This window comes from Tauraco erythrolophus, chromosome 7 (genome assembly GCF_009769465.1).
Source record: "Tauraco erythrolophus isolate bTauEry1 chromosome 7, bTauEry1.pri, whole genome shotgun sequence".
Taxonomy (NCBI): domain Eukaryota; kingdom Metazoa; phylum Chordata; class Aves; order Musophagiformes; family Musophagidae; genus Tauraco; species Tauraco erythrolophus.
The window spans coordinates 11,299,235-11,826,985 of NC_141471.1; the positions used below are offsets into that span (position 1 = coordinate 11,299,235).

The 527,751-nt window shown below is 40.7% G+C and overlaps 2 protein-coding genes across 7 annotated transcripts; one reads left to right on the top strand and one right to left on the bottom strand.

Annotated features, from left to right (window-relative positions):
- The first annotated feature begins 11,400 nt into the window (after window positions 1–11,400).
- On the top strand, window positions 11,401–120,947 carry ZMYND11 (zinc finger MYND-type containing 11). 6 transcript variants are annotated; one of them, XM_086614270.1, is made up of 17 exons: window positions 11,401–11,605; window positions 21,366–21,462; window positions 58,285–58,419; window positions 77,444–77,603; window positions 90,742–90,786; window positions 93,595–93,756; window positions 102,791–102,868; window positions 103,272–103,364; window positions 104,851–104,938; window positions 106,138–106,193; window positions 106,920–106,997; window positions 107,535–107,653; window positions 109,478–109,685; window positions 111,559–111,627; window positions 113,519–113,791; window positions 114,884–115,069; window positions 120,088–120,947. In XM_086614270.1, the coding sequence occupies exons 3-17, from the start codon at window positions 58,304–58,306 to the stop codon at window positions 120,208–120,210; spliced, it is 1,854 nt and encodes a 617-aa protein (XP_086470396.1). In that variant the 5' UTR covers window positions 11,401–11,605; window positions 21,366–21,462; window positions 58,285–58,303; the 3' UTR covers window positions 120,211–120,947. The 6 variants fall into 6 exon arrangements, with proteins under 6 accessions (XP_086470396.1, XP_086470395.1, XP_086470399.1 ...); XM_086614269.1 differs by lacking the exon at window positions 21,366–21,462; XM_086614273.1 differs by lacking the exons at window positions 21,366–21,462; window positions 93,595–93,756.
- A 12,864-nt stretch (window positions 120,948–133,811) lies between these two features.
- Window positions 133,812–475,800, bottom strand: DIP2C (DIP2 acetate--CoA ligase C (putative)). The gene is given in 42 exon segments (XM_086614512.1): window positions 133,812–134,064; window positions 138,692–138,800; window positions 138,803–138,814; window positions 140,656–140,736; window positions 140,739–140,778; window positions 140,780–140,830; window positions 141,951–142,025; window positions 142,641–142,642; window positions 143,176–143,231; window positions 162,085–162,146; window positions 171,696–171,866; window positions 172,828–172,983; window positions 172,985–172,997; window positions 186,124–186,254; window positions 188,969–189,078; window positions 189,199–189,310; window positions 191,998–192,119; window positions 193,734–193,857; window positions 197,467–197,547; window positions 198,334–198,443; window positions 200,539–200,740; window positions 208,004–208,118; window positions 209,105–209,313; window positions 211,487–211,623; window positions 213,235–213,374; window positions 219,381–219,495; window positions 220,321–220,440; window positions 220,557–220,650; window positions 222,464–222,528; window positions 224,120–224,222; window positions 225,561–225,670; window positions 226,281–226,404; window positions 237,530–237,640; window positions 243,222–243,313; window positions 253,865–254,062; window positions 254,994–255,113; window positions 256,456–256,587; window positions 262,952–263,161; window positions 264,024–264,149; window positions 280,394–280,504; window positions 293,940–294,011; window positions 475,716–475,800. Coding segments are annotated over 42 exon segments (4,662 nt in total).
- Window positions 475,801–527,751: the final 51,951 nt, after the last annotated feature.

Consider the following 527,751-nt stretch of genomic DNA (forward strand, 5'->3'; position numbering starts at 1 on the left):
CACACTGAATATTTAGACTGTTTGAAAATAAGAATGATTTTCCAAAAATAAACTGCAAAATAGTAAAAGATCAGTAATATCTCTGTGCAACAGAAATAACCAGTACAACCTGTCTTCTGTCATTGAATTAAAAGATACGCACATGTGCGCCTGCAAACCACGGGCATACTGAACAACGGGCTTTTGGAGTACAGGCAGATTCTGTGGTTCCAATACGACAAACCGCAGCAGAGTTTCACTATCCCCTCTCTATTTCATAGTACCACAGGAGGAATACTGTATCACAATGCCAAGTATTTTCATCATAAGTCTTAATTTAAAAAATATGTAATTTGTTGGATGAAATTCGTCATAGCAGGGCAGCTCTAAAGAAAAGCTTAATCAATTCTATTTTAGCCATTTTTAATATCTGATAGACATAAATGAATATGTGACAGCTGTTGCTATTACTGCAGGCCCTACTTTTTTAGTTTCCATTTTTCACATTGTGTTCTAAAAAATGGAATGTAAGGTGCTTAAGGTTGTATTAACATTTCTGACTTACAAAACTTATTTTTATACATTTATTTTTAACATTTCTGATGTTATAATTAAGACAGGATGTATGTGTATGCTTAAATAAATTATTCTGATATTATTGTGCTTGCTAATTCAAACATGTCTTAAAAGTTAAAAAAGTTGTTTAAGATGTAGGAGTTCCTAAACACTTGAAAATCATGGCCTTCAATATATAGAACATAAATTTTTCAATATTTTTTTAACGTATGTTATGATGAGAATTAAATAGTAAACAATCAAATTAATGTCTTTCACACACAAACAGGCACTAGACGTGATGTATTTAATTCTAGTAATTGTAAACTCCATTTCCATGAACGCACATTCAAATCCATCTCTCATCACTTGCAAGGCTTGTAGTTGCTTTGCAGTTTGCTCACATTAGTAGTAACAAAGTTATTTGTCTAGGGCAATGCTCATAGGCATTCTGCTTTGATTTCAGGGTCATCTGTAGATGAATTTTTTAAAGAATAACTGGGCTCACACATATGTCTATAAATCAGAGTATGCAGGTAGTATAAATAAAGACACAATGTCTGTATTGATAAACTAAGCAGTGCTAAGGTCCAAGCACAGGCAGTGGCATGTGGTCACCAATTTTTTTAAATTGTTAACATAGTTTCTAAAGGGAAAAAATAAAATAAAATAAGGCCAAGCAGGACTCAAAAGCCGTACAAGCCAGACACTATTCCCAATAGACTGTTTAGATGAGATAATTGTATTTTGAAGGTAAGAAAATTTAGCCACCTGAATGTGAGCCGTGTTGCATAGGTTGGTGTCAGGGCTACATAAGAGTCAGGGACACGTTTTATTCACTAATCAGACAGCATTGTTGCTTACGATCAATATACTAGCCCAAGCTGCTATTGAAAAATTTTACAGAGGACATTTTATTCTGGTGTTTTGTTCTTTACTACCAGTTTTTGAAGCCTCAGTTATGAAAAATTCATTTAGCTTCTCAACAGTGTCCATACACACTATCTAAACCTTAAGTCAATGGCGTAACAAGTTTCCTGTAGGTTTACTGCTTCAAATACAGCAAAGACTTTTCGTTTTCAGTTTGATCTTCAACTCCTTATTCCTCCTCTAATCCATTCTACTTTACCTTACTTATTGCAACAATATCCTCCTTTCATTAATTACACAAGTTCATGTTCAACTAACTATCCAGCATGACCACCAGCTCATTTCAAAGTTACTAAACTACTGAGTCATGTCATACATTATCCAGCCTTACAACTCTGGTCTGTATTCTCTGTTTCTGGAAGGAAGAATGATTTTTTTTTTTTTTTTTTTTAAAGAAGAGATCATCTATGAGAAAGGTTGGAAGCATCTCTTTGTAACAGCTTCCCAATTTTTAAAGTATTTTTTATATTTTTTCAGTATCATATTTGACCAGGTATTCCCATAAAGATAATACAATTACGTTACTGTCATATATAATGAGTTCAGGTTTGACTTTTACACTCCCAGGCATGCTAAGCTAGAAGTCAAGAGCAGAACTTTGTCAGTCTGTATTGTGCCATGTAAAACTAGTTACCAAGACAAAAATGATCGAGACTCCAATCCTCCAAAGGTACGTCTCCTTATCACACTTCATTTCCATAAAGACATTCAGGCAAGCTGCCACCATTACTTCATGGCAAGTTAATTGCTTACAAATAGCTCATACCTCCCCACGTTCCCTGAGCCTGGGAGTTCCATGGAATTAAATGAAAATGCTTGCAAATAGTACAATTTAACAATTCAATTAATGTTCTGCAAGGGTTTTGCAGATTATAGGTTTTTTTCTCCTATGGACATAATGTTTTAAAATAGCGTGCATAAATCTGTTACGTTTTATCTTTTTTTATCATCGGGAGATTTGAATGCTTGCACTGTGTAACAAAAGGGCAAAAGCAGTTCACTGCTAGCACTAGTGTCACCTGTCACCTAGGTGGCCTTACTAACCAGTAAAATATAAATGTGGATACAAATCTGGGACATTTGACCCCAGAATTCACATGCATTAAGGTGCATAGCAGCCACACTGTTATCACAAAGACACTTTGAGTTCATTCTCTAGTCACGAAATTCCTGAGGGAGGAAAGATTTTACTTTTATAATCCTTACTTGAGCAAGATATTCATACACATGGGACAGTACTTCCAATTTGACAGAAAGGGTTAATTTGTCTCTTCGTGTGCCCTCCATGCATATAGAATGTTTTGAGATGGTTTAGTCCGAATCTTCTGGCCATTTGAAAAAAATTACTTTTGTCTTCGTCTTAGAGCACCTCGAGCTTGTTTTTTTTTGCCTCTCCTGGTATTTTTGTCCACCTGTTGGAGTAGTCTTGAGCCCTTTGATTTCCAAAAGACATATATTATCTTTTTTATTCCTCATATGTGTGGTGTGCACTACCACCTTATATGCTCACAGTTCAGTACTAGGAAGCAAACACAACTTTGTAAGTAAATGGTCACCTTCTCAGGAAACTAATTAATACGATGTTTCGTCTAAGATGTCTGCAATATTTTCTTATCGACACAAATTAGTCCAGGAAAAGAAGTCAAGCATAGGCTTTTCTGGGAGTTGATTTGTCCTCTTTTTATATTCAAGCACTACGAATTTAATTCTAAAATGCAGCATATTGAATAAGAGTACTGGGGGAACTCTGCCCCCTTTTCAAATTGAGAATCCATTTGTTAATTCAATCACTTTTCCAATAATACTATAAATAATTATTACAATGTTTTGCTGCTTAATGTTTATTACAGGATCCCCTTTGAAATTTTTTTGTAAACTTCTTGCAACTTCCTGAGTTGTTATCAGCAGAAGTCAGTTGTTCTCTACCATTTGTACACCTACCATTTGCAACTTTTCTGAATAGCATGAGAAAAATAGCTTTAAATATAAGAATACTATGATTACTTAACACCAGTTCTGTTGATCCATTTTCCAAATACAATTCTTTCTATTTTGGGTATTTCACAGTTTTTTCTGCTTACTTCACACATAGATTGCAGAACTAACACTATGCTTTAGTTTTGTTTAAAAAGTCACATAGAAATTGCTTAGACTCTAAAATGGTATCAATGTTTCATGTTTAGCTTGGTCTTAGGTAATGCAGAATATTTCTACTAGTCCGAAACTAGCGTTGTTGCATCTTTTTGAGGAGTTGAGCTAAGGTATAAAATGTCTTCAGTCCTGTGCAACCACATCTCACAGAACACAGACAGGAAGGAATCAGAAGAATAATGGAGTTCCAATCATTTGGAAATCCTGCCTGTTCCAGAATAAAGTTACCTATATTCTGATCCCAGGGTTACCGATGTCAGTGGGAGTCTTTCCAGAGACTTCACTGGGCTTCATAGGCTCTTCCCAGGCTCTGCTCCTCTGTTTGCAATTTTGCATGTAATAAGAAGCTTCAGAGCTCAAATAAAGGAAATAGGAGCATTTATTCACATGAAACTTAATAGTTTTAACCACGGTTTTTACTTTGCAGTTTTTACACTACAAACATGAAAGAGTTCTTGCAGGACTGGTGGCTGTAGTCTGCTCCTTTCATCCGTCTACATTTGCTGAGGGAAATATTAAAATATTAAATGGCTGAGATGGTCCAAGGAAACTTAAATATGTGGAACTGCTTTTGAGCCACAAAGCATCTTCATAGAAGGAATGTACATACTCCCTAACTATATGCAGCGCTTTTTTTTAAAAAAAAAAAAAAAAAAGAGAAGAAACACACTTACTTAATTGGCACTTGAGCAGGATTTCCTACACCTCTAGAGACTTAAGGGAGAAAGAAGGAAAAATGTTTCTGTACATCTGTCCCAACACCTTGGTGCTATGCTAAACCATTCAAAGACAACATTATTTCCAAAGCGAATGCAATGTAGTTGTCATCTAAGAGGGAAAACGTTCACATAAATGAGACGAAAAGTTGCATGACCTACAGATAAGAACTGAAATATGGGGATGATAAATCTTTACTTTTGTGTTAACAAATGAGCAAAATTAGCACTAGTCCAGCACTAAAAGGAGGCTACAAAACATGCAAATACTAGAAATAAAATATGTAGACTTATTCCTCAATGTGAAAAATTTAGTAAGTGCAGGTATCAAACACAAAATGCATTATCAAGATTGCCCCGAGTGACACACGCATACAGTTCAGCATGTCAAACTCTGATTCTTTTTATTTTTGTATTCAGGATTGAGGAAATTTGGTGGAACTTTTTAAATTCATCAATTTGGGATATTTGAATTTACTGTTTTGATGGTAAATGTATTTTAGTTACCCTGCTAATGACTTTTGAATAGTATGCCTCGTAAATTTAGGAGATATTTCAAACCCCCACATTCTTATTAAAGTTAATAGAGTGTTAATATATATATTTTAAATGAGAAATCTTTTAAGTGATTGCATTGCCATCTGCTGAACACAATGCAGCTATTATCTAAGATAAATAGACAAGTATATAATTGTGAATTATATACAACACGTATCCTACATGACACGTAAGATCAAAAAATATACAGCCTAATTGTCCCAGCACTCTTTTCAAATCCCATCATTTCAAACAGTCCCAGTGCTTAAGTTACACTTTGGTTAACTTGCCACGGCATTCTCTTCCAATTCCGTCAGTGTAGGAAGGTTGCTAGTGATAGGGCAATTAGACTGGATATTACAATCGGTTTTGAGCAGGTGATTCCTTACAGAATACAATGAAAATTAAATCAGTGATACTGGATCAAAACTAATTTATCTTATCCAACATATTATCTTTAGCTCTGGATAATAGAAGATGCTTTCAAATAAGGTGTCAGAACCACAGAATGGCAGATGTGGATTTTTTTTTTTGTTCCTACATTAGCTTTCATCTTGACCATAATGGTTCAAAACTGACTCAAATGTTGCTATTAGTTATGCTCATCCTGTACAGCCAATCAGCGATATCTCTAGGAGGTTTATTCAAGCTACAGACGACATCAGGATACACCAAAGCTGCAAGCACATCAAGATGGCTTCATGCCAGGCCAGCTTCAGTCTAGTAGGGATCTTTAGCTCCAGCAATGTGTTAGATTCCAGAGCAGCTCTGTTCCAGAAACAATTTTGCCTCTTTTGCATAGCATCGCAACTGGCATAATCAGCTATTTGAGACTGGAGCTAATGCCATGCAAAACACTGTGTTCCTGGAAACTGGAGCTTGGGAAAAAGCTGTACAGAGCCACAGCTGGGTTGCTCTGCATATGATCAGCTCGGGTCCAACAAGGCTTATTAGCTCCAGTTAAGTAGCAGTGATAACATATTATTTCTTTCAGAAACATTTGGATGTCTCTGCTCTATACATGACAAAAGTCTGTTTACTGGAAAGGCTTGTTAATCCCGGAGAAGTGCCACATGAATGTATGGAACCGGCCTGAGTCCAGCACTACATCAGTGCTCACAAGCCAACTTTGAATTTAGAAAGTTTTTAAGTGCAGGGTGGAGGCAGAGTATTTCTGCAATAATTAGCCCAAAGCCAGTGCTGGACCAAACCTGGTCAAGCTCAGTTTGTCATGAACTGACTCAGCTGGACGTCTCTGCATGCTCCTAAAGTAGGCTGCGATACCTCTCTTATCTGTGTATTTTCACTGTCTTGGGATGACAGACCTCGCTTACTTTAAATATAGGATATTTTTTTCTTATTATAGGCTATGCTGGTGTTTAATATGATGCACAATGTAATTAATATTTCCCTGCAATTATGACATTCATAATGTCTCCTTATGTAAAAACTCTAGTTTTGTAATTATTTTAATAACAAAAGATAATACTTATTTCCTCATGGCCATAGCTGTTTTTCTGGCAAATGATCTATCTCCAGTCCCTGCATCCTCATAAAAGAACAATAAAATCCTATTTCAGTCTAACAGCTAATTTAAGTTTTGTGTATTTATTTTGCATAGATATAAATTATTTTAGATATTACACCAAGACTGAACAAACGTGTGAGAGATAAATTTGATGTACACTTGGAAGCGGACATTAAAACTTTTTTTCATGTTACATGTTATGGCATCTGCTCTCGTGTTGAAAACACAGTAGCCAGATGACACGAAGTATGAGACCAGTACAAGCTCACTCTGTTGTTTTGAATTAGTTAAAAAATACGGAGCTAAGTTTCTTTTGGCAGACTCCGTGCTGAATCAGGCATACAGTTTTCATGAAGCATAATGCTGGCGTAAACACATGTCATGTCATATGTCATAAACATATGTCAGTTTACTCACAGGTAAACTTTTTAGGATAAACCTCTATTCCCAGTTGTGCATGAAAACATAAAGAGAGAACACAGTGAAAAAAATATGCATTTTATATCTTAATCTACATCTATACTTGGCAGGCTTTTCTGGTTTCGTTATTACCAGTTATTATACCCACGAAGTACTCACACGTGTGAGTACTCACGTGTGAGTACTGGCCATAGAGGGTCAGACCAGAGATCCACCTCCCCACAATGTACTATCTTCAACAAACACCTCAGAATGTTTTTAGAAATTCTGCCTGTACTTTTCCCCGACCTTTTTGTTTATACCCTTACTTTCCCAAGCCCCACCAAGTGGCAGAATTCCTCATCAAGCTCCTCTGAGCATTGTGGCTAGCCAGCCCTGGATGGCCAGTCTGCATGACCAGGGACATAACAAGGAGAAAGATGCTGAAAAGGGCGGAAGGATCCTGGCTGCTGCGGGGCCTACTTCAATCTTCATCATGTCAAGCACCTCTGGGTGGCATGCACTCATTCCTTAGACAGCTTCATGGAGCAGCAGACATTATTGGGGGTTCTCTGCTCTGAGTCCCCCTCTTGAGTCTGGTACTTTTTTAAATGTCTGGGGAATAAAGGAACAGCATAAGCTTCCCCCGAAGACTCTCCCATCCTCCAGTTGTTTTCAGCTCAGTGGATTTCCTGAGCCTGTTGTTATTAACGCTTTGTTTCTTTCCCCCAGCTTCCTAAGTTAAATGCATTTCCGAGATTTTTATAGCAAAGAAAAATATGTTGCTAAACTTTGTTCTGATTAAAAATTTACACTAATTTTCTGCATTAATACTTCTATGATCATAACACAGCAGACATGCCTCTCAGGAAACACATTCAAATTATTTTTGTTTCGGTGCGGCTGGGAGTGGAGCACACTGTAAAGCGGGTTGGCACCAACAGCAAGAGACAGCTACCTTACAAAGCCAGATAAAGACTTGAGCACATAGTGGGTGGGTTTGGTTCAGCTAGGAAAATGGTAGAAAGTCCTGGAGAAGAAGGCTGGGATGTGCATTCATTAGCCTAGCACAAGTCCCACAGTGGAGAGATACAACACTCCCTGCTCTACTAAGGGCAGCATTCAACTGGTGTTTTCACAGTCCTGCACCTGGTACCTAGAACCTGCCAGCAATGATGTACTTGTTCACTCCTGTGTCTGAGGGTTGTACCACTGAACCAAGAGAAAGGCAAAAGAGCATTGTAAGAATAAAAGGTCGTATCCACACAGGATTGCATTGTCCAGCATTAGAATTTAAAATAAACAATCTTTTGAAAATAAGGGGAGGAGGAGTATCATTTAAGAGGAAAATGGAGGCATGTTTACTAGTCTGCATGTTACTAGGCAGTGTCAGTCTTCTCATGCACAAAAGGTGCAGTGGACATAGTTCCTGTCTATACCTTGGGAAACATGGTAACAGCCAGGCACCTAGGGTATTTGTGTCCCAGCCTCCAACTGCTTTCGGCTCCAGGATTTCCCGAGTCATGGTTTGTCTGCCTCCAACCTGCAAAGGATTTATTTCCCAAGAAGTTGCCTGAGAGTCCCTTTAATTCACGGCAGCAGATTACATTCTTAGTCTGGATGCTGCTTATTCTGGCAAAACTGTGCTTCTGCTTATGCAGCTTCTTTTCTTGCTCTCCAAGCCCCTTTCCAAGGGAACCAAACGGTACCTACAAACCTACTGCTTCCGCACCAGCGCAGCGATACTGGCAAAAGCATACAGCACACACGCAGGCTGATGTATTCCTATGGGAAGTACTTGCTACTCGAAGGGAAGTAACTTTATCATGTTTTCTTTCTAACGTTGCTCTAACGGTGCAGTTTCTTTCCCCGCAACCACGTAAGCAAGCAGATGGCCGGAGCCTTCACCCTTACACCCCGGGCTGCCGGCTGCAGCTCCACAGACGTTTTTGACAAACTCCTTCCCCAGCCGAGCTACTTCAGCCCGAGACGTGCCCGACCTGTTCCAGAAACCCAGCTCGTCCTTCCCAGGGACCTTCCAGGCCGGGGAGGGAGGAAATGCCTGAGCGGCCCCGCGGCCTCGCACCGCCCCCGGCCCTCGCCCCGGGGAAGGGCGAGCTGGAGAGGGCCCTAAGCCCGCTTTTTGTTTTAACAAACGTTTCCCCCTGCCTATGAGGAAACCCGCCGCTGCCCGGCGCTGGGGGAGGGTGGGATTTCCTTCCCATTGTCTGCCGGGCTCAGCCCTCCCGGCCGCCGCGCCGGCTGCGGCGTTAACCGTTACCGCTCCCAGCCCGGCTGCTCGGGGAAAGTTAATGGCCAAAAGGGACTCGCGAAAGGGCTCGCACTGGATATCAAACTAGACGCAGATAAAGGCAAGAATCCGGCTAGCAGGGCTTCGAACCTGTGTGTTAATCAGCAGTAAAAAGTCCATCCAATACAGATAAAAATAAGCCAAACCGACTGAAAAATGCATCCTTTTTATCCTTCGATGTGCACCCTGAAGGCTATATAATGCAAACACTTACCCAGGGGACCTAAGGAGGATCCCGAAATATTTCAGAACAGGGCCCATGAACACCCATGTGTAAGCTATATGCCTGTCTTCCTACACTTGATGTAATTCCCTGCTTGCCAGCTCAGACAAGGTAACGTGGCTACAGTTGCAGACACTCCCTACGTGTTTGCTTTCGGATACCTTGTTCTTTCCAAATTCAAATATTTGTATCCTGAAACAAATATTTGGAGACGGTCCAGACCAGCCTTTACAAATATATTAAGTACAGAAAATTGTTGGCAAGCAGTAGACTCCAGGTAAAAACCTGTACGGTGGTTAAACCATAAGGCTTTGGCCCCACATACACCTCCGCGTAGGTGAAACTGTGGCCTAAATATTTATTTGACAGCGCTCTATGGGTCCTGAAGAGATAAAGGGCTAAAACCTTTTTATATTGCAGATAGCTGAACTTCTGCCTTAAGTAAATATTTACATAGGTAAGGAGAAAGCACTGTGGCAGAGTAATAAAACTTTTCACTAAAGGCTGGAGTTGGAGCTTTGTTTCGGAGTTATGGCGAATCCCCCCAGCCAGCCGGTTGTAGGGGGTACCTGGCTGTTGGGGCTGAAGAATTAAAGTTGATTATGTGTGCTGCTAGCTACGCTGCTCCTCTGTTTACTTCTGGGTGCAAAAAGCAGTGTGCCTTAACCACGCTAGCTTGAGAAGAACTGTTAGCTTGACTGCTAGAGTACAAAGAGTAGAAATGATAAGGACTCAAACATCTTATTTTTCTTACATAAATATAGCTCAGATGCAATTTGTATAGAGAAGGTTTCAAAGAAACCTAAGGCAGCCAAGCCAGCAATACCCCATGGAAACTTGGCATATATTTCTATCGAACTTCTTTTGAAAATTACATGCGTTAATGAAATCAGAGCCAAACATCACAACTAAATGCTTAACATAAGGTAGTCTTTTTGTAATTATACTGATGGTAAATCCCTTCTTACTTAAAGAATTGCCTGTAAATTTCATTTTCTTTTTATTAACGCAAGCAATGTAATGCAGTTAATATAGCACCACTGTTTGGTATCTGCCCAACACCTCAAGCATCCTTTGAAAACAGATTACCAGCACTTTCTTTCCTATCTATTTATTTTAGATAACATAAAATGTTCTTTCATATTTAAATACATAATAGAAGTAAAGCTTTATCACTGCTGTGCAACAAATTGTTGTTTGCATTTTATTTTTTAAAAGAGGATGTAAAGTCCTGATGCAGCAGACTCAAACAAAATGTGGTTTAGACACTCCTGGAAATCTTATTTACTAAACACACTGGAGAAACTTTTGTTGCTTGGTGTGCAAACTCTTTGACCGACCAGGCGCAATGGAAGCATCTTTTTCATCATTAGCAGTCCAAAACTATTTTAGTTTAGTCATACTAATGACTCTTCATGCGAATAAAATTATTTGCATGCATAAATGTTTATAGAACTAAGTTTATAGTGTATTTTAATAAAGTGTGTCACATTTCTGGTTAAGATTAATTAATTGTGAAGTATGTAACTTTTCCATTAAATAATTCCTGAAGTATTTCAGAAGCTTCAGAATGTATTTGCGTAGACATTTATTTTTAATAATATTTATCTCACAGTTCATATAAAAACAAGATAATGTACATATTTTCTTGCTACTTACATACATATATGCACACACCGATAAATTTATATATTTCATGTTACTATGTATCTCCCAATCCTGCAGTGAAAGTGTCGATCTACAGCCAACTCTGAGACAGACCACCGATTCTGTACGTTTTAGTTTCTGTTGCTTTATGTGAGTATCCACTTTTGAAAACGTTATCTGGAATTTCTCCAAGTTGGACTTCGTTATAGGAGAAATTTGCCTGTATCGGGGCCAGATAAGTGACACGTTTTTCCTCTGCAATAAGATAGGGTCCGGACCTAAGCGTATGATAAAATACATATATAATAAATAGTTAAAGATCCGTTTCAAATGTATTATTAAAAAAAAAATAATAAAAGAAACAAACAGCAACTCCAGCACACACCACTAGAGTTCTCCTTCTCCCAAATATCCCTAGCACCATCCTAAACCCTGTTTACCCCAGAAACCTGAACTGTGGACAGACAGAAGAGGGGAGAGAGAGAGAGAAAATTCAGACACAATAAAACTCTGAGGGGAAAAATATGTGGAAGGAGGAGGCAGCAGCGGCCTGGGGAAGGGATTGAAAAGTTTCCCCTGGCTTAACTTCTCCCCCCCTGCAGCAGCAGAAGCAGCGGCAGCAGCACAAGGTGAGAGAGACTTTTAAGTCTGGGGAGGAGGGGTGTGTGTGCGGGGCGGGGGGGTGAATTTACAGCCCTGTGGATAATTCTGTGTCTGCCTCCCTGGCTTTGGGGAGCGAGAGACGCCGTGTCTCATGCTGGGTGGATTTTTTTTTAATATGATGGAGGATTATAAACATGGCGCCTTAAAAAAACTACAAAATCATGTACACACTGTTCCAAGGAGATGGGGGCGAGGGGACAGGGGAAGGGCTGGGCACCAGGGGAGGGGGCGATCCTGCCCCGCGGGGTGCCGTGTGGGGAGGGGGCAGCAATTATACTTAATAATAAAATGTGTGGGGCTGCGGAGGGGGGGGGGGAGATGGAAGGCGGGATTTTTTTGTTATTACTATTATTTCATTTTTCGGAGTGGGAAGGATTATCTGGCATCGAGGAGGAGAGGGGGACGGCGGCAGAGCGCGTGTGATTATTAACGGCGATTATTTTTGTCCCCACACCTTCCTCGGTCGGATTTCGGCTGGGAGGCGGCGGCGGGCCCCCCGCGCCGAGTTGCAGACAGCCCGGGGTCGGGGCGGGAGGAGCTGGGGTGGGGAAAGGGGCGCACGAGAGAACCGCTGCCTTTCAGGCTCCGCGCGGGCCTGCACGGAGCGGGGGAGCCGGGGACTCGCGTGAGAGGCGAGGCCGAGCGGGGTGTGGCGCAGCCCGGCCTCAGCCCCGCCACCCCCCGCAGCCCCGCCGTTTTCTCCCACGCGGGGCGACCGCTTTGCTCCCCACTTCCCCCCCGCTTTTCCTTTCTCTCACTCACACCCCCGCCTCCCCTTCATTTCCTCCCTGGGGTGGGAGATGTCTACTTGTGGACGGCTCTTGGCCCGAGTAATGGCAGCTGCTCGACAGCGCCGAGTCTCCACAGGAGAGAGACGGCGGGCCCCCGCAGGCCGGCCGCGGCGGGAGCGGGACCATGGCTCCCCTTCCCGCGGGGGGGCAGAGGCGGGGAGGAGGAGAGGGGCGAACTTAGAGCCCCAGCCCTCCTCCCCCGGGCGGTTGCAGGCGGGCTGCGCCCCTCCGGCGGCGGGGACGGCCTGGCCGCCTGGCTCTGCCGAGAGGGCCGGCGGGGGAGGGGGGCCCCTGGCTTCCCGGAGCGCCTCGTCCGCCGGTGTGGCCCCGGCGGCTTCCTCGCTTTCCCCACCTGCCCCGGGGTAGGGCGCGGGGGCGGCGGGGGAAAGGGGCCGATTTCTCCGCTCTCCTCCTCCGGCTCCCCCCGCTGCGGGCGAGGGGCGTGTGGGCAGCCCGGCAGCCTGCGGGGGCCCTCCCGCGCCTCGCAGAAACCGCTCGTTCGCCGCCCTCGGCCAGAAACGGCCTTCCCGCAGCCCGGCCGGAGGCGGGGGTCGGATTTCGGGAGAATATGAACTACTGAAGGGCTTGCTTTTGGTGTTTCGGGGGGTTTTCTGTCCGCCTGTCTCCCCGAAACCGTGTCTCCAAATAACTCCCTCGGTTCGTTTTGTGAGGCGTTTTCCCCGACCTCAGGGGTTGTCCAGAGGCCCATCTGTCTCCTCTCCTTTCTTATACGGGGAAAGGATGCAGGCGTAGCTGCGGGGTTTCAGACTGTGGTGAGGATGATGGGGAGCTTCGGCATGATTTCCTGACCTTCCCTGCGCTTCAGAGAACAGCCCCCCTGTGAAATACTGATGTTAAAAGAGTTGGAAAACTTCACGTGTCTTTTGGGGCTCATCCTGAAAACCGCACGTTGTTTGGGAATTGGTTTTTTGTGTTCTGTGAATGTGGCAAACAACTTTGTGAAGGTTAGAGCTAGGGTGGCATGAGAAGAGGAAAAGGGGTGAAAAACTATTTAATTTGGTGCTGGTTGGTTTTATAATTGTGTGATTTGGCATTTAAACACCCTGGAATCATCTGCTACAGTCTCTGTATTGTAGGAGTCATACTATTTGTTGTAGTTTTGAGAAGACCTTACTGCAGTGGAAAAGACCAAAGGTAGAAAACACTTTCTTGTCCTAGTGATGCTGATTTTTTTATTATTTTTTTTTTAACTTTCGTAGCTGTTCTTTGTGGGAAATTATTTAATTCTTAAAGGGTCATCACTGAGACAGGTGTTGAGAGTGGGCAGAGTGGGAGTGGAAGTGCCACTTTGTGGTTCGGGGTACAGTCCCTTGGGTTTTTCTAGTCCCTCATCCTTCAGTGTGAAGGACCTGGCATCTCTCCACATTTTTTTCACTTTGTTATCAACCATTCTGAGCATGCCGCAGAAAGTCTTCGGGGAAGTAGAGCATTTGCTGACTATTGTTTTTTATAAAAGTGAAAGTACCCGGAAAATAATTCCTCGTGTGGATTTATGTTTAGTTCCATCTTTTCGATGCCTAAACAAACCCTCTCTGCTTTGACAGAAGTTTGTGTGGGGAAGGGAATGGTTCATGGGCTAGGTAGTACAACAGAGAGCACATTATCTTTCTGATGGTGAGTTTGGTTTTGCTGAGTGAGAAAAAAAGTTACTGCATTGATGACTCTTTGTTGATTGCGCTGTGGATGGTGGTCTCTGACGTCAACGGGAGGCATCTGCAACTGGTGTTTGGTATCCAGTTCAGCACCAAAGGACTGAGTGAGAAAAATGACTCTTCCACTCCATCTCATGAGCTGGATAGTGTGACGGAAATTACCTGGTGATGAAATCAGCTATGTAAGGGGAGTTGTGAGTATGTGGATGTTGAGTGGAGGTTTTAAGACTTTAATGGTGTACTAGAAGACGCTCTTTTTCCACAGTTTGGAGCTTTATAGCAGTAATTTAACAGGGAAGTGCCCTCCATACCAGTTGAACTGGTGTGTTTGGATGTTTTTTTAATCTAAGCGAGGACTTACAGCTATTCTTTTCAAATATAAATGTGAAAAAAATGAGTTTGGTCACCATGAAGTAAAATTCTTAGTAGGTTCTTAGTCCACACGTATTTTAAGCAAGAGCAATGCTTCTTAACTTTTCAGGAAAAATAGAACTCTTCAGAAGTAACAAGAATTTCATGACCGTAGTCACTGTGCCTTCAGTATTTAACTGCTAGATTGTTTGCTGTAGTCTGGTGCTGTGTGTCCACACTATTTGTAGGTACTAGGCAGTCCGTATGCAGCTGGTGTTCAGGTTGCCTGGGGATCCTGCCTGCCCTTGTAGCAGAGAGTAGAAGGGTCTGTTTGGGAAAGTCTTGAGCCTTCTGCAGGAGAAGAGCCTGGATCATCTTTTCAGCCTAACATCATCTCAAGAGCAAGTGAGATAGTGAAAGGTTGTCAAGTGTGCTCGACATTTCCACCTTGTGGGTAAATATAACCTGCTGGGTGCTATTAGTGATGTGGTGCTCCTGGAGAAGAAAACAATGTGGATGGACAGTGAATTTGGCCTCAAACTCACCTTGAAGTGGCTTAGGCTACATGTAGACTGTTGTGAAGCACTGCTTGGGAACCACTGAACTGTGCTAACCGCAATCTCTGAATTAGGATGAAATACAAATAAAATAAAGAAATACAAATAGAAGACAGACAGATTTGAAGATGTTTTCTCAATTTTAGGTATCTAAACCTCTCTGTAAATATCTGCATAGAAAATTGTCTCATTACACGCATTTTGAGAATCAGGGGAAATTTTGGAATTGGGAGACTTGTTTTAGAATTGAGTACCCAACTTCAGTCAACTAAATAAAGTTCACAAATCTTGGACATACTTGTAAATAGTTTTCATAGTTAGTGCCTTCCACGGTTTTCTAGAGCATTTAGCTCTGGAAGTGTTTGAGGACTTCAGGCCCTAAATCGGTCCAGGATAAAAACTGAAGGAGGGACGGGGAGATGGTGAAGATGTTTCAAGCAAACTTCTGATTTTCTTCTTAAATTGGTTAAAGACTTTTTTAGCTAGCTCCAGAGTGGCATAAGTGTCAGTAAAACAAGCCTTTTATCCCTATTGTAGGTAGTTACAAATGCCAAGTCAAACTAAAGACAAAATTAATCTCTCCAGAATAAACGTGGCTCACACCAGTGATGAGCTTGGTTCACAAAGTGCAGAGTTGTTTAAGATTAGTGTCCAGATGCATACAAGAGTTTACTTTCCTCAATGAGATAAAGCAACTGATTTTTATTTTTTGCAAGAGTTAGATGAGAGGTTTTGGAGCAATTGTTTTCCCATGTCTGCCCAGCAAATATATACATTTCTTTTGGATTTGATTTTATTAATCGGGGTGATTCTTCATTCCATGAAATACAACTTTCTTTAGCCATCCTTTTGCACTGATTATTTAGGAGCTAATGTCTGATCATGTTGTTTATCTGCAGGGTTTTTTTGTGTTGGTTTTTGTTGGGTTTTTTTTAGTCTCAGGATGCGACGAACATTCCCGTAGTACTTGCATAATACTTGGAGCGCGGTGCCCTTGGTAGCTGGGCAGTGCAACATATGTCATCTTTTATATAGCTCATACATTTTAGTCTGTCAGTGTTGCTTGTGCTAAATGTTGTGAACAAAGATTGCTCTTGTCAGATTCTGGATGATTTTTTTGATCAGTTGAATGTAAATTTAGCTCATAATTGGGTTATTGTTCTAAGGTCTGATCTGCCAGTTGGGAGAATGTAGCCTGCAAAATAGGTAGTTTATAAGAAGAGGTAATGATTCCATTTTGCAGGATTTTCTTTAAAAGTTAACTCTTACATTTCTAAAACAAGCTTTCAATAATTTTCAGTGCAGTATAAAGATGTGAATTCAGTAGTGGTGAAAGAGTATCTTGTCATCTATACAAAATGCAAAACAGGCGTGGAAAACTTTTGCTTGAAATAAAGCTCAAATTTGTCTTTAAATGGTGGAAAATAACAGTTCTCCAAAAAAACCTTCGGTCTTGGATGTAGTGGAGTGGCTGTGTACAGTATAATAAACACTGTGGCCTCTACCCTGAACAGGCAAACTGCTGTGGCACAGGGAGCTCTCTGATTTCAGAGGCCTCTATGTAGGCATCTCCCTGCGACACCAGGGCTGTGTTGAGCCGTTTTTTTTTCTGTATTTTCAATTCTAGTATTTAAACATAGTTTTATCATCTGTTTAAACCAAGGTCTGCTATCAAGTTAATTGAGCAAGTCTGAACTGTCTTTTTATTTACTTATTTTTAACTGAGCTGTGAATATTGAAGTATATGAAGAATTTTTTTTAGGAGTAAAACTAGACAAATAACTGCATAGTGGATTTTTTAGCATTAGTTTTCTTTCGAAAGGCTTAAGTAAGTTACTTGTTCCAACTATACGGTTTCATTGTCTAAAGTCATACTAACACACACAGTTGGCTTGAAATGCTTTTTGATGTAAGATGGCTGCAATCAATTTCTTTAAATACACAAGTCATTAAAGGGTGAACTAACTTGAATCATAAGCTAAGCTAAAGGCTGATTTTTTCCTTATGTTTTAGTAAGATTTCGTTCATGTTTTTTATGTCTCTCTTCTATTTTTTTTCTCCCTGAGATGAAGAAGGTCTTTTAGTCTTGTGGGCAGGCGACAGCAGGCACTGTGGTGATACACTGTGACACGTCCATGAACCCAAGTTAAAGCTCATGGGATCTAATTTTAGGCTAACCAGCTTTGGTGATATCCTGTCAGAGCCTGAGCCTGTAGCTGTGCCACATAGGTAAATCCGAAGTGTAGTTATTGAGAGTTTTGTGTACGAAAAGACTGGTTTTGATTTTCTTCCAATCTCTCATTTTCCACTTCACTAAAGCGCAGAAGTTTCTGCTGTGAAAATACAGAGACATGTAATTTGAGTTTAAAGTCTTTTATTGGTTAAAATGGCAGGACCATAATATTTGTAATTTCAAAATTGCAAAAATATTTTAAAATACAAGTAAAATATTGTTACTGCAGCACCAACAATCAGAATATTTTTGCATATACCTTTACATTATATTCAATACTAAATTCTAAGATTAAATAATTGCAGATTAAAACATTTTGGATTGATTGACTCTTAATACAACTCTCAATTTTAGTATGATATAAAACTAATTCTTATATAATTTTAGCAACAAAGTGAAATCTGTAGTGCTAAAATCTACTCATTGGTTAAAAAATGAAGTCAAGTGTACCTACAAAAATATCAGTTACATCTCATTCACTCTTCCTGTGGAAATTACATGCAAAGAACTGTTCTCACTGTGTTAATTCATTTTTGTGCGTAATAGGGTATTATTGATTTGAGATCTAGTAATTCAAAAAAAGAAGAGTTAAACATATTGCTGTTTACCTTTCATTTCTCCTATGCTTCATTTCCTTTCCTTTGTTAATATGTAAAAAATAAACATGAAAGCAACTTGCCTTACACTCAAATATGTGATTTTAAGGCAGCTAACTTAACTAATATTTTAGTTGCAGACCGTAGGAGTCTGCTAGTAGGTGTAGTACTCAAAAGCAGCATTTTGGAAAGTGGGTATTTGTACTTTGATCTCGTGCACTTACAGCACGACATTATTATCTGGTCTTTTACAGATAGGTGGAGAGGAGTCGCATGCGGTGACTCATGGGATATGGTACTTAGTTCACTAATTTTAGCAGAGCGATTCTTATCTTCCAGCGTTAGGTTTTATTGGAACCTTTTGGAAAAGCAATGAAGTGAAACAAAATGGGGTTGAGAGAAAATGATTAGCAGAATCCCAAAGTAGCTGGAAATAATATACAGTGAAAAATAAATTAAAAGGATGTAAGATATGCTTATTGCTCAACAAATCTTTGACAAGATCTGAGAGACAAGAGAGCTTTATCTTTCTTAGCACGCTATCATCATTTTCTATTAAGTCTCACACAACATTTGTGCATTTGCTAAGAGAGGATCTCGCGCTACAGATACCTGTTTACAATTACAGATGTTTCTCAAGTCAGAAACCGAGTAACAGCCAAGTCTGCATTCACTGTTTGTGCCTTATTGCTGTTTTCTTGGTGTCATTGCCAGTAAAATAAAACTTCCAGATAGGAGATAGTCTGTGCCTTGCTGCATAACGTTGCAGTGCATGCATTAACATGCACAAACTGGTTAAAGTGGAAATTTTGCCTCAAAATGGTGGGTTTTTTGTTTCTCCCATTATCCTTGTGGTTGGCTGTTAAGTTTGAAATCAGTATCTTCTGCACCGTCATTGGCTTCAGGAACAAGCTTAAACCCAGTGGTTATGCATAATCCCTTCTCCCCAACCAATTACTTAAGATGCAGGTTCAAAATTGTGCAAAATCAAAACAAAAGAATTGCTATTTCGTAAAATGTAATCACAGGCCACTGATTGTTCGCTGATGAAAACTGATGATGTTCACTGCAGAAAATTCATTGTTACTAATAGATTAATATTAATATGATGATGGAGACCTCGATCATATAAGCACTTGTTTCCTACATGCTTAAAAATGCATAGACCTTGGAGCATACTGATGAATCAAGTTTATTTTCATAAAATATGTTTAAAAATTAAAACTTTACCTACAACTCCAATATTCAAGGAAGAACACAGTTAAAATTGGTTTGCCTATATAATTTTATGTAGTGTTATATTTTTGATTCTTCTACTGAAGTGTGCAATGTTATATAGGCATTTTTCATGCCTTTTGAATACCAACAGTATGACTATTGTTATTTTAAAAAGACTTTTGCACATGCTAAATTTTACATTGATGATTGTTCCCATTGAAGTTAAGGCACTTTTCTTACATGTACATTAGTCTCTGAAGGAATTTACAGTATCTATGAGAAGAACAGAGGAAACATGACTAACATTTTTCTGTTAGTGACTTTTAACATTTTCAGTATATCTTAAAGCCTGTATTGTTATAGAAAGCCTTAATTATAAATGGAGCAAACTGGTAGGAGAAGAAATACAAGGTTTCTTAATGGAAAAGCTGATATAATTATGAGAAGAGGAGTTTATTTTTACATTAGGAAAGCTAGCAAACAGATACGACAGGAAACAGAGAATTGTAACATATTTTCAAAATTATGGAAATCATGTATGTGAAAGCAAGTTTAATATTCACATTGGTTTATATTTTTTTCTAACATAGAATGTAAATTAAAAACTTGTGAATTCTGAAAATTACCTTGACTTATCCTGTTCATTAGCATTTACCTGCAAAATCTAGGCAATCCTTTTTGCTCCATGCAACAAGGAGATTAGAAAGAGTAATGTTCTCCTCACCTAACGCTGCTGTTCTTTCTTTGTTATGCAGTTCAGAAATCTCAGAAAACTTTTCCTTTCTATGTTAATGAAAAGCAAAGAATTATTATTCGCAGGAACTGGACTGGCACCATTTTTATCTTCATATAACTGTAGTTAAGACTTTCGGACGTTGCTAAGAACCGACTGCTTGAAGCTTTTCTCAGGAAGCTGGGTGTTTCATGTCAGCTATCTCATCTGTGTGAGCTGACATTTGAAGATAATAGAGCACAGTGCATAATTTGACATGGACACCAACATTTTCTTCAGAAAAAAGTAGAATTTTAAATTATTTTCACCAATCAAAGCAATTTTCTGAAAACTTTTCATGATAAAATGTGGGGAAGAGCGAGAAGGGATGTACGCTTTACTCAATGGTAGCTCACAGTGTCTGACCTCTTATTAGTCTGACTAGAATTTAATACCAGGTTGTTTAAAAGCCATAGTAAGTATTAAAATCTTGTTTGTTTGCTTGTTAAAAAGCAAACGGACATATCTTTTTGAAGGAGAGTGCTGATGCATACCTGGGAGCATTTCAGACTGACAGTGTTGGAAAGGAAGAAACATGGATGCTCTCACTCTGTAATTGCGTCTTTCAGTTTTGTAGCTTTGTTGTCTTCTTCCACTGACCTGAGGTAAATAGACTTATAGGAAATAGTTGTTGAAAGAAAGATATTCTTCCTTTTCCCGCGCACTTTCCACTCCACTGGCTGCCAGAAGGCTTCTTCATAAAACCTCCTAATTGGAAGCATACTCCTAACTTCCCTCTGATTCCAGCATGAGATCTCCTCTTGTTATTCAACTTGTACTTTTAGGAAATATGGATTATCAGTCAAGTACTTCCAGGTGCCAGTTTTATTAGATTTTCTAATCCATGCTGACATTCTTTTTCTTGATAGTTTTAAAAAAGTTTTATGAAAAGAACCCAATCATCCAAGTATAAGCCTAACTTGTAACACTAACTTCTGAGAAACATGTAGCTTTCAATAAGATGGAATGATTTTTGTCATTTATAGTGGCACAGGAAATATTGATAAACATCAGCTAAAGGTAATTGATGGCACAGATGCTTTAAGTACAGGTGCACCTAGACGAACGGTGAAGCACAACAATGCTTGCTCTGCCAAGTTACTGGATAAGCAGTTACAAAGTTTCCTGGGCCAGTGGGAGGGAACAGTATCCAAATTTCTGCTTCACTCTTGCGTGAGAGCTGCCTTTCTTGATCAGACTAGCATGTTGTGTAATCCAGAGTCTTGTCTGCAGCCATTGCCAATCTCAAGTGTCTCCTAAAAAGATTCCAAATATCAGCCAATTTTCTAATGTAGAAAGCTATAAAATAATTTTTTCCGAACTAGTTCTCAAATAATAATAATATAGATCTTGATTTCTGCTTTTACGCATAAAGAATTTGTATTGATTCCATTTTGCATGTTTAAAATTCAATTTACCATAATAACTGAACATTTTAGCTAATAATGTTCAAACCTACTCCTTTTTGGGTCAAGCCTGTTGGGTCCTTTCCAGATGTCTTGCAGCCTCCCACTGCAGTGCTCTTTCTCTTCTAGCATTTACCGAGGGCTCCTTCCTTGGTTGTGGAAAAGAGCCATGTATACATACCTGCCTGACTGCACAGTATTTGGTGGAGATAAGAGACCTTGAGGGGTGAGTTAATGAAAGGCCATAGCAGCCGCCTGTTGTGTGCAAATAAGAGCTGGGAAACGCACGTATGAGAGGAAGGAAAGGAGAGTTTGACGTGAAATGCACATTAAGTGAAAGTCGAGGTACAACATGCCACAGTATACGTGAGAGAGTACCAGCGTCTTTGCTGACATAATTTGGTGCAGCACTGCTGACTGACTTTAGTGGAGCAATATTAGTTTACACCTGCATAAAATTTTCTCCTGAATATCTAGGAATGAGAATATATAATGAAGTGCTTATGGATGAGTGACAGAGAGAGAGAGCGTGCGAGAGCGAGAGCGCATGCACACATTTTCAGGCCTGATTGATTATATGAAAAAAAAACCTGGAGTTGAAAGAACATTATTTTAAATTAACATTCATTATCTTCACACGTGAGATAACAGTTCACTTTGGACCAGATCCTAGGACCATTATGTTTCTTGAGCAGAGACTGCTTTTTCCTTGAGTGAGGTTATTCAGGATGATAATAGCAAAATGTAGTCTGATCTTTGACAATAAAAATATATGGTTTAGTCACCATATATTAGAATAATGCTGTATTATTTCTGTCAGGAAAACATGGATTTATTTTTTTTTTAATGTTACATTATCTTTCAAATGTAAAATAAAAAGTAAGAGAAACCTTTTTTTGCATCTCTAATCTTATACTTGGAGAAGCTTGCAGCCATTTTAATTCATGCTGCATTCATTGATCTAGCAGTTAGATTATTTAATCACACTGCAGCTAGGTTGTCTACCTATCGGACACTGTTGAAGAGTTCAATAATATACTTCAGGTTATTGACTTCTAAATGTCACTTTTGAAAAACAAAAAAAACCCAGCAAACACCCTATAAACATCCCAGTTAACTTATGAAAAGTATGAAAGAAAACAAAATGTGAATTCATGGGTTTATCATTCAACTCCTTTTTTTTTTTCTGTACATAATGTAAATAGAAAAAAACCACATATCGTAGCAAACGAAGGAAAAAAGTCTGATTTTGATCTTGTTTGGCAGTTCTTTTGCTTTTAAATACAGAGTTTTGCAACATTAAGTCATCTAATTAGGCAGCAGCTTGCTATTAAATATTTACATAACAAACGTTGTTTGTAAGCATGAAAATGAAAGCCACATTTTGAAATTATAACCCCAAATAACTTTCTGAAATTAAAAAAATATTCTTAAAAATGGGTCATTCTTTAATTTTAGGTATAATCATGTAAAAAAGTGGGAAAAGTCTATAGTTTAGGTACTCAGCAGCAGTATGAAACCAATTTCCTAGACTGTTAAGTGCTGCTGTTGGGCAATAGTAGAGGCCCAGTGATCTCGATATATAAAAAAGGAAATAAATGTGGCAACAGCTAATGTGTGACAGTGAAAAGCGGAGGAGAAGATTGTCATGATACTCTTAAGTGTCCTGTATTTTCTGAGAGCGTGCCACTCACAATGAAACCAACCTGTTCTTGGTATGCAATAGGCAAGTATCTGTGTAGAAAGAGATGGTAGATGATTGTTTGGCAGTGATGCACTTGGCAGCAGCGGCTTTTAAAGGGTCACCCATGCACTTCTCAGTTAATTCCCTACAGAGATGAAAAGGAAAGTTCATGCTCTTCTGAGGTATTGTTTTAGTCTGTCTTAATGCAGGTGGAACAAGAAAGTCATGTTTCATATGAAGATGGGAACCGTGTTTTCCTCTTGTTAAATGCAAGCTAAGAATCCAGGGATGCTAATTCTGTCTGTCTGCGTCTGGATCCCTTGGCTTGCTTCCTTGTGCTTTCCTGATGTACACTGAAAGCTTCCTCAAATGAGCAGTTATGATCATATTAAGTAGCTCTCAGTGTTACTGTTCCTTCAGGAGAGAGACTCTAAACAGAGGAAGGGGTCAGTTGTTCATCTTATTTGCAGTACTTTCTTAGTAAGCAAATTGTTCAATGGTTTAACTCTCGGTCTGTTTTAATAGCTCCTCTCCTTTGTTATATTAGTCTATGACAATTTAGGTGCAACTTCTTGTTATACTTTCTTCTGCACGCTCTCCGATGTGATTCCTTTCTTTAAATAATTTGCGATGATGTATATACATGAAGAGTCTGAGGAGGAATTTAACTGAGGTTTTATGAACGCCATCCCATTGATGAGTAAGACTTCAGAGCAGCAAGGCAGGTTAAATAGGGATCTGATAGTTTTGCTCTCTTTCTTTTGGAAGAGTACTGAATAGGCTGCAAACTCAGACGAATGTGCTGTGTCCACACTGTGTATTTCTTTACCAGTAAATAGGGACTTGAGTCACAGAAGGCGACTCAGCGAGGTTAAAAAAAAACAACCCAGCAGCGTGGCAAAGGACAATGAGAGCTGAGCGATAATAAAAGCAAAAAGTCAGTGTTAATGCAGCATGCTTGCAGTTTTTTTCAGGAGCTGAAAATGCCCCTTGAAAAAGGTTTTGGGTGGCTGAATTACAGTTTAGGAGTTGTCAAGGAAAAGGTGCGCTGCGGGTCAAGCAGGCTGAAGCCCTCCTGCGCGGGAGAGTTAACAAGTGTCCGTTGAATTCAGTCCATTCTGGTGGGTATGGTGGCCAGATGATTATCAAACAAATGAAGTACAGTATTACAATGGGTATCAAACCTAGCCGTGTCTATGTTACTAAACCTAAGAAACAAAAGAACTCTTCACAGTTTGAGATTAGAGCCCTGGTTTTGAGCATTTCCTCCAAGTTCCAGTGAACTGATAAAATTAACTGAGCTGCTGGACTCGGTGGAGAGCTGCTGGTTAGCGGTTGTCGCAGGAGTCCCACATCTCGGGCAGAAGGTACTGCCTTACAGTCACTTTGTCTTGAATTTAAATGACGACCTTCACTTCCTGCATCTCAGGCTACGGCAAGCTGCAATGGGAGGTAGCCCTGAGAAGGTGTTTGCTAATGAGGCTCTAGCACCCTTGACAGGTATGTCAGATGATTTCAAAGTGATAGATGATGATGTACTGTGTTTTGAAACTTTATTTAAATTGTATATTTATGTAGTTATGATTTTGACTCATCCAAGCCATTCTTATGATTCGGTGGCACTTTCCACAAGAGTAAGGATACTTGCCCTCTTGTCCTGGCCAAGTTCCAGTTTGGGTAACTACATTCTGACTACCTGCATTTCTGTAAAGTTTCATCTGGATTTTGTTACTGTTGTTTATTTACTTAGTAATGCATATGTACTTGACAGTTTACAAAATAACGGCACAGGATAAAAAAGTTACAAAAGTCCCTGCTCCAAATTACATTTAGTATTTGTGCCTGAATAAATACAGTGTGGCATGATACAGTACAGAAACATACAGAGTGGCACATGCAGTAGTAGAATTCATAGAAGAGATAGGTTTTCAGAGTTTATGAAATAGAAGAGAAAGTGCAATCCATGAAGTGTAAGTGTAGAAAAAGACATCAAAGGGGTGATGGAGACAAAGGAGAGAGGTGAGAAAACTATATAGATCTAGGAGGGATGAGAAAAGCAACACAGGATGATGTGTAGTTCAAGAATCCTTTGTAGAAGACACTCCTGCAAAAGCTGGTACACCATGGGTTAAATTGCTGAGTAGCATGCACTGTTAAACGTATGATATATTGTGCAGCAGGAATGGATATAATTCACCGGTAGGAGAAATAATACCTGTTTGTATTGTAGTTAAAACTATATACATATTTTTACAAGGTTATTCGGCATGGATTTTACATGTGTATCAACAAGGGAGGGGGAGTCAATTTATGTGGTGGTGCATACGTGTCAGCAGGACTTAGGCAATCACAGATCTGCACATGGCAATCATCTGCTGGTGCAGAAATGTTCCTCTTCTACATACGCAGGCACGTTTTATCATTTATTACTCAGTCTCTCACGATCCTGCTTAAATTACAGTAGGAAGAACTTGCTGTATGTTACTGTAGGGTAACAGATAGGTGAAAAAAAGAACCCAAACCACATCCTGTCGTGGAGAGTTATTCTGTAGAAATATGAACTTTAAAGTTGCAAGCTCACTCTTAAAACTGATTGATATTAATAATCCTTATTAACCTGGAATGGATTTCCAGAGGAGTTCAAAATAATCCAATATTAGACCACATTGCATAACCGTAGCAGTCTAATATTGACAAGAACTGTATCAGTGTTCTTCCAAAAATACTTAAGTCTGCTTAGAGATGCTTCATGCACAGCCCAGATGTACCCCATTTGACACAGATAGTGGAAGTACATGGAAATAAGTTCTAAACAGTTTTAATTTTGAATGCTTTCAAGAAAAATGTTTTTGAATAGTATTTGTGAGTGAAATCATGCTCATATATAGGTTGTCCACAAAAAGAGAGGTTTGGGGTTTGTTTTTTTTATTTTTCTAGAAATGGAAAAAATGGGTTTGGAAGTATCTTGGAATTTACATGGTAACATTGATGTTTCTTATTTTTAGTAGTTGTTTTTATATGACTTTGTTTGCTAGTAAGAGTAGTACATAATGTACTTACACAAAAGAGACATTTAGGACAATGCATGTGTTTTTGAAAATTGCGGTTCTTCCCATTTTTATTTTGGTCTGTTTAATGTTTTTTTTGGGATATCTGTTTTGGCATTTTTTTTGGAAAGAATTTCGACAAATATATTTTTCGCTTTAGGTCACAGATACACCATAGTGCCAAACCTTTAAGCTCTGATCTAGCCGAACCACACTGATCACTTATTCTCATCTCCTTCAGCTCCTGTGTAACCCAGCTTAAAAATTTTTTACCTATTTCTCCTGAATCAAGCTCACTAAAGGAGCCATCACGAGCCCTTGTGGTAGCAGCTGGCCCGTCCTGTGAAGGGAAAGGGTTGAAAACCAATCTTTGAGTGCTGTGGGGCAGACAGGGGTCTTACTCATTTAGCAGTGTCTGTCTAGTTGGCTCTTTTCTGTCCTGTGGACTTTTTTTTACGGAAAGAGGCGGGAATACTTCAACAGAGAAAGCTGTCCAGCACCCACATGCTGCGCATTCTGGAAATGGGATCCATGTGGCTTCTTAACTTTTTTTTCCTTTTGTATCATTTATTAAAGCCATTATGGAATATCTGCTTATAAAAGAGTCTGAATTCTCTCTTAGTCTCGCTAAGGTCTTTGACTTGGTGTTTACTACTTCTGCTTTCATGAAAGTGACCTCAGAGGCTTTTGCAGGAGATACATATGTTCTTATGAATAACGTTCTTCATTTTCTGCTTCAAATCACGACAGAATTACACTTTTTAATCAGTAAGTTTTATTTAATCTCCAAATTTTATTTCTGGTGTTCTGCCTCTAAAGCAGAATTTGGTTTTTATACTTATATGCTGAGTGTTGTCTACTTTTATCGTCACACGCTCAAATGCTTCAGGCTATTCATATGTGTTCCTGAAGGGTTTAACAGTTCTGCCATTTCCACTCAGACTGTCAAAGTCGATGGGAAACTGTGTCAAAATTTGCTATCAGAGTGCTGAGATGAATCTCCTGTTGTTACTACAGAATACTTCTCCAGAGCACACAACATTCTGAAGAAATAGTTGAGATATTGGAGATGATGCTGTCTGGATCTCCCTCTCTACGTTCACCATATGCTGAAACGTTACTCAAACCTATGTATTGGTAAAGAAGTGCTAGAGTGGTTTGTACAAAAGACTCCAGGACCTGGAGTGCTTAGTGGCTGGGTGTACTTGTTTAAGTCGTTGTGCTAAACTGTACTTGTGCACCATCACTCAAAAAGAGAAAAAGAGGTGATTTACCAATAGGCATTTTTTTTAATGTATATATAGTTCACATTTATGTTTTCTTTTTGACTGTTTTTCTCTCCCTCAGAAGTTTTAGAAGTTCCCTGAGTTTTACTTCTGTGGTTGGGAGGAAACTGAAAGTGGCACAGTCAGTCTGTACCTTACATGCTTCATTGCAAAGATACAAGACTAGTCTTAAGTGAAAGGACATATATGTAGCTCATCAGTTTGAATATACATTAAGAATTCATGTCTCAAAGAATTCTGGTTACTCTCTTTTTATTTTAACTATAAATTTAAACTTTGAACGATGAATGTGCTTAGACTAGTGATGTGCTTATTAGGTTAAAAAAAGAACAAGCTTTTAATAGGAAAAAAATATCACAGAGCAGACAGAACAGGATTTCATTAGCATTTCTGGATTGCTAAACTGCAATTTAAAAATCACATTTCTGTCTAAGAAAATTTTCCACAGTAGTAATAAAAGTGGCATTAAACAATGTCTTTTTGGTTTGTTTACTTGGGGTCAGATTTTCGATGATGTTTAAAGTGATTAAAGTTGCAGGTACTGTCTGCACAGGTCACACTACTTAGCTGCCATTGATTTTAGTGAGACTTTGAATAAATGTTAGTTCTGAAAATCCCACCACGTATGGACCTCATCTCTGTCTTCCAACATCTTTGAAAATCTGGCCCTTGGGACAGTTAACAGCATTTCTTGTGCTGTTTCAGTGGTTTTCTCTTATCAGTTCCCCATTTTACTCTGCTCAGGAAGGTCCACTATAAACAGCATTTTGTAGTAATTTCTGAACTTAGAGTTCATTCCTGTCAAGAGGAATAGACTGACAGAAGAGACTTGGCCCTGGTTTTCCACATAGTATTGCAGTTCTTTGCTCTAATAACATAAATAGTTCTTAGGATAATTATTTTCATCCATAGATGTTTAAGTGCTGCACAAAGGGGATTAGTGTAATTAGTTTTGCATTTGGAAATGGTAATACAGAGATATGCAGTGACTTGCCTGAAGTTAACCAGCGCAGGAGGAGATGGTACCGCGTCAGGACCGCTGGCGCTCACGTCTGCTTTCTTCAGCAAATGTAGTTTCAGAGTGCTTGATCTCTGAAGATACAAAATATCCAGACAAGAATCTTCTAAATGTAGTGATTTGGTACTTAAGCAGCATGAGTCATGTTCTGGGATGCTGGCAGTGTTTTTTTGTGATATTTCCGTTTCACAGTCAGCTTCAGGGGCTCAGTGGGGGCTTTTGGTCTGGTCGCCATATGAAGTTCATCAGAGGTGACAAGCAAAAGCAGCTTAATGTGCTCGTGTTATTTTTGTCTATAGTAGAAATTTGTGATGGAGACTATTTCTGTTTTGCATAAAGCCACAAAAATAATGCATTGAGCTCTAAGCTAACTGGAGATGCCCAGGACTATTCACAGCAAAATAGCCTGGATAGTGTTAGTTGTTGGATGTAATTATTTTGATCTTACTGGGAGCAGAGGCTAAAAACTAATTGTCAGACTTCTGAAATTGCCCACTCTGATAATTCATAGAATTGTAGAATCATATAATGGTTTGAGTTGGAAGAGACCTTAAAGATTATCTAGTTCCAACCCCCCTGCCATAGGCAGGGAAATCCTCCACTACATCAGGTTGCCCAAAGCCTCATCCAACCTGGCCTTGAACACTTCCAGGGATGGGGCAGCCACAACTCCTCTTGGCAACCTGTTCCAGAGTTTCACCCCTCTTATTGTAAAAAATTTCTTCTTATATCTAACCTAAATCTACCCTCTTTCAGTTTAAAGCCATTGCCCCTTGTCCTATCACTATACGCCCTTGTCAAGAGTCCCTCTCCAGCTTTCCTGTAGGCCCCCTTCAGGTACTGGAAGACTGTTAAAAGATCTCCCCAAAGCCTTCTCTTCTCCAGGCTGAACAACTCCAACTCTCTCAGCCTGTCTTCATAGCAGAGGTGCTCCAGCCCTCAGATCATCTTTGTGGCCCTCTTCTGGACCTGCTCCAGCAGCTCCATGTCCTTCTTGTGTTGAGGACTCCAGAGCTGAATGCAGTATTCCAGATGAAGTCTCATGAGAGCAGAGGGGCTGAATCACCTCCCTCGACCTGCTGGCCACACTTCTTTGGATGCAGCCCAGGATACGGTTGGCTTTCTGGTCTGCCAGCTCACATTTCTGGCTCATGTGGAGCTTCTCATCAACCAGTACCCCCAAGTCATTTTCCCCTGTGCTGCTCTCAGTCCATTCTCTGTCCAGCCAGTACTTGTGCTTGGGATTGCCCTGACAATTGTTATGTTGAAGTTAGGTACCTCTGCTCAGCTTCCAAACACAGCTTTTTTTTGTATTGGTTCCCAAAATGTAAAACGAAAGAATTGAAAAATAAATCTTACAAAGTGCTGTGATCATATAAGTGTTCAAGGCTACAAGATCCTCAGCTGAGCTGGCTTGCGGAAAAAACACTAGTAACCTTATCCAGCTACTACTGACCATGGAGTCCTATCATTCTTCTCTCCTTGCTTTATCGAAATTTGTTGTAGGGGAAGGACACTGGGCCACGTTGAATGTGTGTGGTATTGTAGGAGCTCTTGGCCCAGCTTGTTTGCTCTTCTCTACCCCATCGCGTAGAGTAGATTACAATAAACTTTTCAGGCATGAAGGCAGATGTGATCTGTCTCTCTTAATTCCTGTAACTTATTCAGCTGAGGTTTGTTCCTGATCCCAAAGGCTAGAGACCATTCCTTCCAAGGATTCAATTAGCCAGCAATTACCTTGAGAGCCCCCAAGCTTAGGACACGTTTCTCCTTATGATTCCTTCTCGTGGGCACAACAAAAAGACTCCCCAGGCAAGACCCAGGATACTTCACATAGTCTTCAAAGTAAAAGATTCTCAAGATTCCTCATAGCAAATCAGACCTTCTAGTCAGAGCTTGATTCAGAGAAAGATCCAGTATTTGTGGGCCTTATAGGTATGTTAGATGGGAAGGCAGCTGGTTGAAACTTGAAGGTCTGTTTGCTGAGTCAGTAAAAGTATCTAATCTTTATTACTCTTATTTACAGTCTGCTTGTGTTAATTAGCTAGGATTCAGATCTGTTGTGAATTAGATGTTTATGTTTCTCCAGTGTTCCAACAGAGAGGCTGAAACTATGCTGTTATCTACATTGCCTTCTCCATCTTTAGCTCACGAGTATCCCATGTATTTGAGTAGCTTCATGTCATACTCAAGGAATTCAGAAAATGTGCCTTTGATCAATCCCTGTGGTTCTTACGAGCTCTATAAATCTGTCTAGAAAGAGGTGACTATGGAAGAGAGTAAAAAGCCGCTTAAGCTATAGACCAATACTGGCGCGAGGATTAGTGCGTACAGCACATTGGAAGTTAGGCTGTAATTTCTAATCATTAGTATTTCAGATGGAAAACCCTCTCATGATACCTGTATTAGATGCACGTCATGTTTTGGCCACTTTTCAATGTTTACTGTATAGGGCAAGTATGGATTATACACTAAAATTCCTGTAGGAATAAGAGCCGAAAAAACCATAGCATATGCTTTGGAGAGCTGAGGGCCCCTGAGACGCAGGTTGGGACTTGCCTCAGCTTTGAGTGCTGGGGCGATGTTTGCTTCAGCAGCCCTTGTTGACTTGTTTCTTCCAAATCCAATAGTTTGAATTTATTCAGCCACCACTGCATCAGCGTGGTCCTGCTGCCAGATGCGCGACGGGCAGCCCTATGGGAACCACGCCTGAAATGTTTCAGAACATGGTCTGAAAGTGGTTCAGAAGTGGTTCAGAAGTCATGCACTGACCATCGCTGGCTTCAGCTGCTCTGTATGGTGCAGGTGACCGTAACTATCAGGTTTCTGAAATGATTTACCAGTCATGCTGTCTCACTTTTGTGCCTATAACAGATTTTGAATCTACTTCTCTATGGCATGATTTCCTCCCTGTAAAACAGCAACATCAGCACTTTGCTGTATTACGAGGCGTTTAGAGTATAAATTAGAAGGGAACAGTTGCTAAGGCAAACACTTCCATTTTATTCTGAGGACAGGTCTGCTTCTAAGACCAGAAGCAGCTGAAGATAAAATGCAGATACTTTTAGCACTAGAAGAATAGAAGATGAGAAATAAGAAAGAATGCATGTTATTTTTGTGAGTGCAATGGATGAAGAGAAAGTGATTTTGATAAAAATGAAAGCAAGTGCAAAAGTAAAAGGCAAGCAGATTTAATACACTAAATTGTTTTTAATGGCTCTATAAAAATGGCTGGAACTTCAAGTTGATGGTACCTCTGTAGTAGCAAGAAATGAAATTGTGCTTAAGCCATAGAAATAATGAAAAAAACTTGCTACTTTGATTTTCAGATTAGTTTTAAAGAAAGTACTACAGTAAAGTTAGCAAATTTTGTATTTAGTAACTAAAAGAATGTTATTTTGCAATTGAGAAACTGCTAATAACTTGCGAAAGAACGTCATGAGAAGTAGCATCATCTTCCTCAAGAGAAAAAGTCTTCCTTAAAATCTTCACCAAGAGACAACAAATCTTGCCAGCATTTCTCTTAGCAATACTCTACTACTAGTTCTTCATTCAGAGCGAGTGTCTCTCTCTGTATTTCAAGATACATTTGCTCTTAGCCCATTCTTTACTTTTTGCCATGACATCAGAAGTTCTCTTGTCATCAATGAGCCGAGACATTTGCTGTGATGAATCTGGAACTGCCCTCATAGCTTTTAAGAGAACTGGATAATGTTGTTCTCACAGAAATGGTCTGGTTTCAAACCTCAGCACAGAGGGTGCTTGTGCTATGGAACACGAGCCCTACCTACACTGGGAAACGCCTTCTTGTATTTCTTTCTTGAGTGTAATTAAACAGGAATGGCTTCTTCAGTTTGCACTCACGGAATCTGAATACCCATCTTTCAAGAATGACTATAGAGTATTATAATCAGAATGTATATGTTAGGATTTTTGTCCATTTTACAAAATGAAGACAATTTATGAACTTCTAAAGAATATAAGTATGATATCTTTTTTTAACTGAGGTTGAGAAACTTTCCTGGTGTCACAGTAAGTCTGTAGCACTGACAGGAATTGAACTTGGACATACCTGCAGGACAGACCTTCTTAAACAAATTCATTTGCTATACTGTTGAAGCTGGCTGTCAGTAACTGGCCAGGCATTGTCATTTCTGCTTAAAACAAATAGGGGTGGCACATGAGACAGGAGGCTTAGTACCAAAATAGTCAGTGCAATCTTGCTGCAGTTCAGCTTTTCTATTTCTTAGACTTTTAGTGGATTCTTCCAGAGTGCTTACCGGGTCAGGCAGTCTTTTTTAATTATTTCTCAAAAAGTAGTTGCATAGATTTCACACAGACTTTTCCTGTCATAAAAAAAAAACAATAAGAAAAAGCAGGTTGAGAAGGCGACTTTCTTGTCTAAGATTGAAAATTATTAGAAATAGTTTAATTTTTTTCAAAAAAAATTTGAATAAATGGAGACAATATAATTATTTTTCACATTTTCTCATGAAGCCTACATGAAACAGTAGCTAAAATATTCCTAGTAAAAAGTATTAATATTTTTAAAAATTAAATATGCTTTCCAATATGTACTTCTGTGTACTTCCATTACTTGCTTTCTTCTAGCTGTTAGCTGTGGCCAATTAAAAACACAAGTCAGTTTATTTTTTATTCCTCATAATTAGCATGTTCATGTTCACTATTTGCACTAAACTTTCATGGCAGTTTTGGCATGATATAAAAAAATATTTGTAGTTTATTGATTGATACTGCTTTTTAGAAAATCTTTGGGCTTTTTGAGATGCTGGCAAAGGAGCTTAATTTCCTGCTGTCTTGGGAAGAAGGATTTACCCTTTCCTATATCTCTAATCCCTGTATATAGGGAAATAAGAGGAAGTAAGGACCACCAAGAAAATCAGGCAGAGCACAGATGAAATGTCCCGTGTTCCGTTCCCACGATTGCAGGAAACAGGATATAACAAGAAACAGGGAGGATGTCAGGGAGGTGGCCTATAATCCATGAAAATTTATAGCAAATCAACTGGACAACCGGAGAGACTCTTGGTGTGGGAAAATGACTAAAATAACTGAAGTCACCAGCGAAGTACTCGGATACTATGGCTAAGTAAAACAGCAGTGAGCATGTCATGAATGTTAGAGGAATCGTAGAATTAAGGGTACAAAAATTGTTTCAATGTTATGGATTACCCAAAAGAAATTAAGTGCCCCTGATGTCTCCCTTGTTGGTTGTTTTTTTTTTTTTTTTTGAAAATACAGATATGCAGAAAAATACCTAATTGAGTAGAATAAAAATCTGACTTTTTTTTTAATTACAAGAGAAAAAATGGTGAAGACCACTGTTTCTCCTGGATGAGATTCAGGAAAGGGAGATTTTCACAGTGATAACATGCCTGTTGTGTAGCATTCTGAATGTCTTTACCCTACTTGTAACTAAAGTAGATCTGTACCTTGTGACATCCCAAAATTGTTAGGAAGGCATTTTGTAGTGCAAGTTACGTTTTAGCTGTTACTGTCTGCTCAGTCTTTTTTGGAATTACTGAAAAATCCATGTGTCTTCCAACTAGTTACCTTATACCAAACATTTTCTTCCTTCAAGAGAAAAAATAGTCTCAGTTTTTTTTGTACACTTATGTGTTTATCATATAAATGATGACTCCAGTGCAAAATGCATATAATCCTTCATGCCATTACATTATTTCTTGTTTCACCTTCTGCTTTGCTATGAAAGTGCAGTCTCTTTGTAGTAATACCCTTTGGATTTTATTTTTTTTTTTTTCAGATTGAGCAATTCAAAGATACTACGTGAGGGAGAAGCAATTTATGTGATGTGGCTGCATTCTTAAGCTGCAACAATGATAAATTAGTAACATTGCTTTGGGAGTGTGCAGTCATTTCGCTTTTGATATGATTTGAAGAACTGCATTGCTTAAACTTGTTTTGTTCTTCACATACCATAGAAATTTAATAGTATGGTTCTGTGCGGATTCTTGACTGAATTATGACTAGATTTGTTCCTTACTCTGATTTACTGGAATATATTAATGTATAGATATCAAATATAATTTATTTCCTTGGCAGTGCTGTACATTTGTATTTGATTTATATTTACAAAGCCAAAATCTTAAAATAAATAATAGAACCAAACTACTTGCATAGCTTTCTTTTTGATCTTTTTTCTTATCTGCATAAATATTACTGCAAGCTCCCAGGCTTATACCTGTAGTAAATAGATGTTTGACGTTTTGTATTTCTCTGCCATCTTATCTGCCTCTTCATCCAGCCACGTAGTCCAGCGTCTCTTCCAGAACATGCTTATTCATAAAAGCTATTGACTGTTGTCAGGATTGAGACTGAAGAGCTGTAGGCAGAGATGAGATGTGAAACTTCCAACACATGTCTAAGACATTCATCTACCTGATTTGCTGCTCTACTGAAAAGAGAGTTTGTTCATCTTAGTTATTTTGAAATTAGTTTCTTGATTTTTAGGAAAGAGAATATAACTGGAGCTGAGAATTGAACATAAATTCTGCTTTTCTTAAAATCAAATTATTAAGAATTCATGCCAGAACTTTTGATTTATGTATTTTTCCCATATGCAGAGTTCTAAAATAATTTCTCTAGTCCCTGGGATAAAGCTCTGGTGCAGGATTATATCAGATTTGTGGTGGTGGAGGAAGGGAAGAAGAGAGACGGAGCTTGGAGATTTGTCTGCTATTTACAGATCTTGGGCAAGCCCTTTAACCTTTCAAAGCTTCAACTCCCCCTGCTTTAGATTGTGGGCAGGGTTTTGAAGTTCTTCGGAAGATCTAACAAAAAACTCCCAACTTCTTTAGGGTGCTTGGAACTACACTAAAGAAAATGAGTTACTCAGTCATCTAGTCTTAGTATCTTTTCTTGAAGGGTTGTCTATGAGCTTCAGAATATTTTTTCTTTCTGTTTTTTAGATAATGCGTAGTAACTTAGACTAGCTCTTTATCCTAGGGCAAGTCCAGTACTGAGTATATTGCCCCAGTACATCCATTTATGTTTTGAACTGTGGGATTTTGCAGTGGAATCAGCTTGTGGACGTGAGCTGCCTGATATAGCGGTAGAGAAAAATGTTTTCTCTTGGAATTAGCTTGAGTCATCCCATAGGTTTCTTCTGCCAGTCTCTACCTGCATGCAGCTCCTGCTACCATCCCCATCATCATGCTGCTTTTTGAGGATAGTCATGCCATGCTGTTGCCAATGAAAGCATTTTGCACTCCCTGTGTTGTGGGGACCTGCCCAAGGAGTGCTTTCTGCTCTCCATCTTATGCCCTGTCCTTGTGGGGCCTCTCCTTTGCCTTGTGAAGAAGAGCCTTTCTTTTTGTGTTTGTCTTTATGCTCTTGTGTGGTGGTGGGCATCTCACAACTGTCTCCTTCCCTTTCCAACTGGTTTGGACATGCCAGCTTCTGTCCTGGTGTAATTCAAAACCACCATATGCTATTTCCACTGCTTTTTTACAGTGCCATCGTGAGAATTGTCACCTTTCACGTTTAAAATGTTATGAATGAAGGCCGTTTACATTTTTGCTTTTAACAACTTATTTGAAGTATTGAAGAGTTGATAAGCTCTTTACCTAATCCAGAGCTTTGTATAGTAATTAAAAAAATGAGTGCTGCCAGTTTTCATCAGAGCTGAAGGTCAGTGGAGGCATAATGTGTTAAGAAAGTGCAGTACATAATTTCCTTTCTCCTGATTCAGTTGTGAAAATTGAAATATGTATGATCTTTATGAATATGTTTTGCTTTCTTTGCTCAGTAAAAATAGAATTAAAAACCACTGTAATTTTAATTCTTCCTTAATTAAGGATGAGGAAAAATGAACTTCTAGGTGTAAAGCAACGGACAATATCACTGCGGTGAACGTATTTTCACTGGAGGTTTCTATAACGTATGGAAGAGTTAGTTTCTCTTGCCTGTTGTGCTCTTAAGCTTTTGCATTTAGTAGATAAGCGAGGTGCACAGGCACTGGCTTTCTGACCTTGTGGAGTGTGCAGCTATCTAGGATTTGAGGGTTCAAATCATGTTAGAATAAATATTGAATTATTAATAGAAGTGGCACCACTCCAGCATGGCAGCTGAGCCCTCCCTAGCCTGGGCTGTCCGCGAGCAGGTCCACTGCTGGGGAGGAACATCTCCTTGCCATGGAGGGTGCTGCTGAGGGTTCTCTGAATCCCAGGTAAACCTCGTTGTAGTCGAGTACCCTGGTGAATCACACCTTTAGAACCCAAATATCAGAAGGTCCTATTTTAACTCAGGTAAATGATTGCAAATACTAATTCACAGATTTTATAAATATTTGTTTTGAGTTGTACACCTATTGATTATCCTACAGTGGTCCATAAATGCTTGTGCAGAACCTAGGTGCACGTTCACAGTTGTTAATGGCTTTGTGTTGGATATTTGACAGTAGAGTAATTCAGTTACTGACATTAAAATGACTTGGCCTTTTTAAAAAACAAAAACAACCACAAAATCTCAGCATGTTTAGCAGCATTGGTACATACCTACATACCCTGAAACACGGCTCCAACTCCCACTGTGCTAAGATCCACCTCAAGTAGTGGGTAACTATCAAAACTCCACCTACCTTTCTGACACTAGTGTTTTAATGATTTTTTAAAATATGATCTGTCCTCACTAAAGACAAACTTTGATTCTAAAACATTACCTTGTTAACAGACTTCTGCCATTCTGTCATGGTTTTTAATGGAGGGCAAACAATGTTTGTCCAAACTCACCACCTGTAAAGAAGATCTATGTTGGTGGTGTGTTTAGCTCGGCACTGCTTAGGCAGAATATTTGTGTGCAAATACGTACAGATACTGTTTTTCAACGTGTTTTTATTGTGCAGTACTTCAAAGAATTCCCTTGTATCGTTTCATGTATCACTTAGGCATGAAAAACCTCTTTGAATAGACATTGTGGCAGCCTCAGAAGAGTGTTAGTTGTATTCTGCTGCAGTGGTGGCCAGATCAGGATCCAAAATTAATATATGTCAGACTAATTCCAATTTTCGTATCAAGGTTGATTTTCAGTGGTTGCTACTCAAAATAACATGCTAAGTTATGGCTAATATATTATGTATTCTGATCTAGGTGGTCCTGCTCTGGCACGGGGATTGGACTAGATGATCCTTTGAGGTCCCTTCCAATCCCTAACATTCTGTGATTCTGTGATGTATTTTTCCTTCTCCTCACAGATACAGATATGCTATCTAAACATTTCTACATTAGAAATAACTAAATGTATTGGTAGATTTTTGGACTCATCTCAAATGTGTGCAGAAACTCTATAAAATTAAGAAAAACTTTCTTTGAAAGGAGTCTACTAGAGATTTTTATATGAGATTCATTAACTTTTATTTATGTTATCAATATATGCATCTGAAAGCATTTTGAAAGAATATTTAATTTATTTCTTTAAGGAAGACATTGTGTATTAGCCGAGTTCCAATACATTTTTATTCCTCTTTGGAGAACAGTTGAGTATAATTATCTTTGGATTAATCAGTTTTTGAAGTCTTTCCAATGATATGTATAGAGAGGATTAAGAGAGAGATTATCAAAGCATTAAGATTTTTTTCTGTTTTTTTTTTTATTATTATTATTTTTAAGAAGGAATCCTTGCTTTAAGTCAATCACAAAATGATTTCCTTGTAAGAAAGTGTCGAACAAACGAAAAAAAAACAAAATGACCTATAGCAGGGTTTTTGTGTCCTAGGGCTTGAGAGATGTGCAAGTAGTAAGTTCTATTTTGGTCATACACCTTCTTTTCTAACTCTTTCTTTCCTTGTTACATGGTAAGACAGAGTTGTCTCTTTCTTTTCCCATTACAAATGTTGAAGTTCCTTTTCTCCAGCTTTTCTTCTGTTAGATGAGCAGCAGCAAAGGAGAGGTATAACATCCCTTCTCACATCCTCTGCTACCATTTTTCACTAGGGAATAGTTTTGTTTTTCTTGTGCTCATTTTTCGTGGGTATTAACTTGCTCCATAGTGTTCTCTAGTTTGACCTTTATTTTATGTTTTGCTTTGGATTTTGTTGAGTGATGATACAATTTAAATGCAGTTCTGTAAGGTTATTTTAATTGAATGTTTGGGTAACTCTATGTGCCTCTGTAATGAATGACATTAACTTGATCTGGAGCTTGGAAACACTGTCCTATGTATGATTTCATAATTAAAAAAAATAATTAAATGAATATGTTCTATTGAACAGATCTCAGATCACAGTTCATTTGCTTTTGGCTCTAGGGAACCTAAGTGCAGCCACACCCTGAATTCCTGCTGCCGAAGGGTTTCTTCCAAGTATCCTGTTTTATCAAAAAATGGTATGTGACATAATGCCAACTCTGGGAGTCACAAGCTAACCTTTCCTATAGGAATCTGCTTTTGAGTCGTGATCGCTTTTTCTTGCCACCTACAGTAGTCCTGGTTTAGCGCTGGACTGTATCACATCAGACAAGCCTATGTGGACGTTGTTAAGTAGCTCTGTAATAATATCTCCATTACTTTCATGCCTTCAGGGTTTCTTGTTGGAGTTGGTTTTTTTTTTTCTCATTTCAAATTTATTGGAGAGGCTGAAGAATGAGAATAAGGTTGAGAATGGCTCAAGAGGTTGAGAATGGCTTAGACCATGCTCTAGATTGAGAAGAGTTACACTGAGTTAATAACGCAGGGTACAGGTGTGATCTGTTCACCACTGCTCTCCTTGTTCTTCTGGTACATCTGTATTGATACGTGTCCCGGTGGGGATGCTGTTCAGCAGAGCTGTTTTCAGTTTGTCTTTATTTTGTTTGCTTAATGGAGAGAAGTTCTGCTTATCTAAGCCATTTTTGGTAGCATGCTTGCATCCACGGTTGTGTATGAGAAGGAACAAGCTTGCCATTTTCATTATACTTCCAAAGTGGCAAAAGTTTCTATTACAGATCAGTTTTTATTACAGCTGTCCAAGAGTCATGCTTGTCTTATATCAGGGAAATACCACCCGCTAAATGACACTGCGTACTCAAGCAAAAACTGTATGCGTGAGTCCTAAAACCCATCAAGGCAGAAAGAACGAACAATCTGTCATTTGAGACATCAGCCAAGACTGATTTTTTTTAAAGGTCCAATGGACTTTGTTTTGAGATGTAGCTGATTGTAAGAGCGAGCCTTAGCCCTTGTCTATAATTCATGGCTTGTGACAAGTGAGGAAGAGAAAAGGATCTGCGTTAGGTGGCATTTGCCCATGGGTCCCACCAAAAGCTAGACAGAGCCAGCCAAGATGGTTAGCAAAAGACAATATTTGAGCTGGGTCATAAACCTTGAAAAGGCAGTCATAAATCATAATTAAGGTTTTTTGTGTCCTCGGTGGTGTAACTCCTCAGAGATGGAGACTGAAACTGTTTACCAAAGCCCATTTTTTTGTCTTTGGAAAAGTGTTTAGGAAACCTGAACCAGGGTTTATTAAGCATATCTGTGGGAGACAAAAGAGGGAATTGTTGGTCTCCAAACAGCAAGCAGCATTGACAGGCTGACTGGTGTGGTCAGAAAGGATATTTAATTTCAAAGGATAAACTACAGGATTCATTTTTTTTCTTTATTTTTTTTTTATCTGAAGTTAAGCTTATCTGCTTTATGCCTTATCTAATTTAACTTACGAGAATTGTAAATTCAGCTATGTTAAGCAAACAATTTATTTTGTTTCAATTCCATTTTCTCTTTGTTTTAATAAATCTTGGTTTTGTTAGGATTACTGTTATGTGGGTAATTTCACACAGATGTCTTCAAAGAGTAAAGAAAAATCCATAACTCTTAAAGAGAATAGCTGAAGGGGAAAAAAAGATCTCTGGAACTCCTTTTCATTCCTCTGTGGTCTTACTGGAGAGGTTTGGATTCAAGTGTTGTGTAAGGAAGTCTTCTTGCTGCTGTTGGTGACCGTAAGAGAGAGACCAGAAACTGAAGAAGAGATAAAGAGTTAATGATTTTGTTCTATAAAATTTAAATTTTAAATTTTTCAGTCCTATAAAGTGTAAGACTACTAAATAATATAGAGAGGAGTAACAGGTCTTGTCTATGAGATAACAGGAGGCGGGATGAGCATATATTATCATCTTTATTTTGAAAATGAAATAGTAAAAAAATTAGTTTTGAGATGTATATAGTAATATGAAGTAAAAGGAGAAATGATCAGGTTGTGGTGTTTTCTCCTTTTTTTCCAGCTTCACAACACGAGATCAAGAAATCAGATATTTAAGAGCAGCTTGTAATTTTATAAGGTATAAATAGTGTTTTCAGACAGCGTGCATTTAGCCTGTGGAGGTCATATAGTTAAATATAGTGGTTCAATTTTCAAAAAAGGCTTGATGATATAAAGGCTAATAACAGTGGCAGCAAAGCATGCTTAGAGAAGGGTAATCAAATCTCATGATTTAAGACATAAGCACATTACCTGTGAGCATCTGGAAGGACCTCGTTCTTCTCTGTCACCTGCAAAGCCTTCTGCAATTAGTAAGGTTCATTGTGGGTATTTGTAGTGTCTAATTTTTTTGAAGTATTGCTACTAGCAATCGTTTGGGAGAGGATACAGTCTTCTGTATTTCATCATATCATATCAAATGCTTGCACAGAACGTTGCCCTGCTTTTCTGTGCAGCTGCATTGAATGACACCAGCATGGTCTGAAACAAAAGAACCTGGTGATGTGCTGCTGCTGCCTGCAAAAGCACAGAACTGCCTGATCCATAGAAGTGAACTTGAATGATTTTTACGTATTGCTTTGGGATTTAATTCAACTCTGTATTTTGTAAATCAGTTGTTATAGTTCATGCAAAAAATCCCTAAATTTATAAGCAGTAGTAAGATAAGAACTGAATGCATAGAAGTAGGCAATTTCTTTTAAGATAGAAATGGAATTGTATTTTCTATCTGATTTTTGCTTTCATTTTTTATTTCTGAAATTTGTTCTCAATAGCAACTGCTGACATTAAAATATTTTATTTAAAATGCAATGAGGTGTATATAGAGAGTCGAATCATACCTGAGTTCTTCCTTTGTAAGTAAAACCTATAGGAAGGAATTTAGATGCTGTTTCTTTTTATTTAACTTGTTAGGAAAGAGTAACATGTTTTAACAGGTAGAAGAACATGCCATTAACCCTTAGTAAATTGCAGAAAGGGATAAAGACGACTTCTAAGGCTGAAGGTTTGAATTATATTATCAGATGACTCTTAAATGTTTTGAACTGCTTTTTGAGCACCCTCTCCAAAGAGGACTTTTGAAGGGACCAGGCCACCGCTGTGAGTGGGGTGACTCCTCGGTGGGCTGCTCCCTCGCCCGTGGGATGTAGTTCCACATACAGCTTCTTGTTGGGAAAGGGGGTCGTACTTGTGATTTCAACATTTTACTTATTTATTTTACATTCCAGTTTATAACTTTCTGTGAACTCCATAAAAGTCAAGGTCAAATTGAAGCAACTCTTGTGAGGAAAGGGAGACGTTTGTTTTTAATTGTTGAAGATGGAGACATCAGTATTGAAAATTTCCACTACTTGTAGTTGCAGCTTTTTTTGATTGCACTTCTTAAACTGTTTGGAGGTAGCTGCATGCAGTACCTACAGAAGTCAAACTCAGAGTAACCAAATAAATTTGATCAACTGAATGCTGAGAAAGTCAGGAGGGCGAGGTGAAGGTTCCAGTAGTGGTATGATATTGAGAACGAAGGCCATAAAGTTATATAAAGGAATGAAAAATTTGTAGTTTTATTTTAAATGAAGATACTACTGATCTGAAATAAACAGAACACCTTGTAACCTACGAATTAAAGTCAGCAAAAGTTAGCCTCTTGAAGTAAGTAAGAATATTAATTTTCTTTCTTTGCTCAATTTCTATTTGATCAAGGTATAGTCATAAAACACTGAAAAGAATTCTACAGTTATGCTTCTGTAGTTTCATTTTGTCTGAGTAGCCAGCCACATTTATGAAAAATACACTTCTTGCAAGAAAAATGAAAAAGTGTCTTACACTGCAGTTTTTCCTTAATTAAAAACTCAATCTGTCAGGAAAAAATTAATTCAAAATGTACATTATTCACTCTGAAAATCGGAATATATGTCAGACATTGCCATTAATCAGCCATTTTAGTAGAATTGCTATGATATTACCAGAGTTATAATTGAAATATCTGTGTTTATTTTTTAATTTTGAGGAAAAAAATGCAGTTACTTAAGCCTTTCTCAATGAAAGACACAACTGCATTTCTTGACTTTAAACAGACAGGGTAAATAGGGTATCTTCAGTTATTCAAAGAGGCTCACATGGAAACTGAAAACAGATTGATGAAATTTTTCCTGAAAAAAAAGGGAAAGTAGCAGAAAACAATACTATGGTGGCAAAACCCCTTAGCTGAGATGTAAGAAACTCTGTTTCAAGCAGGACTTTAAACTAGGTAAGTGTAGACGTTGAGTAAAAAAACCAGCCTGAGTGGAGAGCGTGTGATTGAAGTCCAGCCACGTGAACTAGTCATCCTAATCTCACTTTATCTTCCGCGGAGAGAAATGGTTAATTTTAGAGCTTAATTCATCTGACCTATTTGCGATGTCTGCTTCACAACAAGATGAATTGTTGCACTGAGTAGATCACGTCAAGTGTGAAGGGAGCATAGAGTGATTAGCTCAGAAATAGATGTCTGCATTTAATCCCGTTTTTCCAATCTCTCCCTCCTGTTGGAGGTTGCGTTAATAAAATAACAGACTCGCTATAGGACACTAACTATATAGCTGGAGCTTTTACACCGTACCTATGGTACCTGAAACTCCAGATGGGGTGAAGTGATCCAAGATACATTCCCACACACGTGTCAGTTAGAGTTGGTGTATTTCTGTGAACCATTTTGGTACCAATAAAAAAACATTTTTCAAAGGAGAGAGCTTTATTGAAAAAGTTTTCAGCTCAGTGTTCATTTCTAGTCTAGTGTAACTATCTACTTCACTGAAAGGATCATTAAACAGTTGGACTAGGAGGAGCGCACAGGCATTCAGCAGCCTTGCCAAAAGTAGAACAAACATTTCTTGATTTGGGGAGATGAAGTTTCAAATGTCCTCCTCTGAGCAACCATGCTATGGAAAGAGTATCAGTTTGTTTGTCAGTGTTATTTCCTGTTCTTGAGTTGCTTAATATGCTCTCATTTTTGCAACAGGGCGCGCAGGGAAAAGGATTCGTGGTCTATTGGCTCTACTCTTTCTTTACATCAGAAATCTGCTCTGAGATCTTTCAGAAAACTAAAACCCCAACAAACACGCCGTTACGGGTTGAAAAATGCCAAGCTGAACATTTCAGCAGGTTGAGGCAAAATATGGTTTTTGTCTTTCAAGAAGGTTTGCATGTTTCCTTGTTTCCTGGCTCTAGCTAGCAGGAGACACTGCTGTGCAAGAGAGGTTTTTAATGAAGCTTATGCTTTTTTTTTTGAAAACCAGATTTTCAGCCTTCCCAGCATGTTTTGAGAGTAAATCGCTGCTTTCCTCTCTGAACAGGTTAGGTAACTTTTGTTGGCCACATTCTTTTCCCAAGTAATTATACTTCAGGGGCCCTGTGTTACAACTTCTGCCTTGAATTGTTTTTATAGAGCAACTGGTAGTGCTGCTGAATGGGGTTTCTTGGTGCTTTCCATTCCCTGCTCTCTCCTCAAATACTTATGCTTTTATTAAATGCTGCCCGTTTGGCTGTTACCTGCCATGGACAAACATGGTGTGTTGTCATGTGTTGGACTTTTTGCCTAATACTGAATTTATTTTTCTGTGTGGAAAGTGCTAGTAAGAAAATTCTGTAGTTGTTTAACCTGTATGAAATAGCTGAAAGACTATTTGTAATGCGATTATTAAGTATATTCAAAACAGGAAGCACAAAGAAGGGGAAGAGAAATGGAAGTGCAAATGTAACTGCCTTTTTTTTTTTTGTCTTTTTTTTTTTTTTCATCATCCTCTTGTGGTATTATGTAGATCCCCAGCCAGATGGCTACTGGCTATAAGCTGTGTGTGGATTCATAGGATTTTAACTCCTCTGTTGGTTTCCCATCTGTCATAAACCCAGAAGCTGCAATCCAGAGACTGACATGAATGTCAGTGTCTTCTTTAGCACACCGAAACAGTTACGCCCGAAGGCTGCAGAAAGAGCACAAACTCTGAAGAAGACAGGACAGTGTCTGGTTTAACAACCGTGTTGCTAGACATGGGAGTAAAATTTCTAGCGGTCAGTTTAAACTAGTGCTTTGAGCCATGGGTGACCACTGTGGTGGCAGCAGCCTCAGACAAACATTGCCTGAAAAGTCTCCCCAGAAGGAGTGGGTTTTTTTCTGTTGTTGGAGCTCAGCAAAGATTGTAAACCCACAAGTGGTTTTGGTAGGAAATCTCATGTTTAAAAATAAAATCGCAGACTATCTTCAATAGAAAGAAGGTGGTAAAAGTCAGAATCTCTCAGCACTGGAAGGATAGATGTGAAAGGGCTAAAAGCAATACCATGGTCTTTCTTGGCTTTAAAATGACCAATTCAGGATTCCCTACGTTTTTCTTTCAGCATATGTCATCACTTGGACAGACACATTCTGTTCTGTTAATGGAGGTGAAAACAGTGAAAAACATCTCAGATTTCACGGAATAGGGTAGAACAAGGTGTTCATCACTTCAAATGTGGGCACCCAGTGGGGCCTTGGCGTCACTGAAACAAAGAAACCTTGCTCCTCAAAGTAAAAGAAGCTCTTCATAGTCTGACTTTATGTCATGTCATACTCAAGAAAGCAAAATGAAAAATTAAATTAAACCTCTATGAAACAGGCATGAACAAGTGAAATAGAAATAGGGGCTGAGCACACTCTAAACCATTTTAGAATTCATTTTCGCAGGTAAGTGTATCAAAAATAAATATGTATGTAGGCCTGTAAGGAGATCACTACTATTATGAAGTCTTTCCAAATTTAGACTTGGTTTTCTTAATTAATGGATTGGACTTCAGTGAGAATAGAAGTTACACCTCTGCGAGAAAATAACCACTTTCCTAAGGAGTAGATGTCTGAAGTCAAGCAGTCTGGTAATCCAGCTTCAAAAACTCTTGTCATGAACAAATTAACCTCTCTGTTTCCATGTTGGGTTTGGTTCTGTAGGACAGGGAGTAGCTTAAGAGGATGATGGAGTGTTAGACTGTGCTTCGGGTCGTTTCTAGTGCTTGGTAAGTAGCTTGGAGTCGACCACCTCACTTGGCATCAGGCATCACCCGGGCAGGTGCTTCAGCAGCACAGTGGGCTCCAGGTCTTCAGCCTAGGTTGAAAGAACGCCACATGACAAAATAAGATATTGATTGGAAGCACTGCCAGAACTCTAGCATTTTATTTCCTCTGTTTCCTGCGGAATATTATATTGCAAATCAAAGCTTCAAGTCAACAGGCTTGGCCTTTGTTATAACACTGTAATGTTATCATACTCTTGCAGTTCATTTTCTTTGGGTTAAACAGAAAAGATTTTCACAGAAATCACAGGAGGAAGCTGTATTTTGTGAATGGCATTTTCTGAAATTTATATTAGGTTGATGGTAGGATTAGTTAATTTTGCTAGGCTTTAACTTCTGTTGGTAGCCACAGGGATGGCACGCTGTTCATTTGTGTCCTGTACTTCCATGAATTTCTCTCATCCTGTAGAGCTAAGTCTCTTTGTCAGAGCTCTGGCTCATTCATCTGCATTCAGGTTAAAGGAATAAAATAAAAAACCGGCCGAATGTTGGCAGTAGAATAACTGAAATAATCTGAAAAATGAAGTTTTACTTCTGCTGACAGAATTATTAATCCTATGTTGCTGTGTCTGAAGGAAGTAGCTGAGAACAATATGGTTCTGCTGCCTTTAATAAACCTCAGCTCCAGATAATGGTACAGCAGCAAGGGCTCTTGAGTGTTCAGGAAGTAATTTCCTCCCTAAAGGGCCTTTATAACCTGCTCTATGTCATCGCCATCATCATCAGTGCTTGAAGAAACAGGGTTCAAATGCATCTTACCAGAGGGGAGGCAGAACATAATTTTGCAAGTAAGAAGTATTGTCATCTGGCAGAACTGCAGAGAGCCCTTTTGTCTCTATGACCTGTAGCTCTAACGTATGCCATGGACATGCCTATGAATGTAATAGCGAACCATTGGGCAAAGTAGTAAGTTACCCATAGAAGAAGATATAAAATGCAAGAATCGTGCTGATGTAAAATGGATTTTCAGTATCAAAAAAGTAAATAATTCAGATCACCCACGACTGGTCCTGGAAAAGCCTTGAGACGAATTCTCTGCATTAAAAAATAAAGAGATGTTGTTAAGTTGGCTTCAGGTAAGAGAAGGTGAGATATTAGACTTGGAAGTATGTGAAAGTCATAGATAGAAGAAAATGTGTCAAAAGAGATCACACTAGAGCTCCCACCAAGATCTTTAAAAGAAACAGCTAAAAAAATTGGAGACTGCAATCCAAGAGAGCACGTGTGGTGTTGGGAAAAAATCCTATGCCAGAAAAACCCATTTGCCAACCTCCCCCATGCCATCAGCCCACCAAGAGCTGGTTAGGGAGTAAATTGGTACATTCCTCCTGTCCTCACTCCTATCTCTTTTAAACAACTTCTAGGAAGGAAACGCTAACCTGCAGTGGTTGGGCAAAGTTTTCTTGATGTTGGCTGTTGCCAGGTTTGCTGAGAAACTGGTGTTATCCGAAGTAATGGTGACATATTTTCATCACCTGACCAGTTGCTTTGGAAGATCTTTATTCCTTTGAATATTTTTTTGGCTTTTAAAGTTTCTCTTTATAAAGTTTGTGGGTTTGAAACTTACTGTTTTTCCACTTTTAATTCATCAACTTGTGCAGCAAAGATAAAAAGAAAAGGGTCATGATTATACTCAGCTGTTTTCCACTTAAGGATTTGTTTAGTTATAAATCCTGTTGTTTATCACTGTACATTGGTTTTCATTAAAACTGCTGCTCTCACATGTCTGTAAATTGGCCTCTAGGCAAGCTTTGTCCTTGTCCAGACATGAACATTTTAGGGGGGAGAACTGAGGGCAATTTGAAGTAAAAAAAGTGCAAACAAAATAAATTACCTGCTTTTGAGGTATAAAAAAAAAAAATTCAATGGAAGAAAAAATATCGAAATGGACTTTTGAAATAGGTCTATTAGGGATCCCCATTAACAATCTATCCCTATCCAAATAGGATATGGATTAAAGCTTCACTGAGGAGTGATGATAGACTTGGTTTGGGGCAGGATGAGCGGAAAGGTTTCTTGGAATGTGTATAATTAGGTAGTTTGGGTACTGCCTATGAAGGAGAGAGCATATGCTCCAAGTGTACTTCAGAGTGTACTTTTAAGCCAGATGTCTGTGCCCAGCCTAGGAAATACACTCTCTAAAAACCAGATAGAAGAAAACCAAGCAAGGTGAGGACGTGGGGAAAGGCTTCCAGTTCTACAATATATTATTCTTTCTGTTGCTCTTGGTTTGATGAACCGTCCCACAGCAGGGGGAGTGTTGCATGAAACTTTCAGGCCCAGTGTTTCTGACGTTCGCCTTGAATTTCAGAAGCAGGATCTAAAGCTCAGCTTTTGCAATTTGATCCTCTCCCTGCCTTAAAGTTTCTTTTGATTAATGCTGTAAAAGCCTGTAAGCTTTGGCAGTGTTTATCTTTGGCTCATCTTACCTGCATTACAGATCAATGTATTTTAACTCTGTAAGTTCTGAGCGTATTTCTGAAGGTTTCCAAAGGTAAGCCCAGGCATTTTGGGCTTGAAGAAGCTTCAGTTTGGAAACTTTAGTTGGTTCGGAATTGCACTTGTTTTCTTTATCTAGTATCAGCTTTCCATGAGATGACTGTTGACAAGAGAAGATCTTCTCTGGGCTATCATTGCTCGTGGCCTGACTTCTGGAGAAAAGTGGTCACCCCTGCATAACACACTGACTTTCAAACAATTCAATATCTGAGCAGTTTTAGAAGTTGTGTAGTTGTGCTTTTATTTATAGAGAGGGAGAGGCCGAAGAGAATAGTTTTGAAAGCAACAAGTTCAGGCAGTCTTCGTTTTCATTAAGGAGCAACAAAAATTGATTCAGCTGCCTTTTGTCAATAAAAATGCAGCCTGATGGAGGAATAGTTTTTACAGACATCTAAGGTTTAAGTCCTGTTGCTAGCAGCAGAATCACAATTTGTACTTTAAAGATAGTCAGTTGTGTGTAGTACAGAGAAAGAGAAGAAAAACCAGCAATTTGGAATCCCACGTTACACTGCAAAAAGTCAACATCAACTCCTTGTTTTACCATGCAGCTTACATAATCTGCAATGAATTTACATTTTTTCTTGATTTAGCTCTTTTCTGTACACTCCTAATTCTTTGACATGGAAAACATATCTCTTTTTCTTATTGTTTAGTGCGAAACTGACTTTATGCGGAATTTCATTCCTTGCTAATATACATTGAAAAATCATATATTTATATATGTCACCATACCTTATTTATTATACTTTATTTACTGACAGAGAAACATATTGCATCAGTTCAGTTGAGGCTTACAGAATAACCAGTCTCCTTAGCTTTCAGAACAGAAAGGAAGATGATGATCAAAAGCTTGCTTTCGGAGAACGAGCTGCTCTTCTCATTTACATTTGTTAGCATTTTCTAAGATATATTCCACCTCTCACTTTTACTAGAAGGAGTTGCAGAATCAAAGTGGCATCTATTTATCATCCGAACCAAAATTCCAGCCCGCACCGTCGGCTGCCTTTGGCCAGGATTTTTTCCCTTTTACGACCAAGCGAGCGTTGGAGCCTGTCAGGATGCATAGCGGCATTAATCACCTCTGCTCCCTACAGCCAAGTGGACAGGAAGTCTCTATTTGCTAAGGGCTTGTCTACATGGGGAAATAGCTCAGACTGCTCATTAGGCGTTAACTCCTTCCATGGATTCTCCTCGAGCATCTTCTCATGGTTTAGCTTTAGGCTGCTTTGGAAAATAGAGAATTTGGTAGGCAGTGTAGTTAAACCACAGAAAGACTGTATTAGCGTGCAGCGCGGGTTCAGAACATGATCTGTCTCCACGTGTCAATATTCTGTATCTGACCCTCTTCATGCTCTTAGTCTGTGGCAAACGGAAGGTAAAACGTGTTAGTTCAAGCCTCTTATATCAAGGCACGTGTGTGTAACTTGCTTGTGCGTTCGTGTGTTCATACAGGGGAGCCAGAGCATTGCTGATAGCAGCTTGGGTGCTAGCATTATTTTTGATAACTCCCCAAGTAGACAAATCTGAAGAGAACTCATTGTTTCTCAGCCATCGTAGGGGACAAGAAGTGTGTAGGATGATCATCTAGACCTCGTATGAGCCATCTATTATTTAATGATGTTGAAGTTAGTCGTGTTGGACTGTCTTTTGTATAGAAAATCTCTTCAAACAAAGATGAGTAGTCTTCTGGAGATGAACAACTTAAAGGGTGTTTAATACTAGTGTATCATCATCCTGGAAATAAGGGGCTTTGTTACTATAGCAGTTAAAGCTTATCTTCATGAGAAAGTTGCATCACTTTACAAGAACTGTATTTTTAAAACAATTTATACTAACGCAAGCTATCTTGTCCTGGTTTCGACTGGGACAGAGTTAGTTTTTCTTTTTAGCAGCTAGGAGAGCTCTGTGTTTTGGACTTAGTCTGGGATGTTTTATGAGAAGAGTGTTGATAGCGCTCTGATGTTTATAGTTGGTGCTGAAAGACCAAGGACCTTTCAGCTTCCCATGTTTTGCCGTTGTGCAGGAGCACAATGGACTGGGGGGGAGCACGGCCGAGACAAAGTACCCTCAACTCCTCTTATGATTGGAACTTAAGGTTAGGATTGAGGGCTACATTGGCCAATGAAATATTCCATATCATGCGATATCATGCCCAGAATATAGATGAGGATTGACCAGGAAGTTTGGGATATTCTCTTTTGTGGGATTCTCTCAGTCTCTCAGAGACCCTCTCTCTGTCTTTTCGGGCCTCTCACTTGTCTGGGATTGCAGTGTCAGGACTTATCTGTTTCAAGATCGTTTGCTGGGACAGGATGGGAGTTTGTCACCAGGTGGTGAGCAACTGCACTATGCATCACTTCTTTGTATACATTATTATAATCGTGTGTATATATATTCACATCATATTTTAATTAATATTTTATCATTATTACTTTAAATTTTATATTATTGTTATTATGAAATTGTTCTTACCTCAACCCATGAGCCTCCTTCCTTTTTCCCCTTTAATTCTTTTCCCCATTCCCTGGGGGTGGGGGAGGGTGAACGAGCGGGTGCCTGGCGTTTAGTTGCCAGCTGGGTTAAAATACAACATAGCTATAAAAAAACACCCCACATTCTCCATGTAGTTAATACTTATTAAAAGCTGAAATATTAAGGAAAGCAAAGATTAATGTGGAACTTGTACATATGAAAAATTGTATTGAGACAAATCTTTAGCAGAAAATAGATTATGTGCTTCAGCCTATCTAGGCACATGACCTGGAGTAAAACTTGATGACCATTACCAAAATAAAGTAGTCAACTGGAAAAAGTTGGTGTAGCGACATTGCTAGTACCAGATTTGGCTCTTTACTTTCAGCCCTTTCAGCCATATTACTTTCTTTGGCAGTTGTGTTCTTCTTTTCTTCAAACTTACTTTGCTAGATAGATTTTATTCAGTGATTTCTGCCAGATGAGAACAAAGGATAGTTTCCTTCAGTATTTAGGACAGCATTTGCTATTGTCTGTGAATTTCCAGGGTGGAGTTGGCTGGAGGGACAGCAGAATACAGAATTGCATTTTAGTCCTGTACATATATTTGTATTCGGTAGCAAACAAAACCACTTTGACAGCCTTTGTTTGGGGTGTATGGCTATTATTCTGTCTTTCTTAGCTGTTGTTGATGCCAGGTTAGATGGGGCTTTGAGCAGCTTCGTCTAGTGGAAGTTGTCCCTGCCATGACAGGGGAGTTGGAACTAGATGATCTTTAAGGTTCCTTCCAACCCAAACCATTCTATGATTCTGTGCTTCATCGTAGGTTTTGTTATACTCCATTTACGCTGACTTGCACATACACTTTCTTAGAAATCCTCTTTTGTGTCAAGTTCTCTCTCGCAGAGTGACTTAATTAAACAAAGTCCGGGTTTGATTTCAAAACAAAAAGAGAGTTCTACTATTGGTACACTGATGATTCAGAATGCCTGAGCTTAAAATTCAAATATCACATGCCTTAGCCTCAGTGAACGACATTTACTTAATCAGTTCGAATGAAATACAATACAAATGAAGTAAATGCAATATCAGGGATTAAAATAGAGCTTACACATATGTGTAGTAAAAGTATTCTTGGGGCCTTTAATTCTGTACTGTCCTTGGATCTGATTTCCACAGTGGCTTACTGCCATCTTGGAATGGCACAAAGTAATAGCAAAAGCTTTCTTGTATTCTGTGTACTGAAGTTGGGGAAAAAAAAATGCAGAGAGAAAGAATCAGAACACTAAAGTTTTGTATTCGTGCAGTCTTGCTTTCTGTCTGTACTGCAATTTATGGAGCTATGCAAAACCTCACTCAAAAAGTTGCATGACGTCGATGTTACAAACGTAGCAATCAGGAAATGCAAAAGGTGGGGTTGCGCATAACAGGACAATTATTTCACTTGCACATGTGAAATATTTAGGATAATTATGCTAATAAACATCTCTTTAGAATAGATTATGCGCAGCTTAATCTAACAGTTAAATGAAAAGATTTTCATTAGGAATTACACACTTTGAACATCCAAAAATCTTTCGTAGTTTAATAATTTCCAAAATGACAGGATTACAGCATGAACTAATATCTTAATACAAAAAGGTGTACTGAAGAGTTCAGTAGCTTTTATTAATTTATAGTCTGATTTTCTGAGTTTAGTTTAATTAGCAAAGAAATTTTGTCTATTTCAGCCACGTGCCTTTGTTGCATCTTTCAGCTTCACTAACGTCATTGAACACCTTCCGAAGTTTTTCATTGTGACGATATGGAAGAGCAGTCAGCAGTTGAAAGTTTACCCCAAAACCCTGGAAAGTCAGCAGAAAGGTGTTTGTTGATTTTAGTGGATTGGGATTAAGTCCAGAATAAATACCTAATGATACCAAAGCACTTGCATATTATTAAACGTTTGAAAACGAGTTCATGTGCAAAATCTGTATTTTTGATAACCTACTCTCTTGAAAAAAAGGATCTCCTGCTACCAGATGCCCAGCTAATCCTTAGGTTGTGCTCATAATATTGCACGCCCAGGAATGCAAATGAACAGTAAGCAAAATGTGAGATTGCTCTTGCCAAGAGGTTTGTCCTCACCCTCGCAGCTACTCCCCACATTTTTGGATTGCTGGATCTGGGAGCCAGACCTGAAGTTAAACTTTCTCTGTGTTCTCCCCCATGCATGACCTTTGCTGCTCCTCAGTCAAAACATTTTCACATACACCTTCTATATGTAAAAATAGGGTAGTTGGCACTTTTGCTGAGTTGCTCTAGGAGGGAAGACTGAAGAGTAATGAAAGATAGGTTTTAACAGCAGTTTAAATTGTAAACTGTAAACTTGGAGAACTTCAGAGTACAGCAAAGACCTGCATAAAGTCCAGGGACCCAAACTCCACATCAACTCACAAATTCATCATCTGGATTTTAGTAGGAAGCTCCTATTTAATACAAGAACAAAGCACTATAAACATTTCGAACTACTTGTATTGCTGATATCTACAGTTTTACGCTTGCCATAAGAAGTTACACTTTAAGATAAATACTAGAGCCCATATTATAATGTGCATATAAATATGAAGCTAAGTCTATGTCCAAGTTTCCTAACCACCCAAACTCAGCCAGTCTCACAGCACAAAAGCCACAAGAACTAGGATTGAGCCTAGCTTCTTCCTCCTGTTGAGCTTGAAATCTTTTCACTATGTAGTGTATAAGAAATAATAGCAAGCCCCAGGGATGCATGAAGAAAGGCAGAAACTAACAGCTGAGCAGTGGCAAGGATCAACTTCTTAAATTGTCTTTCCATTGCAATTAACTGCACACCAAATCTCAGCCAAATGGTGGCTGATTGCAGGGATGAAGTTTAACCTGTTTGACTTTGCACTGAAAGGGCCGGGTGCTACAGGTAACGTCTCTTACAGTGAAGTACCAACAGGAGATTTAACACGCTACTGCTACTTGTCAGCTCTTAATTAGCAGCTCCCATCAGAGCAGCAGCACCCAACTGCAACACCGTCTGCTTCAGTGCAAAGCCCAATTCATTAGTTCAGTTTTCAGAAGCAGCATATTTTGCTTGGGCGATGGTATGTAACAGCGAAAGCATGGCAAGGTTTGACTACTTTTCAGTTGTTCCTGTCTGTAGGGAGAGTTTCTAGCTAAACTTAGTACCTGATAGTATCTGCTAAATCAGGTGCAAACAGCAGGTCAGGAGGTTCCTTGGGCTAAATCCCTAGACATGCTGCAAGGTGATTTTTGTTTATTTTGTTTTGACTTGCAGTCCAGATTTCTGTATCCACCACTATTGCAAGAGACAGCTGTACAGCATTTCATTTGGCCAAGTGTGTGTCTAACGACTAGTAGCCTTGCTGTTTTGACAGTAAGTCTGGTTTGCCACTGCTGTAATGTTGCCACCGCGTGGCAATACACACTTGACTATGGGCTTGGAGAAGATAAGCCATGCTGCGTGTATTCACAAGATAAAGCGCAGTTTGTCGAGCGTGCTTGTTCACCCTTCCTGGGTAACATGTAGCTCTTGAGGAAAGTTGCGTACAATAAAGTGGTATGCTTTTTGGAATGTGAAACATAGGACATTCAAGAGGGATTTAAAATATAAAATATAGTAAAACCTTACTCAGATTGCACTGAGGAACAGTTTGAGAGTTGAAAATTGAGAAGATAAATTATTTGCTTTGGACTCTGTGTGAGTGAGCGTGTGATGGAAGTATGTGAGCTGGCACGTCAGGCACACAAAACTTCCTTTATGAGGAGAATCCTTCGTATATTCTGTAAGTCCCATGGATGTCTACAAAACCTAAGACACATTCTGCTGATATAAATTCTTAGTTTTTAGCCGTCTTTTTCGTTTGTCAATCTTTCCTTAAGAAACTGCATCCTACCATAGACTTGCTAGCATAACATGATGGAAATGGCATGAACCAAATAATTTTGTATGGACAGGGAATACTATAGCTAAACAAGCATGATGCTGGCAAATCACAAGTGGGAAATTAATGTTTACTTCAGCTTTTAGTTTTTCTTTCCAGGATATTGAAATGAATGCTATAGTAAAAGAGGGGGATGAGAAACATCTTCAAGCATTTATATGTAAATATACATTTCAGTATTGTGGTTTTAAAGAGACTGTGGAGTTCTAACTTCTTCAAAACACTGCATGGATGAATCAACGTCTTTTGGTATTTAACCTCCAAGCCATAGATTCTTACACATACTCACATGCACTGGATGTTTATGCATGTTCTCTTGCGTGCGTGCGTGTGTGTGTGTATTTATACCCACACATAAGAAAATGATCAGGAGTGATAAATACAGATTTAAGAATCTAATATGTCTCCTATTAAACTTTAAACTATTATTTGCATGAATAAGTTGTGCATGTTGAAGGACTGGGAGCATTTTCTATTGCTTGGAAGTAGCACTTCCAAGTGTTTTATGAACTATTAACAATCTGATCCAGTTAACTTCAAGATTTTATAATAATGTAGAAAACTGCTTATATTTTTGCAGGAATGCAGGAAGTAGACTGTTGTGAGTAGTTTTTCCATAGAGGAAGAGTGACTGCAATGCACAGCAAAAAATATGCCACAATCTTTTCATCTATTTCTTTAATGCAAAAAGGCTTTGTATTTCATCTACACCACACAATTAAAAGATGAAAATAATACTGAAGTGGTTTAGGCTTTTTGGAAAACAAATGAATCTATTTATATATTTTTGCAAGTGTGGTGTATAAGAACTGCTATTTCAATAGCAGAGTGTTAACTCTTGAGTTTAACAAAAATGCCCTTAAATAGTAAACCAAAGCTATAAAAATGAGACATATTTTCTTTGAAGGCATAACACCTGCTAGAATTATTGCATCCTACAAAAAAAAAAAAAAAAAAGAAGAGGAACAGGACAGAACAGAACACGTGTGATTGCCGTGTCCCATGTGTAAGAATTCTGCTGCTTTTATTTCCAGACAGACGGGAAGAGCATGGCTGTGCTCGTGTGAGCAGTGGTGGGGAGCAGGGGACCCGCCAGGAGGGAGCGGTTCGGGCAGACATCTGCAGCAGCTGCATTTTGGGGGGTAACTGCACACCAGGTCTGATCTGGTCCCATGGAGTTACCTCCCTGTGGCAGCTGGGGCCCGGGAGGTGCGTGCCTGTACCGCGGGCCGGAGTTAGCCATGGCACAGGGCATAGAGTTTGCATCCTCCGAGCCCACAACGTGTGGTAAGGACGAGGCGAAGGGGTGGTCAGGAGTTTTGCTCTAAAAGCACGCTCCAAAGGAAACAGGGAACCTTAATTACAGCCACCCTCTCCCAGCCGGAGACGTGGACTCCCTTTCCCTCCCTGGAGAAACCAGAGGGAATTCCTTAGCCCCAAAGGTCAGCCTTTGCTCCAGCTGCACAGCAGGGCCATGGCACCGTGCTGATGGATTCCTGGGGCCATGCCCTGTGCTGGGACCCCAGACCCACGCGGCGCAGGGCTGGGAGAGACAGCCATCTCCTTCCCCCTCCGCCAGGCACGCCGAGTGCAGCTTTCCTGCGGGCAGCCATGTGCCAGGCTGCCAGAAATAACGGTTATTTTTAACATGGTTGGGCTAACAGGACCCACTTCGTTTATTACGAAATAAACTGAGAACTGGTCTGTTGTTTCACACTGTTACCAGGGTCGAGAAGGACGAGTGTTTTGTGCTTGATCCTCCCATATGGACATGATACTGTGTAAGAGGCTCTGTCTCCAGCCTGTCAACTGCTGTATAGGCTAACAGCTTTTAAAGTAGATACTTCATAGAGAGCTAGAATAAAAAGAATGATACCAGTTTTAGTCAATTCTGCATTAGGAAAGGAGTTTTATGCTAAGATAGTAGGGCTATAAAGATTGTCGTGTTAGTGTCTAACCCTTATTTGTATTTCACAGATCTATTTTCCTTAAGAATTAAATTCTACAAATAATCATATGTTTCTCTTACAATTTAGGAGGGTTTTTTTTACTTGTAATATTCTCATGTTCTGTGAAATGAATGCAAAGGAGCTCACAGGGATGCAGGGTCTTTCCCCGCTGTTCCTAACAGAGGCTTTCTCTCTCTGAATCATTCTTAGATGATGCTATCTACTGGCTGTCACTCTTAGCTGTATGTCTGTCATATTCCCTCTTATCCTTCCCTCAAAAATGCATTCTTGGCCTTTTTTTCCTGGGAGATCCCTCCAGTTGCCCTTGCTTTAAATCCCAGTGGGAAGAGATTTCTAAAGCAGAAATGTGGGGTCGATGTGTGCCCACACCGTGTCTCCGCCAGCGCCGCTCTGTTCTGTCCTTCCCTGCTATCTCCAGCAGCCAGAGCTGCCTCACGCATCAGAGACAATTGCAACTGGACATACACATACCACTTTTCATCAACTTTTTTTTTTTTTAAATGGGCTACGTAATGTCGAGTATAATGCTATTAAATAATTTCTTGTCCTTAATAATAGAATGTTGCCCTTTATTTCATTACAACTGTAGAGTAACTGAATGTTGCTGGGGTAATACTGGATCTAAAACTTGGCAATCTTCTTAGACAAGTACCTGTAGGTCCCATGGACTTCAAAATTGCATTGCTGCAACTGATGGAATACTTGAATCTGTTTAATTTTTGTGAATTTGAGAGGAGGACACTTTTAATACTTAACTACTCATCTTTAACGTTGCACAGATGGTGTAATGTTTTTGCGTTTTTTATGTTATTTTAGGTTACTGAAATTAATATTCTGCTAGTTACAAGTATCCGCGTGCATACCACAGAGTTCATTTTGAGGACAGAGCTTTAAAATAAATTATAGACCTTGGTAGCAGTCATAAATCAGTCATTTTTTTCATTGAGAAAGTGGTGGCACTGGAAGAAAGTTATTTAGTGATCAAAATGCATCGTTAAGCTTTTAAAAAGGGATTCTGTGCCTGTAGTAGAGCTGTAGGCGATTTATGGCTTATCTGTAGTCATTGCCTCAAGCTTTTGGAAAATTTGTAAACAAAGCCAGATGCTCATTATGTTCCCATTCAGGGTTGGTTAGATGGGTAAATGCCATCAGAAGCACTTTGGTCCTGTTGGATTTTATCATGTTACAGGAAATGGAATTGCTCCAAAATATTTTTTTAAATATTTATCATCTGTGAAAATGTACTTCTGGTTTCTGCTCATAGAATGGATTTTTTTAAAATAGTTGCAAATGATAAAAATATGAAAGTAGTACTCTGAGAACTGTATTGTATACTAAACTGTGGGTCCAGTTTTTTCTCCGAGTCCGAGTTCACGCTTACACCATGTGATGTAGTTGGTCAAGCACCACTCGCCCTCTTTAAGGGTTTTGGGCAATGCAGGAGGCTGTGGAAGCTTCAGGCTAGGGTAGCTTCTACTTTTTACCAAATTTTAGGGAACTGAGATGAGAACTATGTGACTTTTTGTAACCAGTTTGATAAGTTAAGTCGATTGCTATTGATTTGATAATTTTTACTGCTTGCCTTTTGTCTTCTTCACAGATTATGTGTTGTGAAAAGGGCTCGTGTAAATTACTGGGGTTTTTGCCTTTTACTGCTCTTTAGGTGTAAGAAAACATGCTGCTGTGTACAAACTGAATTGCTGTAGGTTAACAACGTTTTCCTTGTAATCATATTTATTGCAATATGATCATCATGTAATCCATTTCATAATTCATGATTAACTTTTTGGTGTATTTTTTTTATTTATCGGCTGCAGCTGACCAAGTAAACAGGTCATGGCACGCTTAACGAAGAGACGACAGGCAGATACAAAGGCTATCCAGCATCTTTGGGCAGCTATAGAAATAATCCGGAACCAGAAGCAAATTGCTAACATTGACCGTATTACAAAGTAAGTGATCCGTTCCAAAAAAAAGTCTTGATGAAGGGGAAGGTTGATGCTATTAAAAGCCCTGGGAAACAGAGACACTAAACATGGTGAGAAACTGTGAAACCGTTATATGCACTTCTGTGTTACTAATTACCTAATTATTAAAAAAAATTTATAGAACTGAGCACCTAAAGATCCTAAAGTGAGGTTTAATCCATTGAATTGAGATCTTACTCAGCCTGTATTTATTTTGTGTAAGCGTCTTTAAGAAATATTCAATATTTATAGTACCTGAACTGAGTTTAGCATGTCAGAGTTGTACTCACTTGGCAGGTTGGTCAAAATACAAGAAGTAGATAAAACAGTCAAGGAGAAAAGGGCAATAAAATCTGTACAATAATCTAATTCTTCAGGAAAATGTGATAGGCCAGTGGAGAACTCTTTTCCAAAAGGCAAAGATAAACCTGAAGTCTTAGATTGCTCAGACAAATAAGAAGCCATATTTGAAGAGATAAGCATTAGGATGCTATTAAAGAAGACGTGACATGATTGCCATCTATGCCTAATACTATTGTTAATACTAAAATATTCTTCAAAATGTATTAGACGCTGTCTATACAGAGAAATATATATTCTTTGTTCTGTGAAGCTTACAATGTGTAAAAAGGTCTACAATATTAAAACAACTTGTAAGATAACTTGAAGTAGCCACTGTAATAAAAACTAAGGAAGCTTTTGTGCCTCTCTCTGCTTTGTGTGCATTTCCAGGCCAACATCTACGTCATATTTGTCAAAGTAATCAATATGAATAATTTAAAAGAGCAAAAGTAACCAGTTGGCAACTCTTCAGTTGCCAGAACCAATGTGAACTGATAATGAGGCCAGAGACCACTAAGGGAGAGAGTTGTAAACAATGCAGGTGACTAACGAAGTGAAAATCATTATAACATGGTCCACTGACAGAGTTTGGAAGCTCTGAGGTGGAAGTGACAGGCAAAACTGGCTTCATAAGTGGAAGAAGTGTAACAGTTCAGGTTCTCCATAGTGATCAATAAACAGGGCAAAAAAAAGATGATGTCCCAGATGAATTAGTGTGTACCTAGCTCGTACAACAAAGCAAAATGCAACATTAAACCAAAAAGCACCTTCCCAGAGAGAGGGAGTTCCAAGCAGACTTGAGAGGGAGATTTTATTTTAGGGAATTTCCTTTTTGAAGTTTGTGATGGGTTGATGCTGGCTGGACACCAGGTGCCCACTCCACCTCCTCAGCTGAGCAAGGGAGAGAAAATGTAACAAAAGGCTGGTGGGTTGAGATAAGGACAGGGGAGGATCAATCACCAATTACCATCACAGGCAAAACAGACTTGACTTGGGAAAAATTTAATTTAATTTATTACCAATCAAATCACAGTAGGATAATGAGAAACAAAACCGAATCTTAAAATGCCTTCCCCTCACCTCTCCCTTCTTCCTGGGCTCAAGTTAATTCCCAATTTTCTCTACCTCCTACCCCCGAGTAGTGCAGGGTGATGAGGAATGCGTGTTGTGGTCAGTTCATCACACGTTGTCTCTGCCGCTCCCTCCTCCTCAGGGAGAGGACCCCTCACACTCTTCCCCCGCTCTAATGTGGGGTCCTTCCCGTGGGAGACAGTCCTCCATAAACTCCTCCAAGTTGAGTTCTTTCCACAGGCTGCAGTTCTTGACAAGCTGCCCCAGCATGCGTCCTTTCCATGGGGTGTGGTCCCTCAGGAACAAACTGCTCCAGCATGGGCCCCCGCAGGGTCCCAGGTTCTGCCACCAAACCTGCTCTGGCACGAGCTCCTCTGTCTATGGATCCACAGGTTTTGCCAGGATCCCACTCCAGCACAGGCTTCCCACGGGGTCACAGCCTCCTTTGGGCATCCACTTGCTCCAGTGTGGGGTCTTCCAAGGGCTGCAGGTGGATCTGCCAGCTGGCATTGTCTCTATTGGACATAGAAGAGGCTTCTAGCAGGCACCCCTGTAGCACGCCCTCACTACCAAAACCTTGCTGTGCAAACCCAGTACAAGGTTGCACTTGAGTTCCAGAATGCTCTAAAGCATATATATTTGCATCATGTCTCCAAGGAGACAAGTGGGTAAACTAATGCTGTACACTTTGCATTTTAACATTTCAAATTAACTTGCTCCAGGCCATATATTAGCTGAGTTTGTTAGACGTTTATGCTCTTTTTATATGTAATAAAGGGAGACAGGCATGTCTAGCTGGGGATTCATCCCACTCTTACGAGAGATGCCTATTTTAAGATAGTGCGAATAACATTTAGCTGAGTAAAGTTAGGTAAGACAAATGCTGTCGTTACAAACAAGGTTGAGAAAACAAGTAATTAGATTCTAGAAAAAGAAGTACTGCTCTTGGTAACTGAAGAGTAGTTTCATTTTTTAAAAAAGAGTCTAGATCCAGATTGTATGACTCATCTCTAATCAGAAGAAAAATAAGTGACTAAACTGAGATGGAAGCAGCCTTAGTACTTTGAGAAAGATGTGCAAGCAGTGACAGTAATCTAAAAAGTGCTTGGACATTGTAAATGCCTCACAGGTACATCTGTGACAAGAGTGATGAGCAGTGATCTAGTTTCTATTATATGATATTTTTAAGGAGATAACTTTTGACAAGGGTAAGATAAAGACCTTTGAGTTGCTTTACAGTACTAATCATTGATGAAGAAACACAGATGACAGTAAATGAATATGCATATTGCATAATATTCAAAACAAAGTTCTGAAATCAGCAGCACATCAGAATACCTCTTCTGATGAAAACTGGGCAGCTGATGTCTTCTTCCAGGCTCAGAGATCATTTGGTCAAGTACAACTGCAATTCCTTAAAAGATATATCAGTGTCTGGGCACATAGGCACATGTATGAGTAAAAAGAAAGCTCAAAACCAAACTAGTCAAAAGTGAAAATTATGACCATATCTGTATAGTTGGAGCTAAAGGGAAGATTCTTGTACTCGAATAAGAAACATTTTTTAGAAGTGTATTAACACTTCTTGGGATTGACTGAAAGAGTGGCTTTGCATATTACAAGTATTTGCAAGTAATAATGACAATGAAATTTATGGAAGTGTGTCTTGTTCCTGAGTAAGGATACAGAAAAACAGCAAGATAATATTTTTTTATAAATACATTTTTAAGGTGACAGTCATCCTACCGTGTCATACAGTGGGTGACAAATGTGTACTTTCAGAGAACTTCACAAGTTGAAAAGATGATTCATTATTTGATTTTTTTATTTTATTTTTGCCGTAGTTTGAGGGTTCATTTGTTGCTAGAGATGAGTTGTCCTGTATATTTTGTGACCTGTTAGTCCAAACACCTTCAGAGCAGAATCTCTGTTGCTGCTTTCTTCATCAGACGGTTTGCTACTTTTAGGAAATCTGTTTGTTGGCTTTTCTCCTAACCGGCAGCTCTGCATAGTTATCTCCCTCTTCCTAACATACTCTCACTTATTTCATTTACTTCCTCCTTTTCTTAGTTTTCTGGTGCTGAGTAAAAGCCACTGTACATATCAAGGACATATTACTTTTTATGACCAGTGATGAAATGTTGGTAATATAAAAAGAGTATAAATTGTTTATAGATTATGAACTGTTTCAACTCAATATGTAGAATCATAGAATCATAGAATGGTTAGGGTTGGAAGGGACCTTAAAGATCATCTAGTTCCAACCCCCCGGCCATGGGCAGAGAAATCCTCCACTACACCAGGTTGCCCAAAGCCTCATCTAACCTGACCTTGAACACTTCCAGGGATGGGGCATCCACAACTTCTCTTGGCAACCTGTTCCACTGCCTCACCACCCTCAATGTAAAAAATTTCTTCCTTGTATCTAATCGAAGTCTCCCCTTTTTCAGTTTAAATCCATTGCCCCTTGTCCTATCACTACACGCCCTTGTAAAAAGTCCCTCTCTAGCTTTCCTGTAGGCCCCCTTTAGGTACTGGAAAGCTGTTATAAGATCACCCCGGAGCCTTCTCTTCTCCAGGCTGAACAGCCCCAACTCTCTCAGCCTGTCTTCATAGCAGAGGTGCTCCAGCCCTCGGATCATCTTCGTGGTCCTCCTCTGGACTCGTTCCAGTAGCTCCATGCCCTTCTTGTGTTGGGTACTCCAGAGCTGAACACAGTATTCTAGGTGGGGTCTCACGAGAGCTAAGGAGAGGGGCTCTACTTTTTTGTAAAAAAGATAAATTTATATAACACATTAAAATACATAAAATGTAACCTGTGCACTTTATGTGTAATTGTTAAATAGTATCTAGGGTAAAGAAAAACTTCCAGAAGATACTGTCAATGGAAAGTATGCAAGAAAAATCTATAGAACTAGCCATGCATTTTCTGTAGAGAACATATGAGTAGGAGGATAGTGTAGGAGGAGCCAAGAGCACTAGGAGATACTTCTAATATTATCAGGAAAAAACCTGTAATGAAAGAGTCCCTTTAATTAAAAGTAGACTAAATCGAGTATGCTTCGCTTTTTAAATTGATGAGTGGGAAAAGCAAGAATAGAAAAATGCATGATTAGAAAGTGATTGAAAACTGTCTTACATTGAGGAAGGAGTCACTTGAAAATTCGAATACACAAGTTAGAGCCTTTAAGAAATTAGTTAGTAAGCTTACTGAACTTTTGGCACTTATTTTAGAAAAGTCATTGCATGCAGAGAAGTATTAAGAAACACAGGCAAGGTGTCTATTTTTGAAAGAGTTAAAAATGTGTATGTGGAAAAATGGCAAGAATATGACACTGCTAATTGGAGTATTATAATAATAGTTAAAGAAAAGCATTGGTAGGGAAGAGACCACACTGCACAGACTTTATGTCTCAAAAAAAAAAAAAAAATCAACAAATCGTTATATGAAAGGGATCCTGCAATTTTAGTGATTTTATATGGGGGTACATTACAGTTGGAAAGGTACTGTCCATTGGTTGGAGATAAGCATTTTTCAGTAGCTGGAAAACTGAATGAAGGACTGAAAAACAATACTAACAAGGAGTAACAGTGTAGTGAATTTAAAGGAATTAATACTAAAAGTGCAAACTGCCTTTTGAAGAGAACTTTAAAATATATATATGAGTTCCTGTCTTTGTACATAGGCTTTAGTTGTTCAGTTATTTAACAGTGAAGCTCATTTGAAGGCAGTGGTACCTTTTCTGTAAAGGGATGCTAAATAAATACTTATACTTAGATCGTATTGGCATAGTGTATCTCAAGTCAATGAATTATAATAATGTGAAATCTATCTACTAGAAAGATCTAACATTTCTAAACTACCAAGTTACTTAATAATAAAATGATATTTCTAAGAGGTATTTATCAAGAAATATGACATATTTTTATATCCATACCATACTTGATGTTGGGATCATTTGACCCTAATATGTCAATTATTTAGATCAGTGTAATTGATATTAGTTATACTGTAAACACTAGCAGAGAAATGATTTCCCATATCTTTTGAATTCTCTGTCAAGAGCGCAGCTTGACAAATTGTTCATACTTAAAATTGTGTTAAAAATTATAATTATGCTTTGACTTTCTGTTTTTTCCTCATTATCTTCCATCTGTTTTGGGTTTGGGGTAACCTCAAAAGTTGAGTCTATGGAATAAAATGCCTTAAAATACATTGGAAAAAAGGCATGCATATTTAAGTGAGTAGGATAAATTGCTGACATTCAGTTGCATAGCAGATTGGTAAGTATTTCTGTACAGACATGTTTTTAAAGTTCTCTTTCTTTGACTACTCCAGGCTTCCAGTTTCTTTTGTAGTGTTTTCTTTATAATTCCCTTACAGGTAATTGGACTCCTAAGATTTAATTAGCTATTAATTAAATATTTACCCTTTTTCTCTCAAGATATTGGGTTTCCTCAATAGCAATTCATGAACATTTCATGATCTTTATAGAATCATAGAATCATAGAATGGTTAGGGTTGAAGGGACCTCAAAGATCATCTAGTTCCAACCCCCCTGCCATGGGCAGGGACACCCTCCACTATACCAGGTTGCTCAAAGCCTCATCCAACCTGGCCTTGAACACTTCCAGGGATGGGGCATCCACAACTTCTCTAGGCAACCTAGATGAGTTATGAATTATGAGTTTATGATGAGTTCAGAGTTCACTATCTAATAAGTTAATGTTATTAAAATACCCAATTGACAAATATGGTGTTCTAACAGTATTATTTGCCTCGATTTCAAGATTTTGTCATTGTAAACAGATAATTATTCTGGTTTCTAAATGTAAGAAGAACCAAAATGTAATTCTTTTCTTTCATACTTCTGTCCTCATATTTTTCTCTTTTTCCCGTTGATGTGTTTCATGATTTAGTTAGTTGATTGGCTTCTCTCCCTCTCTTTTATAAAGGCTCTGTCTATACTGTCTTTCTGTACTGTGACAGGGAATGCCCTGGCACCATCTGGAGCAGATATACTGTGACCACACTGCTTTGCCTTTGGCTCACAGAGTGTTTCTTTGGCCCTGACATATTCTTTGTTTGTTTTATATGTGTGTGTGGTTCTTCAGTTCTAAGCGCCAAAAATAATACACCCACAGCAATGCTATTCTTGAAACTTGAAGCTAGAGGCATGATAGTTTGCCATCGGGCATGGTGTGAAGGCATCTGAGGACACATAGCATGCTGAAACAGTGTTGGAGTGCCCTTGGCAGAAGGAGTCAGTCTTGGCATGGTTTACATCCATGTTCTTTATCAGGAGCAAACTAACCTTTTGGCCATGCTTTGCCTTTTTCCCAGGAGGAAGATGTTGACTTGCACCAGAATGGAGCCTGAGAATAAATTAGCTTGGGAATGAATCCAAGAGTGACTATAGTCCAGAGGGTAGAGGTATCCCAACTTTTGTGGGGATGAGCTGATGGAAAGACCATTAGCTAGGATAAAACTGATACGCTATAATTGGAGAATTTATGTTATTTTCAAATAGAGTGAAACTATCAGTTTCATCAGTCAGAAAGCTGTTTTACAACATTGGTGATACAAAAAAAATATCTTTTTTAATTAGCTTTCAAATGAGATGGTCGTGTACTAAATCCCTGAATGGTCATAACCATTTTTCTCATATTTGTTCTGTGGACTCATTTTTGTTATATTCTGATTTAATGTAAGTGCAGCAAAGTCGGATCATGTAAGAGAAATGAGCAGACCCCAAGCCTATATACAGTAGACTCTGTCAGTCCCTTGTTACCTTTGTGCAGGCCGACATCAGTCAGCATTGACGGGATAGCATGCCAGAAAAGCATTACTCAGTATGAAAGATTGCTGTAAAATGGTGAGATTTTCTCGACCCACAGTTAAGGTGGAGTTGCTAGCATTTGGAGATTGAGTATGTGACCCTCTCAGTTTGACATTTAGTCCTAGGAGGGGGATTTCTTCTCCAAATACCACTCTGTGAAATTTCTCCAGTCAATCTCTGAGAACATTTAAAGTTAAGGGCCTCTCCCATCCATAAATCTCTTTTTTGTTAGTTCTTCTGCAGTTCTCTTTTTAGGCTGACGGCTTTAACAGAAAACAATTTCTGGAAGCACTGATTAAAGCAGAGATGAGAATGAGCAATTTGAACAGGTAGAGAATAATCACGAGAGAGTATAAATAAGAAAATGAGCAATTTGAACGAGTAGGGAATAATCACATAAGTCTATAAATAAGAATATGCAGTGGCAAGAAAAAAAAAGTGAAAGAACAAGATTCTTACAGTGGTGTTTATTTGAAGCTCAGAAACTTGTTAGAAAAAAATCTGTCACTATTTATAGTACCTTTGATGAAAATTTAAATCTTCCTAGTATTTTGCGTGTTGCAACTAAATAGGCATGCATAAACAAAAATAGTAAGCCATAAGAATGATTAGGAGAGCAAATTACTCGGGATTTATAACAAGATAATCCTGTTGTTTAACTTTACCTGAGCAGAGGTATTGTAGCATCCGATATTTCTTTGACTTGAATGAAAGCTTAGAAGTGTTTTTCTGCTCTGTTGGTTTCTTATCCTTTGTCAAACCATTCCCTTAAAATACTTGTCTTTTTGTTAACGGTGAGTAGGCTTATCTGAAAATAATTGTTTGAAGTAAGACATCCTCCTGTTATGCAGAATAATGCAGTGATTGCTTGAGTTTGTTTTTAACTGGTGTTACTGTCTCCTTTTCTGAATCTTTAAATCATCCTCATGTATGTTTTAAATGTAACCATGTGAAGCAAATAGTATTGTTAAAAGCAGCACTTCAGAATCTGGCACGTGTTAAACAAACCCTGGTCGGTTGTACTGTAGTGGAACAGGTCAATATTGAAGAAGGTACTCAGGAAAACTCACATTTTACCAGTGGGGGAAGAACAGTGCAGTGAAGATTTTTCCCATGCCATGAAGTCTAATAGATTTCGTAATTATGCAAGGGTAAGCAGAAGTGTGGAGTACAAGGTCCTACAATAAGAGGCATGATACTGCTTCCTTTGCAAGCCACATAGCTGCTTGTAGCAGCAGCCTGTCTGCTGAGTGTTCACCTCTGAGGAAACTGGATTCAGTTTGTATTGGGTTGGCTTAATTTTAGATAAATGCATTACAGAAAAACACAGAAGCACATGACCAGGTGAAGGCAGGGTAGAAAACTTCTTAGTTTTATATACCTCTTTGTGTGTTTTCTGTTAAGAGTCAAGGACAAGGCACTTCTTTCCATCTGACTCCATTAAGTCAATCTCCTTTTCCATTTCTTTTACCTTCCCTCTGTCTTTCCCATGATAATCTTCAGTTACTTCTTTTAGCCCAAAACCCAATGTTTTTTTTTTCTGTTTTCATAACACTGTTTTTATGTTAAACCAAGAGAATGAACCAAATCTAGAATTTTAAAGCTTGTAAATCCTTAGTCCTAGATAATCCTAGGAGGAAAAATCGTCTTCTCTGATTTTTCAGGAATTTTTCATTAATTTGGTTAAAAATCATTATATTCATTAAAAAAACCCCCACAAACCAAAACCTAAAACTGGTCATTTGACTCCCTAACAAAATTTTTAGTAAAAGTACCATTTGGGTTATATATAAACACTCCTAATTATGTGCATAACTGTCTATTAAAGGCATAGCAAAGCATTGCATAGAAATATGATGGACACCAAAACGTTTCCTTTATTTGATACCTTATTTTTTTATACTGATGGCTTCACAGTGAGGTCAGATGGTGCATTCAGGTTGAAATTTTCTGACATTTTCAAAAGTTCATATATATGTTATGAAGTAATAAAAAGAACATTGAAAAGTGTGTATATGCAGGAAAGTACAGGGAATCTAATCGGCTTTTGTATCATGACCAGTACACAGTACTGCTTGTAAATTTGTACCGAGACTGACCAATAAGTTAATATTCAGTAAGCTTATAAGGATTTTTAAAATTCAGATTCGCAAAAATGTTGAAGAGAAATGAGGAGCTAAGCTAAACACTCATATTTTATAAGACCCTTAAGAAGAAATGATGGATTGTCATCGATTGCACAAGGAATGTTCACAATGCTCTTTGTTCATTAAATTTCACCTATGTTACCTGTAGATAGCTACATTTGTCGTAAAGCTTTTATCTTTTTTGTTTATGTGGTGTTACATCTTAGTTTTGTTTGTGAGTTCATTGTGATTTTCTGTTTTGGATGTTGTGCAACTTCAATATTGCTTTTAGACATTTTTGACTAAGGAGAGTGGAAGCAAGGATGTCAGGAAAAAATTGTAAGCTTTTCTTGGCAAAAGGCTATAAAGAACCTAGCTGCATTTGCTTTGAGTAGCAGTAGAATTAAAATTTCTGAATTAGTAGATTTAGTTAAAGTGTCATCTTGAGTTTATAATACATATTAATAATTACTCTTTTTCTCATCAAGCTCTTTCCTTGATATAGATAATTTCTTCAATTTGTGTAACTATTCTATTTAATCACATTAATTAAATTGATTAAAGGCATACAGAAAAAGAAGTCCAGATATATTAGGCAGTGTTGTTTGTGATTTGTTAGGGATAGTTGTTCCTTCAACTTAGTACTGAAACGACGTTCCCGCCAAGTGATAAAGAACATTCCTACCTGAATTTCTGGGTCTGCTTCTCAGTGCTGGCTGTCGTAAGACTAATTCAGAGCCTAGTGTAGGAAACTCTTCACCATGGGACTGACAGCGATTCCTCCAGCCTTACCACCTTTTTTTCCTGCTTTATGCTAACTACATGGAATGGAGAGGGTGCTGTAGTGGACTGTGCAACTGTTAAGGCCTGTAAGAGTTTAGCAGAAAAGGCTATTTAGTTGAGGACTAGAGCTTGAGGTGAGAATAAACTTTTTGTGTATTTGCTTTGATCAGAAATATTAATGCATGCACACCTAACTCCTACAGTTTATTCTGCAGAACATAGATAGGTGCTCAGATGTTCTAACAAATTTTACTTGATCAATTTTCCTTATCTAATAATTCTTCTCTTAAGAATGATCTTACGTGGTATTGTTAGTAAGGCAGTTTTCTTTTTTTGTCTCAAAAATCAATGTTCTTCTTTGATTGAGTAAGTGAAGTCATCTCTGGGCTGAGCATGAGTATGACTGGTAAAGAAAATAATTCACACTAACAGCTATACTCCTTGTTTGAGGTTTCCTAATGAGTGCCGACTCATTTAAACCCTCTTCACTGTGTGCTGCTATAAAAATTGCAATATTCAATGTATAATACTTTTCATAGATAATACATGCGAACGATGAACTTCAATATAAATATTGAGAAGGAAGGTAGTGAAAGTGTAACTGACTTGAAAATTATTCTCCGTGTTTTGATTTTAATGAATATTCTTATGTACTGCATACTTCTATTAATATTTGGGTTGAAGCTGTTTAAGTTTATACAGAAAAATGCTTAACAGGCTATCTTTATTTCTAATTACTAAAAGCAACCAATTTACTTTTTACGTCATAACCAGTATTGATTTTTGCTTGAATCGTAAGATCTTTATAATATTTGAAAGTGAAACTTCTAGCTTATGTTTGGTTTCTTTGCTGTAAATAAATGTGGCTTTATATTAGAAGCAAAAGATAAAAATGAGCGTGACATGACCATTTAACCGGTTGTTATCGGCCTGAAGTGCTCATCAAAGCTTTCTCTGTAATCAGTAAAGAGAATGAACTCCAAAGCACTACTCATACCATATATTTTAGGCTGCGGTCTCATATTCCCATTCATGTAAACAATATCATCACCAAAAGCAGCAGCCCTGCCCTGATGGCTTTTCCAGCTCTTGTGCTGTTCCCTAGCTGGTAAATAGATGAACATTTGTGTGACAGTGTGATGATTTTGAAACTCAGTGAAGCTAAAACTAATCTGACCAAAAAAAAAAAAAATTTTTGTTACTTTTAACCCAGAAAAGAATGGAAATTAAATTAGATAGAAAATTCTGAAAAAAACGAATCATGAAAGCACTTGAATGTGTATTTTTTTAAGCATGCTTTGAATTGAGACACTCAATGTGAGCTGACTAAATATTTCACTTGCGAGGTATTAGCCAGGATGTTATATTCTGAATCATGTATTACTTGCTTGTCTCATCAGGACATCCACAGAAAAGTGCTGCATGGAACAGTGGCTCTGCATATACACAAGCAATTTTACATCTGCACGGAATGCTGCTGGACCTTTAGTGCTCCGGTTTGCCAGTAGTGCTCAGTGCACGTACGTGTACATTACTAGCAGTATCACATACGACTTTTTAGGTTCGAAAAATGGGAGTAGAGCCCTTTTTTAGATAAGTTCCTCCTTAAGAAAGTGGCAGTTGTTCTGAAAGGAAGATTTTTGTAGATAAGGATTGAATAGCTCAATATATTAATTACTTGCTTTTCATGTTCATATTGGTAAGTTACATAATCTTAAGTGCATAGTGAAGTTGTATGAGTGAGAATTTAAATTACTGAAACAAGGAATTACCTGATTTAAATTTACCATGTTTTTGACAGAAATGACCCAGGTGATTAACATTATAGGAAACTGCTTGGCACCTGGGGTATCTAAAGCACGCACAAACAAGATTGCTCCTTAGCTTTGTTTTAGCAGCAACAGAAGAAACATCAGGCAGATCTGAGTTTCACTGAACTGCTGGATCTCACTGTTTCACCATCAAGTTTATGCATTCTTTTTGTTTTATAAAAACACCACACAAAATTAGCTTCTGTATTTGTGCAAATGCTGTATTTCTAGACTATAAAGCAGAGATGAAACGAATTTTAAAAACATTTCCTACTTAGATAGTGTATATGTCTTCAAAATGAATGTTGCAGATACTGATGTCAGAGGGAAAATAAAATTAATCATTTATTTGTAATTCTGTTTCTCTGTGTCCCCCACTTGGAATTTTGGACTGCACAAAATGTAGATCGTATAATCAGTGTTTCATTGCACAGGCACCAGCTCTGCCAATGCCTTTGTGGTTCCTGCAGTGTGCTCTTCCTATGTGGAGTGCAGTGGAAATGCAACACAGCCTGTTCACATACATGCATCTCTCTTTGTGAAGTGTAAATACAGAGGAATAACGTTATGCTTGTGTTGTCTTTGTCTTACTGAATTTGATCCAGAATCGAAACTTCAGAAACTGTAAACATATGAAAAAGTATTTTAGAAAACAAAAGTGTACTTCTACGTCCCCACTGTAAAGGGCTGCATTTTCCCTATGCATCTGTATTGTCTTCAGCTCTCAGACCAGCTCTCGATTTCTGGCAAGCAAGGAATATAGACTTCAAATATATTGCTTTGAAATACAAATACCCATAATGTTTAGCCTGTGTTTTGTGAAAGTTGATTTGTACCGTAGTGCTACATGTAGTGGGAGCCTACGCTTCTGAGTTGAGACCTTGAGATACAACTGTGAGCACAAATCTCCGCCTGGCTTTCACAAGAGTAGCTAGTGGATTCCTGAGATTTGAGCCTGCGTATTTTAAGTTCTTGTGCTATGTAGCTGTATTTGTTAAAAACAAAACAAAACACCACAGTCATCTCTTCCATTTTTACTTTCAGTATGACCAAGTGATCTATTCTTTGCAAATTAAAAAAAGTCTTAAAAGAAGTGCTTGGGCCTTCTATTAAACTGCTGTCATACCCTGAATCTAAAGCAAAAGGCATCATTTCTCACCAGAGGTAGGAACACAATATAAAACTCAGAATAGATTTTTGGCTGCTTTTCTTCCATTTTATGTATTATTCCTTAAGGTCTGTCCCTGAATCTAGGACATTTTTATGTACCTGTAGGTAACATTTAAAATTAATGGCAGTCTTTCAGTTGAGTTTAATGAGATCTGCTGTATTTTATCAGATCTCAGTTGTAAGATGAGCTATGCATATAAGCAAATCTTAAGACCTCTGTTTCTCCCTGGATGACTTGTTTAGCAGATAGTCTGCTTCTACCAGCAGGCTGCTACTTCCCTTTGCATCGTGGAGGGCGGAGGCATCCAGCATAGACAGAGATAATTGATCAGACCAAGATTACAGTGTTTGCCTCTAAAATTAGCATCTACCTACACTTGTCACACTGTCATATTTTATAAAAGGCAGCTATTTCCTATATGTATTTTACTTTAGTCTTTTACAGAGATGCTTGCTGTAGCATTTTTCAGTATTTTCCTTTCGATGAGTTGAGGTGGCTGAAAATGCAATTCCTTATGAATCCAGAAAACTGAGATTTTATTTTTTTTTAAATACTTGTGTCAGCTTTCTACCTTAAGTAACCTTACCTCCTTCCTTCTTTGGCCAGCTTTGTTTTTAATGCTACAACACAGCTGCGCCCATGTAAACCATTTGCTGTGTCTTGGTAGACCACAGTTGCCTTCAAGAGGACTCTTTGCGGGCAGAGTTAGCTATTCATGTGCATTATTTTGTGGCCATATATATTAAGCTCTTTGGGACAGGGTTTGACTTTGTATTGTGTCTTGCACAGCACCAAGCACAAGAGTTGTGAGCTGTGTGACAGCTGTGGGCAAAAAGTTCACCATCTGATCCCCTGTGAGTGCCAGCTACTTTTGTGTCTGTTTTGCTCCCATGGTGATGGCAGCTTTAGAGTCTGCTTCCTCCACACCCCTTAGATCAAAACAAACCTTTTTCTTGAGTTTTAAGGTGTGTTACGAAGCACACGTGTTAGATGTCGGTTTTGAGTAGAAAGATATGCTGAACGCTGGCTAGTTTGAGAAATTTTTTTTGTAGTTTTAGGTGTGAATTGCTCATTTGCTGACAGACTGTGGTGCTTTTATACTGTCTCCTGTATTTTGGGCAGGCAGGCGGTTTAGAGGTGGATTAGGGTAGTCCTGTGGTCCAGTTTTGTTTAGCAAAGGGAGGTGGCAAGATCCAGTTGTCATTTAGTAGTGGCTTGAGTTACAGGAGCTTCTGCAGTTTGCTGCTGTGAAGGAAAGAGACTCTGGAAGAGCACGTACCAGGTTTCCCTGCACATCATTCCTCCCCTGTCATTGAAACGTGGCTCAGGTAGGGTATGCAGCAGATGGCTGTGTGGCTCCTGAATGCGGGGAGGCCTGTGAGAACTGTTCAAGTCCTCACCTCCAGCTGGGCTGTCCCTGTGGTGTCTGAGAGATGGTCAGGGTTTTAGGATGGGTAACAGGAGTAAGGTATATAAACAGAAGAATATGACGATGTTATTGCTGCTAGATTTGAAAAGACCTGACTCCTGTTTATCTGCAGTGCCAAAGAGGTTTAAAATTGTTGTTTCGCGTTTTTCTGATGGGTATTTTCTGTACTAAATACAGATGAGCATGCACACACACACATGCAATCTACAAATCTATTAATAGTTATCTTCTATCATTCTCCTCTAAATTTTTTTCCTTTTGCTGTCAAACAGGTGTGCACATGTTGGCTATGTGCACATGTGCATTTACCTGATTCTGTTGGTAGTATCTTGTTTCTGAAGGTCAGCACATTTACATATCCATTTGATGGTGTGACAATGCTGAGGTTTGTTTAAAGGTGGTAATGAACAAGCTACCTGCTAAAGATTCTTAGCCTTTGCTTTCCAAGTGGTGTTGCAATAATTGAAAACGTGCTTTAGTAGGCTCTTAGAAGTTGATTACAAAAACAGTAATTTTGCTAGATTTGCTAGATTCTTCTGTGCTAGTGTCATTGAGGTTTAATGCTGCCAGTTTATAAATGGAGAAAATAACCTGTGAATACTGTAATACTGAGCAGCAGTTCAGTTGCTTCTGTGTCCCAAAGACAGGAAGCCTCATTTAGTGAGGTTTGGAATTTAACATACAGATTGTCAGGCCAAACCTCCTCTTTTCATCAGACAGACCTTCATTTTATATAGTAGGGATTAGCACAGTTAAGTTGTATTTTTTGAAATGGTTGTTTCATCCCCCTATCTGATTAGGGCTGGTTTGCTGATTCAGGGGGTTTTACTTTGTCTCTATACCTTATTCTCACCCATATGAAAGCATATTTGCTTTACTTCTCATGGGTGGCTACATAATAGCAGTATAGGGCTTGTATTATACTTCCCAATCTGTCAATATGGAGAACTGGGCAAGGGCGTAACAAACCAGTACTGCTTCAACACCCTGTCTCCCAAGGTAAGGCTAATTAGCTTTTGTTGAAAATAGCAATTGGGGATTGCTTGATCTCTCTTACTTGTTTTTTAATTTCTTGGTGCCAGATGCTTCCGTGCATGCAGTGCCAGGAAAAGACTTGTGCTCCCTGGGTTACTGGTGTCACTTTTGTGCAAAGACATTTCAATATTGTTTTTCCCCAATCCAGTAATGAGTCTGATGTGATAGTTAGGACTCCAAACATCATGCTTTCTGTCTCTAGGCTGGAGTTTAACTTATTTTCTGTTTCCAGCATCTTTCACATGTTGTGACAGTTCTTCACGTTTCATTATTAAAGAACTTTTATGGTTCAAATCCTGTGCCTTAAATAGCTTCTTAGCTGCCATCCTTCTGACTGAAAAGAAACAAGATAGGATTTCATCCAGACCCTGCCAGTATTGTTTTATAGTCTTTGTGAATATGCAGCCACGTACACTTTACAGGTTTCAATATGAGTAAAAATTCAGGGGGAGGGGGCACTTTTCTCACAGCAGTTCTAGTCTACAAAGTAAAAACATTCTCTTAAACATGTGTGTGCTTTCCTGTGAAAGGATAGCATTTTACTTTAAAGAGAAAACATAGCCCTTGCAGGTCTCCAGACTGCACTGTCTGAACATTGATTAAAGTATTGTTCAAAAAGCCACTGGAGATTTATTACTCCCGATTTACAGCTGGAGAAAATGAGGAGAGTGTTTAGTTGGTGGCAGTACGTTCACTCTGGTTGAGAACACAGATTGGCTTTGAGAGATGGGAGATTCTGAGCCCTGTGCTCCTTTTCACTAGTGCACACCCTGCCACAGTTGAAATAGACAGATTAAACCTCTTAGCTGATTAGAATTGGTTTAAGGCTTTTTTTTGGTTTGTATTATATATCTGTTCTGTTCAGAGATGTGAGTGAGAAAAAAACACAAAACGTGTAGCTTACATTCAAGAGGTTTTTTAGATTGTGTTTCTGCAACTATGGAGGTTTCTTCAGCAGGATGCACTGAAGATTATGGCACTGGGTTAATACTTGATTTCCGTTTTCAGACCCATAGCAGCCTACTATATAACTGTAGGGAAATCACTTACTTGCTCAGTGCCTGATTCTGTCAGTAAAATGGGAAGAATGATAGTACCTATGCTATGTGTTTTGAGACCTATTAAAGACTTGAAGAAATCATAGAAGGCATGCATGCTGTGGCTCTGACGGAGAGGTTGTTAGTACAGTTACAATAGAAATTTGCTGAAAAAACGATAGTTAGCAAATGTTGACAAACATAATTTGCACTTTTAAAGGCTATTTGTGTTTGCATAAATATGTGTATGTGTGCACATATACATGAAATACATGTAACATGACTATATAGACAAATGAGTTGTTTTCCCAATTTCAGACAATTTTAAAGCTTCAGCACTCTATACTTCAACATACTAATGATGTTCACTGGCACACTGTTTGAAAGTGAAGTCATAGATTTGAGTCTCTGCCCGTTTAAGCCCTTCTTGGAGTTTGGAGAACTTGTAAAACTCATTTGTAGTGTTTAATATCACTTGAACAGGTTCTCATGTCAAGTTTTGATTTCTACAGAAGCGAAGAGAGATCAGGTTGGACAGATGAGCATGCACCCAGTATGATACAGAACTGAACTGATGTCCCTTTCTTCTGCATCTTTGCTGGGCCCTCAATCCTTTTTGCTAGCCAGCATAGGATTCATATGTATTAGCTTGGATCACAGCCTTGCACAGAATTTTGTTCTTTCTCTATTTTCATTTATTATTACTTACTTTTTGTGCAATGGTAGCATGCACAAACCAACCAGACTTGGCCCATGTTATGGTAGACATTGTAAGATATAGTAAATGGCAGCATCTGCCTCTAAGATTTTTTACCCTAAAAAAAACCCACCCCAAGATGCTACAAACATTCTGCATTCACCTAAATGTCTCTGATACCAGGCAAAAATTCATAAATGTCCTGTTTCTCTGATTATTGTATAATTTGCAACATAAATATATACTTCTACTCAATCAAAAATTTACTACATTATTATATGCATTATTTCCTTTAGAGCGGAACAAAAATATTAGATTAGGGTAGACCAGTTCTCAGCAAGAGTTTGAGAGAGAATGCAGGATTGCAAAAGAGCTTTATGCATCAAAAAGAAAAAAAGTTGGACTTTCAAACTTCAAAGAGAAGAGTTGGTTGGAGGGTTGACCACTAGAGTGGTCTTCATCCCTTATTGTGAGTTTATAACTTCTAAAGCATTAAAAGTTCCTGTCAGCCATGTTATTGAAGATATCTGAACTGATGTAACTGTTGTTTTTTTTTTATGTAATGCTATTGCTTTAAAATAAATTTTCCTCAAGTTTTCTCCTGATAATAAATAATTATATTTTTTGTAAAGATGTTTGTGATGACAGTCACAAAAGAATCATGGATGCTGGAATTCATTATTAAGCATAAAATAGAGGATACTATAGCTGACAGCTTTGTCTTAAAGCAAACAAATTATAGATTTCTCTTCTAGGAGATAGGCAAAGACAGAGTATCTGGAGAAACCAAAAAAGAGAGAAATTCAGTTAGCCCTATAACTGTAAGAGAGCTATAACTAGAAAAATATGTCCACAAAGCAATTGAATTCAATTCACTTCTCTGCTGATTGCATGCAATGGCAGCCCTCTTCACTTCTCCATATGCAGTGACTCACAGACATGTTCTTGGAATTCTGCTAAAAGCAATTCTGAAGTGTAATGATCTTAAAACAGGGGGGTCATCCATCTTTGAGGGGAGATCATTTTATGTTGTTTACTCCATGTTAGTATTTGTTGTTGGTCGAGAAGTAAGTGATTCTGGGTAAAGGTCAACATTACACAACTGAATCTCATGTATATATACAGTTTAGGCTATATATGTTTTGTTCTCACCAGTGCAGGTCATCATAGTGTGATTGTTGTGATTATCTGAAGAAAAGGAGAAAAACCGCTTAGTACTGTAACTCTAGCTGTTGGGTTTTGATGTGTGATGCATAAATTTCACGTTTTTAATAAATGTGTTGTTCTCATGAGCATCACATAGATTCATTGATACATCTCTGGACTCATTCTATAGTATGTTTGCTATAGGAAGTATTACGGAAATGCAAGTTTCAGCTAATTTAAAGAAGTCTCTTTAGGGGCGCAAATGAATGTGGAAGTTTAGCAGAGACAAGCCCAAGCAGTGTGCATGTTAGTTTTGGGGACTGATAATATTTTTTGTAGAAGATGATTTGGAGTAAAGGGGGAAGTTTTATAAATTTTGAGAATTTGAAAACAACGTAAAACTTAGATTGTGTATTATTTTAAATAATTTGAAAAAGTGGTGTGTGGTTTTTTTTTTTTTTTTGCTAACACATTTTATAGTTTAACACTGACATTTAAAGATTTTTGTGCTTTGTGTGCAGGTATATGTCTCGAGTCCATGGTATGCATCCAAAAGAAACCACACGTCAGCTGAGTTTAGCAGTCAAGGATGGTCTTATTGTTGAAACCCTGACGGTGGGGTGTAAAGGGTCAAAAGCTGGTATTGAACAAGAAGGATATTGGTTGCCAGGAGATGAGATTGTGAGTATAAAATCTTTGAGAAAATAAATCACAATTTCTGGTATCTTAGCATGAAACTTGTTTTAATTTCTGTTTGAAGTTATTTATAGGTGCTGTGTTGGTGCTTGTGAACAGGGAAGTAATGCACTCTTCAACTATTTTAATCTCTTCTGTTCCATAGAAGCTTGTTCTTCTCGAATTCTAAGTTTTCTGCTATGAAACACTGACAAAGACCTTTGCTCATTCATCCTTCACTTTTAGGTAGTATTCTCTTCTACAGCTGTACAGGAAGACAGTAAATATTATTGGTATTACTTGAAATCCTCAGACATCCTCAAATTCCAAAGACGATATCTTTTAAAAAATAAGAAGACAAGAATTTTTTTATTAATCTTGCTTTAATCTGAGTCTGAGGAAGGAAGAACTCCTTCCTCTCAAAAGTGCAGCAAGAAGTTGTACATTTATGTACAAACACACATGAAAAAATGTGGTTTACAGATACTTGTTAACAGTAGGGCACTCAGTTAGGAAGGATTTTCTTATCAAATTAGTTACAGGCATACAAACGTTGTTCCACTGGTTGTGTAAAATAAACATTTAAATTGAGTTAAACAGGTTGAAAGTTATGTGAAGGGAAGAAAAGCATGTTTTCTCTATCCCTCCATATCTTTCATGGAATGCACTTAGAAAGTTAACTGAGAATAGTCCCATAGACCAGGAAAAAGCTTACGCAGTTGCTTTGCCTTGTTCAGAAGCCCGGCCTCTGTATTTGCAAGACCACATTTTTGTAATTAAAAAGAAAAATTTGGCAAAGCTTTAAAATATTTGAACTAGGAATTGTTTCTTTGGAATATAAATTGCATTAAATACTGGTAAAATTGAAAGCATTGTCTCAGACATAGATAATGGTTTAAATTTTGAGGAAGACCAGAAAAACTCTACAGGAAAATAAGTGCTAAAAACCTAAATACTCATTGCATTATTGCAGCCACCAATAAGATCTTGAAAGTAAAACAATAGACTATTTTTTTGTTTTAAAGTGAGAGAAATAGAAAGTGGAAACAAGCAGTATCCATAATAGAAAACATTATGGTTAAAATTATCGCAGTTACACTAAACTATTGAAATAGATATTTAGTGTGCATTATGTCACTGTTAAGATTCTCATTCTAATTTCATTAGAAACCCTCAAGAGAGCCTTTAAAGGGTATCTAGCTTTGTTTTTACTATTCTTCCTGGGAGTAAACACGTCTACGTTCCAACTTAGATCTTTTAGGTGTTTCTTATGTTAGTTTTATCTATTTAGAGATGATATTAACATAAATTGTGAGATCTGTAGTTATCCCAAGTATTCAGTATGTTTGTTTCCTCTATTGCTAAGAGAAGGGAAAAAAATCAAAATGCCTCACAATAGCCTTTTCTTAAATGGTCATTCAAAAAAATGTTCCTGCTACTTATTAGCGACATATTTGTCTAACAAAGCTTGTAAGATAACCAGCATGTAAATTCCCAGTGAGTCATTTGAATTACGTAATTATTTTATCTCAGAATGAAAAAAGTTGTCTTTGACTTGACTGAGGATGCTGCTTAGGTCACATTATGAATAGCCCTTTGGTTAGAAGTATTGACTGCATTTTCAGCATGACTGCTAATCACTGGTGCATTGTGCTGATTCCATATGTCTGATGACCATCTCAGTTGTTCAGAACACCAGTGTGCACTTGACTTAACAGTTTTATGCAAAAATAGGAATCGGATTCTGATTCAGGCCATGTTTCAACAGTATGCAACCTCCGACTTCTTGATCTTAATACTGAATCAAAATGCTGCAGACACATGAAGCAAAACATATCGACTTGTTATAGAGGCACTCTCTTTGTTCTTTTATTCAAAAAAATTGTAATGAGTAACAAAATGTCTTTGTCATCACTTGACATCAGATCAAGTATTTTCCATTCTCCAACAACTGGTGCAAACCCATGAAGTTTGGTATGTCCTCTACATTGGACAGGATAATTTTACAGATGCTTTGTCTGCACTTGATCCAGATGCAGTTTGTAGTTCTTTGTAATTCACTACTGCTCAAATCTGGTACAGATGACTGTTGAACCATGAGCTCAAGTTACATTTCAGTGACGACAAGCACATAGGAGTGTTTTCGAAGATCCACTTATAGGAGGTAGAACTCTATGAAATAGGACTATTAATGTTGGAACATCATCAAACTTTAGCACTTACAGACAGACCCTTGACCCAATTGTCAAACTCAGTTTGACTGGTACTACAAGAACTTATAAAGCTCATAATGTGAAAGAGGAAGACATGAGAAGTGATCCACCACCTATTGGCATCAGTTCAAAAATGCCTGTAGATTTTAGCTTGTTTTCTGGCACCACAGTGGAAGTCAGTAAGGACCAGGCGTTTCAAGGAGTTAGCAAAGGAACACATTCCTGTCATCCCTCCTTCCATGTTTTAGTTGAGTATTTGCTTGATGTTACTTTATATTCTTGAAGTTTTAGATCTAAATCTTAGCATTTTTAATTCATATTCAAGTAAATAAATTGCTAGCCTGGGCCACAGAGCTGCTGAGCACCTGTATCTGTTACTTACATAGATGCCTGACTAGAGGCTGCCACAAGGCCTGGAAGTACTGGTTTTATTGATGACTATGCACTGATTGCTAAATGGTAACAATAATTCGAAGCATACAGACTATGAAAACACAACTCTGTTTGGAAAAGATTCATTAGATAATCTGTGGCGCTTGCTTGTGTGTTTCCAAACATTTTCCGTATTCAGTAGGTTGACATAATGATCGATCGATGCAGTAAGGACATGATCTCTGATAGGGTTACTCTTAGCCTTCAGAGGAACGTGTTAAAAAAAAAGTGATACTTTGCTATCATTGTTCTCTCAGTATGTTGAAGACGTAGTAAAAATAAATGAAGCAAAATATTATATATTTAGAGATATCATACAAAAGAACAAACTGAGATGCAAAGACAAAACAGTTTGAGGGCATCAGGGAGGAGACCCTTCCAAAAGGGACAACTCATGTGAAAATGAATATTCTGAAAAACTGGAAAAAAGAATGATCAGATTTAAAAGTGTGTTAAATTGTTCACTTTTTCTCTCAGAAATATGTGGGAGAAATATTTTTATATAAGTTACTAAATTTAAAATATGGAGTCAGTTGTCAAATGTACTATATTCCAACTGATATTTAAGGGTTGGTATCTGTACAAGAACTTTGCTGAAAATATTATACCTCCAGGGCTTGTGCAGGTACTCATTTTGTTTGCTCGTTTGCCATCTATACAGATGTTTTGCAGGTTTTCAGAGTATGTTCTCATCTTACAGGCTTTCACATCTTGCAGATGATTGCATTTGACACAAAATAAATGAGAAAAGGAATTCTTTTCTATCATTATCCAGGATTTTAGTTAGGAATTTTGCATTTTCACTGTTTTTCAATGCTGTTATTATGCAATTTAACGAAATCTCTGCAGTTTCTTGCTGTACAAGGGAAATGTCAGTCCTGAAATCTGGTAATGGAAGTTCACATTTTTTTCTTTCTGAAAGCTCTATTTCTATTACTCACAGAACTTGTGGAATTTGGAAGTGTTATTTATTATCAACGTAAAATAAATTATCTCCTTCCTCTTTGGTTTAGAAAAAAAATTGCAAGCAGTGTTGTTAACTATGTTTTCAGTGCAGTGGATAAATAGAAGGGAAATGCAGTTCTTGCAGAAAAGAATCATGAATCTTCTTACCTTTTTATTTCTATTTTCAGGTATGCCATGATTTGTATGTACTTGTATCTGTGCAAAATAGTGGTCAGTCTAATCCCAATGAAGTAAATCAAATTAAAGCACCATTGTCATGTAGCTTTATAGGGGGTTAGATAACAGTTCTTAGTGTTAGTTTGTCTTATTCATATACATATTTTGTGATTCTTCTACAGACAGTGTGCACGGAGCTATTTTGAGCATTTAACGTGATAATTCTTCTCCTCATGATTAAAGTCATAAAACTGCACTGACCCAGAGAGAGGCATTATGAATGTATAATTTCAATTTACATGTGTTCATGAAGCCAAACAATATTGTGCTCTTCTTAAATGGAGATGTGTTAGTAACACGAGTTCATTGTTTGCATCTGAATGCAACGTATCTCATAGCGCTGCAGTGGTTTAAAGTTGGTTCATAGTGGCCAAATTCTCTAAGGAGATGTGAAAAGTGAGGCTTCACACTTAGTTAAGGCACTTGGAGCTATTTCTTCACTGAGTAGATACATACAAGGTGATTATGTTTTCAAGAAATCACTCTTTATTATGGAGTTCTATTTTTGGATCATTTAATTGATTACTTATAGAAAGAGCCAACAACTCTTCTGGCTAGTTAAGTCTGACTTTGGGGTTTAGTTACAATCATTTTCCTGTGCGTTTGGTGCTCTCCATATCTAAATTACTGCCTCTCCAATTCTTCCCTCTAAAGGTGTTTTAGTTTAATGGAGAGCATGTTATTTGGAGGGGTAGTATGCTTGCTTTCCTGTTTTCAGAAAACATTAGAAGTAGCATGTGCTTTTTCCCAACACACCAATGTGTTCATAACTTGCTAACTCATACTGGGGAATTTCTGATGTTTTATATCTAGAAAGTACTGGTGCTTGTTCAAGGTGACTCCAGATACTTTCAAGTCTCAAGACTGCCTAAATAATCCATCTCTTCACTCTGTCTGCTTTTCCATCATTTTAACCTTTGTTGTAACCCACTGCCAGCACTGTGAGTTTTGAAGGTGATTTTGTTAACCCTAGTGACCTTAGGCACACACCCAGAGATTATTGTGATTTGGTGTATTGCACCTTCAATTTTGCTAGGATCAATCTATGAGAAAGGAGTATTTTGGCTGTTATGTTTGTGTTAAAATTGCTTTAGATTGAGCAAAGGCTGGGTTTCTTACTTGCCATGCTTAATTGCTTTTGCAATTATATTGATTTTTCCATGCTAGGTCGGTATTGGTAGCCAGAAGCTGTTTTTTGAACTGGCTGTGTCATCTTGAGTCTTTGTAAATATAAAGATAACAGTAAAAAGCATAAGAATGGTCACTGTGAGGGTTTGAATCTTTTCTATACATAAAATATACTTTAAATTAAAAAACAAAAACAAAACACCAAAACAACCTACATAGATACCAGTTAGTGCTAGCAAGCTAGGGGCTTCTAACTAACTAGGTTGAGGAATGGTTTTAATGTGCATCCCATTCACTTCAGTTAGGAGCAGAAGAATAATATGAAACAGCAATAGTGACAGCCAGTGCCTTCATCATGAAAGCTCTTAAAACGAGAGAGCACAGAGAGAAAGAACATGTCACACCAAATGAAGAAAAATTTCCTTCAGTGTTTAAAAAATTCTCCATTTGTCTTATCCATCCGTATTGCCTTTAATCTCAAGTCCTGTGTGAATTCACTGATCCAAAGCCAAACCTAGCCCAAACCATGATAGTTACTATTTCTCATGAATTGTAACAAATCGAGGATTTTCGAGGCTGGAACATTCCAGATAGATTCCTAATTATTGTGAAAGTGCCAGTGTTCTTTACATTTGGTGATTCACTGATGCAAAGAGTTAATGAATGATCCTGTGGGAGAAAAAAAAGTTTAGACTACCTTCCATCTCTTATTCTGCACCTCAAGGAAAGTATAAGGAGACTTTGAGGGTCAGGCAGGCCACATAGCAGTCTGGTCACACGAGAGCACTCAAGGGAAATGAGCTTCTGGAACTCTTTAAATCTTTCTTTGCTTTCTTTCTGTCCATCCTCTACGGTTCCATCGTTCAGAGCTTAATTTGCCAAGAGACTTCCACTATATCAACGACTGTGTGCTAAAAGCAAAGACTTTTTCTTGCAAATTATTATCACAAAATGTACTACTGTAAAATTCTGTTTATTAATTGACCAAAAATGAGTGTCCACTGGTGTAATAACCTGCTGTAGATTTGTGAAAGTTCAGAAAAGCAAATATTTTCAAGTCACCAAATCAAAGCATAGACAATTTTTGCCTTGAGAAGCAGATTAGAACTCTGAACTCCCACCTCATGGATGAGAAATTCTTGCTGTATTAAAGCCAGGACCCTCCTTTGTCTTTGCATTAAGGCTATTAGCATGCAGCTCTTGAGAATGGCCTCATTGCTGTTCTAGTGACTGTCCCTGTCTCCAGATGGGTTAAGAATCATGAACAATTGTCTGCATTCCTTTTCCAATGTTGTTTTTCTCTTCCCATCTGTTCAGGAGTATTTCTTCCCTCTCTTCAGCTCATCCTTATCTTTCATCCCTTAAAAAAGGAGCTCACACTGTTTGGAGGATCTTCATATTACCGAAGATGACACTAGTAGAGTCCATCTTACTGCATACCTAAGAGGTGATGCTTCTTTTAAACTGGTAAAACAACCTCATCAGCATCTTCACTTGCTTGTCCCAGCTTTGCCAACTTAACTTTTAAAAATTCAGCCAACTTAATGCTGTATTCTTCTTTGAGGCTTTCACTCACTGTTCTGGAATTGAGGTACTGATGTTGTTGTTCACAGATTTCACAAAATGTTTTTTCTGATTGAAAGGGTGTTTTGAAGAATGATAATTTACATACAGGTTTGAAGTGAACTAGTCAAACTTTTCTGTATAAAGCTTCCATCATGGGACTTAAATTATGCTAATAGACTAGATGACATAGATCAGTCCATCTTGAATTTGTTCTGAAAATATGCATCTTGTTTTTTTCCACCTCTTTTGTGCCAACCCTGACCTAGTAGTGTTGTTTTTATTAACTTTGTGGGCATCTCTGGCAACTGTTTTTAATCTTTTATTATTATGTCTGTTGGTCACTGAATGAAACTTCATTGAAGCTGGTGGGCTTAGTAACAATCACGCTTCATTCACAATACATGCAGCCCTCATGCCTTATATCACTGACAGCTGAAATAACACCAGCCACACCTGTAGCACAGAGGGCATGGACTAGTTGGAGATGTAAGCAAAGTGTGTAGGAGGTTCTGCTGTTGGTTCAGATAAAATGTTTCTGTGTGTGCAGAAACATCAACCTAGAAAAACACTACAAAGTTCCATGGAGAAGATAAGGCCAGAAGAGCAATGTAAACGTATTTTAAGAAAGAAAAGGGGACGGAGACCCTGTTTGTGCACAGTTCTTCTTGGAAGGAGACTTGGAACTACAAGGAAAGAGAAGGTTTCTTTCTGGTCTGGATTCATCCTCTTTCTAGGGCAACAAAACCTTCATGTACGTAATGTGGAAATAAAAGGCATTGTACCTAATAAATACGTCACTCCATCACTGATTTATGTCCCTAATGAAAATAGCCTACAAACCTGCTCTTGGCTCAACCTAAGTAAAAAATGATGACATTAATAGCAGAAGCAAATGCAGTTTCTGAGGAGATAAGTTGGAAGTTTCTCTTAACCTTGAACTCACTTGGAACATGAAGAAAGAAAAAGAATATTTTCATTTGAAACTATTTTCTATTTCTAATATCCTGGGGGAGAATATTTGTATTATCTCACCTCAGATGATGTAAACTACTGCCACCTAAACATGATCTTGCGAGGGAAACTGAGTTTTATTCATTGCTTCAGAAACATAGCTTATAGGCCGAGAAGATAAGTGTGACAGGGGGTTTAGCAGTCATTTTGGCTGCTGGCTACTACACTTCTTGAAAAAACTTCACTTCTTTATCTCCAGGAGCTAGAGGCTGGCTCTGTACTTCGGAGCCTATCACCCTGAATTGTCCAGAGCATAACTACAAGGTAGGAGAGGGAATAAAAATCTACCTGTCCTGGCAGGCATCCAGAGAAGGCTTTGGTGGTTTCTGCCAGAAAGAGAAGACTTCTAAGACAAACTGGCAATAAATTAATTAGACAAACAGGTATGCAGATTAAACTCAGTGAAAGAAAGCCAAAAGTGTTCTGAGAGGCTGTGGAATTCACTGCAGAACCTGAGTCTTCTTGCATCAGTGCGTCAGAAGACGAAGCTGTTATCAGTGAAGAAAATGGAAATGGATTATCACGAGCCTATAAATATGTCTCTGTTGAATATGTACTATGGAGAAGGAGATTTTGATCTGTCTCCTGACTGGTGGTTTTGTGTTGGTTCTTTTTACAGTAAAACTGATTTCTAAAATGGGAGAAATGAAAAAGACCACCAGTTAATTGCTAAGATTATGAAAATCTTGACAGTGATAAATAAACAAATAAATAAAAGTACATGAAATTAACCAAGATGCCTAGGTAGTTGTGAGGAAATATGAACTCATAATTGCTTTGTATTTCTTTGTGATAAAATATGAATAATGAATACCTACAAAATGTCCTACAGAGTCAGTTTATGGAAATCCATTTTCAAGATGAAGCCCAGGTCATCAAAGGAAAGGATCTATAATGGCAACTGATTTGCAATGGACAGATTATCCTGTCTGTAAAAGCATACGTCATTGTAGCTACCTGCTGTGATAGTTTTCTAGAAAAGGAAGGAGAAGATAAAGTGAAACAATTTTCATAACGGAATTCTAGCTGCTGAAGTCTTTGTGGCTTTGAAGGAGAGATGGATGCTTGTTTATTTGCCAAGCACTTTTGATGAGCAAAAGCAGTAGGAAAAAAAAATAGGTGCAAAACAGGAGGCAAGGTATCTAGTAAATACATATGTACAAGGAAACTACTGGGAAGAAAATAAGCTTATTTTGATGCTGAATTTACTCTAATGCATTACTCTAACATTAAATGTAAAACATGGGATGATCTAAGAAACTTTATCGTGGTAAAGCAATCGTCCTTATCAAATATGGATCCTGTACAGCAATGATAAAAGAGAAATACTTTATTAAACAGCTGGCTCACCACTTACCTGCTGCAAAGATGGAGAAGTCCTCTGAGCCATTAAGGAATTAATCATGCCTTCCTCAGTTCGAAGCCTAACCAATCATTCTGATGAAAAGATAAAAGCAGATTCAGTGGGCTACTGAAAGGAAGTTTACAGGAGGATTCGTTCTCACTAAGGAATAGATGGAGCCAGGAATGTTGTGGCATGAAGAGAAGGCTGACCTGCAGGGCAGGAGGAGGATTGCCCTCACAAGCAGGCTAGGACCTCTGGTGAAAAATATACAGTGTCCTCACTGCGCTTGAAAAAATACTAGGAATGGTGTTCTGTGACACATTATGTTTGTTGGATCCAGGTAGTTTTTGGTGCATGCTAGTGTCTGAGTGAAAAACCCAATACATCTGCCAGAGATCCATGATAAGCTGAAGATTTCTTACTAGCTACTGTACCCAACGAGATACAGCCTATTTAAAAAAGAGGCCAGTGTGCACATATAAGGTGCACATGCTAGTCTTCCTCTAGGAAGGACTAGGCTCCAATCTGTCCAGCTCTACAGAAAACCAGCCACATTCTGTCAAACTCCTCTTATTACATAGTGGTCACTTGGAAGTTCAACAATATTGCAAAAGCAGTAGATAAATGTGCAAGGGGAGACATTTCAAAGCTGAGCACAGTTTAGTATTTCCACAGTTCTTAAAAGCTCTTACAACTACTCTTTATCTGAGCCTGTTTCAGACTGCTTTTTGTATGGAGCACAGATTCTGATATTTACACAAGAAGTATTGGTGAAAAGACAAATAATTTAACTGTGTAGTAGCTGTGTACAGCAAATGCATAAGTAAGAAGCATTTCCTTCAGGTTTTGTACTGGAGGACAGAAGTGGACAAAAGTAGTGCATTGCCACAGTGGTTCATTATATTTATCAGTCATAGAGACTGTAAAATCCACTGCAAAGTTTTAACAATTATCTGTAGTAAAGTTCATGTCTAATCGAGAAAGCTCTGATGGGCACAGATGCTGCCTGAGAAAGATAGAAAGGAACTGATTGATTAAGAATGCAGAATGTATTTAGAAAGAAATAGATGCTGCATTGTTTAATGTGAATGGGGCATAGGTTCCTGCAGCATACTCTGAGACCTCTTAAGGAGAGGACTCGGATACCAGAGAAGAGTGATAGTATGGTAGATGCACCCATGCTAGAATGCAGTACCACCACTATTATAATAAAAGCTTTTCATTTGCAACAGAAAGTTTGTAATTTGAAAGATTAAGTACAGAAGATAGGAATTACTTCCCAACAGCAGATGATGATGGATACAGGTTGCAAAACCTTAAGCAAAATGAAAGATGTGAAAAAAGTAATGCTTAATTTTTGTGGGAGGCATTTCTTTCAGTGTATCTGTCTACTTGATATAGACTGGTAGTCAAATTTTAAAAGCTCCTCTCTTAGCTGAAAGTGGGAAAATTGAAAGAACTCTGATGTTAAAGCTGATGGAGTTGAGGAGAAGAGAAAGAAGTGTTCCTTATGGCCGTTCCCGAATCCTAAAGTAACAGAATCCAGAACATTTGCCTCAGCAATGATATCTTCAAATTGGGCATGGTCTGTCTCATTAGATGTCAAGAAAATGGGAATCTGAGAAATGGTAGGGACTCATTCACTGAGATCTTTTGTCAGTTTTCTAAAGGGTTGTGAAATAGTCAGGAAAAGATTACACTAAAGTTTTGGGTTGGTGATTTGAAAATGTCTTGAAATAAATGTAGCATGCAAATACTACTATTTTTAAATAGTTTATATTTCATAAGCTACTTCTTTCTGCTGGCATGGACCTTGTTTCCGTCCTAGATTCCACCACAGTGACAGACCAAAAGCGTTGTTACCCTACAAAGTGGGTGAAATGTACTGTGTATCTGCTAATACTCTTCCTTTAGACTAAATGTGAAAAACTGTTACTAAGTTCTTTATCCACTAGACAGCTGGAGCTGCAGGGACTGCTAAAGCACAGACCCTACACAGGGCTGACCATGAGTTTGAGCACAGGTGGGTCTGAATGAAAATCCAGTGATCTGGAAGGAGCTGTGTGTGCATGAGTGTGGATGGGAGATATAGGGAAACACCACAGCAGTGCGTAGGTAAGCAGCAAAGAAACCCTGGAGAAGCACTTGAAACAGAACACTTGGGAAAAAAAAAGGTTCAAAGAGTGCTGTGGGACAAGCGCCACACAGGAAACGCTGGGAACCATGCGCTCCGTGGAAAATGCTTTCCTTCATTTGCGTCATGTTGAATTTAGGACAACAGAACTGTATGTATATTATTCATAAATAAACATGATTGCGTCAAAGAGATAACTGACTTATAATTGTTTTTCCCATCTATGTGACCCCCTTTTTTTTTTTTAGCTTACTGGTTGGGTCCAAAGGATATCCATTATTTGGATGGTTTGGGAAATCTAGTTCAACAGTGTGAAACCAGCAAATCCCCGTAAAGGGGAGTTTCATGAATAGTGTTATGCCTTTTTCCCCCTCCCGTTTCCTCTCTCCACCTGATAGTAGAGTGACTTAATACCGAGTATCTGGGCTACCATTAAGGGACTTGGAGAAAACAGATTAACAGGTAAGAAATGAGCTATGTTAATGGAATATGCATTATAAAAAGGCGAAGTGGTCCTTTTAGACAAAGTCTAAGAAAGGAGGTTAATATTGTTTTAATGTGCTTTGCCTACATATAATTTATTGGAAAATAAAAGTTTACTAATTGTTTTTACATCTTTTTTTTTACAATAATTATGGGCTTGCTAAGGTATAGAAGTGACCTAATAGCTGCAATTGTGACCTCTAAGTTATTGTTAATTTTACTGTCAGTATGTGCTTCACATCTTCTACTTATAATGGTATGCTAATTATACAGCAGGATGTCACTTTCTCCAACATACAGATTCCCTATTTCAATTACAGCTAAGTCAATCTCCATTACTAATGAGTAAGCATTTCTTTTCCACGTACATTTGCATTATAATGGACGTTTTCTTTATGCACTAAAATTATTCTTTCCTTGACAACAACTATATATTTTATTCTACAGTAAAGGCTACGACATGATGATTCATTCCTTTCTGTTGGGTTTATCTGTATTTAAATTGTCAAACATTCTGGATAGCATGACACTTTCTGTCTCATGTTATTTTTCTGTACTTCCAGAATAAATGTATGTATTTGCTTTAAGGCAACCTACTTAAGACAAATAACAAAAAAGTAAGCTTATGTGTCAGTCATAAATTAACCCATATTTTAAATTGTTGCATTGTTTCATTCATGAAAAATCTCAACTACTTATGTCAGTGCAAAGTGACCTTTATGATATAATGTTTGACTGATTTGAATATAAAGAAAAAGTGACCACAAGTGACCCATATCACTGCAAGATCCCTCTCTGCTTAACAGAGCGTAGCTCCCTGGCTATTAAATGGAATCCCCCAAACAGACATTTGCTACCCTGCTGATGCATGTATCTACAAATGCAATGGGCAGCTGAGTAAAATGAAGAGGGGAGGCCTCCTGTTCCATCTGAGCTATGCAGCTTTGCTGCCAAATCCGCTCCCTCTTGGGGGTTGTGGCCAGTCACTGGGTGCTGCTGAACTGCTGAACTCGCGCAGCCGGGTCCTGCCGGCAGAGGATTCCCTTCGTCTGCCAGCACGGTGACCCAAGAGGCTTTCCCTGCCCTGCGTCAGGAAACAAGGATATTGGCCAATTGAGTCCTTATGGCAGAGATTCCACATGGCCCTGGGAAAATGTGTCACCTTTTATACACAAATAAAGACCGTGAGTTTTATTGATAAAGTGATAGCTTAATCTTTGATAATATGCAGCAAAGAAGGGGTTGCTTTGATTTCTGTGGGACTGCTCCCTATGCAGTAAATTATGTCTCAGTCATTTCTAGATGCCCAAAGAAGGTTTATGTATCAAAGAGAGTGCATAAATTAACAACCATTAATATTCTTGATGATTTTTAAGTTGGCCTGGTGGTGGGTGTGTATATGGGGAAGAAGATGGGTGTTGGGTTCTTTTAATAATATAAGTATATGGGCTATTTTAAAGAGACAAAATGTGGTGAGAGCATTAGGTAGCATTCCAGAAATGCAGGAGGAAATGTATGCAGCCAGATGTTAGAAGTAACAGATTGATTTCCTGGTCACTGTGCATGAATTCTTTCTAGCCTTGTGTATATCCTGATAATCGGATGGCTTACAGTATAGATACAAAGTTTGTTTTGTTTTTATTTTGAAAGGCCTACGGTATGCAGCCTTTTTCCCAGACAGCAGCAAAAAACAAGGTGAACAATTTTTGCACTATGTGGTTTTGAATTCTGTCATATTTTCTATTACGTTTCTGTCTTCCATTAGGATAGCTTAGTTTACTATATTAACCACCACCATCATCCATATCACTTCCAGTTCCGAGTTTAGTCTGCATTATGTAGTATGATGATTTTTCTGTATGTAGTTTGATGATTTTTTCTCTCTCGCGGGGGCCGGAGGTGGTTACTCACACGTTACGGTTCCAGCGGTGGCCCGTTGAGCAGCTCTTTGCGGAGTGCCCGATGACACCTGGTGGTGTATTTTATACATGCAGACTTAACCGTGTTTGCAGCCGGCGGCGGAGTTTGACCTGTCCTACCCCGAGCGCTGACAGTCAGAGTTTGAGCTATTTAAATGAGTCTCATCTCCTGCATTCTGCATTAAAAAAAAAAAAAAAAAAGTAGTATTGGGAGCACTTTCTCCTCCCGTTCAAGCTTACGTAAACCAAGAGAAGCAATAACACTTCGTTGCTGTTGGAGCAAAATTAATGCCTCTGACCTTACTGTTGAGGTCAGTAGTGTAGTTGTTCACAAGGGCTATGTACCTGTTTTTCCTTAGTAACTTTTCAAATATAATGCATAAATGAATGTTTTATATATACTTATGGACTAAATATACTGCATTAAACTAAAAATCTTTTTGGTGAAAAAACCTGGGTGATTATATTTAGAAATAATGACGTTTTCAAAACTTTACAGTGTGAATACTGAAGGAAGCTTATTCTGGTGTTTTATTTAATGTTATGGTTTCTGGCTTAAGTGTATGATTTTTCTTGCCAGCAAGTATATTTCCGTATGTTTATGAAATTCCGCATCTCTTTGCCAGCATATTTCCTAACAATGGAATATCTGGGATATGCCAATAAGTAACTAGTATTAGTAAAAATTAAGAATCCTGGAATCCTGATTCTGTGGTGAAATTCCTCAGTAGCTGAGACCTATTGCGGTCTTCTCAGTTTTATTTTTATCTGGATAGATCTTTAATCAAAACTGATACTTTTTCTTGCTTAATTGGCCCTTTACTGCCATCTGATTATTTTTCTTTTTTAGTTTCATGAAGAAGAGAAGTATTACAGTTAATATGAAAGAAATACAAAGCGATAATTTATCCTGATTTTTCTCAGTCTGCAGGCCAGTCAAGTACATCAACAATGCAGTATCTTTAGTTGTTTCTAAAATATCATAAAGAAAAGGCTCCCAAAGTGCACTGCCACTGGACTTAGTGGAAGGCAAAAGACTTGATGAAACGAGTATATGTTCATTATAGCCAAATTTGGTGGTATTATTATGCCATTCTGAGATATATAGAATTGACAAGTAAAAAATTAAATAAGGAGAAATGACAGCAGAGTCAAGTTACACTGTTTATCTGAACAACAAAGGAGGGCAAAGTTCTTAGTTCAAAAATCATTGGTTAAGGGTCGTTTGTTTTTTTTTTTCCCTAAACTCACTGCCCCTGTAGTCCATTAACTTTAATGTAGGCAGTCTGGGTTGAGGCTGTCCCTAAATTTCTTATATTCGTGGAGGGCTCTGGTCAGATGATTATGTACACAGCACGGCTGATTTTCAGCATAAGGGACTGGAAGTGCCACTTCTGTGTAGCATTTCTTACACTGCTCCATTGGAGGAGACCTCTCACACAAGGACTTAAATGACCATAGTTCCCAGACATGGGATAATGAGAATTGGACAAATGCCAGTTCTGACAGTTGGTGGGAGTTGCTAACTCTACCTTTACAACACGACGTTAAAAATAGCTTGATCAGGTGTTTATCAAGATAATTTACTGAAGAGTAGGATTAAATTTTTCAGAGATCTGAACCCATTGGAAAGTGACATTTGACATGAAAAGGCATTGGGAGTTTTATCTGATACATGACAGCTATTTTGTCTTCTAAGTGTAGGGAAAAGTGTGGCATTTCAGATAACAAACAAACATTTAATGGTTGCCGCTGGCAATTCTGTTTGGTTTTAGTACTATAAATTCCTAGAGCAAAATTCTGTTTCCAAATTATATGCATACTGCTCGCATTTACTTCAGCAAAGCTTGTGCACATGTTTCAAAGGTCAGAATTTGGCCGTTGGGGCTGAATTTTCAAGGAGGAGTGTATTAAAGACATCTATGCATCAGCAGAACCATATCCTTTGTCTTCTGTAGAACATTTCAGGAATAAGCCTAGTGCTATTGGGCACTGCAAGTGAAACATTTTCTATTTTTTTTAATTGCATTGAGATTGCTTAGCAGAAACATTTCTTGCAGTAATAGGTTCATTATTTCATTTATTGCTTGTAACTCAACACTTTGATACTGAAAAGTTGTCAGTTTTAATAGAGTAAAGACTGGAAGGGACCGCCCTTCAGAAAAATACAGTTGAAAATATACTGTAACAATCAAAACAAGGAGTAGTTCAAGGAAATAGGTATGGTCTGTTGAGGTGCACAAACTTTGGTTTGTAGTTTAATACAGAGAGGTCAACAAGTGTTTTACACAAAGGTAGAAAACAAACCCACTTTTCATTGTGGACAGAGCTCGTATTTGAAATTGTTACTAATCAGACACTTGAAAAAACTAAAACTTGGCATTCATATTCTATTGGAGTTAGTGTGTATTAAACTATTGAAGATCTTTAAACATGTAGGTTTTCCCGTTTTTTAAACATTATACACTTCTTAAAATGTTTATAATGTCTAATTGCTGCTGGATTTCAAGACATATCAATTTTGTTCTTAGTTCCTGCAGATTTTGACAGAATGTCATACCAAAATATTTTGTATTTTTTGTAGGACTGGGAAACAGAAAATCATGACTGGTATTGTTTTGAATGCCATTTGCCTGGAGAGGTGTTGATATGTGACCTGTGTTTTCGTGTGTATCATTCCAAGTGTTTGTCTGATGAGTTCAGGCTTAGAGACAGCAGTAGTCACTGGCAGTGCCCAGTTTGCAGGGTGAGTACCTATGAGATTTCATGTGCTGATCAGAGGATTGATATTCATTAATAGATTCATTAAGGTGTCCAGATGATCTGGCCAGGTTAATCGATAAAGAACTGAATATTGAAACGATGGTACATACCTAGAGCATCTATACAGAGATACCAAAATATGATGCATGTAGCAGATGGTCATTTTTGAAAACTCCGGCAAGTTTTACTTATGCATTTGAACACACACAGTATACTGTGTGGGTATGTGTGTATGTATGTATGCCACGTGTGGATGCAGTATATTGTGAAAATCTTCAACATGAGTAAACAAATTGCTGTATAAGATGCTACTGGTTTTACTTAACGTTATTTTAATGAATCATAATGTATTTTTTTTGTATTTTGATGACTGCATTCTTAATATTTTATTGGAATCATATTTTACATTTTAAAGCCGCAATCATGTTATTAATGAGGGCAGTATCAAAAAATATGGGGTGAAATCCTGCTTCTCATTTACTTCTGTGGATTCTTTTGGTATAAAAAGGCCAACATGGATTTCACCCATAGCATCCATATCTGTATTGCTTTTTCTTTAAAATTGCTATTTTTATAAGTATGATAGGGAGACAGCAAAGAGTATTTTTTATATACTTTCCAAGAACAAGCAGATATGTTGTCTATATGTCATTAGAAGACTAAACGTTCTAGTCAGGATGGTGCTTACTGGTACCTGGCCTAGAGTCAGCCAGATATGTCTCCATGTCCCATCCCCCAATGGAGCACATTCCTAGGCTTCCTTAAATGGAGGGAATAATGCATATGAATGTTTAAGATAAAATTATTGCTATAGAAAGGCATAAAACTGCCAGTTGTGCTCTGCCTGGGATTGCTGGAGGGAGAGGAAATTCCCATGTTAAAAGCTTACATCAAGCTGTGGAGCAGCAGACTGACCTTCAGATGATCTGTGCTGCAAGGAATGTAAGGATTCAGGCACTTCGTAGTACGGAGAAGCAGTTTTTGAAAACACGTGGGTCGTTTTGTTTCAAAACAGCACTTTCTGACTGCTGTTACCTTAGAACCAGTTGTAAGAAACCTGTTACCTGTTGCCCCAGACTGAGAGCTCTCAGGGTTTAGGGAAATAGCAAGAAAATTGAACGTGCCTAAAGGAAGAGGAAAGGAGCGAAAAAGAAGTAGTGGCAAGGAAAAATCAGTTAAGAATAAGGACATGTACCATATCTCTCCATATTGAATTACTAGCATTTAATTTATCTACTCAATATTCCCTGTGTTAAAAACGAGAATGACCAAATATAGGTGAATTGCTTTCACATTTTTAAATAAATCTCTTTAATAATTGTTGGTTCTCATGAGTATTTATAGATCTTATAAATAGTTAAAATTAGGTAAACTGCATCCAGTCTCCACTCTAGTTTACCAATAATTTTAGGTGACACCTGGTGAGAGTAGGGAATGTAAATGGTTTAAGCCACCTTGTATATGAGGTGGCTTATAACATCTATTTTGTAACATGGATGTTGTCAGAGTGGAAATGCTGAATCATTGCATGAAATATGCACAGATACATAGGGTGGTCAGCTTTGAGAACAGTTGGACTTTCATGCTGGTGCCTTGAAATCCTTTCTGGCAATGATATTAAACAAATTTTTATCTTGAAAAAATCCTGTGAAACTCAGACCATGTGCACTGTGTCTGTCTTTCTGCATATGGGTTCCCTTCTTGTTATATGAAGACTAAGGAGAGGTTTTGGGGGCTCCTTAAATATTTTCTGCCTCAGAGATCTTTAGCTTGCTCAGTGCATCAGATGGTGATCAACCTATTTTTTTTAATATTGCCATTTTGAATGCCATGACATCATTTCCTGCCTTGAGCTGGCAGCTTCTATTTTCCTTGTAATTAATCCGAATCCCTTCAAGCCCTAATTCTGCAAACTTGGAATAAGGAGGCTTGCACAGTCTCTGTAAGCAAAAGAAGTCTAGTTGACATGAGAGTTAGCTAGCACCTTTGTGTCAGGCTTCAGTATTCTTCCAGTACTTTCTCCCACCTTCCTTGGACATGACTGCTCTAATTTTATTTTAAAAGCAAGAGAGAGGCCTGTATTCAAAACACTGTGGTAATTTGGAGAGCCCTGGCTGATGTCCAGAGGACGTAACAGAGCTTAACTATCTTGTGTAAGGGCAATGGGATTTACTTTGCATTATCAGCAGTAAATACGTACGTTCAAGAAAAGTAATAGCTGGGACAAAGAGATACATATATTTTCATACTTTTTCTTGTTACTGGACGTAGCACTTTTCACCTCAGAATTTCAAAGCTCTTTACAAAGGTGAAGTAAGAGTATGTTTGAAACCTAATATATTGGGAGAAATAATCTAAGAACACTTCATTCTTATGTAAAGATTGCTTCTGTAATGCTGCCAAGGTCAGCAAGCCTTTGGATTATTCATTTCACAATTGCTGGTTGTACTAGCTCAATCAACCTGTGCAGCTTTATCTTGCACACTTGACTACTCAGAAACATTTTATAAGGACATTGCCAAGGATTTGTTCATAACTTTAAAATATTTTTCCTCCCATATCATTTGTAACAGTCCCTTGCAAACCTTCCTCTGAACTCTTGTTTCCCTGCTGGTGGTTTTCCTCCACTGCATCCATAAGCAAGAATGTCCATTTTCTGGCTTTATTTTTTAACTTGATAGTACCAATCTGAATATTTTGCACCCTACATAATTCTCAGCAGGAGTCAAGAGTCAAACAAAGTTCAATTCAAGCCACATTGCAGTGAATGAAAATTTTCCCTGACTGCTGACTAATCATTGTCTTAAGTGAAATATATTGGTGTTATCAGCAAAATTCCTGGTAGACAGGTCACAAGATAAAGCCTCAATACCAAATGAACTTAGAGATTACATTCCCTCCTACTGGAACCATCCATTCAAGGCAGGGTTAGTCATCTTGGTCTCTGAAGGATGCAGCAGACTTACACATTTAATGCTGCTCTTTGGTTAGATTAAAGGAGGAAATTAATTTTCTCCAGCTGTTAATTTAGCACCTAAAGGCTACAGAAAATACTGATAAAATGCTAGTGGTTTTTTAGGGTGGAAATAGATACATATAAAAATCTGAATAGGAGAATATTGATCACATGTTGGGGTAACTGACATTTCTTTTTTTAAAAAATTCAAATTTTAGAAGAATTTTATAGAAAGGCAAAATTATGTTGACATATAGTTTGTTGCAGAGGAATAGATTTTGAGTTCTGAATCAAAAACAAAGAATTATTCATATGGTTTCACTTGACTTAAATTTCTTACAATCATCTGATCAGAATGATCTTCCATACAAATGCTTTGTGAGGAATTATAACCAATCTACCTATCACAGTGGGTGTTTCAATGGTTCTGGTTTTTGTATATGTGAAAGAAAAGTAAACTGTAGAGCTTAAGAAGTTAAATGCTTTGCTGATAGGTATTCTATAAATAGGCTATTTCTGAGTTTTGGTACTGTACTAAGCACTTCATAGAGAACATAAAAATACACTGTCATGCAGTTCACAATCAACTTTAGACATAATTTAACAAGTGAAACTGACAAACAGGAGAAAGTTAGAAGCACAGAAACATGAATGTTACTCAAGTAACTCAACTACCTAGATCAGGGAGTTTTAGGTACTAGCTGTCAGCCACAGTAGTTATTGTAAAATACAAGGAAGGAAGAAAGAATATGGGTCTATTTACTTACTTTATGGGGTGTTATGGTAGGAGTTAGATAACTGTGTGATGAAACATGTTCTATAAACAGGATTTGACATAATCACACAAGTAATAGCCATGGATTGGTGGGTGAAGGGAAGTCGTAGTATAGGACCAGTATTAGCACCATGTGGTTCGGTGTGCAGAGCCCACAACTGGAGGGGTGTTAGTGCTCGGCGGATCCTTCCATTCATCTTGCAGCTGCATGCACCCTTGGGTAAATCAGGGAGCCCCCAGAACTAGGCAGTGCGTAAGGTGTATTTAATAAAGTATAAAGGAATTTGTCCACAGCAGTGAGAAAACTGGCAAACTTCCACTTAGAGCCTCCTACCACCTCCTCTGTGCACCTAAAAGCGTATTTAATTTCTACGATTCTTCTTACTCAGAAGGTGCTTAATGCACCATACAAGTACAGACCAGTTTGTGGATTCAGCTGCAACATTTCCAGAAGCACCTAATGCTTTGAAAAGTCTAGTTTAACTGTATATGATCTTGAAAAAAGCAGGGTTTATGCCATATTCTACTCATGCAGATACTTTTCTATATGCTGCTTAGGGCATACAGTGCACTGGTTGCTCTGAGACCCATCCCGTGTGCCTGCATACCTTTCTTAATGGTGCAGGAAACCTCAGGACCTGAGGGTTGGGAGTTTGAGAGGACGGCAGAATAGTAAAGCTTTTCATATGTAGCACCAAATTCCTTTGGAAATGAAAGCCCTAAAAAAATCCAAGGGCCAGTGGATAAAGCAAGGAGTTTCTAAATAGCAGTGGTGAATGTACGTTAGACTCTTGCACATAGTTCCCCTGGAAACCTGAATTGCAGATATACCCTTGGAAACCTGAATTGCTTCTGAGAATGGAACTGGTGCCTTAGAAACACGCATCTGTCATTGAGCAGCCTTCACCTAATCCATCACTGCACTGAGATGAAGCTCTTTGATGTGTGTATACACATGACAGTTGAGGGAGGAAGAGAAAAAAAAATTCGTTAATGAGAGATTATAGGGAAACCTCTTTACTTGGAGAAAATGTAATTGAAATGCTTATAGCTAGACAGAATGCTGACACTAACACTTTTCATTTCTTAAAGTTTCTCCATTTTTTTCTCTTCAAATGAAAGATTTCAGCAACTGCAGCATAGTGACCATTGTCACCCTGGGAGTCGAGAGCTACATGCTAACTCAGGGTGCAAAGGATAGTCGCTTCCATCATAGATGATGCTATTGCAGGATGGAGTGTTTCTTGGCTGTATCCCTTGCTGCTGCTAACCTCGTGTGGTTCGTAAAGTCTTGTAGTGAATTCCTGCACTGTAAGCATGTAAGAATTGCTAAATAAGTCACACCTGCACAGTGCAATATATAGCTACCCACTTTACCAGCTAAGCAGTATTATTAATCCGGACTACTGAATACAGAAAGCAATGTAAATCCAACCTTCAGGTACCAGCTTCTAAGGAATAGATGTGCCACAGAGAATAAGGCATATATAAGGTATTTCCTGCACCCACAAGCAGAGTTAGGTTGCAGCCTTGGCCTTCCACTTTCCAGATCTCATTAATCTTCTACATGAGGATTGCTATTGTGAAGTTTATTACTTCACTCCTACATCCCCTATGTAAACACATATGCCTGACCAAGCTTTTCAGTTTTACCATGATTCAAAGCAGAAGGGTTGCAGATTTCTCTAAAGGCTGGTGTGAATTAGGAATCATCCTTGTTGTGGGCTATCCCCGATAGGCAGCTAAGCACCATGCAGCCACTCTCTCACTTCTCCCTGACTCCCAGTGGGACAGAGGAAGAGAAGAGGAGGAGTAAAAGCAAGAAAACTTTTGAGTTGAGATAAGAATTGTTTAATAAGTGAAGAAAAGGAAGAGGAGAGAAAGAAAACAAAACAAATTGTGCAAATGCAGTCACTCACCACCCTGCATGGGCAGACTGATGCCCAGCCAGTTCCCCCTTAAACTCCCTCCTCTCCATTTCTATTGCTGAGAATGACGTTATATGGCATGGAATATCTCTTTGGTTTTCAGTTCAGGTCATCTGCTTGGTTGTGTGTCTTTCCAACCTCTTGCGTACCCCCAGTCTATTCACTGTGGGGGCAGAGTGAGAAACAACGAAGGCCTTGACACTGCAAACACAAGCAAGAGCTAAAACATCAGTGTGTTATCAGCACTATTTCGGTCACAAATCTAAACGACACCACCATATGAGCTGCTAGGAAGACAATTAACTTCATCCCAGCCAGACCTAAGACAACCCTATGTTAAGATGATATATCATACAAATATGATATCTGCAAGTATAAAGATCCTGATAATCTTTTGGGGCTGGGTTGAATCTTAGCAGTCTCCTTGAAAGAAACTTGTACTTTGAAGCAATATTTGCAGTAGCATATCGTAGTAGATCTGACTGTGGACAAAGATACACAGTGGATCTTGCCACTTTTACAGATTCACAAGCCACCATCGTTGTTTTCATTTCCCAAAAGTAGGAAATTGAAAGACCTAATTTTCTTTTATACTTGCTTCTATAGCACTCTGTCTATAAAGGGACCTGATAGTGAGTATATTTTCTTGTGTCAGAGTAATATGAATGGATTTTATGCAAATCATATCCTCCATCTAGTATTATCTGCTTTCTTGCTTTAAGTGGCTCTAGGTTGACTTCTCTGTCAAGTCTTCAAAAGACATAATGGGCTTTTTTTTATTAAAAATTTACACATTTTCCATTATAGCTTCCAAAGAATTTGTGAGTGGTACCTCCTAAAGGGCTAATCTTTGTTGAAAAGTGAATGAAGCGATTGGATTATAGCTTCCTTTCTACAAAGAGTGAGCGACCTTGCCATAAAAAGGCACTTTCCTGGCTCATAGGCTTCGATTCCCTAAATTCATTACCTTTCAACATTTAGTAGAGGAACTTGAGATGAAATTTTTCTTAAAATAAATCAATGTAGGGAATTGAAGGAAAAGTGGAGGAATTCAAGTTTGCCTAAATTGGCAAGTTAATTATATCATTTTCATTGGTGCTTAAGATGATATTAATTGGTGACATCAGTAACGATACAAAGCCAGCTATCTATCTTTTCTTATGATCTGAAGGATAAGACTGCAAACCATCCATCTTAACACAGTCTCTTCCAAACTGTCTTGCCTACCAGGGCATGAAAAATGGTTCACATGAATTCTGAAATTCTTTAAAAGGATGATAAATTTAGAACCATGTCAGAAAAAGAGTTGTAGAAGGACTAGTCAGTGCAAGTGAATTTTATTGTGTCCTAATAATTTTCATTCTTTCAAAATGCTGTGTCATTAGCAAGCATCCAGCACTCCACTGCCTAAAATGACAAAATGACAGCAGTGTTTCATAATGCAGATAATGTAATGCACGTTTGGTTTGCATTTGCAGTAGCAATGTCGGTTTATGCAAAACTGAATAGGTGGATTGAATTCCAGCAGGATGCATGTTCTTATAGCAAAGTAAAACATGAATATACAGAAGGTGATTCAGCTATACAGAGAAGGCTAAAATTCTGTCCTGTTCCCGAGTTTGGAAGGAAGGTCTGGGAACCATTAATATTATGAAAATAATGCTTAAATGCGCTGTAAGTGTTAGAAAGAGCTGGTGCTGGCCCTTTTCACAATAATGAGTTTTACCCAGCAGTGGTAAAAAGTCCTGTCAGGACTATTGCTATGCATACTGTAGTGTCTCTATATGTTCATGATTGAACTGATATTTCAGCGCAGTTTGTAATGATTCTATGCGTACTGTTAAGCAATCAATCAAACACCTTCATTGGTAGTACTGTGTACAATTTTGGTTTAAGAAGGAGGTAGCACAATCCTGAGATGCATAGGTTGCACGCTTATTGTAGCATAAGGGCCAGTCTATGATTTTCAGGCATATAAGCAGAGGAGACACAATCAAATCTCACCCTTTTTTTTTACACTGATATGTAATTTATACTCTTGCCAGGTAAATATGTAAAAGTAGTTGCTCTGTACTCAGTGTGTCTGCTCCCTCTATATGTTCAAAGTCATATATAAGTAATTCAGTACAAAGTAGCACACTTGTAGTGATTAATAGTTCATCAGCCTCATACCTCTTTTAGCTACCTATTAGGACATGGGTTCTGTTTTTTCTTGTGTTTGCTAAGCAACAGCCATCTGCACAATTATATGGATCTTGCTAAAGACCATCGACATTTGAAGATGCAGGTGTAACTGAGCCAGTTTGGTCCACACAGTTTGCATACAGATGGTGATGTGAGGCACGAGAAGGGGAGAACTCAGCTTGGCACTCAGTATGTTCAGAGGTGTAAGGAGAAATAAACATTCTTGCAAGAGATGTGAGCCGTTAGAAGTCACTTCCAGGATAATAAACCTGGAACCCATGCTGTTGTTTCACTGTGCTTTGTTTTGGAGAACTCCTGTAGGCAAGAGAAAGGAGGAGATAGCACTTTTCAGCCAGCTATTGTAAGGCCATGCAGAAAAGTGCACGGCTGCTGTGACCTGTAATTGGAAAGGCTGGTTTGTAGGAGCACACCAGGCATTTACAGAGAGCCACCTTCTCTTTAGCAGCATATTCTCTGTATGCAGTGCTTCCCACTAGCCTGGATTGACTTTGAAGGGTGGGGATAAGTTTCTATACAAGTCTAAGATGAGGGGGAAAAACTCTGGATCCTGAACTGCTAAAAAGTAGTCTGTGTTCTGGAATCTGGATTAGATTTTTGAAGGAAGACTCAGAAAAATCAACAACTGCTATGTTTCTTGAGCAGCAAAAAGTACTGTGAGTTTTTGTTGGCTAAAGCCTATTTGATTTCCTCCTAGACGATGTCATTTTGCCTAGTAAGCACATAATTTCTAGATGGTACAGGATGTTCTTTTAAAAATAATTTCTGATTTTATCAAAAATATTAATGCCTTGCTAATAAAAAGACCATTAAATAAATTTTAAACTGCTCCCTAAAATGCCTTTCTTCATTATTTTATTCTAATTATTTACTTAAGTGAGAGGTTTTGACAAAGTATTATGGATACAAGTGGAAATAAAACCTGTAATCCTTCTGTAGCTGAAGTCCTCAGCCCAGACATAATTCAAAGCGACATACATTGTTATTGTGACATATTAGTGTTACTAATTTCCCAGAAAGTATTTCCCCTAAAAGATTGTGTGATATGTGATTTAGTTACCTTTTCAAATATCTTTGTGATGCAGAGAAAATTATTATTGGATGAATTTTTAAGTCAAGTTCAAAATAATAACATGATCCTGTTTTTCTTTGACAGAGTATCAAGAAGAAAAACACAAGTAAACAAGAGATGAGCACATACCTGCGATTCATAGTCTCTCGTATGAAGGAGCGGGTGAGTCTGAAGGAAGGCAGTTTATCGAAGTGTTGGGTTGCACTGTAGAGGATGCATTACGCTTGGCCATGTGTGACTGTGCAGGGAGGAGGGCTACAAGAGGGGGTCATTTTATTCCCTGTCATAAGCGGTGTGTGTATTTCAACATACACTTACCATGTCTCGTTGCTCTGATTAATGTCGTTCTGGCGGGAGTAGTTTATGCAATAGGGCTGTGGCTCCACTGAAATGGACATTTTTCAGGTTTGAAACACATGTAGTCTGTCAACTTGTGGATCGACAGTTTGACCTTGTGTATTCCCCACCTGAAATATTCCAAACTATTGCATTTTTAATTTTTTTGTGTGTGTGTTTTAAGCAGATTCTAAATGCAATAACTTACACTGTCTCATGGTCCTTTCAGGCTATAGATCTAAACAAGAAAGGGAAGGACAACAAACACCCCATGTATAGAAGGCTGGTGCACTCAGCTGTTGATGTTCCTACTATACAGGAGGTAGAGTGACTTGCTTTCTAACTTCCACACTGTTTATGGTGTCTATTTACAGTGAAGATAAACCTTAAGGACTAAAGCACTAATACTGTTTAATTCTCCTTATGATCAGTACTTCAGTATTGTATCCAACATTGAACATAGGAGCTTAAAATTTCAAACTTTTCCTCATAAATAGGTAACAAAGTAAAACTATTTTGAGTGGTGCCTAGTTTTCAGACATAGAGTATCCTCAGTTCCTTTTGTACTAAGTTTTTACTAGGAGCTGTGAGTAGCTGAAATCTTTAGAGAAAGTACCTTTTATCTAAGTCACTGAATATGGACTTGAGTGTCCATGTTTGCATATCTGGTCCAATGTTTTTGACCATATTCCGGTTTTAGTCATTAAGGCCCTGTGTAGGTGGCAACTTCATAAACATCTAAACGACTCATAAAGAACCAGTCATTTTGTTGATCACAAAAAACAAAGACTCACTTAAAACATCTGTTTTGTATTAATTGTTCCAAAAATAAAGTACTAGTAAATGTGTTTTTGTATTTTTCTGAACCAAAGATCTGACCATGACTCATGTAAATCAACTGCACATGACCAAAATGAGTGGCATATTCATCTTTATTCATTGCTGCAACTGGATTACTATGCAATGTTGTAGTATATATTGCCCTTTACAACCATAGATGTGAAAAGCCTTTGTTTTATTATGGTTGTTGAAACATATGCATAAACAGTAGCTTCGCTGGCAGTTTTGGAGACCAACACTACTGGCTGGCTTGAAATACTGGCAAGTGGTTGAGCCTGCAAATAGATCAGGCCTTCCTTTCACTGTGTCACCTTCAGCTGATAAAAAAGGTCTTTTGGCCTTGATAGCATCCTAGAAACGGATGGTGTTTTGTTGAATGATTGGAATTCTCATAGGTGATCTTGACAGAGCACAACTGAAAATGTTGCATTCCTCATCAGGCAAAAGACCATACTAGGAAAATTAACTGCAGGGCTCCATGTAGGCGTTTGTTACGAGTTTGGAAGAGTAAGACAATCAGCCTTCATCAGAAAACACTGACTGTCAAGTGAAGATCCTGGAAGTATAAAGGCAGTCAACATTGATTTGAAACTAGCTGATCTTCTAAGGTACAAAATCGTCTACCTCAGGGAATATATTTGAATTTGAACAAGTGTTCTGGGCCACACCTTATGATGAAGCTACTACAGATTTACCTTGTTACAACCAAGAGAATTTTTTTTTTTTTAATTAGTCAAGTATTAAAGCACCTGGTTTACTTCTGGGCATTGCATAAAGGCACCAATGCAGCCAGTGTTCAGATACTAACAAACTGTGTCAAAAGGTTGTAAGTATTCCTTCTGTATGCAGGAAAGGCAGTGTTTGATCTGTGTTGCATAATGCAGATTTCTGTGAAAGCTTCTCTGTATAAAACAGATACAGACAGCACTTTAACAGTTTTTCACAGTCGTATGTTTTCTTTCATGTAGAAAGTAAATGAAGGAAAGTACAGGAGTTATGAGGAGTTCAAAGCAGATGCTCAGCTGCTTCTACACAACACAGTGATTTTCTATGGAGGTAAAGTACTACATTTATTGCTTGCTTTATTTGATCTATCTTTATCTGTAGGAAACTCACTTTGGTATTAGATAATCTTAAGTGTGGATGAGGTCATTTCAGAGCCCTTAAAAATCAAAGTAAGCTGCAAGAGGATTTTGTAGGGTTTTTTCTGGCCCATCTACTACACAACTATTTTCATCCTCTCTGGCTAAACCTGTTAGTAGGAATTTGCACCTTTGCTATACTGTTTCTTCTGCAGCCTAAGTCGTAAGTCAATCTATATTGCAGATTTATGCCAGTATGCATACGTTGTTCTAGAGTGGAAAGAGGTTTGATCTCTGATATGCTGTGTCAGCAGAAACGTGCTATAGACACATATTTTTCACTCATGGGCAATATCTGCCATATTGCAACAGCACATATAGTTATATCCACACTAGAAATGTCCTGCTGGTGCAGTGTATGGAGGTACAGCCATCAGAAAAGCTGCCAGCCACTGGAAAGGTAATAAGTGACTGTTTGATATGGTGAGACTGTCTGATTGGAAGTGGAGAAACATCACCACCGTGTCCATAAGCTATAGCCAGGTCCTGGAACAAGGTTCTCCAGAGCCATCATTTCAGGAAAGATGTGATTTTCCCCTGAAGACATGGCCCACATCAGGGAAACTGGGAGGAGGGTGGGACCAGCCTGTTTACAGCATCAGAAGATCCACATTGTGTTGGTGGGGGAGAGATGGGAATGAGCTAATAGAGAAATACACAGGTGTAAAGGGAAACATATAGTGATAATCTGTGAAGCATTACTGTAAGCAGAAATACTTATGTGATTGTACCTGTGTTCCTGTCAAGTGGTGATAGCAGAGAGCCATGTTTTAGGACAATTGCAGTGTCATTAAGACACTAGCAGAGAAAGAAACTGGATCCTTATTAAGAGCAACCCTGTCTCCCAGCTGCTGTTCCTCAGATGCGTACTTGTATTGTTCGGTTTAAAAGCTCCCAACAGTATTTTTGCATATAAATATGAAAGAGAAAACAAATATAGAACTGATTATTAGAAAATTTTAAATGGAAGGGTTATCCAAGTGACTACATTATGTTTTGTATTCTCAAAGCAAGACAATTATAGCATGAAAGTCATAGCAATACCAGCTGCAAATCTTTGTGAGCACTGTGATCATACTATGATTGCTCATACCATTTATTTTTAATTTATAGCGGACAGCGAACAGGCTGATATAGCGAGGATGCTTTACAAAGACACATGTCATGAAGTAAGTAGCACCAATTAACCAAGATGTAGACAAGATACTTGATTTTCCTTTCAGAATCTAAGAAAATTATCCTCCATATTACAAAAATGAAAAGGGTGTGAAGATTGTTATAAATTTCCCCTTAACTTTCAAACAGCTGATTCAGAATTCCTTGTTCTTTTTTTTTTTTTTTTTTTGCAACTAGACTATCATTTGGAAAATACTGATATTCAAATTTTAGTTTTGAAAATAATCTAATAATACATAATTGGACTAGAAATAATTTACTTGCTAATATAAGTTGAACCTGGGGTGAGATTCCTACCAAATTCTGTAGTCGGCATTGAAACATTTCTCAACATTCAGAGGAGACCAAAAGATAAAGCTAGGGGAGCTGTCACACTTTCTCCATTTGTATAGTAGAATTACTTCTTTCAGAATGTACTTCAACTATTTGATGAATTTAAAGAACTATTCTTTGCATTTTAGCTATAATAAATCATTAAGAGTTGAATTAGTCTCCCCCTTTCTGCCTTGTTTTTCTAAAACATGAATAACAATTCTGCAGCTTGTCTTTCATCCGCTCTCAGCTCACCTCAGTTTCACACCTCTGGTTTGCACAGACAGAAGGAACTCCACCAAATTAGCAAGCAAGGCTGAAAAATTTAACTACCTAAAGGAGAGGGATACTACTGAAGTCACATAAACAGGATTTTTTGGGCTTACTTAACTTTTTTTGTTTTTCAGCTGGATGAACTACAGCTTTGCAAGAACTGTTTTTATTTGTCGAACGCGCGACCTGACAATTGGTTCTGCTATCCTTGCGTATGTTGCTGATACAGATTTTTATTTGTTTGCTTTTCTGTGTAAAGTTTTGCTGTCATTAATGCATTGAGTATTTCATTTCAGTAGGCTTGTTTCAAAAGCGTGGTTAAGACTCTGTAAGTCTAGGTATCTTACACAAATGAAATGTTGATTGAAGTTCAAAGCTGTCACAATATAGGTTATAAAACTTGGTTATCAGCCAGTTACAACAGTCTCACGAAAAAATACGGAGTTTACAGAAATAAAGCTTTGCTCCTGGATGAAGCTATAAAGACAAGTTTAATTTTTGGGCTGCTTAAGATCTCTGTTTTCAATAGGCAGTTACACCCTTTTCAGACTTTGTGTTTTTTTTTTCTTTGATCCAAGCAGTACATCTAACAGGGGAATGTGTATTGTGAGAAGATAAAAATGAAAATAGCATTAGACATAAACAGCAAGCATATTCTTAAGATACTAGCATAGTATTACAGCAAAATATTTGTGGGGGAAATCAATGTAATACTTCATATCCAATAATAAAGACAACATTTTTTCCAGATACCTAATCATGAGTTGGTGTGGGCCAAAATGAAAGGCTTTGGGTTTTGGCCAGCCAAAGTCATGCAGAAAGAGGACAATCAAGTTGATGTTCGCTTTTTTGGCCATCACCACCAAAGGTAATTTATTAATTTCATGTGCTGCTTTTTACAAACAATACTTAAAATAATTTATTTCATCTACCATGTTGTAAATCCTGGCTCAGCTAGTTGCCAACATTAGAAAGACTGAGTGCTTTGCCATAATTGTTTCAGAAAATTTAAAGCTCAGTCTAACACATCTGAAGTTGCCAAATGGCTCAGAGATTCCCTTTCCACAGTTGCTATAGGGATGTTACTTAATGTCATTTTAATTAAAGGAAGCAAGTGAACTTCAATTGTTTCTTCAAATCAGTAGCAGCCTGCTAATCCAGGCCAAGGTGAAAATTGGACAGAAATGTACTCTTAGTACCAGCAGTATTGACTTTGTGCAGTTTTCTGTTCTGAGCAGGCACATTGCGTTTTCGTGTTTTAGTAACATAGCATCACAAATGTTTCTGTCTCATTGCTAGAACATTGACAGAGCTTCTGCTTTGAGCCAGTTTGCAATTTCAGAGAATAACTCTTTACATTGGAAACTTCACTCAGAGATCAGCTTTTACTTACACCTCCAGTTGTTTGTTCAGCATTTGGGGAGGGTTATAGTAGTGTTACTGCAGTGGATGTACTGATTTTTTTTGCTATTTGATTTATATGCCTATAATGAGAGGAGACATTTGCAAAGTAATTCATGGGTTTGGGGAAAGTATGTTTTGGTGCATCCCAAAAGGGCCTAGACAATTCAGTAACAGTGTTTTATGAGGCTGTTTATTTAAATTGCTTTTAGTGTAATTTGAACAGTATATAACATGTTTTCATTTGTTATATGAACTACTAAGATTTTCTAATAGGCGTAAAATGCATAAAGGATCTTGTCACAGTCACAGAATGATTTACCTTGAATCTGTTTGCAAAGGCAGCTTATAACCTTAGTAGTTTTGGCATTAAGTTCACACCACTTCAAACTATTTAATAAAGTAACGTGACACTTGTGGGATGAGGTGCTTGCAACTTTTTAAATAAGTGCTGGTAGAATAGGCAAAATACATTTTACTAGAGTTCCATTGCTTAGTTACTGTGCTGGACATGGACAAAAGGCCAGATTCCTGGTTGGTGTAAATTAGCACTGTTTCCTTGACTTCATTGAAATGAAATTTATATTGCAAGAATTGAGAGTCAGACCGCAGACATTTAATTTGTTACAGTATTTACTCTGTTATGTAGATATGTGTGGCAGTGATTCTTTTTCTTTAATGTCCAATGCTGCTTGGTATAACCTTTCAAAATGTCAAGAGCTGCCTATCTAACTCTGTAAGGAGTCTCTGAAAATATTTAAGAGGACACAGTACCTTTGGAACCAAGTCACTGGCATGAATCCAGTCCAAGAGTATGACAGACCCCACATGTGTTCAGTGATAGACAGAAGCCAAAACTACAGAATGTCTCCATTTGAAGTCATAATTTGGTACATTGCTTGAGAGTTTTAGCAAAGAGGTCAAGGACTAAATTGGATTAGCATAAGAACCTTCAGTAAAGATGTTTCTGTGTCTGACTCAGGGCGTTTAGCAAGAGAACAGGTAGAAGATGTGACTGCTGTTGGTGCTGGAGGAGGTTTGTGGCTCACCAAAAATGAGAGAGACTCTCAGCCATAGCACCCACAGCTAGTGAGCGCTTACAATAACACAGATAGCGAACGCTATGCTGTCTGGTTTTTTCAAATGTGTTGGGTTTACAAAAGTTGTGAGTAAAAAGGAATTGTCAGCGATCGGCCACTGTGAAAAGCTGCTTTTGATGTCGGCTTCTCAGGTCAAGATCTTTCATCCGTATTTAATGTTTTTGAACCTGTCTGTACTGTGTATTCAAAAGGGCCTGGATCCCCTCAGAAAACATTCAAGATATCACAGTTAACATCCATCGGCTGCACGTGAAACGCAGTATGGGGTGGAAGAAGGCCTGTGATGAGCTGGAACTGCACCAGCGTTTTCTTCGTGAGGGGAGATTCTGGAAATCAAAGAATGAGGATAAAGGGGAAGAGGAGGCAGAGTCAAGTATCTCTTCCACCAGCAATGAGCAGGTGAGTGCTCCCACAACGTTACCAGTCAGAGCAATTTATTAAAGAGTACAAAAATGAACTGTTTTTTATTAATCTGCTATTAAATTAACCTTGTGCTCTGTCTGCAGTTTTGTAGTGACAACAAGAGGGTTCAAAGGCTTATTTTCCCTAATAAGTTTTGTGGTTAAGTGATAGCAAGAATATAGTTTTCCTCCAGTTTCTTGGATGACCTCTAGGAAGTTTTTAAGTGATTGTCACCTACAGCACCTTGACGAGACAGACCAAGATCTCTAAAGTTAAATAGGAATGTTCAAGTTAAATGTCATGGATATCAGATAGACTGCAACACTGCCTTCTTGGACTCCCATCAAGGGACAGCCCTGTAGCTGTTCAGCCTTTTCACAGCTGGAGTGTGTTCACTTTGGACTGTATTCTGTGTTGCAGACCCTTGAGTAACGGCAATCATTACATTTTCAGCAAGTCCAACTAAAGTTAAGTGCAAATGTTGCACTTGAGGACCACGTGACCAGCAACTGATTAAAGTAATTAAAAATAATTCTGCAAAACAAGAAAATATATATTGCTTTAACAAAGGTGAAAAGCACAAAGGGCCAAGATACAAAACTTCTCATTGCCATATGGAAATTCTCTTATCACAGCTGAACCTTGCTAGTCATTCATTGTCCAAGAGGGTGTTACATATTCACTGTTACTGACTTGGCAGTAAGATTTTCATAGCTTGCAGGATGCTTCTCTGTACTTTTGTCAGCCTTTTCCTTGGCAACATCTTTTTTCCTCATTTAAAACCATTAGCCTCTCTGTAAGTCTGTTTTATAAAAAATCAGCATGTTTTGACCCTCTTCCCTTTTGTCAAACAGATCTATCATCCAATATGTAGCTAAAACCATAAAGCTTATAAAACTGGATGTTGCTTTAAGGAGATGCTCCTTATCGACGTGGTTTTAGGTTTTTTTAGCCTAATTTGCTTAGCTAACCCTTTGTAGCCTCTTTATTTAATGTCATGTATGCAGTCACACAACAACGTGTGATGAAACAGGAAAACGGTCACAAATAGTATTTACGAAAGATAATAGAGGCATTTTCCCAGTTTTTCAGAAGTGTCAGTCATAGGGTTTAAAGTGTGCATTTGCGTATTTTCTGTTCCACCTCAGCTGTTCATCCTTCACTTGGTTAATGCTTATACCTGTTTCACTGGTTTCCCAGATACAGGAACGTAAGAGGAGCTGTCAAACTCAGTGCTTTGCAGTAAACTGCAGTATCCTGTCACTAACACTAACTAGTACTGGATGCTTCAAAGACAGGAGTAAGAACTTTACTGTAAGCCATTGTAAGACAATATACCATCCACTTAGATATCACCCTTGTTTCTGTTGCTGGAGATTGGCTTTTATTCTAAAGCATGTAGTTTCATACCCCTCCAAGCATACAGTTTTAATCAATTATAGCAAGTCTGGATAAGCTTACTATCTTTACATGTACACATTCTCTTTATAATTATTGCTCTTTTCTGGCTTCCAACAAGATCTACTGCCTAATTGTGGGTCACTGATATCAGAATATTCCAGAAAACAAGTGTTTGAACTTGTGTGTGAAATGAAGAAAAGAATGGTTAAGAGTATTTTAGCAAATATGTATTGAATGTTAGAACTTGTTCATGAATTTTGTTTCTTAATGCAGTCATAGTCAGCAGTGATAATGTGGAAAGTTTATAGTGTGCACTTGTCATTTAAGAACAGTATTTAAGTTTCTATTTGCTAAATTAAATAATTGCAAATAATGAAAAATAAAAGGTACATCAGTCATGTTAAAATGAATGCTACTTATATGAACTGGTTTTCTGAATGATCCAATATGCTTTTCTTAACGTTCACAGCTGAAGGTTACTCAGGAACCAAGAGCAAAGAAAGGACGACGTAACCAGAGCATGGAACTCAAGAAGGAAGTAAGTAACTTCAATTACCATGTTTGTAGAGATAGCAAAGTACAAAAAGTCTGAAATTTTAATAGACACTCCTTTGGTTTCTGTCACCCTTTACTGATTTTACAATCTTGGAAGTTCCAGCCAAGGACCAGCTCGGTCCGAGGAGCTAACAAACATAATCACGCTCCCCCATGCAAGCCACTGGGGTCATTGTGTTAATACTCTGTATCATAACTAAATCAACAGTCAGCTTACGGCATGTTTTGTTTTAATGACAAATTCAGGCTACTTAGTAAGCCTATAAACAGCAGAAATTAGAAAGTATTTTGCACAATCAAGAACATTAAGTTTATAACATGTCATATCCACCCTTGTCCATGGAACGAACTTCCTTGTTTATCCACCTTGCACACTGAATGAAGTGAGGGAAACAGAAACCTGTGATGGATCGTGAAACCCAGGGACTGCATTATTACGCTTGTACACAAGGGGGCAGGTGCTGAGACAGCCGTAAATGTCATATTTCCTGACTTTTGAGTACTTTTTCCTGGCCTTGTTTCAGCTGCGTGTTGAACACTAAGAAAAAGTTGTAAATATGCACAGTCCTTGGAAAAGGACTCCATTTACAGGGAAGAGTTCAAGTATTTTAGCACCAGAATTATGTGGGATGGCCTTGATGCCTGAAATATCTGGGCATCTGCCTCTTTGTTGTACCCGATGCTGCAGGGCTAGCTCTGTGAGGCATCTTCATCGATGGAGGCAGTGACACATGGTTCGTGTCACTATATTTGAGTGCAAAATAGGGAGACGACAGTTTAGGATGTCTCGTCTTTTTGTGTGTGTGTGTGTTTTCTATCAAGCAAATGCTGTAATTGACTTCATATATTTATGTCTTAACATTTGCCTTCTTAGCTCTGCTCACATTTGATCGGTGATGTGGAAGTCAATCACAGTGACCTATTAGAGAGTAATTGGTTGCAAAAGGGAATACATAGTCAGCCTTTGGATTGGTGTGAGCCATGCCCCATCAGACAGACAAGTGCGAAGTCCAGTCCTGAGCCAGTCTGGTGTTACAAGAACTGTGTTTGTACACTGTTAAATGACCATAAGAAAAATCTAAGTTAAAAAAACACCAACAAATAATGTTCGTTTGTGTCTTCAGACACTTCAAATATAATTGAATAATCAAATAATATTACTTCTATCTGTTCTGAAGAGCAGGAACAATTAGTGTTACAGTGTAATAACACAGGCTGCTAAATTCAGTACAGTATACTACGGCAACTATGATTTCTTTCTTGATAATTGTGTAATTACAGAAAGCTTCTGTGGTCATCCAAGTCTAGTTCTATATTATTGGAAGCAAGACTTGGGCACTCATTAGCTTTCATCTTCAAAGCACCTTTGAAGTACTAATCAATCTTTGCAGCAGTTCTGTGAAATCAGTGGAATATTACAGACTCCAGTGGAGCCTGTTGGGCCAGGGTAAGCCCAGAGTTTGCCAAAATAATTCAGGAACCTTGGGCACACAGCTACAGTTTCTTCAGGGAAAAGGGTAGGGGAAAAGTCTATAGCAACCCTTTAGTAATCCCAAGGGATCTGCAGTGATTCAGCACAGCTTCTGATGTTGGTGGTACTTTTGGGGAAGTGAGGCTGGTGAGTGTGGCATACTGAACTATATGTGTGCTTCCTTCTGAAGGGCTCCTAGCTGAAGTCAGAAAAAGCCTGACCAAAGTGCCTACCCACTGTCATGCTGGTTTTCCACATCCCATTAGCACTAAAAGTCTTCAACAGACACCTTTCACGTTAATTGCACTGGCATTAGTCATATAACATTTTTTTTCAGGGAGAACTGAAAGTTAACTTGCTATGTTTTGATATCTGGATTTACAAGTTTTTTCTTTCTCTGTAGGAGCCAGAACCTGAAACTGAAGCAGTAAGTTCAAGCCAGGAAATTCCCACAATGGCTCAGCCCATTGAAAAAGTTTCAGTTGCAACTCAGACCAAGAAGTTAAGTGCCTCTTCTCCAAAAATGCTGCATCGGAGCACCCAGACCAATAATGATGGAGTATGTCAGAACATGTGCCATGACAAATACACCAAAATCTTTAATGATTTCAAGGACAGGATGAAAGCTGATCACAAAAGAGAAACTGAGAGAGTTGTGCGAGAGGCAGTGGAAAAGGTAACGCTTGTCAAACACCAGCTACACTCTGGTTTGAGGAGAGGAGGAGTGTGGATTTTTTTCACATTGTTTTCTACTTTTGTAACATCCACTCTTAAGAAAACGAACAAAAACCTTTTCTGAAGAGACCACATAAAAATAGTCTTCCTTATTCCTTTTTAGACCATTTCTATATCAGCAGACCTTAGTTTAAGCGGAAAGCTCCTGCTTTGTTTGATTCTTGTCCAGTGAAATCAGTTTGTGATCCAAAAATGAATCTAATTGTTCATTCATGAGTATCCGTTTCCAAAGCCTTTGTCTCCTTTGTCAAATGTGGTTGTAAACAGTGATATTGTTTAAGTGCTATTCATAAATACCTCTTATTTTGTTGATCTTCTGACTTAAACTTTAAATAGATTCGCTGAAATTTGTTTGAGTTTTCTTTTTTAATGATAACCTGTTTGAAATTCAATATTTAAGCCTGAGCTGGTCACCTGTGACTGGAGAGAGCAGGACAATTTTAGACGATGATTTGTCTGACCTCTCTCAAGTACCTGTCTTAAGACAAGATGAATTTCCGTCTAGATGAAAGACTATGGAATGAACCTAGGGAGTTTAGGTGTTGATCCTGTAGGATTAAGACACTAAACTTTTAGAAAGCTGAGCAAGGGCAAAGGAATCCCACCGACAACGAATTCTAAAAGGTACCTGTTATTGAACTCAGGGATGTTCTGTTTTGCATTTTCCATTGTGCCCTTGCTGTACATTTATATGCAGTTGTAGATTTGGAAAAGATGAAATCTTTGTCTAAGATAAATTCATAAATTTGTAAACTGATTGTTGACAAAATGTACATGGAACCTGTTTAGCTGTTTTTGTAGATGACTAGCAGAATAGAAATCCAGCAACATTGTAATTTTGAACGTTTTTTACGGGATGGAAGTTTTGTTCTAACTCTCAAGGAGAGAACTTTTTGTTTTCTAAAAAGGAGAAATCTCTAATTATGTGACCTCCCCCCACATCAATAATAGAGTTTAAAGAGTAGAGGTTTAAAAAAGATACTTTTATTCTAATAGCTGTCCATTGACTTGCCTTGCTGACTTCTTATGGCAGCTGCGTACAGAGATGGAAGAAGAGAAAAGGCAGGCTGTAAATAAAGCTGTGGCCAATGCACAAGGAGAGATGGACAGAAAATGTAAGCAGGTAAAGGAGAAGTGCAAAGAAGAATTTTTAGAAGAAATCAAGAAGCTAGCAGGCCAGCACAAACAACTGATTTCCCAGACCAAGAAGAAGCAGTGGGTAAGTGTCAAAAATTTATTACAAGAGAGTAAATGGAAGTGTATAAGGTATACTGCAGGACAGTTGAAGGTGATTACTTCCTTACTTTTAACTGCACTGCTCGTTCACTGGTCTTTCAGCTTTAAGTTCTTCTCCTTCACTGGTATTACTGCTTTCAGATTTTCTTAACCTCCAAATTTCAACTTGAAGTTCTGATTCTTCCCATCTTAATTATGTAGTGCTAACAGCACCATCTTCTTGCGTCCAGTCAGACATTAGTACCACAATACTTTTTTCTAAGTGCAGTTTTACTCCATATAAGACATGTTTTGCATTATGTTCACACTCCTTTGATCTCAAGGCCCCAGAGGGTAGAGTATCTGGCTGCATCAATTTGGATTCCCCTGCTAATAGTGCTGGTAGTGATATCCTTTTTGCTTTTTTCTCTCAGCTTTTTCTGCAGCTCTTTTTTGTTCTTTTGTATTTAAGACATGACTTTCTGAAATATATTTCCCTCCCTTGTTCAGTCCTTAAGCCCAAATCTGCAGCATTGCCTGCAAAACATATTTGTATGCCCTTTAGAAAAGTGAAAACAGACATCTATCTTACTGTTCTGTTACATGCTGCAGACTTTTCCCTGTTTTTGTTTGGTTTGCATCTCGTGTTTCTTTTCAAGCCAGAAGTGTTCTTCCACATGGCTGTACAGCATCTACTCATTGCAAGTACGGTAATGCTGTGCTACTGGCCTGTAACAGACTACAGGTGGAAACTGTTAATGCGGAGGAGCAGTGAGCCTGGCACACAGACAAACTTGGCAATTTCTTTGCTAATTTTCATAGAACAAGGAAATGAGAGCCGTCCTTCAGGAAATCACACTGCACTGTAATAGCTAGCTATAAAATACAGTAGGGTGGGTACAAGATTTTCTGTTCTCCTTCTTTTGAGCTTTGATTTTGCCGGATGCAGCTGAGAAGCATGCGGGTGCCTTGCCACAAGATGGCATGCTGGTCTGAGCAGCGACGGACAGCCACCAGCCCGCTGCCACTGCCACCGCCGCCCGGGTACAGCCAGCCCTGGCTCCGTCCCACTGCCACTGCCGCTGCTGCCCGGGGATAGCCAGCCCTGGCTCTGTCCCACTGCCACTGCCACCATCGCCCAGGGACAGCCAGCCCTGGCTCCGTCCCACTGCCACTGCCACTGCTGCCCAGGGATAGCCAGCCCTGGCTCCGTCCCACTGCCACTGCCACCACTGCCCGGGGACAGACAGCCCTGGCTCCGTCCCGCAGCTGCCGTTTGTCTTCTGCTATAAAGGGCTGTTTGTTTATGTTCAGCCTCATTAGTCCTTGTTCTTACAGATGAAACAATGGTCCCTGCAGAGAAAACTCTGCTCTGTAGGAGAGTGAAATAAATACTAAGGCGAGACAGTTGGTTGCTGACTATCACTGTTACGAGTTTGGATTTTTATAAGGAGAATTACTTCAGATGCTAGAGCTCCTGTAGAGCCTTCATTTCTGTTCCTACTAGAGGTTTTACTTTGAGTGCTACAATACTGCAGTGCTTGGGTCAGTCAGAAAACTCCTCCCAGTCTAACTTTCTCTGCAGACCAGGGAAGTTATTTAGGTCTCCAACTTGATCAAGTTACTGTGTTTAATGAGTCACCAACTGCTGGTGCCTGCACGCGTGCTTTTGCCTGTGGCACTTGAGAGGAAAACTGAATTGCCTTTGCCCACTACAGAACTGCATCAAATTAGCTCTCTTCTGTCAAAGATTAAGAGTGCACATGTGAACCGTTGCCACCATTCAGCTGATATGCAGTAACTCAATCACAGTAACTTGATTGTGACTCTGGACTCTTAGCTATAGCTGCTTTTTGGTTTTTTGAAGGCAGAGTTTATAAAAGAGACTCCTGAGACTTACTTTCAGCTGCTCCAGTGTATCTTTACCATATATCCTTTAGCCTAGTGGGAGAGTGCCCTGGTACCACGTCACTGTATCTTATGATAGTGTGCATAAAGCCTCTTATCCCACCAAGACAATTAAAAATGTAAGGAGCATTTTGCAGCCTTGCCTATTTTTCTGGCCCCAGAACTATCTGTCAATCATTACCTTAAATGAAGGCATCATATAGGCAGCTGGTTTGCATGTGGTAGGAGAGGGAAGGTAAGGATAAACACCTTCGCATTCAAGCTGATGGATCTGCCTGCCAACTCACAGCCTCTGGCGGCTGGAGTTGGTCCAATTACACAACTCCCCAGTGATTTTTTCCTTCGATGGTACTAATGACAGTCCCTGGTGTGTAGTACTGCTCTTGTATGCTGCTATTATAATAATGATACCTCCTTACCAAAATCTCATGTAATTAACACACATACTAAATGAGTGTTGGTGGCTTTGCTTTTTAATTAGAAGCAGAGACCTCTGGTTTTGCGTAATGCAGATTCTAGCCTTGGGAACACAGCTGCTATTATTCACGCTGTATTTGTCTTTTTCTTGTATCTAAAAAAATAATTCAAGTCAGGATGAACGGATTGTTTTGCTGGTGGTGTACAGGCACACGAGAAGATGTGCTCCCAGCCCTCAGGAGCCTAACGCATAAAAACCAACGTTTTCTGTTGATCTAAACTGGTCGCAGTCCCCTTGGCTTAACCCAATCTCATTTTCATACCTCTAGAAAATTTGGATTTAATACAGATAGATACCTTAAGTAAGTAGCAAACAAAAGGAAGAAATGTAAAGGCAGGGAGAACAATCATGAGATTATGCCATTTGATGGCCTCTAGAACACAGGCTAGAGTGCAGGTCTTGATAGTGTTTCTTTTTAATTTCTCCTGGTTCTTTTATTTGCATATAAGCTTTACTTAAATTGGTGCATAGTTCATTTTTATAGTTCATTTTTAACTATAAAATTATATTTCTTTCAATTATAATTACATGCATGGTTATTGTAACTTGCAACAGGTTGTTTTTAAGCGAATGAGCATTGTCCATCATGTGTACTGTCTGAAACAGACACCCAAGTGATTGTTAATGTTAAGAAAGAGGAAAATACAAAGAAAAGAGGAGGCCTGAGGCCAGCTGGCATTTTGCCTTCTCTGCCACATGTGCTGGTACCAGCTTAGATGACACTATTTTCCTTTTGTAAGTGGAGATTTACGTCCCACACTTATGGCCAGCATATGTAAAGGGAAGTGCAGGACCCACAGATCAGTTGTCCTCTCCTGTCTTAGCTTTTTTTTGATCTCTCCAAGCAAGCAGATGTGAAGCTGGTCTCTGGGCTGAGGCCCATGCTGTACATAATGGAGAGACACAGCTGTTCCCTGCACCTTTTCAGCGGATGATCCTAATGGTTCCCACAGGCTTGTAGGCAGCCAGCAACATGAAAAATCAGGAAAACAGCTCTCAAGAGGAGAGCTGTCTTGTTTGCAGACATTTCTGCAAATAAACTTCCCTGGAGCTAAGTTAAAGTAACTAAGGAAAATTCAGAGGTTCCCTTCTCGTACGGCTAGGGCAGTCCCTTTATTGCTGATGTAAATAAATAGTAAATAAATAGTTACTGGTTTATCCGATGTAAATGTCCTCTTTCTTGGATGTGTCTTTTAGTAGTGTGTGGGGTTGTTGAGTTTTTGTTTTGTTTTAAGGCAGTTTGGTTTGTTTTCTTTGTAATTCTCTGTTTTATTAAAAATGCTATAGCTAGACAGGACATAAAAAGTAAATTGTGTGTTATTCTGTAGTTTGGTAGCAGCCTGCACATACTGTGCGATATCTCTCCCTCTGTTACTCGTCATGCAATATACATTTCAGACTGGATTCATAAAGATACTCTCTGATTTTTAGCAGACCGAATTCAGAAAGGCAAATCCGAGATCATTAGAACCTGGCTTTCAAGGGTGCTGAGTGTAAGTGGCTCCTTTAGCAGCAATGCCACCCTACTTTACAGGATTTTGTCAGAATTATAGTTAATGCTTTTGGAGTACTCCCTGAAGGGGTACGAAACCACCTGAAGACAGAGTTCATTGCCCAGTGGGATGCCGTACCTCCTTGTTGACCAGCACGTTGATTCTCGGTTGATTTTCGGTTCCTCAGAGGCCACGGGGCTATTTCCCAGGTAGCTCTTCCAGCTACCAAAAAACTGAGAACATTCTGTATGTTCCAGGGTAGAAATCCTCTTTGCTGCAGCACTCCCCAGATGCAGGTAGTTCTGCAGAAATCTTGGGCTGCGCAGCATCTCTTCTTTCAGGAGTTTTGTGCCATCCTGGCAGGCATGACGAGGGGCAAGAGCCCATGTATATGCCCATCCAGCGTATGCCAGGTCTTCTCTGGTTTCTGGAAGACTTGAAGGAAAAGGCATTTCTCGCTCATCAGTAGCATTTGTGTAGTACAATGTTTTGTTTTCACCAAATTGCAGCAGCCAATGATCCCCAACAACAGTAGCCACCTTGCAGACCTACCCTATGGGGCTATAACAAACCCCGCGGTAATGAATTATTCTTTTCTCTGGTAATAATATTATTGTGACTTTTGAGATTTTCCTAGCACAAAAGGATCTTCCTCAGCAACCTCTGGACAGGTCAGGCTTGTAGAGAAACCTCAGAAACGCAGATTTTCAAGCTTGCACAGAACCTGTTCACACCAGCAGTGCCTATTGATTTACCATAGCTTTTAAGACATAGATCAGGATGCTCTTTGCAAATGTAGGGTAAAAGATGATTCCTGCGTTGTGTGGCTGAAAAATGTCAGGCCACTGCCCTGAGATGAGTTTTCTTAAATGGGAGATGTTTTTCTCGAAAGCAATAATCCAGACTCCGGAAAATATGGAAGCGTTGTGCAGGTTTACTAAAGATTGCTGCTTTACTCAGCACATGTGAAAAATGCCCTCCTGCATCCATCCTAAGCTTGGATGCCCCAAGCGTAAATAAAAGAGAAGTATCGGAGGGATACGCTGCATGTGCTGGTGCACCCACGAGCAGGTGAGAGCACTTGGGCATCGGTAAGGAGGGATCCTGCAAGGGTGGTAATCTCGTCTCGTTTGTTCTCTCCAGTGCTACAACTGTGAAGAGGAGGCCATGTACCACTGCTGCTGGAACACTTCCTACTGCTCCATCAAGTGTCAGCAGGAGCACTGGCATGCTGAACACAAACGTACCTGCCGCAGAAAAAGATGAAAGAGTTGTTCCTCCCCTAGAAAACCACCCCGATGATTGCTATTCTCAGACACAGCGGTTTTTGTTTCCAAGAAGCCAAAATTGTTTAGAATTTGCTTCCCATTTTGCACCAGCCTTTAAACACTTTTCGTAAAAGAGATTTTGCACAGTAATTTCAGTCTTCTGTTTAATGCTCCTCCAAAATTTTGTTGGCAAAATGAATTTAACATCTGTGGGAGCAGGTTACTTTAAGTAATTTTAAACTAGAGGATTTGTTGCATTTTCAGCAAATTTTAAAACATTTTTAGGTTTTACAGAGATTTTAATGTTTAAAAACAGCAGATCTAAAATTAAAAAAAAATCATGCGAGTTTAACAAAAGGAACATTTAAAAACTAGATCTGAATGTAAGAAGTATAGAACTGTTTCAGAAAAATGAAGCATACTACCTTGATGTAACATTTATTTCTTAACCTTGTTGAGCTGGTTTTGTTCAGCTTAATTTTACTGTTTAAAGGCATTATCTATTGGTTATACCAGTGGGTACATGATTGAATTTAGGGAACAGGGTTGACACAGCAGGTGCTAGTCCTGCGTATTTTTTCTTAAATATTTCCCAACTGTGTTTTATTTTCATTATTTCTTTTCAATATATAACTTTTATAACAAAATATTAGCTTTGATCTTGTAGTTTAAAATCACAGGGAACTGGGGTAATCTTTTACTGAGCTGGATCTTAGAGAAAAATGAATATTTAAATTTTGAAGTTTGCACATTTCATCTTTGTCCTAACATGAGTGCTTGTAACAAGAATAAGAAAAGCCAAAAACCAACAAAAAACCAACTACCTTTATTCATACACGGAATTATGAGGCATACAAATTTCTTTATTGCGCCCCCCCTTCAGCCTCCCCAATCCAACGTCATTTGACTGCCTATGATCTGGTGTCACCTGGTCCATTGTAACTTGATAATAAAAGGAGAAAAAGCACTTAAGTTTCACAGAAGCCGTTATGTTTGTAGTAATGGGTCATTGCCTAATAATGAGCTCCATCACTGTACTCAGAATGAAGAATAATGCATGTTAATTTTCTTGTATTAAAGATGCCGTGATTTGTAAAAAGTCTGTATTTTGCGGAATGTCTGGATTAAGAAGCATTACCAATAGGAATGGATCGATAGTTGAAAAATGATTTTCTTTTTGTTTGTTTTATATATAGATATATGAATTGCATCCATGTTCAGAGACAATTTTTTAAATAGATGTAAAGCTTACTTAAATAGCTTTTCTTTTAAAGTGTCTCCGCATTTTAGTTTCTTTCAAAGATTGGTCTTAGACTGAGTCATATGCCCATTAATCATCCAGCTATTTTTTGAGAAGTTAGAGGAATAATTTGTAAATATTTATTTAGATCTTTGATATTTATTGAAAGCAATTACATGATGGAACGATGGAAGCTGAAGAATCAGGAGGAAAGCCTTTAAAAAAGTTTTCTCTAGGATTTGTCAGGGTCATTGTAAAGATGAAAATATAACTAAGACTTCTGTGAACTACCACTGAAATCCTGATCTTTTTTACTTACAGTGGTGATATAAGTTAATTGACTAGATACTGCCAAATAATGCCCAATATGTTGCAGAAATTAAGTGGTAAGTTGATTGGAAAAAAATAGTAAGTAGATGGTAACTCGTATTACCACAGCTACATTATTGCCTGATAAATGTGTAATTAACTTTTGTCGCCTCTGTGTTGTGACTGTAAAACACTTCACAACTAAAAATCAATCTTGTTCGATTACTTTACAAGTTCCAAAACTTCGATCCACCCCTATGAAAGCAAGTTATTGTGGAAATATTTTTGGTGTAAAATCATTCCAGAATATGTAATATTTAACTGATAGATGCATGAAAGTAAGATTCGTGTTACTTTGGCTTTTTTGTCTCTGTTGACACGGTTGCACATTTCCAAGTTACTACAGCGTGAAAACTGTGTGTTTTAAAGAAAAAAAAAAAACAAAACAACAAAAAAAAAGATTGTGGCCTGGTTTTGTATAAGTTTTAGGTAAAATTACAATTGATTGTTTTAGGAATCATGATTTAAAATTAATTTTTCTGCAAATCATAAAGCTATATTAAAGTGTTGAGCTTAGCCACTATGCACATTGTAATTATTCATTGTGGCTGTCCAGTTTATGATGCATTCTGGCATTTTGTAAGCTGCTCTGACTAGCAATATATAGAGTCATTTAATGTGTTAACATTGGTTAATAAATGTATTTAAAAAAAACCCTCACTGCAAGTGTCTGTGTTGATTTTGGCCAGTTGTCCTCACGTCCTTGGGTGGGCACACGTGAGGCTGATATTTTTACTTTTCCTCACATGGAAAGACTGGGCTGGGGCGGGGGGAGCTGTGCCTGAACTCGTGGGGACCTTGCTCTTGGTTCGAGGAGAGCTGGCAGATCCACGCAAGGGCTTGAGCCTTTAACATGGCTCTCAGCACCAAGAGTGAATCTTTTCAGCCTTCTAGGGCTGTGTCCACCATGTTCTGGTTTTAATGCCAGGTCCTTCCCTGCCGGCAGCTGGGGTGGGAGCTCGCAGACCCCTTCTCCCTGTGCTTCCACTCACTGGTGGCCCCATTCTGCCTCCTCCCTAACCGGGTCACCACCCCTGAGCCTACGCCTGTTGGGTATTTTATTAATAAAGAATTTTATCTGGGGGGACTGAGAGGACGGCAGCGTTTCTCTTACCAATGCAGCCCTGAGAAGCAGCATCTCTCTCTCCCTCTCTCTCCCTCTTTCACTTTCGAAGTCGGGACTTGCTGGCTGCTGGTGAGGTGCCCGAGGGAGCCGAGGGCCCATGCTGGTGCTCCTGCCCGCGGGGCATGTCCCGTGGCCAATCCTAGGAGAAAGGGCTGTTTGGGGACAAGCCACAGGAGGGACAGGTTGTCGTGGAGCCCCATCGTGACTTTGGGGCTGCAGGAGGGACACTGTGGGACTTAGCTTCTCTGTGGCAATTAAGAATTTCCCTGTGGGAATTAAGACCTGGCAAGACCTGCTAGTCCCAGGGAAAAAAATAAAAAATAATTTGAAAAAATTTACATTTTAAATATTTAAAGACCCCATTTTACATTTATATTTTTTTACATTTACATTTACATTTACATTTACATTTACATTTTAAATATATAAAGAAGTCTCTCAATATTTTACTTTCCAAACTTTTCTGTTCTTACATGAGTCACAGCATTTTATCTGAGTGCAAATTTTATTCATAGAATCATAGAATCATAGAATGGCATAGGCTGGAAGGGACCTTATAGATCATCTAATCCAACCTCCCTGTCATGGGCAGGGACGCCTCTCAACTAGATCAGGCTACTCAAGGCTCTGTCCAACTTAGCCTTGAACACCTCCAGGGAGGGGGCATCCACATCTTCTCTGGGCAATTTATTCCAAAGTCTTACCACTCTTGTACTGAAGAATTTCTTCCTAAGATCTAATCTAAATCTGTTCTCCTTCAACTTAAACCCATTTCCCCTTGTCCTATCAGTGGACACTCTTGTAAAAAGTCCCTCCCCAGCCTTCCTGTAGGTTCCCTTCAGGTATTGAAAGGCAGCTATTAGGTTGCCCCGACGTCTTCTCTTTTCAAAGCTGAACAATCCCAGCTCCCACAACCTGTCCTTGTAGCAGAGGTGCTCCAGCCCCTGGATCATCTTTGTGGCCCTCCTCTGAACACACTCCAACAGATCTATGTCTCTCTTATGGTGGGGACACCAGAACTGGACACAGTATTCAAGGTGGGATCTCACAAGAGCAGAGTAAATAGGGAGAATCACCTCTCTTGACATGCTGACCACGCTTCTCTTGATACATCCCAGGATGCGGTTGGCCTTCTGGGCTGCATGAGCGCACTGCCGGCTCATGTTGAGCTTCTCATCTATAAACACCCCCAAATCCTTCTCTTCAGGGCTACTCTCAACCCACTCTGTGCCCAGTTTGTATTTGTGCCTAGGATTGGCCCAACCCAGGTGAAGGACCTTGTGTTATTCATTTGTCCTGATGAAACTCGGTTAAATACAAGTAACCAGCATCGTGTGTGCGTTGCAGATGAATCATTTATGCTGACTCAAGCCAGCAAAGCAGGGTTGGGAAGAAGCAGCATCGCCCTCGAGCTCCCTGACCAGGATGGGAGTTGTTTCTCTGAGCTGCTGCATCTTTGACCCTGCAGACAGAGCATCTTAGTGCTCCTGGAGCATCAGTCTTAAAGGCATTATTTGGCTTTTTATTGTTGGCTTTTCCTATTTTGTATCATTATTGTTATTGCTGTTATTGTTAACATTATTATTATTGTTACTCTTATTATTATTTAATAGTTTTAACTCTGGCTATTACTTGATTTTAATAAGCAGGAGCAGTGGTTTCTGCCTCCTGCTTCCTTTAGGTGGAGTGAGCTGCCCAGCTCAGGGCTTGTTTGCCTTTCCAGAGCTTAAATGACCGAGTATGCGAAATATGTTTGGGATTTGTTACCGGTAGTTAGGGGCTGCCCAGCCAATTTTAGCCTCACTGAGTGAAAGCACATACGCGATCTGTACACGTGCTTTCTGAATGCTTTCAGAAAGCAAATTGGGAGGCGTACTGAAATCAGAAAGGCCTTTCTTGCATTGTTTCATGTTAAGGAAATTCAATTGCAAGTGGAAAAGTCCATCCATTTGTGAGAATAGTAATGTATTTTTGGTTTTCAGTGTGAGATGTTTATAGCAAATGTAAAAGGAAAAAAACTATCTTGAACTTTCCAAAACCCAGAAAAAAATGTCATATTTTATCTTAATAAAACCTACACCCAGATGCCAAAAGGCTCAAAAGCACATTACACTCTGAGTAATGCTCTTTAAAAAAAGAAGTGCTGGGTTGCTAAAGTTTGAAAATTGTAAAATCAGAAAGAGAACCCAGAGAAAATTAACTCTAAATTGCCCCTCCTGCCCTGGCACCTCTCTGGCCCCACGGCCCTGCAGATGGTGAAGTGCAGAAAGATGCCTTCAGGCACGGCAAACAGCAATGGAGGGGCTGGAACTAAATACAGAGTCTGCTTTGCAGATAATTTTTACATAAAAGGGGACTAATTGAAGATAATACAGAAGCACGGCCGAGAAAGTGAGAGAGAGAACGGCCGTGCTAAAACATAGAGCGACGTGTTTATTTACAAAACCACCGAAGAGTTTCTGTTAACTCCCTGGAAGCGAAAGCTAAGCTGGCGTAAAGCTTCAATGGAAATAGGATTTGCCCCAGAGAGGTGCCTAAAAATAAACTTGAGTTCTGCATAGAGAAGACACTGTGACGCTGGTTATAGGAAATAGTGTTTGGAAAAGGACTTATGCAGCAGAAAACAATGTTTATTAATAAAGCCAGAGCACTATTTTATTTTTAACTACTTCGTTACTACTTCGATGATCCGAGGGCTGGAGCCCCTCTGCTATGAAGACAGGCTGAGAAAGTTGGGGCTGTTCAGCCTGGAGAAGAGAAGGCTCCGGGATGATCTTATCGCAGCCTTCCAGTACTTAAAAGGGGGCCTACAGGAAAGCTGGAGAGGGACTTCTTACAAGGGCCTGTAGTGATAGGACAAGAGCAATGGATTTAAACTGAAAGAGGGCAGATTTAGATTGGATATAAGGAAGAAATTTTTTACATTGAGGGTGGTGAGGCACTGGAACAGGTTGCCCAGAGAAGTTGTGGCTGCCCCATCCCTGGAAGTGTTCAAGGCCAGGTTGGATGAGGCTTCGGGCAACCTGGTCTAATGGAGGGTTTCCCTGCCCATGGCAGGAGGGTTGGAACTAGATGATTTTTGAGGTCCCTTCCAACTCTAACCATTCTATGATTCTATGATTCACTGATTAATCAGAAAAGTCTTTTCTGCATCCAGCTACTGCAGGTGGCTCAGGGCCCTGCTTGCTGCCAGGGGAGGTCTCTGCCTCTTCTCTACTCGTGCTTCCATGGGAAGAGCATGCTGGAGCCGGCTCTGTGCTGTGCCAGTGCTGAGCCACGCAATCACCACGCTCGGCCACAGCACTGCGCTTGGAACAGGGCCTTCAAGGTGAAAAATGGCTTCATTAAAAGCAATAAGAGCATTGGTGCCTTCCTTGCACACAGCAGCGCTCCAAGCCCCCGTCATCAGGAGAGGGTTTTGTCTGGTGTGGGCCACCTGTGCGCGCCCCAGCTGACCAGAGCACCCCGTAACTGTCCTCCTCAGGAGCAACAAGAGCTGTTTCCACGCGGAGCTGTGTGGGTCTGGCTCGCTCTCGGGAGGGAGCATGGCGAGGCATCCCAACCCTGGCAGCGCCGGCAGCATGGCGCAGGCACAGGGCTCTTCTGCTGCCTGCCCTGCAGTTCAGCCCCACCACGGAGCAGCACTGGCTCCTTCCCCAAGGAAAACCACGGCCAGAAACCCTGCCATGCGTGGCTTACGCACTGGAGAGAGAATTTCTTTGGCTGATACAACACTTGACTGTGTGACAGAGCCTTTCCCTGTCTTTTCACAAGTCTGTAAAGACCACGAGTGCTGGAAAGCCTTTTATTTTTCCCCTGAAGAAAGGACAGATGTGCAACTCAGTAATGCAATTGCTTGTGACTTTTTTCCTGTGGCCACTGGAGCCAGCGGCAGTTTAAGTCCGGGCTCCCTCCTTTCAGCAGCTGCCGCAGCAGTGAGCACGTTGCTCCACGCTAACCGAGCTGTTGGGAGTTGGCGCTGGATGCTGAGCCGGAGCCCAGGCTCCAGCCAGGACAGCTCTGAGCTACCGCACGCTCGGCCCTGTGCGGGGCCCTCCCTTTGAAACTATCGACAGTAATAAGCATCAACTGCATCGCAGAAACACTCAGTGCCACCCCCTTCCCCGACCCCTGCTTGCCGCCGATAAAGGCACGGCGCCCCTGCCCAAAGCCTCTGGTTTTAGCACAAGGCTCCCAGGAGGGGCCACGCTCTCCGTACAGAGTGAGCTGCGGAGATAGAACCTGTTTACAGCCTTGTTCTGAATTTGTCTGTTCTTCACCAGATCTTGATCTCTGGTCAGGACCTCCCTGGGCAGAGTGTTTCCATCTCTCCCACCTACTGCAACCACCCTTTGGTGGAGCAAAGCCATGTCTGGAATCTCCTGTCCTGCGACAACCTTTACTTAAAAGAATTTGAAAAGTCGTTCCTGTAGGTTACTGCTCAGCGCCTCAGAGCAGAAATCGTGACATTTTTATGGTGGTTTGAAGTCCTCCAGCTTGTTGACTGACTGAGCACCCAAGCCTTGTGAGCTCCTGGAGCTTGGAGGAGCTTCACTGAACGGCAGCTGCTATGACTGAAATTCAAAGAAATGTGTCAGCACTCAGAGAAGGAGGCAGAGGAGGGAGAGAAGGACCATTTTGATTTGTCCATCCAGAAGCTGCAGTAGGAAGACAGGGTGGCAATTTGGTAGGCGGGTGAAATCTGTCCTTTTGCACATCAGCACCATAGATCTTTCTAATGAAGTCACTTTAGGGCACCTCAGCAGTCTCTGGGGACTCTGCTTGTGCTGGATGCGTAGCTCAGCTGCAGGATTAGAGCCACCCATCAGGACTTTCTTGAGCACCTTCTACTCGGGCCAACTCTGTAATCTATTAACATGACTTCACTAGGGCTGACTGTATAAAAGACGTGCAGAACCAAATCCAAAGAAGTAACTACGGGATTTTGGTGGTGGGTTTTTTTTGTTTTGTTTTCTGCTGTGACTTTCTTTTATCGTCTACTTTTTAAATTTTTCTTAGCAATCTTTTAAACCATGGTTCGGTTGGCTTCATCCTGTGTTCAGAGGAGGAATGCTCCTGTGCAAAAGCACGCACAAAGGGCAGGGAACGTTCTCTGAAGGCTTTTGTTGGAGGAAACACTGCCCTAAAGGAAATTTCAGCCCAGTTTCTTACCATTTACTGAACTCATGTTCATCGCATGATCACATCCCTTCAACCTCAAAGGTCGTGTGCGACTCCATTGGTGCCACAAAACAGGGTTCTTCGCCTTGCTTGTCCCCTGTGGGGGACACCAGAATCGGAGTGCTCCTCCAGCCCAGCCTTTCAACATCAGCTGGGGTGCCAGGTACTAGCTTCACATCAGCTGAGTCGGGCTGGTGGTGCCAAAATTCAGAAGAGCCATCCAAGATGCTTGTGTACTTCCTAATGGGAACTATAAAGGCACAGTGAGGAAACTGTGTAACTCCGGCCACTCTTTAAGGACCCCGGTGAAAATGCTCTCCCTTTGAGATAGAGTTGATCCATATTCAAAACCAAAGTCAAATGTGGGCTCAGGGATTTTTTTTTTTTTTTTTTTTTTTTTAAAGAGTATGACTTGAAGTGCAGGTCTGCACCAAGAAAGTGCTCTCAACATGTCTTCTAATTATTATTGTTCCAGTGGCTCAGCATTTCCAAATCAAAACCTGATAAATAGAACAAATATATTTTACCTGAAATTAAGTCAAACTGCCAACGAGACCAACTGTAACCTGCATTGCTGGTTGTTTTCTCTGATGTTTACACTTTGTCACGTCTCACTCAGACTGACACTTTGCATCCTGACTTAGTCTCTCTCCTGCAGATGCGCTGGCTTTTTTGTGCGGGACAAGAAGATGGTGCCATTAGCTCTAAGTGAAGTGCAATGAACGCGCTCGTTTCCACAGGCACGCACAGCAAAATTGGAATCGCACTGCTTTCACAGAGCAGCTACAACCCTTTTATGTGATCCACTGGAAATGGGAGCACGAATGAATGAAACAAGAGTTTTCATTTAAGAAAATCTGTTTTTTTGTTAGAAAATACTCAAAATTGAGTGATCTCTAATAGTCACTTTATTATGGCTTAAAACAGCAGTTAAAAGCCTCTTCTTCTGTTAAAAGGCTTTGCCCCAAGATGAAAAAAACTTTCATCCTTTGAACAAAAAAATAATTATAGCTGAGAACACTTTGTTTGCTTTTCTCTTTCTTTTCACTATCCAAAGAGCTGTAAGAGGAGGGAAGAGAAGAACTGAAAAAAATTCATAATCAGGGTTGGTTCTTGCCCTGGAGAATTCCCACCGGGATGATTTTTCTGGGCTTTACCTCTCCCCATGCTGCCCGTCCAGCCATGGCCCACCAGGGCCCAGCCCAGACCCCCAAAACCTATGCTGAAAACACAGCAGGGATTTGTATCCCCAAGGTTACAGAGACGGGTCTGTGACTGCTTGGGCTGACTGCAAAAAGCTGTGTTGGAAAAAGTCAGAAGTTCCTCCAAAACTGGCTCTCCTGTGATTTCATTCACGAGATGACTGGTGAGAATTTGTTGTTAATCATACAATGGTTTGAGTTGGAATGGACTTTGAAGATCATCTGGTTCCAACCCCCTGCCATGGGCAGGGACACCTTCCACTAGATCAGGATGCTCAAAGCCTCATCCAACCTGGCCTTGAACACTTCCAGGGATGGGCATCTACAACTTCTCTGTGCATGTCCCTCCCACCTCCTCACCTTAGATAATGGTGAATGAAGCAAATTTTTGTGTTGAAAAACACACAAAAAAAGCTGCAAGGTCTTTTATTAAACTTTTTTTTCCAGTTCTCACCTTTTTAGTATCAACCTGATAATAAATAAGTTATACTGTTCTTATAGTGTATCAAATTATTCTTCTAACCCTACTACAAAAGTTTTTTTGTTGAGATTCCTCACCAGCTTTTCAGTATTATAGCCACCATTTGCCAAAATGACTTTTAAAATGTGTACTTGAAATATTTGGACCTTTTACAAGTCCTCATCACCATTAGCATAAAACATCAAAAAACTTCCTTTCTTTAAAGAAAACGATTTGTAAAACAGAATCAGGAATTACTACTCTTCTGCCATCTTCTTCCTTCTGCCACCCCTAACTTGCCCTCTCCCTCCCAGTTTTTGGGTTGCACACTCTGCTCTGGAAAATTGTGGGTCCTGTAACCTGCCCTCACCTTTTGTGATGAGTAACCTGAAATTCAAGCCATTAGAGATGGGATTTATACCCTGAACTTCTCAGATGGGCTACTAAAGAAAAGAGGACTCAGAATTTCACTGTTTGAAATTACATTTGGAAAATCAGAGCTATGGCCAAACCTCTTCTCTGGGAATGCTGCTACTCGGCAGCTGGCAGCCAGCTCTGAAATCACGGTATTTTTGGAAAAGGCCAATGGAAATAGGCAGATCCCATTGCCTAGGGGTTTTATCTGGCTGTCTAAAGCTTCTGAATCGATACAGAGGTTCCCGCCCCACGTGTGACCAAGCAGTTACCCATGTATTTCCACTGGCCGAAAGCTCCAGCGACTGATTAGCAGTATGTCGGTAGAAAGACCTTGCAACAAAAGTGATAAGTGACAAATTTGAGGAGTTTTACAGTACTAATGCTTGTTATTGCTTCTCACAAAATGTTACCAAGCTTACAATAATCTTTACACTTTCAGCAAAAATGTGAACAGTATATTTGAATATATTAAAAAGAATTAAAAAAACATTTCACAAAAAACATTTGTTGCCATATGAAAGTCTTTCAGCAATAAATGCCCACACCAGTATTTAAACATTGTTAAAAGTATAATGATTTGTACTAATAAATTATGCAACAAGAGAGGTAAACAAAATAAAATTACAGTATAGCTCTCCATGTTCCTCCACTGAGCGTCCGCAGCTCTCGGAAGCTCCATTTTAGATGACTAATTAAGAAACCGATATTTTCAGAGCAACAAAATAAAAGCTTTTATTTGTTCATTTGAATATAAACAGGCGTTATCACAGATGTACAAAGCGTACTGGTGGTTTAACATACAAGAAGGTTGCTGTCCTTTGCACATAAAAATTTTTGTTTGAAACTGTGATTGGCTGAGTTACATGAATTTCTCTAACCAGTCACCACACTCTATGAAATAACGCTGCTAACATTCAACTGATAAAAGGGACAGTCTTCCCTTGGGTAAAGTGTCAAGCAGGATTAAATATATATAATAAACAAGCACCATGAGGAATCTGCTCCTGTTTGATTAGTTTTGTGTTTAAATGTTCATTGTGTACCCTCTCTTTTTGTGCATGTGCATCAAGTTGATTACATGGTTTTGTCTGACTCCAAAAGCACAAGGTCACAAGACAAACATTTTATACATTCTCATGAATGGTTTATCTACAGTACAGTTTCTAATACAGAACAATCCTTCTTTATTGCTCAGTCTGATGGTGCTTAAATGTTTCCTTCCTTTTGCTTGCACAACAAAACCAGAAACTCAGTTTATCATTTCTCTTAACTCAGGATTTAACAACCACGGATGACAGGTTGCAGAAGAGAGCTGTTATTAACCGCGTTTCACAACTGCATTGCAGTTCTTTGATTCTCTACAAATGCAAAGTTGGCTTTGTGAAGGTTAAAGTGACGCTTTGAACGACAGCGAGATTTGTTTTGCAGTACTGAGATCAGCGATAGCAGGACTTCACAAGTTAGTTCACACACTGCAATTATGTTTGTAATCAATCAACATCTTGTCTGAAACCTTACAACAACTTGCCATTAAGAACAGATTTTATTCTTTTTAGGGAGCAGAAAATGAATCTGACAAACTATAGGACTGGTCTGCAGAGCATGAATGGGGCTATTCACAGGACAGTGAAGGTGGAAAGGATGGTCTGAAAGAAAATGCGTCTGACGTGGGAAGATGCTCCATACTGTACATGCAGACTAAAACGTCCCTCCCTACCTTTTAAAAAGATTTTAAACACCCAGCATTGAGACTCCCTTATACGTGATATAAACATGGTTACATTTGCCCTGCAACAATCTTAGTCATGCATATCCGGTAATGAGAGCCAGCACATGAACATCGTTCGGGACAATAAGAAAAGCATTCTTGGACTGCAGCTGGCAAACCCCACTCTCGATCACAAACAGGTCAATTCAGTTACAACCACATGAAGGAAGGGGAAGGTTTTAAAAAAAGGGGCGCAGAGTGCGGGGAAGACGACAGAACTGGGGAATCAAACCTCTCTTTTATCCAAAGGTAGTAAAATGAAGGCAGCTGTGATGCATGTTTTCCTACTCTTCTCCCGTGACGGCCTCAGATCGGAGACCGCGGGACTCCTCCGTTCTCTAAACAGGCAGATGGGTTCCTCTGATGTTTTAATGCGTTTAGGGACTAGTTAGCAGATGCACGATTCATGCCAAATCGCTTGTAGTGACTGTACGCTCCTCTCTGTTAAGGAATAAATTAAAGACCACCGAAACAATCGTTTCCTGTAAATGTAAACTGGATGCATTGGCCACCGAGCTATGTGTCCTAGCTGAGAGGCAAATCGAAAACTCTGTGCAAATAACCCCAAAACTTTTCTTTATAGCAATAAAAACACCAACTAAAACAATGAAAAAAATTGTGCAACAAAGTTCTGCAGCTAGACAACAGTGCTATTCCTCAACCTGCCTTTTCTAAGTCTAACAAGTGTATGCACATGCCAGCACGAATATTTATTGTTGCCTCCATGGCAAAGAAAAGAAAATTATTGTAGTGCATTTTTAGTCTTAAATTCATTCACTGCCTTAAAGGCAGCAATAATTCCACTTGCTGGTATCTAGAGGATTCTTTTCGACAGGGATACTTAGCAATCCAGGATTGCTTTTTTATTTTTTTCCAAAAAATTTGTGAGTAACATTTGATTATCTACAGTGGGAGACACCATGCAAGTGACAAGTACTGCATTTTAAACTTTAAAATCTTTTGTCATTAGTGAATTTATATTTCATATATATATATTTGATGTGATACTATCCACTCAAGATAATACAACACTTTGTTTTTATATTAGCAAACATTTCAAGAGTTTAATATTCTTGAATGTTTTTTCTCTTTTATACTTCTAAAGAGATCAAAATAAATTAAACGTTTTGTACATAATTACAGAAGAAGTAGTTAACTTATTTTATCTTTTTAGTTTAGTACAAAGATATTTGCAAGTTCATTGCCGAAATACACCTTATTTATAAATTTTTTCCATTCTAACGCTAACAGCAAAGGCTCTTTGGCCTTTGGGCTTTCAGCATCTCTGACAGAAAGCTGCAAGATTTCTAATTGAAAGGTGCTACTTTGGGTATTCTCCTCGTACCACTACATAGTTTGCTAACGTGGGATCTAAAATGGCTTAAGTTAGTAACCGATCTGTATTCTTCAGCTTTTTATGACATATCAAAACAAATGAAGAAAACAATTATTTGTATTAGTATGCAAATTGTTTCAAAAGAATCCATTTGGAGGGCAGAATAAAAAAAAAAATCTACTTCAGCTTACTTAATGTAAAATACAAAGCCACATTTACTCAAAAAGCAGTATTGTCCAATAAGCAAAAAAAAAAAAGTTTAAATGGGCTTTTCCAACACACTGAAGGGCCTTACCCCATAGTCCTTCTGTTCTAAAATTTAGTGGTAAAAGAAAACATTTCACATTTTATTTCCCGCCAATCGTGACTGCTTTGAAAAGTCGTTATATAAACAGTTCCATTCTGATGAGTGTCAGCATCTTATCTGCGCACTTTTTTAGTGGACACCAAAAAATTTTATACATCTATAGTAAAGTCCATGGAAGCTTTAAGGTACAAGACTACATGTTGTAGGCCACATAGATGGGATCTAGCTGGTCTGCCAAAAATCCATCTCGTAGGTGCATACGTTGTTTCTCTCCACGGGAGTTGATAGGAATTACACCAATGTCCACAACCACCACCACCCCTACAATCAGATAGTGTTCTTCCAGAACCACGTTGGTGACCAAAGGAACCAGGTCCAAAGCTTCTTGCTCCGATCCATCCAGCTCAACTACAACAACCAATAAATTTGTCCAGGTAAACACAGCACTGGAACAAAGAAAAAATAATATCAGTGGTGGGGTTTTTTTTTACCCTTCATTTCATTTTTTACCCTTTTCATTCCACCTTGGTTACCTTTTGTTTCAACTCCTAGGGCTCCTTCTGTATGCTACCACAAAGCCTAAGCAGCAAGAGAGAATGTGTCTGCAGGCAGAGGCAGAGGAACAGCCCCACCAGCTCTCACTTCGATATTGCTGCAATACTAACTATTGGGCTAAACTTTACAGAAACCGGAGTCTAATCCTTGCCCATCACAAAAGGAGGTAGTAAGATAACGTGTAGCTCCCTCTGAAGCCAGAGAACTGTCACAGCACTGGTGTGTTCATGAAGGGACACATGAGCAATGTGAGGGCGGACATGTCTTCTCTGGGGGTTTTTGAAGAGCAGCCCAGAAGAGCAAAGGAGGCTAAAAGAGGAGGCACCAAAAGGAACAGCAGGAACATAATCTGAGGTGAAAGATCTTTGTGATAAACTCTGCCTAGCGAAGGGGTGCAGAGCCCCGGAAACATTTACATTGCATCCCGCAGGCTGTCCAGAGGTGCCGGGGGAGGGGGCTTCCTCATGGGCACAGTGCTAGGCTAACATGGCTACGTGCCTTCTGGACTGGGCCGGCTGCTGTCCAGGCAGGTCAGAGCTCAGCACAGAAGAGCCGCGATTCTTCTGGACCAATTGGTTTATACAGAAATAAGCACTAGTTCCATCTGTTTTATTTTGGCTGTGTTTTATTTCTGTTGGGTTTAAGAGAACAGTAGTTTTCACATTCCTTATTAACAGGTGAGATTGTCAAGGGGACTTGTCAGCAGGACTGAGGATCCACAAAGAGCAAGCTCATTCTTCCTTGCAGATGTTTAAGACACCAACGATGGTTATTTCGTCCTCTAACTTACTCCAGAGTATAAATAATAATATTCTACACATGTAACTCGTACATCAACCCTTGTACTTTACTCTCCTTTACCTTATCAAATCAGAGGATAATTTCCTAGAACTGCCTTGAGTATAAGCACCTGAAAGCTAGAATATGTTATGTATATAAGCCAACTTCAAAAAGAGCTACTTACCCTGAGGTCAATGCTTGATTGAGACAGAAGTGCACTGTATTAGTCTACTAAGACAATTCTGAAAATCCCTGAACTTTGGAAACATATCTGACTTTGCCCAAAAGTTAGCTACGAAAATGTGCTCTATGCTGATGCTTAACAGAATGTCTTTCAGGAGAAAAATACCTACTATTAAAAAAAAATTAATTTTCTGATCCTGCCAAAGTACCATGTGATTGAATTCTTATGTGCTTATTGATCTGGAAAAGTAATGGGCAGCCAAAGCAAGGCTGTGCAGGCTCCTTTTCACTTAGTGCTGCTATGAAATTAATTTTAATTTGTTATTCTGTTTTCACAGACATTCTAGCAAGTTTTGATTGATGCTGAATTTTAACAAAGTGAAGTACCAGTCTGCACAGGTGGTCATCTCCAGAGAGGTCCTAGAATTTTTATGGATTGCTGTAAAACCATCTAAATTAGTATTAGATATATTTTAACAAAGAAGCCTGGGAAGGTTTTATTAAAATATAAGTTAGCACTTGAAATCATGCCTTAAACCTACTGTTAGCTTGTTACTTGGGAAAGCAATTAATGGCAAGATTCAGGAGCAGGTCCCTAAAACATGACTTAGGAGAAGTTAGTTTGTCTGAGTTCAGAAGGCTGATTTCCAAAACCTTCATAAGCTTCTATTAAGTCCTTGAGCTATCGACACTCCTAAGAAGGTTTTGATTTAATTTAAAACTAATTTCATGTGCCATGACTCCAACTCACAGTTGACCACTGTAAGTAAAAAAAAATGCTGCCTTTTATGTTCTCATCAGTTGAGATGAAGATACATTGGCCAGTATGATCACTTATGAACACATTAACTTTCTAGCCCTCATGAATAAAAAAAACCCACAAAAAACTACGGACCCAGGAAGACTGCACTTTCTCGAGGAATTACAGAGTCACACCCAACAGATGCAATACAGCCAATGCACTGAGCTGGGAATGGCCCCTCCTCCTGCTTCCATCCCGCCAAACGCTTCAGGAAAAGCAAGGAAGTTGTTGAAACACCTCCAGAGAAAGAGATCCATAATTGTTTTCTTCTCCAACTATCTTGTGTAGCTTTACCTATTTGTCATTACGCAGAGAGAAAACCACTTCTTAGCAAATTCCAGAGAGCTATGTTCTGTTCCTCTTTCAAGGGTGCGAAGTTTAATTCAGTCGACAATGTGCTTTAATTAAAACACATACATTATTTCTCAAGATATTCTGCAGTATTAAAAACAGTTTCAAAAATGGCTGGTATAGTTACACATCACAATAAAAACAGACTGTGCCAGTCTTTTGCTTGCTATGTATTGAGACACAGGAGGTCCACGGTCAGAGGTTGTTGATTTTGTGCTAAAATTTCTGAAGAGACAAGAATGATTTTACATGACCTTTTAGATCTGATCCTCAGTGACGGAAGTTGCACAGCAGGATCACGTCAGTCAACAAGTCACTGCTTTCCTCAACAGTGGTAAATGTTACAAAATGAGCATGTGTTTCTTGGAAGCTGAGGCTATTTTTACAATCTATCGACTTGATACCCAGTACCTTTTGTTTGCAATAGGTATTGATGCAGTTAAATCCTTAATGGGTCAGCGGCCTCCAACAAGAAGAGGCTCATGTCCCCACTCAAAGAAAGGCATACATGTAAAATGAAAGATTCAACTGGCTATTATTTTGTCAATAGGTGTTTCACAAAGACAAGAGGAGGGTCTCTGAGAGAAGTTGAAAGAGAAGTTAAGTGAGAAAAGTCAGGACTAGGACTATGAATGAAAACTCCACGATGGTGGCTTGAGAGAGATACTAGGCAGAGCACTGGCTAGGAAGAGGTTCGGAACTGTGAGCAAACCAGATGTTGTTGCTCTGAACTACTGTGTGTCCGTTTTCAGCAAGGACAGCACCAGAGAAACATCTAACTCATCAGCAATCTCTCTGAGGAAAAAACAACCCTGAAGACTTTCAGTTTTGGCCTTTGGACAAAGGGCAGTAATAGTACAGCATGTTCTCCGAATCTTGTTCATGTGCCTTGTACACCATCATCCAACTACTGGGAAAGAGTTAAGGCACTAAGAATTATTTGCATATACTTCTACCTCCTTGCAGAAATTCAGTGGCCTTTTTCTTCCATTCTCCCAGCTTATCCCAACCCCTTTTTAGTTACCAGTATCCTACTCAGGATTTCCATAATAACGGAAGGAAAAGGATCCTCAAAGTGCTCTAAGTGGTCTTGAAAAAAGGAACATAATTTAAGCCTTTTGGCCACTGAAACCCATGATGACCATTTCTGCAGTGTGATGTGGCTACTTCATTCACTGCCCATGAGCTCACACTTTGAGGACACACAAATCTCTGACAAACAGGTACTGCTGAACAAAACAATTTATGAATCTGTGGCCATCTTACAATAGGGCTGTCCCTAAATAGCTTGATCTGAAAACATTCCATCCACTGCTGATACTGATCTCACACATTTTCGATGAGAATTTTGCAGCATCCTTAAAATGTTCACACTGGTCTATATGAAGACACAGAATCCACCACCCCGTGTAATGGCTAGCTGGCACAAGACCGTACCAGCAGAGACGATGCTGTATGGGGCAAGCAATAAGGTAAACCTCAGTTACAGTCAGCCAAGCAATTAACTGCCTTAATTTTACCAGATATTTAAGAAAAAAGCAAGGTGTTTTGACTAAAGAAACCAGTTAGTTTGGTCACTGTGCTTCATTATTGAGTTTACTGTTCCAGGTCACACCTTTGCAGCCAGGATTGAAGAAAAATGGAGGGTCACGTCTTATACTTGCTAAATTGCTCTGGTTGCTGCGACAGGTTCGTTTTGGTTGAAAGGAGAAGAGCTGAGCTGAGGTTATATCAAAACAAAACAACTACCTGACTCAGTCTTCTGATGCAAGAATAATGAAAAGCAATTTGTTCTCATGTCAGCCTCAAGAAATGATACCTGCTGTGTGCATTTGATGATGTGATACATTGATTAAGACAACATCATTATTAACTCATTGATTTACTGCTTCAATTTCCATTATGACCTTGATGTGATCACTGCTTGATTTATTAATAACCAATTCAAAAGTAACAGTGTGTTCACTAATACAGTTTATTAGTGTGTTCATTTACTTGAAATGTTTGCTTGCTTACTCCTTCTAATAATAACACTCCTAAAGCTTGGACTCATCAGTTTGCTTTTCCTGGCTAGAATAGAAATCTCAAACTCCAAGAAACAGCTACTGAAATACCTGAGAGCTGCTTGGCTCTCTCAAACTAAAAGTTTAATCCTTCACTTGTACTTAAAATCACACACACAAAAAGAAACATACTGAGCGATCTTAGCACAAAAGAGTCCTTCCTGATTAAATCTGTTTGTGAAAACTTTCATCCTAAGGACATATTTACAGCTGGGTTATAAATCCTATGACTATCCTGACAGGCCATTTCCTGGATCAATTGCAATATTCAGGAAAAAAACCCAGACATTATAGATACTTCAGCTTTATACAAGGACCCTGGTGTTATATAATTCTTACCATTCTGTGATGCTCTTGTGTGCTCTAATTACAGAGGTTTCAATATCGATCGGATGGTATCTCATCCCTCGTAACTCCATGGCTTCATCTAATGCACCCACAACATAAGTGCATCATGGCGTTCTGGTTGTAAGGAAAAAGAAATATTAATGATTTTGTTCTCCAGTACATTAGATTATAAAAATGTTCCGATTAATAAATAAGTAAAATAAGTATAACATTCATAAGTTATCCTCAAATTTCTGAAACCCCAAAGTGATTTCTGAACTAATGAAAAATTTCCATTACTGAAGTAAAATGCAGAGCAGAAAGCAGAAGAAATGAAGGCAGAAACACTATTCCCATTTGAAGAAGAGAAAGGTGGAAGTCTTTGTCCAAAGACAGTGGCATAAATTCCTGTTTTTCTCCCAGGTGGATGCAGAACAGACTCAAATCTTTTTTAACACACCCTAAATAGACAAGAGGCTCCTTGTTTCTCTGTTCGAAGGAGAAAGGATGGATTTGACCCTAACAGTACGGATGATGTTCTTCCAGTAGCTTTGAGATGGTCAGTACTGATGCTTAAGGTGTATTACAAAGGTGTTTATCAATAAACCAGAAATAAGTGCTATGTGCCAGATACCAAATTGCTCATTCAGACAAATGGCAAGCTCTGGAGTATAATGCTTCTTATAGTACAAATTTTACCGACTAAAGAAGTAAAAGAGGGTGAAATGACACTTTTAAAAAGATATTAGGCTGAAAATAAACGACTACATGTTACCCATAAAGAAATAATATTTGCTAATAGACTTAAAAGCAGGTAACTGGCTCTTTTTACATTAATTTAGATAGTTGCATGGTGGTAACATAATGGCAATATAACCTCTACCAGTAATAAAGGTCAGAGAACTTCCTGCACTGGGAGCTAAAGGTGGGGAGGAGAAAGGAGACTTAGCAACTCTTTTCCAGGAGAAGATTTAAGCCATTTGGATGCTTAAGTTGCAATATCCTCAGAGAATCCTGAATTTTCTCAAGGCTGGGCTATCATTATGAAATGAAAAAAGCCTGTGCAATCAAAAGTAAATCTCTTCAGGAAGATGCTAACATAAGGACACGGGCAGCAGTTGTAATCCACAGTGATACTAAAATGCTTTCAGATGATGAATTCACTCTCTGGCTGAACAGCACCTATTCTAATTGCACTGACACCAGGGCCCTGGGTTCGCTCCCGCAGGTGCTTCGCAGCGTTGGCCAGAACCAGACTTGGCCACAGCCTCACCTGCCGCCTCAGCCAGCCGACGCTCGTGGCACTGTGCTCTGCAAAAATCACAGGGAAAGAAACGTTTTCCCAAGCAGAGACTCTGTGTGCCTGGCCGTGCTGGTTTGTTTATGTGTGTACGCGAGATAAGGAATGTCATAACCCAATTAACACAACCCTGTACCTTCCCGACAGAAACCCAAACACCCCGTAGCTTCTCCTGCAGGCTACTGCTTGTAGTACATTTCATTAACCATGCTTGCAGGTTTAGACAGGGATATTTGAGAAATGGACAGCTTCTGTAAATAAGTTGTAGCAGGAGGATGATCAAAGAAGGTGGTCGTCATAGGAGGGACAGGGCTCAGAATCACAACAGGCTTTTTCTATCTGCAGGAATATATTCCTGCGGAGCCACTGCAAATGGTGTCATTTTAAGCTGTATTTCATATTTTCAAGCTGAAGCACTTAGCACAGTAACAGTATCAAGAAGTCACGGTGGAGGAGATTTATAGCACCTGAGGTACGGCAAAAGGAAAAGAAACTGTTTCAGCAGGGAATCTTGCCCTCTGTTTTATTTTCTGATTATTTTAACTAAGGTTTTTTTTGCAGTTCTACATGTTTCACAGACTGAACACATCAGGTAGTGCAGGCCAAGAGATATGGTGTCAGCCTCAAAAATAATCCAAATTATGTGCATAGATCTAGATGATGAGAAAGCTCTTACCTCCATTTGCATCTGTGAGTTCTGTTCTTCTCAGGAACCCCAAATAGCCAGTTCGAGCCCATATAGTCTGTGTGTCTCCAAGCTGAGTCTTGAATTAAAATGATCTGATTGCAAAGTTTCATCCTCCATAGATGGTAAAATACCCACTGGCATTGTGAGTGCTGTGAACCCATATCTAAGTTAAAAGCAATTATACTGTATTAATTAACGTAGCTTTCCAGAATGAAGCATTATTGAAAATTCTTGATGCAAATATTTTTAGTCCTAGCTAGATAATACTATGATGCCTTTTAACACTGTCTCTGAACCCGTAACTGACCCAGTTTTAGGCACAGAGACGCTAATCTAACCTCGCTGAAGTTGGAGTGTGGGTCTGAGCTGTGTCTGGGGAAGAGGGACGCTGGAATCACGGCTGTGGGGACATCTGCCTTGCAGCACCTGGCCCCAGGTTAGCCAAAGACCTGCACAGCCTCCTTGCGCAGCTCAGCTAGCTCTGAGGTCTGCTTGGTTATGGCGATTCTCAGAAGAGCCTATAGACCACAGTGCTTTCAGCCATAGTCCTTTCCTTTTGGCTCGGTATATTTATTCCAGCCGGGTGCCCTCCATGAACACCAGACAGACAGATTATTTTAAAAGGTAAGGCCAGGGACTTTCCCCTATGGAGAAGGATTCGTTTCAGCTAACTCAAGGCATCATGGAAAATTTTATGATTTCACAGTAATGAAATCTTACAGATGATCTCACAAATTAGATTGTAGTTTTAATGATGACTAAGCAAATTCTTCATTTTGTTAATTAGATCTATAATTACTCATTGAAAATAACATTTTTCTCTCTCTAGAAACATAATAGAAACTGGAAAAACATACAGCCTTGCTCAACTCAGCTAATGAGAAGACTTCAGTGCGTTGAAGCACAATGATTATGAAAAGAATAGTGCTAGAAAACCATCTAGCTGAAATTAGACTAATCAATAAACTCATTTTTTCATGCAAGTTTCCATCAGAATTAGTGAAGTGCCAAGTAGAAAATACGGCTAGAAAATGCAGATTTTTTCCAATTTTTAACAAACTTGAGCTATGATTAGTATTTATCAAGTATGTTACTAACGATTTTAATAATGACACAAATATCATGCTACACACATTACATAATAAAAAGATCTGTAGAATTCACTATTTTCTTAACTGGGTATTTGATAAGATGTAGTACAGGAAACCATTGGCATACATGATGATAGCTTTATTCTGCAATTTAGTTCAGAGCGTACAAAGGTTAAGGTTTTCATGGCTCACCTCACCAAGATGAGAATCTCCTAAGGGTCCCTTTGTTTCTGGATTAGCAATAATGATACGTACTCCTGGGAGGATCTATTGAAAGAAAATATGAGGCACTAAGAGAGCAGATACTGGCTTATGCAATCAATACTGACCATCCCCCAAAAAACCTTCATTAGAAACTAGAAGGAATCCTTAAACAGTTGAAGTAATCTTATAACATAAAAAATTCAAATAGTCCATAGATGTAATAAACTCTGAGATATCTGGGAAATGCTACAAAAGCTCTTCTCTTTGTGAAAGCTGTTCCATCATTAAAAACTCCTCAGAAATCAAATGTTCACATACAATACAAAAATCCTACCAAACAGTCCAAGTTTCTCTGAGAGTATATACTAGAACAGAAAAAAAAACCCACAAACAAAAAAACCCCTGCCTAGCCACATGAAACTTTGGCCTGACACAGAAAAAGCCAGAGGCACCATGCAATCTCGTCAGAATGAGGCCCCGCCAATGACTTCATGTAATGGTCATTCAGCTGCTACAGAAGTGGGCAGATGTTAAACCCTAAAACAGAAAAGGGAGCATCCTCTGACCACGAGTGTTTGCAAAGCTATGGCTAGAAAGCTTTACAACGAGCATCCACAGCGTCAAGGGCAGCCAGTGAGCAGGGCGTGCCTCAGTGGCTCGGTGCAGCAGCGATGGCACTTCTCCTTTCTCCCAAAGGCAGACAATGCTTAGCAGAAGACCTCAGTCACCGGCAGATGGTCAGACACCACAGCCAAGGACGGAGCTGAGAGCAGCATCCCTATCTCTGTATGCTGGTCCTGTGTCCTCATCCACCAGGGGACAGTCCCTCTGCAGGTGATCAGTACACTATGAGTACAGTGTTGGCAATCTCAGACCAGTTCTCAGTGGAGGTGGGTCTACATCAATAAAACTGCCTTCACTAGTGGCAACATTGTTGGCTATTTCAAGAGTGAGATGCAGAGGACGAAATACCTTCTTTTTGCATAAAAGAAGGAAAAACTTTTGCACAAAAGAGGATGGTGCAGCTTCTGAGATCAGTGATGCACCAGTTACTGTGATCGTGCCGTAACCTCGACACTAAAGAGAGGTCTTCAGTCTGCACAGCTGACAAAACCTTCCTTAACACTACATTCATGTAAAAATTAAGAGAAATGGAAATGTACTGAAAATATTTACCATAAAAGGTAGGTTTAAATCTCCTTTCACTACTTACTTTCCTGACTCCATGAGGGCAAACTATGTGGAGATCCTCTTTCGACTAAACGAACTCTGTAAAATACATGTACAAATGATATGCATAATACATGGTTGCATTTATTTGCTTTTCATTAACATTTATTTCTAAAAGGAATGGTTAATGGTCACAGAGATTAATGTGATTTTTGGACAGATGAAGCTTATATCCTGTAGAATAGAATTGGGCCTAATATTTAATCTTAGTCAAGACTCACGGCTGGGAAAATAATGAAAAAAAGATTGTGTGAACGTTTTCTTAAATATTAAATTCTTCGTATGTAGTTGGTGCCTTTTATTTGTTTTTGATAGACTTTTGTAAATGGAATTCCATGCACAAATTTATTCACAACAAGAGGGATCTAAAATATTGATTTCCCTCAAGAACATCACAAATGCCAGGCCAGACACAAAAGCATGTGAGCTGAGTGAGCAACCACATTCCACGAGTAGCTAACAGTTAAAATCAAAGTCATATTGAAATAACTCAAACCTGGCCTCAGCTTCAAATCTGCATTTGCAATCTTTTATTTATTTTCAATGGACAGTGGCTGATAAACATTTCAATATTAAAAATAATAATTTAATGAAAACTGTTATTACTGCTGAAGTCAGATCCTTTCTCTGAGTGTGGCTTTCTGGTCCTCTCTCTCCCTTTCTTAGATAACTTATTTCCCACTAAAGGAACAGAAATAGCAGCTCTCCTTCAGTGGTATGATGGTCTGGAAGGAAATTCCTCATGTAACCTTAGAAAAGTGCTCATCAGGTTAGAATGAAAGAGACTTTACAGTCCTAAATAGTTATGATCTCAGTCAGTAGATGGTGAAGAAATTTGGTGACATCTAGGCATTCCTGTATCCTGAGTGAGGTAACTGAGAGTTCTAACGGCCAATGAAAACCTTAACCTTCCCACTCCGAACATTTTTCCATTTTTCATACTCCACTAACCAAGCTAAATCTGAACTTCTATCGAAAGAGCTGTTCTTACCTCTTTCCTCCCCATCACTCTATGATTAGAAAGAAAAAAAAAAAACCCACAAGATGCCTAAAAACCAACCCTGTGAAAGGTAAAGATGAAACATCACAAGAGAGGAAGACATAGTTAGAGTAGATGGGTGGAGAACTGGATCCGGTTAAACTGATCACAGAACCGCAGTCTGTTAGAGCAGTCATGACAGATCTTTTTCTGACTGTTTTGAGGTCCTTTTTATAGACAGAGTACCGCAGTGCTCAGTTTGGGAAAGAGGGATGAGACACAGAGAGACCTCAGCTAGAGGTCCCTTTGGAGAAGAACAAAGCTTTGGCAAGTTCAGCCCCTAAACATAAAAGAGATGGAAAAAAAATATACATATTTTTTCTTCACTACTTCTTTGCTCCAAAAGTCTTCTATAAAAGCTGGGACTGTCGAGGTCAAGGCAAAATAGTGAATAGTGTTTTATCTGAAGTTCTGGGAAGTCTCTCAACCTTGATGGATGGGGCAGGGCTAAGCCCTGAGGCATTGCATGTCAGTGTGAACAGTTCCTTGCACTAACAGAAAGAGATACAATCCAAACACCTAGCAATTTTAGACTGCTTTTCTAAGTCATTTTGAGAGGAAAAGGATGTAAGTGCCCTACAAGGGGTATGGCCTGGGGCAGGCATGGTTAGGCAGGCTGCAGCCTGACCTGCTCTCCTGCAAGGTGCGTAACAGGAACCATCTTCCAGCGTTTGTCAGACTGCCACAAAACCCCCAGACAGAGCCTGAGCACTAATTACTAAAGATAAACACTGTGTGTTATCTTAACGTTACCTGTCCTTGTTTTACACCATATTGGTCTCTTAAACCTCTGCTGGTGTTACAGGTGCGCACACACCCCCGTGTCTTCTACAACGTTTCTGTTGAGCCTCCCACTAGCTGAAGAGCAGTAGGGCCACCACTGGATTCACAGCAAAAGCAGTGAAGCTACAACATCCATCTGTTCAACTAGGGACACAGATATGGGGCAGCAGAAACCCAGGCCACAGAGCTTCACTGTAAGATGTACATGCAAGCTATGTTAATGCTGCTCTATAAAGGGCATGTCTACATAAGCCACGCTTGCATTGCTGTTCAAATGGCAAGCCAAATCATAGGTATTTAGGAGTATGCAGCAAAGGCTTTAAAAATAACTCTGCATATGGAAACAAACCAAATACTGCAAAAAAAGTTGTTAGTAACACCTATATTTCTGCCTTGTTATATATATCTTTGTTCTGTAAAATCCACGTTAATGTAGAAATACAAAATGCCTTTAACTGAGTTCTTCTGAACAACTGACATCTCCAATCTTTAGATACATATTTGCAGACAGATTGCTGTTCTTAGAAGAACAAGTCATCATCTCAACCACTTGGTACTCCTTTAACAGAGTTATTATTTACCAACATTGTCAAAAAGAGAAAATCTTTAAAAGAGACAAATTAAAAAACCTCAGCCATAAGCACCTCTAAGAGTGATGGTGTAACAAAGGTCAGGGACTACTTTATTTGAATTTAAGATCGGCTTTAAAAGAATTCAATTTGGATAACCAGTAGCAAAAAACCTCTGGGGCAGGAAAAAGTGTATGTTAGAGCTGTCCAGCTGCCCAGAGATACTGCTGGCCTTTGCTCCCTTCCTGTTCTAAGACATGCCTCAGTGATGTGCTGCTGAACTCCAGGCCTAGTAGAAATCACATATAATAAATCTATAAATTTGATAGTCAATGAAGTGACTACTGGAAATGAATCAACATTCATAAATCTGACCATTTCTTTCCTCTTTGCTTTCAGCATCGGTGCTTCCCACCTTGTTCTTATTATCACTAGCATATTCCTCCAGTTCCCTTCTCCAACTATTTCCTTTAACCTTATCTGATTTTTTAGCACATGACAATCCAGAAGGTGCAATTTCTCAGTTTCCAGTTCTGTGAAACATCTCCCACTCCGTGCTCTCTGCCTCACATCCCTACAGAGTTATCACAGCAGTGCACTAAACATAGAAACAGCATTTCCTGGAGGTTTTCTGTGAGGGCCCTGTCAGCACTCAAAAACTTGGACTCTTTTAAAAAAGTTTCTGCTAAGCTCACAATCCATTTGGGAACACGCTGTTAAACCTCTAACAACTCTGAAATAATAAAAGGTATTTTGCCACAATGAGATTTCAAAAAAATAGAAGTAAAACATTAACTCTGATGTTACCGACTCCTATGTGCACACTTAATTTTAAGTGCGTAATAGTCTTATTACCTCTACCGGGACTAGTACTGTGAATAAATTATGGACATTAGGTAACAATTTTAGAAATGAGTTTTACTGTGCCTCAGCATAAAATAATTCAATTGTTCCCACTCTTCCCCAAGAGATTTCCATTTTCCACTGACAAACACAGACAGCAGACATGATTGAAAACTTCATCACTTTCCCTCTCGAGTGAGCAGCATCACTACCAACGCTGGTCTGGCAGGCAAGGCAAAAAGGCAGAGCCCAGAGCACATCAGATCTTGAAAAAAAATGCCTCTGAATTACTCAGGTGATGCTAGCAGAGAAATCCATGGCTCCTTACAGCCTTCTTAGGACAATGTTAGTAAACCTTCTTCACATTCACCAATAATCATAACCATGCTCCCGACAGCGGAGGTCTAGAAAGGTAAAGTCCTGTTCTTCTAGAGTGCTCCAGTCAGTCTTTGTTGGGAGTGAAAAGAATCTCTACAAGTGAGTACAGAGCCTTCTCGCTGCTTTCTGCTGCCTTCGAGTGGTGCTGGGAAGGGCAGAGAGAACAGGACAGTAGAGTCAGCCTGGGCAAGAAGCCCAAAATCAAGTGGATGGGAGAAAAATGCTGCCCTTGGGTGTGAAAGCTACTTTTGCACCTTCTGGTGGTTTGCAGCCAAGCTGAGAAGGAAAACATAAATGAGTGACCCAATGTAGGGCAGGCACAGAGTTTTCTCCCACCAAAATGTCTCACTGGAGAGGAGAGGCAGAAGATGTTTAAGAATCATGGTACGGTTACAAACCTATAAGCAACTATGACATGCAATGAATCCGTAGAATTTACAGAGTATAGTATAAGACAGTATAATTTTAGAATATTCTTCACTCGTTCCTAGATGAGTCTTTTTCTTAAAGCAATCTCTAACCAGCGCTGTACGGCTGGGAAAGCTTGCCTATATTTCAAAGTCTGGCTGCTGGGATTTAATAGGGAATGCAGCTACACCACAAGTATGCGCTAAATTCTTTTCTTCTTACAATTTAATCCATTGGACAGATTTCATCCCCTTTAAATCAAACACTTACTATAGAAAAAGTAGGACTGAATCTGACTTCAGAATGAAATCTGGCAAGCTATAACTAACTGGGCACTGTAATCACTGTGCAGAGTGGTACTAACAGAGTTTGTCAGCAGAGCTATTAACTGTTGCTTTGGGAATCTGCGGGGGCTGGAGCGTGCAGAGTGGTACTAACCAAGGTTACGATGCCAAAAACTGGGCAACCTTCAAAGCGGGCTGTGCTGCTGCTCTGAGAAAGACTTTGGATTCTGTGATTCTAACAGAGATTGAAAGAAGCTATTAGGTCATCCAAGTCTCGCTCCTTGCCAAAAAAAAAACCTGTTCCCTGCAGTGCACTTTTCATGTGCTTTGTCTGCTCTGTTATAGTATTCAAATGATGAAGCTTCTTCCACTTCCTTTTAGAGTGTATTTCTCAGCTGAAAGTATTTCATAGTCGGGAACCTTTTACTGCGATGCTTGGCACGAACCATTCTTAGCTTACTCTTGTTATTTCTAACTAGCTCTCCAAGTGCAATTCAAGAGTTTTTCCCACTGTCCCCTTTCTTTTTAAATATAACTCAGCTAAAGAGTTTGCCTTTTACCCTAACACTTGGCAAATCCCACATCTTGACCTTCTCCTTTCCTTATAGCCATTCCCACAAACTGAGCCATGGTACCTGCTCCTCCTTGCCAGTGTGCCAGCATCTTCTGCTGTTAGCCAGGCTTGGGCACTGAAGCACTGCATCTTCCATCATCTCAAGCTCCTACTTCCCTGTCTACCCTACCAACCCTAATTATTCTTCTTCTCCTACCTTGAGCGGTCTGTTCTCACATCATGCCATTTTGCAGTCATGCAGCTTAGAAGCCTAGTTTTTTAGTTTGTTAAGTATTTTAGTGTGCTATTTTGCACACTAATTTATGTTTAGGAGTTGTTTTGGGTTGCTACCACTCTTGAAAACTTCAGCATCAAGACTTAAAGGAAACCAGATAGGATGTGATGGAAGTATAACCTAACATATATTGAAAATACGCAGCTCTGGAGTCCCCACACAAGAAGGACATAGAGCTACTGGAATGAGTCCAGAGGAGGGCCACGAAGATGATCAGAGGGCTGGAGCACCTCTCCTATGAGACAGGCTGAGAGAGTTGGGGGCTGTTCAGCCTGGAGAAAGAAGGCTGCGGGGTGATCTTATAGCAGCTTTCCAGTACCTAAAGGGGGCCTACAAGAAAGCTGGAGAGGGACTTTTACAAGGGTGTGTAGTGATAGGACAAGAGCAATGGATTTAAAGCTGAAAGAGGGCAGATTTAGATTAGATATAGAAAGAAATTTTCACTCTGAGAGTGGTGAGGCAGTGGAACAGATTGCCCAGAGAAGTTGTGGATGCCCATCCCTGGCAGTGTTCAAGGCCAGGTTGGATGAGGCTTTGGGCAACCTGGTGTAGTGGAGGGTTCCCGGCCCATGGCAGGAGGGTTGGAACTAGATGATCTTTAAGGTCCCTTCCAACCCTAACCATTCTATGATTCTATGATTCTAAAATACCATTATATGTCTCCTAAGTCGTCTCCTTGTCCACAGCCTTTCTGTGGCAGAGAAGAAACGGCTAATGGTCTCTGGTTCATTCCAGATCTATTTCTTAAGGTTTCTTGCTGATTGTCACTTACATTAGAAGTTGAGCTTATGGAAAGAAAGTGGATATTTTCTTATCGGCAATAAATTGATTTTTTGAAAATTTTTGTGTATTAAACTAGATTTAAAAGTTAAATATGGGAAACCTGTGAACTGAATCTGCAAAAAAAAATGTTTCAAGTCAGAAAAAGAGGTTATTTGTTTAGTGTTTCAGTTGTTTTGTTTTGAAATTTGAATTAACTCTCTAAACTGAAAATGCTTTAAACCACCATCAATCAGCAAAAATTCAAAAGTTAGAGTGTTTTTGTCCACTTAGAGAATTTTATCTTTTCCTTAAGCTGAAAAAAGATATGTCAAAACTGACTCTTCTGATTGATTGCAACAAAATGGTCTTCCTGGTGAGAAAAGACAACCACCTAGTGTCATTAGAAATTTTAACCAAAACCTAATTGTAAGGCATTTAAGCCAGAGAGGCACGTGTGCTTTCATGAGCTATACCCATAGCACAGTGATTTGCTGGTTCTGACTCAAACTCTGGCCAGAACTATTTCCATCAACACCTTTCAGATATATATCGCTGTCTCATGCTGAGATGGTGCCTGAGTAAGACTGATGGTGGGGAAATTGCTGATGCAGCTGTTCTGATGTTCTGTAGTTAGAGGAAAGATGGGCACTGTAGGTAACAGTGGTATCCTGGACTGGGGTGAGGGCTCTTTGACACTCAAGACTTTCAGTGCATCTTGTCTTTATTCAAATAAAAAAAATATTTCTACACAAACTATTCCAGAATTTGCAAGCCAATGAGCTCATTCAACCGAAAATGGAAAGATGCGTCAAAGAACACAACGTCTGTCTTGCAAAAATGACATATCCAGTTCAAGTAGCCAGATCAGAAAAGTAGGAAATGGCATAGCTGAAAAATTAGGCTGAAGGGAAAATCTAGATACTGAAGATGAGTTTCCCTGCATCATCCTGGTTTCCTCAGAGCAGTTTTCCTCCCATTGCATGACACGCTGAGACTGAAGAGGAGTTTTTGGATTGAGGCAACTTTAGCCAACAAAATGAACAACCCATTAAATCTTCTATATGCCTAGGACTATTTTAATCCTGTTATTCTATCATCAATATCTTCAGTTAAAGAATTAGCACTAAATCACTTCCTTTAATCTAAAGACTTTTCTTCACTATAAACCTAAATTACACTTCATGTCTCAAATTCTCTGAGGTCAAAAGTAAATAGCTTCCAATCCTTCAGATGGCTGAACAAAGAAGCAGAAAAGGTTACACAAGGATTTAAGACAGTTCAGAAAGTTGCAAAGGGATCAAAATGAGGCAGGAACTCACATTCAGGAAGGGAATTTGCAAAGCTTCAGAGATTTAAAAAGTAATACCAATTTTATCATATAAGACCATGGGATATGTGAAAAAAACTAAGCCATGTTTATATTTGTTTTCAACCTTGGAGCACTTTAAAATGTTCAGCTTTCATTATACATGAACTACATTAATTTGTTTAAATTAACTTTGCACATTGTGTAAAGCACAATACACAACTATTTCAAGTCAATGCACTGGACCGGGACTCTAGAGAATTGGTCTCTCCTCCTACCTCATACCTACTGTGCCCCATCAGGCACAGCATCATCATCACCTCTCCATGCCTCAGATTCATATTTGCAAAAACAGGCATATCGCTGCTCTCAGTTGTTATCTCCTTATTAGATCACAAAACCTCCCAGGACACATTATTATTGCTAATTGTTTTACAGCATTTTTTATAATCACAATGAGATATGATTCTGTTTAATGTAATATGCTTTATCTTCCCAGTTCTAATTGAGAAAAAGAGACGCTACACAAGGAAAACTCACTGTAACAAATCTGGGATCTGAAAACTTTTTCATATAATTGAATTACCCTATTTGTTGTTAACAATGATGGAAATAATTTTATTTTCCTCAATGCAATATTAATATTTATAGTCACACAATATTTTCAAAGGCAAAATTTCTGAAATCAAGTATTTCTCTTTCACCTTCCTCCTTACCTTGCTACGAGCTTCAAAATTCACACCATCAACTGACTCACAGAGCTGGCATCCTGCATTTTTTCCGGAAAAACCTGTGGAAGGTTCCCTCCCCTTAACAACCTCTAGGACATTCGCTATGCATGGAAAACTTCAACCCACGGAGCTAATTTTTTTAGTTGAATAAAAACTACAGATTAGTGGTTAGCGGTGCCAGGAGCAGCAGTGCTTTGTACACCTGAAGGCACTGAAAAGGGACTGTGTTTCACAGGAGACTTACTAGGAACCCCAGCTGAGCTTCACAAAGCTCTTCACATAAATAAGCTCACCTTCTGCAAACAGACACCTTCTACTATACATAGATTAAGAAGGATATGTAAGGTTTGAAGCAACATACTAAGAGTTATTGAAAAGAGGTATTTAAGAGCATATTACACCCCTCTAACAAAGTTAGCGACGAATTCTTGTATCAAAAAGGGAGGCTTTTACTGTTTTCAGAGATCTCCTTTCCAACCCCAACCATTCAGTATTCTACAGCTGGAGACTCCGCTGACAAACAGGCACCGAACGAGTGCCTGAGGCTAGCAATGCTGGGGTGGGTCCCAGAGGGGACAGAGCCCATTTCCAGGGCTCTGGAAACCGCCAGCACAGCACCTTCTGCTCAATATTTGTTGTAAAAAACCTGTCAGCGTGTGGGAAGCAAAGGCCCTGTCTTCCTGCAAAGGCTGGCAAAAGAAGAGGGGAAAAGGAAAGAGGGATGGAAAGCACTAAGGAAGATCCATCTCTTAGAGCACACACCACAGTCTGTGGCTAGGTCTGCAAAAACTACAAAGGTTTGCTCCAATTTTACATGTATTCATGAAGTATTTTTCCTTCCAAAGCAGATGTCTCTATGGTGAAATGCACTCTAAGGTAGCAGTATGGGAAAATGTCACTTTTTCCTCCACTACTGAGACAGTAAATGCACTCTATGTTGATCACTCTTGGCCCTTTCAAAGAATCACTGTTCAGTGCTCCATTAGTAGTGTATCTCAAAATGAGGGAAACAAAGCAAATTAGCTTCAGAATACACTATCTATAAAAATCAAATACGTAATACATTTTATCTGTAAAGAAAACAGAAGAATAAAAACTCTTTTTTTTTTAAGACATTCCTGTAAATGCATGGTTAGATTCATTCCACTTGCAAACCATTACATAAATGTACAACTGCAGTAGCACCTAGTTTCCTGGAAAGCTACAGCTTTTTGTTTTCCCTTTGTCTTCATCTTACTTGGTACACAACAGTATTCTCTTTCCCCTAAGCCCTCCAGGGGAAATATAACTGGAATTTCTTGATTTGTAGTTAAAGTATGCCAAACCACATCCTCTTTCAAAACCCACATTTAGAGCCAACTGTTATTGTCCCCGTTCCACTAAAATCATAATACTCTGATCCCTTGAAGATGGCTTTATCAAGAAGAAACAGACTTGTTCAAGGGAGGAAATACTTGAAGAGCTAGTAATCTTGCCTTAGAAAGCAAAGAAATTGCTTTGCAGGGCTCCCATTCCCCTAGTTTTAGTCTCACAGGGACAAGACTGGGACAGGAGGGGGTGATTTCCCATCTGAAAGTTACGGATGTTCGTCCCTTTCTCCTGCCCTGCAACAGAAGTTGCGTTATGCCTGGAAACATGAAGCATCTTTCAAAGCTCTTAAAATAGGTGCATTTACAAAGTTTGTTAAAAATCTGCATCCTCATACGTAAACACTGCAATCCCTTAGACAGCGTTTGTTCCTCTTCAGTTTCCCAGGTCATCAGCTTTATTCCTTATCACTGACTGTCCAGCGCACAGAGGTTGAACAAGCCTCTTGGTTCGTCTCCTGACGCAGGCAGGAACGGCAAGAGAGAGCAGGGCTTCTCTTCTAAGTCAGAATTGGAAGTGTCGATATGATGCTTATCAGCCCGAATTCACTTTTCTTTCTGGGAGACTTGTTTCCCACAGATCAGAAACAGTGCCAAGGGGATTTCTGAGACAGCATTGTTTGCATGGCAGAAACAAAACACAATGCCACTAAAAAGTCAAGACTGTATCTTCTCCTGAGCAAAAGCATGAAGAACGAGGAAGGTTTTGCCAGTACTTTTTTTAAGTACAGACAGCTTAAACTCACTAATGAGACTCTGCAAGGTAATGGGCAAAATGTCTACAAGCCAGATGTTTCTACAAAGACTCCTCAAAATCAAACTGAATCGTTACTTATCATACTTAAAACTTTCAGTGACTCAGGTTTTATTTTAAAGACCTCAGACCCTCCCCCTCTACACTGAGGGTTACCTCTTCTACTGACTTCACAGGGGTGAAAAACCTGTTCCTGTGATAACAGAAAAAACCCAAACAGCTAAAGCGACAAACAATCTAAAATCAAAAAGCATGAGTGATGTGTGAAACTTGTAATTGGAGCCACCCATATGAGAAGATCCTCGAAGCTCGGGATAACCACAATGGCACTGCTGGAGGTAGTACTTGACAATCCAATTTGTAAATGAGCTCATTGCACATAAAGCACTGGTGGCTTTCTGAGGCCAATGACTTGTGAGGTCTCTGTTTTGAACAGTTCACCGGGTGTTTAGCACTTCCAACCTCAAAATACTCCACACACTTTGCCTACTAAATCTCGCTGCAGAGGAAAAGGTGGCTGGGTGTCAAAGGGGGCAATAATAGATTTTAATTACCCCTTTAGACCACACACAGAGTGGATTATTGAGGACTGGGATTTTCTGTAACCTGCAACTGGGCTCTGTATGCTGTAATCCATGTTGGAAAAAGCACTGCTCTGCAGTGCGTCAAGGAGCACTCTTTAAAGTTTCTCTTTTGCTACCACTGGCAAATGGCTTTCAAGTATGATTGATTAGTTAAACTTTCACAAAAGGTAACTATTTTACTGTCACTTTCCATTAGCATGTCTCCTTCTGACATATCTCCCCGCCAGTCTCTTTTCCCCACTATGTGATCATAAAATGGTTATCCTCCATGTCGTGACTGTGCTACAGAGCGCTGCTGCGGCTATAGCTTAGATAATAATTTAGCTAAGTAGTTCTTTTGTCTGATAACCCTATAATAAGAGTATTTTTCAAGGCAGATGAAGTAGAAGTGTTTGAGAATTAGGAAAAAAGCTCCTGTGGCTTTGTTGCTTGGTATTACACAAAACAACGCATATACAACATGAACATTTTAGTAAAATACGGAGCAAAAGAATAAACAATTGACAGCCAGAATAAAAAGCTATTTTTCTTTTCCAGCATGAAGTCTGAAATGCTGGAATATATTAAAATGAAGCCAAAGCCTTAACTGATTCCTTTTGCCAGAGCCTGCATTTGAGACTGGGCTCAGCGTATAAGCAGTCTATAAAAATAAATCTAAAGTAACTGTTTTCATGTATTTTTGAAACACTACAAATGTTCCCTTCTTTTCCTGGGGAATGAGATTCAGAATTTCCATCCTCTGAAATCACCTTTGTCAAGGAGACAACACCTGAGCAAGTCTGATGGAAGTTCAGAGCTCTCTGCATAACCTCTAAGTTCAAAACAGAAAACAAGATTTAGCATAACATACTTACGACTTCCTAAGAAATTAAGTCTGCTAATGACAATTATATACAACGGTCACTTATTTTTAGGAGACATAGTAATTTGCATCATTCTAAGAAGACGTCAGTGACCACATAAGAAGAGAAGACACCTATTTGTACAGCTCCACAAACTGCTTGTTTAATCCATTCAGAGGGCAACCAGATTAACGTAATTGTTCTAATGATGGAATGGGAATATTTCAGTGAGAGACTTTGGATACCACAAGCCACACACTGAATGACAGCCAGACTGAAAAATTAATAACTTGGACTCAAATAGATCTCGGTGCTTCTAGTCTATTTGGCATCATCCTACATCTGGATTTGCCTCCCTCTTTGCTGCCTCACCATGTCTGTGACCAAGAAACTATCCAAGCAGCTCACCATTACATGTAGCTGAAAAGGAAATCCAGCAAACCACAAAAGGGTTTAATAAATTAAATTCTCCATTTTTCTAACCCTACTGAAAAAATACAGACTTCACTACATGAAACTGAATAATTTAAATGATCATTTAATGCATCTATGATTTCACCAAAGGGAATACTGGAATTTAAAGACAGGATCAGAAAGATACGAGGGGTAAGGATGCCTGCACATATGAAACTAGAGACGGTATCAAAATTGAGAACAGTGTTTACTAACATTCACTGAAAGTCTTCATTCTTGCCCAGTTCGGTACAAAATGTGGATGCAGTTCAATAATCAGCTTAAATATAATGTGTAGCCAAAACAAGGGGAAACTATCTATTACAAATGCCTGTAAAATGATAATATCAAAATCTCCATCAATACATATGTGACTTGATTAGTGGCTCTCTCCCCCTAGAAGGCTAAGCCTCTGCTCCATCAGAGCTCATAAGTCGTCACTACCTGCTACTAAACAAGACTGGTGACAATTCTACCTGCTTTTGGGGTAGACATAGATTGCACTGAATTTGTTTCCTTTTTCTTTTCTGTCGTTTTAAAATAAACTCCAATATCAAAGTAGATCTTTCCTATCCTGCACTTAGGGCAGGACAGTGATTTTCACAATCTTTTTTTTCTATAGATAAGGTTTTGCTATCAGAGAGAATATCAGGATGCAAGGGGATGTTTATCTTTACAGAATGTGCAGGAAGATTCAGCTTTAGGAGAAGATCAACGATCTCGCTCAGACATCACCAGATGGATCCTTCAGCTCACTAATTAAGACTTCTGAGGAAATCCAATGGTGGGGAAATTCAACGGTGATGATTTAAATGTGGTGTAATCGAAACTAGCAGTCAGTTGCCAAGGGGAGCTGCCCCGGAGCCAGTCCGATCCGCAGTGGAGTAGCAGATCTTAGTGGACAGGGGATTCTTGACACAGTCAGCATGTCTTTGCCAAGGGTAAGTCCTTTCTGACCAACCTAGTGACCTTCTATAACGGAGTGACTACATCAGTGGACAAGGGAAGAGCTACGGATGTCGTCTTTCTGGACTTCTGTAGGGCCTTTGACATGGTCCCCCACAACATCCTTCTCTCTAAATTGGAGAGATAAGGATTTGATGGGTGGACTGTTCCATGGATGAGGAATTGGTTGGATGGTCACAACCATAGGGTAGTGGTCGATGGCTCAATGTCCAGATGGAGGTCAGTGACAACTGGTGTCCCTCAGAGATCCATACTAGGACGAGTACTGTTTAGTATTTTCATCAATGACATAGACAGTGGCATCGAGTGCACCCTCAGCAAGTTTGCAGACAACACCAAGTTGAGTGGTGTGGTTCACTTACCTGAGGGATGGGATGCCATCCAGAGGGATCTGGACGAGCTTGAGAAGTGGGCACACAAGAACACCATGAGGTTCAACAAGATGAAGTGCAAGGTCCTGTACATGGGTCAGGGCAATCCCCAGTATCAATACAGGCTGGGGGATGAAGGGATTGAGAACAGCCCTGAGGAGGCCTTGGGGGTGTTGGTTGATGAGAAACTCAACATGAGCTGGCAATGTGCGCTTGCAGCCCAGAAAGCCAACCGTGTCCTGGGCTGCATCCAAAGAAGCGTGGCCAGCAGGTCGAGGGAGGGGATTCTGCCCCTCTACTCTGCTCTTGTGAGACCCCACCTGCAGTACTGCATTCAGCTCTGGAGTCCTCAGCACAGGAAAAACATGGACCTGTTGGAGCAGGACCAGAGAAGAGCCACAAAAATGATCAGAGGGATGGAATACTTCTCCTATGAGGACAGGCTAAGAGAGCTGGAGTTGTTCAGCCTGGAGAAGAGAAGGCTCCAGGGAGACTTTATTGCAGCCTTTCAGCACTTAAAGGGGGCCTATAAGAAAGACGGAGATAAACTTTTTAGCAGGGCCTGTTGTGATAGGACAAGGAGTAATGGTTTTAACTAAAAGAAGGTAGATTTAGGCTAGATATAAGGAAGAAATTTTTTAAAATGAGGGTGGTGAAACACTGGCCCAGGTTGCCCAGAAAGGTGGTAGATGCCTCATCCCTGGAAATATTCAAGGTCAGGTTGGACGGGGCTCGGAGCAACCTGATATAGTTGAAGATGTCCCTGCTCACTGCAGGGGGGTTGGACTAGATGATCTTTAAAGGTCCCTTCCAACCCAAACTAGTCTATGATTCTATGTTCCTCTATACAACATTTAAAATACAAAAGATTCAGAAATGTAAAAAAAAAATTCTTATGTTAAAAAGTTGGGCAAAAATTCAAAGCAGTCGAAATATTTCATTTTAACATTTTCCAGGATATTTTATTTCTTATTCATACCAGCTTAGTTTCTAATTTAAGGTAATTTCAAAATTTAAACTAGCAGGTTAAAACGGTAACATTTTGAAGACAGTTTTGAATGATTCTAAAAAAATATGTTTTAGAATATTCGTAAATATACTGAAACATTTGAAAATCCAGGCTGACTGCCTGAAAAACATTTACAAAATATTTTTGCCCTGTCTTTCTGAAAGGAAGATTTATTTTGGAATACACATGAGGTATATTCTCAGTTTGATGAAGTGGCTTGTTTTGCCAATAAATAATTTTTCTTCTGAGAACTAACGTGCTGTTAAGGATGAGGAGGATGTGAAATTTTTATGCTAATATCAGAGATGTATTTTTTGTTGGACATTTTAAATTTTATAAACACATGCACATATTGGTTTAGAACATCCTGGAAAAAAAGGGATGCTTGGGCTTTAAATTTACATCTTTACTGCTACAAAAGCATGTAAGTGTTATAAAAGCCAGTATCTTTCAAGTATATGGTGTTCTGGTATGATGAGAAAAGGATCAGTCTCTCTCTTTTTGATCTTCCAAGCACTTCTCAGCTTTTAGCATATTTAAGTATCTTATGCTTAACCACCTGAAAAGCTGAGGAGAACATGACTGGTCTAAAATGACGATGGAGTGATCTGAAAACCAGCAGTTTACGTAGCAGGACAAGTATATGAATACATTTATTCTATTTCTTCTTCTTTTATTTGGAGAGGGAATAAAGCTGTCTGCCCAGACACAGCAGCAGAGAAACGCAGTCAACAACCCGACAGGGTGCTCACGCCTGGAGTTCTGTTGCATCTGCCCTCCCTGCAGATGCACGTGGGCACGTTTACATGACCTGACTTGAACAGTGAATCAGCAACTGGGACCAGCTGAGCTGTTCCAGGGCAGCCTGCTGGGACGCCAGCTCATGCGCGGTGAAGCGTTAATCCACCTATTTTGCCTTTTGGATCTGAGTTAACCTCTCTAAACCGCACTGCACTGCAGTGCAGGGGCATATCAGCCACTTGGTGTTAACTTTGGAGTCTTCTGGTTTTCTAACAAACAGCCCAGGTGGGACTTCACTCACTCTTTCTTGACCATCCTGAGGACACTCTGATTTTTAGGAAGTCAATGAGATGCTGAGTACAACAATGCTAACGTTGCTCACCCAGAGCACGCCAGAACTGTATGCTCTTGCTATTTGGATGTTACTCAGTTTCCAAATAGAGGTGTCCAACGTCATTTTAGACAGCACAGGGTGCCTGGGACATCTCATTAGTGCCAGCAAATACAACATGGGCTCTACGGGAGATGCTGCTGGAGTAGCTGTAGCATCTAAAACTGTACTAGGTGCTCACAGCTAGGCAATCGAGCCGTTTTCCAGTATCATAACTGATGCCAGCCACTGACTGAGTGGTTGCACCCCTTAGCACAAGTTTCCTGAACTTCCAGGTGAGTCCGTTCCCAGTCTTTTCCTTCAACTGGTAACCACGGCCAGATTTGCAGTGTCTCAGCAGCTAAATCAGTGGGCTGGTGGCTGAAAACCAGAGGCATACACAAAAAGGTGTTTGAGAACCTCCAACCTGACCTAAGCAGCAAACCATCCAAATCCAGTGGAGCTAGTTTGGTCGACTGACCAACCCTAGATCTCTACCCAAACTGTACATAGCACGGGTATTTTGATCTAAATTCCCATCAAACAATGACCTTTTCATAAGCTGTGAAATGCGCAAACACATAATTAGCAGAAGAGCTTGAAATAGTTGTATTCAAACTGATTTTTAATTTTTAGAGGTGTGAACAGGATTTGAATACTCTCAAAGAGATGAACTAGAGCTGCTTTTTGCAGCAACTAGAAAGTGTTGCCAAGGAAAAAAAATAAATTATGTTCAGTCTATTTCAAATTCTGGAAAATATCTTCTAAAATATAAAAGATGATAAAAAATTTCTCACATTACGAGCTCAGTGTAATTTTTTCATATTGTTGGGAGACTGGCTGACCTGCAAAGACTTGGTGGGTTGTTACTATATGGTCTCACAGCTACGTACAGCATTTTTTCAGTTACTGTTAAGCACCAGTGACATTCAGTTCCACTAAAATGGTTAGAAACAGCAAGTGTGAAAAGACTATGTCAAATAAAGTTGTTTTCTCCCCTAATTTATGACCCATGAATCTAATTCTAAATTCCACAGGACTGAGTAAATGAGGCACAGCTCTAATCCATCAAATTAAAATCTACATTACCACAATCTGAGAAGCCAACTCTAAAGATCATCTTTCATGTTCTGTAGAACTAGTCACTAAATATAAATTAATACAGTGCAATGTCTAATCTTCATAATGATGCCTACTTCTCAATGACATGCCAAGGCAGGGAAATAGTATACCCATTGTTTATGCAGCTTTTATGAACAATAAATCTTATTTCCTCTATATTAATATATACAAATTTATTTTTATTGTTTATAATTTTTATTAGCTAACTCTAAATGTTATGTTGTCTTTCTCTACATATTTGTTTCTATATACTTCCTTTCCAATAAATATTCTATAAATTTCTTTCTCTTCTTGAAAAAAATAATTCCAAATAAGGAATTAATCTACATTTGCTTTTTTCCTTCTTTTCTATAGCTACAGCTTTACCTTTAATGATTCATGAGCTCTTTCTCCTGCACTTGAATGATGCTTACATGTATCTATCTACATTGCGTTCAACTTAATTTCAACCATTTCAGAGCTCTGAGATTAGAGCAAACACTATGGGTGAGTAAGTCTCACCTTAATGTATCTATTAAGAAATGAACATTTGATTTCCAAAGTTAGTTATGTAGAATCATAGAATGGTTAGGGTTGGAAGGGACCTCAAAGATCATCTAGTTCCAACCCCCCTGCCACAGGCAGGGAAATCCTCCACTACACCAGGCTGCCCAAAGCCTCATCCAACCTGGCCTTGAACACTTCCAGGGATGGGGCATCTACAACTTCTCTGGGCAACCTGTTCCAGTGCCTCACCACCCTCAGAGTAAAAAATTTCTTCCTTACATATAATCTAAATCTGCCCTCTTTCAGTTTAAATCCATTTCCCCTTGTCCTATCACTACATGCCCTTGTAAAAAGTAAGCTTCCTTTCTTATCAATACAGAACGAAAGGCACCTTAAAGGTCAATTCAGCCCATGCTGGTGTATGTCTGAAATAGCTGTGATATACTGTTGGCATGCGTGTCTTCCCAGTGACCATGGAAAGAGCCTAAGAGACCACTTTAGGCTGGATGAGATCTGTCCTGGTCACAGTGTTCGCTCTGCTCTTAGGTAAAGAATTGCTTCTCTTCTCACTTCCTGTTTCCAACATAAATCATTCAACTTCTCAAGTCAATCTCCTTTCAAAAGTGCAACACAGAGATGGCAGGCTCACATAACAATAACACCTTTCTGTAAAAAAGGGTTTATTTTGCGGGGTTGAGCATAAGCATAGACTGTGTCTACACAGTACCACAGTTCTGGGCTGAGTTATACAGACAGTAATATCCCAAAGGACTGATCAAACATAAGCATTATTGTTGGTAACATTGTGTGCAAAAGGATTAAAGAAATGGTGAGAGAGTCAAGTATGTTGCAGTTCCTTTCTTCCACCTGCTGAACTCCATGTGCTACAAGGAAATATCTGTATGTGTATCCGACTTATCTATCCAGAGGATAATTTGGGCCTGCAGTGCCCTGAGGTCTAAACCCTGCAAGCTGAGCTGGTCACTTTGATACAGCCAAAGTTGGTATTCACCTAAGGCAACAAATTCTCTGTTAAGCTTTTAAGAAGGATGAAAGAAAAAGAAGAAAACAAAGGAAAAAAAAAAGCCCTATTTGGATAATGATTTTTTAAAGGAACTAGGATTGGTGAACATTGTCAATTAAATGTTCATCTTTTCCAGAGAGTTAATAGAAAATTTTTTGTTTTGTTAAAATTTTGTAAAAAGGCTACCTGCTAGCCTTTTGACCAGAGTATTGGAAAACTGAAACATATATCCATGGGTATTTTCTAAAATTACCCCTAAAATCACAAGTTTCCCTCCAACCATAAGATTTCAGACATGTCCTTAACATCACTAGTGGTAAATTTTAGTTTTTGCTTCTTGTATATGTATCTAACATTAATGACACAACTAGAAAATATCCACAGTTACAGAATGTGGTTGCTCACAATGGCTGAAGCCAATAATCCATCCCCTCATAGTCTTGCATCATTAAGAATTGCAGCAAAACCCCCCATGGTCTCCCTGCTGGCTAACAGCTGCCAACCAGGAGAAACATCTCTCTGAAGCTAAGAGGCTCGATGGGACTCCATTTCTTAGAGGCTGGCTAGGCTGTGCCACCTGAATACAAGTGTCATGAAATCTTGAAGGCAACAAAAGCAGGGAACCTTGTCAGTCATTCCAGTGGTGATGTCAGATGCTTCCATTTTATCAATGGTAAAATTAATTAACCAACTAATAAAAATGTCTATGTCTGCTTGCCGGTAGGAGTTAGCACCAGTTATTTGTGAGGATTACAAAGGTTTTCAGGGACCGTGAGGTGTGCTGAAGTAGATTTCTTACTAGAAACTCTGTTAATTGTGTGCATTAGAAAAAAAGAAAAAGGTGGTTCCGACCTGTCATGCCTCAGTGCCCTCATATCAACATACACTGTGGTGGGATCTGGTCCAGACGTTCCCTGTAAACAACAACATCAGCTAATCAGAACCTGAAGGCTGGGAGGAAAAAAGAGTTTTACCCCCCAAATAACCAAACGTTCATTTCACTGCTAGTTATGCTAATCAAATGACAAGTTATATTTAAGCTCTTCATGAAACAAAGCTCACCTTCACAGAATCAGAAAGAGCACTGGAAAACACACCTACCATCAGGTACTTATTACCTTGGTGTTCAGAAAAACATCAAGCGGCCATACTACTTAACCAAACACATGTCAACATAGGTTTTATTTGCTACAAAAGGCCAAGTAATCAGCACGTGGATACATACAAAAAATGTTAAACACGTTTTGCCATATAAAGGAACGCAGAAATTGCTGAGGAGACACAGTTTAATGGCAGAAGCACATGGTCAGGATTGTGAAGCATGGTTTACTGAGAGTCTTCCATACATGCAACAGAGAATATACTTGAAGCTAAAGATAGTAAAGGTAGCACGCATGACATGAATCAATGTGGACTGAAGGTCTGTAAGCAATTATTCTGTTCCTTTTCAGTCTTCCACTGCATAATTTAAACCCTTGCTTTATGTCACAATATTTAGCTTCTTGAAAAGCAGTAGACTAATTTTAGTTTCCTTTCATGCAGAGATGACACAGTCTTTTAGGCCTTTCCACCCACAGCTTTGCTGCAGCTTTGTAACCTGCTATGATCTTCCCCCATTCGAGACTTGAAACTCATCACCACTGAACATCATGTGAATTCTCAATGCTCTAGTCTGGGGCTCTTTGCTGCATACCTCACATCACTGCTAAGCAGAAAGCTAGAAGAAAAGCACAACTTCATTTTGGAACACCGGAACTTTGGAAACTTTCTTTTCAGCAGACAAATTCATCTAACCCTGGTAATATACAAGTGCAGAAACTCCTTTACAAGTTATTTAGATGTTTACTACTTAAAACAGCAGGCAACATTAACTCCCAACGATTTCTGTCTCATTTGGGATATATTATAATTATTCACATTAGGAATGTCTAGGCCTAAATTTTGCATTTCTTCAATGCTGGCTGGTAGTTCCACAATTTGTTGAGCACTAAAAATTGTGATAGAGTTCCACAAATAGTTAATTTTTGTATCTAAAGGGGAAAAGAGTTACCACTACCAACTGATACTTACTGTACAGATACTGATAGTGACCCACCACCAGAGGAGACAAAGAATAATAGAGCTGCACATGCATGTTAGCCTCTTTAGCTTGTTATACACAATACAAGATACAATATCCTCTCTAGCTATTAACAACACGATTTTCAGTCTACTAGTAAACTCAGCAGTGTAACAGACTAGTGCTGAGTGGAGAACTTCTTTGAAATATATGCAATGTTAAAAAAAAAAAAAACTAAACCAAGGAAAAATTGGTTATCTTTAAAAGCAAAACTAAACCTGAATTGATTTATAAAATAATGGAAGCAGTCAAGATTGAAAATCAAAGACAATCACTATGGTATTTGTTATTTTCAGTGTGAATGAAATAGTCGCAATAAACAGCTAATATTTGACGAAACCTGCATCCAGATAAAGCTATACTGGACTTGTTTATAATTTCATAGAAGGATCTGAAAATCCCCAAATCTCCAGACTCAATTTCTAGTCTGTCCCACTGTTGGAAGCTGATAGGTGGGTATTGAGGGAACATGAAAATCCCCTACCTGCTCGGCCAGCTTCCCCAGCCTGTGAGGCTATAGCAGCAGGAATAGCAGGGATGAGGGAGAGAAGGAAAGAAGGTAACACAAGACGAAAATAATAATAAAAAAATGGGAATGAAGGGTGGGAGAAAAAAAAAAGAGGAGAATGCAAAAAGCAGGGAGTAAAATAAAAAGAAAAACAATGTCAAATACAGGAATCTTACAAATTAACCATTATTCCATTAAAGGTTAAAAAAAGTAAAAAATGAGGTGTCAACATTTTAGTAGAGCAACAGAAGAGACAGCTGTAGACTGCTAACCCTGGACAAACAGACTTAAATGGTTTTAGGACACTACAGACAACGTTGTTAGTGGAAAACATGTGTCTAGCATACTGATTTTTTTTTTTTGTTTTGGTGAAGAAGGCAATAGACATTATGGCCCTGCTATTTTAATGCAAATCCATCGAGACAGGGGTTCCAGGTCTGCCATTTCACTACTAAAAGAAGTTTGTAAGTGATGTCCTGTGGAAATCAAAAGTAAGGTCTTTTTATGGAAAAAAAAAAAAATAGTATACAACAGAGAAAGATACTTATATCTTGTTTCATACAGATTAACCTGTTTCTAAGGTGAAATAACATCAAGGTGCACAACCTAATTACTATAAGACCATAACTAAATGGAGTAACTTCATAGTTCAATAATTCTTCATTCTTAGTCTATTTGCTATGATAAACAGTGTAATACGTATAAAGAATGGTAAAATTAAAAGCCAGTAAAACCCCATTAGTTCTTCACCATGATCAATAACGCAGCAAAGAGACAAAACACAGCGGTGACTAGTCCGAAGCTGTTACTGCCATGTGGAGCATCTGCCTCCAGTCGGCTGCAGTGGGACTTGCCCTACAACTTGTGAAAATAAACAGCTCTGAGAGCACTGGCGTCCCACATCCCTCTCATCAAACTTCTGAATTCCAGCAAAGTTCATGAATACAGGAAGCTGTCACAGCAGCATCTTAAAACAGGTTTATTTTGGATGTGGGGGAAGATGAAGCGTTTAAAAAAATAGGATGGATCTGCTTATTACACTGCTGCCCCAAAATAGAAATGTTACTGATAATCCAGGTTGAACACTGCAGTGTAACTGCAAGAAAGCAGGAGAATTGCTGAAATCCATCAGTTATATAGCCTGTGACTATACTGCAGGTCCAGAGAGGACTTTGAAAGTACCAGAGCCTCTTATGGCTTTTAACTAAGGAAGGGCTTGAGAAACAGCAGTTGAAGTCTCAGCATCGTCATTCTGAGGCCGGCTGCAGCTGAGATACTCTGAAAGTGTTTCTAAAGAAGCAGAGTCTTAGCCAAGACCAGAGTGACTGACTCAATTTGTGCAACGTTTATTTTACAAGACAGAGAGAGAGCAGGTTGTAATGCTTGCAAACAGGAAAAAAATAACATGACTTCTGTTGTATTCTGATACTTACTAAGGTCATGCTAGGTAGGAAATGGGCCAAACATCATTTTCTGTCTGAAAATGGGTTCACCATAAGTCACATCCCTTGGACTAAATAAATCTCCTGCCCATGCACAGGCTGCCACCAGTGAACAATACCTGGTCCATGCAAACTTCTGCAACATGCCAGGCTTTTAGCCTCTGGAAAAACATTGCAGGTCAAAACTGCCCAGAGGACTACCCCCAACAAGTCAGCAGTAGGGGATGACCACGTGCCAGCACTCAGCCTGTACCTAATTTCCACTGAAGTCAAAGGCCAAGCTGCATGCTCTCCTCTGCTTCCCCTCCCCAGAGTCCAAAAACAGCAACTAGGCAATCAGACGTCCTAAGAATTTAAAAATCCTGTTGTTTTGGGTTTTGCTTTGCTATGTAAGGATGTGGCCTCAATGTTTGCGCTCCGAGTCTGCTCCTGCTCCTGTGACGCTCAGAAATTGAATTTTGATAACACTTAACAATCTCACGTACGCAAGCACAGCAGCTGGAGCTGTGAAAAGAACTTCATGGCAGGACTCATAGTAAAGGTGGGAAAACACAGAATCTGAGGGAACTCACCAGAGCTTTACTACACTGCTGAGTGTGAATTGTACCTCTGACTAAGTGCATGGTCTCCTTTTGCCCTCTTTGCAGAGCTATCCCTTATTACTTTTAACCATGGAAGATCCTCAAAAAGTGTGATCTATCACTAAGTAAAAAGAAACATTAAATTTAAGCCCTAAATTTACTAACGAAGTTCCTTTTGCTATATAGCGAGGGAAGGATTTGTTTCATATGATGTCAGTCATCGAAGAAGAAAGTGTGCAGTATAAGGTAGGAAGTATCTTCTGATGGTGATGAATCTCATTCCAAGATGGGCACCTGAGATAGCCTGAATGAATCTCTGTCTTGAAGTATCTTTGATTCTACGACTATAGATGGATACTGGATAACTCACTTAACTTTGCGGTCTCACTTAGAGGTGACAAAAAGAAGCCAAGATGAATCCTGCTCTCCCGTCCTACCTTGACCAGATTTGTTAGTACATTTTCAGGGTTAACTAAGGAAAACGAACAACTTCCACAAGCTTTTCCTCAACAGAAATTGAGTAGCAGGTTGAACGAAATGAAACATTTATTTCGAGTGTTTAAATGGAAATCAGCTGAAATCCTAGAGAATCATCTGTGCGGTTGTAAGAAAACAGGCTACTTTTCATATCTTTTTTCCTCTCTCTCTTGAGAATGCTAAGATGCTAGTTAATGAGAAATAAATATGTTGGATGCAATCTTTTCATCTCAGAAATCCCTGGACCGTTATCTCGTGACTATACAGTCATCAAGGTCAGATATTAATGATATTTAAGTGCTTAAAGATGGAGAGAATTATTTATTTCCAAAAGCACATCTCTAAAAATCTAGTCCAAAACGACTACATCAAAAGAAAACATAGTAAATTTGCTCTAAATTTGAGAGGAAATGACTACAAATGACCAACGCATTAGTCTGTCCGTGATCTTAATCCTGAAATTAAGATCATTTGGTAAACTAAGGCTCTTTTGTACCAAAAGGATTATCACAATCATTTCCTTTAAAGTAATCTGTAATAAAAGGTCAAATTCTGCTATGAAGTTTTTATACACACACACAGACACACACATATACATGTACATACACACACCCCTCTTCTTTTTGGAAGGGGTACAACAGTAAAAGCTTTTGGAAAAATCAGGATAACGGTCCCTTGAAACATATGAGTCTTAAATTTGTCCAAAAAATTGGAAATGATGTGAAGAAGGTATCAAAGACCACATCCAAGATGCATTAGAGGCAGCCCATAGAGAAGAAAGCCTGGATAGGCTTTTTGTTGGTAAGGATCAATAGCTGAATATTGAGATATGTCAGAAGGTGGTTAGTAGAAGCATATTTTAGAAAGACTGTAGAATAGACTGGATCAAAGTTATCTCTGTGGAAGATGGTGTGCCAGGAACCACATGCTGATGAGACAACTTAGAAGAAAAAAAGCAAAGGCAGATGCTACCTGACTCAAAGATCTTCAGAAGTATTTTTATGCAGCATGAAGAATCCAGAAACCATGATCCATTTCTGGAACATATTGGAGACAATGTTAATTTCAGGAACATTGTGATCAAGGACTAAATTCATTATGTTCCTCAGCCCTGAAAACCAGAACAGCCCACAAGCCTATTTCTGGAATATCACTAGCCATAACTCCAGACAGTTTGGAAAGAGCATTCAGTCTAATTCAGTATCCAGTCTTTGGCAGTGTTACTACCAGATGCTTCAAAGGACCCAACTCCTGTATCTTTATATTGTCTACCAAAATGACATGTTTAGTGGTGATGCTTGTAAGTAACAACTTTAGTAATTTTTCAAACCCTTTAAAACTTGCCAAACTTGGGTTAAATGCTTCAAAACCTGTTTCCACTTGGAAGGGCAATGTTACTAAATATAGCCTGTTCAGAAATGGCTTTTCTTCAGTCCCAGCCACACCACTCTTTAGGACAGTGTATGGCTTTTAGTTTGTCCTACGGACCGAGATGCAACACCTCAGTAGAATTCAGTGAAGCTTGACACTAAGCTATGTGATCAGCCAGGCTGTTAATCACCTCACTCAAGGCTCTCACTCTGTGCTGTTCTTAAATTCATAGTCAGTATCATTAATAATATTCCTTCGGAGAGTCATCCACTTTTACAGGTTGATTCACTAAATCTTTCAAGAATTTCTGTAAAGAATCACCTAAGAAGCAAACTTTAGCTAAGGAGTTCACCCGACCAAAAAGCAGATATACACAGCCAAGCAAAATCCAGCCTAACTCCATGCTGATTAGGACTTCCAGTTTCTCTGAGTGTATTCAGCTTTCCTCCACATTTGTAGTGGGTTGACCCAAACAACAGCTAAGCACCCACCCAGCTGCTTGCTCACTCCCCTCCCAGTGGGACAGGGGAGAGATAGGAAAAGTAAAAGCAAGAAAATGAAAAAAGACGAAGACAGTTTAATAAATGAGAGAAAAAAACCCTCAAGTGATGCAAAAGGAATCACTCACCACTCCCGCAAGCAGAACCAATGCCCAGCCAGTCTCTGAGCAATGGCTACTTTGAAAGACCAACTCCCCATTTTTTAATGCGGAGCGTGACATTATATGGTATGGGATATCTCCGGTCAGCTCAGGACAGCTTTCCTGTTTGTGTCCCTCCTAGCCTCTGGCTCTCCCCCAGCCTGCTTGCTGGGGGCAGTGGGGTGGTGGGCCAGAATGAGAAACAGTGGAAGCCTTACCGCTGTGCAGCACTGTTTGGCAACAGCTAAACCACTGGTGTTCTATCAACCACTCTTTCAGTCACAATCCAAAACACAGCTCCATACAGGCTGCTATGAAAAAGTTAACTCCATCCTAGGCAGAACCAGTACAATATAACCTCGACCGAGGCATACTTGGGCATTCAATCTGGCTTACTGCTGCTAGTGTCATTCCCTGGTTTTATTATTTGTCCCTGAACAAACGACTTGTCTCGTAAGTGAAACAGCACCAAGAACAGTCCAGAGAACACTGTAAGTCCGAAATGGAGATTTTGATAGTGGCAAGTGAACTTCCGCGGCTAATCTGTCCTTGTTCTCTACAGCATCCTTCATGTCTGGTCCATCCATGGACCAGAAGTCAGAGAAGCTCAGTTATTTTTCAGTAAGCAGCTCCAACCACAGCTGCAGGGGGGAGCGGCGGGCCCCATCCTGATCGGTCAGGAAAGTCACAACAGTCAGCCATGAAGAGTGTGCCATCACTTCCCTCCTTCCCCTCCTCTGTAAAGGCTTCTGAGGGGCACTTCGAAACGGCCTAAAGATACAGGAGCCAAATGAGAAAACTATTGTTACCAAGTAACCAGCTCACCTCTTTCTCCTCTATTTTCCCTTTCTACTCGAGGGACAGTTGCCAGTGTCGCTGCTGCCTGTGGTGCCCCTCCCAGCCCAGCATTTAAGCTTGGTTGGGTTGCTGGCTGGGAGAGCACACCAACATGCACTTGCTCACTGCCCTAAACTGGTACCGTCCAAATTGTTGCTGCCGCAGGTTGGAGTGCCTAAAGATTTCCTAGATGCTTTCTGAGTTGTCCTCTCTACCTTGTCATCATCCAGGGACTTTAAAGAGGGAGAAGTAATGAAGAGGCCTGTATTCTTGCACAGAAATATTCAGCAGAAAAGATTTCAAAAACCTCAGTGAGCACTTTTTGTATCAAATCCATTACAGAAATACAGGGGAAATGCTGCTTGAGTTCATAGGCGTTTCTAAACTAAAGGATGTATTTTTCTCTTAAGACTATTTATTAAGTTTTATTAGGGTAAAACTGTTTTGAAGAATTCAAGTGCTGCTTTTGAGATTACAGAAGAAATTTAAGAGACCTTGACAGGCTGGAGAGGTGGGCCTGTGAGAACCTCATGAAGTTCAACAAGGCCAAGTGCAAGGTCCTGCACGTGGGTTGGGGCAATCCCAAGCACAAGTACAGGCTGGGCAGAGAACGGATTGCGAACAGCCCTGAGGAAAAGGACTTGGGAGTGCTGATGGATGAGAAGCTCACATGAGCCGGCAATGTGCGCTGGCAGCCCAGAAAGCCAGCTGTATCCTGGGCTGCATCAAAATTAGTGTGGCCAGCAGGTCGAGGGAGGGTGATTCTGCCCCTCTCCTCTGCTCTCGTGAGACCCCATCTGGAATACTGCATTCAGCTCTGGAGTCCACAACACAAGAAGGACATGGAGCTGTTGGAGCGAGTCCAGAGGAGGGCCACGAAGATGATCCGAGGGCTGGAGCACCTCTCCTATGCAGACAGGCTGAGAGAGTTGGGGCTGTTCAGCCTGGAGAAGAGAAGACTCCAGGGTGATCTTATCGCAGCCTTCCAGTACTTAAAGGAGGCCTACAGGAAAGGTGGAGAGGGACTTTTTACAAGAGTATGTAGTGATAAGACAAGTGGCAATGGCTTTAAACTGAAAGAGGTAGATTTAGATTGGATATAAGGAAGAAATTTTTCACTCTGAGGATGTTGAGGCACTGGAACAGGTTACAGAGAAGTTGTGGATGCCCCATCCCTGGAAGTGTTCAAGGCCAGGTGGATGGAGGCTTTGGGCAACCTAGTGTAGTGGAAGGTGTCCCTGCCCATGGCAGGGGGGTTGGAACTAGATATTTGATGTCCCCTTCCAACCCTAACCATTCTATGATTCTATGATTCAATGATTTGAAATGTGGGATGCATCATATAGACTATGGGCAAGTATACTGGGGTGACAGTGACTTTGAAGAGCCCAGAGACATGGTAGGTTATCAAATGGATATGGAACTTCCCAGCCAACGAAGCTGCCAAAGCAGAAGATGATGTTTTGTATTATTAAAAAGTCAGAAATCATATTACATCTCGAATGAGGCAACCCACGGCATTATTACAGGAATATATGTGAAGTTCTGATACCACATTTAGGAGGACAGAAAGAGCTCTGGGAGTCATAAAAATGAGACACAGATCAGGAAAGCATGTCTTAAGATTCTTCATCTATTTATCAAAGCCCTAAGATGTGTATTAGAGACATGACAGAAATGAAGACTCTTTAGTCTAGATTAGAAAAATGTAATAAAAAATGGCTGAATCTAATGCCAGATAAATTTAAACTAGAAATAAGGCAAAATTAATTTAAAACTGAACACGTTATAAAAAGGTAAGTTAACTTTCACCACTCAAAGTCCTGAAAGATAAAATACTATACTGTAGATCAGCCTAAAACTATTTGCTTGGTATAGTTATCATTGGGTGAAAACCTAGAGGCTATTCAGAAATTCAGACCAGATAGCTACAGTGCTGCATCTGTCCTTAAATCACGACTCAATAAGATTTCCTGGAGAATGCAAGTTAAATCCTGTATTATCCCTGGGTACTTTCTTCTGATTAGTGGGTCAAAACAGAATGAGAGATGTAGCAAAATAATTTCCCATTGTAAGCAACAAACTGTGTGCAGAAAATATCTATCTAGTTATTAAGTAATGGTTGGAATATTTCATAAACAGAAGGAATCTATTCTGTAATGTACTAAAGTAAGCGCTAGGAAACTGGATTTTACATTACATGACTAAATACTATTTTGGAGCACAGTGCACGTTCTGTCACTACCATGTGCTTTTCTGAATTGCTGTATTCATGGGCAGAATAAATGCTATGATTGCATCATGAGAGGGATGAATAGTTGACAAAGTAACAGAAATTTACTACCTGTATATGCCAAGAACATTAAAGTACCACATGCATTTTCTTAATATGTCTACAAACAAGCAGCCAAAGGAAATACAATGAATGCTTCTTACTGAAAACCATTTTCTTAATGCAATTTTGAGCTTAAGGAGTGAAAAGTCTTACCTGCAAACATATTGCCAGGTTAACTCTACAGCCAAGTGATGTGCTGACAGCCCGTGGATGGAGACCAAGGTCTTTAAATAATTTTGAAAATGACTGAGTAAGAGCTATCCGAGGTCGTTCTTCAGCCACTACCACGCATGTCCGTACACGTGAAGAGGTCCAGTCCCTTGCCTAAAAAGAAGGTAAAATGTAACAAAGGCCATAAATGGGCATGTTTAATGAAGACCAGCTAGCAGTACTTTAATTTTATTATGTAGGTATCATGATTCAAGAGGAATAGTGGAATAGAGGCTAAGGTGCCACTATAATTTCCATCTTTTCTGGAGGCCGGAATGGCCAGATAACAGTCTAGTAGCTGTAGAAGAGCAGACATAATTGCTTGTCATCTCAACATTAGCACGTAGGAAGAAGATGAGTATGCTAATTCTGAAGGGAGGGAATGCTATCTCCAATACTAATTCGGAAAGCCAGGGAATAATAGCAAACAGGAAGCAGTGTCTAGCTGTGGAAAAACTGGTAGGAAATTATAGGTGAGGATGGTAAGGGCTGGAGACATCACTGACATCAGTATCCCAAGATCTAATTTATTTCATCGGCATAATGGAAATTCTAGATGATTTCAGAAATGAAAACTGGTTTTTAATTCTGGAGGAAAAAAAGAAAAATACATTCCCCAACCCCCCCTACAATGAGGAGGACAAACTATACTAAAACAATACAGCACTTTTAAGTATGTGATTATTTAACTACAGGGGCCAAATCAAACCTGGCACCTTCACAACAATCAGGGAATTCATTAAAACATAACATACAATTGTAATACTCCTTGGGCCTCTTGGACGTTTACACCTGTTTCCAACACTTGCCTATCAACACAGGCTGTAATACAGATCAGAAAGCTCAGTAAATACAAGCCTTCCTTGATGTTTAAAGCCTTGTGATCTGAAAGAGAATGACTGATATTCATATATAGCCTTGGCAAGGATAACACGGGTTCTGTGGAAGCTGCCCTTGCTCTCTCTGACGATTTTCTTCCCTTGCTGCAGACATTTAGCACAGCCATTCACGGCAGTGAAGGCTCTCAAGACCACCGTGCAGACGGCAGGTTGCGCAGGACAACAGAATTACTCACCTTCAGCGACTCCGTTTGCGAACCGAGTCCCTTAGTACAAAGCTCCATGACCGAATATGAACAAAAAGTGTCTCTCACTTTGTACTGACTCACGGCAAGGAGCCACAGAGCGGGATTGGTCTCCAGTTCTGAGGGAGGAATCAGAATAGACTGGTTGTCCTGAATAAACGCTGTGAAGACACAAGAGTCATTACCGCACACTGAACTCCTGTGTCCGCAGATGTTTGCAAGCTATGGGCTACTAGAACATAAAGTTTATCATAGTGCTCAGTGAACCATATAATGTCTCACAGTGCTCTACAGGTCCAGTAGTTCAACATGAAGTTTAACTCTGTTTTTTTTTCTGTGCCTTCTACAAGGATCATGAGGAATGCAGGCAGAACATGCTCCTAAATACTAGTTTTACTCAAAAGGCCCATGGACTTTGCTGTTAGAACTTTACGAAGAGAGTAAAATAGCTTGGTTATTAATGGTGCTAATAAACACTATAATATCAACAAAATTATGTGTTACTGACAAATAATTAAGATTGGAGTCATTATCATTTTAAGATACCTTGATTAAAAGTGCACTTCATTGCTTAATATGGAAATAACCTCTGTCCTGCTGAGGCAAGCAAGGGGTTTGCAATCATTTTCAAGGGAGTAAATCTGGCCTCAATTTAACAATCCTTGTGGCTCTAAATTTATTCTCGGTGAAAGTTTTATGAACTTCTAAAATCCAAATATACTACATCTCCTGTTTACTAGATAGCCAGTGAGCGTAAGTATTGAGGAAAAGACACTTACCAGAGTCCCTGAAGGAAACAATTATGTCAGAGCTAATTTCTCTGGTACCCAAGATTCTCCCCAAGGGAAAAAATATTCCCAATTTTATGTCTTCATTTCCCGTGGGCCCTACGTTGTTCACCTCATCTCAGACAGGCAGATTTACCACCAATTTTACAGTCCCCCTCATATATTCATTTGTGATTTGTAGACATTTCAAATCATAATGGTCATAGCATAAAATCCCCAAATCATAGAGTTCTGAGAAAGGATCATAAAGCCCAAGAGATTTATGATGCACATGAGAGAAATTCATTTGTGACTTGAAAATTTGAAATGCCAGCTCGCTAAAGTAAAGCTGACGTTTTCAAATCCAAGTGCCTGGGTAAGACATGAAATGGAACTTTATTTTCAGGAATATGAGTATCTCTGTAACACCTGACATGAGGAAGAAGATACGCACCTTTGCAATTCTTAAAGATGGGCTGCTCGCACAGCTTCCTCCTTGGTAAGTGAGTATCCCCACTCCCCCCAAACCCAGGTGAGGTGCTTTCAAAAGCCGTGCAACTTAGAACAAGGTTTGTGTGACCTGGATGCCTTTGCTTGGTATAATAAAGTCATAAAAGGTGTACAAGCCCAGTCACAACGGCACTTAATAATCCAAATAGTTATGGTCTCTGCAGGAGTATGAGCCAGAGGATGTCATGGAATATGTATGACTACAGTTCAAATAATTTAATGTATCATACAATAAAAATTTTATCTTTGGACTGGCTTGTCCACTTTTACGCTACTCTGATGATTTCATGACCAGTGACTTGCCATGAAGCGATGTGTTCTTGGATATGGTTGACATAATGACTGTAGCACAGGACGGTCAAATGAAGCATTATGCTTTTATGTTGCTTTTTATGGAATCAGAATAAGTATGACTGAACCGTGAGCATGTGCTCATAAACACGTGAAAAGAGATGTTGGCAAAGTTACCCAAGCCTGAAAGGAGTATGCCCTCAGCTCAAGTGGACAGATCAAACCCAGCTAGGGAGAGGGTAGTAACAGTCTTACTATAAATATTACTTCACTCTTGCTTTCTCAGCTAATTCTATTCAGTTTTTCAGAGAAGACCAAAAGGTCTTAGTTCTTTACAAATTTAAGGTTAGGGCCCCACAAACAATCAAGGTGTGTGATCTGTCTGTTAAATACATAATTCTTACAAACAGAAGCTGCAACACTTGTGTAAGAACCTGGGATGGACTCCAATCTGTACAAATACAGTATACAGAGATTCACCATCAAACCCTTCCTCCATCCCTGAATTCCTCTAGTTGATGCAACCACTATTAGGAGAAAAAAAAAATATCTGACAATAATAAACAAGCTGCCAAGGGAGCCAATGTGGGAGAATTATTACTCAGAACCACATTAAGATCCCTTAAGTGGGATCCCTTATTCAACTGGGCAGAACATACCAAAATAAAATCAAAAGAAAAAACTTTATTCCTGTACTGAAAAGCACCCACATAAACTCCACAGTAATAAGGGAGGAAAAAGCTGCATTGCTTTCAGTAGAAGAATAGAAAATTGATTCCAACTGCACTTTAACAGGAAATAGTCTCAAAATGGTGGAATTACATCAAGTCTTTTCCGCCTCAGCAACACCACTGAGTGGGCTGAACTGCCTCTCTCTCGATCAACTTACGCTGGACAAGTAAGGAAGATACTTTCATTTGCTCTTAACCTCCCACCAACAGTCATGCAGCAAAGCATGAGGATTTGGATGCAAAATAACACCATCTTCTCCAGACTGGGGGAAACAAACACTCTTATAATCAGACTTTGACTAAAAATTTACACTGATTAGACAGAATGAATTAAGATGTTACTAGTACCTTTCTGAGTTTTCTAACACCTCAGAAATACTGAGTATAGAACTCAACTGCAGAGGAGCAAGAAATATCTAGCAGGAAGGAAACTTTCTGTGGTTGCAGAACCTCAGATGTGTGCTGCTCCTGTCTACAGTACATAAACATACAGAAAGATGATATTATGCCTGGAAACTTGATGACCCACCCAGGCTTTGCCTACTGAGCTGTGGCTTAATAACCCACGCATACCATTGATTTGTTAGAGCAGTTGGTGGAGCTAGGAGAAGAACTACAAAGACATATTTCTGGGTGTGAATGTGCAGTTCCACAGCTGAAATGGTTTATGCAGCACCTGGCCACCAGATGTCAGTCATAACTTGGCTCATCTCCCTGAATCAATCTCAGAAACATTATGCAGGTTTTGTGAATCACTCCAAGCAACAAAACGTTCCTGGTAGGCCTCATATTCTTGTAAATTTGCAGACTTTATACTTCCACATTAACCCCTGGAAGCTGTATGTCACCAGTTTTTGGTGGAGGAGAAGCTGAAAATAAAAAGATAATCCCTTGTATAGCTGGCTGAAACATTTCTACCACTCTGGTGGTTTCAAAGCGCTATGAGATGTTACAGAGTGTTTGCTTAGTATGGACAGAGAAGGTCTCGTGGGAGATGTGATGGTTGGAGGACGCCTGGGCATAGTGACCATGAGATAACAGAATTCTCAATTCTAGGGGAAGTTAGGAGGGGGAGCACTAAAACGGCAAGCTGGACTTTGGGAGAGCTGACTTCGGACTGTTTAGAAGTCTGTTTAATAAAGTACAGTGGGAGACAGCTCTCAAGGGTAAGGGGGCGCAGGAGAGATGGTTACTACTCAAAAAGGAAATTCTGGAGGCACAGGACCCGAGCTGTCCCTGGTGTGCCGGAAATCGAGTTGCCGGGGGGAAAAACTGGCTTGGATGACCAAGGAGATTTGGGAACACCTCAAAAGAAAAAGGGAAGTCTCTAAGTCTTGGTAGAATGGGCAGGCATCCAGGGAGGACTACAGGGAGGAAGTTAGGGCATGTAGGGAGATAATCAGGGGGGCAAAAGCCCAACTGAAACTTAGCTAGCCCGCTCCGTACAGGACGACAAAAAGTCCTTCTATAAATACATTAATAACAAAAGGAGGGCTAAAGAACACCTCCAGCCCCTACTGGACACAGGGGTATGTTAGTCACTAGTGATGAGGACAAGGCTGAGGTCCTTAATGCCTTCTTTGCCTCAGTCTTTAATAATAAGGTCAGCAGTTCCCAGGTGAGCTGGCCTATGGTGTCTGAGAGCAGGGAGGGAGTGCAAATCGAAGCTCCTGTGATCCAAGAGGAATGGGTCCAGGCATTTGCTTTGCCAACTGGATGCCCACAAGTCTCTGGGGCCTGATGGTATCCACCCGAGAGTCCTGAGAGAGCTGGCGGATGTCATTGCCAAACCCCTGGTCCGTTATCTTTGGGCAGTCTTGGCTCCTGGGGAAGTTCTGCTGGGCTGGAGGCTGGCGGATGTTACCCCCCATTTACAAAAAAGGGCAGAAGGAGGATCTGGGGGAACTACAGGCTGTCAGTCTGACCTCGGTGACGGGCAAAGTCTTGGAACAGGTTATCTTGAGCGCTATTAATGAGCACATACAGGTTAACTGGGTGATCAGGTCCCAGTCAAACATGGGTTTATGAAAGGCAGGTCTTGCCAATCAAACCTGATCACCTTCTATGATGGGGTGACCCACCTGGTTGACGAGGGAAGGGCTGTGGATGTAGTTTTCCTTGACCTCAGTAAAGCCTTTGATACAGTTTCTCATAGTGTTCTGGTTGAGAAACTGGTAACTGCTGGCCTGGATAGGCACACCCTCCTTTGGGTTAATAAACTGGCTGGATGGCCGGGCCCAAAGAGTGGTGGTAAATGGGCTAAATCCGGCTGGAGGCAGTCACCAGTGGGGTTCCCCAGGGCTCAGTGCTGGGTCCAGTTCTATTTAACATCTTTATCAATGACCTGGATGAGGGGATTGAATGCACCCTCAGTAAGTTTGCGGACGACACCAAGCTGGGAGGCTGTGTCGATCTGCTCGAGGGTAGGGAGGCCCCTAGCGGGATTTGAACAGACTGGATCGTTGGACTGAGGCCAATGGCTGCGCTTTAATAAGGCCAAGTGCAGAGTCCTTCACTTGGGTGTACATCCCCAAGCATCGCTATAGGCTCGGGGAGAGTGGCTGGAGAGCTGCCTGGCGTAGATAGAAGGACCTGGGGGTGTTGGTGACTACCGGCTTGATATGAGCCAGCAGTGTGCCCAGGTGGCCAAAAAGGCCAATGGGATACTGGCGTGTATCAAGAATAGTGTAACCAGCAGGAGCAGGGAAGTGATACTGCCCCTGTACTCGGCACTGGTGAGGCCGCACCTGGAATACTGTGTCCAGTTTGGGCCCTCGCTTTAAGAGAGATATTGAGCTCCTGGAGCAAGTCCAAAGAAGGGCGACTAAACTGGTCAAGGGGCTGGAAAATAAAACTTATGGGGAGCGGCTGAGGGAGTTGGGGCTGTTTAGCCTGGAGAAGAGGAGGCTGAGGGGAGACCTGATTACAGCCTACAAATACTGAGAAGGGATGGTGGGGAGGTGGGGGAAGGGCTCTTTACATAGTGATGGGTGATAGGACAAGAGGCAATGGGTATAAGCTTAGTCAGGGGAGGTTCAGGTTGGATGTTAGAAAGAATTTCTTCTCTGAAAGGGTTGTCAGCCACTGGAATAGGCTGCCAGGGAGGTGGTTGAGTCCCCATCCTGAATGTGTTTAAGAAAGGGTGGATGAACTGCTTAGGGATATGGTTAATGGGAGATTAGGGACGGTTGGACTGGATGATCTCTAAGGTCGAATCTATGAATCTATGGCAACAACCAAGCATGAGGACCATGCGCTTGAACAGACTGCAGCTCTGGAAGGCTGCTTTGGAGATGCTGGAAAAAGCTAGATAAGGTCCCAAACCTATAGGGAATTCTGTCAGTGCTACCTCCATGTAATTCTAGGTATGGTACAGATGTTTGGTAGGTACATTTAGATAGGGAGGCACTGGTCAAATAGACAGTTCCACCTTGAAACTTGATAGTCATCAAGAGATGGTTTAAATGTCAGCTTTGCTATTCTCATACTGAAGCAGCAAAATTGTGGTAAACACTGTGGCACCAGGGGGAACAGACAGGATATTAGGAGAAGCTGGGGGTTTAAACATAAATCGCAGAAGCTAAAATTACCGTTCTGAAATTGCAAAAATGGATGACATACTGGAGTTGGTACAAGAATTTAGTGAATATTCTGGGAATGAACTGAAGCAAGATTGTTTCTTCCACTGCTGTAGAAATCTGTTGTCATAAAGTAAACTCCAACTCCTGATATAAGTCTTAAAACAGGAGCAGACACAGAGTAGAACTGCAGAGATATCTGACAGATCTGGACACCTGTTCATCAGTCCTCCACCATTTTTAGAAAGTGCAAAAGGAGTAGGCAAAAAAGACGACAAAAAAGGGGAGTCACTATAGAGCATCCCTGCATCATCGTGTCACAATGACTTTTGAGATGCAGACGCAGAGTGAAAGACAGTGGTAGCTGAGGTGGGAGATGACCTTTTAGAAATCCTGTCTTCCTTTAGGAGAATGCAAAGCAATCTGGGGAAAAAGAAGTATTCATGTGGTAGACAAAGCCTTGGATTTTGGCAGTAAGTGAAGAGCCTTGTCCGCCTGCACTAAGCAAGGGCTGCCCAAGGACAGGAATACTCAGTTAAATGCACCAGGATGTATTTTGGTATGACGGCACCATCTGATACAACACCGGTTCCACTAACTGTCAGGCTGCTTTGGCAGTGTACGGAAATGCCTGGAAGGACATCTTGGCAATCAACTGTTCCACTGAATCAGAGATTTACCCCCTGTTGTGCTGAGCTGGATTAACAGTAAAGTCTGAGGTTTTATTGTAGTTCAGAAATTTTAGCAGGGTGATAAATGCTGATGAATGGCAACTGCAAATTGGAATTGCATTCTGGCAGGCTACAGACCCACCACTGCCCTTACTTCTGGTGTCCTTCTCAGGTGGCATGAGCTGCTTTCCCACTTAACTGCAGGAGGCAGGTACGTACTGCTGAGTCTTATAAGTATATGCATTTTTGTTTTTGCATTTCTACAGATGATATTTGGCAATTTGGTGATGAGGGACAGATATGGAATTGGGCATTTGGTAGGGCCCAAAATAATTGAGTTGCCATGTCCGTAATTCAAAGTTTGTGAAAAGGGTCTATGCATTGAAGGAACCTGAACAGGATTGAGCAAATGCTTCACAATCATCTGGACCAGAGCTTGTAAGAAGGCCAGTACAGGTCACAGAGAAGAGTGTCTGGGCATATGTCTGACCTAGGCTTCATAGGACTCGGGCCAAAATGAAATCTTCAGTTCTCCTGGAGACCCCACTATGTGCACAAAAAGGGGCCTTTGGAGAACAAGTAAAGGACCACACATCACCTGCAGAGTTCCAAAGACGTCCAGTTGGCGTACAGTGCACTAACAACATGACCTGCACACGGTAAGCGATAAGCAATCAGTACTGAAGAGACAGAGATCTCTCACAAAGAAGTTTACCTAGTGTACAGTAAAAGGGACCATTGTGTAGGGCACATCAATTTTCCTAGAAAGGAAAAGATCTCACCTATAAATCTTGATAGGCTTCAAGTGCTCAGAATAGGTCCAGTCTTTACAATTTCCACATCAGAGTACTGGGAGTTGGTGAGAGTGGTGCCATAACCCAGCACTGGGTGCTGGTGCTGGTACTCCAATGGGATACCCGTAAGTCTTTGGTTAACACTGAAATGCCAGTGTTCTGTTCCTGTAGTTTCTGCACTACTTGCTGGGACTGTGCTGTCTGCCCAGAACGAGAGCGAGAGGTTAACTCGAATTTGTTGTTACTGGTCTGTCTTCCAAGGCTTTAACCTCCCCCTTTGAGATGTGTTTCAGCAATCTCTGAGCTTCACAAGTGAAGCTTTCTAACACGGCTCCAGGTTGCTCCTGGGCACTTCTGAACTGGTGTGTAACTTCTCATTTAGAAGTGTGTTGTTGACTGCTCCTGAGCACAAACACAGCAGCCTGCAGCACCAGGAGTGAAAATCATACACCTGATGGAACTTGCAGTGCTCAGGGCTATTTCAACACAGAGTCCCTTTATCTAAATACTTAAAATAGGTGAGCAAGATTTAAAAATTGGCTGCTGTTTTTATTTTGTATTGAAGAAAAAAGAGGGATGGCTATCTTGCCCTGCACAGAGAACACACAGCCTGAGGATGGACTGGAGGATGCAGATGGAAGTGTAATTTCTGTTGGCACCAGCATTAGAGACATTCCAAGGCAGGCAGAGGCTAAACGCATTCGTCTCAGTTCATTACAGTACAGTTTGCATTTATAAGCCCTTGCTGAGACACAAGCACCACTCCAGTGGTGTCACGGACTGCCTGTACCTTCTCACAGTAGGTCACAACCAAACGGTTGTTGTGACCACGACCTATCTCACAATCAGAAGGCTCCTTCTAATCTCCAACAGAGAGCTCCAACTCTCCAGGGGCTCCTACCACTCCAAACTCCAGGAGGGAAATGCCCCACTCCCTCTTGGAGTGCCCACCTTTAAGCCTCTCATGAGTCACGTGGTCTCCGGCTGACCACCGTGACTCACAGCACCTCTCTCGACAAGGCACAGGTGCTTCCCATGTAGCAGCCAGGAACTCCCCCGACACAGTGGAGCCTTAGCACTGCTGCTCCTGCCCCAGGTACTCCCCCATGTTCAGGATGGTCTACAGAGCCAGTGGAGTTAAGCGTGTCAGTGCACTGCAGGACTCACACATCAAGGTAACTCAGGGCTTTTGAGGCAGATTTAACAGACCTATTGTAAAGTGGAAGAAATGCAAATTGCCTCTTCCGCAAATTGCCAATTGGCTAAAGACTCCACACTCCACAGGGAAAGGCACACAGCAGTGTGTGGGGAGATGCACCTTTACATTCCTCCTGCCCCAGTTATGCACTTTGAAAACACGAGAGGTGGCTATGTTCATATCCTTCACTTCCCATGTCAGATTATACTTCTCTGATGTGGCATTTAGGCTTCTTATGTACGTTCCTCTGCTTCAGTTTAAGTCTTACAGACTTGCACTATTACTATCTCAGTTTCTGAGAACATACATATTATTTATTAAAATTACTAATGTACTTAATTTTAATTTCAGCAAGGACAATTCTGTCTTCCAGTAGTAAAAGTTGAACTGCAATATGGGCTGGTTTAGCTGGGCCAGAGGGAAAATTCTTATTCTATTGCATCACTCAGCAACTATCAATTAAGTAAATCCTCACTAATGAACTGCAGAATGTTCTATTCTGCCGCACAGTGAGCAGTACTAAGATAGGGACATCGTAATTTCAGGAAGCATTTTGAACAATGGGATTTAGTCTTGATTTTTTTACATGGAGAACATTTCTAAGTTTTTTTTTTTCTTTTGAAGAATGCAATACATTTTAAAATGTAATGCAAAGCAAGTCAGAATACTAGGATCATCCTCTCAGAATGGATAAATGAGATTATTAAAGAAAAAAAACGCAAAACCAATGTATCCTTTTATTGAGTCATTAGTAAGAACCTGTTGAAATGAGCAAGTTTGGGGTTTGTGAACTCACATGGGGCTGATGACTGCCACCACACCCAGGACGTGCTGTTCAATGACAAAGGTTCCAAGGAAACCCTGCTGGAGCATGCAGCCAGTTTAGAGGGAGCGTGGGTAAATCCCTTTTTTTTTTTTTTAAAAAATGTATTGCTCTGCTTTGCAAGGTTTCTTTTCTTTATTATTTTATACCACTTAGGACATAAAATAATAAATTTAAAAAAAATAAAAACTTTGCAAAACTATGCAATATATTCCAAACTTACCAAAGGGCTGGCTCCATGCTCCAGCAGCTTTCCTAAGTAGCTTTGACCTCAAAGAATGTGGCATTCTGGGGCACCGCAGTGGAGCAGGCCAACACAACTTCTAAGCACCTACAATGGGGATAAAAGGTTAGTTTTTTTTTAATTCCTCAGTCAATGCCTCCTTTGGTCTAGTTAATAAAGCGATTAAAATGTACTTGTCATTTAAACTGCACCCAGCACAGGAGGTTACCTTCTGGGCTCCTAAAACAAAGAGTTCCTATTCCTAGAGGTGATTCTGCCCCTCTACTCTCCTCTTGTGAGACCCCACCTGGAATACTGCATTCAGCTCTGGAGTCCCCAGCACAAGAAGGACATGGAGCTACTGGAGCAGGTCTAGATGAGGGCCACGAAGACGACCAGAGGGCTGGAGGACAGGCTGAGGAGAGTTGGGGCTGTTCAGCCTGGAGAAGAGAAGGCTCCGGGGTGATCTTATTACAGCCTTCCAGTACCTAAAGGGGGCCTACAAGAAAGCTGGAGAGGCCAATGGGATACTGGCGTTGTATCAAGAATAGTGTAACCAGCAGGAAACAGGGAAGTGATCCTGCCCCTGTACTCGGCACTGGTGAGGCCGCACCTGGAATATTGTGTCCAGTTTTGAGCCCCTCACTTTAAGAGAGATATTGAGCTCCCTGCAGCGAGTCCAAAGAAGGGCGACTAAAACTGGTCAAGGGGTTGGAAAATAAACTTATGGGAACGGCTGAGGGAGTTGGGGCTGTTTTAGCCTGGAGAAGAGGGAGGCTGAGGGGAGACCTGATTACGGCCTATAAATACTTGAGAAGGGATGGTGGGGAGGTAGGGGAAGGCTCTTTACATTAGTGTTGAGTGATAGAACAAGAGGAAATGGGTACAAGCTTAGTCAGGGGAGATTCAGGTTGGATGTTAGGAAGCATTTCTTCTCTGAAAGGGTTGTCAGCCACTGGAATAGGCTGCCCAGGGAGGTGGTTGAGTCCCCATCCCTGGATGTGTTTAAGAATAGGGTGGATGATCTACTTAGCAATATGGTTTAATGGGGATTAGGGATGGTTGGACTGGAGATCTCTAAGGTCTTTTCCAACCTAGAAATCTATGAAATCTATGAAATCTATTTACAAGGGCGTGTAGTGATAGGACAAGGGGTAATGGATTTTAACTGAGAGAGGGGAGTTTAGATTGGATATAAGAAAAAAATTTTTCACTCTGAGGGTAGTGAGGCACTGGAACAGGTTGCCCAGAGAAGTTGTGGATGCCCCATCCCTGGAAGTGTTCAAGGCCAGGCTGGATGAGGCTATGGGCAACCTGGTGTAGTGGAGGGTGTTGGAGGGGAGTTGGAACTAGATGATCTTTGAGGCCCCTTCCAAGCCAAACCATTCTGTGATTCTATGATTCTACAGAACACTCAGAATGTCCTAGCTGATAAAATATTGAAGATTTAACTTCATTCCATATGCCATTAGAAGTATTAATTTAGTTAATGGGAGCGGTGACAGACAATCGTAACTTTACAGTAGAGTCCTCTGAGGTAGAAGTCTGGGCTGTAAAATGTTGGGAGGATTTTGGTATGCTAAACTACGAAGAGTAACATGCAGAGTTGCAAAGTTCTAAGTTATGAAGAGTAAGAGTCTAATAACCTCCAGGATGCATTTTTTGCTATCACATCAACTACTACTCATTTCTAAAATAGCAATGAAATGGAAATTAAGTTTGTAAGTGGAATTAATGACGCTGTATGTGATGTCAGCTTCTCTAAATGATAGGTGCAATTCTAGCAGCCTGCAATTTTTCTAGTTTTATAGTAACAGGAGATCAGTTGCAAAGAAGAGATTGACACAATGGTTGACATGATTAGAGCATTGCTGGCCTGATCTCTATTCCTTCAACTCCCTTGTTTCCTTTCTCTTCTTTGAAAATGGTATAAAATCTTCTATTCCTTCTACAAGCTATGGAGGGGCATAGAATTTGATTGCTTTCTCCCAAGGGTTTGCTGCCTTATTCACTTACCAGTCATAAAAAACCTTCTCCTCCTGAAAGGCTGATATTATCAGTATTGGGAAGAATCTAAGGGCAGGAAATGCATATCTATTGCAAATATGGTTCTGGAAGAAACAAACATTTCTGTATTCAGGAGAGTCATGGGCATCACAAATTACTTGGGTTTGGGACAGGTCAACATTATCTGTATTTTGTGGTTCTATCATGATGTTGCATAGAAGCTATTCTTGGATGCTCCATGTCCCAACATTATCCCATACAATGATACACTCCTTAGCTGAACTCTCCCATGGCGCTCTATGGTCCTTCCCTGGTCTCACTGAATGCATCATGGCAGATTGGACTCAAAGCATAGCAGAGTGAAGGCCTAACAGCACTGACACCAGGGCAACCTGGAACAAATAAGTCTATATAGGAAACATTCAACCGACTTAAAAAATCAACATTGTAAATATTTAACGTGAACAGAGTGATTTCATTAAAATCTCAAATTTTCAGAAAGGTTTTCTGAAGTTTTTTGCAGCCTCAATATTTTAATTTTTGTGTTATGGAAATAAGACATTGAAATAAAATGATTTTTACAAACAAGAAAATCTCTAATCCCTAAATAAAATCTGAAATAATATTAGGGCAAGTTTAGTTTAAATCAAGAAGACTGATCAAGAACGGGTAAGATAATACCATTAATCTTTGGTCTATTTAATATTTAATAACAGATATTTCAAAATAGGACAATGTAACAGGCCAATAGCCCACTTTTAAACAAACAATGCTTGCTGAAAACAAATTGTTGCAGTTGTCATCAAACAATGCTTCCTTCAGGTATTTAGTAAATTGGTAAAATTTTATCCCCAGTATTTTTATCAGCCTGGATTATCTTCATTTTAATAACTAAAAACATCAGTAATGCTAACACCAAAGAATTTTCTATGGTGGGAGCAAAGATGTCGGACTACTATGACTCTAAGATGTCTTCATAAAATGTACTCCATTAATATTCCCATGGCTCTTCCCCTTTGCCTCTGCATCAACCCAGCTAACTTAAAAAAAAAACAAAAACAACAAAAGAAAGCAAAAACCCCAAACAATGGAACTGCTTTCAGTGCTGGACTGTAACTTCCAAGAGCACAGAGATTGACAGAATTGTTAACTTTCTAATTTATTAACAAAAAAAGCTGATTCACATTTGACTAGAATTTTTTTTGACTGATAGCTTTGCTGCTGCCATAGAAGTATCCTTCTGCAAGACAACACGCTTCCATGTCCCTGCAAAAATCATATCCATACATCCCACAAATGAGGAAGTCCCCAATATCTACTCATGCTTTCGGATTAGAGAATGAAAAAGAGGAAACCAGGAGACCATTTCCTTAAGGTAATATTGGTAGAGCTCTGTCTTCATCAAATAAAACCAGCCAGAGTCTGCAGAGACAGCAGTAAAGCAGCAGGAGGTCAGTGAGCACCCGTGTTGATGCTCTGCACTCCTAAGTCTAAATACGTATGGCCATGTCCCACTCAAACAAAGTGTATTCTCCCTACAGCACTCTCCAAATAGCTTCCAAGTAATTTAAATTGCCTGTGTCAGTCCCAGAGGTATTGTCTGTTCTTCTCATCCTTTATCACTCATGTCATCTGGTTAGTTGTGTTACAGTACAACAGAAACTATATTTTAAAAGGTTGAGGAGAAACCTCACCTGCAGAGGCACCAGAGGACAAACCCAAGCCCGCAGTAGGGGTCCAAGCAGATAGCGACTTCTCTGGAGGGATAAAGCTCACACTGCAGCTTAATAGAACGACAAAAGGCACTAGTGGCTGCATGAGACATCTGAAAGACAACAGCAAAGTAATTAAAATGATCAACTATGTCATTTGGAAGGCTCATTCCCAGACTGTGCCAAGTGCTTAAATCAGTTACAGGATAAAGAAAACAAATAAATATTGACTTTGTGCTCAGTGTAAACACGTATGTAATTTATATCTAAGAAACGTAACTTTCCTTCAAGAGGGCATCCAAATAACTGTGAAAGGGGAGGGGAGACAGAATGAATTATAAGTTTGAAGTGACTTAGGGATAAAGCTGTGAGTGCTTTAAAGATGTGCTCCAAGCTGTATGCAAAGCTAATGATAACAAGCTAAACTTTCTGGAAGAACAAAGGAATGAATGACTGCAGGATCTGAATGAAATTTGAAACTTTTTGTTGATCATCAGTAACATATTTCTAAGTACATATTTCTCAATACAACAAAGAAAAAAATGCCAATATACTTTTTAAATTGAAGAGGATTTTGCATACAAAATGGTACTAAAGACCTAATCATTTAGCAATAAATATCCCAAATAAACTCAGGAAAGGTTCTGTAAAATGTCTTCATGTTATCCAGCTCCTAATTCAGAAACAGGCTTTTAAAATCTTGGTAAGAAAGCTCTCAGAGATAAAACAAGCAGAAAGTAGAAACAAAAAACTTGATCAAAAGAAAATTCTTTTGATTTTTTGTCTAGTGTTAGGATGTTTCCCACACTGATCCATTCTGGCTTACAAGTTCTAACTACAGTGGAAACAGAAATCTTTTAATCTTTGTCCTCTCTGTAATAACAAGAAAGATACTCATGTTAGAAATACAACCCGGATAGGATTTAACTCACCTAACCTTTGATTTCTGCCATGCACTGAGCTAGTTGCCTTATATACTGTTAAAGTCACTGAAGGGGAATAGGCGCTCCAGAAGTGACTTTTTCCCCATTGCCAATGAGCGCCATAACTGAGGCTGGACAAGTGATGCAAAAGGACCAGCTAAAAACAGGTGTCCACATGGTGATCATCTGCAGTTTGCAGAGATTAATTCTACTCTAGCTTCAAGAATGAAGACCGTTTTTCACACAGGATTAAACTGAACTCTGTAGGGCCAAGATTGCTGTTATTCTGTGAATTTTCACTCCACAGTGGGTGCAAGCTATTGAAAGTTGAGAGTAAATGTAAGTGGAATCTACTACTTCCAAAGTGATAACAAAACGTTTATCAACTTTTCAGAAGCCACATAAGTTGCCTAGCCATTTTTTAAATTTAGCACCACTGCACTATGAATATAAGCCTTGTGGCCTCTTACAATCCTTTTATAATCAATTAATCACTAGTCATGATCTAGTAGATTGTAACTGTTTACATAAACCTGCTGAGTCAGCGCTCTGGAGGCTTTGTGACCCAGATATCAGAAGCTAATCAATAATTCCTTGACAGATTTATCTGGATTTCCCTTTAGGCACATTAAGAAAAGGTTTGTTGACTTGCTCTGCCTTTAACTATCTTTGAAGCTCTCCAAATACTGCCTTTGCATAGTTAGTAGTCATTTCTGCAAGTCTGATAGGGTGGAATTCAGGCCTGATTTAATATGGATGACTGCATCTGAAACAATCATTTAAGGCTCCCTTTGGAAGAAATGAAGACTTATGTGACATTCACCCCATTCAAAAATAGATGTTTCAGATAAGTCAGATAAATTGCACCCTAAAAGTCCCTGCTTCTCTCTGTTGATTATTGAGAACTCCAACGACTGGTCCACATCTGTAGGCATTGCAGGTATTTAAAGTCAGATTAAATGAATTTTCCAGGAGCGTCCACTATGTGACCATCAGCCAGCTCAGCCATTAACTGTCAGTCAGCCTCAGGCTGGTAACTTCACTACTCTGTGCTTCAAATTCTCCATCTGAAAACTGGGAAAATGATACTTTCCTTGTTTATAAAGTATGCTGACAGCTCCTGAAAATAGCTGGATGATGCCAAATTGTATGAGGAATTCAATACAGGCTAAAAGTTTCATACATCAGCACAGACTGCTGATGTTATCATAATCCTTGGATATGCAACAGATAGGAAGTAACAGGTAAGAATAAGAATGATTTTAGCTTTGCTTGTGTGTGAAACCAACACTGGAACAATACGTAAGTCAGCATGTAGGTAAAACAGCTTTGATGAACTGTGGTTAGGTGTTGGAGAAAATGGCAGAATAGAGATTTAAAGAGCTCAGAATGCCTTAGCTTACGAAACAAATCCATCAATTAATTTTTTGCTGCTTACTGTAGTACTGTACCAGTTGAATACACCACAGACATTAGGAGTTCCCTTCACTGTATGAAGAGAATATTGAAAACCAATGGCTAGTAGCTGAGTTGCAATAAGGAGGAGACAGTGAATGGACAAGTAGAAAAAGGATGACTGAGTCTCATTTCCTTCATAAAATGGAAACAATGGATGTGTCACTGAAGAATGCTTCAGGCAGACAAGCTAGTGGGCTATTCGCAGGGGTATCAAAATGAAATTTTTAGTCTGAGGAGGAGAACAGAGGCTAAACTTGCCACGCACACTATCATAGTGAGTATAGGAGAACTAATCTAATGTTAATGGAAATCAAATAATGACTGCAAGGGAGGAAGCAATTCAATTTCTATTACAAAAATCAAGAGAAGTTACAAATCAGGAGCAATGTACCACCTGCCAGCCAGGCGTGATAGCAGGAATGCCAGCTTCAACGAGAAGTCCCTACCTTTACCCCTGCTAGCATGCCAGTTGTGGAGACACTGAAGTCAAGGTAAGCAAGCGTTTCAGGGTTAGAAGGTTTGTAGATCTGTGCAGGCCGCTTCTTTGGCAAATCGTCTAGTGAAAATACAGAAAGAAAATGTGTGTATCTTACTCCCATGACAGGTAGAGCTCTGAGTGTTTGACAAACACAACGACAAAAGAAGACACAGAGGTTTCCCTAGCCATAGTACTCACCTGTGTCTAGTACCGGAGGCCACGTTCTGACATCCACTGCTGCTGCCGCCTCTCGTGACCGTAACAATTTACATATTAATTGTGTAGTCATTAAGCAGGCAGAACGGCTCACCTATGAATTTAAGAAATAAAAATAACACAATGTGATAATGATTAATTCTCCCATGAAAACGAGCAAGACCATGATTTATTTTCTGACAGAACAGGACACAGGTATATTAGTCTTATGTTTTCCAATTAGGAGGTGGAAAGATGCAGTAAAAATGCAGCTCACTAAGCAGACAAAGCCATGTGAGTTTTACAAATTACATGAAAATTGCACTTTGAGGAGAGTGTTGTAACAAAACTAAAGGCACCTTAATAACGAGAAGGTGACTTTTCTAACACATTGTATCAGTTATCAACCCAGAATGCCAGTACAGAAGACTGTGACCAAAACATTTCCTATGTGATGTAATATATCTTGGTTTATAAACAGCATTTTCACATAAACCAAAACCTAGGCTGACACTTATATGAGTAATTTTACTGTCTTAAGTCAATTTTATGTTAGCCATATACTCCCAATTCCTGTGCTAGTGATAAACCACTGGGAACTATTCTGATACTGGCAAAATAGCTCCAGACCAAAAACTGTGCAGGTGGCACTATGAAATGAAGTGGTGAGTTTACTGTAAATACCATCTGCACTGAATTTTAGATGACACATGCTGAAGGTATTCTCCTGTTAGATTTGCTATTTTTAAAATACACAAGTAGCAACTACAAGAATATTTCTAACTGATCATAAAAATTAAGATATTTAAGGAAATGTTCAAACAACCATAAATACGAACACTGTTAATCACTGAAGACAGTACAGAACAAAAACTGAAAAGGCAGCATTATTCTTCTTTTCCTCTAACTTTGAAAATCTGTTCAAATATTGCTAAGAGTATTTTTTTCTTTAAGGAATCTGAGACATTTCATTGCACGCTGAATTTCCAATGTTCACCCTAAGGAAATCGGTAACCATACGTACACTAAATTTTACCACTGAGCAGAAGAGATCAGCTTCTGTTGACAGTAATCTCATGGAGGTCAACTTTATAGGTCAATTTTATAGAGCATATGAGGAAATTACGAGCATACAAGCACTGACCCAAGCTCTACTTACTTCCTCTAAGCCCATGATTTCCCTGTATGTACAATCTAAATGTTTCAAGCTAAAAGTGAAGACAAATGAATCCACTGCAGGATCCCTCAATCCAATCAAGTCACTGTTATGGCAAGGCAAGGTAACTCTTAAATAGCTAATCTTAACCTATGAAAATATTGATTTGGGACATAGTGAAACCATAAACCAAAAGTAATTTCAAGAGTGGTGGTTGCTAGCCCTCTCAAGAATTATATTATCTGGAAGATCAGGAGGTTCATTAAAATACAGAATGTCCATGCCCGGAGAATAGCAAGTCAGAGGTAAACATGTAGGGACAGTGGGAAAGAGAAAGAAGACATCTTAACTACAGGTTAGCAACTGCTCAAGGTGTGGCTCAATAATGTTCAGTTATATTTTACTACTACCGGTTCATCACCAAAACACAATTACGTAGGCCAAATTTTGCTCAGAAGTAATTGTTACTGACTTCAAAAGGTGCTGTGTAGACATGTAGCATGTTAGAGCAGGCTTTGACCCCATCCAACATGGGAATTTATATGATTACACTGGCAATGAAGGAACAGCCTCAATAATTTAATTTCTACAAGGTCATTCTTCTCCAAAATGAAAGAAAATCTTGTGTTAAACAGGGCTGAGAGGCTTTTAAGTCAAACTGGTATTAAAATGGTTAATAAATTTCAACATTTGATTTAAAGTTAGTCTATTGAAGGGACAATGATTACAAGTCAGCTTAGATCCGTCCTAGTTTTTCATCATGAAACCAAACAGATCTAGTTTGGCTATAAAACATCAAACAAAAAACAAAATTATACCTTTACATCACTTCTATAATGATGTTTAAAAACTGTGGGCACCAAAATATTAAATAATGAGAACCCTGAAGAAAATAGGACAATTTCTCATACCTCTACTGACACTTTGTGGCATCTGATGCCGTAAGGAACGCCACAAATTATAACCGTCTCTAGTATTTACTACTTGAAAATATCAACATTAATTAGGAATGTTAAAATAATATTTGTTTCAACTTGTTTTTTCAGAGACTCAGAATTCCATTCAATAGATTAGAAACTGCCAGATGCAAAAGGCTATCTCTTTGCAACCATTTTATCTCCCTCAGTTAGAAGCACAATGCAGTTATTATGTGCAACAAAGACTAAACATTATTAGATAAAGCCAAAATACCAAAAGAAAGCACTGAATGAAAAACTCTGAGAAACATTCTCTGGATGAAACACAATACTGACCAACCTCTTCACAACAGAACAGAAATTGCTTCAAACTGCAAAACAATTAGATGTACAGAGCTGAGCACAAATCACCATTGGGTCAAGATAAGCTTTCCTTTGGGTTTTTCTCAACAGTCAGCGTAGTGTTGCCAGGTAAGGAATCCCACCATTCTTGGCATATAGCTAAACACAAGAAAGCACTTCAAATATATTTCCTGAAAGCAGTAGCACAACTGCTGCAAATGTGACAGCAGAAGTCAGAAGGTTATGTGCTGTCAAGCAAGTCCTGAATCTTTGGAAGGAATACAACTCTTCAACCTACCCCACCGCTCACTTCAGCTACCATTCCTAAAGACTACGCGAATCCACTGCCCGTTTAATCTACTTGTGCGTTTTCAGGTGTCTGCTCACCTCCACAATCATCTTCACTGTAGGTAACGTGGTAGCTATGTTCTGTGGATGTGGAGGTCGAACTGTTATTGGCACACAGCCTGCATACAGGCATCCGTAAAATGCGGCAATCAGGTCTATTCCTGCATGAAGAACACAACAAAAATCCTCCCCTGAAAATCAAATCATTTAATCACGGCCACCTGTGTCAGCATAAATATTAGTTGGAACTCAACTCAGAAGGTTAAATGAGCGACTAAGCCCTTTAACAGACTTCTTTTTCAGTCCCTTGTCAGTATTTGTTCAGCTTCACTGATTCCTTTCAATTGTACTGTTCTTCTGAGCATGAAAAACCAAAGGCGACACACAAAGCTGCAGCCAGATATCATCATTTAGGTGAACTCCACTTTTATGATCAGGAAGTAACCTGTTAAAAAGACTGATTTCTACAGATTAATTATCTTCCTAAATTTACATTTGCAGACAAATGAGAGTCAAGAAGAGGGATGCCCCAGCAAAAGGATGAAGCAAGATGATGCCTGTTCCAATCAGCTGCAGGAGGAACATCTGGAGGTTTTATTCAATATTGTCTTTATCATGTCATTTTTAACCTCAGACAGGCAGCTTTTACTTATCTACCTGAAATTTTACAGTAAAAAAGTGAGTCACAATTTTGAAATCCTGCTTCTAACATAAATTAGGTGTTGTTCTATATAAATATTGACTGCAGGTGACAGATTGTGGACAGCACACTTCAGGCTATCTAAGGAGGCTGAACGGACAACAGCACAATGATCCCTTGAATACTGTTGTTTGATAGCTCCCTGGTGCTGTACACAGGCTGTGATAAAACGACAATGGGGCTGGTTTATTCTTTCAGTGGAAAAGGATCTGCAGTACTGGTAGGTTATTGTTCCTTCAATAAAATGCTTTATTCATGAGAAGTGAAATACAGAAAGTAAAAACTTACGTTTAAAATACTAGTCTTCTTTTGTGAAAAAGGTTTTCTCATATTAACCGGTAAGAAATCACTCCTATAAACTATAAAGATTTAGCCAGTATCTTGCAGCCCTTACAAACCAAATATCACAATACAGACCTGAAATCAGACTGTTTATTTCACCAACGCACACGATACGCTAAAGATAAAAGAGCAGCACTAGATCAGAAATAATTTCAAGCAAATGTCAAACATGGTACTGGTTAACACAAGCTTAAAAGCACTTATGTCAAAGGATGAAAATCCAAGCCACAGACAGCTGTCTAGGTTAAAGATCTATAGAGAAAATAGTGATTATAATTTGGTATTTCTTAATCATCTGCTATTTATTCACCACATTTCTACTCTAAAAAAGCATGGATTACTTTATTGCTGCTTTACCCTCATAAAATGCAGCAACTCCAAGAGGGAATTGAAGAGGTGAATCTAAGAACACTCAGCAGATGGAATATTTTAGCAGAACTGTGTGCTCATAAAATAGTATATTTCCAGCAAATTAAAAGAAAAGCAGTAATTAAATTTGACTGCTTATCAGAGACAGGTTTTAAAAACACAGATCAATCTTAATCTGAACCCAAAGAAATAACATCTATGTGCATATGCAAAGCATTTTTTTTAAAACAAGTTCAAAGAAATGTACACAAGTCAAATATTTTGTGTTTTGCCAATTAACATGGTTGACAGGCTGGTAAAGCCACGAACGCAGCACTGTTCTAAAGGCTTTTGATACCAAGGTACCGACATGGCAGTTCTTTACCTGGTGGGTAAACCAAAGCCACATGGTCTCCATCTTGTAAATGTCCCCTTTCCATCAACATGACAGCTATCTTCTCAGCTCTTTTATGCAGCTGGACACATGTTAGCGAGTTGGCTATTGTTCCCTGCACAGGAAGAAATACAAATGTCAGAGAAGATAAGGCAATGTGCTGAAACTCTATTTTCCTCCGCACCTTAGAAGCTACTGGATGAGGCGCAGCCACAATATGCCATGCAATCAACTTAAATATGGAAACCTTCAGCCTTGTGCCAAACTGCAGTTGGAAAGAAAAAAAGATGTTTGACAAGCAGAGGAACATTCTCCATTCCCCTCACTGTACCTTCTGCCCTCAACATTATTTTCTCTCTAACCAAAGGAGTATAGTAGTATGCTCATGTCCTGCCCATGTAACATGTACTCTTTCCCTTGCTACACAGGCAGCATTCCTGCTACAGCCAGGAAAGTGCCTTTATGGTCTCTGCAGCAATCTGGAGAACGTGTGTGTGGAGAGCAATCCTGAAAATTGCACTTTGTTGTCTGCGCACTGGAAAGAAGCCAAATGGCACAGCAGAAATACTTTAAAAGACAAGAGATAAAAGACATAGGAGAAAACAATACTTTGTGATGGGGAAAAGAATTAGTCTGGAACAAAAGCTAAGCACATGCATATAAATGAAAGAAAGGCGTTTGTTGAATTTGAATAACTCTGGTCAGCATGAAAAAAAGAGAAAGTGACAATATGCTACAGGGTTTGGCAATTCAAATAGTGCTACAGTGTTTTAAATAGGACGCGTGTTATGGTTCTTCCATTCCCTAGAAACATGTACGTGTGTATATGCACACACACAAACAGACTTTTAGAAAAATAAATACTCTGTATCACAAAATTCACTATCACAGTTGGCACCTCAGAAGAGGAGTCCAGAAGAGAAGATGCAGGACTGATCGACTGTGCCTACAGCTGATCTGGCCAGGTCTGGGATGAGATAAAGGGATGGGGCAGTTTGGGAAGGGCTGCACCTCTCTGCCTGTGTAACTGTTCTGTGGAAAAAGAGGATTTCAGTCTCCAGTACTGGCATCTATCACAAACACTAAGTTCACTTAAAACTTAAAGGTGTTTTTAAGATCTGGCTTTGTTTCTTATTATCCTGTCTGAAGTAACTGACAACAAATTAAACTGATCTGTCCCCAACCCGAGTCCGTTTTGCCTGGGGCCGTGGCTGGTGGGTGATCCCTCCCTGTTCCTATTTGGACCCTCAGGCCTTTTCTTACATTTTTCTCCTCTCCACCTCACTGAGGGAGAGGAATGAGCAAGTGGCTCCCTGGTGGCTGAGCTGCCAGCTGGGCTAAACCATGACAGCCCTTTTCCATGACAACAAACTCAAACAGCGTAAACAAAGAGGACAAACCCACCTGAAAGTAAAAAGGGCAAAGTCGGGGCTTAGCACTCCTCTTCACAATCTTCAGCAACCACACTTACTGAAATGCACTTTAAGCAATTTCAATGAGTCTTCTGAACAATGTGGAGATCATTTCATTAAGAAAGCTTCCTCTAGAGACACATGTAACTATGGATGCTGGACTAGAGACAGCTGCTATCTGTCCAGCCCTAAACATGGCCAAAGCGACCTGATGTCTGGGTGTCCTTGTCACTGTAGACCTGCCGGTAGGAATGTGCTTCAACTCTTTGCTCCTTCTTTTAAGAAATGGCCTGTTTGCATAGTCACAGGAAGAAGGACCTTTTAGATCCCCACATACATCAGAAGCACAGGCCCCACTGACACAGAAAGCAAATTGCTGCAAATCATATAAATTTGTGCAAAACTTGTTTACGCTTCAGACTTCTGGCACTTGCTGCACACGCACCAGTGAAAGACAGTATTTATAACAAGTGCAGGGAAGGAGAATCCTGTTGTTGGACAAGAATCACTGGCAAGCACCAGGCAACTATTCCCTTTGGGTCTTTTATACGAGGTGTCCTGCAATGTAAAGGTGTTCCAATCCTTCATGACGCACACTAAAAACAATACACTGTGCTAATTTTGAAATATTCCAAATTCTCAAAAAGCTTGGGTTACAAGAAAACACCAATCTCAGTGGATTTCTATTAGTCATCCACTGCACGATGCCTGGATGTTTTAGAACAAAGTGTACAGACAATGTGCTAGCAATACAAAAAGGGAAAAGTTACAAACCAGAACAAAAATTCAAGATGGGCAATAAAAATAGCCTAGGCTAAAACACACCAAACCTGTCACTCCTTTCCATAAAACATTAAATCTCTCCATAAAGCACTACACCTCTCAAACAAATTTTGTATGATAAGATATTCCACACTGAGAGTATTAAAGGAGCAGAGAAACTGAATTTCAAAATTCAACTATTTTTCCCTTCTATGGAACAATAAATTACTTTGTTAATCCTCATTTTCCACATCGTGTCTTTCCCTCCTGTTTGAACCCTTCTGCCAGCATGGGAAGCCTGGCTTTATTTAAAGCTCAAAAGCAACAGCCTGTGTGGAGGAGATGGGACAGTACGTATCTCTGTCTCTTTCTCACGGCATCTTTGCTCCTAACTTACAGGACCGAACTACGCACTGTTTTAACGGTGTAATACTGAATCTATAAACAGTATTGCCTCTCAAGTTTTCTACTTTGCCACAGACACCTGCATTACTACTTCACTTTATCCGTCAAGTTACACATGCTAACATAATATTAGGTATTAATCTGAATTTAAAAAACATCATTTAATGACTTATTAGTAGCCTCAAACTGAACTTTGGTACCAGCACTGTAATACGGGCTGGGGAAGCATATCCTGTAAACACAGTAAGTCATCATTTCACAGAGGTTCACAAACTACTGGACGTTTAAGAACGTGTCCAAGTTGAGTAGGGACACGCATGGGCTGAGACAACACCAGCTACTCCAGGTGGCCCTGGGGGAATAGAACTATTCCAGACCCCTCCTCTCCTGGAGACTCTCACACACTACACAGGTTTCACAGTTTTGACAGATGTGTCTAGATGTACTGTGGTGGTATAGTTTGAAATCAGACTTTTTACAGTGGTCTTGGGAATTATTGATTTGTCATGTACAATCATTTAGGAAGTCTATAATGACCGACTCCTAGTAAAGCCAAATTCTGTACCATGTGACATGCATTAATTCATTTCTTATAAGCAATGAAATGCTGTGCCAGGCTGGCATCTCATGTAGGCTATCCTCTTCAGACCTGGTTGGATCCTGGACACATTTTATCTTCTCTTCACCTCCTTTCCCCATTCTCACACCTCCCCCTGAAGGTCCAGTCTCAAAACCAACAATCATTGTTTTATTTAGGAAAAATGCTCTGGTTTGCCAAGCCTGTACTTGTCAAACTGGAAATCAGGACGGTGAGCAGTATTAAACACTACTCTTTGGTATAGAAATGATCGGTATTGAAACAGATCTGCAGTGTCAGCTCACCCACAACATACATGTGGTGGAAAAAGAAATGAGAAATGTGTAAGGCGCGCTGCTGATAAAAAAACAATCTATATTTTGACAACTGGCAATGATTATTCTCTTTTCTTTTCTGCCTCAGTGAACATTAAATATAACAGCTGAGTAGTAATGGGAAAAGAAACAGAAAGGTCGTGTTCAGCCATAGCGTGAGCAGGTGCAGTTGCAATACCAGCTTGCCATTTTCCATACCACAGCCTCTCAGAGTAATGGTCTGAGCTTCTTACCCTGCAGTTGAGTAGAGTGTAAAGCACATGGTCAGGAGTGGTCTGAGCTCTCCACTGCAACACTTCTGAGAGGAAGAGGAACTAAAATAAAGCAGAGTGATAGTCATGACACTAAATTTTTGGGTTTAAAAACCACGTAACTATTTTTGCTAGTTTAGCTACATCTTTCTTATTTATATGCTACATTTTACATCAATACTCAGAAGCACTAAACATGAATTAATTCTCTTGTCGTGACACGTATTTATAGTAAGGTGCTTCTGCATGGTAGCAGCAGCCTCTCTGGAAGGGAAGCCGCTGCTGGGATTATGATCTCTTACTACATATACTTTCAAAGCAATAAACCAGTTCCTACCGATCTCTCTAAATTCAAGCATAGTTTTAATTCTTTAGCTTCCTCTCTTTTTCTTACTATAAAAATATTTATATAGCACAGAACTTAGTAATTTAATTACTCACATAAGCTCCCAACTGATCTGAATTTCAAGTTAATTTATATGGGATCAAAATAACAACAAATAAGGTCAGGACCATATATGCAAACAGAATTCCCTGGACTCCACTTGAACTAGTGAAAAAGATGCAACAGAGGGTGATTTCTGACAGAAGCCCCATTAATGCTTTCCACCATGTTTGTTCTGTTGTCCCACGTACACTTATAATAAAAAACCCATAGAGATGAGACGCAGTGACCCCCTCTCACTTTTAAAATATTTATCTGTAAAGAGGGTTCTGAAATATTTTAGCGTGAATGAGAAAAAACAATCAACAAATTCTGCAATAATAATAACAACACTTTCTATGTACTGCTAAGTGTCCTGATGCTAACTACCTAAATACAAGCCATATCATAAAAGTTTAGCTTACCTTTCTGGCTTGGTCATTATCTTCTATTTGCCCCAAATCTCTACCACTGGCCTGTGCAATTCTTTTTCCAGAGACCAAGTTCCCCACCATCACGGAGGCAGGGCCAATTTCTGGAATAAATCAGAAATGTGCTAAGTGCAATACAAATCCTTTTCTTGTGGATGATAATTCTTCATATTTCTTTTGCATTACGTGATGTTTTCCTCATTGCTACCTACCACACCAAACTTGAGCGCATCTCTGTTGTTACAATCTTTGGTTGATGGACTAGAAGTAGCTGAAAGATATGTAGGTGTGGATTCATCCTCTCTAAACACACCTTACTGAAGAGTCCATTTAGCATGGGCTCTCTACAGCCAGAGACACATCCCATCTGCCTTGATATTGGGAATCTTTGGAAAATTCAGCTCCCAAATTAGGCATGTCCATTGAAGTATGAGATGTATATGAGCTTCAGGGACAATGTTCCTGTTTCTCTCCTCTGTTCCCTGGTTTAGGTTGCATCTGTATTAGCAATTCTGTAATGCTACAGACATGAAGTGACAAGGACTAGGAAGGCAGATGATGCATATGAGAAAATATATGCTAGTCCTTTAGCACAAGGTAGAGACTGAAGAAAAATAATTTAACTTTAGAAGAAAGGAAGATGCCAAGGCTAACACTCCTCCATGAGGTGGATTTCACTGATGTTTTGTTGCTGCCTTTAGGGAAAAATACACTTACGTTACCATTTGTTTTCTGCTCCTCCAGCATGGATTACTGATGAACTGCAATTGATATCAGGCTTTACTTCTAGTCTATGATGTCCAAGGTTTGTCTCAGTGATGGTACGTGGTATAAGTGTCAAAATTCGAGATGCCTGAGCAACCAGGTAATGTACAATAAACAACATCTACAGACTACTCTGCTTTGAAAAGAAGAAAGCCATATATCCTCTGGGTATGTCACAACTATGCAAAATTGGAGAATGTGATGCTATCAGTTTTGTTTCTGCATTCCTGGCATTGCTTTTACCATACTGATATACAACGTATACATTATGTATCTGTAAGTTTCTCCATAGCATTAATCCCAATTCAGTGATTACTTTGCAAAGCAGCAACAAGAAAATACCAAAGCAAGCGCTGCAGTTAAAGCCTTCATTGCTTTTGTTAAACTAGTGGAAGTCACTGTTGGCCTCTGACAGTCCCAGTATCCACAAAATGAGATTAGGCTTTGATTTCTGAAACGTTTGTCCGAAGGTTTTAAATAAAGAAATAAGCTGATGGTTTTGGTAAGCTTGCACTGAATTCATGATGGATAGTCCCCACATTCAAGATCCAGAGGGTAAAACCATTTTGTATTTCAAGCTGGTTTTCAAAGTGGAAAATAACCAACACTTAGTCTAACATAGCTGAATTCAGGTCTTACGCCTGAGGCTACAGATCCAGAAATCCTTGAAATTAATCTGAGTACTAAAATATGCAATTGGATCCAAAGTAAAAAATTTGCTAAAAAGGTTCTTGTTCATTGGGCATGAGTAACCAGCAACTGGACTACAGCAGGCTACAAGGGCTTTCTCAGTCATTTGGGTCAGTGCCTTGCTGTATTGTTTCATGCAATATTTTTTATAAAGTGTGGCAGAACTTCTGAATAATCATCTTAAAAATAGTTAGGGTTTTCCCTCAAATATACCTGATGCAAGAATAACGCGGAACCTCCCTACTCAGGTAAAACCCTTTATCCTCATTCTTGAGTTTAATTTATTCATGACCAGTTTTTAAGTATTTGTTCTTCTTGCAACAATGTTATTTACTGTCATTTACTGTCAACACTCCTATTCCTCTCTCTTTCTATTTTAATAACTTAACCTTCAAATAAACCAAGATTTTATTTTTCTGTTTTGGTTTCAGTCCATCCTCTTGAAACATGACCGGCCAGGAATTTACAAAGAACTCCAGGTGTGGTCTTAGTGGTGCCTTTTAGAGTGAAACATCCTCAACTTTACTGAACCTAGGTTTCTGGAGCATTTTTCCTTGCATTCTTTGTGAAAGTACTTCTAGCTTCTGCCAAACCAATGACGTCCTTACCACACCTGGAATATGTAACAGGAACAGCTGATCGAGGTGATTCTCACCTGCATTAACAGTTGCTTGATTTTGCTCCATTACAGTAGCAAGAACACACAGCATTAAGTCATGGTCCCTTTGCTTTCGCTCATCTTACCTGGTTGTTTTTGCCTTGGTTTAGGCAGGTTTGTTACACATGTGTGGGGACACATCAGCACGTTACAGGGATGCAGCGATCCTTCCAAGAAGAGCTGTTTGGTTTCTGACAGGTGTATTCCTCCCAGCGGCGTTTTGGGAAGCGTGTTTGCTGGTACGAGTGCTAAGCAGTAGACTCCCACTTGATGAATACTGTCAATAGCCTAAAAAAAAGCAGGAAGTCGATGTTAATGAAAGGGTAATTTTTCATCATTCTAATAAGCACATGTTGTTCTGAATGACTGCATAAAATAACCCTAATAATTAACTGGCAGTGGAAAGACACTTCAGCAACGTCAGTGATAAGGAGGTTCTTTTCAGTGGGAACAGGTGGACAGAAATGTAACACTGACGTTATTACATTCAATCCAGAAGATAAAAAAGCAAACAAAAACGTGGTGATAAGTACATAGAAATCTATTAAGACATGCTACCTAGGCATCCCTCAGGCACATATTAGTAGCACATACCCTGGAGATTTATTACTAAGATGGGCTGGCAACTCACGTGAAACTGATTTCAATTGCTACACTTTTCAGAATTAAAATTCAAAGGATTCCTATCAACTTAACATCCAGTTCATCATGCAGAGCAAAGAAAAATTTCAAAGGCTGCACGTACTGCATGTATCTCAACATATGTGGTCAACACACTGGATGGAAGACATGCCATCCAGAGGGACCTTGACAGGCTGGAGAGGTGGGCCTATGAGAACTTCATGAAGTTCAACAACGCCAAGTGCAAGGTCCTGCACGTGGGTCGGGGCAATGCCAAGCACAAGTACAGGCTGGGTGGAGAAGGGATTGAGCGCAGCCCTGAGGAAAAGGACTTGGGAGTGCTGGTGGATGAGAAGCTCAACATGAGCCAGCAATGTGCGCTGGCAGCCCAGAAAGCCAACCATGTCCTGGGCTGCACCAAAAGAAGGGTGGCCAGCAGGTCGAGAGAGGGGATTCTGCCCCTCTACTCTGCTCTCGTGAGACCTCACCTGGAATACTGCATTCAGCTCTGGAGTCCACAACACAAGAAGGACATGGAACTGCTGAAGTGAGTCCAGAGGAGGGCCACGAAGATGATCCGAGGGCTGGAGCACCTCTGCTATGAAGACAGGCTGATAAGAGTTGGGGCTGTTCAGCCTGGAGAAGAGAAGGCTCCGGGGTGATCTTATTGCAGCCTTCCAGTACTTAAAGGAGGCCTGCAGGAAAGCTGGAGAGGGGCTTTTTACAAGGGTGTGTAGTGATAGGACAAGGGGCAATGGCTTTAAACTGAAAGAGGGGAGATTTAGATTAGATCTAAGGAAGAAATTTTTCACTCTGAGGATGTTGAGGCACTGGAACAGGTTACCCAGAGAAGTTGTGGATGCCTCATCCCTGAAAGTGTTGAAGGCCAGGTTGGATGAGGCTTTGAGCAACCTGAACTAATGGAAGGTGTACCTGCCCATAGCATGGAGGTTGGACCTAGATGATCTTTAAGGTCCCTTCCAATCCAAAACACTCCATGATTCTATGATATACCTACTGATGTAAGTAGCTTACGGATTATAAATTTTTTTCTAATAAGTGTTTTACTCCATGATCACTGTGTAAAAGATCGTCAGGCAGAAATGGGAAATCACAACAATATAAGGGAAAACTATGAAACTATCAACTTGAAAAAAAATCTGTTGAAAGAAAACCTTAAAAATAAGCATCTTTGAATTTCCACTGGGACAGAGTTAGTTTTTCTTTTTAGTAGCTAGAAGAGCTCTGTGGCCTAGATTTAGTCTGGGACTTGTTATGAGAAGAATATTGATAGCACACTGATGCTTATAGTTGGTGCTGAGACACCAAGGACCTTTCAGCTTCCCATGTTTTGCCAGTGTGCAGGAGCACAACAGGCTGGGGGGGAGCATGGCTGGGACAAGGGGCCCACAACTCCTCTTATGATTTGAATTTAGACTTAGGATTGAGGACAAAATTGGCCAATGGAATATTCCATAGCATGCAATGACCTGCCCAGAATGTAGATGAGGGTTGACAGGGAAGCTGTGTTCTCTGTCTTTTGCTGGGGACTCTCTTGGAGTCTCAGAGTTCTCTTTCTCTCTCTTTGTCTGGGATTGCGGTGTCAGGACTTATCTGTCTTGAGATCCCCTGCTAGGATGGGACAGCCGCTGGTCACTGACTGGTGAGCAATTACACTGTGCATCATTTGTTTGTATATATAATTTATATGTATATAAAATTATTATAATATTATTATTGTTATTATTATTATATTGTTCTTATCTCAACCCATGAGTCTCCTTCCCTTTTCCTCTTTAATTCTCTTTCCCAACTCCACAGGGGTGAGGGAGGGTGAGCAAGCAGTTGCATGGCGTTTAATTGCTGGTCGGGTTAAATCACGACATATAGTAACCATGTTCATTGTCTGACAAGTGGAGTAAACTGCATCACTTTCAAGAAATCTATAATGTACAGTATCTATGTAATTTACTTAGGTAAACATGAATATCCATGCACTTAGATTTTAATTCCATATGCATTTTAACTAGTTATTTTCCTTACATTGCAGCAAGCGAGTGAGTTAGAAAAATAACTTCAGACATCCATACAGGAGGAACAAATTACAGACAGCATCTCTAATGAGTAGTTAAGTGTTCAAAAATATAATTTACCTAACTTGCATTTTAATTTTTAACTGTGAGAAAAGTGAACACACACATCTGTTGCCTTGAAGATAAAATCTATATTCGGAGAATCAAATAATGATTTATAGTCACGTACTTAAATGTAGACCAATAAATTACTGATTATTTCTACAGAGACTCTAAGTAAAGCTTTGCTTTTGGCTTCTGTTTGCTTCATTTTTTACTGATTTTATTGTGAAATCTTGTAAGAAAGTGTAATAAAGTAGTTACTCATTTTACAAACATTGCAGTTTTAGTAGTGGTAGATCTCACAATAGTACTGGAAGATCTTGCTGCTGGTCTACAGACACCTTACCTGAAAGATCAGGAATAGCTAGGTATATATGACAGTCAACACACAATGCCTCCTATTTCTGGCGGAAACCATCATAACCTGCACAATGTAATCGTAATGTTACTTGTAGGTCCTGAAAAGCAGTGATAACTCATGGGATCCTCATCTGACATCAGCTTGAAGGAAAACTATTACAGGGCAAGTAACCACTCTTACTCAAACGTAAAACAGTGTGGCTCCTAGAGTTGGTGAATAGAAAGCAATATCCAGCTGGGATGGCATGATATCATTATATATAATAATTCCCCAGTGACTTCCAAACCGTATCCTTAGAGCCACCTCTGCAGCACAATGCCTGATGAAATTGTCACCTTTCACACTTTTGAGTTTGGCACATTTCTGAAGCAGGGAACGACTGTTTCACAAGGACAAGCACTGATGAACTGAGCCTTAAAATTTTGAGAGAGAAAAGCACCAGCCTATTTTAATAGTGCTGGCATTCATGCCTCTTGATGAGATCACTTGGTTTTTGAAATGACTTTGTCCAGTCAGAAGTAAACAGAGTATCTGAAATCTTTATCCCTTTGTTTCAATGAGAAAACAATTAGATATAACAAAACTTGCAGAGAGTCAAGATTGCTACGTTGTTAAAGCTAAGAAAACATCACATTCTGAAAAATTTCTCTGGGTAGACAGACACTTTCCAGTTCTGCAGTATATCTCCTAGCTTTGCCTAGCCCTGTCCAGTCCTGCCAGCGTGCTGGCACTGGTAAAACTAACATCCAATCTGCCAGGTACAGGAACCACAACCCTGCCTGAAGAGACAGATCAGTTTGCAGCAGCCTGGAAGATGAATAGATATCTAGGATCCATCTGACTGAACTGCTGGGTCACCTGGGACCTTCACTCACAATGTCACTAGAATACCCTCCTCCTTCACCTCTCTCAAGAAACTCTATACCCACCCCGACCGCTCCCTCCCAATCATGTCTCTCCTAAAACTCATAGATGCAGTTCAACACAGTCCCGTACGCACAGCAGCTCTACCATCCTTCAGTCCTCTGCTGTGGGCAGGAAGGGTCAGGGAGAGTCAGAATAAGGTGCAACCCACTGGAAAGAAGTTTGCAAATTGATGCAGTGCAACTCTAGGGAAAAGATGTAGAGACACAGCCAGGCACAGTCGAAGAAGGTAGTGTAGGGCAGGGCTGCCACGGGGCAGCACATGTGGGTGTCACACAGGTCTCACAAATATCATCAGAAATGAGCAGCTATTTGGTAGAGTTTGTTATCATGGATGTCATTGAGAGTCATGACTCAAGTGTGATACTGTTAGTTGCTCTTCACAAGCAGATGATTCAGATACAACTGGTTACCACTTCCTGACATCTATCATTAAAACTGATTGGGAAGGAGGCACAAAGCATTCCACGTGTTCCTGGCTTCTGTCCTCCATCTCCGCTCTCAGCTAAAGTGGAATCAGAAACTTCTTGTTTACATAGTGACACATGCCAGAGTTGCAGAGTTCATACACAGGTGAAGAAAGCAGTCACACATATGTGCACTTTGATATATGGCCTACCATTCTCAGACACTGCTGTGACTTGATCATACTCAGAATAATAGGATTGACTTTTGGCAGGATTAACTTGACACAGGACCAGTGTTCAGTACTGAATTCTACTGGCTATGTCTTACTGGTGTAAGACACGATTTCTGTAAAAGTCACAAAAATGCTCAGCTGACAAAACAGAAGTGTTAAGTCCAGTGTTTCAATCTTTTCTTTAGGAGCTTGTTACTTGATAAAAATTATCTAAGCATAGGCAATCCAAAAGCCTTTTCTTCTGAAATAGGTTGTCCTCGGTGCTACTAGGTGCTTCAAAGGCTTTCCGTGTGATGGACAAGCCAGAAATTCTAGCTTTTCTTGGCAACAATTTAGATCTACTGTGACTATGAGATGCCTCTAGCTGTTTGAAATGTAGCCATCTTCTAAACCTAGAGAGTCCATGAACCTGTCTTGAGATGGATGAAAGCTCACTTGTTCAGTTTCTTCAAGGATACAGTAGACAGACTCCATTTCTTACTCAGTACAAAGTAATAAAGAATAAAAACACCTTCTCTGAATTGTGTGGTATCTTTTTCTTTGGCTCTTGGGTAAAGTAAAAAAGATGTTTGCAATATATTTAGCTGAGAAGAGTCCTTGAGGAAGAATAAAAAGGAAGTTAAGCAAGGGAAATAGCAGTAACAGGTGACAAACTGTACAAAGAGCTGAAATAATTTCATAAGGTAGCAACAGACAGACTTCATTTGACAACATCTCTGTTAAACCGATTGCTTTTGAAAGAGGATTGGCTTAACATGGAGATTAAGAAGATGGAAGATAACTGCTTTTTAAAGTATCTAATTTTTTGTCTGACGATATTTGAGTTGAAGAACCTTTGAGTATGGTAATGATATTGCTTTAACTTGGACTGCTATATGTAAGGAGAAGATCAGGATTTTTTAGTATTCAGTAGCTTCTGTCTTCTGGTCAGAGTGTCCACAACACCATCAAGGTGGGTTTCATCACAGTGGTACGTGCCTTGCATGATGCACCAGACAGCTGAAATGGGATTCCTTGCAACAGGTGTCCTCTATGCACATAACCTCACTGCAGATACCTACATCTGAGCTAATCAATCACTTCCCTTCATTTCAGTGGAGAGAAATATGCATTTTTAGGCTGTGTTTCATTTAGTTTATTTTAGCTATCAACATGGTGCACTAAAAACACATAACTCTCTCCCATTGATTAAAAAAAATCTGGAGACCTAGGTCAGATATGTATATCTACTTTTGATGAGGTCAACTCCATATCAGTGCCGTAACTGTTTAGTAGGAGACTTTAGTAGCTTTTGACAGTAAGAGTATGTAATACATCCATTCATTACCCTTTTGAAATAAGAAATGACTATATCCTTATGAACCATACTCTCTCCTTGCTATCACTTACTTCAATTCATCCCTGTTTTCTTACAGTATTTTGATTAGGAAAAGGCTCACTCTCTGTATATGTGTGTGCATGGCTTGATGTGGGGGGGAGGTTCTGGTGGCAGAAGCTGCCCATCAGATCGGACACCCATCCCCCCCGGGGCTTGAGCCAATCGGCGCCTCTGCGAATTGCCCTATTTACGTTGGGACAAAGGAACCGGAAAGGTGTGCCTTTGCCCAGGAGCGAGGAGAAGGGAGGGGGGCGCTGCCCTCGCTCCCCGGCGCCCGGTCATGTGGTGGCCCAGGCCAGGTCGGTGCCACCTGCTGAGGATGGCCGTGGTGGAGCCGCTTGGGGAACTCGGGGAGAGCTCCGCTCCCAGGGTGCCCACCGGGCCGAGTTCACCCAGAAAAGACTGAGGTCTGAGAGAAATGGCCATGCAGACACGTGGTCAGTGAAGATGGAATGGGACAATGTGTGCCGCAGCTGAGTCCCCTTGCAGACAGGCCCCTTGCAGACAAAAGGCAGTCCTCGGGGGAGCAGAGACCCACTTGCAGCCCGTGGAAGATCCACGTCGAGAAGAGATGCCAGAGCCTGAGTACGGTACGCATCTGGAGTCTGTGGGACAACCCCTGCCGATGGGGAGATGTTTTGTTTAAAGGAGATGCCTGAGCCTGAGACTATTGTGAATTATGGGCACAAGTCAAGGTGCATTTACGCATTTAAAGTCTGTATGGAGACGCATTTAAGGTCGATATGACGACCCACGCCAGAGCGAGTGGCAACAACTCCCTAAGAATCCGAGACTGTGGTAAAGCCCGCACCTGGAGCAATCCAATGGGGTAAGGATTTGCCTCCTGCGGGTAGGACTCACGCTTTCCCCGTGAGTAGGGGATCCACTGGAGCAAGGGACAATGGTGTAAGGACTCCTTCTCCTTTAAGAGAAGCGGCAGTAACAACATGGAATGAACTGACCTGCACTCCCCCAGTCCCTGCCCCCCTGCGCCGCTGTGGGGAGGAGGTAGAGCCGGGAAGAAAAGGCAAAGGGGGGAAGTGGTGTTGTTTTTTTAAGATTTGGCCTTGTTTTCTTGTTATCCTCTCAAGCAATCGTTTTGTTTGCTTTTATCTTTTTAGGTAGCTGTTAATAAACTGTTTTGCTTAAAGGAAACTGAGCCTCTTCTGCCCGGGACCATGGTTGGTGGGTGCTGCTCTGTTCTTGTCTCGACCCTCAGCTCTTTTATTATATTTTTCTCCTATCCACTTTACTGGAGTGGGAGAGATGCATGGAGTTTAGTTGCCGGATCGGCCTAACCCACGACAGTGTGGCCTAAATAGGAACTGCCACTCAGAAGAATCTAATTTTGTGTTCATTAGGTGCAAGTGCAACTGAAGGTGGAGTGCAATTACTCAAAGACAAATGTCAGTTACCTTGGGGGTCTGAAAGATCAATAAAAAGAATATAAAGCAGGAAAAAACAGCTTCCAAATGTACATAAAGAGCATTACCTGGAGAACTCTACTCATCCATTGAAAACTGTCTTCCTCTGTGGAATCTGGCCTTTGTTCAGCAACAATAACTATCCTTTCATCGTGCAGCACGCTCACTGAAAACACGGCTATTCTATAGAAGAAAAGGGTAGAAGGGTATTTAGTGGCAGGACAGATGGAAAAACCTGTCTTCTAAGTTAACCGTCCATAACTATGATTTTGTTATTTATTACTCAGACAACCAGTGCATCCATTAGTATTTTATTTATGGGGGAAACGCAACAACAACAGTTTTGGATAACTTCTGGAGGAGAAATAGGTAGCTTTGTTCTAGAATCATGTAAATGCAGGCCTAGTGTCACAGCAGAACTGGAGAACAGGTTGCCCAGAGAAGTTGTGGATGCCCCATCCCTGGAAGTGTTCAAGGACAGGTTGGATGAGGCTTTGGGCAACCTGGTGTAGTGGAGGGTTTCCCTGCCCATGGCAGGGGGGCTGGAACTAGATGATCTTTAAGGTCCCTTCCAACCCTAACCATTCTATGATTCTATGATTCTTGGGATTAGAAAAGCAACACATTTAGGTCACGCTGAGGCGGTTGTTAAACTGTTGCATAAGAGCCAGCATAAGCACCTTCTTTGGCCCTGTCTTAGAAGAAAGTAATTGCAACAACATTTTCTGAGTGGTCTGCCATGAGATCAAGTGTGAGAGCATGTTACTCCATTAGGCTCTTCAGAAGTGTTAGATGTCTCCTGCTCTGTTTCAGCACACTAGGAAGGTCTCACAAGGATCTGCTGTCATGTTCAGGAACTTCAGTGTTAGGCATATCGGAAATGTTCAACTCGGACAGAAAGGATCCTGTTGAGTCAACACCTTCAAAATTAACCAGCTGTACAATTGGAAATTTTAATAATCACAGTTTCAAACCTTAGCATTTAAAGCCTGCCTCAACACTGTCTTAGGTTTCCCTCTGCTGTCTCCTGGTTCTACCATTATGAACAGCAACGGAGGAAAACCACAATGCGGAGCAGGCACTGCCTTCTGAAGGCATTTTGGGTCATTTACACCTGATCTAAGCAAAATAAAGATTTCTACATAATATAAGAAAAGAAAGGATCAAACCTTCCCCTGTAGACAAATTTCATTGGTTCCACAGCCAGTGCTGTTGCTACAATGTCATCAGCATTATGTCTTCTTCCACTGACAACCATCAAGCCATCCATTTTGCCGATAACAAAGACAAGTCCGCCTGGTCCTATAAAGCCTAGTAGTCCAGTCCTTATAAAAGGATATTCAGTGATGGGGCCACCAGAACTGGTCATAGGAAACACCTGTAATACAGAGAAACACAGGTCTTCAATTCTATACACAGAGATCATGCTGCTAAATATTTCAGGCATGGTGTGTCAGATGGCTCTTCTGGAATGAAGTAAATAGGTCCTTGGTGATGCTCTTTACTCTTCACTGACCATGAAGGGAGCATCAGGAAACTCCTCGACTAGTGTGTGAAATTTTCAATACCTGACTTCCAGAAAGTTCAATCCCACTCTGTTTACCATACACGTTTTACCTAACCACGGCTCTGTAAATCATTTATGACCTTAAAAACGATACATAAATCAACACAAAAAGTATTGAATAAAAAAACCTGCTGTGCAGAGTGCAGCTAACCTGAGGTGCTATGTATAGGTTACTGAGAGATTAAATCATAAACATTACAGTAGAGGTTCTTTTCGGTACCTCATGCTCATTTCCAGTGCATTATAGAGAAATAAGCAGGCCAGAAGTGAAGCTATTTTAAGGTACTGTACATTGATGACTCTTGCAGCTGACCACATTTTTATCTAAGGTCAATTAAGTTGATAAAGCCTTCTGTAGCATGTCTAAAAGTGACAGCTCTATACAGAGCTTCTCCAAACGTTTGAACACCAGATGCATTTGTGACTTCCACAGGACAGATTTCTACTGCTTTTCCTATCCTAACTAGCACAGCATTATCCTTCTGGCACATGGGCTACTTCAAGCTGCATTCTGACACAACCACACTTTCCTGCCATCGCTTCTTTAAACTGAAATAGTCTAAAGGCAAGTCATTTAAGGCAATGTTAAGTGAAAGACCATGGCTATATAGCGTCCTTCAAGGCTCATCTAAAAAGAAAGGTCAAATTCTGCTTCCAGATGCTCATGGGTGACTCTTATTGAACAGATTTAATGCTTACACATCCTCAGTCATAATTCATCTCAGGAACACAAAACTTTTTGACTCTCTAATATCTGCAACATGAATTACATAGCAAAACAGAAAAGAAGCCCACTTGGAGAGGGCTCCTAAGAACATGTGTAACTTTAAAAATGAGTGGTCCTGCTCACTCAATGGAATTCTATTTGCTCACGATTAGCAGTAAGTTGAAATCAGTCTAAATATGCTGTTAAACAGCAGATCCAGTTATGAATTATGAATGATTTTACAATTACAGCAGGTACTACAAAATGAACGTATCTGTCTACCCTGAAATATGTCAAATCCAGGATTATCATTCACACAGGGTGTTGCCAACTGTATTTGTAGTACAGTAATCAGTTGTCAACAAATTTCAGATCACAATAGCATAGTAGGATTCCTGGCTTTATAGCAGGATGGAGAATTGTATCCACTAGTCTCCATTAATTATTTAATGTATAGCATTTACAACATTCAGATCTGCATTTTACAGGAGATATTAGCCATGTTTGGTCTATTAAAAATGGTAATGTCAGAGCACTTGTTAAGGGAAATGTGAATACATTTTTCTCAAATATTAGAAGAGAAAAGGATCAGGACTCAACAAAAATCTCAGCTCAAATGTTTTCAGTATTTCTCTGATTTGTTCAGTCTTTCATACCGGCCTCATCAGAAGTTAATGATAACAAGTGAGCAAGTACAACGGAGCTATCAATACAGCTGTTTTGGAGCTGAAACCTACTGGAAAACAGATTCCACAAAGCAAAAAGGCTTTCACCAAAAGCAATTCAAACAAAAGCAGGTGAGGATTAATTACAAAAAGGCATCTTTGCTACTCAGATACCTTTTGAAGACTACATCTGTCAGGATTCTGTACAAAGGCAAGCCTTTAATGCTGGCTGCATTGTGGAAATGTTGGAAACTGCTTTTTAAAGATACCCAGTAGCCTTCCTACTGTTTGTAACAATCAAATTCTGCACGTAGTTAGCTCATAGACTTGTTCAGTCTGATTGTTTCAGCCCCTGGTATCTTCCTTCAAAATGAAAGTAAAAGCTCTTCAGGGCCAAAACTAAATCCACATAAAGATCTGCTATTGCACTTTATGAAATGGGGTTCAGTGCCGATTATCTGGCTAGAGTACCTAAGATCTCAAGCCACGAGTATTGATTATTACAGCTATTCTGATACTATTACTATCAATATTTTATGTCAAATATTATCTTGAAATGGAAAAAGTTAAAAAGGAAGGCTTTTATATATAGCATTTTTTTTTGTCAGCTTACCTCAAAAGTATTTTTGGTCATGCCCGAGAGTCCATAATATGATGTACCTGTTGCAATAGCACATACACAAAGTTCTCCTATTTCATCTGTTTTACAGAGCTGAGGAATTCCATCCGGCTTCACTGAACACATTATGGCTAGGGGGAGAGCAAAGTACTTCTTTAAAAAATAATATAAAATGAACTACAGAATAATATAAATGCTGTGGGAAAAACATCTTGGTGGCGTTGACACAAACAAATAAATTATATGTAGACTCTAATGTCTAACAATCGGTTTCTCAAACATTAAGGTGCTCAACATTATCAAATGTTATTTATATTACAAATAATACTAACACAAAGATCTTTATGTAAACTCAGTCTTTACATTGATAACAAAACCTAATTTGCCTTGCTCTCTAAAATTTCAGTTGATCTGTAACATCGCTGTGAAGTGTGATTGTGTTCCCAGTTTTGCATACTGAAGACTCGATTTGCCACAGTCAGTGCAAAATGAAATAACCTAATGGAGTTCTTGATAATAATTGTACCGCCAAGGAGGCGGGCAACCAGGAAAACCACCTCTCACAAAGTAGCAAATAACACCATATGAAAGATCAAGATATTCTAGCAGACTAGTACAGTTGTTTTACTGAGAATTTATCAGAGCTTAGACTCCCTCTCACCGGTCTTACAGGTCTGGAGAGACAGCAGGAGCTAACACGGAGGGATTAGAAAGCACTGGTCTGAGGAAGAAAAACTATTTTATGTGTAAGCCATGTGAATAATAATCAGGTATGCTGCTTTAGCTACAGTCCCTGGAGTAGGAGTCCAGCACGTGTAGCCTTTGCAGTTGAGAGGAGGATATGATGAAAAAGAGAGATCAGAAATGCATCAGCATGTCTTCTAAGTACAAGCGTAAAGGCTCTTGAACGACTGTTTTCCCTCCTTTTTACTCTGAGGATAAACAGGAGTGTGTACTTTTATTAAAACTATCAGAGTGTAGTATGAGATGCAAGATAGCACATCTATAATAATATCTTGTATGATAACTGTTAGACAACAACCAATCTTATCTTCTGTTATTTTAAGTTGTTCAACTGAAATTTTGTAAGATGCATCAATATGTTTTATTCATTTGGTGCACAACAGACATTCTCTTACGGAAAACTACAGTATTATCCTTTTCTAGTCCCTATAACATCTCATTTAAAATCTAGCTCTTATGAAAAATCTTATCTGCGTCTTTAGAAGCACTGGCTTCAGTCTGAATTTATCAACGTGAACTGTTTGGTCATACCTCCTCTTTCTAATAACTGGGTGATAGCGCAAGATCTTCGGAAAAACATTCCACAAGCCTTCAGATTGCAATTTTGTTGATCCTTAGCATAGGTTATGAAAACTTTCACTACCGAGTTTCATCTGGGTCAGGCTTATAGATATTTATAGCCTCCAAACACTGTACTCCAACTTCTCTCTTTTCTCTACCAGTATCTCACAGTTAAGGAATGGATATTCTAATGTGGTGGCAGGCTGTTTAAAACACGCCACTAACGCAAGTAGAGACAGCCACTGAGGTTAACAGAGAGAAGAAACCTTGGGATTTCCAAACCATGAAGGTTTACAAGGCAACGCTTTTGGACTAAAATGTTTTCAAGTACACACGTTCTAATCCCAAAGCTCGTTGTCTGACAGCAAAGTACGCCCACCTATGACTTGCTACAGCTAAATACTTAATTAGACTAAGTTTCAAAGAAAGTCCCTTACCTCCTGGCATCACTAAACCAACATCCTGGACAGTCAGAACGGAAAGCTTTTCCTCAGAGTCCACTCGAATGACTCCATAAGTGAGACCATGCATGGACAGAACTCCTCTTCCTGGTGGCTGATTGCTGTCATCTGTTGGCCTGCAACCATGGGGTATAACATCAGTGCACCATCAGGCAGACGTAAGCATTTCCTTAATGGACTACTATTGCAAATACTCTTCTATTTGATAGTTTAACATTTCGTCCTCTTTTTTTTCCCTACTAGACCCGACAGAATCCTGTTTTTCAGGCATTTCTGAGTAATTATGTCTGTCAACTCTCCCATTCAGTAGCCACCCACATATACAGGGTTGCAGAGATGAAAGTAACCCCTAACATTCACCCAAAACAGCCTGTATTTATTTTCAGATAGATTTATAAAGATTGCTTCATAACCCAAGTAAAGACCTTCTGCCTTGTTTTCAAACTACTGAAAGGCAGTGTAGGTGATGTGGAGGGTAACTGAACTCCAAATATTTGCAACTGATCACTAAATAACTTAACAAACTCTCAGTATGTTACCTAGTTTGAGGCATCCAAGACCTAGGAAACCAAACTCACCTGCCAGACTAAAAGCCTAAGTCTAGCACACTGGTATCAAAGCCAAGATCAGAATACAAGTATGCTGTGTTGATACCACAGATACAACTTCCCACTCCCGATATTTAAGCATTTAAAATTACCAAACGAAAGAAATTAGGTTGTAATAGATTCACTGTCAAGTATCTGTGGAAGCTGCATGGACTTTACCATCTTCATTTTAGTGCATAGAATTGAATTCTTCCTATTTTAATTTACCATATGAAAATTAAAACAAATTACACCTTCATCAGTCATGGTCAAAATGTTGTGGATGCAGCCTCTTTGTAATACCTCAGTTTGCTCAGATTCACTGCCAACACGTTGTACAATTCCACAGCATCAGCACAAGCTGTCTGTCAACTTGTTTCAGTATGAAACCACAGCTGTATCAGTGGATACAATTATACATACGTAGAATGTGGCTTGAGCAAACGAATGTTGACGTACACAAGTTATTAAGTCAGGGCAATATGTCAGGGCTTTTCATGTTTGGAAAGATTCTTATACTGTCCTGCATTTTAAAATGCAAAATGGGAAGGTAACGTGATGCAGATTTGAGTGTGGATAACGTATCCGTGTAGAGCAGCCAGACTCGGGCTATTTTCAAGACGGATAAACCAGTCAATATTTAGTTCAAGATTCTGCATTTTTCCTAAATAGTCCATCATAACACAACTATTTTTTAACAGTTAATGTCCTTTTACATGACATTTCTCCTCTACTGTGCTTGAAATACTAGATGGGCCTTAGCCAGCCGAGCTCACGTAAGCCTTGCAGTGATCGGCACTATAAATTTCAATTAATAGGTTTTACGAGGCATATTTCTTAAGTGACATTGTCAACCAAGAAGGATGCGGGCATGCTTGAAAATGCATTAGAGCATAACAAATGGTGCTAGTAAACAAGCAGCTGTGATAAATAATGTTCCCATCATGTAAAAGGAATTTTCAGTGACATTATTGATCAACTTCCTCTCACCCTTGCTCCCCAAACACACATTTTACTGCTCGTGAGAAGAAAGGTCTCCTGCGAGCACACACAGCTTCTCACAGCCTTCTAGGAGTAGAGGCCATCTAGACTTTCATCACATACATTTTCTTGCATTACTTATCACATCCAAAGACTGCTAAAAAGAAGAGTGGGCACAGCTTTGAATGACACAGGCTGTGCACAGAACAGGGGTGCCAGGGAGGGAAGCTGGAGGCACGAGTCCTGCTAGGGTCATGTTGGAGGATTTGTCAATAGGGATAATAGGGATACACTTGCTGTGGCCCCGGTTGAGTTAACAGCTTTGCCTGGGTTACCAAGGGGCGCTGTGAAATGGAAGCAGGTCTGCAGGAGGAAAGAGTCGGTGCTGAGGACCTGGGCTCCACAGGACAGGCATTTCAGAGCTGCTATTTCAGAGTACTTCTGGTCTCCTGGTAGTCTGAGGTGGGTCCTTGAATGAGACACCAGTTAACCATGCTCGAGTCTCCTCTTGCAGGTAACTAGCTATTTGACACCGAAAGGGAACGCAGTCAGAGGATCAGGACAGAGGAGTGAGGTGGGGAGCTAAGCACCTGATACCACCTGTACATCCTCTTAGAAAGTATCCTGTCAGCAGCAATCCTGTAATACGTGGTATCTTATTTTGTCTTGTGCCTGATATGCACATGGGAACAACCCTGAAAGAAGTATCTCTGCCAAGCAGAAGGCAAGAAATCACTTGGAAAGAAGATGAGATACAAATAACCCCATTCCAATGTATTTATATTTTTGTATTTATAATAAGTATTTACACACTCAATATTTCTAACACTGGATTTGTAATTCTGTAAGACTGCTTTCTAGACAAAGATAAATCCTTTGATTAAGGTAGAAGCAACATAACAAAGGTATAATTCCACCTACTTCATATACTAAGTAAATTTAGTTTAAACCACCAGACACACCTAATACTTTAGCTTCCTTAACCATGAAAGACGGACAACGTGCAACTACTTCAAAGCTGATTTGCTCGTATAGAGTAGCTGCAGAGCATTTTGAGAATAGTTACTACTACCATTTACAGATACAATCTATTTTACCACTATTTTTTGCTGGTTGTTTAAATGAGAAAAGACCTGTTCTTAAACTTTTGCACTCCCTTAAGCAAGTGAGTTCAGACCAATATGTAATAAACCAAAGGGGAATACCATAAAGAATTATTTGCATGACACGTTCCTTTAAATATTAGGCTTCATGATTCAGCTCTAAGGCTAAAGTACCTATTAGTCTGTTACTGACTGTCTTTTTCTAAACTATAAGGGTATTTCAACTGAGAACTGATTTTGTTACTCTTCCTTGTAGGAAGATCAGTAAAAATACACCAGAGATTTTGAAAGAGTCAGAGCATTAACAGGGAGCTCTCTGGATCTGTGCTCTGCAGGGAGTCATTTTAATGCATACTTCAGCTGTAACTCTTTGGAACTTGTATGATAATGACTCTACTGTCAGTGGAGATGGCTTGAATAAAATGAAAAATACTAAAGCTCCCAAGTTCAGCCGGTATTATCCTACTACTAGACTTCAAAAAAGGAGATACGTGTTCAGTAACATTCACTGTAGTAAGAACTGCTTTGTAATTACACAGAGAGGCATTGGAGATAAAAATGTCTTTTTTTTTTTTAATTATCCACTATTTTATGTGCTTTTTTTTTTTTTTTAATTTTATGTAAGCTCTCAATGCTAGTCAATTTGAAAACGAATCTCTACTGCTTCATACAGCCACAAGCATAGAGTTTAAGTCTAGAGCTTAAGCCATTGCGCATTGAGATACAGTGAGTTTTCCCACTTCATAATCTGGGATCTCAGGCAGCTTTTCCAGGGCTAGCACAGGAAATGAACACCTGTTAATCAGTGCTCAGCACAAACGATGTCCTCTGCCCATCCAACTCCCCTCTGCACTTACAAGCAAGAGCTCATTCCACGGGAGCGAAGGTCTGCACAGCCTATGGCAGGGAAACCCATCGCAAGGGAAAAAACAACGTACTCCTTGGTATAAAGCTGAGAACAGGCTGGTGGCTGAACAAAGGGCTCTCTGAGATCCTGTAGTTCACAGAAAGACAACTAACCTGGACAGGATAACTCCCTGATGGAGAGCCTTCAGATGTTTTAAGCTAATAATGAGGTGGCTGAAAGTCAACCACACTCTTAGCCTCACGTCTTTCTTCCTGTGATGTTTGGTTGGAAAGCTAATTGAAAATCTACTTAAATTTCACTTGGACAGTGAATTTTAAACTTTGTGGTAGGAAGTATTTTACTTAATGCTATTACAGGGCTTTATACTTTTATACTGCATATTTTAACATGTGAAATAATTATAAATGGCTGCAGAAATCTGAACTTAAAAGCCAAGTGTCTACTGTTAAAAGGTCCTCTTTTTGGAAACCTGCCAAAACAGGCAACAGCTACACCATTTACTCTGTGCTACAACACTCGTGACAGGTGACTGCTGCATACTGACATTCATGTACAGAAGGCTTAATAGTTTTATTAGCATTTATCAATTTTATTTCTAGGCAGAAATCCGCCAGACTCAAAGGGCATTTCCAGATGATTACTGAGATTCTATGAAGGGCTAAAATGCACCAGTCAGCCAAAAACAACCTGCAGAATGTCATAATTCCCTTTAAACAGACTACTTTAAAGCATGACTTTCCTCGATAGCAACTCCACTTAAATTCCCACATTTTAATTAATTTTATGCTTATGGTGGCATTTTTCCACTTCTTTTTACAGAATCAGCTTTTGCACTTCAGTCTCTTTCATCAGACACACACAAGTCTATGGGGTCAGATGAGATCCACCCAAGGGTACTGAGGGGGCTGGCAGAAGTGCTCATCAAGCCACCTTCTATCTTTTATCAGCAGTCTATGGCTAATGGGGGAGGTCCCAGTTGATTGGAAGTTAGCAAATGTGGCACCTACCTAAAAGACAGACTGGAAGGAGGATCCAGGGAACTACAGGCCTGTGAGTCTGACTTTGGTGCCGGGGAAGGTTATGGAGCAGATCATCTTGAGTGCCATCGCGAGGCATGTACAGGACAACCAGGTGATCAGGCTCAGTCAGCATGGGTTTTGGAAAGGCAGGTCCTGCTTGACTAACCTGATCTCCTTCGATGACAAGGTGACCCACTTAGTGGATGAGGGAAAAGCTGTGCATGTTGTCTACTTGGACATTAGTACAGCCTTTGACACCATTTCTCACAGCATTGTCCTGGAGAAACTGGCTGCTCATGGCTTGGATGGGCATAAGCTTTGCTGGGTAAAAAACTGGCTGGATGGCCAGGCCCAAGGAGTTGTGGTGAATGGACTTAAATCCAGTTGGCAGCTGGTCACGAGTGGTGTTCCCAAGGGTTCAGTATTAATATCTCTATCAACGATCTGGACAAGAGGATCGAGTGCACCCTCAGTAAGTTTGCAGATGACACCAAGTTGGGCGGGAGTGTTGATCTGCTTGAGGGTAGGAAGGGTCGACAGAGGGATCTGGACAGGCTGGATGGATGGGCCGAGGCCAATTGTATGAGGTTCAACACAGCCAAGTGTCAGGTCCTGCATTTGGGTCACCACAACCCCATGCAATGCTACAGGCTTGGGGAAGAGTGGCTGGAAAGCTGACGGACAGAAAAGGACCTGGCAGCGTTGGTCGATATAGCTGGGTGAATATGGCCAAAGACGCCAAGAGCATCCTGGCTTGCATCAGAAATAGTGTGGCCAGCAGGATTAGGGAAGTGACTGTTCCCCTGTACTCGGCACTGGTGAGGTCGCATCTCAGTGTTCAGTTTAGGGCCCCTTACTACAAGAAAGACATCGAGGTGTTATAGTGTGTTCAAACAAGGCCAACGAAGCTGGTGAAGGTCTGGAGCACAAGTCTTATGAGGAGCAGCTGAGGGAACTGGGGTTGTTTAGCCTGGACAAAAGGTGGCTTAGGGGGAGACCTTGTCACTCTCTACAACTACCTCAAAGGAGGTTGCAGCAAGGTGGGTGTCAAGTCTCTTTTCCCAAGTAGCAGGTGATAGGACAAGAGGAAATGGCCTCAAGTTGTGCAAAGTGAGGTTTAGATTGGATACTAAGAAAAATGTCTTCACAAAAAGGGTTGTCAAGTATTGGAACAGGCTGCCCAGGGAAGTGGTTGAGTCACCAGCCCTGGAGATCTTTAAAAGACATGTAGATGTGGTGCTTAGGGACATAGTTTAGCAGGAACCTGGCAGTGTTAGGTTAATAGTTGGACTCAATGATCTTCAAGGTCTCTTCCAAACTAAATGATTCTATGATTTAAAATTAGATAAAATTACAGAAATGAGAATTATATTATAAAGCACTCTAAAGTTAAATTTTACTCTACAAATTCCTCTTGTATGTCTTCTTTGGACATAAAACGAAAACTAAAAATATCATTCAGAAGTTAAATATGCAGATTCATACTTGAGTAAGTTTTAAATTTCTTTTCAAATTACCACATATATTCTACAATGGGTCTACTTCCACTGGTGTAACACAGTACCTTCGAATAGCCACAGTGAGAGCTTCTGGTGAACTAGCGCAGGGACAAATGACCTCCTGTCTCAGACCTTTACTTTGGAAGACATTGAGAAATGCATCACAGGAAGAAATAGACCCTGAGGTAAAGAAAAAAAAAATCAGAGGAGAAAAATAATCTGATTTCTGAAGTGATGGTATTCAAATTGCAAACTTAGTATTGAATATATATGCTTTTAAGGAGAAAAAATATCAAGAAGACCCATGTCCACTGGGAAAGAAGTCATAGCTGCTACAACTATAGATACGTACATACAGTTGTGTACGCATACAGAGAATAAAGACTAATTTTTGAGCATAAAGTCCTTTCACTACTCTTAATAGAAAAGCCATTACTCCTAGATTTACAATATGAATTTCATTACAGTTTTCTTTTTTAGGATCAGGCAAATTAAAAGATTTAATTCAGAAACTCAAAGCAAACTACTACAAACAAGCAGAACACCTATATGCTGGTATCTTAAATAAGATAGAGAAACAGTTCATGCTATTAATTGTCATGAAGTGATCCAGATATGGCTCTCTAGAGTATTATAAGTATTGCTTTAAAATTCTCAGTTACTTCTGCATTATAGCACCATCATCCAGAAGAAATGTTCTGATCCTTTCTATCGCTTAATGTTATTTACTTCTGTCTTTATACATGACTGTCATGTTAAAACAAAACTGGATTTACTGCAACTTACACCATGTGGAATATCAAGTTTGCTTCAGGATTAGCTAAAGAAAAATATATTTTTAAAAAATCCAAAATTAATTACTGTTCTCGTAAATATCATATAGTTTGCAGTAGAAAAAACCTATACTTCGTAAATATTTTAGCTAAGATGATTGAATATTGAAACTTTAAATGCAAGACAGAAAACAATTCTTATTCTCTACTGGACTGCAGAAGCATAGCTTACATGGGTTTGCACCATCAGCCACTATCAGCATACGCAGTGAGGAAAGGTTAATGTCTCTCTGATCTCGATGTGCCACCAATGCCCAGTGCATGTCTCTGGATTTTACACAGGCAACTTTTGCTGCAATAAGAACAGCAAGATTACTAATACACCTTACAAAAGCCATACAGCTATATTATCAATTTGTACGTTTGATTTAGACTATCAAGCATATTTTGTAGATTCTTATTCCTTACCTTTGTACTGACAGACTTTTTGTATCCATGACAGTGGATTCACTTTCATTAAGGAGTATGGAATACTTATAACATGCATCATGTTCATGACACTCTGAAATCAAACAAGATAAATGGGTTTTACACAAGAATCATGGCAATTATTTATATTATGGGCAGGGGCATCTATGCAAATCACTCTATGTTTGTTTTATTGTCAATGCCAGCATTTATCTTTTCCTATCTAGCTATCTACATTAAGATGAAAGATCCCCACTTTCCAATGCTTTAATTAAGGATTAAGGATTTAGACTAAACAGATAATAACTTTGAAGCAGTACTGAAAAAATGAAACATCTTCTTTCTATTTATACTCTAAGCAATTCACTTTAAAAAGAAAAAAAAAAAACATTGGATGAACAATGTCTGCATGTTTGCTATGTAGGTTAATGTTATCCCTAAGCCTCTAAACTTCGGTATATATGAAGACTCTTTACTTAAAAGCACAAGTAACAGCAACATAGCTGTCTAAAGAAATCCATCTCTCTGAAGACTGAAAAACTACTAATGGTAGTGGGCCACAAACTATTTAAAAGACAGTGGACAGAGAAATTTGAACCACAGATTAAGCAGAGATTAATTTATTTTAACAGAAAATAAATGAAGGAGTTTTCAGTCTTTCTCCAGGTGGGCTAATTCCAGAATTTTCAACAAGGTCATGAAAAGTTGCAGACAGTTTAGAAAAAGCAGCTGAGTGAAACCAATGACAGATCCAAAACCAATCTCCCAGTCTGAGGCAGTCAATGGCTTTAGTGATTTCTCAGTGTTACTACTAAACAAACAGCCTGTAAATGAGCTGCTGCTTTCCTTCTGTTACCATTTTGAAACATCTTTTGAGGGCAACACGCCTCCGCTCATAGTAGCTCAGGTTAAATACAGTATTTGTTCTGGAAAACCTAGGCTTAAGAAAGGTTAAGTGTCCCAGTGGATTAGTCATCTAAACACTTGTAGAACTGCAGAAGATAGTTCTCCTTTCAGTCTGGCACAAGTGTAGGCACAGAAAAAGCACCTACAGGCAAGTCATGAAAAAAAAGTGAAGTTCCTATGAACATTAATAGCAAAGGCAGGCAGAGAAAAGCTGTATTAGATGCTCGCTTTCAACTTCAGTGATAAAGGTGGTTTTTTAACATGAGATATGAACATTAAGCCTAATAGATTGTTTCTGCTTCAGAAATGTTATTATTGCCCTTTGGTATTAAGAACAGTGTAACACTGCATGGGAAAAGTATATGGGATCCCTGGTAATCATAGCATGTTGGGCCTGTACATCCTGGGACCCCCAAACAGTGACCCTTCAAAACTTGATATCTGTTCTTAAAATGATCAGTGCACAGTAAGTAGTTTGTCAGTCATTGACTGCAGCAGCACCTTTAGAAGCAATCCTTGAAAATATGCCAGTTGCCTCCCATGCCAATCAAGGAAGACATTCAAACAGCAAGCAGACAACTTAAGCAACTCAAAGTACCAAAAATGCTTTAAAGTTAGCAAAATCGTCTGTCGGTGGGAGTTCTGATAGCGAAACTAGTCAGTGGCAATGTAGTTATGCCTTTGGATCATACCCTTACAGAGGCAAGTACTAATTTGTTTCTGCTATAAAGTCTAATCTCAAAACCATGCATCAGTAAGACCAGAACAACATGGTAAGAACAGGTCCAGAGTACTTGACATGATGCATAAAAATACATCGGCATCTTTACCGTGCTCATTATGGGTAAGCGCATCAGCAGAAGATCACAGGTTTAAGTCAGTCACATATTTTTTGCTTTCAAAGCAGAAAAGCTACAGGACATCCCAGTTTGTGACAGTAATAAGCATATTAGGTTAGTTTATTTTCAAATACTCACACAAAATACAAAAAACATACTTACTGTAAGAATCCCATGCCATAAACCAACATCCTTCTTGAAATCTAATACATTCACAATTGTTTCAGCTGTCCAAAAAAACAAAACAGAGTTTATTTTTTAGAACATGGCATTGACCCAAGCCAAACCCACTCAAAGGAAGGAAGCTTCAGTATAACATGAATGATGACCTCAAAGCTTAAGTTTCATAGTAAGTCTCCACTGCAGGATTTGTATTGGCTAGGACATTATTTGTACTTCTCATACAGATACTTTAAACTTGTATATGTTTTCTAAAATAAATGGAAAAAAAAATCAGATTTTTAAATCTAGAAGCCTTTGACACAGATCTATGTAAAACAAAAGACAGGTGCCTGATGAGAAACAAATTACAGTTCACACCTGATTCATAGATTCATAGATTTCTAGGTTGGAAAAGACCTTAGAGATCACCCAGTCCGACCGTCCCTAATCCCCCATTAAACCATATCCCTAAGTAGATCATCCACCCTTTTCTTAAACACATCCAGGGATGGGGACTCAACCACCTCCCTGGACAGCCTATTCCAGTGGCTGACAACCCTTTCAGAGAAGAAATTCTTTCTAACATCGAACCTGAATCTCCCCTGACTAAGCTTGTACCCATTTCCTCTTGTTCTATCACCCATCACTAATGTAAAGAGCCCTTCCCCCACCTCCCCACCATCCCTTCTCAAGTATTTGTAGGCCGTAATCAGGTCTTCCCTCAGCCTCCTCTTCTTTAGGCTAAACAGCCCCAACTCCCTTAGCTGCTTCCCATAAGTTTTATTTTCCAGCCCCTTCACCAGTTTAGTTGCCCTTCTTTGGACCCACTCCAGGAGCTCAATATCTCTCTTAAAGCGAGGGGCCCAAAACTGGACACAATATTCCAGGTGCGGCCTCACCAGTGCCGAGTACAGGGGCAGGATCACTTCCCTGCTCCTGCTGGTTACACTATTCTTGATACACGCCAGTATCCCATTGGCCTTTTTGGCCACCTGGGCACACTGCTGGCTCATATCAAGCCGGTAGTCAACCAACACCCCCAGGTCCTTCTCCGCCAGGCAGCTCTCCAGCCACTCTTCCCTGAGCCTATAGCGATGCTTGGGGTTTTATACCCCAAGTGAAGGACTCTGCACTTGGCCTTATTAAAGCTCATGCCATTGGCCTCAGCCCAACGATCCAGTCTGTTCAAATCCCTCTGAAGGGCCTCCCTACCCTCGAGCAGATCGACACAGCCTCCCAGCTTGGTGTCGTCTGCAAATTTACTGAGGGTACATTCAATTCCCTCATCCAGATCATTGATAAAGATGTTAAACAGAACCGGACCCAGCACTGAGCCCTGGGGAACTCCACTGGTGACCGGCCTCCAGCCGGATTTAGCCTCATTTACCACCACTCTTTGAGCCCGGCCATCCAGCCAATTTTTAACCCAAAGGAGCGTGTGCCTATCCAGGTCAGCAGTTACCAGTTTCTCAACCAGAACACTATGAGAAACTGTATCAAAGGCTTTACTGAGGTCAAGGAAAACTACATCCACTGCCCTTCCCTCGTCAACCAGGCGGGTCACCCCATCATAGAAGGTGATCAGGTTTGATTGGCAAGACCTGCCTTTCATAAACCCTGATCTTAAGGATGAAGCAAGGGAAGCGTACTCCATACCTTCTGTGTATCCACAGGCCTGGGTCAGAGCTTGGCAGTGTGTCAGCAGTGCGATCCTTGTCACAGTCACTCCAAGCACGCTTCCATCTTTACACGTTTTGTACTAAAAAAGAGTAAGAAGGGAAAGTCAATGTGCAATAGTTGCCCTATTTCCATTATTTAATAGCTACATTTAAAGTGTTTCCTATGTAGGTGCATGATGGACACATCTAATGATTATATTTTAAGAAGGCTGCAGTATTGAGGCGTTTGGGAGGCATTTTTTTGTTGTTAAAAGACACTTTTTTTTCAGATTGGATTTTTCTTTTTGACTGAAGTATCCCAGGCTTGGTATCAGAAATCCATATGCTATCTGAATACAGGCATTATGGAAAAATAATTCTAACAATTCTGATCACGCTAATGACTAAAGGACTGGCTAGATTTAGCAGAGAATAACCTAGTTCAGTCTGCTCAGCGTTCACATATTAGATTTTATAGGTCAACCAATAAACCTGAGCTTCTCCTTTCTGTGTCTTAGAATGCATGGGATAAGAGCTGACCACAGAATGCCTGCTGTGTGCTGTTACAATAATCTATACGTATACAGTCTGAAAGACACAAGCTCTTTGATCAGAAGATAAACGTCACGAGAAAGCCGCATAAAAAAGAGGTAGGAGATAATTGCTGGTGATTGCAGTAATTTTTGCAATTTTATGCAAGAGGCTCGAAACTATCAGTGGCAATTAAATTAAACATTTATCTTTCTCCACGATGAAGATTATCTGCAAGATTGAAAATGGAGGCATCTCTGCTTCTCTAGCCCAGTGTTCTGACTGCATGGAGATAGGAAATACCTTTTCTCCATTCACTTGAACTTACTCCCTTTAAATAATAATTTAAATTCAATATTAGCATCACTGAATTTGAGGCATTTGGGTCTATGCAGAAGTGGGAGAAAAGAATGGAAAAAAAAGAGAGAAAAAGTAAACTGAACAGCATCACTAATGTTCTCTTTCTGACGCTGGTCTTTTGGGAGGAGTTTGACTCACAAAGCAGTAAGCGACAGGCAGGTGTTTCAACAAGAAGCTGCTTCTCTTTCAAAGGGTCTGAAGGTTGTGATATGAGAACTGCAGCCTCACTGTGAAACTTGCTGCCTATCCAACTTGCGGCTAGTGGGCAAAGAGACCAAGATTGGTCAACCCAAGTTTAATATAATATTGTGGCAGCCACGTGGACGATGTAAAACATTAATGTTAGAAACCCCCAAAATGTAATTTAACATTTCATTAATTTTTCAGAAACCAATATCCAGTATAATTTATTAGAAAATATTACTTATTAACAGGCTAAACCAGGATGTTCTTTGCTTCTGTGACTAGTCAATGAATAATGATGTTTACCTAATCCAGAAGTGCCATATGCAATGATTTGAGGAGACGATGCATCTTCATTAACTCACCTCAATGTAAGCTGTGTCATTGTTTGCATCCTTGATGTGTGGGAACCAGTCACGAGGTGGCTTGGAGAGGTGTTTAGACTCTGTGACAAACCACAGCAGCTTTGGCCAGCCTGAGATACAAAGAAAAGTCAGCTTTTATTGAGTTTCTGCAGGATACGACAAGACAAAACTCTTCTCTGCTAGAATTTTTTTTTCTCAAATGCCTGTGTCACCATTACCTAAACATTGCTTCTTTAAACTTCAGCATAGCATGGGAAAGAAGACCTTCCAGAACTGCTTTCTTAATGTGGCTGTCGTGGCTACCTCAGACAATCCCTGGAGAAGTGGCTGGGCAGTTTAAGCTGTTATTGACCCAAATAGTTTATTACTATTTTCCTGTCAGAGGTTACTGTCTCCACCACTTAGCTACAGGACTGAACTGCACCAACACTTCTCATCTGCTTTGGTCCTAAGTCTGTTGGTTTAATTTTGCTTGTGGCCACAGACAATCTCAGCAGCACGGCTGAGCCAGCAGAGAACTAGACCAGGAGCACTCGTCCTGCTTGGCAGCCATGGGGCCGGAGCAGCCAGTGACAAACAGCCGGGGCAATTGCATCCCAGCAGACACGGCTGCTCCTGTGGCCAGTGTCCTGCTCCTCACCCACTAAAAGTAAACAAGTGTGATGACTGGTATTGTAGTAAATGACCCGTGATATCCACGATAAGCAAGGGTTATCCTACCTTTAAACTGTGGTATCTCCCCTGTGGGGCTTTTAGGCAGTCCTTTATGGCATGCGTCGCTAGTCAAGGCCACAGTAACTCCACAGCTTCCAAGCAAAAAGCCTATTTGTTGACTTCCTGCATCCTAAGAGATGACAAAATAAAAGCAACACACAGAATTGATTAGAAGTGATTACAGGCTGAACACGTTATTGTCCTTTGGCACATTATCTTGAGAAGAAAACAGTCTCTTTCCTTTAAGCAACTTAGGTGATCAGCAAAGCTCATTTGTTCAGTGACAAAGGAATTCCACAACCTAGATATCCTCTTGTCTGTAACAACACAAACCATAAAGAGAACTGGAGCCATCGGACAGCACCTGCTCTCGCATCTCTTCAGAAACGATGACGAGTGGCTGGGAGGAGTGGCTGATACACTGGAGGTTTGTGCCATCCAGAGGGACCTCTGGAGAAATGGGCTGACAGAAATCTCACAAAGTTCAACAATGGCCAATGCAAAGTCCTGCACCTGGGGAGGAACAACCCCCTGCACCAGCATGGGCTGTGGGCTCACTGGCTGGAAAGCAGCTTTGTAGTAAAGGACCTGGAGGTCCTGGTGGACATCAAGTTGAACGTGAGCCAGCAATGTGCCCTTGCACAAAGAAGGTAAATGGTGTCCTGGGCTGTGCTGGGCAAAGTATTGCCAGCAGGTTGAGGGAGGTGATCCTTCCACTCTACTCAGCACTAGTGAGGCACATCTCAAGTGCTGGGTCCAGTTCTGGGCTTCCAAGTACAAGACATGGAGCTATGGCAGAGAGCCCAGGGGAAGGGTCATTGTGGTAATTAAGGGACTGGAGTATCTCTCCTATGAGGAAAGACTGAGAGAGCTGGGACTGCTCAGCCTTGAGAAGAGAAGGCTGAAGAGGGATCGCATCAATACGTACAAACATCTGAAGGGAGGGTGTAAAGAAGATAGAGCCAGGCTCTTTCCTGTGCTGCCCAGTGACAGGACCAGAGGCAACAGGCACAAACCAAAACAGAGGAGATTCCCTCTAGACATCAGGAAATACATTTTTACTGTGAACAGTAACTGGCACAGTCACAGTGACTTTTACTGTGACTGGCACAGGTTGCCCAGAAAGGTTGCAGAGTCTGCATCCTTGGAGATATTCACAAGCCACCTGGACATAGTCCTGAGCAACCTGCTCTAGGTGGCCCTGCTCGAGCAGGGGAGCTGGATCAGACGACCTTCAGAGGGTCTCTGCCAACCTGAACCATTCTGCGATTCTGTGATGATTCTAGGAAACAATATGGGTTATAGATGCTTCCACCTGCAGAAAGCTTTCAACTCTTTAAGATGTTATGATGGGCATACAGTGGTGACAGTATCACTATTTATGCTGATCTAACCTGATTTGTCAATAACCATTTCATTGAGTAGTTACAGACACATTTCAGGAGCACTACAGATAGACAAGTGCCCATTAGAGAAAGCACATTACATTTTATTTTCATCAAGGGATATAGACACTGTGGCTAAAAAGTCATGTAACGATTTTCAAGTCTAGGCCATAGCTGTTCTTTAAGAGATGCTGTGCTTCTACAGCATTATGTCTGCTTTATGTATAGTGCCTTGACATGATTCTTTCATGAACTTTACATCTATCCATTAGGCTCTTCAACAGAGCAAAGCCTTAGGTGCAAATGCACATAGAAGTATTAACTCTTTCTTCACAGAATGATTCTACAGAAAATAGCCTATGGAGCCTTAAAAGACTAAATTAAAATATCTTGCAAATCAATCATAAAGCATACCTAAACATGGAAGCAACTAGAAATACAGAACAGTTGCCTTAATCTATTTATTTATTCAAAGCAAGACTGTATGACAGAAAGAAAGCCCCAAAGCTTATCTGACTAATTTTTAATGCAATTTTTATGTAGTCAAATAAAGCCATCTAAAATGGGGAAGCAATGGGATCAGAGGAAAACCAAAAGCTTACTTGTTTTCCATAACACCTCAAAATATGTATATGGCACCAAATATCAGAACTTTGATAGCTGAGTAGACAATGTGAGACAATAAACTGATCTGTCAAAACTATGCTATGTATCTCCTTCCATCCAGAATTACTGCATTTGCTTTTGCTTACTATAACCAGAATGCATATAAAACCAGGAAAAATTGACAAGGTACTTTTTCAGGAAGGTGTCTAAAACTTAAGTTTGTGCATCATCTTTTCCAATACAAAAAAAAACAGACCAGGAGAGTACCCTTTGAACAACACAGAATAATACTGATGTATCCACGAAAAACATTTTGGGGAGCATGTTGTCAGCCCCACTGTATCTGCACCAGGGGGGCTTCTGGAACAAAAAGGGCTTTGTCAAGCATTACTGTCCTCACCAACTCTTGTGTTAGCTGGTCCATATCTAAGTTGTCAAACCCCTGGGACAAGTGTGTAGCCAGATGGGATCCTGGCTCCACATTAGGATGGGATCTGCAATCTGCATTTTTGGATTCTGCTCACAGAAGGAAATATGGGTGCCTGAACAGTGCAGGAGAGATGGCTCTCCTTGGAGATTCCTCAGAAGGAATGACAGGAAGATGAAAGCTGGAGTACTCCATGGAGATCATCACCTCTTGGGCAAACCACAGCCTCTGAGACCTGCTACTCTGTCATGTATAAAGTGACGTCACCAGTGTCTTAAAATACCAGATCCATTACCATTGCCCAAAATTTCCCACTAAACTCAAGCTAAAAAATGGTTACCAATGTATGTGTATGTATGAATTTCTAACTACCAATTAGCACATAAATTTCATAATGAATGTAGCAATCCGTCACTCAATTTTAAATTAAAAATAAAGTAATAAAGTGTTGTTGCAACTGTATGCCCTATAAAAGACTGCTATCAAACTGCTTCACCACTGTATCAAGGAAACGCTGATTCTCAAGCAATCAAATTCCATTTAATACAGGACTTTAAAAGCAGAAACGAACTTACTGAATTCCATTAAGAAATCTAACATACGTAAACCAGTAGCAAGTGTGGACCTTAGAGCATCAGCATATCATGGCCCTGGGGGATGCATCAGTTAACAAACGATCTGTCAAGCTCTTCTCATTGAAAAACAAAACAACAGGAAAAGGAAACTTGTATTAACAGTTTAAGTTTTTTAGATAAGACAAGAAAGAATGACTATGCTTCCACTCAGTGCCCTATCAACCAGTTTAGAGCACGTCCACATAAATATTATTCATCCATTTGTAGTAGTTCACACACAGCAGAGAGAATCATAGTAGTATAGTATAGATTACTTAACACAACCTATTCACATGTCACAGTTTCTATTAATAAACTGGTTTACATCAAGGCAATCCCACCTCAAATAGTATTAAAATCTTCACCCCATTCTTTTCTGTACAGTTAATTCTTTCATTTGAAGGGACAACATGGCTAAACAATTATGTGATGCAACACTACCACAGGAGATTGGAGGAATTTCACTATGCATGGACAATATCCAGTGTGTTTTACAGACTTCCAAATCCTATGCCATGCCCTTGGTGTCCACACTAAATCCTGCCTTGCAAGAAAAAAAGTAAATCAAGATGCTGAAATACAGTGATAGACACTGTTCTCAACGGCCATAGGAGCTCCAGTTGAGGATCTTACAGTGTAAACACAAAGAAGTTTTTTCTGGTCGTCTGCTAGTCTGTGTCCATCATTCCCACTTTCAGTCTCAGTCTCACACCTCCTAACTAGTTATCACCAACCCCTGTCTGCTTCTGGTGGCTTCATTCTGACTTAGAAGCAAAAAGTACTGCAGAGAACAGAGACATGAAGAAGAGGTTGACATTTCTAGCCCCATTCAGGTGCCCTAGTGATACCTTCTGCCCCACAGAAACAATTATTTCTAACTAAAGCGGTGTTATGCTACTGGACTGACAGTTAGGAGGTGGTAGATCTGAAACCATCTCAAGCTGAGAGCCTTATGCATCCCATAGACACACGTCAACCTAATCCACACACTCACTCACTCACGTAAACGTGACGGTCTTCACTGTTCCTCATACCTCGGCATGACAAGTCCAGAGAGTGGACCCTGGGTAAAACTTTAAAGTTTGAAAAATGAAGTTTGAGATGAAAATGTAGTCATTGGTGTGAAGCAGTCAAAGCTCCTATGTGGGCCAGGAAAAAGACTACTGACTTTAAAGGCATTGATTATTCCAGATTTCAGAGGCAAGCTATCGGCATCCCTTTTGAATACTGTAAAATGAATGTCTGCAATGTTGAAAACTGTTTTGTAAGTAGAAAAAAAAGAAACCAAATCACCTGCTGCCGAAAAAAATAAATCATCCTCCTCCCTTAAATAAAATCCCTCTCCTACCAGTAAAGGGAATAGATTTTCAGGACACACTGTTTTATCAGCAGTATTATTTGCTCTTTTGGTAGTTTATGCTAAGCTGCTACTTTGGCAACCCCCCACTTGCCACAAACACTTTATTTTGCTGAATTTTGTGGGGGTAGAAAAAACCTCAGGGAGCCAGTGGAGACCAGGTGAAACAACTCAACCAATGCAGTCCCAACCACAGACAGGGAGAGACTTGCCAGCGATGCTCATTGTCAAATCCTCCACAATTCACAGTTTGAAATGACACGTAATGCAGGTGGAAGGCAAAAGACAGAGCTGAGGTACTGTAGCATGAGGTTTGAGACCAATTGCCAGCTTTGAAACTATCACTTTACATTTCTTGAAGGCACAGCACTTGCTGAGGTACAAAAAATGAGGTCTGCATAGCTGTAGAGTATGTCTGCACACACCTAGAGAGATCAGTCTTTCAGATGAAGCGAGTCGGAAATCCTCTCTGCTGTAGGTAGCCATTCAAGGTTCTCTAAAGACTTTTATTAAAGGTTCCCTAAAGGTTTTCACCAGTACCTGGAGGCAAATTGTCTTCTCCCTGCTGCAGAGAGCGATAATTCATTGTCAGGATAAAAAAATCCCACGTGTGGTTGCATTTCAGCATGCTGTTAATGTCATTCCTATAATGCTTTGTGAGAGTATCTGTGTGAAGGAAAACAATTACGATCCTTTCTCCGTGAGTGAGAGTGCATGTCCTTATCTAATAAGGAAGGAAGGAAGAGACAGCCTGTGCAAAGGTTGGCCTGATAAAGGTTACTCCCGTCCTCTTGCAAATCCCAGACTGCTTTCAAAATGAGAATTATGTGGTGAAGCATCACAGACCGAACTAACGTTGTTTTCTGTTACGATGCTTATTCGAGCTCCATTTGCCCTTACCCTAACAAAAATCTGCTGGTAAAGAACAAATAGGGCAACTATCAGACGTAAAGGCCAAGCATCACCAGTTCTGAACCAAAAGTGAAAAGGCATCAAGGAAACCCTCTGTTTTTAAAACATAAATATCAAAGACCTTAAGAAAATTAAACACAAAGCAGAGGCAATCTTCACAACCAGTTTTAAGATGAAGAAATCAGCTGTCTCCTCAGACAGAGCTTTGGTACCTGGCTGTAATTCGCACATGAAATATGCAACTATGAGCAGTCTTCATGTCTAAAAGCCTTAATGAAAGCAAGACAATGGTTACTTTTGGCAGGGGACACCGCATGAAATGTGACATGCTCTCTAGGAAACTACAATTTCCTGAACTCGAAAACATAAAAAGAAAATGTAGACTTGAAAGGACCTGGCATTCACTGTGGCCAGCTGAGTAAAAGACCTCTGCTCAGTGCCCAGCTGCCAAAGTGTATCAAGAGGGAAGGATGGCCAGAGAGATTACAGGGGTCCAGCGGTGTGCACCAAAGACTCACGTCAGGCTGAGGGAATTTGTATCCTTTGGAGGGACTGGAAGACTGTGTCACCGCAAAGAAAATATGTAACGTTCCATGCATATTTTAAATGCAGTGGAGAAAGAGATGCATTGTCAAAAGATGTTCAAAAGTATGTAGATCTCCAGTGTTCTGGCACACTGCAGCCCAACGATGACTAAAGCTGAGAGGAAATATTTTGTCTCAAGCCCTGAAACACTAGGAAAGGTGTCACGGTGTATTTCCTTTGGAAATTCTGCCTTCAAATGGAAGACAAGGCTGGGACAATTTCAGTCTTTAAAGAGAAATATATCTCTGGTTGCTGTTAAAGCTTTAATAAAAAGAGGTCCTGAAAAACACTTTTTATGAAGCACTGAAAAACACTGTATGAAGCATCCTTTAAAAAATCACAAGTGTCCTGGAGTGGGTACCTTCAAATTTCCTATGACGATTGTCCTGGTTTTGACTGGGCCAGAGTGAGGTTTCCTTTTTAGCAACTGGAAGAGCTCTGTGTTTCGGACTTAGTCTTGGACTTGTGAGAAGAATGTTGCTAGTGCACTGATGTTTATAGTTGGTACTGAGACACCAAGGACCTTTCAACTTCCCATGTTTTGCCAGTGTGCAGGAGCACAACAGGCTGGGGGGGAGCACGGCCAGGACAAAGGGTCCCCAGCTCCCCTTATGATTTGAACTTAGACTTAGGACTGAGGGCCAAATTGGCCAATGGTGCATTCCATATCATGCAGCATCATGTCCAGTATAAAGACGAGGGTTGACCAATAAGTTTAACTCTTCTGAGGGCTCTCTCTCGGACCCTCTATGTCTCAGAGTTCTGTCCCTCTCTGAATCTTTTTGGGCCTCTCAGTTGTCTGGGATTGCCATGTCAGGACTGATCTGTTTTGGAATCATTTGCCAGGACGGGAGAAACATTGGTCACCAGGTGGTGAGCAATTACACTGTGCATCACTTGTTTGTATATATTATTATCATTATATATTTTTTCATATATTACTATTATTTTATCATTCTTAGTTTTAATTTTATATTACTATTATCATTCAACTGAACCCACAAGCCTCCTTCCCTTTTCCCCTTTAATTCTCTTCCTCATTCCCTGGGGGGTGGGGGCGAGCAAGCAGCTGCATGGGGTTTAGTTGCCAGCTGGGCTAAACCACCACAATACACAGGTACACTCTTCCAACCACACTGTCAGAGCCAGTGCCTGGAAGAGCACAGAAATGCCTGCAGGAAGCACACACAGCATTAAATCTAACAGGTTAGGACATAGTGTTTTGACTGAGAAATAGTATTTTTACATGCTTTCATGTCATACCCCACTACAAATACTCACCACCTATGATAAGGAGGCCATAAAGATCTATGTGGGATCACTTTGTTCATATGTTCACAGCATGTGACTGAGCATAACTATGAATGCGCTTGGAGGACAAAAAATGTTATTTTAAGATTAAAACTGATTAGCTCCCCTGACTGTATCAGAGCAGAATAATAATAATTTTCATGGCGCCCATCAAATGGAAAAAAGCATTAACCTAAAAAAATCTAAAGAAAAAGAAATCAAAACCATATTTTTAAATCTTTTCATAAGGGAAATAATAAATCGCTGTTTGAACTAGAACTTGACATATCGAAAATCCCTATCATCTACTTTGATGGCACATTCTATGATATATAGTTTGCAATTCACATCCTATCACGCATACAATGAAACAATTTGTAATACTCCAGCTTCAGACAAGATTAACTAAAGTGGCAGCTCTGAAGGAAGAGATGTTGTATAGAACATACTATTTGCTAATGTCTGAGAAATATCAAGACATTTGGAGAAAGGAATATTATTCTGAAAGAACACAGCTCATAGTCCAAGGGACGAGGATTAGTTATAAAAAAATTTGGGAGTGTTCTTGATATAGGCATTTCAGTGGTATTAATGCAGAGAAAGAAGAAGAAATAAAACATGTTGTTTGTTCTGTTGCTACAATGACCATAGAACTCCTGACTATTGCTTCTAGAATGAAGAGTTAGTTTTGATGTCATTAAAAAAGTCTAGGATTTCGGTTTTTAATTTTAGATCTGATTTCCCAAGTCTAAAGAGCCAAAATTATGCTGACGTGAATGTCAGTTCCCAGGTCTTTGTTAAACACCAGGAAGCATTCTTGGAATAAATCTAAACAGGAGAGTACTGCGTGGTTGCTGGGAATTCACTCAAATACATCCCAGATGACATGTCGGACAGGTCTCCTGAAGTCCTTGGAGGAAGTATGACTAATACTAGGGATTATGTCAACACAAAGGTGGGATACAGAACAAAAGACCAAGAGGAGATGGACCCTCATCTAATAATGAACCAGAAAAAAAACCTGCCAAAATCTAAAAAACCCCAAACAATCATGATACAAAGCAAAGGGAATGCACATGAAGTCTACAGGCTGGTAAAACAAAAGTGTTTACTTTCACATGTGCATAGATGTCTGCAGTGCAATACGTAAGCCAAAACGCTATCTGGCTGAACATCACTGTTCAATTTTCAACTGCCAGGTACAAACTATTTGCACAGAGCTGTGAAAATCTCTTCTTTATGAAAATGCAGAACAGTATTAAAGCTGCTAACACAATTTTTTAATATTAAATATGTGCTTATAATATAACTCTGTGAAATAGCTCATCCTGTGTCAGGATTGTCAACCTATTTGTAAGTTCACATATCTGTCTTCCAAAAAGCAAACCAAAAATGTCCACTGCCAGAATGCACTGAAGCATATAGAAAAGAGAACGAATAATGGGAAAGTATAAAAGAACAGCCTAGGCCATTGTGTGATGACACGAATGACATCTTCCCACGGATGCCAGAAGCAATCCGCTGCCATTTGACCAAGCAGAGGTATTCCTCTGGGACTACTCAGAACACGATTTTCATCTCATTCTTTCCACTCCAGTTCCCATTCCATATAAACAAATGCAAAAACATTTGCAACAGTATATGCTGTGAGACTGCATAGTTTTATTTATAGATCATAGATCATGTTGATTTTTTAACTGTACCACTGACATCTCTGTTATTGTTTTATTAATTTGATATTTAAACAGTATGAAATGATCTTGGCAATAGTTAAACAGTCTAAGTTTGTAGATATTTCTTTATATAAATATATATATATGCATGTGTGTGTATTTATATATCCATATATACACACATATTTAAAAAAACAAACATTGAAAAGGTTCACCCAAATTAGGGTAAGTTATTAATTTTACATAGAGTATTTACTTGGACAGCTGGATTTTACAGTTTACTGGATGGATGAGGTATCAGATGTTCCAAAATAAATTAAATTTACATCCATCCATGTACTTTAAAATGTCATTCAACCTCAGAAAATAGTAACAGGGAAAGACATATTAGATTTTTTTATCCCTCAAAGCCATGTTGCTTCTTTTTTTGTAGAATGAAAGCAGACTTACCTATATGAACACTGTACAATCTTCAAAAGTACATGGTCTGCTCGCCTCTTTTTGTTGATACATTTAACAATATCTGTTTTACATTGAAATAATGCACCACGTTATGCAACTGCCTCAAACTATCTTAAGGTACTGCACTCACATATGAAGAAGTGGTGATAGCTCGATGCAAACATGCTGTATTTCTACAAAAAATCATTATCCTCATTCTATAGCCATGTCCATCTCACAGTGCTCTCGAATACACCACTTTACAAATAAAATCGCATAACCTTATTCCCCAAAGCAGGTAGACTAGTTGAGGTCCCACCCTCTCTCCTTGCGTGGCCTTTCTAGTTCCACTGCACCTTTCCTCCAGTCTTAGCCAGTTAAGCTGGGGCACCTCCTGTCTCCTCTTTCCTTAGGTTCCCAGTGTCCTTCCTTCTGCTCAGCTACTCTCACCTCTGCTCAGTTGGATCATGGCCTTTTGTTGTCTGATCCACTAACCTTCCACCATCTCTCTCCTCCTTCATCACTTCAGCAAACTCCAGCTACCATCCCTTCTCTCTCTGTCAGATTCTGTTTCACCATGGCAAGGGCCCACCACAGATGCTGGCCAGGGCATGTGTCAACATAATAGAGAAATGATGAGATCAACTCAACTTCTCAGAGATGAGGAAGGTTCAAACATGTTCAGTTAGGAAGGAATCTCGAGATATTTTCAGCTGTTAAATTGCTATGTGAGACGTGCAAACTGCAAAGCCTTTATGAGGGCTTAGGAACTTGTTTTCATGGCTCTTCATTTGAAAGGCAGGGTACTTGTCCATGAAACAAAGATTTGAGCTTCTGCTCCAGGGTACTGTGACATCAGAACATTTCAGAGAAAAGCCCTTGAAAATTGGAAAAATGAAAATGTGAGCAAAGCAACACATTTCCTCAGACTTTTCTTTGGAAACACCTCATGGCTTCAGTCAACATTCTCCAAAAGAATTTTGTTTAAAAAAAAAAGCTTGTGAGAATTAAAGAACACACTTTGTGTGCACAATTCCACATCAAATAATTAAAGTAAGGCGTTATTAAAAGGGATTATATAAAGGGATATTTGGGAGAACCTTGAAACAGGCACCGCAGTCAGCCATGGTGAAATTAAGGGGATATGACAATAAGAACTTGTAATGAATAAATACATTTTGCTATATTTACAGCCTTCAAGGAATACATCCTCAGAAAAAAATGTCAGTTCAGCAGCACCAGTGTAAGCTCCCCAGCTGTGGCCCACCTACACCACTGAGCCCCCTCCCCTCATTGCCCCCAGCCATTCTTTCTGGCTGGAACTGCTGTATCTATCTACTAATGCTTCCTTAGAATGCGTGCTTGAATCTCTGACCCAACACTAGACATGAAAGGCTTTTGATTAGCAATGGTCAGTTTTCTCTACGAATGTATGTTCTGTGGCAAAAATTCCCAAACTTAATTTGTTCAAGTGCCACCCCTGGCAGAGATGACTGTGGTGACAGAAGCTTTGGGACACATATGCACACACAGACACAGGGGAAGGCATTTCCATAACTGCTTTGAAATAGCATACACAGCACTAGTGACATTATAACATAGCTTGGGCTGCAGGAACAGGTGGAAAATCAGCAGTTGTTGCCAATGATTCTTTGTCAGTGGCCAACACCAGAATGCATTGAGAGGCTACAAAGATAATCCATCTAGGACCGGCAGAGTTGTTCTCTTGGAAAATTTTCCTCTCCTTTTCCAGATGTACCTGCGTTTGCTGAAGCTGCGAGCACATCTTCAGATTTTCCGTAACAGAAAAGAAGGAACTATATATAACTCACCACACGGCATTATCTTTGTATCCTCGTATTCAGAGCCAGTTAACCACAAAAATGTACTCAAAAGCTATGGTCGGTTGTGCTTTGTTCTGGCGTAAGTTTTCAAATGCAGTAAAGAAGAAATTAAGTTCCCTACCTTTCTGGTAAGTGGCACTTCAATAGGGACGGGGACAACTTCCGCAAGCAGGCAGCCATAAAATGCTACCATGAAAGCAGCAGGATCATTGTTAGGAAATACGAGTGTTACCTGAAACAAAGAGATATATGTTAAAAATGTTTTATCCCAGGTTTCAGATAACGATAATGGGAGTTTCCATGCTTCCTTTTGGAAAGAGATGATTACTGAAACATTTCTATGATAACTATTCAAATATCTAATGAAAGATGAATGAAGAATCAGAAGGAATTTATTCTGATAGATATTCCTTTTGTGAACATTTCCACTTACGATGGAGTTAAATATTTTTATGCCTCATTGTCTCCTACATTGACAATGCCTTTCATCTGGTTCTCAATTTACTGATTGCTTTATAGATGTTAAAAAACCACGTAAATGGAATTAATAGAATTTTATATTCTAATTCAATAATTTGCTTGAAGTTACTGAAAACAAAGGGGACCTGTGACCAATTCAGATTACCGAGACTTACTATGTCATTATGTCAATCATTAACACGTTATGTTTTGTCTCTGTGTTGCCTCTCTATGTTTTGCCTCATATAACAATTTCATTTTAGGATTGGACTGTTGTCCAAGTGTACAAGTTTCTGTGTACTTTGAGACCACAAATAGTCGATACCTAGAGAAGGAAACGTCACATCCAGAGCTGGCCAAACAGCATGCCAACCTACGCCTGGATTTGTTAAACTTCACAGCTTTAGGACTTGGGCTAGGGAACTATTTGGACAAAAGAATGCCAAGAAAAACAAAATATCATAGCAAATCACCTCTTTGCTCACTCAGCACCCTTCCTTCCCCTGTGTAGCTTACTTCTGCAGGTGCTGCAGACAATGTCTTAGATTCTCCAGGGACAAAGGGGAAGGAGAGGCAAGAGTGCACAATCTCGCTCAGGATCCAGAAGAGTCCACAACTCTCCTTGCAAGGGAAGACCACTGCTCTCACCTACTGGTGAATGACCTCCATGGCTAGATCTTGTCTACATTTTTGTTTTGGTTCAGTCAGATGCCTGTTCTCAGCTCATGTCTTCAACAGCTGTAACACAGCTGGTGACTATCTTGCACAGTGTCCTGGTTTTGGCTGGGATAGAATTTTCTTCTTAGTAGCTAGAATAGCGCCGTGTTTTGGATTTAATATGGGATTTGGTATAAGAAGAATGCTGATAACATAGTGATGCATATAATTGTTGTTAAGACATCAAGGACCTTTTCAAAATCCCATGCTTTGCCAGTGTGCAGGTGCACAAGAAGTCAGGAGGGAGCATAGTCAGAGCAACGGACCCACAACTCCTAGTTTAGGATTTGAGTTTAGTTTAAGTACTGAGGCCCAAATTGGCCAATGGAATATTCTGCATCATGCAACGTCCTGCTCAGTATATAGATGAGGGTTGGCCAGGAAGCTCTCTCTCTCTCGGGCTTTCTATCTCTTCCGGGATTGCAGTTTCAGGATGCCACTTTTTTGGGATTGCTAGCCAGGACAGGATGGACGTTGGTCAGCAGATGGTGAGCAACTGCACTGTGCATCACTTGTTTGTATATATCGTTCTAATTTTTATTATTTTTTTGCTCTTTATTACTTTTACTTTTATTTTAATTCAATTATTAAATTGTTCTTATCTCAATTCATGAGTCTCCTTTCCTTTTCCCCTTCGATTCTCTTCCTCATCCCCTGGGGGTGGAGGAGGGTGAGTGAGCGGCTGCGTGGTGTTTGGAAACCATGACACACAGTCAACTGAAGTGGCATGCAAAAGGCATTCCTTTGGGCTTGCACACAGGATCAGAGTGTATTATTACAGCTTCTTAAAATTTGCTGAAACTACTTAATAACTCTTGAGTTTTGACTGCCTTGACATCCATAGGAGTTTTGTGTTTCAACCTCTTCCAGCAAGACCATCATGTCTTCATATATACTCCAAGGTTCGGTTACTGGAGATTAAAAGTGTTTCCAGTGATTTCATATGGCTTCAAAGCTAGTTGCCTCCCATAGATTAACTTGATTTCTTCAAACTAGCAGAAATCTAACCACTCTTGTCCAAGTGGGTCCAAAATATCTCTGTTTTTAAGCTGAAGCCTGTAAGTTCAGAACTGTTTAGAGAAACTCCAGGGAAAATGCATTGCTACTTTATCTGTATGCTTGCACATGAAAAAATCCAACTGCTGGAGACCACTGTGCAGAGCTTACTGTGTTCTCCATGCACATACCATAAATAGCCTCAGGGGAAATGGAAAGGAAGGGATTTTGCTAGGTGCACTGAGAGGATGGAAGAGTTTGCTGAGCCCAGCAAACATGTGAAAGATGTTGAAAGATCCCAGAGATACTTTGAGGATTGTTGGGGTTTGTGTTGGTCTTTGTTTACATACACTCAGCAAAGGTTTAGCTGGGAATCTCTGCAAAGGAGCTGACAGAGGTGAAAAAATCTCATTGAAGTCCAGCAGGAACAAGGCATTAACTTCCTCTCCAAAAAACATTAATCACTAAAGACCTGTACCAAATAAATAATGTGTGTAAAAGCAAAAAAGGGATAAGGCTGAAGGAAAACAAAATACAGAGTGTATATTACTAGATGAGAATCTGGTTATCTAGTAGATATTTCAGAGGACAAGCTTAATTTCCAGGTAGCTGTCTGGAGTGACGTAAGGTTAAATTTCTGAAGTTACTATACGTGGTGGGTTGATGCTGGCTGGATGTCAGGTGCCCACCACAGCCACTCAATCACTTCCCCTCCTCAACTGGACAGGGGAGAGAAAATATAATGAAAGGCTTGTGGGTCAAGATAAGAACAGGGAGACGTCACTCACCAATTATCATCACAGGCAAAACATCTTCCCCCACCTCTCTCTTCTTCCCGGGCTCAACTTCACTCCTGATTTTCTCTACCTCCTACCCCCGAGCACTGCAGGGGGATGGGGAATGGGGATTGCAGTCAGTTCATCACATGTTGTCTCTGCCACTCCTTCCTCCTCATGGGGAGGACTCCTCACACTCTTCCCCGGCTCCAGCATGGGGTCCCTCCCATGGGAGACAGTTCTTCATGAACTGCTGCAGCATGGGTCCTTCCCACAGGCTACAGTCCTTCAGGAAAAGACTGCTTCAGCATGGGTCCTCCACAGAGTCACAAGTCCTGCCAGCAAACCTGCTCCAGCATGAGCTCCTCTCTCCACGGGCTCACAGGTCCTGCCAGGAGCCTGCTCCAGCATGGTCTTCCCATGCGGTCATAGTCTCCTTTGGGCACATCCACCTGCTCCAGTGTGGGGTCCTCCACGGGTTGCTGGTGGATCTCTGCTCCACCATTAATCTCAATGGCTGCAGGGGCACAGTCTGTCTCACCATGGTCTTTACCACAGGCTGCAGGGGAATCTCTGCTCTGGTGCCTGGAGCACTTCCTCCTCCTCCTTCTTCACTGATCTTGGTGGCTGCAGAGTTGTTTCTCTTACATATTCTCACTCCTTTCTTCAGCTGCAGTTGTGCAGGTTTCTTTCCCCCCTTCTTAAATCTGTTATCCTAGAGGCAGTACCACTGTCACGGATGGGCTTGGCCTTGGCCAGTGGCAGGCCCATCTGGAAGCTGGCTGTCATCGGCTCTATCAGACATGGGGAAAGCTTCAAGTAGCTTCTCACAGAAGCCATCCCTGAAGCTCTTCCACTATCAAAACCTTGCCACGCAAACCCAATATACTACAGAAGGCAAATGCAGTTTGTTGTGTACTACAATAATACCAGAAACAGGTGATCAAATGCAGGCAAATTCACCTATTTTTTGGCTCAGACAAAGAACCTAAGGAGCAATGTAATGGTAGTCATGAAAAATAGAAATTGTATTGATAGAAGATGCTTTTAAAAGGAAAAAGGCCTTTCTGAATTTTATGCAATATGAACAAAAGGAAATAATTACACGCTCATTTAGAAAAGACCAGAAATATATGTCTGTATTTCATTTAGTATTTAAAAACTACCTTTAACTGTTGTCGCACAATACGTTACTTAGAATAAAAAGCCATCTTCAAAGAGGTCAGAAAGCTTTTTATGTTATTACAACAGGGGGATAACAGCCAGAATAACAGCCTAGAACATCAGAAGTACAGTAACACTTCATCTTCAACATGAAGTTGCTTCAAATGATCATGTTTCTGTTACACAGGGATGCTAGGCAACATGTTTTTACAACGCAAAGCATATGCTTTCAGCACTCAGCTATAAACATTTGTTTCACTTTAATCTAGGTGGACTTATTTCAGAAGAGCTGCAATTTGTTGTTTATGTGCCCTGCACTAGCTAAACTTTCAGCTTTCAGCTTGAATTATCCACAAATCCTTTCTTAATGTTAGGAGATGCCAGTGGCTGCTGCAGTAAATGAATACAAAGATGGGCAGATAGCACACAACAGATAGGGAGAGATGTGCACTGCCCACATGTGAACTTTATTCTGTTTGGAGCTTTCTGGGTGGATTGTTTTGATGTGCACACTTGAACAACTTGTTTCTTCTGCTGTTGCTTAGAGACATGCTTGTGTATCAAGTGAAAGAGATTCTTCAGATCCTACTCCTGGCTGAATGCCATTGTAGGAAGCAATTTAGATTAAGGATCTAGAGATTCTTTAGTTTAATTCTTTATGATTTATTTCAAAAAGAAACATAGGAAAGACTGTCAGGTTTCATATTTTAAACTTTTTTCCCCCTTCTTTTTCCTTTTGGGAAGCATTAAAGCATGCTCTCATTTTTGAAGCCCTAAGAAATGTGTAATGCAAACAGAAACGTTTCTCACATGTGGCACAAGGGCACCAAGTGAACCAAGTTTGAGAATTGCTATCAGACCCTGGGGGAGGAAGATTTAATCTCATCCTCACAACTCTAAGCACTAAGGCAGGACTAAAATTTGCATTTCTGACAAATTTGTTCTGGAATCTCCATTCCACAGCTTAAAGCCAATCTGGAATGGGACCTGTGGAAATTTCTATACACGCTCTGGCAGAAAAAAGGGGTAGCAGGCTCGGCCAGCCTTGACAGAGGAAGGGGTGGGATTGTAAATTGTAAGGACGTCAGTAGCAAAACAATTGGATGTTCTTAACTTCATTTAACAACTTCAAGTGTTACCTCTATAACCCTTACTCTCTGCGGACTTTATCTCCTCACCTAGATTCACCCTCTAGCAGTAGCTGCATCAGAGTAAGGAACCAGGAATGGAAACATTCTCCATGTTACCAGTCAGCGTAATTTATTTATTTAACTGGCTGCCAAAATGTGCTTACCTTGCTTGTCTTTGTTCTCCACAATGCTTCTCTTGTTTCTACCACCTCAACAATTACAAAGTCATTAGTAAGTAAGTTTTTTACCCACTTGACACCTCCAGGCTCCATAACCAAGCTTTTGCTAAACAAACTGCTGTTCTATGTCCAAAAATCACTTTCCATGGGAATGTTTATAGTTGATGTTTCCACAACTTCAAAGTACCATTCAGCAAGTACCAGCTCAGGTTATTTATTATGCAACTCAAAACATCTGTCTGAATGATCAGTCTTTTTCTCAGTAAAAGGCAGATTTCACCTCCCCAACATTTCACTTCATTAATTTCCTCTGAGCACCCCAAATACCTCATTCTCTCTTTATCAACTTGGGATCTGAATTATTAGTAATTGAAAATCATTGAGATACTCACCCTGTCTCCAGGTCGTACCATTGGTTCTTGCTTTGTGCCTAATTTATGTAGTATATTGTAAGCAACCTTCATACTTCTGGTCCAAAGTTTGCCTATTAACACAAAAATTGTGAAATTAATTTTAAAATTCTTCTTATGTTTTACAAGATTATTAAAGGAAAAGAATACCTAAGCAGTGAAAAAAAATAGCAGGAACATTATTAGATTTCCAACCAAATATGACAACACTACCAGGAATAGTGGAAATATTTAAATACTCATCAGAAGCTTTCTCTGAACTTTTTTTCAAGACAGTAGCATTTTAAAGAAGAAAACAGAAAGTAAGGATAGTTTTCTAACTGGTAGAAGTAGTTTTCTTACTTTGTGGCTGGAATATCATCAAGTCTAGACAAATTGATGTAACACCCTTAGCTGTAACACGTTGTACAAGCTGTGTTTCAGCCCAGGCTGATCTTTGAGAGCGTTACTCAGGCTTCATGACGGCAATTCCCCCACCCCAAGTAACCAAGGGAAAAAGGAAAGGAGTCCCAAGAAGCAGAGACAAGAAAAAAATCCAACAAACAGAAAACAACCCTCAGCCAAAGGGGCACACTGAAGCAGCAGGGACCCTCTCATTCTTAGCACATCCATATGCTACGTCTCACTTCTAATTCTGGGCCTTCTTCCATTTAACTTGGCTTTTACTCTCAATCCCTCACACATCCACCCTTCCCTCAGTTTCATTTCACTTGCCCCAGGTACCCTTCCTTTTAACCATCTCTCTTCTCCCTTGCTTCATCTCTCTGTCTCTGCACTTTACTAATCCTTATCAAGACCTTACCTAAACATTCTTTAAAGACAAAATTCCGTGCCTTTCATTAATCCTTCAAGTGATTGGCATCTTCCAGCTATGCCAGCTCTTTCAGATTGTATTTGTTTAGAGACCTTGTTACTTCCATTTGAACAATACCGAGCGTAACAGCCCTTGCTCTTGCCTGGTCCCTAGGTACTGTCCTTAAGCAGCATTCAATCTGACAGTAACATATCTTTAATTCATGCCCACCAATAACTTAAACGATAATAGGTTCTGACAATGGATTACCTATGAGGTTCAGCAGTTCAGACTCCCAAACAGGCAGTATTGCTATTTATAACTAAGCCAAGCAGTTGTTGTAAGTTCCTCCACATCCTGGTTATAAAATGCAATACTACTGAAGTATTTTTAAGTGCAAATCTGATGTAAATATAACATATGAAGAGAAGGTCAGATTTTCTTTTTTTCCTCTTAAGGAAAATTGGAAGGGTCACTGCTGCTTGTTACTGAGAAAGTACTAAATACAATTACTTCTTATGAAAATGGTAATATTTTATCACCAAGCTATGTTTGCAAAGTTCGTAAGTGATTTAAAATTACTCCAGTATTTGCATGCTGAACCACCTTGATGCTCAGAAATCAACATGATTCAGTTCTCTTCCACTAGAAACTCAGCATGGATACAGGAGTACATCTGCAGGATTAACCCTCACAGCACTATGGCAGAACTACCTGCATGTGAGGGAAAGAAAGTCTTTAAAAGCATCCCTGCTGCTACGGTCAACACTTAAACTTCACAAGCGAGTAGGATAAAAACAAGGATGCCTTAGGAAAGCAAATATTCCTTTTCTTAAAGGTTTCCAACATTAAAGTTTCAGCGGCAACAAACTTAAAAGAGCAATTAGTAATGATAGAGAAAATGGGAGAATGGAAATCAAAAGCCTAGCAAAAGTTCTGAATTGCAAGAAAGAACCATCTTTACATAAAACACTTTCAAGCCTGAAACGAACGTTTGAGTTTTTAATCCCTTTTTCGAGAGACATAAGGGGCTGCTGTGAAAAGTTCTGTCTGAGCTATGGAGATTAAATCTGTTACGAGTCTTAAATTTGCATTTGTGACATATTCACACTAATTTCTCATCTATCAAATGTGCCATCTTACAATATTTTCTTCAAGATCTAAGGGCTATTCATATTAAAGTATTTAGATGCCTTCTTTCAGAAGTACCTGGGTACGCAGTACAACCATCTCCATGTAAGTGATCTGAGTAAACGCAGAAATTATGTTTCCTAAAAGACTAAGAAAATTTAAGAGTACTTTCTAGTGAAGTTTTAAATAGTTAAGTCTTTAAATACATTTTGTCATGATGCTCTTTTATTGCCAAAATTTTATTTTCAGCTTCTAAAACATACAGCATATAATGCTATAAGGCTGCCTCTGTAATTACTCACCTGTCTGTTTAAATACACTTCAAACTGCACAAAAAATGCCCGTAATATTTTCTGACGGTATGAATCTTGAATTTTCTATCACCACAGCCCTTTCCTGCTCTATTTACCAGTGCAACACCAAACTATGTTAATCAGCTGAGGTAACTGCATGTGCATATGGGTACGAAACCACGGAAAACTGGAACAAAGAAGCTAGTTTGCACTCAGCTGGGAAGAAGCTGGAACACAAGGTCTCTCCTGTGGCCCTTAAAAGCTCCTTAACTTCTCTCTAACCCTTGCCAGCCCTGCCTGCCCCTGGCTGCTCCTGCCTCTGCTCCAGCGCAGGCAGCGAGCTGGGGCAGGCAGAGCCCACAAGGTTCCCTCGCACCAGGCAGGGCAAAGTCCATGAGGATCTTGAACTGGATCATGCTCAACAGGAAGCCCATCATTTTTCTTCCAGGGTATCTAGCTGTGTTCCAAAAAATAAATAAAAAAAGGGCTACAAAAGCAACGGTAATCCAGAAGCTGGAGGCAGGAATGTCTGAATCACCAGGGCCAGGTCTGTGGCTGCTGGATGGGGCATGAGCTTCTGACCAGAGGTGGACTGAACCATGCATTTGTTCTTGCCACATTGGCTGTTGGCCCCCCTTGACATCACTGAAAAGCACAAAGGACTCGATGACTGCAGGATAAAAGCCCTCGGTTAACGGAGGATGTTATAAAGAAGGAAATCTTTGAAGTATTTCCTTCCTTGGTTCTGCCTAGGTTGCAATTCAGTGTAATTCTTCCTTTGCAAACTTGAGAGATTAGATGTCGCTGGGAAAAAGCTGATTGCTAAAACCGCTCCCACAAATCCCGACGCTGCGACCTCCATAGGGTGCCACATCTGTATGGTGGGAGCGAAGCCGTGGCGAGGCGGCCAGCTGTGCTGCAGCCAAGGCACTTCGCTATGTGCCCTCAACCGACCCTTGTGCAGGGTAAACCATCTTCGTCACACGGGCTACGGCGGAAATCCGGCTGTTTGGGGCCGCAGAGGATATGCCCCGTTGTCCTCAGCCAGAGTGCAATGAAGCACTGGTCCTCCTCAGATAAACACACTGCCACTAATCTTCTAATAAGCTGGCTTGAAGGCAGGAGGGCAGATGCGGACAACTCAAGCAACAGTTTCATTCAGTAGTGAGTGGGCCAGCCTGTATTCCAGCTCAGTGCCAGAGCTCCGTTCTTCCAGGATGTCGCCGTAGCAGAAAGCTGCCATCGGCCCTGCCCGCAGCCCTCCAGCATGTGCTGCCGGATGCAGGAACCTCGAGCAGCACTGCTGCTTCCCCGTCATCTCCCCAGGTGAAGACCAGACCTCATGAGCTCTCCTCTTCTCATCTTCCTGCCTGCATCCCTGCTGCAGCGAGGTCCTTTTGAACAACACTCCCACCTGCCTCACAAGGGATAGGATTTGACCGTGCCAGACTCTCATCTGCTCACCAGCCATGCATAAGCAGCTACCTTCTTGCACTTAAAAATAAAGAATCATAGAATGGTTTGAGTTGGAAGGGATCTTAAAAATCATTTAGTTTCAAACCCCCTGTCATAGGCTGGGACACCTTCCACTAGATCATGTTGCTCAAAGCCTCATCTAACCTGGCCTTGAACACTTCCAGGGATGGGACATCCACAACTTCTCTGGGCAACCTGTTCCAGTGCTTCACCACCCTCAGAGTGAAGAATCTCTTCCTTAGACCTAAACCAAATCTCCCCTCTTTCAGTTTAAATCCATTACGCCTTGTCCTATCACAACACGCCCTGCTACAAAGTCCCTCTCCAGCTTTCTTGTAGGCCCCCTTTAGGTACTGGAAGACTGCTAGAAGGTCTCCCTGCAGCCTTCTTTTCTCCAGGCTGAACAACCCCAACTCTCTCAGCCTGTCTTCATAGGAGAGGTGCTCCAGCCCTCGGATCATCTTCGTGGCCCTCGTCTGGACCCACTCCAATAGTTCCACGTCCTTCTTGTGTTGGGGACCCCACAGCTGGACACAGTACTCCAGGTGGGGTCTCACGAGAGAAGACTAGAGGGGCAGAATCACCTCCTTCAACTTGGTAAGTCATCTATAGAGACAAGTCAATAGTGAGCCATTTGAGCATCCAGTGGTGCTTCAGGCACAAGGGTACTGTCAGTCATGCACACATATCATGGGTAATGTGGGGCACTAAACGTTTAAGTGCTTGAACTACTCCTCAGTTTTCAGGTCACAAAACTATTTCCCAAACAAAGCAGACTGGTAGGTGTCTATAGAAAAGTTTCCCAAGTTGATTTTGGAAAACAAAAACCCAACAAGATCCAGTTAACACACACTTTGTCACTGCTACAAGTTATAACCTTGTTCCTACCTCCTATCAAGCTGCTAATTGTGGAGCTGCTTTCCAAGATCTTGTGTAACTCGACACGATGGTGAGAAATGAAGCTTTTCTCTGCATCTATCATTGCCTAACTTATAATTGCTTAAGCATCTATTGAAATAAATCTTCTTCTTCTAAAGATGATCGCACCTTCCTTAGCCACTTTTGTCACTTGCCCAGAACGCTGCTGCCAGACTTGCATGCCCAAGCAGCATGTTTATGCAGGGAGGACTTTTAACACTCTTCACACACTTGCAAACTAAGCTGAGTGTTCCCACTGCCCAGCAAATATCAGCAAGTATCATTACGCCTCTGAACCCCAGCTGTATCTGGCAGACATCGTGTATGCAGATATTCTCGGTAGGACAGGATGGAAAACAACATCTCATTTTCTGGCAGCTGTGACAAACACTGTTAACACCTGTGTGGGGTAAGTCCCTTTTCATTTTCTGTTGGAATTTTAATTTAGTTGAATAGTAGCAAATCTACCAGCAACCACATATTTTACATTTCACTTGTATTCAGTCTTGTTCTTTTTTTCTTAATGGTCTATTCAGAACACAGTATCTTTTACCAACTAAAATTTAACTGGCCAGAGTGAGCTAATAGCCAGTCCCATCTGGCTAAGCAATACATTATGCAGGCAAAGGAAACTGCCAGGTCTTAAAAATCACACGAAAACGGATCAGTTAACAAAAATTAGATGCTTTCCACATGACACTGAAGTAAATCCCTTTCCTCTTCCTTTGTAAATATGTAAAAGGACTATATGTTTGTGTTGAATGTAAAGAAGGTTATAAGAGAAAAGCTGTATCAGGGAGAAAACTCAGAAACTCAGAGAGAAAACAAACCACAATCAATTTCCTTATTGTCTTCAGGACGCTTTTCAGAACCACACAGCACTAACTCAACAAAGCCAAACCACTGGTCGCTTACCAATCGTCGTGCACAGCAATTGTGAGACTGCCAAAGTTTAACTGCAAACAATTTTGTTAAATATTCATTTTCTCAATATGACAGTATGACATTTCTTATATTAAATAGAAACAAGAGTATTTATTAAATCTGGTGTAAATGGCAAGTTTCCTAATGCTACGCAGGTAGAGGTACGCTTTGCAAAATAACAGTTGCATTTCTGCTGCTCTCTTAACCCTTTTTTCATAAACTCTTTAGATCCTGAGCAGCATATGAAATTGTCTTTTGGGAAAAAAATCCAAAGAAAAAGAACAAAAATGTTCTGTTGCAGAGAATAAAAGACTCCAGACATACTCAGAATAGAGGTAACTTTGCAATTACAGTGCTTGAAACTCCAGTTCTAATCACAGATTGTAACACAGATTTTTTTTAAGTAATTTGCTGTCTTTTTATAAAAGAAATAAAGGTTTAAAGTATTAAACAATCATAAGAATGATATCTATCTAGGGACTTGAACCATGATTATCCACACCTCTGCAAGCACTGAGTTATTTCAGAGATAAGGACAGTCTGGTTGTGTAGCTACTTGGTCAGAAGAGTCTCAATTCCCTCTCTCTCCTCCTGATAACTGAAATTCCTGGCCTAGGAGATTCTTGCAGCAAGAGGATGCGGGGGGGTCAGGTCACAAGCCAGGTGCAGCACGGCTTGTGGTTGGCTGGTTTTGGTCTTTTGTTAAGTTTCAGCCATCTCAGGGTATCTCCAGTATAAAATACATCACCTCTGCTAAGGCAGCATGACTTTGGCCTCAAAGTGTTTACAGTTGCATTGAGGTGTTTTTATTTAATAGGCAATTCATTTGAAAAAAATGGCATTTTTCAGGCATTTATTTCTCCACAGAATCCAAATGGATGAAGAAAAAATACTTCTCTATGCAGAGTGCCTTCTCTGCTCTTTTTTGCTAGCCTTGCTGTCTCAAATCAGTCTCTGACATGAGAAACAATACATCGGAGCTACTGGAAATGTTATTTTTTTAAATCTAATTACAGAAAGTGTTAGATAAAGGAAATGAGATTCTTTGAATCAGATGTAGTTAATTGTTACTCGTTTTGTTGGTTTTAATAATGGTTACAATAAGAAACCTCAAAACTCCCTCATTCCCAAATTACTTCCAGCTTTTTACTTTTTCCCTAGCCTTTCTGATTCTTCTCAGAATAATCATTTTAAGTAAGAAAAGTAACTGTGATAGCGTAAGTACTATATAGGATTTAATTGTCCTTTATTCACGTTTCTCCTCTAAGAAATCACTATGCACTTCATTATTAATACCGACAATACCAAACCAGATGCCTGACTACTCTGACTAACTTTGTCTGAGCCAGAAATTGTCTTCCTTTTCCTCAAAGCACATATTAGGTTTCTAATCAGAATTCAGATTTACATAAAACCCAATAAAGACATCTTTCCTTCCCATATCTCAGACGTTTCAATTTATGCATATTCAGTGATTTGATTTATAAAGGGATTGTGAATAACTTAACTAAGATGTTCTCCACTTAACCAAGTTCCCAGAGGAACAAAATATTTGAGAAATAAGTAATATTCGTACTGTTTCATTCACTAGAAAGAGTTTAAGAGTTTTGAGTACATTAAATAAAGATTACAACTGGGGCATTGAGAAGAACTTCAAGAACGGAGGCAAACCGCTTCAAAAACTTGCTTAAAAAAAAGATCAAGTCTACAAGAAGTACAGTTATTCATTTCTTCTATCTACAGTAGCCTGAGACACATGGAGGAAAACAGTCAGTCCTAACATGCTATGAAGATAAAAAGCTCAAAAACACATGCTGGAAAAGACACAGGAGATATAAGGCATTACAAATTAGATTAATTCCTGTGGAGGAGTGGGAAGGCAGAGATGATTTTAAGCAATAGCCGAAAGAGTAACTTCTTTAAACTAGTTCCCCTTATGGCACAACAGCACACCGTGATCCAGAGCACTCACCACTTAAATCCACACTAACTGTATCATATCCACATCAGTCACTGTTAGGTAGGAAAATTCATTCCAGTAAATCATGCAAGGTGGTCTTATCACCCCACTCTATCACTGTCTGCCATGGTATACCATAGTTTGGCAATCAGTCTGACCACTCTCAGATGCTGCTGGACAGGACAGCAAAAGAGTTGTGAGGGAAGGCTTTGAAGAAAGAATATTGTGGACTCTCAGAGAGTGCCTTTTCAGCATGTGAGGCCACCAAGGGGAAGTATGAAAATATCCTGGATAGATGCAACAGGCCAAAACCGCATTTTTCAGGGCCAGAGAGAGCCTACTGTAAGAATCAAGACTAAGGTGACAGATGGGATGAGATTTAACCGCATAGATGCAGCAACAGGTCTGCATTTGAAAAGATTTGCTCTCAAAATAACCTGCAAGGCTTGGACATGGAACTGCTGTACAAAACTAAAGAGAAGTCCAGGTCATGTATGATACTCAAGTTACAGCCTGAGTGACCAGCAGGATGTCAATATTGTCTACAATGATCCAGAAAGGAGGAGATGAATGTGCTTGGTGTTAAGGGAATAGGTACTTTTACTCAGAGGGGCTATGATCTAGCTGACAGCTACATAGACATCCCTGGAATTAAGTTTGGGAAGATGGAAAGAAGTCTGGAATAAGCAGGCAACACCTGTGATTCATCCAGGCAGAGATAAGAAACTGGAGAAGATGCTGTGTATGAAAAAAGCAGGGATCAAAAGACATCATGTATGAACCGCCTCTTAACCGGAAAGTTGGAGGATGAATGAAGAGTATTTCCATGAAGACACAAGAGGCTGTGAGAACAGACTGAAGCAGAAACAGCAAACACGTAAGATATTCAAGAAGAGGTGCGCAGTGATCATGTTGGTAACATGTTAAAGATTGAATCTCTAGAAACTTTGAATTATGCTTAAAACTCTTGACTATCTGTCAAAATAGTGAACATGAGAAAAATCCTGGTAATAGTGTTTCCTTGAATTGGTAAAGAACCTGAAAATAACTGTGAGGTACAAACTCAGAGGCTACTGAAAGTCCTCAATGTTGATATTTTAAAGTTTTAGTCATCCGATCATTGCATGCCCATAAAGAAACGACGTGTCACATTAATGCCATGTGGTAGAAGTGCGGGTTAAGCTCATCTTTCTGAAGTTTGTTATCATCGGGGCCAGTGGAACTACACACAGGGATAAAAATTCATGAATAAGAGTGTCTTTGCTGAGCTCAAGACTTAATGTTTATTAATGTCCAACTTTAAAAAATGCCATGCTCACAATTGCTAGAAAATATTACAGACACCAAAGGTGGAATAGGTACAGCAAAATCATTCATAAAGTCACCAATGAAATGGTAGGTGGCTGTAATGTTAATGATATTCCAAAAGCGGTTGTCATTTAAGAAAAGAAAACTGCCATGGCACAGTGAAAAGACATTTGCCATGAAGAAGAATGTTGGCTTGAAATCTACCTAGCAGTGAAGAACTCACTAAATCTCTAATGAAATGTTGTGGTTTGTAATGTCTTTTATCTATAAAAAGAAGAGGGAAAAAAAGATGAAAAAAAGAACTGATTTTTTTCTGGCCTCAAGAAACAACTGGAAGGCAACAGTAAAAACCACATCCCTGAGCGCTGCCAAATGAAAGTAATAAAAACATAATTTTTAGTTCCATTTTTCTCAGGATTTGGACAATTTAGAAGAGAGGTTTGGAAAGAGGTAGCATAGGCCAAAGAAGCAGACTAGGTGGCATGAGACACTTGGATGAGTTCCTCAGGTTGATTTGCTCAGCCTACAGTCCTTCAGGCGAAGCAGGACATATGCTCAGGCTCTCTGGACAGAGTCTCATATTAAGAAAAATGGTCTGATTCTCACTAACATCTTCATTTCCTTTCCTGTCCAATTTATTTAGGGCATTCAGTAGATGACATGAATTGCTCTTCTGCAAACACGTAATTGCAAACTTGAAAATTCTTCTCCAGTTCCAAGTAAATGTCCTTAAGGAAGAAAAACATTGATCAATGGTGAATCATATGTTTGCGCCCTAATTTAAGTAACTTCTTAACACGAAGGTACCTGAAGGGAAAATGTTTCACGCATGACCTTCAGTTGCAAAGGTTCTGTTATACTTTAAAAGCCTTTAACTATATTTGCAATGTCAAACTTGCGGCAGATGTCTTTTCGGCCAGGGACCATCACTCAGACTGACTCCTGAGTGGAAAGGAGCGTTGAGCACTGAACAAAACAGACCTCTATACCACAGCATGTAAAAATATTCTCTGCACAGAACTCTAGGTCACTGAAAAGGCAGAAATAAAAAAGGCAAAATCATTTTTTATATCCATATCAATAGCATATGGAAATGTTCCAACTTGCTTTCAAAGTTTGACAGTTATTCATAATGATTCCTTTGAACATCTCCCAAAGGTCCTCTAAACATCTCAAAATTAGAAGCCATATGAGAGTTATTTGTCAGAGATATCCTTACATTTATTTTTATTTGGCCTTTCTTAGTTGCAATAGACTGTCAGGCAGTACACACTGAACTATATCAACTTACCAAAGATCACACTGAAATATATCCTGGCAAATCTATTTCAAGGGGGAACGATTGCTAGCTGTACAACTATGTATCATGAGGAATAATTCAAATCACGCTTACTACAATGGCAGTAGAACACGGGAAAAAATTCAGTTCTAACTTCTTCAGGAAGCTGGTGAATTTTGCATACTGGGTTCTGCTTTTGCAGAACAAAGCCTGGGGAATATCCAAGGGCAATGGATTTAGACATTAATCTTCAGGAAGATCTGCCCTAGGATGTATTTCTATTTAAAAGGTGGCTTTAATTTATAATCTGTGATTCCATGGGTGTATCTACTCAGCTCTTTTCCTCTTTGTTAAATAAATCATATTATAACATCTCTGCAATTCATACTTAAGACACCAACAGTTTCAGAATTGCCTTACCCCACTCAGAAATGGAACAGATGCATCATTAGAGGGCTTTTTTCACTGCGTACTTATGCACTTACTATACACACAGACACTGTATAAAATATATAAAAGCACAGGAATTTGAAGAGTGCTCACCGTAAGTGAGAATATACAGTGGTTTTCCATTAGTATCCATAGTGGTTAGGCAAGGAGCTTTCGGAGAGATGGTCCCCCATCGCTGCAAAGCTGCTTCCAGAGAAGGCGGCCAATTTGTAACCACACCTAATTGTTCCCCACGCATAGCCAACATCTGAGCTCCTTCTGGCTTTGGCTGGTTTGGATCTGGCTGTTGAACTTATGGTTATGAAAAGATACACAGTTACCATGTAAATTCTATACCTTGTGTACACCTGTGTAACCAAGAGAATAAGTTACTTTTGCAAAATATCCTGAAAATAGTAAGGCGTTAGAAGGTACTGAGAAGCAACAGAGAAACATCACAGAATAATTAACTTTTTAACTTCAACAGAAATGAAGCAAGTGAAACATCTCAGGAATGCACTAGCTCTACAAGCAGGGAAAGAAACTGCTGACAAAGCATGCATGTATTTATCTTTGAAATAATCAATCTTTCTTTATTCCTAAAGAGAGCTGGAGGATACTTTTTGCTGGCAAAAATGCAGTAATGAGGTGAACTGCAGAACTAGTGAAAAAATGTACTTTAACAAGTCAAGAGTAACAGATTGATTTAAGTCATGTTCTGTTACAGTGCTTTCTTATAAACTACTATGAACACTATTTAAATCTCCACATCCTGGCAAATATTAATTCTCAAAGCACTAACTTCCTTAAAAAATTTCCATTTATTGACTTTATCCTCGTTTCTGTCTTACATTTAGTTGATTTTTTTTTTGATGCTTCTCTGGTACACAAAGGATGTGTAAAAACATTTAACATGCTCCCTCACTGACAGGTTTTTCTCATATTGCTGTTCAAAAGCTATGGCTGTAACCCACAGCTGAATGCTCTCAAAGCAAAGCTTCCCTCTGCTCTCTTCTGTTGTTTCCTTGCAAGCAGAACCAGGAGCGGCACAAACGAGACTTTTGACTCTACGGCACTATGCCCAAGCTCACTACAAGCAGCTTCCACTGAATATCGATGCTTTTTGGTACTTGCCAGTATAGGGAGGGCTCACTTAGCTTTCTAGAAAGTCAATGTGCGAGACAAACATTTTACAGAGTTTTAATAAGAGATCCCCGAACCTTTTGAAAAACAGTCATTTTACCTTCTAACAATTCCTCAAAGTCATCTACAAAGAACTCTCGTAATGGTGGTCGTTTGGGCCGTTTTAGTGTATTGACCAGCTGTTGAATCTTTGCTGACACTCTGCTGCTCACTGGTACTCCTGCAGGACAGGGATCAATGGAGATATCAGTCGACCGCTACGCTGATCGCCACCAGACGTTAAGTGGGGTAAGAAAAAGTCTAGGACTGCAAAGCCACCACAACTACAGTTTCATGCCATACCGTGACTCAAGTGTTCAACATTAAGACATTAAAATCATTTCAGCAAAAAGGAACAATGACACCTAGTTTGAACAAAACCAATAAAACAATGTCAGAGTGAGCTTGCAAAATTAGGGGGGAAACAGCACATAAACCAAGGGAGAGAAGCACAGTGAAAAACCCCTTTCTACAGAAATGTCAGTAACCTTAGAGAACTCTTCTAGGTGGCATTAACAATGGTCAGTGAGAAGACAGGCACATCCCCACGATCACTGGTCATACCAACACTGGCTGACTAGAGTGCAGCTCAACAAGGAGTGTGGGTCATAGGCTCTGCCTCATCATTTATTCTGGGTTGCTCTTTACACTGTAGTGGACATTTGTTCAGCATCCATCTTAAACATGTTTCACATCTTTGTATTACTTCAGTATGACCCTGTATTCCCTGAGCATCCCTACAGGCAATCTCACCAGCCAACAATCTCCAAAGGCAGCTTGTTTGTCCATACCGTACTTTGAAAAACACAGTTTTGAACAGGAGTGTGGGGCAGGGGGCACCTTTATAATATAATCCCATCAATCAGCTCCCCCTTCCTTTTCTCTACTCAAGTGCAAAGCCTCTGCAATGTTCATATCATCTGTTCCTGAACTAATAGCTTTCTGTCACTGTGCTACAGGAACTTCAACTTCTACTCTTCCATAAGGTTGGCTCCAAAACCTTTACCAAGTGGTTTTTAGAGCTGAAGTTGCTAAGTTTAGATGTGATACACTTGGTCAACAATCCCACATCTTGCTGAAATATTGTTTAATAAGTTTTAGAAAAGAGGAGCAGTAAATAAGAAAGGGTTTACAAATAACTGTTTTTCAAAAAAAAAAAAACATAATCAGAAAATAAAACTTCGAACACATCACTTTTCAAAATTTAGCCATCCTAGTATGTCACTTTCTTTGCCATTTAAAAAACAGACTAGCTGTAACAAGGCAGCATGCTAAAAGCAGATCTAAAGAGATTCACTGCTTTCTTTTGCCAAACAACTTCCACAGGGAATCGGCTCAGCTGATTAAGAACTATTTCTCTATGTTGGCCTCATTTATACCAGTTTATTCTAGGACTGTAAAGATGATGCAACTTTGTACATGTTTGTAAGTGAAAACTGTCCAGAAGACACAAAGAGCAGATGCATACAGTAATCACTAAAAAGGTTACGATACTTAAAAAAAAATTTTGCTTTGTGACATACCATCACCAGTCTCCATAAGTTCAGCGTTTCCATACTTTGGTGCCACCCGTGCTGTTGATCCTTGTGGTCTTTCTACTTGTATCGAGTGTTCTGAGGTGTAAGTAGTAACATCTGGAGGGGCAGAATGATTTTCTGTGAAAAATAAGTTAAAAGTTTTAACTGTGTACCTCTAGTGTTGAAGGGCAGAAAAGCAAAGGGGAGAGGAAAGGATACAATTTGATTTTTCTTCTCCCAATATCTGAACAGGCGTTAAAAGTTAACGCACAAAATGAATGTATACAACTACAATGCACAGCATGATAAAGATTCACTGATTAAAACAAGGGCTGTACATCTGCAATCATAGGCTAAAAAAACTACACAATTAGGTTGTAGGTTCTCCACTGACATTTAATTTTATACTCAGTTAAAGCTTATGAAAAGACTCAAAAAGAAAAGATCCAGACAAATATACTTCTGATAGATTACTGCATCGATTTTTCTGAATAAAAAGAACACAGCATGCTGTCAATCACTAGCAAGTGCAATGCATATCCCTTTTATAATGTATCTATTTCGAATATGCCAATTTTAGTTAAGAAAAGAATTCATTAGTATATTAGGGAAAAAAAATCAATCATAGCAGGGTTAGAATCCAGGGAAAGAAATAAAACGTAAAGAAACATGAACTTTGCATTCTGCACGGACACTTGCTTGTCTACTATTTTTAGACAGAGCTATTTCAATTCTTCCACATAACAAAGACTTGCCTTCCAGAAGGCAAACACAATTCGGTCTGACTCATGGCAGCACTGCTGAACAATTCCATAGACCTAATCTTTCTCTTTCATAGCCTGATAACTCAGCATGCTATCACAGTTTGTTTTCCCATGTTTTCAAGTCTGAGTCTATATTACCTATGTATTTGGACTATTTTTATGGGTTGTCTCATAATTTTTTTCCAGGTTTTTATCAGCATTAGAGTAGATGGACACAAATATCATGAGCAAATAACAATATCTCTCGTGATTTACATAAGTAATCCCCAGCAGCCTCTGAGATACAAAAGGTGGCAGGTCTTCATTTTGCTGCTGCTGAAGCAAAGAGGAACACACTCCATTTTACAATAGGGTAAGAGTCTTTAAAAATGCAAAAATTCTGCAAAAACTTCATCTTGTTCCAATACTATTTTCAAGATATGCTTGAAAAGAAAGATAAATCTGTCCCATAAGCATTATGGTGCTGTAACACTACTGTAACATCAACTTCTACACTAAATTTCACCTTAAATGTAATTAGAAAGTATTTTCATGAGTCTTGAACTTTAGATCATTGTAATTCTTGTGCATTTAATCTCAAACTCATGCACCATCAACACAGATTAACTAATTTTTATGGTTACACATACAGTAACAATGTTTATTAGATGCCTATTTTGCACACTTCTCATTTGAAGGTAGCATTTGACGGACAAGCATCATGAAAAATTAAGACACGATCTTGATGTCAGTAGTTGTTGTTTAATGTTTATATTCATGAACATCATAAGGACTCCACCTATCACTCAACCACAGTATCTGGTTGAGGAAAACATGAGATGGCTTTTATCATCCAACTCAAAAACACTGTACACATGTCCATTTGAGCCCTTTGAGCCTGATCGCATCCATTGTTATAACTTCACTGAAACAAGCACCTTATACTGTGCTGCAAGTGACTAACTGAAGTATAATAGCTTGAACAATGAAGCTTATGCTGGTAATTGTTTCAATAATGTCTTCGTTTTAGATGTCTTGTCATTATCAACTATTTTAGACTCAGCACAATTTTTGCCCTTTCTTGCAAGAGCTTTTTATAGATCGTGACTGAACTACCCCAAAACTAAGTCAATTAAAAAATGCTGATGTTTATCTTTTTATCTTTTACTTATAACGCAGTTTTGCTATGCAAATAGGAGAGGAGATCATGACTAAGAAAATTATTGTACTTAGTCAGCTCTTAGTAACATGAGAAGGTATTTTTAAAGTTAGCTGTAACTGTTTACATCTTTCCAGTGAAGTAGTTCCATCTTTCAGACTTCACCAGTTAAATCGAACTAAAGTACCTCCTTTCAGGTTTTAGTACAGAAATGAATTTTTTTTTTAACGCATGGGTGAGAAGATATATGATCTTTGGGCACCACAAAGCAGGGATGCTCTCCCTTCAGATCTATACACTTGACACCAAATACTTCTTCATAACACATGGTGTTGAGTAGGATGAAATAACATCAGAAAGAAGCTTCCTGCTCTTTTGTAAAAGGGCTTCCTTTTGAACAAGCAGCACTGGCACTTGAATTACTTAAAAGAAACTCTGTTCCCAAGGTGGCCACCACTGGCTGGCCAAAGAGTGGGGTTTTAGCACGCTGGCTGCCCATCTGCTATTTCCGTTACCATTAAGAAGAACCCCTATCTAGCAGAAGCGGAACATTAAGGTTTGTCTTGCTGTGTTCCTCTATAGTATCTGCTTAACAGATGTCTTATCATGGCAGTATCTACAGCTGTAGGTTTCATCCATTAGATTTATGAATCCTCAGTTGGTTCCATTTTCTCAGGCTTGGAGAAATGAAAGTCATACAGACAAAAAATTTGGTCTGAATGACTTCTAAAGAAAAAGATAATTGTTATGTTATGTGACTTGTACCCTTTTTTTCTACAGAACACTCCATCCAGGCTTAGACTACGGGCACAAGCTGCTTGGTCTTATGTCAGGTAACTTGAAGCACTGTTTGAGGTTTAGTTAAGAATAATGATCCTGACATGTCTGTTGACTAAAAAGTAGAAACTGTGACAGCTGCATGACTTCAAAGCATTTGCTCCATCAAACGTACATATTTGCATCACCTCCTCTTCTCATCTCTTCCAATATTCTTGCATTAGAAGATCACAGACAGAACAGCTGTTTCCAGTTAAGGGTCTCTCCATTTCTGTCACTGGAGTGATATAATTTATCCCATTTCATGAAAATTAGAAAGAACCAACAATGCAGAGTACGTTCACATAGGGAACATGTGCACTGACAGAGCCCCATGTTTGAGGAGAAGTAAAGAGGTGGAGGAATACTTTCCAGTGAAAGTTTGGAAGCACACATAAGCACCATGTATTTGAAAAGCCTCCAGGAACTCGAAAACATCCCTGCAATACTGCATCTTCAATATAATTGCAATACTGCATCATCCCTGCATCTTCAATATAATTGAAGAAAATGTAGCTCTTTCTCCCAAAGCAGTTGGTTCTTCCAGTTGTCAGGGAAGGGAAATCCAGAGTCAGAGCTGTGGTCTTTTCCATCACCTTGGTTTCTCGCGTATCGATGTCCAGGTGACAGAGAGTATTTTAAACCAGTCTCCTACATTATAAGTTAATATTTCCCTTCAGAACACATATGAATTTTAAGGTTGTCAGAGAACTATCAGTCATGCCTTATGGCACATGTTTTTATATTTACTTTATTAGAAATCTATGTAGCCTTTAATTTGCACAGAGGTCTTTGATTTTCAAACAGAAACATGTGAAGTACAGAAAAGAAAAATCACATGCACCTACAGGATCAAAATTTTGTAGTGAGTGTTTAATTCTTTATATAGATTTACAATCATAGGTAAGCACTGTGTGATGTTCATTACATGAACTTTCTCAGCTTTGGGATGTGCTTTCTCTCGATTTTTATATATGTATAGATCGAAAAAGCATAATACAGACAAATGAAAGCTCAAAGACCTTAGAAATATATACAGTACTGACCCAAAGATGGGTCAGAACATTAGATATTCTTTACGGATTTCACTGGTTTGACCTCTAAGTTCAAGAATTACCCAACGCAATTGTGATACATATGCCAAACTAGAGATTCTCCCTGTAGTTTAGTACAGACACCTGAGTGTCTTAAAGCTGAGAATAAACATTTAAAGGATATCTAACCTAACCTAGAACTTTGGCCATAACAGAGCAGCAGCAACAGCCAAATTAAATGAACAGTACAACATTAAGAGCCTTGAGTACAAGAGCCTTGAGTAGCGTGGTCGAGAGGCGTCCCTGCCCATGACAGGGAGGTTGGATTAGATGATCTCTGAGGTCCCTTCCAGCCTATGCCATTCTATGATTCTATGATTAAAAGCATATAATAGCTTATGCAAATTGTGTAAATGATCCACAAAGCTGAACTCTGATTATATTATAGCCAAAGCTTTTTATCAAATCCCTTCTCAGGACTGCATTACAGTATTTAAAATGGAAAAATCTCCCTTTGACTCTGTGAGGTCAAATCCTAGTGGATACCATAATGGAGGGCTTTTTTTTGGTTCTCATTAAAGGTCTTTCCTATTGCCCCTTAAATTTGTATTTATCAAAATTGGCATCTTCAGAGTATGACAGTATGTCCTTACATATTTAGAGATGATTTCTCTCTTGCAGGTTGATCTGTCCCTGGAGAACAACTCCCTGGACCAAACAAACATCAAGCCATGGGAATGCATGTTCTTTGTGTTCAAGAACAAATTGTCTCCAGTAGGTGACCAGCTTCAGAAAACAGGACTATTCTTCTCTCTCACCTTCTCTTCTCCCAAAGAGGACTATTCGTTTACGATCACTGACAAACGGCCTCTGCAAGAGCTAGGCTATCTGTGGGAATACTTCAAATTTATTACCTCTTAGAACACATGTAAATGCAAAATCCACCTCCTCAGATTGAAAAGAAACCAAAGAGCCATTTAATTTCAAATTCTTACAGACAGCAGCTCACCCATGAAGAAATACATCTTACAGTTATCATCTGTGCAGCTTCTCTTACATTTCCGGCGATCTTGCCAACAATGACTGATGGTAACCTTAAGATCACAGTATCAATCTGTTAGCAGATATCACTCATATTTGGTATCCAAATGACCTTTACATTACTATATCGCAACTACTGACCAACTAGAGATGCAATTAAAGGTATCTTATTGTCAGAATTAATAAAAATACGTATACACTGAGGTAAGCTTAACTGCTTCCTTCAAAGGAACAGTCAACAACAAGGCAAAATAAAACAAGTAAAAGAAGTGGTATTTTTCGTCTTCTATAGAACACTGCCATCTTAATTTAGCTCTATAAATGCTGTATTATTTACCACAAACTCAGTGATTATAAAAGAAGACTTACTGTGCCAGATTTAAAATTACTGAAATGTCACATTGTAAAGAAGTTATATTTAAAGACACATTAAGACTTGGTGTGTGAGTAATGCAACCTTTTAGAGTTTGGATAAATTTAATTCTCTATGCTATAATTTCCTCTAGCATTTCAAGATGAAGTCACAGAAAATAACCAAATGCAATGATTAATGTGTTCAGAAATGTATGTGTTTCTAAAACAAGGTTCTAAGCTATTCATTTAGCATGAATTTAAGAATACAATAGAAATTCTTCCCCTGACTGCAATTCAGCAATTCGAGGCCATGGTGAGAGGATTACTTATCTGAAAATCCAGGTGTTACTCAGAGCGAAAAAAAGGGACTACTGTTCCAGCACATAAAATCAGGAACATTTAAGATGCTTTCATGTATCTCATTACATATACTTGAAAAGGAATGATCACAGTCACACAAAACTGCATTTCATATGCGTAGAACAGTAGCAAGGTTGCTTTATCTGTTCCAATATAGATTACAAAAGATTTTCAGTGAGACAACTCAAAATACACAGCCCCAGCAAGAATGCACCCAAAGCAGATGTCTCGTATGATAAACAGCAGTTTCTGGAGAATGAAGGAAAAAAAAGCCTTGCCTTCCACTTGCCTAATCAAATAGCTGCCTCATTTTAATGAAGACTAATGTCATTGGCACAATATTCAGAAATAATTAATGTCTGTGAAGCTTAGCCCTAACCGAAAGAAAGATTTGACTTCTTAGGGATTTTTCCAAAGACAAAGTACTATTAATAATAACAACAGATCTCTTCTCTGAAGGTATATAATAGACTTTCTCAAGGACTATTATAGCTAGATATCGTAGCCCAAATACTCTACATTCAATTATGGACAGAAAAAGATATACTTAAGAGGGCCTACTGTTAAAAGAATTACCAAAAATCACTCGAACTATGTAATTAAAGTGGTGCAGCAGTAGGGGAAACTCATACGCAAGCAATCTCTAACGCTGCATGCACTGATCTTCCTTACTGATGGATCCCATAGAGATTTTTTTCAGTGCTAAGTAATAGAAGTCATGCAATTGCACATTTTAAGATATTTGGGAGCCAACACCTAGACTCTCTTTGTCACAACGTAAGTTTACTCCCAAATCTAAATTGCTACTTTTATTTTCTCACAAAATAAAGACATAAGACTATCTGTCTTTCCACATAATATACATAAACAGAAAAAAAGAAAAGAAGAAAAAGCACAAGAAAGACTTCTATAAGACTTCATACAGCAGCATCAGCTGAATGTGAGAGAAAAAATTCATGTTAAACTGGACATACTCAAAATGTCCATATACTAACCTATATGTGTTTGAGCCATAACATCAGCTAGTCTGTGTGCAGCGCCACTGCCTCCACTTTGTGTTGAGGAGGAAGAAGTGGTTGACGTGGTAGAGCCATGAATCGCTTGACTGATCCAATGTTCCATGTTTATGCTCCCCTGACTTGAGGTGGGAGTTCCCTGGGAGTCACCCTGTACAGAGCCTTCATCTTCTGAACCAGAAGAAGTATCTAGTAATTAAAAACAGTCTGTTAACTTGCAATGCTTTTGGATTTTCTTAATAGAAATAAGGCATGTTCATATTACAAATCTAAAGATAATTGCCATTAAGAAAAACTCATGAAAGTATGAACCTAGCAAGAAAAGTCTGTAATACTGAAAGCCCTGAAATGAAGTCAATTGCTAACTGTGCACTGAGAGAGCTTTCTTGCTTTAACACCAAGGCTTGTGTATTATTGTACAAAAGTAAGTATAACAAAAGAGTCTTCCTTCATAAGGTGGCTTGAGCATGTTCTGAAGATCTCCAACCATGTATTAACTGTAGAGAATATCCAAAATATGTTCCCAAGCTCACTCCACAAAGTCTGTGAGAAAGTTTTCCAATTGTAGAAAGCCCACCCCTCAGTTAGAAACAGAGTCCCAGCTGGATTCAGCGAGTATGAGAATGAATGAGATGTGGGGTATTTTCACAGTCTAGTAGGTAGAAGAGCAGGTAAATTTGGAAAGGAAAGGCACAAATAATTGTAAAGACCATGTTTCACTCCTTTCAAGACTAGAAACTTGAAAGGAAATTTGAGTCACAAAAAATATGACAAGCTAGCCATAGTTACGTCCTCATAAGACCAGAAGGACCAATGCAAGTTGAGGTACCACCAAGGGAAAAGCAATCACGCAAACTGCCCCATTTGACTTTCAAATCATTCAGTTCATCTTCTCCTCTTCAAACATACCTTAGTGTTACACTGAGTATGCTCTGAGTTACACAGTGCTTCAGCTGACATTTCTGTTACTATCTATGTAGGCAGGTTATTAGTTCACAGCTACACAAAGAACTGTTTTTAAAATTCTCATAAAATGCACAGAGATGCTCACCTGGAGGTGTGTAGGCATCCATCGATGTTTGCACCACCAATGAACGTCGTTTTGAGGGCATGGGGACTGCCATTTTCCTTTCTTTGTGTTTAGCAAGGGCTGCCTGAACCGCTTCTGTGTGGACATCTGGAAGGAAAGAGAGATTTCAGGCTAGCTTCAGACAGAAGGGAGCTGTTTGTGCGCTCAGTGCGCCTGTGCACAGGTTCGTTTGCATGCCAGCAAGGCTGACAACGTGAATCGGATGATGAAAGGCCAGGAACACATGGGATCTCAGACGGACTGCATGAGTTCTCCTCGCTGTAGAAAAAGCAACTACAGTGAAAAGTGTCAGACCAACAAACAAGTCCTTTGACCTGTACGATATTCTCAGAACAGTGTTGCAGTAGGAACTCTGCTTCTCCACAGCAAACCTCAGTTTAACCAAGTGTTCCTTCAGCAACCATTACTGTTTTCAGTGAAAGCTTTGTGTATTAACATCACCTGTCCTTCAAATGAATGACGTTTCCAATTTACACAAGAGTCACACAGACTAAGTGAACAGGAACATTTGCTTGAAAGATTAGAGGTATGTGAAACATCACAAAAGAAATGGCAGCGGGTCTCCCATTCCCAAATCCTCCTCCTGTCTCCTTCACATGGTTTTGTTTACAGAAAAGTAAGTATTACATAGGGTTGGGCTGAGGTGGAATGAGAAGAAAAAGTACCCTGATCACAGGCCTGGTGCTGCTTCGCAGGCAGGTGCTACACACAGCTCACACCACCTTGCTCCAAAGCATCCAACAGATCCCTTCTCCATGGGGACATCCCCAGTGAAGAGCTTCTCTCCCTTCCATATGTATATATAGCTGTCTGCCTCCCCAGGTCTGAAAAAGGCCATTTATCATGTCTAGAAGGTACTAGCGACATGTTTTGATTTAATTACTTTGTTTTGTGTACTACCATATCTATACATTGAAATAAATCTGCCTTTAGTTTACAACCTTGCATTATTTGTCCAAGTTATTTCTCTGGGCTTGGGAGAAGACATGCACAAGAAGACTATGCAAAAGGCAGGGCAGCCAACAAACGTCACTTCGGGTTAAAGAAGTTGCCACACACTGACCACCTGGCACACAACTGGAATCATATTAGATGTTGCCTTTTAACCAGTTGCCATTAGTCACCTGTAGAAAACGCAGCAAGCTGAGCACACTATTTAGCTGTTCCCATCTGTGAAGTAGGAGCAGAGTGAGGCAAGTTTAATCCAGAGTGATCCCACTTCTGCTGCTGCTTGAAGACCACCCTTGCAGGCTGGTTTGGCAGCACACAGCCCATTTCCTACTCCTGTGTCGATGTGGTGGCAGGTGTGAACAGGCAACGCTTCTCAAGAAAAGCAGCAGGAAAGAGTATACATATCTTTATTTAAGGAGTCGTTGCTTGGATCACATCAGTATAAGCAACTTGCTTTAAGTAACAACTGGGAAGGATGACTAGAAGCATTAGATGATCCACTCTGCTGATAAGCCGCAACGTCTCACTTTTAATAACTGTGTTCCCTATCTTCTGCCAGGGTTTAAGCAATTCTCTGTGGAAAGACTGCAGGGAAGAGTAAGTCTAAGAAAAAGAACATTATCAGCTGCTTCTGTGAGTTGCTTCTTGCTTTTGTTTTAAATCACGAAGAGCATGGGCATGTCAGAGAAAGCAAAGCAACAAACGCAAACAGTGAAGCTGGAAAAGCATACTCAAAAGAGCTGTGGGGCTGACAGACCAGAACAGAGGAAGATTGCAATGCTAACACCAAACCAGAAAACAATTTCTCTCCTGTCAAGTCATTATTTTAAAGTAGAAGGTTTAAGGTCTTTTTTATAATTAAAATCTGATGAAAAGTTTATGTGAAAAGTACCGGGCTGAGAAAATAAACAAATCTTAGCCTTTACCTAACAGCATGTCCCCAAGTTAAATTCCTACCTGCTCACTCCACACCAATGCCAATAACGTATACAGGACTGAACATGCTCTCTAATAGTTTGTGTTTCTTATCCAACAAACAGGGAAAATTCTTGGTTTTCCTTCAAAGGATAGCAATTAGGTATCAAGCAGTAAAAAAAATGAGCTTTCCCTTTTAAAAAAATCTAAAACTCTGCAGCAACTTTTGGAAAATAATAAATTTTGCTGATTGAGATAGAATTATTTGTATATTATTGTATTTAGGATTGTTCTGTACTGTATTAGGAGGGAGACAAGGTGTAACCAAAATTCTTCAGAAGCTTAGATTTTTAAAGGAGGACAGCTGACAGAAAATAATTATTAAAATGCTTAGTGACAGCTGGACACCGAGTCACAATTTGGGAATTCTTTGATTTCTTCTTTGATGTAAGAAGGTAAACTCATCAGCTTAATTAAAAAACACTCTGCAGGGTTTTGATTTTCAAATGAGTCTGCGGGAGTCCAGGAATTGAATTGTTTTCTTAATAAAGCACATGCCTGATACGTTTATTTGTAATAGGTTACTGAGGAATAAACCAAACTATAGATTACTAAAAAAAACCCACCCTGAAACCCCACAGGAAAGCAAAAACAATGGAAAAGATAAGAACCTCTGAATAAACAAGAGGGAAGCTGACTGGGGAGAAGAAACATGTACACCTGCTTCCAGCTCAGCCTGCAAGATCAACTGTTGAAGGCATTACTCAGAGTATGGAGGCCAACAAAAAAAGCAGGATATATGTCTAGAAAAGGATGAGGACAGGCAGTCCTGAGATGGCCCAGGGACTATCAGCAAGAGTTTACAGGCTTTTAGGGAGAAGAGGAAAAAAAGGCAGCAGAAACAGTCAAGCTTGGATGAAAAATCTTTTCACAACGTTCTCTCCCAGGAACAAAACTCTTGGCTAAACAAAGTGCCTCTAAGCATATAAAGAAAGGCTAAGGATTACGTAAGGAATTAATAATAGCCTATACAGTTTGATGTGGTCTTCTTTCTGAATGAAAGCCTATTGATGGGTTCTGAAGATGCTCTTCAACCTATTTTGACAGCTTTGTATAGAGTTGGACTTGTTAAGCTAATGAGCAGCATTCAAGCCATTCATACCTAGAGACTAAGTCCCAAAGTATAGGGAAACCAGAGAGATGAGGGAAAGCCAGACTGATACTTCAGAATTACAGTGGAGAACACTTCATGGGTTACAACATCTATCCTGTAACCACATCAAGACAGAAACAGTAAGTAGGTTTGTTCCCATCAAATACCAGCTTCAGGTAGGCACTTTCCATACAAATGCTTTGCTCTTCTCTAGGTTCTAGCTTTGCTTTTCTGATCTACAAGCCAACTTTGCTGATGTACCACAAGGAATGTTAACTGAAATACAACTAATTATCTCTTTTGAAGTCTTATGAAGCATGGATTTAAACCTAAACTGTAACGTACAGTCCTCACCAAAGGGTGTCCCTGGTGATATGCTTCTCATCAATTTGAGCAAGAGTGTAGTAGCTCTTTGCCTTTTTCTTGGCAAAGGATGTGCTACAGTATCCATTATATTTTATGTGACCCATTCTCTCCCACTGCTTGCCCACAATCTGTCCCTAGCAGCTACTTAAAAAATACAAGGAAACTTGTAATAAGAATTTATACAATAGTATTTGGAAGCTCCTTGTTCACTAAAGGAGGGAAACCACTTTTGTTATACACATTGAGACAAAGTATAAAAAGGGTAAGAAGATACACCCAAGTTCCCTCAGGACACGAAATTGCTCGGCCCCCCGAATCTCATCAGCACAAAGCAGTTTCTATTCTCCATATATCACACAGAACATCATCAGAGAACATCACCTTAGAATTTCAAATCGTCTCTGGCAAGGTGATGCCCCTTGTATTGCAGGTCTGACAAAAGTGTCTGAATTGTCTTCTTACCTACCCTGGCACACTCAGGCTAACTGAATTCATCATATTGAGATTGAGCATTGCTTTAAAATATAGGTTTCTTGTTAAATTTTCCTGAAACAAATTATTCACTTACGAACATTTTGTCCAGAAATGCCACAAAGTTAGGAGCTTTCATTAAAAAAACAACAAAAAAAATCAAACCCCTCACCTCTCCTCTCTTTCCTCATAGTGTGGCATTCTACAATTTCTCACCTACTATAAACTTCTGACAGAATTTCAAACACAGATATACCTTGATGTACTTGCACTCAGGCCTTCTGAAAAAGTCCTGGTCTAAGTACAAAGATAATGCTTTTAGGTGAAACGTTCTTTCATGCAGAAGTCTGCGACGTTCTATCAGCACTGTTACAGCTGATAAAACGACTCCAGGGCCTGACCCTTCAAAGCACTCCTATAGGTAACAAAATCTTTATCCTCTTTCCATCTGGCTTTTCCACAGGAAAGTCTCAATGGAAAATCTAGAGCACAGAGTACAATATTACCACTTCTATTTACAGTGGTAGGAACCAATGCACAGTTCCTTATCTGCTACTGTCCTCCACTGTTTTAGGTTGGCCAACCATATGTTGAATCCAATTTGTGAGTTTCTCTTCAAGGAATCAATAAATAGGAAAGAATAAAGTAACACGCTCAGGAAAGCTAATTGCTTAACTTGTGCTGTTTCAATTAATGAACCTGGAGTCAATATTCAACCTGACATGTATTTCTTAGAGGCTGCCTGATAATACTTGGCAAACTTCAGACAAAACAGCTCTGTCCCCAGTCTTTTCTCTGTTGCATTCAAGCATTTTATTTGTTTATTCTCTGCCTTTACTTTTTATGACAGGATAGAGAGGGCAAGCATACTTCTGGGAGCAAAGTCAGTAACTGAAATACAAAGGAAGCAGAACTGTAAAAACAAGCACATGGTAGAGAAAAAGTTTCCCTTCAAAGAGGTAACAATATATTAAATGAGACGAGGCCTCAAAACAAAGGGCAGAGAAATTAAAACTGGCACAGAGAACAGGGGCCCATAAGCTCACAGTCCCACAGCGATGACCCACGGCTTTGGCTGCTGCGCTCCTTCATCAGAAACTCTCATCTATTGCAAATAGAGGAAAATTCCTTACCCCATCAGCAAGACGTATTGCCCACCCTTCCCAGGAGGTTTTCTGCTTAGCACAGTCACTTTCTTTGTCTGGTTTATCTCGTAACTTAGCACAATGTTGTGCTCCTATGGACACCGTGTTCTCCATGGTCTTTCCCAGTTATATCCCTCAGTGTGATCTAACGTTCAACATATCAGTGCATTTGATTGTCCATGGAAAAGGGAGCAAGCCCATCTCTGTTTTTGTGGAACAAAGTGACATCCTATCTGCACTGGCACACTGCTGTGATGGGATCCCACCAGCATAACAACCAGCTGGAGACTGGAGAGTTAGTGGTCGGCACACAGCCATGCCGGAGGCATGAGCCTGTGCTCACAGACCGTTCATTTGAAACGCATGGCGACGTGGGAGGGAGCAACCTATTCTCAACAGGGAGAACCGGGTGAAAGACAATGTTAGGGAGATAACTGTATTAATAAACTGCTGACAGGTGGGCAGTGTTCAAAGGTTAAACAATAGCACCTACAAATACAGAAGCAAACACTTAATTACAGATTGCTCATGCTGTTTACCCCTTTTTCACAGTGTTCTTTAACCATTACTCCCTACATTTTTGACAACCTGGAATGTAATTTTTTTGAGAAGGGGCATGACAATTTTTTTTTTTTAGCCAGTAGTTGGGCTGGCACACAGAAAGAGCCTGGCCAGCAGTTTTAGTCTGGTTCGTATCAGCTCTGGGATAGGAAAACTCTTTGGAACTTTTACTGAAGTCTTTTCTGTAGAACATACTTTCTCGCCTCCTTGCACAAATGTATGTGTATTTATAATAAGCAGTGAGTTTCCTCTCTGACAAGCTGTCTTCTCCCAGCTACTTACTTTGGGGAAGGCAGCACGTAAGATCCTTCTAGGCTCCACAAGCAAACAGCCTTCCTTTCCTGAAGCAAGAAAGTAATTGTGTGCAATGTGCAAGGTCAGCCATTTCCTCCTGGTCCATATACGGAGCCATGCTGCAGTATCTCATGTTTCTCTACAGCTGCTAGAAGAGCACTCTTCTGCAGTGTGCATCCTCGATTGGCATGGAGCATGATCCTGACTCAATCTTCTCCTTACACCCCATGAACAGGGACGCCTCATTCCTTACTTAGGCCAGATAGTGTCCTCGAAAGCTCCGAACTGTAACTGAGATATTTGAAATATGCTGCATATTCCTAGTCCTCCCACAGACTTTTGCAGCTTTTAGCAGGAGAATGAGTTTGCTCCTTTTTATCCAGCTCTTTTTTGAAAAACAAAAACCTATTCAACAAATTACAGCTGCATTCTTCCTTGATGTAGAGAGGTTGTTAAAAGTTTTTTCCTATATGAGTTTAACATGCCTCAGCAGCTTCCTTTATTGAGTATTAGCTGCATTTGCTCCATAGCCATGTCAAACACTCAACATATTGTAAGCAAAGTGATACCTCCTCACGGATCAGGGATCTGGGTGATAGTTCTCCATGGATCACTAAATGGGGCGCTCCTCCCATGGTAAGCATCAGCTACATTAAAAATTTCCACATTATAAAACTGTTCCTCGCAGCCTTTTCATAAAATGCCTCAGCACACAAAAGAAAATCAGCATCTTCTTTTGCACTTAAATCACGTCTTGCAGTTGTGCGTCAAGTAGTTCTCTTGCATCTAATTTCTCATGCAGTCTTGTTTCTTTTTAAGAAAAGAAATTAGACTTGCTGTAGACAGGAGCCATGCATTGCTAGAATCGAGATAGCAGAAGTCTGTTTCTACCTATGTTTCAGATAAAATATTTTACTTCTATTGTCTTTGCTCGTGTTTTCAGTTTTCCTGTAATTATAAAACCCTGATATCAAATCACCAGCTGTTCAAGAAACACAAATATGGAAAAACCATCCTCGGCACTCTGTTTTTCCAGTTGTGAAGCAATGGTACTTCCATCCCTCCCTTCAGGGGACTTAGCCCTGGCAGAATAAAACTGCTGGGAGACATACCTAGATGTGATCTGAATTCATCCATTTCATCTGTTTTTTCCTTTCGCCTCATATGATTCCTCTTCCCTGAGCTATTTTTGTCTTTTTTTGATTTAGCCTTTGGAAACAATCTTTCTTCCTTGGCTTTAGTAGCCAGTTCCTGGTAACATGACGATACACTGGGAGCAGGATGAGCCCAAGGACTCTGAGCAGGTTTAGCATCCTTGTTTTTTACAGGGATACTCCACAAACACAACTGGCTCGCAGAATAGCAGATAATTAAGGTTAAGAAGGTTGATGTTTTGCACTAATGAGTTAAGAATGCCAAATGATTTCTAATAAGAGGTTATTTATGTACATATAATACATATTTATGTCTTATTTACATTGCGGTAGAGAATCAGCCCTGAAGTTAGACATTTAACAAATAAGTAAATCCACAAATAAGTCTCTGACTCAGGGAAGCCAGCATCTGGGGTGGCGTCAAGAAGAATGGCTGGAAGACCAGGCAGAGAGGAGGCTTGCAGGAGGCAATAAGAGCAAGGGCAGCTACTGTTGCATCAACATACAGTGCAAGAGAAGAATCTTAACACCTTCGGAGTTATTACAGGGAGGCAACTGATGCTATGGGAAAACAGCACTATCAAAGGTGAATTTTGGCTGAAAATTCTAGATAAGGCAATGCTAAGTACAGCAATAGTATGCTAAGTAATTATACAGAGGAAAGGTTAGCAATTGCTGCCTTACAGGAAACCAGTAGTTGAAAGCATGAAAGTCTCTTACGAGTTTAATCAGACTTTTGTTGTAGCTACCATGGAAACGAAGGATATACTGAGAATTCGTTCCCTAATACATGGTCTGTAAATACTCTGAGTAGAGATAATTTGGTAGCTTTATCTATTGGAAATGCAATCAGGACGTGCTAAATAGGGTGAGACACAGTAAATGTGGTATCATCAGAACAAATTACAGTTAGGCTTTGTCTTTTGATTGTCCTGGGCTGACAGCACTGACTTATCTTCAGGCAGATACAGGGCAAGTGATTTCATAAAAATTACTGTGTTCATCCAACACAGATCAGTCCTTGGAAAATCATCTCACCCCTGGGAATGTGAAAGTAAGCGAGTCCATATAATAATGGATCTTTGCGGTGGGCAATGCTATAATGAAGCAGTCTCAGAATACTTCCACAATCTCTCTAGGTACTAAGATAGGAAAGCACATAGCCCCATCAGTGTGACACTTGATTTCTCTCCAGCTGCAAGCAGGCGTGCTATTAATTCTGAAATATGGCATTCACAACAAACACAGCGAATACTTGACTGAATGCAGCAACATCTGTTTTAAGACGACAGTCATTTATACAAGAGCTGTGGAGATTACTAACAGAAATAAACTGTTGCTTACTTTTCAAAAAACGATGTAAGTGTGCAAGTTTGAGTCTTGGGGATGTTTAAACTACATATACCAGGCCTCTGCTTTTACTAGGAACTGGGGATACATGGATATGCAAGGGAAAGTTCTGCTGACTTTTCATGAATTCAAGGCCAAATTTTGTTGACCTGCAGAGTTTTCCACAATGAAAAAACAGCATTTTAGAAAATATCTGCACTCTAATGAACATGTCATGGAAAAAGGCCTGGCTCTTCTAGGATGCTGCAGCCAACAAACTCCACTGGTGCAGGAAACTGCTCTGTGCACTCTGCAAAGGGCTGGGCTGTGCCAGCATTCAGCCGCTGCTGAGTACCTCCTAGGTATCTTCTGTCCACCTCCTGGCACACAAATGAAGAAGTCAGGGGCTTTGCATGTTCTGACCTGGCCAGAAAGCTTAAGTCTAAAGAAGAAAAGCATGGTTGTCATCTGCCACTTTGGATGGCACTGGCGATTATCCATAATTCTGGGTGGAAGGAAGGTAGAAACTGAACACACAGCTGGGGAAGCTGTATGGGCAGGCTGTGAAATGCAGAGGTTATGTGATGGAAATGGAGGACACCAAAAAAGAAGACTGAACTCTTTATGACTCCACTGCTAGTTTTGCTGAAAGGCATGGTTTTTGCTTTACTTTGGATGCTTCAGGAATTATAATAAAGTTGATTTTAAAATGTTTATCTCTAAACTCTGAGATTTAAAATCATATTAACTCCACTCATAAGTGAAATAAAAAAACAACACGCAGGTCTCCCACTAATAATTTCCATCCCTCCATTTATTTAGTATCTCATTTGTAATGCAATCTGGAAGTCAGCCTCACATAGTGACTTCATCTCAGGCCCCCTTATTATGCCATCTGAAGTAAATCAACTTTCGATTTGTTTCTCTCTGGAGTCCTTGAGTAATCTTCCTGAAGAGTTCTGCAATTATCCTTACAAATTTTTCTGCTGGGTCAAAAGCAAGGATGTGGTCATAAAAATTACATCTTTGCAAAAGTTTTTCTTCAATCTTTTTTTTTTTTGCTCTGATTGAGTTGTAGCTTGAAATTAAGTTTGTAAGTAAACAAAATCAAATAGAAGATTAATTGATTTCTGAATAAGTGTGTCTACAGCCAGGTTAATTAATTCAGATTAACTCTTTCAAGTAACCCTCGCCCACCTGAAGGGTTAACAAATTCTTTGTTTTATGATGAACCACCTTAACACTTGTATGCGGTCCCATCTTGATACAGAGCACATTCATCATATTTATCTTTCTCCTTATTCTTTGAAGAAATGCTAAATGATAAGCGTTCAATAAAAATGATTCCTCAAATCTTCCCATGCCATCCTTTCCTCTACCACGCACTACAGCTCTTATATTCTCATAGTGTAATTCTTTTTTGTCAGTTCTGGCAAGAATGCAGAATGAGATCTTGAATGTCCTTTCAAAAACACAAAATATAAGCTACCCATATATTTTAAAATCACCATGAGGTAATCTGTAAACACGTAAAATGTCATCAACCTTTGTTACGGTTCTTACACACAATTACCTCATGCTAAATGAGAACAAATATGTGGTAAGGCACATACCGAAGCTCCTAAAGCAGAGCAGCTCAGCCACCTAGAGTGTCGTGCCAACTTCTCCTCTAGGATGTGGGTCTATAGGGAATGCTCTTTCACTGCTAGCTCCCTTATTTCGAATGCTCCTCAAACCTAGCCTAGGATGATTTGTTTTGAAGTTTAATTATTTCATGCTCCATATAAGCTGTTTGGTCCTTTCCCTATTGAACCATAGTGTGGGAAAGGTGGCTCAGGAATTTGAGCTGGGAGAGTTGTAGTTAGGATGTGTTTGTTTTGGCAGTATCTCTAAAATTTAATCTCCTATATTAAGATGTTTTTTAAAAGAAGTGCTGAGTGTACTTGGAAAACAAGCTGTTCTTTGCAGCGGTGGGATCTCTGGGGCAGGGGTTGGCAGCCCTCCACGAATGGTGTACCAGACTGATTTTTTTTCTTTCTCATCTTTAGAAATCAAACGTATGGGAAAAAAAATCAGCAAGAGTGAGAGGGAGAAGGGAGGTGCTCCCTCTCGAGAGCCCGAGTACCACAGCCACCTTACCAGCAGTACCCTTCCTCCACGCTACCAGCTGAGAGATGCCGATTCCACATATGGTATCGCTCAAAATATTCCTTTTCTCAGCTCTATGATCATCCACTGCTGTGCCTTTCAGAATCTGTCCACATAGTTCACGTAGCACATGTGCTCTCATCTGCTGGTCTTTCCTCTAGGACATCATGAACTCTTAGAGATAGAAATGGTGCTATTTCACTTACGCTGTTACTTCCCACATCATTTCTGACATCTGGAAAACTCAGTTTTTAGAACTCACTGGTCTCATTTTTCTTAAGCACTAAACTTGCTCCAGGCAATGCAGAACACTGGTCATCTTGAAGACCTCCTAAAGACCTCAGGAGAAACAAGGGACTTAATAAACATGGCCCAACTCATCTGTCATATCCTCATCTCATCAGAGGAGAATTCTACAGCAGAAATCACAGAGCCAAGAGCCACTATCTCATTCCTAACACATGCATGTGCATTTGAACTTATTACACTGCTATAGTTAAATATTGACTTTTTTTAGTTTTTATTTTTCATTGGTGCATATTTTGGGGTACTTATATCATCCTGTTTTGGTTTGGTTTGGTTTTAACTGACAGACAGAAGCTGTAGAAATGGTAAAAGCCAGGTTCTGCACACAAGAAGGTGCTCTGGTTTTCGGCACTGGGATGAAGAAATGAAGGTTTTTGTTCTGGCATAATCTGAAGGCCACAGGAGTGTCCCTTTGGAAAAATGAAGTTGGTAAGGACCTGACATTCCACTTCTCCATGTGTTGAACACCCAGCTGTGGGAAGACAACATACCTGTTCTCTGGAGAGGAGTTAAAATAGGTGCTGAAAGTCTCTGAGGGAGAGTTTTCCTCTGAACCCCGCAGGCCTTGACTGGCTGAGAAACGCAGATCTGGGGAAGATTTATCGTGATGAAGGAAACAATTTCTGATCATGAAGATCTGCCCGGTTCACCCATGGGGTGTTTCATCAGGAGCTGCCCAGCAGACACTGCCGTACTGTGCAGGAGTAGAACGTAGCCGATGCGAACCAGGGAGCAAACAGGTCCCTAGTGACTGTATGGAAGACCTGTGGGGCCAACATTCTCCAAAAAATCTCAGGATTCAACTGAGTTATTTCATTTAGACGGCATGATAAGACCGTGAAAGTTAAGCCATTCAGGTTACTTGCTTGGTTACTCCACCACATAATTATATCTCATTATCTCAACACATCATACCAAATCCATGGATTTGCAGCTTCCGAAAGTACCTGAAAAACCTAGTTTGTAAACTGCACTAGGGAAATAAAGCTGTATGTCCAACTGCAGTTACATCTACATGACCATTATTAACTTTGTACTCAAGTCTGTGCCTCATTTTGCAGTTACATCACTTGAGCCAGATCAAGTCAGATGCCGACATCTATTCCGCATGCAGAGACAGAAGTGAAGTCCAAGCCAGCTTTCCTTTGCATTTTCTTGCCTGAAAAGCCACTGGCTAGGAAAGCCTCTTGGCAAAAGTTACTGATGCAGCCTACAGCAACATTTGGCCTCCATGTCATAGTGAGCCCCCAGATATTGTTATAGCACAGGCACAGGCTAAGGAAGAGCAGCTGCGAAGAGAAAAACATTGCCGTGATCTACATTTGGCAAATCTTTCCAAATACTGTTTCTAAGTGAGTAAATACTAAGAGAATTTTTATATTCAGTAGTAAACAAATCAAAAATGCTTTAGAGTTAATATCAGCTAAACTAGCTGCCACATTTGTATAAAGTAAATAATATATCTTAACCCTGCACTGATTCAGTTACTACACTTATAGCATTATCTATTTCTTTAGACATTTGAACAATGATCAAAGCAGCTGACATTTTGGAAAATAATGATTTCAGGGTCCTTTCCTATATAAAAAGAAGCAGCCAGGAAATTTTAAATCTTTTTGATTTTAAAGAATTAGACTAAATTTCCAATGTACGCTGTATTCTAAAATCAAATTACCTTAAACCACAAAATGTACCAGGAACATTTAGGAAAAAGGAATAGCTTCCATAAACTCAGAGTCAATTTTATTTAGAACATAAAAATCATAGAAACCAGGTTTTCAAAATTATAGTGCTGAAAAATTCTGTTACAGCACTAATGAAATAATAATAATAAAAAAGACTGAAGTGAGAAAATAGGTAGGGATTTAAAATGTCACAGTCTGACATTTTCCATAATAAAGGAGCATAAGTTCAAGGTGATATTAGTGGCAGCAATGATTTTGAGTCTCCAAAGAGAGTTCATTAAACAATCTTCGCTGACATCTAAATTTATGTAAAAAGCAAAGGCATGGAAGGGGAGTTGGAAGACTTTCAGGATGTTAGACTTCCCATTAGGAAAATCTTACCAAGAAGAGACAGAAAAGGACTTTGATCTCAGAGTTGGAGTAGAGGATTTGTTTGCACATGTTAATTGAAATAAATTGTGCAAAAAAACTAAGGAAGGGAAATGTTTTCCTAGAAGTGAATTACTTATTGGTTAAAGACTGCATTCATTTTGTTTTGGGCCTTTTCCAAGGAGATGTGCCAAACATGATAACAAGCACTGGGTAGCAGCTAGGATCTAATAACACAATATGATCAGAGCAGAGATGCTGAAGTATTAAGCACAGCAAAACAACAAGCGAAACAAGGGCTTCTACCTGAAGCGAACGTGAAGACAAGATAACCAGAAAGAAATCTTGACTTGCAAGTTTGTAACCTGCAGTAACAGAGAGCACCAGTCATGGGACCAAGACAGAAACAGACTTCTGATCACAGAGGGGCAACGTATAGAAGGGGAGAATATAATTCAAGGTAGGAACGTTGCACTGTATCTTAGCAAAGCTCCTCTGAAACTAAATCTAAAGAAGATGATCTGTAACTTTTCAAAACTGAAATGGAAGTTTACATTTACCTTCATTGACATTTGCTACATCTAGTCTCCTTCTGAGTGTGTGACAATGCAGTTGTTCAAACCAACTTTTTGGAGAGCTCAGTGACTTGCTGAGGAGTCATGCTACACAGTGATCAAGGTAGAATTCAAAGCCCTGCCATAAGCCCCCAAAATACCATCAAACTTTCCAGTTTTAACACCAAGGACATTTTCAGAGCAGCAAGAGAGATGTGAATTTATCGCATAGTCCTCTCTCCTAAGATGAGACTCCTGCACTAATAACAAGCAACGCTTTGCACTCAATTCCTTACTTTTCCTCTCAGTAACAAAGTTTATGGCTTTATTATTTATATACATCATTACAACACTTTGCCCCATTCCTAAAGCAGGACCTTGTGTACCATTTCACAAAAAAAACGCCCTCCTTTGAAGGCCGCAGGCAGCAATGGAAACCAAGAAGCAGCAACAACAGCTCAGAGCACTCCTGGGGCATCCGGAGAGACACACAGGGAAGATGTGTATGATGGTTTACAAATGGTGAGCATAGCTCAAGCAAACAACTTTCAATGCACAGTTAAATACACACATTTTTAACTGAACTGCTCCAGAGAGTCACAGCTTAGAGGTTTGAGGACCACAGACTGCACACTCACAAACTAGACAATTTCAGGAATAGTATTTTTACCTATTTGAAAACACTGGGTAGAAATTAGCCAACTTTTAGTGTAATGTGGGAGAACCTTCTAGGAGCTTTATATCAAGAAATTATTATGCAGATCCCACAACCATTATTCAGTGAAAAACTGGCAGCATGTACAGTGTGAACCCAAGGTTTCTGAGGGGAGAAGAGAACTTTTCAAATTTATCAGAATGGTCTGGACATACATGAACTTTCTCTGCCCACATTTATCGTTTCATTTTCTTTTAAATGGGACTGGCAAGCTCTTTGACTAATGGAATGAACCAGAGACAGGTTACAAAAGGTTTAATAAGGAGTTCTCTATGATTTTACAGTTGTGTCAGCACAATGCATCTGACCGTGTCCAGCAAGATGCATCTCTCAAATGTAATGCAGAACTTGGATTCAGAACTCCAGAACTTGGAGAGCTGGCTCCTCTTGGAGAGCAGGGCCACGAAGATGAGCCAAGGGCTGGAACACCTCTCCTATGAAGACAGGCTGAGAGAGTTGGGGCTGTTCAGCCTGGAGAAGAGAAGGCTCCGGGGTGATCTTATAGCAGCTTTCCAGTACTTAAAGGGGGCCTATAGGAAAGCAGGACAGGGACTTTTTACAACAACATGTAGTGATAGGACAAGGGGCAATGGATTTAAACTGAAAGAGGGGAGATTTAGATTAGATACAAGGAAAAAATTTTTCACTCAGAGGGTGGTGAGGTACTGGAACAGGTTGCCCAGAGAAGTTGTGGATGCCCCATCCCTCGAAGTGTTCAAGGCCGGGCTGGATGAGGCGTTGGGCAACCTGGTGCAGGGGGGTTGGAACTAGATGATCTTTCAGGTCCCTTCCAACCCAAACCATTCTATGATTCTATGATTCAGTTATAACTCAATCACTTCCTTCACTTCGTGTGATAGCTGGAGTAGCATCATGAAAAGACTTGGATCTCATTCATTTGGAAACAAGATTTTACCCTTTTGTTCAGCTGTGAAATTAATTTTATTTTCCCTTTATCAGTGGTTCTGTTTAGGGCAAAATTATGTTCCCAGCTTGCTATACTTCAAATTAAATATTTTTCTTATGGTATTCACCACTAAAATCCAGCTGTGCCACAGAACCACAGACTGGTGGAGGTCAGCAGGAACCTCTGGAGATCATCCAGACCAACTGCCTGCTCAAGGCAGGGTCACCTACAGTAGATTCCTTGGGGGCATGTCCAGTGGGGTTCTGAACAGCTTCAAGGATAGAGAAAACCACAACCTCTCTGGGCAACCTGTGCCAGTGCTTAACCACTCTTAGAGTAAAAAAGTTTTTTCTTATGCTTAAATGGAATTTTTCATATTCAAGGTTGTGCCTACTGTCTCTTGCCCTGTCACTGCGCACATTGAGAAGAGTCTGGCTGCATCTTCTTTACTTCCCCCATCAGGTACTTACACACATGGACAAGATCCCCCTGAGCCTTCTCTTCTCCAGGCTGCACAAGCCCAGCTCTTACAGCCTCTCCTTACATATCAGAGGCTCAGTTCCTTAATCATCTTTGTGGTCTTTTGTTGGACTGACTCCAGTATGTCCATCTCTCTCTTGTACTGGGGAGCCCAGCACTGGATCCATCACTCCAGATGTGCCTCACCGGTGCTGAGCAGGAGGGAAGGGTCATCTCCCTTGACTTGCTGGCAGTGTTCCTCCCAGTGCAGCTCATGAGGCTGTTGGCTACCTTTGCCATAAAAGTATCTTGTTCTTATGAATTGAGAGTGGCCTCACAATGACGTCAGCCAATGATGCATCCTATCATGTCTCATGGACTTGTACCTGTTCAGTTTGTTGAAATGTTCTCTGTCCTGATTCTCCTTTAGGAGAACCTAAAACCTACCTAGGTAAGTTTTCATTGCTCAAGACTTTTCTGCTGGTCTCATGGGCCTTGGGTTCCTGAAGGCATGTCTCACCAGTAAAGACCAACGTAAAGAAGACAGTAAGTATCTGGGCCGTTTCCATGCCCCTGCCCCATTGAGCAGTGGGCCCACATTTTCCTTAGTATTCCTTTTGCTGCCAATGTACCTGTAGAAGCCTTTCTTGTTGCCCTTCACATTCCTTGTCAGATGCAATTCCAGATGTACTTTGGCTTTGCAATTCCATCCCTGTATGCTTGCATGGTATTTCCCGTGTATAGCTACTACATGAGTTTACAACAAAATTCTTTTTAAAAAAACAAGGAACAGAACCAACAACTTCTTCAAATTTTCATTCCAATTCTGTGGTCTTCAATTCTACTTACCCGATCTATAACGCTCATCCCGTGACCCTGAGGACCTGCGACGGTGGTATCGAGAGGAAGAGGACGGAGTAACCGGAGTTCGACGTTCTTGTGGTAATGCCTGGTCCACTCCTGCATTAATTAAAAAAAACCAAACAAGCTCATTCTGATTGAATTCCAGAAGTTAATAGCAAGGAAGAGTTCAGCCTACACTAGAAGCAGAAAATGAACATTCAGTGGCTAAATCAGGTCATGTGAATCGGTTACACCATACTTGCCTCTGGCCAGCTTTTCTGGTGTGGTTATTTTCCTGGTTCTCTCTAAGACAATCTTTTTCCAGGATCACAGACTACATAAGAAGAGCATACAGACAGTAAGCTTGGTCATGGTTTTTTACCCAGATAGGTGACCTTTCATAAAGTAGTAATGAGGAAATATTTTAATGTGCTGATAAAAGGAGGACACCGTGGCAATGGATCTTGATGCTTTCCTGCAAAGTGGTTAAAAACAGTTCCTAAGAAGATTCCGTCCATGCATATTATCTAAAATCTCATGCAGTTGGATATTTGCTGGTGGGAACATAATACTAACCTATGGAAACTAGACACCCTGTGAGAAGGGAACTGTATTAATATCTATGGGCATTTTCCGCTACCAAGGGCCAGAAAGTAAACAACTGCACCAAACCAGGCTGAAAATAGTCATCTGTTCCACCAAAACAAGAAAAATAACTCAGCCTTATAATATATACCTGCATCATCTCAGTATGCTGGGCCTAAACACCCAGTATTTAAGATTCAAACCTTGTATGCATCCCTTTCCCATAGCAAATCTGCTTTTTGTAAAAAATGGGTATTTTCTTGAAAGCTCCTTCATGACAGTAGTGGTATAACAGCAGCATTGTATATAAACACTTTTAGAAACTAATGTTCTTTGAGAAGTTCCAGAGAAGAGTGAATTACTTCAGTAGGAAAATTTAAACAAACAATAGGAAAAGAAAGCAAACCTGCATCTGTAATAGTGGTATAATATGCTATCATGCTCTCTTCCACAGAAAAAACAGAACAGATAGGCCCAGTAAGAGATGCATTCATCTTAGAGCTAATAAAGCACAGAGCATTAGGCATTGTGATGCACAGGGGCAAAAAAACAGGAGTACCTGAAGAAATGAAATTAATTCTTTTCTATTATTTTTGCCTTTAAAATTAGTTACGCACTATGTGTCACTATAGGGAAAGAAGTAAAACTGGCCTCTCATGCTTAGGGTTAACAGTAAGAAAAATCTGTTAAAATGACTTAATTAAATGATTAATAATTAAGTATTCAAATGGATGACTAGTAAACTGAAACTGGATTCAACAAAACAATGCATAGAAATACGTTCATATTTTTCAATTAAAACACAATGTAAAAACTCTCCACTGCTATTTCTGAACTATTCAATGCCTGCTTATTACAGAGGGATAAGAGTTTAGTTTTGTGGAAACAAGAGTTTTTATGTAGAATACAGACCAACTGAAAATGCTATGTTGACTTCAAACAGTCTCAATTATGTTTCAATGAACTCTTTAAAAAGCATCTTTTAAAAAAAGCTGGCATTGTACACTTATTTCTCTGTGAAAACACACTCATCTCAAAATATAGCTTTTCTTTTAAATCTTTGGAAAATCAGCAATGTCAAGTCTGCTTTGATTTTGTGGAGCAGTGGCTAGCTGGCTAAAAAACATACTCAGAGTAAAATCTCATAAGCGTATAAAAGACAGTGAATCCATAAATTTTCTTCAACTCAGATTATGATTAATAATTCATACTCTTAAATCAAATAAAATGTCTTCATTTAAATGCTCTTTCTCCACATTATAGTACTGTGTAATTTCCCTTGCCCTCAAGCCTTCATATTCTTTAAGGCAGGTGAATCTAACTTCTGAATCATTGGAATAATCAGAATAAATATTTTCACCTTGACTGTATATTTATTTGGTCACTCTGAGAATATAAAGTTAACAATAAAACTAATTTTGATTGAAAATTTTGAAAAAAATTATATTTCAGTCTGTATGAGATGCTAACCACCATTATTCATCTCAGTCCCTATCCATACTGTCAGGAATGAGATACTTTCTGGAAATCATATATATTCACAAAAATCCTAAAAAAACACAGCCAAAACACATGCACTTAAAATTGCTGCTGTGTCACAGAGGTTTTGTGAAGAAAGCATATGACTTCTGTAGGGCAATGGCATGCGGAGAAGAACAAACAAAAATAATTTAGGTGTTGCTACTGAAGTACAACATCATGATTATACAGGAAAAGGGGATTAAATGCATCCTTCCAACAACGAAATCATATGCAATAGACTTTTGAAACGCTGAGGGGAAATTAAATTGTGAGGAAAAGCATCGGTTACAAAGAGGTGCGCAGCTGCTGTAGGAGGGAGACCGTTCAGGTAGACCTGAAATCTGTTGGACAAAATGCATTCAAGTCCATGGTTTCCTTCTCCTGGGCATTTGTTTGAGACACCTCAGGTGTCTCAGTCTCTTCTTCTGCAGCTGTGGGCAATGCACAAAGGTCTTTTTCAAGGTATAAAAAAGACAGTACATGTAAGGTAACCTCAAACACTGACCCTGATGGTACAGAAGACAGCATGATGCCCAACAGCTGGGCAGCACTCCTGCCCACAGTACCCCCTAACTCCGTAGAAGGCTCTTCTCTCCTTTGGTTCACTGTGGGCATACTTCTACTTGTTCTTACTACGGAAATCTCTCATCTAATCTTAAAACTGAGGCACTTTAACTGGTTTACCTCCCTCCTACTTTGTACATGTGTGTTTGTCCTTTTAAGTAAGTCTGTTCTGACATCATGGGTAATATGGAGTTTTTTCTTACAATTAGGAAAGAGAGAGCCCCAATATCCTACACTGGTAGTCATTTAAGGCCATAGTAAACTAAATGGGAATATCAAAATATCTTCTGCTTTTATGGGGTTGGGGGATCATTTGATGGCTTTACTTCCCACTTCCCCATATATATAAAAACAGTGAATAAACCTCTGCCCAAGTACTGAGCAGGATGTGTGAACTTGGCTCGCTGATAGCACTGATTTACATGAGGAAGTTAATTCTGCACTAAAATACAGAGAAGAAGCTCTCCACCAGCCATCTGCGGGGAGACCTGTCTACGTACGAAGTTCCTTTAACGTGAGAAAACACAAAGTACCACTACACTTTGGAGAGACAATAAGAAACCTGATGACGGCTCCTTCAGGGGCTGGCGCAGGAATTAGCTGGCACCGCCCGGACCCACACCTTCTCTTCCCGTGCACCCACTCCCTCGCACAGCACAACGACGGTGTGAGACAAAGTACACAACAGCGAGAACCTACACGCTGCCATTCCTGAGCGATGGGTAGGAGTAAAAGCCATACAGAATAATGAACACCATGAAATCAGTGGAGCACTGCCATAAATAGCGAAGAGGTGTTAATAGCAGAACTGTTCACCTCCATGAAGGCTCTAGAAATATAGTGCAGTAACAAGCAATCTTTTTTTTTTCTCCACTTCTACTTCTGAACATAACTAAATCCCCAAAATTGACAGCTTTCGCAGCTGGCACACAGGGTCCATGAGTTAAGTGCTAATGCTTGTTCGAGTGTAGCTTCGCTCAGATCCATTTGTGAAGTGGTGGAAGCGGTGGCGTAATGGGCTTTGAGAATTCATACTTGGACAAATTCCTAAATTTAAGGAGGCGGCGGAGCAATGAATGGCTTTCATAAAAGAAAGGACAGTGTCATGCGAGTGCCCTGTGCGCAGACACAATCACAGTCACTGTCAAACTCGCATCATTCTTAATAAGACCATTGTCTACCCCAGTCTTGCAGCTAAAGCAGGCCTTTAAAAGGTAAGCATAATTAGCACTAATGATTGACTCATTACAAGTCATGCAGAATTTTAGCAAAATACATATGCCTGGAACACAGTTATTTTATACAAAAGGCTGAGAAATCAGTGCTTTATGCTCATCCTGTTACACGTAAGCATTACCAGGTGCATGGGAGCAAAGGGCCACGTTCTTAATACATGAATTAGTTCATTTATCTAATGCTGCTGATGCGGGATTCAGCTTGCAGATTAAGACACCTATATTTAGGGGCCTACAAGAAGGTGCTTAAACTAAACTCTCATTATGAAAAACAGAGACCTAGGCCAGGACTCAGGAGTCTACAGGGAGGTGTCCCATGTCTTTTCAGATGCTGTGGACTATGATACCAGGCTTGACCAGAATGGCATATGTCCTCTTTAAGTCCTGTTTTATATGTGCTCTCTCTGAGCAGATGTCTTCGACATCATAGGAAATCCTGAATGGTATTAGACACCTATCTTCAGGCAACTATGAGCCCAGTGAAGTCTTGAGAGCTACATAGGTGGTAAGCAGAGGTATCTGCTTCGGAATAAGCTGAAAAACTCTCCAGGTTTCAACTGAAATAACTGCGTCTCTTCACATAAGAATGAGAGATTAAATACTGGGTTCATAGGCAGACAACTTAATGCAGATAAATCAATCTACAAATCCTAATCTGCGAGCTGATTCCTGCCTTGACTGTATTTGGCTAAAAATGCAAAAGCCTCAGTAAAGGTATTTAAGCAGTATCACTGCAAGCTCAATAGTTTTAAGTGTATGGAAGGTATAAAACTATCAGTTGGAAGCAGGCTTCAGCTCCTCCTTTTTCCCCTCCTCTCCCTTCACCTCTGTGTTTCTCTCTTCTTTATTTCTGCTTTTGAAGCTACATTGCAGTGCTATGTGCTGATAATGTGGCAATAGCTGCACTGCCCTCCCCAAAAGTGGACAGTTATTTCCTTAATGACAGCTGACAAGTTGTTTGATGTATCTCTTATTCCTGTGTTTGTGTCAAGTTTTTCACTCTAAAAATATTTAAAAGCTGAAATGTCTAATTGACAAGAAATAGAAGGCATTCTTAGACATGGGCTACATTTACTGTTCTAAAACTTACAGTGTGTGCCCCCAGGAGAGAGAGCTGTAGGATAAACCCAGCAACTCCAGGGCTAGTGGGGAGGAAGGCAAACAGTGTTTGCACTCCAGTTTTAAGAAACAGTATTTACCTTCCGTTCAAAGTATTTCCTGAGCTTCTATACAACGGCTAGTGGCTCAGCTTTAAAAGCAAAGCCAGGTGACGAGCACACCGTGTATTTTGTAAACAGGTGAAATGTCACACCATCCCCATGGAACTTGTTACTTCGCATAGCATTTCACTCTTCCCATCAAATGTACATCTGAGTAATTAATTCACTCGATAAGCCAAAGGAGATTTAAAACGAGATACTCTTAACCAAAGAAATCCAGGAAACTGGAAATGTTTTCTGCTAGATAAATCTGGAGAAAATGGAATTTCTGATTAGATATGTTTCATTAACAATCTTTCCTTCACAGGTGAGCTTTCACACTTACTCCTGCACTTGGCTCTGATTTCAATTTCACATACTTCTAACTGACGACCTTCTCCTTTCCTTATTAAAATCTCAATCTTGCCTTCCAGTATTTCGTTGCAAGCTTTAGTTTTACTCCAAGCTTAGCATGGCTGTTGTGGGCTTCTTTTTTCTCTCCATTATCTCAGTGATGGTGGACATCACATTACAGCTCCAATTCACATGCAATGTTCGAATTCCATTTTTCTTTAGGTAGTCCCACAGCTTCAGTGTACCATTTGAAGATTCTTTCAGGAGAATATGTAGAAAAAGGCTACCGATCCACATAGCAAATACATTCACCAATGTGGTGGTCAACTTACACAGCAGACAAATTTGGGCAGTATTGTGAATTCCAGCAGTTTCTCATTTTGACAGTGGCACTCAGCTCTTCACATGCCTCCACTGGCTCCAGCTCCTCTGCTCCAGCATGGGCAACCTTTGTTTCAGGGCCCTCAATTGTCTATTTCCTTTCTACCCTCCATTGCGCACCTCTGACCAAGCCATCTTTCCTCACCCATTTGTCAGATTTTCATACCAACATCTCAATGTTTCTTCCTATGTTCTTATGTTTCACAGATCGTCTCCATGTGTCATGGTTTGATGTGGGGGAGGAGGTTCTGGTGGCAGGAGCTGCCCACCAGATCAGACTCCCATCCCCCTCGGGGTTTGAGCCAATCAGCGCCTCTGCGAATTGCCCTATTTACATTGGGACAAAATAACCAGAAAGGTGTGCCTTTGCCCAGGAGCGAGGAGAGGGGAGGGGGGCATTGCCCCCACTCCCTGGCGGCCGGCCGGGTGGTGGCCTATGCCGGGCTGGTGCCACCCACTGAGGATGGCCACGGTGGAGCTGCTTGGGGAACTCGGGGAGAGCCCTGTTCCCGGGGGGCCCACCGGACCAAGTCCACCCAGAGAGGACTGAGATCTGAGAGAAATGGCCACACCGACACCAGATCAGTGAAGATGAAACAGGACGAGGTGTGCCAGAGCTAAGTTTCCCCTGCAACCGGTGGCGAGACGGCAGGAGGCCCCCTTGCAGCCAAAGGCGGTCCTGGGGGAGCAGAGACCCACTCGCAGCCCGTGGGAACCCATGTCAGAGAAGAGATGCCAGAGCCTGAGTACGGTACGCGTCTAAAGTCCATGGGACAACCCCCGTCGATGGGGAGATGTTTTGTGTTTTGTTTAAAGGAGATGCCTGAGCCCAAGGACAGTTGTGAAGCATGGGCACAGGTAGAGACACATTTACGCATTTAAAGTCTGTATGGAGATGCATTTAAAGTCTATATGATGACCCACGCCAGAGCGAGTGGCAACAACTCCCTAAGAATCTGAGACTGTGGTAAAGCCCGCACTGGAGCAATCTGTTGGGGAAGGATTGCATCCTGCGGGTAGGACTCAACTGGAGAAGTTTGTGGATTTTTCCCCCTGAGTAGGGGATCCACTGGAGCACGGGAAAATGGTGTAAGGACTCCTTCTCCTTTAAGAGAGGAGCGGCAGTAACGACATGGATGAACTGACCTGCACTCCCCCATTCCCTGTCCCCCTGCGCCGCTGGGGGGAGGAGGTAGAGTCGGGAAGAAAAGGAAAGGGGGGTGGAGAGGTGTTGCTTTTAAGATCTGGCCTTGTTTTCTTTTTATTCTTTGAAGTAACTGGTTTTGCTTGTCTTTATTTTTTTAAGTAACTGTTAATAAATTGTTTTGCTTTAAGAAAGCTGAGTCTGTTTTGCCCAGGACCATGGTTGGTGGGTGCTCCCTCTGTTCTTGTCTCAACCTTCAGTCCTTTTATTATATTTTTCTCCTCTCCACTTTACTGGAGTGAGAGAGCGGCTGCGTGGAGTTTAGTTGCCGTATCAGCCTAAAACCACAACACCGTGAACATCAACAGATATTTTATTGAAATTCTTCAAATCCTTTGAAAAACACCCTGACTCTAATGTGTACTAAAAATATCCTCCCTCAAAAAAACATCATGCTGTGTGCTGAAACCACTACCCTCATTACATGGTATCATCATGTACTCATTTCTTCCCTTACACCCATGTTTTGGCCTTACTATTAAGGTGTGAAGTCTTTGAATGAAGGTATTTTTTGCTCTATGTTTGAACAAGGTTTAATATTATAAGCTCTTACTACAGGGTAGGAAACTGAGGTGCCATCATAAAACAAAGAATGCATAAAACAGTAACTGGGCTCTCAGTGAGCATGGCAAAATCAACGCAGTAACCATCATGCTTTAAGTGATGGCATCAAGGGGTCGTTCTCAGAACCTTCTTTAACCAAACTAGGCTCTGCAAGATATCCACCAACTCAAAACAAAACTCTTTTTTTAAAAACAAGACTTCCTAAGCATTCATTTATGTGCCGTAGTTGCTCATCTGTGAAACATCTGTTACACTGTTTTCAGAAATGTGTCCATGAGTTGTGTAATGTGTATGCCTTTCAGTGAGATTCATGTCCTCAACACACACATACGTTTTGAAATGCCCCATCATGGTTATACCCTTGATAAAATCTTTAAGAATTAGGAAGGCAGATGTGATAGGAATATTTATTATTAATAAAGTGAATACATGAGGGGTTTTTATTCAATTCCAGAATCAAGCTTTGTTTAAACATTTCCTTCCAATCTTCGCAATCCAAATAACGTTGCAATCCAATTAATGTGTGCGGAAGAGAAAAGGAAATCGTAATCGCCAGGTTTACTTTGAGTGCCCAAAGGGCTGGCAGCAGGAATAGCTGAAAGTAAACGTATGCACGCATACACATAGAAAAGTACGTAAATGTATGCATACATTACAGATACATATAAATATATGTCATAACAGGCTATGGAAATTGGTTCCTGTAATTCTATAGAAAATTGTTTCTTCGTAAGGTAAAGGGATCTTCTGTGCAAATGTATTATCTTCTCTGCACTGCATAGCTTGAAATCTCCCCATGCTGGTGCTGTTGGGGCTCCAGGTTTATTAGCTATAATAAATAAAGCACTGAGGACTGGTCTACATGGTTACGCTACAAACAGTGCTACGCTGGTGGTACCAAGGATGGGAAATTACAGAAAGTAACCTGGTGTAGACACAGCACTTGATTAAGAGAGAATGAACCACCCATGTCTAAGCTGTTAGAAGCAAAGCTTAATTGATAACGACATCATCTCTGTTCTGTGAATGAATAATCAAATTTCCTGGCAAAAGACTGGAAGCAAATTGAGCCAAAACACAGCTTTATGGGAGATGCAGGTAATTTACTTATTTTTCTTTTAGGGAGGGTTTCTCTTACAAGTGTGCATGCAGTTGTCCACACGTTATCTTACCCAGAACTGACTGATCTAATCAAGATAATCTTCAGAAAGATATTCTGAAATAAATGCCTGTTTAAGTGGTTATTCTTTCAGCTCTTGGTTGTCCCAGCTCCTCTACAGAGGCAGCAAGAGAAAGGTCACAGCACAAGAGAGATCAGAATATACGTGCAGATATAAAGGTCCGGATTCACTATTGTTTTTACATGTATGACAAATGGGCATAAGCTAAGAAAAGAAAAACTACTCTGTGCACAGAACATCTCCAGCTACAAACTGACATCCTGAGAAAGTGTTCTGAGGAAAAAGAGCTGTGCTTTTGTCTCCCTAAGTTAAAGCAGGTGGGGATTTAATGGGAAAGAAAAAGGGGGCTCCTCCTATCTCTTCTCCCATTAACATTGGCAAACGCAGCATATCCGTTCCGGATTTCTGGACGTTCGACAGCCCGGCTGGAACAGTACAAATGTCCTTCGCATATGTGCAGTCTGTGCAGCATCTGGACGTGTCAGACCTATGGTGCGTGCACCGCAGAGTCAACCTGCAGATGTGCAGTGGATCCAGCACGTCCCCCATGTGTCAGGCTCACTACACATTTGCTGTACAGCATATGTGACAATATACTCTCTGGGATTGTCCTGTCAAAAATAGGAAGCCTAAGAGTGAACTCCCACATCACCTGGTAGAGTATCAACCACACGGCTGCCCAGCTTCACCTTTCATTAATCCCATTCCTGGAAAGTAACAGCTCTCCCTTTCTAAAATGACAGCATCCCAATGAGCAAAACAAAAAGACCACATATGTATGTGTGTTTATGTATGTACACAGCTGACCCTTCTACTTCCTACATTTAGTGCTTAGGTGATTTTATATCATTAATTCTGTTAAACCTGAAATTGCAATTTAAATTTAATCATTCCCGTTTTGCAAAAATCTTGGGCAGAGGAAGTTAATCGTGTCAGACTGAAGGAACTTAACTCAGAGCAGCTCCATGTAAGTTGAGAAATACAAACAACACAGTCAGAATCCAGTATGGATCTCCCCCACACTATTACAGCAAATTGGTTTGAATACGAGCAGGGAAGGGTTTCTCAAAGGGATCATCTTTTTACATGCATGTCTTGTCCTGAATCATAGAATGGTTAGGGTTGGAAGGGATCTCAAAGATCATCTAGTTCCAACCCCCCTGCCATGGGCAGGGAAACCTTCCACTAAAGAACCACAAATCTTATCTTCCCTCTAGCCATCTCTTACACCATGTCTGGACTGCCTTGTGAGAGTGTGGACAAATACACAGGCAAGAGTGTGATGCCCTCCATGTGTCCACGTGGTTGGCAAGAGAAAATCTGGTGTCTTGAGGGGCTGTGAATCCTCTGCAGCCTTGCTACAAACCCAGGGAGTAGGGGCAGACCGCCTGCCACCAGCCACAGGTCACCTCTAGAAGGCAGGACAGGGATCAGCTATGCAGGTATGGCTGGGGTCATGCCTTGCCAATCCACACCGCAGACATGTAGCCTTGCAGAGTGTTCTTCCTCCAGTCTGCTCTACCAGCCTGATGCTTGATCCTAAAAGTCAGTCTGCTTCTGAATGGGTTGGATGTGAGCCGAGCTCAGGCCGAGATCTCTACTTGAAAATAGCACAGAATTAGGGGTGCTTAGATTTTTACAGCTTCCTCCGGATTCTAGTGGGCTTTGACCTGTCCAGAGCTCTGTGAAAGACAGTGCCAAAAAGGGAATTAGAAACACACGCCTTCCTGTGTTTCGCCAGCTTATTGTATGAAATTTCCTCCAAGGTATCCACGGTATGGAAACTAGAGAGATGTTAACATGTTACTAAAGACTCTTCCTTCTCCCGTCCCATCACTTCACTCTTAGGCAGACAAATTCAGTAACAGCTTTCCAGATGTTGTCCTTTGGTTGTCCTGCCTTCTCATTGGCAGTTCCTAGTCTATCGTATTGATGTAGGTGTCTACCAGAGGCTTCCAGATGAGGCACAGTTACAGACAGATATGGACTGGAAAAGATACATTCATTGTGCTCACCAAAACGAAAATAAAAGAGAGGCCGGTTTCCTGCCGTGCTGGCTGCTCTCTCTCTAGCGGCCGCTTCCCGGATGTCACAGACACCAATGTTGGCAGTGCGGAGCATTCTTCTGGCAGCTCCTTCACTGTGTTGCAGTCTACACCGTACCGCGGCAGCTCCATTCGCTGCTGTAACAAGTTGAAAAAAACTAATTAATTCACGTTTAGTTTTTTTACATTTGTTACAGCAACGAATGGAGCTGCTGCCCCCATGCAGTAGAGCACACACGCACACGCACACACAGACACCACAGGACACTCACGGAGCCAATGCGGGTCAATGTTCCACTCTGCCAACATGGGCGTTAGTAATGTTAGCAAAGGTGCAGCGAAAGGACTGGATGTCCCAACAGAGAGGAACTGCCTTTGGATTTCCTTTAGTTTGTTGAATGCCGTCACAGAATGCAAATCCTAGCCCTTCCCCAGTGCCTCCAATCCCAGCAAAAGAGCCATGTCCAGTTCCATACTGTTTTAAAAAATCTCTAAAGCATCTATTCCCCTTTAATAGCAAGATCCAAGACCATCAAAGCTTATACATTCTTGCAGTTTCCCATCAAAACAGATTACAATAAAGAAACAAAAGACTAATTGGTCATGTATGTGATTGTTCAGATATTAACAGAGGCTTTCAAAAGGCAGCATCTGTTTTGTTATCCTGCTTCTTCTTGGAAAGGATTCATCTCCCCTGTCCTACGGAGCAGGGACTTCAGGCCATTCAGATGAGTGAAGTCTTAGAAGGAGAGTATCAAATTGCACTGTTTCAAGTTTTGTCCAGAAAGTAACACAACAAAACAAACAAAAAGTACAAAGACAGCAAAGACCCAAGCACAAATAATATTGGTTTCTGGAGGAAAACACTTCAATACAGTAGAAGCAGTATCTTCCACTATAATAAAATAATTGATTTAGTCATCAGCTAAACGATTGAGCTTGTTATCTGGACAAGAATACAGCAGACAATATTTCAATACTTTTCCTCTTCATCCTATTATCATCTTCCTCCACTCATCCATATGCCACATCCCCAGTGCAGGAGTTTCTGGGAAGTGGTAGAGCAGAAAACATTCACCCCATTTCTTCCCATCACTAAATCAGCTACAACCTCAATCACGACATCTTCAAATTATTGAACGGACCCCACTACAGGACTGGCTTACAGAGATCTCTCTGCTTCTCCTTACACTGTAGAACTTTAATATCACAACAAAGACCTTGAAAGATAAACCTCAGAGGGTTCTCCACCTTCTCTCTTTCATCATTACATGTATGATGAATCTCCAGCAGTTTCAGCCAAGGATACAGCTTGACCAGAAGACTATGAGCTTTCTGAAGAAAAAGCTGTTATTTTCTTGTGTGAAGGAAAAACCATACAACTAACTGTATAAACAAATACCGGTACCAACCGCACCACTGTGTTGAGGATTATAGTGAGGCAATAGTCTTTCCATATCTCAGTAAAACTAAGTACATCTCATGAGAACATACTGTGAAGACTATTGTGTGTCTGACAGTCTGGTCAGACCAATAAATACCCAGAAATTTAATAACTGCACCTCTGATATTGTAATTCTGTTGATTTGATTTGTTTCATTCTCTAATGGCTCCCAACGGTTAGCAAATGTCACAGACACCCTCAAATCAGGCTGTATCGCTTCAGAAAAAGGAGGTGTCTGTAACACTGATCTCTTTTGTGGAGTTCCCACCAGTGGAGCAGACTAAGTGAAATCCAAAGGCACAAAACCACCATTCTGCTGTGGAGCTAGCTAACTTATATACACCTGAAGAAGAGAGAACAAGGCAATGCCTCTGCACAGGAGCAGTTTAAATAGAAAACCATCAACTCCACCATAAAGGCAGAATTCTGTAAAAGAAGGAAGAAACTAGTTGGCAGGCCTGCAACATAAACAGGGCTCAGATGACAGCCAAGCCCAAGTGGAGCCTCCATAAGGTAGTAAGGTGCCATGAGCGTGTGGGGCACGCTCCCCTGGGGCCAACACAAAAAGGATGCCTACACCAATACCTACAACTCCCTATTCAACCTCATGATCCAGTGCCTGAGAAGAGTGAAAGAACTCTGAAAAGTTCTTATCTATATAGGAAATAATTCCAATCCAGTAATACATTATTAAATTTAGTTTGAAGATATTTTTACACCTTTTGGACAAGTCCAGGCAACTCACCCCTCAACGCTAAGACCAGGTATCTATAAAGGATTGGTTGCCCACACATTATAGGACAAGCTGAACTCTAGGGATGTTGCTGCTCTCTCCAGTGCCTTCAAAAGGGAGATTTGGACAGGAAATCTAGAAATGGAAGAAGGTATAAAGCTCCAAGGTTCTCTTGCACGCTTGTGTATACCTCTGTTCAGAAAGCTTTGCTTGGCTCAGGTCTTAATGAGTTAGGACATCACGTTTTCCTCTGTATTTTTGCCTTAATTCTAACAAACAACGCCTTTCTAACAAGCCTAGGGTGATTTTATTTTCCAGACATGACTGCCAAATCCACAGCAATGTATGTAAAATATGTACACACACATCAAAGCGGACATATATATATTAAAAAATATACATAAAATGGATGGAATAAGCTTTTTCTGCATAACAATAGCTTTGTTTCTGCCACATATATTTCTTCAGAGATGCAGATTTTTACTGTGGAAACTACCAGTATACTTGACATCTTCATATATCGCAAACACAGATACACGTACCGGGAGGCTGTGGCAGGTAGGCCCCAATTAATTTTGATCTCTTCTTTTCATATCCTTTCTGTGTGATGTCACCTGCCAAGAAAAGAAAAGGAAAATCAATAAGATGTGGATAAAGACAGTGTCTAACTGCTTAATGGCAGCACCATCAGCTTAGCCACCACTGCACTGTTTGTCTGTCTTGACAATTATAATGAGCAAATGAAAAGCACAGTATGATCCTTCCACCCAGAAAAAACTCATTTACGCCAGAGCCATCCTGACAAGTAAATATTCAGCCTTGATTTATTCCAGCATCAGAGTCCGGCGGCACATTTTTAAAACCACTTTGAGATGCTGTCACTGTCACACAAGCTTTCAAAAGCTACAATAACCTTCATTAGGTTGATAAACAATGGATTATATAGCGTGTATGGGCTTGTGGTGGCTGGCAAAACACATAGCTGATTAGCACTTTCTGTCATTAATGGGATTTTTCTAATCAAGCATGTAAGGCACAAAAGACTTGAAACTGCTGCTATATTATTTTTGCAATATAAATGTTTTAGCTGATTTCTAAGCAGTATTGAGAGGAACAAAATCATACCAAATCTACCACAGATCCACTAGAAAATAGTAGCTAAAGATTCTTTGTCTGACTTTCCAATTAAATCTCAAAAAAATTTTTAAGACAAATGTTTTAATTTCTTAAATTCAATTAATATAACACTTCACTGTTTCTGCAGTTTCCTCAGGTAACTTCTTTTTTAATGTAAGAATAAAAAAAAAGAATCTGTAAAAGTTTCCTAAAAGAAAGTAATGGATAATCAGATATGTAGAGCAAAATATATACTTTTAGTCTTTAAACTAAAGTTCAGGAGAAGTTTGGCACTGAAGCTGTGATACAGTCCTGGCTCTGGAGCTCTAGATCTAACTTTAATAGTTAAAATATTTGTTCAAATATAATTCAAATATCCAGATTCTTCCTTCCAAATGTGTGAACACACATGCACATATACGGATGTATGAAATTCAATACAAGCTACTTCAGATGCTAAAAAGAGTGATAGGTTTTACAGTTATAAGATTTTTGAAATAACCTATTCCCTGCCCCTTCACTAAGCATATCTGCTATTGTAAGGCTCGCCATGCCGTTAAAGTTCAGCTGCAACACTGGACTCATATGTTTGTAAAAGGCTTAGCGGGGCAGAAACCACAAAAAGAAGTGGAGCTTTGGCAGTAATCTCCAGCTAGATACAGCGACACATGTCTGTTCATGTTCTTCCATCCCTACATTCAACCTTCACCTATGGAGACCATTTGCCACGAGGACTGCATACTCGTTTCAATCCCAGCCACTCTGGTAAACGGATGCTCAATTAGCATCAATGTATGGAAAGCTTTCTGTCGGTTGGTCTGTAATCACTAACTACAGGAAAACACTTTCAAATGTTGTTCTTTGATGAAAGACCTTTTCTTGGAGATGGTTCCAATAAGCAATAAGGAGGCAAAATTCTCCAAGCCTCTCTGCCAGTGTTCTGAGCCAACCTTTCACCCCTGGTTAAAAAACAGTGCTTAAAATAACACCTATCCTCTTCTCTACTGTATCTCAAACTGCTCTACAAAAGAAGTCAACTAAAATATCCGTGGTTTAAAATGAGGAAAGTGAGAGTGAAGCACTTCAAATGATAACTGTCCCATATTTACCCAGGGAAGAAGTGGCAGACTTGGCAAGAGGACCTAATCTTCTGAAGTTCAAACCCACTGACTCTTCAAGCACATTTCTTCCCATTTTGAATACTTCAGGCACGCGTTCAAACTACTGAAACAAGCTCCCTCTCCATGGTAATCATCAGCTTCTCACAAATCAGGCAGTAACTATAGATACCAGTTCATTAAAAGGTTTTAATGAAAAAACATGTTTATTTCTATTTGAAAATTACATAATACAAGCAAATTTTTCTTTTAAAAATTTTTCTAACCAAATTACCATTAATTACCTGTGCTCATTAATACCAAATTCTGTTGCATTCCAAACACACTTTATTTGAGTCAAAATTTCATTTTATTACTATTGCTCTTAAAGGACAACAGAGATATTCTATGGAGAACCACAGCTCCACTGTGGTATGTGCAAGTTGGCAATGCCCTTTTAAATATGAAACAATTAACAACAGGTGCTTAACTACTGATTATTCTTACACACACTTGGTAGTACATACACATGCAAATCAATATCGAAAGCTGTACATTCTAGACGCTGCTCATGGAACCTGCACCCATTCCTGCAATAAAAATTTGTTCTGCTAGCTTCTAAACCTATATTGTCCTTACTGGGAAGAAATGCAGAGGACAAGCAATTTCACTGACACCAAAGTCGGAAAGATAACTACCAAGTGTTATCTCCTGCCAATAACAAGCTTTCACTCAAATCAGTAACAAGACTCACTCTTTTGAAGTTCACCAAATAAAGGAATTATTCTAAGAAGGAACAATGGCGACTCCTTCCCCAGCCTGCTGTCTCCACCAAAAAACCACCGATAACGTGATTTTTTGAGACAATTTTATATAAAAATATTTCAACTTCCAAGAACAAACAGCAAAATCATTTAGAATTATCACTATTTTTTTTATAATCATGTCTATCATTACCCTAGTAACCAAATCTTAAAAACATGTAAAAGCAAAATATAAAGTCACCACATTTTTCATTGTAGTATCACTACTACCATTCTGAGGTGGAAGGAAGTCAACTGTATCATGTAGTCTGGAGAAGTGCACAAAAACACTTTGTTTGTCAGGATTAATGATATTTGTATTAATTTGTATTTTTTCAGGTAGACTGACTACAGAACATAAACAATAATTGAATTACCATTAAAATATTACGATATATGCAAAACTATTGCATTTCAAAGCTATGATGAACTCATTGTGTAAACTCCTAATACATACTAAACACAGCTCACCAAAAATTAAGTGACCTTAAACTCTGCTCTTATCATCCATTACCATTCACTCCATTTTTTAAGCACAATATAAAAGACCTTTGGTCTATGTCCTTCATTCTTTCACAAATTAATGCCAGAATTTTACAAGTATCATATGAGGAACAAACCCCTTTTCAGTTAGGTCCACCTAATTCATGTTATTCCACAGTACAATACTGTATTTAGGCTCAGTTTTTGGAGAATATCAACAGGATTACACGGACTATACTTTCTTGCCATAACAACATAGGATTTATGCTCCCTTTCCATTTTGAATTAACTCTTCTTCTCTCAAAAAAAAAGTGGTCCCTCAGGACTTTGCTGTGTTCATTCAAAGTCCACCTCCAAAGACAGAAGGGGAAAGGGTCTCACCTACAATGTCTTTTGAGCAGACACTACATGTTGAGTTTTCCATTTACTACATGAACAAACTCTTCAAAGCCCCTGCAAATTTAGACCTCCTTGCTGCATCACTCTCTACCTTTCTTCTCATGACACCTTTGCCCCCTTTTGTGCAGCACTTCTGAGCCATGATGCAATGATGCACAGAACAGCTGTGCGAGGCAAGCCACCGTGGGTGTCTGTGGGACAAGACACCATCACATAACATCAGGCACCTGAAAGGTGGCACCTCCATTTAGCAGGTCGCTGCAGCTCTCTGCTCTATCTGCCTGTCTCCTTCCTTGGCTCTCACCTTATCCCCTGGCTCTGGCTCTGCTCCCAAACACTCTGCCCTGCTCTGCTACTTCTCAGCTTCATCCCACAGCTGGTCCCCAGGCCCTCCTCCTCCTTCTCCTCACTCCCTTCCTCCCAGGCTGCACTTCATTGCACTCAAGGTTTTCAGTCTCCCATTTGCATCAGAACTCTCCCAAGTTTTCTTCCTCTGGACGTGTTGTTCTTTTTCTCTTCACCTCCAACAGTGATTGACAGGTTTCCACCATCAGTGAGCCACAGATGTACACCCAGGAGGGTACTGTGTCTGAGGGTCAGCAAGGCAGTGCAAAGCACAAGCCTGAGAGATCTGAACTCACTAAGACTGAGCAAATTTTACCCTATTTTTTTTCCCCATCCATATTTAAAATTGACTGAACAACATGCATGCAGTACACTGATCCTCTTGCCACAAAACAAGTTTGTTTTTTATTTCTACTCTTCCAGAGTCTCTTCAGAAACAAAAGCGAAAATGCCACTTTTGCGATGAAGGGGACAGTACAAACGAAAGACAATCCAACCCTCTGAGGAAGAAGGCTGCCCAGTTGAGAGAGTACAAGACCAGGGCTCTGGCGCTCCATAACCCTATTGCCATCTCTTTATTCGTGATTTGTGCCCGTTTCTGTAACTTCCCGAGTTGCAGATGGCAATGCTCTCCTACATCGGCGCTCACAGACAACAAGTATTTTGTAGCTGTATTTAGCAAAGCCACGCTGTAGTGTAAGGTCATTCGACTATGCTCACCACAACTGCTACTGTTTCTATTATACCCTCCATTCTCTTTGAAAATTTCCTGTATTTTTCTCTTTCCATCAACAGTGTTGGATTTCTGCCTCTTTACAAAGACGACAGGGCAAAGCCGGGGAGGTCAGAGCAACGCAAGCACAGCACACACGCTCGTCACAAGCGAGGAAGGAACTCTAGGTAATAGAGAGTCCCTTGGGATACTCCACATTGTATAAGACATTTTGAGGAGTAAAAAATGCCCATAAACGTTGAAGTTGTTTCCATTATCCTATCCCCTTTCCTGTCCCCTCCATGAGTCAGCTCCATCCATTTCTATGTCATGACCTAGATCGATCATGGAATTACGCCTTAAAATGAAAACAATAAGAGGGCACATTTTAGGTAATCAGCAAAATACTGACTTTTTAGTGTTTTGTTGGTGGGAGGGTTATTAAACGTGAAAATACAAATACTTGTACATTACTAACCTTCTTTAAAACATTTAAACTTTAAAAGCTGAAAGTGGTTAGAAATGCTAGTACCATAGACAAATAAGGTGTTGTGCTACCTTCATGAAAGTAAAACGCTTAAAGTCGACACAGTATAAAAATTTCCTTTTCAATTGAAATATGCATCAGCTGATCTATTTTCACTTCCTGAACACAAACATGCCCAGTCCTGATGGACTGCTACTGTGACACATGAAGTAAATTTAGTCAAGTGAAAGATAATTGCATTATACAGGGAAAGAAAAGTAAACCAAACTAAACATAAGATAAATTTCACCAAATTTTTCCTTTTTTCTGGAAGATGTCAGCACTTTCTACTGATCTCAGTCTTTCAGGACGTAGGACAGGTGAAAAGCTAATGATAAAACCGGAGACTACAATCACCTTGTTCAGCACGGTGAAAACACAATTTTATGTTCAGCAATCTCGAAGGCAGACTAACACTGCTGGTTTTCACTACAGATGCACGATTCGAAATGAAATTTCAGACCGGGACTTTGAATTAGTTTAAGGCACTCATGGAAAAATCCACCACGGGAAATAGTGCAATCAATAACTCCTCTCAAACACAGACTAACAGAGCTCGCCGGCAAGTGCCTTTCCTTTGCCCATGATTTTCTGCCCTCTAAAGATTCAATTTTCTGTACGACTTGTTTATTGCTGATGACTCAAATTCAGTGTCAGCATCTTGGCAAGAGGGATTTGAATGAAACAAAGCTCCTCATAAAGAGAACTGTGACTCATTTACTTCTCCCACTCATGATGCAGACAGTCTCCCTGTCTGGTCTCCCAAAAATATGCCAAGAGACAAAGGATTTCATTTTGGATGGTGCAAGTACAGAGAGATCAAAACTGCACAAATATATCTCACGAAACACGTACATGAACACAAAAATATGTATCAGGAGCCATTTTCTTTTCCAATGTCTTTTACAAAAGACATGTAACCTCATCAGCGGCTTAGAAAACTACTCAGAGCTATGACGAAGAAACAAAGAGCAAAAACTGGCACTGGGCAGAAAAATTCAGGGGATCCCACACTTTCACTGCAAATTGTATCATAAATTGCAGTACTGCTCAAGTGCCTTTAAGGAAAGCATGCTGTAGCTTAAATGATAATTTTACCCACATATAGCTGAATTCTTTTTTTTTCCCCAAGGATACATTTTGTTCCTGTACGCTGCAAGCAAAGCAGAAAATGGCTGAATTTCAATGACAGATAAGGAGGAGCACTCTGTGTGTACTCTACAGCTTATAATGTTTTCTAAAGTGGCTTCTAATTCAGGAAAAAATATTTAAACAGATTATGCTATGAACAGATAAGGTAAGCTACATTAACACTGCTAAAATAACAGATACAAGGGGGTTTGAATTTTAAAAGTATTCCTGTTCAAAATAAATACTTTCTTCTCATTCTTTTGATAGACAAATTAAGTATCTGTTGCATAATCTGCTAAGTTCTCGGTTTTAATTCAAGTTCTACATTTTCAAAGAAGTAAGTGAGTAGTAAATCATTTTACATAGAAGACATTTTTGAGCATCTCCACCTTGAATCCCAGAAGATCCCTTAAGGAGTTTCCCCACTTACTTTCTGGTCCCAAAGTCTTCAGCACATTTTTCCAATACTCAACATACGCCTGGGCTTCAAAAGAAGAAAGTAAAAAAAAAAATAAAATTCCCCCAAAAGAACCCCGAAACACCTAATTGAAGCCAATGAAAACAATCCCAGGGATTTTCTGACTCAGACTTTCTACCACCTGGCCGAGCCGAGTGCCAGTGGCATGGCAGCAGGCCAGGAGCCAGGCGTGCTGCTGGAGACCCCGCTCCTTTGAAGCCGGAGAACTGTGTGGTCCTTGGGCATCCCGGAGCTCCCCCAGAACGGAGTATTTGTGCGGCACTACTTTTATGGCCTGGATTACTGTAAAGTAAACAGAGGCTGGTTGAACAGTGAAGGTTTCCATTCTCAGTGTCAAGAGTTTATTTCATTATTTAAAGCTTTAACGAACACTTTATATAATGAAAGCAATCCTTGCCATTTTTGGAATTTTATGGCTGTTGGGACGCTTTATAATGTTGTTTTCCTTCCTTTATTGCTTTATAAGGCTTATAGGGCACCCTTGAAGTGTATATCCTTTTTGCAGCTGCTGGAAGCTCATCTTTCATCTCTCCACTCACTTCCCTGCTGCCTACGAGGCATTTGCCTGTTCTAGTTATTCTCCCTGTTTCTAACACAAACCGTGCAGAGTCAGATCTTGCTCAAGATAAAAATAAAATACAACTCTGAAAAGTATGCCTAAGGAAGCATTCTTGATAAATGTTATTTAATAGTCAGGCTTTATATTTCAAGTTAGAAATGTTCCCTAAAGAAAGATAATTACAGCAGTAATTCCACTTATCAATATTTAGAATTTGCAGTTCGGAGCAAATCAGACATTTCCATAAATGCTGCACCGCGCTGGGTACTGCACAAATTTGTGTCCCAATTTTCGGAGCCCTGAAAATGTCTTGGAAAAAAGAATGAAAGGAGGAGGAGGAGGAATCCTGAAAGAGGAATACATAACAGATGTATAAAACAAAACCGAAAATACATTATATGAACCAATCTCTAAGCTTATTTCCTCCTCTGGGCAGAAAAATATACCCAGGCTTTCCAAAACGAAAAAACTGCAATATCTAAGTAAAATGATGAAATTGATTAATAGGGAAATTTCTTATTTTGCCACTTCTCAAGGAAGCAGCTTATGAACTCTCTTGCTTCTGACTTTGCATTTTTAACTCTTTTTTCACTACTTTGGCTATTACTAATTTTAACCAAAAAAGTCCAAATGAGTTAACCTTCTTAGAAAAGATTGCGAATCTTCTAAAAAGCAACAGATTTCTAAATTCGTCATCCATAATTTTGCTTCCAGTATTTTAATGCACCACAGTATGACTGCAGAGCTCTTCCCAAATTTCAATTCAGAACAGAAATCTGGAACTCCTATTTTCATATGTTGTGAAAAAAATAAAAGAACAGCTTTTACGTGATACATTGCAACTTTCTCCCTTTTGACTTGGGTTCACCATAAAGCTTCTGTGTTCGAGATTAGGTATCCTAGTCAATAATAGGATTGCTTCAGCACTATCTAAAAGCATTTTATTTTACCCTAATGTGTGTTAAAGACATTACATTGATTTAAAAAATAGGTATTTAGAGTAGTTGTACTATAGTATTAGAATGCCAAAACATCCAAATCTCTTTGCCCAGTTTTTGTAAAAATATAATCTCTTCTGGGAAAAAAAAAAAAAAACAACTTCATGCAAATGCAAATTTCCACGTACTTTGACAGCTGGATGCAAACGCAAAAAAGCCCAGATTTCCTAACTACCACGGGGGAAACTGAAGCAGGAATACTCCTTTTCAGACAATCAGAAGACTGCTAAGGGCTGTGGAAGAATATTGAGGAGTTGTAAGTAGTTGAGAACAGGGACTTGAATTATCATAATGAGTATGCTGAGTGACCATAATGTCTTTAAAAATGTATCACTTGGGATATCATCAAGCTCAATAATCTGGTCTACCATTTTTGTACACCATGTTTTGTTACAAGACACATGATTTTGGAGAATTGAAAAAAAAAAAAAAAGTAGTGCTTTACGAAGGGAATGTAAGTGTCCAAGATAATATTCATATTTTTCTGTTGAAATGATAGTGCTTAATTTACTAAGTCCAGTTAATAAATTACTGCCTACTACTCTCAATTCAACCCCCTCAATCACAAACTCTGTCACCAGTGTTCAAGCATCATAAGCACCTACTTCCCATAAACACCTGATACACCCATCATCTGCTTTCGTATTTCCAACAGTTGAGATGCAACCTTATCACAAGCTCAGAGTGGCCAAGTGAAAGCCTCCAGACATCTCCAAGTTCTGATAAGCAATTCTCCCAACAATCTAACCCACACCCCTGTTACCTCTATTCTAGTCACTGGTATCTCCGCTTTTTTCAAGCTTCCAAATAAGAGTAGAATAACTTTAGTTTCTTTCCAAAAAAATCTGAAGTATAGAAACATATTCATTTTAAAAGCATACAAAAGGGAATGACCTCCTCAGACGCCCAGTCCAACATCCTGCTATGCAAGAAAAGCCAATCAAAGTCAACACCCTTCCTCTGAGTGATGAGCACTCGAGCAACATCGTTGAACAGTTCCTTATTATCTTCTCTGTCTCAGCAGATTCTAAACTATTCTCTGCAAATCAAACTACTTTATTTAGAGTTCCTTTCTTAGAATGCCTTCTGAAAGATGGTTATCACGTTACTTAAGAGGTGAAATGTTGCTTCACATCTTCTCTGGAGGAGAAAGGGAGTTTAGTTTTATGTGCTCCAACACGTGCATTAAATGACGGCATCTTCTCCCGTTGTGTTTTGTGAGACAGGCTGGAGATGGTCCAAACTATAGATTAAGTAATCTAAATTTCCCAAAACCACACCTCTTTCTACAGTATTTCTTCTTGGCTTTCAATTACGTTCTTGATAAGATGGCTGTGATGGACCCTAATGTTATTCTACCTGGGAACACAGGTTTCACTAAGCAGAAGGGCACTTACAACTTAGACACAGCAAGAGTCAGCATTCAGGAGCACTTTATGGATCTAAGCAACATTCTCTGACCCATATCCCACAGTCCAAAAAACCCCAAACAGGTACAAAATTGTGTTACTCTTCTCTCATGCATCTGAAAAGCAATTCTGATATTACTGCTAGACACAGAAATTTCTGAACTGTAACACCATAGCACATACATAGAATCATAGAATCATAGAATGGTTAGGGCTGGAAGGGACCTTCAAAGGTCATCTAGTCCAACCCCCCTGCAAGGAACAGGGATATCTCCAACTAGATCAGGTTGCTCAGGGCCTCATCCAACCGGGCCTTGAACGTCTCCAGGGATGGAGCATCCACCACCTCTCTGGGCAACCTGTTCCAGTGTTCTACAACTCTCATGGTAAAAAATTTTTTCCTAATATCCAACCTGAATCTACCTCCCTCTATTTTAAAACCATTACCCCTTGTCCTATCACAACTGGCCCTCCTGAACAGCCTCTCCCCATCTTTCCTGTAGGCCCCCTTGAGGTACTGGAAGACCGCTATAAGGTCACCCGGAGCCTCCTCTTCTCCAGGCTGAACAGCCCCAACTCTTTCAGCCTGTCCTCATAGGAAAGGTGCTCCAGCCCTCTTATCATCTTCGTGGCCCTCCTCTGGACCCTCTCCAACTGGTCCATGTCCTTCTTATGTTGGGGACTCCAGAACTGGACGCAATACTCCAAGTGAGGTCTCACGAGGGCAGAGTAGAGGGGGAGAATCACCTCCCTTGACCTGCTGGCCACGCTCCTCTTGATGCAGCCCAGGATGCAGTTGGCCTTCTGGGCCGCAAGAGCACATTGCCGGCTCATATTGAGCTTCTCGTCCACCAGTACTCCCAAGTCCTTCTCCTCAGGGCTGCTCACGATCCATTCTCCGCCCAGTCTGTATTTGTGCCTGGGATTGCCATGACCCAGATGTAGGACCTTGCACTTGGCCTGGTTAAACTTCATGAGGTTGGTACGGGCCCACCTCTCCAGCCTGTCGAGGTCCCTCTGGATGGCATCCCTCCCTTCCAGCGTGTCGACGGCACCACACAGCTTGGTGTCATCGGCGAACTTGCTGAGGGTGCACTCCATGCCACTGTCCACGTCACCGACAAAGATGTTGAAGAGGGCCGGGCCCAACACGGACCCCTGAGGGACGCCACTCGTGACCGGTCTCCACATGGACATCGAGCCGTTGACCACTACTCTCTGAGTACGGCCATTGAGCCAATTCCTTATCCACCGAGTGGTCCATCCATCAAACCCATGCCTCTCTAGTTTAGAGAGAAGAATGTCGTGCGGGACAGTGTCAAAAGCTTTGCACAAGTCCAGGTAGATGAACATATTGATGTTGTCTTTCCAAGGAAGTCTGTTCATAATTTTGTGCCTCAGAACTTCACTTTAGCACAACATTAGACATCAGCTCCAAAGCAGATCACCTGAACTACTGCTTCTGTCCCACAGCAGGTCAGTGGCGAACTGTTGACCATAAATCTGGTAATGCCACTTATTGTTTGAGAATTACAAATTCCTACCACTGAACTTTCCTTCCCCTATCAGTATTTTTCCTATTAGTATTCCAACGCTGATATTATCTAGCTACCTACTTTAACAACTTAAACTGATTTTTTCTTCCGTTGTTATTAGTATATAATAACCACTATCCAAAGTGTTTCTGAAAAGATAAAGGCTTCCCAAATTGCACAGTTCCTGGAAGTATTTATTTGCCTACTAACCTGAGATAACTAAATATTCACTACAATTAATTTGCAATTCAAAGAAAACCCAATTCAGATTTTTAACCAAATCTAGGCCTCAAAACTAAGGAAGATTTATGCAGAACAAATTGATCTATCTCCAGTTATAAATATTAGAATATGCCTGTCATGGTAATGCAGAGTAAATGAAATCTGTCTCTATTCTCAAGAAATCAAAAAAATTAATCCTTATTTTACAGCTTGCAAATGCAGTTTAGGCTGATATTTTAAAATACATTTTGTTGACAGCTGATTTGATCCAACAGCCAGATACAATAAAATGAACAGCTATTTAAAGGCATCCGCAATACGTGAACTGTAATGCGCGTTAATAAGGTATCCAGCTCACTTCATCTTTTCTATGTAAAAAACTACATTTGAAAACTGTCGCTGGCATAATTTCTGCATGAATCGAAGTACTGAAATTCCACTCTTAAAAGAAATAACCTAAAATGTATTCATGTCATTTTCCCACTTTGTTCCAGAAGGGCCTCAAACAGCAAGATGAATTAACATCATATGGTTACTCAACTCGATTCCAAGCGTGTTACTAAAAGAACAGAAAAACCCAAAAGCAGCTCGTTGGTCTCCTGTTATGTGGGCAAAGAGTTTATAAAGCACTGAAAATATGCATCCTTTTGACTCAAGGACTTCTATTACCCAAAGGCTGACTCAGATCCTAACTCTCTTAAGCCTGCAAAACAACTCAAAAGGGAAAATAGTTGCATACCTTCAATTATCTCAAGACACAATCGATGTCCCTGTTCTTCACAGCTTTCACAATATTTGACAGTTCCATTTTTTCCCTGCTGTAGCACCTCCGAAGGCTCCTAAAGGTCTGTGACATTATTATAGACCTAATGTGACAGCTCATACTGATGTTAGCACACAGCAGCTGTTCTCATAGGAGGCATTACTCTCCAGTGCCTGTGAAATATGGCTCTTGCAAATCTGCAAGCTCCTGCTAGGTCCGAGGCACACACTTCTATGCAGTTGGAAAACAAGATCTCCATACTTTCATTCTTCTTATTTTTCTCCATTTCCAGCATACAACTACTCTCGATCAAGATACAGAAATTTGCTGCCATAAGCCAGATGTGGAAACATTTTATTTTCTTCCTCAGTTCATGATTTATTTCAAATGTTAATGAGGTTATTCTGTGATTCCTGTAGCTTTTTCCCTCAGATTTCAAAAATAATAAAATATTTCAAACCTGAAAGAAGCCACTGCTTTCACATCTTTGTTACATTCTTTCATGCAATATAGAGTTCTTTTTTAAAAAGAAGCTAGAACTAAATCATAGCTATACTTAATAAAATAAAAGCAAGCAAACTTTTACTGAGCAGTGTTCATTCTCACCTGTACTAGAAGCCAAAACCAGCAACGCCATTCTAACAGGCAGGCGTTAGCAAAGGTCATTTCCCATGGTGATAAAGTTTAGCACTTGAGTTTGGCTTTCACAGGAAGAACCAGTGGTTTGGAAGAAGTTTTTGAGACAGCCCATGAATGCACGTTTGTGTCAATATGTCAAAACAGATACTGTTCTGCTCTTGTTCTTCAATTGTCACGAGCTGACAGGTAGATAATTATTATCACAAATGTTTCTTAATTCACTGGTTTGTAGGAACGCCCACTGTGGATTACTTCATTTTGTGAACCAGTAGGTAAATCGGCAAACGTGCCAGCCTGAGGACCGAAGGAGCACCAATAACACACCTTACCAAAGCCATCAATTCCTTTGCTTTCACAGTTACAATACAGAAACTTTAGAAGTGCCAATAAAGATTACTTAACATAGAAAAGCAACAAGAGACTTCATTTAATACTCTGTTATTAAGTCTTAGCTGGGAAATAGGACTAGCAGAGCCTGTGAAGGCAGCCATTTTTTAAGGAATTAAGAATGCAAGAATTAAAGAAGGATTTACAACCTCTTGTAAATATACACAAAACACTGACTTTTCAACATAATTCAGATAGCACATGCACATAGATTGTTTTGGACAGAAACGCATGTGACCAGCATGCACTTAACAGCTACCAGTCTTCAAACTTGTACACTGAAATTCAAGATCCTCAGTACTGCAGTTGTGTCTTCAAGCATCTCTTCTTCTTTCCAGTGGACTCAGATGCTGTAAGGCTGTGTCAGAACCACATTTTCAGTGATCTTCATTCTTTTCTGCCTTGCAAATAATCAGCTGCTCGGCTCTGCTTCAGGTCATGAGTGTCCACATCCAGGTGTCCACGCACTACTTGAGCACTGGCTGGCCACACTCAGAACTGATGACCCTAGATCTGCATTGCAAAGGTCTTTAATCATCCCTTTCCTGTTTAATGCTCACAAGGCTTTTAATCTTTTTTTAATTTAACTTTATTAATCATCTGCATTCTCAGATATTGCTCATACTAACATCCTCATGGATCAGCTGCTTTCCAGCTAAGGCTTTCCATGGCTGAGCTGACATCAGACCTCGCAACTCCTCCCTTCCACACACAGTTTGGAAGTTTCACTGTCTGGCCCTCATAGGAATGTCTCACTGTTTTCATCTGACGTCACCACTGCTGTATGATTTCTTATCATGGTAGCACTGCAAAGCCCATCTCCTCATTTGAACATCTCAGTTTTCACTACGATGTTCATTTTTCTAATTCAAACATAGAATCATAGAATCATAGAATGGCATAGGCTGGAAGGGACCTTATAGATCATCTAATCCAACCTCCCTGTCATGGGCCGGGACACGTCTCAACTAGATCAGGCTACTCAAGGCTCCGTCCAACCTGGCCTTGAACACCTCCAGAGAGGGGGCATCCACAACTTCTCTGGGCAATTTATTCCAAAGTCTTACCATCCTCATACTGAAGAATTTCTTCCTAAGATCTAATCTAAATCTGTTCTCCTTCAACTTAAACCCATTTCCCCTTGTCCTATCAGTGGACATTCTTGTAAAAAGTCCCTCCCCAGCCTTCCTGTAGGTTCCCTTCAGGTATTGGAAGGCAGCTATTAGGTCTGCCCGAAGTCTTCTCTTTTCGAGGCTGAACAATCCCAGCTCCCGCAACCTGTCTTCGTAGCAGAGGTGTAACATGGACAGCACAACTAGAATCAGATGCTTTCATCAACTAAAAGATGATTCCCACCCTATTTATATAATTAAAACTGTGAGAGGCATCTGAAAACCTGAATGTGCAAGAGGGGAAGATACAGCATCTTTGTGTCTTTCAGAAGACAAATAACGGCTCTAATAATGTCATGCTTCGGATGTCTGAAGGGGTAGTTATTAATTTTTATGGCTGGAAGAGCGTCAGAAACAGAGGAACAATCACACTGGATCCCTTCCAATGCTTTCATGTCTTTCACCACTTACAGTTACTTAGAGGACAGAGTAAGGTAAAAAGTTTGAAACAGAAAATGTAAATAATCTATCCTCCTTCTCACAGTGTCATTTGATCAAAAGCCATTAGAGACTCACCTGAACCTGAGAGCACGACATTACAAAAACCTTCTGGTTTTTCACTGCTACAGCTCAGAGAACCTTTTGCTGCCCAAATAAAACTGGAATCCCGTTCTGAATCTTGCTGAAGTCTTGGCTAAAGTCTTGGCCTCAATAACTTTCAATGAAGAATTAATTCCACAATGTAATTACGCTCGGTGTGAATTTGCCAACTTTTAAGTTAATTAAATATCCTCCTACCCTCTGCCATGAAAAGTTCATGACATACCTTCTCTGCAGCATTCATTATTTGACACACTTTTGTCAGTTCCTCCTCATTTGGCTCCTTGCAAGGTAATTAATTCCCAATTTTCAACACGCTTTAGATACAGTTTTTTTCCATGCCGTTCATCATTCCCATCCTGCTATCGCAGCAACAGGCCAGTTCCCCCACGGGTAAAACGAGGCAGTGGGTAGTGCAGGGAGAAGCACTCGGCACGATGCTCCAGCCCAGGGTTTCCCAGCGCTCCCAGTTCATGGCTCCCAGTCACCAGCCCTGCGCAGCACTGCCCACTTACCCCAACTACCAACACCCATTGTCATGTCACTCTTCTGACCTGACTGTTCCCATCTAAAAATGTCTAAATAAAAACCTTTATCCCAGAGTGAGTTTTCACAACATATTATCAGCTTCCAAAAGCAGAAATTACCTACATTTAACTGAGAAAACCTGACAAAGCTGATTTTATAGTAAGGTTAAGACTCTGGTGGACCAAGGCCAGAGGTTTAAAAGACAGATAAAAACTATAATTATTATTATCTGACACACAGATCCCACACAGAACATGTCTGGAGTACTTCACACATTCAAATAAAAATTAAACTTCTCCCTTAAAGTTCACAATATTATACATATTATTTAATTTTATTTTACATATTTTTTTATTAATAAAAGCCTTCCTTATGATGCTTGCAATTTCAGTACCATCAATCACTATATTGTCATTAAGACTGAGTTTTTCTGCTGTCTGGTTGGTTTTTTCTGCTTTGTATGCGTCTCCCTGTTTTCCTTGGCTGCCTAGTTCTGAATTTGAAGGGCTATGATGTAAAAATCACTTTTTCTTTAAGACGATACAACTTCTTTGGTTCTTTTCAGTCAAACATTATGCTACCCCAAAACGCTCTCTGGATTGAAGCAGAGTGGTTTGAACATCCACTTCAGTCTAAGCCCATCTCATTTGAAAATATTAAAAGCAGAACAGTAAGAGGCTTGAGGAGATTGTGAAGACAAAGATATATTTTTGCTTCATCAAAGTTCGAAAGAAGACTTTAGCTAAAAAAAAAAAGAAAGAATCCCTTTTCCCCTTGTTTCTTGTTAGGATTCTGCTCCAAATCTTTCAACAACAAAAATAATGCTGCATGCACCACACTCTTACTAACCCCCTCCCTACAACCTCTCTCTAAAAAGTGGCTAATGTAGTGGCTAATGCGTAAATCAGAGACCTTAAAGATCATTTAGTTCCAATCCCCTGCCATGGGCAGGGACACCCTCCACTAGATCTCATTGCTCAAAACCTCATCCGACCTGGCCTTGAACACTTCCAGGGATGGGACATCCACAACTTCTCTGGGCAACCTGTCACAGTGCCTCACCACCCTCAGAGTGAAGAATTTCTTCCTTATATCTAATCTAAATCTCCCCTCTTTCAGTTTAAAGCCATGGCCCCTTGTCCTATCACTACACGCCCTTGTAAAAAGTCCCTCTCCAGCTTTCCTGTAGGCCCCCTTCAGGTACTGGAAGGCTGATAGAAAGTCTCCCTGAAGCCTTCTCTTCTCCAGGCTGAATATTTCTGCATATCTTAGTATTCTGTGATTTTAAATCTGATAAGTATATACGGTTTCCTTTTCTTTATTTCTCTGAAATGCAATACATATATATGTAATGTGTATAATACAGAGAGCTGAAACTAGAGAGACCAATGTAGCAGTCCAAAACAGACCAACAGCACATCTTCTCCCCAGTGGCCATCAATTTATTTCTTATTTAAGAAGCTGGAAGAAACAATTCCAGAACAGTTTCCATTTAAATCTAAAAAGCAATGCAGCCAAGCCTCTACACACACAATATGTGTTGTTTTCTTTAGACATGGCTATTCCTATACAAGAATTTTGCACAAATACAGGATTACCGTAAAAAACTCAAATGCAAATGTTGTATCAATGGGCACCAATGTGAAATTAGTACCCATCTCAGTAAATGGAGGAATACATCCCTGAAATCTCTAAAATCCTTCATTTTTCAACTCACATTTGCACTGGTATTTAACTATTTGTCTTACATAAAGGTTTCTGAGACTCCTTTTACACAAAATTATGCTACAACATAAAATCACTAACTCTTTGGACTTGTAAATACTGAAAGGGCTCGAAATACGAGACAATACTAAAGCTGCAACAGGGGCCGTGGTTGTGTGTATCCTGCAGGCATGTCCAGGTGAGACTGGCTGATGCCCTGAAAAATCTGGGTGAATTCAGGAGTGGCTCTGTAGGTATCTTTATCTACCAGTGAGCCACTGCTGGTAATAACTGACTAAAGGAGGAGCACGAACAACAAGGATACAAGTCTGAATTTAAAAAAAATACATATTGACTACATTGTTTTTATTAGGTTAAGTTCCTGTCGGCCAAAAGAGCTTCTGTAAAGCTAACAGCTCCTAGGAACAAACACTGAAATGTCAATTAGATTACATTAATTCACAAAACTAAGACTCTGACTTCTTCAGACCAAGAAACTATCATGGTTCAGTGCTGACTATTCTGTAGTTTCAGGTGCACTGTCAGAGCCACATTAGGTCACACAGAGCCTGGAAGAGCACTTTTCTCTGCAACTTCTAAGTACCATTGTAATATAAATAATGCATAATAACAAACAGCAGGTTTGTACCTCCACTACGAAAAAACACTTGCCCTGAGTTTTATAAATCAGGTTGGGTATACATTTTTACTCTTTAACCTCTGCAGTTACGTATGTATGCCAAACAGCCCAACTGCCTCTTTAAAAATCACAAGTTTTTGCCAAGTCAGGCACTGCATAATGGCTTATTTCAGAAGTTGCCCTCTGCATACATATATATGAAGAAATTACAGAAAAAAAAGCAGCTCAGCTTATTTGTCTTTTGGTCACCTAATCAAAAAGGTGATTGGATTCATTTTTACCATATCAATGAAGTCACTGGAGAGCAATCATGATTTTTTTTTCCATGTGACAGATGAATGACCTTCGCCATGGACTCAATGTAATGAACGACAAGCCCATGTTTCTTCCAGGTACACCAAGGCCACAGTTCACTTCTGCTTGTATATGTAGAGCATACCAGATATGTTGCAGTAGCACCTGCTCTCCTTCCACTCTCCGAGTATATGAAGAGGCTTACTTAATTTCTTTCTACTATAAGCACAGGAGATCGGGAAGACACCAGCCAGGGAAAGAGGTTAGAAGGATGCTCACTATGCACTATCAGAAGGAGGTACAGCAAGGTGTCCTTCATTTCCCAAGGGAAATCACTGCCCTAATGCAGCCAAAGTATTTAACGTTACATGTGAAGACTGAGGGTGGGTCACAGGCCTTAGTTAAAATACATAAAACCCAAACATGCATCCCTGAAATTCAACTCAGTAATCCTGTTGATCGCAGAGTATCACAGATCTGTCCCAAGCCTCACTACTGCCTTCCCTCCTCCAAAATGTTGTTTTGATACTTTCCTTGTCATTTTATGATCTCTCTTTCCCATAAGAGTTGATTCAACGCACTTTCTTTAGGACTATATCAGAGTGCACTCACAACTTTAGAGAGTCCTCTCTTCTTGGCCTTATCTCTTTGTCCTACAGAAAATGGCATTGTTTGCTTTTATCACAGAATTTGCCAGGTCACTACTGGAGCCTCCCGAGTCCCAGTGATGTTATTACTACGGATTACACAGGAGCTGGACTTCCACATCCAAACCTGCAGGCAGACACTGCTTTCAACCACGTGCCTTCCATAGGAAGATGAACCTCAGTGTCCAGACTGCCGTGTGACCCCTTCTGCCCTTCATCTGTCCTCCTGAAGCTGGAACCTTGTTAGTACTCTCTCCTCATGCAGCGACTGCAGGACACGGCTAATCCACTGGTGGATCTTCAGAGGTGGATTCACCAGGTGTTGCTCCCATGCAGAGCATTTGCATAGTTTCCAGCAAATCTCCTAACTGGTAAATACTAGAAAGATCTTCAGGTAAGCAGGCTACTTGTTTACCTGGCTTCCCACCAACACAGGACTAACTGAATACAGTAAAACTTGGGCTGCAGCCTCCTGCAAAGCTAAGGGCTGCATTGGCCATCTGATAATAGTAGAAAGTAATATAATAATGGAGTATATATACATATATATTCCATTATATATTTCATATAAAAAGCAAATATATAAATGAATAATAGTAAATTCATACATTATTTATAATAAATGGAAATAAGTAAAATTATAATGGAAAGTCTCTGTTACAATCGTCAGACATTCAGAAAGTCTAAAATATTATCTATAACTAAAAAACATCCCAGGACAGCAAGGAAAGGCGGGATGGGGGAACTTAGCTGTAACCTTAGCACCCAAATGGCATTTAAACCACCTACAGCTCCTCCTTTTAACTTCAAACTGTTCTCTTTCAGCTACAGGCTAAAACCTTCCGTCTACTCCCCCTGTACTCCAGGCACTGCTGAGCCAGACAATCTGAAAGACACTAAAAGCAGAACTCTGCTGCTCCCTTAAACTTAAAAGGAAGACACAGGATGAAGTCTTTGGTTCTTGCTGAGAAAAATGAGCCGCATGGGTAGAGAGTTCAGGAGAGCGAAGGAGATGGATTGCAGACCTGTGAACATCAACAAACAATACTTTTCCTCTTTTGTTCATGAAAATTCAAGAGGTTGCAAAGGTTCAATAATAATGTTACATTGGACAACAAGGAGGCCGCCTGTGTTCTCATTTATACAAACCTAATTTAGTGTTACATTTCCTCTTCTTTCAGCTACAGTCTCAGTTTTTTGCAAGCAGCAATCCCAGTACTGACCCAAAAAAAGCCTCGGAAAGCTCAGCTTTCTGTGTACTGTTGTGTAGCTACTTGCATCTGTAATTTGCTCTCACAGAAATAAACCACCCTTTCTAAAAACTAGAAACTACTACTGCATTCTAGTTCCAGTTCCCAAACAAATATTAAGATTTACATTCCAAATTTTACCAGAGCAGGACACACAGGAATTGCTCTAATTTCCCCTCCCTGCTTTACTAACAACAGAATTCTTTTCTCCAGGTTACACTCAGCATTCACGGTGGATGTAAAAAGAGATATATCAAACGTTAAATAAACTAAATGAAACACTAGATAGTGAAAAGACATTTCCACACACTTCATAAACTCATGTAAGAAACTCTTGGTCATAGGTGCAGAAGGCTTTGACATATTACTCATCATGATTTTATCTCGTAAAAAAAACAAGGAAGATGATTTATCCCCAAACTCCTACATCTTTGGCATCCAATCATAGGCAAACTGATGGCAAATCACTATTTTATATAAACCTTCCTTCAGCTGCTCCAGCAAAAGAGCAGGGGAATTCAGAAGAAATACGATTTTTTTTTAAAAAAAATCATTTTTAAAGGAGGGAACTACATAACAAATAATTATAGACAAATACTCATTTCAGAGAGCAAAACTACAGAAGGACGACTTTACAGAAACAACAAAATCTGAGATTTGCCTTCCTAAAGCAACTAACACACAAAGTACTTCACCTTTTATTATCTGCACGCATACATAGGTCCTGATAAGTGGCACGGGGATGGAGTTTTGATGAAATTGTTTCTCAAAGCACATATCACCCACATCTTGCAAAAGCCATGGAAATTATAGGCTCAACACATCCATCTATCCATCTACCATTTAGATGAGGTGTTTGATATGCAGTAGCCCGTGTCTCCTTCAGTGTGAGAGCAGAGTGCAGGATAATTTTCATTGCTCTTCTGTATAAGACAGTGGCAATATCCCATTTAAATGTTTCCATCTAAAATAGTGAGTGATTATCAACATCATAGCATCATATATATCCTTGTTATAGTTATTTTAGTATATGAGGAAATAAGTGTGACTTTCCAAAAGTAATGCAGGCAGTCCAAGACAGTGAAAGGAACTGAATGTAGATCTCCAGCTAGTGTGTTACCTACCCTAATGAACTGTCTTTTAAAAAAAGGTAGAAGATACCTAGGAAAAACCTAGGAACACAATGCTTTCCTTCCTTTTGGATGATTAAATGGATCCTGTGTTCCCTCTTTTTTTGCTTTCATAGGTCACTAGGCTATGCAAACAGCTTGTTCGGTATAAGCAAAAAAGACAGCTTAGACAATGCATTTCAAATTTGGCTGGACTGAGATTGTACATCTTTTTTAAGTATAGGAGTTGACAATTGCCTGGGCCCCACTGACTTTCTTTCTGACTTACATGGTCTCTTCGATTACTATCTAACAATGCTTCTCTATAGTTCTGTCAAAGTTGGCTGCATATCATTACCAACTCACTCATGTTTTTGCTAGAAAAAGCTATAGGATGAAAAGCAAATCCATTGATAGATTCACATCTTCTCTGAAGAAAGGAAGAAAAGATCTGTCTCAAGAGGCTGCATTCAAATGTCTCCTCCATAGAGAATAACATTAAATACTGAGCTGTGGTAAACATCACGGTCTGTCAAAAGAACATTAAAACAACAAGAAAAATCATCTCTACTCATCTCTTTTATATAATAATGTACCTACTGGAATTGCAGAAGAGAAAAATGCCGGAATTATTGGGATTAAGCCTATGAAATATAATTAGAAATAACTAGAAGCCAAAAGCAAACACATAATAGGAATCATTAGGAGACAATGGGGAACCTCATACCTATGACTTCATATAAATTCGTGGTGAGTCTCATCCTGCAGTGTACTTAGTGGTTGTCACCTCACCGTAGAGAGGATGTATCAGGGAGATAACGTCAGTGAGGGTGAACAGACTTGTGGAAACATTTCTGTATATTTAAAGTCTATGAAGACAAGTTCCCTCCAGGAGATATGATGAATTTCTGTGTAATCAAGAATAGCAGATACATGGCGACACAACAGTTTCTCATTTAAGAAGGAGAAATGGGTATCCAAGGAAACTCTCAAGCAGCAGATTTAAAAGAAACTGAAAAAAGAAGTACCTTTCTATACAGCACATAAAGCTTGTATGGAACTGACTGCTTCAGCATGTTGTAAAGGACAATCATAGGATTAGCTGCAAAAAGAGATCTATAGAAAAAGGAGGTCCAGGCATATGTTGGACCAGACATAAAATGACTTATGTCTCTTACTTTCAGAAGCTAGGAGGCTCTGAGGGGCAGAGTCACACTATACCTGCCTTGGATATACCTGACATCACCACCATAACTGGTGGGCGATGGAGCAGAGACAGGCTACTGATGAGACCAACGACTTCAGCAACCCAGTACAGCTGTTGTGGAGTTCTCAGATCTCCTGGCTTCTCTCCTCTACTGAACCTGCTTTCGGCCATGGCCACAGTGCAGAAGCTGCTGTTTGCACTGGCTAATCTCCTTAAAATGGATAAAGATCAACTCTCAATCAGAGAGTCTCATCAAGAAGTCTGCAGCCCCCAGCAGATACCAGCTGAATCACTGCTAAGTGGATCTCAGGTACTGTTTGGAGTGCAAGAGAAGGTTGTCACCTGAGGCCTCCTCCATCATCTCTCCTTATCAGTGTGTGTGAGGTCAATGGTGAAAAGAAATTAGTCACATGGCTATGTGGACACTCATGTCAAACTGGCTATGTGGACACCGATGTCAAACTGCCAGGACTCAGTTTAAGAAGGAGCAGGAACCAACAGCGGTCTGTTTTCTCCAGGTCTTCTCCACAAGGGAATAATTTCTCCCCTTCCGTTGGAGATGATGTAATTCAAGCTTTCAGTCTTCCAAGGAGTGGAGAGTTGGAGGGACACATGGTTATTCATCTTGATTTGGGCACAGTTGTTTCATTAAGCAAGAAGACAAATCATATGAATTAGGAACAGGAATTCCTGCTACACTTGTACTGTTTGTGTTTACACATGTAAAGCACTAGCAAATGAAGGAGAATATAAATTAAAGTACAGATTAATCACACATTATATCTGCCATCTAAACTAGCAGGTATGTTCATTTTATATATGAACATATTCTTGAAGCTGCAGGATACTAATTTAAAAGACAAGTAATTCAAAGCTTCCTTGGTTGACACTGCAGGTAATGAGATTTTTTTTCCCCTGACATCTTGCGTTTCATCTTACTTCATAACTAAATAATTTAGTGTATTTTTAAATATATATATGTGTTCTAAACAGTAAGCTGTGTATGACCTACTTATTTTGAGTTTCCAATTTAAAAATAGATATTACAGGAAAAAAATATTTCCTACGCAGTTGTCAACAGAAGGAAGTTGATTTAATCCATGAAACAAAGACTTGTGAAGGTGAGCCACACGCACCAGTAATCATGAGAAATCTTTTGAACCGCAGTACTAATTCCGAGAAATGAGCTTTCAATTAAAACCCAACATTTCCCATGTGACTCTTATCAGTCACTAAAGCACATGACAGCTTCAGCTGATATCAGTGTGGCGGCTGTGAGACAGGTCACCTCGAAAAGGATGTCGAATGAGAAACTTGTATGTAATTGAGTTGATTGTAGATATTTGCATATATAAAAAACAGGCTGATGTGAAGACTTCATCAGCATGAAATGGAAGGGGTTGCTTTCTCCATGCATGACCAAAGCTGTGAGGACACTCAAAGACTTCAATGTCACAAGTGTCTTTAATATCTTCACAACCTCTGCTGAGCGCACAAATAGACAGATGGGACAGTAATGGAAACTGGATCATCTGCAGCTTCCATTACTGTTATGTATTTACTCCATCTATGTCTTTCTTCTCTCCTACTAAAAAGCAAAATAAAATAAATCAGCTGAGTCAATGATAAAGGATTTCAAGGCTGTTGGAAAACAGCCCAAGTGCTTAAATTTCAAGGGGATTCTAAAAGGCCCATTGAAGTCCATGGAGGAAGTCTCTGGAGCCTCCGTGGCAGCGCCTCTGAAAGCATGCCTGCAGACAGGGAGCATGACTGCTCCAGGGGCAAAACCACCCAAGGTACTGGTCAGAAGGTTGGGGAGAAAAAAAAAAAAAAAAAAAAAAAAAAGCGGTTAAATAGAGCGGGTAGCCAGTTTGGAAATTGCCCTCTCCCTCACTGCTGAGCTAGAAGACGGCTCAGGGTAAATCGTAGCCACACTACCTCTGAACTGCTCACCCACAGGATCACTGCTACAGGCAGTGCCACATCTGACGAAGGCATTCCATAAGCAAACATCCCTGCTGTTTCCAAAACCAAGAGAGAACTGGGAAGCCTTCTCCTGCTGTACAATTTCTGCTTAAACAAAAAAAATCTAGCAAACCTGTAAGAATTTATATTAGTTTTTTGAGCAGGCAACATTGAGGAAGGTATAACTTTCTTAAGCAGCTGTATGGAACCCTGCAATGCGTGCAGAAGGGGCTTCTTGGGTACCACTGATCTAGAATAAAGCTGACAAGGAAAGGAAATACTTCCCTTGTTGCTTTATACAATCCACTGACATGGCTTTTTAATTTTCTGGAGACAAACAAGCCTTCATACTCGCATGCAAACGTACTCTATTACTGCAATGGCTTTAAACTGAAAGAGGGTAGATTTAGATTAGATATAACGCAGAAATTTTTTACAGTGAGAAACACTGGAACAGGTTGCCCAGAGGAGTTGTGGATGCCCCATCCCTGGAAGTGTTGAAGACCAGGTTGGATGAGGCTTTGAGCAACCTTATCTAGTGGAAGGTGTCCCTGCCTGTGGCAGAGGGGTTGGAACTAGATGACCTTTAAGGTCCCTTCCAACCCAAACCATTTTATGATTCTGTGATTCCATATTAAGGAGGAGTTCAAGTATCTCGGCACCTGGCTGCCTATGCCAGTGCCCACAGTAATATCGCGTGAGTTGTTGAGGGCAGAACTATTCATAAAAGGGAAATAGCTGAATGCAACCTGACGACATTACATGGTATAGCTCAGAGTGAGCATGTTCAGGAAGCATCGCTGTGTGCTCAGTTATCTGAGACTGGAAATATTGGAACTAAAAGGAGTTAGAAATTAAATGGAGCTGGTTTCACTGCAATTATAGTACTTTTTAAAAAAATTACATTTCCTTCCTGCCTGTAGGATAGATGGTGTTGGATAAGGATACAATTTTTCTGCATTACAGAATTTAAAAATGGTGTACCTCACAAATTTAAAATCCATGGGATTTGAAATATTTCTAGAATATATAGATTCATTCGATATTTTTTGCCAACCCTTTTTACATTTTACTTGAAAACATAAAATACAAGCCACAGAGGAGTGGCTGACTAAAGTGAAATGAAAGCAACAACTACCATCAAGTTCAAGAGAATTTGATTTTGAAAAACAAAGACAGAAACATAAAAGCTCAGTCCTGGCTTTTTTTGTTAAGAAAGGGAGTGATTTTTGAGGCTGAACTAGATTGAAGATTTTAACAAAAATATGCCAGAGAGCAATAACAAGGCTACAGTCAGGAACATTAAAGTTTTTTAGCAGGCAAAAGAAAGCTTTACAGCATTACAAAACTATTTTTCTAGAAGGTTTAAAATATAGAGCATACCTTTATCAGACACTGAAGCATGACTTCCAGCCTACACCTCAGAAACCAAATGGTAAAGCATTCTCAAAATATCTCACAACTAACATCTTCCAAGAAGCCAAAGGTGAAACCAAGTAAAGGGATACCCTATCTCTGTGCAACTCTGGATCAAAAGAAATGGAGATTTATTACAGAATGATATTTGGATAAGTAAGCAATTAAAATAAATGTTTTAAATAAACTTTTTTGAGTCAGTGGTTTCAGAAACATGAAGTTAAACGACACTTTAGAAATTGTTTGACCTCCTCCGCTTCTGTGCAAGACCAAAATAGAAGCTTACGGTTTCAATAGAAGCTTACGGTTTCACAGTTGTTTCAGAAACATTATTTTGCCTACACAGTTTTTGCCTTTTTATTGCAATGCAATAAAAATAACCCCTTACCTAATATAGAAAAACAGTGCAAAAGTATTTCAGACAGTCACTAACCCTTCTTACAAGTGGTTCGCTGCAATAAAAAGTTAAAACGGGAATACACTAAGTAATTTTACATGATGAAGAACTGCACACCTGCCAGCACCTTGTGTAGACAGAGACGGCCATGGAGTCAAAATGAAGCCCAGAAATTTCTCAGGGGAAAAAATCAACTAGTATACACTAAAATTAAAATATAAGTTTGTGTGGTGTGCATGTGTTTCCACAACATCTAAAGCTCTGAAATCGCTTCAATGAATGTTCAAAACTGCAATTTCACTTTCCTCCTTCAAGCACTGAGCCAGGAGCAGGTCTGGGTACCCTTGCCCACAGTGACAAGTGGGTCTCACCGAGGGCCAGGCCAGAGCCCGACACAAAGGCTTTCAAGCAGCCAGGCACACACTGACACCGGCCTTTGCCGTAAGCTTGCACAGGCACACACGGTTCTTCTGCTGGCAATTTAAATTAAATAACAAGCTTAGCGCATTCTGCCCGTGAAGCTTTCAGTACATCCAGCAGCAGCCGCAGCAGAGCAGGCTCCAGCGGTGTTGGCGGCACCGTGTGTCCAGGGTCAAGGCATGAGCTCTGGCACGGGGCTGTGGACGGTGCCAGCCGGCAGGCTCTGGCACAGGGATGGGGACCAGTGGGATGACAACACAAAACAAGGCTCACTTCCACCAGGCACTGGAGGCGAGGCACTCAGTTTTGCTCCTTCAGCACTACCTAGCACCCCCGCCTGCTTCCAGCCTTGTTCAGGATACCAGAAACATAAAAATCCTTCCTTATCAAGCTTCAACACAGCCCTCATCTTCCAACCCTTCAAACTGGGGGAAAAAGACCAGTACCACACAGACATACACAAATAATGCTGCTGTTGGACCAGGGAGGACCAAAGGAGCCCAAGTACCAAGTGCTACATGGCAGGAGATGGCCAGCCAGCTCCAGGAGGACAGTCCCTGCTCCCGCTGTCCTTCATCATGCCGGCAGCACCAGAAAACAGCAGGTAAGAATTTACAGTCCTTATCATGGAGATTTCCCACAGTGGCTTCTACCATGGGTAACAATAGGGTCCTCTGAGAAATTAAAGCTTGAGCTGGGTGATCTGCCAGCTTGGGACACAATGGATCTCTTCAGCAAAGGCGAGGTGTAATCTGCAGCTTTCTGCAATCCAGAGGGACAGTCCTTTCTCCAGAGCTTACGTTTGACTGAGGGGACAATAACTGGGGGATGTAACAGCCCTGGCAGGAACACACAGGAATGACTCCATCACGCGCGAGGGGCAACCTTGAACCAGAGGCCAGAGAAACAACAGCTTCTGCTTGAGAACAATGCTGCCTTCATCACCCCAAAACCGATAGCTCCCTGTGACCCAGTGCAGGTTTCTCCTCCCTGTCACATGAGACAGAGCCCCAGTGTGCCCGTTGTTAGCATGACCTTTCCCAGACAGAAGCCCAGGCAATTTGCACAGTCTCTGGGTCAGCTGCCTTTGCGGAGGTCATGGGGAAAACAAGGACAACACCAGCTCCAGTCCCACTGGGAGTGCCTGATGTCACTGGTGGGATTTGGTCAGTGCTGGTCCCTCCTGCCTGCAGCTTTGAGGAATTGCACCACAGGATAAAAGCACACGGAGCAATAGTGTACTGAAACAAACGAGGACCAGAGCTGCTCCTTGCAGTATTGTTTAGAGCCTAGGAGAGAAGAAGAGTAGGAAGAACCCTCAACGTCTTCCCTTCCAAAAACCTCCTCAGAAGAAAATCCCAAACTGTCAGAAATGTCCAATGGAAAACAAGAGGAAGGAGAATTATGTGGGCATGTAAACCCCATAACCCAAAGTCCAGCAATACCCAGCTGTGCCAAAGAGTCCCACCTTCTCCAGGAGCTGAGATAGGAACTGGGGAATCATCACAGGATTTCTCTAATCGCTCTGGCTTTTTCCTGTGCTTTTCACTAGCAAGAACACTGAAAGATGGCATTTGTATACCAAATGTATTATATTTGCATATCTTATATTCGCTTTTATTTCTTCTGGGTGGCTTGCCTTTGCTTTCCCCATTTGACAGGTACCAGAGGCAGGGAAAGCCCAGTGACCCAAGAGGCAAGTCCATCAAAGAAGGGGCAAAGATGCAACGACAGGCAATTGCTCTAATTCAGCTCCCGCATACAGCAGACATTAATTCAGCAGAATTAAACTCATGGGAATCCTTATCAACAACATCCAAAATCTCTCTGACATCATTTGGAGTAAAACTGATGAACTCAAAATTGAGGTGAGGCTAACCAAAGGTTTGCAGTCTTTTCTGACAAACCTGAACCTGATTTATTCAATCTGTGCTATGTCCAGTTTCTGTACCAAAATCATACAAAAGCTGAAAATTTGGGAGAATTTAAATTTGTGTTCATTCAATTCCAGAGCGAAACAGAGTAGATGAGCATATATGCAGTGGAAATGATTCATTTCCAGCTATCCCTGCGAAGGCTGCTCACCCCTCCAGCTGGCTCTGCTCAGAAGCCCTCAGGCTTCCTGATACGTAACAGACACAGCCTGCATCAGTCACAGTCGCCCTAAAACAGTACTTCCAACGCGCTTCCAGATGAAAGGTCCTTTCAGTACAGCTCTTGCCCACCAAGCAAACCAACAGAAAACAAATTAACTTGCAGGAAACAAATGTAGAGAGAATACAAAGCCGGACATTTGTCAAAGTCACACGGCAATGCCAGCAGTGCCACTGAACAGTGACCTTGACATCCATTACGCACTCGCATCTGCGGTTTAGCATGCCTGACTTCCACAGAGGTCAATTATTCAAAGGCAAAATGTACAGTGCCTCTGTTCTTCTGTTATTGTTTTGCTTTATAGCGTTTACATATAGTCCACCATCAACCTCACCCCCAAAGAATCTGCTCTCCATTAGCAAGATGCATGGAAGAGAAACACAGTCTCTGGTCCTGTCTTCCACCTGGTTTACCTGTCTTTGCAATTTTAAAACTTTATTTGTATAAACCTGATTGAACTAAGTATTATTTTAGGACTCACAGCTCGAGATTTCTGCTTTTGATTTTAAATATCAATGCTTTGATTTATTTACTGGGCATTGCTATGAATTCTTTATAACTGTTAATTGTCATGCTGCTCCTTATCATTTTTGTGTGTGGTACTTGAACTATTTGAATGACCTCAACATAATATATATTCAAATAGCCAGTGATAAGCCAAGCATCTGTAAGATGAGTGCTAAACCAAACAACTTCTGGCTTTGAGCGAAAAAATCTACTTCGTCTCCATAATTTACTGCAATGTTCACTTCAGTATTCCTCCATCAACTTACAATTGGGTTGTTTCGTTTTTTTAATTCATTCCTTCAGGTGCAGAAGAGGTTTCATCAAACTCAATAGTAACTGAAAAGACACGGAATTGACATCTCTTGAATTTCCAAGTGCTAAAAGGTGAAATAACATTTATGCTTTGTGTATTTGCCTGATTTTTCACATTAGCATATCTTTGTTTTTTATCAATTTTTCTATTGTGCTCATTTTGCAAACATTCTACACTCACTTAATAGTTTGTAAACAGAGGTAATTAGTTGACAATAAATATGACTGAGGTTAAACATGCATGAAATTATTTTCCAGATTGGGGCCCAAATTAGTTCTGCTTAATTCAGGTCATTGTTAATAAAATTTTAAAACCTCACTATTTTTAGGGATGTCTTTGAAATAAACTTCTCTTTGATCTTTGTTCCCTTCACCCTACTGCTTTACCAGTGACACTCAAAAGAAGAACTCTGCGGTTTTAAGGTAGCAACATTGTAAAATTTATCCACAGCTTTCTATAGTGAAAAATGAAATTATTAAAATGGTAGCTTAGAACTTATTGCTCTCACTTCCCCATATAGCAATAAAAAGCATTCCCTTAGAGTAACAATATAAAAGCAACACAAATCTTTATTTCATCAGTTTGGCAGCTGCATGTGTCTTTAGACTGGTTAAGAAAGGAGATTCTTGGGAAAGGGGTAGCAATATATTTCTTCACTCTATATGACAATACTTCATTACAGCAGGACAATGCTGTCGCATTTGCATATATATCACTTCTCTCAAACTTCTACCCCTCTTTTCAGAATACTTTTTTTGTGTGCATGTTTATTATATTTATTTTGGGTGTTGCATAGCATTGCTCAATTCATGTCTGCCTAGGTCTGTACACATGGCAAGTAAGTGTATTATTAAAAGTTATATTTACTGTAACATGCATATTGAATTTATTCTTCCTGCTACTAAGCACAGCTTGTGAAATTTAATGTTTCTCTCTTCCCACTAGCCACTAAGATATTTGTGCTCCAAATCTTCTGTCCATTTCAAAATAAATAAATGATAAATTACAATGTTGTTTTTATATTAAGTCTTCCGCTTTATTAGAAAGGGAAAAACATACGCATACCAGGGCTGAAAAAACAACACGGGCAATCATGTGCAGTACCGCATCGCCTGAAGTATCTACACAACAGATGTTTAATGAGAAGAGTCTACAAAATTCTTACTCCACTCTCCTCCTGTCCATCACTCTCCTGGGCTTTTTAACCTTGAGGGTCTATTTAGAAACATCCCCTTCAAACATAATTCCAAACAATCCTACAAGAGCTTCAGCGATGAGAAACCATAAGTCAGAACAGATCTTTCCCATAATACCTCTGTAACACTATCATGTCTTCTCTTATGTCTCACATAGTCCAAACATGAAGAAATCATTATTAATACTTTTTTCCTAGAGGAAACGTCCTCTTAGGAAAGAAGCCAGATGACCACATGCGCCAAGGGACACTTCAGACCCATTTTCCTACGCTATTCTAGCACCTGCACCCATTTTTGCCACGTCCTTTCTTCAACAGCACTGGTGGAGGACAGTAGACACTTTCCATCACAGAAGAGACAGGGCTTACACAACAGTAGAAAACCCATGTGAACACAGTCTTCAAGGTATTAAAAAGTAGATGTTATTATTAAAGGCATTAAGGCGAATACAAAAAAAAAAAAGGATAATACGTGTAATTAAAAGGCTGTGCCTCATTCAAGAGGTTCAAAAGCAAGAAAAAGCACCTTCATCAAGGCTAGGAAACGTTGTATGGAACAGACGCACTAATTGTTTAGAGAAAACCACATGTTCCTCGCTGAAAGCTGGCAGTGATAACTGAGCGTAGATCCAGATGCTCCAACAACTCTCCACAGCCAAAGCAAGCGCTTGCAAGCTGAGGATTTCTGATACAGCCTCCACACAGGTTGCACACTCAGAGTCTTCTGGCCTATCTCCCCCCGCCGAGTCGTTCCCACTTGTCGTGGTTTTAGGCTGATCCAGCAACTAAAACTCACACAGTCTCTCCTTCTCCAGTAAAGTAGAGAGGAGAGGGAAAAAAACCAAAGGGACTGAGGGTTGAGACAAGAACAGAGGGAGCACCCACCAACCATGGTCCTGGGCAAAACAGACAGGGCTTTCTCAAAGCAAAACAGTTTATTAATGATTACTTAGAAGGACAAAGGGAAACAGAAAAAAAAATGATTACTTGAGAGGACAGAAAGAAACAAAACCAGATCTTAAAACCGACACCTTCCCCCCCCCTTTCCTTTTCCTCCCGACTCTACCTCCTCCCCCCAGCAGCACAGGGGGCAGGGACTGGGGGAGTGCAGGTCAGTTCATTCCGTGCTGTTACTGCTGCTTCTTTCTTAAAGGAGGAGGAGTCCTTACACCCTTTTCCCCTGCTCCAATGGATCCCCTACCCACGAGGAAAAATCCACAAACTTCTCCAGCGTGAGTCCAGCCCACTGGAAACAATCCTTCCCCACAGATTGCTCCGGTGTGGGCTTTACCACAGTCTCGGGTACTTAGGGAGCTGTAGCCACTCGCTCCGGCGTGGGTCGTCACGCAGACTCCAGATGCCTTTCTGCCTTGTCGTGCGTCCCACCACGACCATCCTCAGGCTCAGGCATCTTCTCCCCACGGGCTGCGAGTGGGTCTCTGCTCCACCGAGGCCGTCCTGGTTGCAGGGGGGCCGCCTGCCATCTCACCATCAGCCGCAGGGGAAACTCGGCTCCGGCACACCTCCTCCCGCTCCATCCTCACTGACCTGCTGTCGATGCGGCTGTTTCTCTCAGATCTCAGTCCTCTCCAGGTGAACTCAGCCCAGTGGGCACCCCGGGAGTGGGGTGCCCCCGCGTTCCCCAGCTGGCTCCGCCGCTGCCATTCTCCGTGGGCGGCGCCGGCCCGACGCAGGCAGCTGCCCGGCCAGGAGCCAGGGAGCGGGGGCAGTGCCCTCCTCTCTTCTCTCCTCGATCCTGGGCAAAGCACCTTTTCCAGTTCCTTTGTCCTGACTTAAATAGGGCAATTCGCAGAGGTGCCCTATTGGCTCAACCCCGAGGGGGATGGCAGTCTGATCTGGTGGCCAGAACTAAGCCTAACCCGGTTCCAAAACCGGGGAGGTTGCAGGGAGCAAAACCCCTTCTCCTGCCACCAGAACCACCCCCCCCCTCCACATCAAACCATGACACCACTTCAAAACACATACCAAGCTCGGTTCAAAACTCCCTGCCTATTTGCAAAAATACAGGCTTATTATGCATCAAAGATTGCTTCCAACATCCAACTTCCAACAAAATTTAAAAATAAAAACAAATTTTCCCATAGCTCCACAACTGACTGGTGCACCTCACGAAGCTTCAAAAGCAGCAATCTCACTCAGGAAACTCTTTAAATATAGCAGAGGTGTCACTGAAGAAACCTTTACGTTTCCCCTTGTGCTTCAAAGGCATGCCGAGCGGCGCTCCGCAGCCAGCCACTTTTGTTTCGGTCCAGTTCGGCACGACTCTGGTGTTACCTGATCTAGTGTAAAGTGTACAGCTGGCCAGAGAGCGTTCTGCTCTGGGAAAAACAAAACCAAACCCCTTTAATTTTAGCTGAAAACAGAAAGCCTAAGAAATGTTTATCTGGCAAAAAACTCCCAACCTTTTCTTTTTAATCTTACTCAGTTTCCCATTTCGGCAGGGACACGTTCTGCCTTACGGAAACGACGTGAGGCTGCCGCGACTCCCTGTGCGGAGGCAAGTTGAGCTGGTCCCCGGCCATCACAACGCTGCTCCATGGAAGTATGAGGTATGCAATGACGGCCTTAGACAACTCCAAAGCAGACATCTCCACGTTTAAAACCAGAAGAAAGCCCCAGGCATCCTTCCCCACTAAGCCATGATGGGAAGGGAAGCCTGCAGAGCAGTTAGCTGGAGATTTGCTTTTCCTTCCTCACCCTTTGGCTGGTGCAAACACGCTTCAACTGAGGCCAGATTCTTCTCACGGGGAACATCCACCTGGCCAGCAGACTTCTGCTCCCAGGTGATGGAGGGAGGCTCTGGAAGCGGGGCTGGGCCCTGCTGCTATGGGAGGAGAAGGCAGAGCTGACAGAGGCATGGCCACGCTGCTCAAGCAAACCACCCAGCCTGTCCACCATCAGCCTCAGTTTAAAGCTTAACACTCAAATTTAAACATATTTTTCTCCCCCAGAATACATCACTTTAAAAAGCACAACCCATTTGCAAGTTTTTTCTATGTTTTTCTTTTCATTGTCAATTTAAGAGGATGGAGGGGAGCGGGAGCGCTTGTGTGTGGGAGGGGAGGAACAGCGAATGCTCTGCGCTTTCCAAGTGCTCCCTGATTTGGTCTACCCCACACTGGGATGTCAAAGCCAGTGTGACATATATGTAGCAGGACAGGTTTCTCCAGGGGCTCAGTCCTGCATGCAGCGTTCAGCAGTTTGTGAGAGGAAATCAATAAGAGCTCTCCCTTGGCTCTCCGCTTCCCTGTATTCCCGCATTTCCCTCTATAGCGCATGTACTTATGCAAAAAGCACACTGCTTTGTATGATTATCCCCCCCACGAAAGCCATTACTGTATCCGAACAGTGGAAGGTGACATCCATAACTAAAACTACAGAAATACCTTCATAGCTCAGTGGAATAAATACAGGCAAACCATATATTTCAGCTAAGTCTCATCTCATCAATCCTGATGCACAACGGTGCCTGGGCTCTCCTGATCATAACACACTGGATGCATTCTACGTTTTCATGCTGCTAGATTATCAGATACACATATCTGAAACACAAAATACCCTTTCCAGTGGCAGAAACCCAGTGGTCATCAGCCAGGTCTGCCTGTCACACTGTAGCCTTTAGATAGCAGACTCTGAAATGCCAACACCCGTCCCTCCCTCTTATTCTTTCCATCGCTATTTCCGGTAACATGGCTTTATCTACTGGGACAGCTTGGTATTTTTGTCCTGAAGAAGCTAATATTGTTTACTCTGTCATTCATCTGTATCCTTTTCAAAAACAATTTCTGTCCATTATGCATTTTCTATTGATATTATCCCCTATTATAGCCATCATATGGTCAATAATAGTATTTTTCTTAGTCTTTTTTTGCAATCCTGTCTCATTTAGGTTTTCCACATTAATTTAACCCTTTCCTATTTTTCGGGAAGTTTCTGCATCAGTATCTCTGCATATTCCTTGTAACACGTATCTGGTGTTACACAATTGCAAGCAAAACTTGCTCAAATATATGCTCCTAATAAATTTTTCTTTGTCTGCATGTAATTAGAAAGCAAGAAGAATTAGGAGCCATGGGGTTTACATTCACTCTGCAGTGGCTGGGATGACCTGGTGAGACAAGTGCTGGCTGGCAAGCTGGCCACAGGGCAGCCATAGAGGCAGACATGTGACAAGTAGCCCACACATTCCGGTATCTTTTTTATGTTGGACATTCAAATAAGACTCTTCTTTTCAGGAGTGTCTTTCTTGAAGTGCTAAACTAATTGAGAGGACCAGAGAAAAACATGAGGAGAAGGTAGTCTGGGCTCCAGCTCCACCATGGATGGGATAGCCTGGAACGCAACGGATGAAACCCAGGAAAAATCCTCTCCCTTGGGCCAGTGGCCCTGCAAACCCAGTGAGGGAGACAGGCCGCTTATAAACCTGTGGTTCGGCAAGACAGGCTGGCTGTTCAGCCTCTTCCAGGTACGGATTCCATATTCTCTGAAGAGAGGATGCATATGTTTGCAGAGGGAAGAGAAAACATGCTCCAGAAGCAGCCAGGCCCTGGCCAGTGCTGTGTGTTATCTGCTGGGTTTCTTTAGTTCAACCCAACCATATTCCTGTAGGTCTGCACATTTGAAGACAGCCACCTGCTGATCTGTAACAATTATAGTTCTATCATTCATGAAGTCTGATAAAAAAACTAGTAAAATTTAAGCTTTTCTGATGTGCACAATATAAGTCCTGCAAAAAGAGTAACTCAGCAATATCTAATGACCCCCAGAGGATGAGGAAAAAGAAGTTATCAGTTGGAGGGTGAAAGCATTAAGCAGTGAAAACAAATTATAAACTTCCGCCAGTACTGTGGACACACAGACAAAAGCCAGATGTTGGTACAATAAACACCACAATCTCTGGAATTAAGAGCAGAAACATTTGAATTTCAATTGAAATGCCAGTATTTCACTTCACCATGCGGGTGTTTAACCTTCCAGGCTTCACCCTGCTTTCACTTTGTCTTTGAAAGGACAGAAACACTACAGCACAAAGTTTTTCTGCATCACCAGTTTCAAAACATACTTGTTCAACTTGTTCAACAGCTCTGTTATGCAAAACTTCGGAAAACTCATTTCCTTGCCAGCAGATCGCTGGTAGCCAGCTGAAGAGATTTAACCTCCCTGCTGCCAGATACATGACCAGAGTATTTCCAGGCAGAACCGGTACATCAAGGGACTGCTCCTGGCCCCACTGCACCGGCCCTCACACCACATCTGATGGCAGCACAGTGACAAAAATTGATGCATTCTGACTTACTCTGAGTTTATTCCGGAACAACAGAATTTAAAAATGCAGCTCAAACTCCTTATAGATCTGTTATCAAAATCATTCACAGTCCATCATGACCCTGAGGGCTGGAGCACCTCTACTATGAAGACAAGCTGAAAGAGTTGGGGCTGTTCAGCCTGGAGAAGAGAAGGCTCTGGGGTGATCTTATAGCAGCCTTTCAGTACTTAAAGGCGGCCTATAGGAAAGCTGGAAAGGGGCTTTCTACAAGGGCATGTAGTGACAGGACAAGGGGCAATGACTTTAAACTGAAAAAGGGTAGATTTCAATTAGATATAAGGAAGAAATTTTTTACATTGAGGGTGGTGAGGCACTGGAACAGGTTGCCCAGAGGAGTTGCGGATGCCCCATCCCTGGAGGTGTTCAAGGCCAGGTTGGATGAGGCTTTGGGCAACCTGGTCTAGTGGAAGGTGTCCCTGCCCATAGCAGGGAGGTTGGAACTAGATGATCTTTAAGGTCCCTTCCAACCCAAACCATTCCATGATTCTATGACTTTACTTTTAAGACTGTGAATCAAGGTACTTTATGCACATCCAAAGACTTCATTTCCAACTGAGGGAGATCTTAGCTTTTCTGGAGTAACTCTGGTACCCAGATAAGTTCCTGCAAGCACACACTGCCTCCAACCACCGTGCCTGGCTCTTTGCATTGTAGGAAATGCTGAGGGTTTCAGTTCTGGGCACTTGGTCCAGGGGCAGCAGCCATCCCAGAGCCCTGCCTGCTCACCACCAGACTCCCCCAGAGGAAGCCACCAGGTACTTAGAAAAACTAACTAATAATTTTAATTCAATACACATGTTGCTTTGCCATATCACTTCCTTGAGTAGTATGTCCTGATGTGCCACCTTTTTTCTCTCTCTTGCATTATTTATTGCATAAAAAAATCTGCTGTAAGAGACACAGAAACCCAAAGCACAGTCAAATAACTGCATTTCTCAGGTGGAAGGCATACTAGGTGCATCTGAGATGGAAGTTTAACAAGCTTTCATCATTTTTCAGATTATATTTTTTAGTCAAGATTATCTGGTACACTAGTTAACTTCACTAGAAAATTAAATTAATTTAGGTTTAGGTGAAAGGGCTGTTGACTTGTTTTCTTTACATAGATTTCATTTAATAGTTTTGGAATTTGTAAACAAAGAGTAAAAATGGGGTTTATATGCTTAGGGCCACAAATTATGATGCACTGTCTGGACAGCAGAAAGATCTGAAGGAGGTGATGTCATCTATCACCGTTTATTTAATTCAATATGGCAGCAGGGATCAAAGAAAAGGCATTTGTCCACTGGTAGTAAATGGAAGAGTTTTAACTTTAAAGTTTACTGGGATAATCCTCTCTGAGCAAGCTCCTGGTGGCAATCCACTGCGGGTGCTTACGTCTTTGGCATCTTACAGAAAAATAAATACCTGTGTTTGAAATGAAAAGCAGCCAACTAGGAAGAAGAAAAAGATGTAGTGCTTATAAAAGTATTAAAATTTAAATACACATCTAATAAAAAAGTGGAAAAATCTGCATTAGCTAACAGTCATAGCAACTCATTTCAAGTGTTTTTTTCAGTTCTATACAATACCAAAAATTAGGTGACACAGTACCACAAAAATTATAATCTCACTAAAATAAATGCCTTGGGAAACAAGTAAGTAGATATATTAAATGGCAGTGAATAAGCAAGTTCTTTTCTGAAACTCTGGAAGGCAAAGGTTGCCTGTAAAAACAAAGGAGCACAGATCACCAGTAAGCATCGATGCCACTTTACTTGCCAGTTTATAGTTACATGGACCATAAACACATTAAAAAACGAGTATAAATGCCCAGTGAGTTGTGTGTTCCAAGGGAGAAAGGCAGAGCTCCACTGCTGGAAGAAGGGGTGGGAGGTAATTTGGGCAGTGGGACTGCACCAACCTGAGCTCATGAAGGCTTCACACCCACCACCTCTCCAACACCTATGTGGGTAGATGGGATTTCACAGATTTCACTTTTTAAGAAACTCTAAATTTCCCCTCTGTTGCACCTCAGAAATGAAGGTGTGGAGGTTTTTTTAATTTGGTCCTGAGATTACATTCATGATACTTAATTTTAGCCATATATATGCTTGACACTTGTTCTGCAGTGAAGATTGATGCTTCCTCTAGAATCAACAATAAGAGACAGGCACTTTCAGCTGGTGATTCACTGGATCCTAAAATAGGTTTATAAAACAGAATCTCCAGAGATGATTCAATCCACATCCACTGACTAGGACTGAACTTAGCAGCTAAAGTTAAATGAAGTAAATCCCATTTGAACTTACCAATTGCAGCACAAGAGTATTTGCCAATCAGAGAATAAGAGATAAAGCCAAGGAAAAGAGTTATAGTGAAAAAGCCTCATTTTGGAGAATGTTTCATGTGTTAATACTTAGGATTTTTTTGATTCATGCAGCTACGCTCCACGTGGAACAACCATCTGATTTCTCTTTATTCTGATGAACTGTCTACACATCTAATTTTCTTTAGGAATTCCTAAAGAACATGCCATATCGCTTACTACTTTTTCTTCCCAAAAATAGTTTGATCTGACAAGTGTGTGTTATCCTCCTGACCTTGGAAGAAACTATACTGGCAGCAGCAGATCCTCCCCTTTCTTGGGAAAACTTAAAAGAAAAACCCCACGTGCACTCACTCAACCTAATGTCTCCCAAACCACAAATGTAAAGATGTCTATTTAAGTCTGCTAATCAAAATTCTGATAAATTACAGTGGCGGAATAAATATATCTCTAAAGGAATTATGAAAATATGACAATGCATTACTAAAAGTAGACTATATTCAACTACAGACGTCCAACTCAACAATGACTCTCTTCATTTTATGTACCAGGGTAGATCATTTCATTAAGAAAGTTTATTACATGCAATTAGCATTCATTTCCTCCTGAAAAGCTAACTCTTTAATCACACAATTTATGTTAAAGGCCATAGGAAAGATAAGAAGATAACTAACACAATCAGATCACTCATAACGCAGCATCTATTTTAAACTTCTATGGATATAGAATTAGAAACAAAGTCATAAAACTCGTACAAGTACATAACTTACTTTTGTGGAACTAAAATAAATATACTGAAGAATGCAACAGACTAGTTAAGTTAAGAAGGAGACTTCTCTACAGATGTTCATGCAAAAGTCAGTCAAACATGCAAAGCAACACAAAACTCTCCATTTTTCTTTCTTTACATAACTTTAGGTCAGATAGATTTTTTTTGTTTTGTGCATTTTTTCTTTTTTTTTTTTAAAAAAAACACCTTTGCATATAACAAACTCAGTGTTTTTTCTGAAATGTAAGAAGGCTAGAGGATTAACAGATTAAGCAAAATAAAAGGAAGCATTTGTATCATCAAAAGAGAAGAAACAGTCAAAAACAATGTTGCAAAATGAGAGATTGTTCCACTTCGTTCTGGCAATGGTAAACATCCACCATCAGCAAACGAACTCCTGGGACCTACTAACACTGCCCTGATGGAAAATTAATGGGCCTTGCACAGACCTCTCGGCTGCAAAGGCCAAGCATTGCAGCAAAGGATCTTCATTCCACACACAAGACACATCATGCAAACTCAAAGGTCTCATTGTATAATCTCTGGCAGACAAGACCTTCATGGATTTTTTTTTTAAAGATGCATAAAATGTTTTACAGAAAACACTGTAGGCATATTTCTTCAAAATGCCATGAAACAAGCCATTTGAAAACGTGTTGAAAATTCACCATCTCTAAAAAGAAAGCCAGACGTACAAAAGAAAAGAAAAACAATCTCTGATAAAAAGATTACAAGGCAGTAAAGTATGTCTATAAACTGAAGCCGGTTACACACTTCTGAGGAAAAGCTGCATTCTGCAGTAGGGAAGCATCCATCCTCTGGAGCCCCGCAGAAGCCCCCCCCCAGCCAGAGCAGCCTGGCATGGGGACCTAGTTAAACGTGCCCAGCAGCATTCTTCAAGTGCAATGAGATGTGGCCAGATGGCTTGAAGGCATGTCTAGGACCCAACAATTCTGCTGGAACCAGAAAATAACCTCTTCTGAGTCGTACGTAGTGATCTCAACTGATCCATAGAGAAGCGGTACTGCTGGAGTATAAAAAAAGCATTTCCCACCTGTTATTACTCTGTAATACCATGTATTTTTTCTACGCTTTGGAAAGTACTCCCTATTCAGGGAAGTAATATGGCAGCTGCTATTAAAATTTGACCGCTGTGATATTAAGATAATAGTTTCTGACATAGCCATACTAAATGTCATTCCTCATTCTTCCATGTCACTACCAGTAAATCAATACCAGAAAGTAATTTATTACTGGCAGAAAAGTCCTCCTGTCTTTTGACTGACATAAATTAACGAGCTAAATAACATCAAATTATCTGAAGTCAACTGCTATTTGCATTAGTCCTACAGAGGTCATGAAGCAGACGGTATGCATACCTGGCGAAGTCCCATACCAACGGCAAAGTTTAGTTTACACACAAAATGTAAAACAGGCTATTTTTACTACCAGGAGTTTTACATTCCTCCTCTGCTTCAACAGCCTGGTCCTGCTTTGGCTTCACCAGGGCTGCACTGCCACCATTGCAGTCAACAGCGTGACGTGTGAGATATGAATCATACCAGAAAAAAAGCATAAAATGCATAGCTAAGGGCTGAGCCTTGGGGGAAAAAAAAAAAATCATACCGTTGCAAAGGATTGGCAGTATTCTGCTGAATTAGAGCTGCAGCTCGCAACTGCAGTTTGGCTGTCCATAAATAGCAGAGCAGCCGTGCCAGGCAGCCACCGGAGGCTTTCTCAGACAGCAACCGAACACTCTCCAGGCTGCATAAATTAAAACCCTTTTGCCATTCTCAACTTGCCGGAGTTCCTTCTCCTCTCCCGCAGCTTTGCTGACCACCACCAAGGACTCTTCAGCCAACTGTCAAGTACAATCCTTCCCAGTGGGATAATAGACACAGTAATCCCCCCCAAAGAGCCTTAAATATACATTTTTATATAAAAATAGAGGAGATGTTTTGTAGCAGGTGACTAGCTGATTTGTTTGGAGGAGTGTACGACAATCATGAAGCTACAAAAGGAGCCTTCACGCCCACCACCTGTCCCTAATTAAAGGAGAAATAAGTCCTCCTGTCACGTACGCCCCAGCCACACAAAGAACTCCCGTATGACGTAGAAGACAGCATGCTCAGATGAAAGGGAAATTCAAAAGGCAGCACAGCCTTGTTTTCCTACCAGCACCATCAAAAAGGAAGGAAGAAACAATGTCGAAGAGCAGTGGCATTTCGAGGCAGAGATCACCAAAAGTGTACTTGTTTCACAAAAGACTTGTGGGTCCAAGAACTTCTTGGTTCTTTACAAGTGTTTTGGTCTGGTACAAACTGTTACATCACCCCACAAAACATTTCTCAACCCTGATTTTTTTCTATATGTTAAAAACAACTGACAGAAAACCCAACAAATATTCTTTTTTATTTAAATACTAAACCTCAAACTGAAGGATTTTAGCATATTGTGCACATTAATGCACATTAATTCAGAAGTGTTCCAAACAGAACTGAAACCACTCCTGTTTTAATGCTAGGACGGAAGCAATTCTGCCTAAATACAAAAGAAGCTACCACCTTGATTTAGCAAGATCTTGTCTCTGCTTTAATAAACGACAGGTATGTCTACACAGAAATACTTTCATATGCTGAAGAACAGCTTGTTGTATCTAACTACTCCAGCTGACCAAACCTCAATGTCCTTGGTGATTACATAGCCTTTGTTAAAATATATTATTATAATCACAGCCACGTATTTTGGCAAAACACCCCAGAAGTCAACGTAGAGAAGAGATTTGTGTACTTTCACAGACTAATCAATTTTCTGTAGCTGCTCACTTCGCCGACGCTGCATTTCCAAGCTCTTGCCATGCAGCACTTTGCCATCGCCCTTACAAGAGCTTACTCTACTCAGCAGCTCCATTTGCTGCTGTCACCGCCAGTACCAACAGAGTTTTCCATCTCCTTCACAAGGCTGCATGGCATGACTTGTTTTTTCCCCGTTAAAGGGCGGCTTCTCCACTTGAAGCACAAGGAAATCTATGTATATGAATTGAAAGGCTGACCACGAGGGTCATGTCTGCAGCAAAATTGGTGGAGGATGCTACATAGTACATGCAAACCTACAAAAATCCTTCAGGAGCACTGTATGAGCCGGAGAAAAAGTACAAAAGAGAAGAGAAAATTAAGAATGGCATGATTCTGTGCTGGGAAAGGCATAAGCAGGAAAGAGGAGTCCCAGAAATGACACTACGCAATGACAGAACAGAAGCTGAGGGAGAAGGTGGCAGCCGCTGGGGTGTAGCCTGGGGGGAACTAGAAGAAGGATTAAAAAAATAATTCTCTCTTGTAAGTTAAAGTTGGAAAGCATGGAAGGACCCCAGAAAGAAGGCAACAGCTCTTGCCCCTGGTGCAAGTCCCAGGTCTCTAAAACCCCTCCCAGACAACTCTCTATCCAGCTGTAAAGTTTTTTCTTTGGAGCAAATTAAAAATTGAGGCTGGAGCGCTGCTGCCTGCAAGCTCTGAATATAGGAAACACGTGGCTTTTTCACCATCAAAAAGCATCCTATACATATTTAATGGGGTCTCCAAGCATAAGCAAAACTTGTGAAAGTTCTAGCTAATTTTAGCTCAGAACAGTCAACTTCCACTCCAAAGCAATCACACACTCCTCTACAGCCTTTCCCCTCCCAGTATTCACATTTTTTCCAGCTCCCTCTGCACGAAAGTAGACTTAATCCCCCACGCTTCCTCAATGCCCCATTAAATACAAGTTATTCTACAACCTTTACACATCGTGTAGCTTAAAATGTCATTAAACTCAAGAGTGAGTTTTCCCTGCTGCAGGCTTCTCACGCTTACTTAGGGCTTTCAGTAGCAGCACTGAGTAGGGAGCACTGCGCAGGGCTGCGTATTAACAAATTTCTTCAGCAAGTGCTCAGTTTAAGATGCAAGTACCAGATGCATCACTCATTACTCCAAATGAAATTACTTACAGAACTTAAAAATATGTGCGAGGCTTCTGCAACAGACAGCAGAATATAGCCCATCATTTGCTCTTCATGCTAAATTAATAATCTACACAATTAAATGCTTGCAATTAACAGGCGTTTATTATTTTTGCAGTGTATTTCTGTAATTGCTAATGTAGTATAAAAATCCTGATGTCTGGGGGTTCATTTGAGGGATTTATTAAAATTCCACAGGGTCTTAGAACAAGTACTACCAAAATGGAACAATGTCTACAGGAGAAAAACTACAGACATTTAATTACCGAGCAAGGTTTTAATCAAATCTCTCTATTTTCCTCCACGATAACAAAAGAGATGTTTCGGCACAGGGCCAGGAAAATAACCGTAAATTTACATGTTCTTTGCTGCCGAAGAAAAGAGGTTAAAAATTCATTTTTAGCTCACCGTAGTAATTATTTAAAATCTCTGAAAGGAACTGTTGAAATGTTAAATGTATTTAAAATTTAAATGTGAAATAAGAGGAAAAATGGGATAACACTGAAAAAGACCGTTTCTCTTCCCGATGGGCTCTTTAACGATTAGTATTTTTCATAACATCAGGTGAACTGATTCCTAAAATACAGTCAAAATGTGGTATGTTTATCAGATCCCCGCGGTTGGTCCTCTCTGGGTCACTGATCCTGCAGTCACCTCAGCACGGCGCAGAAAGCCGAGGCACAAATTCTGCACACCACCGACTTCCAGTCAAGGAGTTTTCCACAGAAATGTAAAACTTTATCCATTTTTTCTGTTACGGAGCAATTTAACTCCTTGGATAAGTTAAAAAGACTTTAGTGAAAACAGTCCAAACGTGATTGCCTAATTACACAATATACTGAAATCCATGACCATGTAAGTTTTCTGTTGACCATTTAAGTACCGTTAGTCATACATACATATTCAGCCACATCTGGCCTACAATATCGTATTCTTCCATCTGTAGCCTCTGTTTAAAAAATGTATGAACTAAGCCAACTGCAAAGCTCTTTCCTGCAGATATTGTCAGCAGTTCAGACTTCCCCCCATCCCACGGACACGGATGATCATTGTAACTGGTACGGAGCATAGAAATTAAGTACAAAAGCTTCCTGAAAAACAACTTGCTTAAAAATTTTGCAATACTGTTCCATGCTCTTTAAAGTATACAGACTTAGTCTAAGTAACATTCTGTTCTTCCATTCTTGAATCACCAAGGTAACATCATGAGTCTTTATTTTTTTTTATTTAATATTTTTTTAGGAACAAAGTGAACCTTTTTCTAAGTAGACTCACAGGAAGAAAATTTTAAGAAAAATTAAGGGAAAAAATTGTCTAGCATCATAATAACTTGAGTTTACACATTTTTTGACAGTCACGGTGTACACATTTATCATAAAGATTTTAAATAATTCAAATAAAAATGACGTTACTCCAAATATAACATGTATCAAGAACACAACGCTTAGCCAATGGCTTTGAGAACAAAGGTCTAAGCTGTAACCTGAGTTCTGAAAGAAAAGAAAATCAGCCAAAGTAGTAGTACAGCAATCACTGCACTTTCATCTCCCAGAAACCTCCAGCAGTTACACCTTGCCCATTCAAGTGAGTTATCTCCACTCTCACAATTAATCTGCAAAAGTGACCAAGGCTCTCAGCAACTGGGTGGAGTGAGACTCATTCCCACAGACAGTTTTTTCCTCCGCTATTGTGCACTAACCAATTCTGTACATTTAAATGCAGAAAAAAGTATAATTCTATGATTCTACGGAAGGCAATCCACAGGATTAAATCTCTAAACTGGACGTCTGTAGTAAACTAATTGAGTAGATCATCTCAGCAAGCACGAATGGCAACGCAGTGCTCTGCGGAGCCAAACGTCGCAGGCAGCGCACGTCACTCCATCCCAGGAGATACCTGTCTTTCTTCAGAGCAGCTTTCCACTTCCAGTCTTAACTCTCCTCTTCATTTCTTTGCAGAAACACCATCATTTGGCTGTTCCCATGACCTACTTACTCGATAGTGCATCTTTTCCTTCTGGAACCAACTTAACACTATCTACTGACAAAAAGTTAAAAGGAGAATGCTCTGTACAGACTGCAGGTGAAAAGACGTTTGGAAATATAAATAAGACAGATTTATGAGTATTCTAATATATTTGCAGTAAAATGCTAATGCCTACTTTCAGCTAACAGGAATAACAGCTAACTGGCTGCAGTTTATTTTAAAATAACAATATTGGAAAAATAGTAAGAGGTGAAGAAGCAGGCGGCCAGGCGAAAAGAGTGCTTTAAAAAAGCATACATGAACTGCACGACAGTCATCCTGACAGAGGCCATAATGCTCCAGGACAATACTTCCACTCCACCACCGGCACCAGCAGAGAAAGATGCTTAAGCTCATCCCCAACTTTAAGCCCTCAGCTGACCCCAGTAGCTACGGTTTATCAGTTTGACAGTCTGCCATTCCAACTCAGCTGACAACAGTCAAGTACAAGCACAATATTCACATGCTTAAAATTAGTTGTGCTCAAGTGCTTCGAGGTATTCGTTCCATATCCCATCTCATCATTTAATTAAACTACCGCGTTGCGCAGGTCATAGGTATTTCCGAGGAGCAAGGAAGGTCTAAATGACTGTCACAACTCATTCTTCCGTTCCTAAAAATAGAGCAGGAAGATGCTTTAAAATGCCAAAATGTTATGAACAATTGTGATGCATTTACCAGTTCTCACAATTTCAGCTAGTTGCTGTCAACTGAGTTTGAGTGTATCTACCAGCCAAACCGATAGTAGCTATCAAGGCACCACGGAAAATGTTCTTGCATGCTGCTATGGATGGTATGTACTGCAGGGCACTGCTGCACCTCACGTGGTTAGATAGCACAAGTCAGTACATTTAAAGGTGTTAAAAGTTAATACATTTGTCAAATATCATGTGGTGGTCTCTTCGGCTGGCTCAGCTCTTGTAAAACCAATTGCACAAATAGTGGCTTGGTTTAAGTTCTGCTTTCTACCTTGGCACGGTCTAAACTCCCACAAGTTAGTGTTCGTGCCTGTGTAAATTTATTCCTGCAAGTTCAGAAGACACAGATGCCTGTCGGACGGGGAGATAAGTATAGTCTAGATTAGAGCTCATGATTGCTGCTAGCACTGGATCAGGAATGAAACGCCATAAATTACAAAACCCGCATGCTTCCAAGTTTAACCTCCTGTGGGACCCAGTCCTCGTCTTCCTGAAGGAGCAACAAATCAAAAAATCACAGTGTCTTCCTTTCCCTGATTAAAATGTATTTCATCAAAACACACTGAATCTAAACAAGAGGATTTAAAGGTGTTAGCAACAGTTCATTGCTATTGGAATGGGAGTGAAATTGGATCAGAGCTCCCTGGTGAGCTGGCTGTCTTAGAGCTGTGCACTACCTGGTTGTATGTACCAAATTCAGGTCATTTTATGTGCTTTCTAAACCCCAGAAAAGATCTTTTTCCTGTTTTTTTTAACTTAGAGAATATTAATAAAAGTTTATAATAGGATTTTGCAATTCAGGAGAAAGTAGAATAGTCAAGTGTGCGTGCACTTTATAAGAAATTGGTTTTGGTTTTCTTACTATGTACTTTAATTTCATAAATTTTACTAGAAAAACCAATTTTTTCTATGAAAAATCTTACTGAAGTGAAAAATTGTATTTAGAATGGTTTATTAAAATTGCATTTTCCTGTAATACTATCACACACTACACCAATAAAATATAATCACGCCTTGTCCCAGCACTACTTTAACTTATGTTTCTAAAGCAATCCTTGTGTGGACATTTCTTTCACAACTCCTGATTGCTTTTTGCCTGGAATAAATATGAAAACCGCTTAAGAGCTCAGATTTGCAAACACATAGTGCATTTCTACTGAGCTCCTTTGAAGACGAAGGCGGGCTGGCGGAGTCTGCTGCCACAAGCTGGCCAGATGTCAGGCAACTCTACTTGAAGATGGGGTAGCCACGTTAACGCTGTGTGTCACAGAACACTTCCAGCTGCCTGGCAGGCAGGGGGTACAGTCAGCAGAGTCCGATCCTGCACCCCCAACACACCCCCTGAAGCAGTTCTCAACTAAAATCTATTACTAATAGTTATCACATTAGAAATGCATTCCTAAGCTTACACTTCCTACTCAAAAATGAAAACCAAATTGCTCCTCTTCCACTGCTAAGCAAAGTTTTAGAAAAAAAAAACTCCAACTACAGAACCATATGGGGAGCAGAAAAACTGACCACAAACATTTTTCCTTAATTCGGAATCACCTAAAAGATCAATGAGACATAAATTATTTGTGAGCCTAGCTATTTCTGTAACCACTACTGAATGTTACATCAAAGGCAAAGCAAAAAGCCCATGAAAACCAGTACAAAATAATTTCCCCTAACCTACTTCAGTCACTGACTTCTTAGGTGTTTCATCTATCGGAAATAAAAATATTTTTATGTGCGTCATTCTGAAACTGATGCTGATGATTTAAACTAATCGCTGCTTTACATATTCAGGATAACTCCAAAGTGTCATGGTATTTTCTGTATATGCTGCAACACTCAGGCAAAGTGTGGACTATTAAACATGGTTTGTATGCTTTCCCCTGTTACACCTTTGCTTCATTTTGGTTTAAAATTACCTTATTTAATTTTGTATTATAGGATGCTGTTTATGGATATATCCACAGCTACACAATTCTGCCACAGAAATTCTGGGGAGAAGCTTTCAAAATGCAAAGCAGAGTCAGCCACCAGGCTAATGTTTATAAAATACTACTAATTTTATGGAAAACAATCAAAGTACAGGGAAAAACCACTGTTCTGCCTGCAACAGATTTGACACGGCAGAAATAGCATTCCTTACCCTTCCTCAGGCAAGTCCTTGGCTTGCCCAGGATCTCAGCGTTAGAGGCATTTCCAAAGATGAATGGAAAACTTGGTTCATACAGACCGTATGACTCCCCCTCCGCAGGGCACACGATGCACAGTCCCGCGCTCCCCAGCGTTAAATAAGGCCTGTGACCAGTGGCTCTGCTGGGGCAGAGGGAAACGACGCGAGTATGGAACCGTTCCCCTTACAAGCCTATTTTTGCTAAAACAACTTTAAAAATAACTGGACACTTATAATTTGAATGCAAAGCAAACCGATGACCCTAGAAAAAGTCCACAGGCCCATAATTGGATACAGTAAAATAAGTTCTCTCTTTCTGTAGAAGTGCTCAACACACTACTGCCAAAAATACGAATTTTGCAGTTTATCTGCTTCAGATACATTAAGATTATCTTCAGATAATTTTTTCTTTTTTTCATGATTAGTAAGAGGTAAAATATAACTGCATTTGTTCACTTGTAGCTGAAAAGGAAAGCATATTTGGTTTTAATTAGATTATTGGCCTTTGTCAAAACTTGCTAAACCAATTCTGAGTCCTCTCCTGCTTCGGAACGCCTCAAGGCCCTCTGTAATTAAGGTACTGCTCATGTGCTGAGGGGGAAAAGGAAAATTGCCAGACCAAGGTCTCTTTTGGTGGCAGAGTACAGAAAATCCATCACCTTACTTGCTATTCATGTTTCAAGGGAATAATACTTTCATAAATGTCTGAAAGATTCCAAACTTTAATTAGCTTCAAAAAGATATAAAGTTAGGGTTTTTGTGCTATAAACTGGGATTTCCAACTGCAGACAGACCTGGACATCCAATTTGTGTCCCAAAGTGCTGCGGTATCTGTCTGTGTTTCTCCAGTAAATGGTATATTACAATTCTGGCTATTGCCACCTGGCGAAACTGTCTGAGACCAAATTGCATAAATCACCATCACTCTTAATTATTTTGGGCATGTTCTGTAAGTATACAACTTATCACAGCTAATAATATGCTTTACTATATCCAAATTAGATTCATTTTGCTGAGAAATCTTGGAAGTCACTGCAGAACTCAGCTCTTTAACACAGCTCAGTATGAATGTCATAACTTAAGATTAGTTGGTAAACACGTTTTCTGTACTAACTGCTTACGGTTATTTCCCCTTTAGTTTCTTTTAAAGTTTCACAGGAACAGAAAAGTTGGGAGCTAAATTTCATCCCTTACCACTCAAGAGCTGCCTCCAGCACACTCACTAGCACATAGTGCAGCCCAGTGTTGCTTCCATATATTCTATGTCTATATTTAAATTTTAAGTATATATTTATATGTACAATATTAAAAATATTAAATCTTTAAAATAATTTAAAATTATTAAAATAATTATTATTACAAAATTAATATCAACATTACACAACAAACACAATTTGTACATGTGGACATACACAACTACATCTGCTGCTGTAGAATCCTGCAGATCCTAGAATGACAACTTCCAAAGTGGCAGGTTAAAAGAAATTATCTACTGACATAAATCAAAACCTCATGAATAGTTTTACAGCCGGTTTTGGAGTCATCAACTGGTCAAGCAAATATACCCTACTGTGCCTAATTCTTGCTTTGGAGAAATTTGACTTCGCGTCATGGCTGCACACTTTTAAGTGTGCACGATCACCTAAGTATCATTTTCAATTTCAATTTCAATAAAAGCCCGTATATAAGGATTAGACTGTTATGAACACTGCAGTGCAGATCTAAATAACCCAGTCTGCCAAACTAGTGTTACTATGGAAACAAAACTAATGTACTGTGACCACAGCTCTGACTGCATTACTTAAGACCATCTGGTTAAAACAAATATTTCTGTGGCACAGTATTTGTTCTTAATTGTGTACTGATCATTTTTCTTTCTTTTTAACATACACAAATATATTACACTTTATAAATGGTGGGTTTTTTTGTATTATTATACTCTGTTCAAGTTTTCGTGACGCTGTATGTGATTTCAGTTATATTTAACATGCTTATGAATAACTCCGTAAGTTTCTAAGTTAAGGCTGGATGAATGTAAATGTTGTGAAGTTCCCCATCCTCTTGCACCATGTTTTAGATGAGGTATCTTTTCCTATTCCTGCAGCACAGTACCACACTTTATGCCATTTATTCTCCACTGGGAAGGTAATCATGTTGAAAAGTGAAGCCTAGCAGTGAGCAGTACAGCTCCCATCCGCCCAGCTCCAGCTTCTTGATTGCACTGAAGCTGAAAAGCACCTTTCGAGTCAATTGGCAGCTCCTCACTAGCAAGAGGCAGAGTACTTCCAAACTGTTTTGCTGCTTTGAAGCCTTTTTCAGACTCATAACTCCTTCCCAGCCTCTAGCCTGGAGATGTTTAATATTCTGAACTGAGATGTGTCACTACAGATATTATTCTGGTAAGTAACAAAATGCTTTTACAGCTAAACGCAGATTGACCGGATCGTCAGCAATACCAACACAGAAAGGTGAGGACTACCCTTTCTCATTCGAAAACTGGAAACCTATTTATTCCAGGGAAAACAATTAACAATTGAACTAGAAAACAAGTAGATCCATTTCTTATTTCAGTGCTTCTACAAAACTGCAATAGTCAGCTCCTACTTAACAGGGACAGGGAATAAATATGTATCATATATAATACATACATATTGCACATATATTGCCTTTTCTAATTCAGATCTATTAAAATAATTAGGTGTCCACAAAAAAATGAAGAAGTCCCACAATGCAAATTTGTCTGGTTTTTTTGCAAGCTCCACAGAGTGACCACGTTTCGCAAAGACAGGCTTCCAGGCAGCATTCTCGAACTGTACTATCAGTTTGAGGACAGATAATGTGGGAAAAATTGAACACAGTTGGTTTTCCAATGATGAAAGGAGCCACTATGACATGTCCATTATGGACATTGTCCATTATGACAACTAAATATTAACAGCAGAATGATTTTCTGCCTGCCATAGTCCCTGGTCATAGAAGTACATTCATTCTTTTGGGCTCAGCTCGAGCTTTCCTTAAAAATATGACTCAGAGAAGCAAATTTATGGTGGCATGGATTATCCATGCTGCCGGAGGTGTGAAAAGTGCATGGTTAACACTGGCGAAGTGACCTGCAATCTGCTTTAGGCAGCTTTGTTGCATAAACCTGTGAGACCTGCAGTGAGGAAGGGCAGGGGGCTTTGCCCAGGGAAGGCAGCCAGTCCCCCCGTCCCCGCTGTCGGCAGGAAGCAGTGCTCAATCTGCGCAGCTGGAGAGCACTTCTGGCAAGAGCTGTGGCAAACACACAGCAGCTTTAAGGGATGATGGACGATATTTTAAAGAAAACTCAGAGCAATTAATCTGCTACTATGCTTGCATTTCTATCTACACATTATATCTAGACATACTATCGCAGTGGGATATGTGGAATTTGTAATGTCTCAAATTATATGAGGTGTTGTATAGTGATCTTGAAAATTACAGCAGAAAATTAAGAATTTAGCTAGGGCCTCCACCATTTTATGAACTATATCTCTAAGGAAAATATTAATGTCCTAAATTATGTCCTTCTGAATGCCACCACTGGAGACAGAAGAAGAAAAGTTGCTCTCAGAGCAGAGCTCCTTCAGGTCCCTCAGGGCAATGCTTTTTGGAACAATCTTTCCTCAATCCTGCCACTATTCCACTTCTTTTTTTCTAATTGAGAAGACGACTGGGAGAAGATTATTTTTTAAAAGATCACGAATGTTAAGGAAGCATAATCTTGCTAGTTCATAATTACAAGCGAGTATCAAACTGCCAACCACGTATAAGTCAGGCATTTCTCATCATTAAGAAATCAGTAATTGCAGCAGGAGATGATTGAAGGAAATCAGCCAATGTCTCTAACAAAAAAAATCTATGCCGCCATTTATCAGATGGATATAGGAAAGTGAACATCAAATTCTGGCTAGAGGCTCCAGGAAAACAAGATGAGATCTAATGCATTATTAATTAAGAGGTGATCACAGAAGACGACCTTTAACCACAGCACACACAGCACCACACCTCCCTGTGCCACACACAGGTCATCCTTCTGCCAGAAGCTCCTTGTTTGGCTGCCAGCAAGGTATTCCCACAGGGAATATTTCCAAAGGGATGTGCTAGCGATGTGGGAGCCTCCAGTCTCCCTTCTGTAGCCATGACTGGGTGCAGGGAGCTGGCTCGCGATCTCGGGACAAGTGCCACCCATGGAGCTGCCCCCGCCTTTACTCTGTTCCTCTGGGTGAGCTTCAAAGAAGATATTAAAGTAAACTTGCTCCTCCATCTCTGATAATTAATGATGGAGTTGCTGCCATCTGATGGCTTAGTAAAGAGACAGGAAATCGGAGAGAGGAGTTATTCCAACAGCAAGACAATGCTGAAAGCTGAATTATGTTTGGCTGACAGAACAAAAAAAGTCTGTGATACAGATGATCTGAGGGGAGATAACCAAGAGGGCCTTACTTCACAGGATGGGGAAAACATCCAGCAGTTTTTATCATCTTTGCAAGGCCACACAAATATGCAGAATACTTAAGAAAAGAAATCCTGTTATACTTAACTATGTTTCCATGAATGATCAACATAGTTTATGCAAGACAATGGTGACTTAATTACATGTCACCTCATAGTATGTGTGTCACAAAATTAAACTGCCATCAGCATCTTTTCCACTACTCTCTCAGTCCACGCTGCAAGCAGAAACCTCCTCAGAAGCTGCCTCTAAAAGAAGGAAGTGGGGAATAGCTGGTGTCTGGACTCTGAAATGGTTAAAAAATCATCTGGAGGAGCACTACTTTGGGATACAGCATCTACCTGTCCAACGCGGCAGAAGGAGAAAGGCAGGGGGAAAAAAAAAACAAACGCAGGAGGTCTCTGCATCGTCCCTCTCCCCACCCAGGGCACAGCCAATGCACAAGAATCGCCTTCAAACTAAATTTATGGGACCACATTTCTTTGGACTTAGAATGTCCTACAGATTCCTCAAGTCCATTAAAAGTTTATCTGCTTTGAGCATATTGGAACACGAATGTGACTGTATTTATGGCCCATTTGGGCATGCGTCCCAGTACTGCGTGTGATGCAAAATCAGATCAACTCTAATTTCTCCTTCTGACGCTCTGCTTTGATGTGATGAGTATCCATACAAGAAGGTCCCATATTTCACTCTATCCAATGTTCCTTGTGGCCTCCCCAGTCACAAGGATGATGAAAATAAGAAATTCTGTGGGCCAAGCGCAAGGCGAGTGCAGGGTCTGCCCGGCCTGCCCAGGTCTCCCATCTCTCCCATGAAGGACGGCTGCATGGCAGGCTGGACCCCCACAGCTCTGCCCACTTCCCAGCCTCCAGACACATAACCCTGCTCCAGCAGGGAGCTTCCACTTCTCTGGAGACAACGGAGACAACCCTCCTCAGCCTTTGTCCATCTGCTCTATCACCTCTGACTCTTGGACCTTCCACTTTCCCTTGCTTTGGCTCTACCAACTCCAAATTCCTTGTACTTAAGGGAAAATATTTCAAAAAAGCATCACAATTACAACTTATCTTCGGAGTCCATACCTTTGTAGCCCATGGAGGTATGAGCACACACTTATGTGGATGAACACACTGCATGGCTTTTCATCATTGCTCTCTCTTTTCCTCTTCTCTCAACTGCTGCTTCTCACTACCTAAATTTAGACTGCAAGCCCTTCAGTCCAGAAAGCATGTCTTGTCATGTTTGGGAGACAAACTTATCTCTGTCCACTTTCCATTTTCAGGTACCTTTCTCCCTCTTCGCATACTCTTTATGTACATGTCACTGCCAACAATGTGATTAACGCTGTTTCTGGCCACATTTTTTTTTTTTTATGAGGGATAAAGACAAACGACACAGTGAAAGTAAAGGTGTAACTGCACTAAAAAAGTACTTTATAAGATTAACATTATTGGATTTGCCCTTGAAGGCTTTCAGACACTGCCATATTAAATTTGCTTCCTTTGCAAAATAAAACGTATTTTCACCCAACAGCCAGAACCTAGGCCTCCACCTGGACACAAACTCAACTTGTTCCTCTCCATCTTGTATCAAGAACAGTACTACATGCACAGACTACCCCTCCAGTTGCACTAGGACATATACATAGAACTAAGTGTTTTTAATAGGATTACTATAGTGTTCCTGGGGTTTAAAGAGAATAGTCTCACACATGAATAGCTGAGGACCCAAGTCTACTAGCAGATAAGTAGCAAAAAAATCAAGAATTCATAAGTAGCAATTCTATAAAGAGTAAAACTTCTTAATAAAAAAAAAGACATAGGTTTTAGAAATTACATACACATATATGGATTTTTAGCTCCCCTATTTTCACCTTTTAGGTATATGCAAATATCTGCAGATTCCTAACTTTGAAAATCAGTCACAATCTGACAGTACATGGAAATTTTCCTTATTTTAATAATAAAACGGGAACACAGAATTTCTATTAAGTTCTAATATCTGTAAGCAAATATAGGAAGTACAGTAAGTGTCTGTTTAAGCAAAAAGCTCTGGATACCCTAACTCAGAAGCCTACACTTGGACCACCCATAATTTAATAACATGCTTTTGGCATGCACTGTTGATTCTTGTTGAGAATATTTTCTTTAAAATGGAAAAGGATTAACAAAAAGTTAAATCTTCAGTGCATGACACGTGAAGATCACCAAGGAAACTGTAATTATTTGACTCAGAGAGAAGAGTGCTTAGATTTAAGGACAGAGCGTGCACAGGATTCTTGGGGAGCTTTGTTTTGTTTGCATTGAAATGCAGCATGTCCAAACCCATCTCTCCAACTTCTATAATGTATTTATTAAATACTTAAGATATTTGTGCTCTTCAACACATATAAAGATGACTAAATGTGTAGGTACTAATGAAAACTATTTATGACACTCTTCCTTACGCTGCTTCTTCCCTAAATCATGTGTTTGGGGCACCATTTGTCTACTCCTACCAGGAAACTCCACCTCAGCAGCCTGGACCAGTTCTCCAGCTCCATCTGAGGGAAAAGCAGCCACATTGATCTAATTTACAGCCTGGTCTACATTTGTCTATATTCTACTGCATTCAAATACAGTGTCGTTAAAAATATAGAGGGGTTTTTTTTGCTTATTTTTCCTTTTCTTTCAAATAAAACATTTTCCAAATGGATTGTGAATATAAAAGCTCTGCATGCCTACCCAGCTTTAATTTTCTTGTACATTCTTTGCTGTTAGGTTGACAGTCTAAAAGTATTTTTTAAAGAAATTTCACTATTTCAATGTTCGATGCTTAAATTTTACACATTGTGCTTTATATTAAAAGGAAAAAAAAATATCAGATGTCTATCCTTGAGCCTTTCAGTTAAATCCTGAAGTGACACACCCAGGGAGTGACTTTCTTGAAGCATGAAACACAATTTGGGTAATTACAGGCATGTCCAAGTGTCCATCTATTTCTGACTGTTAACATTCCAGAGAGCTTTCGCTCTGTTATAAACTTGAGCTCTGCCACATAGTTACCAAGTTACCATGGTGAGGGAGAACTATTTGGTATCATAAACTGCAATAGCATTTTCATTTTGCTAGACTTGACCGAAATGATGTGAGCAAACCCTGATTTGCAGTCCATTAAGATTCAATCAAAGTTTTCATGTTATCTTAAATTAAGTTTTGAGTAGACTATTAACAAGAAACGTAGATATCTGCCCTCAGACTATCTCCATGGTTCAAATACCTAAACGACGAACTGCTCCAACTCTTTCATCCATCCACTAACAGAATAATCTGTACTTAAAAACACACACCTTGTTCCTAATAGGAGGAGTATGACCTGATGGCAGAAGTAATGGAAAGAATAATCGAAAGAAAGTGGAGAATGGAAGTCAAAGTGACCAGAAGATATAAAATGTAAGCAGATAAAGGTAATTATGGGCAATACTGTTTACATAGACTGAAAGAAAACACTCACATTAGGTTTTTTTCCTAAACTCAGTCAAAATTTCTTGCTCCATACTTGTAATTCACATACGCTGCATAAAATATTTATATGACCATCATTCTAGCATAGAGCGTTACATGTGTCCACGTGGGTGTTGGTCTCAAACCTTTTCCACCACGATGTTGAGCAACTACGCCTACTTTTAGGCACAACCTTACCCATTCATTTCGGCAAAGGAGATCAGTGATGAGCCTCAGCCCAGAGAACGGCTGCTAAAGGGACGGAGCGAAGGCAACAGGAGCCCTGCCGCTGTAATCAACAGGATGGACACATGAACTCAAAGCAGTCATGTTAGTGACGAATAAGACCTAGTAGTTAATGACTACCAAAATAATCTCTATTTGCTAGATGACACGTCAATTAGTATTCACCCAAGAAGAGGGAGATCAAACTGGGGTGAGTGTGTTCACACACTTGAGCTGCAGAGTTGGGGCCTCTGGAAGATCCTGGACGTGGCTCTAAACCAGACAGTATGGTGACCACGGTGTACATACCATACTTGGAGCACCCATCATCATGCATGTAACATGACTAAAAAAGGAATTATTTCTCTAGAGTTATCTTTCTCGTGAACTTGAACTAGGACTTTTTCTTACTGCTTGGAGGAGGTTTTGGAGGTTGGAGGAGAAGGGCAGAGGATTAAGACTCCCTTATTTGAGACACAGATCTTTTCTTGAAGTCACATGGCCAAACCAATGAGACAGGGACTAGGAAAGTCGGCATGGTGAGTGGAAAATTGCCTGTGTCCTTGACTCAAAGGGTGGTGACCAGTGATATAAAGTCCAACTAGTGGCCAGTTTCTAGCCGAGTCTCCAAAGGACTGATAATGAGGCCAATACTGTTGAACGTCTTCATGAATAGCCTGAACAGTGGGACAGAGTATACCCTCAGCAAGTTAGTGGATGGTACCAAGCGGGCAATCAATATCACAGAATCACAGAATGTTAGGGATTGGAAAGGACCTCAAAGGATCATCTAGTCCAATCCCCCTGCCGGAGCAGGACCACCTAGATTAGATCACACATGAACGCGTCCAGGCGGGTTTTGAACATCTCCAGAGAAGGAGACTCCACAAACTCTCTGGGCAGCCTGTTCCAGTGTTCTGTTACCCTGACTGGGAAGAAGTTCTTCCTCATGTTTAAGCGGAACCTCCTGTGTTCCAGCTTATATCCATTTCCCCTTGTCCTATCATTGGATGCCACTGAGAAGAGCCTGGCTCCATCCTCATGACAGTCACCCTTTACATATTTATAAACATTAATGAGGTCCCCCCTCAGTCTCCTCTTCTCCAAGCTAAAGAGACCCAGCTCCCTCAGCCTTTCTTCAGAAGGGAGATGCTCTACTCCCTTAATCATCTTTGTGGCCCTGCGCTGGACTCTCTCAAGCAGTTCCTTGTCCTTCTTGAACTGAGGGGCCCAGAACTGGACACAATATTCCAGATGTGGCCTCACCACGGCAGAGTAGAGAGGGAGGAGAACCTCTCTCGACCTACTAACCACGCCCCTTCTCATACACCCCAGGATGCCATTGGCCTTCTTGGCCACAAGGGCACATTGCTGGCTCATGGTCATCCTGCTGTCCACCAGGACACCAGCATAATAATATGCTGTTATTATTATTATTATGCAGGGATGTTACTCAGAGGGACCTCAAGAGGCTGGAGGAATGGTCTGACAGGAGCCTCCTGAAGTTCAGTAATGACAAGTATGAAGTCCTGTATCACATATGGAATAACCCTATGCAAATATATAGAGTGGGGACTGACTGGGAAGGAAGCAGCTTTGCTGAAAAAGACCTTAGGATTCTGGTGAACCAAGGTGGAAAACACGAGCCAGCTGCATGCCCTTCTGGCAAAGACAGATGACTGCACATGGGCTGCATTAGCAAGGGTTGCCAGCAGGCTTATGGAAATTATTATTTCCCTCTACTTGGCATTTCTGACAACACTTCTTGAGTATTGAGCTCAGTCTTGAACAAGACCGTAAGAGGAATGTCACAGAAGGCTAGACTGAGTCTGATGTTTTAATCTCATCAGCTTCACTGTATCATCAATGATATTCCAGTTTACAGATCCACATCAAGAAAGAAGGCAGCTCTGTGGAACATTCAGAGAATAGAGGTTCTGGTAATGATTGCTCAAGATAGTATTAAAGAAAACCTTCTACCAAATTTAGGAATTTTTGTTTTGACTTCTGCAACACTTTTATTTACCTCTTCAGTCTGTCTGTATCAAAAACTACTCTAATCAAATGTCTGCGCAAAGTAAAACTTGAGCTGATGGCTATGGTTTCTTTAATAATGGACCAAAAAGTGTTGCAGAACAATCATCTGATCAAGAAAAGAGAAACAGTATGTTATTTATGTGATCGAGTATGTAGTCAGTCTCTCTGAATCATAATGATTAACCACCCTATGGAACAGGTGCAATGAATTATTCGTGAGTTATTCCCAGGATTTAAACTGTGTACGAAAACATGTTAAAAACAATTACAAGTGGCAGACAAGAAGGGAAAACAATGAAAATATTTTGTTCCTATAAAATTTCTGAACACTAAAATGGCCTGAATTCTATTAGTTAGATGTTCACAATAATTCCTTCATGCAAATTGATTCACAACATTGTTGCCAATTCTTTCAGCCACAAATGGGTCATTCATATAACAGCACAGCTCTATTTATCTTGGCCATCCCGTCAGGATCAGAAGCACAGGCAGTATGGCCAAAGCTGAAGGAGGATTTACACATTTTTTTTTATTGAGAAACTTAATTTTTAAAATTTCCGTAATATCAGTAATAAGAAAGCAACTACTTTATTTTATGTGCTGCAATACTGCTCCTGTCAGCATTAAAAAATAATCTTGGCTTCAATCTCCACATTGAGATTGATATATAACATGCTCAAGTTCCTCCTTCCTTGCTTCTTAACTTGTAGCATTAGTCCTATTTTCAAAATTTTCTCCACATCTTGATGACTACTGATTTACTTAAAATGAGAGAGAGAGGTGAGATTCTGACATGACCACGGGAGCACAGAGACGTAAACCAAAAAGGAAAAGGCACAGGATCAAACCCCCATGACTGAAGTCACGGGTCATTTGCCATGAGGATTTCATTCCAAGCAAGATCAGGAAGGCTGGCAATGTGACAGTTACATAGAGAAGCAGCTTCCATCAAGGAGGAACCTCCATTACCTGTCTTGTGCTCACGTACATACTCAATCCTTCTGTTACTCACTGATCTACAGTAACTGTTTAATGGCAGTGAGCATCAGTACATAATACTCACGAAGATTAAATAATTAATTTGCTGTGGCTCACTGAGACTTCTGTCAAGACATCAGTCGATACTCTGTGACAGTGACTGCTGTGTAAAAAAACAAATGGTCTTCACTAACGGAAAAAAAGTAAAACTATCTTCCACTAAAACCAGAAATAGCAGACTAAAAATTACTTTTTCTGCTCTAGTTTAAAAATGTGATTAAAACTGTATTTCTGTGTAAGAGTGAACACACGTACATTAGTACAGGATTTGTTGCAGTGGATTCGTGAGTTCAGCCACACTCGAGGACGCTGCATGGCGCGGCAGAAACCCAAACGCAGGCAGAACAAGAAAACTCACATTTCTCATGGGGCAGAGCATGTTCTCAGGCAGTTCATTCACACATTGGTGGTCTATGCCCTAGCTGACCTTCCACAGCATGTGCCCAAACCTTGGATACTATGAATAAAACTGAATTAAATGAAGACCATTCGTAGTGCATTCTGAAACGGTTGGCAAAGCTTTCCTTGAGAATGCACGGGATTAAGCTGCCTTCTCACAACTGATCCAGAAAAGGCTGGTACAAAATTATCAAAGCAAGTTCAAAATCCTTTTCTTGCATGAACATCCTATACAACCTTAAGAAATCACATAACCTCCTCCTTGTATGTTGCTCTGTGGCTGTGACTAACAGAATTTTTCCATTACTTATTACCTGAGCTTCATTACAACAGTAATTACATCATCATTTGCAAGACACTCACATGCTACAGAGACATGGACCAGAAAAGCAGAGAGAGCGCTGAAATGTTTACAAAGGAAGACGCCCCCTCTTCCCCCAAAAAATAAACCGCGGTTGTCACAGATAGATGAAGGAGTCATTCTGACTTCTGTTCATGTGCCACTGTTTTTACAGCAACGAAAAAAAAAAGAGTTGCACAAATTGGTGATTGATACTGGGAAAATGCATTGAAACAATTTCTGGAGACATCAGGAGACTCTGCCCATCTGGCCCTGGCTCCCCCAACGCATTCAATGCTGCCAGGAATCCAAATCCATAATTACAGCTACCAAGTGCATGAAGCACTCATGCTCCTTTGCCTTCTATTTTCTGTATTCACAACCCAAAGCTTGCCCTGCAGCTGGCTGTTTCCTCCAGAGCCCACAAAGCCCCAGCCACGTGCTGTTCACATGGTGGGGCACCCAGAGCCTTGGGGACCAGCGCCGAGATGCTTCGCTTTGGCTCCTGCCTCCTTGCACGGTGCCTGGCCGGCCCAGGCACCCCTCCCATGGCTTCCCCCACGCTCCATGAAAGCTACGGAGACAGCACAGAGCTGGATCGTCACTGAGACCGTGTTCCTGAAAATCCAGCACTGTGTGAGAACACAGTCTGTTATTTCAAGTGATTCAATAAGATTATAAAAGGATAAACCATTCCTTATTATGGGGCAACCCAGTGCCAACCGTGTACTACAGTCATGGTCGTCTTGTGCCAGACGAAAATATATCAAAACAGGAGCATGAAGGCATTCTGGTCAGACACCTAAGACGTAGCAATGATGGACCACAGCTCATCCACTTAAGATCAACTGCCAGCAGCATTAATGAATGCAAGTAAATAACTCATGGCACAAAACACCGGAAGTATAGAACTGACAAAGGGAGACATTTACTCAGTCATAAAGGGCTAGAAATACAACTGAGGTTTGTAACACACAGTACCTAGCGGAGAAGCACAGCTCCTTGGTGACACTTCAACTTGAAGAGCAATAATTTGAGCTCCCTATCGGGTAACTGCAGGCAGCGCAACAGCCTGTCCTCTTCTGCACTCCCGCCTCAGCGGCTGGGCCCTTGGCTTTTCTGGTAAAGCTTCCCAAACTTTCAGAGGAATCTCGTTCCCAAATACAAAGCTCACAGCTCAGACATAATCTCACCTGGAAATCTGCTCTGACTACAGTCAGTAGAGTATCTGCTAAATGCCATAATTACAGAAGGCAAATTTTTTATTTCCCTGTCTGAGTTTATCAGTGCAAATAGTCATTTTGTTAAGATGCATCCATTCTTGGAACCTACGCAACTACAGCAAGGGTGACAGAAGCACTCTGATATCTAGACATAATCTTAGACCTTTCTGATCAGGAAGTGTATCTGGCACTCCTCAACCCTACCTCCCGTTCCTGAAAATGAGTATTTGAGACGGAGAAGCCAGGAACACATGCACTACAAGTGCTATTGCTAATAGCTCTAAGAAATGCTCGTGCCTGGAAAGAACAGCAATGGATGTCTGCAGCACCTCAAGCACACATTAAGTCCTTTCTGTTGGTCAGATTCTATAGGAAAAATACATTTTACAGGGGAAATTATTTCAAAAGAATGCAGCAACTTGGATTAGGAAAAAGAACATTCCAACAAAAGTAAACTGCCCACCTTTGTCAGTAGAAAAACCTGGCTGTTGCGTTTCATTGCGACATCATCTGCAGGGTTTCTGGTATTAAATTCTGAAATTCTGTTTTTAGCCTATGCATTGCCACAGATGTCTCAGCTGGTATCAAGGCCCTACTCTGCAAGACGCGTAAATGTAAAGCGACATCAAGTTGGGTTAGGGAAAAAAAAAAAATAGAAGTTACGAGCAGGAGAACAAAAATATTGATGAAAGGACAGAAACTACAAGGACTACTGTAGAATTGCTTTGTTTCATCAATATTTTCATCTTTACACATTCATTGGCATATAACTTTATGTGATGTGTGTTACAATGTCATATTTTGTAATTCTAAGGCTAGAGAACTCCTGGCTTCAGCATCCCATCACATAAAATAATGATGCCCTAAAATAAAAATCTATTCCTGATGTTTGTAAGCGTGGTTGTAAGTGTATATTTATTTCCTTCGCTTCAAGCTTTGCAGAACAATTGCTGCAATTTTGTCGGTGAAGAAACAGAAAACAAAGAATTAGTATCAAACATTGGGAGATCAATTTTCACAGACCCCATCACTTGATAATTTAAATGCTAAGTACTGCAGCCAATTAGTCTAGACTGAAGTATCTTGGGGAGCAAAATTTAGGTTAACAAATATTGCATAGTATTATCTGAATACATAGCAGACTTCCTACAAAGATGGATTTCGAATCTGCCCATTACACGAAACAGGTGCAAAGAGTGCGTGGGAGAGGTGAATTCATCCCTCCCCAAAATGGCAGTATAAAATAAAACTAGGATATAAAATCTGGGGGTGTCTCACGGGGCAGTTTTTAATTATATACTTAGCAGCATCTTTGCATATAATGATTACCTCAGCCTCCTCGTTTGCATGTATATATTCTTTTGTGCCATGATCAAAGAACAAAGGTTAAATCCTTCCGAAACTCTATTCAAGCAGCGAAAATTGAAAACAGCTATTTTAAGGCTATGGGCTTTTTCGTGTTTTTCGACTGTCTGTATAATCTGCTTAAAATTCTGGTTACTTATTAAATCGTGTATTCATAGTGTGACACCTAGACAATTGCAGACCACAGGTGAACTACCACAGTCTTAAGGAGGACCCTTCCCATGGGCACCTCCCGTGACAGAGGGAGAAACAAATTGAGGTCTCCAGCTGGAACACTGGCTGGCTGCTGGAAGACTTCGACCTCTTTTTCAGTCCTCCCATTCTACTCCCACACCCATTTTTGGTTTGCAAGGAAGGGTTTGGTACAGAATAACCAGAGTCATTGTCTAGTTCTCTGTCAGCCATGCTCATGGCATACAGAGTCCCCTCTCTGTCCTGACAGCAGTGCGCAAACATCCAGCCTCAGTGTCTGGGGTGGACGAGAATCGATGAAGAGGCACAGCCATCCCGACGTCAGTGAGGAATGACAGGATTGTACCTGCTGGTGCGATGGGGTCACTTTTAATCACTGCCCTGCTGCTCTGGAGAATGTCTGGTTTGTGAGTTTTTATTCTCTTCTGTCGATACCAGCTGACCTGTACATACATCATGCTGTGTATTATGGCCATTCAGTATTCCTGCCTACCTCTGCAGAAGTCCTCCATGCTCACTTAGCATTCCTCTTTTGTGTTTCGGCTCAGGGTTAATGCTGAAAATAACCCATGTACTGCAAACTTCCTCCTTTGTTCTAAACAGAAATGGGCAGGATCTGACCAAGGGTTTAAAACACTGGAATGAGACATGAGGAGACAAACTTCTGAGTAAATGAAGCACTACAAGGTACATGGTATGGAAACAGCTCAACAATTCCTCATATTAACAAAACCTGGACCAACATACTTCTGTAACACATCCAGCTGATCCTTGTGACACACCACCAAGGACAAGAGAATACTGAGATACAGGCTGCTGACACACAAGTACTGCATTCACACAGGACACAGCACCAGGAAGTATTCTGGGGTTCATCTAGATGCCAGATACCTACATTCACCCGCCATCCCAACCTCCCAAACTGACTCAAATGCCAACTGCTGGAGAAAACCTCCTCTTTCTTCCAAACACGGGTTTCTGAAGTGATAGCCATCGAAGGCTGGGGAAGATTTTGTTCCTGGGCTAGCAACCACTTTTCAGTAAAGAAAATTGTTACCAGTTTGAACTGCGTTACTTTGCAGCCCTGCAGAAATTTTCTGCCACTGAAAAGATACCAGGTCAGCTCTTCCCTCCAACTTCCTGATGATCTGGAATCATGGAATGAAAACACTCCCGTTCTGTCCCAGACACACTATCTTTAATACCAGTTATGAACACCTAGACAGACTTTACTTGTCTTCAAAGAAATAAAATGAGACTTAATTACTGCATGCTCACTTTTAAGCCTATTAAAAATGATTGTAAGCAAGCTGCAGAGGTTGCTCTTACTCTGTGACAGCAGAAGTCCAGGAACTTCTGGAGATTGGTACTGTGTAGTTCATAAACACACGCAGAGAAGATTGAAGTTAATATTTTTAAGTTTAATGTTTTGCAACTCCTCTCCAAAGCTACCGTAAAGCTCTGTGTTCCTTAACGAGCAGTATGCAAATTAGGCCAAATACTTCACTGTACTGTAAATGTTTTCAAAATCTTTAAATTTTCTTTTTACCTCTCTTTATTACTACTTGATATCACTAGTATTCAAAGCAACATCTGATAACGACAGAGAAATTACAACTCTCACAAAATCTTCTTTCAGGGAGGTTTTAGAAACTGCTCCTTCTCCTTCCCTCAGGTTGTAACTTTCATGCCCTGCTAGCTATAAAACAAAAGATACGCTTAATTCCCAGAGGTTCTCAATCTTTCCACTCATCAGAACTGAAAACCTTAAAAGAAAGAAGTTTGATCCTGAAAGGATACTCTTCACCCTGCCAAAAAACTGCATTAGCAAAAGTACTTCTACATAAGCCACAGTTACGTAGTTTCCTGAAGCACAGACTCACTTACGGTGACCAATGATATATGGGAGAGATAGGAAAAAACCTGAGTTTGAGCCAGATCAGGAGTTAAACTAACGAAGATTTAACATTAGGATATTTAACCATTTTGGTGATTTTTATACATGATTTAAGATACTGTCTTTTCAAATAGATGAATTTGCTAACCATTGCTTATATTCATGTAGTTTTACAGGAATATTCCACAAGAATGGTTTGTTCTTCCACAAACACAGTATTTTTATGATCACGAGTTTAGATTAAAGTAGATGTAGAGTTCTCAGCTCCTCAAGTAGAACTGCAGTCATGCAAACGTGTTTCAACTGAAAAAGACACAGAAGCAACCCAAGCACAGCATGTTTGGAACAGACCCTGGCAAAAGCCAGGCCACCAGCATGCTCTAGGCGTGGATAAAGCAAACCACAGTTTGGCTACATCAGGAGGAGCACGGCCAGCAGATCACAGGATGATCCCCACTGACTCATCCCACTCGGGCCACACTCTGTCCGTTTTCAGGCGTCTCCCAGCTCAAGAGGCATGAGGAAGAAGGGAAGAGGGTCCAGAAGATAATCAGGGCTTGGGACACATGATCAGCAAACAGAGGGAGCTGGGCTCATTTAGGGAGGGGAAGATGAAGCTGGGGTAGCTGGCTGCAACTATCCCAAAGAATCTTATCATGAACATACATATGGAGAGATGCACAGAAATTACATTACCCCTTTATAGATTGGAGGAGCAAAATGAGGTCCTAAATGTGTCAGTAAGCTGCAAGAGCTATGACAAAGAATCCTTACGTCATGAAATCATTATGTCAATAAGGCTAATTTCATCCTAAGCTGGAACAGTGTGCCAGCAGGGTATTCTCCAGGACTGGAAAGCTGCAGCAATTATTTCTGTTGCATCTCAGCCCATTACGAAGAGGGTGGCAAAGTTCAGCCTTTCTCAACAGATCCATGGCTTAGGTTTGCCACAAGACGTAGCTGAAATTTCAGTTACCAAGAGGCTACCGGGATTTCCACTGATAGTTAACTGTTTCCCATTACGCACACATAAAAAGTTGTATAATGGATGAATTGACTGGAAAATACTATAATGCAAGAACAAAATGTTTTTTACTAGTAATAGGCTCTAGACAGCTCTTCACTGGACATATGTTTTATTCGTTTGTGCTGGAAGTCCTCTGGACAGATTCATTCAGTTAAGGTTTAGCCTACATTAGATTTGCCAGGGATAAAGTGAGGATGACTCAGGAGTGACACTGTGAGACACATTGTTCATCTTCAGCCTCTTCCACAGTCTTCCTTTGGAAGAGTTCGAGAGTAGGAATGAGCAGCAGAGACGGAAGCCCAGCAGGATGTAAAAAAACAGGTGAGGCTCTCCTTCTATGATGCTCAACATAATAGCTTCTTGGAAAGAAAGAATCTGAACAACAACCTATTTCTGTCATTCTCTGCCAAGGTACTATTTTGGATGAGGATGTTGGAGCACTTCTTTTTACTCTACCAACTCTGTCCTCCTTTCAAGAAATGCTTCCACCATATGGTAGAAGTTGTCACTTACAAAATCACAGAAAAAAATCATCTGGATATTCAGTCAACTGCTGTTTCCAGAAATGATGGCATTCTCAGTCTTAGGCACTGGCTCACGGAAAAAGGCAGTAAAAGTAGGGCTTCACCTGCAAGTCCGAAGGCACTCCAGCATCCCGGCCTCCTCAAAAGAGTGGCTGAAACTAGGTTAAAATCTTTAGTTACAAAATGGCAACTCACTGAATACATGGACTATGAGGTTAAAGAACAACCAGTTGCCTATTTGTCTCTTCCCATCTAAATATCAAAGGTCTGATTTTTAAAATTATTGTGTCCACACAAAGACATAACCCTCAACCTGAAGGAGGGCTGCAGATGTTCATGTCATCTGAAAAACAAACTACTGCTCAAAGGAATAGCATATAAAACAACAAGAAAAAAAATTACCTAAGGGCAGCATGCCATGCGGCTCCAAGCTACTGGAGTACGGTCACTATAAACCCTTTCTCCCCTCTTTTTTCCCCCTTAGCAACTATGAATATGCCTTTTCTGTTGATGACCAGAACTGCCTTCCAACACCACTGCAATGGTTCAGGTTTCCTGGGCAGCACCTGTCTGAAGTTCACTGCATCGTTCCTGTTCCCTTGAGCGCTTGCCTCCTACCTTCAGAGGAAAAGCAGCTCAGCTACAGTGCACTCCAGCACACAAATTTTATGACTATCAAATTTACTTTACATGGAATAACTAAATGTAGACTTATAAAAAAAAATTGAAATAATAAAGCCAAAGGAGCAAACATTCTAGAAAGGCAGAAGTACACAAAATATACTTTCACTTAAGTACAATTTAAACACTTGCTTAAAGCATACAAACAAAAAAAAAAAATCAAAGTGGTACAATGCAGTAAAATTCAAGCCTAATGTTGCAGACCCTGAAAGATCAGTGATGATGCGAGTGCCTTATGTGGCTGTTTCACTATCCTGTGCATAGCAAGTGACTTAGAAAATCTGCATTTCCTCCTCCTTGCAATGGCAAAATTTAATTCTGATTATCTTTTACCATTTCAGAAAAAAAGTAAATGCCAAAACATGCATGGTAACAAGAAACTAATTAGGACTTGTACCTATGTAAAAAGCAGAAATAGATCTCTTAAATAATTATTTCTAAAAGGCAGCTTTTCCTATTATTATTATCCAAAAATCAGACTGTATTTCAGCTGAGATTAATATTTTTAGTATCTGAATGGAAATGAATGTCTATTAAAACTGCGTGATGGCCTAAGGCTTTATAAATAGCCACATCCCTTCTTTGCCAGTTGCGGCGATGACTACGGGTTCAGCATGCTGAGTTATTCCATCACAAGTCACACGCTCGTGGGAGCGCTGCAAAGTGAAGATCAAGGTTAAATAGTTAGCAGGCATTCCTAAGTGGGAAGATGGCCGTGTGACCTTGCAGCTCCAACAGGCTCTAATTGAGGAAAACGCAGTATATAAGTCATCAGATGTTACTGATGTTCTTCACAGGATAATTTTTTTAATTAGATACAAAGCACTTCACGTGTAAGAGACCAACTAGAAAAGTCAAGAGTTCACATCAAAAGATGTGCTGTTCCTGAAGGCCCCCACATTAAATGTGAGAGACCAGTTACCCCCAAATTCCTTGCTTGTGCTCATCTGATAGGGAAATCTTTCCTGCACGGAAACCCTAATGCAGGCAGCTTTTAAAAAGACTCATACAGTATAAGCATTTTCATTACAAGGTGTGCAGCTCACGATTGGTTTCCCAATGTGAGCTGATTAATATTCCAGCTAACGGTACTGTCCCAAACTTCGCCTGGTGTTTCCTCCCTCTAACAGTTACACTGAAAATGCATTTTCATAATCCAGGCACGAAGGTGACTTCTGCCAAGTGGAGGAAGGGAGACCGGAGAGTCCTGGGGTGCCAGTTTCCCTTGGCTCGACTCAGGGGCCAGAAGAGCAAATCAGCAAGGCTGTGACTTACAGAGAGCTGAAGAAAAGAGGCCAGGACATTTCATACTGGGATTTTTCCCAGGTTTAACACTGTATTGTCATCTGCAGCTTCCCACGAGTGAAGGTAAAGTTGAGACTGCCTGGCATGGCTGCAAACCTGGTAGCAGGCACAGGCTTGTGTTATGTCCAAGTCTTTTTCTCCAGGCAAATCCCATCTCTCCTTCCCACCCCCCATCTTCTATCTTATCCAAACAGTCCCAATATTTGCTTTGAGCAACCTGCGTGCTCCCTCCCAGAAAGGTACATCTTTAGGAGTTTATAAACTTGGCAAAAATTGGTGTACATTTTCACAGAAAAAAAGGTTAAATCCTGTTATGAGTTACTGAGAGATCAAAAAAGCATGGTTTTAATGGGCAAAAAGAAATTCTTCCTTGCTTTTTATTTCATAACTAGCTTAAATAGTTTTGGAAGCAGTTTTCACCCTGGAAGCTGTTACCGATGGAAATTTTGGGGTAGTCAAAATTAAAGGAAGCTCTGCTACAGCTTCCAATGGTATTTCCATTAGTTTTATTACCCTATCTCTACCTAACACATTGCCCTTAAAAATTATTAAAAACACTAAAATGCCTTTAATTTTCCTTCTGTGTCTAAGGAAGCACACAACATTAACCAAAACCAAGGTGATACTGTGGACATCTCGTTACACTTTGACAAGCACTTTGTTTGCCTTCAGATCAACACTCCCTATGTTTCTAACTACACGTAACACAACACAGCTGGGGATGGCCCATGTTTACACTTTCTAAGCCTGATTTGCTCTCCTTTCTGAACTGTTAGAAATGAGAGCTGCTAAAGACCTAAAAAACCACAAAGTTATTATTTGTTTATCATAGAATCATAGAATCGTTAGGGCTGGAAGGGATCTTCAAAGGCCATCCAGTCCAACCCCCCTGCAAGGAACAGGGATATCTCCAACTAGATCAGGTTGCTCAGGGCCTCGTCCAACCTGGCCTTGAACGTCTCCAGGGATGGAGCATCCACCACCTCTCTGGGCAACCTGTTCCAGTGTTCTACAACTCTCATGGTAAAAAATTTTTTCCTAATATCCAACCTGAATCTACCTCCCTCTATTTTAAAACCATTACCCCTTGTCCTATCACAACTGGCCCTCCTGAACAGCCTCTCCCCATCTTTCTTGTAGGCCCCCTTGAGGTACTGGAAGACCGCTATAAGGTCACCCCGGAGCCTCCTCTTCTCCAGGCTGAACAGCCCCAACTCTTTCAGCCTGTCCTCATAGGAAAGGTGCTCCAGCCCTCTTATCATCTTCGTGGCCCTCCTCTGGACCCTCTCCAACTGGTCCATGTCCTTCTTATGTTGGGGACTCCAGAACTGGACGCAGTACTCCAAGTGAGGTCTCACGAGGGCAGAGTAGAGGGGGAGAATCACCTCTCTCGACCTGCTGGCCACGCTCCTCTTGATGCAGCCCAGGACGCGGTTGGCCTTCTGGGCCGCAAGAGCACATTGCCGGCTCGTATTGAGCTTCTCGTCCACCAGTACTCCCAAGTCCTTCTCCTCAGGGCTACTCTCGATCCATTCTCTGCCCAGTCTGTATTTGTGCCTGGGATTGCCACAACCCAGATGCAGGACCTTGCACTTGGCCTGGTTGAACTTCATGAAGTTGGTACGGGCCCACCTCTCCAGCCTGTCGAGGTCCCTCTGGATGGCATCCCTCCCTTCCAGCGTGTCGACGGCACCACACAGCTTGGTGTCATCGGCGAACTTGCTGAGGGTGCACTCCATGCCACTGTCCACGTCACCGACAAAGATGTTGAAGAGGGCTGGGCACAACACGGACCCCTGAGGGACGCCACTCGTGACCAGTCTCCACTTGGACATCGAGCCGTTGACCACTACTCTCTGAGTGCGGCCATTGAGCCAATTCCTTATCCACCAAGTGGTCCATCCATCAAACCCATGCCTCTCTAGTTTAGAGAGAAGAATGGGTTATAAACGGTTATCAGAGGAAGACAAACCTCAGATCACTCCAACCTTAGTAACTACTGCCAGAGTTGTTTCCACCCATCAGCAGTTGTCAACAGATGGGTTTCACTTAACCAGCAGCCTCACTCAGCTTTGCTGAACAGCATCTCCCTGGGAAAAAACCCAGTTTGCAAACCTTCACGTGAAGAAAATTAACACAATGGCTGCACTAACATGCATTTTAAAACCAGAATGTAATCTGCTCACAGAACTTCAGGATATGCCTTTGGTCTTCTCCTTTTTCAGTAATTCCTGTCATGTAGCCATGCACTCAAATTAGCAAGAACAATACAACCAACATCCTGAGACAGCAGAATTCTGCATGAAATACATAAATAAAATTAAAATGCTGAAAAATAACTTGAATGGTTTCTTTTTCTAAGGATACCTCCAACTTTTTTCCTATGCAGATCAAGAACAATTTGACACAGCAGACCGTAATAAGACATGGAGGAAAATAGCTTTTCAAAAAGAAAAAGAAATCAAACTATCTCAAACCTCTCCCTTACCTGCTGGGCTATTTATTTCATAACCACAGCAGAAAAAAGGGTTAGGTAGTCAGAGCACCAAGCTATTACACTTGTGATTTTGCTCATTTCTCTTGCTGTGACAGAAAGCTATTGGAAAACATACGGTGATTTCTTTTTTTCCCTAATTAATTCCAAAATTTAAATTGAATTGAAAGTACAGGAGGAGAAAGATGAAACAAGCTATGGCAGAGGTATCCCTACCCTTTACACATACTGCATCCCAGGATGCCTTGCAAGCAGAAGTCTGCCCGGACTTCGCACAGCAGCATGAGTGCACGGCACGGGGCTGGAGAACGAAGCTCTAATTAGGTACTCGGAGGAGGGCAGGGAGTCTCTCCCTTTCTCTCTCCCTCGTGATGCCTGGCAGTCAGAAAGGAGACAGAGGTACCCATCATGGCACAGCTCTGCACAGGTTTCTCTTGGTAGCCTGAGTAATTGCTATTTATCCTTTACAATCTTTTTTTTGCTTTTGTTATAAACAGTGTTTTTAGCTTCATGAACAAAGCCTGGGGTGAAGAGAAGCGAAAGGTTTGGGAGAAGAGGGTGCTTTCGGGGTAATGGGGTTTGATAGCTGGACCACTGAGTGTCTGTTACTAGTACATGCTACCATTTATATTAAAGAGGAAATAAAACCAGGCTAGTAACACAGCAATTAGTGGCTATGGGGAGCAGTGTCCCCAAGCAGATGGAGACACATATCATGCAGTGTCTGCGTCTGGGCTCAGAGGCTCACTCAGAAGCAATAGAACCTTAGTTCCCTCCTCGTGCTTCATGTACGCCATTTCTTTACACAAAGAGTGTCTGCACATCAACACTGGTTGCCAAAAGCGTGATAAATTCAAACAGACGGGCTCTCGTAATTACCAGAGAAATCTATATACAAAGGAGGAAAGTGAACTATGCTCCATGAAAAAAACAAAACAAAACAAACAACATATATGAAAACAAGACAAAGGAAGCTGTTGCTGAAATGAGAATTGCCAGTTCCCAAAACATTTGATTTTCTCTTATCCCTTAGGCTTTAGGAGTGTAACCAAATACCATTTTCTGTAAAATCAAAATCATTCTGTATTTCTTCTGCATTTCTGAGAAAGAGAAAAATAAAAAATAAAGAAATCAGTCTCTCGTCCAACTTCCTCTGTCCCAAGCAGCACACATGAATCTAAATAAAACGTAACTGTCTATCTGAAAATACCTGAATTCAGAACAAAAAGTATTGCACAAATACGAAAGCCATGGAGTTGTCCTACTGCCTAGCATCAAGGCACCAGCAGTACAAATTAACAACCAAAAACTTCCATCACCTGTTACGTCCCACTGCCTCAGAATCAATAGATGGGACCTTTTGTTGCTGGCGTAAAGCAGCAAGAATGGCAGGTCAGCCTGAAAGGCCACATTCAAACTCCGGCCATTGTGGAGGAGTTAAACAAACAACACTGATAGATTCAACTGGAATATTTTCATTACATTCCTTAAACCTCCCTCTTTCGAGAATTTTGTGCTCCCTGCCCTGCCCCAGCATCCCACGGCAAACCACGGTCCCAAACACGAAGGCCGCACCATCCCATTGCCATGCGGCTGGACAGACTCTCCCGTCATCTTGACAACACTCACTACATCGCATGCTCATTGTTTGCCATAATCTCTCCATTGAAAACTGATTTAAGAAAATGACTTTTTCACCTCCTGGTTCCTTGCAGTGTAAAACATTAACAAGAACTTGTTTATTTTCTGACCTCACCCAACATTATTTTTTTTTTTAAATAATTCCTTCTTTTTTTGAAATTACAACTTGAAGTAACTCTGAATCTAACAGCTGCCATTTAGCACCTCTGTGAACAGCAGAAAATAATTCTGTTGTTGCTTCTCTTTAGTTAAGTTTTCTATTTTATTTCAGGTTTGTAGTTACTATTTTTCAAAAGCGCATTCTACTCAACAGATACGCCACGTGTTCTGCAGGCATTTTTGTTATGAATAATATACCTAACATACCACTTCAAAATGATGCTGGTATGCCAAAAATGCAGTATCACTGGAACTTGGAAAATATTTCCTAATGCGTTCATGAAAGAACCTGGATGCTATTACCTGTGAAAGTCATTATGGTGGGGCCTAACGACTGCATTAAAGCAGCATCACACGCCAACGGAAAACCTTTCAAATACATTGGCTGCTAATAACAAGTCAGCCTGCACCAGCATGTACCACATATTAACCACAACGACTTCCTTTTCTTGACAGAAATATCTCCACAGAAATTTGCTCTATGCTAATGCCTAAAACTGATTTTTAATAGCACAGATGAGACATAAACAAAATGAGTTTATCTTCTCAGAAAAAAAAGCATTTCAAGGCCAATCCAATGCTTTCAAGACTTGATAGAAAAGAGCTAGTTCTGCAAATGCAATTCCTTTTATTCTTCTGAGTTTCAGAGGAATGCTTTGCTGACATTTTTAACTTGCACACTTGTTTTTCAAGCCACTTCAAAAACGGCTAATCAATCACAAAAATCACCCTGTTCGGAATCTATGATCTTGTGATGCCCAACAGACAGGTGGGTTTCAATGCTCCCCATTAAAACATTTGCACATTAATTTGTAAAGTCTACAAAATTTTTAAGTCTTTTGACTGACACATACTGAACGAGAATAGAAATTGTCTTTACACTTATCATGCATTGGTTACGCTCTGTAACTTGCCCCCCAAAAAGCAAATTTCATAAATTAGTAAGAGTTATTTTTAACCTTCACACATCTAGTCTGAACAAAACGAGGGTAGTTTTCTCAGAGCATAAATTGGTTAATAGCACTAAATATGCTGGTTTGATACATTCATGCAAGAACATCAAAGGCTGATTTCACTTTCTAATATTGGAAGGGCATGTTTATTAAGTTGCTTTGTTAAAATATTTTGGCACATATATGGCAGAAGTTTTAGATGAAGCATAACATTGATGTAATGAAATTTTCTGTGAAACATAAAATAATCTGGCACACGCTTCCCTTCATCATATGAAAAGAAATACAACTACAATATTTCTACTGGATATATAATGCTCTCTGAATTATAAATAAATGTTTGGAGTATTCTTCCTTTTCTAGCTAAAAATAAAAGAAACTAAACCAAGAAATCCAATTTACATTGCCACCTTTATAATGTTGTTTGGATGTATTACCAATTTCTCTTCCTAGACCCACAGTCACGTACGATAAATCTCTAGGAAATACTGCAAAGAGGTAGTACAAGAAATCCACAACTGCAGAATGGAAAGAAATTATCCTCCAAAGCAGGAAACTGAACTTCCAGGGCTCATCTGATTCTGACGGTTTTCAGCTCTGCAGAGCTTTCTGTTTTTCTGTTCTTTGATTTAGCCTTTTGAAACTGGTGTAGGAGGTATTATCTATTTGATGGAGCTTTTTTTATCCAGATTGTAGCCAAAAAAAGATGAAGAGAGAGAAAAGAAGAAAAAAGAAAATCTCATGTAAATAGCCTCAGAAGATTCGATTTACAAGAGGAGAAACCTGCCAGCCATAAACTAAACCACACTTTATTTATTTAGAAACAGAATTAAAATGAATAGCATCATTAACTACATCTGCTAAGAAGTGAGCCAGCTTCTGCATAGAATGAGTTTCTGCTAAGGAAGATTCCTTGATTCCTTCTTCCCCACATTTTGTCCATTGAGTTTGTATGATAGAAACACAGAGCAACTGTGGTCTCTAGTTTCAGACAACTGATTGAAAACAGAGGTCAAAGAGAGAAATGTACTAAAACGGGTTCACCACGCAAAAAAAGGATTATACAGCCTTAGATACAATTTATACACTTAATGAAGAGGGATAAAAAGCAGAATGAAGACATTCAACAAATGATTCACACACATATATACAAGAAAAAGCTTGCCACTTCAAAACCCAATAATAAACAATTTACTCCCATTATATTATATTGCTGGGACTGCCAAGCAAGTCTATAGATAATAAAATTATGTAATTGTTGAGACTGGAATGAAACAAAGCAACAGCTAAAACACTTTGCAGACAGGATCCAAGACTATCAAGTCTGCTCTTGATTCTAAGTTTGCTCTTAGACACTCTGACCATGTGTCTAAAAGCAAACAGAACAGGCTTTTTATTTAAATTATTCTTAAAAACTGATACTATAAAGCCCAAATAAAGCAAAAGGAATACAAATCTACTCCCAAATTGCTGGGCAGAAAGGGAGAGTAGAGCCTTTAATATTTTTTTCATTTTCAGATTACTTGTAGAGGACAACTTCAGTGTTGGAGAAACACAGAGGCATCTTTGTCTAAGCAATGAAACTGCAGCAGGTTGTGTCCTGTACCTATTCTATGTCTGTGGGACTATAAAATAAAACCAAATTAAAATAAGAGCTTCTTTGACAGAAAAGGAGGAACTATTTTAAAATTAACATTTGAAATGGCAGTTGAAAATATATGGTCAGACAGAAGGACAAAGTGCATTTCTTCCCAGACTACAGAGAACCAAACAAACTACCGGACATCTGCTTCAGAGGCAGCAGCACAGTAACTGTGTGTCCCAGCCGATGAATGACCTCTGCAAACTTTTCCCTGATGTCACTTAGCAATAGCTTATTCAATTTCCTCTTTGAAGTAAGAAAGTTCAGCAGCAGCCAAGGTGTTAAATCCCTTTTCTCATCTTCCTCCTCTCCTCAGCTTCCCACACAAGACCGAACCCATTTCATAAATGAGAGCTGTCCTCCTACGTAAGATTTATATTAATGAAATCACTCTTTGAGGATCGCAGGCTCCATCTATCCTGGTGCATTAAGCAGTGCCAGGGAATGTTCTCAGGAGAAGGAACTTGATCATCTACACTCTCACGCAGGAGATGGTCACTGGGTGCCTGGTCTCAAACCAAGCAGTGCCAACCTCTGGTCCAGCTCCGGAGAGCACTCTTGCCTATCCATCACTTGAGAGGTGACCAACCCATTTTGGAGTGTAATAGATTCAAGGGTGCTGGCCAGGGCTCCTCTGTCTCAGCTAGCCCCACAGCCAGAGCAGCAGCAGCCTTTTTGTGCGCCAAAATATCCCAACAGCAGCCCACTAGCATCACGCAGTGTGTGCCAGCCTAGGATCTCCAGCTGGTTTACATTTAAGTGTCTTTAACAGCCTAACGTACAGCCACTGGAGACCAGAACCAGCTTCAAACGTACGTGGTCCCCAAAGTTAGCTTCTCCCCTGGCTATGGACACAAATCACTGTCAGCATTTTCAGCAGAGACAATGCGTCATAATGCTGGTCACTCCTGTGATCCAGGGAAAAATATCTGTAATCAACTTAGTAGCATTAAAACCTGGATGAGTTTAACTCTGGGGAATGTGTTCTAATTCTGTTAGTTAGCATACAAGTCTGAGCGATAAAAAAGTAAACGGTTATTTAAAAGGGACTTTGTGAACACAGAACACAGGCTGACACAGTACGGCTGCCTCCTACAGCTGCACCGAGCAGGGGACCCTGGGCTCCAGCAAAGGCATTCAAAAATGCCTAAATTATAATTCTTTAAAATAACAAATCAAGCTTCTTTCTGTGCCCTTCTGCAACTCAAAACACTTTGCTGTACATAAGAAAGGTCAGACATGCCTTTAAATTCGATTCTACTGTTTCAATAAAATACAAATGTTGACAGAGCAAGACAAGTGAGTCAAGGGCTTTACTCTCCTCACTAGCCAATGCTCTGCGTCATGGAGCTTGCAGGACTTAGATCTGGATCACTCCTAGGTCTCTCATTCATCTCCTGCTGTCAGAGGTGTCTACAAAAGCTAACTCCAGAGAAGTTTCCAGCAAGTCTGGTTTTAACACTAACTTCTGCCATCATTTTCCTTTGCAGCTGAATGGCAGGACAGAGGGGGAAGTCAAATACACATGGACCTCAGATACAGTAGATGAAGGTGGAAAATCCATATTCAGCCTGTATTTCCCTTCCTTTGGACCAGACCAGCTGAGCACTGGTGGTACTACAGACAGGCTGGAAAAGACCAGCACAGCTGGCCTGCTTGAACATTGCTAGTGGTGTAACTGTGCCGGCTCAGACCGCAGGACAAGCACCGCGGTATTCTGGGCTGCGACAGATGAGCTGCGAAAGTTGAAGGTGTTACTGCCAAGTCTTGCCATCGTTTCCCAAAGCCTTCGTTTAGCCCTTCTGCTGGAGGTGATGAAAACAACGAGGTGTGTGCCCCAGCAAGGGCACCGGTATCTCAAACTGTGCCAGTGACCTTAACCAGAGCTTAGCTGCCAGCTGCCTTCCTTAGCTCCGCAGAGCATCCGACATCGGCTTCCCTCCTCCTGGGCCACTGTGCTGGCAAGTGCCTGATCCAGCTGGTTTCAAGGAGAATCGGGTATCTCCTACCGAAACCCACCCTCTGTAATTAGAGCCAGTGATGAAGATGCAGCTCTCAAGAGAGAGAAGGCACTTAATTACCAGAATCCACTTCACTGGTTTAAAGCATCACACCAAACATGTATTAACACCTTTTCTTCGATACTATGAAGTGCAAAAGGCAGCACTATATTTTATGTATTTGGATCAGAATGCTCAATCAATACAAGTAGAAGACAAGAACATTAAGTAAAAGCAAAGATAAATTGAAAAATATGATCTAAAAATCAAACTCAGAGTAAAACGGAGTTTTCATCTTCCAGATGACCGGCGTAACACGAAGTGACTTAACTCATCTGACAAGATGGATTACAGCTGGCCCCTTATCTCTTGGCCTGCTTAGCAACATGAAAGGAAAAGAAAAACAATGCATTAATTGATGGTGGAGAGCGCTTTTCTTCCTAATGGTTTCCAGCCAGAATTTTTGAGCTCGAGCCATTTCCCAAATAATGGCTAGCATTTGTGTACACATTACTTTCTTTCATGTGACAAGGAAGTGTAATTTTTCTTTGAAAACATACTCATTAAGGAAGCAAACTCCTTTCCCCCCTGCAGAAGCCTTTGCACCCCATTCATAAGTGTGACACAGTATAATCACTTTAAAAGTCTGGAGGAACCGCAGATCCTTTGAAAACTCCCACAGCAGAGACGGAGTCTTGTGCCTACTCTCCAATGCCCTCTATTACATCAGGTCTACCCAGTATTTTAAGGTTATTTGCAATGCAACAACCATCAGAGAACTCAATCAGGTTGAGAGTTATTCTAGGAAACACAAAAAAAAAAAAATCAAGGAAACTAATGATTATCACAAATAATTGAAAGAAGCAGGCATCATTAATACAGTCATAATATTACATAGGTTGATTATATACTCAGAAGTCACTTAGAAGTATTTATTTTCTCTGATAGAAGCTTTTCAGCTCAGTTTCACAGAGCTCTTTCAAGAAAAGGAAACGCACAACAGGAGTTGCAAATGACTGTGCCAGTCTCAGTGATCGGGGAGATGTGAGTTGCAGGGATGATGGTGGATTAAATTCAGTACGGGGAGGTGAGCAGCAATGCACGCTGGCTGAGGCACCTGAAATTCTCATTTCTACTTCTAACATGCAGATCCTCAGAAGACAAACTCAACTGCAATAGAGCTCAGTGCAAGTCTCTAGCCACTGCATGCTATGCCTATTAGAAACAGAAAACAAATACCTAGTGAAAAGGTGACATCAAGAGAGTGTGTTCTGTAAGTTTGTGCCACACCGTCTGTGATGTTTCACGTTAAACAAACACATCTGCTTGAGCCTCACTTTTTTTGCCTTCCATCGAGATATAGCTCAGACCACAGAGACCCAGCAAAGAGTACGTATCTATCCAACACAGGGGCCTGAGCTGTTGCCAGAACTGAGACTGTTTAGCACAAGACCAGAAGAAATTACGAATTTTTTTTTGTGTTACAGCAGAAATTGCTCCATCTCCCTGCTTGGGCTGCAGCCGAGGAGAGGCTTAGTTAAAACAAAAGGCAACTGCAATAGAGTTCCCTGCCTGAGAGTAAAGCTGGAGTTCCATTTTACAGGGAAACAGATACACAATGAACATGCAGGCATACACGATTAATTTCAACATATGCTGAAAACAGGGAGCTAAAAGATGCTCCACCATGGGAACACTCCCAGCAGTGCTGCCGTGGCAGGACGGGATGTTGAATGTCCATCACTTAAAAGCAAAGATAAACCCAATGCTATACACCAAATCCTATTATTTTATTTAGAGTCCCAGTGCTGAAATGCATACTAGCTATGAGTGGTAAGGTACGCTTTCCTACTCTCTCGATGATGTCTCAGTGGAAAGGTGGTACCACAGATTTCAGTGATCATCAACAATTATCACATGAGGCTGGAGGCAACCCACGAGAAGGAGGAGTCAGGCAGCCACCAACTCTTCCATCATGTATGATTAAAAACTGGAGATCTAAAAAAATCCAGTCCTCTGCTGCGGTGGGTCCCACAAGACACTACAACCTGGGAAGGCCTCGGAGACTGCCATATTTTCCAGGTGATGGCAAAGTATCCAAGAAACACACTTATTCCTGTCAGCAACTCTCTGAAATATTTAAAAGTTCATTTTCAAAAGTAATAAATATATTTCATAACCATCCCAAGGGAGTGTTCTTCTTCACTGAAGCTACTGTACTTGGCAAGGAAGAGGTGTGACATTTTTTCCCCAAAGGCTTTGGAGTGATAAATGATAGCTAAAACAAAATCTTCTACCAAGCTTAAAGCCTCTGCAGAGCAGACTTTAGAAAGCAAGGTTTGGAGTTAAAAGTCCAAAATTTCAAAAATCTTGAAATGTAAATGTTCAAGTATTTGAAACGGAGCTGTAACTGATTCACTGAGAATAAACTATTTTAAAGCAAACTCCCAGATGACTCTTGGTATGAAAGAGCTGAGGGATCAAAGACATCCTCTTACTGCCTGTCACACAACAGACCTCCCTCTGAAGATGCACCATTAACTAAACAAAGGTAATCTTTTTAAAATATTAAGATATTTCACTGATATTGAGTAGTATTCAGATATTGAAAGAACTGAGTTCAAATATCTTTCAGTCCACTCTAGAAACATGTTGTTCTTGAATGAGCTCACTTGAGGTACACAGAAAGAGTAACAGGAACATCATCAGTCTGAGGGGTTTGAGAATCTAGAAACTACAAGTTAATCCCCAAAATCTTAAGTTTAGGTAACCACATTATGAAGGTTTAAAAAAAAAAAAACCACAAGTGGTTTATTTCTCTTGTGGTTTTGAACTGTTAGCTATATACTTGGGCCATGTTTTCAGAAGTTTTAACAAAAAATAATTATTTTTTTTATTTAATGGAAAAATACGCACTCTCACAATTTACCAGGCTGGCTAGGTGTTGAGAAAAATGTTTCGAAACTTCACAGTTAACTCTTCTTGACAGCTTGGTGTGGAATTTAACCATATTCAAAACCTGCACTGACCTGTGACAACCTTATTGAAACAGCGCTATTTCCATCTCCCAAGTTCCTGTGAAAAAGCCTGACCTACATGTGCTCTGAGTCACAGTACGGTCACTTGAACTTCATTCTGGATCTGGAGTCTCACATTTTCTTGGAGAGCGAAGCCCTGGCTGCAAAGTGTGATGCTGGTCAGTCATTCCAACGGGCGACAGCAGCTTACAACAGCACCCAGTGTGTGCAAATTTGTGAGATATTCCTCCAGGTCTGAAGCTGAGGACCAGGACTACAGAGCAATATGGGAATTAATCTTTTTGATACCCTCTAAGTGAAACAACAGGATATACAGTGGTTGATTACAATGAAAAAATGTACTTTTAAAAAGACTTTAGCAAAGGTTTGACTTAATATATGGTAATTTTTAAGCCTACACAACAAATTTACAGGAGGCAAAATCTTCAGCTTGACTACTGCAGTCAACAATATCCTGAGCTGCAAATGAAGAATCAAAGGATTGGCAAAAGAAAATCACTTTTAAAAAAAAAATAAAATAAATCAGCTAAACAGAACACTACATTACTACATGCAGAGTAACAAGTACTAACACATTTTTTGTTCCCACTTGAGTAACATTAGAATAAAAAGTCAGTGCGCCTAATATCCATCTGGATTAATTTCATCGGTATCCCTTCTGCTCAACTATGAAAATAACTGAAGTCAAAGGTTTTCTATTTTCTAACCTGTAAACATCTGCCACACAGAAAGACATTTTGTGATAGAATGACACAGGGGAGCAGTTAATCAGATACAGAGCATTTCAACACTTGGTCATCAGATCCAATCCAGAAACAAATTGACAGTGCATGGTTTAAAAAAAAAAAAAAAAAAAAAAAAGTAAAAGAAAAATCACCACGAAAAGTCCAAAGTTTCCAGCAGCTGTTCAGTAGTATTTGTTATACTCCCTGGTAACAATCAACTATTTGTACAATTTCCCTGTCCAAAATGCATCATTAAAATAAAACCTCAGCCAAAATTACTGACATTTCAGTCCAGACAAGACTATTCACATGCTTGAAATCTCCTGTCTTGGAGAATGAAGACCAAGACACGTGTTTCTTCCCAAATGGCCACACTTCTACAGCAGAAGCTGCTGAACTTCAGCAACATTCAGACTCTGGGCCACATCCTTCTATCAGCTATAATCTATATTTTCACATGATACACATCATGAGGGTCTAATGCACACAAGCAACAACAGACTGCATTCATCCACAGCCAGACTTACGCGTCGAGTCCTACAGACTTCATTCAGTAGAAAGTCCTCATAAAGCTTAACACCAAATGTAAAGCTGCTACTGACCTGGCACTCGGGAGGCTCCGCGTGGCTGCCGGCTGACCCATCCCTGGCTCCCCTCCCCGTGCCTGCCTTCACCAGTACCCTAGGGATAATGGCTCCCAGTTCTTCCATACAGAGTCCAACTATGAATGAACATTCCTAAGTGCTGGGTCATCTTATACAAAGCACAGAATGGGAAATATGCTTTAGTCACCATTTGGTATTTCTGAGAGCGGTGAAGAGCACCTGAACACACCCAGGGAGGTAGCAGTGGTAGAGCCCACAAATTTGTCAGTGCTGTGCTTATAAGAAAAGGCAGGAGAAATCTTATTCTGGGGGAGGGTTCCCATTACCCTCAGAAGCAGACAGAGGCAACACGTACAGAAAACACCTGATAATTGACACTGAATTACTGCAGTAATAGCACATGCAACTCAAGCAACTTCAGAAATAGTGCCTGAGCCCTGGTATCCCACAGAACCACTGTGCACGGTGTTTGGTAACACCACCAGAGGCAGAATGCACATACACAACCCCAACACCACTTGGCAGCTGGTTTTTTGTTTGCTTGTTTGTTTGTTTTTCCAGGAGCTCAGAATGACTAACCCAGCAGTCCCTGTTTGCAGTCAGTCTTACAGCAGGGCTTGGAAGCCTGGACTGCCCATTTAGGTCAATTTTTTTTTTTAACCTGGGCTTTCAAGGTAACATTTACATGTCCTAAATATTAATTCCATAGTATACTTGAAGCACAATTAGGTGATCAAGCAAAGCTACAGTCCTGTATTCCAGCCAAGCAGCCATTAACTACTAGAGCAGCAGCATTAGCAGTTGGGAGTTTATTTTAGGGAACCTTTCTCCTGATCCATAAAAAAAACCCATTGGAGAGTGCACACAAAACCAGAGAGAACTTAATATTAAATGAGAAATCTCAACATGACAAAAGAGGAGATGTGACACAAAGAAACAAAAAATTTTAACCAGAAGATAAACTTACTGAATGTGAGAGAGAAAAAAGCAGAAAAGACAGAAGAAGAAAGATTATCTAGAATTCTTTAAAACAGGACCGGAGGCATTTTGAATAGTTACATTTTAATGAAGTTATAAATAATTGGATGAAATTCTATGACCTGTGTGATACAAGAGAGCAGAGTAGAGGATGTAAGGTTGCTTTCCAGCATTAAAATCTAAAAACCTATGAACAGAAAAGGAAAGAAGTTGGAGTGGTAGCAACAGAGACAGAGCTATGCAAAATTTGTTATTTCAGGCAGAGAAAACGTAGTGCCAAAAATAGTAAGAAAACATGCCTGACATATGCATATACATGCTCTGTTCTCCACTACCCACTTCAGTACTTACATATTTAACATCTAATTTGGCAGGAAAAAAAACACAAAAGATACACTGGGATACACTGTGTCCCAAGGGAATGGCTTCACCGGTGTCAACAAACTTACACCATGTGAAATAGGAAAACCCTCAGCCACTGCGGGTCTTCAGCCCTGTCCAGATAGCAACCAGCGAGGGCACAGCCCACCAGTTCCTTGGGCTTACAGCGGCATCTTCCTCAGCAGCCGCAGCCTCGCTCCATCACGCACAGGGCGTGCAAGAGCCGGGCACTGCCGAGGAAAGGGCTGGCCCAGGACCACCTTGTTCCAGCTACTCACAGCTGCTGGAAACTCCCCTGGGATCCCGGGACAGCTGGCTTTTCTCAATAAACAAAGGAAAATATAAGGGGGAAGATAAAGATGAAGATTTCTAACAAAATCATGGCCAGCTTCACCGTAACAGCAGCGGCCAGCTCGTTGTGTTACACAAACCAGAGAAGAGCACCAGACACTGTTCTGGAGAGTTCGGACATGAAAACTGCTACACAAGTGTGAACTGTCACTGCTGGGTACCTTCAACTCAGTATTTTTATCACACACTATGAGCAAATTTATCACTGAAGTTAAAAAGAAGTACTGCATGCAAAGCTACGCTTACACAGCTATCTTGGTGCGGGCTCTAGTGACAGCCACAGCAGACGTATTCATGTAACAAAGAATCAGGATTTTTGGCGAGCGTGCTCCAGCCCTCGTAAGAGATGCTTCTGTAGGGCTAAGATTGAAGTAGACCCAACATCATGCAGAACTGTACACTAAGGGCTGTGCCCAAGTAAATCTCCATGGTACGACTATAGTGGTATGAAAACCTAACTGCTTTCTCCAAAGAGCTCTGATGCTTCCTCTGAGTAACTGACCTCGCTAAGAAATCTCTCGCACCACGTCTTCGTCCATGAGGCTCCTGCTGGTTTCCTACACCACCTACCACATAACAAGTCTCCAGCTGCAAGGTTTGCCACAGCCATAGCCTGTCCTAAATAAAGCAGTGAAAGTAATACTTCAGAAATCACCCAATATACACAATAAAATCCTTGCAGCATTTTATTAAATCAAATCTTTAAGATCATTATTGTGCAGTTCATTGTATAGCAATTAAAAGCACATACCACAGAAGCCATTGCCTATGCTGTGCCTACATAGACCAATACATGCAAAAGCCTGCAACTCATAAAGGTACAGTCATAGGAAAAAAGAAAACAGAACCGAACCAGGAACCAAACTCCCACATATTTGCATTTTTCAGCTAATCTTGCCAATAATAGCTCAATTGTTTCCTTATAGAGAACTCCAAGGAGAGTTAATTATCGAAGTAAAACTTAATGCTTTTAAGGCTGGGGGAAAAAAGAAAAAACCTTCCTTTATTTCCTAGCCTTTAGCACAAGGACTGTACTTGGAAACAGAAATCTCAAATTAAACCTTTGGCGTCATTGGAGATTTTAAAGCTATCACTCTCCTTTTTTTTCTTCCCAGGTCACCCACCATCACCACAACACAACAGCTCCAAAGAAAAGAAAGCATTAATTTCTGAATCGCTGACGTAACTTCTCTTAAAGTAAGAGGGGGTCATTAAATCAAGAAAGAAGCCTTGACTGTGTTGAAATGAAAGTGCCATTCACAGACAACTGGTCTTAGATCTTGGTGTCCATTCCTGCTAGAAGGCAGGAGTCTACTAGCTCCAGCACTCACTAACAGAACTCACAAGCTGTCTTGCATTCCAGTTACTTAACTGAGTACGTCCGATGGTGGAACAAAGACATGGAAACCATAACTTCAGTTTCACTTTTGGAGTGTGACAACCAAAGCTGCAAGACACTAAGTATAGTGAGCTGGTACGGTATTGTTAAGTCTGTAATAATGACAGTAAGACCTCAATCACATCAGATTTCAGACAACTCTGAAATAAAATGAGAAAATCTGAAGGGTATTTTCCCCCTTGGTTCTAGATTTAAAATCGTTAAGTCACAAAACCTGTACTGCTGGGGAACTAACTTACAATTATACACTCGCAAATTCAAGAATGTAGATGGGGTTCTGAGGCTGAGCTGTATAAAATTTCTGCACACATTTGTCATACTGAATTAAAAAAAAAAAAAAAGGCAGATTTCTACTTTCTTTCTATTGAAAAAGAAAGAAATCTTTCCCATGTTCTTGAGCACCCTATCCATGGAAATGCACACGTAAACAGTAGAATAATTATAACTAACAGGAGTAGTCTTAAAATGATTCATTTATTTAAGATGAATAAAACATGATGGAGAGCTGTCATAAAAAAAGACAGAAATCTAATCTCCTAAAACACACAAGTGCATTTCCTGTTCATGTCAGTAAGAATAAACAGCCCTTTGCAAAACCCAATGAATTTACTGGGGCTTAAGTGCCTCTGTCATATTTATAAGAAAAAAAAATACTTATGATTACATGTTTCACATACAAAATGAAGACGAGGAAAGAAGGAGAAGAGTGAGTAATGGCAGAAAACATGAGCAATAATCCCAAAACTAAATTCAAATTCAGAATTATACTCCATTTTTTTTGTCAGTTTTCATGGATAAATGAAAAAACTAATATTCCTGACCCCACAGGAAAACTGTATAGAGCAGGATCTTTCTGCTGAAAAAAAAAAAAAACAAACTGATTCCAAAAGAGATCTCTGTTAGTCTGATTTCAGCACACAGGAAATTTAAAGGACATAAGGGGTTGCTTGTATCCTAAATTTTGTGGTATTTTATCCATTCTTAGCCTGTTATTCGTTTTCTCAGTGGTTCAGTATGAAAACAAACAATCACACATAAAATCACACATAAAACTACAGAATGAGCAACAACTGGTTTTCTGCAGGAGACATATTACCAATTCCATGCAATTGCACAACAGCTAATCACCACATTTTGGAAATACAAACAGGTGTTTAGCCTGCAAAGTACCCGAATAATCCCTCCACATTGTTCAGCTTTGCCAGACCTCACCTGAAAACTGGCCATCAGCTTCGGGCACTATATGTTAAGCTGGGCACTATACGTTAACTCAGCACCTATTAAGACAGTCTGGAGTTACTCAACAAGGAATAGCAGAGGTCTGTAAAGTTTCATCTGTGCCCTGTTTAGAGTCCAGCTAAAGCCTCATAAATCACACAAAAGATATATACGCGGCTGATTCCAGCCAAGAAAAAGGAACAGACTGGACAATCTCTCTAGGTCAATTCAAACCTTATTTCCTAAGAACTTTAACAGTAAAGTCCTTTACTGAGTTGGTTTTGACCTAAGGACTTCAAACCTCAACAAAAATCACTTTTTCTATTACTACTATAAATTCAATGTCCATTGCACTATGCTGGCGCTTGAGGATCTCAACAATACAGCTGTACACCAAGCAGTTGCTAAAGCCCAACTTCTCAAAATGAGGAATTACCACATTGCATATGAGATAAAATACAGAACTGCAAAGACAAATAGTGATGGCTCCAGTAACATTTTAGATCCATGTAAGGAGCGAGATGATTGCTGACATCTGAATATTTTTTGACAACCAGGTCCATCTAAGAAAATAGAAGAAGGAATTATTTTAAAATACTCTGTAGAAAAAAGGAAATATTTCTTAAATTTATAGTTGGCAAAGTCTCACTTTATTTGTGAAGGTTTGCTCCTAGCCACAATAAAACCTGTCTCATGGTCTTAACAGTCTGCTGATGTTCAGAAATGCAACTATAAGAAAACCAGCATTTCTTAATAGACACACTCTGCTTGTGACATCTATATTAGCTCTGGTTGCTTTAGGGATTAAAATTACTTTTCTACTCATTTGCAGCTCTTTGCAATGCAAAATCCAACACAAACTGAAAGCAGGAACTTGACTGTTTCTGGCTCAGGCATCATTAGACCTGTTAGTTAAACTCCAGTTGCAGAGCTGCTATTCCTGGTTGGAATGTGTGAGCCATGAAAAACATGGCCTGCCATTCAATTTATAAGGTTGGCACTTTGGCATCTGGAGACAGAGAAAATTGTTCATAGATGACGCACATTTCAGCTAGAAGTCATTAAGTGGCCTTGAGTAAAAAATGCTATTTTCAAAGAAACAGTATTCCGATTTTTGTCACATATTAAGCATTCCTTTAACCTATAAAATTTCCCCAAAAGTGTTTTGTTTGTTTTTTTTTACAATCCTACGTTCAACTTCTAGAAAAGAGCAACCAAGAAAGCACATTGGCCAAAATGTTCTATTTTGACAATAAACCAATAACTGTTAAAATAAGAAACTGAACGCACAACTCTCTAGACCCTGGTCTGAAGTATACAGTTCTGTGAATCAAAAGTAATCTGTTATATGAAAGAAATACTTTATCAGATAATTAAACCTCTTACTCTGCACTAGTAAAAAGAGACTGGGTAAGAAACCAAATCCGGACTGATGTCTGCAGGGACATTTTCAAATACATTGTTTCAGTAGAAAATTTACGTGCTTATTACACTTAAAAAGGTTTCTGATTTCCTTTAGGACTTGAAATGTTAAAGCATTTCCCCCACTGCTTCTAGTTTCCATTATTTTTGACTGCTCCAAGAGAATAAGCAGGTGACTTTGCTCATTGCTCCAACCATGTGACACCATTAGACTGACCAAAATTAATAAATAACGAAAGATTTAATGAGGAAGAAAGAACACAGGAACTGGCTTTAATTGGGATCACTACGTTCTGCAGAACTGAAGGAAGGCTGTAATATAAGAAACGGCTTGAGAGGAAAGTACAAAGGAGTTAGGATCTGGCAGTCAAATGTGATACACATGTGGTGAGGCAGCCTGTCATCCATCTTTCTAGCTGGAGATCCCTTTGGTGTTCTGCTGGGGCAGTTTGTAGATGTCCAGCTTGCAGAGAGTGCAAGACAAAACTGGTGCACATCTAACAAAATGAGTTATGTTCATAAAATCCAAAGAGATGCAGGGACCAGCCCTGAAAACAGGGATGTTCTTGGTTGTCAGGGTAACGTGATCACCCCAGACAACACAGACGTCAGCAGGAATCTGCAGCACACATTGGGTACCCAAGTATACATCTTCCTGCTTCCCTCTTGTAATTAAGCCACAGAGGGATGTAGGTAACTGTTGCTAAGGTGTGGCTCAGTGTTTTACTGTATGTTAAGAGCCCAAGAAAACCAAGAATCTGGATGATGCTTAGAAAACAGTCTTACTGGCATTACCCATGCAACCTTCCAACATCAATAAAAAGAATTAACGGATAGCAGAAAAACAAAGTAGATCTATAAGGAACGATCTTTCTGCTACAGGTAGCAATGTCCAGCAAATGTGGTCAGACCCAACAATACATAAAATACCACTATTATTTTCTTTTTCTTTAGGTTAACACTCATGTAGCTTTGCTTTCACAGGATCAGATGCCCGTTGTGTACATTCTCCTAAGAAGTTAACACAGTTTTCCAAGTTTCCAAGACATTCAAAGCCTGCAGCTTGACCTCTGGATGAGTACATTGCCTACTCCATCAAACCAACAGACTTCAAATCACCACTCAGTTGCAAATATACAAAGATTCAGATATGCAATAGAATAAATGATCAGATGAACAAGTTTTGCTTGCGTGCCTTGCTAATGATCCCAGAAAACAAATAAAACGAAGTCATACGGCTGTCTAAAGCAAAAATGGGCAATTTTTGAGGAATTTTTACTCATGAAAGTGGTTACACTTTCTAACAGTCATTGATCCCACAGCATTATCAAGGTGTGTTTACAGATCACTCTTCTGTTGCAGTCTACTCACCTGGTGTTTTTCCCTGAAAACATTTTCAGAAAGCTATCCAGCTGAAAAGAATTCCCATGGAGTAGAAAACATTCAATATTCTGAATTTTGAATATTAAAGTTGATGAATACAGCCTCACTGTTTTTTAATCTTACTCTATGTCACCATTGTTGTTTTCTTTAAAAAATACCTTCCTGAAAAACAAAGTATTTAAACCATTTTGTTTAAATTCCCCTAGAGGTTAGACCAGCTCTTTAGCAGTACGCAACGATTAAAAACATTCTGTCACCAAATGGGATGCACGTTAGTGACTGTGCAGGAGAAAGAAATAGTATGATTTAAAAAAACATTCAAGTAAAACTAAATTTATTTTTTCACTGTGCTGATATTAGAGTACAATTTATACTCAGCAAGGACTAATGGGAGAGGGAGATTTTAAAAAAACAAATAGAGGAAAGTCTAAGGAAAAAAGGTGGAAAACATCACACTCAATTTTCAGAGTAGCAAACTGAACAATTAACGTAGCTTAAAATCTGTTCTTTTCTTTCCAACCATGGCTGCAATCTATTTGCAGGCAATTTTGCAACGCAGCCTTTCCCAGCTAGTGAAAGATCCTGCTTCTTCATTCCTGAAGCCCAAGAAACTTAACTGGGTTTGGTTTTCCCTCTTTCCTCCCTTGACACGTCATAAGCTGGCCGGTTTGCATTTAGGGCTAGTAGGTCCTATACAACAAACGAAAAGCCTTTCCACAATAATTTCACAGTGAATACGAAGATGCCAGTGAACTTTCTCTGTTTTACTTGAAACTGGGTTGGTATTACTAGCATAAATATTTACTTTATATCCATAAACACACATATACCTTCCCCCTCACACTCACCCTTGTGACCATTATGTAGCTACATAGCTCATATTACCAATCTACAAATAAAAGAGACTTTTCAAGTTATAACTTGAAATGTCTGTTAGCAGATGTAGGAAACCAATGATATGAAACATCACATAGTCATACCCTCAGCTAATATCTTGCTTTGCATAATTTAAAGATCAGCAACAATCTCAAGTTTGCTTCATCAATATAGGAAGGGGTCATTTAAGCACATTTCCCACATTTAGGCAGAAAACACCTCTTGCTCTCCCGGTATCATGCACATCCCTCTCTGTGTCAACTCAGCTGCCATGGAAGAAATCCCCTGGGTTTCATTAGCGCTGCCACAGAATTAAGCACAGAAGACTCATGATACCACAAAACATTGACGGAGTTAATATACAAGTCAGGTAACAAATGCAAGTTACAAATAATAACATCCAGTTTGTGTTTTATATCATTGTCATATGCTTTAAAGACAAATAATACAAGAAATATTTTTAATTTATCTTTTGCATGCTACATGTTAAAAAGCTTTTAAAATCTCTTGCAATTACTGCTCACCCAGTGATCAAAACCAGGAACCAAACTCAGGTAAAGCCAAGCGTCATTTTAAATTACATTTAAAATCTACTTCAAACACCTCTCTGGTGTTGTTTAGGTGATAACAGACTATAATCTTTTTTAAAACATCATATTGTTCTCAATTCCACTTGACTAACATCAGACAGGAAAAGCAGCTCAACACCTTTCTTAGAGGAGCTCTGTCATCACCCGGCACAAAGGCAGGTGGGGATTACAGACAATGTGAACCAAAGTTCAAGATGCCTCTAAAATAACATGAAAGCAGAGTTGGATCTCAAAAGCACTCTGGATTTCTGGCTGCTGTTACGACTTCCTATCTCAAGTAAAAGCAGACTTTTTTCTCCATGCTTGACTACACAAAATGAAATTACTCAAAAATTTTAGCACTTAGGAAATATTAAGACATTACAGTTCATATTAAAATCTTCATGGGGAAAAAAAAAAAAGTGAGAGTCAAAAATCTAATGAAGTTAATTCCTTAACTGGGAGTTTGGGTGAGCTTCCCTGACGTTGTTTCTTTTTCCTTTCTCTTCCATGGCAGAACGGCATTTGAGGAAGCTGAAGTTTATCTGTAGGCTGCTTCAGTGTATACATGTAAGCAACTAGCTCAGACAACTCTATAGGTGATCTCAATATTCATTTGTAAGCATGGTCAGGTATGACAGTCATCTCTTCCTGAACTCTTAGATACTTACTGAATTCCTGAATAAGAATGCACAGGCTATAATAGAAATTTATTGACGTCAAAGAACTGGAAGTTAGATGCATTTGAAGGAATCAGATGGTTATGAAGCTTATACATAGAGCCAGTGATATAATGATTTTTGTGACTCAACATAAAATTCCCAGGCTTTAGTTGCAGGACTCATCCTAACCAGCCTACTATAGGACATCTATTCGTAACAGAGTAAGTTTGGTAAGCTTGCACAGACATAACTCAGGCCAAGATTAGGCTAAATATATCTAATATTGGTTTAAAAAAATATCTACCATCAAATCTTGACTTGCATCAGTCTTCACTTCTGAGAAATTGCTGTAGAAATCATTCCTGAAATCACCATCTCTGGACAAAATCCCACTGACTTCCACTAACTGGCTCACATGAATCCAGATTCCTCTGTGCATTGTAAGTAACTGTCTTCAACTGCCCAATTTATTACACTTTCTAAAAAAAATTACCCCTGACGCAAGTGGTGGCAGTGACCATATTTTTGTTACTAGTTGCAGAAGGGTACTAGCTGGAGAGCTGTAAGGAAAGTAGGGTCTGGCCATTACACTGGCTTGGGGTTGTTATTTTATTCCACTACGGACTACACACCCTCCTGGTTTTGCTGATTCTTGACTATTTCAGGCTTCTCCTTTTCCTACTAAAACCTCAAGAGCTAAAAGTTAATCATCGACCATTTATCTCTGTGACATTAGGTGTTTTTTATGCATGCATTCAGGTATTTCTGTATGACACTCCAGGATCAAGGATGATCTCTGCCTCCCCCTTTCAAACACAAAAATAATCAATGCAAATACTTTAATAGTAACGCCACAGCCATTCATCATTGCTGATCTTAAAACTAAGATCTCTGCTTTGAAGTGAGGATAGGTTAAATGACAGTACCGGCCCCCTCAGTAATTATGTCCCTTTTATGGCAAGTCTTCTGGTATACAACAGCTGGTTTTATTATTATTAGTGCTGCACATTGACTACGAAAAATCTGACCTGAATGGGATAAAACCAAACCAGCTGTTTCATCTCCTTTCATCTATCCACATCTCAAAGGGGCCTTTGTGCGCCATTGGTTTCCACCGAAGAGCTGAGAAATCACATGTCAACAGGGGCCCGATGTATGTGGGTCATCTAATAACCGGCAATCCAGAGCCCCGCCGACGGAAATCTCTGCCCAGCCGATCCTCCCCCGCTTAATCTCACCAGGCTGAATTGGCACAGAGGAAAACAAGGAGCACTCGCTGCACTTAATTTCTCCAGTGAATAAACAAATAAACAAGACGGCCAGCGTGTTCAGTTGTAGAACCTGCCCTGAAAGTCCAGATGAGCAGTAGGATTGCAGGGAAGGGAAAAGGGCTTTAGTCGCCAAAATTAGAAAAACAAAATCCAAACACTAACTTAGATCAATTATATTGCTTCTGCACACAATATAGAAACCACTCGCTTTTTCCACCACAGAAAACGACTTCTCTCAGCCCTCTCTCTCACAGTCTCCTTAGTCACCCTGGTTTTGTGTACCATACTTCTGTCACCAAAGGAGATGCATGAGTGCTGCCCTCCAACTCAACATGACAAAAGCTCAAAAATAGAACATTTTAATTACAGATCTTTCTTAATTTCACTTGCAAAGAATAATTAGAGAGCAGAAGAAGCCCACGCAAAAACCAAAAACATCCCACAGGCACTCCAGGGACTTCACTGAGGTTCACCCATAGCTCCCATTTAATGATCCCAGGCATGATTACCAGTAAAGCCTGGAACCAGAACAATTTGATTTCACAGAAAGACATTAAGTAAAACTGTAGCTCTCTAAGACACTGCAATGGTTAATTAGTGCAGCTTTGACTTGATATGACATTGCTTGTACCAGAAGATTACATAGGTAAAGTACGTTTTAAGGTATTATTTAGCCATGGCTCTGACACGGCTGACTCTTTTCAGGCTTCTTCTCACATACCAGTAATTACATTTTAAGAAAAAGCCATTCAATACATCGCTTTCTGTAGCCTGAAAAAAAACGAATCATTCAAATAGATGTTTATTTCCAACAGCAATAACTATTAAAATAGGATGTAAGGAACATGCATAAGCAGTATTATACACACTGCTGTGTTCCCTGTATTTTAAGTTGTCGCTATAACAATTAACAATATGGTACCTCATATGTCCTGTACTGAGTCAAGACATCAGTCAACTTTATAATGAAACACAGCTGTTAATTCAACATATTCCGTGTACCAACAGCTGCACGGAGGGCAGCCCTGACATTGGAACAGCCAGGACTACACTGAGAACCCGACAGCCCACCTGAGCCTGGGGCTGCCCAGGGCAAATCCAGGCATTGGTCAAAAGTCCAGAGCACAGTGTCACCAGGCGGCTCACCGCTTCTGCACCAGCTCCAGTGAGACTGGTGAGGTTTCGGTGGCCTTTCACCAGCGAGCGCCTCTGGAGCATGTGAGTGCAACAGAGACCAGCAGTAATGGGGTGCTGATCCAGAACCATTCTGGCACAGGGTCAGTATCTCCCAAAACTAGGTGGGTGCGAAGAGCTTGGAGGGAAATGGTGGGACACTGGAGCACGAACACCCAGAAGAAGGCGAGGAATTAGCCTCAAGCGCAAATCCTGAACCAAAATCCTCTTCAGCCCAAGACACACACCACCAGGGAACCGTGCCAGTGCTGCAACGCAAAAGTGCCCAGTGAAAAATATTCCAGTAAAACCTTCATTGTGCTGCTCCAAGCCTCGATGCCAGGGCTGTTCTGAGTTGCATTTGGATGGCAGGGCAGGATTTTCCTCCCTCCTCTCTACACCAAAGTGCCACAGCATGAAAGTTTTCCTCAGAGTAGTAATGGGATGCGCTCACCCGTAAATGAAGAAAATGGCATTCACACCATTATACCCATGAGAGGACCACATGTCTTTGTTAATTAGCATTATTTACACAAAATGTGTTTTCGGTAGCAAGTTGGCTTCCTACAACTGGCCTTAAACTAACAGGCTTGCCACAGGCAATGCAGAACTTCAGACTCCTCGAGATCTCTGCGTTTCAGGGCTGAGACTGCCAGAAGGTCTGCTCGCACTTGGGGGGACGTTGGCATCAAAAGTGTCCTTAACGGGACTAGGCTGGAGCACAGCAGTATTCTGACTTTTAGTTAAAATATTTAACGTGCAAGTTATTGTGCAATTTTATCAGCTGCAGCAATTTCACACAGTCTCTCATCTCAAGTTTAGTATTATGGTTCCAATAATAATTACAAAAATAACTAATTTGGAGAAATGACATAGCAAACATTATGAAGAACTTTGTTGGGATACTTCTAATACACTGCAAAGATTAATCCTCAAGTAAGGATAAAACAAAGCAAAGCAAACCACTTGCACAGCCCTGTTGGAGTAATTCCTCTGCAGTAACCATTCTTTGCAAAATCAAGGATTTAGTGTGACATTCTAGTAAAGCCTTGAAGACAGTATAAACTCTCTAAAATACATGTTATTATAAAAATTTCAATACTGTAACTAAAGAGAACAAATAAAAAACTATTTGTGAGCAATAGATTTTAATTTGATCTGAACTAACCACAGGTTTGCATTTGACTGTTCAATTTTAGCATTATGTAGACAATGAAGGTGCATGATAAAACTGCAATCATATCAGAATACTGAATTAGAAACAAAAACATTTAAAAGTATCATAAAGAGCCGCTAAAGGTTTGATATTCGATATAAAGATAACAGTACACAATTTCCAACTTGGCAGAACAACTCTGTTATGGAGGTTAAACACTTGGAAGCATATCTGCACATACCTGTACTGCCACATAACAAAAATAAAAACAGAGATGAAAATTTCTAACATCTGATGTTTTCACTGTCTACTTTTATCCTACATGCCATGTAATATGTGAAAATATCAAGGACAAAATACATGGTGCCTCTTCTGAAGGCACTACCATTCAAAAGACAGATTTTCATGGCTCTAATCCCTCCCGGTGCCACCCCTGCCCCACGGTGCACCATGGGACAGATGTAAGCCACCCTTGGCAGGCACCCGCTTCCCTCCAGTGACTATAAATAGAGCCAGAACAACCAGTTAAGATGGAGACATCTCAAAGTCGGACATCTGAGTGAAGGTAGATGAATCCTACTCATCACCTCTGAGTCACAGTTCCTCCCCGGTTTTTCACCTGAGGCTGCACAACTATGTAACACCCACAGGCAGGACTTGACATTACATCCTGGCCAAGAGCAATCTGTAAAATGGAGGATACGAAATTTGACAGTGTTATCATAAATAGCCCTTAGGCCTTCTGAAAAGAAGCCATGCAGGGAAAACAATTACCGTCAGAGAACTGTATGTTTTAATAGGAGCACATATCTCCCCTGAAAATTAACTTTAATATGATATTGTAGGGATATGTTTGCTGCTCCTCAGTGATAAAAATAAAAGTATGGTTTAATTTGACTGTCAGGGCTAAAACCTCCATCAAAGCACCAAAGCTGCGATCTCCCTGGCTTACACAGCACCGTCAGCCCCATTGGTAACGTCACATTAGCTTCGCAATCCTCAGCGAAGTAAAAGTCAGGCTAAAAATTGCTTCGGTGACAAAAATAAGTAGGTGATACTTGAAGCTGCAGAGAGAAAGCATTTCTGTTGTAACAATTTTATGCCATCACTTTAACAGACTATAAATAGATTTAAAAATATTTACTGAAGGCCAAATTCTGCAGAGCTGAATTTACCCAGCAGCGTTATGTAAGAAAGGACTGCAGAGCAGTGCACTAAATAAGGCTGGTAATACAGGTCTAGAAATAACACATCCCATTTTCATGCATCCCACTTTTTTCCTCCGTTTCTTAAATTGATACATGTGCACTGATGTTTTCCTCTTCAAACGATATCCACGTATCTCTGGTGTCTGATGATGATGAGTTGGAACGAAAACTGGCACTTACAGCCCCTTTATGCCAGTCTTCCCTCCCTCGCCCAAAAAAACTTTTGCTATAAACTCAACCAAAAATTACAGAAGGGCAGACTTAACTGAAATATTCTTCACAGATGACAAATTAAAATGTCTCTGAAATACTTATACCACTGTCATTTAATTTCACTGAAAAGATTTACAGTGCTTGAAATATTTTGGTTAAGTATAATGGATCAGTGATCTGCCGACACGAACGGAAACAATCTGGGTCAGGCGCTTCTGCCAGCTGCCCATCCTCCTGCCCACCTGCCCGGGGTCGCACATTCCCAGCTCCCCAGGCTGCTAAAAGAAACTCTTGAATTTATCCTGCATATTCAGGTGAAGTAAGTAAAGTCAGTGGCACTGACAACGAAACAACAGGTTGCTCTTGTATATTACTTTTTATTCTTAAATGAAGACAGCTCTTGTTTTTAGGCCTACAACCACGCACGCTGCAATTTCTTTACTATAATAGTAATAGTAGAATACACCCAAAGCTAGCAGAAAGTAAGTTAGCAATAGTAACTCCATGGCACGATTCACTTTTCTCAGAGCATAAGAAGTTTCTCCTGACCCACACAGTTTCCCACCAGTAGAGTTGACACGTCCAACGGCACAGGTGGCAAGAGTCTCCAAAGCCAGAGAAAACAGAATGAAGACCCCTCACCATTAACTTTCCCCTTTACTTCTACCTCCATACAACGAAGGACCAGGGCAGGCAAGGGCTCACAGCAGCAAATTTCCTAAGGCACAGGATTCAAGACCCTGTTCCTGGGAGCTCCATAGGGACTCACAGGATTTGCTGGACACATCCACCTCCTCCTCGAAAGCCACAGACATTACCAACAGAGGAGGGAGAATGCTTCAAGCCTCAACTGTAAGTAAGAGTAATTCTAATTCTCTCCTCAAAAAATCTCTTTAAAACCTCAACAGTGTTGTTAAACCACCATGATGCACTTGTCTACAAGACAGAACTTCCAGGCTGCTCTCTGTGACCTACCCTAAACGGCGACATGTGTGCCCAGAGTCTTCTGGTTTATGCCTTCAGGTGGAACAGCGTTTGTCTGAGAGTGATCACATACCCATCTTTCGCTCAGCACTGGCAACAGGGAGTAAAACGCTGAAATACAAACACCCTTCTTGAGACTATCTAGTTTTGGGGTTTTGCTTCAAACAGATGAACATCTGGCCTTCGGTATGGCATTTCAACTAGTGGTATATCAAGGTCAGATGATGCCAAGAAATATAATAAAAACCAGAAAGTATTTCTAAATCACCGTTTCACACAACAGCCTATTGAAAGAGGCTATAAAGTATGACTCACTGTAATCTTTATACATTTAGTGGATTTTTCCACACTCCAGTTGGGCTCCATACCAACAGGAAGAAGGTTATTTTCCTCAGTGAAGATCATTAACAATTCATATGCAGCAGCTTCTACCATATGTGGCTCATCAGCTGACTGCCTTGATCTGTTAACCAGTCTGGTGGTGGGGTTCTTCTAGCTTAAATGAGGAGCATGTTATTTTATACTCAATAATATTACAGAGAATGATACTAAAGGCATTTGCTGTGAAAGAAAGGTTGTTTAATCATCCTCTACCTAAACACGTTGCTCACTTTTTTCCCTTTCTCCTGAATGCTTGCGGGGGAAGAAGGAGATGTGGGAGGACATTTGCAAGACATAAAAAGCTTCTGAAGTTTCCAATTGGTACCATGCACTGATAAAACCTTGTTTCAGTTGGCTAGAAAACAAGACAAGAGACGAAGGGGGGAAAATTCGTAGTAAAGAATATTTTTCTCACTTCCTTCCAATCACTGCTTAGTTGCACCAAGAAAGGGGTGAAAAAGTCTCTTTCCATGGATATAGAAAAGGCTGAGTTTTAATCAAATACTTTAGAAAATTTAGAGATTTCAAAACATAAAGCATTTTTCTACAAATCTCAGCACTATCTCTACTGCACTTCCTCCCTGCACTGAATCACCATTTTGTAAGTATCTAATTTTTGGTTAAATATGAGCAATTAGACGAAACATGACAAAAGAGGAAATCATGATTCCACGTCAGCCTTATGCAAAGTTATAGTTACTGAAATGAATGAAATTATTCTTGTGTGGAATGAGAAAAAAACGTGTGATACGTTTCTCCAAGCTACTTACATTCTGTGCCCAATCTCAGATGAAGATTCTCTCACTGGTATACAAGGCTCTGGTCAACAGTTCAGCAAAATTGTAAATTAATGATGGTACCCCTTATCCCACAGGCAAAACCATGCTCAACACTCTGCTTCATTCTGGCCCTTTTGTTGATACAGTACTGACTTCATCTTTTGCTGTAACACATATAAATTATAATCATTTATTCAATGAAATTGTATTTTAAATGTGTATTTCGAATCTGTTAATCTCAGAGTCCCAGAGCAGCCTATATGTATCACACAAGCAAATTTACTTACTATTATCACACAAAATTTACTTTGTGAAGGAAATAAAAACCTCTGGAAAAGAAAGGTCCAAGTGCAACCCATGCATCCATGCAATCAGCTGGTTTTGTCCAGAACAGATCTGTTCTCAGAAAACAATTATGGATCAAGCATGACCTTCGGTTCTTATGTCTACCCTCCAGATTCCTAATCCTACTCTATGAAACCTCTATCTACTTCAGAAAGAAGGTAAGCTGAATTATTCCAAACTCCTATTTAATGGTTTCTGCACCGACAGGAAAACACAAGAGTTCCTAAGCTGTATAACGATACTGGCATAAAATAAGTAAAGGAATTTTGGCTGTTTTCCTATAATATTCAAACAGTCAGAAATACAAATTTTACAAACACAGCAAAGCACCACAAAGAACCATTCCAGTTGTGTTTGTTTTGAAAAGAAAATTGTTCTAAGATAAAACTTAATCATGCACTCAAAACCAGAAAGACGGGGGAAGGTCTAGCTCAGGCACCTCCACAGTTCTGCTTCTCTCCTCTGTACTGGTTTTGGCTGGGATAGAGTTAATTTTCTCCACAGTAGCTGGTATGGGGCTCTGTTTTGGGTTTGTGCTGAAAACAGTGTTGATAACACCAGGATGTTTTCGTTACTGCTGTACAGTGCTCACACAGAGCCAAGGCCTTTTCTGCTTCTCACCCCACCCCACCGGTGAGCAGGCTGGAGGGGCCCAAGTTGGAGGGGACACAGCTGGGACAGATGACCCAAGCTGACCAAAGGGATATTCCATACAATATCGCGTCATGCTCAGCATATAAAGCTGGAGAAAGAAGGAGGAAGTGGGGGACATTCAGAGTGATGGCATTTGTCTTCCCAAGTCACCATTACGTGTGATGGAGCCCTGCTGTCCTGGAGATGGCTGAACACCTGCCTGCCCATGGGAAGTAGTGAAGGAATTCCTTGTTTTGCTTTGCTTGTGCATGTGGCTTTTGCTTTACTTATTAAACTGTCTTTACCTCAACCCACAGGTTTTCTCACTTTTACCCTTCTGATTTTCTCCCCCATCCCACCGGCGTGAAGTGAGCAAGCGGCTGCGTGGGGCTTAGTTGCTGGTTGGGGTTAAACCATGACAACCTCTAATGCAGTTTGGGGCAAACCATTAATCTCCACAGCATGCTCAACACGCCTCACTTTTCATTTGCCTATGGGGATTTGAAATGCAGCAACAAAGCTGAGATGTGACTGACAGCATTTTTAGTTCAGTGCTGCTCTAGAGAAGTCAAACCTGAGTTTAAGAATTTACTATTTGATTAAGATTCTTTTTAACATGTTCAAGGGATTGGTCCAGACATTAGTGTGAAGTATTTTTTCTGCCTTAGATACCAACAGAGATTTGGGTATAGCAATTATTTATGTGTCATAGTGTCCTAACGCTTCGTTGGCATAGACAGCCAAATTAACTACCTGCATTCTTCAGGTGTTGTTCTTAGACAGCATGAATGATGAGCATACTGCATTATCAAATATCTATCTTTAAAATTTAAAAAAAATAAATAAATCTGACAATCCTGGGAAGCTGAATATCATTTGTATATCAAGACTTCAGGAATTTGTTTTATGGTACATTAATAACACAGCATATTGTCAGAAAGATGAAATCAGCTTAGAGGTCACAGGAACCAAGGTGAAATCAAGTTAAGATTCTTTCTCTGAAAGGAAAAGATGATGTGACAAAGACAGTAATCAAGAGTTATCTAGTAAACGGATTGGCTGATGCTTCCAAAGGCATCAAAAGGCTTATGTTATTTAAGATAAAAGATTCTAGTAAATAAAAATTATACTGTTTAATTTATAAATCTTTTTAATCTCAATTTTATTTGTAATTAAAGTGGTTATTATAATAAAAACATAACACACAATAAAATCTCTTCTGGCCTTATTTGTGGAAAATTTAAAGCCTGTTCCTCTTTCTAATAAAACAAACAAAATTAAGAGTTCTGTTCCAATAAAACAGCACTGATATGTACAGGACTTTTTTTTTCTTTTTCCCTTAGCATGGAGATTTATTTTCAGTTTGACTGAATATTCAGGAAACACTGAAGAAATTATTTCAGTGGGACTGAAGGAAGGAAATTAGCCAAGAACTTGGGGTCAGCTTCTACAATGGTTTCACAGATTTGAGATTTCCTTTCTGATGGATTGATGCTGATATACTTTGAACCCATTTAGAATTAAGTCTTCCTTTGTCCCTGCACAGCTGAGTGGCTTCAGCTACAGCAGCCGTCAGCTTCTGAGTTGGAATGAGTAGCAGGGAAAGGCAGAAGACTATCTTGATCATACAAACAAAAGCATGTATAAATAAGATACGATCAGTACTGTAAAAACTGGAAAAATAAGAGCTAGATGAGGCACTATTTTCAGAGGTAGCCAACCTCCAGAAGGGAAACACTATCCTGAGGTCTCCCATTAGCCAATGTGCCTGATAACAAAACGATGCTTAAGAGTCGCCTAAAATTACAAAGTCTCCAAACCTTTATGCGATATTGTTGCAGTATTTGCAAGATCTGATTCACCAATTCCAAGTGCAACCCCCTTCTGCTTCAGCTCACCAGCTGAAAACATATCCCCATGACAACCCAGGAGCCGCGGAGGAGAGCACAACACCCAACCTACCGTGAAGCAATGCTGAAGCCCTCCTCCAAAATAGAAATGTGCCAACACACAAGAGCACATTTTCTCTCACTGCTATGGGGTCCATACATGTGTGTGTCACCCTGGATTAGAAAATTAAAATTAAAATGGCATTAGGTGCACGCCAACAACCTTAACACTCAGCTAATTTTTTAAGTTCAACAGTGACAATACCATTTCTGCAATATTGCTCACGTGTGTGTAGGCTGGGGAAAAAAGGTTATTTGGTAGCCCAAATGTCTGTCTCCTGCTTCAGCAGAATCACTGACCAACCCAAAACTTGCAGTATGAATCCCTTGTAACTTAAAGCAGGGAAGGTGGTTTTCCTCCTCAACAATATGCAAAAGAAGTCTGCTAATAGTAAGGTTTGAGTTGAACAAAACATTAGTTCTACAACTGCATTTGTCTAGATCAACACTGCAGACAGATTACATTAATTTCACCACTAAAAGCAAAATAATTAGCTACATTTATCACAAACGACATCAAGCACTGTGTATCTCAGCAGTTGTACTGCTGGTTCAATTATTCTGCCTCTGCCTGTTGCATAAGCTCCACTTTGCAGCTCCAGGTGATACAGGGAAAACCCAATTTCACCCCACTTTTGAAGTCTATGTTATAGCACAGAGACAGAGAAAAATACATTGGGGAAAAAACAGGATAATCACCTGCTACATTATTTTGCAGTAGTTCCACTTTAGACATTTCATAAACATAGTCTCATCAGCCACTCTGGGCAAGGAATAAATGGGTTTGGCAAATAGAACTACCCAAGCATTGAAATCATCCTGGTTAAAATAAAATATGATTGCAACAAGCTCAAGGTAGCTGGTACTTGTGTGCACTATTTCATCCTCACCAAATACAATAATTAACTCACATGGTGAAATCCCAGCTGAAAAGAAACCAAGAGTGATACTTCATTACCTCGAGGCCACAGTGACCTTTAATTCTCCTAAAAAGACTTCACAAATCCTGTTAAAACAGAGTTGCTTTATTACAAAATCATGATGAGAACATACTACTTGCCACATTTATTTCCTGACTATTGTTTCCAAAAATTGGTTCTGGAAAACAAATCCTGCAAACGTAGTCTTCAGGGGCTGGCAGGCTCACAACTCAGCTCTTCCCAGAGAGCATAAAATCACAATCAACAGCGTTCAGCTGGCGTTTAGTGTCAACCACGCAGAGACAAAGCTGTTGTTCAAGTATTGCACAGCTATCACTGCTTAGCTCTTAAAAAACTTCTTGTGTTTATAACTAAAATACAATACTGAAACCTGGTATTTTTAATCATCTGTCCTGGCAATTTTTTCTGGTTTGTGTGCATCATACTTCTTATTATGTCTTAATTTGGTAATCTGTTGCTGAATAAATTCACGGTATTCATAATATTCATCCCAATTACACAGTACAATCAATGGCAACAATAATTCTCACTGGGAAATCAGGCTTTAGCTCTTCAGCATCTTCCATATCCCTTATCCTTTCCTTGTCCATATTGATATTCATCACCTGTCGTGCGAGCCAAGCAAGGAACAAGGACGCGCGGTGGGCCAAAGCCACTTGCAAGAACAGGCTGCTAAAGCTGGTTGCTGCAATTAAAAGTGACATTGCTATACATGGGCTCTTCAGAGACCTTATAGGACACACCAGCTGAAAAGCTGACAGGAACCTCAAGGCACCCCCAGGAAGCAGCACGCAGATGGCACCCACAGCGTACGTGCCACCTGGGAGCTCCCCCAGCTCCCAGTCACCGCTGGGACCGTGTGTCCATGCTCGGGGACAGCCCCCCGCTACCTGCGCATCCCATCTGTCTCTTTGTCAAGTGATTTCACACTTCTAGGAAAGATTTTAGGACAACCGCCAAAACACGCTTCTTTCACGGTTTCTGCCTCGCGCTGTCACCACAAGGACACAAGGTGTGGCTGGAGATGGGGACCTACCGCAGAGCACATACACGTACCTGGCATTTCCCAGGGAACATACAATCAGCTCAGTTTTACAGGGCAGTACAAGATGGCAAAAGCAGGCCAAGCAGCCAAATAGGGAGCCAGTCCTGCTCTGCACAGCAGTGCGGAGCCGGTGCCGCCATCTCCCACGGTGTGTGCATCTCGCCCTGCCCAGTGCCACAGCCTGCGCGCGCTGCTGAGTGCTGCACCCAGTGCGTTCTGGGGTGGAAGTCTGATTTTTCAAGGCAGATTAGAAACACAAGGACTCACATTAATCACTGGTTCTGGGCACTAATCCACGAAGACAGGTGCAGAAACCACAAGTTTACTGCTGCTTCAAGAGTTCTGCCACGGCTGGCCAGAATCGGCACGCACGCCCATCCCAGCAGTACGAGCCCCTCTGTGTCTGAACAAAAAGAGCGAAGCAGCACAAACCAGCAAGCGTTCACATATGAGTGCTCTTCAGAACTCAGCTGAGAAACGCTTCTGCCTCTGTTACAAACCCCTCTTTTGCCCTTCTTCAAACTTTGCATTTACTTCACATATTCATTTTATCACAGAAATAAGAGGTGAGCTTTACTATTGAAATGACCAGTCTAGACACACAAGCTTTTTTTGGAGAAGTTTCTATCAGTTCCTTTTAAAGAGTCAGAACGGGCTAAATCGGTATTCCTACTAATGAGTTGCACTTGAGTGCTGCAATAAAACTACCTTCCCACATCAACAACAAAAACTTTCTTCACAAGAGGCTGCGTACCATCACACACTACCAGATAAAGCTTGCAGAACTTGCCTGAAAAGCTTACTGTGTCCTCCGTTCCCATCACCTGCCCCTGCACTGGGGGAATGGGGAAAATCTCAGAAGAGCTCCTGCAGGCTTTCCTGCTTTTACTGAGACCAAGAGACCTAGTTGTATGGCCCTTGTTCTGATTGAGTAAACACAACTCCCTCAGGCCAAAAAATCTAATTTGGATCATTAGGCAGACACATTGCTACTGAAGAAAGTAAGATGTTTCTCTCCTCCAGCAGCTGAGCTCAACGCCATGTTCCCAGTCTTTGCCAACTCAGAAAATACCACCAGTTTCAGGTCTCCGAATGCCAAAAAAGACATACAGCGCAGTCTCTACTTTGAAGATAAGGCACGTATGAAGGTCCCACACACTGCCTTCATCCATTCCTGCTGCTGAAACACATCCAAAGTAGAGGACAAAAGGTATCTCCAAGGTAAAGTAGGTAGTTAAAGTTGAATAATGCCTATGTTTACACTGCACCAAGGTAACAAATGCCAAACTTGCCAATATATCTCCATAATAAATCTCCTTCTTCCCCGATCAAAACACGTTCATGAATCCTAGACATGCACCTCCTAGAATCCTATCTTATAACCCGATGGGATCTACCTCTTCCTCCCCAAAACTTTATGGGTGCCATTAACCAATTACTAGACACTTGAATTAATTCCCACAGGTAGCTGAAAGGATGAAACCAGTTACCAGAGGGAGAACATGTTTCACAACCACTGAATCCCTTTTCCGTCCCTCCTGACCCCCAGGTGAGACTTGGAAGTATCTTCAAAGCAAAACAATACCAGGACAAAACCTACATTGAATTATTTTGACCACTAAAAGCCGCAGATAGGCACATCATAACCTCACATGCACCCTTCCCTCAACCAGCCCCCTAACATGTTTTCAATTATGTAAATAATTTACATAAGCAAGTTAAATTCAGTATGTTTTTTTCTATTGGTCAGAATTAGCATTACCTTGAGAAATTCCGCTGTCACGATGATTTCATTTCTGTACTCTCACTTAAGGCAACCCCCTAAGTCTCTCTGGTTTCAATAGCTTAGTTTGATCCAGCTACGTGAAATCCAGGGCAAATTTTAGTATAATTTGGAACCTAAAAGGCATTCTGAACCCAGCATTTTTACTAGTATTTCAACAGCATGGTTGGAAAGTGTAAACATATAAAACAAATACAAACTAAAGTCCAAAAAGGCTGAACTGTATACAACCACCGCAATTCAGGCATAAACAATCCACTGTGCTGCAGCGTCTCCAATTCCAGCCCTTTCTTTGCAGGGAATTACATAACATTTCTTCATCCAAAATGTATTCTTCTACTCCTTTTCCAACTGACCATGCCCAGCTCACTGCGGCTATAGAGTTTACACAAATCTCACAAGTGCTCATAAAGTACCAATTATAATCTGGTCTTTTTGATTTCTCCTGTTCCAGTCCTTCCCATCTCATTTTTTAGGAGATGGGCCAGAAGCTCTTAAAAAGAATCTAGTTACTTTACAACTGTCCTGTTCAAGTCAGGAAGAGATACAGATGGCCTTCAGTGATTTCTTGTGTTCAAGAGATGCCAGCTCAGAGAACAATTGTGAATGGTTAAAAGACTGACTTAAAACCATCTTGATAAACAAATCCACTAATAACCCTTAAATGATTTTGTTTGCCAATAAGTAAATGCATTTAGCTTTCCAAAGCTGAAACACTAAAGATGCAAATGTTCATTAAAATCTAAAGGCACTATAATCAATACAAGACGCAACACTAGTGGAATTAGCATACTCGAACGCTTAAAAGGACAAATGGATCAAAGAATCTGCGTTCTTGATTAAATTGCATAGCATGTTAAATTCAGCTGCTTACAAACCAAACAAACACTGGGTGCCTCATTGATACAAAATTGTCCCAACAAAGTCAATAAAACTATTTCTGTAATAAAATAAAAATAATTTAGCTGTATGTTAACAGATAACTTCTCTCCACCCAGGGAAAAACATTTTTTCTTTAAATACCACATCAAAATGTAAATTAAGCAGTGGGCTGGTGCCTGCCATGTAGTTTAAATGAAGAGAATCAAGACAGATTCCATTTTGAATGCCAAGAAGTCAGGATGCTTTTTGTAGATTTGAGAAGATTCAACACCAAAGTACCAGTATGACTTACTCAGTGAGTAACCAGTAATTCAAGATACAGGACACGGTGCAGATGCTACAGCAGCGTTCAGGAACATCTTACAAACACCTATCCAAACCAGTATCATTTTCTTTCAATGGCAGCAGCAGCACCAAGGTCTTACATGCTCTCTGGGTCTCCTCCTATCCCCCTAAGAGGACCTGGAAGGTGAAGCGCCTGTGACCCTACCTCAGCTCCACACCAGACACTGCTGTGACAGTGGGGGTCTCTGAAAAGCAGTGACAGATGCCAGGTCTCAGAGTAAGCAAACAGGATCTGAGGGAAGTACAGCTACTGCAGGGCAGGTAGCCACCTTCTTTCTTTCCAGTGCCCGTCAGCACACACCTCCCCTGCAGTGACAGCCCAACCGTACCCTTCGGCATGACAGGGATAAAAAGTTTCTGCTGTATTTACAGAGTATTGATCACAGGGTTGCTTTCCCAAATCGGTCATTGCAATCAGCAGCTCAGAGCAGGGCAGCACGCCGCACAAGGGTCAGTGGGCTCTCACCACATTGCTGCTTAACAAATCTGTGATCCTGTGCCAATCCTGAAGCAGACGGAGAATATTGTTTGCATTGTGATGAAAATAACCTTCATGTCCAGTGGGAGAGCTGTTAATTTGGTGAGTGGCACACTGTTATTCCTTTCGGCATCTCCTGTGTTGACATCATTTGATCTATAGCATGTCTGGCTACAGCTGAAAGCAGTGATGGTACAGACAGTGTGGTCCACGTGACAAAATAAAGTAAAATCTTGGGATGACCAGGAATCCCTTTTTTTCCTGAGGGATAGGTGTGGCCTCAGAAAGTCGAGGGGCAGGCCAACTAACCTGTACACAGCAATGAACTCCAGCCATATCTCAGACCTTGTCCTTGTATAGGGATATTTAACTACATGCCTGAAGTTTCACGCACGTCTGGGCAACACGCAAAACAGTTGCAGGGCAGGGCTCATGAGTTTCAGGACTATTGTACTGAGGTCCAGGCAAGGATGGTCTCGCATACAAAGACATAAATACCTTGTGAGAAGCTTCTGTTTCTACAACAAAATACAATCCCACAAGCTGAAAGGGCTGTGAAATGAACTGTAGTCACACTAAAGCCAAGATTGCCCTCTTCACATCAATAAGTGGTCAAAGACCTCTGGACGTGGGACTGCGACGGACATCAGGCTGAAGCCCCTCTGGGTTGAGAGGAAGAGTTCTCCAAGTATCTCTGCTGTGGGCAAGGAGGTAGTGGCCAGCAGAGCAGGCCCTGTCCATGGCACTTGTGCTGCCAACCCTGCGGGCAGCATCCTCACCCAGCACACTTTGGGTGGCATCCCAGATGAACAGACCTTTCTAGCTGTCTATTGACCAAAACAGTTCCCAGTAAGTTTGGAACTGGGAATATGCTGGTTCTATTCTTTTCTGGATGCACTAGGAACCCAGGAGTACAAGAACATACCTGGCAATGATCTAAGATGCAGGCCAGCCATGAACAAATACTCTTGGTTTTTGTTATTTTCCCTTCTAGTAAGCAAGTCTTGTAAGAGAATCTGCTATGATGCATCCTTGCATTGTAACTGTGCCTGTGATGCATCTAGCCACAGACTATCAGTCTGAAGTTGGATAGCTGTAAAATCTGTAAAACAGCTTTTGAAATTGAAAGGCCCCTGAAGTCAGAAGTAAAAGGGACTTATTCTGATTATAACAAATAAATCTTGTTCCAAGAGTAACAAAGGAATTCATTCTTTCTTGCATGAAAAGACATATATTTTTTTTTAAAAATCCTTCTTTTCTACTTTGCTGGTTATATATACAGTACTTAAAATAACTTTAACTAAAATCCAATTGTCAAGTTACTTGGATTTCTAGAATACATAAAAGTTCTAGTCAGAATTCATGTCCCATTTTTCCATTGTTTGGCAACAGAAAGAGTCACTGAGTCAATCCATCTGGGCCCTGATCAGAAACCTTATTAAAATCAATAGTGAGATTCTCTGGTTAGGATGTCTCAGTTTTGTCAAATGAATCCATCTCATTAGTCTGGTTTCCACTCCTAGACAAAGGATAGAGGCAGGCACTCCTGGGCTACAATTCGCTCGACCCTCAGATGTCTGTCTAGAAAACGGATCAGACAAATTCTGTCCAAGAAAAAACTATACTTCTCCCTTGATTACATAAGGATTCTAGTATGATTTGATCAGAGGTAGACACCTAAACTATTTAACATTATACAAGATGATCCACAGCTTCAGTAGCTTTGACAGACTCTACCCCAAGACTTCTGTGCAGTCAATAGCCAAAATAAACCAGTATTCTCCACTCAGTTGCCAAGACTCATCATGGCCGACCATCCTGCTGGCTGGTAGAATAAGAACTAAATGTACTCTTTCAGCTCTACTGCTACGTCAGGGCTGAGCTATCACAACCAGCGAGGAAACACAGCCCTTCGTCCTGTGGGCAGTCTCCTTTGTGTTCTATATTAAAATAACATTTCAAAACGTTATACAGAAAAGAAAGGCCAAACCAAACATTTTGTTCCAAATACCTTTTTTTTTTTAAATTAAATTCTACATGGAATCCAAGCTCTAACGTCTTGGAGCGAAAATTTCTGGCTGAGTAGCAGGAATGCATGAAAATCCTAGCTTGTGGCAAACAGCACTGTGGTCCTGTGGTCCCTTCATTCATGGGATCTGGGTGATCCTATAGCAGTGCAGCACGCAGGCAGGCTGCCTTCAATAAGACAGGCAAGCAGGTTACCTCCAAAGTTCAAGCACCCTGCCTGTATTTTACTCAGAGACTCGTCAGAACCTACACAACAAGGTCTCCTGGTTAGATCTGGGGCTTCCTGCATTTCCTAAAAAGTCACCTTTCTTCTGCTTGGTTGGTGAGAGTCCTACAACTAAGTACTCTCATCTCATTCTGAAATAAAGGTGCACCTGACCAAAACCGCGCAGGATTAAACCTGTAACACAGCACTAGTAGAGCAGGGAGTGGCTGAGGGACCAGGGGTTGTTTAGCCTAGAGAAAAAGAGAACTTGTTGCTCTCTACAACTACCTGAAAGGAGGTTCTAGCCAGGTGGGGGTCTCTTCTCCCAAGTAACAAGCAATAGGACAAGAGGAAATGGCTTCAAGTTGTGCCAGAGAAGGTTTAGATTGGATATTACGAAAAATTTCTTCATCGAAAGGATTGCCAAGCATTGGAACAGGCTGCCCAGGGAAGCGGTTGAGTCACCATCCCTGAGGTATTTAAAAGACATGTAGATGTGGCACTTAGGGACATGGTTTAGTGGTGGATTTGGCAGTGTTAGGTTAATGGCTGGACCTCATGATCTGAAAGGTCTTTTCCAATCTAAAGCATTCTAAGATTCCATGATTATAAGAGATATGAGATACAGAGCCAGTGAAATAAATACAGGATACAGCGATGAACTCGGATCAAGTTCAGCATGATACTGATTAATGGGACCAAGCTGGAGATAGTAGAATCCTAAACACCGGGTTTGTTTCATCAGCTGTATTAATATACGTATTTCACTTTTCTTATATATTCTTATACAGCATTAGTATGAGCTTTTACTGACTTTCAAGTCTAAATGCAAAATGATTACATAATTGATGCAGCTTGCTTTCACACAGATAGCTTCATACAGAAGTACTAGCTATTCTTATCAGGCAGTGCTTATGGACATACGTATATGGAGTATATTCCCTCCAGAAGCTTACACAATCATGCTTCTGTAACCTCACAAGAGCCAACAGGATAGTCAGTATACAGCATGTTTTAAGAAACAGGTGAAAGGATGCACACAGGTTAGATAAACTGAACAGTTCAACAAAAATCATAGGCATAATTCTCCATTTCATTCTTTCTAAATGAATACTTGAAAGATGCTGAGCATCTGCATTTCTTATCAACAGCAGTGGAGCTAGAGTGCACTCGAAAGACATTTATCACCTGGTGGAATAAGGAGTATATTCTTTGCGTGATGACCTGAAGAGGCCTTATCCTCCCAGATGCCAAGTGCTTCCTGTGGTTTCAAAGCGACTCTTGTGTAGCCGTGAGATCTGTCAACACTGCGATACACACACCTTCCTTTCCCAGTCTCTCTCTCTTGCAATGTCTACTTTCCAGGACTTTCTCTGAAACTGGAATGTAAAGCCTTTGGGGTAAACTCGGTTGTTTTATACATTTGTATAATAAACTCAAGTAACTGGGCCTGATGCTGACTGTATTAAACATAAATAAATATCAGCACTGCACATCTACATGGCTCCTTCAGGATTAATTAGAACAATTCATATTATGACAGGGTTCTAAAAGTCTCCTTGTGTCTCACCTCAAATTTCACCAAGGTGGCTCAAACTATATATATATCATATTACTTTTTACCCTACCCGTTCATACGTGGAGGAGATAATAATGCATCTAATGTACCAGCTTTCATTTCTCACGTCTACTTACATCGTAAACGTCTATGACACAACACACAACAGCAGTGGTTTGAACTACATGCTATTGTCATTAATTAAGAATCTACACCATTTATGATCTCCAGACCAGAAAAATGACCAAGATGGCTTGGCAAGACTAGATGTCTGCAAACCTACAGCAGTATACTCCAATAGAGTAAACATTCCAGATAAAACCATAAAAGATGTACCAAAAAGACTTACAGGGGAAGGAAAGAGGATGTCAATGCAATAGCCAGTCAACCTGAAAGTCCCCTGAAGGAAACTATTGACACTGGCCATGGCAAATATCACTCTGCTCCAAAAGTCCTGACAAAGGTTAAAAGAAGCTGAGACTTTTTTTTTAATTTAAATTCTCAGATTGCACATAAAACTTCAGGAAATCAGAATTCCTTCTGTTGGCTAGGAACACATCCATCACCATGCACCAGGATTTGATAGCATTTAAACAACGGGTCATGCCCTGGCTTGAATACATTATAAAAGTAACAGCTCCACTTAAATAATGAAGTGTCGTAATACTTCTGGCGAAACACTAATCTATGCAGCGAAAGCCAGGCAAGAAGAAAAATGTGTCTTACCACATAGTAAATAAATTTCAAGTGTTTAGTAAACCTTTATAAACAACAGGATTTGAATGCCAGGACAAACCTGTAACAATGAATCAGCACTGAGGAACAGCAGGTTGAGGAAACACATCCCACCTTGGAGCCCGAGGGCTCACTCTGCGCAAGGACATCGGCTGCACAGCATTTCACCCTCATCCTCAGGGGAGCCAGGATTGATGACTGGGACACAAACAGCATATGAAGAACTGAACCTCCTCTGCTCTTGCAGGTCCTCAGCCTGACATACAGAGAAGCAGATGGAGCTAAGGTCACCTTCTCCCGCGTGGGTATAAAGTCCTGAAACCACCTGCCATGTGTAGGGTAGGGTAGGGTAGGGTAGGGTAGGGTAGGGTAGGGTAGGGTAGGGTAGGGTAGGGTAGGGTAGGGTAGGGTAGGGAAGCTTTTTGGGTGGTCCAAGCGAAGGGAGAAGAGGCTGGGTCACCTGCAAAGCCCTACTGCTTAGCCACCTTTAAATTTAAAAGACATCACTTTTCATGACAAGGACGCAGCCAAACAAGCTAGCTAAAGATAAGGGCCCGTTGCAACTATGGACATAATACAGATGGTAAAAATGGCACAGTTAACTATACATAACTGTAAAATCAGGGATTTAATTGCACCAATGATCAAAGAGGTAAAAATTACTCTTTACAAAACATGTTTCAGGTTCCATTACATGGATCCAGACAGCTCTTATCTGTGAAAATCTGTAAAGTCTCAATTACTAATGCCACAGAGACCAGACCAGTTTCTCAGCTGTAAAGTCTGGCCCAAGACCATACCCTTGGTGCCAATATGCAAATAGACTCTCCCATCTCTAATGCTATAGAAATGTTAAGTGGCAAGTTAACAATAAAGAGAATTTGAACTATATACATTAATACACTGGTGCAGTACACATTGTTAGCCCCACAGGCACATCGCCAACTGTATGTTAGACTTTGAGATACTTCTTTTTGCACAGTTGGAAGGCCTGAAAAAATACATTGGGATGTAAGTTGTCACCTGTCTTACACAAAAATGAAGTTATTTGGACTCCTCAAACACAATTCTTATTAAAATAGATTTTCATTAAAACATACATAATGACAATTCCTAGGTGTATTCAAATAAAATTCAACTACAAGCAAACTGTATATTGGAGATTCTGTGAAGAGCTTTTACCATCATTTATGGTATTAAGTTTTTCTTCATCTCACAACTACAACATTCATGAGAAAAGAGAAAGACATATCTAGGTCCTACTACTAAAATTATCTATCATGATACAGCAGCTCTGATCTCAGCGTATATTTTCTGAATTGCTCCTCATTTGAAGGCTTTCTGACTTGCCTTTAGCTAAAACATTCTTTCCCAAGCTACAGAAACACAATCTAAACCTGTGTGTGCAGTTGTGAGCCATGCTGCCTCATCTGGTTCCTTCAGACACTAATCAGGAAAAGGGGCAGCCACCCTAGTCTCGTTTCCATTCGGTTTGAATCAATACAAATTTTCATGCCTCTTCTTGAGGAATCCTGACCACTCAGGCCTTTCTTAATTACCACCTATTTTCCAGGTCACTAATTAGGTTTTGCAACACTCAGTTCTTAGAAAAAGCATTGCCAAGATCAATCACTTTCCAGATCTCCTGCTTATTCCATATTTGAGCTTTACTCAATCAAGGTTTTCCAAGCTTTCTTTTGAAACCATTTCCCTGAGAATGCATCCAAAATGTTATTACTAAATTTTGAATTCTTCCTAAAGTTTAACAAAACTCAGTAAGCCAATCCTTTAAACAGTGTGAAACTAAAGGAGGACAAGCATACCTCCTGATGCACAGAGTCCAAAACATTTTATTTATGCCCAGTATAAAGTAAAAGATGGGAGATTAAAGTATACACACTCTAAATTATATGCATATAACCAGAAACTTTATGAATGTTTACAACAAAAGACTCCGAATAATTATCAAATACCCTATTCTAAAAATGCAGCATTTAATCTGATGTATGCAATGGTTTATAGTTTGAGCCATAAATTGTTGCAATCAACTTAATTAAATATACAGTATTACTTGATCGAGGTGGTTTATGTTCATTCTAAAATTAAACATACTGCAGCTGTTTGTGCACTGGTTACATTTTTCAGAGACCATACTCCCCGTTTCAGCATAAACCAGCAAATGCAGGAGGGCACTTTCCATTGTCTTCCAGCAGTGCAAACTCCAATGCCTACATTTCACTTCAGCATGGGCAGGATCATTTCAGCTAGTGGGAATACTCCCATGTTTAAATTCAAGCAGGCTCACAGCTTAGCTGTTCACATATAAGAGAACATAAATCGGATCACACTAAAAAATTCCTGTTAAATTTTTTACTTCTGCCAAAATTCGCTATCATTGCAGCCTGTCAGCCACAGCCTCAAACTTAACCCATGCTAGATATCATCGCTTTTAAGCCCAGGACTTGTTTCAGATGCGCAAAATGATTCCAATATGTTGCATGAAAAAAAGGCAATGTTTGCCTTCCAAACACTGCTATTTAAACCCTATGGTGAACATATTCTTAAGGCTTATTACACGGACTCACTCTGTTAACAAATGTAATTAGAAAAGAAAATAGAAGTCAGGAGCGACCAGCCAAGGAATTTAAGAAGTGTTTAAAAACTGGCATAGAAAAGATAGCATGTTACAAACCACCCCACTGGGAACACACTGGCACTGGGGACTGAAGGGACACCTCGGTCTCTAGCACAGCTACCACAGCATGTATTAACAGCAGGTACACAATGCGTGTAAGGAAAGACTTGCTCAAACCCTGATCCACCGCGGTGCAATATGCAAAACACAAATTGACCCTTTAAGGAGCACTTAAAAGCCCTCTATTCTGGAGAACCATCTGTCCTGAGGAAAGTAGAACCCTAAGAGTCCTCAGAAAACCCACAGTGAGCAGAAGTTGTAAACTGAAAGAAGAGGAAATAGATTTTTCCTTTAACTCTGGACTGCCAGGGAAGCACCCCTGTGAACACATTTGGGCATCCCATTCTCGAGGTAACTTGTATGAAACAAAAATGCTAGATGCATTTGAATCAAACTTGTCTTTTACCTTCTTACCACAAACTGTTCTTGTTTTGTTTTAAATAACATAACTCTTCAGTGCATAGTTACACAGTAATACTTAAAACCCAGATAAGATTTTGAGTTAGAATATATTATTACTCAGTAAGAACTACACTAATCATTGTAATTAAGACCCTATTTAAACAATTATTTTAGTATTAAAACTATTTTCCACAGCCTTAGTTTCAATGCTATTAATCCGCCATGAAGTTCTTTATACTGAGCAAGAACAAAAGTTTTGTTGAGAAACTTCTTAATCGCACAGTAGATATTTTAGTTCTAATGCTACGTTTAAGCTCTTAACAAGAAAATCCATTTCATTTACTTTGGATAACAAGGAGACTTTTGACACCATTACATTGCACCACATCAGTTATTCTGCTTTGCGAAACACAGAGAATTCAATTCTCATCACAGCCAGCTATACTTGAATAATCTCAAATGGTCATGGTCATAAGTAATAGGGAAAGAATGGCCATAATTTTGCGTATCTCCGTAGAAGAGACTGCGTGGCTCTGCTTTGGCCACAGCAAGGCATCGTATACAAGATAGTGCCGAAAACACAAGACCAAGTTTGCCCATCAGTCTGCTGCAGCACTACCACGCCTGAGGAGCAATATGCAAAGCCTATTTAAAATCATCACCAAATATCTTTTCCTGTTTTCCTGTCATTAATCTAAATTAAAACAGACAATGTAATTTAAAAGTGTAACTAATACCAAAAAGGAGGTGGTAACCAGAAAGCATTTTGCTATCTGAATTACCAACTCTTTCTTTCCAACCCAGTCTCATTCTTTCAACCTACAAAGCGTATCAAAAGAGCGTATTCCTTAAATAGTGATGGGTTCTGTTTGTAGTTATGTTCTTATTAAAAGATTACTTCAATAAGCTTTTCCACATTGAATTTTACCTTCACTGAATGAACACTAATTAGTCACACACTAAAAAGCATCCAAAATTCAGAGGCTATGATGATTTAAATTCTGTGTAAATACCTCCATGGCTTTTCAGACCTTGTTGAAGTCTTCTGGTTAACTAACTCCTTTTGGTTTGCAGTGCATGCCACATGCTGTGGACAATTTCAGTCATATGATCTTCAGTAAATTCTTCCATTTCCAATGAGTGGTAACAAGTAATATTCGAAAGACTAAAATGTTTATGCCTCCATAAATTACGACCTTAAAATGCAAGAACTACTTAGCTATATTACCTTTAGATGCAGCTTCTGATTTCTGTCTCGTGACTTCTATTATATGATCAAAAAGTAAGAAGGCAGCAATATTTTTAGCATATCATATATGCACAATTGTTTACATCCCCAACCTATTGAAAAGGTGTTAAGTGTGAAATGCCATTCAGAAAGAATCAGAACATAATTTTCTAGTGAGAGTGCAATGTGTGCGAAGGTAATGAAAAGCAGAAAGAACATTTGTTTTATTACAGCTGCCATTAACATTCAGGTGTAGTCATAACCTATTTCATTGTGTGTTGTGAGTAAACTAATCCCTGAGGGGTCCTGTTGCAATCAGGCTTACATGACCAAAGCAGAAGGCTCAAAGAATTTTAGACATCAAGCAAAAGTGAGATGGACAGACTCCCAGCGCTTCAACAAAATCCAAGATGGAAAAAGAAGAGACATTCCTCCTTCTGGAATGCTAGGCAGATTTTGCTTGCATGCACAGACAACATTCCCAACACTTGGGGAAAAATAAATAATTAAACTATGGCAACCCAGTGCTAGTTTAAAATGAAAATTAGTTCAACGTAAAAGCTACTGAGCAATCTTTGATTATTGCTGCAGAAGAGAAAAGAATAGAACAGAAGAGAACTGTTATGGTTTGAAGTGGGGGGGGGAGGTCCGGGTGGCACAAGCTGCCCATCAGACCGGACTCCCGTCCCCCTCGGGGCTTGAGCCAATCGGCGCCTCTGCGAATTGCCCTATTTACGTCGGACAAAGGAACCGGAAAGGTGTGCCTGTGCCCAGGAGCGAGGAGAGGGGAGAGGGGGGCACGGCCCCCGCTCCCGGCTCCCGGCCGGGCCGGCGGCCTGGCCTGGTCCGGGCCGGGCCCGCTCCATGCCGGTGCCCGCTCCGTCGAGGATGGCGGCGGCGGAGCCACTTGGGGAACTCGGGGAGAGCCCCGCTGCCGGGGCGCCCACCGGGCCGAGTTCACCCAGACAGGACTGAAATCTAAGAGAAACGGCCACACAGCTAAGAGGTCAGTGAAGATGGAACGGAACAACGTGTGCCGCGGCTGAGTCCCCCTTGTGAGCGGCCCCTTCTAACAAACAGTCCTCGGTGGAGCAAGCAGAAAACCCACTCGCAACCAGTGGATGACCCACGTTGGAAAGAGATGCCTAAGCCTGAGACTATTGTGAATCATGGGCACAGGTAGAGACACTTTTACGCATTTTACGCATTTTACGCATTCAGAGTCTGTACGGAGACGCATTTAAGGTCGGCATGACGACCCACGCCGGAGCACGTTTAAAGTTTGTTGATGACCCACGCCAGAGCGAGTGGCTACAGCTCCTTAAAAGTCCAGGACTGGTAAAGCCCGCACTTGGGGCAAATCCGATGGGGTAAGGATTTGCCCCCCAGCGGGCAGGATTCACGCCTTCGCCGTGAGTAGGGGATCCGCTGGAGCAAGGGACAACGGTGTAAGGACTCCTTTTCCTTTAAGAGAAGCGGCAGTAACAACTTGGAATGAACTGACCTGCACTCCCCCATTCCCTGCCCCCTGCGCCGCTGGGGGGAGGAGGTAGAGCTGGGAAGAAGAGGCAAAGGTGGGGGTGAGTGGTGTTGGTTTTAAGACCTGGCCTTGTTTTCTCGTTATTCTCTTAAGTAACCGTTTTTGTGTGCTTTTCTCTTTCTAGGTAGCTGTTAATAAATAGTTTTGCATTAAGAAAAAGCCTCTTTTGCCCGGGACCGTGGTTGGTGGGTGCTCTTCTGTTCCTGTCTCGATCCTCAGCTCTTTTATTACATTTTTCTCTCCTCTCCATTTTACTGGGGTGGGAGAGCTGCGTGGGTTTGGTTGCCGGACTCAGCCTAACCCACGACAAGAACAGAACAGAACACTTCAGTAAGAAGGGACCTACAATGATCACCTAATCCAAATGCAATGTGCCAGTTTTTCCAGCAGACCCGGAAACTGAAGATGTTTGGTAGATGATGCATCAGTCATTAAACTTTGCACACCACAAAAGAGACAGCACCACTTTCCTTTAATAAAAATTCTTTTTCACCATGATAAGTAATTTTAGGTTTCAGCAACTTGAGTCCTCGCTTTCAACATATCTAGTAAAATGTCCAACTTTATTTTGAAAAAGCAGCACAACATGATGAACCTCCACAGAAAAGTTATTTGAAACAGAAATCTTTAGTTGCATTAGGACCATCACCACTCCAATAAAGGAATGATCCTCTCAGAGAGAAACACAGCTGGGGCTGGTGTTCTCACACTGCACAGGAGCCTGGAACAGCAACTTCGAACTGCTCTGTTGTATTGACAGCACCTAATCAATAAAGTTTTAACACCTCTAATGAAAAGTATTAATAAGGTGTAGGAAGGGAAAGAGAGAAAACTTTGAGAAAACGGTGTCATTCAGGTGTTACTGAATGGGAAGGTGATCACATGTACAATGCATGAAGCCACGGGGCAGGAAGGTATGACAGCAAAACCGTTACTCCTATATTCGGATGTTTACAATGCTATCAAACCCCAAATCTGTAAATCCCAAAATAGAGTCACGGATCTGCCGAGTTTTGCTTTCCCAACGCAGGGAATGACATCAGTGTGACTCACAGCGCACAAGCTGAAGAGGCATCAAGACAGCTCAGAAAAGGAGCAAGGAGGGGGAGAAAGCAGCCATTCAGTAATCCTCCAGCTCCACAGCACAGAAATCATTTACACATCCACATTCCTGTGCCTTCATTCTCAAATGAAGAGGACATGCTATATTTAGCTCAAATCTTTGTGACACTTTTTAAAGTCTTGGTGGCAAGCTGTATGGAAAAGCAGTCCAATCAGAAGTTAAAACTGTAAATATAAAGGGTCTGTGAAAATAAATACACAAGCCTGAAACTGCATGTTATGGATAAATAAATCCGTTTTAGAAAACCCAGTTGGCTCATGTTAACCTTGTGAACTGATCCTATACAGAATTAATCTTGTTGCTTAATCTCATGCTTCAAAACAATCTTTAAAACATAACAGTTCATTTTCTAGATATCTAGATATATTTTCATACTATATGGAAGCAGTAACCAAAGCTATCACACAAAAAAGGTTCTCCTGTTTGTTCATACATCGACATGATCGAACTTTCCTTACACTATTTTTACCCTAGTAATAACAGTGTAATTCCATCTCTGGCAACCACCTTATGAAGTATGCTTTTCCTTTTAGTCTCCTGTTGCGTGATTTCGACTTTCTAGGGTAAATACAAAAAGCCTACAATTAATTATACAGGAAAAAGTTGCAGCATAAACACTAGTTATTTTTTATGAGAAAGCAGCAGTGCTAAATAAAAAAAACAAGATCCAGTGACCACAGGGATAACATACCTATTGCAATGTACACATCACTAAAAATGTGTACGTTGCAACAGCTGAGCCATATGAAGTCCAGCACCGACTCAAATCTTTCAACATAGGAGAATGCTATTTTAAACATCCATCTGCATCACAGCTGGAAATAACTTCATATGTAGTCTTCATTAAAAAACTGGCTAGCTGAATGAAATTGCAAAGTATAATCTACTTGAAAAGACAATAGATACAGTTCAAATACTGTCTATTTGTTTCTCCTATGATCTACAGCAAGGTAAACACAAGTACTACACAAACCAATGGACTCAGTTAACCCTGACAAAGTCATACTTGGGGGGCTGCGGGTGGGAGGATGATGAGAGGCAGGAGAAGAGGAGTTAGGTTTCCTCTCCCAAACTTTCATCAGTTTTTCCATTCCCAAGTCGAAAACAAAAACTAGGACAGTTAGATTTGTTTATGATCAGAGATATTCCATCAAATGTGAAGTTTCTTTGTTTTGTCAAGATCGTGAATACATTTTCAACTTTTTCAAACCCTTACCACCAAAACATCCTTCTCCAAAGAAGCCTGGGTATTTTTTAGTAAGAAACAAAATCATCTGCTTGAAAACAGGCTGCAGTGAGACTCAGACAAATTCCCCTCCTGCTGTCGTTGCTGCCAAACTCCACCTGGTATCTGGTTACTAAGGCATGTTCTGAGTGCGACACTCTAAAAGATCTCATCAGCTTTCATACAGCAATTTTCTTCTTAAATCTGTAAGACCACTGTAAAAAGTACAGCAATAAAATAACTATTAAAAGCAAGGGGAAAGGGAATGCATATTCTCTACTAAAATACATCCCAGAGAAGAGAAAGCAAACTGCAACATTTTCAACTGCCCTTTTTGGATGAATCTGCTCTTAAATGCCATTTCCTAATCTCCTGTTCTATTTTATTTAGTCATTCTGGACCCAGAACAGAAATAGCTGAGAGTACATATCTCGATTTTTTAACCTTTGAGATATTTTGTAACTGCATTAATTTCTCACTCCACCTCTTCACATCTCAAAGTCACTGTAGGAAGCTAAAGAGAGAAACAATATACAGAAAATGGGAACACTTTAACTCTCTATTGTTCAAATGAAGCTTCAATACTTCAGATACATGTACCAAGTTTCTCAAAACATACAGCTCTCCTGGCTATGCGCTGATTTTTCCATATTCTGAGACACTATTGCTATGGAGATACTTCATTTGAATGCAGAAGAGTAGTTAAAGGCAAAAACCCAATGAATATGAATGTGCTCTCAGAGAGACAGGAAGTCAACACCAAGACTGGAGCTGCCCAGTTGTCTGGAGTATCATTTTCCTTAAGAACCATTTACAGGACTTTACAGGAATTTCACCTAATCATTTACAGGAATGAAGGAACTGTCATACGTGATGAAGTCAAAGGTCTCTACAATTGAGAATATTTTCTCTAGCAGTTTCATATTTTATCTAACTTTTGGAACTATTATTCCCTCTCTTGTAAACACAGAAGACTCATGGGGACTCACAGAAATTATCATTCAGCAGGTTTAAAAAAAAAAAAATCCAACTCAAGCAAAAGGAAGGACCTTTCCACACAAACAAAACCATTAAGTTGTGAAACTCTATGCTGCAGAGGCCAAAAGTATAAATGGTTTTATGGAAAAAATTCAGGGGAAGTAAGTTCATCACTGACTACTGAACAAGATGACCAAGCTAACAGCGTAGCTGGGAAAGTCTCTGGCTGGACAACTGCGAGAGGTTCACGGGATTCACCAGGGAAAGAGCTGCCCTGTGCTTACCCCTTCCTAATACAATCTGCTACTGGCCACGAACATCCTAGGCTTGTCTAATCCAATACAGCTGTTCCTATGACTGAAAGCAGCAACAAGGAGTCTGCATCTCAAAGAACTGAAACCCAATTTCATTTTATACAGTCCTGGGCCACAATTTTTCCCCCCACATTCTTCGTAGATAGCATTAGCCTGTGTGGTAATGTGTGAGCAGCAGAAGGGGTTAGAAAGGCCTGTTTGGTCTTTCACAAGACTCTTCATTGAACCCATTTGTTTAAGTACAAACGCACCTAATGGACATATATTAAAAAATAATTCTATGGGTGGAGTGTCTTCCTAATTTTGTGCAGCAAAAGACAATTCCCATCCTGAAACACAGGAAAGAATTCTCCCTACACCTACCTAAGTTGTCTTTATCAAACTTGTATAGACACCTCTCAAAGTAATGGACCAGAGTAAAATACTTTTAAGGAGTATCCATATAAATAGGCTGTACCAACCTAAGCTGCCAACTGACTTACTAATATCCTTGCAACTGTTTTGCTACAACAATTAAGTGAATGCTACGTTCACTTATATCAGTGTCTAGTACCATCCACATCAGCTCTTCTTATCAAGTCACAGAATCACAAAGTCGTTGGGGTGAGCAGGGACCTCTGTGGGCCATCTAGTTCAAACGTGTGCCCAAAACAGGGTCACCTAGAGCAGACTGCTCATTGCCATGCCTGACTGGGTTTTGAATAGTCCTAAGGACAGAGACTTCTCAGCCCTGTTTATTGTGTTTTAGCAGAATTCCCTGTATTTCAGCTTCTGCCCATTGCCTTTTGTCCTGTTACTGGATACCCTGAGAAGAGCCTGGCTCCAGCTTCTTTATTCCCCCTATCAGGTATTTATAAGATCGCCCTGAGCCCCAGCTCTCTCAGCCCCTCCTTATATGACAGATGCTCCAAATTACTTAATCATCATCATGGTCCTTCATGCATGTCCCTGTCCTTTTTGTACTGGGGAGCCCAGCGCTGGAGCCAGCACCCCCCAGTCCCTCAACCTGCTTGTGACGCTCTTCCTAACGCAGGCCAGGGTGCTGCGGGCATGCTCTTCCCAATACAGCCCCACCTCCCTCATTTCATGGACAGAAGCCAAAATTCAGAAAACCTAAAAGAATGTAAAAATAACAGCTTCACCATCTGATCCTCAGCCAAAAAGACAGTGGTCTTAGGTGTCTGTCTCAGGTGTCTTTATCACCGCAGCTTGTATGGCCATCTTGTTCACCAGTAGGTACTACTGAGGCTGATCAGCAGTAGAGCAGTGCAGTTGTAAAGGAGGAAGGGAGCAGCAAACTCCTTCTCAGGCAGAAAGAGTACAGCAGATCTCATAAGATATTTAAAATTCCAGGCGATCCATTAAGGTAAAAAAATAAACACCAGCAACAACTTTTAACATTCCCAGAAGACAGACTATCCAACACAGAAAGACAAAATTGCCGCTATATGATATTTTACTCCTCCCATAAACTATTTATAATGCAATCCTACAATACTACACAACATAAAAATACACCGGCTCTTTCACAAAAACAATTAAATAAAAAAATATAGATCGACTCAGTACCCTCCAGGCACTCGCAACAGAAGACTCAGATTCTCCATCAAGGTCCTTTATCAAAGCATGCTCACACAACCACAAGCACACCACCCCTTCTTGCTCACGGAGACCCTCCCTCGGAGCAGCCGTCTGTCTCTTGCACGGACTCTTAATCAAGTCCCGTTTGTGTCCCGGTGCTTCCCTGCACCTTCTTTTGCTTTAATTCTAATGATGAACGGTAATTGGTAGTGAAATATCAATGCTGTCAAACAGATCTATTACTCTTTCTTGAAAGCTGGACTGGGAAAGATGTTTTCCAGATGTTTCAGTGCAGATAGTTTTTTAGAACTGAGTTTCCTTAAGCAGCCAGCTCAGCAGTCAAACACACCTGTTCTGAACCAAAGAGCAGCCCTGAACCTGAGAGGTACAAACGGTGGCTGGAAGAAGGCAGGTGCTAAAAAAGCTAATCCAAAACCTTAATTCAGACCCCTTCTCTTCCCTAACTTCAAACCAGTATCTTTATTTTTCCAGTAGTATAAGACTATTTGAAAACTCAAAAACAGGATCTTCTTAAGGCTACTTAAAGATACTTTTTTCTTTTGATCTGTGGGCAGAAATACTTTAGCAATAGATAGTAGAAACGAACGAAAAATGAGAAGTTGAAAGAAAAAGCAAAAATAAAACTGCACTGAGGTACAACATGCCCTGGCAAAAAGAAGAATATTCCAGAAATAAGAAAAGTTTGATAATATGATTATTTTTAAAATGTCATTTACCTCCAGAAAGACCAATAAAACAATGACCCTTATGAGAGCAGTTAAGCTTATTCTTCAGTTTCAAAACACAGGGAACTAAGAAGTAGGTCCACTAACACTGGGTATAACTCAACTTGGAGGAAAAACTCTAAAATTTAAAGTTTTTAATTTGTGCTCCCTCTCCCAAATTATGCACCATAAAAACGTGAATGCATAGTGAAAACTGAATACAGAAAAAATACCTAGAAAACTGGCATAAGCATAGCTACTGGCATGGTAAGCCAACAAGGTCAGAAAAAATACAAACCCCTTTGCCTACAGCAAGAGTTTCAACAGTCTCATGCCTCCCCTTGGCATTTTCCAGCATGACCCTGTGGCAATGCTTAGGTGAGAAGGACACAGAAGCAAGTGATTTATTCTCAGATAACCTTCATTCTCTCCTTCAGAGTAAATGAAGACTCTGTACCATGCAACGCAGTGCCAGGTCTGGATGGGACACAGCAAGGACACTAGTCAAATACTTTTATTCCCTTATAAAGAATTTTAAGGCACTAATAACTACGAATTTTCAAATAGTGCTCTGGCCGTTAAGAACTGGAATGTGAATGGAAGGTACGGAAGCAGCTGAGGTAACACGAGTTGCCGAGTAATCTGACTTGGACAGGATTCAAGGCACCTAAAATTGGTCTCACTGATTTTACATTCTTGGCAGGAGAAATTTGATTAAGAAAACCATTTTTCACTAGCTACTGCTTTTAATAAATAGCCTGATAGTTGTAGCCTACAGAAATCAGTATAGTGACTAAGAGTGGGTGAAGCAGAAGAGAGCGGATGACTTGGTAGGAGGTTATTATTAGATATCTGATGTCAGAGCAATGACGGACACCTCTGTGCAAACACTGCTCCCAAACACTACAAGGTTCTTCTGAAAGTTCATCTCTCAGTCACTCCAGGGAGGGACAAGAGCAGATGGAGACATCAGCAGACCACCCTGCTGACCCCTGAGGAATATTAATCAACTCTTCCCATTTTAAAACAGTATTCAAATAATACATGGTATCGTGCACCTCTACGGTACCTACACCACCATGAAGGTAGGACAGTCTGCCCACCAGCGCTGTGATCGTCTCCTCCAACATGACCACAGGTGATTAAACCACTGTTGCAGGGTAGCCTGAACACATCCTCCTGTTTGAAAAAAAACTTAATTTTTGACAAGGGAGTGGATACATCTTCTCACATTTGGCACCATCTGCTGATACCTGCCAAATTAGAAAAAAAAAAAAAAAAAAGTCTGATGAGAGAGGGAAGATCATTTTTGTTCTAGGAGTAAAAGCTTGATCTTCTCAGACACTTGAAAAGCTTGCTGAAAATCAAAGAGCAGAGGATGGATAGTTTGTTAGACAACTATTACATTGATAGAGATCATCTGAATTTCAAGAACAGCACATAAAGCCTAAACTCAGGTAGTCCATAAGAAATGAGAAACTTTCTGAAAATGGAATCCAGATAAATCACGACACATGCACTCTTCTTCCACACAGACAGTGGATATAGTAAATCTTGGCAATGATTACCTCTGTACTGAATCTTTACCTTTCAAGGGGAAAAATACGATCTGTTCAGAGAACCAAAGGCAGCAACGCCCCTGGCTTTAGTCAGAGATGACTACCTCCCGAGCACCATCTCAGTCCTTGCTCCTCAGCCACCCTCCAGGCACAGCCAGCGGTGCCCGCGTCCTCCAGAGCTGCTCGGCTGTGCGACGGCCAACAGCTTCCCTCCTCCTATTGCTTCTCCAGCTTCCTCCCGCTCCCCTCCTCCCCAAATTACGAACAGGGCCCATCTGTCAGCATGTACTGAATTAAGCAGTCAGTTCAGTATCTCATCTTCCACACACAATCACGCATTTATCTTCAGCTGGAGACGCAGGGTGAAGTCAAAGTCAGGAGACTGATCTCCACGGTCAAGTAATCAAGATAATTTTAGCTCATAAACCAGTGTTCGGCTCTACTCCGACCGACTTAAGAAAGCTTTTAAGTTTTTGCATCAGCCGGAAGGCTGGGGAATGTCAGCATCCTCATTTCTGCACTGGGAAGTCACTCCTGGACCAAGCAGCTGGGGCTGGCCGTGGCAACAGGGACATCAGCAGCCAGTCAGCCTGCCCCACCACAACCATGCCCTCTACTTCAGGTGGATTTTTAACTGATCCTTGACACTTGAAGCAGAGTTAGGTCCTTGGCTTAATTTACAAGTTACCCAATACTTCAATAGCTTACATTCTACTAATCTGCTGAAGTGATTTTTGGCAAGTAGCAGAAACAGTGAATCATCCTACATTATTCCAGAGACTTCAGAAATAAGTCTTCCTGTCCAAGGAGATTTTGCTGGAGGCTTTTTATATGAAGGAAACTATTTTAGTTCTGTAAATAAGTAACAAAGATTCAGTCCAATAAATGAGCCATTTGCTTTTTCATGCTGATCTTTACTAGAGAATGACAGGGCTGGTATACTGCTGTACACCTCCAGATTTCATTCATTCCCCTCCAGCAACCTACCAGAAAAGAGAGAAAAACTGATACAAACTCTTTTCTTCTACAGGTTTTGCTACCCAGTCCTATGTATCCCTCATTTTTATTTCCAAAGACTCCCAAAGCAGAGGTGACTCAGCAGCTATTACCTCAGACTTTGACATAAAATTAGAGATGTTACAACAATTATGTCAATTAAATTAGCCAGACATCTTTAGCAATTCTGATTATTACCAGGTATTAAATTTCAGACTGATTGGAATTGCAATCATAGCTCGTATTTACATCTTAGATGAATGCCGGATAGAAATGTCAATTAATTTGTATATATTGTTTGAAAGACCAATTATGATCATCAGGCACAGTGCTAGGCAGTATCTATACAAGTGCTAAACAACATGATTTCTATTCAATGGATGAGTTTGTCAATTTCCCTCTTTCCGATGCATTTTAAGATTTTTTCACTTATTATTTCGAAGGTAGAAAAAAGAAAAATATATCTATTTCAATAAAAGGCCTTGGTATTGTTAAGAATGTTAAAGAAGCTCTCAAATCCAGTAAGCCTATAACAGGCATTGCTGATGGCACATTAACCCTAATAATTAGTCTTTGTTAGCAAAGTAAGCTGTATGGATTTTGCCAAAGTATAAAAGTCATTAAACAATGAGCATCTGTCATACAACGGTGCAATACATCATGCACAAAATCTCCAGGCCATTCAGCCAACGGTAAAGATCCTCTCCCTCTGTCTCTGATAGGATTTCTGAGTAGTGAATGGGGCTTTCTCTTCAGCATAATCCTTTCCTAATTTAGTGTCAGGATTTTATTATGTAATTCTTCTATTATGGAATTGAAACAATTTCAAGTCTCTCTTAGCAAAAATAAAACATTAATAACTCTATCTCATTGACATGCGAGTTTTGCAAACACTGAACTGCTTTTCTTTCCAGAAGACAATACCAACAAACACTTTCTCTTTGCCATCTAATGACCTTATATACTTACAGTGGTAAAGACTATCTATAAAATTGCAGCTGACATACAAATACCATGTTGGAAGATCTCACGCTTGCTCAGAGCTCATGGAGAACTAAACAGTCTGTCAAGCCATTTAGCAGTAAATTGGATATCTTATTGTTCTGAACAGGATTGAAACAGGACCTGTATTGTTGTACAGAATTAGGAGCAACAACGCACATTACTCAATTTAAAAAGGAAGAGAAAGAAATAACTGGACCTGAAACAAAACAAGGGGGTTACAGTCACTCACCTAAAAACTTTCCATAAGCAGAGAGGGATTTTTTCCTTATAAATAGGTATTTTCTCTTCATATATACAGGTAGATTTTCTTTACACATACACAGGTAAGGACAAAACCACGTCTGTGATATTTTTGTAAGAAATTCATTGTTGGAGAATAATTGGGTGGAAATATTCTCTCTCTGGTTGGAACTCACTGGCATAAAAACTCACACCAGTAAACTCACTACATGTCACTGATCTCTCCGGTGTGCACAGCATCTCAGTTGCTGGTCAGGAAAATCAAGGATTTACACACAGGGTCGCGCTTCTGCACCAAATGGGAGGGTGGGGGACAACCAACCCTCCACATACACACCCCAAACCGCCACCACCATTAACACCACAGAAGTCTTCAAAGTCTCCACACATGAAATAACAGTAAGTAAAATTAAAAAAACACCCTAAAATATCACTAGTTCTAAAATTGCCAACTTCACATCTATTCCTGTCCCCAGCATTACGCAGAGAGCCGCTGCTCAGAGCGCGACATTGCCTCGCCGGGGAGCAGGGCTCCCGAACTCGTGGGGCAGGTCCCCAGAGCTACGCAATGCCCCACGTACACCTTCCACTGTGCAAACCTATTTTTCATGCGCTTTTACCTAAGTTCAGTTGCATAGCTTAATGCACGTAGCTACACAGGAACGTAGTTTTGGATAGTGAAAATACTGGTTTGTTACATGCAGTTTTAAAGAGAAAGAAATCTATTCTGACAAGGGGACTCGAGACTGGTATTTTTAGAACCACATACGCTACAGCATCTCAGCCAAAAAAGGAAACAAGCAAAACATTTCTGAGCTGAAATATCAGTGTATTTGTACTCCACATTGCTGACTCATTAAAATCTCAAATTGCTCAACTTCAACGTTCCACACAGTTAAACAATGTTTTTTTTGCTTTATGCGTTTTCTTATCTGCAATAAAACCACTTCATTCCATGTTTTCCTGTACGAGGCCTAAACAACCTTTTCATTAAAAGCAATTTTCTGCTATCACAATTTACACTGCAGTATCTTTCTGCTAAGACCTTTTTTTTTTTTTAATAGATCTGGAATATCAGATCATACCAGCCAGCTATTTGGTTCAATATCCTGTCCCTGACAACAGGGACTTCTAAATGCTGCAGTGAAGGTTCAGGAAACCACTATACAATAATCTGCTCTTGTGGAAATTTCTCCATACTACTCATTCATTTACAACTAGTCTTAGCCGCCAGGCATGAGAGTTTATATCCATAATCTCCACCACTTACTTTACTTGCTATAATGGAAGCGTCTTTTTGATGACTTCACCTGAGTATTATTTCCACTACGTTCAGTATATATGTTTTCTGGGAATAACTTCACAGAACTCACAATGTAATTTCAGTGCAGTTCTTGCTGGTTTTTTGCTGAGGTTATACACACCTCGGTGATTCCCGTGTGACACTCCCGCTGATCACAACCGTCACCTCTCTGAGCATGTTCTCGGGACGTGGATGCGCTGGCAGATCTGAGGGATGCCTTTGAACAAAGGTCTGGCAGGATCCAAGACTGTACACAAGCAGATGGCGCATTTGCCACCAGGCTTAACCAACGGCTGAACTATGTTCTGCTAATGAGGTCTTGTCACAGATGAACTGCGAAACCGCCCATCAGCCCATGGCTGGATTAGCTGACCTACCCACATTTCTTAGATGCACAGAACACAACTGCTGCTTATAACATTTCAAACACAATAGGAAGAAATGCAGTGACTCCCAGCTCTTGGCCCTTCCCAAAATCATTTTAAATGCTCAACTGTCCAACCATGTATAAAATGGCCTTGAGGCTGCAAAACAATTACTGACATGTAAGTCATATGAGTGAACACTATTGAACGTGATCTTTTAATGGCACAGGGTTTTCTGAATAAGACACATCACTCTTCAATTTGTGCAGAAAGAATACCTCTAGTTTGGAAATCCCCAAAACGCATTTTCTGAGTGTAAACAGTACATTAAAAAAAAGATTTTCACACAAACTGTGAAAATCAGATACACTGGAGCTTCTTTGCATTAAACAAAACAAGGTAGTAACAAAAATATCTAGAGCGTGACTCTACTTTGCCTACTTGTGAACCGAGCCTTTAAAAGTAGACGAACACAAATTAGGATAATACCAAATATCGTAAAAATTTCTTTACAAACCATTAAAAATGTCAACCCATGATCCATGCTGTGGCGCTGGATCCAAAAGATAAAATGAAAGACCTCCACGTAAGGGAAGAATACAGTGTTTAAGTAAATTTCACCTCACCACTGAAGGTATGCAAATGAAAGTAATTAACCAGATCTCATTATCAAGGTTTGCTCTAATTTATAGCTTTGCTTTCCGTTTTTCTATGAATCTGTTGAAGATAAAGATCAAAAAAGGAAAGACTGCAGTCTTTTATCCACAATCTGCTTTTCAGTAAAATTAAAATGGGACAAAAGTGCTATAACTGATGACAGCCATTACAAGACAACTCAAGACTCCACTGAGTCTAAAGCCATATTCTAATTCCAGTTCCTCCCCAAACACAGTATAATTGTCACCAGTTCATTTTGCAACATAAAATAGAGTACGATTCCTTCTCAACAAAATGTCTTGATTTCAGCTTTCGCTTTTTCTATTAGGACCAGTAACTAATGTAACTAGGGAAAAAACTCTAAAGTGCTCTAAAACTCAACAGTTTTATTCAGGCTTTGATGACAAAGCTCTTGAGGACATGATGTGTTGGGTTACTTTCTGTTTAACAAACTTATAAATCAAGTGCAAATGGATTATAAAAATATCACTGTAATTCTGAACCACTGCAACAGATCCTTTTTACAAAATTTCTTCAACAGATACTACTTCTCCACACAACGGCCAGGACTAAGAACAACACGTTGGGCATTGCATGGGAGAACAAACAGTGTGATGCACTAGATGGTAAGTACTCCACAACAGGTCAACCGACGACTTCTCACCATGGCACCCTAATTACAAGAGGCAATATCTCTGCAGCCTCTGCACTACTGTTTATCCTTTCTCATCTCATTACTTAAATACAAATTCAAAGTTTTGCACGTCTACATCTAACTTATTTTGCTATTTCCAAAGGCAATGTCTCACTATGACACCTGCTACAGAAAGCAAGCATGCAGATGCTGCTTGGCAAAGCCTGTGATGGACACCAGAATATCCGCATCAGCCATACTTTCATACTTTTTCTTCCACTCTAGTTTACCCTTCCTGCTTAAAAAAAAGGCCAAAACCAAAATCACAAGCTCAGAGCCTTTTAATTAGGGAAGAAATAAAAGCCTAGTTCATTCACGTTATTAAATTCAATATGATTCTCCCTTTACAATCTTGACGATGACACCTGGAATGAAAACTTTTCTTAATTTGGTTCAAATCCAGAGAAAGCCTGAAGCAGACCTCAAGAAATCATCCAAGATTTGTTCTGGAAACCATTATTTTCCATTAGGAATACATGTTGAAAAGGGGCTTTTGCTGGTCAGTTCTTGCTTTTTGTATTACTTGATTCTATCCATTGCTTCTGCAGCACAGAAGGGCACAAAAAATTACCAGAGAGACATGTTGCAGTCTTTATAATCCCATGGTAACATCAATGATCATCAAGCAAGGAGAGATTTTGCACATAGCAATTCGTGTTTTTAAGTTCAAATGTTCCAGTTCTTATTTGGAATGATTACAGGCTTGTTCTTTACACAATTATTTGCTCTGTTAGGCCCAAATTTTTGATGGCTTTCTCAGCCATTACAGTCAGCCCTTCACTTGAAATAAATGGCAAAGTTGCCTAAGAAAGAAACTCAGGAAATGTCTCTTAAAGCAGGTGGCACTGGCACACATCATACACTCAAAGCCCGCTGGATATTTTCGGTAATCCAGAAACAGCCAATGTGAATATATGGACTCAGTCTTCTCCTTTCAATAGAGTACAGTGAGCTTGGTTTGTATCTTTCTCCAAAACACAGGCATCTAACTTTCTGTCCCACCACTGAACCTTTTCATGCTTCCCTGATACACTCCACTACTCCCTGTATTTTTAACATGTGTTTTCCAGCTAGTGTCTCTGCTGGGTGACCATGAAGCTCATTCAGTGGTCCCTACCTCGTGCTCCCCTTGAGGACAAGTGATGTAGCTTCAGGATCTCAATCACGTTCCATCATCCAGCATGTCAGACAGAGACAGCCAGCCTGTGCTGAGAGACCATAGCCATGACCCCAACAGTGCCTCTCCTAGGAGAGCTTTACATGGAAACAGACCCAGACCTTCAGCAGTACCACTAAGTCAAGGTCCCTTTCACCATGACACAGTCTGCCTCGTGACCTGGAGTCTCTCACACCAGCCTGCTGAATTCTGAGCACCCAGCTCTCGGGTTTGGAGTGACTTGGGGGAGGAAGCATCCCTCGCTTCCTTCTCCTTTCGTTTTTGGATCTGTGTTCGAAAACGTGAAAGGCCGGAGCCAGACATGTTCTTGAGAAGCCCTGAATTCGATGAATGGGTTGTAAAAGAAAGCCTTTATACCATTATGTAGAAAAACAAAAGAAAAAACACTTTAAAGTATTCCTTCACTCTCCTTGGACAGAGAAAAGTAACTCACTTTGTCCCCAGGCTCCATTCAATTCTGTCAGATAGGCACTTCCTGAAAACACAGCCGCCCCATGCCACACACGAACTACTGACAGAATAGGCTGTATTTAAGAAAGGAAAAACAAAGAAAAAACTTACTCCTCTTTTTCAGTGGGTTTTGAAATCACAGTCAGGCATTTTAGCTTGCAGACTCAGGTTTGAATCTGGGTATCCAAACAGAAGTACAGCCCTAAAATTGGACAGACACTTGTGCAGCTGGCCACTGGATGAATGTGAAGAAAGGAAAACACTCAAACCCAAAGCCTGCTTCTCTAAAAACAAATCCTTTATTATTTCTTTGCAAACTAACCTCCAGTTGGGTTCTGGCTAGCACGTTAAGCAGCACACCCTGCATCTGCCAGCTCCAGTCAAATGAACACAGAGCCCCATGACAGTGACTAAGAGCAAGCATGGAAACTGGCCCAAATACAGAAGTGCTCACAGTTTTTAAAGAAAGCGATAATGGGTAATTTGTAGGAGTTAGTTGTCAAATTTTTTTTTTTTTTTTTGTATGCAAGCTAATAATAGGCTTAAGCCTGTAACTTGCACTCAGAATAATGATTAAAGTAGCAAGCTTCAGCAGTTTTTATCTGGAGGACTCTCTCAGCTGAACTTCAACTGTAGCACAGCAAATCCTAAGAGATATCTTAGGAGCGGATAATATGAATCACCACTTTTTGAAAGCAAGAAGGATAACGCAGATTGGCAGTGATTTTTTTTTTTTTTTTTTAAGAGGTAAAACCTGTCAGAATATAAAATCACTGCTGACACACAGGAAGTCATCGGCTCAGCCACTGATTAAAAGAATCTCATAAAACACATCCAGTGATGTTACATTCTCAACTTTAAACGATTTTTCACCATTTTAGATGATAAACTGTACTACGGTTTAAATCTCCTTAGTTTGTACAAATAATTTTTGAAAGCGTCTGAAAACATAAAGATCTACTTCATCTTTTCAGTGATCAATACCACAATATCACACACAAGACAATGCAGTAGATTTATTAAGGAAGTTAATACAGAGCTATTTGTGAGTCTAAAACAGTGACTTGCTTGGATTCATCTAAAAAGGAAATTAATTTTTAAGGGGTGATATGGCAAGCTGAGGACTGGTCAGGTAGTAAAAATTAACACCCTTAAAGAAAACAATGAATAAGTAATTTTCACTTTCATAAATCCTTGACTGATAAAGCACAGTCTGAATATCTACACCATGCAGTGAAAGAGGCAAAAATTCAATCCTGAACCTAATCTGAGCCTTGGTCACACATCAAATTTGCATCACAGTAAATAGGATTGGTTTAGAAAGAGCAATCAACAGTGAATATTGTTCCAGCAATTCAGTGGCCATGCAAGAGCTCTTTTTGCCTGTTTTAAAGATACTGGGGTTTAACATGGTTTATAAGCAAGGCTCATGTTCTGTCGGAGCTGTAGAGAACCAGAGTGCTGTGTACTGGGGCTCCCCAGTAACCTCCATCTGTCTTTCACCTGCTTCTAGTACAATGGGTAGTCACAGGCATCAGCTGATTTTTTCCAACAGCATTTCCATAAACACAGTATTTGAAGCACACAAGAAAAGGAAACTTAAGAGAAACAACCACAGTGGATGACAAAAGTTTTATCTTAAAAGAATCCTCCTCCAGAGGCAACTACCAGGCTTTGGACAAATGCTATCACCAGATTAAGCTTTGGTTACTTTGCATAAACAAATCTATGCATCAAAAAAATCAAAACCATAATATTTAGCACTAGAACCAAAGTGTGAATCTTAGTGTGGAACTAAGTCATTACCTCTTTCAAAACGCTTTTTCCATTCAGTAAAATACCTGCTGCCATTATAAATTGCTGAAGTGGAAAAAGGAGTCAGAAAAGAAGGCAGACTGTTTTTACAGTTTTTTGTTTTGTTGCTGTTAAGTACAAATATTTTCAGCCTCCAACCAAAAGAATAGTTTATGTCAGAGAAAAAGAAAATAGTAAGAAGAAAAACAAATTAGGCCTTTGTTCTTTAAAGACATTTCATAACGTTGATATTTAATTCTTACATACAATAAACACATTTTAGACCATTGCAACAATATCCCTACTTAAGTGATTTATTTTAACTAAATGAAAAGGTTAATTATAAAGCTTGGATAATTATGTAAAATGAAAAAATATACAAAATCCCATCATGAATCTTTAAGATGACGTCTTTATTGCAGACTGAGAAACAAATCTTGTTGTTTACATCTTACAAACAGGCATGTATTTATTTTATGAGATTGTATCAGAAAGATCTTCATGATTATAGCAGTAAGAAAGCGCTAACGTTAGTAGATTCTACTTTATTCACATCAGAAAGAAAAAATGAGTATAAACTAGCTTCACCCTTCAAGTACAGAGGTTACTTCAAGGACATTAAGCATGAAAGAAGTGCATGTTTTCATCAGAAACTTGCTCAGTGAAACGCATTCAGTCTATCATATGCAGAATCAAACTCATGACTGCTTGACACCATTAAGAACCAAGTTAGCTGACTTATTCCTGACTGGAACATTTTTCCTCTCTATCTGAAAAACAAAAGCAAGTACATCAGGTAGGTAACTCAAATCCTTGATATAAATGGGTATTTGTCTTTACTTATTCATGAGCTCACTTCCTTTTACCTTGCCGTGCGTATCTTTTGTCCCAAATGGGGACAATGCAAGTGTCCCAAACGCAGCTAGTCCAGGCACACTGATTTCAGTGGGATTTCTTCCAATTTGCTAAAAGCACAGGGCTTGGACACTGTGAGGTCAGAGAAAAGCAGCTCAAGACTCAGAAAAGGGAAACCTTGCTTAAGCCTTATACCTCAGGAACACAGGCTGCCCACTTGTTACAGTGGATGCTCAATCGAAGGACATTCGTCAGAAATTCCAGGCTCCAGGGAGCCAAATGGTTACAACCAACCTATGAAGGAAGATTGGCTTATGCAGGAAACGAAGGAGGATGAGTAAGGATTGGAAGTCTCACCACTTTGTCACCTGGCTGTAAAAGCCACGGCCAGGTGCAGCAAGGAGCCCTCAGCAAGGACCACGGCAGTATCAAACACGCGGCCCTCCAAGCTGCAGTGACTCTGTTCGTTAGAACATACCTACAGCTGTCATCGTTAACACAATTTCACACTGTCTCTAATCACATTTTAATTTTAAAATAACACATTTCCAATGGTGCATTTCTATTCCTTCCCATTTTACATGGGATTTGCATTTCTTAGAAGCAACTGGCTTCTCTGGGCTCACACACTTCATCTGAGTCATACATTAAAACCTGCTCTGCTGTTAAACAGCCGTTCCCTTTTAATATGATCCAAAAAGAATCAGAAATGCAAACGCACCAAAATAAAAAGGGTAGGTTTGCATCTTATTTGATGAAGACATAAAATAGCAAGCAAATATAAACACGTCAAAAAGTAGCATTGAAATCCATTTTTCTTGCAAGTCCTAGCTCTTACTTTGCTGCACTTGATTGCCTAGAAACTACAATAAAGGAAGCTCTGTGAATACAACACCGAGAAAAATTATTGCAGCACAGAACAGGTAATTTGCATTCTATATTTAGCATGCATGCATATGTTAGTACTGACATGGAGAGCTATTAGAAATGTCTAAAAGTGTCTCAACCTGAGCTTTTGCAAGTAAGTTTTTAATTGTAAACACAAGATGAAACATTTAATACTTTAAGTTTATATTTTATTTATATATTACATATACATGTAACATAAACTTTAAGTTTATATTACATCTCAGACTGTTCATCACAGCTTATCACAAGTTCACTACAGGTTTTATCTTGGCCAGTGGATGGAAATATCTTGAAGTCAGCGGCTTTAGAGAAATGCATAAATATTTGTTTGTATTTAAGGAACAAATGGAGATATATTCCCAGACTGGTAGATTAAAGATACAAGATTAGAACTTGTGTCTCCTCCCTCTAGAGTGGGGAACACAAGACTAAGGGACAGATAAATCAGTATTACTTTAAGGAGGAAAGCACCAAGCTTACATTGGGAAAGTTGTTAAAAAATAAATGTACTTAAGTCTACAGAGTGTCTTTTTCTCCTAGTATGCACCTAAAATGGAAAGGTACTGGATTTCCACATGCACGGGAAGACGCCTCTTTTCTGTTGCAGGAGGGAGGAGCCCTGCCACATTTCTTCTCCTTGCCACAACTCAGATGAAGTGGGGAGAAGGACTGCCTGCGACTCCAACCCTGTGCTGATCTTCCTGAGAACCTGTGCTGAAGACGTGGAGGTGAGGAGGTGCTATCTCCGTGGAAGTATAGTTTGTCATCCTCTAAGACAAGCGCTCTTCCCTTAGGAAACTTATAGTCGGAGTGAAACTGCCTCACCCCAAAACAGCATGGCCTCTTAACATAGGAAAAAATCCCATGTTATATTAATAATCACCTTAAAACCAGTCCTGAAAGAGCAGCTGATGAGTCTTCTCAGCTGAGAGAAACACCAAGACGTCAGCCTACATAATTATCATCATACTAGTTCTTTCAGCTGTGTTTTGGGCATTTCAGGAGAAAGCTGATCAGTGGCACAGCCCCGTTCCAAGGACAGGATCCCGCAGAGCAAGCCGCTGGAGCTGCACCCCGGTCCCCTGCCATGCCTTGGAGGCCATGAACCAAAGCAGCATCTCGGCAGCGAAAGGCGAGCGGAGCCCCCAGCCCCAGCGAGCCTCCCCACCAGACACAGTGCCGTCACTGTGCCAGGGAAGCGCTGCAGGTGCCCCACCAACAGGAAGGATTCCCAGAAGGGCCTAATGCTTTACGAGCTCAATCACCATGGCAAATCAATGAGCCCTGCCTTTCCAAGCCATTTGCAAAATTAAACCTGTCAAGCACATAAAGAAAACAAACAGGAAAGGAAAAACAAAAACTCAAACATGTTCCCCCGATCTCTTGAGCTAAAATAATCCCAGACACTGCACAGAACAGACATACTGTAAGCTGAATTTAGGCAGACATTGCTGAGATTTAGGATGATGTTATTCTTTCAGTAGACCCTTCAACAAAAATCTCCTGATGTCTTCTTCTCGTTAGGTAACCGATTTGCACTGCTATTAGCTAGCCACACAGTTCACAGAACTTCACATTTCAAATTCATATATCTTGCCAAAATGTATTTGAAGTGTAGGTGTAAGGAGACATAAATATGGCCTTTTTGTTTTTGAAAAGAAAGAAAAGATGGAATGGGGAAAATATGACTTAAACTGTAGAACATAATTAATCAGGTTCATAAAAGGTGAAAGAATACAATATAACCAATCTTCCACAGAAATCAATTTTACTTTACAAAAAAAAAAATATCACTGCCAGATTTGGTCTTCCCATTTGCCTTCAGATTTGCTACCAGCTATGGCTCCTAAAACTAATGAAATGAGGAGGAGAAGGAAATGTTGTCACCTTACTACTTTTTATGGAAGAAGTAATACACAACATCAATCACTGCCCTCTCAAATAAGCCCCAAGGACCTTCCAGTCCTTTATCAGTCTGGCTGGAGTGTGCCATTGACACTGAAAGAAGCATCTCTTCTGACTGCACGTGGGTATGTACCTGAACCACAACAGTCCTCTCCACGGTGGAGATGTGCTGTGGAAACTGAAGACGGTGCTTCTGCCAGGGTGCTTTTGCTACAAAGTGGTGATCCGGGATTCCTCTTGCGCTACCAAGCAGAGAGCTGCTGTCAATTTAAAGACTTTTTCTGAACTAGTACAGACAGCTTTCTAAGGGCAGTAAGTAGAAATACTTAAATGTTTGTGACTCATGTCTGATTTAGAGTAGCTGAGACTATCTTACTGCATCCACAGAAGAGGCAAAGCAACAGCTGAATCACCCTGGTTCCACCCAATCCAACCACTTGGATTATACGCTTCAGAAACTGTGCTTTTTCAGGCTTTTGATTTCTGCTAACTCAAAAGGTTTATGACAGTAACACATATTATGATACTGATCCTAACAACTTGACAAAGAAATACACAGTTGACGTTGACCCAACTTACTTCATTCGCTTTGCTTTCACTTAGAACATCTGGATGTGAAGATATGAGCACCTACAACGTATGGACAAGAATCTTCCCACTCTGACAGGCAAAGCTTCAATTTAAAATTTCCATGAGGAGTTTCTTATTGCACCATGATCCTGAATAAATATCTCCCAGAGCATTTTGCTACTAACTTCAGAAAGTATCATAAATACTTTACCAATGAACTAGTTACCAAATCTTGACCACCACAGTATCTGAGAAGAGTAGTCATTAGTGGAATTTCTACTTGCAATATTATACTGAGCTAGCAAATGGAAAAAAATACCACAAACAAAACAAGCCCTTGCTCCTGAAGGAAGTCTACAGCTCAGGCAAGAATTGAGAACATGTTTATGAACCTCTATCCATGTACCTTTTGAGGAATGTAATCTTTTTACGAAATATGTGACTCCCATTTATGTTCTACATTCAATGAGGATGCCATCTTCAGAAAGAAATGGCAATTTTGGTAAGGTACAACAAGAGAAATCCAAGAGCTCATGCTGCCTATCTGTTCTGATCTGCTTAGAGCTCCTAAGATGTAGGGCATTTTGTCATTCTGAAGTTATTTTTAAGTAGGAATTGTACATCTTCCATAGGGACAAAAAAAATCAAGAAATAAAAATTGTATCATGTACTTAATGACTAATTAATGTAACAAACTAAAGGAATTTTCACACGTCGTTGGGCTAAGGACTTTTTACAGAATAATCCCTGAAAGTTTTATTTGGAATCATTACAGAATTATAATCCAAATGTAATTGTTATCCTTTTAGAAAGTCTGTAACTTGGAATCTGCATGTAATTGGTAATGGTTTCAATGTCTACTGGTAAATAATGGACTTACACTTTTTCCTTAACTACTACGTCTCATACTATAAGGAAATCTCCTGTTCATTTCTCAATGAATTGGGTAGAGTTATTGAATATCCATCCTTTAGTAGCATTTGTACCAACAAAAATGGTATGTAACAGCATATGCAATGCTTCCTCGCTGATGTTGGGGGGCTGGGGGGGGTCGAGAAAAAGATTACAGACCCAAGTTATTATTACAGTCTCCTATTTGCAAGAAAGGAAAGGGAACTATTTCAGAGTTGCAGCCTGGTGAAACAGCCATATTACTCTTATCATTAGCTACACACACAGATTTGGCTTGGAGTATTTCCAGTTCCTCCAGTGACACCCAGACTGCCAGAGACTGAACCCACATTAGCACAGTTGGTGTTATTAGGAATTACCGGTACCATGCCAGTTCTGAGGAGTACTATCCCAATGGCATTAAGACTTCACATACTTCTCCTGGTTTAATTTTTACTCTCAGGTGAGAAGAGAATGGACTGATTTTTCAAATAAAAAATTAGTCAGGACATTGAGCTGCAGGCGCCGACATTCTATATACATACTAACAGCACTATAAGTATCTGGAAAAAAGTCTGTATGTTCTCAAGCCTTTTCCTTCTGTTCAGTATAAAAAGTAAAATGTCTATGGAATTCCAAAACTTTGTAGTTAACTTATTTTAAGACAAGTGAATTCAAAGTCTAATCTTATGTTTCAAGTAAGATATTTTGGAGGAAAAAAAAAACCCTAGAATTATATAGTAAGCTAATTCATCACTACGCAATGTAACAAAGAAAATAATAAAAGGAGGCTCTGCAAGCTTATTTTCTGCCCTCTTTGTTCTAGCGTGCCTACTCTGCCTGTATAGCCCATTACACTGTGTTTTATTCCCATGTACACTAGGGTGGATTAGGAATTCATCAAGCTACAAATCAGAACTCCAGAACTATCAAGGTAGTGCAAACCTGCAATGCCAACTGTGGAGAGTGGAGGAAAGTGAATGTAAAAGGTATGAAGGATCACTACTTGCTACTTTTATTGTACATCTTCAGAGAGCAAGACCAAACACCTCTTGGAAGTAAGAGCTGCAGACAACTCAAGAAGTGATGTCAGATGTGGATCCAGTAGGAGTGAGGCATCTTTATGTCCCCATGACTGCAGAACCAGCTCTAAGGAGGAGCTGGAATTTCAGATATATTGTTTTGTTTAACCGCTAATAAACACTATTTATTATTTAACCAATAAAGAACACTATCTGTGGGGTAAGATAAAACCCAATAACTGCATTTCTTTTTAGGTTACATGTAACGGCACTTTGTCTCACGCACAACCCAGTCGCATGTGAAGGTAGGTAGCTCTGGTTCTCTACTCAGCTACAGGGGTCAAGCACCCCCAAACGACATGCTGTCATGCCCATAGACCTCCAGAGGTTTCGCTGTTGATTTGTTCCTAAGGCTACGTCCACCAGTGAAGCAAAGACATCAGCATTTCCCTACAACAGAGAGCACTACATGGGCACACACAGGTAACAATGCTATGGAAACTGGGCCAGATAAATAAAGTGCTTAACTCTTAACTGGACAAAACAATATTTTCCAGGAGATACTCTACAGGTTACCAGGTTTTTGTTATGTTCAAATTAAAGTATCTGTTACACTCTTTGTAATCACACACTGGAGTCATTTGTTTGCTTGACTGCACAAACAGCAAAGCTGTTAACTAAATTAAGAAGTTGTAAAACAGTACAAAAAGCAATGAGAAGAGCATGAGAAGAGAGTAGTTTCACTATCTCTGAATTACAAATGCATCCTGTGGGGTTTTTCCCATAAACAAAAACTACATCAGCCTAGGATCTACCCTTTATTTATTGGTTGATTTCTTGATTTATTCACAAAAGGTATGCTTTAGCAGTCATCAGAGATAACCAAACTAGCTATAGGGTAGTAGCTTCAAGGCACTAGTCTCTGTAACTTAAACTTACATATGAATTTTGCTGAAGGAGTTAAGCTTCATTAATAATCCTCAGTAACACCACATACAAACCCAAGGCCACAAAGATGAGGCAATCAGGAATTGCAATTTATTTCCTAAACACAAGGCAGAGGATTCTTATGGCAAGCTTAAAATTAACTAATATATTGCCAGTCTCACTCATCTTACTTGTAGAGAACAGCCTCTCAGGAAAAGAAATCATGTTATGTCCTTTGCTCTTTTGTGAAAGCACTAAGGTGGGAAAATGGAGTATAAACCTGAAGACATCTTTACCAGTAATAATACTTCTAAGCATTGAAATGCAGCTCCCAGAGCTTTCATGCTGTCAGATAATAAATCAATATTAAATATTACCAGTAATCTCTGTAGGAAATAATAAAGAGTAAAACTAGTAACTCAGGTTCAGTCTGAAAATAAGAAAAGGAATAATAGAGAGAGCAATAACTCAAATGCCTGATATCTCCTTAAAGTATAAAGAGACAAAAGCTGAGATTCATGAAGAATTAGGAGGAAAATTAAGCTCCATGATAAAGGTAAGATATTCCCATGCATCTAATGAGCAACTGATCCATTTTCTACCCAAGATCTTCACATACCAAGATCTTCCTCTCTTATCCAGGGACAAGTCACACCATTACTGCAGACACCTGGCTGCCGAGGGCCAGTGCCGTATCCTCATTCCCATTCTGCACACAAAGAACCTGGTGTCAAAGCTGTCTGCAACAGGAACTCAGCCTGAGGTTTTCTACAGCCTAGGCTAACTTACTGCATGTGGAAAATCCCGCTCCTTGCTAAGGAGACCTGTGTCGTGGTTTAACCCCAGCCAGCGACTAAGTCCCACGCAGCTGCTCGCTCACTCCCCACCTTGGGATGGGGGAGAGAATCAGGAGAGCGAAAGTGAGAAAACTCGCGGGCTGAGAGAAAGACAATTTAACAATTAAAGCAAAAGCCACGCACACACGAGCAAAGCAAAACAAGGAATTCCTTCACTGCTTCCCATGGGCAGGCAGGTGTTCAGCCATCTCCAGGACAGCAGGGTTCTATCACATGTAACGGTGGCTTGGGAAGACAAACAGCATTGCTCCAAACATCCTCTGCTTCCTTCTTCTTCCCTCAACTTTATATGCTGAGCATGATGTGATATGGTATGGAATATCCCTTTGGTCAGCTGGGGTCAGCTGTCCCAGCTGTGTCCCCTCCCAACTTCTTGTGCCCTCCAGCCCGCTCGCTGGTAGGGTGGGGTGAGAGGCAGAAAAATCCTTCACTCTGTGTAAGTGCTGCTCAGCAGTAGCTAAAATATCCCTGTGTTACCAAGACTGTTTCCACCACCTAATCCAAAATATAGCCCCATACTAGCTACTATAAAGAAAATTAACTCTATCCCAGCCAAAACCAGCACAACCTGTTACAACAATACACAAAGTTTCTTGCATCACCTGAAGGTTAAGGTCTCTAGGTAATACAGGTCACTTCAGTTTGCAACTCAACTCCTTTGCCAGGACAGATTTATCTCCTAGCTAACATCAGTTAACCCAGTTAAATAGAATTAATACATTATTTGAGGCAGGGGGAATAAAAAGAAAACAAAACACATTCAAGTGTTTTCTTCTGGGATAAAGTTTTACAAGGCGAAAACGTAGGACACACCAGAGCACAACAGCATCAGAGGGAAGAAGGCCAAAACATTAGCCACACCATGCTGATTTAGAAAGACAGGTTATGATAATTGCTTTTATACAGACACTTTGGCATAATGCTATTTGATATTAATGAACAGAGATAAGATTTCATAGTATCCGTTCCACCTGCTGCCCCACCACGGCTCAAACACACATCTAGGAAAAGCTGCCTTCAAAAAAAAAGTACCCCTGCAGTCCTAAACCTGCCAGAAACTAGATATGGATGGAAAATTGATCTTCTGTCCTTCATCTGTTTGACTGAAGGCAGAAATTGACTTCCTGCAAGTTATTAATTAAACTTACCGAGCAAAAATTAATCCTTTGTGTATGCCTATCACTTTATCTTTCATTACTCACAAGACTGAAATCATACTGTTCTAACCTTCATTTCCTCAGCCCTGGAAGAGAGAGTACTGAAGTGCTACTCACATCAGGCCAAGCCATTAACAGCAGCATCAATTACTGGTACTATTCTTGCTTCTGGGTTAATTCCTCTCAGACCTAAGGTCCAGCTTTCTTAAAAGCAGCCATTCATTACAGAAATTCAGTCAAAGCAAAAGGAATCTCATACATGAGGTAAATACAAACAAAGCACACAGCAGCATTTGGTCCACATCATCTGCAGTGAACGAGATGACAGAAGGAGCTTCAAAAATAGGAGTGCAATAGATGACTGCTAGAGACCCATCCTGACAGCAGAATCATAGAATGGTTTGGGTTGGAAGGGATCTTAAAGATCATTTAGTTCCAACCCCCCTGCCACGTGCAGCTTCCTACCTTCACCTTGGATGCAGCTGGAACAGCTGCTGTAGCAGAGGGAACAGTGTGTGGCCAAGCACTGGTCCCACACTTAGGTTGGAGGGGGAAGCTTGGGCTGGAGCTGCTGTTCCAAAAGCCCTTCCCCAGCAAGACATGTTCACAGCCCATGACATCTGTACGGTGGAGTAGGATGGGAAAGTCACCACCATAGACTCAAACAGATGTCTAGAAAAAAAATGGCCACATTTTTCAGAGATGAAAATCAAAACCAGTCCATCCCACACTACCTACCAAAATGTTCTCAAGTACCATGAGCAACACTAGTTTAAAGCTACAATAGACACACAAACATGCATGTTATAGAAACTGCTTTATACAGCCTCGTTGGAAAAGGTGGTTGTTACCATCCCATATCTCAAGGAGATCATTACACTTGTTACTATCAGATACTGAAAATGACTCGCTTGCTTGGGCATAAGAGAGACAACTTGGTATTACAATTTCAGTATAAACAATCCTCTCTGCGGACATTTCCAAGAGACCAAAGACTCTACAGGATCAGCTCTGCTTTATGTTTCATGAGGAACAAAATATCAGAGAGTAGACTTTCATATGTTCCCTGTTTGTCCATACACAACTTCACACATGCACCCTCCAAATGATGGCATACCAATCAGTCGTGCTTGCAAACACAATTCTTTTCTGCTGGCGCAAGCAGGCTACATGCAGCTACCTTTTCCGCACACTGGTGAGCACACAGAAAATTTAACACCGTAAAAACATACCCCTCAGATTAGAAAAAAGACCGCAATAAAGCAAGAACTGAATTGGCTGATTATCTCAATATGTGGTTTTAATTACCTCTAACTCATGGCAGTCTGTTCATTCGCATCTTTCAGATGAGACCTGAAATATCAATACCCTGCGTGCCTGCCTTGGACAAAGAAGATAGCTTGGGGCTTTTTGGAAAAAACACAGATTCCCACCTCGTTGTCCTTGGCTGCTACAGTCCTCTGAGGTGGCTGCAATTCATCAAAGCAATAGGCTTGCAGCCTGGGAATTAAGATGGAAATTGTTACATGAATGCAAATATTATTCTAGATCTTTTCTTAAAGTATCAGCAAAAAAAAATCACTGAAACCTACCAAAAAGCACCTGTCTATTCACCAGCCCTTAAAAATGAAACAAGGTTCTAATTAAGGACCAGTAAGTCATCAAGAAAAAAGAAAACCTGACAAGAGCACCCAAAAAAAACTAATTTAAGATGAAAATGATCAAATTACAAAGTTATCAGTTAAAACACAGTTATCTAAAAAGGAACCGAAGGAAAAAAGGGAAGACAGTAGAATTTAAAATGGGTTTGGGAGCAGTCAGAGAAAAGTGGAGAAAATGGAAGACAAGGTATAAGACCCTAGCCACAGAGCTGATTACAGTTTATTATTGACTGAAATCCCAGTTTGTTGTACCAAAAACACATAATTACAGGCTGAATGTGCCCTCCACCTCCTTTTACACGGCAGCCACAATCTGGCCCTTCAAGTCTGACTACAGCAAAATGCCAATCAATATTTATGGGAAGCAGCAGCTTCAAAATTACATTTCATGGCATCTTCTTGCTTCAAATACAACAAGCAGTCCTTTAGTTATGCCATGCTTATAAGAATACCAATTCTGAAGCACCAGGTTTTAACACTAATCATCAGACATATTATACCGTTGTTTTTAAGCACATGAATTAAGTGTTTTAAGTTACTGGTAAGGCACTGCTGCAGCTTACAGCCAAAGCATAGTACCGAACCCAATAGTGTATCTGAAATCCTGGAATTTTAACCAAGTTGTCACTTCATATTACAGCTAATCAGCTTCCTCAAATTTATCCCAACTATCTATTGCATTTGCAGAAGTCTGAATCCTTTGCCTTCTCTTCTTCTTACAAGAACCCTCTGTCAAGCCACAAGCCTGAGGACAGGTACAAAGCCCATTACTTAAGAAAGGAAAATCACTTCTAATTACCAGCTTGCAGCCTTAGCTGCAGAAATACGTAGGCCTGTAATTTTGATTTTGCCTGAAGATACACTTGGCACTAGGGCAGCCTTTAGCAACACCAGACTGGCTTAGGCTGCAGGGTAGCAGGAGGCTGACAACTGCAGAGTTTTGCAGGCAGAGAGGGCAGGAATGGGCTCCATCCCCTGCTGGGTCAGTCAGCAGTCCCTGCAGAGACAGCTCAGCTGGAGAGGGAGAGGCACTCCATCTTTATAGGAGACTGGACCTATGGAAAAGTTTAAACCACCTGAAGATCTGCCCAATAAAGTCAGCTCCAACTCAGAGGAAATAAATCTTAAATTTGGTACTAAAAGCCAACTCCATTTCCTTCTTGCTGGGAGAAGGATTTCTGTGCTATTTCATTTGAACTGGTTGGTCACACACCGGGAGATAACACTGGAGAAGGTAACAAAAATAAATACATGGATATGAGCAACCATGAACAGTTCTAAATAAGTCAGAGTGGCTTCACACAACGCTAGCAGCCAGTGAGAGAATTCAGAGGGTAAAAGCAGCAACTGAAGTCATGGGCTCCAGGCTCAGCTTTACCGTAAGCGAAAAGTTTGTTTAGAGACAAACTGGCAAACATAGTGACCTCTCTGTTCTGCCCTTACGTGCTTATCGTGTTTTGACTACAACGGTGTTTTCAAAGGATGAGCAAGTTCCCAGCACAACCTCACTGAACCTTCTGCCACCATTTTAATGAAAAAAGCGCACAAACGATACATCCTACAAATTCCGTTTCTTTGTAGTAAGTATATCACAGAAATAGTTTCCTCATATTAAATACCAGCAGGGCAGTTCAAAAAGAATCAGTGGCCAAACTTTGTACTTAACATCTGCCATTTTAATAACTACCTCTACTGAACAGGCTGTTCGATTTACTCGACAGTTTTAAAATTGTAATACATCTTGTGACAGGCATCCATCTCTCTCTATCTCATTTTAAGTTTCCTGTTTACTACAATTTTGTGGAAATGGTAGCTTTTGTTTTCAAAAAACAAAGTGTTTCAACTTGAAAAAAACAAGACACACCTCAGAGTTTCAAGACAAGATAACAAGCACCTCCATTCACAACTGTAACTGACTGTTCCTACTCTGCAGGACACTTCTATAGCTAACCACCCACCCTCTCCTCTTTTTAAATAAGGCTGCAGCTGGTTTCCAAGAGGTTCTAAATTAAGGCAGGAATGCAATACAAAGTGCATGCCCATGAATTCAGATCTCTCCACACCCACTGAAACGCATCTCCAGAGAAACAAAAGGACAGCAAAGCAAGAGATGGAGAAATCTGCACTTGCGCTACATGATACTCATCTTACAAAGCAACTGCTAAACGTGTTTCAGGAGTTAACGAGTCTACCTCAACAACTCTTAATCATCTTTGATTGGTAACAAATCTGGAAGATTAAGTCATACATACTCTATTACAGCTTGTGTTCTTTCACAGAGCAATAAGATATTATAAAAATTCAAGAGAATACAGAGCTGGAGATTGCAAATGATGTTGATAAACATATTTGTAAATACATAAATAAATAAAGATAAATAAAAATAAGATAAGAAAATAAAATAGTCTTTTAAAAGACTATGGTCTCAAAGAGAAGTGGAACAATGTTCAGAAGTAGAGAATACTTACCTTAAAATATTTTTGTATGTTGGAAATTAAAGATCAGATCAATGCACATGTACTCCACTGAAGGCCAAATCCAGCAAACGACATAAGTTTCTCTACTACATGTGTGCTTTGGTTTTGATTTCTTAATTCCAGGAGTAAAACAAAGCCTCCTGAAAGTGAAGTGAAAGGCTCTGCACCTCCTGTGGATACTTTAAAACACACAATAGATGTCTGTGTTTCTCACATTTCCATTCCAACCAGACACAGACAACTACATAATGGAAGATGGAGCAAAGTATTTTACCAGCCACTTACAACTGATCATGTGTATTAACCTCACAGCCCGAGCCTATGATCTCCCCCGGATACTAACCTCCCTTTTCACTTCTGTTGTGCATTCACTGTAGGCTTCCATTTCTCTTCCCTTCTTCCTTTTCTTGCTGTTAACATGTCCCCTATTGCACCAGCAGCTTGTGGGTTTTTTTTGCACTTGCGGTCAGTCATGGTTCAACAAGGACTTCCCACCGCAGCCACTCCTACAGCTCACCCTCTCCCTTTACTGCATTGCCACACTCCCGGTAGAGCCATGCTGCTTGCTAAGTGGACCAAGAACGGATCCAGCTGCAGAACACTTCTGCAAGGTTTTCAAGCCATATCAATTCACTGGCGTAGAGAGGGAGGGATGGCCTGGACATGGAAGGACATGGAGATGTTGGAGTGGGTCCAGAGGAGGGCCACAGAGATGATGAGAGGGCTGGAGCACCTCTCCTATGAAGACAGGCTGAGAGAGTTGGGGCTGTTCAGCCTGGAGAAGAGAAGGCTCCGGGGTGATCTTACTGCAGCTTTCCAGTACTTACAGGGGGCCTACAGGAAAGCTGGAGAGGGAATTTTTACAAGGGCGTGTAGTGATAGGACAAGGGGCAATGGATTTAAACTGAAAGAGGGCAGATTTAGATTAGATCTAAGGAAGAAATTCTTCACTCTGAGGGTGGCGAGGCACTGGAATAGGTTGCCCAGAGAAATTGTGGATGCCCCATCCTTGCAGATGTTCAAGGCCAGGTTGGATGAGGCTTTGAGCAACCTGATCTAGGGGAAGGTGTCCCTGCCCATGGCAGGGGGGTTGGAACTAGATGATCTTTGAGGTCCCTTGCAACCCAAACCATTCTATGGCACAGTAGTGAGTGCTCAGGAAAAGGGAACAGCAAGAATCACTGCAGAAAGCAAGCCTACCATTGAACTGCAGCCTTAGGCCAGTCTGCCCCTACTCCCACCCTCCCAGTGTTCTTGCCATGACCATCACTCCCCACCTGGCAGCACTGGCAGCTCTTACCAGGAGCTCCTCATCATCCAAGGTCTAAATAAGTTTCACTCAGTACCTTCCCAGCAGTGACTTGTGCAGGACACCCCAGCTCAATTCTCTGCGTCAAGAACTTACACTGAAACGCTGTGGTTCAAATATCAGATTTTAAATCTTTTTAACACATACATTTTTTTCATTAAAGAGATGGAAGTGAAAATACACTTAGATGACATCTGCATATTCCCATGTTAGTGACACTAGCATATATCCAAATCATCATTTATTTCTCTGCATATGTAAACTGATGTAGGATGAGAAGAATGTGGTCATTTTTTAAAAAGTTCCCATTAAAAATGAACTAGTAAAAAATTCCCAACTTACTAAGCCATTATACAGTCTGACTCAATAATTTCAAGCTATATTGATTTAATGATATTACTTGGACCTAAAACTAACCGGTATGTTGTTACGTATTTACAGAAAATAAAGGAACTAGAAATCTAGTAGTACAGGTTAATCAGACTGTCAACAAACCTTTGCTGCATAGCATAATCCACACAGCAATCTCAGAATACAGAGCATTTTATAAACCAAATAAACTTAGCAAGTTTTGTTTTATAAATAAAACACTGTTCCCTCTAAGGCACTACAATACCACTTTTTAGCACAAGAAAGAAGAAAAAAGCTTCAATACTAACATTAGAGTTGGAATTTTGACTGGAGATGCTGCTGCATGTGTTCAAATTCAGAATTTGGAGAAAATCCCAGATGTTAGAGATCTAACAAAGCCCAGAGCCCCTTTTCTGAGATGAGATGAGCAAGACCTCAGCTAAAACGACACTGGTTACACCTACATCCTAAATGCAAAGCTGCTACAGATTATTGCTGTGCCCCAACACAAAGGCAAAGGGACCAATCAGACCCAGGTGGAAATTTAAAAAGGTCATTTTACTTATTTTTCTGATGAAGTTATATAGAAAAACTCAAATTCCATTCAAAACGGAGTGGGAACTCCACCGCCTCAAACCCAACCTCAGTCACATTGCTGCCTGAACACTCACACTGGCCCAGTGTGTCTTACACCAGAATTTACAGCTGAAGAGTAAGAAAGCAAGAAATGGAGAGATCCTGGTGTTAAAAGGTGTCAAAAAAGCCTCAGCCTGCTCCGAAGCACTTCAAAGATGTACAAATCTTTGCAACCCTTACAACTCTTCTTTATTTGCACATATAACTTCAACCGAAATGGGGTCTGACCCCAGCAAGGCCTCTTCCAGAGGGATGCTGATAGTGTCTAAATAGGTGGTTTCAAATAACTTGCTACAGACTATGGAGGCTGTTTTTATAACCTCTCCAGTCTCGTTCACACTGCTTAACGACAGAACCGCGATGCTACGCACTGCATGGGCCATGAATCATAGTGTGGGAGCAGTTGTTCAAACAGAAAATGCGTGATGTACGGATTCAATATGCTGAACAGAGTAGATCTCTGTCCTATAAGGTAACCTAAATTATTACTCTAAATTAAACTTTACCCTCAAGGCAGTGGGCTTGCATTCAGATTCCAGATAATAACACAGGCCCTGGTTCAAGTGCCATTGAAATCAGTGGAAAGATTCTGAAACACTTCCAAAGGCTTTGGATTCAGCTCATGAATGCAGGGTCCCATTTGAGCCTACTCATCGCCCACCGGCAGTCTAGGGGAAAGGAAAGCAGAAAGAAGAGACTACGAAGGACTCCAATTACATAGCAGGGCTTCAGGCCCCAGCAACTAGTCATCCAGGAGATATAACGCTGAGTATTTGACCTCTCTTTTGTCTGTGGAAGAAGTATGTATTTCTGCAATCCTCACATGGAATTACTAAGAACCGAAAGGGCACTGCCATCTAATTTCAAGCACTTCGGCACACAATACCAAACACTTAGACAAATTCATACCTCCCACCATACAACTCCTCATTCCACTTTCAAAGTTCACCTCCACAGAAGCTGTGCAAATCTTACATCTCCCAAAAGTCAGCGATGCCTGGCAACATCAGATCATGGGAAACTTTATCCCAAAATCACTAAAATACACACGAAAAATTTGCCGATACTGTACATATGTACAAATGTATTCTATGGGATAAATTGTAGCATCTTATTACTTAATATATGTAACATAGTTGCACTCACTTCAAAGAAGTCTAAACATCAAAGGGGAAGGTACCATCCTTGCTACATATTTTGTTGTTAAAATTATCTAATCCTCCTACAATAGTATTACCCAGAGACCTTAACTGACACGCTGCATTCTGTACCTTCTGCAGCAAAAGGAAGGCAGAAAATAACAAAACATGAAAGCGCGTTGCTAGGATAAGACATTATGGAAACCAAATGCACTGCACTTAAATAGCGTGACATCCTGTATGTGCTCTAACACACACAAATACTTAATTTTCTCCAAAGTTTAATCTTTTCCCTTTGGTGGATTTAGATTCAGTGCCTTGTCTTTTTTTATAGCTTACTCGAGTTTAAATTTGAAATGTGTTAACCAAATATTGTCTTAGATTTTAATCTATACCACTCAATAAGGATGGGATAGTATGGATCCAATTTGGGCAGATTTTCTCTGCTAGAGTCTTGCAGAACTGTCTCCCTAAATGTCATGCAAATTATTGCTTTGTATCAGATGCATCTCTTTTCCCTCATCCTATAAGTTTCCGAAGCCCCAAGGACACTCTGAAGGAGAACAAATGGAAACAAAAATTTAGTTGCTGTGCAGAGCCTCGGGGGCTTTTCTATTGACGTCTCTAGAGAAGAGAGCTAAGGTGGTACCCCAAATACCTAATTCAAATAAAAAGTTTTCAAGAGGTATAATTTTTCAGCATCACATTTCAGCCACAGCCTATTGTTTTCTTGCTTCTGAAAAAAAATCCATTAAAGGTTCAAAAAAACTTCCAGCCTTTCAAAGACGAAATTCTCTCTGCAGATTTGAAATGACAGTATCACGGGTTTCTAAACAGTAAGCCACTGTTTGCTAGCTGCATCAACAGAATGTAAAAAAGGCACATTGCCACTTCGCGAGAGTACATCCCACTATGAAGCCACACATGCAGTACACAGCATTTTCAGGATGCTTGCCCATTTTGAAAGCAACCCACAAAATGAAGTTACATGACCTCAGAATACCTGAGCACAGTCTCCAGAATGTCATGCTATCGCTCCCCAGCTAGGGCACTGTATTTTCAACATTAACTAAATACGTTTTGCCACCACGAAAGTGCAAAGATGACACTGTCACAACGTTTTCCCATAGTGTGATCACTCTAGCATTTTCCTCTTGCACTACTACTAACAATAATAATAAGTAGTAGTAGTACAAGTGATTGTGCCTGTTCGAATTTGGATGGCAGACACTTTGTAATGTCAAAAAGATCCCTGTTCCTTCATCTGCTGCTATCTGATGAAGCACCAAAGGTGTCATTATGATGTAACCTAATGTCTTCCTCTAAGAATTCAGGCTTTGATTAGGAAAAAGTTTAGCTGTGTTAAAAACTGTGCATTTAGATGGTTCCTTCATATTAATGTGTACTATTTCCATGCATTTCAAAACAGGCTTTTTACTTCACCAGACTACTGGGTAAAGCTGTCCTTGTGCAGAATACACACCTTTTGAAAAACAAACATAACTTCTAGACAGGACAAGATATTATTTCAAAGAAGTATACCATAAGAATCAACTGATATGCGTGTGACTTTGGAAACAGGATAAGGTCTCACAGTCACAGGCTTGCAGCTTTCAGAATTCAATGTATTAGGAGAGCAGGAAGTAGGACTGAAAAGGATTTCATGGTAAGTCTTTCATTAGTCCCGGCAGTATATTAGAATTGGTCTCAACATTTAGCAAGTTTCTTCAATATATTAGTAGGTATATATATATGCCTTAAATATATCCAAGACTGGCATTTTCATGATCTCTTCTAATCAAGCTCATCTTGGGAAACATTCAAAACAGGAATGGAAACAATAAGCTGGAGTTAGAGCACGCCATAAGACAACTACAGTCTACCCCATAATGCAAAAACTTGGTTGAAGTTTGAGAGATTTTCCTTTGGAATAATTTTCAGATATTATCATCTTTTTTAATAGAAAGATGAGTGCAAGTCAGACTATTTGCTACCGGAATTTCAGCGTTTCTGCAGAATCCAAGAGGTAGAAAGGGCATTATTTGATCTGGTTAATAGGGAAATAAGGGCACAGAGAGTACTTCAAAAAAACCCCAGCTCTATCAATAAAACTATTTATGAAAGAGTTGAACAATTTTCTGAACAAAATTATATTTAAGCTTTTTAAGCTGAAAAGGGAGAAAAACCTCTAGTTTAACAGACCCTGCAGAATCCTCCCTCTGATGAGCAATCGCTTACAGACATGGAAGTAGTTTGCCCACACTTTCAATCTACTGCCCTCGCAGAGAGCACTGCTAGGATCTCCTGGGAGAGGTCTCCAACTAACATCAAATGAAAGTAAAAGAGCTTACGTGAAAGATACGTAGGCATCTAACATCAGTGCGGAAGGTCAGTGAGGAAAAAACGTACAAAGCATCCTTACTGGCACAAGTTGGGAAGAACCACCCTTCAGGATAAAACCCAGCAGTAAGTGCAAAGCAGCATTTGCTTTCTTACCAAATGATGCCCAGGGAGATTTCTAAGTAGTTCTTTTGTTCTTTACAGCTGCAGCCTGGGTCTGTTGCTAATAAGAGCCTTCACAATACCTAACCCATGGTGCTTCTGTGCAGGCTGCCAGATGACAATCAGAGCAACGTGGGAAGAGGAGGGATGTTAGCTCACTATCAGCGCTAGTGGAATCCCCTGAAAAGGGCTACGCTGGAAGAAGCCAGGTGGGTTGTGCATTGCAAATGTGTGATTCCTGGAAGAGAGCTTCTGAGCTGTCATGACGGATCAGCACAGAAACTGGCAACCAGTGAGTGCTTCCAGGGCACCGGGGTCCATAAGGAAATCAGTCGTGGATTTTGGTTTCTGATAACCCACCGCAGCACCCTCACTGTCTGCTCCTTTGCTCCGGAGCCCATCAGAGCCGTGGTTATGTACTTGTGCAATCCGTGCACAGCAGCACCCTGGTCACGGCTGCTCTCCACACCTTACTGTAACAATGACGAATCAGTCTTTGCCAAGTTCAATGATGATAATGAAGCAAAGAGAATAGAGTGAGAATGCTCTGATGTTAGAATGAGTTGCAATAGCAAGGCCCTTGTTATTAGCAAGGATCTAGAGTGTTTCCTAAACAGCTTTTCTTTGTTTAAAGCTTTGTTTCCTGGATATGAGAAACTAACAAACAAGAAAAAGGCCATAAATAACTGTTCAAGACATTAACTCTTTTCTCCCCTGCAGTTTTTAAAAGCAGTGCAAGCTATAAACTACCCTATAAACATATCTTGAGCTTCCTGTGACAACTTCAGTGTCAAGCACCACCTTGCACTATGCCATAGTAGCAGTTCCCCACTCTCATTTTGACTATGGATACAGTTTTAGTCTCAAGTAGAGCCTATTTTACAAGCTTGCTCTTTTATTAGGTCTCTGCTCCAATTACCTTAATGTGTCTCATTTTATATTGTTTATAGAATCATAGAATCATAGAATGGTTTGGCTTGGAAGGGACCTCAAAGATCATCTAGTTCCAACCCCCCTGCCATGGGCAGGGAAACCCTCCACTACACCAGGTTGCTCAAAGCCTCATCCAACCTGGCCTTGAACACTTCCAGGGATGGGGCATCCACAACTTCTCTAGGCATCTGTTCCTGTATATTTACTATACAACATTGTGTTGTATTGTTCACACGCTTTTAGGGCATACAGTATGTGAAATATTGCTCTGTGCAAGACAGCATTACCATTTGCTTTCGCATTATAGATAGAAAATACCACCAGGCTACAACACTATTCTGAAACAGCGTACTTCCTTGCATAGGCAGTGTAACAGATACAAGTTTATGGCATGTTAGTTATAATTTCACCTTTTATTTTACTTAATGTTTCCTTTCTCTCTACAAAAGATTCTGCACTCATAATTAATTGACCATATGTATTTATGCAGCACATACACATTATACCCACCACCACTTCAAAGATTATTGCTAAAAACCCACAGTATTAAAAAAAGTAGTCACACTTAACATAAAAAAAGTAAGAGCTACATATTACTTAACAAACAGTAAGATCACAAACCTCCATCTGGCCAAAAAGCGTGTAGTAAGAAAAAGTAACAGCTGGAACTTCTGCTGTGGAGCTCTCCTTTAACTTTTTTTGGTTTTCCATATATATGTACTTAGCACTTTCCCAAATCATCTTAGCAAAGAATTTTTAAGATGAATAACATCACCAGTTGCATCAAACACACATTGCTTAATTACTTCTATTGTGTATTTTAAGTGCTTTTCTTGTACTTTTCAGTATAATTTTATTCACATCAGTCAATCTGCCTACTAATAGCCACTTGTTAGGAGTCGTTAAGCTACTTATCAACCAAGGCACAAGTCACCCTCTTATAGACAAGGCCACACCAGCAACCAGGCAGCCAATCCAGGGACGGGCAGATTTTTATTCATCTAGTAATTTTAAGCAAAGAAAAAACAGAAAATCAGATTTGCAAGCCTTAGTCTTCAACCACAGTGGCAGACGTTTACTGTAACTGGTGTTTAGAGATTGAGATCTGCAAACTGCTCGTAATGATATTTCCTTAAATCTCCCCTGCAGTCCAAACCATGGAGTAAAAATATAGAACAAGCAAGCAGAGAGAGACATACCAATGGTGTTAATGTATTCATTTTCAAAAACAAATGCATTATAATTCTGTCCATGTGATAAGGCAGCAAGAAAAACATCTCCAGAATAATAATCCATTCAGCGCTATTCTTACATTGATATGCTTCCGTGATTTTGACTGGTTTTTTTAGTTGATTAAAAAACTGACAGTAAAACAAGCAACGATTTGCTCTGAGTGTCAAAAAAAGTTCACATTTTGTTAAATGAACATTCTCTTTCCTAGACTATTCAGTTGAAATTTAGTAATACTTATATTCTAGCATGAGAAAATGCTTTTACACTGGAACCACACTGCTGCTGCATACATCATGGTGCATATGTTACCCTGCACGGCTCCCAGGCTGCTAGTGAGAAACACCGGTGCAAGCAGCAGTACACCTGACAAGGTTCCCATCAATTCCTCTCTGCTGTTACCCACCAAACCACTGGGATTAAACCCTGGCTCCACAGGAATGGATGAAAGCTTTGCCTTGATTTTGTCTGGGCTAAGACTCACTCAGAAGTTTCAGCTGGGGAAAAACATGGTCTCTCAATCTTGTCTGGAAGGGAGACAGGTTGTTTACTTAATTCCGTCCTATTAGTGACTGAGCCTTGCAGTCACCAAAAGCAAGAATGCTCCCAACAAGAATAATGAAAGAAAAATAGTTCAGTCTCCCTTTCAAAAATTTTGAAAGCTTCACATTGAGCTACCACCCAAAGAACATTTACATCATCTCCTCACGTATCCAGAGGTAATACCTAGGAATATGACAAGTGTACCTTTAACTTTGTTTCACATTGGACAAAACCAGCATCATCTTCAGTTTCCTGTTGATACAAGCTATTTACAATATTGGACACAATCACCTTTAAGTCTCCATTTCTCAAGTCATCAGACCATGCTATTTTTGCAATAAGATTGAAAACAGACATTGATGTTCAATGTACTGAGAAGTAGTTTGCATAAGCAGCACATCACTGCTACAATGTATGCAGTAATTCACCATTTTTCTACCATATTATTTTGTTAGCGTCCCACAGACCTGGATTAAAATATAAATACAACGTGATTTAAAATACAATTAAAATTTCCTTATACTTCTCTATTCTTCTAGCAAAATCCACAAATGTGAACTAGATATAATATCTGAAGGTCAAACAGATTTTTTGCAAAACGTTTTAAGCCAACAGAGTCATAGAAGGCTTATAAAATCAATAAGACATATAAAGCTGATTGCAACCTTATAAAAGCGTCAAATATTTAGCCTGAGTGGCACAACTACAGTATTTCACACCGTAAGCAATTTCCCAGCAATGTAGGCCAGTTTACCTTTGCACTATGAAGAGTTTTTTGCATCTCCAGACTACAGATATCTGCAGTGGTTATTTAGGATGCAGAAAACTCCATAAGGCACCGTGCAAGATCAAGAATAACAGCTCGTTGCTGCTAATGAGCAATGTCAAACATGGGCTTCCTCACACCTTGTGCAGGAAACTGGCTTTGCTCTGAGGATGGGAAAAAATTATTTGTAGCACTGCCACATAGAGCATATGTGAAGCCAGTTAAAACATATACTCACAAAATAAAATTAAAAAAAGAAAAAATCAGTCAGCAACAGAATACATGACTAGGAAGAATAAGAGTGTACTTGAAATATTCTCTGAGAAACACGGTAAGAGAATTTTACAGTAATGGCTCCCAAGTATTTCTTGGTATTTCTCTCCCAGGTAAAAGCAAATAAAATAAAAATGAAAGATTTGTCTTTTGGGGAAAAGGATGCAGGGAACAATAACATAAGATTTTTTTCTTATAGTATCTGATGTAAATATTCAATCTCAAACCCTTGTTCCCCCAGTCAACCATTTCTGAAGACCTTTCAAATACTCCACACGAGACAACAAACGAGTACAGGTGTTCCAACTTCTCTATACCTAACTGCCCTCCATGGATGGCCAAGGTGTGCTTCTACAGCAGCAGACGTTCACAAGGACAGTCAAGTGAAATCCACGACAAATGGTCTACAGTTAATATCAGGACACCCTCGTGCCTTCAGCAAGCCCCTGGTTCATGCTCCAAGGTGCAGTCATCCATCCGAGGTATTACTCTTCTGACCGGTCTCAGCCAGGTGACTCCAAAACCGTTAGCGACCTACACTATGTCCAAAATGTTCATATCACATTAAGTTTCTAGGTTGTTTTTTGAGACAAAACTGATAAAAGGGACATGTGTGCTGTTAAAAATTTTAATAACATTATTTTTTTGCATAAATAGGCAGATTCACACTTTCAACAAGTCAATCACCTTTGACTGCTTAAGAAAGATTTAAAGGAAACACCAATGAATGCCAGCTAATCCCAAATCTTTAAGGATTGTTCATTTAAAACTTGCAGTAAAAACATGAGCAAGCAGATGCAGCAGGTACAGAAATTCTCACATTGTTTCTGGGGGTGCAGGCACAATGCTCTTCCAAAGAATTCAAGAATATCTTTGATACTTTCTGCATCAAAACATCACCAGTTAGAACACAGACATTTAATCCTGCGGCTGCCAGCGGAGCTAGGACACAGCTAAATTTACTTTGTGATATGCCTTAAGCAGTAATCTATACAGGAAGGGAAAAGGGTAACATAGAAGGTAGCAGGTATATATAGCACTCTTAGGATTTTAAAGATGTACTGAAATAGGAAGGAAATGACATGAAATCTTGTCACATCAGATCTTTATATAGCTAACCCATTGGAAGATAATGTTGCCCAGAATAAGTGCCGAAAACATGAACGTTGTTAAGAATTTTTTTTCAGCTATATTTCTGGCCTGATAATGTATGGCACTGTTTTCTGCAACACAATGCATTATTTCATACACAAAAAGAAACACTGTCCACTGAAAATTAACATGTGGAAGGAACATTCCTCTGCAAGACATAAGTGATTTAACAATGAGATCTGGGATTGTGTCATCTGACCATATTGTTTCTATGGACTTTAGGCAAATTAACTAACTTCCATTTCCAGCACCACAACCAGGCCTACAATTTTTATTCCAGGTTGATATGCACATATGGGTATGTTAAGAATTAATGAGAAACACTAAAACAGTATCAGAGTAACATACTGTTGTTAAAGCTGCCACTGCTTCAAAGATATTTGGTAATGTTGCATCATTTTTGTACACTTGGAATAAATTTTTGTCAGTTCATGCAAACAGATGTGGCACAAGGATATTCACAGATGTGGCATCGTACCACCAAAATGCATGAGAGGCAACCCCGCCCATCTAGGGCTGGGAACACTACAAGAAAATTCAGGGACATACTTAGGGGCTGCTTAGTTTGTCACTCAACCGAAACAAAAAAATACATGAGTTCTTGGCAGAACGTGGTTAATTATTAACTTTATTTATTATTTTACAAAGCAAACTGTAACAATTCATAAAAACAAATATCCAGAATCTCCAAAACTGCACATTAATAAAATCCCAAAACTGCAGATCACAGAATTAGACTCCATTAGGCACATTGTTGCAGTAAGTGGCATCCATTTAGAAGATGCAAGACAGCCAAAAACACTTGTACATAGAGATCCAACATGAGAAAATAAAGCTAGATTAATACAGCAAATTCATATAAATCCAGGATAAGAACGGAAGCCAGGCATGTTTTCCAATTGTTGTTTTTTTTCTTTTGCTAAGATAGAAAATATTCTGTTTGCTAAAACAGAAAAGATTTATGAATCTAAACACAAACAAGTAAACAACAATACTGAACAATCTTGTGCTGTTATCCATACCCCTCAAAACACTGTGGCCCCCTAACAAACACTGCCCTACAGCGAACGGAGTCCAAGCTGTGTTTGATGTGACAGAAATGTTTCGATCAACGAAACACATCCATACGCAGGACAACTTTTAAATGCTTAACTACTACCCTTCTTATGGCTCGAATCATATCACAGTTAAGGAATAGAAGAAATGGTACATAGTAACAGAATCACAGAAGGGTTTGGGTTGGAAGCGAACTTAAGGTCATCTAGTTCCAACCCTCCTGCCACAAAACTAACGTCCTCTTTGACAGGAGATCTCCCGACATAGCTTGACTTCTAAGGCTGCCTTTGCTGCTTCCTATTTTGGCCTTAAAGGAAAATACAGCAAAAATCAAAACGCTAGCCCCAGAGTAGCTTTAGATATTACAAATCCTCTTTGCCATCAACAGCTGGGGTCCACTTATTCTAAGGTAAAGTGGTAGTCAATCTCACCTCTTTTAATTTAAGATGGGACACAAACTACGACAGAAGAATGTATCAGTGTTACAAGGAAAGATAAATACTTATTACTTCTTCAATTACAAGACTATAATGAATAATTTCTCAACTCAGAAATTACTGCACCTTTCCATGACAGTCGTTACTGTCATTTCCTGATCGCTCTAGTTATGATTATTTCATTTAAAACACTTGTAAATAAGACTTTACACCTTCCTGATGGCAAACCTACATTGTTAGCCATGTATCTGGGTCAATCCTTTCCCTCTGAGCATAACTTCACCCTCTTAGAGATAAGTACACAAGCAGTCTGATAGCAAGGGGAGGTACCTGGACAGAAGGCTCATAAAATAAACTTAAAACAAAACAAACAAAACAAAAACAACAAGAAAAAAACCCACATAATAGAAACACCTGTATGTTTCAAAGCATGTTTGTACATCTCTGAGTGAGGCAGTTCAATGGCCTGGGGTGGGAGTATTATGCCTCACTATCAAGACTGTCTCTATCTAGAGCCGCACTTTAATAACTTCCTAAATTACATTTTTGTGCTCAGCTCACTTCCGTACGAGAGAAAAGTCTAAAACAAAAGGGGTTTAGACTTCAAAACACTGAGACAGTGTGACAGAATTTCTGTTGCCACTCTCTGAAATTAGCACGACAATTAGATGGGTGTAAAAACCAGCAAGAATGAATGCAGCAGACCGGAGTCTTTTCTTCAGATACACTGCATTTATTTGTTCTCAAAATTAAGCCCAAGGATCTGTAGTTACAATTGCTACATTTTTTCTGACTCTAAGCATGTACTCAGTTGTGCATTGTTTCATTATTTCATACTACAATCATCCCCAGTTTGCTTTCTGTTTTGAAAACAATATTGTAACAGTTGAATTGTCTTAAGCTTTTTGTGAATTTTTTTTAACAAGACAATTTCAAAATACCCACAAGTGTTTGGCTGGCTCTTAATTTTTACTATAAGCTATTCTCGAGTTTTAATAATGTGTTCTAAATACTAATCAAATTGAAAAATACTTTAATAACATGCAAGAATATGGATTGAAGGGACTTATTTTATGTATTTTAAGCGATATGACAAAGGGGGAAATATAAATCAAGAAGAGTAAACAGCATTTTTTAATCAATACTTTTTCACACCCCACTCTTCCCCCACATATTCCCAAGCCTTTGGAAATACACTAAACACAAGTGTAAAATTGCAGCTTTCAAAAAAAGCACCCACTGAAGTCACAAACAGCCTGATCCAGCTTGCTTTTGGTTCTATAGTTTACACTGCTTAAAATTGACATGATTTGGTTAAAATGGGTCATCTGCTTACTGTTCTAAAACAGATATGCTGGATTAAAACTGAAAAGTTTTAACACTATGGTGCACAGTAAAGCAATAGTTCTGGAACTGCATGTGGCTCCAGTGATGACACCAGCTCATGGAAAAAAAGGAGGAGAAAAAGAAAAATTTGACCAAAATACAGGATGTCAAAGCTTAAAAAAAGCATTTATTAGCATCTCTGATTAAAAGCAAATGCTTTCAATTTGGAAACTATTCTTCTGTCAGTTCTATCTTCTTCTTCCTGCCTCTCACTGACGACCCCTTCTCACAAGGAAGCCAAGCAGCCACCTTCATGCCCAGTCACCAACTACGGGCTCATGGACCCCGATTTGGCACCATGCAGTCCTCAGCAGAGACTGCAGTAATACTCTGTGCGATGTTCCCTCTTTTTCTTTCAACAAAAAGGGTGAATGCCAACACCCGAAACCTCCACAGCTCAAGGCAAGGTTATTTTACCCCTGTCTTATCCTTCTGTGAAATAGGTAGTGCTCTCCTTACTTTCCCTTGGGAAAGAAGCAAGGCAAATGCGATGGCAAAAGCCCCACATGGGGCTGCTGTGGGACAGTATTCAGGCTGGGTTGCATTCTTCCATTGACTTTCTTTTCTTTGGGAAGAGCTTCAGTTTTGAGTCTGTTGTGATGTTATCTTCTCAAAAACAAAGGTTTTCATTCGTGGCTGAGATACCCAGGAAATACAACTGGGCCAGGGCACAGGATCAAGCACAGACTCCCAATTCTGTTTGGCAGTTAGTGCTCTCACTGACACAGTTTTGGCCCCTGACAGCCAGCACTGTCCCAGATCCCGCCCAGACACAGTTCAGGGAATAGCACACATCACAGACTGCTCACAGTAGGCAGTTTGAATATGACCATATGCTGCCAAAAGGTTTAGATATTCACATGTGAGCCAGGCTGGGCCACTCAATCACAGGACCAGAGAACTGGCCCTGGCCCTGAATGTTTTTCAACACTACTATTGACAGATGAGGGCTTAGGGTTTCAGCTGCTACTTTTACAACACACACCAGAAAAAAAGAATATTCTATGTAGGAAAAGCATTAATTGAACCCTTATTTTACATATCAAATCTTATCTATGACAAGTTGTGGAGAAAGTGGTCTAAAGAATTACTTAGATATCTATCACACTTATGAAATTCATGCTCTGGAAGAGAAACCAAATGTTGTTTGGGTAAACTGCTGCCTGATTTTCAGATACTAATCTTTCACACCTGACTGATGTGGACATCTCATTTAAAAATAGACAACAAAATGCTCTGAGATTCTACCTAACCTGGCTGCCTCCAGAGGTCTCGACTATCCTTCATCACCATCTTCAGTATGCTCCAAACTCAGATGAGTTTTTTTAATTAACAGAAAAAAATCTAAAAGCTACAAGAACACTAAATGTTTTTAAGCTATGAAAAAGCTTGTGATTAACTACCATGATTAACTCTGAAAAGTCAACCATGTTTTTTTTCAATATTATACCCAGCATGAAAAACAACCCCTAAAATTATATTTAAATAAGAGACTGGCTTTAAAATCTCTGAAGAACAGAGTGGGAGAGTCAAGTCTCTTGGAACACCAACCTAAACATTTCCAATCCTGCTGCATCTTTTTTGGCACAATTAATTGCAGAGACATGCTATCGTTCTTGCTGGGATTCAGCTGCCACCATTTCGCTCTGAATGCAGCTACAAAAGCCACGGTAAACATGGCAGTAGTGAATGTGTGCCACCAGGTCCTTCAATTCACAGTCCAGTATATTAATCCATGATACCAGTGAATGAGCAGTGGCGCAGTCGGGTACCAGAACACACCCTCAGCTGCCACAGCTTCACTCGCAAGCAAAGGGACGGTGCAAGCAGCCAGGGGCAATGCCACCTCAGGGATTCCCACCTGAAATACAGAACACGTTTGAAGGTAAATGAAACCTTGGTGCTGAAGAACAGATGCTTGTTGCTTCACTACTAAAATGTTCCAACATTTTGTTTTTCCTGTTGTCCACAGGACACTACTACTGTTTTTCCTTCATTGTCTGCGCCAGCTATAAAAAAGGGCAAGAGGGAGTAAGAAGAACCATGCGCTTCCAAGACTGCAGTTCCTGCCTATTAAAAGAACATTTTTTAAAAGGTGCAGCTACATCCAGAATACTATTTATCCAACTTTAAAAGTGGGAGCATTTAGTCTAGTAAAAGAAAAAATTTAAAGGATCTTCAGGCTTATTCCTTCTTTAAGTAAGGCTTCTCTTGCAGTGTACAATATTACAGTATCATAACCAAATATTGTTTAGATTATTAAAAAAATATGAATAAAATTATTCCAGATGTCAAGATCCTTGAGGCTGAAAAACTCAATACCATGTCAATACTGGAAAGATCGTGCGACTTAAAAATAGTTGCAGAAGCAGGTTTTGTGTTCACTTCAGTACTATTGGAACTAAAAATTCTGGATACAACATAGTCTCCTAAAATGGCACAGATGCCTCATACAGTCTTGGTCTTCCTCATACTGAATCCTTATATCACCAGTTGAACTCTTTTAGGATTTTCCAAGTATCCTTTCTTTTTATGTGCCCTTGTGGATGCTTTCTTCTTCTAGCTCCAGTTCTGTAATCTAACCCTAGACAGCAGAGTCATTAACCATGAAAGCCCTAAGTATACGTCCACTTTTAACCATGTGTTTCAGTTCTAATTGGTTTCAACGTGACTTAAGCCCATAATAAAACCAGTATGTCCCATGCAACTGTGTTTGTATCTACACGCTTCCATAAGCAAATAATACAATCTATAGTTGCACAACTTCACAACACTATTCTGATATAAATTTCTTCTATGTGAATGACATACTGCAATTTCCAGTCCAGTCAGTTTTTCACAGGATAGTCCACAATAAAATGCCCCACAGCCTTTTATAATAGACGGTAAAGAAAGATGTAAGTACTTGCTCTTGGCTTTAAGTGGTAGCACAGTGCTCCCACAGTAGCAATTCCTTTTCTTAAAGTATAATGGAGTCCAACTTCAATATACTAAGTTATATCAACCTCAGGTTTGTCAATAATACATAGCTTCATGTCCAGAGCTAATACTTTTTTAAGAAGCCATATACAGTATTAGTTTCCTAAATATAAGAGCCTTTTCTAAGACCTGAGGATGAATCACTGCTGGAGAACTTCAAGCTGGAAACAAAGCACAGTTTTTCCCCCAGCACAGGAAAGGATGGTCAGCTAACAAGAACTGTAGTTCAATGACAGGGTATTAGGTCCAAGGCAGGAATTATTGGGAGAACCTTTCCGCATGTGTGTGATCAGCAGACATATGAATTTCTTCTGATCTGAAAGAAAAACTAAAACAAAACAGCTATCAACTTATGAATCCTTGAAATATCACAGAAAAAAAAAATCACTGCTCATGTCTTGAACTAGTGATATGTCATTATTTAAATGCTGGAGCACTTATTGACATGTTGGTTGGCGGCTTAACTTTAAGGGCACATGCTCATCTAGAGACCTTTCAGGAGAACTGGTCCTGGACATGGGGAAATTAAGCTGCTGTTGGTGTAGCCACTGCTTAAGATGGTGAAGCCACTGCAGCTTTGCTGCCTATTCTGCCTACATAAGGCTCTGAGAAGCAAACACTGCTTCTGTCACTGACAGGGAGGTCTGAGCACGTATGTTCAGCCACCACTCCAAGGGCAGAGGAAGGGCTCTTGTTCAGAAGCAGCATTCACCTCTCCTATGGTTCAATTCTGCCTAATGCTGCTGAGAAGTCTTTGAGCTAGCTTTGGATTTCAAAGCTCTTGCGCTTCTATCCGAATACTTTCTGTATGTCTGTGTCCCCGTCTGCCAAACTGATCTTCCCTCTCTCATTATGTTCCCAACCAATTATACAGGTCTGAACTTGCTCCAGTTTTAAATTTGGTTCAGTGGGAGCCAGAGCATTTTGTAACAAAATGCCCCTACAGAGATCACCAGATACTGCAACTGGAAAGGCACACTGTGTTAAAATAAGCCTCAAGACATATACAATAGAGTTTTACTTTATTCACTGTGTATTTTGAGGTACCAAGGGTCATTATGGTTAATTGTTCCTAGCCAAAAGACATTGTTGTAAATTCAGCAACAGCCGTTTGTAATTCATTTCATATGACCGAGTAGAAACATACACATCACAAAACTAACTGGAATAAAGATACTTGTTAAGTCCAGTTAGCAACAAAAGCATTGGTGACTCATCAGAAAGGGCGTGAGTCAGTATAAAAGCCAAAACGCTACTGAGAAGTAGTAAATAAATTGGGATTAAAATTATCTTCTTGTACCAGACAGTTGAGACTGAGCATCAAGAAACCCACGTACCCTGGTGTGATTCAGAAGGCCTCCTAGTGACAGTGATCTATCCCTTGTCCTTCTTGACCACAGCTGTTATTTAAGGAATTGGGAGAAGGGGCTTGCACATCTGAGCCACAAAGCTGGGGAAAAATCCATGACTCGGAGCGGGGTAACTCTCACATGCCTACCCCTAACGGAGCTGCTGCTTCCCATGACATGCCCTTAAGCGGGAAGATTTGTTCATTTGAGGAGTCAGTGTGAGAGGTTTTTCCTTCCCTATCTTCTTTGCATGTATATTCCTTTATATCTTTAAATATGCCTACACACACAAACACACTGCATGTAAAAACAATGATGTTTGTGTACAGATTATTACAATTTAAAAAGCTACTTCCTTAAACATCACCGAAAAGAAATCATTGCCTTAAGAGATGTTATCACAGCTAAATTCTTAGCTACTCTAATGTGCCATATTTAGCCTTAAATGGAATACATAGTTCTTGTCCAAAAACATTTTTATACCTAAATTTTAGCTATTCCATCACAGGGACAGGGTAACTTCTTACCCTTCCCACTCCATAGCAGTGGGTACAAACAAGAATTTTGCAGTAGGGTTTGCAGACCATTCCTTTTACTGCACAATCAAAAGTTTCTTTCGTTATTCAGATTTTATGAAACACAGTAACAGAAGACTAACCTACCAGAAATGTGGGATACTACAAGAGCACCAAGCTCTTTGCAGCCACCACGTGTTCATATCACTTAACGAAGCTAAGCGCACTCAGTGGGAAAACAGTGATCCTTCAGCCCAGGTTCAGTAGGTCCCAGATACACTGGGGAAAACATCATAATGGATGGTAAAAGGAAGATAAAGATAAAAATAAAAATGCAGAACAAATCATAATTGTACTCCATGATCCTGAACAGAATCTTTTATTTTATGTCTTGATCACAGTAATACACTATCAAATTCCTAAAACTCATCCAATTTATGCCTTTGCCATACAATGTCAAAGGACAAAGAAGGAGATACCTATCACTTGGCCTCTCATATTCCTTCTTTGACATTTTGAAAATCCAGAAGAGAAAAAAAAAAAAATCTTCTCACCCATCTCTCAACTGCCTCTTTTTCACATAAAAGAAACAGAAAATGGTTTGGGTTGGAAGGGACCTTAAAGATCATCTAGTTCCAATCCCCCTACGACAGGCAGGGACACCTTCCACTAGATAAGGTTGCTCAAAGCCTCATCCAAACTGGCCTTGAGTGGCTCAAACAGAGTCTCTGGAAAACTACCTGGCTGGATGTAGATTTTCCATATGCCTGAGCTGCAAACTCAGCCCTGGAAAACAGGAGATAGGCACTTTTGTCTTTGGCTGGAGATGACAGTAATTGGCCTATGAACCACTTTTGTTAAGGCAATACTAGAAAAAAAAGAATGGCTCCAGCCTTGCTCTTTCCTCCTTGCTCCTTCCCTCTTCCTGCCTTCCAGTAAAAGGTAAAGAGAAACAGACTCAAAATGTTTTCCAGAAAACGAGTGCCTAGATCTCCTTATATTTGGAAGGAAAGACAATTGCTGTAATCCCTCATTTCCTCACTGTCACTCAAAGGCATCAGGTATATTGAACACTAGGACCTGCCTTGGGCTTTTTAGGTGACTGCACTCCTACAGCTGCAGACAGGAAGCCCCTCTCCATGACACGTGGCTTCTGACAACTCTCTGCAAACATATTGAACGTATCTCTCACCAAAATATTTCTATTCTGTTCCATTTGTCAGCTGACATGCACTATCTCATGGAAATAAAAGTAAATTCCTTGTTATCTGATTAGTTTGATTTTTAAAGTAGATTCTCAAGTATCACAAGACTTCACGCTTTCCTCTCCAGTCCATCTGAGAACTGGGGTTACCACTGTACCCTGCAGCACAAGATTCTGACTGACTTACATCAACCTGATTTCAGGTCTTGGAATCCAATATTGCCATCCTGACACCTGCAATCACTATCTGTACCCTGAAGGCAACCGAAGACACTTGGGTGATACGGATCTGTTTCTGAGGCTACATTAGAGAAGCAAGCTAAGTTTGAGGACCTCCAACCTCATACTGTAGAAATGAGGAACGTCCACACACAAAACCTTTTAAATCTACAAATTCAATAAAGCACAGAGAACGCATACAAAATGAGAACCAGATACGCACAGTTCTGTTATTCTGCATCTAATGACTTGACACTGCTAAATATATAGTGGAGCACCATTTTTTTTTTTTAAAAATGCTTTTAAGATCCCTAACCTTTCACACAGTAATCCAAAAGAAAGACTGTTGATCCCTTGATTAAGACTGACTCTCTTTTTTAAGCAAGCAATAAAGATGCCAAAGATTAGGTTTTTCCATGCAGGAGACAGATATGCTCGCTCCATGTGCGACAGTTTGGTTTAAGTTGAACTGGCGATACCAAGGAGACTGAAGCACATGCTTAACATGCCTTGCTGAATTGGGACCATACTCAACATAACTTTCTCTTGAAAAAGCTATGTCCAGCTGCTCACTGAAGAGTCAGGAGACGATGTGGATATGGAAGTTCTTCCATATTTAAAAGCTGTGTTCATACCCCAAAAAATACAGTCCAGCTTCCCTTTTTATAGAGAGGAAAAGAAAGCCTGGTGGCTGGGAAAGAATTAATAGTGTGAGGGCAAACATTCAACGGAGGACCACAGCCAACAAACATCTTTCATAGGAAGATCTTACTGTGGGTGGTTCTACAATGCCAAGGTATGTGGTGACTGCTTTCTAGCTCAGCCAGGAGGATTCATTGTTGCATTACTGACATGAAACTTTGAAAAAATATGCAATATTTAAGTGCACGATTACAGCTGTATGCAACTCTCAAACAGGCTGCAATAAAAATAATAAAAGATCTCCTCAACATTCAAGATATTTTCGTATCTAAAATGGTGTTAATAAGTAATCAAACAAACCAATTTTCAAAGACATTCAGTTCTGTTCATTTCCCTGCTTCTGACAGAACCAAAGGAATTACTTTTTCACAGCTATAAACATGCATATACTTATACAGAAAAAAAAACTAGGAATTGTTTAATTGACAGTCATATACCTGAGTGATGATCATAATGACAGTATTAAAATCATCACAAGCAACCTTACCCACGCTTGAATTCCAGATCATTTACATAAGATGTAAATTTGCTGCCATTATTAAGTTTTGCATACAAAAACCAGTAACATTAAGTGAAACGGTTTCAAAATCAAGTATCTATTTAATGCATTGCGCCTCACCTCCTATGTTGCATATTTTTGTTTACTATCACTAATGTGCACGTAGCATAATTACAACTGAAATTTAAAAACTTGGTGTTATGGAAGATCTCAGCTGGGGAGCCACCGGTAGCAGGTACCAACACACCACAGGAGAGGCTGAACACGTCATTCCAAGAACTACATACAGTGCGAAATCCAGGACAAATGTACTGAGAAGTGCAAAAGTGCGTATCAGTGAAAGGGTGGAAATTTAAGGGTGTATCACAAAATGGCTAAGGCTGGAAGGAAGCTCTAGAGGATATCTTGTCCAACACCCCTACTCAAGCAGGGCCACCTAGAACAGGTTGCCCGGAGCCATGTCCAGTTTCTGAGTATCTCCAAGGATAAAGAGTCCATAACCTTCCTGGGCTAGTGCCTCACAGTAGATTTTTTTTTCCTTCTACTCGGACAATGTAGTTACATAAAATAGTTTATTCAGCAGCAAAACCGGATTAAGATGCTGCTAAACGCATGTCCCTTCCCAATGCATCCAACTTTGTCTCCATTCGCTGTTCAGATCCCCCTGTTCTCAGTAGAGTGCAGTTATTTACAAAGCTGCACTATGTAGCAGATTGCTGAATTGATTCAACTTTAAAAAGCTACAAAAAGAAATTTCCTGAGGGGGAAAAAAATGACCACCACAAGATTTTCTTCCGCTTCTTGTTTTCTTGTTTCTTTTGGTTTGGTTTTGTTTGTTTGTAAACCAAGGCATCACTGAAATCATGACCCACCTGCAAACAGTAGCATGGCAGCATGGACACTGGAGAGAACATTCAAAAGCCAGCTTCATCCCACATAGTGTAGCACCCTCAGTAGTCATTGCAAACTGGGCTTCCCAGAGAGTTGTGGTACTCAAATTAACACCAAAGCCTTAACTGAGCATAACACTTGCGCTGAGCAGAGAAGAGGTGCAAGATACAGCAATCATCAACCCCCCAACTCTTCCCCCTTCAGCTGGCGCCAAACCCAACAGAGCTAGGAAGTTAATATAAGCCAAGAAGGTGGCCCTTCATTTGTTTCTTCTTTTCCATAGACAAGTGTGAAAGGAGACACACTTCAGTATTTCAGGGATGTTTCACAGCCATACTGCATGCTGCACATTGTGCTAAATGACAGTGCCGGGGAGGGGCAGGGTGGGAGCAGGAATCTTTATATAGAACTGAGAGCAGTAATTCAGCCACTGACAGTCACAGGAGTGCAGCCTGCAAACACTAACAGTATCTTTCTCCGGTATTAGGCTATTAGGCAGATAAGGCTCCACTTTGGATTTAGAAGACTTAAACTGACAAATGATCTTGTTCTTCTTCACCCTGTGGCACAGGGCAGGACAAATCTCAGCACTTTCCACTGCTTATATAACAGGTGTACTCATAAATATGCAAAGATGATTTGAAGATAGTTTCCAATCCATGCTTTATGCCTGAACAATTTAAATGGTTTTCATCATGTAGACAGCATTCCAGGCTCTTTCCACATAGTCCCTTTATAATTTTAGGCTCTATAAGCTATATTTTTGTTTAGTGTGGATTTCACGTGAATTCGGAGAAAAAAAAAACAACACAAACACACAGAATGAGGGTATTATTAAGAGAAATGCATTTATAGACAGAAAATAAATGTCATTACTTATCTCCAGATCAGACTTCAAGAAATTTAAGATGCATGTTTCTCCATAAATGCTTCACACTGTATAAAGAATATCCTGATCTAGCTTTAAGCAAACATGATAGAGTAGGAGCAAACACCAATAACCAAAAAAGCAAACCTCAAGCGTGATTAGCAGAACACATATACCTCAGCTAGTGTCTCTACAGTCTGTGAGTTTCAGTAGCTAACAAGTTTGTTACTCCAACACAGGAATTTGTTTTAAATCAACTTAAGAGAGTTCAATTTTCAGCACGTTGGTCCTGACATGTCTCATGAGCACTCTTACACATGTGAAAAAAAGAAGCTATTGCAAAAGGAGGCACCACATGAACTATCCACATCGTGATCTCACACGCAAGTCCGTCGTTTAAGAGGACTGCTGGAAAGACAGATGACCAAGGAACAGAAATACATGGTGCAGGATGGCAGACTCACCCTGACCTGCCACACCAGGGCCAGATGCCTTTGGAGAGAAGCCCCGAAGGTCAGAGTTTACAATGAAACAATGGGGGAAAAGAGAGAGCTGAGAAGAAGGAAAAAAATGAAAGCAAAAGGAACATATGCTGGCTTTCTCTTTCTGTGTCACATAGGAAGAGGTGATACCAACCTTTCAGAAAGGACCAGAAACACTATAGAGCTTTTGTGATCACTAGTTGTTTCCAGCAAATTGGTAACAGCTTGTCTAAATATGGACTGATTTCCCAATCCTGAATGGGGTCCCTGTCTTTCCACTCGGAGTACATCTTGGCCTGTCGTTCCATATATGTAAATGCTCTGTCTGAAATGCAAAACATTCTCTTAGTACCAGTAAGGACTAGACACAAAGAGAAGAGGAGAAGAAAAAGCATCTGTATCTTTCTACCATACACCCTGGCACAGATCCTTAAATACCGCAGACTGTTTCTGACTATTCACAGACATAGCTTTAAGTGGAAGTACACCCAGTAGTGCAGTCCTGATGCCAACATAGTTTTTGCCATTTATTTTTAGGTGAACTGGACTTCATTCTGAGTGAAAAAATAAATACAAGAATATATTTTGGCAAAACTCATACTCTCTCCTAATTTAAACCCCTGGAAATGAAGCTTTTACATTGAGAGTACTCCCATACTTGTATTTTGTGGAGACCTCAATCATCCCCTTGACTGTAATTCCTATTGCAATTTTATTGTAATTCCTGCTGTACACTCACAGGAGCGCAGCTCCGGAAGGTGTGGCTGCATTATAGTCCTTGCTGGGCTCAGGGGTGGAACGCAGAAACCGATGAGGGAGGTGACCCAGTCCGTGACAACAGTCATACAATATTTTCAAAAGGAGCCTGGAGAAAAACAGATGCCACAGTATTTCAGAAGGATATGGTTACTTAGACACTTTATTGTCTCTCTCTTGATCTTCACATACCCATGTGAGCTATTTTTGATGAAGAGGCATACGTAACATGTTTTATTTTTACCTAAATAAGACATTTAGATAGCATCTATCAGCTACTATTTTCAAACTATTACTTTTCACAAAGACCCCACTAGCAAAACAATCTTGTCTCTAGGGAGAAGTCAGGGGAGACTTCTCTGGGTATCTGAGGTAGAGCAGACTTATGACAGTCGTAAAAACACTTTGTAAAATTCAGATCACAAAGCTGTTCATGTTAAAAAATCCGAGATCATCTGAAACTACATTTATCACTTACCAGAAGTAACCAATTACAATCCTGAACAGCCAAAGTGCATCTGAAACAACACACACATGCAATTTGACATTTTGAATGACGTGTAATAGACCTAACACTGCAAGTGATATTTTCCTATCAAAATACAGAAAAGCATTTTGCAGGTCAGCCAAAGCCAGGCTACCACCTAGGAATGGCAAACAGCATCATACAATAAGAGGACTTAAGATTGAAACTCCTTAAGCCTCAGAGATGCAGTGGTCTTTGCATGATCTTTGGGACAGAAAGGAGCCCGGCATACTTTTTTAATAGCACAAAGAGCTGGTGCATGAACCAGTCTAGATTCCTCCCAGAAGGACAGAGAAATGGCACTGACGAGAAAGAGCCCAGGCTTCCTATGCTTGTTCTAAAAGTACAATATAGACGGAAAACTGTTACAGACTAGGTTACCAGAAGTTACCTAGTCTCTAAAAGTCTAGAAGTCTCTGAACGGTCCAGCAGTCAAAGATGACATTTAACATCTCTGTGCCTATTTCTGGCTCAAGGCATCGCACACACAGCTCCTCCACTTTTCCACAAGTGACCCCAGTCACCTCCCTCGGCTGCACAGCATCCTTTGTGGAACAAACCAGATAGGAGGCTGACCTTCAAAGCTGAAGAAGAGATATCAGACTTGCCAGGAGCCCTCATTTTCCTCAGAAGTACCATCAGCAAACAATACTGGCCAAGGCATCATTGTGCTGAAGAAAAACAGCATCTGGGCTCAGTAAGAGGAAATACCTCACTTCTACCACTGCAGACAAAGGAGTATGTTCTCTGTACGTTTCACTGTGCCACAGGGACACTTTCACTGCTCCTATACTCATCACCTGCCACCACGGCGCAGAGAGCAAATCCATTACTATGGCTGGCCAGCGAGGCAAAAGCAAAGACACCCAAGCAAACAGCAGCCATCCTGAAGAAACCTTCCAGTGAGAACTGGGTTTGCCTTCAAAGTAGGAAGGGGATTCTCATTAGCTGCAACTTAGTATGCTGGAAAAGCATGGATTCAAGGTGCATTGAAATCACACACAGTATCACAAATAATAATACAAAAATCAAGAAACACTAAAGGGGAAGATGGAAACAATACTCACAGATTTGTTAACTAAAAATATACACCATGATATATATCTACTGTATGAAAGCTAAAAGGAAATATATAACTAAAGCAGGAAAATAACACACTAGCTGTCTTACTGGGACTCATTTTGTTGTTGAGTACAGACCTCCCCTCTCCGAAATATCAGGGAGTAGGATGGTGGAAGGATTAAGGAGGAAATGCGTGCTTTCTTATTCTTCAGACAAATGACTAAAAAGGACAACAGCTTTATGTAAAAGCCAATGATCAAGCTACATACAATAAGTTTTAAGGGAGCTTTTAAAAATGTTGTTGTTCTGCCACTTCATGCTTATACAGAAGTCCCCTGAGGTACAGGTAAATATATGAGTAGTCAGTATTTAAGCAAGTATTATCAGAGCAGCTGCATTTGATATCCTCTCAAACCGTAATGTATGCACATCCTTACAGTGTTCAATATTGATTTAAAACAAATTACTCCTGCAAGTAAATGTCAAGTCATCACTAGTAACTAAACCTGAAATCCTCAACTGTTGCAGTGTTTTTTAAAGTTAGCAAGAAAATATATATCATAATACTGGACTAAAACATTTATCAAATGCCACTACAAAAGTACTCATTGCACTTAAACCAGTGTATTTCTGGTCAAGGCTGGATTCAGTGGTTTACGCGTCTATCTAACAAACTTACTACGTTCCAAATTTCTTAGAAAAGAACCTTCTATTAAGTCTAGTACTGGGTAGTTTTTTTTAGAAACCTGTTCAGTTTTCTTTTCTATGCAAGTGTTTCAGTATTTATCTAGCCTTATTAATATTTTCTGTCTTATCTCCAATCTGAATCTGTCTAATTTCCATTCCTAGGAGTTAGACCTTTTCGTGTTTTGACTGCTAACACTGCACTAATTTTGCACTATGAGAAAGTATTCTTCCCTCCCCAAAACAAAGTCTGTCAAATAATCAAAATAAACTCCTCATCTTTCTCCTAGTTAACAATGTTTATCAGGACTGCTTTAATCCCCAATGTCCATGTCTCTACTCTTGGTCGCTCTTCAAGATCTCTTCTGAATCCATCTGTGAAATTCTCCCAAGTCTGTGGTATGGATACTCATATGACTAAAGTCAGAGTTCGTAAGAGACACAGATAAAACCTTGTGACTGAAACGTGTCAAATGTTTAGCAGCACAGAATTCATAAACATAAAATGCAAGACCTTTTTTTTCCACCAAAAAAAAACCAAACATTAAATTTAATTCCTGCTAGTCCCATTGTTGCTCAACACAACAAACCAACTTTCTCCATTACAACATGGAGCTGATTAAAAGTAGAGCCAATTAAAAGTATTGCCAATCCGTTATTTTCCCTCTCAGAAGTAAAAGTCACTCCACAGTCCAACAGCGTTTTTTCATTTTTTCCTAAAAAGAATTAATCCCTCACTTCACCACACTTAGAAAAATTTACACCATCTTCTAAACAATGTATTCTTTTTTCTTTTTTTTACACTAAAAAAAATCACAAATGAAACTGTGCTCTTCCAGTGAATTTAGCAGAGGGGTTTGCCATCGTCATCATTCAGGAAAGAAAAGGGACATTTCCGCGTTTTGCTGTTTCATTAGATAACTGTTGTTCATGCATCCTCAGGCATCTGTCAAAGAGTCCAGCATTTGAAACACAATTTCCATTTTAAGATTCTTTGCCAAAGTTCAAGTGTTCACATGTCACCACAATGTCATAATTTTATTTGTTCAGGCATTCATCAAAAATATTATCCCGTTATTTGAATAATATTTTTTTTAACTAGGATAGGAGAGGCATGGCACACAAAATTCTAGATTCTGCTTATTCTCCTTGCAACTACAGCAATGAAAAATATGAGTTAATATGACTACAGCTATCCCCTCAAAAAAAAAAAAAAAAAAAAAGGTGAAGTTTCATGATTTGCTATAACCTTGAGGCATGTAGCTGTACGAGATTGTAGTTAGACTACATGGATTTCAGAAGGAAACTTTCTGTACAATTTGAGAACTGTTTCATAATGAGATACTAGAATCCCAAAGACCAATTTGGTCTATTTTCTCATTAAATTGTAATAGATGCAATAGCCCTGTAATCATCCTGCTAATGTCATGTAACTCTGTCTGAAGGGGCCACACAGAAGGGATAGTCCAGGTCTGCTTTCCGTGAAGAAGCTGTTGCTAGGGCCTCTCTATTTTGCCAGGCTGTTTATGGACACATGGACATCCACACACTAGGAAAACGAATGTCAGCACACTTCGTTTGGGTCTCTAAGCCAACCAAAAGTCTCTAAACTTCTGCTAGTCTAGGCAGACGTTCAAACACCAGCCTACCAGGGAAACAGCAGGCTCCGTTACTTCAGAACTTGTCACGGACCTCGTTCAGAAACATTTTCCTGGCTTCTGAACAGCTCCTACCAGACCAGACTTACAAGATCTTTTTTCGATATTTTAATCTTACATGCAGATTGAGTCAAGACTCGAATGAAGAAATTGCAGATGCCATGGTTAGTGTGGAGGTATGATTTCTGGATCCAGAGAGCTACAGGACCAAACACAGGTCCTAATACCCATTGCTAGTACCATAATAAGCAGACAACATTTGAAGAACCCCTTCTTCCCTCAACTGCCACCATTCTGTAGACCCAGCTGTACACATAAAAGCAAATACCACCTCAAGCATTCTAAAAGATGGCCTATTAATGGTCCAGTTCACTCTTCAGAAATCAAACAGTCCCTTCAAAAGTCAAAGGAAACACCTCCTTCCCTTCCAAGTTATCAAGATATTTTATACGAATTCTTTCTTTCTCTAGTCATCCAACCATTTAACATGATACTTTTAAAAAGAGGGCATTAAGACCAGACATCATATACTTTTCAATGTTAACATCTGCTGTAAAATAATGTGACAATTATCCACACCCCGGCACTTAATGCTGCTCTAAGCACTGCAGGTTATGTGTCCAATAGACTATGTCTATCAAACTGCCAACAACCAGCAATCAACTCTGTTCTTAGAAATGGGACCACAAGAAGCACCATGGTGTGCCTTCCTCCATCTCTCGAGAGCCAAGCATAGCCTGCTCTGGAAGGACTCCACACAGCTTTAGGGCAGACGCCTTCTCTTCTGCAGTCAGAGGCTCCAGCCAAAGCCATGGCCATGGTCTTTCCCGCATCTGTCTCAAGCTGAATTGCTTTGAGTATTCCTGTTCCTGTATTTGCTTTTTTTTTTTTGCAGGAGATCATGATGTCCCCAACATATTTTAAAGTTATACTTAGTCCTAGCGATAAACAACCCTGGAGCTAGTAATTAGAAGCCCTAGCTAAGATTACAGAAAAAAAACTTGATTGATTTACACAGGCCTAAAATGAGCAATTCCCTGATGCATTCCACCAAATGGAGTTAAATGAAACCAGTTCCAGTTTTTTAGTGTATGTTTACCCTAGCAATATAAGGATAGACCAGAAACAACCCTGCAGAGAGCAACGATGTTTTGGAAATGCCCCCCACACCACCACAGCCAAGGAGAGAATCAGGGGCTGTTGTTAACCATCAGGAAAGGCTCTTAGCAAGCCAGGAAAAGCCTGCAGCATCCAGACCCACAGCCCAGGCTACCGACTGCAAGGAGGTTCTCAAGAAGAAAGAGGAAAAAAGGAGGTGGGGGAGGAGAGAAGGCAGAATGGGATCATCAGGAGTTTGGCAAAAATGAAGCTCACCCACCGCGAAGGTAGAGAAATATACATGCATAATTTTACAAGGATTAAGAGTTTGTGTCAGATCTATGATGTGCTGTGGTGAATTCTTACACTGCAGTGAGTCATCTTGTCTGACAGTTGCCGGGGAATTAAAGCAGTTATTTTTAAAAAATTATATGTCCTGCTTGACGCATTATACAAATAGCCTCTTAAAAAATTAAAATGCAGTCAATGCATTTTTAAGTATAGAAGAGCTATGGTACATTTAGGATTCTCTGTACCACACCACAAACATCCATTCTGAGCTATGAAAACCTAAAGGAGTCTATTGATGTCCCTTCAGAGAAACATTGATCTTTCTGCTACTCCCAATCCAAACCCTGCATCAAAAATTAGTTTACTATATCTGCCTTTTACACAGCATGAAAATATTTTTCCCTGAGAAAAATTAAACACAAAGGAAAGAGAAGTGCTAAATCTGAACTCCTTCGATACCAAAGGGTATTTGGTTTGCTATAATAAAGACTATTCAAATCAAAACGGGAGCATTTCCCGTCTAATATAATCACAAAGGCAGGTCAATACCCTTCTCGAGGAAAGGAGCACGCTGACTCACAGCCACAGGTGTGGGTCCCGCTGCTGGTTTGGCACGGGGAAGCCGGGCTGGCTTCTGCTCCCTGCGCTCTGTAGCAGAATCGCGCAGACATACCCTGAAGCTGCAAAGGGCAGCTCCTTGCCACGCGTGTTCTCGTTATAAATACGTTGCTTACTGCCTGTTTTGCCTATAAAACTGACACCCCACTGGCAATTTTCACACATCCTTGGGAAAAGTTTTTCGAGTATCTCTGTTGTGTAATACAGTACAGATCATCTGAAGGATCTATTAAGTGTAACCCTTGGGCATCGATGCTGCTAAACGTCAGCTGGCAATAAAGGTATATTTACAGCATGCCTTCAGGACAGCTGTTCTGAGAACATCCTGGAGATTTGCATAGTCTATTTTACAAGGCATTACAATGTACTTCAGCTGAATGAGTGATACAGAACCCTTTCAACACACCACCACCCATTAAAAGCCCTTAAATCCAAATATCACAGTAAAGTGAAGTAGGTAGATAACAATAATTAAAAAAATACTTCAAATTCCAGTGCCATAAAATGCAAATGGTTATTAACTTCTGAGTGAATTTAACCTGTTTTTAAAATAATTGAGTTATTGTCCCTCTCCAACTTCAGCACCATCCAAGAAACAAAACAGTTGATGAGGGGAGCTTCATCTTACAAAGAAAGAGAAGTTTCTCTTGCCAGTGCTCTTGATTTTATCATAATTCCCATGGTATTTGGTATACTTTCTTAAAGCCTTAGATCTTGTAGGTAACTTACGTGAAAATACCAGTTTTATGTATTTTGAGTAAATTAGTCCTCTCTTTGCCAGAAAAAGATCTGAAAACATGAGCCAACTGCACCCTAATGGCTCAAAAAAAAACAAGAAGCAAATGTGAGTATTGAATTTCTTAGTTCATTTCTCACCTAAACTCAGAAAGTATTAACACTTTGTCATTGCACAGGTGATGATACCCACTTGCTAAGCAGAGCACTCTCTCTGAAGGAGTGAATTAAAAGGATGACTTGTGTCCCAAATCACAGAGGTGTGGTAGTTATTGAAATTTTCACACTTTGAAACCTCTCCACAGCTGAAGAGTCAGCTAGCAAATGTTACAGAGAAATAATAACTAGAGGAGCTAACTACAGTTCTCTGGTCCCAACCCAGTGGCTACATGCAGAATACAAAAGACTGAACTTACACCTAATAAAATAATAAACCTGGCCAGATAATGATCCAGTCAACCCAACAATATAATCGAGCCAGTCAATACAACAAAAACTGAGGATCAAATTAATTAGCTGCCTTTGGGAATAAGTAACCATTTGTTAAAGATCCGATGACACTTTTTTGAAAGTGCTCTTTGGAGAAAAGTTCAGACTTTCAAAAAAAAAAAACCTGCTATGCCTCATGTTTAAAATGGAAGAGAACTGGAATTATAGTATGGAATATAGGGAGAATAGGTTCTGAACAGGATGGTTTTCACATTTTCCATGTGGCGTCTGTGGTTCTGTAAATGCTTCTATGTTATCTGACACTTGGATAAAATACTGGAAGAACTATAGAGCACCTTTTCTCAATTAATTTTGGTTCAGGAAGTAATTGGAATGGCAATACAACCTTGTATACCCTTAAATTGAGGGGAAAATGAGAAAACAGGGGGAAAGGCTTTTTTTTTTAATTCTTAAGTGTTTTTAAGAATGAAGGGGTTGTAGAACTACGTTTTTTAAAAAAAAGACAGCACATTTCAAGACTCCTGGTTTTATTAAATCAGTTCTTCAGTTAACAACCCCCAAGCTATTCTAAAAAACAAGATGATTCATCTATTTCCACCCAGTACAATTTTATACATCGTTAGAAAACTAAAGCCTCGTAAAATTCTAAGCAGCCCTAAAGAACAACTACTGCAGAGTGACATGTTGATTGCATCAGCCTAGAAGGGCTACAGTTTTGAGCAATGCAAGCTTTAGTATGCTCAGTGGAAACTACTACAGAATGTCAAAGAACACGTATGTAACATGCCAGCATCAGGCACGTTCACTCAAACACAGCAAAACAAATGTCTTCAGAATATCTGGTGGGATAACAATGATTCAATAACCTAATACTCATCAAATTTAAACTGTTGCCGCGCCCCTACATTCTGAGAAACACAGAAGCATTTTCCCCTTCCCAAAATTAAGTGAAAACACCATTGAGACATGTGCTACTGATTGATGCCTTCAGCTGAATTTAACATCACACACCAACACATCAACCTGAACGTCATTCTCAGCGCTCATCGGAGTGCAAGGCTACGTGCGGGGCAGGCTACCAGCACCTGCGCTGAGGACACTGCTAAGCATTTCTTACTCTGACTGATCTTCATGTTCTAAATCATAATAATGAAACTAACCAAGTCTAAAATGGTTATCCTAATTTGCATCCATAGTACCTTTTAAATAGCTATGTTTAAAACAAAAAAGCCCATTCAGACCACAACAAAGGGGAGGTAGAAGGCATGTGGCTTGCTCACAATAACCAAGGGGTTAGGGTTGCCACAGAGACAATCTAAGCAGAACACCAAGTAAACACCTTCTTGATGAACTGCTCCTTCCTCTCAACCAAGGAGCAGTGCAGAACTGCCTAAATACTTGGAAGAAAAAAAAAAAAAGACACTTTGCCTTATCATCTAAAAAGCACGTGCTACCTGTCCAGCAGCCGCTTCCTGAGGTTCTCCTGCCAGCATCCCTGCCATGAGCGAGGCTATGTCTAGCGCACAGCTTTACAAGGAACTCAGAATTTGGCTACAAGGGGGAGGAAAATACCATGGCCAAATTTAAATGTATGATGACTACCAGTGAAGACTGTAATTACAACATCTGCACAGTGCCTGCTCTGCTAGTGACACAGTACCAGCTGTCTGGTCACACGGACACCAGCTATTTCATGTTAGGTTTTCGGACACACGTGCGTAGGACGTGCAACATCGCACAAGACACTTCCAAGAGCTAGGAAGGAGACGGCTTTAGTTCACAGCCAAGAAACAATCCTGCTATAATCCTGCCCATGCTCCTGTCTTTTCCACAAAGCAACAGCTTGCTTTCAGAAGCTGCTCCTAAAGCTGCACTGTTCGTAACAGGTTTTGGCTCTGGAAAAACGAGATGCTCAGGCACAAACAGCAGCTCTAAGACCCACAGCATTCAGCAGCGCCAGAACTGAAGAACTCATGCTCACAAACAATACAACAAACCAATTCAGGCATCTAGCATTTGAAAAACATTTTTCTAGCAAGTCTGACTCCGGATAGCACTTAAAAAAGGGGCAAAATTTACAGCAGTCACTCAGCTCCCAGTGTTACCAATGAGACCCGCACACAAGTTCAAGCACGCAGTTGCCCGTCTATTGCCTTCAATGGTTTCCTGCTTCACAGAGGCAGCAGAAACACCTTAACACATCAGGAGCACAACACATGTTAAAACCTCAGTCTTGTGAACTTCCATGTACTTGAGTCGGCGTACATCAGTGAATGTACTCCACCAAAGCCTGTGGACTGGCTCCTGACGGTAAGCACATACACAAGGTGCTGCATGTTCAGGGTGTAAAGAAAAGTTGCCTTGAAAACCATTCAACTCAGAGTTAACATGGCCAGAGCATGACTGGTCTTCTACGGCACAACAAAACTGTACAAATTACTGATCTCGCTGTCTGTAGGGATTAGTTTTGGGAACAGGCCAGGAGTCGCAACACGGGCGCTTAAAGGTAGGAGCTTTAAGCAGTGAATGATTTCATTTTCTCAGGCACTGAGCACCGTAAGGTACTTGACTAAGAGTACATCCAAAGTGGCTTGGGGGAAGACACTGAAACCAGGATGCTGACCCTTTCTCCATCCGTCTCCCAATCCCAACTGATCTTCATTTAGGCTGCCACATCAGAAAACATGAGCCATCCTGTCTGCTGGGTGTAATATCAGTGCCACGGAAGGAAAGACACTGTCAGTGGGCTAAATTCATTCCAGCTCTAGCTGCAGGGAAGTTACAGCAGTGCAGATACACATGTCCAATTGTAAACCTCGTCCTACTTCCTCACAGCCTTCTTGGATTATGCTTACAGCTACAGAATCTGCACCGTAAAACTGTATTACAACTTTAGTACACTGAATTAGCATATTTCTTATTGAAGGACTGTGACAGTTTGATTTTGGTCTTCCGCAAGCATTTACTAGCAGCTGTTTTAATTAGTACCTCGTTGGCGTGCAGTCAATGATGTGATACACACCAAGAAGCATTTTCTGCATACAGCAAGAACGTATGTATACCCCGATATAAACCGTCCTTCCTCCCACCCTCACTACCACAGATAAGGGCCAATCGAAGGGCGCTGCATCACAAAAAGGCAATAGTGCATTTAACTCCTCTTATTTCAGGTTTTCAGGGCACCCTCAGGGAGGGGGAGGCACAGAAATGAGAGCCACAAGCAATCCCGGTAGCTCATTCTCCTCTTCACCCTCAAAGCGTTAAAAGGAAAATACAATGTCAACATCAGCTCCTCCCTGCTGATGAAACTGACTCGGGCGCCTTTCACTTTCTGGCTTGGAGCCCTTACAAACCGTTACAAAAAGAGTGAAAGACAGACAGACAGCTCAATATATCGACCACTTCCAATAACTAATTTGGGACACGCTGGGTCATTTGCCCCTTCTATTAAGTGCTGTAGCCTCTCGGTGGTGAATGAACCTTGATATTTGGGGGGGGATTATTGAAAAAAAAAAAAAGGGGGGGGGGGGGCCGGCTAATAGCAGATTTGCATTTCAGGAAAGAGCCAGCCCTTAGCATCAGTATATATAAATACTCCCCACTCTCTTCCTCTGCGAGGAACAGATTACATCTGATACACGAAAATCGTCTCCAAGACTGATGGCACTCTGGGTGCTCAATCCTCATCAGCGAGGGACCCTGACAGGCACTAATCGCTACCCGCTTCTCGTTCCCGAACCGGAGCTGGCACACATGGAAACGGGGAGCTGGAGCAGGCTGAGGAGAGGAGGGCGGGCTGGGGCTCGGGCTCATCCTCCCCGCCACGGCAACAGCAATATGCGGCTCGCATGCGAGCTTGCCCAGCCCGGGAACCGGCGGAGCGTCAAGATCAACCGCACCAAGAAAATCACCACAAGCTTTCATTTACACATATGGGGGGAAAAAAAAAAAAAAAATCCCGAGGAAAAAAAAAAATCGTTCCCTCTAAGCGACCTAACTAGTATTGTCGAAAACGACCTTAGCGCGGGTATTTTGTTGCAACCGACACACGCATCGCGTGGACTTGGTGGCGAGTCCCTCGATACGGTCAAAGAGGGGGATTTTTGCAGGCAGGTACACGGCAGATTCCCGTGAAGCTGCATTTTCCCGGCAGGGCAGGAACCCCTCCGAGCCAGCCCTACGGATTTTTCCGCCTCTCGCACTACAGCGCGCACGGCTGGGGCGGCCGGCCCTGCTGCCGAAGCCCCTCTCCCGCCCCCGCCAGCGCCGCGGCGGAGAGCGGCGGGCGAATTCCCAGGTAGAACAAAACATCCGCGCCGGTAGCCTCCGCCAGCCCGCCCGCGGCAGCGCGAGGAAGACGGTCAGCGGAGCCCGCGGGCGCCATGGGGGCCGCCGGGGCGAGCACCGCGGCAGCCCGGCCGGCAGCAGGGCCGCAGGGCGGAGGGTGTGCGAGGGGGGAGCGGGCCGGGGGCTGCCGCGCCGCTCCGCTCCGCTGCCGCGCGCCCGCGCCCATCGCCGCCCGCCCCGACCGCCGCCCGCGAGAGCGCCGGGCCCGCCCCACCGCCCCTTTACCTTCGGAGAGCTCCAGCTCCAGCTCGGCCAGCCGGGCCCTCACCTCCAGGGGCAGGGACACGCTCTCCAGGCTGCGGTCCGCCATGCTCGCGCGGCGGGGACGGGCTCTCCCCTCCTCTGGCTGCCGCGCTCTCCCCCTTTGTCCGCGGCTGCACGGGGAGCGGGAAGGCGGCGGGGCCGCGGCGGGTGGCTGAGTCCTCCCCGCGGTCTCAGCCGGGCATGCAGGGGGGAGGCGAGCGGGCGGGCGGTCCGCGCGGGGGGACGGGGCGCGGAGGGAGGGAATGCGGAGGTTTCTCCTCTCCTCCCCTCTCCTCCTCCTCCTCCTCCTTCACCGCCTCCTTCAGCGGGGCCCCGCCATGGCTGCTCCCGCCGCCGCCGCCGCCCGCCCGCGATCGCTCCGCATCGGCTCCTTGCCGCGCCCGGCCCGGCCCACCTCCCACCCCCCGCCGCCCGGCACCGCGGCGGCGGCTCCCGCCTCTCCTCGCCTCGCCGCGCCCCGGCCCGCTGCTCCCCGCCCGGCTCGGGCTGGCGGCGGCGCCTGGCGCTGCGCTGCCGCTGCCGCGACTGCCGCTGGCCGGGCACAGCGCCGCTGTCACATCCACGTGACCGCGCCGCCCCGCGCCCCCGCCACCGCCCCCCAGGGGGCGCCCCAGCGCCGGCGGCGCTCCGCGGGGCCGCCCCGCCCCGCCCGCCCCGCCGCGGGCTCTGCGCCCGCCGGCGCCCCGGGATGGCGCCCCGGGGGGGGTGATGCGGGCCGCGCCCTCCCGCGGGGGGCGCATCGGCTTCTTCTGCCCTCCCCTCCGGCGTCCGGAGCGACCGCGTTCCAGCGCCTTACGGCGGCTTGAGGGTGAGGCTGATGAAGGGCTCTATCGTTTATTCGTCCTCACCGCGCACCCTGGGAGTAGGGCTTCAGGTCCCCGTTTTACCGGGGAAGGGGAGGAAGGAGTGATGTGCTCAATGCAGGCAGCAATTCAAACCAGAAAGACGAACGGCCCTCCAACATGCTGTGCCCCGTTTCCTTCTCCATCTGCTGAACAACTCAATTGTAATTTGGCTATGTTCTCTGCTTTCAGCCAATGTGGACTTGGTAGTGTTAGGTTAACAGTTGGACTCAGTGATCTTACAGGTCTTTTCCAACCTAAACTATTCTATCTTCTTCCAAACAAGCCGTGGCAGTTCTGGTATGTATATCACTGAACCCCAGGTGCCCATTCCCATGAAAGAATAACATAATCTTCATATAATAAAGAAGAACAGAGTTCACACTGTGGTGTGTCCATGCTCAGCACCAGCATGTACCAACAGACACTGAGCCTATGTCTGGAGAAAGTGGGGAAAAGGACTGACCCACCAGTACTCTAAGTATAACGCTACAACATAAGAAGGAACTGTTTTGAAAACGTTTAATAAAACCCTCTTTCAGATCAACAAATCTATTTCACAAGGACCACCTTTCTTTCTGTCTTTTCTCCCTGTACATATTTTCTTCCTTTTATTTTTGGTTGGGTTGGGTTGGATTTTGGTAGGTTTTTTTTTTAGTCTCTCACAAGAAGGAAGGAGCAACATACCACGGTGCCTGTTGTTTCAAAAATCCTTGGGATTCCCAATGGTAGAACAGGACTCATTGGGACACAACATTAGCAGAAAGAAAAAGGCATCATCATCCCCAGGCCAACGTTGGCTTACCAGATTGCTGCTTCAGTCAGTGGAAGAAAAGCCAGGATGGAGGAGTTTCTTCAAAAGATAAAGCTTAGGCTGCGACTGTACTAAACAATTTATTTTTTTACTACATTGTGGAACAAAAACAAATTACATCATATTACCAGCTGTGCTGAACGGGCATCAACACTGGAGCGATTCCTGTGGCGTGTGCAGGGCTGGTGGTTCCTCCTGTTTTCGCTGGTTACCAGCTCTATACGCAGGAGGACTGTTTACACACAGATTGTGGCTGATGCCAGCATCGCTCCAGCCAGACCAGTGGCAGAACTGGTTGGGATACTTCGTCGAGGTTGCCTGCTGTAAGCAAGGCTTGAACACACAAAGTCCCTTAATTTTATGGTGCTGGTATTTGTTTTATTGTAACAAATGTTGATTTCTAGTAACCACTCCCCGGCTACTCTTTAATGCCCTGCAAGATGAGAGCCACCGGTTAGCCTCTCTTTAGCAGGGCCAGTACTTTCAGCAGCGTGGCGAGAAGCACACCATTTAGGGCTGTACGAACGCCTCTCCCCTGGCTCTGTGCCACACCAGGGGGAGGTTTTTTACCTTTTGTTGAGCACTGCGTGTTTCATATACAGACATTCCAAAAATTATCCAGGTCTTTCTTGTTCATTACATCAAGACGTAAACAATGAAAAGCAATTAAATCCAAATATGCTCCAGGGTTCCTTCCTGAGAACCCGAGGTTTGTTTGTTTGTTGTGTTATGTGGGATGAAATAGACTGAAAGTATCAGCCTTCTGCAGGACCGACTTTTTAAGTATAATGGAGGCAATCAAGAGGGAGGCAAGGGAAGGCTTGCGGTGATCCAGCTTCCTTCGCTAACACGTATCTCCAAGTTGCACCTTTACGTCCCTAGTCCTGATAGAAGTTGAGTATTTTACTCATTAGCTGATCATTACACAATCTGTATCGGTAGTGTTCACACCACTTTCCAAAATTTTCCTTTTGCGAAATTACATAAAGGGACCTAAAAAGAAATATTTGAACATTCACATCATTGCACCTGAAAATTTCTTGGTGCTTCCACGCCAGGCCCCGCGTTTCAGGCATCAGGTGCTTCAAAAGGAAGAGCAATCACTTGGGGTTGGAACTCATCCGGCAGAAATGGAAATGGCTGAATTCGGCCAACTCCCTGCCTGGGCGATGTGCTGGGTGGTGGCTCCTGTGGAGGGAGTTTGCGGGCTGCAGGAGCCCTCCCGAGCTGGCAGGGCCATCCCAACACCTGAGGCTGGGCACAGACAGGGGCAAGCGCTGTGGGAACCTTGAGCTGGGGCTCCATCAGCCCAGCCCCAGCACAGGGATGCGCGTGAGGCCATGGCAGCCTCTCTTGGAAAGCCCATTTGTTCCCCTAGGGCTGATCTCAAGAGGAGAGATTTCTTACTTACGCAAAGTATCAGGGCCTGGGCTCCAGGAATGAAATCTCAAGCATATAAATTTGCACAATGATTTTGATAAAATGCTGAAATGCCAACAAAAAAGAAGCAAGTCAGGAGATTTGACCTAGCTTGTTTTAATTCATGGATCCTTTTAGATTTATGGATAGGAGGCTGCATCCTAATCATCCCCTGGAATGAGAGGTAGAAATGTCCCTGACTCCAAGAAAAGCAGGATATTATTTGTATTTTGGATGCAGTGATTAATTAGCATGGTCGGGATTTGTAGAACGCTTTTCTATCAAGATATGGTTTTCGACAGGCACGGTGATAGTTGCATGGTGCAAGATTTCATCTACTTTCAAGAGAAGAAACAAGTCAGTGATGCCTTTCCAACAGCAGCCCTGGTCAACACAGCTTATGAGTGACTTTGGACACAAATGCTTCCATTAAATTGACTTGGATTATTTATATGCAATGACTCGTTTGAACATGTATATCATCATGGAAGAAAGAAAAAAAGTGTATTATCACTTAACAGTACTTATTGTAGTGGTAAAATCTTACTGGAGACTGTGCTCTGTACAGATTGCCTTATGATGTTGGGAGCTGAGTGAAGGACCACATAGAAATGACCTTAACTAGATAAAAATTCTCTTTCCTAGCTCTCTCACAGCAAAAGACATATCCGATTTTGCAGAGATTTAGCCCAAAGCCAGCTCTGTACTAGAAAATGTTCCCAGCATCATAACTTTGGGAAGGGAGCAAGGCATTAAACACAAAAAAGAAAAAGCTCTTGTGTAGACACTGTTACCTTGACCCAAAGCACCTAAAATAATGTGTCTTCTGGACACCATAGTGAAGGCAAGGGGACCGTGTCTGTGAATGAACGGGTTAGCTTCTCTTTTGTCTGTGGGAGTGAGTGGGAAGTCAGGATTTGGCCAATGTAGCAAAAAAAAAGTCAAAAACAGGAGGCATTCACAGAAAAACTACAAAAATAGCTGCCTGGAGGTACTGAGTTCTAAGGAGAGATTACCAGAGTGTTTGCTCAGCTTGGCAAGCAACAGCAAGGAATGGCCCAGGTAGCTGCCCACTATTATTCGAAAGGTGGAAACACCGAGGAAGTTGAAGGGCGGAAAGAAGTGGAGAGAAGAGGATACAACTTCGAATAATCAGATGGAAATAAGAAAGGGAGCCACAGCACATATCAGGGAAAGCTTCCAAGGGATGAGCGGCATTAGACTGCAGAAGAGGCTCTCAAAGGAAATGGTGGAATCCCCATAATTTGAAACATTAAAACCAGAGTAGACAAAGCAATCATGAATATGCTGTAGGAAATAATCCTGCTGTGGGATGGGATGAACATGCTTGTCTGGCATTGCTTATGTGAAGATGTAATGCCTTTTTTTTTTCCTGTTGAATTCAATTTATTTTTTCCCTTTTTACCTCTCCACTCCCACTCCCTCTATGCACATCTGTCTGCTTGTGTCTCATACACCGGTCGTGAAATGTATTATTCTTTTACAGTATCTACCACCAATGTGGCTGGATGCCTACCTGCTGCTGTACTGCAAATAGCAAAAAAAATTTGATTGGCTACTTTAATCAAGTTACCTCTGAATGGCATGCAAATGGTTCTATAACAAGTTGGGTTCTAATTTCTTTAACACTTCAAAGTTAAAGCCAATTTCATCTTCTAATTCTTCTGCTGGAGAGTGGAGGAGAAGGGAGGGGTAAAGTGACCACTCAACATTTCTTACACATGATTTTCATGCTCTGTTGTGCTACCCAGGCAAGCACCAAGTTCCATTTCTCCAAGCTGTTTAGACACCTTAGATCCCTTTAATTACCGTGGGTATGTGGCAGATGTAAATCGCTACGTATCTTGGCATTTGTTTCTCTGCCTTAACACTTTAAAATAACGTACATGTCCCTCTCTTAATTCACTACGGTTTATGAAAGTGAATCCAGGGAAGCCAAATGAATACTGTAGATAGACTGATCTACCTCAGAGTACAGAAAAGTGTGTGAGCAAATCCTGGGCAGCTGAGAGGAGCTATGACCTTCAGTCATTTTCTTCCTTAGCATGGTTGCAGATGAGCTCTGGTAGTGAGGGAACTGAGAAGTTACTTTCTCTGCCTGTCCCTGTGCCAGAGCTTACTGGCCTCATAGCACAGCTGGCAGCAGGGAACATAAATTCATGCCTGAGCTCCTTCTACACATAGCTTGGCATATTAGTTCACATGCTGATGAAACTGGATTCGAGCTAAGATGCATAAAAGGGAACTTTCTTGGCTAGAAGTGAGGTACTGTACAGGAAAAGGAAGGAAAAGGAAATCTTGGGAAATATAATTTCCCTTAATTTATCAGATATTTCTCTCTTCAGATTGCATTTCCATTATTCTTAGAGGAATAATTTGATTACTATCTATTTAAAAGTATTTTTTACAATGGTATTTTGTGCATTTTCATAATTTTCATACATATTTCTTTTTATTAAAAGCAAAAATCTAATAAAAAGCCTTTACTGGCACAGTTTAAATTAACTTTGGTTTGAAAGTTAGCCTCACATAAGAAATGTTTATTAGGCTCCTGCAGTCTGGCAAAGCCTGTTTACAAAGAAAAAAAAGAGATCCTCTCCAGTGCTGCAGTTGAGGTCAGAACCGATAACACATTTCACAAGTTCAGAGAAATTGAGGGAACTGGCATCTGAAGATAGGAAATGTCCCAATATTCTGCTACAAGATCCCAACACGTGCACATGCACGTGCACAGCCAGCCTCTCACTGCACCATCCATCTTACAAGAACAATAGTTGTTCACCCTTTCATCAAGGTTTGAAACTTCAATGATGCTTACAGATTTCTAAGAAGACAGTAGCTTTTCTTAAATTAGATTTAGCAAATTTTTCCATCTACTGAAATTAAAAAGTCAAATTGAGTATTTCATGGTGTAAATTCTTTTCCGTTTTCCTGTTTTCCTATATTGTTTTTTTTAAATAAAACATGCATGTATGGAGAAGGAACCAATAATTTTTAATAGCAACAAAAATCAGATTGTTCCTTTAAGATGATTTTATACAAAACTGTTGGCACATTGTAAAAGCAGTATGAGTAATACTCTGTCACTTAATATGCCTCTCTGGGATGCCCATCTTCAGCTTTCCCAAAGAATATTAAAATTGCAACAGGTCAATGCTCAATTAATTTACAAAAATCACTTTTAATACCTGGAAAACATCTTAAGATTCGGATAAACTCCTCATTGGACATGCCTTATTATTTTCTTGGATTCACAGCATACAACATGAAATATCCTTTACAAATGTGACATTATTTGGGAAATAATGAAAAAATATTATTTTTTTTATTACAAACAAAACGATATTTTAACCATTGAGCATTTTGCCCAATTTGCATTATCTGAGATAAGTTAAATCCACTTCATCTTGATTGTTGTCGCCCAAAGATTATTGTCACTGAAAGAGGGTAGATTTAGACCAGACATAAGGAAGAAATTTTTTACAATGACAATGATGAAACACTGGAACAGGTTGCCCAGAGCAGTTGTGGATGCCCCATCCCTGCAGATGTTCAAGGCCAGGTTGGATGAGGCTTTGAGCAACCTGATCTAGTGGAAGATGTCCCTGCCCATGGCAGAGGGGTTGGAACTAGATGATCTTTGAGGTCCCTTCCAACCCAAACCCTTCTATGATTCTAAAGTTAGGATTAAGATTACCATCTGCAATGATGACGCATTGTAAAAATTCAAAACATTCCACTTTTGAATGTTTTTGATGGTTTGAGATAGTCCTAGCAGAGTTTCATGCTTTCTTGGAGATAATCAAGGAGATAATACGTTACTCTTTGTTAATGCAGAGTAACAGATTTATATCCAAACATTTGAATAACTCTGTGACTTGAAGTATCAGTGGTTACAGAAAAAATACACTCTTCTCAATCTTCTCTTAATTGTTTTTCCAGCTGGCATGGGAGCTAGTTTACTAGTGCTAGAAGTTGGAGCATGTATGCCACCAAGGTGTAGAATTTGAATTATCAGTTACCCTTGGGAGTGAAAATAGTTCCTTGATGCCACATCCAAATGATCCATCTAAACAATAGTGGAAATATTCTGAAATGCTTTCACAGTGCCTATGGCACCACCTTTACATTTTCTTTGTTTCCTTAGCAATCAAAAAAAAAGCCCAAATTTTGTTCTGAGAAGCTGTGTTACAATTATCTTTACAGTCTGCTCCAATCGCATGCTGTCCTATGTCTGACATCTACCATGAGCAATTTTGCACAAATGGCAGTAAACGTATGACAATTACTGATCTCAGTATTTAACTGCAGAAAGTAATTTTCCTATCTTTCTGGAAGCTAGAAAGCACTCTCTTTTCTGAGGCAGTAGCTTGACTTTTGAGAAAATATTGCTGTCATCATCACTTTCACCATCACAATCCATGTAAGAATGTAACTCAGCCAAGTACAGATAAATGATACTTAGACCCAGTCTTTGCTCTTTACCACTTTTTAGCCTGTGCACCATGGTGCTGGCTCAACAGGATCTAGATACTTGTTCCAAAAAGCAAGTACATGTTTTGGTCAGCCTCCAGAAAATGTAGTGCAGATTCAGGGATGCTCTCTGGGAAGTTAACACTCACTTCCTAGAATACCTCCTAGCTGTCCCGAGATCCTTGCCTCCTTCTTGCCAGGCTCTTCACCTCTGAGCTTTTTCTGTAGGGAAGGTTTTTGGAGAAAATCTTCTAATTTGATCCTGTACTGAAAGTTCCATCCTTATTTTTGTCTCAGAAGGAGCCATTTCTTCCTTTCAGTGTTACCATGAGGCTCTGCGGGATGTCTTCTAGCATTTCTCTGTGTTCCAGTTTGCAATTCCAGCTTCTCCACATCCTGAAGTCCTTTAGGGCTTGCTGAGTCCAGGAGAAAATTTGCAGAGAACTGTATTAAATCTTCTCTGTAGAAATACTTTTCCTGACAGAGCTGGCTTGCTACTATCTTTTAAAACTTTACCCTGAAAAAAACTATTCTCACTGTCCCTTTGCAAAAAGATCCTGCCAGGGCTCAAGTGGCAAGCGTTTGCTGTTTACATAGCCTTTAATGAAACGGCCCAGAAGTTTTCTTCTTTGTGTGCCATTTCCCTACTCAGTTCATGAGAGCAAAACCTGAGGCAGTGTACTACCATGGTTTTGCAGGCAAAGACTCCAACATGAAGCCACATCCCCAGACTTTAGTTAAGGTGCATGATTTAGCAGTACCTCAAGGCAGTGCAGAAGAGGAACTTCTTTTTTGTGATTTTGTGTCTTTTTCTTTTTGTGAAATAATTACATGGACGTTGAAGTCAGTGCTGGAGACAAGATTAACCAGCAGTTGTTTTGATTTGTGTGCTTTCTGCAAATGCTTAAGGCATTGATTTAGTCCTCACCTCGCTTACACAGCAAAATAACGAATTAAAGTGTACCCTTCAAACGAGAAACTGGTGCTCAGTGTCCCCAGCGTGTGGACAAAGGCACCCTACAGTGAGTGCCGCTGGGAGCCGACACATCTGGCAGCGGAGGGGTACCAAACAGCTGGGCAGCACCACTCAGAGCCGCGGACAGAGGATGGCTCACCGCATTACTACTTTTCATTATGTGCGGACGTTTTTCTTTGCTTTCTGAGCTAAAAAGGTTAATGTTTGACTATTTATTCGTCCGAGCCTCCTTAAAGGCATGAGATCAGTGGACCATTTTAATAACAGTAGACAGTGCTTCCTGCCTCCTCTTCTCTCTGGCTCTGGGAGCTATTCTTACCAGAAAAGGCTGAAACTCCACAAACACAACATCACTGGCCTACAACCCCATGTCAGCGGCTCAGATTAATCATCCCTATAATGTTTAACTTCCAGTGACAAGCTTTTACATTTGTGTTTTAAATAGTCCGGGAAATTCAGGTCAGGATTGGCAGCTGGAAACTCCAGTTCCCAAGTTTAAAATTACTTTTTTTTCCTTCATCTTCTTAATGTTTCGAAGTACAGGAACCTGTCTAACTTCTTTTGGCTTCCAGGGGCACTGGAGCTGACAGTGAAATCATTTAATTTTTCTGGGTCATCATCATCCAGAGAATGGGTAACATCTAGCCGTTTAGAAACAGCATACCATTTACTTACTTCAACAGGTGTTTTGAGTTATTTAATAGCACTTGTGCATTTCTCTAGGGAATGCCATGAATGCCACAGCTACCATGTTCATCTAATTATAAACATTTCTTTAGGAATATAAGAAAGCAATAGTCTTTAAAAACCAAGAAAATGCAATGCATTAAAATGCCTCCAGTATTTCCTTCTGGTTTTAAGTGTATTGTCCTTGAGATTTTACAAAAATGCCCTTTCAGGATAATTAAGGGAAAAAGCATTTCACTTTCTGGGATTTAAACTTTGCCTTTCAGAGAAAGCATCCCGAGAACCAGTAATCTTTCAGTCACAAGGCTTTGATCTTGCTTATTCTCTTTTCTTGTTCTGTTTTCACTGTTTCTTGCTCTTATTTTTAACTGATCTATTTACTGACCTTTAAAAAACATTCCTGCATCACTTCAGGAGGACTCTTGCCTTGACTTGCAATGTTACCAGATGTATGTAGTGCCAAACTACTTGGAGTAGCTGAGTACATGACCACAGGTTTGTCTGGGTGATAACAAGAAGGGAAATAAGTAGCTGGGCTGCAATTCAAACCTTTGGATAGTTTTGGTGCAAGTCTGTATATGAAAACCTTTATTTTGTTGTGAGGTCTCCAGGTCACATAGGAGTAACTTACAGACTGCTTCTGAGCTGTTTTAGTTAAAACGTATCTAAACCACTTTCATTTCAAATTAAACTGGACTTGTATCAGTTACCTTGCATCAGTTAGGAACAAATAAAACCTAAGATCAAGTGAAAGTACCCTTAATCCAAAATAAGAATGGTTATACCAGTGTCCTGGTTTTGGCTGGGTTAATTTTCTTCATAGTAATTTTCTTCATGGTGCTCTGTTTTGGATTTGTGCTGGAAACAGTGTTGATAACACCAGGATGTTTTAGCTATCGCTGGGCAGTTCTTACACAGAGTCAAGGCCTTTTCTGCCTCTCACCCCATCCCACCAGCAAGCAGGCTGCGGGTGCATGAGAAATTGGGAGGGGACACGGCTGGGACAGCTGACCCCAACTGACTAAAGGGATACTCCATACCATATGATACCATACTCAGCATATAAAGCTGAGGGAAGAAGAAGGAAGCAGAGGATGTTTGGAGCAATGGTGTTTGTCTTCCCAAGTCACCGTTACGCGTGATGGAGCCCTGCTTTCCTGGAGTTGACTGAACACATGCCTGCCCATGGGGAGCAGCAAAAGAATTCCTTTTTTTGCTTTGCTTGTGTATGAGTGGCTTTTGCTTTAATTGTTAAACTGTCTTTATCTCAACCCACAAGTTTTCTCACTTTCACTCTCCCGATTCTCTCCCCCAACCCACCGAGGGCAAGTGAGCGAGTGGCTGTGTGGGGCTTAGTTGCTGGCTGGGGTTAAACTACAACAACCAATTTAATTGATGTGACTGTCTGTAATGGTATCATACACTCTTGAAATAATTTAGTCGGATGAAATTCTGCCCAGGGGAAGGTTTCAAGTAATTTCTTCATTTTCTTCAACTTTCTGTGCACAGACGGTTTGTTAAATGTCCCAATGCTTTGTCACTTTTTGTGTTATTGGTAAGAGAAATTTCTTCCCATTGGAGTTAAATTGTGTCCTCAGGTTTCTTATATGTAATTCCTCTGAAAAAAAAAGCTGGTTTGTATTGTAGGAAAGCACAGTTTTTCCAAGGTTTCACCTCTCTCCAAGCTGTGATGTTGATTCAGCGCAGATGAGGTAACTCAGATTTTTTATAATGCTTTCTGGGAGTTCATCTGAAAAAAATCCTGAAACAAATGTGACGATTTCACACGTATAAGGGAACAGGAGATTATCGCCTCTTTAGCCAGAGTAGTCAGTCGATATTTTGCTTGAGTGCATTTGCAGGATGAAAATACAGATTATAAGAATTTGATATATTCTTTCACGTAACGTTTTCATTTAGCAAAGACCTGGTTTTCTGAACGCACCAGAGACAACTCACGGGCAGTTCTGTTTCTCCCAGATCCCCAACTTCATTTTTCAGTCAGTTCTTTAGCCAAATGTCTTCGTCTTCACTGCCGCTTGTAATCCTCACTTCCCACAGCCACTTTGTGCCCTGGGTCCCCTGCCACCGGGCTGAGGACCTTGTGGTCCTTGTGACCTTGTTCTGAAGAGCCCCTGCTCTTTGACCCAAAGCCTTGGGCAGGGCACATCTCCAGCCTCAGCGGCTTTTTTGCATCTTCTGCTCAACCTGAATGAGGAATCAGCTTGGGCTGTGACAACTGAAGAGTCAAGGGCCTTCAAGCAGCAAGCAGGAGATACTCCTGAGCCCCAAGGGGGCTGGTCCCTCAGGACTGGTGTTGAAGGAGCTGCTGCTGGTGGGTGGGGAGGTCTGCACCTGGAGAGCTGCTGGCTCTCAGGCTCTGATGGAGCAAGGGATGTCAAATGCTTCTGCCCATAGGAACTACCATTTACTCACCTTTCCAGATAATATTAATAGCAAGATCTGGTGGCGTCTGTTCACCTTTTGTTAGTGACACCTGAATGATTCACCACTTGCCCTGTTATTTGAACTGTCATTTCACCAGGCACATAAAAGGATGAACCAAACTTTTGTCCCTTCAGGCTTGTTTCTGTTACAGAAAGGGGAGTAAAACCACTTGTCTGTGTTGTCTTAATTACCACAGGACAAGAGTACTTTTTATGTACCTCGAAAGCATAAAATAGATTTGCAACACAAATCACTGTTATTGTATGTAATGGATACTCTTCAGTGAAATAGCCTTTTTTGTACATTACGGTGTATCCACTCACGGACAATTATTGGGTTTTTTATTGGAAACTACTTCAAAAATGGTGCAATTTAGGGAAAGAGGTAATATCTGGGGCACAGTTACAATGGATAAATTCGCGGAAAGGCATACATCAGAAAAAATGATCTGTGCAATGCGGATATGATTAATCAAGACCATCTAAGGAATCTGAAGGTGCACAAGTCCATGAGACACATCTGCAGGTCCTAAGGGAACTGGCAGATGAAGTTGCTAAGCACCAGTCCATAGTATCTGAGAAATTGTGGCAGTCAAGCAAAGTTCCCACCAAATGGAAAAGGGGAAACATAGCCCCCATTTTTAAAAAGGAAAACCCAGGGAACTACAGGCCAGTCAGTCTCACCTCTGTGTCTGGCAAGATCATGGCACAGATCCTGCTGGCAACTATGCTAAGGCACATGGGAAAAAAGGAGGTGATTGGTGACATCCAACATGGCTTCACTAAGGGCAAATCCTGCCTGACAAATCTGGTGGTCTTCTATGATGGAGTTACAGCTTTGGTGGATAAGGGAAGGGCAACTGACGTCATCTACCTAGGCATGTCAAAGCAGTTGACACTATCCCGCATGACATCCTTGTCTCTAAATTGGAGAGACACGGATTTGATGAATGGACCACTCGGTGGATAAGGAATTGGCTGGATGGTCGCATTCAAAGAGTTGTGGTCAACGGCCCAATGTCCAAGTGGAGGCCAGTGACGAGTGGTATTCCTCAGGGGTTGGTATTGGGTCTGACGCTGTTTAACATCTTTGTTGGCAATATGGACAGTGGGATTGAGTGCAACCTCAACAAGTTTGCTGACAACACCAACCTGTGTGATATGGTTGACATGCTGGAGGGAATGGATGTCATCTAGAGGGACCTTGACAGGCTGGAGAGGTGAGCCCCTGCAAACCTCATGAAATTCAACAAGGCCAAGTGCAAGGTCCTGCACGTGGGTCAGGGCAATCCCAAGCACAAATACAGGCTGGGTGGAGAACAGATCGAGAGCAACCATAAGGAGAAGGACTTGGGGATGCTGGTTGATGAGAAGCTCAACATGAGCTGGCAATGTGTGCTGGCATCTCAGAAAGCCAAACATGTCCTGGGCTGCATCAAAAGAAGTGTGGCCAGCAGGTCGAGGGAAGTGATTCTCCCCCTCTACTCTGCTCTTGTGAGACCCCACCTGGAATACTGCATTCAGCTCTTGGGCTCCCAATAGAAGAAGGACATGGAGCTATTGGAGTGGGTCCAGACGAGGGCCACGAAGATGATCCAAGGGCTGGAGCACCTCTCTTACAAAGACAAGCTGAAAGAGTTGGGGTTGTTCAGCTTGGAGACGAGAAGGCCCCAGGGAGACCTTCTGGCAACCTTCCAGTACTTAAAGGCGGCCTACAAGAAAGCTGGAGAGGGACTTTTTACAAGGGCAGGCATGTAGTGATAGGACAAGAGGCAATGGCTTTAAACTGAAAGAGGGGAGATTTAGATTAGATCTAAGGAAGAAATTCTTCACTCTGAGAGTGGTGAGGCACTGGGACATGTTGCCCAGAGAAGTTGTGGATGCCCCATCCCTGGAAGTGTTCAAGGCCAGGTTGGATGAGGCTTTGAGCAACTTGATGTAGTGGAGGGTGTCCCTGCCTATGGCAGGGGGTAGGAACTAGATGATCTTTGAGGTCCCTTCCAACCCAAACCATTCTATGAGTATTATAGGGATATCACATGAAGGGTAAATTACCTCTGTGAACAAAGTGGCATTTAAAAACTCTTGAATTACTCTGTTATCAGTTTTACAGTCAACTCAGAATTTCATATGCATTTAGGTTTTTGTCTTGTTATGGGCTGTATCATGGAAATGACATATAGACAATTTTGCCTTTCCTTCAAAAATCCACATTATTATTGTCATTAGGAGTGAAATTCTATAATATTTTTTTAATGCAGACTTAAATGATACTAATAAAACAAGGTACTTAGTTTGCTAGCATGTCAATAAACCATTAAAATAATCCATACATAATTCTAACTGTAATTGGTAGTATATTAAGGGCCTGGGTATTTCTTACAGAGACAGAATAAATTCCTATTGTTTTCAACTGGAGTTATATATATTGTGGGAAGGAACTAGGTGACTACTGGGATTTTTGCTTGGCTTGGATTTATATCCTTTTTGCTTCAATATAAGATAAAAAACATACAATGTTTTTTTCCTCTGGTTGTTTTTATGTTAACTATATATCAGAATTGTTGAATTTGGCTTTCCCTGCTGGAGGGCTTGAGAGAGAAACATCTTTTCATTACCCTCCTACCCTAATAAAGGAGTGGGAGTTTCAACCTCAGTCCCCATAGCTGGGCACTACGCTTTAGCACACCTGGGTTTGACCCACAGCCCTTCTCTCTGGGCAGACAGTAATTCGTGTCTCCTTCCTCTGCCCACTATCTATTTCCATGAAGTCTACAGTACTCCAGTGTCTTTCCTTCTTCTGCCAAATTCAGCAGAAAGGGATAAAATCAAGAAGGCAGATTTATTAAAAAAAAAAAAAAACAGAAACAAAAAGAAACTTAAAGACTTTTTCCTTTTTGTAGGTGACTTACAAACAAAAAGCTAAGATGATATCCAATGCTAAAAAGGTTGACATGTGAGTAAAAGCTACTGGTTTGTGGAAAAACCATCATCTCATCAGTTTAAAATGTTCCCAAGCTGTAACCATTAAATAGGCTTTATAAATACACTGACTATTCAAAGACATATTGTAGTCAAATCATGCTGTAAAAGGTCACAGTGAAGAATATTTGATACGATTTGATACTGCTTTTGCATTGGATGTATATGTACATTAATCAAGAATTACATACATCAAGTAGAAGTTCCTTCAGAGAGAAAGATAGAATATAGTCCTTAATTCAGAACTATCTTTAAGATATGTAACAAGACGGTTTCTGTCTTTAATGAGTGTAAATTAAATCGGATCCAGTGCAGTTCATATTGGGAGATTGCATAGGAGATGCAAGGTCAGGAAATGGAGGTGAGATGACGGTTAAGATGAGAACATGGACTGGAGCTCATCGCAAACCTTAATACAGAGTTTAATATATATATTACCTTGACACTTGACCATGTCTTTTACAAAAAGGGGATACAGACTATTATTTAATATGACTTTTTTCCTAGGAAAAAATCAAGCCATGCTCGATAATGTGCAAAAGGTTGGGGAGGAAGCCCTGAAACCTGGGCACTCTTCAGCAGCTTGCGGTTGCAAGTTACGCATCTGCCTTAGAAAAAAAACTTATATCATCCTCTGAGTAGGTACCAACAGCTCGTGAGATATGCGGAGCCGCATTTGTAAGCTAGCAACAGTGGTATCAGAGTACCCTGACTGTGATTATCCTTTGCCCTAATCACGTCATGTAGAGGGTGAATGGCTCACTGCAGACAGAGGCAGGACTGCTTTCAGAAGGTTGTCTACCATCCGTGACACTAAGATGCTGACTCAACATCTTAAGTAATTAGTACAAGAAAAAAAAATTAAATATATTTAACGTCAATAGATTCAAGCAGACCATTTTCCAGGAGTGCTGAGCTTTTCTGGATCCCATTAAATACACAGCAAAATGCTGTATTCAGCACCACTAGAGATCAAAGCAACCTTTAAAGACCTTTGGAGATCCGTGTCTCAAACAGGCAACTGAGCTACCAGCACAGGGGCTGGCAGCCATTCAGTGAACAGTGCTGGGCGCTCCTTTCTTTCCCAGAGCTGGAGCTTGAGGGTGTTGGTAGCAGCTTATTTTCACTGAATCCAAACCAGAAAAATGGTAAGTGCCCACCTTGCAGAGAAGAATGTGACTCCTGTTCGGACACACTACTGAACATCAACTGGACCGCTGTCACGGAGTGAGCACGTGTTTACTCCTGCCAGCTTGCAAATCAGTTTTGCCCTGTGTTTTGCTTCACACAGGTGAAGGGCATGTATCTGGCTAGCCACAGTGGCTCAAGTGGTCTGTGGTGACTTATTAAACTGGGGAAACTCAATTGTGCGTCTTAACCTATACTCTCTCTCATTCTGGTAGATACATCTTTTGCCATCTTTATGAAATCTAGATTCTAATTTATGTTCTTGATGCACAGAAATAACATCAGCTCCCGAACATGTTTCAATATGTGCCTAACAGGGTATAGCTTAGCAAACATGTGAAACGATTTTCCAGCTCACTTTCAGCAAGCAAGCTATATTTGCATCAGTACCATCTTGCATTAATCCTACCCACACAGCAAGAGGTTTCTGAGTATTATCAGTAATACTGCACAAAATTAACATGCAAAGCCCAATGAAATCAGCACCCTGTTTCCTGGGCAATAGGAAAACATCTAAAAAACTATTATACTCCGTCAGATTTCTTTCAAGCACTTCAAGCAATTAGTTCTGAGGGCACTGGAACTACATTCAGATAACATACCTCTTTCTTTCTTTCTTATTTCTGGTTACATGGATTATTTTTTATATGGGATTCTTGAAGATTACTGGTGATCAGCAAATTTTCCAGAGTGCTGAGTCTTTATCAGACATTCTGGGAGGTATATGAGGACAGTAAACCCTTGATTTTCTTTGTCATCCTCAATAGGGTCAATAGTTAAGGAAGCCAGGCACTGGAAGACTATGAGCTTTGCAATTACAGTTTCAAGCTAGCATAAGTGCAGAAAATAAGTATTCAGCCAGAAAAAGGGGGAAAAAATCAACTGTGGAAAACCTGTGGAAGCAAGCCTGTGAATTTGCTTCATCATAAGGTTGGGGAAGATACTGTAATGAAATAGTTTCTTTACTTAAGCTTGGCTTCCAGCACTCACTTCCCCAAAATCAAGGCTTGGTAGTGCCATCTGCCCCTAGGCCAATATGAAACGTTGGGAAAGAGGTCCTGAGTGCTTACTCCCAGAGATCAAACCACACAACTTGTGTTTTAAGCCTAATCCAGAATTCATACATAAGGATGGAAGATTTATTAAAGTGCTTTTAAATTCAAGCTAAGGTCTCTTTATGGACTTGGCCATAATGGAGTTCGAATCATGTCTCCACCAGCACGCTCTGGTGGATGGCTTGCTTTCACGTCAGTTACATTTGAACTGTTGGCTGGTGAAGCAAGTCTGCATGGATCGCAAGTGTAAGTCCTCACCTCGGTAGCTGAATCCAAGCTTTGTGTTCTTACCAAAGGTCTGGAAGTGCTCTCTTTGGTGGTGGCTGGGTGCTCCAAGCAGTGCAGTGTGTGAGGGAGCTCCTGACAGTGACGTTACTGCAGTCCGACAAAAGCTCATTTGGTGGCGGCCAGGTCTGCGTGAATTGAGGCACCAAGCACGCTTGGGGTCCTTTTTCTTTTTTTCTACTGGAACTTCACCTTAGTGAGAAGGCCAGTGCTCTTCTCCCGGGCCAAGCTAAAACCAAAAGCAAATTAATAATTACCTCTTCTGGAAAGGGACCCACTGCTGCGTACTATCAGCAGCAGAAAATTTCAAGGTGATATTTTAGAAGGGAGTAACTAAACTGAATACACAACCCATTAATATCAATTATGAGTGTCAGATCAATACCAATAGCAGTGATGCTGTTTAGAAGCTTGGATTAATACCGTTATGCTGCCCACTCAGCTATGGGCATTTTCAGAGACAATATGCTATTTGCATTTTATTATAATATATCTTTTCTGAAAATTCCCATCATGGCGGGGACATCAAGGAAACTAATATTGATGGCATAAGGCAACCATTCAGCTAGGTGATACACAGCGCTGGGCTAACAGGAGCACCCTGCGGTGGCACCGCTGGGATGAGGAGTGTCCTCAGGGTAGACCTCTCTCTGCAGCTCCCTCTCCCTCCTGCCAGGCTCACCAGGTGCCTTTGTGCCCCAGCCTCCTCCTTGTCCTGCCTGGTTCCTGGTCTTCCTTACCGGTTTCTCTTGTGAAGCAGAGAGTGTCAAGCACCAGGGCAGGGAAGAGGAATATGAAAAGAGTATTTCAGCTTTAAAACATGTATTTATATTACAAAAACAATTACTTGAGAAAGAATAACTAACGCTCCTTGTTTCTCTTTTTCTTTCCAGACTGTGTGTGGGCTGAGGTGCCTGGGGACCTCAGCCTCACCGGTTCTGTCTCGGCAGTCGGAAGGGTTGCCACTCCATCAGCCGGGTGCCCATAGGCATATTATAAACAGGCTCGTCAGTCTGGGTAATTCTCATCGGTTTCTTATTCTCAGACCTGCCAGAATTAAGAAAAGAAAGACCCTCAGGAGGCTTTTCCCAAGGAAACTAGGAAAACATTGTTGCCACTTACGCAATATATCGGTGAGCCTTTATTGGAAATAGCCTGTACAATTCTAGCAGGATCAGAGATGTGGGGGCCTGTTGCGGAAGTTTTCTGGCTGCTACATGGGCTACTACAATAGAAAGCACCTGTGCCTCATCAGGACAGGTGCTGTGAGTCACGTTGGTCAGCCGGAGACCACGTGACTCATGGATGGTTAAAGGCGGGGCACTCCCAAGAGGGAGTGGGCCAGTTCCCTCCTGGAGACTGGAGTGATAGGAGCCCCTGGAGAGTGGTGTCTTGAAGCTCTCTGTTAGAAGCCTTTGATTGCGGTATAGACCTTTGGAGTGAAATAAGACCTTCTGATATACGAGGGGAATCACAACAACCTTCTGGGTTGTGATTCCTGAAGAACGAGATACCAGCGGTCCGCGACAGGGGCCAGCTTTGAGAAGGCTCGCAGAGCTTTGTGTGCTTAGTTTGGCAAATGAAAGCTGAGAGGGGTGCAATTACTGCTAAGTACATTGTGGGGCTAACATCGAGAATGGAGAAGAGCTATTTACAGTGACGGGTGATACTGGCACATGATCAAATAGGTATAAACTGATTGTGAATACATTTGGCCTTGGTTTTAGAAGGAAGCACCTGCTACCCTGGAGCAGTGAAGCCTTTAATCAGAATAGTGGGGGTAAAAAGCAAAGTCAGATTGAAAAAAAAAAATAGCACTGTGTATTTATGGGGGGAGCTGTACGTTGCAGTGCAGCCATTGCAGGAGAGTCAATCCAGTGACCCAAAAGGATCGCTCAGTCCTATTTCCATGTTTCTCACAGCCTTTGTCAGAAAAATAAATTGATAACAACATTGACACTAAAATCACCTTTCAGAGACAATCTTCAGAGTCTTCAGCCTACTGAGATGAAAGGTGGGAGGTGGGGAGGGAGTTCATCTTTCATACCGCTATTGATTTACTATCTTAGCTCATAGCAGAGAATAGCACCAGTTTGCACTCAGTTCACACTTGGAAATTTTTTTTCTCTCTTCAAACACAGAGACTAGAAATGAATTTGTTTAAAAATCAAAGCTCAGATTCTGCAGATGTTCAATGATCTTTGATGGGAGTATGGGAGGGACTCCTAATTCATCAGTGATTGAACTAAAGTGTATTTGAGTAGGATATCATTCTTTACAAAATATAATGGAAGAAGCAGGAACACCAACAGTAGCTTTTCTTCTTCATTTCATAGCAGCCAGAAAGTGATGCTGTGCCCCATTCAGATCTTGGATTTATCAAGTAGCAGTATCAGTTTTGCATAAAGTCTTTTCTTCTGAATCACTCTTAATGGGAATTGGATATATAATTTTAGAGAGCCGGTCTAAGAGATTATTGTATATCAGTCTTCATACAATTTCTAGTTAAGAAATTGAGAAGATTGTTTTCCTGGCATCCCAATTTTTCCTTTCCTCCTCTTATTTTTTTTTTCTTAAACTATTTCATGCTTTAAGAATCAATTTAGGATAATGGACTCTCTTCCTTTTTATTTTCTCCTTTCATGCTACTTTAAGGGAGTCTGTCATTCAGTATTAAAAGGAAAATATTCTAGCAAAACTTGTGATTGCAATTCCTTGATAATTTTATTCAATCTGCAGAAATGTTGAAGCCTTTCATGGGATGTTCCTCATCAATTTGTTCTTTTTAACATAGCGTCCCGTGAGTCAGGCCTTTACATATGCTTGTTTACCTATGGCTGCAGAATCATTTATACAATGAGGAATGTAGTAAGTGCTCTCATTTGTCATCAAAATATTGAATTCCACATGTGCCTAGTGTAGTAGACTACATGGTTGAACTAAAGACACTCTCTGCAGTTGTGTCATCCTGTGATAATTATTTCTTTCCCTATTTGTCTGGTGAGGTCCCCGATGACTGGAAGAGAGGGAACATAACCCCCATTTTTAAAAAGGGGAACAAGGAGGACCCAGGCAACTACAGGCCGGTCAGCCTCACCTCTGTGCCTGGCAAGGTCATGGAGCAGATTCTCCTGGGAACCATGCTAAGGCACATGGAGAGCAAGGAGGTGGTGGGTGACAGCCAACATGGCTTCACCAAAGGCAGATCGTGCCTGACCAACTTGGTGGCCTTTTATGATGGGGTGACAGCATCGGTGGACAAGAGTCGACCAACGGATATCATCTATCTGGACTTGTGCAAAGCTTTTGACACTGTCCCGCACGACATTCTTCTCTCTAAACTAGAGAGGCATGGGTTTGATGGATGGACCACTCGGTGGATAAGGAGTTGGCTCAATGGCTGCACTCAGAGAGTGGTGCTCAACGGCTTGATGTCCAAGTGCAGACCGGTCACGAGTGGCATCCCTCAGGGATCCGTGTTGGGCCCGGCCCTCTTCAACATCTCCATCATGTCCATCACCATGTCGGTGACATGGACAGTGGCATGGAGTGCACCCTCAGCAAGTTCGACGATGACACCAAGCTGTGTGGTGCCGTCGACACGCTGGAAGGGAGGGATGCCATCCAGAGGGACCTTGACAGGCTGGAGAGGTGGGCCTGTGCCAACCTCATGAAGTTCAACCAGGCCAAGTGCAAGGTCCTACATCTGGGTCGTGGCAATCCCAGGCACAAATACAGACTGGGCGGAGAATGGATCGAGAGCAGCCCTGAGGAGAAGGACTTGGGAGTACTGGTGGACGAGAAGCTCAATATGAGCCGGCAATGTGCTCTTGCGGCCCAGAAGGCCAACCACATCCTGGGCTGCATCAAGAGGAGCGTGGCCAGCAGGTCGAGGGAGGTGGTTCTCCCCCTCTACTCTGCCCTCGTGAGACCTCACCTGGAGTACTGCGTCCAGTTCTGGAGTCCCCAACATAAGAAGGACATGGACCAGTTGGAGAGGGTCCAGAGGAGGGCCACGAAGATGATAAGAGGGCTGGAGCACCTTTCCTATGAGGACAGGCTGAAAGAGTTGGGGCTGTTCAGCCTGGAGAAGAGGAGGCTCCGGGGTGACCTTATAGCGGTCTTCCAGTACCTCAAGGGGGCCTACAAGAAAGATGGGGAGAGGCTGTTCAGGAGGGCCTGTTGTGATAGGACAAGGGGTAATGGTTTTAAAATAGAGGGAGGTAGATTCAGGTTGGATATTAGGAAAAAATTTTTTACCATGAGAGTTGTAGAACACTGGAACAGGTTGCCCAGAGAGGTGGTGGATGCTCCATCCCTGGAGACGTTCAAGGCCCGGTTGGATGAGGCCCTGAGCAACCTGATCTAGTTGGAGATATCCCTGTTCCTTGCAGGGGGGTTGGACTAGATGACCTTTGAAGGTCCCTTCCAGCCCTAACCATTCTATGATTCTATGATTCTATTTCTACATAGAAGACGGGAAGAAATAATTTTTGTTGTGTTGTAGTTAAAGGCAGATGAGTAAGAATTAGCTCATTCCAGAATGGCTGATTTTTCATTGAAGGAAACTAGTATTGTTAGCCTCATCAGCTCTTTTTTTTTTTAGACATTAATTATTAAACTTTGTCAGTCATATTCATAATGGGCTGCATCCAAAGAAGCGTGGCCAGCAGGTCGAGGGAGGGGATTCTACCCCTCTACTCTGCTCTCGTGAGACCCCACCTGGAATACTGCATTCAGCTCTGGAGTCCCCAGCACAAGAAGGACACGGAGCTGCTGGAGCGGGTCCAGACGAGGGCCACGAAGATGATCCGAGGGCTGGAGCACCTCTCTTACAAAGACAAGCTGAGAGAGTTGGGGTTGTTCAGCCTGGAGAAGAGAAGGCTCCGGGGTGATCTTATAGCAGCTTTCCAGTACTTAAAGGGGGCCTACAGGAAAGCTGGAGAGGGACTTTTTACAAGGACATGTAGTGATAGGACAAGGGGCAATGGCTTTAAACTGAAAGAGGGGAGATTTAGATTAGATCTAAGGAAGAAATTCTTCACTCTGAGGGTGGCGAGGCACTGGAACAGGTTACCCAGAGAAGTTGTGGATGCCCCATCCCTGGAAGTGTTCAAGGCCAGGTTGGATGAGGCTTTGAGCAACCTGATGTAGTGGAGGGTGTCCCTGTCCATGGCACGGGGGTGGAACTAGATGATCTTTGAGGTCCCTTCCAAACCTAACCATTCTATTATTCTATGATTCTATAAGAGGACATCTGAATCTTCCCTCAAGCTGTTGCGAATAATGAGTTAGAAAGACCAGCTTTCTTCCCAGTTCAGTCTCATCTGGATGAGCATTGGCAACTATGCTGGCTAATTAGATGAAACTGGCAAACCCAAGACTTCTTATGGAGACAAATCCTGACCAGCTTTCTTTGCGGCTGCTTCACACATTGAGCAAAAGCTCTTGTCCCTGCTGAGGGACATAAGACTATAGAAGTGAAATGTTTACGAAAATGGTGAATCTGTGGAAGGGGGCCTGTGCCTAACCTGCAGTAATCCTGTGCCCTTTGCTGGAGCTGCTCCGCAGTCAGATGTGAGGGTTGTGAATCTGACCCACTGAAAACTTATACATGAACACATAATAAATACACCTTCAACTGTGTGTTGTTACTTTTATTGCAAAAAGCCTTCCTATGTCTGCACCTCAAAAGTAATCCCCTAAACTTTCCTCCTACAGGTTTTCAGTTGCATACTGACTAAAGCAAGGTACTTGATGTTCAGCAGGTAGATGGCCATCGTACCTTCTGAGCCTGCATCTGAGCCCAGCAGAAAAACTCTCATGTGTTGCTCTGTAGTTCACAGGAAAGTGTATGTCTGCATTGCAATCGATAAAAACATCAGCCACAGGCCCTGTCTTTCCTCTCTGCAGGCAGCTGTCATGGGAATTTCTCTCTCCTTTCTCTAATACTGCTCAGTGGCCATCTACTCTTGTCTGTAACAGGGAAAGACACTGGGAAACAAACCTCAGGGATTTATATTCTGCGGGGGCATTACCCATAGGCCTATGTATATGAAGTTTCATGCAGAGCAACTGACATGTGAAAGATGGCTTATTTAAATTATAAAACAGCAAATGAAACAAGCTATTGTCTAAATGAATTCTGGCAAGATTTATGTTTGGATCTACTGCTGGTTCCCAGCATCAAGGTAATGGCAAAGACACTATGAATACCTGAAGACAGGTATTCTGTCTTCAGAGAAGACAAGACAAGATGTAAATTCTACGTGGGAAGAAGGAGGTAAAGCCAGCGAACATGGATGGTTTGCAACGAGCACACAGAATTTGATTTCTGTGCACAGTCACTAGATCAAAGAAGAACTGAGAATATATGTGAAATTAGTGAGACATTTTCACAGTAAGAGAAAGGAATTTAATCTGTTATCTACACCCTGGGCAAATACTCTGTACATTACATTACTGGCTGTAACAAGAACTGCCTCCTCTTTGGAAAAAGAAAAGCATATGTAACAATTTTCTTTTTGCAGTGCTTAGTCCTCTCTTTTTCCTGGAGAGGACTCAGGTCTAGAAGGCACAATAATCTGAGGAAGGTGCAAAAAATTTAAATTATACCTTTTCCCATCTTAGTGTTGGTTCCTCCTGTTGTAGGTGTTACTCAGCTCCTGTCTGCGGGTAGGAAACATCTTCAGTCTATTAGTTGTCTCGAAGCCAGGCACCACTACACTCAGTGTGTTCACACCTCCTTTTTTAGATACAGACCTCAGATACTATTGTGGTGAGCATAATAGGAAGACTAACGAGGAAAATTCGTATCTAATAATCTTTTTCTTTAGAGCAGAGTATAAACAGTTTGCAGTACATAACGCATAGGACCATTCTTGCAATACAGATGATAAATCATAAAATACATTCACACTGTGTGAGCACGCTCCTCAGCAAGTCATCAGGTCAAATCTATCAGCTGCTTAAACTCATAGGAATATTTCCTGCTGATGGGCCATAGAACGAATGACGTGCAAGTGCTGCATCAGGTCTACGTGGACCAAGCCATTGCCACACAGATCACAGGCGCAGGTTTCGTTCCCTTCTGGAGGGAATAAGGTCTTTAATGGACTTTGCGACATTCATGACAAGCAATTATGTCCAGGTCCATGATATTAAACGCACAGATGTGGCAGCACAGATCTTGGAGGCTGTCACAAATTGACACTAAATAAATTGTCCAGGACCCTGGCTTGGTACAGCAGTTGCTTTCTTTGAAAACAGCACGGTGTTTTTTCTCTGCAGACCAGGTTGGAACAGCAATGCAATTACTCCCTGTTATGAGGATTAATTGACCTACTCTGTTACTTCGAGCCAGTGAAAGTTAAATGGGGACATAAAACCTGAGCATTAGTCAGTTATTTAGAGCCTAACCAAAGACTCTCTTTTTATTGCATCTCATTCGCTCTATCACCCCACTGCCAAAACGTAACTTTGCTTAAAATGACAACGTGAATATGTGCTGTGTATGCAAACCATATTAAAATAAAGTTGTTCAAGTTGCTCAAACATGGAAAAGAGAGGGAGGGTCAGATGCAGAGTTCAAATGCATTAAGGCTGAAGTCTGTCCACTTTCTAGCTTAGTTCCCAGAGCAAATTTCTTTAGCATCTCTCACTAATAAATCTGAATGTGACATACATGCTGGTACAATATGCAAATCTCATGGCTAGCAAAATGTGCCGTGAAAAGAAGTACCACCTTTAATGGCTGAAGGTATCCTTTAAAGAAGTTTTAGTCTAATTTCTTGTGACCTTAAAATCAAAACAAGAAGCTCAGAGCTACAAGCTATCCTCCTCTTGCAAATTACCTGAGGTCATAAACTAAGATCACTATTAAATATGGAGTGTTACTGACTTGTTCCTCAACACTATGAATGCATAGCCATTGTCTGTACTCAAAAAAAATAGATTTCTTTAGTCATTGCTTTGCTGTGTGTTATCTCAGCCTTAGTCACAGCTATTGGCTGCCTGGCTATGAAAGAGGGATGTTTTATAGACCACCTGAGGCGGATAGACAGTTCTACTTGGGTTACTGAATTTAGCTGAGATTCCTGCTCTTATGGGTAACATATCACATCTTTGAAACTAATCAAGCACCATTTTAAATCTAGAGGTTTTTTGGTTTTGTGTTTTGTCTTTTTTTACTCTGAGATGATTCTTCTTACCTTCTTAAATCTCCATAATCATCTTTAATCAGTTAGAGCAATAGAGTTCATTATAAGTAAAGTCTTTTCAGATGGTCAAAACCCACCATGTTCCTAATAAAATACCTGCCAAGTTAGGACTCTTTCCCAAAGACACAATTACTTCTCTGGAAGCAAGAGCAGCTTCCAAGAAATGAGGAGATGGGACTGATACAGCTGGAATTAAAATGTATGTATATATCCGGGAGACAGAAATGCATGTGAATATAAGACATTGGAAGAATAATTCCCATAGAAAAATTTAATTTAACTCAAGGACAGAGTAAGGTTTTCAGAAATGGCAAGAAACATTATACTGGGAATTAGTCTTTCCTGGAATACATAGGTTACTTTGATCTTCCATAGAATTATGAGACTGCAAGTTAGCCATAATTGCTTTGCCCCGTGTTTTTAACCTTATAGTTATTCTAAGCTTCCTCAGACTTTGAGAAAGTCCTAAGAAAAGATTATGTCCTCTCTTCAAATTGGAGTCAAGCAGCATAAATTGTGCTCTGCATGGCACTCAGAAGTGGCAAGTGATTATGGTTAAATCTATCCCGTAGCTGACATGAAGGACAAATTTGGCCCAACAACCTACCACATTCCCTTTTTCCTTATGTGTATACTGGCAAGAGTGCACAAGAGGTTTGTTACCTTAGTCCTTAGCTCCTTATCTGTGTTTTCTACATGCCTTCAGCCTGTCTTGGGAAGAATCACCTGTAGATGTGACTTTCTGGAAGTCTTGGGAGAATAAGGAATGGGCAAAACCAAAATTAGAGCTAGATCTGCCTCCTGATAGCATGATTGAGAGCTCATACGCTTTTATTAATTCAATGGGCATAGAAGCACACCCATAGCATGAGGAAGCTGATTCGTATGAGTAAATGCTCATGTTTGTGAGTAAGGTTTTCAAAATCGTCTGACTTTTTAATGTATAATGAATTAGTGATTTAGCAAGGAAACAATGGGAAGAGTGAAGCTACCTGCATCTCCCAGTTGAGGTGGATGTATGATGACACACCCAGCAATCACTTCTATGAGCCAGACATAAATACAGTAAGGTGAGGAGACATCTAAAGCCAGGGAGAAACTAAAACTGCAGTGAGAACCAGATCTTGTAAGCCATGGTAAGAAGAAACCATTCCGGTGGCACACACCCCGGAGATCGAGGGGAGCGGATGTGATGCTTCACTTCCTTAGAAGCAGTCTGGGGCTGATGAGGTTGGATCTAATTTAGATAACATGGAAATGTCACCACAACCAGCCCTTGAGGCAGGCCCAGGAGACAGACAAGGAGACCAAGCTGTGCTTCAGCAGCAGTTTCACACATGCAAACCACAGAGGGCCCTGCCATGGGGGTTATACAAATAAAAACAGCAGGTTGTGCCCACAGGGCAGCACTACCAGAAGGAGGTACCCCTGTGCCTCAGAGTACCCCCTCCAACCTTCAACCTCCAACGTGGGCACTGCATTATAAATCTCAAGATGACTTAGCCCAAGGGCTGGATTGGGCCCCAGGATGAGGGCTGGGGTGTCCGTGGGTTGGTATTGGAGATGGAGCATCACCAGCCACCTGGGTGAGCGTGAGTGCAGGTGATGGGTTTCCAGCCTGGGCTGCACTGGTGCCCTGCCACAGTCAGTGTGGGACACTGTTACAAAAGCAAAAAACACCGTCTGAGCTCAGCATGAGGTAGGAATTAATTTTGCCTGTGTCACAGGCTGCACTGCATCCTTGGAGAGACTGTAGCCCAGTGCAGACACCCTGCTGCTGCAGAAGGAAAGCTGGTGAAGAAACAGTCCAGCAAGATGTGTCAAAGCACCTTTTAACAAATATGATTCCTTTTCAGTTTGTAGTTTTGCTTAGTCTGTCAGGGTATTTGTAATATTTTAGCATCTGTTTCATTGAAAATGAGGTTTTTTTAATATCACAGTTTTAGCTTTTTTCTATTTCTACAGTGTACAGTGTCTTTCCCTCCTGCAGTCCTGTAGCTAGGCTTTCCCATCCAAGATAACTGACTGTTTATAAATTATGTTACGAACTGGCTGGAATTTGTCATCAACTTCCACACGTTCCCAGGAGTTTATGGCCAAACAGTTCAACTTTCATTTGGTCATGAAAAGGTGGCAACATAAAAGGCACAAGGAAGTTCAGCGGTGCCTTTGCTACTGCTTTATCGTGGAGACATCTGGACATACATCTGCAACATCAGAGATAGCTGAAACCTACATCTTCCTCTCGACTGAGTCGGCTGACACGTCGCTTGGGTGCGTACAGCCATCCATCCCAACAGGAGCCGCGCTGGGGTGAGCGAGTCCAGCTTCTTGTTCTGGGTGTGAGCACACAGCTGATCCTCACCATACGCATGAGCGCTTGGCTCCCCTTGGGATAAGCTGAAAAATAAAAACCTGAATTAGATTGTGATTATTATTGGTAACTTCAAAGCTCTGTGTCTGGTCCTACGACGAGTTGCATCAGCTTTCTAACCCATTGCCTGTCATGGAGAAAAAGCCATGATCAGCACCTCACCAAAAAGGAGACACAGCAACTCCAGGAGTAAATGAAAGGGCTGATCCTCTTTCACTGCCAAACATCCTAGTCACTCCAGTGAGCTTCTACTGAGCTCCAGGAAAACACCTATGCCATAGCAGAGATATTCACAGAATGACCACCAGCTTTCCTCACTTCTCATTTACCCAACAGTACTGAGCAGTTCCAGCTTTCTGGAACAACAGCACAGTTGCTCATCTGTGCATGTAAAGGAAATATAGCTGCATCCTCAAGGAGGCCAAGGAAGAGAGGGGTTACCTGGAAAGACCAGGAAAGATGTATTTTTTTCTGCAAAAAAGGGCCACAAAGCAGCTCACAGCTTCCAAGGTGGTTGTGTGGGATGGGAGCTGTAAAGGGATCTCAAGGCATCAAGTAGCATTTCCCTTCCATTTCTGTCTGTGTTATACATGTTATTCATCCCTTGTAGTAAATAAAGGCTTTCGTGTGTACCAGGTGCCCCAATGACAGAATTGAGGCGTGCAGAAGACAAAAGCACTGGTTAAGCAATGCTTTCTGAGCATCAGGACGGTTTCATTCAGAGTTCAGGCTAAGGGGAGGATGATCTTGCACCTAAAGTATTCTGAGAGATTCAGTCAATTGGCTCTTTCTCAGGGAGCTGCGGGGATACGTTTGTAATGTGGTGGGAGGCAAAGCCGAAGGCCATATATGTAGATAAAGAGAGACTGAAGGGAGAAGATTTTTTTGATTTATCCCTGCTGGCTCAGGCGTACATCTTAACCCTTCCAGCGTTAGCCCTCGTGAGCGCAGCGTAGGGTCTCTGCCCAAGCACCAGGGACCTCCGCGGCTGCCACCAGCTGTTTGGGCAAAGCACAACACTAACGGTGGAACAAATATGTGCAAACAGCACTCAAAACAGCCGCATAACCGTATCCCCGGATGGAATAAAATCCCCAAAGCTCACGGCCATTTCCTAGAGAAAGCTGGAAGGAAGTACGGGGCTGTGGTCCTGGAGGAGGTTGGATTTGATGGCGGGAGGGTCCCCTCGGAGCCCTGCTCTGGCTCCCAGCTGCATGCATGACGGGGCTCAGTACCGAAGGGTGCACATGTATGTGGTGCCTATAGGGGCAGGGTTAGCCAGGTGCTGCTGTACATGAAGAGGTCAGGGCTGGGCACTCAGCGGAAGGAGGGAAGGAGAAGAAGCTCCTGAAGGCAGAAGGCTGCAGAGAAAAGCAGTTATGGCCCCTCTGCAGGCTGGGAACTCAGGGTGGGGTAAGAGTGATGGGAGCAATATGCCTCTTATGTCCCCTCCAGTATTGGCAGAGGGAAAAGCCACATTTCGTTGGCCCTCCAACCCGGTCCTTCCCTGGAGGCTGCAGGCGCTGTTTGCCACAGGATACCTGGATGAGGTGTTTTGGAAACAAGCAGGAGAAAGACCAAAGAGAGATGTAGCTGCAACATTTCTGCTGAAGCTGTTGAGATCCCATCATTGAGTCTCCTCCCAAGCAAGGACAAGGCTTCATGCCCAGAGGTCAGAGCAGCTTCACAGGAGCTCCTGGCCCCAGAAAGATCTCAGCGAGGACACCCAGGATATCACAAAAGCTTTTATCTACTGAGCAGGAATTTTGAGACAACCAGACTGGTTGGTCATGTCAATACATGCCAGCCAGGGGGTCAGTAATGTCCTAGTATGGGCTGCAAGTAGCTGAACTGCAGCACCTTGTTCTTCACCAAGGCCAGCTTGTGCCTGCCAAGCTCTCCTCCTCTGTGTGTACACACGCAGAGATGGAAAACTAATGGGCAATTATTTTTTCCTGGAAAATGGTGCTGAGTATCACTTACCAGAAGTGCAGAAAGCCTTCTGCATCACGCAGGGTTCCCCCAATCATGAGGGTGGTGTGGAGGAAAGGGTGGCCTGCAGGAAAAGCTGGTCCCAGTGCCACCATTTTCTTAACTCATCTTTCAGTAAAGAAAATGGATGCAAGCAAAACCCTGGATGGGTAATAAATTGGTGAATAGAAAATACAGAAAGGAGGTTCTTACATCACTCTAGTCTTCGTTACATGTGAATTAGGACATGGGCATTTTTTCTTTTAAAGTACAGGAGAAAGTGAAAGTGACAGTCCACCACACTATAAAAACACAGGCATTATAGCTTAAAGTTGTTTATAAGTTGTTTATAAGTTGTTTATAATAGAGGGAGGTAGATTCAGATTGGATATTAGGAAAAAATTTTTTACCATGAGAGTTGTAGAGCACTGGAACAGGTTGCCCAGAGAGGTGGTGGATGCTCCATCCCTGAAGACGTTCAAGGCCAGGTTGGATGAGGCCCTGAGCAACCTGATCTAGTTGGAGATATCCCTGTTCCTTGCAGGGGGGTTGGACTAGATGACCTTTGAAGGTCCCTTCCAGCCCTAACCATTCTATGATTCTATGATTCTATGATTCTATAAAAATCATCTTAATTTAAAGAATAGTTGCACAGAAGTATTCCACCGTGGGTCAGCTTCCTGTGATCAAAAACTCTACTGGGAAACTAAGTTTAATCTCCTCTCCACTGCCCTTTTTTTGGTGCAATGCTGAATGGATTTCTTAATAGCTCCACATCTCAGTTTCCCATTCATAAATAATTGCACTTCCTTTCCTGCAGATTTTATTTTTTCTTTATCTTATGAATTATATTCAAAAAAAGCTACTCAGGATGCAAAAAGTGTGTACTGCAGAGTTGGGAAATCAATGCTGCATTAAAATTGTCTTGATTCTGCCTCTTGAATTTCCATTTTGGACTCTCCCTGAGGCACAAGTGATTTGACAATTAAATTCTGTAACTTAATGCAGATAGGGGACAGAATTAAGGTTGCACACTAATCACTCCCTTCCTTCATCTCCAGTGCTTGACTTTGAAGCCTAAATAGAATTCTTTTAATGTACTGCTAAACATCGCTTTCTATGTAATTTTAAACAAAGAGGTAGAAACTCAATTATTTTATATCTAACTGTTATGTCCCTTTTTTAATGAATTCATTATGCAGCATTATTAGAAAGGGCATACTGACTACTTGGCATTGTTACCACCTCAACCACCTCTGCCAGTGTCTGGCCACACCAGCTGTTGCTTGCACAAAGCTGACCGGATGAGGAGTGGCTCACCAGGAGGCAGGAGGAGAGAGAAGGATCGAAGAACCCCAGTCTCTCCTTCTTTCCATTTCCACAACATCCGATCCAACCAGAACTGGTCATCAGACCTGTAAGGGCCTCACATGGCAGCTAAGGCCACTCTGACCCACCCTAGCTCTGCTAACTTGAATGTCTCAGTGATGCTCTCACTGGAGGAGCATGTCCTATCGGTGGGTCTGGAGCTGGCCCTCCTCAGCGCTCCCAGCCCTGCTATGTAGACATAGTCATGCTTTGGGGCACAAAACCAGTCATAATCATTTAGTTTGAAAATCAACTACTCACTTCTTCTAAGGGAAACATGAAAGCACAGAAGAGAAAACGCCGTTTTCAAAGTTCATAACTCAGCAAAATCTAGATGAATTTCGATGGAAAAAGAAAATGCATTTCCATAGCTCCAGGGATTCCTTCTGCAACATTTCAAAGGCCGACTGCACACACCAGCAATGCAGAACCTCACAGTAACAGAAAGTATTAAATGAACAAAATAGATGGGTAGTATTGACCGCAGCAGTAACAACACAGTCCTGCACCAGTCGGTTTGGATGTTGCTGTAGTCAGTCCCTAGGTCAGCATGAGACTGCTGGGGGTCACTGCGCTTTCCATGCGTGGGTGTCACTGGGTGCCTGTGTGCTGGGGTGTGTGTCCCCACCGCATCAGCCTGGTCTGCCGTGGAAACCTGAATGCAGTGGGGTATGCCAGTCTGATGCTCTTCTCTAGGGACCTCTGGCTGCAGGAGGGAAGAAAATATTGACTCTGCAAAATGTGAGTCAGTGTAGGGTTATGGGTGTTTTTTGAGATTTTTTTTTTCCATTTGGTATTAAACAATAGTATAAGAAAGCCCTTGTGCAGCTACCCTGCCTGTGCTGTTTGTGTCGCAGGCAGAGATGTCATATCAGTATCAAAAAGTAAGATGATCTAGAGGATTGAAAATTTGCTGGTAACATCATCTGGTGACAAGAGCATCACAGCCTGCCTGTCCTGCTCAGGAGATTGTAGGAGTCATACGGTGACCTAACCTGGTCCTCTCACCCAGAAAGTCATGGTCTGATCAGAAATCAATAAATGAGAGTGCAGCTGGGATAGCTTCTGTTTATTTACAATTTAAATGGAAGCAAAAAACATTTCTAAAGAGCTGATTAGAGAGAGGAAAACAAGTAAAGAAATAAACAGAATGAGCAGGACGGTCATTTAGCCTCATTCAGATCTCAGGTTCAGGAAAGGCAGAACAAGTGTTCTCTGTATTACACAAGTCAATTCCAACAAATCCAAGCACCACAGATTCAAGTTCCACAGTCATTTCTCTAGGTGCCATGCCTCCTTAGTCTTTTGTTCAGATGTTTTCTGAAGATATTTGGAATTAAGTCATTCCAAAATTATTTATTTCCTGATGTAGCTTCTATGATGACTGTTTCATGTAAAAACATGGTCTTTCGTGTTTCATCCAGTTAGTAAAATCCAAATCTGAGTTTATTAGCCTCAGAGGCAGGGAAGGCAAAGTGGTGGCTCATAGCTCTGACCTCAGACATTCACAGACATCATCACATAAGAAATGAAGGAGAAGAAAGAAGAGGGGAATCAAACTTCTTAATTTGGGAACCCGTACTTCCAGAGTTATTCGCCCACTATTTCATTTCAGTAGCACTTCTGAGCCCTGTCTCAGCTCGGTGTGAGATGAGAGAAGAGTTTGTCATGTTTATTGCTGACACAATGCTCGCTTCCTTCAGAGCAAGACCTTCTTCTGCTGGGAATGAACGTGGCTGCAATATTTCAGTTGTGCCCTGACCAGGCAGTGCCCAAGGCCAGGCCAGCAGCAGCAGGAAGCCCTGAGCCACATGGGTGGAGGAGGGCTGCAGAGCAGATCATTGTAGTCCCTGGCCATGGCAGAGCTGTGCAAATCACTCCAGGATTAACCATATGCCTGCCCAGGAGTTGAAGGTGGGACTGTACTTCCCTTGATTCACATGCAACACCAAAGGCTTCAAACTCCCACCAAGAAAGGCTTAAAAAGCTGCAGAAAAAGCCAGAAGGTGAGTGGGAGCAAGCTTTCCTCCCTGCCCCGAATGAAGAGACTGGGAGTTGTCATAAAAAGAAATGGTCGGTGAAAGTTTGTCTGGATTTTGCCAGTGGCTTCACTAGGACCCAGAACTGCTCTATCGATTTCTTTCCCCTGAAAGGTAAGCACAGGCCCCTATCAGTGGGTAAAAAAACTGCACACAGGAATTTGTTGACCATGGTCAGAGTAGTGGACATAGTAAACTCAGATATTGGATTATTTGCAAATTGCAGCAGTGAAACCAATCTAACCTTTCAGCGGCTCTTTTAAGTGATATTATTATTAGCCCTTGTTCAGAGGATGGCAGGCAGGCAGCCAGTAAAGCACTTAGAGTTTACCATCATCCATCTGCTCCTCTATAGATTTGAAGACTCCAGAAATTTTCCTTTTTAGGACTTACTTGGAATATGATTAGTGGGCCACTTGCCACATTGCTATACAAGTGTGTCTGTGTGCTTTAGGCAGAGGTATGTGACAGGTATTTTATCAATGAGGGACTCCCGATTGAACAGTATTTCCATTCATTCCTCTGCTTGTTTATTTGTGTAACAAAATTGCCCCTGGTGTTCTCAAAACACACATCAGGATAACAAACATTTTGCCCTGCAATAAAAGCATTGTACAAGCGTATACACATAACCTGCCAGCTCTCGAGGAAATTAAGGTGAAAATTAAAAGGCCTTACTTTTTAATACCTGAATTATGTGGCTTTCTCTTAATTTTTGTAGCTATAATTGCTATATAGTTTTAACAGCTAGCAGAGCAGTGTCTGGGATCCTAGGGAGATGATAGTCAGAGATTAGTATCCGGCACTGTGGGGTGCTGAGACACAAGAAAAATTTAGCCCCTGTCCCCAGACCCGTGCAGTCTAAGTAGTCATTTTGTGCTGCTTTTCCTGTGATTTTTAAAAACATAGCCTGGCCAGCACTGGCCTGGCAGAGCTCATTGCAGAGCTGACATTAATGGGGCTGGGATCATGAGGGCAGGTTCAGCCCTTCCAGTGAGGTACCAGCAGCTGAGAAAGGTGATTTACAGTGGACTTTGGCTTACGGGGAGGGTTTGGACAAAGTCAGTTCTTCTTGGAATTCCTTCAGGGTTCCACATTCGCGATTTCATAAATATGGACAAGATCAAAAGTGTAATTATGTTAAATTATGTTAATTTACAAGAGCATTCTGTTTCGGGCCATCTTGCAGTATCATAGAATCATAGAATCATAGAACGGTTAGGATCGGAAGGGACCTCAAGGATCACCCAGTTCCAATCCCCCTGCCAAGGGCAGGGACACCCTCTACCCCAGGTTACTCAAAGCCTCATCCAACCTGGCCTTGAACACTTCCAGGGATGGGGCATCCACAACTTCTCTGGGCAACCTGTTCCACTGCCTCACCACCCTCAGAGTGAAGAATTTCTTCCTTATATCTAATCTAAATCTCCCCTCTTTCAGTTTAAATCCATTGCCCCGTTCAGTTTAAAGCCATTGCAGCTTTTATCTGGGCTGCCGCAAGCCCCTGCAAAGCTCCTGTGTTTTACCTGCACTGCTCCCAGCTCCTGAAAGGTGCATTTCCAGAAGTTATTTTTCGTTTGCTCCCTGATAAGCTTGGGAAGAACTTGGAGCATAGTGTCTCCTGGTAAGCCTACAGAATTCCTAGCAATGTCTATGAAATGGTCTGTGTGCCAGAAAGCTGGAGCTTCTCCTTCCAAGAGGGAATTAGAACTGTGGGGACATGAGCAGTGTAAATATACCTCTTATTCACTGTGCAGCCCACTTCACCCACATTATGCTCTGATGACCACAGCACTGTGCATGCTTCTGGCTTTCTAAATGTAACTGCTCGTCGCGGGGCAGCAGGTTCAATTAAGAGGCAATTTCTGCTCAAAAAAAATACAATTTCCTAACGCAGTCTAAGACATGGCAGAATTTATCCAGCACATCCCCTATCAAAGAGACTGAGCGGATGATTTCCCAGAGACCCAAATTTTCAGGCCGCAGATAAGCCCATTCTACCATGAAATGCATAGATGGACAGAGGGACTAATTGATGCCTCCTTAAAATTTTTGCCTTGGGGACGAGAACAGTTCCTGGAGAGTAGTTAGTGCTTGTGAGAAGAGAAGGGCATCTGACACGGTCAGAATTTGGATGTGGGACCAGGTCCCATGCGAGGTGACGGCTCCCACCAGCCTCACCCAGGGTCACACCAGCTGGACACGTGGCCCCTTGGAGCCCTTCCCATGCACCTCATCACGTGCCCCTGTTCCTGCGGCACTCTTTGTGCCTGGTTCTCCCAGCCTGTGACCTTCCCCAGACGCATTTTGAGTGAGTGTCTGCTGACTTAACGCACCACCAAACCTTTGAAGACCCGTTTTGTGAGTCTTTCACAGGCAAAGCGTGTCGCATAATATTTCCTCACGACTTTTGGTGAGATTTGAGTTGGCATGGGCCGTGGGTTTCAAACAAGTGGGGGATGAAGCGCTATGATCTGCAGGCAGCTCTACTGACTTGTTTGTGTTGCTTTGGTATGGACCAGTGTATGAAGAACACAGAAACTGGAAAAAAAAAAAAAATGAAAGACTATGGCTTTGAAAGCATTGAAGCATGTGTTCGACTCCTGTGGACTTCAATGGGCTGTAAGGACCTGCTGAATAGGGCTTCTGACTGGAGTAAATACGCTCGGATTAAACTTGGGCAGAGAAACAACAAGCCTTTTCAGGTTCAAAAAATACATCTTGTGGCTCATTAAAAATGGTTTTCCATGAGGCTCCTCTGAACATCTGCAGTCGGTGCTGTCCCTTTCTCCCACACAAACTCAACACAGTCTGTCCGAATCCTTTCCTTGAATACAAATGTGTTTTTATCTGGGAGAAGGTCCACTTCACCACAGAGGGCCCCTCTCAGCCAGGCTTCACATCCCTCCTTGGCAGCAACCTCCCTCCCTCCCCAGGCTTCCAGGGTGAACGGCCTCACAGCTCTTGGCAGGCCCTAAAACTCGGGCATCCCATCACTGGATCCCCCAATCCGGACATCATTGTCATGGGTACACTGGAAATTTATGAGTATTTAAAAGTAGCAGTCATATTCTTTTTTTCTTTGTATCCTTTGTGTCTGGAGAAGACATAAGGAAAGCGGATAAAAGCTTTCAGAAACACCAGTGGCAATAGATTTCCTGCCTGAAATACCTTGACAGTGACATGTCTTTTGTTTTCTGGTTTTAAGGTTCTTTTCAGAAAGTACTGAGCATCTCCAGTTTTCAAATCAGGTTTCTCTCAAGACTTCTCATATTGGCTGTCCAGACATACTAATCATTTTTTTGAGCATTTAGGATGTGACACTCAGGCAGCCTGTTCCCTCTCTATATAAAACTGAAAGAACATGAGGAATAAGGGGAAAAAAAGACACTATTTTGCATAGAAAAATGGCAGTTAGCAACTATGCTTAAGAAAATTGTGGAATATAAAAAGAAATAAAGAACGTCCTCACGAAGAAAAGCACTTTCACTGTACCTGCCAAGACATCCAAATTGTTGCATAGGCAATTAATAAAGATAAGGTTATTACAACAGGTGCAATTCTGGTTTTAATAATAATCTAGATTTGGCATTAATAAAGAACAGTGACCAAAGGTCAGAAGATGCTAACTCTAAAAATATTTGGGGTTCAGACTATTTTGAGAAAGCATTATTTTCAGGCATTTTTTATTTTCAAAAGAGGTTTGGGTGAGCTATGTCAGATATAGGAAGGGTGCGCTGAGCTTGCAAAGACTTTCTTTACTAAATTATTTAGTGCTCATGAAAGGTGCCAGATGGAGAGCCTTGGGGACTCAAGTCTTCTTTTTATCTGCAAAACTGCCATAGAATAAAAAGCGACAAATTTACCAAGCTCCTTTTACAGGCAGCTCCTGTGGCTGCCCAAGCCCTGACTTGGAGCTCTTGCCCCCAAGGGGGACGGGTTTGCTTTGCCACCCTGCTCGTGCAGCCTGGGGTGCTCCTGCGTGATGAGGGCAATACGTGGTGTGAGAGACAAGGCAGAAACACAGCTCTCCTCTGGCAGAAGGGTTGATGTTTGCTCGTCCTTCGCGTGTTCTGCTGGCAGGTTGCTGATAAACCCAACGGTGGATCAGCCTTGGGTTTGAACTAGTTCAACAAGGTGAAATGTCTGGTGATGAGTAAAAAAAGAGATTGCCTGTTGCCAGGGGTGAGGCTGGATGATTTAATGGACTATTTATTATCTGTCTCCCAGCTTTAATGATCCTGTAAGTAATGAGCCATCCAGTCTTCCAAAACACTGCAGGTTTGTAAAGCCCAGTCAGTGTGTATGTGTAGTGCTTTGCAGATAAATAAGCTGATGAATCTCTGTCCATACGATCGAAGTCAAACATATAACAAAAAATGCTACAATAAACAAGAGAAGGGCTAAGGAAATCCATGTCTGCCATATACCAAGGCACAAACAGATAAAAAAATTCTTTATGCATTTTTTTTACACAAGACCAAGACAGAAGGCAAACCTGTTTGATTTAGAGGTGAGTTCCTTAGCACAAGTGCAGCAAAAGTCCGAACTGCGACTTAGTCCCTGGACTGAGGATAACACATAATCTCTGCTTAATTCAGTGATGCAAATGGCAATCTGAAATCTCAAAAGCGATCTCAGTCCACCTAACATAAAGGTTGCTCTCTTCAAGCCAGAGTGACATCACATCACCCATTAAACTACTGGCCGCAAAAACAGGAAGAAAGAAGGACGAAATGTAGAAGCGCTGACAAAGCTCTCATCTTAGCCTACTAGTGTAGGAAAAGAATAAGAGATAAAAGCCTCCAGCCCACAAAAGGTGTGTCTGTGACTGATATATGGGATTATATCCCGGCAGTTTGAGAGGAATGTTTCCTTCTTCAGCAGAAGAAACATGATTGCAGAAATAAGCTTCAGGTCCTGAGAAGGTCTCAGCAGGAAACCACATCAGCTGTCCAGCGAGGTCTGACCATAGACCTGTCGTATGCAGAAAAAAAACATTTCCAGTTGCCTCAGAGCCCACAAAAGAGGAGGAGGGTTGTGCGTGCCAGCAGGCTCCATGCCAGTCTACAAGCAATAAAAGGAGTTTCTTCAGCCCCTGGAGAGGGAATATGTATAGGATCTGGCTCTGATGCAGTCCAGACCTTGTGCACTTCCAGGAGGAGTCTCGGGACATCTGCAAAGGCAAATATTCTTACTGGACTGTAACTCTAGACTCCTCCTCTGGAGACCAGCTAGTGTACTTCAGGCTGGCTTTCAGCACCGAATCAGTGATGAATGTGACCAGCTCTGTTCTCACAGACAAGGTGAGGGAGAGGCAAGAGGTTGACTGTCTTGCCTTTGAGCATGGGAAGAAAAAGCTGTAAAGAAGTGAGCACCAAGAGAGGATGGTATGAGGGAGGGGGAGCCATCTTCCAGATGTTCACATACCTGATCTTGTGGCAATACCAGCTAGTTCCAAGGAGGCAAGACCCAGAGGGGTCTTTTCTCATGGCATCTCTGAATCAATGGTCCCAAAGAGACCCAGGCAGCTGGATACAGTATTTTGTACTGAGCCATGTATTTTGATCTGAGCCATGATGTCCTACAGAATCAAATTACACTCTGAGGCCTGAGAATTAAGAAAAAGAAGTATCCCTAACTGTGTTAGTAGCTTCCCACTCCAGTCTGCCGCTGTCTTGTACTGGGAAGCCCCAAACTGGACACCAGTGCAGTTTCATAAGTCCTGCATGGAGAACTTTTGAAAACTGCCTCCCTCAACCTGCTTCTGCACTCTGAGTAATGCAACCCAAATACAACCCAGTAATATCAGTCTGTCCCTGTTCCCACCTTCTTTGCGGTCCCTTGCTGATTTGGAGCTCAGCCAAGAGTTCCTGTTCAAACCAGAAGCTCTTCCTTTCATATAGATCATGTAATGCAGGGGGTTGCCAGGACTGGTACTACTTCATCATAGGGCAGGTGAGAAATAAAGGCCGTTTTCATTTACAAAAGAACTACATTCATAGTTACTGTGAATAATGAGTTTTCCGAGGAGTAGCTGGAGTCAGAAAACCCTGGCACCCATTGGAGACAAAGTTGTGACAGTCTGCACATGGATCTCACAGATTCCCATCTCTGCTGCATGACATCTTGTCTTGACCAAAACCTGGTCAGCAGAAACTCCATACAAAGAAGAGAAAGCAAAAATCCAACAGAACCAGGATGATGAAGAGGTTAGGTGGTGTTTTGTTGCTGTGAAGAGTGCTGCAGAAGCTCAGACGCCATTTCGGGAGTCTGAGAAGCGTTTCTCATGGGAAGCTGGAAGATGTGAGAACAAAAGCACCTCTAGTGTGGAAACAACCCAGTTACAGTGCTCGGAGTCCGACAGCGCAAACAGGCAATCACGTATCACAGCAAGAGGCATGCCGCCAGAGCACAACTTCGACAGAATATCAAAATCTTCAGCACAAAGATTCCCAGCAAACACAAAGGAACAGGGTAAGTAATCTCCTATCACAGAAACATCTAAGATTTGAATTAACCTCCCTAGGCCGTAGATTTCATTGCTTCACATGAGGCTAGTGCATCTCAGGTTAATTGTGTGGACCGCTGGTAATTGGCCCAAATATAGCACAAGGAGATTTTCATGCTAAGCCAACATCAATACTATGCATCAAAGGCTGCCCTGAATTCTCCCCCTTGGTTGCTCAGTCATCTTTGATCTAAAAAATGAAAAGAATAAGGGATTTTGTTGTTATTTTTATTCCCCTCCTCCCCCCCAAGATTGAGGTTACTGAAAATACAAATGGAGAAAAGGCAGCAAAACATTAAAAAAAAAAAAAAATAAAAAGAAGTGGGGATGATGGAGTGAAATAAAGAGAAAGAAATAGACTTCGAAAAGAAAAAAAAGAGTTACTGATAGGAGAAATAGAAACGCTGTAGACACAGGATATTGCAGCGAATGGGGTGGTGAAGAAAAGCCCAAGCGTGGTATTACGAATGAGGAAAGGGGATCAGTCCATGACTTCTGTAGGGTATGAGAATCAGGTCCTGTCTTCTTAAGCCATCCACGTGCTGGCCATCTGACCTCACTGTGGTCTGCTTCAGAAGCCACCAGGAAGCCACTAAGACCTGCAGCACATATGCAAAAAGGCCTTGTATATTTGAGCCTCATTGGGAGTAAAAATTGTGAAACAGATGTTCCTGTGTGACCCTCATACTAGTCGTCTAAAAAGCAAAGGAGGCCCATGAACCCTCCGTTGCTGGCTGCAGAGGAGGGAAAGAGCTGCTTCATCCATGCTGAGCTTGAGGGATTAAACCAAGCCTCTCATGGGCAAAAAAAGGAAACCAGAAGAGCCAGAGAGAGGAATGTGTAGAGGGAGATGGGAGGCAGAAAGGAGAGGACACATGGAATTCAGGGGATTTGTGGATTCAAAGTCTTTGTTCTGAGATCACACTGGGGACTCAATTCTCCCAGTAGTCCCAAACGCTTCCTCTTGGCAGCTCCACAAAAAGAATAACTTGCTTTTAGCAACACTGAGGCTGAGCAGAGTTGAGCCCTGGGGTTATGAAACTTTGGCTCCAGGAAGGGTTGTTCACAAGCTTCCCATTCAGGCTTGAGCTTCAGGACCATTAATTACAGAAGGACGGATGCCCAACGTGGAAATCTGGATGAACTCACAAAACACACGAGGACACTCAGACCTTAATCCTTCAGTCTGGCCTCACTCTTAATTTACAGCCCCAGGAAATCTGTTTCCAAGAAAGTGTCTTCTTCCTTATCCTGTGCTATTATCATCTCTCCTCCCAGCAGTCTTGCATTCACCTCCATGGAGCATAGTTTTGGGGAATGAAGCCCAGCAAAGTGTTTCAGACAACAAAAAAAATCAAGAGAGGTGGATTCGTGACCTTGGAAAATGAAACGCTTGCTCTCATTTGATGCCAAGCTTATTTCTTAAAGGGGGTAAAAATTAGATCCCAATGAAATATTGTGTTTTAAATCCGCTCCAAATGGATGTAGTTCACTGACTCTTCATTTTCCAGCTTGGCCACTAACCTGGAAAACTTGATATTTGCACAGCTCTGATTGTGAATCATTTGTGTTCTTGGCTATAAAAATGATTCAAAAAATATGCAAAAAAGAACAAAGAGAAATAAAAAATCAGGAACATGCAAAAATCAAAGAACACAGAAAAGAGAGAAAGAGGAAATTCATTCCTAAAGTTGTTTGATCCAGTTTGATTAAAATGTCACCAGAAATTTTTGCTGTATTCAAATGAAATCTCAACAAAAATTCTTTTTTTCTGTAGCCAAGTCAAATACTGATCAGAAATACAACATTTCAAAAAGTTGCAGATTTGAATCCCAAGCAAGAGAGACCATGTTTTTTACTAAAAATTAAAGTTATAAAGCAAAAGGAAAAAAAATTTGTTAGGAGTGAAAATGTGTTTGTCTGGGCATCTGATATGAGAGCATCAGGCAGCATCACCAAGGCAAACAGATGAAATGCGATCCCTTCTTCTACATCCCTGCCAGAAAAGCAGCGGGTACGTTTGACATGCTAAAAATGTGCCTACCGTTATGTTGACTGTTAATTGGAATCGTTAGAGAAAATGACCTTAGCAAACACGGCTTTACCTCCCCACCTTTTGTTGCCGTATTTTTTCCAGTCTCATCAGTGGGCTCCTGCGTTGCAGGCTGATACCTGAGCCTTGCCTTTGTTGCGTGTCAGGGCTCTCACCAGCGTGCCATCTGGAGCAGCACGCTCATACGGAAACCACTATCAATTCCCCTGCAAAGCCAGATAATGGGATTCACTCTCCCTCTTTCCCGTTACAGTCTTCTAAGGGCCAAATCCTCCCTCCACTTACAGTCCAGAAAGTCCCATCCACCCAGTGATGCTATGCTGCATTTACACTAATGCAACTGGAGGCTAATTTTGGCCCTAAGATATTTGTGTACTCGGATATTAACTTAATGTAGACGATTTTCTGAGCTTGGTTCCACTCTGCAACGCGTATCAATTTACTGAAAGCAAAAGCATCCTTCTTAGCTTCCCGTATCGCAGGTACACATTCAGGGCATGGGCAGGGAGAGAGTTTTCATTTTGCCAATTATGGCTGTGGCGGCAGCAGGATGAGATTGACTTGCACTTACATCCATTACTGTGTTGCAAGTTTTGTTTGGTGCAGAATATATTTTTGATGGGTTCCTTCTGTATCATTTGGCAATCAATCCTTCATAATTTGAAGTTCCCTTTCCTCGTTGAACTGCTCTGCTCCCGGTGGAGCTGGTTTGCATGTTGACTTCGAATAGAATGAAAACTCAGTGAACTACAAAAGCCTGTTGCAGAGCTTTTTGGCGATATATGACCAACATCATCTTTATTCCCAGCCCATTATTTCCTTCAGCATCTGCTCAGCTGATTAGTTTTAATGAGCAGTAGCTCCACCGGCGCATAAGGGAATTCACAGCTCAGTAGGTAGGGGAAAAGAAGATGAGCAGTGGAAAATGGCTGCGTGCAGGTAGCTGTCTCCAGAACATGTACCTGGCTGCGTGCAGGTAGCTGTCTCCAGAACATGTACCTTTGCATGCACATCAGACATGTGACGGGAGGAAACATCCTGCTTGTACACCGCAGCCGCTGAGCAACTCTCCTGTACCAAGTAGTGGTTCCCATTGGAAGAGGGTCTTTGAGACTCAAAACCACAAGTAGCTTCTACGGATACACAGGGAAAAGTGAAATTGTGTCTTGGAACTGCTGTGTCTCCAGGTATACACAAGCTATGACTGGTTATTTCCCCAAAAAATGTCATGTCATGCTACACATGATCAGAGGAGGAAGCCTCCATGCTGGGATTTTGAATTTTGAGATTTCCTGCTGCCTTGCACGTTTGTCCTGTGTTTTTCCCTGGGACCAGGATTCCCCCTCCTGCCCTGTGCCCGCACACACAAAAGACCAGTTCTGTGCTGCGTAGGGAGCGTGATGAACAGAAACCAAACCGCAGCGGTGGGGGAACCAGCTCTGCAAATGCTGTTTGCAGGCAAAACTGCCTGCTTCAGCCCCAGAGTTTCCTCCTATTTCCATGCCTGGAACATGCAAAAACCTCCAGGGCATTGGGTCGCTGGTCATTAATAGGACTCAGAAGCTGGAGACCACAGAAAAGACAAGGTAAACGAAGTTAGAACAGAAGCAAAGCTGCCTCCCTCCTGGTCTGGTGTCTGTCATTCCCTGGAACAGCCTTCCTCTCTCCATCACTGCAGAAATCATTTCAGCAGGAGGCTGAAGATGATGAAGACTGTTGAAAAAATTGTAGTGGAAACTGTAATAGTCAGGTGGGAATTGTTTATTTTCTCTAACCAGACACTACCAATGATTCAAGCCCTGCTAACGGAATCATGTCAGCGAAAACATACGGAAGTGATTCTTTTTTTTTGCCTTTCAGCTCTTCGAACTGAGATGAGAGTTACTCAGCAGTCTCCACTTTCATCTCCCCACAGAGGAAGCCCCGCACTCCCATCACATGGTGACTGTGTGGTTTTGGGTAAGCAGCCCCCGAAATGGGTGATGCAGGGACTGTGGCTGACGACCACAGCAGACACCAGCCACCCCGTCGGATATTGCAGCCCTTGGCAGCAGCATGGGCCCTCTCCCACACAGAGATGCTGTGTGCTGCGAGTTTCCAGAGCACGGAGCTGGGAGACTGCGGCACGGTGCTGCAGGAGAGGCTGGGCAGTGGTGCTGAGCGCCAGCATCACCGTCTCATATCTGCTCCGTGTAGGGGTAACTGCGGTCGGATCATAGGGTTCCCTTTCCCCACCCATGAGCCCCATACTTCCCTCAGCTTTGGCTGCCTGCTCCTGAAGAAGAAGAGGAAAGCAGCTGGCTGTGCTGCTGCATTGTGCAAGAGGCTGGGGCTGTCTGAGTGAGATCAGCCGCATCCTGCCAGGCAACAGGACTGGTTTTGACATCCTCCCCTGCACCCATCCCTGGTGCTGCGGGAGACAAACCCTTCCCACTTTCCTTTCCTGTGCCCATCTCTCCTCTCCAGACTGGTGAGAGCAATCTGTGGTATCAGATCATATTTGTAAGCTATAGTTGATAACATAAAAGTGATTTATTGTCCTGACCTGACTGAAAAACCGTCTGATGTACTCATTGTCAGGGCTGTTGGAGGAGTAGGTCCACCACTGGGATACTCTCACCATAGGTCTGCTGCCTGAAAAAATGCTGAGAGAAAAGATCCACGGTATGCATGGTCAGACCGCACTGCGCACAGCCATATGGAGTCTATCTTTAGCCTCTGAAAAAAAGAAACAGTGATGGTTGCTCAGAGATACAGATTTTCCTCCCCTCGCCGTTTTGCACACAAGGAGCCCCCAGCATAACGGTGCTGAGCTACATCGTGTAGAGGAACCCATTTGGCTCAGCAGCATCCAGCTGGTCCACGGACAGCCATGCCGGCCTCTGAAACGCATGAAGGTGATAAACACTTGGAAAGGTTTCTTAGCATCTCCTCAGGCCTGTATGACCGAGCTGTGAGCCGCGGTAAGGCCAGGCTGTGTCGGGCTGCCGAGAGCTATGTCTCTTCTCCAGGGACTAGCACCAGGACTGCCGGCACCACAGTGATTGCAGCTGATCCCTAACTCACATCAGTCCACTTAAGCACTTTTTTTGACTTGATTATTTTCAGCAAAGGCTTTAACAAGTGGGCTTTGGGAGCAGAACGGGCAGGTGGAGCAGTGGCATGTACGGGTCTGTGGAGGTGACCATCTGCCACAGCAGTGCAAGAGCTGATGGGACAGGCTGGGGGGTGCCTCCTGCGGTACCTGTGGTACCCCTGGGGTAGCAGCAGCCAGGCCAAGAGTCACTCTGTGCCCCTAGTTGCCACTGTGAATGACACTGGAAACGTTCCTCTCACTTCCTAAAAATTGGTCAGAACAACAGAGCTGTAGTATCACACCTCACATGAGGGAAACTCACAGAAATCCTCTTTACTCTCTTTTTTTCCTCTTTTCCCAGCAAACATATGCTAGTTATCCAGCTTGCACTTCTCTAGCTGTCTTGAGTGCACTGTCGTACTACAATCCACAGTGATGGCTTTTACATGCTGGAGATGCCGCAGCCGGGTTAGACGGAGCCCTAGGCTAATAGGTGGGGCTGGAGGAAGCCCTGGTCAGCTAGGGCTGTGCTCGTCCTTTGGCATGGTTCCTGTGAAACATTTGCACTGCACCACAAAATGATTTGGGGAGCTACCAGTTACATGGGCAATACAAATCAAAGCAGCCTTTGCCATCCCCTTTTGTCTTTCCACCTTATTAGGAGTTCCCTGAGCTGAGGATGAAGGAGTAAAACCAATAAAGTCTCTGTGCTAAAGATCTTCCAGCTGAATGGAAAAGATAGAACATTTGCACATTTATGTTCTATTAACTAAAATATTTCACAGAGCAGTTTATAACCAGCCAAGCATTGTTTTATTCTGACAAACAGTAAGACCTAGTGACTCTTGGACTCTGGAAATTTTAGGAAGAATGTGCATCCATCCCATACAGTAATCTCACGAGACAGTCACACCATTAGCTGTTTCTCTGCAGTGATTTGGAGTCAGTTGGCACTTTTTATGCTATATATAAATAACATCAGATGTAAAATTGAAGTTTCTTTTCCATGGGATCCATAGGTCTAACACATTTGCTAAGGAACAGAGCAAACACAGAGTGCTCAGTGGCTCTTCAAGGTCAACAGGCCTGAACGCAAACACCTTCTGCCCAAGATTGGTTATTTCTACTGGAGAAGGAGTAAGTCTTGTTCCTTCTGAGTGAGGATCATTTCCTATGCCTGCCCCATGTCTCTTTGTTTATGTTCACATATTCCTGACATCTTCCAAATATTATCCCGGGTAAAACATGCAAAGACTTATTCATCCTCCTGAACATTTGCTGACGTTACAGAGAGACCCCAGCTTTGATGTCCCTTGCACACTTTATGCTTTGGATTGTTCAATTATTCCTTATTCACAGTTTATGACAAACATTTTTTTTTTACATGTTATTTAAGAAATAATCCTAATTCTCCTCAAGGTATGCATTATTTGCTGAACAACCCTTACAAATCCATTTCAGTCAATAGATTACTTGTTCACCTGAAAATCTGTGTATGAGTGTGTATCATTTGTTAACCACTTTCTGAGGTTTTCTTTCAGAAAGACAATAGACTTTGTGTTAAGCAAAATTGAATTCAACAATCAGGCCTCACTGCAGAAGTGTCAGCTGTCCAAACAGAAAGAAGAGTTCAGGTACAACACGTGCCTCTTCCTTGATACTGTCTTTCAGTTCATCTCCCCTAAGGTCAGAAGTAGGAGCTGGACATTGCAGTGGCTCCTGAGGGCCAGCAGCATCCACCCTTCCAGCCCAGGAACAAAGAACTATGCATTAGACTGTGAACAAAACTGAGCTTCTAAATTAGTTTCAGGATGCAAATATCAGCGAGCTGACATTGCAAGATAATTCAAGAAATGACCACTGTTGCAGTGGTTTGTACAGAGCTTTAGCTGCGACCTAGGACGTCACTCTTTCCCAGGTGCTACTGGGGTGCGTGGTGAGACAAGGGAGTGCTGAATTCAGTCCCAGCTTCTCTCAGCATTCGAGGTTCCTGCGGTAGGATGTGTGGTCAGGAGTATTGACAGTTGTCATTTCCACTCAGGAAACGCTGATCTGTTGAAAATAAAATTTTGCTTGAAAAAATAGTGCTTTTCTTGAAAAACTGTGCATAAGAGGTCAAAATAAGTGGACAATAAACCCAATGTCAGCTCTTCCACAAATTAAGTGTCCTGACCAGTGGATTATTTACTAGCTCTTTTGATGTCCTTTTTACTGTCAGCATATGAAATATTCCTTTTCCTCTGTGAAAAACAAAATAAAATTCATAATCTCAAAAAGCGTGGTAGACTGTGAAAACCCTTTTCAGTGCAGTTTCATTTAAATTTAAGAAATTTAATTTCTCTCTACTACCCACAACTGTCAGATCATTTCATCCTAGTAAGCGATACACTGAAGAGATGAACCAAACAAAAAATAAAAAGAAAGAATATTTTTAGTCTTATTTGTCAATTAAATAACTACTTATATCATGCGTGTCAACTACAGATGTCACAAAAATCAAAAGAAAAATAAAATGAATTAGTTCAACAGAGGCATAAAACCAGCGAGCTGCTATCGGCTGCCATCTGCCCCTTGTGCTTCGGCCATCAAATAACAGCGGCTGGACGTGCAGAAGGAGCTGGGTTGGTTGGTTTCTGCTTTTCCTCGTCCCAGAGTAGAATCAGTTTTAAATCCGCTATGAGTTTCCCATGATGACTCCTCCTTATCTATAGATGGCAACAAACATCCCAGTGGCTGCGAGGCCTCCTGACCAGGGCACGCGGTGCTCAGCCTCCCGGGCTCACATGCTCTTTTCTCCTCCCGACAAAGGCAGTCTGGGAACCGGGGCATCGCGGTGGGGTTTAATCCTCCGTGCCACAGCCTTGGTGGCTCCCAGACAGTGTTTCCCTGGCAGAGAGAAGAAACATGTGATGAGGCATCCGGCTGTGTGCACCATAAAAATGCTCCTATCTTCATTGATTTTAATGAGAAATTCCTCGAGCTTGTGAAGAGCTGGTATTTCCTGGCTCATAACCTGGCTCCATCACTGCCTCCAGACAAATCGCACTGTGTACATCCCACTTACCACCCCCCTGCCCTGCTGTAGACCATGAAACACTCTCGCACAGGCTTCGGGGACAAGGCTTTCAAAGTAAAGAGATGCTAAGGGAGGGCAGGCAGCTTTGCTAAAAGGCAGAAAGCAAGTTCTCCATCACACGAAGTCATTTCCCAGATTGCAGAAACCACAAACACCCACTTTACATCCAGAGCAAACGGGGGTGCTGCTTAGGCAGGGTGCCCGCTGAGAAGCACGTAGGGCTGCATCACATTGCATTACCTCTGAAATGCAACACTGAACTATTAAACTTTAATAGCACCAAAGAGGCTGGGGCATGAAACCCTCGATGCACATTCGTAATGGGCAAAGGGATAAGCCTTTCAAGCCGGATTTATTTCTGAACCCTCGGAGAGCTGCTGTGAAGAGACAGGGCCGGGTTGCAAGGCTCCGCCGTCCTTCCTTCTGCCCTCTAGTGCCAGATAGAAAAATTAAATGTAAAAGAAGGAGACTGCAATTTTCTTCATGCAATGCACTAGACAAATAGAAGAGGACGAAGAAAATGTTATTTGTAGCTGCATGCTTTGATATCAGTTAAGATAAAACATGCCAGAAAAAGTAACGTGACGGGGCTACTGTCAGGCAGGGTTTTATGGTGCCATTTGGGAGCCAGTCAGGCTGCTGCAAAGGACATGCAGGGGACAGGACATGGTGGCATTGCTCCTGCTCTTGAACTGGACCCAAGCCTGCCACAAGCGATGGAGACTCCCAAGCAAGGCAGATGCCCACTGCTTTGTGCCGCAGGTGGGGAGCGGTGTATCTCCGTAACTGCCGAAGACATGTTGTTCCAGTCTTTCTGCTTCCTTTAGATGAAAACCCTGACACAGCTTCACGCCAAAATATTTACACGAGGGAAGTGCCTGCTGTTTAACACTTTGAACCTCATTTAATTCACACTTGTTCTTAATCTCTGCCTCTGAACACCACCTCATCGGGCTGAGTCAGACCTGTTACCCTGACTGCTCTCTTCCAAAAATGTGGTGGGAAAGGCGGCTGTGCCAGGTGAGTGCTCCCAGTGCTGGTGTTTGCTTTTGTGTGCTTCCATACTTGATGTCTTTTTGCTCACCAAAGGTGTAAGAGAAAAGTCATGCTGCTGTAATTCCAGCAGCATCTGTGAAACAGGGGAGCTGTCACCTGCATACTGAGCTGCCAAAGGTAGATGAGAGCTCCAGGACGTCCCAGGTACAAACATCAACAGGAGATGATATGGAAGGGTTATGAAGGACCGGCTCAGTCTGAACAACAGACTTGACTGACGCAGCCCAAGGAAGGTGCTCAGGGCCTGGTAAGCCAGTGCGTGGGGCTGGAAGTCAATTGCCCCAAGGTGATTGATGCCAAGCAAGCCTGGCGAGGACTAACGTGGCTGAGCAGGCTTGGCCAGCAAACGGACTAGGGGCCCACAGAAGGACAAGCAGCACTTCCTGAGCCACAGAGCAGTGTCACACTGGCCTCGACTCCCATCAGGCTGCAGTTTTGAAGCTATAACATCCTTCTAATACTCGAGGCAACACACTGGATGGTGGATCCTGACCAACTGCTCATCCCTCTGAAAGTGCACCACCCTAGGAAACATGAACTCTTCCTTCTGGCATTTTCTCCATACCCCACTATTTTTCTCCTGCCTTTCTCTCCTGCTTCTTTACCTTTCACCTGCACCAGCGAGGTGAGACCCTGACCTATCCTGTCCAGCCCAGGGGCCTGGCTAACACCCATGGCTCCCTTGGAGCTGCCATGGGCACCACCAACAACCTGGAAACACTGTGTCCACCCCGTCTTTTCCAATCCTCTCCCTTTTCGTCCTCTGTGCACATCTTGCAGTCACAGAGGAAGCAATTAGGAGTGACCAGAACCAAGCCTTCCCTCTTCTCTTTGTTGCTTGACAAAACAAGAGCTTTGAGCCACATCCTCCCTTTGAAAAACTAAGTTGTGATTACGTACATTTTGCCTAACTACTCAATTTCAAAATGCTTATTCTTGTTTTCGATCTATTTCTTTTGTGTATCCTAATCAGGATGTTACAAAACCTTGGCATGAATTTTTGCAGCGTGTCACCCCTTGAGTCCAAGCCCCACAAGGTGACGAGCCGTTCAGTGTCACACAGTGAGAAGTTCAGGTTTCTCCTTCTCTTGATCTCTTTATTTGTTCAATCCTCACCTCCTCCTGCAAACAAGACTCCTGCTCACGCAGGGCAGGGGCAGTGCGAGGTGCCGGGGAAGCTCTCCAGGGAAGCCGCAGCCATTGGGAGGTACCTATGACCCTGCCAAAACCAGGATCCACAGGAGTCTGCAACTGAGAGGATGCAGGAGAGGACACAGCTGCACAGCTTCAGCCAAGATGCAAAGAGCTGGCCGTGATGTTGCCACAGGACAACCCCCCAGTTTAGTCAGGGGTCTGCTGGCTAGTCTGCTTTCCTCTGACTTCAAAATCAGGGTTTCAGGAGGACACTCATTTTCTGTTCTTTTTTTTCTGCTCCCTACTGTTCTCAGGGACTTACAGTCTGACATATACACTGTGGGAAGAAACTATGAAATATGGGAACTTCTTACAGCAGCTGCTTCTGCAGGCTGGTACAGGAGGGCATTTCAGGGAAGTTAGAGATGCCTTCAAATACCAGCCCCCACAAGCCCTGCTGTAAGTGCAGCACATGCTCATTGCTCCTTTTTCAAGCTAGCTGTGGGAAGCCCCAGCTTTCTCTTACAGTATTGGGTTGCAGAAATAGTCACGATTCCACAGCAAAATGCCAAGACCTGAACTCACCTGGAAATAGCACAGGCAAGGTACAGGGGGGTTCTCTGAAGGCTGTGAAATATGGGTAAAAAGCTGGAATAGGACACAGAAAAGACATCTCATACAAGCAAGCTTTGATGGAAAAGCTGAGGTTCATCTTTGCCTGTCAGAGGTCAAAGTTTGCCTTCACTTCAGCTACTCCTGTAAGGCAGGAAAGCGATACATGCTCTTTGAGAATAAACAGGGTAGCATCATAGAAAACGAGCTTTCTGACATAATTTTCTCCTTTTTACAGGAACAGTTCTCAGGATGGTTAGATGACTCTCAGGTCATATAAAGAGTAACACATGGACACACATGTGCTCCTTATGCTGCACCCACGCAGGAACATTTCAGTTGCGGTTCAGATAACATGCCACTGCCTTCACCAGGAATGGTGACAAGAGCACCCTGGAGGATGCTGAGGGTTAAGTCAACGTCCTGTTCCCTGCCCCACAAGATGGAGTCCCAACTCGATCCGTGCTGTGCCAGGTCTGCAGGGAGGACAGCCTGCCCACACTGACTCCAGGCCAGCAGTGCCAGTTCCCATCCATTGCTAACCTGCCCAGCCAAACGAGTGCTGCAGCAGCTGAGGGAACTTTCCAACCTGAGGCTGATGTCTTTCTCCTCAGCAAGCTGGTATATTCTAATGCCACCTCAGCCTGAAATGATGTTAAAATCTCTGACCTGCTCCCAGTTAAAGCCTTTTTTATTTTATTTTGAAGACAATCCAAGCTGCTTCTGTGTATCTTCTTAGGGACAAACTCTGAGATAGGGCAGCCGAGGAAGAGCAGTGCTGGAAGTCACAAGCTTTGCCTTACGTGTCACATAGGCAATTAAAGAAAAGAAGTCCCTTTCTCCCTCATCTACCACCCACTCTCCCTCAGTCCAAAGATAACGTGCCACTTTATTGTGCTTTAGTGAAGGTGACGCATCCATCTCACCTGACACTGCTCAACAAGGGCAGGACCCGGGGGTTTCATGGGGAAAAAGACAACACCAGAAAGAGCTTGCTGAAAACTATGCGTGGCTGTGCCAGCAGAAGCTGGGGGAGGGATAAGGGAGCAGGACCACACAACCACACATTGGCTGGGAATATCAGGGACCTCTTCAGATCATCCAGTCCAACCCTCCTGCTCAAGCAGGGTCAGGCAGAACAGGTTGCTCAGGGCTGTGTCCAATCAGGTTTGAATAGCTCCAAGGATGGAGCCTCCACAACTTCTCCAGTGCTTGACCATCCTCACCATTAAAAAGGCTTTTTCTTATGTTTCACTGTAATTTCCTGTGTTTCAGTTTGTGCCTGTTGCCTCTCGTCCATTCCCTGGACACCCTGAGGA

Coding starts and splice junctions, on each gene's coding strand:
- ZMYND11 (XM_086614270.1), top strand. CDS start 58,304: ATGGCACGCTTAACGAAGAGACGACAGGCAGATACAAAGGCTATCCAG. Junction 104,939..106,137: donor CACAGTGATTTTCTATGGAG/GTAAAGTACTAC, acceptor TTTAATTTATAG/CGGACAGCGAACAGGCTGAT. Junction 107,654..109,477: donor TTTGGCCATCACCACCAAAG/GTAATTTATTAA, acceptor TGTATTCAAAAG/GGCCTGGATCCCCTCAGAAA.